General features: G+C 33.0%; 1 protein-coding gene across 1 annotated transcript; it reads left to right on the top strand.

Annotated features, from left to right (window-relative positions):
• Window positions 1–108085: 108085 nt before the first annotated feature.
• LOC126890525 (uncharacterized) lies at window positions 108086–344690 on the top strand. Its single transcript, XM_050659530.1, has 6 exons — window positions 108086–108325; window positions 232287–232498; window positions 270647–270782; window positions 315838–315971; window positions 322766–322964; window positions 341867–344690. The coding sequence occupies exons 1-6, from the start codon at window positions 108271–108273 to the stop codon at window positions 341959–341961; spliced, it is 831 nt and encodes a 276-aa protein (XP_050515487.1). The 5' UTR covers window positions 108086–108270; the 3' UTR covers window positions 341962–344690.
• Window positions 344691–487661: the final 142971 nt, after the last annotated feature.

Raw genomic sequence — 487661 nt, 5'->3', positions numbered from 1 at the left:
TTTGTGTAATTTGAACTACATATCGATGGCTTAGTGTGAAAACCTCATATCTCATTAAATTACAATTTTACAGGAGAGGCAAAAAACTGATTTTTTGCATAATATAATCTAAAAACAAAAACTACTGTTACGTATTTTAATTTGAGCACATTGAGACAAATATTTGATCTTGGCTCAGAGCTGAAAGTGTTAAATGTTGCTATTAAATTGAAAAATACAAATATTAACTATGAAAAACACGTAAATATCCTTGCAGTATATAGAGCCTTTGCCCAAGTAACTATAATAACCTCATATATCATGATACATGTGTTTTTCATCTAAAATGAGGTTGTGTTCATGATTATTTACGAGGTTTTCATTTTTATAGCTTATTGCACACCTCCAAATACTAGGTTGATACAGTACAAATCTTTTGATTTAAGGTTTATAAAATGTTTCTATATGCCGGACTACCTTTTGTTGTTTACAAAAAAACATTTCTCCAAGTCGAATTTCTTAAACAAACACTCCAAATTAAGTGCCAAATTCTTGGTTATAAATATACGTGGTATTCACACTAAATCAAGAGGGCAATTGATATACGTGGTTTCTTTTTTCGGCTGTAGAAAAAAGTCTGGTGTATTTGGATTTTTTCTAACAGTTGTAAATCGTGAGATACAAGGTTTTCAAACTAAAACCACCAAAATGTCATTTTAGAAAAAAAAATGAGATACGAGGTTTTCACACTAAGCCATCGATATACGATAGTAAAAATGACTCATGGCACACGACGTTCCTTGTCGTGTTATCGGAAACAACAGGCACCTGTAGTATCCTTTATTTTTTTCAAACTGTCTTAGCATTGTTTAAAAAAACTAAGACTATTAAAAAATTATTTTTTAAACAATGGTCTTAGTCTTCACTGTTATTAAATAACATAACATCGTTGCGATTGAGACTGTATTGTGTGTAGTACAGTCGTATTGTTCGCTTCCGTTCTGTAATCATTCGTAAATCTATTTAGATTTTGTGTTTGCGTGTTTTTTTGTCTACGTAATGGCAACAGAACGTAAAAATGTTGTAGTGACAATGGAAAAGAAACTAGAAGCATTAGGTAGAATTGATAAAGGCGTAATTGATACGTAATTTAGATGTGTACTGTGCATATATTATTTCATGTTATTTCAATTATAATGGAGTTTATCTGTAAGTATACCGTATCTTATTAATTTTTACCATTTTCTCCGGCTAACCCGGATTTTCGATAACCCGAATCGGCCGCGGTCCCGATTAATCCGAGTTAACGGGGTTCCACTGTAATTCTTTTCGCATTTGATTTGTGAATGCTCCAGGAAACTGTGACCCGGAGCCATGATATAATATTGAAAAACTGCATACAAAAAATGCATTCTTAAAGTGAATCTTAAACAGACAAGACAAAAAAAAGAATATGTGTGTACTTTGTACGCACGTAAGAAGTTATACTTCTATTATATGATTTAAACGAAATTAATATACTTTTTATTCATATTTTATTTAAATATTAAACTAATTTATACTTGCTACTTCTCAAATATTTTTATTAAAACAGTGCCAAAAATTAAAATAATAAAAATGAAACACACAAACACATTAAAAATGCCACATGATTTCTGAACATTAATTGTCGGAAATTTTTTTAACTAAATACGTATTTTCTGAAAATAAAGTTATATAATAAATATACTTACAATCATATGTATAAAAAAATAAAAGTTTCTATTGGGATTCGAACCAGCTTATCAACGCGGTTGGTATTGGGGTTCATTCGCCTTAAACGCTTCGCCACGGAGACAATGTGTCATTATGTGCGATTTGAATTAAATCAAATTATTTTGATTTTGAATGAAATGATTTAGAATTGAAAAAATACAACAAAACGGAGTAAGAAAACAATATATTAGGTGAATATTGATAGACATTTTGATGGTAATCAAATTATGTAAATAAAAGTATTACATACTATGTATTTTGGTAGGTTCAAATAGGTAGGTACCTATGATACATTTACAATTGAAGGGCTGAGTGGATGAAGGAGGTATGTAACAAAAAGTAAGTTTTGAGATATTTGACCCCAAAGTTTTCATTGTAGAACTTTTTTGTAGTTATTGGTTTTCAAATGCTTAAATAATCATACTGTTCTCATGAGTGGTGAAATTAATATGGAAGTTGAGAAAATGTTTAAATATCTGCTAACCAGACAAAAAAAAAAGATGTTGTGTACATACCTCGTTCTTCCACAAATATTTTGTATATTTCATCTTTGTCTAAAGGATAAAACAGGTTATATGCATACAATTGAAAATACTGTTGTGTAGATATTCAAAATAATATTTATTTTTAATACGTATACATATTTTAATAACACCAAGGATATCGAAAATTGTCACCCCTTAAGTTTATTCATTATTTTCACGCAAAATAAGCTCATAGAACCACCTGTGTTGTTCTGGAACGAAGGGAAGTTGTTGTGTTAAGTTATCAATTTTCTCTTTTGATAGTGCACCGGTTTTCCTGAAAAGTCTTGGAATGTCAAAATCTTCGGAAAGTGTGGAGGGCTTTTTCAAATTTTTAAAAATATTGACTTTTTTAAAAGGAGTACCATAATCGAAACTCTCCTTGAAGAGGTAAGACCCATAGGTATCTACACGGATCCATTTAATGCCATCACGGAAATATACTTTTTCATTTAGAACATCTTTTTTTCTATTCATCAGTTGCATTTTATTTAGAAGGTTCTCGGTGTCTTTGAAATTATGTTGCATATCAATAACCATATTATTCTTTTTATTGGCAGATGCAATAATTTCACGGTATTGTTGTGGAGTACAAATAGTTTGATGTTTCCTTAATCTTTTTTCAATTCGGCCAAAATCCCGGTCTGAATCCAAGTAGGAATGACCTACTTCAGGAAACTTATGGTCGATTATTTGGAATATTCCTTTTTGTATAAGATACTCATAAACACACACAATTAGGAAATTTTTGTTCTGCCCTGCACACGAATCTGTCCAAATAATTTAAATGATTTTTTTGTTTAAGTGCCAGCTCAACTTCAATGGTTCTTAAGGCCGGCCGTTGTATGAAAGAGAGGTCCCCAAGTCGCAGTGCAACAGAGAGAAAAGATTCTTTCCCGAGAGATGCTGCCTCTATCGGAGAAATAACGCAATATATATCTAAGCGAAGCGCGGACTCCAGACTTTATAGTCAGCTGATAGTTTAGTTTCAGTACAGAGAGGTATGCAGGTGCGGTCTCGCTAAGATGACTCGAAATCGTTTTATATATGAGGTGCGAACTTTTCATTTTCTAGGAGGTTTAAGGACGGGTTCTCGCTGAAAATTTTACTCGGATAAATACTGTGCTCGTATCTCGTGGTAAAATCTAAACCAAAAGTATTGGAAAAATCTATTTCGCATATTGGTTCATCATAGTTTGTTACCTACTTCTCATGTCCCAATATTATAAAATTATACCAGGGAAGAACAATTATATCACTCAAATTTGTCTAATTGTCTAATTTAGAATGAAAATGTAATTAATGTTTAGAACATTTAATGAAAGCTTATAACCAAGGATGGTACTAAAGATGAGCAATTTGGTCCGTCGGTCTGCCTGACCGCGAATATAACTCCTCCGTCACTGTACCAGGTAGAATAGCGAATGAGGTGTCGAATGAAAGCCTATAATCCAAGGATGGTACTAAAGCTGATAAATTTGACCAAGGCTGTCTGTCCATCTGTCCGTCCGACCGCAAATGTAACTACTCCGTCATTATGCCAGGTAGAATGACAAATGAGGTGTCGAATGAATGGTTATAATCCAACGATGGTACTAAAGATAAGCAATTTGGTCCGTCGGTCTGCCTGACCGCGAATATAACTCCTCCGTCACTGTACCAGGTAGAATGACAAATAAGGTTTCGAATGAAAGCTTATAACCGAGGATGGTACTAAAGATGAAAAATTTGACCAAGGCTGTCGGTCCATTTGTCCGTCCGACCGCGAATGTAACTTCTCCGTCATTATGCCAGGGAAAATGACAAATGAGGTTTCAAATGAACGATTATAATCCAACGATGGTACTAAAGTTGAGCAATTTGGTCCGTCGGTCTGCCTGACCGCGAATATAACTCCTCCGTCACTGTACCAGGTAGAATGACCAATAAGGTGTCGAATGAAAGCTTATAACCAAGGATGGTACTAAAGATGAGAAATTTGACCAAGGCTGCCTGTCCATCTGTCCGTCCGACCGCAAATGTAACTTCTCTCCGTCATCATGCCAGGGAAAATGACAAATGAGGTTTCGAATGAACGATTATAATCTAACGATGGTACTAAAGATGAGAAATTTGGTCCGTCGGTCTGCCTGATCGCGAATATAACTCCTCCGTTACTGTACCAGGTAGAATGACAAATGAGGTGTCGAATGAAAGCTTATAATCCAAGGATGGTACTAAAGATGAGCAATTTGACCAAGGCTGTCTGTCCGTCGGTCCGTCCGACCGCGAATATAACTCTTCCGTCACTATACCAGGTTGAATGACAAATGAGGTGTCGAATGAAAGCTTATAATCCAAGGATGGTACTAAAGGTGAGAAATTTGACCAAGTACTTCCGGTTTTACAAATGGGACCGGAAATACTGTTTTAAAGTCACCGGAATAGTAAAAGTGATATATTATTCGACGAGCCTTCGCAAGGCGAGAACAAATATATACTTCCGGTTTCATGAGTGTCTTTCCGTCTGTCCTCCTACATACAACTCCTCCGTATTAATACAGGTATAATGACAAATAATGAGGTTTCGAATAAAAGATTATAACACAAGGATGGTATTAAAGATGAGTAATTTAACATCGGACTTCAGTTTTAGAGTTGCAACCGCAAGTATCTGTTTTAAAGTGACTCAAAGTATGGTATGAATGTAAATGAATATGATCCAAAATTAGTAAAATCGTATATGAATCGACGCAAAGTTACACGAAGAGTTAAAATATCGACTTCCAGTTCTACTTTCGATTACTTTGGATGAAAACCTAGGACTTACGAAGTCCAATTACTTGTTAACACATGCTCTTGTGAACATGAACGGAAAGAAATAACACGAGTAGCGTTCATCAGCAAATCATCAACGGCTGATAGCAAAACTCTACGAAAATATATATACGTTATAGTCTAAGATCCGAATATAGGTCGACCTGCACCCATCTGCTTTCCGGATGAGACATTTTTTTATTAAATTTCATACATAGACAAAAACGACTTGCATGGCTTGCCTATCAAATTCGTGTCATAGCTATCCTTAAGGTGGGGTGAGCTTAGAGTTTGAAATAAATATTTCAAGCATATTTTTTTGAATTTTTTTTGAACTTATAATAGAATTCTTAAAATCCCATTGACTGATCGGGTCACAAATGAGGAGGTCCTTACAGAAGAATGGGGAAAAACCGAGACCATCAAATCTCAAAAGTTGGAATACTTTGGACACATTATGCGAAATGAATCCAGATATGCCCTCCTACAAACCATTCTCCAAGGAAAAATATTTGGAAAGCGAGGTCCAGGAAGAAGAAGAACATCCTGGTTAAAGAACCTCAGAACCTGGTTCAACTCAACATATGTGAAGCTTTCCTGCATTGCTGCAGATAAAATAAAGATTGCCATGCCATGGAGATCGCCAACATTCGTCACGGACAGGCACAGCAAGAAGAAGAGGATAGAATTATTTTATTTTTAAATTAAATAAGCATATTCACTATAATCGTTGATTGATATATTGGACGGCCTCTAATATCTCAATCAACGCTATAATTCAATGAATTAAAAAAAAATAAGGAAAAATATTAAAAAATAAGCCAACGCTCAGTGAATCATGTGAAACGAAAAGATCAAAAATATTTTATTAGCTTTATGAGTACTATTATGAGTTTATCGAGCATAAATCTGTCGAGTTTTTTCAGTTATAACGATTTTTGACTTTTTGGTATTACTCAGAAGTCAAAACAACCAAATTTTTGCTCACGAATGGGTGAAAATCAACATATTTATTATAATAAAAAATAAGCATAAACAAAAAAAATTGTATGTGCAATTTTTGTATGCACGTTAAAAATTCGGTTAAAATTCACATTCTTATTCCAGTCAAAACACAATAATTAACAAGTCGCTGATGTGGCATTTCGATCATCGACCGAGAAACACATTAAATTTTTATTACTGGTGTTGATAACGTGAACGGTATCAAATATCACATCGTGGGCAGCTGTATTGATTTTAAATAATAAAAAATGTGGCAGAGTCTCGAAGAGTTATAACGCCATTGATGATGATGATGACCAAATACTTTTGAAATTACAAAAATGAATAGGTTTTTTTGTATTACAATCAAGATTATCGTTTTCAGGACAAGCAATTATCATCACAAATAGGATGTTTTGAACAGGGTTATTCAAAGCAGAGTGCTGCATGCACGATTTTTGAAAGAACTCACAATTGGAATTCGATATTTGGTAATCGAAATTACAATTCATGCTTAAATTTAATTGCTAATCACTATTTTCGTACCAAAAACCGGTTTAATGGCGATTGCTATAATAGCCCTATCTATACCTATAACTAGTGTTGCCAGGTCTGATTTGTTTTAAATCGGTACATAAGGTAAACCAAATCGGGATTTAGGGTTGTAGATCGGGACAAATAAACAACAATAGCCCAGTAAATAACTGTTTCGGAGTATTTTACTTACCGTCGTAAGGTTCTACTTACCGTCTACTTCAAAAAATCTTTATTTTTTTTTTATATAAAAGTCTCAAGCCAGTTACGCTCAAAATAAAGTTGACCCTTTTTTTGGTAAAGAAAAATCGTGAAAATCTCTCCCTATTTAGCACCCTAAATAAAATTACCGCTCTACCATTTACTTTATATGTGTATTGTTTATACAAAAAATGCTCTTTTTTCAAAATAACTTGAAAATTATTAGTGATACGAAAAATCTCAAGGAGTAAAAACAATGTAGGTTTTGCTTTTATAAATATGATAGTTTCATTTTGTTTTTCTGTAAGACAAAAATTGGTTATAAGATATCTGTTCATATTTTGCATACACTCGTGATTAGTGACTTCATCAGGCCCTTTCAACAATGACCCTTTCAAAAATAAGCCCTTGAAAGCGGTGAAACTTATAGATCATATAAAAAATACATAAGAAAAGTAAATTGTTTGTAAAGCGGTAACGATTAATTTCATTTGGGGTGCTAAATAGAAGGAGATTTTCACGATTTTTGTTTGGTTTTTATAACATAGTTAAATATAAAATTCACTGCAAGCCATGCTGAAATTGGTTTTCGTGGGTGAAATTTATCGGGACATTTGGTGTCCCGATCAGGTACAAATCGGTACGCATCCTCAGACCCCTGAAAATCGGGACGTCCCGCGCAAATCGGGACACCTGGCAACGCTACCTATAACCCATCTGCACACTAATGGAACGCAGATTCAGATAGAGCGCGTTAAACAGTCTTGCTACCTGGGAACTATTATAAATAATGAGCAGTAGAGCAAAAAAGTTGAAAATGGTGGAGGTATTTAGCATCAACGGTTCTCCTTTAAAATCAATATGACGGCTAACCCTTCAACGGAATTCAGTCGCAATTTTAAATTTACACCACTATTGACCTCCCCTAAAGGTTAGAATTATAAAATTTGGGGCAGCTCGGAAACAAGATTCAATTCAATATTTATGCTCCCCCACCCCTTTTTAATATATTCCCGCTAACTCGGAAAATATCAACCGCACGAAAAAAATTGTCAAAAAGAAATAATTGTAGGAAATCATATTTGAAACAATTTTAAATATTCGTAAAAAAAATGAAAGAGATCAAAATTCAAAATTATGTAAAAGTTAATTCTATCTACTAAGTTCTATTTTTGTATTATAGGTACCTACATTTTTGTCGTAAAACTCATAATTAACGAGACAATTCAATAGTTATGCTCTAACTCTAACCTCTAACTGTCACTATTTCCCCCCATAACTTGGAAAATATCGACATCATAAAATAGTTATTTTCCTAACTAGTGCGGAAAGTGATAATTTCACGCACGAGACTGCCGTTGACCCGAACGACGCGATAGCGGGCGAGGAACACACTTTCCGCACGAGTTAGGAATAATATTTATTCTAGGGCCGTACGTTTGGAAAAAGCCACAAAAAATAGAGTTATATCGATTTTTATTTAGAAGTGAAAATACACAAATCAATTATTTGACAAGGTTGTCAAAAACAAACTTTCAATATTAGTTTATTGCATGTATTATAATATATTATAATGCAATATTACAAGGTATTTTACTTTCCCGCACGTCGTGCGTGAAAGTGCAACTTTCGGAAACGAAATGCGTGAGTGAATCTTTAGTACCATGGTTGGATTATAACCGTTCACTATACACTCGTCACCTCATCTGTCATTCTGCCTGGCATAATGACGGAGTAGTTACATTCGCGGTCGGACGGACCGATGGACAGACAGCCTTGGTCTAATTTCTCATCTTTAGTACCATCCTTGGATTATAAGCTTTCATTTGACACCTCATTTGTCATTCTACCTGGTACAGTGACGGAGGAGTTATATTCGCGGTCAGGCACACCGACGGATCAAATTTCTCATCTTTAGTACCATCGTTGGATTATAACCATTCATTCGACACCTCATTTGTCATTCTACCTGGCATATTGACGGAGTAGTTACATTCGCGGTCGGACGGACCGATGGACAGACAGCCTTGGTCATATTTCTCAACCTTAGTACCATCCTTGGTTATAAGCTTTCATTCGACACCTTATTTGTCATTCGACCTGGTACAGTGACGGAAGACTTATATTCGCGGTCAGGCAGACCAACGGACCAAATTGCTCATCTTTAGTACCATCGTTGGAATATAACCGTTCATTCGACACCCCATTTGTCAATCTACCTGGCATAATGACGGAGTAGTTACATTCGCGGTCGGACGGACCGATGGACAGACATCCTTGGTCTAATTTCTCATCTTTAGTACCATCTTTGGATTATAAGCTTTCATTCGACACCTCATTTGTCATTCTACCTGGTACAGTGATGGAGGAGTTATATTCGTGGTCAAGCAGACCGACGGACCAAATTGCTCATCTGTAGTACCATTGTTGGATTATAACCGTTCATTCGACCCCTCATGTGTCATTCTACCTGGCATAATGACGGAGTAGTTATATGCGCGGTCGGACGTGCGACGGACAGACAGTCTAAATTTCTCATCTTTAGTACCATCCTTGGATTATAAGCATTCATTTGACAACTTTATTGGGCAAAAATATTTCTTGGGGATTTTTTGTCCGGGATTTTTTGCGGGGATATTTTGTCAAAAAAGAATTGTGGGGATTATCTGTCCGGGATTTTTTGTGGGGATTATTTGTCCGGGGATTATTTGTGGGGATTATTTGTGAGGATTATTTGTGGGGATTTTTTGTCCGGGGATAATTTGTGGGGATTTTTTGTCCGGGATTATTTGTCCGGGGATTATTTGTCCGGACCCCTAATAAACTCATATTTGTCAAGTACCGAAATTTCCTAAGGAAAGTTTCAAACGGGCCATTACGCTCCTGAATTTTTTATGTTTATTTAATTTTTTTCGTAGCGCCATCTTATACATAATTGCTACATTAACAGAGCTTAGATTCTTACAGATTCCTATACTTTTTGTGTATTATATGTACAAGATTTACGTTTCACATGCCAATTTCTATTCATTCCAGAAATTTATTTTAAAAGTACACCACGCAAAAAGTACTTTATTAATTCACATTTTTTTAACGTTACATCCTTCCGTTACATGTAGGCTAGTGCTAAACGGACTTTTATCATGAAATTCATTTAAATACTTGAGTAATTTAGATATAAACGCTCTTATATTTATTGAGAAAAAAGCAAAACTTTCACATTTTTTTATAAACAATACACAACAGGTAGGGTAGCAAAAATATGGCTGTAATTAGCGAGATATATTGTTAGTAGGTTAAGCATTTTTCGGTATACATATATGCTCTAGATTATGAGTGGTGTACTTTATAAAGGTGATGGGATCGCCTATACTTGTAACATTACCAATGGCCGGCCTTAAAAGACAACTAGCGATCTCACTACTACCCCTGCATGCTTGGTCTTCAGTCCATGTACAAAAAATGGTTTTATCAACTTCTTTAGTTATAATATGTATGCCTAAATTATAGAACCACATTTGGCGGAGGTAAAATGCTTTAGAAGTACTGAGTCTAGGCAACGGCATCGTTTGTTGGAGGTCGAATGTCATATATGCAACACCATCTGAATTTTTGGCTAGTTCCCTGTCGATATTCTGAGCCTCAAACGCTGCTTTATAATTTTCAATATGTTCCTCATTTGCAGCACCAGAATCGCAAGTGCTGCAAGTGTCACTTTTCGGGTGTCCAAACGATAAGTTGAATTCATTGTTAAAAATATTGCGGTACGTGCATTCTTTAACTTTAAATCGATTTTGGACTTTGTCTGCATTACATGTATCAATATAAAGTTTATGCATAATAGGAAGCGATAAAAGCGGAGACAGATATTTCTTATGGATATTGCAGTTTCTTGAATAATGAGATAATAAATTCTGAAGGGAAACTTGAAATATGCTGGATTATATAAGCTACAACATCATCTTGAATTTTATTGGGTCTATTTGAGTGTTTTCCTCTTTTGTCTGGTAGAGGAGCAGCTAAACCCATCTTAATTTGCTTTTGGATTAAGTCAACCTTCTTCATGCTAATGTTGTATAACGAAACAAAAGCTCGTTTACATGTAATAGTTTGTTTTGCCCCGTATGTTACGTTATATTGGAATGAGGCGGTCTTGTGTTTTAAAGCTCCAGTTCTTTGTCGGTGTGTGGGGATTATTTTGATACTATTATACAGAAAAGAGTTTTTAGCATTTATATCCAGTTTGTACCACGATGACAAAATTTTTTCCCTGTCTTCAATTGTAAATACCTGGGAACACTGTCGGCGACACTTTTCGGGGCATAAATTAGTACCTTTGACAATATTCTTAGCAGGTTTCAACTCACCTTTATAATTTGTGTAGGCCTCTCCTCTTTGCCTGCAGAGTGTAGCATTTCGTTTCTTCCATTCATCAACATTTCGTTGCCTTTTTCTACTTACTTTTATTTTTGGTTGGAAATGTTTCTTTTTGCGATGGACTGTAGGCAATATATGCTCTTTTTCATTTTGTCCAACAATATTTTCATTAGATTTTGCCTGACTTACTAGTATGTTATTATCCTCCATTAGTATATCATTCTTTTCTTCCATCGGTTCATTATTACTCTGTGCATCTACCATCTCATTATCAATCTCGTTGTCTGATGATGAGTTGATGTAATCTTCCGGATCTGGCACGTATTCATCACGAGATTTGTCCCCGAATAAGGTATCGCAACTTGAATCGTAGTTATTGTCTTCTCCATCATCTGAAAAACAAAAGATATAGTCAATTTACTGAAGTAGTTATAAGGCCCTTAATCTACCCTTAGCACATTATAAGTCGTGTCTTGCTATGACAAATTACATAATAATCATAACAAAACAGTTGACCAAGTCATGACATAAAACTTTTGCCAAATTTGTTAATTTCCATATTCATAATAATAACAGTTGGAAATATTTTGTTAGATTTTTTAATTTTAATTAATGTCAGTTTTTACATAAGGAAAACTGTAGTATTACTTGTAATTTCGAATATCTGTTTGATTAAAAAAACAAAAGATATTAAACTATACATTTGAAGTCAGAGCAGAACTGTTTACCTCCAAGTTAACACTTGGACACATTGTGAAAGTATATGGCACTTTTCCCTATAACAATAAAAAATAGGTACCATTGAATATAACAAAATATTCCTACGTGAATTTCATATTTTATAAAAAAGATACTTACATTCTTCTTGGCGAACTTCATTCTTGCCTGTAGAATAGTCACTACTTGTTGATGAAATTGGCATTTGTAGGTTAGAATTCTCATTTTTCATGGTTTGTATTATATTTTTGTCAATACTCTCGCTGGCAGTTAAAATATTATCATTTAAAGCTAACTGTAACATTATCTTTCCCCTTGAAGTCATTTCAATTATCAATGTGAGCAATATTACTTAACACAACTTAAATTCGCAAAACACGTGTTAATCACAACAATCGTTTTTGTCAAATGGTGAACAGCTCATTCACAGCTAGCTGTTACGTGCATGAAGGCGGTATGTTACAGAACTTGATCAGGACACTAGTGGAAGAAGGAGGTATGTGCTATTTATGTTTCATACCTCCTTCATCCACTACAAATATAAGTAGTTGTTGATACATACCTCCTTCTGGACATTAGTATTTCTCTTAATATGGCTCTTAGAGTGCTACTGTTAGTTCCACAAAACATATTAACACATACCTCCTTCATCTACGAGAATAACTAGATTTTTGTAAAAATATTACATACCTCCTTCATCCACTCAGCCCTTCAATTATTACGTACCTGTTGCTTTTAAAAACTATTTAAAAGTCACTACAATTATAAACTTTTTTGTTTCTGTCCTCAACAATAAAATTAATATATTATATTACACATTTGTTTACCTTCATATTGAACAATTATTTATTATTGACAGATCATTTCAACACCTAATCAGAGTTATAACGACTAATACCATACTGTCGGTGTGCGCATGCGCGCGGATTAATATAAATTCACCCTCAATCTCAATCGCGCCTAAAGAAGTATAACTTCAAAAATTCAGAACTCATAAATTATTATCGGCGGAAATTAGTTCAATTTTGTTACTCGGGGGTTTTTGGGGTCGCTGAAAACGAATATGACGTCAAAAGTGATATCCGGAGTACCTGGTGCCCAGGGTACCTACTGTTTACCTGGTCTTGTGAAGTTTTCGGCAAATTCACTAAAAATTAGTAAAAAAATCATTACTCGGGGGTTTTTGGGGCCGCTAACGACGAATATGACAGCGAAAGCGATTTTCGGAGTACCTGGTGTCCAGGGTACCTACTGATTACCTCTCTTGTGGAGTTTTCGGCAAAAAATTTATTAAAAAATTAGTCAAAAATAATTACTTGGGGTGGCTAACGACGAATATGACATCGGAAGCGATATCCGGAATACTTGGTGCCCAGGGTACCTACTTCTTAGGGAGTTTTCGGCAAATTCATTAAAAAATTAGCCAAAAATCATTACTTAGGGGTTTTTGCGTCGCTGACGACGAGTATGACATCGGAAGTGCTCTACGGAGTACTTGGTACCCAGGGTACCTACTGTTTACCTTGTTTTCTGGAGTTTTTAGCAAATTCATTAAAAAAATAGTCAAAATTCATTACTCTGGTTTTTGGGGTCTCTGACGACGAATATGACATCGGAAATGATCTTCGGTGTACCTGGTGCCCAGAGTACCTACTGTTTATCTCGTGACTAATGATTTTTGTCTAATTTTTTAATGAATTTGGCGAAAACTCTAGAAAACGAGGTAAACAGTAGGTACCAGGTACTCCGTAGATCACTTCCGATGTCATATTCGTCATCAGCGACCCAAAAACCCCCCGAGTAATGATTTTCGGCTAAGTTTTCAATGAATTTGCCGAAAACTCCATAAGAAGTAGGTACCCTGGGCAACAGGTATTCCGGAGATCGCTTCCGATGTCATATTCGTCGTTAGCGACCCCAAAAACCCCCGAGTAATTATTTTTGACTAATTTTTTAATAAATTTTTTTGCCGAAAACTCCACAAGAGAGGTAAACAGTAGGTACCCTGGGCACCAGGTACTCCGAAAATCACTTCCGATGTCATATTCGTCGTTAGCGGCCCCAAAAACCCCCGAGTAATGATTTTTCACTAATTTTTTATGAACTTGCCGAAAACTTCACAAGACGAGGTAAACAGTAGGTACCCTGGGCACCAGGTACTCCGGAGATCACTTTTGACGTCACATTCGTTTTCAACGACTCCAAAAACCCCCGAGTAACAAAATTGAACTCATTTCCGCCGATAATTGACGAGTTCTGAATTTTTTTTTAAACTAAACTTTTTAACTAAAAGCATTGTATAACTAGACCAATGTGTAGATAAACAATGCTAAAAGTGTCCACAGGACCCCCTATGTTGCGACTAGACTATTCTAAAATACTATCTAAAGATGATACAAAAGCGACAGAACTGTAACTATGTGCTAAAAAGTCGCTAAAATAAGCACCATTTTAGACCTTGTTTCACATGAATAATGACGCAACTGTAAATAGGGTTGAAAATGGGGGACTAAATTAAGATAATGAAATTCGGACCAATACGGATGGAAATAAAAGCCATCGCTGTAAGAATAAACGGCATACTAAATATTTAAAAATAGTTTTTTTGTACAGAAAAATTTTAAGATCAAGAATGACGCAACTGTAGATAGTGTTGAAAATTGGGGGGGATTAAATTAAGATAATGAAATTCGAACCAATAGGGATGAAACTAAAAGCCATCATTGTAAGAATAAAGGCCATAGCAATGCTCCAGACGGTTACTATTTATTTAATCACTATGTTAAATATTTAAAAAATTTTAGATGAAGAATGACGCAACTGTGAAAAGGGGGGATTAAATTAAGATAATAAAATTCGAACCCATAGGGATAAAAATAAAAACCATTATTGTGAGAATAAACGCCATACCGATGCTTCTGGACGATTATTCCTCATTTAATTCCGCCTGTTTTAAATATTTAAAAATCGTTTTTTTGCTCTCCTCAGAAAGGGCCTAGCCGGGTAAGATGATGAAAAGTGCCCCCAACCCGATTCGAATTCCATATAGGTCCAGAGCCGGCCCGTGGGTAATATTTAACCCGTGCGAATTACTATTGTGGCGCCCCCCCCCCCGGTGTGGGGCAACTGGTTTTGAAAAGTTCAACTTTATAGGAAAATCATAGTAGTAAAAGTCATTTATAGTAAAAGGAAAGTAGTATACAACATGTTTTATTTAAACTTAAGTTAACAATTAAGTTATACAATTAGATTTTATTTAAAAAAGTCATCCAAAAGTTACAAAAGTATGGCAATGAGCCATGATACATATTGTGTTTTTATGTTATAGGCTAAGTTGAACAAAGTTAACTTTCCGAGATTTTCTCTGGGCAAACTCATTTACAATTGCATTAACATCAATATTCTCGAGCACTGCAAACTCAATTGATATCAAAGCTAGTCCCACCAATCTGTCTTGCGACATTGAAGACCTCAGATAATTTTTTATTATTTTCAACTTACAGAAACTTCTTTCTCCACTCGCGACAGACACTGGGAGAGTAAGAAGGATTCGCAGTGCTACACACAGATTAGGAAAGTTCTCCACAAATTCGTTGTCTGCTAAGTAGCTCAACATGTAAACTGGGCCTTTGATTTTGCATTTGTCTTCTTTTTCGACATTCTGAATTATGCTGTTGACAAGTTTCAATTCAGACTATAGTTGAAGACCATCAATGTCACTGTGCTGGCCATCAGTGAGAGCAATGTGTAGGTCCTTGCGGCATTTTAATAAGGTTTTGTCATCACTTGTGGTGTTTGAATGTAGAAACCCAAACAGTTGGTGGTAGTTTTGAAGCTGCTCAAATCTGTCGCCTAGAGAAGGGATACACTGATCCAAGACCGCGTAGAAGAATTTAGTTTTGAACACGATCTCAGGATCAAGAACTGTTTCATCACTTGATTCATAAGAAAACACTTTCTTCTTTTTTCTCGGCCGCAGTTCACTTTCTTTAGGGAATGCTGGGTCAACTTCAATCATTTCGGCCACTTCCCTTCAATCGACTAATATTCTGTTGAATCCTGCATCACTCCTTATTTCTTGAAAAAATTGCTTCGTTGAAGAAGTCAAAGTATTCCACCACACACACAATTATGTCTTTTTGTCTATAATAAAATTAAAACTTACTAAGGCTTTCGGAAATATTACTAATTCATCATAAATGAATGAATAATTGAATTAAAAAATTGACATAATTTAAATAATTTATCGCTTTTTAATTTTTTGGCGCCCTGTGCGGGCGCACGGCTCGCACGGCCCTCGGGCCGGGTCTGTATAGGTCACCGTTTAGCATATATAGTAAAATTAACTCACTGAAATTTTTAGCCCCCTAGGTGGTCATGTGACCCACCTAGAGCCTAATTAGGGTTTTTAGGTTTTTATTTTTTATCTCAGCCGCATCGAGAACTAGCGAAAAACTTTAAATAAAAAAATTGTAAGCTTTAAAAAGTTCTGTCCAAAAAAATTTTGTTTTTAATTTTTGGCGGGAAATTTAAATTTTAGAACGATTTCAAAATTTTAAATGAGTATAAAAAAATAACGCCTCGTATGAAAAAATAGGAAGATACATTTTTTGTCACAAATTAAACGAGGAATACAAAAACGATTGTTAATTTGAAATATGTCAGTGGCGGACTATCTTTTTTCTTTAAAAATTCAGACCATTACCCATATGCGCGCCAATGATAAATATAAAATTCTTAACTGTATGACAAAAAATGCAGAACAACTACCTCTTAAAACTCGCCAAATTTTATTACAATGTTGCCAGTAGTTTCGGCAAAATCGTAAAAAATGTGTAAAATTTTGTTTTCTTCAACCCCCTGTATCTTGAAAATGGATGGCGTTACAAAAAATTTTTATTAGGCAAACCCCAATTATTTTTTAGTTTTTCACCTACTGCAGTGATGGTGTTACCTTTTTTGAAAAATATGTATAAAATTGTATCAAAAAACGAAAAAAAACCGAAAAAATGCGGTTTTTTATTTTTAAAGGTGCGTTTCAACAATTTTAAAAATTTGAAAAAATTCAGGGTGAAACATTATGCAAAAATACACGTTATATATTTTTTTCGTGAAAACGAATGTCTTAGTTATTTTTTTATACTCATTTAAAATTTTGAAATCGTTCTAAAATTTAAATTTCCCGCCAAAAATTAAAAACAAAATTTTTTTCGGACAGAACTTTTTAAAGCTTACAACTTTTTTATTTAAAGTTTTTCGCTAGTTCTCGATGCAGCTGAAATAAAAAATAAAAACATAAAAACCCTAATTAGGCTCTAGGTCGGTCACATGACCACCTAGGGGGCTAAAAATTTCAGTGAGTTAATTTCACTATATATGCTAAACGGTGACCTATATGGAATTCGAATCGGGTTGGGGGCACTTTTCATCATCTTACCCGGCTAGGCCCTTTGGCTTTTTGTAGTTACGTCATTCTTATTCTATACCGGCGATATGTCTGTCATCGGTATGCTTTAAAATATATACGAAAATAATAGAGAACAGACTAAGACAAGTCGAAATGGAATTGGAGAAGAAGAAGCGGCATTTAGACCAGGAACACAGACAAATGACAACATATACCATTAGAATCCTAATGGAATGAAATATAACATTCATTATACAGGGTGTAACAAAAATACAGGTCATACATTTAATCACATATTCTGGGACCAAAAATAGTTCGATTGACCTTAACTTACCTTAGTACAAATGTGCACATAAAAAAAGTTACAGCCCTTTGAAATTACAAAATGAAAATTGATTTTTTCCAATATATCGAAAACTATTAGAGATTTTTTATTGAAAATGAACATGTGGCATTCTTATGGCAGTAGTATCTTAAGAAAAAATTATAGTGAAATTTGGACACCCCATAAAAATTTTATGGGGGTTTTGTTCCTTTAAACCGCTCCAAACTTTTGTGTACGTTCCAATTTTATTATTATTGTTGTACTATTCGTTAAACACGATATTTTAAAAACTTTTTTGCCTCTTATTATTTTTACGAAAAGTCAGTTTTTATCGAGATATTTAGAATATTTGTCAAATCCACCACATATTTGTATATGGTAAGTTAGTTCAGAGAAATAAGGAAAAAAAAAATATCGTGTTGGTGACACAACCCCCTCCAGGCCGAAACCAAATTTTTCGAGTAATATGGTCATCTATAATAATAACCTATATGTTTCCTGCAGCCGATTTTGATGATATACATAGTTATAAACAAATGAAGATAAAAAAACGGTAAATTTTCGCTTTTTGTCTATTACTTAAAAATTGGGTATTTTAAACAAATTTGAGAGTAATAAACTCATAAACCGTATAAAAAACTTCAATATGGCGTTCGCTGAATATGTTTATCCTTATTGGTTGCTTAGAAAATTGCCAAATAAATCATAAATTTTGAGTTTAACTTATGTAAAAATTAACTTAGAACCTTCTTATTACTCGGAATGCTGAGACTTATGGTGCTTAAATCATACCCTAAATTTCAAAGCAATTGGTCAAATAGTTTAAAAGTTATTTAATTTGTTTATTCAAAATTAACTTTTTTTGCAACACTGTAAGTCAGAAAATGATGAAGTTACAGTAATATTTTGGATAGTTTATGAAAGAAGAAAATTTACAGTATTTATTTAATTTAAAAAAATGACAAAAAATAATTATAAATATTGCAAAATAATTTTGCAAAAACATGTGAATTAAAAAAATGGGGGGCTAACTTTGTCCCTAAATGTCCTAGAACAGTTGTTTTCTTTCTAAATGTGTATAATAATTCAGTCTTTCTAAATGTGAAAAAATAATTTTTCTACGGGTAACGGTTAAAAAGTTATTCTAATTGTTTATAAGTAAGCAAAAAGTCGACATGTTTTTGCAAAATAATTTTACACTGTTTAAAATTATTTTTTGTTATTTATTTTTAATTAACGTAATAGTATAAATGTTCTTCGTTCATAAACTGTCTGAAGTATTATTGTAACCTTGTAATTTTCTGACTTATAGTGTTGCAAAAAAAATGAATTTGGGATAAACAAATTAAATAACTTTTAAACTATTTGACCAATTGCTTTGAAATTTAAAATATAATTTAAGTACAAGAAGTATCGGCATTCCGTGTAATAAGAAGATTCAAATTTAATTTTTACCTAAGTTATGAATATTTATAAAAACTCAAAATTTATGATTTATTTTGCAATTTTCTAAGCAACCAATAAGGATGGACATATTCAGCGAATGCCATATTGAAGTTTTTTATACGATTTATGAGTTTCTTACTCTCAAATTTGTTTAAAGTGCTTAACTTTTTGGTAATAGACGAAAAAAGCGATAATTTACCGTTTTTCGATCTTCATTTGTTTATAACTATGTATATCATCAAAATCGGATGCAGGAAACATATAGGTTAATAATATAGATGTCCATACTACTCAAAAAATTTGGTTTCGGCCTGGAGGGGGATGTGTCACGAGAAAAATCTTATTTCTCTGGACTAAGTACGATTATGGAGACTTGGTAATAATATGAAAATTTATTTGTGATTTATATTTTTAGGAAGATTTTGCACCATATTAAAAAAGAAGCCACATCTCGATAAAAGGTGCCTTATCGAAAAAATACAAAGAGGCAAAAAAGTTTTCAAAACACTGTGTTTAACTAATGGTACCGCAGTAATAGTTTAATTGGAACGTACACAAACATTTGGGGGGTTTAAAGGAACAAAACCCCCATAAATTTTTTATGTAAACATATTAAAAAAGAAGCCACAACTCGATAAAAACTGCCTTATCGAAAAAATAATAAGAAACAAAAAAGTTTTAATGATATAGAATGTAACTAATGGTACCACAATAATAATTTAATTGGAACGTACACAAAAGTTTGGGTGGGTTTAAGGGAACAAAACACTCATAAAATTTTTATTGGGTGCACAAATTTCACTATAATTTTTCTTTAAGATGTTCTTACCATAAGAGTCACACATGTCCATTTTCAATAAAAAAATCTCGGATAGTTTCCGATATATTCGAAAAAATCGATTTTCGTTTTGTAACTTCAAAGGGCTGTAACTTTTTTTATGTGCATATTTGTACTAAGGTAAGTTAGGTTCATTCGAACTATTTTTGGTCCCAGAATGTGTGGTTTGATGTATGACCTGTATTTTTGTTACACCCTGTAGTGTAGGGAAATGCTAGAGGAAAATAAATGTACCAAATACATTGATAAACATTACAGAAAGTATTCACAAGGAGGTAAAGGGAAAACTACAAATAACAGGGGAAAGGTCAGAAGAATTTAACTGAAAGAGGTATTAAAAAGGAAGTAGTCTCAGCCCTTTGATCATTTTCTTTAATTATGTAAAGTAATGTTAAAATCAGTTATGCCACTCTGGCTCTCATGGCCTCAATTTGTCTCCCTTTTTGTGGGGATTGAACATATACCTAATTGCTTTTTACTGGACTTTCTTCTATGTTCCACACATATGTGTTATTAGTTTATGAAATCTGTCAGTGTGTGTCCTCTAATTCTGTGAATTTGAACCGGTCATGGACGTATAAAAATAAATTATACGTCCATGGAACCGGTAGTCAATACCTGCTTTATTATTCTTCAGTGCTTTAACATCATCCATTATTTCCTGTCTTATGGACGAGTAGTTAATTCATTACTCTCGTTCTGATCCGTTATCTTTAATCCGATACTGCGTGGCTACATGTATTTGTATTTGCTCTCTAAGAATACCCACGAAATATTTTTTTCCACCTACCTCTACCGAAAGTATACTTTTCCGGACCTGATTGTAGGGAGGAAAAGTAAAAGTGACGTCATGGTATTTCATTCATGAAATATAACTTATTGACGTCCTGTACAATATCTATTGTCTATTACGAAGTATCTATACATTTTAACGTTTATTTATAAAACACCCTGTATTTTGCAGAATGGTAAAAAACAGTAAATTGTTATTTTGATTTTACAATGTTTACATTAAGAAATTAACTTATTATTGACAGTTGACAGTTATATTAAGTGCGTTCGCGGGTGCCTGTCGACGACTAGTCCACGACAAATTAGCAGCAAAACGCATGCGCACTTTAAAATTATATACATAATATCGTTAATACATAAATATATAAGGTATATTTACCTAGGATAATTGGTTATTAATATTAATTAAAAGTAAATATACCTTGTATATTTATCTATTAACGGTATTATTTATATTAAGTGAGGTTAGAAATTGTCGGCGACAATTTGTCAACTGTACCCGCGAACGCACTTTTGTACCTACTTGTTAGTTTTAGTTCTAATAAATTTTATTAGTTATTTACATAAATAAATTAAGTAAAAATGAAAAAAATGACTTGTTATTTGAGGAAGGTGGAAAAACCATATGTATAATATGGGAGTAAAGTGCCTTTTCCTCCCTTGAATGATTACTGCCCTCCGCTATGCGTCGGGCAGTAAACTTCATTCTCGGGAGGAAAAGTAACACCTTCCTCCCTTGTTAAACAAATAGCTATTCCAGCCTGCTTTTATTGTTACATCATCACTGATAATTTGCCCTTCACTACTTCGAAAAAGATTAGTGCCTGGTCCTTTCTCGGTTGTTTCAGGAATTTATATGCTTCTCGAGTGTCAACCTGATTGAAATCTTCCTCCTATTTTTAGTATTCGGTCGTTTTCATACCTCATCTTCTGCAAATTTTGTTTGTCTTTCTTCGGTCATTCGACTTTCTCGTGTTCTTCTTTGATACTCTGAAAATAGTTAATAATAGCGAAGATTTTGGGGGATGCATAACTTTTGGAACAATGCAGTTCAACTTTACTACACAGGAAAGGAGACAAGACGCACTTAGAAAACTATAGACCAATCAGCTTATTGAACCACATCTATAAAATGTTTACACGAATAATTAAGACAAGACTAGAAAAACAGTTGGTTTTCTACCAGCCCCGCCGAGAACAAGCTGGCTTCCGCTCAAAATTCGGAACAAACGATCACCTACAAACAGTAAAAGTCTTAATAGAAAAATCGATAGAATATAACAGAGCACTGGTACTTATCTTCTTAGACTTTCACAAAGCCTTAGACACTGTGGAATTAGACAGCATTATAACTGCTCTGAACGATAGTAGAATAGACCACCGGTTTACAAAGTTAGTACAAACATTGTACCCAAAACGCCAAAATGCGTGTAAAACTACATGATACCACCAAAGAAATTCATAGCAAGCGAGGTGTGGGACACTCTCTCACATAAATTATTTATAACGGTCCTCGAATACGCCTTTAAAATGCTAAAGTGGGAAAACAGAGGAATAAAAATAGATGGGGAAATGCTCAATCATCTGCATTTTGCCGATGATATAATACATATCACCGAAGATCTGGGTGAAGCGCAAAGAAATGCTACAAGAATTAGAAAACGTATCTTCAACAATGGGTCTAAAATGAAACTCAGTAAAACCAAATTTATGACAAATTTAGTTCCCAGCGAACAACTAACCATCCAAAATCAACTGATTGAATTGATAGAAAAGTACATATCTCGGTCATGAAATCAGAATCATCATCATCATAATCATACATCTCCAAGTGGAGCAAAGGGCACCTTGCGGTGTTTCACGTAGCATGAGGAATGATGGTGAGGTTGCTAGTCTCACGCATCATCTGTTTAGTTCCGTCCAATTTTGCTTACTAGTTTTCTCCATTCTCTTCTGTTTTTTGCTATCTTTTTTGCATCGTTCCATGTTAAATTATTTTCTTTGAGTTCTTTCTCTATTGTTCTTTTCCACGTATAAGATGGTCTACCCATTCTTCTTTTGCCTTGAGTATTGTAATGTAGAGCTTGTCTAGCAATATTTGTTGCTGGTTTTCGTAAGGTGTGTCCTATCCACTTCCATTTCCGTTTTTTTATTGTATGTTCTATCCTTTCTTCATTTGTTATTCTCCACAATTCGTCATTAGTAATTTTGTTTGGCCCAAATATTCTCAGTATAATACGTAGGCACCTGTTAATGAAGGATTGTATTTTCTGAAAGAATTTTTTATGGTGTTTCCATGTTTCTGCTCCATATAACAGGACAGACTTTACATTAGTTTCAAATAATCGTAGCTTTGTTCTTCTGCTGATGTTTGTCGAGGCCCATATCTTGCGCAAAGAGTTGAAAGCGTTTTGTGCGAAGCTTATTCTTTGTGTTATGTCCTTTTCTGTGCCTCCTGTTGTGTTTAGCAGACTGCCCAAATAACAGAAATCTTTTACTTCTTCTATTTGTTTCCCTTCCAAATATATATTGTTTCCGTTCGTTTCCCCATTTGATAGTATTTTCGTTTTTTTGGGATTTATTTTTAAGCCGGTTGTTTTTGCTATGTTGTTCAATCTGGTGATTTTGTTTTGCATGTGTTGTCTGTTTGATGTTATGAGACATATGTCGTCAGCGAATTCTAGATCCTCTAGTTTTGTAAATGGTGACCATTTATACCTGTTTTTTTTATCTTCAGTTTGTTTCATTATCCAATCTATGACTATTATAAACAATGTCGGTGACAATTGTCTTACCTGTCTTACCCTGTCTTACTCCTTTTTTGATGCTTATTTGTTGGGACAGTTTCCCTTCATGTTCAACTCTGGCAAAACACTCGTCGTAGAAAAGCCTTATTACTCTTATATATTTGTCTGGTATTCCATAGAGTTTTAATATCCTCCACATTATATTACGATTTATTGAATCAAACGCTATTTCGAAGTCTACAAAGTTGATATAAGCTTCCTGATTCATTTCCGCTGATTATTCCAGGATGATTCTTAGGGTATTTATATGGTCAATACAGGAACTGTTCGGTCTGAATCCTATTTGGTTAATTCTTAATTTTTCATTTATGGGATCTTTAATTCTCTCCAATATTATTCTGGCCATTATTTTGGTAGCTACAGTGAGAAGAGTGAATGGTCTCCAGTTTTCGCATAGTGTGAGATTTCCTTTCTTTGGTAGCTTTATTATAATTACTTCACCCCAATCTTTTGGTATCTTTTCCTCGATCCAAATTTTTTTAAATAGTAAGTAGTACATATCCACTGAGAAGTTTAAGTGTGATTTTATCAGTTCTGCGGGAATTCCATCAACACCAGCCGCTTTGTCGTTTCTTAAAAGGTTTATAGCATACCTTATTTCAACCTTCGTAAATTCGTCGTTTCTTATGAATAATGTTTCGTTTCTCTCTGTTTCTTCCATCTCTACTTGTGATTCAATTCCTTCTTCATAGAGTTCTGCGAAGAATTGTGTCCATCTTTGGGCAATTTCTTTTTGAGTTGTGAGTGTTTCTCCTTCTTTCCCCATTAGTTTCGTTCTTTGCTGGCTCTTGACCCTTTAATTTCTTTGGTAATTGAGTAAAGTGTCCTTGTGTCGTGTCATGTATTATCGCTGCTTCCTCTGCTTTTTCTGCCATTTGTTCCATATACAGCCTTTTATCTGTTCTGGCTTGTTTTTTAACTTCTTTATTTTTTTCTGTGTATTTTTCCTGCATTTCTTTTTGTTTTATCGGGTTTGTTGTTTTGATCAATTCAGTTTTGATTGCTCTTCTTTCCTTGATTTTTGTTTTAGTGTCCAGCGTTATCCATGGTTGATCAGCTTTATCCTTGCACCCTAATATCTCTTTCCCTGCGTCCATGTACGCGTTTTTATATATTTCCCATATACCTTCAATGCTAGATTTTCCTACTTGTTCCTTGAAATCAGAATAAGCAAGGATATAATCCGACTTGTGAATTTCAAAGACGAATAACACTTGCTTGGGCGGCGTATGGTTCACTAAGAGACATATTTAATAGCAACATCCCGATAGCTATGAAACGGAAGACATTTGACCAATGCGTTCTTCCTATTATGACATACGGAGCAGAAACTCTCACGCTCACAAAAACAACAGCACTAAAAATGCGAGTGGCATAAAGACGCATGGAAAAATCGATTCTCGGCGTGACAAAAAAGACAAAAAAGGAACAAGATCTAAGGAAAAGAATAGGTATCAGTGATGTCGTCGAAGTCGTATAGCCAAGCTTAAATGGAATTGGGCAGGTCACGTAAGTGAGACTAGAATACTCAAGATATGGACCAGAAAACTAATTGACTGACGCCCAAGAGAAGACACAAATGCAACAGAGGACGACCACCAACACGCTGGATGGATGACATTAAACGAATGTCCAAGAAATGGCAACAAGACGCACAGAACCGTGGAGAGTGGTGAAAAATGGGAGAGACCTATGTCCAGTAGTGGACGGAAGAGGTTGCATGGTGATGATAATTTTTGTATGGAATCTATTGGACCAAGAGCTAGCAACGTCGGGAAAACAGTGATTTTAAGACACTTGGTTTTTTAATATATTATTCCCTGTGCTTCCTTGAACACCTTACCGCCCATGTGGCTACTGAGACAGGTTGCGTTCATTACTGCGCAGCGCACCTGTATAGGTAAATATATCGAATTTAAAATTATTTTAAGACGAAAAATTTGTTTGCCATTACTTTTTAAACATTATTAGAAATATGAATTATAATTGCCAGGCATTTCTGTGGTTGCTAAATATGCGCCAGACGCTATTTTTTATAAATAATAATTGAAAAATTTAAGTCATTTTAGTATGTCTGAAATTTTAATATTATATTATTTACACATAAATAAATGCAAAATTAATTTGCCAGGCATTAATTCGGTTGCATTCATCAGCCAGATGGATTTAAAATCATAAAAATAATGTGTATTTTCAGCAAAACGATCACTGCTTGGGTTAAGAAACTAGACAAACCAAAGATACGACAATTTCGGGGGTGAATGTTGTCCGCACATGTTATTAAGATGGCCAGTCACAGTCGCAATAAATTCACAGTTTGTTAACGATTCTTGTCGAGTTTCTATTTAGTGAAAAGTAATTGTGATACAATATAATGGCAAATAAAATACAATGTGTGTTTTGCAAGAAAAAAAAACGAGAATATAATAACTTTTGTGGATGAAAAACTGTTAAAGTGTAAAGAAGTTTTGAGTGCGCGTATGAAATACAATTTAAAATAGAATAATGTACAGTTACCGGACCAAGTGAATACCACTGATGGATACCATAAAAAATGTTACAATTCTTTAGCAGCCTTAATGGCTAAGTATCGTAACATATCTGACATTAATTCAGTTTTGTCAAATCTTCGTCATACATCAAGTTCTTCGCTGTCAAGTGTGAGTGACACTGTTTTAGATAGTGATGAATTTACCAATTTATCATCGACCGGTTTTTCTGATACATCTAGTTCTAAGACATTATTACCAAAAACTTCAATTAGTATAAGTGAAACAGTGGCATATGACGAGGCTTCTTCAAGTTTATGTACCAGTTCAAATTTCCAAGAAACAAACTTTTGTCCTGAAATCCCGCCGATTGATGATCATCAGTCAACAGACACAGGTAATAAAAGAATATGTTTTTATTGTGGAAAAGATAGAAAACAATTGAAGTGTAAGAAACAAATTCTACATTCCTGTAATGATGTTAAGATATATGATAAAATAACAGAGTGGGTAACAAAATTACAAAATCAGGAGTTATTAAAAAAAATTAATGATAGTAGAGCTTTAAATAGTTTAATTTTTTATCATCATTCATGTGAATTGGAATATTTAAATAAATATAAAAAAATTATTTCTGATACTACACGTACCTCCTGGCACAATGTGAGAGATATTCACATGAATATTTTTAAAAAAATTGTGTCCATAATTGAAGAAACAGTAGTAGCAAAAAATAAATATCTGTTAGTAGCTTCTCTTTGTGACACGTACAACGACGAATTACAAGAAGAGTTAACACTTCAACTTGATGCAGATGTCCATGTAATTACAAATAATCAGCTTGAAGAAAAAATATTAAAACATTTTAAGCAAATTAAGATTGTAACAAAAAAGAAGAAAAAAATTATTATGCATAAAAATAGTCATTTATTGGAAGATGAAGATATTGTGACACTTGAAGAAAATGATCTTATCGATAAAGTTGCGTACGTTTTGATGAAAATATATATCATTTTAAATGATTTTAAATCCATCTGGCTGATTACTGCAACCGAGTTAATGTCTGGCAAATTAATTTTGCATTTATTTATGTGTTAATAATATAATATTAAAATTACAGACATACTAAAATGATTTACATTTTTCTATTATTATTTATAATAAATAGCGTCTGGCGCGCATTTAGCAACCACAGAAATGTCTGGCAATTATAATTCATGTTTCTAATAATGTTTGAGAAGTAATGACAAAAAAATTTTTTGTCTTAAACTAATTTCAAATATATTTACCTGAATCTTTTGTTTGTCTTATTTCTTAACACAGCCAGCGTACGTTTTGATGAAAATATAAATATATCATTTTAAACGATTTTAAATCCATCTGGCTGATGACTGCAACCGAGTTAATGTCTGACAAATTAATTTTGCATTTATTTATGTGTTAATAATATAATATTAAAATTACAGACATACTAAAATGATTTACATTTTTCTATTATTATTTATAATAAATAGCGTCTGGCGCGCATTTAGCAACCACAGAAATGTCTGGCAATTATAATTCATGTTTCTAATAATGTTTGAGAAGTAATGACAAAAAAAATTTTTGTCTTAAACTAATTTCCAATATATTTACCTGAATCTTTTGTTTGTCTTATTTCTTAACACAGCCAGCGTACGTTTTGATGAAAATATGTATCATTTTAAATGATTTTAAATCCATCTGGCTGATTACTGCAACCGAGTTAATGTCTGGCAAATTAATTTTGCATTTATTTATGTGTTAATAATATAATATTAAAATTACAGACATACTAAAATGATTTACATTTTTCTATTATTAGTTATAATAAATAGCGTCTGGCGCACATTTAGCAACCACAGAAATGTCTGGCAATTATAATTCATGTTTCTAATATTGTTTGAGAAGTAATGACAAAAAAATTTTTTGACTTAAACTAATTTCAAATATATTTACCTGAATCTTTTGTTTGTCTTATTTCTTAACACAGCCAGCGTACGTTTTGATGAAAATATGTATCATTTTAAATGATTTTAAATCCATCTGGCTGATTACTGCAACCGAGTTAATGTCTGGCAAATTAATTTTGCATTTATTTATGTGTTAATAATATAATATTAAAATTACAGACATACTAAAATGATTTACATTTTTCTATTATTAGTTATAATAAATAGCGTCTGGCGCACATTTAGCAACCACAGAAATGTCTGGCAATTATAATTCATGTTTCTAATATTGTTTGAGAAGTAATGACAAAAAAATTTTTTGACTTAAACTAATTTCAAATATATTTACCTGAATCTTTTGTTTGTCTTATTTCTTAACACAGCCAGCGTACGTTTTGATGAAAATATATATAATTTTAAATGATTTTAAATCCATCTGGCTGATTACTGCAACCGAGTTAATGTCTGGCAAACTAATTTTGCATTTATTTATGTGTAAATAACATAATATTAAAATTTCAGACATACTAAAATGATTTAAATTTTTCAATTATTATTTATAAAAAATAGCGTCTGGCGCATATTTAGCAACCACAGAAATGCCTGGCAGTTATAATTTATATTTCTAATAATGTTTAAAAAGTAAGGGCAAAAAAATTTTTTGTCTTAAAATAATTTTAAATTCGATATATTTACCTGTACAGGTGCGCTGCGCAGTAAAGAACGCAACCTGTCTCAGTAGCCAGATGGCCGGGAAGGTGTTCGAGGATTCATAGGGAATAATATATTAAAGAATCAGCTGTCTTAAACTACTTTCTCGAAAACGTTGAGAGCTATTTAGACTATAGCGTCTGGCACGTATTTAGCAACCACAGAAATGTCTGGCCATTATAATGTCTGGCAATTAATTCATATTTCTAATAATGTTTAAAAAGTAATGGCAAAAAAATTTTTCGTCTTAAAATAATTTTAAATTCGATATATTTACCTGCACAGGTGCGCTGCGCAGTAATGAACGCAACCTGTCTCAGTAGCCAGATGGCCGGTAAGGTGTTCTAGGATGCATAGGGAATATTATGTTAAAGAATCAGCCGTCTTAAAATAGTTGCTCGAAAACGTTGCTAGCTCTTAGACCATATTGTGTATATTGAGTTTGAATATTAAAGATGTTTCAAAGTTACCCTTAAACACAAATGAAGTCGAATAAGGACCACAGATCGATAATAATTTTCGCGGCATCTAATGGCGCTTACTTGGATGCGTTGCAGGAAACATTTTCAGTGGGTGTAGTATTCTATGGGTGCGGCTCAACTCATCGATTCCCAACTCATTGATAGATATTTCATTTACACCCAACTCGTATATAGCCACTTCATCGATAATCTCAACTCAGCAACTAAATATTTCATATACATTCACATTCACCGGTTTTTTTTATTTAGTTTAATGCCTCTACAACTAATGGCCATTGGCATTAATGGTACATAACAGTGGATTTTTCCAATCAGGTACCTAGTGTAATGTGTAGTGTGTGTGTGTGTTGAGTAAATGTCTTGTTACTTAGCAAAGTCGACGTCATTGCCAGTGGTGTCATGGCAAAATTAGCAGTGCGGGAACGCAGTGCCGGAACGCATTGCTAATTTTTGTTTACAAAACCTAAATTCTCTATTATTTTTTTTTCTTTTCTTAACCAGTGCGGGAACGGCGTTCCCACGCGTTCCCACACCATGACACCACTGGTCATTGCCTTTGCAAAGAGACGCTAATTGTATCCGAACGTCTGCGGTCCCTCCGGTGAGCACCGATCCCACAAGGATATAAACTATTTTCATTTATTAATTTTTAATTAACGAAAAATTCTCCGCGTAGGTGAGATTCGAACTCCGGGTCGCGGACGTTTCCCCAACTGTCATCAATATGGCTAACTTCACGCGTAACTTTGATACGAGAACTAAAAAAGAATATGCATTGAAATCCAGATCCCGTAATTCGTTAAGCGTGATAAAGTGAGTACAAAGACATACATATTTGTTTCATTAGGTTCGTTCCAAGACGACACATTAATTTGTACGATCCCTTGAACCGTCACGAAATCGATTGGACTGTTTTAATGCGCAGAATCGCCCTTGAACGGTTTTCTTTCGATCGCGAACCGATTACCCGTACGTAACCCTCTTGGAACGTATTTGTGTACCATTTCAAGTTCTAGTTGCGCCTGAGCCATTTTCAGTAAGAGTACCACTAGTAGTTTGCTAGATGGTTAGAAATTATTATTTCTAATTTCTAACATGTTCATTAAACATCACTTCAAAATCTTCCTCAGAATCGATATCTGACAAATCGCTCTCTTTTATGAAAAAAAAAAAAAAAATATAAATTATCCATATTTTTAAGATTAATTTGAAAAAAAAAAGAATTAATAATTATTTAAACGAAAATCAAGATTCACAGGTACTAATAGCGTGGATTGTGGATTATTTTGATTGAATCATCAGCTGATCTCATAGCAGTGACCAGTAAGAATGAAAACAATCCTAACTGCGCAAGTCAGTACAAATAGTTTCTGCTTGAAGGCATGTATCAAAAGGACCGTTCAGTTACCGATTTCGAAACGGTACATGCAGTGTTGTTAACACCGCAACTGAATATTTCCGTAGAGGGCGCTTCAAAAATCCGTAGAAATCCGTAGTGCAGAAATTTGACATAAAATGACACTTGAGAGACCAAAAAAAGAAGAAGAATGACACTTGACAGACCAAAAAAGAAGAAGAATGGCACAAAAAGAAGAAGAATGACACTTGACAGGCCAAAAGAAGAAGACTGACACTTGACAGACAAAAAAGAAGAAGAATGACACTTGACACACCAAAAAAGAAGACAAAAAAGAAGAAGAATGACACTTGACAGACCAAAAAAGAAGAAGAATGGCACAAAAAAGAAGAAGAATGACACTTGACAGGCCAAAAAGAAGAAGACTGACACTTGACAGACAAAAAAAAGAAGAAGAATGACACTTGACGCACCAAAAAGAAGACGAATGTCACTCGACAGACCAAAAAAGAAGCAGAATGACACTTAAAGAGCAAAAAATCCCCATTTTAGCTTCTTGATGGTTGCAGCTGAAAAATCCGTAGAAATGTGGCTGATATCCGAAAATCCGAAATAATTTCTAAAATCCGTAGATCTACGGAAAAATCCGTAGGGTTAACAACTCTGGGTACATGGATCGCTTGGAACAACACAGTGTACGATACGAATCATCGTTCATGTCCGCTTGGAACGCATTTTTTATAATGCGCATGACGAGGGCAGTACGAAGGACGGTTTTCATGTCACTTGGAACGCGCCTTTTGTAATTACAGCTTCAATTTACCGTACACTACTCGTAGACTCTGCCGATAAGGTAGAGTCGTGTTGGGGAAAAATCGCGCGCCCATAAAAAATAACACGTTAGCTTAATTTATAAAACTTAGAGGTCGCAATGAGTAGGATTGGAGAAATAAAGTTATTAAAATTAAATTATTAAGTGTAGGAATAAGAAAACTGAAAATAATAAAAAGTATGATACCATGAAAGATTTTTCTTAAGTGAGATATTACTTACTTTCAGGTCTTCACCGATGGCGGTCTGATAGGACCGAAAACGTTTTGAAAATTTTAATCCATCATTATATTTTATTTGCTTTAATAGCTTTACCTACATATACCCATACCAATTACACTAGAAGTTTTTCTTTATCTTAAAGTGCCTTCTCCTCAATATAGGTTAGCTACTACAATAATTGCAAATTCTTGTCTGTCTTCAGCTGGTCTTATTAGCTGTTCCAAACGTAGCCCTGTCCATTGTCGGATGTTTCTTAACCACGATAGTCTTTTCCTTCCTAGTCCATTTTTTCCCTCGATGTTTCCTTTCACTATTATCATCATCATCATCATCATTGGCTCGACAGCCCTTTCTGGGTCTTGGCCTGTTCCAGGATTCTTCTCCACTCTGATCTGTTTCGTGCTTTTTTCTCCAGTTTTTTATTTTTAAGGTTTTTATATCATTTTCTATTTGTTCTAAATATCTCAGCTTCGGTCTTCCTCTTGTTCTTTTTCCTACTGGCATCTGTTTGAATATTTTGTTTGGTATTTCGCCTTCTTCCATTCTTTCTACATGTCCCATCCAACGCAGCCGTCCTATTTTAATGAATGTTATGATATCTGGATACTGGTATATTTCGTATAGTCCTTTCCTTTTTTTCTATAGTTTCCTTTCACTATTAGTTGTGCATATTGGTACTTATTGTTTTTCAGTATGTGGCTTAGGCAGTGGCGGCTCGTGAGTTTTACAATAGGGGAGGCTCTAACTATAAAAAATCTAGACAAATTTGCACTAGCAAAAAAATGCACCAAAAAAATGTAATTTAAGGCTCCATTTGTATTTGACCATTTTTATTTACATTTCACCTTACGGGGACCCTCCCTCTTACCGTATGCTTGCATTGATAACTGAGATGTAGAGTAGCTTTTGTAATTAATAATAATAATATTGTTAGAATTATTGATACTAAAAGAACTTTATAAAAACAGGATTAAATCTACAATTAACGAAATTTTTCGAATTTTGAGTCATATTTACCTCACAACGATAGAAGTTCCTTGTAATTGCCGCGATTAATGGAATCATCACTTTCATCGTGTCCGCGAAAAGCTAATTCTTGCGAAGCCAAATATATTGTTATATCGATAAGCCTATTTAAATTCTCCTAAACCTATTCTCCAAAACCTGATTATTGTAAGTAATTATGGCCTCTTTTTGAGCTGTATCTAAAGTAGTTACTATATTTTTTTGAGCAAAAAGTTTTAATTTACACAACGAAAATATGTGATCTTTAGATTTGGAATGTCACTCAGTTGAACGAGGTAAATTTTTTAGATCTGAATATCCTATTTTAGACCACGTTGTATGTTCGGTTTGTGTTGAAAATAAGATAGGTACAAGGATAGCAAACAACTTTTTCCCTCTTAATAGACCCGGTTAACCAGTCCCATTTATTAAACCAATTAATATTAAATGCACGATTTTGACGATTACCTGAGGCTTTAATAATAGTTAAATTTGGCTGTGGTCTTCCTAAGGTTTTAATAATATAAGCTTTATTATAATATACTTAAAGTATTAAAATTATTCCTGAGCAGCCAGTCAATTATATCTTCAGATATTTTAATTTCGTTTAACTTATTTATTTTATATAAATAAACAACGGTACATAAATTGTAATAATAACTTTACCAAGCCAATAACAACACAAATAAAAATATATGAAATACAAAAATTCACCAAACACTAATTAAAAAAAAAAAATAAAATGATAAAATCACACCAAGAAATACCCTGACTATTAACTTCCTTATAGAATATAAGTAAAAACACAAGGGAGCCTAATTCTGGTTTAGCCTCCCTTGCCTTATATTTCTGGGTAGTATGGCGTGAAGTGATATAATATTACGTTTCTCTATCGAGTATTATTGTACGCATAGGAAACTATATTGCTGGTTTCGAGACGTTTGTCGTAACTTATAACACAACGGAGTGGAGTCTGGTTTCTGCCTCCCTTGGTAGGGATATGAGGAGCTGCTCACAGCGTATAGGTGGGCATATAGATGCGTTCCAGATGCGTTTAGTTATAAGTGTGCAATAATTTACACTTTGTATTAGTACGAGCGCTTGTTGTTTCTCGTGATTTAAAATAAACAAAACAGTGACATTTCATCAATAATTATAGAAATATTATGTCCCAGAGATGACATAAAATGTGTAAAAAATTTGATGTAGGGAGGCTAAGCCTCCGTTGCCTCCTCTGACGAGCCGCCACTGGGCTTAGGTATGATGTTTTTCTAACTTTCACTGTGTTGAAAAGTTCTCGTTCTTTGCTTATTCTATGCAGAAGTTTTTACTTCATTGTAAAAGTTTTTTAACTATGGCATACAACCAATCGTTGCTTGGAAACTATTAGTCCATTCACTCACTCACAGTAAAATATTGCAACATCTCCGAATTTGAAAGAACCACTTGGATTGAAATGAAATTTGGCATACATGTCTAACTGTCAGAGAAAAAAGTGATATTGTGCCGATGTGTGCTTTTGCCCTGCGGGTGAGTTCCACCCCTTCTCGGGGGTGAGAAAACATACATTCAAAATAAGCCCGGAAATGGATAAGCTGACTAATTCTAAGCAACTTTTATTCTATAGAGTTTTTTCACTAAGTCAACACTTTGAGTTATTTGAGAGTGAATATGTTTTAACAAAAAAAAAAAACACGTTTTTAGACGGTTTTTTGCAAATTACTCAAAAAGTAAGTACATTATCGAAAAAAAGTTCTAGGCAAAAACATAGCTTATAAAAAAGTAAAAACAATGGTTTATGTATGAAGTCTGTAGACCCAATAAGCAGAGTTGTAGCTAATGAAAAGTATAAAGATTTTTTAAACATTTTAAAAATGTTTTGGTTATTTCACGTTGAAATATTCGATTTGGAATTTGAAGAATAAGAACCTACTTTTCATTACCTACAACTCTGCTTCTACTGTCTAAAGACTTCATACATACATCATTGTTTTCACTTTTTTCTAAGCAATATTTTGCTACGATTATTTTTTAATGATTTTATTTCCAATCGTGTAGTATGATTTTTTATCACACGTGTTTAATTCTGTCCATACTGCGAATATTTTTAGGTAGATTGTTTCTGTTTATTTACGAGTTTTCTAGTTTTGACAACTACCACATAACAAAATGAACCCTAATAAACTTTTAGTTCTACATCTAATGTCAAATTATCACGAGGACAATAAAAATCAGCAATTTTAAGCGCTCGAGTGTACTTCGTTAAGATTATTTCATGAATAAAACTCTATTTATAAATAATTTTAACTAATATTTTTTTGATATCTTCGTCTGAATATTTGCTAAACTGTGCTGTTAATTTTGACAAATAATAAGTTTAAAAATGTGTGTCACATTAATTGGGATAAATGTCGCTGAATGTTTTTATACAAAGACTTGGATTTTATATGTATGTGAGTATTACAAAATAAGCTGTCGAATATCACAAGATAGTAAGAATAAATAAGAATATAATGCTCCAATTTTTGTTCTCAAACTTGTTTCCATTCGGCAATAGTCACTCGAGCCCTTCGGACTCTCGTATCTATGCCAGGCAACAAGTTTTTGAAAAATTGTCGCATCACGCTTTGGCCACACGGGAGACTTTTTACGGCACGATAATTTACGGCGCCCATTGGTTTGACTACCTCCTCCACCAATTTTAGATCAAATCATTTCATCTAAATTGGTGGAGGAGGTAATCAAACCAATCTTCTTCTTCATGTACCATGTCCTTTCAGAACGTTGGTTACCATCATAGCTATCCTAATTTTATTCCCTGCCACCCTAAATAGCATTCTTGTATCAACACCATACCAATCTCGCAAGTTCTTCAACCATGAGGTTCTTCTTCGTCCTGGACCGCGTTTGCCTGCTATTTTTCCTTGCATAATATTGTGTAGCAACCTATATTTGGGACCTCTCATTACATGTACGAAGTACTCCAGCTTTCTCTGCTTGATGCTTTTTATGATCTCAGTAGTCTTGCTGAGACGTTCTAGTATTGTGGAGTTTCGAATCCACCCAGGAAACTTTTAAAATTCTTCTATAGCACCACATTTCGAAAGCCTCAAGGCGATTTAGATCGATTTTATTCACAGTCCAGGACTCGACACCATAAAGTAAGACCGAGAACACGTAGCAGCGAAGTAGGCGGATCCTCAATGCCAATTTTAGGTCTCTGTTACATAACACCTTGGACATCCTTCTAAAAGCGGCTCTAGCCTGCTCTATTCTAGGTCTAATTTCGCCGTGACTTTCTGCGTTACAATTTAGTTGCTGTCCAAGGTAAACGATTTTATCAACTTGCTCAAGTTTGGTATTATTTACATATATAGACGGTTTTATATGCTGCTGTTTACTTATTACGAGTATTTTGGTTTTCCGTATGTTCAGATCCAGACTTGCCTCCCTACAACTCTCACCGACACTATCAAGTAGTGTTCGCAGATCTTCTTGACTAGAAGCTAGGAGTACTGTATCGTCCGCATATCGCAAATTATTGATGACTTCACCGTTCACAAGTATTCCTTCTTATTTTTCAGAAAGAGCTTTTCTGAAAATTCTTTAGGAGTAAACGTTGAAAAGCAGTGGTGACAAGAGGTATCTCTGCCATACTCCTCTTTTAATATTAAGAGCCTGTGATTCTACACCATCTACTAAAACTGATGTTGTTTGATTCCAATATAAAGCAATTATTCGAACATCTCTGCCGTCCAAGCCTATGTCTTTTAGAGCTTCGATCAATATAGAGTACTTAACACGATCAAATGCCTTTCGGAAGTCAATAAAACAACAGTATATGTCTACAGATATATCTCGACATCTTTGAGCAAGTACGTTCATTCCAAACAATGCCTCTCTCGTTCCAAACCCGTTACGGAAACCAAACTGTATGGAAATCAAACGGAAACCAAATGAAATTTGGCATACATATTGTATCTAACTTGTCAGAGAAAAATAGTGATATTGTGCCGATGTGTGCTTTTGCCCTGCGGGTGAGTACCACCCCTTCTCGGGGGTGAGAAAACATACATTCAAAATAAGCCCGGAAATGGATAAGCTGACTAATTCTAAGCAACTTTTATTCTATAGAGTTTTTTCACAAAGTCAATACTTTGAGTTATTTGCGAGTGAATATGTTTTAACAAAAAAAAAACACGTTTTTAGACAATATAGGTTTAGACAATATAGGTAATTGGTTTTTCGCAAATAACTCAAAAAGTAAGTACTATTACAAAATTGACTTTTCTATGATCTTTTAGGCACTAATGTTTAGTTTTAGTTGACTTTATTTATTTTTAATAACTTACTTCTAAACAAATGAAAAACACTGAATTTATATCCTTTATTTTACAAACTACGAGTTTATTTATTACACCAAATCTACTAATTTATCTAATTACAAATTCAAAAAAATATACCGCGCCCGTTACATATCAAAGTACACCGACGGTTTCAAATTCACAACTGACTTGTCCCTAATTCAAATGCAACTTTTTATATCTTATTACAATGTTCCAGAATAACAAATATTATTACGGAAGAATTCATATTATTCTACAATAGCAATCGAAGGGTTATTTACATAAATATCAAAGAAAAAGAATTAAAAAGAAATATCGAGGTGTGTACCTGTTAAAAAGATCCCCCTTTTAAAAGCATTCATAAATCAAATTCAGCAAACAAAAAGGGTCTGTTAAATTATAATAAATAGACCAGGAGCTGAAAACAGTCGGGTGACGTGTCACAGTATATTATCGAAAAAAATGTTCTAGACAAAAACATAGCTTATAAAAAAGTAATACAATGGTTTATGTATGAAATCTGTAGACCCAATAAGCAGAGTTGTAGCTAATGAAAAGTAGGTAATTTCAACGTGAAACAACCAAAAAATGAAGCACTTTTCGGGAAAAACTCATCACAACTTTTTTTAAGTGGTTAAAAACTTGATTACTTTTGATGCTCGAAATTTTTTAAAAACAACAATAAAGATTTTTTAAACATTTTAAATTTTTTTTTGTTTATTTCACAAATATTCGATTTGGAGTTTTATGAATACGAACCTACTTTTCATTAGCTACAACTCTGCTTCTACTGTCTACAGACTTCATACATACACCATTGTTTTCACTTGTTTCTAAGCAATATTTTGCTACGATTATTTTTAATGATTTTATTTCCAATCGTGTAGTATGATTTTTCATCACGTGTTTAATTCTGTCCAGTCGGATTATTATCATACCGGAAATTTTCTACCTAGATTACTATACTGCGAATATTTTTAGGTAAATTGTTTTTGTTTACTTACGAGTTTCCTAGTTTTGACAACTACCACATAACAAAATGAACCCTAATAAACTTTTAGTTCTGCATCTAATGTCAAATTATCACATAGTGTATAGAATAGAATAGAAATATGCTTTATTTAGTCGAGGCATTGAAGCACAAAAAAAGGCCTTACTGTCGATTTTTGGCGCAGTAAGACGGATTTTAATGCAGTTTGGTGCGTTGGATTCGTGAGAATGTCAGGAAATTTTGTGAACTAATATAATGAATAAGAAATCTCAAATTGCATTTGTGCATAAGAAAAATGCATTTCAAAAATGCATTTCGGTAAATAATGGGAAAAATTTACTCAATTTTCTTACTCGGGGGTTTTTGGGGTCGCTAAAAACGAATATGAGGTCGGCGAGAGTGTGCAAACTACTTGGTGCCTGCAGCGGGTGTAATAAACGTCTTCCTCTGGAGTATTATGATAATTTATCATATAATTGGTTTAAACTCATTATTAGGGGGTTTTTGGGGTTGCTGAAAATGAATATGAGGTCGGCGAGAGTGTGCAAACTACCTGGTGCCTGCAGCGGGTGTAGTAAACGTCTTCCTCTGGAGTATTGTGGTAATTTACCATATAATTGGCTTAAACTCATTACTTGGGGGGTTTTTGGGTCGCTGAAAATGAATATGAGGTCGGCGAGAGTGTGCAAACCACCTGGTGCCTGCAGCAGGTGTAATAAACGTCTTCCTCTGGACTATTATGCTAATTTGTTAAATATTTGGCCCAAACTTGTTACTCGGCGTCTTTGGGGTCACTGAAAATAAATATCGCAACGACTAAATTCTAATTTCATATCATTTAAAGCAGTTTGAATTAAGGCCCAAGTGGATGATGTGGTTTTGCCTTGAGAGAAAATTACTAGATACAGAATGTACTTAATGGTTATTGCCAAAAATAAAAAGATTGTCATTAGAAAAATTATTTCATCTGTTGATGCATTTACCCAGCATTTAAAAAGGGTATATTTACAAACACAAATTTGGGTGCATGGATAGGACAGTAACATGAACCCAACCGATTGGGGATGGGAATTACAAAATAATGTATTAATTCCAGTTAAAATGACTCAGCCACCTGGTCCTCCAAACATTTTAAATGAAATATTCTGTAGTTATAAGTCAGACTGCGGCAACTCATGCGGGTGCAGGAAGCATGGGTTAGTTTGTAATTTAGCCTGCAAAAATTGTGCAGGCTCTGATTGCACAAATATTGCATTGAACTCGAGAGAGGAAGGCAATAATGAAGAAGAAGATGATAATGATGAAGAAAATGAATTTTAAAGATAAATTACGATAAATTTTGTATAATGAACTTTTTTAACCATAAATATATTATAGTAATAAAAATTTATGTTTATTTATAATAAAAATACCACCCTTTTCGATCACTATAGTTACATTGAAGAAAATAGATTGCCCCAAAAACCCCCCGAGTAACGAATTTAAACTAATTATATGATAAATTATCATAATACTCCAGAGGAAGACGTTTATTACACCCGCTGCAGGCACCAGGTACTTTGCACACTCTCGCCGACCTCATATTCATTTTCAGCGACCCCAAAAACCGTCGAGTTACAAGTTTGGGCCAATTATTTAACAAATTACCATAATACTCCAGAGGAAGACGTTTATTGCACCCGCTGCAGGCACCAGGTAGTTTGCACACTCTCGCCGACCTCATATTCGTTTTCAGCGACCCCAAAAACCCCCGAGTAAGAAAATCTAGTCAATTTTTCCCACTATTTACCGAAATGCATTTTTGAAATGCATTTTTCTTATGCACAAATGCAATTTGAGATTTCTTATTCATTACATTAGTTCACAAAATTTCCTGATATTCTCACGAATCCAACGCACCAATCGGCATTAAAATCCGTCTTACTGCAAAAAAATCGACACTTCAATCCTTCAATGCCTCGACTATATTGTCACTGAAAATTATACAATTTTATGGACAAAGCTTAACATAGAGTCACAAAAAAGATATAAATAACAATAACAAATACAATTTTATGAAATCAGATAAATCGTCAATAAAAAAAATATAAACAAGTTAAAAAAGTGAAGTAAAAACAAAACCAATATATTGCAAAATTACTATAAATTGCAAAATTGAACATACAACATATAATAAAACAAAAACAAAGGAACTAATAAGTTTAAGCTGCTGTATGTGACACCCAAATATAGATAAATACACTTTAGTTACTTGTACATTACTGTGATTTCTTAGTTAGTCATTAAGAAACTCTTCTACTGAATAATATGGTCTTTTAGATAAATGAGCTTTTGTCATTTTACGGAACTTGTAGAAAGATGTTGCAGATTTAAGTTGTAAAGGGAGATGGTTGTATAGTTTTTTTGCGGAATATAGTATATATTTCTTTACTAACTCAGAAGACGGGATCGGTAAATAGACATCAAAAGTTAAATTTCTGGTGGAGTAGTCATGATGAGGCCTTGCTGGAAAGACATGCATGTGTTTACGAATTAAGCAAACAGTTTCTAAAATATACAAAGATAGAAGGGTTAAAATTTCGTGATCTTTAAAGTAACTTCTGCAATGGGTTGTTCTTCTGAGGCCAAACAGATATCTTATTGCTCTTTTTTGTAATTTGAAAATAACATCAAATTGGGCAGCTGTACTAGACCCCCAAAAAGGAAGATCATATCGAAGATGAAACTCGAACAAAGAAAAATATGTTATTTTAGAAAATGCTAAATTGAGTTTCTTACTTAACAAATCGATATGAAGGGACCATTTAAGGTTCCTGCCTAAAAGAATACCAAGAAATTTTACAGAATCAACAGTAGAGATCTGGCTGCTATTCACAAGCAGGGGTTGAAGAGCACCTTTATATGATAATGCTACCGTTTTATCCACGTTAAAGGAGAGTACATTAGAGTCAGACCAGGTTTTTATCGTAAGAAAATCAGAAGTTATAGCTGCATGAAGAGTTGCAATAGTTGAGTTGCTCCAAGTGATACTGGTATCATCAGCAAAAAGAAAAATTTTCCATCGATTTTTAAATTAGTGATGTCATTTATAAAGATAAGGAAAAGTAGAGGACCCAATACTGAACCTTGTGGTACTCCACATACAATGTTTTTGAGACTAGAGTCAGTATCATTTGCTCTAACCAGTTGTTTCCTATTATCTGAGTAAGATTTGAACCAATTCAAAGAAATACCTCGAATTCCATAGAAATTTAGTTTTTTAATCAAAATATCGTGATTTACACAATCAAAAGCTTTGGCATAGTCACAGAAAACAGTGGCAGTATAAAGATTATTGTTTAGTGCTTGGTAAACCTCGTGAAGTACAGAAAACATGGCATCAATTGTACATTTATTAATGTTGTTCTGAAGCTATTTTCTTGTGGCATTTTTATAATCAATATTATAATTAGTATTATTTTGTATTTTGACAACGACACCCGACTTGGGCGTCGAAACGTTAATAAAATCATTTTTAGGTAAAATTGTGGCTTATTTCCCATTTGAATGTACTTGAGTACATTTATTAGTTAAGAAGCCGAACTGATTTTCTGATATAATATTGTTATCAAAGAGAAAGGACATAAGTCGGGTTTTTATGAGCCTCTCAATAATTTTGGAGAGTACCGGTAGTAGGGCAATAGGTCTATAGTTGCAGGCATTAGATTTTTCGCCACCTTTATGAAGAAAGAGGAATAATAATGGCTGTCTTTAGACACTCTGGAAATTTACCATTTTCAAAGGAATCATTAATTAGTGACACGAGGAGTTCTAACACCAGTGGCGACGCGTGACTTTTTCTAAAGTGTTACCAAAACCAGATGCAAAAAATCTTATTTAAAAAAATGGATATGGCTAAATGTATATAAAGCTTCAATAATATCATTTTGTATATCACTTGAAACTCTTGAAAAAACAGTTGATATTTCTAGATGTTGGCAAAATTTTTGATCTTTTTTGGCAATTAATGTTAACAATTCCCTGTAATTGCCTCGAATGTCAGAGCCGTCGCCCTCAACTCAAAATGACAACGAAACGATAATTATTGTTTGGTATAAAAAGATACGGTATCTATAATAAGTGTGCTAAGGATATACCTATCTATTTTTTTAACAAACTCATTATGTTTAGCAATATTGGCTTTAAAAGCTTGGTTAAGAGAACTTTCGATTCTTGTTTTGCCAAACTGAATCAAATTGGGTATACATCTTACATGTAGGTAACGGAGAAATTTCATGTCTCTTTTTTAAAACTCTAAAACTATTTAAATCGTGAACCTGGTCCACCCATTTTTCTGTAGAAACCAGAAGACATGGCCAACAATACAGTCTATTTTTCTTGCAACCACATAACCAAGGATTTTCACTGTACCAACTAAATTTAAAATACCTAACTACTTTTTTTGATTCCTTTTTTAAATTGTTTAAAATGGGTCTTTCATTTTCAATAATCTCATTTTTTTTCTTCAATCAGAATTACTTTTCAAGTAGTTGATCGATTACGCAGCGACACTCGTCCATGGTGAACTGCACGCACATTTTTATAGGTACCTACTGTAACCAAATTTAAATCTGGTAACAGCCCTACTGATATACACAGCGCGCTTACGCCCGTCGCTCCTTCAAAATTTTCAGACACTAGCCGGTCCAGAGCCGCCCGAGCGACAGCGAGATAACCATTCGTTGTAACCACAAATGAGACTGGTAACAGAATATAATAAAGTGCAACCGAGTCACATAAACTCGCTAATATTTTCGTGTGTCTACGAGTAGTTGGCTATTTACTGAATTAGGTACTATTAAAACATAATATAATAATATATTTCTATTGGTAAAAATATAGATAAATTGAATTATTCATCATAAAAAATATTTATTTGCAAGATTTTCAACTGTTACCACTGGTAACAGTGGTTATATGGACGCTTCGCCAGTGTCTAACACATTATCTGTGAGATTTGAGAAGATTTTTATGGATAGTCCATCAGTACTACAAGATGATTTGCTTTTGATACTATTGATCGTTTGGATCAATTCAGATTTATAGATTGGTCTTATAAAGAATGAATTCGAGACAATTTCTGAATTAGGTAGATAGGAAATGGGATCTTGTTGAGACTGCATAGTTGATGTTATATTTTTACTCACGTTAATGAAGTATTCGTTTAGATTTTCAGTGTTTGGAAGGGCAAATGTTTGAGCTGCGTGGGTTTTATTTTAAAGATCGTTTATTATGGACCAAGTTTCTTTTGCAACACTTTGGAGCTTCCCAGACGATTTTGATAGTAGGCTTTTTTAGCTGATTTGATGAGTTTTAGGTATGTGGCTCTGTAATTGGTGATATATTAAGTGACAGAGATGTTGGTAGTAAATTTCTTGATATAAAGTAGTGAACGCATATTTTTTGCTGATATGCGGATTAGGGTGGATCGAAAAATCGAAGTTTCGAAAACTGTTTTGGAATAGTGCGCAAAAGTTGCCAATTCATGTTACAAACCTAATCTTTATTTGCGATTTCTCAAAAAAATTTCATCTTCTGCCCTCTACCGGGGGTCGAAAAAAAATAAGAAATGCGAACTTATGATTTTAATTGAAAAGTTAGGTAATAATAGTTATTATTATAAAAATGATATCCAATTGAAATATTTTTGAAATATGTCATATTTATTCTTCTACCCACTCCCTACCCTCACCCTTAATTTTGATTATCTATTGTTTGTAGTTGTAGTCTCTTTTGGACTCAAATTTTGGCATATCTTTTCGCGAATCAATTTTTGCCTTGATAAAATGTTCTCTTTTTTGTGACCCAATAACCGACGAAGATGCTTCAGTTACAAGCTTCACGATTCTCTCTACAGATTGGGTGTGATAGGGATATGTAGCGATGTCAATTGTCAATGATTTTCTCAGGAGATCCGGAAATAATATTTTTCAAATCCTCTACTTTCAAACCTTGAAGCAATGGAGGGCAAGTAATTTTATTGTTTTGTCAATCAATAAAATCAATATAGTCATCTGCTTCAAAATTAATTTGTGGAATAATAAAAGGTCGGATGTTAGATTATTATTGGCCTCAGTGTTTGCATTGAGAATGCGACGAAGTGCAAGCTCTCTTATATGCGGGCGAGTGTCATGCAGCCTGCATAGCAGAAGATTTTCCGGATGTACAAAATAGACATTTCTTTGAATTACAGGGTCTATAAAACTTTTCAAATTTTGCTCTAAGTATCAACTAAGCTTAATTGTTTGTAAAACATGCTTTGCACCATTCACACATGATGAATTGCATTTGATCTGAAACCATAAAGGAGCATAAACTGTGACAATAAATTTGGTCAGTTCCTTTATTTCTAATGTTGGATTTTCAGTGCTAACATAAAGACGTATAATGCGATTCGCCAATTTTAGCCATCGAGAATGACTTAACTTTCCAGGGCTTTGGTTTAATAAATCCACAGAACATTCCCCTGTAGAAATTGCGACACAAATTTGAAACGAATATTTCTGATCGGCACTTAAGTCAATTAAATCTACTTCTGGTAACTCACAGTCCGGCATAACAATATTTTCGCAATTCACTGTTTGATTTCCTATAGTTCCTGCAAAAGCTCTTGGACTGGAAAATATGCCATAAAAGCAATTCATTAGCGTGAAGCTGACAAATAAATCTTTGTAAAGGGCGGACTAACTTTAACTCTATAATTGAGAAATTATACCATTTTTTCTTCTCGTATTTACCACAGTTCCGTCATATCCTACTACCACTAGTTCTTCTAGATTTTATCTATAACTCTCTAAAAAGTTCAGAATATGTACTTTGATAAATGCTTAGAGCCGATCCAGAAAGGGGTACTGTGTGACCTAAAAATATGGAGCCTAGCGTTGAACTAATGAAATGTGCTCTTTAAGTGCGGTTCTTCTGTGTGGCTTGCCTTCAATATTTGTGATAACGAAGGTTTTATCTTTCCTTCCGTCAAAATATATGACCATCAAAGTTTCGGGGGAGTTTTGCATAAACCCTTTTCTTGATCGATCTCTTGCTCTTCTCAGTTTGTTTCTTGAAAGTCCAAAGGCGCAGCACCCCGCACCCCAAAGATTGGACCAATAGACCAAACAAACCAGGGCCGCCAGGACCGGGCTTCTGTTAATAATGCCAAAAAATTGTTTTTTTCGTTTTTAAAAAGCCTGTAGAGGGCAGAAGATGTAATTTTATCCAAAAGTCGTAATAATACTTTCTATTGTCGTTACTAAAGGTAAATTTTGGTGGGTATTCCAATTCAATTTATCAATTTTTTTTTTCGCTTTTTAAAGGATGGTAGAGGGCAGAAGATGTAATTTTATCAAAAAGTTGTAATAACACTTTTTTATTGTCGTTACTAAAGGAAACTTTTGGTGGGTATTCCAAATCAATGTGTTAATTTTTTTTAAAATAATGCGGATACCTTTGGTAGCCCAGGGTTTGCGATGTTTTGGCTTAATCGTAATTAAAGGAAATGCCTTATTGAAGATACAGACAAGCTTCTCTAAAAAATCACTGAAATTATAGTCCACGTCCGTAGAAGGAAAATGCCAGTCAGAAGTTAAACATAAATTTTGGAATTTATGAAAATTCCGAGCGGAAAAAATCCTACCTAAACGTCGGGTTTTCGAGGAGGGTTTGCTGAAGATGTTAAATTTCGTATATACTGCTTCATGATCCGATAGTTCTGCATTAATAACTGTAGAGCAGACATCAAGGGGTAAGAAATCGGAGACAATATAATCGATTATGTAGTATAGATGTAGTTTTTGTAATCCTTGTAGGAGAATTACCGTGCATTGAGAGACCATATGATTCAAATGTGTTGACCAAGAACATAACATGTACTTCGGTAAGATTATTTCATGAATAAAACTGTATTTATAAATAATTTTAACTAATATTTTTTTGATATCTCCATCTGAATATTTGCTAAACTGTGCTGTTCACTTTGACAAATGAAAAGTTTAAAAATGTGTGTCACATTAATTGGAATAAATGTCACTGAATGTTTTTATACAAAGACTTGGATTTTATATGTATGTAAGTATTAAAAAATAATCTGTCGACTATCACACGATAGTAAGAATAATTAAGAATATAATGCTCCAATTTTATTCTCAAACTTGTTTCCATTCGGCAATAGTCACTCGAGCCCTCCGAACTCTCGTATCTATGCCAGGCAACAAGTTTTTGAAAAAATGTCGCATTATTGTCAATTTATTCCCACTCCCTGGTGATGTTAATTTTGAATATTTTTTACGGTAAAATACTTACTTTTTGAGTTATTTATGAAAAACCGTCTAATGATGCGTGGTTCAAAAATGAACATATTCACTTGCAAATAACTCGAAAAGTATTGAATTTGAACCTAAGTTTTCACCCCCGTGAAAGTTTGGTACTCACCCACGAGAAGGGATGGTACTCACCTTCAGGTAAAAACACACATCGGCAAAATATCACTTTCTTTTTGATACGTTAGCTATGTGTATGCCAAATTTCATGACAATCCAAGCAGTTCTTTAAAATTCGGAGCAAAAACAGTGAATAAGACTATATTCCATATATTCCTTCAATTATTCGACTGTCAATTCATTATCAATGGTGCTACAGCCCTATGAAAGAGCCTCAAGCTTAACAAGTCTATTACGCCAGTCAGTCCTATCCATTGCCAATCGTTGCCAGTTTGCTGCGCCTATTTTTCTCCCATCCTCATCTACACCATCCTTCCATCTGAGTTTTGGCCTACCCCTATTTCTACTTCCCACAGGTTGTGACATAAGGATTCTTCTAGGAGGGTTGTTCTGCTGTGATCTTGCTGTCTTGCCCATCTTAGTCTTCCTATTCTTATAAGAGATACTACGTCTTTACCACCAAATACATGTTTATATCTGTGGTATATTTCGTAGTTGTACCTCCTCCTCCAAACACCACTTTCACAGATGCCACCGAATATTCCTCTCAGGATCCTTCGTTTAAATATAAGAAGAAGGTTTTCATCTGCCTTATGGAGATGGTCCATGTCTCCGATCCATATGTCAACACTGGTTGTATACGGGTTTTGTATATGGATATTTTTGTTCTTTGGCTTAAGTTTCTGCTTATCATATGTTTCATCATCATAATCATACATCTCCAAGTGGAGCAAAGGGCACCTTGCGGTGTTTCAAGTAGCATGAGGAATAATGGTGAGGTTGCTAGTCCCACGCATCATCTGTTGAGTTCCGTCCAATTTTGTTTACTGGTTTTCTCCATTCTCTTCTGTTTTTTGCTATCTTTTTTGCATCGTTCCATGTAAAATTATTTTCTTTGAGTTCTTTCTCTATTGTTCTTTTCCACGTATAAGATGGTCTAACCATTCTTCTTTTGCCTTGAGCATTGTAATGTAGAGCTGGTCTAGCAATATTTTTTGCTGGTTTTCGTAAGGTGTGTCCTATCCACTTCCATTTCCGTTTTTTTATTGTATGTTCTATCCTTTATTCATTTGTTATTCTCCACAATTCGTCATTAGTAATTTTGTTTGGCCAAAATGTTCTCAGTATAATACGTAGGCACCTGTTAATGAAGGATTGTATTTTCTGAAAGAATTTTTTATGGTGTTTCCATGTTTCTGCTCCATATAACAGGACAGACTTTACATTAGTTTCAAATAATCGTAGCTTTGTTCTTCTGCTGATGTTTGTCGAGGCCCATATCTTGCGCAAAGAGTTGAAAGCGTTTTGTGCGAAGCTTATTCTTTGTGTTATGTCCTTTTCTGTGCCTCCTGTTGTGTTTAACAGACTGCCCAAATAACAGAAATCTTTTACTTCTTCTATTTGTTTCCCTTCCAAATATATATTGTTTCCGTTCGTTTCCCCATTTGATAGTATTTTCGTTTTTTGGGATTTGTTTTTAAGCATTTTCATTTGGTTTTTGCTATGTTGTTCAATCTGGTGATTTTGTTTTGCATGTGTTGTCTGTTTGATGTTATGAGACATATGTCGTCAGCGAACTCTAGATCCTCCAGTTTTGTAAATGGTGACCTTTGTATACCTGTTTTTTATCTTCAGTTTGTTTCATTATCCAATCTATGACTATTATAAACAATGTCGGTGACAAGACACAGCCCTGTCTTATTCCTTTTTTGATGCTTATTTGTTGGGATAGTTCCCCTTCATGTTCAACTCTGGCAAAACATTCGTCGTAGAAAAGCCTTATTACTCTTATATATTTGTCTGGTATTCCATAGAGTTTTAATATCTTCCACATCATATTACGATTTATTGAATCAAACGCTTTTTCGAAGTCTACAAAGTTGATATAAACTTCCTGATTCATTTCCGCTGATTGTTCCAGGATGATTCTTAGGGTATTTATATGGTCAATACAGGAACTGTTCGGTCTGAATCCTATTTGGTTAATTCTTAATTTTTCATTAATGGGATCTTTAATTCTCTCCAATATTATTCTGGCCATTATTTGGTAGCTACAGTGAGAAGAGTGATTGGTCTCCAGTTTTCGCATAGTGTGAGATTTCCTTTCTTTGGTAGCTTTATTATAACTCCTTCACCCCAAGCTTTTGGTATCTTTTCCTCGATCCAATTTTTTTTAAATAATAAGTAGTACATATCCACTGAGAAATTTAAGTGTGATTTTATCAGTTCTGCGGGAATTCCATCAACACCAGCCGCTTTGTCGTTTTTTAAAAGGTTTATAGCATACCATATTTCGTCCTTCGTAAATTCGTCGTTTCTTATGATTAATGTTTCGTTTCTCTCTGTTTCTTCCATCTCTATTTGTGATTCAATTCCTTCTTCATAGAGTTCTGCGAAGAATTGTGTCCATCTTTGGGCAATTTCTTTTTGAGTTGTGAGTGTTTCTCCTTCTTTCCCCATTAGTTTCGTTCTTTGCTGGCTCTTGCCCCCTTTAATTTCTTTGGTTATTGAGTAAAGTGTCCTTGTGTCATGTATTATCGCTGCTTCCTCTGCTTTTTCTGCCATTTGTTCCATATACAGCCTTTTATCTGTTCTGGCTTGTTTTTTAACTTCTTTATTTTTTTCTGTGTATTTTTCCTGCATTTCTTTTTGTTTTATCGGGTTTGTTGTTTTGATCAATTCAGTTTTGATTGCTCTTCCTTCCTTGATTTTTGTTTTAGTGCCCAGCGTTATCCATGGTTGATCAGCTTTCTCCTTGCACCCTAATATCTCTTTCCCTGTTTCCATGTACGCGTTTTTATATATTTCCCATATAGGGCTTTTCATTCACAGTCATTTGTTTCGAGCTTCTGTCATATGTTGTATAATCCGTATATATTAATATTATACACGGATTATATGACATTTGACAGAAGCTCGAAACAAATGACAATCGATGAAAAGCCCTATACCTTCAATGCTAGATTTTCCTACTTCTTCCAAGTTCCCCACATGCCTCTCCAACGTTTGCTGGTATTTGTTTGTTATGCTAGAGTCTCTTGGCTAGATTTATAATTAGCCTTGAGGCTAATTTTTATTTTTTCTCTCACTAATTCGTGGTCTGATGCACAGTCGGCTCTTCTCATTGCTCTCACATCTTGTAAGGAATTTTTCCACTTCTTTTCAATGAGAATGTGGTCAATTTGGTTCTTAAATTTTCCTCCTGGTGACGTCCATGTTGTTTTATGGATATCTTTATGTTGGAATAATGTTCCCCCAATCATCATATCGTTTGTCGAGCAAAGTTCTATTAATCTCGTGCCATTGTCATTCCTTTCTCCCATGCCATGAATCCCCATTACATGTTCCTTTCCATTATTATTAGATCCTACTTTGGGGTTCCAATCCCCCAAAACGATTTTTATATCCCGTTTATATGTTTTTGTATTTTTGCTAGCAACATATACATCTGGTCGTAGAACTCTTCCTTTGTTTCATCTTCTTGTTGATTTGTTGGAGCATACACATTAATTATTATTAAGTTTCTAAATTTGCTTTGAAATCTTCCCCATATAATTCTCTCAGAGACATTCTCCCACTTCACCAATGCTTGGGCTGATCATATGTTTACTAAGTCCAAAATAGCATTTGATTGCTAGGATTATCCTTCGCTTGATTTCTTCCGTCATGACGTTCTCTTTGGTGATCAGGGAGCCTAAGTATGTGAATTTGTCCACCACTTCAAAGGTAGAGTGATCAACCGTGAATTGGTGACCGATGTTTCTGGCTCTATTGTTGGGTGTTGATGCCATCATCTTAGTTTTCTCCTCGTTTACTTACAGGCCCATATTTTTTGACGCATTTGAGAAGGTGGTATACATTTCTTCTAGCTTGCGTGTTGTGCTGGCAACTAAGTCCACATCATCTGGATATGCCAAAATTTTGCATGATTTATTAAAAATATTTCCTGTGTTGTCTATTCGTGCATCTCTAACCGCCTTTTCCAGAGCTATGTTGAAAAGGAGACACGCCAGCGCATCTCCCTGTCGCAGCCCAACATGCGTTTCAAACGTCTGTGATTGTTCGCCCTGTATTTCGACTTTACAAACAACTTTACGCATTGTAGCCATAACCAATCTTATCAGTTTATTGGGGATGTGGAATTCATCCGTGGCTTCATACAATTTATTTCTTAGGACACTATCATAGACCGATTTAAAATCTACGACCGTCAATTATTTTCTCTAATATAACTCTACTATAAATAGTAATTCATAAAGCCCTTTATTTTCGTAACAAGAACAAAGAGTATTTATAAAACCAGATTTGATCAGATATACAAAATTTACTTTTCGTGAAATTATATCCCTAAAGCAGTTTATCCTATCGAATATCATCGACAGTCTCTAGGAACCCATAAATAATTCCGGCAAAACAATAACTGCCAACTCCAGTATTGGATTTTCATAATTCCCCTGGTTTTCCATCCCAGTTTGCCACGATATTGCCAACATAAAGAAACAATAAACCATCTGATGGAGTACACTGTTCTCTTTAATACCTAAGAGTAATTTCTTTACGAATATTTGTTTCGGTTTTATCGCATTTTGTTAGTTACTTTGTGGTAGAAGTATGTACGCAATAAAATGATTATTCATATACCTGTAGGGTGAAAGGCAGTTATGGAATAAAATTATTTCTATCCTTGTTTTAAAAAATTATAAAAAACGCTGAGATCCGTCGATTTTTATACCGGGTGTCCACTTATATTTTCCCCCATTTTAACTGCCTATAACTTCTAAACGGCTCAAGATAGAAATATGAGGTTTTCGCTAAAATGTTTTATTTTAGTAAAAGTTTTGTTTGAATGGATTGAATTTTTTATATCGCTTTTAAATAAAAAATGGCGGATTTTTGAAAAAAATCGTTGTTGACTTTTTTTAATGAAACACACAGTATATTTTTTTGTAAATCGAAAGAACGGTCATTCACCTATCCAGCGATATAAAGTTTTTTAAAATCGGTTGACAAATGACTGAGCAATTAATTTTTAAAATGGGAAATGCAATGTGGAACTCAAATAACATAATATCAATTTGCTTAGAGTTCTTTTCATGAGCATTTTTCAGTGCGTCACAAATGATAGAAAAAAAGGTAAGTCCGTGATAAACACACATTTATTCTAACATGACATGTTAGTTAAATCTGACAGTTGTCACATTTTATTTACAATTTGGCATAAAAACAAATCAATTGTGTTTATTGCATTTATAAAATGGTATTTTCTTTAATTTGTATAGTCTTATAAATTGTACAGATTATATTCGTAGACATATTATATAATTCGTAAATATTTTTTTTTGCGATTATAGCGCCATCTATCGACAACTAGAACAAATGTTATAAATAAAATAAATGTCTGTAATCACAGACGTGCCTTTTTTCTGTCACATACAATTTAATGCGTTAGAAAGAAATCGAAAAACTGTGACGCCCTAAAAAATGCTCATGAAAAGAACTCTAGTTATTTTTCATTGTGTTATTTACTTATGTGATATCGTTGATTGAGGTATTGGACCCCTATTAATATTTCAATCAACGGTGATATCCACGTTGCACCTCTCATTTTAAAAATTAATTACTCAATCATTTGACAACCTATGTTAAAAAACTTTATATCGCTGGATAGGTGAATTACCGTTCTTTCAATTTACAAAAAAATATACTGGGTGTTCCATTAAAAAAGTCAACAAAGTTTTTTTCAAAAATCTGTCATTTTTTTCGTAATTGTATGCATGTATAAGAAATTCAATCCATTCAGACAAAACTTTTACTAAAATAAAACATTTCAGCGAAAACCGCATATTTCTATCTTAAGATAAAATAATTTTTTAGTTAAATTGTGGCTTATTTCCCATTTAGAATAGTTTATTACAAAAATGCCACAAGGAAATAGCTTCAGAACAACATTATAATCTATGTTTTTCATGTACAGAATTTAAAAGACCCTCCGTCATCCACTCGTTTTTAAATGTTGTTCCCCTCGTTTTAAATGTTGTTTTTAGATAATTTCACACAAGACGCGACGGCTGCCCTACTCCAGTCTTTCGAGTCGTTTACCCTATAAAACTAAATATAATTTCGTAGAATAAAAGGTATAGTTATATTATATGGAGCAAAATCAAATTATAGCGTTGTGGTTATACTTTATTGTAGAAGAAAGAGAAATAAGAGGAACCGAATTCAGTAGGTCCATCATATGAACGCAAAAAGATACGATTTATAGATTTTTATATTCACACATATTGATAGAACACCCTCTATACTCACTGGCGGATGCAGGGGGAGGGTGTCACGGGGGCCATGACCCCCCATAATTGTAAACCACCTTATCCTAGGGTTGGTAAGACTAAGTGACCTTGCATCAGAGAGAAGTAATTAAATCACCCTCAAGACCCATGACCACCCCCAAAAAAAATTTCTGGATCCGCCACTGTCAACGTTAATTGCAACTATGTAAAATAAAGTTTATTATAATATACTTAGCAGTTTTAATTACTGTTGTTATCAGTAACAATTTTGCTGTGTTTACCAAAAGTGTTTTTTTTTTCTTTATCACCTTATTCGTCAAATTCACTGTTAAGTGCACGGTATACACCATTCTAAGCATTTCTCGTCAAGTTTCTATCTTTATATATTTCTATGATATATAATACCTAATATAGTGTAAATAAAAATAATATACCAAACAACACAGCAAAATATCTTCGTGTGACTCAATTCTTATTGTGTGAAAAGGACAAGTGCGTCAAAACTATCGCACGAGAAAACCCTCGCACGTTCAAAATTCTTATAATGTGAAACAGTCCTATGTCATGTAGGTTGTATTATAAATAATACAGGGTGAAATTTTGAAACCATCAAGTATGGAAACAATTTAGGGAATAAAATTGTGTATGTCCTTACTTATTTACTTAGTCCTAAGCCTTTATACCTTTAGGTGTAAGGCTGCTCCGTATTTTAAAAAATTATAAAACACGCTGGGATAAGTCAACTTTCAAATTCAAATGGGCGCATTATTAACATAAATTCAAAAATACAGGGTAATTCACGCAAGTCTAGCATAGTCCATGATCTTTAATTTTAATGAAACAGATACCCAGTATATTTTTATGTTTTTAGAAGCTACTTAAGAACCGTTATAAGTTTCTACCCATTCATATATGTAGAAACTTCGTCGAAAACTTTGTAAGCGTTAAGATGTTTTATTTGCATGAAAACAAAGCGTCGCATGAAAAAAAGGGAAGATATATTTTTGTCACAAATTGAACGAGGAATTCAAGAAAGATTTTTAATTTGAAATATTTCAGTGGCGTACTATTTTTATCTTTAAAATATTTCAGACTATTAACCGTACGCGCGCCAATGGTGAATATAAAATTCTTAATTGTGTGTTAAAACATGCGCAATAACTATGTCTTAAAACCCACCAAATTCAATTTGCACACCTCAACCGGTTTTAGATGTCAGTTTGTAAAAAAAATTTTAACACCCCGTATCTCGGAAACAAATGCAAATCGAATAACAACATATGAGTTATTTTTGATTATTTTTACGTATATTATACAGTCTTGAAGTTTGGCGCGTTCCTCCCCACTCACCCTGTGTATATATTGTTTTTTAAAATTTTTTATTAAAACGACATTATTACGGAAGATTATAGAGATTTCCACAAGAGACCAAAATAAAGTCCTTCACTGAAAATAACTTGAATCCCTAAACTGTATTATTCACAAATAAAATAATCTTTGTGTGCCCTTTTCCTGCATAAAAAATTTAAAACAAAGTCGAATCAAAACTTGTTTCAACATAAAATAAATACAATGTTAAAACATAGAAACTACTTGTCGGGCATTAAACGAAGAACTTTTCTTTGTAGCAAAACTTATTAAAACCCATTTCCGTTGACAAAAATAGTAAAAAAGCAAATACGTTGTTACCGACATTAATGAATAACAACTGAGGTTACACTTTACTTTGTCAAAAAAGAACCGCAAGGCAGCCAGCTCTCTTCCATGTACAAAGTCCGAATATCCTACGAAATCCTCTGAACAAGCAGAAACGGCACAAACACAATGAGAGCATCAACCCTTTTGCCTGATATTTCCGACCTTAATATAAGTTTCTTTAAGTCTGCAACTACACCACAAAAATAATTTTTTAAATTTAATTAACAGATGAAAAAGCTTTTTAGAATGTAATTTTAGAAAATTAAATACATGCTTCAGGATATTTTAACTTGAATAATTTTAAAATATTCTTGATCTATTAAAATAAGCGTTATAATTTTTCTTCTTTACGTGCCGTGCCCAAATTTTTGGCGTGGATAGCTTCCATAACAATTTGCCGATATCGTTCTCGGTCTTGCGCGGAATGTAATCATTCATTTGCTGATAAACCAGTCCATTGACGAAGATTTCGGATCCATAAATATTTCTTCCTACCAATTCCTCTTTTTCCGTCGATCTTTACGTTGAGTATTAGCTGCAGTATCCTGTATCTGCTACCTCTCATTATACGACCCAGATATTCAAGCTTTCTCCTTTTTATCATCTTCATTAAGTCACCTTCGCATTGACCTACTCTGTTTAAGACTTCTGTGTTTGAAAAGCGTTAAACCCAAGATATTCTGAGAATTCTACGATATGACCACATCTAGAAGGCTTCTAATTTGTTCATCATGTTAACCTTGATGATCCAGGTTCCACATCCATATCAGTGGTGGCTCATACAACTTTATGAAGGTAGTGCCAGAATTCGGGCAGCCGCCAAAATTTTTAGTGAAATATTCAGGATATTGCCAAAAAAGGTATATAATATCTACTTAAAACAAAAATTAAAAAATAGGCGCAGATACTTTTACCTTATGTATCTTATGTACCTACCTATATTTATCTGAGATGCCAAGAAATTGTTCAAAATTTATCAAAACAGTTCCGTAAGTTAATAAATAATAAAAAACCCTCAACATACCACCAGTACTTACTGCCGATAGTACTTGAAGTTTGTTATTATGATCTAGTCTCTATTTACAAAATTATGAAAATAATACTATTTCATTATTCACACACATGCACAAATTTGTGTAATATCACTTTTAAAATTTACGATATATGAAACCCGATTACGATTTCTTTGGTTGCAAAGTTTTCAATGGCTTTTTATCAATACAATTTACAAAATGCTTTTCTGCAGATAGCATACCTAAAGCACAAATTCAAAATATTTAAAAGTTTAATAGTTTCTTCAAATGTGCTTTTTAAAACTTCCTCGTTTAATAAACCGATAGCAGAACAGCCCCAGAGGTAGTACCTAATTCATCTCGCTAATACAGTACTTCTATTTGAGTTTTAAACCGAGTTTTACCTAAAAATTAAAACTGTTTCCATGTTTCATTAAGAAATAATTCGGGGAACCGATGCTTATAAGCAGAAAACTTCTCCGACATAAATAAATTAGAAGCAACTTAATGTCCGGAGAAGGTAGACCTTTGAAAGATCTGGACCTTTGAATATGAACCTTTGTCGTTGTCTAATTCGGCGCTAAAATCGACCAGCTTCTTAAATATGCCTCTATTTTCTGAATTTTCTTTTTCGTCATGACCTCTTAAATCTAACTCGAAAACTCCACAAAACCTTATAAAATTTGTAGTTTTTTTCTAACGAAAAACCACCAAAAAAGTTTTTTAAGATGCTAATCTGATTCATTGTCAATTATTAATAAATTAAACCTAAGAAATAATCAAAATATTATTTATAATACACCCACGATCATGATACACTAAAAGTTTAATTATAAATACAAAATTGTTTTAACAGAATATAGCCATAATAAAAGCGACAAGCCAGCACGTAAAGAAACTCGAAATAAATAGATACCCTCGTGCCCGACAAAAAGATTCTCATTTGAAGGTATACTAATAGTCCAATATAGCTCTTTCTCTGTCACTTATATAGAATGCTCAAATCTTTCTCTTTTCAGACGTGCCAGTACTGATTTCGGCACAACATTCTCCTGTCGAATAATCTCCCCTGTAAGTGGCAGGGATTGTACTACGCACAAGGTTGCCAGATTTTATATAATTTATGAAGATAATAAGAAATACAAACAAAAAAATTAACAAGCATTAAAAGGGTTTGAAGATAAAAAATATGTTTCTGCATAGTTAGCAAGGTAGTGCCATGGCTCTATGGCACTACCTCACGGGCCGCCACTGATCCATATAGTAATACAGGATACACATAACATTTTAGAAACTTGATTCTTAGTTGTAAATTCAGCTGAGAATTGCTCAGAATAGATCTCATAAATGCCCCTCTTGCAATTTCTATACGAGTTTTAATTTCTTCATCCGGATTTAGTGTCTCGTTTATCCAACATCCTAGGTATTTAAAATGGTTAAATTTTGTTATCGGTTCATTACTGACAATTAGTTGCATAGGGCCGACGTCTTGTCTCTCTAACCACAAGTAATTTAGTCTTTGTTGTATTTATGCTAAGTCTGTTATTAGAGCATTCTGTAGTGACTCGATCTATAAGGAATTGAAGATCTTCGATACTTTCAGGCATATATACATTTTAAAGCGTTATACAGGGTGTATAAGGCAGGTCATAAATTAAATCACACGTTCTGGGTTCGAGCCCTGCGGGCTCTCGTGTATATTGCCAGGCAACAGTTTTCGAAAAATTGTCGCATTATTGTTAATTTATTCTCACTCTCTTGTGATATAAAGAGGCTAGATCAGCGCGTCATCAAAATGGAAAATGCGTTCCAAGATTGCAACTTTAATTTTGAATATTTTGTCGATATGGCACACATATTCGTAATATAGTAAAGAATGGCGGCACAGAGCCCAATTTGAGAAGTATGTTAATATGTGGAAATTACTCTATAATTAAACGAATTTTACAAAAACGAGCCTGTACCGCCATGAAGAACAAAAAAAATACACTTTCTTCAAATAAACTTTTTTATCCCATGCCCAGATTTTGTGTCACATTGGAACTACTAAAATTGATTATCTATAACAAGAAATCGAACATATTATAATTAATAACTGATTAGATAACATTGAGAAATAGTCACTGTCATTTTGACAAACCTGCGTCGGTTTTCTAAGTATAATAGCACGATTCTCTTATACAGTGAGCACGTAAAGGTTGGAATAAATTCATTTTCTCAAGAACAGACGATTTTGGAAAAAAATCCCGAAACAGGTCAATTTTTATTTTTAAATTTCGACTTTTGGCATATATTTCATACTAGTGACATCACCCGTCTGGGCGTGATGACGTCATCAATGATTTTTTAATGAGAATAGGGGTCGTATGATAGCTCATTTGAGAGGTAATTCAACTCTTTATTCAGTAATATAAACATTAACATAATTATTTATACAGGGTGCCCAAAAATTTTTTTTTTGAATTAAATTTATTGATATAAAAAGAAGAATGTGTGTAATTTATTTAATTCAAAATACGTTTTACTGCTATCAGAACGCAGAAAAAAATGTTATTTTGGCAAATAAATGTTGTTTTTTGCTTAAATTCAATATTAAAGCAGCCACCCACCAGCCTCGTGACAATTTGAACATTTAAGCCAATATCAATGATTATTTTTCAAAGAGCTTTTTTCAAAGAGCAAAGAGCAAAGATTTTTCTGAGAGCAGTAAAATGTATTCTGAATTAAATAAATTACATACATTCTTCTTTTTATGTCAATAAATTTAATCCAAAAAAATGTTTTTTGGACACCCTGTATAAATATTATGTTAATGTTTATATTAATGAATAGAGAATTGAATTACCTTTCAAATGAGCTATCACGCGACCACTATTCTCATTTAAAAAAATCATCGACGACGTCATCACGCCCTGATGGGTGACGTCACTAGTATGATATATATGCCAAAAAGTCGTAATTTAAAAATAAAATTTGACCTGTTTCGGGATTTTTTTCCAAAATCGTCCATTCTCGAGAAAATGAATTTATTCCAACCTTTACGTGCTCACTGTATGTTGTGTTATCTGTATCGATATCTGTTCAATGCAGTAGTGTATCTATTATTTTCTAAGATATTAGAATTCGTAAGTATTGATCCATAGGGAAGTATTGTTCGTTTATAATTATTTATTAAATTTTTATATTAGAACCAAGTTGTCGGACAATTGGAAACAATAGAATTATTAATTGTGAGTTTTATAGGTCAGTATATTTTACTTAAAAATAATTCGAATTCTAATGCGAGTATATAAAGTTTTAGGAGGATTGTTTATTCTAGAAATATTATCAATAGTTTAAAATAATGGGAAAAGTTTATCAAACGAAAAATAATAATAATTTACTAATAATAAAATTGTTTTCTATTACTTTCATTTAGCGTGCCTATGATTATATTGTCACGCTATTGAGCCTTCATCTTATAATGTCATATTCTGCCGACGCACTGTTGCCAAAGTTTCGCAGACCTTACGAAAAAAGGTATGATACTATCCCCTGAATTAATATTGATGACGCGCTGATGTGGTCTCTTAGGGATTGTCCATATGCGTGCGGTTTGCCAACGTCAACTGCGCGGTTTACCTTTCTCCCTGTTTTTCTTGATATCAGGGTGAAACTTCAAAGGCGGCATTAGGGTGAGATAAAGTAAAACAGGTAAACCGCGCAGTCGACGTTGGCAAACCGCCCACATATGGACAAGCCCTAAATGTTGATAATTTTCGGCCGTCAAGTAGCGCGACGCGCGACAGATATCATTCGTTGCTACGCAGAAATAATCATTTAGTGACATTAATTACAATTAATGTTTTACAACTTGTCAAAGAGAACAACATGAGCATGTTTAGCAAATATTCAGGTCAAGATATCAATAAAATATTAGTTAAAATTATTTAAAAATACAGTTTTATTCGTGAAATAATCTTACGGAATTGCACTCGAGCTCCTAAAATTTACCGATTTGTATTGCCGACAATTTGACATATTTTCCTCCCCTTCGGGCATGGAGTGGGCATGTATATTATCATGTCATAGACAGAGTGTCATGTTGAGCGAAGTGACGACACCATCTTTTTTTTGTGGCTCAGTGCTGTTTCACTCTTACGCATAGTAAAGCTGCGACAGTAGTCCTCCCTTTCTGTGTCTTTACCCCCAGTCAGTTTCATGTCAGTTTCTCGATACAATGTGCTGTTTGTTTTTTAACCAAGAGGAGTGATTCAAATTTACCGCGCTGTATTGCTTGTTTGTAATTGGTCCAGCCGCAGGCAAGTTTACTCCACTGTTATAAAATTTTGACACTAATGACATTTATCAAATTTTGACACTAGTGACATTTCATAGGTTAATTAAGTTATATTGGCGATTTTTGCGTTTTCTGTGTTATTCCTTTAATTTTTAGATTGTTAGTCTGCTTTTATATAAAAAGCAGTTGTTTTTGGAACTCTTTAGCGGCGTATTAATTTAATATAATGTTTATGGATTACCGTTGAGGGCCGACTAGATCAACCAAAAAAGAAGATATATTTGGTTATTATTCTAGTGACTTTCTTGGGTGTGAATCTGTCTTTTTAGTTTACTCCTCCTGGTTAAAAAATAAACAAAATGATACCGCAAACCTCTCCAAGAGATCTTGTCGTCAGGAAGCGCGGAGTGTAGGCTCAGTCTATGATAATACACTCACCGGCACAAAATTCTGCCACCCAAAATTTTTGATGAAGTTTGACAATTTATAACTTTATTATTTGTGCTCCGATTTTCAAGATTCTTGCATCAATTTGTAGGTACATGTATTGACGTCGTTTGTTATTATTCCGGTAACAAATTTTTTTTTGCTTAGATGGCATTATACGGGGGTGAATGGAAGCGTTGTATTTTCTCCTAAATTTAAAAAATTCTGTGAAAAAGGGGGGGGGGGGCTGATTTTGTTTCATACTCCTTTTGTATTATCCTGGAAGTATCCCTAAGATTTTGTGTTTTGAATTATCTAAATATCTCTTTTCTTGTAAGAGCTGTACAATTTTTTGTAAATAAAAACACTGATTGACTCATAAATAGAGAGCGGAATATATGCCACAAAACATTACCAAAATATGCGCATATATATGCATTACTTTTACTACAAATATGCAGGTATTTTTTCTAAATTTGTCTAAATATGCAAATGCATTTTAAAAATACCTACAAAATTCAACCTACATTTATGTTTAATACATATTTATTTTTCACATAAAAACAAATGAAATGACACACAAAAACTGATATTATAATTAAATTAAGAATCTAAATTATAGTATGAATTTATAATCAAATATTTTTCAAAATTTTCAACTAGCAACTTTTGCCTTCTATCACTAAAAACGTGTTTGGACACAGAAAAAGTTCGTTCTACATCTACTGATGTTATAGGACAATATTTTAATTTAGGCAGTAAACTAATTTGACAAGTCGTAAGATCTTCAGAAAAGTTGCCTTCAAAAATACGTGCAACTTTCCTCAAACAATCGAAGCCCTCATTTTTTTCTAAAACATTTTTTAATTTATTTCTAATTGTAATCCCTGTATTTCCGGGAATTTTTTGACAATGAGCAGAAAAAGTGTTAACAGTTTTTTTGTATGAGCAATGAGCTTTTGTTTGTCAGTTCCTTATTTAAAAAATGAAATGTGAAAATGAATGTAACTTACGATTTTGGAACAGCCCTTGCAAAATACTTTGTCTCCACTTAGCTTTAACTCGGGAAAACACTTTATCCAAGCACTTTTTTGAATGGTAGACATATTTAAATTTAATATATACAAATCACTTCAAAAACACTAAATACGATACAACGTTTACTTTAAACAAATGTTGGCCGGAAACTGAAAAAATAAATATTAGACCCTTAAAAGCAGGTAGGTACCTACGACTTGCTACGCTAATAAAATAATACTTTTCTGGGAACACCCATAATTGTTAAATTCAGGTAGTAATGGGAAAATCCAGATAGATAATAATGAGCGATAGATAGATAAATAACGAGCTCGTTCATATCGAAGTTATAAAATTCCAACTAAGAGAGGAAAATTTTAAACTTTTATATAATTTATTTTTAAAATATGCAAAATAAATCGTGTTTAGCTTAAATATGCAATGTTGTGTTTGTTGTCTGAAAATATGCAATATATGCATCTATATGCACTTTGCATATATTCCGCTCTCTACTCATAAACATAAATATCTTAAATAGAGGTTGGATTGATAAGATTAGAACGGCCCGCATGCAGCCCAGATCTCAATCCTATTGAGAATTTATGGGATGAATTAAAAATAGCTATTCGACGTCATCCTAGGCCTCCAGAAAATTTGGGACAGTTGTGGCCCTGGTAGAGGAATATCGGGCTATTCCCCAGGCAAGGATAAAACATCTTTATTCGATGCCAAACAGATTGCGAGCAGTTGTTGCTGCGAGGGGTGGACATACCCGGCATTGAATTGTTTTGTTGTTAATTTTGTTTTGTGTTGTTAGTTTTAGTGCGTTTGATATTTTTAATTAAATGTGTGTGTGTTTATGTTTTATTGGCACTGGTTTTCACAACCAACTGGCCAGTCAATTTCATAATGATTTTTTAGACTATAACTTATCACTAACTCAGGGAAGTAGTGTGTAGTGTTTGTGCTGAGTAAGTGTCTTGTTACTTTGCAAAGTCGACGTAATTATCTTTGCAAAGAGACGCTAATTATTGTATCCGAACGTCTGTGGTCCCTCCGGTGAGTATCGATCCCACAAGGACATAAACTATTTTCATTTATTAATTTATAATACACGAAAAATGCCTGACCCTGGTGAGATTTGAACTCACCAGACCTTCAAAGCAATGTTTTTATTTACAGCTTTTACAAGAAAAGAGATATTCGGATAATTCAAGAAACAAAATCTTAGGGATACCTCCAGGATAATACAAAAGGAGTATGTAATAAAATCAGCAACCCAATTTTTCCACATAATTTTTTAAAGTTAGGAGAAAATACAACGCTTTCATTCACCACCGTATAATTCCATCTAAGTAAAAAATTTTTACACTAAAAATAATCTACACTTTAATTTTTATATTGTAATACTGTAAAATTGCAGTGTCGTACGAATTTGATAAATGTCAAAGTCAAAAAATCTCAAAAAGTCAATGCTTGTCAAAAATTTCGTGAGTGTTGAAAAATAAAGTAAGAAACTAAACCATATTAAGACCATTATCCATTTTATTCGAAAAGACTTCTTTCTATATTTACCAATTTGATAAATTTTGTAAAATTTATTTTTATTATTTTGATTTTTTAATTTTAAGGCTATGGGTACATAATTCGCGAATATTTTACGGCTATCCCTACCTTTTCTGTTTTTACATGGCAAATTACGTGTAGTAAAATTCACACTGGTATGGATATGTACATATTACTAGAATGTCATTCTACTTGACAATGTCATAACTAGCTTAAAGAGATGGCTTTTGAATGTTCTTGGATAACAGTTATTTTTTGTATAATTGCAAATTATTAATTCAGTTAATAAATGTGATAATTTTTTCACTAGCTATGTATTCAGTGATTGTAATAATTTATATGTACCTACAACAAAAACTAATACTCAATCGAGAAAAGATGAAAAGTGTTAAAGTGATTTTTTAATAAACGGAATAACTTTTAACTTTTAACGGAAACTTTTTTAATAAATGGAACGCTTACAATTTTGAACATCTTTAACAACAAAATACTTGGATCACAGAATATATCTTGATGTATTCTCTGCTTCTATCTTCCATAAATAATACACAATAAATAACTTTTTATAAAGTTCACCTTTTAAATAAATTATTTATCAATATCAATATTATTTAATCAACAATTCAAAATATTCCCGATTCATGTCAAATAATTATTTAAAATTGTCACTGATTGTCAGTGTCTGACTGACAATATTCTATTCGACTGAGTGCGTTGTATGACAAAGATAGATTTGAAAAATTACCACGGACATTGTGTTCGTTTAGAGGAGAATGAAAGACTAAATTATTACCGAGGGCCGAAAGTCCCTTAGAATAAATAAAAAGTTTATATTGAATGAGATATTTGAAATTAAAAATAACGCTAAATTTTCTCTTAGTTTTTCACCCCTGTAACTTATTAAAATAAACATTATAGAAGTTCTCAGGGACTTCCGGCCCTCGCTAATAACGCAATCTTTCATTCTGCGTTTAAATTTTTTAAAAATACTTATTAGTTTTCTCAGGATTCGAAAAAAATGAATCCCCATTTGAATAGCATTGCAGCCGAAAGACGTACCGATCCTCTTAATCAACCTATTCTAGGTACACCACTGGCAACGTCACTTTGACGCAAGAGGTGCGTTTAAACGAGGAAAAAATTTTAAAAATCGGCTCCTAGATAAGCCAGCCTGTAAACTACTCACTCTTGAAAATCGGAGTACGAATAATAAAGTTATAAATTGTCAAACTTAAAAATTTTGGGTGGCGGAATTTTGTGCCGGTGAGTGTATATACAATATGCCCCTGTAAGTTGGAACCATATGGAAAACTTTTTTATTATTAATTTTACGAAAAAAAGTTATTCTTGATAAAAAGCTCTGCATGGTCTAAAAGCTAAGATTCAACCATCAAATATCAAATTTTATGAATATTATACGAGGTACGTCGAAAAATATGAATTTCGCTCAAGAGAAAACTAGCTTTATTTTGAATATTGAAAATTGTTATTATAAAAAGTTGTTTGGAATTCAAAACTATATTCTAATATGTAATTACATCCTTCTTATTAAAATTTTTTTTAAAATTTTTTTCTTAAATTGTGGATATCCAACATTATTTTCAGTTATTTCAATTATGATAACTCTTGTATTATTAATTTTAGGAAAAAAAATTATCTTCATAAAAAATATGCAAGATCTAAAAGTTAAATATAACTATCTTATGTATCAAGGTATGTCAAAAAGATGAATTTCGATCAAATATAAGTACATATTGGAACATAGGTTTTAATTCTAAACGACTTTTTATAACCACAATTTTCGATATTGTGAAAAATAAAGGTATTTTGATTCACTCTTGAGCAAAATTCATATTTTTGACATCCCTCGTATAAAATTGATAAAATTTGATATAATATGGTTGTATTTTAGGTTTTAGACCATGCAGAACATTTTATAAATAACTTTTTTTCGTAAAATTAATAATAAAAAAGTTATCATAATTGAAATAACTGAAAATAATGTGGGTTATCCATAATTTAAGAAACCATTTCAAAAAATTATTTTTTGATTAGAAGGATGGAATTGCATATTAGAACATAGTTCTTAATTGCAAACATCTTTTCGTAATAACAATTTTCAATATTGTGAAAAAGCTACTTTACTCTTGAGCGAAATTCATATTTTTCGACATACCTTAGTTATCCATAATAATTTTTCAAAAAAAAATTTTTCAATTAGAGTGATGTAATTGCGTACTAGAATATAGTTTCTAATTCCAAACAACTTTTTATAATAGCAATTTTCAATATTGTGAAAAATAAAGCTACTTTACTCTTGAGTGAAATTCAAACTTTTTGACATACCTCGTGTAACATTAAAAAAATTTGATATTTGATGGTTAAATTTTCGGTTTTAGACCATGTAGAGCTTTTTATGAAGAATACCTTTTTTTCGTAAAATTAATAATAAAAAAGTTTTCCATATGGTTCCAACTTACAGGGACATACATACTGTATGTCTATGCATTCGGGTCGTGAAATTAAAACTGTCAAATTGTCACTCGGGATAAAAATCGATAATTTTAGAGCTCTCGTGTAATTAGTACTGATAACATTAATTATTTTTTAGTTAACGAAATACGTTTTAAAGTGTACAAAATTTAAGTTCGTTACTTGCCTAAAACTAGAGTTGAGTCGCTATAAATATCTTTCAAAAGTTTCCTACTTTCTTTGTCCCTTGTTGCAAAGCTGCTTTGCACGAGTTTAAAATTCTCCTGCAAAAAATACTTACTTCGGTTAGAAGAACATTAATACAAAAAGTTTAAGACGTCCTTAGAAAAGTTTTTCAATCAATTCGCTTTTCTTTAATTCGTGAACTTTACTTTAAAATATTTTTCAGTCATTTGTAACGTTTTTGGGACCGTAAAAACTACTTTGTTCCTAAAACCTTATAGTGCTCAAAAGACGTTTAGCTTAATAAGAAGAATTGCGGAATATACTAAAAACTAAAAAAGAAAGAAATGATATATGTGGATTGTGAATGGAGGGGGAGAAATATGTTAGATCGACAAAGAATATTTTTGTCAAAAAATTTTGATAAAACGATATTAAATTAATTTTATGTCATACCGATTTAATAATAGGTTTGTTCTAGCAAACAGTCAAACAGTTGGCCAGTGAGAGAACATAATACCTACAGTCACTAGTGCTATCCCCTCTACTCTCCATCCATCCAATGGCACTACAGCCCAAATCGAGCCTTGGCCTCCTTCAATAAGCTTCTCCAATCATTTCGATTTACCGCTGTTCTTTTCCATGAACGCGTTCCCAGGAAGTTCCTGGCATCTTCATCGACTTCGTCTTCCCATCTCTTTTTAGGTCTTCCAACCGGTCTTCTTCCCTGCATTCTTGCATTCAGCAATTTTCTGGGGATTCTATTCTCATGCATGCGGACCAAGTGCCCTGCCCACCGTAATCTCTGTAGTTTAGTGTGTTGTGCTAGAGTTGGTTCGCTATATTGCTCGTATATTTCTCTATTATACCTAATTCGCCAGTTGTTATTTTCCCTTATTGGGCCCAGTATCCTACGTAATACTTTTCTTTCAAACACATCTAATGCATTGGCAGATTTCTGTGTCACCACCCATGTTTCGCAGCCATAACTTACTATGGGCCTGATCATTGCTTTATATACCCGGAGTTTTGTTTTCCGGTGTACGTCTCGCGATTTGAATATGTGGCCCATCGCGAAATATGCTTTATTTGCCAGCACAAGCTTTCTATTTATTTCCGGTTCTTCTTCACTGCTTGCAACCAGTTCCATTCCTAGGTACGTGAATCTATTCACCTGTTCTATATCGTCAATAAAGTGTTGTTGCGCCGGTCTATTTGATCTGGTTTGTATGAGTAGTTTTGTTTTATTTGTGTTTATTGCTAGCCCTACTGCTTCTGCACTCTGTTTCAACTCAACGTAGGTTTCTTCCGCTGCATTCATTGTTCTGCTCATTATGTTTATATCATCCACGTATGCTGCTAATTGGGTAGATTTGTTTGTAAGTATGTTACTTCCGCTTACCGTCAACCGTCTAATTACATATTCAAGAACAAGATTAAAAAGCGTTGGAGCCAGTCCGTCGCCTTGTTTCAGTACTTGCGTTATCGTAAACGCATCAGTGATCTGTCCTTGAATACATACTTGTGCTTCTGTTTCTGTCATTGTCATTTGCACTAGTCGTATTAATTTTGATGGTATGCCAAATTCTTCCAATATATTAGGTAGAATTGTTGATGATTTTTTCCGTGAGAGGTTGAAGTCTTCGATTAAGGATGTTTGTGAATATTTTGTATCCCGAACAAAGTAAAGAGATGCCTCTATAATTCTGACACAACAGTTTGTCTCCTTTTTTATGAATAGGGCAGATTATACTTTTCTTCCATTGTTGGGGGATTTCTTCTTCTATCCATATCTCTCGTATTAGCTGATACATCTGTTGTGTCAAATTCCTTCCTCCTTGCTTGAGTAGTTCTGCCGGTATTTTATCTATTCCCGGTGCTTTATGGCTTTTTTGTATGTGGATTGCCGTTTGGACCTACTCTAGCGTTGGGGGTCTAGTTAATTCATTTTCTTCTCCATCTTCCCCCAGCTCTTGTTGTTGTACCTCCTGCCGTGCCTGCTGCTGTCTCTGTTGTTGTAATGGTGGTTGTGCCCCTTTGTTTAATACTTCCTTAAAATATGTCATCCAGGTTATCTTAATTTCGTCCATATCGCTAATGATTTCACCCTTCTTATTTTTGCAGAGGCTAGTCTTCGGTTTGTATCCCTGTCTTAAATGTTTAATAAGTTGGTATGCACTACGTGTTTCGTTTTCCTTAAACTCCCTCTCTATGTTCAGTATCCGTTGGTTTTCGTACTTTCTCTTTTTCTGCCTGCACAGTTTATCTGCTCTTCGTCTTTTGTTCTCAAATTCTGTTTTTCTCTCTCTAGTACGTCTGAGTATGTAATTCTTATGTGCTTCATTTCTTTCCTGTATAGCTTGTTTGCATTCTCCATCGAACCATGTTTCCTCTCTCCGTTGGGTCTTTGTTCCTACGACTTCTTTCGCTGTGTTTAGTATGATACTGCTTATGGTGTTCCATTGATTTTCTATTGTGGAGTCTGCTCTGTTTTCTTCTAGTAATTTTTCATCCACTGTTCTCTCAAATCTTTCTTGTACCTCAGGGACTTTTAGGTTATCTAAGTTTAGTTTTTCTTGTTTTGGATATTTTTCCTTTACCTGGCGACTGATTTTGCATCTAAACCGTGTCTGCACTAGTAGATGGTCTGAGTCACAGCTTGCGCCACGTCTGCTTTTTACATCTAATATACTCGTCGCCATTCTTTTTTTCAGTCAGTATATGGTCTATTTGATTTATTGTGTTTCCGTCAGGTGATATCCAAGTGACCTTATGTATGTCCCGATGTGGGAAGCATGTCGAACTGATAATCATATTCTTTCCAGCTGCGAAATCTATTAGAAACTGACCATTCTCATTTGTGTCTCTATGAAAACTATGTTTCCCTATTACCCCTATGTACTCTTCTTCTTTTCCGATCTTGGCGTTTGTGTCGCCTATCACCATTTTAATGTCGTTTCTTGGTATTGAGTCATAGATTCGTTCTAGATCTTGATAAAAGGCTACATTAGTGTCTTCTTCCTGTGCATTTGTGGGACAGTGTACATTTATAAGGGTTATGTTAAAGAAATGCGTTTTTATCCTAAGCTTGCAGATTCTTTCATTGATGGCTTGAAAATCTGTTATCAGGTGCTTCATTTTATTATCTACGATAAAGGCTACTCCAAATTCTTTATTTCCTTCATCTTTACCGCTATACAGTATAGTGTGTGTTTTAGTGTCCCGGATACCTTTTCCCAACCATTTAGTTATCCCCTCTACTCTAGGGTGACCAAATCATAAACTTGAAAAAACGGGACACATCCAAGGAGTAGTGACGCACCTAGAATTTTTCTCTGGGGGGAGAGGGTTGGTTGGGCGTCGAATTTTTTTTGTATTGTTTGTGAAAGACATGTTATATTTTCCTACGATTTTTTGTATATTTTTCACATGCCCTGGGGGGTTTAACCCCCAAAACCCCTCTGGGTGTGCCACTGCCAAAAAGGGTTTGGAGCGATACCCAAATAGGTGGGAGAAATTAAAACATGGTCTTTTAGCTAATTTGGGGCCTATAAATCCTTTTCAATTTACTTTTGAATGTGTAATTTACGTACGATCAAGACTACGAAACAGAAAACTATAAAACTCCGCCAGAGTGGCATAGATCAACAACCCGTCAGAACAAAACAGGGAAGAATACAAAATATCGAGAAACAAAGCCAACTCAACAAATAAAAAGAAGAAGAAGAAGAAAAATGACTGGTTTCGCTGGACGATATTGAAAAAGACAGAGAAAACTATCAAAAGTCAAAGCAGCAAAAAATACGCCCAGCATTAAAACAAGAGGACTAAAAAGGCAAAAAAAGAAAAACCTTGTTTGAGGACAGACAGATCAGCAAAATATGGGAAGAATATTACGAAAACATGGTATTCACTGTGAAGGAAATACACTGCGATGAAGAAGTAAGGCCGTACAAGATAACGACGAATAAAAAATTTTCATAGAAGATGAAATAACTGTGGAATAAAATACGGAGGAAGAGAATTACGTAAAGGCATAAACCAGCTAATACAACAAATATGAACAAAACAGACTACCAGCCGATTGGAACGCAGGTATTATAGTAGGTACCTATACCTCGTCCAATTTACTTACCGTTGCACGTCATCCGCGCCATAGCCTGTGACACGATACCAACACGAAATATTTAGGCGGTGGGTGTGTTCTTTTTTAGAATCAAAATGATTCTAAAGGGGAACACACCTACCGCCTAGATATTTCGTGTTGGTATCGTGTCACAGGCTATGGCGCGGATGACGTGCAACGGTAAGTAAATTGGACGAGGTATATATATAAAAAAGGAGATCTAGAGGAGTGCGAGAATTACAGAGCAATAACTTTATTAAACAACACATATTATAACATTCTAGAAAATATACGAAACATAAGACGTAAATCATGCACTGAACGAATATTAGGAAAATACCAGAACTGGTTCAGACCGGGGGAGGTGTACGATTAATTCCATACATACAGTGGAGCAAATAATTCAACAATCGAGAGAATACAACAGAGAAATGCACCTAATATTCATGGATTTCAAAAGCGCTTTTGATACAACCAATCGGACAAAAATGATGGAGCAGCTAGAGAATGTTGGAATCCCAGAAAAATTAAGACATAATATGCTAACAGTGAGCCTAAAGAACACCAGAGCAAGGATCAGTTTCAACGGAACAACTTCTAAGGAGATTAATCTACACAAAGGCGTGAAACAAGGTGACTCTATCTCTCCGACAGTATTTAATCTGATATTGACAATATCAGATATTGTCATAATCTGTAATCATGAGGATGACAAACTTGCAAACAAAAACATTATTACAGATCAACTTCAAATAGTAACATACGCAGATGATTCAGTCATCACAGCGAAGACGAAGATAACACTTGCAGTTGGAAAATTACATAAGGAACCGAAGAGAATATTAAGACTACAGATAAAGCAGCTCACAGCAAAATACATGGCGATAGGGAAAGATGAGCCAACTCAGAAATATCTAATAACACAGAACCATAAATTTGAAACTGTATCCACCTTTAGCTACTTAGGAGTAAAAATAGGGAAAACCGGAAAAGAGAGAACATAGGAAAGAATTCTGAAGGACAGGAAAACATCCACATTAGAAATCTGCTGAGAAGCAAGACTCTAAGTATAATATGAACCTATATAAGACCTTAATAAGACTTGGTGTTACATATGGGATGGAAACAACGACGATTAACAAGAAAGAGGAAGATAGCCTTCTGAAATTTGAAAGAAAAATAATGAGAACAATACTGGGCCACAATGTAACAAAAGAGGGAGAAATAAGAATGAAAACAAATGCAGAAATTGAAGAAAAATTAAAGAGAAAAAATATAGTCAGATAAAAAAACTAAACCCAACGCAAATACGGGACATCTAGGCGTTCCGAGATACTTTTTCGGGACTCCGGGACAAATCGTTAAAAAACGGGACAATCCCGTTTTTATGGGACGTTTGGTCACCCTACTCTACTCACGCTGGTCGACTATTCGCTGATGGTTTCAAACCATTTGAAACTGATGCTAGAACAAACCCATTGTGTACTTATTTATTACTTAGTTACGAACCACATAATGGTATACTTTATGCCCGCGCGGGCATAAAGTATATGTCTCCAAAATATGCCAGTAGTACGGTCTCATTTACGCATTCAGTATTATTTTCTGCCATCCATTGTTGAAATTAAGCGTACTCTTTGTCGTAAGCTTCTTTGGATTTTTTCGGTAACAGATTCTTAGTCGCATTTTTAACTATTTCTTCAGAAATATCGAATTTCCCTTGCATTCTGACTTTTTTTTTGACAATGTCACATAAACTTTGTTTACGTTAATAACAAATTGCTATCTAACATCACTTTCCTAGCAACGGTACTAAATACCTGCTGCGATACAATATTACGGTATGAGGCAAAATAAACAGTAATGAAATTCGTATGCCTCAAATTTGTATGTGTCAGGCGCGGAAACGCACTGAATGGTTCCAGAACGTCGTTAGAACGTATGTGAATGTCTTGACAATGGTAGGTGCTTTAGAATGGTTCTCAGTTTTGCAGAAACGTTTTTTATGATGGAGTAATATTTTCGGTCATAAGGAAAAGGTCGCGAAAACGATCCAAGCTTAAAATCAAGAATGATTTCAGCAGGACGGGACAACCTTTCACACAGGGCTTTAACTACCATTGGGGCAACCGGGGCAGTGCCCCGGGGCCCTCGTTTGGTTGGCCGTGCATAGATTTTAACGAGGAAAATAAAAATATGTATTCTAAAAGCCGATTCTAACGAAATAGTTTCAAATGACACAATTTTAAAAAGACCTTACAGATGCACCCTAGACCACAACATAAAGTTGAGGGGGCTGAGCTGGGGCCCCCGAGACCATAACATAAAAATTTAAATTATTACCTAGGAAATTAGTTATTTTGGCGTAATAAAACCTAAAATGCCATTGGAAGAGGAGGCCCGGGCTAAGCCGGGGCCCCCGAGACCTTTCGTAAAGATATAAATTGTTACTGAGAAAATTAGTCATTTTGGCGAAATAAAAACTAAAATGCAACTGGAATATGGGCCCCCCGTCCCAGCTATATTGTCTTAATCAATTCACCCCAGGTCACATATTGGTACGTGAAAGGAACCACATTGTAGCCGAACAATGTACTTGTATTGCATTAAACAGATAAGATGGTATGTACTTGCAAAATTATTTAACTTAAAATAAGGTGATTTCAAAATTTTTTGTGTTGGTCAACTAAAATAGCAATATGTATGTACAAGAAACTTCAGTCATGAAATGCATTAAAATGAGTTTTCAAGGGGTTAAATATCAAGCATTTTTCCGGACCCCCCCATTCCGCTGGAGGATAAACCCCAGACCCCACGGTAGGGGCCCCCAGATCACGTTTGCCCCGGAGCCCCCAACATCGTAGTTACGGCCCTGCTTTCACACTGCCAGGGAGTCTCTTCGAATACTGCGCGATCATTTTGGGAGTTGCCACTCACCAGAACTAACGCCACCAGATGCGTACATATGGGGATTGCTGAAGGAGTCAGACAGATATACGTCTACCATTTCGGAATTTCGGACTAAAATTAAAGATTTTTTCGTGCTAGAGGCAGTGGCGGACGCACTCTTTGCACTAAATGTGTTATTGCAGAAATGCCGAGATCAAAGGAAAGACGTCTTTGCTGTATTTATTGACTATGAGAAGGCCTTTGATCGAGTACAACATCACAAATTAATTAAAATACTAAAGGATAAAGGAGTTGATAGTCAAGATGTACGAATCATAGAAAAATTATACTGGCGTCAAACAGCGACAGCTTGCATAAATGGAAAATCAACAGAAATATGCAAAATACAAAGAGGCGTCAGACAGGATTGTATACTGTCCCCACTGTTGTTCAATTTGTATTCAGATAGAATATTTAAGGAAGCGCTGCATAATTTGGAATGGGGTGTGAAGGTTAATGGAATTGTGATAAATACAATCAGATATGCAGACGATACAGTTATTTTAAGTGATGATATGAATGGATTACAACACCTTTTAAATGCCATTGACAGAGTGGGAAGAGAGTTTGGCCTAAATATAAACTGTTCAAAAACAAAATACATGGTATTTAGCCGTTTGGCCCATCAAGATTCACGGTTATATGTTGATGGTCATATAATTCAAAGAGTACCCAGTTTTAAATATCTTGGTTGCCATATTACTGAACAACTAGATCCAGATAAAGAGATAAAATGTAGAACCGAGATAGCCCGCACGACATTTTTAAAAATGAGGTCATTCTTCTGTAATGATTCTACCTTGCAACTTCAACTTCGAAAGCGCATGATTAAATGCTACATTTGGTCAGTCCTCTTGTATGGTGTCGAAGCATGGACATTAAAAATATCCACCATTAACCGTTTGGAGGCCTTTGAAATGTGGCTGCACAGACGTATTCTGAAAATACCATGGACGGCTATGCTGACAAATGTGGCAGTCCTTAAGAGAGCAAATGCTACCCGCGAGCTGCTTGATAACATCAAATATAGAAAGATGGCCTATTTTGGACACGTAGTAAGGGGAGACCGGTATAATATTCTTCAACTTATTATGATGGGTAAAATCGAAGGACGCAGAGGAATTGGTAGAAAGCAGGCCTCTTGGTTGAAGAATATCCGGGAGTGGACGGGAATAAAGAAAGCAGAACATCTATTTAGAATAGCTCGAGACAGAGACAGTTTCGCCATGTTAATCGCCAACGTCAAGGGGACTTGATAGGGCACGTTAAGAAGAAGAAGGAACTGCGAATGAAATACCAACCAAAAGACATAAAAAACATAAAATCAGATTACATAAAGACTCAAATAATAAGTTATAGGCATTAAGTTCCCTTCTTTTTCCTAACTAGCGTGTTTATTGGGTTGAATTTGTCTTTCTGTGATTTCGGTTTCATGTCAGCTAATATATTTTTATGTTTGAATATTTTAAAAGAAGGTGTATGACTCGATACCTAGAACCAAGCTATGGGAAGCAATGGAAGACATCGAAATCCCACGAAGATTAATAAAAGCAGTAAAAGCACTCTACAAAAATAACACAGTAGCTATCAAAATGGGCAATCGAATATGCAGTCCATTTAAGACGACAAAGGGACTACTTCAGGGCTGCTCCACATCCCCTACCCTATTCAAAATATTCCTGGAAAAGACCTTGAAACCATGGAAAAGAAACTGCGAAGGAATGGGTATACCAGTAAGGAATGAGTATTTATATACCCTAAGTTTTGCTGACGACCAAATAGTGATCGCACAAGATGAAGATGACCTCAGTTTTATGATGAGGAAACTGGAACAGGAATATACAAAGAATGCGATGGAAATAAACCTAAAGAAAACTGAATACCTAACAACGGAGAATACATAAATAAAACAACTGGAAATAGACGAAGGTAAATAAATCAGAGGAACAGATAAATACAAGTATTTAGGTTTTATAATACCAAACAAAGGAACAACTGAGGAAGATATAAAAAATAGACTAGAACAAACAAGAGACTGTATACGAAAATTGAACCCGATACTGTGGGATAAGAACATCAGCATAAAAACAAAAAGAAGAATATATAATACCATGACAAGAAGTATCCTCACTTATGGGTGTGAAAATTGGACAATAAATATGAAATCCAAAAATAAAATAAGAGCGACAGAGATGGAATTCCTAAGGAGAAGCTACAGAGTAACAAGGAGAGATAGAATAAATAACATAGAGATTAAGAGAAGAATGGGAGTGAACTCCCAGAACATGTCAGAAGAGCAGACCAAAATCGGTGGATAAACCGAATAACAGAGTGGAGCCCGATAGGAAAAAGGAAGAGAGGCAGACCCCGAAGATCCTTCAGAGATGAAGTAGACGAAGCAATGGAGAGAAGAAATCTACACGAAGGGGACTGGCAAGACAGAAAGAGCTGGAGAGAACGGTTGAGTGAAGGAATACAGTGAAAACTGTAGAAATCCTTAGTCAATATATATATATATATATATATATATATATATATATATATATATATATATATATATATATATATATATATATATATTTTTTTTTTTTTTTCTTTACTTATGAACTTTGTTAGGGAGGAAAATTTCCTCATTTTCCCTTCCCATAGATCCGCCACTGGCCAGACGGCAACTTTAACATCTGTTTTATCCGGAACGTGCGTCGTCGTGAATAATGCTTTTAAGGTTATATCATGTATACTAGACATATAAATAATCATAAATATTTCAATATTCATTTCAGTACTGTTTATTTTGCCGCATACTTCTAATTAATATAAAATAAAATTAAAACTTTAATTGATGCAATGAACCGGTATGACATAAAGTTTTGTATGCACCACGTGCATGAGTAGATGTTTATACCCTCGGGCGACATATAAACTCTCGGGCCAGAGGCCCTCGAGTTTATAAGCTTGTCACTCTTAGGGTATAAACATCTATTTAATGTCCTTGATACATTCTTCTTCTTCTTCGTCTAGCCATTCACGTCCACATCTGAACATAAGCCTCTTCAAGTCTTCCTTTCCATTGGTTTTTGTTGTACGCTACTTGTAGCCAATTTTTCCCGGCAGTCCGTTTCAGATCATCTGTCCATCTCATAGGAGGTCTGCCTCTGGGTCTTTTGTGTTGGTATGGTCTCCAGGTTAGAATTGTTCTGTGCCATTTGCTTAGATCGCTCCTAGCTACATGTCCAGCGTATTCCTATTTCAATTTTAATGATTTTTGTACCACATCGGTGACTTTGGTTTTCTGTCTTATCCATGTGTTTGTTTTCCTGTCCTTAAGTGATATGCCAAGCATTACTCTTTCCATCGCATGTTGAGTGACTCTGCGTATATTCATATTCTTTTTTGTGATTGTCCGTGTTTGTGCCCCATATGTTAATATCGGAATAATGCATGCATCAAAAACTTTAGAATTAAGATGTAGTTGAATTTGCTGATTTCTAAGTATATATTTTAGTTTGCCGAATGCTGCCCATGGGGAGCTACCCAAGTGGGATGGGGGGTAACTTTAAAATATTAAACAGGAATTCCCATTTTTCATAGCAGATTTGATTTCCTCATGCAAAATAAGTAAACATTTTTAGAATTTTTAGTAGATGGCGCTATAATCGGAAAAATACGATTTTTTAGCGCCATCTATCAACAATTGAAGACACAAGTGCGTGAAGGGTCTATGTAACAATTTTTTCAAAATATATTTTTTATGTTAAAAGTACGTTTTTAGAACCTAAAAATTTTTCAAACAAGTCAAACATGTTTTAACATTAATATTTTCTAAGTTACTAGAGCGTAAAGGATCTATGTACACAGTAAATTTTAAAATATAATTGCATAAAGGATCTATGTACACAATATGTAACTTATATCCCTTATCCACTGAGATTTCTATGAATTTGTTGTACATTGATCCTTTATGCCTGAATACACTGATTTTCTCCTTCCGTAATATATCACTTAGATCCTAAAAGTAGGGTTATGTAGTTATTATTTACATCTAGACGGTATGCAGTGTTCATGTTTCTCTTGATAATTTTATTGAAAAAATGTCGTGTTCCCCAAGAAGTGATTGATGTAATCAAACAGCACATTTTATCTTTTCCTGCTGACATATCTCACTATTCCAGAAACAAAAATGCCAACAAAATGTATTTATCTCCCTTACTAAATATGTCAAAAATGCATGAACTATATGAACGATATATCAAAGAAAATGAACTGGATAAAAGGTTTGCAGTAACAAAGAGTTTCTACTGTAACATTTTCGTTACAGAATTTAATCTGTCATTTGGACAGCCCAAGAGTGACACTTGTTCTACCTGTGATGCAGGTTTGGGAAATAATGAGCATAAAGAAAATTTCCATTTTGCTTTTGACTAACAGAAAGCAGACAGGCAATATGCGCGTGACAATAAAAACATATGTTATGTCATGACCATTGATCTGCAACAGACTATGTCACTACCAAGACTTACAAATTCTAACAAGCTTTTTATCTAAGGCAGATGTGGTTTGATGTGGTTCTACAATCTTGGAATTCACAGCATAACAGACGAAGGTGATAAGGCCTACTTTTTTAATTGGACTGAAAATGTAGCTACAAAGGGTAGCTTAGAAGTAGGTAGTTCTCTGCACACATTTGTGCAACTTTTATCAAGTAGAAACAAGAAAATAGATCATCTTATCATGTGGTCTGATTCTTGTGCTAGTCAGAACAAAAACTTTAATCTGATATGTCTATATCAATACCTTATTTTAAAAAAATATGTTAAGGTTATAGACCATAAGTTTCCGGAAGTGGGACATTCCTTCCTCGATTCTGGTAGAGATTTTGGAGTAATAGAGAAAAAGTTAAGAAAAATTGAGAATTTGTTCAGTCCAGATCAGTATAGAGACGTTATTGGGGAATCGAGTAAGAAAGGATCGATTATTATCAACATGGAAAACCACTTTAAAAATATTAAAGAAATTGCAATCCATTTAAATTATTTAACAGAAAAAAGATACTAACAAAGAAAAAATAAATATGAGGGATGAGGTAAAATGGATTCGTGTTGAAAAATATGGTGAATATATGTACAAAAAGCACTAGATCCATTCACACCTTTCCTAAAAGTAGATATCCGTAAGAATGCAAGAGTAGTTAAAGAACCAGAATTTAATTTACCAGTAATGGCTAACAAAACAAACATTTTGACCGAAGAAAAAATTACTATTTAAAACAACAGTTAATTTTTATTGATGAGCCTTATAGACATTTTTACACCAATATTTGTGAAAAGCAGCAATATGCAGATATAGGCACAACACCAAGTACTCGGCGAAGAACGTGTTAAGGTTTCTTTTTAGTGAAAGTGTAATTTTTTTTTAATTTGATTTACTATCTTTGTACAAATTAAACCAACAATTAGTTATTGTATATGTTATTAATAAACAAGAACAGTATATTGTGTTATTTTTGTTATTACATATATATCCTTTATGCATTTAAACAATTTGGTACTTCTGCTACTTACTGAGTGGATCAAGGATCTAAGTATGTTTAAAATCTAATATCTTTTTCTAATAATAAATGTTTTTTTTTAATTATTGTTGCTAAATACATTAGCTTTAGAACTACTTATCCTATAAATTTAGTCAATTTAGCTCTTATAGTAAAAAAGTTCTAGTATAAAAATTTTAACTTCATTTTTCTCAATAACTTGAAAATGTCACATATACCCTTCATGCACTTGTGTCTTCAATTATAAAAAATGTTACTTATTCTTTCATGAGGAATCCAAAACTCCAATAAAAAACGAGGTTCCTATTTGAGATTTTAGAATTACCCCCACTCCACCTCCAGGGTGTGGAGTGGGGGTCGTGTTTGCTGTCATTCGATAGGTTTCTGAAAAATATTAAACACGTGTTTTTTGGTTTTTTATTTGGAAGTGTATTTCTCGAGATATTAGACTGTTTCTATAATTTACCTATGGTATCAGGATAATAGGTTTTTTTCGATTATAGCGCCATCTATCCACAACTCGAAAAAATGTCTCGAATAAAAGTTGCTTATTTTTACGTAAAACATCCAAATTTGCAATAAAAACTGGGGTTACCATTTAAGATCTTAAAGTTACCCTCCATCACACCTCCAGGGGGTGTAGTGGGGGTTCCTGTTTGATGTCATTCGATAGAAAATTATTGAAAACATTGAAAATTATTGAACATGTATTTTTCAGTTTTTCGATTTGATGTTCATTCGCGAAATATTCTACCGTTCCACTACTTTTGGGACACCCTATATTATAAAAATATGATTTTACATATGAACGTCGTGAATCTTCAGTATTCTTCAGTAGGATCTCATACTAATACCGTTGCTAATACTTTTCAATTATAACAAAATATTTATTTTACGATTACTTTCATCTGAAACATATTGAGAACTGCGTCATAGATATCCCTGCAATTTTTCATACAACATCATGTTCTAAAAACTAGATCATTTACACTATATTGCAAGTTTTCCGCACGTTTTCAGAAAGGCATTTGGGTCACATACAAGTTATAAATCAGAATAAACTGCGGCACTTAGTGACAACACCAGATTTTCGACGAACGACTAACGTCTATAATGGCAATAAAAGAAGTAATGCCCGCTTTATAGAAAAATAATTTTTACGGAAATATTTTGTTTCTTATTTAATGCGGTTAGTTGCAACAGCTTAAAAGTGAGTAAGTAATGCAACATTTATTTGTCTCCCAAAAAAGAAAAATGCTAGAGAATGCACCGACCACCGTACCAACCGTAAGCCTGATGTCTCAAACACTTAAAATGTTTTTAAAGATCATTCATAAACGCATTTACCAAACACTTGATATGGATATTGAAGAAACGCAATTTGGATTCCGTAGAGGCGTAGGTACCCGTAAAGCTCTCTTTGCATTCAACGTACTAATCCAGAGATGCTTGGACGTGAACCAGGATATGTACGTCTGTTTCATAGATTACAACAAGGCTTTCGATAAAGTCCGCCACAAACAACTAATGGACGTCCTCAAAGCAAAACAAGTACAATACAATGACCTTCGAATTATAACAAATCTATATTATAAACAGCAAGCACACATACGCATTAACGAACACACATCAGAAGAGTTCGAAATTAAAAGAGGAGTGCGACAGGGGTGTGTATTGTCACCACTACTATTCAATGCATACTCTGAAGAAATTATGAAAAGAGCTCTTGAGGGAGAAACAGCAGGACTAAAGGTAAATGGAACGCCAATTAACAACATTAGATATGCGGACGATACTATGATAATAGCAGACAAGCTTAAGGACCTCCAAAAGCTAATGAACAAGATAGTTGAGTATGGAGAAGAATATGGATTATCAATAAACATCAAGAAAACTAAATTTATAAGGATATCAAAAACCCAAAATATTGATGAAAGCCTGACAATTAAAGGTAAAACTTTAGAACAAGTAGAAAACTATAACTATCTTGGCACAATAATTAATCACACAAACGATTACTCCAAAGAAATCAAAGTTCGAAAAGAGAAAGCAAGAACAAACTTCAATAAAATGAGAAAGGTACTTTATGCAAGAGAACTGAAATTAGACTTGAGAGTTAGGCTGGCAAGGTGTTACATTTTCTCGACTCTGCTTTACGGGATAGAAGCATGGACTCTTAACGCATCGACTACTAAAAAGTTGGAAGCATTTGAACTGTGGGTGTATAGAAGAATCCTGAAGATATCATGGACCGAGCATACAACAAACAACGAAGTCATGAGAAGAGTCAACAAAAGACTGGAAATATTGGAAACCATCAAGACACGAAAGCTGCAGTACCTGGGGCATGTTATGCGTAATGAGAGATACAACATACTTCAGTTGATTATACAGGGGAAAATCCAGGGCAAGAGAAGTGTAGGAAGGAGACGAATTTCGTGGTTGCGTAACTTGAGGGAATGGTACGGATGCATACCAACCGAACTGTTTAGAGCAGCAGCATCTAAGATCAGAATAGCCATGATGATTGCCAACCGCCGTCGCGGAGATGGCACGTGAAGAAGAAGAAGGAAACAGAAGAGGAGAATGTATTAATCACATGAGACGAATGACAACAAATATTAGTGATCAGTGGTAAAACCATGAAAACAATGAAACGACAATTAACTGGAGGCGCATTGAAAAACAGACAGAGTCATATATATTAACAGCACTACAGGCCTTAGAGGCCCTTGGCTTCGATAATCTTGACTAATTTCTTCCACTTTTTGCGGTCCTGTACTTGTCCTCTCCAGTCTCTTGTACCTACCTATTTCTTCTAGGTCAATCCGGACGGCATCAAACCACTTCCTTCGTGGTCTCCCTCTTCTTTTCTTACCTTGTTCTCCTGCTGATAAAACTCTTAGAACGTTTCTTTCTTGTGGCATTCGTAAAACATGACCCAACCATCTAACTCTCTGTGCCTTGATTTTTTGAGTTATTTTTGGTTTCTTATACATCTCCATTAGCTCCTGGTTTGTTCTTCTGCGCCATTCCCCGTTAGCCTCCTTTATACCACCAAAAATGTTTCTCAATATTTTCCTCTCCCAAATCTCTAGCTTTTTTTCTTCTTTTTCGTTCATTGTCCAAGTTTCACATGCATACAATACCGTTGGTCTCACTATTGTTTCATACGCCCGGATCTTGGCTGCCCTGGATACGTTTTTTGCCTTCAACAGTGCGTTTAATGAACCTACTGCTTTGCTACCTTTCAAAAACCGTTTATCTATCTCTCTCTCTTTGTCTCCTCTATTTGTTACTCAAATTTAGTTACCTTCCCAAATTTATAATCTTTCTCATTTGCCCTTAGAGTATTCCACTTATTTTCTTCAGTATTTTCTCCTCTCATTTCCATATACTTGGTTTTTCGTTGGTTTATAGTCAGGCCATATTTTTTTGCTTCTTCAAATTGCTTGAACATTTTTTAAGTTCTACTCTTGAACGTGTCAGAGACACCAGGTCATCTGCAAAACCTACACACTGTTGTCTTCTGTTAAGAATCGTGCCGCTTGTCTGGATATTGGCTTCTCTAATTATCTTTTCTAGTACTAGATTGAATAAGTTTGTTGACACGGGGTCCCCTTGTTTTAATCCTCTGTTGACGTTAAACTGACTTGAAAAACTGCCTTCTATCATGACTTTATTGACTGTGTTGGTTAACGTCATTTTAACTAATCGTATCAGTTTCTCTGATATTCCTAGTGCTCTCATTGCTTCGTATAGCCCGTTTCGTGAGATGGAGTCGTAAGCCTGTTTAAAATCGATAAAGAGCAAATGCTAGCCTAGATTTTGTTCATAACTATTGTTTTGTAATAATTTTAGCAAAAAATTTTTATCGGTTCTTCCTCTTCCCTGTCTGAAACCAGCCTGGCATTCTCTTATTATCTCTGATTCATAAGTTTTTAATCTAGTTCTTATAATTTTTGCTAATACCTTATACACCACTTCCAACAGTGCGATTCCTCTGTAATTTTCACATATGGTCTTATCACCTTTCTTGTGAATTGAGCAGATGAGTGCTGTGTTCCATTGCTCCGGCATTTTTTCGTTTTCCCATATTCTCGTTATAAGTCGAGCTATTTTTTGCTGCAGTATATTTCCTCCTACCTTTAATATGTATCTCTGCTGGCACTTCGCTTTCTACGGCACTTTTATTATTTTTTAGGTCTTTTATTACTGTTATTATCTCAATTTCTGTCGGTGATTGTGTTTGTTGTGGTTCCGCTTCTTGTATTTGTTGTTGTTTGATTTCTTGCCCTCGCTGTTGCATGTCTGTTTCTGTTTGGTCTTTACCGTTTAATAATTCTCCAAAGTATTCTGCCCATCTATTCAATTTATCCGTCTTGTCTCCCAGCAACATACCATCTTTATTTCTGCAAAACATTGTGCATTTATTTTGAGTCTCTCGTGTTTTTTTACTCCTTGATAAAATATAGAGTCATGCCTACACAAAAAGAAGAAGAAGAAGACCTTTATTAAATAACATAATTTTGACATCTTCCTGTATATAAGTATTTAAAATTATCTACAGTCTCACTTGATTTAACGTAGAGTTTGCTGTCTGTTCAATATACATTAATGTCTGATTTTATTATCACTCCGCATATTTGAACAATCTAAATAAGATGTCAAGAGTCTGCAGCCCCTTGTTTTCTCTAATAAAAGACATACTTAAATATAAATCGCTTAAGACCGTATGTACCCATCTGTTTCTCAAATTAAACGATATTTTCAGATCGACTTCCCTTTAATTGTAAAATAAATATTTGGATAAATGCAAAATTTTATTTCCAGATACAAAAGAAATGAATAAACTGTTTAAATTTATTTTGTAGTTTATTAAGTAGTTTATAAAGTCATTATGTGAGGCAATAGTAGTTTATGATAAACTGTTTACTATAATTTGTTAATGATATACCAAATTCACTGGTATATGTGCAAACAGGTCATGTGTATAAATATACATATTGTTGTAATGTAATTCTAGATGGGTTCAGGGATTAAGTGAACTATTACGGTGTTTTAAAAAGTTTATTAAATTCTTAATAAACTAAAGTACAAAATTAAATCTCCAAAAAACGTGACAAAAATAATGGTAGGGGAGCCCAAGCGGGGATTTTTGCAGTTACTCGAGCGCGTCAGATTATCATATGGGGAGAAACCTGGTACACTGCAGATGTACCTCTACCATATATTGGGTCTTAACACAGGGGAGTTCGTTAAGGGGGGCCCGAAAAAAAATCTATCCTTAAAAAAACTCGAAATTGTCAGATTAAGATAAGGTAAGTTAAGTACAGCAAAAGAGTGTATATTTCAAAAATCTGACGATTTGAACCGGGCGTAAGGAAATGGGTGAGCCCCAAAATTTCACAAGAAAAAAGCGAATATTTCGCGAAATTAATGACAGATCGAAAAACTAAAAAATTTGTGCTCAATATTTTTTAACAATCTATCGAATGATACCAAACACGACTTCCCACGGAGAGGGGTGGGGGCAAATTTAATATTTTAAATACGAATCCCGCGATATTTCGCGAAATGAACAACAGATCGAAAAACTGTAAAATACATTTATTTAATATTTTTGAAAAACTTTAATAGTGGAAAAACCCATTAAAACCCACTAAAATGGAAAACTTTACTTAACTTTTTTTGGTTTTAGGACCTACTCTTCACAAACCAATAGGTCCCCAAAGCGCTCGAGTGACTGCACATTTAGCATACTTTGCTCCACTACCATAATGACAAAACTTCTAATTAACGAATATACTTAACTGTCAGATCCATTACTAGTCTAACTTAGTTACACCTATGCTAAGGTGATTCATAACAATATTTTATTTTATTTAAAGAAAAAAAGTTAAAACATTTAGTCCATGTTGGGAGGCCACTCCTTTATGAAAAAAATTTCTGATTCAGTTTCTTTGCAGGTTCCTGTTAAAAAAATGTCTCCTTTAAACGAATCAGAAGGGTAGCGGGGGAATTTTTGGACAGAAATAATTGTTTAAATATTTTTTTAAAACCAATTTAAAATATCGCCTTTCTTGCTTCGAAATATAATTTTTTTTTATATTTTGGGCCATTTTAGATAAAAAAAGTCTCCTGACATTTTTCTCAAAAGTTAATAGTTTTCGAGTTAGAAGCAAATTTAAAATCTGGAAAAGGCGAAAATACGCATTTTCGAGGCTTTAAAACTCATATGTAAATTATTATTTTTGGGGTTCCCAAGTGCCTAAATTGAAGTTTAAACATTGAGTTTTATTATTCTGAAGAATAATCGGGGCTGACTTCAATTTAGACCGTTGTTTTTTATTGTCAATTATGAGCGTCCAATCGAGTTTTGTGCAAGTGGAAAAACGAATCCCAATTGCTGATGCTACAGCTTCTTCTTTTTCTCATGTACCATCTCCTCTAAGAAGGTCGGCAACCATCCTGGCAATTCGTACTTTTGATACCGCTGCTCTAAAGAGATTAGCACAAGTGCAGTTAAACCAAGCTCCCAAAGTGTTTAACCAGTATATAGGGTGATTGATTAGTGGGGTAAAGCTTAATAGATCCGTTATAGTAATAGATAGCAATAAAAGTTAATAACAAAAATTTTAGCCACCTTTGAGCTTGACATTAAAAAATTAGTTATAATGTTACAGGGTGTTCGATGACACAGTGGCAGACCAAACTTACGTTTTTTTTAAATGGAACACCCTATATTTTATTATAAATTCGAAATCCTGTTAACTTCTCCATCACAAAAATATTAAGGTTTGTTATGTTATACAGGATATTTACAAACTTATAACCAATTTTATATAAAAATCGTAACAAGTTCAACTCCCTGTATAAATAAAAATAAGCAAAACAGCAATGGTTCATTTATGCCATATTTTTTTAAGTATTGTCAATATTTGAAGAATGATTGATATTCCTAATTTTCGTTATATAAAATACAGCGTGAGTCAAAACGCAAGTACATTATTTTCTCAGTAATTTTAAATGGAACACCCTGTATTTTATATCAATATTGAAAAGTACCATTACCGTACTTTAATTTTTGGATAACATTCCCTATGTCCAAATTTATTAGTTTTCGAGATATTTTCATTTTTCTTTGAACCAGTAGCGTGGCCACCCAAATCACCAGAATTTAATAAACTGGACTGATTTTTTTGGGGTTACGTTAATAATGAAGTTTATAAAATACCTCCAACAACAAGGGATGGGATGAAAAATATAATACAAAGTGTATTTCCATGTGTTAATTTATAAATGCTTAATTAATTATAAATGCTTCGTAGAGTAAGTAGCTCATTCAATGATCGTTTTTAGGCGTGCATAAATGTGTTAGAAGGTAATATTGAACACCTTATGTAATTCAATACTAAAAATATTTTATTAAAAGTAGCTTCTAATTTTTTCAAACATATTTTTTTTTTGCAAAATGTATTACTGATAAATTGTTTTTCGTCCTTTATTTGTTACATTGTTACATTTACATACAAAAGTAGTGTTTAATTTTCTTCACAAAATGTTGTATTTTGTGTTTGTGTGTTTTTTTGTGAAATTTATTACTATTTTCTTTCTTTATTTGTTACATTTACATAAAAAAGTAGTTTTTATTTGTTTCAAAAATGTTGTAGGTTGTGGTTGTGTTTTTTTTTGTAAAATGTATTACTAATACATTATTTTTATTTCTTTATTTGCTACATTGTTACATTGATTACCGGATATATAATCAGTAATCGTCAATTTATTGTCAATTCAGTCATGGCTTACTTAAAATTTAGGTAAATTTAGACACCTAAAATAATTTGCTCTGAAAGATGAAAATATCTCGAAAACTAATAAATTTGGACATAGGGAATGTTATATAAAAAATAAAATACAGTAATGTTACTTTTCAATGATGATATAAAATTCAGGGTGTTCCATTGAACATTACTGAGAAAATAATGTACTTGCGTTTTGACTCACCCTGTATTTGATATAAAAAGATTAGCAATGTCAATAATTCTTGAAAATTTTTATAATAAATAAAAAAATATGGCATTAATAAACCATTGCTGTTGTGCTTATTTTTATTTATACAGGGAGTTGAACTTGTTACGAATTTCATACAAAATTAACGTAGCATCTCAGAAGTCTTTTATTTCAATTGAATTATGGCTGCTAATATACCTGCTACTTTTTTGAGCTTGGGAACGTCAAACTAGGAACAGAAAAATTTCGAGCTCAACTTTTCAATATACAATGATTGATATATCACATGTACTATTTCTGCGACTACAATGTGGCACTTCCGATTACACTTTTTAACAGGAAGTTATACAGGGTGTTTCATTGGGAAACGGAAATACTTTAATGGTGAATAGAGGTCACCAAGGCGGTTCTAGGTATACTAAATTTTTTGCCCTACCGAGTTACAGGGTGTTTTATCGATTTTGCTCATTTCTTTCCTAAGCCATAACTTTAGAACCACCCTGTATATTTTTTTAGTATTTGGTACACATATGTCTCATTCAAAACCCAAACGACCGACATACTAATCACAAGAAAAATCCAGGTCCGTATTAACAAAAAATTATAAAATAATTGTGACCTTAAAACAACACCCTGTATATTGAAATTTTGAATATCTGTTTGCATATTTGAAAAGCGCACAAAAAACTAAGTCTAATAGTTGGCTTCGATTTTTCAACCAGACAATTTTTTGACTTTAATTTTGAAATTATATGGAATTTTTTTAAGAACTCCACATTAAAAAGCAGGTATTAGTAACTTTTTATTATAAATTATTAAATTTATTGAATAAATACTTATTTTAAAATTAATCAATATTTATTTACCACATTGAAAAGACCCAATTATTAATCACAAGAAAAATCCGGATTAACAAAAAAAAAAAAAAAGAAATTGTGACCTTGAAACAACACCCTCTATATTGACATTTTCAAAAATTGTTTGCACATTTGAAAATACCACAAAAATCCGAGTTTATAGATTCACTTTGATTTTTTGTGCAAAAATTTATTAACTTTAATGTTGAAATTAAATACATTCAAATTTATAAGAACCCTGAAATTAATAAGCAGGTTTTTAAAGCACTTTTTTTAATAAATCATTGAAGTTAATGAATAAATACTGATTTTAAAAATAATCAGTTATTATTTACAGCATTAGAAGGACTTACTTACTAATCACAAGAAAGGTCCAGGTCCGTATTAACAACAAAATACAAAGGAATTCTGACGTTGAAAAAACACCCTGTATATTGAAATTTTTAAAATACGTTTGCACACCTGAAGAGACCACGAAAAACTAAGTTAAATGTCCCGCTTTAATTTTTTGTGCAGACAATTTAATGACATTATGTACTTTTGAAATTATATCGAGATTTTTATTATGAGTTCCCAGAGTTCATTAAATTGCCTGGCCAAAAAATTGAAGCTAACGATTAAACTTAGTTTTTTGTGCTCTTTTCATACCTATGTGCAAACGGATTTTGAAAATTTCAATATACAGGGTGTTGTTTTAAGGTTACAATTACTTTATATTGTTTTGTTAATCCGGACCTGGATTTTTGTTGTGATTTGTAAGTGGGTCATTCGAATGTCGTAAATAAGTATTGATTATTTTTAAAATGGGTATTTATTCAATAACTTTAATAATTTATTGTTAAAAGTGCTTTAAAAATCTGCTTTTTAATTTCAGTGTTCTTAAAATTATCAATATATTTAATTTCAAAATTAAAGTCAATAAATTTCCTTCACGAAAAATTAAATCAAACCGATAAACTCAGATTTTTGTGGTCTTTTCAAATGGGCAAACAAATTTTGAAAATTTCAATATACAGGGTGTTGTTTAAAGATCACAATTATTTTATTTTTTTTGTTAATCCGGACCTGGATTTTTCTTGTGATTAATAATTGGGTCGTTCCAATGTGGTAAATAAGTATTGATTAATTTTAAAATAAGTATTTATTCAAAAGCTTTAATAATTTATAATTAAAAGTTAATAATACCTTCTTCCTAATGTCAGAGTTCTTAAAAAATTCAATATAATTTTAAAATTAAAGTCTTAAAATTGTCTGACCGAAAAATTAAAGCGAACGATTAGACTTAGTTTTTTGTGCTCTTTTCAAATATGCAAACAGGTTTTCAGAATTTCAATATACAGGGTGTTGTTTTAAGGTCACAATTACTTTATCATTTTTTGTTAATCCGGACCTGGATTTTTCTTGTGATTAGTACGTTGGTCGTTTGGGTTTTGGATGAAACACATGTGTACCAAATATCAAAAAAATATACAGGGTGGTTCTAAAGTTATGGCTTAGGAAATAAACTGGCAAAATCGGGAAAAACACCCTGTAACTCGGTTATAAAAGTCGGTAGGGCAAAAAATGTAGTACACCTAGAACCGCCTCGGTGACCTCTATTCACAATTAAAGTATTTCCGTTTCCCAATGAAACACTGAGTAATGAGTAATATCTCGCTTGTACTATTTTGGCCACTATAAAACAGTAGTTCTGGTTGCAACGCTAAAACCGGAAGTCCGAGGTCAAAGGGCCCCGCGACACTCCTTATGGAAAAGTGGTCCCGGTCAAATTTAACGAAAGTTTGGTCAATGATACTTCTCGATGTATAGATAAAAAAAGTCCATGGACTTGGATCTGAGTAACTACTATTCTCGAGCTACAGCCTTCTGAAGTTATTGGATTCGAGTGCTGGGTTTACATTAAGTGCACTAATTGATGGTCAAGTGAACAAAAAAAATTATTGAAGTTATACTTCTTTACGATCGAGAGTGAAATTTTATAATGTCGGGCGCATGCGCACACAGACAGTATGTATTTCGTTGCTAATCTTTCAATATATGTATGTATCAGCGCTGTCAGCGCAAATACGTCAATTATCATATAAAAGGATATATTAGTGTTCTTAGTAAATGTATTATTTATTATAATTTTTGTGTCTTTGGATTTGTCTTCCTCGGGAATAAAATATTTTATAATAATAGTAAGTATATTTAAATTATTTTTGTATACCACTTGGTCTATTAAATTTGTCAGTATGTATGAGAAATATTGTAACCTGTCAAAGCAAAAGGGATATAGCTCAGTGGTAGAGCGTGTGACCGGAGATCAAGAGGTCCCGGGTTCAAATCCCGGACGATTCATATTCTTTTTGAAGTTATACTTCTTTAGGCGCGATTGAGATTGAGGGTGAATTTATATTGATCTGCGCGCATGCACACACCGACAGTTTGGTATTAGTCTTTATACGGGCTCTGATTGGGTGTTGAAATGATCTGTCAATAATTGTTCAATATGGAGGTTATCGGTAAACAAAAATGTTGTATAATATATTAGTTTTTATTGTTGTGAGGACAGAAATAAAATCAAATTTATAATTATAGTGACTTTTTAAATAGTTTTGAAAAGCCACAGGTACGTAATTCTAAATGTTTCAGTTGTATTCCAATAAAAAATTATCTTCATACCTATTTGGAAAATGTAAAAAAAATAATGTACTTACCTAGTAGGTACTTGCTATGCTATACCCCTAGTAGGCAATGCTTTAATTTACATAATCTGATTACGAAAAAACTTTCTACAAATTTTCATCTAATGTATCGTTTTCTTATCCTCGACACCTAATGGTAAAAGAGGCAACCGATTATGTATGTATGTATGTATGTATGTATGTATCGTTTTCTTACTCTATATATTCTTGTATTTTAATTCGACAAAAATCAAACTAATAAAAATTCATATAAACAAAATGTCAAAAAGTTGTTCAGTTTGTGTATATTCCCACATGACGTATACGGGAATTGTGGTGCAGTTTGAAATCACTTCGACTCTCGTACGGCGGGATACACGGGAAGTAGGTTCAAGCCCAATGCAAGTTATATCATTTTTTTTATTTTTTTTGTAGATTTTATGATTGTAAGTATATTATTATATAATTTTTTTCAAAAAATACGTATTTAATTAAAATTTTTGGCAACAATTATTGTTCAGAAATCATTTGTGGCATTTTTCAATGTGTTTGTGTGTGTTTTATTCTTTTATTTTTTTAATTTTTGGTTTTGTTTTAATAAAAATTTTTGGAAAGTAGTAGAGAAACTGTTTAAAGTATATTGATTTCGTTGAAATCATATAATAGAAGTATAACTTCTTACGTGCGTACAAAGTACACACATTCTTTTTTTTATATTTTTGGTATCGTTTTAATAAAAATTTTTTAAAAGTGGTAGTAAAGAAAGTTAGTTTAATATTTAAATAAAATACAAATAACCTGTTAAATATATTAATTTCGTTGAAATAATAATAAACATAGAAGTATAACTTATTACGTGCGTACAAAGTACACACACATTCTTTTTTATTGGAAGAAGAAAGACTCTATTATTCATGCATACTTACGTCTTGTATATGAATTTGTGGCCAAAAATAGATGTATCGTATTTGAGTCTTCAGGAAACCTCCAAAAAGTCCTCAAAAAACTAAAGAAGTGCTTTATAAAATGTGCTACTAGAGCGATATAAGAATTTTCATGTTTTCATGAATGCTTCACAGTTATGCAATAACAGGAAACCTGCAGTTCCGCCTTATCTTTAGAATACTACTGAACAGTGGCGGATCTAGGGGAGAATGAAGGAATTCCCCCGTAACACGGTCCAGAACTAAAGTTAACGTTGTCGAAAGATAAAAAATACATTAGCTGACATGAAACTTGTCCCGCATATCAGATATAAGACAAGTAGAGAACATGGACTCAATGCGAAAAAAACAAAGTACCTGGTAGTAGTCTTCTTCTTCTTCAGGTGCCGTCCTCGTTCCGAAGTTTGGCTATCATCAAGGCTATGCGTATTTTTGATACCGTAGATCTAAATAATTGGCAGCTGCTGCACTTGTACCAATCTCTTAAATTCTTCAACCATGAATGTTTTCTTCTGCCAATTGATCTTTTACCTATTATTTTTCCCTGAATAATTAATTGTAGTAGCTGGTACTTTTGTCCCCTCATTATATGTCCCAAGTATTGCAGTTTGCGCTTTTTAGTAGTAAGCGCAAGTTCTTTTTCTTTCTGCATCCTTCGCAACACTTCCATGTTTGTCACTCTCTCTGTCCACGATATTCTCAGTATCCTGCGGTACATCCACATCTCGAATGCTTCTATTTTCCTTGTATCGATCTTTTTCAGTGTCCAAGCTTCCATTCCATAGAAAAGAACTGACAGCACGTAACATCTCATCAGGCGAATTTTAAGACTTAAACTTAGCTCTCTTCCGCATAAAACTGTTTTCATTTTGGTAAAAGTAGCTCTAGCTTTTTCTATTCTGATCTTGATTTCTTCAGAGTTGTCGTTGTTTTCATTAATCACAGTTCCCAGGTAATTATATTTTCTAACACGCTCAATTCTTTGATCATGTACGGTTATGTCAGAAAAAATTTGTGGAGATTTCGACACCGTCATTATTTTTGTTTTTTTGATGTTAAGTGATAAACCGAACTTTTCGCTGCACTCTACTATTCTGTTTATCAGTGTTTGGAGATCTTCCGGGGTTTCTGCTATTAATACTGTGTCATCAGCGTATCTCAAATTGTTTATTAAAGTGCCATTTATGTTAACTCCTATATCTTGGTCAGCAAGGGCTCTGTTTATAATATCTTCTGAATATAGGTTAAACAAGGTTGGTGAAAGTATGCATCCCTGCCTTACGCCTTTTTTTATCTCGAGTTCCTCGGTTGTTTCCCGTTCGACTCTAATATTCGCCTTCTGGTTATAGTAAATATTGAAAATAATTCTGAGGTCCCTTTTATCCAAGTTTTTCTCTACCAACAGTCTCATCAGGTGTTCGTGGCGAACTTTATCGAACGCCTTGTTGTAGTCAATAAAGCACATATATATATCCTGGTTAACATCCAGGCATCTTTGGCACATGATATTAAGTGCAAATAGTGCTTCCCTTGTTCCAAGCCCGTTTCGAAACCCGAACTGAGTATCACTGATGTCAGCGTCTAGTTTTTTGTGAATTCTTGTATGTATCACTTTAAGAAATACTTTTAGTGTGTGTCCCATTAAGCTTATTTTGCGATGGTCGGTGCACAGTTTTGCGTTTGTTTTCTTTGGAATAGTCACAAAAGTTGACAGAAGCCATTCCTTAGGTATTTCTCCCGTTTTATAAATGCAGTAGTAGTTAGTAAACGCTAAATATTAATTACAATTGTAAAGACTGAAATAGTTTTGTACACACTTATGAATACAGGTAAATAGGGAGAAGTGTACTTTTGAAGTGTGTAAATTAAATAATTCCTAGCTAAGCGCTTTCGGCTTATAAAGCTATCTTCAGAGCTGTGGTCAAAAGGTTCAAAATACCACTATAAAGAGAGATGGATCCCATGTATGATATAAAAATACTTCTATTTTTTTATGCAGTTTTTTGAATTGATGGAAAAAATTGGAAAAAACCTTGTCTGATTGTTGAAAAATGCTCAACTCAGCTATTGTTTTGAGGTCGGAAAAGTTAAAAACATCTATTACAAGCACAAAGGACTTTCACACGAAAAATTACATTACATAAAACGAATATTTGATCATGGTAAGGTCAAGAAACCTTACCATTTGAAGTCTACGGTGTCATCATGCAGAATCTGCATGCAATATTCTGCATGATGACACCGTAGACTTCAGATGGTAAGGTTTCTTGACCTTACCATGATCAAATATTCGTTTTATGTAATGTAATTTTTCGTGTGAAAGTCTTTTGTGCTTGTAATAGATGTTTTTAACTTTTCCGACCTCAACACAATAGCTGAGTTGAGCATTTTCAACAATCAGACAAGGTTTTTTTTCCAATTTTTTCCATCAATTAATGGGATCCATCTCTCTTCATAGTGGTATTTTGAACCTTTTGACCATAGCTCTGAAGATGGCTTTATAAGCCGAAAGCGCTCAGCTAGAAATTATTTAATTTACACACTTCAAAAGTACACTTCTCCCTATTTATCTGCCCTTAAGTACAATTGTCTATCGAAAAATAAGGTTTACGTCATCTTCAACTATCTGTACGTTAAGATTTTGCTGATTTCGGTTAGATGCATCATATGTCGTGTTAACTAACGACCTATTAGGATACTTAACATTGGGTTGATGTCTTGCTAAGCCTAAAAACCATAACACACTGGTTATATGAGCACAAGTACCCACAGATCTCGCACCAGATTAACAGGTACAGGAGTACCCGCTAATCGGTTCTTCTGCAGGCTCATCTTTATCAACCGTGTATGAAATGTATGAAATGAATATTTGGTGTCTTGTAGCTTGCCAAAACCTAGAAAATATTCTAACTCTTATGAATCCCGGTTCATCCATATTCTCATCAATTTGAAACTCTTCGTCATTGTCACTAATTATTTTATCTTGTATGTAAGACGGTGCCAGTATAATTTGATATATCTCAAATGTAAGGTATTTTAGGTATTTTTCAAGTCAAAAACAGGAAAGTTGGAAAAATAGTCATTACGAAGCCTTCTCCATTGACCATTTCTTCTAATCAGATTTTCATTCTCAACTCTAGCTTGTAAAAGAATTAATAACCTCCGTAATAATTGTTGAGCAGCTTCAGCTGTAGCACCTTTCATTGTACAATATTTTTTATTAAAAAATTCATCATCACTGGCTCTAGAACCCCTGGTGGACCTCGGCCTGTTCAAGGATCAGCTTCCATTCCTTCTTATCCTTTGCCTTGGTTTTCCAATTTCGTACTCTTAACACCCGTAACTCGTCTTCCACCTGGTCCTTAAATCGTACTCTCAGCCTAAGTCTTTTCCTCACATCATCCGGTCTTTGGTTATAAATGTGTTTTGACGGCTCCATCTCGTTCATTGAAGAAAAAATTTTCTTTAATTTTGGAGCATGTTACGGGTGGAATTACCCCATTCTCCCCTAGATCCGCCACTGTTCAGTAGTATTCTAAAGATAAGGCGGAGCTGCAGCTTTGCTGGTATTGCATAACTGTGAAGCATTCATGAAAATATGATAATTCTTACATCGCTCTAGTAGCATATTTTATATCGCACTACCTTATTTTTCTGAAAACTTTTCAGAGGTTTTCTGAAGAGTAAAACACGATGCATCTATTTTTGACCACGAATTCATATACAACACACAAGTATGCTCGAAGAAATTATTCTTTCTTCTTCCAATAATAAATATTTTCTTTCACTTGATCGTGAATTAGTGCACTTAACGTAAACCGAGCACTCGAATCCAACAACTTCAGAAGTCTGTGGCTCGAGAATAGTAGTTATTCAGACCCAGGTCCCATGGACTTTTTTAATCTACACATCGAGATGTATCATTGACCAAACTTTCGTTAAATTTGACCGGGACCACTTTTCCATAAGGAGTGTTGCGGGGTCCTTTCTCACCTTTAATACCATCTTTGGGTTATAAGTTCTCATTCGTCACCTCATTTGTCGTTATGTCTGTTTTAATAACGGAGAAGTTATATTTACGGACGGACAGATATGCAAGAAACCGGAAGTATATATTTGTTTTCGTCTTGCTAAGGCTCGTCAAATAATATATCGCTTGTACTATTTCGGAGACTTTCAAACAGTACTTCCAGTTGTAACTCAGAACCAGGAGCCCTGGGTCAAATTTTTCACATTTAATACCATCCTTGGATTATAAGCTTTCATTCGATATATTGTTTGTTATTCTATCTGGTCTAATGACAGAGGGGTTGGGTTTACAAAGTTTCTGGGACAGACAGTCATCGATAATTTAAAGTTCTCACATTTTTTCAAAATGAGTGAAAAAAATATTTGTAGCACTCCAAAGCCTTATTAAATGGATTTAAAACACTCTTAGGTCTGGATCCCGCGTATGAAAAAAAAGTTGATTAATAGCAAGCTGAAAATTTGTTAATAGCTTAAGGGTGTGTAGTCGGGCAAACTTTGATATATAGGAACACTGGAATAGGGGAAGTTTTAATTGTGGAACAGATTAAAAATTTGGAACAGTCAGACCACGAAAACGTCACATGTATTTTGTCCGACAGAACTTCCAATTTATTTGTTACGCTTTCATTAAATTCTCATGCAAAAACAGGCTGCTATTTATCACCAAATGGGAATTATAATGAGTGGAACACGTAGAATATGTCAAATGACAGGAATTATGACAGATGATAAATAGCAGTCTGATTTTTGCATGAGAGTTTATTGAAAGGGTGACAAATCAATTGGAAGTTCTGTCGGACAAAATACATGTGACGTTTTCGTGGTCTGACCATTCCAAATTTTTAACCGGTTCCACAATTAAACCTTCCCCTGTTCCAGTGTTCCCATATATCAAAGTTTGTCCGACTAGACACACTTAAGCTATTAAGAAATTTTCAGCTTGCTAATAATCAACTTTTTTTTCATACGCGGGATCCAGACCTATCTGCTCTATACAGGGTGTTTCATTGGGAAAGTAACATACGTCAACTGTAGAAAGAGGACACTTAGGCGGTCTCAAAAATACCATACTTAATGGGTCTTACTCCATTAATAACAAAGATACTGGGTGTTTTATCTATTTTGCCATTTTCTTAATTGGTTCATAACTTTTTAACCACACTGTATATGTATTTTATATTTGGCACGCAAATATAATTTAAGGTGTACAATAAACTAATTTATTTACAATTTTAAAAAATCCAGGTCCGGATTAAAAAATATTGGAAAAATTTTCCGACCCCAAAACAACACCCTGTACATTAAGTTTTTTTAAAATGGATTTTTCAGTTGAAAAGAGGATAAAAAACTAAATTCAGTGGTGTACTTTGAATTTTCGGTCAAATGATTTTTCTGGTGAAATTTTGAATTTGAATTCTGAAATTAAGTGAATTGCGAGAGCTCTAAGTAGAAAAAAATTGAAATACAACTTACAACTTGTCAAACACACGGTATATAGATTCTATATTTAACACCTGAATATTCCTTTAGGTGTCCAATCAATTAATTTATTTATAATTATAAAAAATCCAGGTCGGGATAAAAAAATATTGTCTAAATGTTCCGACCCAAAAAAACACCTTGTATATTAAATCTTTTTAAAACAGATTTTGCATTTGAGAAAAGGATGAAAAACAAAATTAGTGGTATACTTTGAATTTTCAGTAGTAATTGCACAAGAGCTCTAAAATTCTATATTAATTTTAGAGTTCGAGTGCAATTTGTTGCGATTATTTCATGAATAAAACTGTTCAAAACCAAAATTTTATTGTAATTTATTTATGTAAGTACAAATTAGTACAATTAAACACAAAGTTTTTATAAATATTTGACGATTGAAAGTCATCACTTTTATAATTTTTAAAACATTAATTGTCATTAATGTCACTGAATGTATTTTTTCGTAGCAACGAAGGGCATCTGACGTAATACACTTAACGACGGGCAATTATTAAAAATTATCGATTTAATTCAGATTTCTGTACCTTTCTATTGGCCAGAATCTCCTATGAATGAAATAATCGGCAAAATGATTTTTCTGGTAAAATTTTGAATTTGAATTCTGAAATTATGTCAATTGCGAGAGCTCTAAGTAGAAAAAATTAAAATGCTACTTAATTTTAATTAATGCCATTATTTAATCTAAATTGGTAAAATGTTAATAAATATTTTAGTGTTTTTTATTATGTGTGAAAAATAGTTTTTGGCGAGGATGCATCTTTAAATAATGAATAAATAATAAAGGGTCAATAAAGAATACATCACTTTAATCAACAAAATAGCTAAAAATTATAACAAAACAGCGAAAATTTGCAGCATAATAACTATTCAAAACTAAACTACTTATTCAAAATTACCACCATCAAAAATAATTTTCTTTATACGTAGGTACGGTAAATTTTTGTAGTTAGATACCTAGTGTCATGTGTACTGTGTGTGTTGAGTAAGTGTCTTGTTACTTTGCAAAGGCAACGTCATTGTCTTTGCAAAGAGACGCTAATTGTATACGAAAGTCTGCAGTCTCTCCGGCTAGTACCGATCTCACAAGGACAGAAACTATTTTCATTTATTAATTTATAATAAACGAAAAATTTCTGACCATTTTGAGATTCGAACTCACGACCATTCGGACCTTTCGATCCAAAGGTAGGCGCTCTTACCACTGAGCCACAGAGAAGGTCATCAAAAATGATTGTTATGTGTGCAAATGTTAATATTTTACCAATTTAGATTAAATAATGGTATTAATTAAAATTAAGTCATATTTTAATATATCTTACTTTCAATTTTATCAGAAAAATCATTTTGCCGAAAATTCAAAGTATACCACTAATTTTGTTTTTCATCCTCTTTTCAAATGCAAAATCCATTTTGAAAAAAAATTAATATACAAGGTGTTTTTTTGGGTCGGAACATTTACACAATATTTTTTAATCCGGACCTGGATTTTTATAATTGTAAATAAATTAATTGACTGGTCACCTAAAAGAATATTCGCGTGTTAAAATTAAAATCAATATACAGAGTGGTTGACAAGTTGTAAGCTGTATTTCAATTTTTTTCTACTTAGAGCTCTCGCATTTCACTTAATTTCAGAACTCAAATTCAAAATTTCACCAGAAAAATCATTTTGCCGAAAATTCAAAGTATACCACTAAATTTAGTTTTTTATCCTCTTTTCAACTGAAAAATCCATTTTAAAAAAATTTAATGTACAGGGTGTTGTTTTGGGGTCGGAATATTTTTCCCATATTTTTTAATCCCGACCTGGATTTTTTACAATTGTAAATAAATTAATTTATTGTACGCCTTAAATGATATTTGCGTGCCAAATATAAAATACATATACAGTGCGGTTAAATACAGTTAAATACAGTAAATAGATAAAACACCCAGTATCTTTGTTATTAATAGAGTAAGACCCATTAAGTATGGTATTTTTGACACCGCCCAAGTGTCCTCTTTCTACAGTTAACGTATGTTACTTTCCCAATGAAACACCCTGTATAGAGATAAAGAAAATCTAATTTTCCATAAAATAAGCAGTTCCCGCCTTTGGGCTTAACACGGCAGAATCTGTGTGCCCAAAATGACATACATTTAAAATTTATCCAAAAATGTGAGGATTTAAACACGTGTTCCATTATTTTTATATCTTATCAAACAGACATAATATTTAAATTAAGCAAATCCTTGTTCAACCAAATCAAATTTGCGTTTCGCGTTTTATAACGTTTGACTCTAAAAAGAATAAATCAGGATGATTTAGGGATTTGGTTTATCCACTGAAAGCGAACACAATCAAAGATTATACGAGTGTACTGATTCTTTCAAACATAAATTTTGTATGTGTTTTTGATGACACGTTTTACATATCGTTTTGCAGTTACCGTATTTTTTTTAAATAGTCCATTCACTCACGGTAAAATATTGCAAAACCTCCAACTTTTAAAGAACCGCTTGCATTGACATGAAATTTGGCACACACATAGCTAACTTTTCAAAGAAAAAAAGTGATATTGTACCGATTTGTGCTTTTGTCCTGGGGTGAGTTCCACCCCTACTCGGGGGTGAGAAAATAGGTCTGGAAATGGATAAACCGGCTAATTCCAAGCAACTCTTGTTCTATAGGGATTTTTCACTAAGTTAATACTTTTCGAGTTGTTTGCGAATGAATAAATTCATTTTTCAACAAAAAAACAAAAACAAAGTTTTCAGACGGTTTTTCGCAAATAACTCAAAAAGTATTTTATCAAAAAACATGCATACAAAAATATAGCTCATAAAAAATTGAAAAAAAAATGGTGAATGTATGAGGTTTCCAGACCCAGTAGAAGCAGAGTTGTTCATATTCGTCAAATTCCAAATAGAATATTCAACGTGAGAAAAACCAAAAAATTAAGCACTTTATCGAGAAAACTCGTTATAACTTTTTTAAAGTGTTTAAAAAAATCTTTATTTTTGTTTCTTAAAAAAGTGTCTAGTATCAAAAGTAAGCAAGATACGCTTAAAATAAAGTTGGCTCCTTTTTTTGGTAAAAAAACCGTGAAAATTACCCCCTAATTAGCATCCCAAATGAAATTACTCGTAACCGCTTCACAAGTTGCTTTATTCGTGTATGTACTGTTTATAATGATATGTAAGTTTCATCGGTTCAAAGTGCTTATTATTGAAAGGGCGGCAGTTGAAATGGCTTGAACGAGTCACTAATCACGAGTGTATGCAAATTTTGAACAGCCGTTACGTAACCTATTTTGTCTTACAGAAAAACAAAAAATCCAAAATATTAAAAAAAGCAAAATCTACATTTTTTAGTCTTTGGGATTTTTGGTATCATTAATAATTTTTAAGTTGTTTGAAAAAAAGGATTTTTTTTCAAAATTAAAAATTAAAAAAGCTATACTTTAAACCAATTTAAAAAAAAAATAAGCACTTTAAACCGATTAAACTTGTGAAGCGGTAACGATTAGTTTCATTTGAGATGGTAATTAGGGAGTGATTTTCCCGATTTTTTTTTACCAAAAAGAAGGGATCAACTTTATTTTTAGCGCAACTTGCTTACTTTGCTGATGCTAGAAACTTTTTAAAAACAAAACACTTTAAATAAGTTATAATAAGTTTTCTCCAAGAAGTGCTTAATTTTTTGGTTATTTCATGCTGAAATATTCGATTTGGAATTTAATGAATATGAACCTATTTTTCATTAGCTATAACTCTGCTTCTACTCGGTTTAGAGACCTTAAACATACACCGTTTTTAAAAATACAAAAATTTCTTTTGAATGATATATTTGAAATTAAAAATCCAACTAAATTTTCTTTTTTTTTCACCCCTTTGACTTATTAAAATAATCATTATAGAAGTTTTCAGGGACTTTTGACCCTCCATAATACTGTAATATTTCATTCTGCATTTAAATTTTTCAAAAATACTTATTAGTTTTCTCAGAATTCGAAAAAAATGAATACATTTCAAAATAATTCGACCGAAATTTTGCGCACTACGGTCTCAAAAAGGATTAAAGTATTATACATTTTTGCAATCAGACTTTCAAAAGCTTTTAAATGAGGTATCACATGATGTACTTTCCCATTTAAAAAAAAATCAAAGTTATCACTGTCACCTGAAGAGGGACCGCGTAAAGTTCGAAACATTGATGTTATAATAAACTTTGATTATTTTAAAAATCGACCTGTCCGAGCGTTGTGCTTATGTGGTAAAAATAAATAAGTTAGTAAGGGCGGGGTAACACTTATTCCAGCGCACTGTATATATTTCTTTAACCGATATTTTTTAAAATGATCTTTGTAGATTGCAGAAATAAATAATGGACAAGACAACTAAAATAAAGGTCATAAAAAGAAATCTTTATTAAAATTAGTTACAAAATTATTCACGAATAAAATTTTATTATTAATTAAAAAAACAGACTCCTTGGTATTTATTTGTTAGTTACCTGATATTTGTTACCTGTTAGTCTGGAAATATATGTACACCTATTATTTTGTAAGTTTTTTATATAGTATAGGAGACTAAGCAAAACAAAGCAAAACACAATGTATAGAGAACACCCACGTTTAGAAAATTATTCATTGCCTCTTTTACTGAGTAGACAAAATAGGGTGTAATGCCTAATTTGTATAACGAGTACAGGTTCAAATGATTGTTGACTGTAATTATTCACCTTTTAGTGAAAGTCACACCCCATATTATAGTATACCAGGGGGATCTGTGAAAAAACAAGACTAAATTTGGATGTGAGACGTTTCATTCTGATTTTTGCAGAAAAAGCCTTGTGATAACTGTGATAGGTTGGAAATATTAACAAAAAAATTAAACTATTTAAAACTATTAAGAGCGAAGTCGTACTTTTCTTCTCTAGAGAGTAAAAGTAAAAGTGACGTCATGATATGTCATTGATGAAATAACTTATTGACGCCCTATACAATATTCTATTATCTATTACGTAAGTATCTACACATCTTAACGTTTATTTATAGAACACCCTGTATTTTACAGAATGGTAAAAAACAGTAAATTGTTATTTTGATTTAAAAATGTTTACATTAATAATTTGACTTATATTTGACAGTTGACAGTTATAATGTACCTACTTGTTAGTTTTAGTTCTCTAATAAATTTTGTTAGTTACATAAATAAATTATTTAAAAATTAAAAAATGACTTGTTATTTGAGGAAGGTGGAAAAATCATATGTATAACATGGGAGAAAAGCGCCTTTTCCTCCCTCGACGCGTAGCGGAGAATTCAAGAAATTTTTTTAAGTATTTTTAGTTCAAAACTTCTGAGCTTTTCTTCGTTTGATTTGGTCATTGTCGACGTTTCGCATCCATATATTAGCACAGGTCTGACGATGGATTTATAGATTTTGATCTTTGAACTTCTTGTAAGATTTTTTGATTTTATAAGCTTATCCAGTGCGAATAGACAGCGATTTGCTGATTGGATTCTGTCTTTTATTTCTTTAGTAACATCGTTGTCAGCTGTGATTATGGCCCTCAGATACTTAAAACGTTGTACTCTTTCGAAATTAAAGGCGTTGACCGTCACATTTTGTCCTATCCTGTCACTTCGTGTCGTTCTATTTATACACATATATTTCGTCTTCCCTTCATTAATCCTCCGCCCAACTTCGCTTGTTGCTCCTTCCACCTCGTTGAAAATGGTCTTTGTGGATAGGATGGAGCCTCTAACGAGATCAGTGTCATCTGCGTATGCTAGTAATAACTTGGGACCTTGAACCGATAGCAGTTCTGTTTTTATTTCGGCCGACCTCATGGCTTTCTCTAATACAAGGTTAAAAAGTAGTGGAGATAACGCATCACCCTGTTTGAGTCCACTGTTGATTTCAAAGCTGCCAGACAGTTTATTAAAGAAAGAAATAGATAAAGAAGTAAAAGTAAAGGTATACAATGCAATATCTGTACCAACTTTAATATATGCAAGTGAGACATGGGTAAACAATGCAAAAATAGACAGTACAATAAACGCAGCGGAGATGAAGAAGAAAAATAGCAGGAAAAACGAAATTGGATAGAATAGAAAATGAGGATATTAGACAAAGACTAAAACAGGAATCGATAATAAAAAAGATCAAAAAAAAAGAAAATTAAAATGGTATGGTCACATTAACAGAATGGGCCATGGGAAAACTACCAAAGCATGTGATGGAATCAAAAAGATATGGTAAAAGAAGGAAAGGAAGGCCAAGGAAAAAATGGATCCATCAGATTATAGAAATTGGGTAGATGACACATCAACAAATGAAAAAGTTAGCAAAGAACCGCAAGAAATGGAAGATATGGATAGAGGATGAATAAAACCGCCGACGGCCCTGAGGGGCATAAGGAGTTTCGAGAAAAAAGAAGAAGAAGTATATGTTTATGTATGTTGTATTTTTCTTTATCGTTTTTTGTATTTTGTTATTAGTCCAGGGAAATAAGATTTTTCTCATGTCACATCCCCCTCCAGGCCAAAACCAAATTTTTTGAGTAGTATGGACATCTACAATAATAACCTAAATGTTTCCTGCAGCCGATTTTGATGATAAACATAGTTATAAACAAATGAAGTTCAAAAAACGGTAAATTTTCGCTTTTTTCGTCAATTACTAAAAATAAAGCTGTCAAAACAAATTTGAGAATAAGAAACTCATAAATCATATAAAAAGCTTCAATATGGCGTTCGCTGAATATGTCTATCCCTATTTGTTGTCTTATTGTCTATTTGTTGCTTAGAAAATTGCAAAATAAATCATAAATTTTGAGATTTTATAAAAGTTCATAACTTATGTAAAAATTAAGTTATAACCTTCTTATTACACGGAATGCTGATACTTCTTGTGCTTAAATTATATTTTAAATTTCAAAGCAATTAGTCAAATAGTTTAAAAGTTATTTAATTTGTTTATCCCAAATTCATTTTTTTTGCAACACTGTAAGTCAGAAAATTATGAGGCTACAATAACAATTCGGACAGTTTATGAAAGAAGAACAGTTATAGTATTAACTTAATTGAAAAAAAAAAAAATGTCAAAAAGTAATTTTAAACAGTGTAAAATTATTTTGCAAAAACATGTCGATTTTTTGCTTACTTATAAACAATTAGAATATCTTTTTAACCGTTACCTGTAGAAAAATTATTTTTTCATATTTAGAAAGACTTAATTTTTATACACATTTAGAAAGAAAAACAATTGTCCTAGGACAAATAGGGACGAAGTTAGCCCCCGCCCTTTTTAATTCACATGTTTTTGCAAAATAATTTTGCAATATTTAGAATTATTTTTTGTCATTTTTTTAAATTAAATTAATCGTGTAAATCTTCTTTTTTCATAACCTATCCAAAGTATTACTGTAACTTCATCATTTTCTGACTTATAGTGTTGCAAAAAAAATTAATTTGGGATAAACAAATTAAATAGCTTTTAAACTATTTGACCAATTGCTTTAAAATTTAGGGTATGATTTAAGCACCAGAAGTCTCAGCATTCCGTGTAACAAGAAGGTTCTAAGTTAATTGTTACATAAGTTATGAATATTTATAAAAACTCAAAATTTATAATAAATGATAGTTTTGCTTGTTTTCGATTCAGAGGGTTGCACACCAGCTAGACAGGCTGTTTCTACCATTTCAGGCGTCTTCAGTAGCTTTTATTAGCGTGCACACCTCTGAATCGAAAAATAGCTCCACTATCATTTTAAAGGAGTAGCTCCACAGGGGTAGCGGATAGGAACTCCTTTGGATAGTCCTACCAGGGAAAATGAATCAATCCCTGCCCTCCGTAGATTCCAGGGGTTTCCTGACCCCTTTTCGTTACATTTAGGGTCCCTTGTCCAGGGTTACGGATGAAGTCCACAACGGCAGCCATGGCGGAGAAGAACACCTTCGGTACGGTATGGATGGCGGACGTGGCAACCCCTTGATTTTAGGGTTTGTATGGAATCAAAACAGCGCAGCGTCTGACTCAGAATGAGCGGCTGACAACAGCGTCTGACCCAGAATGGGCGGCTGAATGAAAACTCGCCAACCCGCCTGACAAGCGTGGCGTTTTAATGTCAAAAAACCCTCTTCAAAGAAAAACATGTCGAATCACAAAACAAACGGAATATTACCCCAGGTGGGTAGAGATAACAACTCACAGTCCCACACCGACAAACCGGTCCGCCTCAAGGATTCTGGGGGAGGCAAACATTCGACTAAACTAAACGTAGGTACATATAACATCAGATCCATGAATGAAGACACTAAACTCCACGAATTAGAAGAAGAACTAACTCATATACAATGGGATGTCATCGGTCTGTCAGAGATAAGAAGAAAAGGAGAACAAAAAATACTATTAAACTCGGGAAACATGCTGTACTACAAAGGTAATGAAGATAACACCAACAACGGAGTTGGTTTTATAATAAACAAGAGAATCGTTAGATACATACAATCCACCAAGGGTATATCAGACAGAGTAGCCTACATTATGCTTAAATTAAAAAGAACGTCGTTGAAAATTATACAGGTATACGCACCAACAAGCACATATAAAGATGAAGATATTGAAAACTTCTACGAAGAAATAACACTCGCTGTGGAAGAAAAGAAAACTAAATTGACGCTAATAATTGGAGACTTCAATGCCAAATTAGGGGTAAGAATAGACGAAGACGAACACAGAATAGCACAATATGGATACGGCGAAAGAAATAATAGAGGACATACATTAATGAACTACTTGGAGGAAAGACAACTTTTTGCTATGAACTCGTTTTTTAACAAAAAACCGCAAAGAAAATGGACATGGATAAGTCCCAACGGCAATACTAAAAACGAAATAGATTACATCCTTACAACAGAAAAAGCCATCATCAAAGATGTTACAGTGCTGAATCGTTTCTCAACCGGTAATGATCATAGACTTGTCAGAGCCAAACTCAGCATTAATAGCCAATTCGAAACAAAAAAGAAAATGGAAAATAGATCGAAACTAGATATGGGAAAACTTAAGAAAGCAAAAGAGGAATATAAACAAAAAATAAGGGAAAGTATACCGGCCACTAGAGATTTGGAAAACAAAAATATCGATGAAATAAATCAGCTATTAACCGATACATTAGCAAAGGCGGGAAAAGAGGTAGCACAAACAAGAATAAAAAAGGAAAACTATATATCCCAGGAAACAAAAAACCTCATGAGCAAAAGAAAAACATTAATAGAACAAGATAAGAGAAACACAGTAGATTACAAAGAGGTAAACAAAGCTATCAGAAGGAACATCAAGGAAAGTCAAAGGAGAATACAGGAAGAAAAAACAGAAAAAACCATTGAACAAAATAAAAATATGAAGTGCTTAAAACCACAGCTTGGAAGCATACATATTAATAGTATAAAGAACAAAGAAGGCATAGAGACCAATAATATAGAAGAAATTATACAAATAACACAAGAATATTATAAAAACCTCTACAATACAAAACAGAAACCAACACAAGAAATCCTTAAGCAATTACAAATAAAAATAAAAAATGTCAATTCCGACTTACAACCAGAAATTAGTAAGAATGAGATAAAAAGAGCACTCAAGGAGATGAAGAATATTAAATCGCCAGGAAAAGACGGGATAACTGTAGGAATGCTAAAAAATGGTGGGAAAACAACTAGAGAAGTTTTGTACACACTTATGAATAATATATTAATGACAAAACAAATACCCAACACTTGGAACGAAGCAGTAACATTGTTACTATTTAAGAAAGGAGATAAAAAGGATCCAAAGAATTACAGACCCATAACTTTACTAAATGTGATGTACAAACTATTAACCAAGATATTAACAAACAGATTAACAACTAAATTAGATGGATACCAGGCAAGAGAACAAGCTGGATTTAGAAAAAGCTTCAGTACAAGTGACCACCTTTTAACGATGAAGATATTAATCGAAAAAGCTAACGAATATCATATCCCGCTATACATGGCATTTATTGACTTCGAAAAAGCATTTGATAGTGTGGAACACTGGGCAGTAAAGAATTCCCTACAAAACAGCAGAATAGACTACAGATATACCGACTTAATTACAAATATATATGATAAGGCAACAACAACTATCAAGCTAATGAAACAAACGGAGCCTATTAAAATAAACCGAGGAGTAAGACAAGGAGATACCATCTCGCCCAAGCTATTCAACCAAGCGCTAGAAGATGTGTTCAAACAACTGCACTGGGATGGTTTGGGTATACACATAAACGGGCAATATCTGAATCACTTACGATATGCTGATGATATTGTATTAATAGCAGAAAGAAGTGAAGAATTACAAAGAATGATGGAAGAACTAGATAGAGAATCGACAAAGATAGGACTGAAGATGAATTACAGTAAAACAAAAACCATGACCAATCAACAAGAAGAACTAGTAATTACAGTGGCACAAACAAGAATAGAACAAGTAAAAGAATATATATATATATCTAGGACATATCACTAGATTAAATAAAGAAAATCAGACCGAAGAAATAAAGAGAAGAATAAGGTTGGCCTGGGCATCATTCGGAAAACTGTCTTATATTCTAAAGAACAGAAAATACCCGCAATACCTAAAAACAAAAGTCTTCAATCAATGTATACTCCCTGTTTTAATATATGGCTCTCAGACATGGACGTTTACAAAAGAGAATATGGAAAAAATAGCAAAGACAGAAAGAGCCATGGAAAGACAAATGCTGAACATTAAATTATCAGACAAGAAAAGAAACGAATGGATCCGTAACAAAACAAAAGTGAAAGACGTCTCTACCCAAGTAGCAAAGCTTAAATGGAAGTTCGCCGGACACACCCTACGGCAGAAGGATGAAAGATGGACTAAGATGGTAATACATTGGAGACCATGGAACCACAAACGAAAAAGGGGAAGGCCACAGATGCGATGGTTAGATGACCTGAAGAAACACACTGGGTCAAAATGGATGCAAATTGCCCAAGATAGAGAGGCATGGAAGAAGGAAGAGGAGGCCTATATCCAAGGATGGATGTTTAGGGCTGATTAGATAGATAGATAATTTTAAAGCGAATCTGAAAAATAATTCAAACTTCCCATTAGACGCGATACAGCGACATCTTATAACAAATTGAAGAGTCTCAGATGCAGAATCCACCAATTTAATAAAAACTAAAATGGTACATAGTAATTTAAACCTGAGACTTTTCGCGTTGAAAGTTCTTACTTTTACATCCTTAATCTGCGACTTTTTCAATTAATAAGACAGCAGACGACGAATATAGAAAACGAAAGGGAAACGATCACATTCCGCCTTCATCCGTCTAGGAAAATATTAATATATTATTTTATTTCCTTTACTCGGTTTGAGTACTGAAAGTTCCTCTGCTGTCCTTTTCCTAGACGGATGAAGGCGGAATGTGATCGTTTCCCTTTCGTTTTCTATATTCGTCGTCTGCTGTCTTATTAATTGAAAAAGTCGCAGATTAAGGATGTATGTACCAGTAAGAACTTTCAACGCGAAAAGTCTCAGGTTTAAATTACTATGTACCATTTTAGTTTTTATTAAATTGGTGGATTCTGCATCTGAGACTCTTCAATTTGTTTTCAAAATTTATAAATTATTTTGCAATTTTCTAAACAACCAATAAGGATAGACATATTCAGCGAAAGCCATATTGAAGTTTTTTATACGATTTATGAGTTTCTTACTCTCAAATTTGTTTAAAATGCTTAACTTTTTGGTAATAGACGAAAAAAGCGAAAATTTACCGTTTTTTGATCTTCATTTGTTTATAACTATGTATATCATCAAAATCGGCTGCAAGAAACATATAGGTTATTATTGTAGAAGTCCATACTACTCAAAAATTTGGTTTAGGCCTGGAGGGGGTTGTGTCACCAACAGGATATTTTTTTCCTTATTTCTCTAAACTATATGCTAATAATCCCAAGTGGTTGAAAACTTCATTCCAATGTTGAATATAGAGTAAGACAAATATCAAAATTTAAATAAATTTAACGAAACAACGCAGGCGCCCGATTTGTAAACACATCCAACTCATGCCGGGATAGTCTTCATTCCTATCTGACGCTCGTCCAGACGCAGACAGACGCTAGACGCCCGAATCCGCATGAATATTACGCGTCGCCGCTACACCGAAAGACTCACGCTTTGTTTATGGTGCGAATCTACAGAGTGATTTACAAACATATGACAGTTGATAGTTTTTATGGAGAAAAGGAAATACAGTGATGTGATTTGGTGATAATATTTGGAAATATGACTGCGGTCTGGATATCGGAAGTGATTTTGGTATTAAGTGTTTTGTTTGGAGGTGAGATATTTTTTTATTATACATATAGGTATAAAATCTATACGCTCCCGATGAAGTTGAAGCTGTCTTCACTTGGAGCACCTTTTTGTGTGGGAAATCATCCCATTCTGAATTTGTTTTTACTGTTTTTGGTGTAACTTTGCTGTTTCCACTACTTTTCTCCATTGTTTGCTCTCTTAGATTATCCTTCCCAGATTTCTAATTTCCTTACTTCCTAAATCTTCTTCCACTTGTTGTCTCCATGTCAGTTTAGGTCTGTCGCTGGTTCTTTTACCTGGTGGTATCCATTTCGTTATAACTCTTAACGGATTGCTCTTCTCATTATACAGTGCGGTGGAATAAGTGTTACCCCCTTGTTAACTTGTTTATTTTAAGAATATAAGCAAAACGCTCGGACATGTCGATTTTTAAACTAATCATAGTATATTATAGCATCAATGTTTCGAACTTTACGCGATTCCTCTTCAGGTGACAGGCACAACTTTGATTTTTTTAAAAGGGAAAGTACATCATATGACACCTAATTTAAAAGCTTTTGACATACTGATTACAAAAATGTATAATACTTTAATCCTTTTTAAGGTGGTAGGCGCAAAATTTATTTTGAATTATTTTTAAACGCATTTATTTTTTTCTAATCCTGAGAAAACTAATAAGTATTTTTGAAAAATTTAAACGCAGAATGAAATATTACAATATTATCGAGGGTCAAACGTCACTGAGAACTTCTATAATAATTACTTTAATAAGTCAAAGTGGTGAAAAACAAAAAGAGAAAATTTAGTCTGATTTTTAATTTCAAATATCTCATTCAAAAGAAAGTTTTTGTTTATTCTAAGGGACCTTCAGTCTCGGTAATAATGTAATCTTTCATTCTGCGTTTAAATTTTTTAAAAATATTAATCAGTTTCCTCAGGATTCGAAAAACATATATGGTCGAACGAAATTTTGCGCCTACGCCCTTAAAAAGGATTAAAGTATTATACATTTTTGTAATCAGTATTTCAAAAGATTTTAAATGAGGTGTCACGTGATGTACTTTCCCATTTAAAAAAATCTGCTCATCTGCAATCTGCAAATGAATGCACATACTTTTTGGCTACTCTGTTTTCTTCATTTAATAGATTTTCATACTCCCTCAATATTACACGCCGTTCCTTCACCTTTTCTTCTCCACATGTCAATTTTCTTTCGTTTTCTTCCGATTCTTTATACATGTTTATTGTGTATTCTGCCTCCTCCATTTTGCATACTTCTTCTTCAAATAACACAGTTTCAATGGTATCTCTTTCGCCTTCTTTTTCTATTCTGATCTCTTCTTCTGGGCTTATATCTTCTTTTGAGGAATCCCAAGCTTCATTTTCTTGTATCAATCTTTTTTCTTCTTCTTCTTCTTTTGGGCTCATCTCTTTTTTCGCGAAATCCCAGGCTTCCTTGTCTTTACTTATCTTCTGCTGCTTTCTCCTATTTCTTCTCTGTCCTTGCTTCATTGCCAAATTCATTTCCACCGTTTGTTTTTTGTCTACATTATCCTTTTTCCGTTTCTCATGTTCCTTGTTCATTTCCAGAATGTTCGGTCCTTCTTCTTTTCCATCTGTGATTTTCATCGTGTTATTTTTGAAATCTATCACCACATGCTTTTCTGACAATTCATCCACTCCTACGATCATATCATGTATCATGTTCGGCATTATAACACATTGTAGTGCATAAAATTTCTTGCCCAATCGTATCCTTATTCGTATTCCTTCATTTATAGTTGCCAAAGTCCGTTTATTTGCGCCCACTAAATTTACCCTGGGAATTTTGTAAATTAAATTCGTTAAATCAACCTCTTCTATTAATTTCCTGTTAATCAATGAAATAATTAAATAATTAATTCATCAGTCTGTTTTTGTGATAATGTTTCGATTAGAGATTTAAACCATATTTTCTTGGAATGTAAAATTAACGAGAGATATATAAATCAATTATATTACAATTTACGACAAACACAAGTTCATTTTCCAATTAGTATAGAATATCTACTACGTTGTCATAAAATGAAAATATTTAAATTACTCATAAACTACTTGAAAGAAACAAATATAATCATTTAAGTGAAATACGTATAAATATAACAAAACCATGGACGTATAAATAAAGACGTCTTTATTTATACGTCCATGAACAAAACTAATAAATTGAGGTAAAAATAAAATAAAAATCTGTGGCTATCGGACTCGCATCCAAGCCATTTTTTCACACACACAGAGACAATGTAATTTCCGAACCAGTATCAATCATAATTTTAATAGGTTTCTCATTGATAAAACCATCTACAGATTTTAAATTTACTCCATTTCTTTTATCATTATTTCCTGCTAATTTAATAAATTCCTTCGGGTGACACAAAATTCCTGTTTGTTCTTTTGTGTTTAGTGAACGCCTTCGTGAAAAAACGCTTGCTGTTCTTCTTTGCTTCTTCTTTCGTCGCTTTGTCTCTCATCCTCATATTCGTCTATTTGCGTATTGTTTACCGCTCTTCTTTTTCTCTCGGTCTGTTGGACCCGTATCGGTTTCCACGATTACCCTGTTCATTCCTTCTATTATCATTTCTCTCTTCTTGATATGTGCGGGTGTCATTTCCATTTTGATTTTCTCGATATCTGTTTTCGTTCCATTGCCGATTTCTTTGTTCATAGTTTCCTCTTCCATTGTCTCTATTTTCGTTTTCACTCCTCGGAATAAATTCTCATCTTGTATAATCTCTCCTAAAGTTGTGTCTTCTATCTATATAGTCTCGATTTTCGCGTTGTCTATAATTTTCTTGCGATCTTCTTATTTCTCTTTCTCTCATTTTTGCTTTTCGTATTTGTAAGAATTGGCACAAACTGTCGATATCTTTGTAGTTTTGCAAAGTTATGTGATCTTCTAAGGTATCTTCAAAATGTATGGCTATTAGTTCTACTATCTGTTCGGATGAACAATTGTAGTGTAGGTGTTTTGCATTGTTGTATAATTGTAGCGCGTATGTTTGTTCTGAAATACCCATTCTATCATGGTACCTCCCATTTTGCAACTCCTTGTTTATTTCTAGCTGTTGTATTTTCCCCAGAAATAACTCAGGAACTTTTGTTCGAATTTATACCAATTGTCAAATTCTTCTTCTTTGCTATCAAACCATAAACTCGCCTCATCTTTAAGATGGTTCCTTATCGTTTCTTTGGCTGTTTCGAAGTTACCGATGTATTGTACATTCTTTTTTAAATTATTTATGAAAATTACTGGGTGTAATTTTTTTACATCACCGCCAAATCTTATTTTCATATCCTCTGTACTATGGATAATCGTTTCCCTTCTTTCTCCGAAATTTTGTTAATTCCCGATTTCCTCCATTTTTCTTTCTATTTCTCGCCTGTCCTCTTGTAATGCGTTTTCCAACTTATTTTCTAAATTTTCTAGTTCCTTTTTCTGGCAATTTGTTAACTCCTCCATTTTATTTTGAATTTTCATTTCTTGTTCTTTCATGTGATCCTTCATCTTGCATGTGATCTTTAATTTTCATTTCTTGTTGTTCTATCTCGTTTTTCATTATTGTCAAACATCCTTTTATTTCCTTTTCATACTTTTCTATGCGTTCCTCTATTTTCTTATTGTTCTCTTCTATTGCTTGTTTTGTTTCCTCTTGATTTTCTTTCATTACTCGTTTTGTTTCTTCCTGATTTTCTTGCATTTTTTTTATGTTTCTTCCTGATCTTTATCCATTTTTTGTGACTGAAGTTGCATCAGTTGTAATAATTTATCTATTCCTGATAATTCTTGTTTTTCTGATGCCATGATTGTTGTTTCGAAAATGTCTTCTTGTTCTATATGTTCTTCTTGTTCCAAATGTTCTTCTTGTTTTTTGTTTTCTTTGCTTTTGCTTCTGGTTGTTATCGACATGTAGTTAAAATTTATCCCCGTCTGATACGAAACTCGAAAATACCTTGTATGCTGTAGAGACGAAACTTTTTCTCTCAAAAAACAGACCCTAAATAGGAAGGGCCGTAAAATCCACACCCGTGGACCAAAATGGATGGTTGACATATGAATGCATGAGTATTTTCCTGAACATTAAGATGGGAGTTGGCCCAATTTTCAATTCAGTCAGATTTAGAAAATCGAAAATTTCGTGTATATATAGTGTCGCGTGTAGGGGAGTGTGGATGTGCGCCATAGGCGAGAACTGCCGTTCTCTAGTAATATACTGCAATATTTTGTTTAAATAATTTCTTAAGAGAAAGTTATTTATTTTTTGTTACAAACTGTTTTACCGTTCAAGGTTTGGATGAGGTTTTTTGCTGGTTCTATTATATCTATATCTACCGATCTTATTTATTAACCCATTCATTATTATTATGCCAACTTTCTGGCTAATACAATGAATGTGTTTAAATATTATAAATTGGTATATAAAAAACATAAATTTAGAAAATACTACAATCCGAGATTAATTTATTAAATTATCAAAATGTCGAGACCCAAAAGACTCCATTTTCAAACAAATAAATGTTTAAAAATAATAAAATCTTTGGATTTCTTAATTCGGAAACAGATTCTCTCTTATACCTATTCCCATCCTTCTAAAAATTCCAAGGAATAAAGGGTGATGAATGTATAGACATGGGGAGCTACATAGTTGCACTCCACAACATATCAATTCACCGAGGTAAAGATCAACAAATCTGCCTCCTAGTACTCGATACGTGAGTAAAACCGTAGGTAGATAAAAGGCATTATATTTAATTTCGATTCAGAAATCATTACCATCTTTCTATGGACCATTTCGAACTCTTTTGTTCTCATCAGGAAAGCAACTGTAATGATGCTCTGAATCGAAAAATACCTTTGCCATTCTTGCCAATTACAAAATATAATTAAGACGCTATAGCGACCTCTATTAACAAAATGTCGAAACCCAAAAGACTCCATTTTCAAACAAATAAATGTTTAAAAATAATAAAATCTTTGGATTTCTTAATTCGGAAACAGATTCTCTCTTATACCTATTCCCATCCTTCTAAAAATTGCAAGGAATAAAGGGTGATGACACGGGATTTATTAAATTATGTTACATACGATACTTTGTCAGAATTTGTCTATGTAAATTTTGTTTTGTTTTTTTTTTATTTCCACGGGACAAGCCCAATAAAGTTACAATTGTTTACAAATTTTGGAACAATTTAGTATACTAAATATAAGTCATATATATATATATATATATATATATATATATATATATATATATATATATATATATATATATATATATATAACACATAAAATATAATAGTTAAAGTAGAGTTAACATAAATAATATAAATTACATACAAAACAAATTAAAAACAGACTGGTAAAGGTGGACATAACAAAACAATTAAGAGGCAATATTAATTTGTTGTAAGTTGCGTATAAATTGGTTGGGTGTGGAACTAAAATTAAGCCTCTCGGTATTTTGATTTGCTAGACGTAACATTCTAGTTATAGGTTCATTGAGGCCATAATTACATCGATGAAATGGTACATGAAAAGTGGTTTCGACTGCATTTCGAGTACTGTATGAAGGAACTTTAAAACCAACCTTAGACAATAAATAATGACTATTTGCTGTACCATTTAACAAACTATATAGAATTTTCAAATCATGGTGATAACGACGTTCTTCCAGTGTATTGATATTTATAAATGCTCTAATTTCGTCATAACTGTAAAACCTGTTACTCCCAGTAATAGCTCTAATTTTAAATCCCAAAAACCTAAGGAATTTTTTTTGGACCTTTTCAATTTTTTCTGCGTAAACATTATAGTAAGGTGACCAAATACTACAACAGTATTCCAAGTAAGGTCTAACAAGAGAACAGTATAACAATTTTAGGGTATTGGGACTTTTAAAATCATAGCAGTTTCGTTTCATGAAGCCAAGCATCTGTAAAGCCTTTGAAATAATAGAATCAATATGATCTGCGAATTTTAGCGATTTGTCAAACAGTATTCCAAGATCTCTTATTGTATTAACACAATCTAGTGGTGTGTTATCAAGTTTATATTCAAACGGAATACACGTTCTACCTTGATAAAAACTAATTTTATGACAGTTTTTGACATTTAGCTCCATTTCGTTTTCTTTACACCAATTCTGTATTTTATTTAATTGAAATTGCAGATTTTCGCAATCGTCAGGACTAGATATTTTCGAAAAGATTTTTAAATCATCCGCAAACAAAAGCTTATCACAGTTTATATCTGCAATATCATTTATAAATATAATAAATAAAAGCGGACCCAGATGTGAACCCTGAGGGACCCCAGAACTGACAACTACATCCTGAGATAGACAATCCTGGATCCTTGCTGCTTGGCGCCTTCCTATTAGGTAGCTTTCCAGCCATTCAAGCAGTTTCCCATCTACTCCAGCAGCTTCTAATTTAGACAATAGGATGTTATGATTTACCCTGTCAAATGCCTTGGAGAAGTCTGTATAAACAGAATCAATTTGATACCCACCCTCCAAAGCACTTGACAACGCATTCAAATAGCAAAGAAGATTTAATTCCGATGATTTGTGTTTCTGAAAACCATATTGCTCATCTACTGGAAACAATTTGAAACATACCGAGAGGCAGTCGGACACTAAGCTTTCAAATAACTTAGGAATGGTACTTAATATAGAAATCGGTCTATAATTTGTAATGTCAGATCTACTACCAGCTTTATGTATTGGCGTTAAAAAACTTAATTTCCATGAATCAGGAAAGTAACCAGTATACAATGAAGAATTAAAAATTTTCCACAATGGTCTGGCCAAAATAAAACTGCATTTCTTCAAAACTATAGGAGGTATTTTGTCAGGACCAGCACCTCTGTTCACATCTAACGCCATCATCCTTTCATATACTTGAGATATTGTAATATTACATGAATTAATCGTTATATTGGTGGTGGGAGGTAAAACACGTTTACTGATTACTTTCTCAGAATAAACTGATGAGAAATATAATGCAAAAGCATTTGCAATATCACTTGGAGTTGTATAAGTGATATTGTTCAAAGACATTTCATTTGGTAAACCTGTCCTCGTTCGTTTTGAATTTATGAATGACCAAAACGATTTAATGTTACTATGAATGGAATTCTCAGTTTTTTCTATAAAGTTATTATGACAAGTTTTTGTTAGAGCTTTACATTTACTTCTAAGGCTCGAGAATGCATTATAATCATTTAGAGAGGAACTAACTTTAAATTTTAAATGTGATAACTTCTTTTCAATTACTAGTTTCTTTAGTTCTGGCGAGAACCATTTTGGAAACTTTTTTGTTGACATTATTTTTTTTGGCACAAAAATTTCAAAAGCACAGTACATGACTTCATAGAATGTATTTAACATTTTATCTAGACTTTGATTTTCAAGAATTTGATCCCAGTTAACACAAGAAAGGTAATCATTCAAGGCGTTAAAATCAGTGTTATTAAAATCCAAATAGTAAGAGCTGTTCAGGTTTTTTGAGCAGCCATTACTACAAAGAAAATCTTTTATGGCAATGTTCAAGGCAGGATGATGCCTATCTAATGGAACTATTTCCTCATCAGAAGCTATAACTTGAATAGAACTGTCATTAGCAAATATCAAGTCCAATAAAACCACACGAGAATTGGATATTGTGTTGATTTGAAATAAATTGTGAAAATTACATAGATTTGACAATATCCAAGCAGATTGAGTTTCATTAGGAGTACAATATTGACTAAAAGTAACATTGGAAGACAGTTCATCATTAGACCACATAATGTTTGGCAGATTAAAGTCTCCGAACAAAAATAGTTTGGAAGCTGGATACTTCTCACTAACTTCATCAACACTTTCACTGAATTCGGTATATACAGCTGGTTCCGCTTTGGGTGGAATATAGACAGTTCCAAATATTGCCATAGACTGACCACTGCCAATAGTAATAAACACCTGTTCAATATTACTGCTGCTTACAAAAAGGGCACTCGAGATTGACTTCCTGACCGCAATCAAAACACCGCCACCCCTAGTGTGGATGCTAGTTTCACTTGATCTATCTTTTCGGTACACAATGTAACTCTCCATACCAAGTTCAGAGTCTAGAAAATCAGCAGTCAGCCAAGTCTCAGTTAGAATAATTACATCATAGGAACAATGTGAAATATTTAATAAGAGAGTCTGAAGTTTAGTTCGAAGCCCATTTGTATTTTGGTAATAAACATTTAAGTTATTATGAGGCGTGCCACGTGGAGACTGACTTAGTTTTTTTGAACAATTTTGGGTATATTGTTAAAATATTTAATGGTTAAATTAAGTTCACCTTGGTCTTGTCTCTTTAATAATTCACTTCGAGTTTTACTAAAAAGCTCGCGTTGCATTTGAGTTTGATCGAGACTTATAAAGATTTTTTTGTCTTTGTTGGTATTGTGTCTATTTTTAAACACCATAAAAGCTTCTTGAGCAGAAGATAGTGTTAGTTTTAGTGGTCGATTGCCATTTTTATTTTTCTTACCCACTCGGATTATTTTTTTAACTTCAACGCTGGATGGGTTATCTACGATTTGAGTTATGAAACTCTTAACTTCTTGAACATCAGAGTTATGATTTGTTTCTGGAAAATTAAAAGTCATGAGATTATTTGCTCGTTTTTGCCTCCTGTATTTCTGTAATGTTTGGTTCAAACTTATGACTTACGATAAACTTACTGTAGTTTTGGTCTATAAATGAATAGTCATAAATAATGTAAATATCCTACCAGAAGATATATTAGCAATAACAAAAATCGAATATCGTATAATCGAAATACCTATCTGTGTATATGTGTCACTGTGATCTTCTTCATCAGTTTCTACCAATGTATAGTCCGTACAATATAGATACCGTTGCAAGTCATCCGCGTCACAGTATATATAGAGGTTCCACAGTAAAATCACTCCTCTGTCGGCGCTTTGATCTCAAGAAGTAATACCGGCAGTACGCCGGTATTACTTCAATTCACCAGTGGTTTGGTAATTCACCAGTGGTGGATACGGGTTTTCCCTGTTAAAATCCGTACGTTTCTATGCGACTAGCAATGCGAGAGTGGGGCAAAAGCGACTTAGCACATTGCGCGGTCGCCATGTGCGACTACAGATTTTACTTTAAATTTTTTGGAGAGTGGTTCTACTGTCCCTCTTTATACTGTGTCCGCGTCATAGACGTGACGCCACATGATACCAACACGAAATATGTACACATATTAGCAGAGGAATGTTAAGATCATAATAAATTGTATGAATAACAAATATATGGATAGAAAAGTAATCCTAACGTTTTGTTTTTATTGTATCCCTATGGACATTCGAGAATCTGGTCAACTTTGGAGCGCTGTAAAACCTAGTGATGGAGAGGAGTTAGAACGGGTAAATCATTTCAAGTACCTTGGCAGCTGGTTAAATGTAAATTGTGACTCTGATAAAGAGATAATAACTAGGATCGAAATATCACGGAAGGCTTTTATGACCTGGAAACCAGTTTTATGTAACAGACACCTGTCGATGAATATTCGAAAGAAGGTGCTGAAATGTTATGTGTGGTCTATCCTATTGTATGGTTGTGAGACATTGACGTTAAAAACCACAATGCTAAACAAAATAGAAGCATTCGAATTGTGGTGCTATCGACGAATCCTAAAGATATCGTGGGTTTCGCACATTTCCAATGAAGATGTTCTTCAAATGCTGAATTCAGAACGTCTGCTCATAAGCATCATAAAGAGGAGAAAAAACAGAATACTTCGGCCATATAATTAGAGGACCTAAATACCATCTGCTTGGCCTTATAATACAAGGAAAAGTGGAGGGAAAGAGATGGATTGGTCGAAAGAAACTTTCATGGCTGCGTACTATTAGACAATGGTGTGGCTGCACAGTAGAAGAATTATTTCGCGCAGCAGCCGATAAAGAAAGATTTCAGGAAATTGTAAACATGATGACGGCCAACGTCTGAATACAGACACGGCACATAAAGAAGAAGAAGAGAACCTAGTGGAAACTGTTCGTTGAAAAACCCTCTACAAAATTGCTATGACGTCATTTTATTGTAAAATGAACTAAAAAACTATTATACCCGCCAAATGGAAACTCCTTACAACATTTAAACTTTATAACTTTTTTGTTGGTTACTCGGCGATAAATATTAATCGAAATAAAATTGTAGAAAATTTAATTTGCTACATTTTATGTTTCATTAAATTTTCTGTAGGGTTGCTAATTTACGAGATACAGCACGAAAACTCTTTGCGCCCCTTTTTCCAAGATGGCGGCCGGGGGACAAGGGTGACGACCCCACAAACTTGAACCTAAGGTTCTACTGACCTCCCTACATATTAAAAAAATAAAATTGCGTCCTCTAAAGAACTCAAGATAAGGTTTAAAAAAATGTAATATTTCAATGGACTAAACGCTACAATCTGAAATGATTTAATTATGACACGAGAAGAAAGTCTTAAAGAAAAAGAATCCACTTGCTTTGTATTTATCTCAGACATTGCGAATGTAGTTGCTTTTCTAGAACTCCTTGTTAACCTATTAAAGAAATCTTTTATTTCGCAACATTCAGCAAGGGAAACAATTACCCAATTAGTTTTGTTTTTCACTCGCTTGAATATTGGATCCTCTAATTCCCTAGTGACAATGAACTACTCCTATAATAGATACTGCATGCCTTTATTTTCTTCGACAATGGAACGACTAAGAAATGAAATGGTTTTAATTTCAGGGGCAAGCAATTTTCTAATCAAAGAATAAAAATAACCAAACTAAGTGCTTGCTTTTTTATTATTTATTGCTGCTATAAAAGCCCGTTCACATGAAAAGCGTTTAAGGCGTGTTTACAACTACATTTATATTCTACATCCATTTAATTCAGACCGTTTACATGTTAACGCGCGTTTTATGAAACGTTCGTTGAACGCTGCATCAGCGCTCAGGCTTGCCATATGAAATTTCTGGAAATCCCTAGACGGAAGCTCCAATTTCCCCTAGAAATCCCTAACTCAGTTCACAAGCACAGAACATGTAATTGTTTACTATTCCGTGTATGATAGAACAAAAAAAAAAAAAGAAATTGACATTGTCAGCTGTCAATGTCAACAAAAAAAGAAGAAATTGTCCTTGTCAGCCGTCAATTTCAATAAAAAAAGAAGAAATTATCATTGTCATTTGTCAGCTGTCAATGTCAACAAAAAAAAGAAGAAATTGTCATTGTCAGCTGTCAATGTCAATTTGTAACAACATAAAAAGTCATCAAAGTTTAAGAAAACTGTATTGTTAAATTTGAATTCTACATGCTTAATCACTGCATAGTAGGTGGCGCTAGCAATAAATATAAAAATTATGTCACACTTTAATAATCCCTAGATTTCAAAGATAAATCGAGAAAAATCTCTTTCTTCACTGAAGCTCCAAAAAATCCCTTTCTTCACTGAAGCTCCAAAAATCCCTAGATTCGGGGAAAATCCCTAGACATGGCAAGCCTGTCAGCGCTCGACTGTTGTAAACGCGCGTCAGCTCGCACTTTGGTTTTCTGTGTTAGTGGCGTTCAGATGACCGTGCGCTTTTAATGCAGATAGACGTATTTAGGATTGTAAATAGCCAATATGCCAAAGCTTTTGATTGTGTAAATCACGACATTTTGATAAAAAATTAGATTTCTATGGAATTCGAGGTATTTCTTTGAATTGGATTAAATCTTACTTGGATAATAGGAAACAACTGGTTAGAGCAAATGATACAGACTCTAGTCTCAAAAATGTTGTATGTGGGGTACCACAAGGTTCAGTATTGGGTCCTCTACTTTTCCTTATATTTATTAATGACATCACTAGTTTAAAAATCCATGGAAAAGTTTTTCTTTTTGCTGATGATACCAGTATCACTTGGAGCAACTGAAATATCGCAACTCTTCATGCTACTATAATTTCTGATCTACTCACTATATAATCCTGGTCCGATTCTAATTTACTCTCTTTTACCGTAGATAAAACAGTAGCATTATCCTATAAAGCAGCTCTTCAACCCTTACGTCTTCATAACAGCCAGATCAGTATCGTTGATTCTGTAAAGTTTCTTGGTATTTTTTTAGACAGCGACCTTAAATGGTCCCTTCATATCGATGTGTTAGGCAAGAAACTATCCTCAGCTTGTTTGCAACAAGATATGTTTCGAAGGAAATAAATTTAGCCTATTCCAAAATAACATATTTTTCTTTGTTCGAGTCTCATCTTTGATATGGTCTTCCTTTTTGGGGTTCTGGTACAGCTGCCCAATTCGATGTTATTTTTAAGTTTGAGTTTGGCTTCAGAAGAACAACACATTGCAGAAGCTACTTCAAAGATCACAGGATTGTAACACTACCTTCTATACAGGGTGTTTCAAAAAAAGGTAACCCCGTCTCTAGGGTAGGTAAAAAACTGAAAAATAATTGGGGTTTACTTGGTAAAAAATTTTTGTAACGCCATCCGTTTTCAAGATACAGGGCGTCGAAGAAAAAAAATGTTTACGCATTTTTTACGATTTTTCCGAAACTACTGGCAACATTGTAATGAAATTTTATACGAATATGTTTTGGAAGCTGATACATCCCACGAATTTGTTTTTATATCTGATTCTCATAGAGGGCGCTAGTTACACGGATCGTACTAGTCAATATAACTTTTTTAAGAGTATAATTATTAATCAAAATTTCAAGTAAACTTAAACATCATTCAATTTTACACGAAAAAGGTACTCTTGGTAAAACTCGATACTGTGTACCGTTTTCGGAATATTTTGATTTGAAAATTATGAAGTAATAATTTATGCTGGTAGTAATAATGATAAAGTTCTAATAGGTATACCTCTATTTTCTCCAAGTGTGCCATGGAAATCTGACATTTATTGATTGTTATGACGATAAATCAACAATAATTAGGGTTTTTAAACTTTGTTTCAATTTTTCAATTTTCAAAAATGCGTAAAATTTTTTTTTCTTAAACGCCCTGTATCTTGAAAACGGATGGCGTTACAAAAATTTTTTACTAAGCAAACCCCAATTATTTTTCAGTTTTTTACCTACCCTAGAGACGGGGTTACCTTTTTTTTGAAACACCCTCTATATATTTTAGAAACTGTTTGCTTAATTCGTAAACATCTACATGTCGTTCCAGCAAGACCTAGACATGACTATTCCACCAGAAATTCTGTCCTTGACATCTATTTACCGATCCCGTTCAGTGAGTTAGTAAAGAAATCTATATTATATTCTGCAAAAAACTATACAACCATCTCCCTCCACAACTTAAATCTGCAACATCTTTCCCCAAGTTCCGTAAAATGACAAAAGCCTATTTATCTGAAAGACCATATTATTCAATAGCAGAGTTTCTTAACCAATAACTAAGATAACCACATAATTTAGGATTAAGTAGAATTTTAGTCTATATTTGAGTGTCATAAATATATGCAGCAGCTTAACATTAAATTTCTTAAGGTATATCATGCAAGTTGAATTTTTTTTAAATTATGCAATAGTTTGTTACTTTTTTTTGTTTCACTTCATTATATTTTATTTATATTGACGATTTATACAGGGTGTCCCGAAAAGATTGGTCATAAATTATACCACACGTTCTTGGGTCAAAAATAGTTCGATTGAACTTACTTACCTTAGTACAAAAATGTGCTCATAAAAAATTACAGCCCTTTGAAGTTACAAAATAAAAATCGATTTTTTTCAATATACCGAAAACTATTAGAGATTTTTTATTGAAAATGGACATGTAATATTCATATGGCACCATCTTAAACAAAAATATAGCGAAGTTTGTCCACCCCATAAAAATTTTATGGGGGTTTTGTTCCTTTAAACCCCCCAAACTTTTGTGTACGTTCCAGTTAATTCATTATTGTGGTACCATTAGTTAAATAAAATGTTTTTAAAACTTCTTGGCCTGTTAGTATTTTTTCGATAAGCCAGTTTTTATCTAGATGCGGCTTCTTTTTTAATATATTTACATAAAAAATTTATGAGAGTTTTGTTCCTATATAAACCACCCAAATGTTTGTGTACGTTCCAATTAAACCATTATTGTGATACCATTAGTTAAACACAGTGTTTTAAAACTTTTTTGCCTTTTAGTCTTTTTTTGACAAGTCACCTTTTATCGAGATGTGGCCTCTTTTTCAAAATATACCTAGAAATGTAAATTATAAATAAATTTTCAGATTATTAACAGGTCTCTACAGGGTGTAACAAAAATACAGGTCATAAATTAAATCACATATTCTGGAACCAAAAATAGTTCGATTGAACCTAACTTACCTTAGTACAAATATGCACACAAAAAAAGTTATAGCCCTTTGAAGTTACACGATAAAAATCGATTTTTTCCAATATATCGAAAACTATTAGAGATTTTTTAATGAAAATGGACAAGTGGCATTCTTACGGCAGGAACATTTTAAAAATAAATTATAGTTAAATTTGGGCACCTTTAAAAATTTTATGGGGGTTTTGTTCCCTTAAACCGCTCCAAACTTTTTTGTACGTTCCAATTAAATTATTATTGTGGTACCCTTAGTTACACAAAATGTTTTTAAAACTTTTTTGCTGTAACGTTTGTGTTTAAAAAGGGCTGTAACTTTTTTTTGTGTGCACTATTGTATATAGGTAAGTGAGGTTCAATTAACCTATTTTTGATCCAAGAATCTGTGGTATAATTTATGACCAATCTTTTTGGGACACCCTGTATAATTTTAGTAAATTATATTTGATATTGTTTTTATTTATGATTCTTTGTCTATGTAAGCTAATAGTTCTCCACTCTTCTCTGTTTTGTGCTATTTGGTGCCAGTTTCTTCCCATTTTTGCTTTGATGTTGTCTAACCATCGTTTTTGTGGTCTTCTACTACGGCTGTGCTCGCGTGGTCTCTAATGTACAATGTTTCTCGTCCACCTTTCGATGTTTTGTCGTGCCACGTGTCCTACCCATTTCCATTTCATTTGCGCAATTCTTCCAATTACACCTTATATCTTCGTCCTTCTTCGCACTTACCCATTTCCTATATGTTCCCTCAGAGATACAATACCTAGTTCGATCGCCCTCTGTGCTGTTCTCAGTCTATTGACTGATATCTCTAAGTGTCATGGTCTCCATTCCATAGTTCATAACTGGTAAAATACAACTGTTGAATAGCCGTTTCTTTAGATTTATTGGTATCTTTTTGTTTTTCAACCCGTCACTGAGTCTTCCCACTGCTGCCCAAGTCATTCGGATTCTTCTAGTTATCTCTGCCGTTTGATTCTATTTGCCTAGCTTGATCGTGTGACCTAGGTATATATCGCCAGTCTGGAATAAGAATGACGTAACTACAAAAATCCAAATTTTTCAGGAGAACAAAAACGATTTTTAAATATTTAAAACATGGATTAAATGGGGAATAATCGTCCAGGAGCAGTGGCGTACTGGAACTTTTCAAGCGGCCCGGTGATTTTATAGAAAAGCGGCCTCCCATCCTCATTTTACCTTCTATTATCAGGATGCTTTATTGGGTAATTAAAAAAACAAAAAAAAGCAAAAATATAAATTATTTTTGAATCAAACATAAAACTTTGAATTCAATGATTTTTTTCTTAATTTGCTATATTTTTTCATTTAAGAATAATAAATCTTACAAATAATAATTGGCATGTATGACAATATTGTATGCAGTAAGGCAGAAACCATAATTTCCTAAATAAATATAATATGAATTTGATGTAATTAAGGTACATGTAAAATAAAATTGAGAATTTTTCAATTATGTATGTATTAGGTTGCATTTTAGTAAATCAATTATACAAGAGAGTACAAATACAAGTACAGTTCAAATACTTTAATTTGACAATATTTAAAATGTTAATAGAACGCAATAATCTAAATATTCTTTTGCAATTATTTTATAAAATAATTACTTAACTCTTGATCAATAATTTCCGCATTAAAATAGATTTTTGAGCAAATTCGTCGATTATTTCATCATTTTTAAGCTCATACAAAGCTTCTTTTTCTATAGCTATTAGCATAAAAGTGATCTTGTGTTAAAGTACTTCTTAACCTATTTTTTATGTATTTCAATGTTGAAAAGCTTTTTTCTTTACTTGTGTCAATGAAAGAGTTAATAAATGCTTTATATTATACTATTTAAATTTGGATAAGCACACTGATATAAGTTAGACTTATGCAAAACAGCGTAACAGCAAGCTATACAATATTTACACTTTTTAGTACCACACGGAGGTGAGGTTTTCACGATATCAACATTGTCATTTGTTACTTCATGTTCATTATCACTTGGATTAATAATATCATCCTTCATATTTTATGTAGGCTGAACATATTCATCATTAACTCCATCTTCTATAATCTCATTATTTTGCAAAATCCTATTTTTAATATAATCCATTTATCAGCAAAATCCATGAGTTCTTCTCTAATTGCAGTCACAGATGATAATATGGTAGGATAAAACTTTCTTAATTTTTCAGTAAATGATTTAAATGCCATCAAAAGTATACCATTTTTTTATTGTATCAAAATTTCTAGGATGTAGAGTGCTTATATCATTATAAAACAATTTGATTTGTCTTGATCAAATCGTTTTTAGATACTTTCAATAATTCGGTCAAAAATGAGCAAAACGTTTTTCCATTTTTTAATTATGCAGAGTACATACATGTTTGACGGAAATTGGAAAAGCATAAATATACTTGTATGTATGAAAATAAATAATATTATCTGTAGCAATCTATTTATGTATATAGACTATAGAATCTTACTCATTTACTTAAACTGTACTACACAATTAACAAAAAATTTGATTTTTTTAAATATTTTATTAATATTATTAGCAAAATTAATCGATTAGACATTAAAAAAATTTTTTTTTGTTACATCTAAAAATTTTTGTGAAAACCTATTTGACCGGCCTCAAGAGGCCGCGGCCTCTCGGTGATTGCACCGATTCATTTATATGGCCAGCATGCCACTGTCCAGGAGCATCGGTATGGCATTAATTCTCACAATAATGGTTTTCATTTTTATCCCTACGAGTTTGAATTTTATTATCTTAATTTAATCCCCCCATTTTCAACCCTTTTACAGTTACGTCATTCTTCATTTAAAATTTTTAAATATTTAACATAGTGATTAAATAAAGAGTAACCGTCTGGAGCATTGGTATGGCCTTTATTCTTACAATGATGGCTTTTAGTTTCATCCCTATTGGTTCGAATTTCATTATCTTAATTTAATATCCCCATTTTCAACCCTATCTACAGTTGCGTCATTCTTCATCTTAAAATTATTCAGTACAAAAAAACTATTTTTAAATATTTATGTAGTATGCCGTTTATTCTTACAGCGATGCCTTTTATTTTCATCCCTATTGGTCCGAATTTCATTATCTTGATTTAGTCCCCCCATTTTCAACCCTGTTTACAGCTGCGTCATTAGTCATCTGAAACAAGGTCTAAAATGGTTCGTATTTCAATATCGACGCAACTACCCTGTAGTGACTTAGCACATAGTTACAGTTCTGTCGATTTTGTATCATTTTTAGACAGTATTTTAGAACTTAATTACGCAATAAACAGAAATTGACAAAATTTGCACTTACGTCATTTTTATTCCGGGCCGGCGATATACTTTCGATGTCACTTCCATCTAAGTCGATTCTGCTTGATTGTCATCACTTTTGTTTTATTTAAATTCATTTTATACATTAACCATTTTGGTACACGACAATTAGACCGAAATCATTAGACCGAAAGCACTAGACCGAATTAATTGGACCGAAAAGCACTTTTCCGAAACCTCACTAGACCGAAATGGTACATAAATTAAAAAATATTGCACTAAATTATGCTAAGATTTTGTATATCTGTCTTTTTGTTTATTGTATTTTTTCTGTATTATTTTATAATATACAGGGTGTCCCGAAAAGAATGGTCATAAATTATACCACAGATTCTGGGGTTAAAAATATGTTAATTGAACCTCACTTACCTATATACAATAGTGCACACAAAAAAAGTTACAGCCCTTTGAAGTTACAAAATGAAAATCGATTTTTTTTCATATATCGAAAACCCTTCGAGATTTTTTATTGAAAATCGACATGTGGCATTCTTATGGCAGCAACATCTTAAAAAAAAAATTAAAGTGCAATTTGTGCACCCCATAAAAATTTTAAGGGGGTTTTGTTCCTTTAAATCCCCCCAAACTTTTGTGTACGTTCCAATTAAATTAATATTGTGACACCATTAGTTAAACAAAATGTTTTTAAAACTTTTTTGCCTCTTAGTACTTTTTTGATTAGCTAGTGTTTATCGACCTATTTTGAATATTTGTCGAATCCACCACATATGTATTTGTATATGGTTAAGTACGATTATAGAGTCCTGTTAATAATCTGAAAATGTATTTTTATAATTTACATTTTTAGGTATATTTTGAAAAAGAAGCCATATCTCGATAAAAGGTAATTTGTCAAAAAAAGACTAAGAGGCAAAAAAGTTTTAAAAACACTGTGTTTAACTAATTGTACCACAATAATAGTGTAATTGGAACGTACACAAACATTTGGGGGGTTTAAAGGAACAAAACCCCCATAAAATTTTTATGTAAATATATTAAAAAAGAAGCTGCATCTCGATAAAAACTGGCTTATTGAAAAAATACTAAGAGGCAAAAAAGTTTTAAAAATGTTGTGTTTAACTAATGATACCACAATAATGAATTAATTGTAACGTATACAAAAGTATGGGGGGGGGGTTTAAGGGAACAAAACCCCCATAAAATTTTTATGGGGTGGACAAACTTCACTATAATTTTGTTTTAAGATGTTACTGCCATAAGAATGATACATGTCAATTTTCAATAAAAAATCTCTAATAGTTTTCGATATATTGAAAAAAATCGATTTTCATTTTGTAACTTCAAAGGGCTGTAACTTTTTTTATGAGCACATTTGTACTAAGGTAAGTTAGGTTCAATCGAACTATTTTTGACCGCAGAATGTGTGGTATAATTTATGACCAATCTTTTCGGGACACCCTGTATAGTCTGTGCAAATTGTTACTCTGTACAGTCTGATATGAAATAATTTTCACCCGTTAAACAAATTAGTGAAGGTAAAAATCAATTAAGGTTAGAGTGACGTTATAGTATATTAAGTATGGAGAACGGTAAGGGTTTTATACCGATCGAAGACAATTATTGTCTGAGATCGGTTACCCTTAAACTTCGACATGCTTATAACGTTTTTTGCACGATTGATACCATTATAAATTATAAAATTAAACATTTTCGTCATATTGACTAGTTTCATTCATTTTATCAAGATAGATACTTTGGTTGTTAGGTAGTAACTAGGGTGCATAACAACAATGGAGAATTGAGTTTTTATTTAGTTGTCAATAATTTTATGTACAATTTTGACTATTATAAATTAAAATATGAGCGAAAGTGAATTTGAAGAAATTTAACGGACTTGGGAAGAAGGGTGTTCCGCAATTATTCCCGAAAAATCCAAAATCCGTTATCAAAATACCTACCAAAGTTTTAAAAAATGGTGCGAAGGCAAGAATTTAAGAATCGAAGAAAAGACTCTATTGGCATATTTCGTTCAAAGACATATGCAGTTGAAAGCTCCTGGAAGCCTCTGGGCAGAATATTCAATGATTAAATCCACCGTTTTTCTTTATGATGGCATTGATATTTCCAAGTTTTCAACTTTGATCGCGTATTTGAAGAGAAAAAATGTTGGCTATAGGCCTAAGAAAGCGAGCATTTTTACACGGGAGCAATTTGAAAAATTTCTGAAGGAAGCACCGGATGAAGAATTTCTAGTTCACAAGGTAATATAAGCTAGTTTAGGTAAAAGAAATACTCTAATGAAGATTTTTTCATAATTTGTAGGTCGCAATGATATTGGGAATATCTGGTGCCTGTAGAAGAGAAGAGTTATATAATATTACTATGAATGACATCCAACAAACCGATGGTTTAATGATTGTAAAAGTACCCAATACAAAAACGAATGTCCAGCGTACTTTTACAGTCGTTTTTACTTTTTTTATCGTTTTACCAGACGATAAAATTCCATATTTAGAAATTCTGCAAAAGTATATAAAACTTCGTCCATTACAAGTAAAATCAAATCATTTGTTCTTAAGATACGCCAAAGGAAAATGTTGTGCTCAAGTAATAGGGAAAGCGACAATCGGGGGCTGGCCTTCTCAAATTGCCAAATTCTTAAATTTGCCTAATCCCGAGAACTATACTGGCCATTCGTTCAGGAGGACATCAGCAACGCTTTTGGCTAATAAAGGAGTTGATGTCCTCGGATTAAAGCGTCATGGAAGTTGGCGTTCATCGACAGTGGCAGAAAGCTATGTAGAAGATTCTCTTCAAAATAAAATAGATTGTGCCAAAAAAATATTGTGCAATACTAGTAATAAAATACAAATAATGTATGCGATTCTGCAGGAGTTTCTGTTAGAAGTGAAACCACAGCCCAAACAAATGGGATTTCATTAAATAATTTAACAAATTTTACCATAAGTTTCAATATTAATAAATAATTCGTTAGTTTTCTTTATTCTTTCAAAAAATAAATTAAAATTAAGATATTTTTTAACTCGACGGTAAGTGAATTACTTACCGTCGAGTTGGAGTACTTACCATCGAGTTGGATTACTTACCGTCGATTTGCTAGTAAATGTCACCTACTGACGTAAAATCTGTCACGGTAAACAGTCAAAAATGATCAATCGTGTAAAAATACCATTTTAACTGTTTCTAATAACCATACAAATAATATTTAGTTGTAATTACATATTGGTCTTATCTCTTTAACTGCGACAAGTAAAAATAAACAAAAAACAAAGCAAAAAACATACTCTAAACTCGCCAGTAGGTACTTTGTGCTGCCAGTCCTAAGCCTGAATAAAGGGTGAAGGCAAGTTGATGTTACCCTTGCTCAGATTACGATCCTGTTAGAGCACCCTGTATTATGTACCTAATGCTTTTCGGTCTCTTGCTTTTCGGTCTCCTACTGTTCGGTCTAGTGAGGTTCCGGTAAAGTGCTTTTCGGTCTAATGAGTTCGGTCTACTGCTTTCGGTCTAATGATTTCGGCCTCTTTACAGTAAACCAATATTTTTGTGTAATATAAAATAACCTATACTATTTTAGTTGTCACTTATAATGAGATCCTAGATAATAGATAAAAATTAAAATAAGATCATGGCAAAGAGTAAAACGTTGGATTTTATTTTGTCATTTAACCTTCCGATGACCAACCTTTTTTTGTTACACGGATGACCAAGGGGGGGAAAATGACCCCAGGTCAAAAATGTCAAAAAAGACAAATACGGACAGAACATCCATTTGATTTGTTACCCTTTCATTAAACTCTCATGCAAAAATCAGACTGCTATTACTAACCAACATGATTCCAGTCATTTGACATATTCTTTGTGTTTCACTCATTAAAATGCCCAGTTGGTAATAAACACCAGCTGGGCATTGCTATTAATCAACTTTATTTTGGTACGCGGGACCCAGGCCTATATATTATTAGGAGATCGTTGATATACAGTACTCAATTATCTAATGACAGCACTTGAAGTGCTGTATGATCAATTACAAATTGCTTCAATTATTGTTATTGAAAGAACGTTTGGTACTTTGAACAGGAGACTTTACATTTTAATATGTGGAATGAAATGCAAGTTACCTAAAAAATAATAACAGCTTGTTCAGTCTTACATAATAGTCCAGCAGTTAATAGAGAAAGCATTGATATACTGGCAAATGAAGATGCTGTTGATATTGACATAGATCAAGTTTTGGCAGTACTTTAGCAGACAAAACGTAGTGTTTTGTCGAAAAATAAACATTTGCAATCGCAAATAACTCGAAAAGTATTGACTAAATTAAAAAAATCTGTAGATCGAAAGTTGCTTAGTAATTCTGTAGAACGAAAGTTGCTAAGAAACTTGATTAGTAAATTTATTTATTTTCGGACTTATTTTAAACGCGCGGTTTCTCACTCCCAACTAGAGGTGACTGTCACCCCCCAAGTAAAAGCAAACATCGGCAAAAGTTCAACTTTAAAGTGGACGGTAAGTAGAATCTAAATTCAAATCGGAGTTGACCCTGAAAATTACACGGTATCGCCGTATTTCCCGTTCATTTACTGGGCTAATTATATTGGTTATTGATTTTAAGTATTTTATTACTATTAGGAGTTTGTTAATAAAGGGCCAAGCCAGATAAGATGATGAAAAATGCCCCCAACGCCCCAAAATGATGACCCAAAAATCGATTCGAATTTCATATAGGTCACGATTTAGCACATATAGAGAAACTAACTTTCTGAAATTTTTAGCCCCCTAGGTGGTCACGTGACCCACCTAGAGCTTAATTAGACTGTTTACGTTTTTATTTTTTATCCCAGCTGCATCGAGAGCTAGCGAAAAAGTTTAAATAAAAAAGTTGTAGGTTTCAAAGTTCTGTCCGAAAAATTTTATTTTTTTAATTTTTGGCGGTAAATTTAAATTTTAGAACGATTTTAACATTTTAAATGAATAAAAAAAAATAACTAAAACTAAAAGTAAAAGCGAAAAAATGCGGTTTTTTATTTTTAAAAGTACGTTTCACCAATTTTAAAAATCTGAAAAATTCTGAGTGAAATATTATGCAAAAATACACGTTAAATATTTTTTTCGTGAGAACGAATGTCTTAGCTATGTTTTATAATCACTTGAAATTTTTAAACAATTTAAAAAAAAATTTTTGGACGGAACTTTTGCAACCTACAGCTTTTTTATTTAAATATTTTCGCTAGCTCTCGAAGCGGCTGAGATAAAAAATAAAAACATAAAAAGCCTAATTAGGATCTAGGTGGGTCACGTGACCACCTAGGGGGCTAAAAATTTCAGAAAATAAGTTTCTCTATGTGTGCTAAATAGTGACCTATATATAAAATTCGAATCGAGTTGGGGGCATTTTTCATCATCTTACCCGGCTGCATCTAAACATTCCGTATATGTATTTGGAACCTAGGAGCTTCCTATTGGTTCGTTGCAGCACGCGGTCATATTTTAACAAATAGGCGGCCAGGTCCCAAACGCATATACGGAATGTTATTCTGTTCCAAATTCATATACGGAATGTTAAATATTCGTACACCGAAAAAGATAAGTTTTTATTAGAGTCTGCTAAAAGGAGATTAATTTTAAAATACTTGTTACTGTATTATTAAATAAAAATAAAACAATTATAGTATTTGGAACGTTATTTGGTGCGAAATTCATATACGGTATGTTAAATATTCGTAGAACAAAAAGACGATTTTTATTAAAGCCAGTTAAAATGAGACTGGTTTTTAATAGTTTATACATTTTATTATACAATTTTAATAGTATATTTAATGATGGTCATTATGAAGCGACTATAAGGGATACGAAACGAGCCACCTAGCGGCGAGTTTCGTATAGAGTACGAGCTTCATAATAATAATTAAATGCAAGTTGTATACACGATTTTTTCTATGATCGTTCACAAAAAAAATATATTCAACTTTATTAATTTTGTAACGCAAACAAATTAAGTAGTTTGTCAGTCTGACAGTTTGTTTACATATTGAGAACTGTCAAAGCGTATATATTTGACTCGCCATTGGTTACTGCGCATGTGCTACCTTTATTGAGAATGTCATATCGCAATTCTATTAGTTAAAAATCTGTATCATAATGAAGTTCATTATGATACAGGTAGTGACATCATAATTGATATATTATAGTATGGGAATAGAAAAATTATTGTTAATGTATTATTAAAGATTCATAAGGAAAAAGGTTTTCCTGTAGTTGGCTGTATACCATATAATACAAAAAAACGAATAAAGTCCTTTATAAAAGGTCTATATTTAAAATCTCTAAAAAGGGCTACATCACAGAACTAATTTTCGATTGGTTGACCAATCATCATCAGTGCTTTCCTAAAATGAATATAACCTTATAAAATGGTGCAAAGGTTTTAAAATTTTGACTACGGTTAGAAAAAGTTGTACGTTATACTCACGTGATCTTACATGCTAACCACCAAAATATTTGTAATTATGTAATATATGTAAATAAAATTTGTAATATTATATTTTGGTGGTTAGCATGGTAAGGACACGTGAGTAGGTATAACCTACGACTTTTTTTAAACGTAGTCAAAATTTTAAAACCTTTGCATCATTTTATCAGGTTATATTCATTTTAGGAAAGCACTGATGATGATTGGTCAATCAATCTAAAACTAGTTCTGTGATGCAGCCCTTTTTAGGGATTTTAAATATAGACTTTTTATAGAGGACTTTATTCGTTTTTTGTATTATATGGTATACAGCCAACTACAGGAAAACCTTTTTTCTTGTGGATGTTTAATAATACATTAACAATAATTTTTCTATTCTCATACTATTATATATCAATTATGATGTCACTACCTGTATCATAATGAACTTCATTATGATACATATTTTCATTAGGATACAGATTTTTAACCAATAGAATCGCGATATGACATTCGCGATAAAGGTGGCACACGCGCAGTAACCAATACCGAATCAAATACATACTCTTTGACAGTTCTTAATATGTAAACAAACTGTCAGACTGACAAACTACTTAATTTGTTTGCGTTACAAAATTAATAAATTTGAATATATTTTTTTGTGAATGATCATAGAAAAAATTGTGTAAACAACTTGCATTTAATTATCATTATGAAGCTCGTACTCTATACGAAACTCGCCGCTAGGCGGCTCGTTTCGTATCCCTTATACTTGTTTCATAATGTCCATCATTAAATGCTCGTTGCATAATATACTATTAAAAACCAGTCTCATTTTAATTGGCTTTAATAAAAATCGTCTTTTTGTTCTACGAATATTAACATACCGTATATGAATTTCGCATCAAATAACATTCCAAGTACTATAATTGTTTTATTTTTATTTAATAATACAGTAACAAGTATTTTAAGATTAATCTCCTTTGTGAATGATCATAGAAAAAATCGTGTAAACAACTTGCATTTAATTATCATTATGAAGCTCGTACTCTATACGAGCCGCTAGGCGGCTCGTTTCGTATCCCTTATACTCGCTTCATAATGTCCATCATTAAATGCTCGTTGCATAATATACTATTAAAAACCGCTCTCATTTTAATTGGCTTTAATAAAAATCGTCTTTTTGTTCTACGAATATTTAACATACCGGATATGAATTTCGCATCAAATAATATTCCAAATACTATAATTGTTTTATTTTTATTTAATAATAGAGTAACAAGTATTTTAAAATTAATCTCCTTTTAACAGATTCTAATAAAAACTTATCTTTTTCGGTGTACGAATATTTAACATTCCGTATATGAATTTGGAACCGAATAACATTCCATATATGCGTTTGGAACCTCGCCGCCTATTGGTTAAAATATTACCGCGTGCTACAACGAACCAATAGAAAACTCCTAGGTTCCAAATACATATACGGAATGTTTAGATGCTACCCGGCTAGGCCCTTTATAAGAATTCAAACAGAACCAGAGCGGCCGAGCCAAAGCACATTCAACGCCTGACAACCGCGCACCTTGTGAACACTATACATAAATCTACGCACGTTCAACGCGCGTTAAGCGCTTGTCATGTGAACGTGTCCTTAGGTAATGAGAAAAATTAGAGAAAAAAGTTTATCTAGATACAGGCGATATAGTCATTAAGGATATTAAACGATTCTACTGTTAGCGTGCCTGAAATTCTTTAAGAGAAGTATGTTTTACCATTTAATAATTTAAAAACTGCTGTCTTTTTATCTTACTCTAAGAAATAGCAACAAACCAATAAGGAAAGTCATTGACAAATACCGTGAAATTTTAACCCTTTCAAGACGTAAGTATAATTAATAAAAACATTAATTAAAAAATATTTAGTAAATGAAAGTAAATATTTTCATTTTGACCTTCATGTACCATATCTTTTCAGAAGGTTGGTTATCCTCATAGCTATCTTAATTTTTTTCACAGCCACCCTAAATAGCATGCTTGTATCAACACCATCATACCAATCTCGCAATTTCTTCAACCATAAGATTATTCTTCGTCCTGGACTGCGTTTGCCTGCTATTTTTTCCTGCATAATATTTTGTAGCAACCTATATTTGGGGCCTCTAATTACATGTCCGAAATACTCCAGCTTTCTCTGCTTGATGCTTTTTATGATCATAGTAGTCTTGCTAAGACGTTCTAGTATTGTGGAGTTTCGAATCTTTTCCATCCAGGAAACTTTTAAAATTTTTCTATAGCACCACATTTCGAAAGCCTCAAGGCGATTTAGATCGATTTTATTCACAGTCCAGGACTCGACACCGTAAAGTAAGACCGAGAACACGTAGCAGCGAAGTAGGCGGATCCTCAATGCCAACTTTAGGTCTCTGTTACATAACACCTTGGACATCCTTCTAAAAGCGGCTCTAGCCTGCTCTATCCGGTGCCACTTCGGTATGCGGTCTACCGTCTAATATGTGGTCTACGGCAATTTAGCTGATTCGGCATGCGGTCTACGTACAAAAACAAATTAGAGAAACTATTACAAACATTACTATTTTATTATATTACTTAAAAGTTAAATAATCTTTGAAATAAAGTCATTACTACTTAATTAGGAATGCAAAAACAAATTAGGGAAATTATGACAAACTCATTACTATTTCATTATATTACTTAAAAAGTAAATAATCTTTGAAATAAACTCATTACTGCTCAATTAGGAATGCAAAAACAAATTAGGGAAATTATGACGAACTCATTATTGGTCAATTACGTAGTGCTTATACTGAAACCTTTAATGACCTATTTTGGTATAAAATGAGCCCCAAAATGAAGATTGATTTAGTTGCAAACAAAATGTTGCTAAAAGAGTTTTATCAAACTGTCATTTCGAGCGAAGCAGGGGCAGTAGCATTTCTACGAGCGAACGGTTTATTACAAAATGTTGAAGACGCTGAGCCGTGCCACCGATGTGGGGCAGAAATGGAAGAAAAGCGGAAACGAGATCGGGGTGGTGAATATAGACCAGTTCTTCGCTTGGACTTCGTCCAAGGAGAGGATGCCAGACCACAAGATCAGTTAGGCATGGCAACCGTTTTTTCCATTTCACCGACTTAAATGGAAAAATTAACTGCAAGTTAACTTTATGTCAAATTTTGGAATTGATGTTCATGTTCATTTTGGAACTCGATTTTGACACAGTAATGAAAGTAACGGGGAGAGGAAGTGAAGCTATAGGGGACTGGTACAGCATGTGTCGAGAAGTCTGTTCCTCTGTGATGTCAGTGAATCGCCGTGGACAGCTTCGAGGTACGGAAGAAGACCCAATCCAAATTGACGAAGCCAGATTTGCGGGCAGAAGGAAATACAACAGAGGACGAATATTAAATGGAGACCATCCAGCAGAATCAGAAGACAGCGATGCTGAAGCGGAAAATAATCGGAATCATGGACGCCGAATTGACGGTCCGTGGGTCTTCGGATTAAAGAGTAAAGAGGAGGTCCGATATTTTTATGTTGAGCGAAGAGACAGAGCGACCCTAGTTCCCATCATACAAAGGGAAGTTGAAGCTGGGTCAGTAATTCACTCGGACGAATGGCCAGCATACGGCAATTTGCGCCAATTAGGCTACGTGCACTCAACCGTTAACCACCAGGAAAATTATGTCGACCCATAAACAGGAGCACATACGCAAGGGATAGAAAGATCCTGGTTGGAGGGTAAAATTACGATTTTGAAAAAAATGAGAGGTGTTCCTGTCAGTACTTTGCAGTCCCATTTGGATTATGTTGCGTGGAAGTTTCTACGAAGGAATGTAGAAGATAAGTTTATCGCTTTTCTGCACGATGTTAGAGATGTATATGTATAAACCATTTAAAATGTTTATGTATTGTCAGTTGACCCTACAAATAAGTTTTTCAAAGATTATTTAACTTTTAAGTAATATAATAAATTTGTTTGTAATAGTTTGTAATAAATAAAATAATATATAAATAATAAATAAAAAGTTTGTAATAGTTTCTCTAATTTGTTTTTGTACGTAGACCGCATGCCGAATCAGCTAAACTGCCGTAGATCGCATATCAGACGGTAGACCGCATACCAAACTAGAAACTCTGCCGTAGACCGCATACCGAAGTAGCACCCTCTATCCTATATCTAATTTCGCCGTGACTTTCTACGTTACAATTTAATTGCTGTCCAAGGTAAACGATTTTATCAACTTGCTCAAGTTTGGTATTATTTACATATAGACGGTTTTATATGCTGTTGTTTACTTATTATGGGTATTTTGGTGTTCCGTATGTTCAGATCCAGACCTGCCTCACTACAACTCTCAACAACACTATCAAGTCGTGTTTGCAGATCTTCTTGACTAGAAGCTAGGAGTACTGTATCGTCCGCATATCGCAAATTATTGATGACTTCACCGTTCACCAGTATTCCTTCTTATTTTTCAGAAAGTGCTTTTGTGAAAATTCTTTCGGAGTAAACGTTGAAAAGCAGGGGTGACAAGAGGCATCCCTGCCGTACTCCTCTTTTAATATTTTCCTTATTTTGATGGAAAATAAAATTCTATTTTTATTTTAAAAGATTTTTCCATAGCATTTGCTTTTGAAGTGTAATGCGCCACAAAGGATCCTCAAACTGCAAACTTTATCAAAGGTATTCTGTTGTGGTGTGCTTTACTTCAAATTATTGTTCTGAAGCTATTTCTTTGTGGCATTTATGTAATAATTTATTATTCTAAATGGGAAATAAGCCACAATTTAACTTAAAAATTCATTTTAATTACGTTTCGAGTTCCAACTCAGCCTTCGTTATCAAAATACAAAATATTAAAACAAAAATATTGTTGCTTAGTAAAAAAATTCATCTATTCTCCTTTTCATGAACATTTTTCAGTGCGTCACAAATTATAGAAAAAAAGGTAAGTCCGTGATAATACACATTTATGACATTTATTCTAACGTGACATTTTAGTTAAATCTGACAGTTGTCAAATTTTATTTTCAATTTGGAATAAAACCAAATCAATTGTGTCTATTGCATTTATAAAATGGTATTTTCTTTCATTTGTATAGTCTTATAAATTGTACAGATTATATTGATAATATTATTATTTTATTTAATAAATAATTCTTTTTTGATTATGGCGCCATCTATCGACAACTAGAATAATCACCGAACTAGAATAATTACCGAAGTATTCCCAGACGTGCCTTTTTTTCTGTCACATACAATTTAATGCGTTAGAGAGAAATCGAAAAACTGTGACGCACTGAAAGATGATCATGAGAAAAAGAATAATAATTTAATTTAATCTGACTCATTCATATCGGCAATTAGACATATATTATACAGTGGCGGCTCGTGGCCTTGGAGACAGGGTCGGCAAGGTTTTTTTGTCTCCTCATATAGGTATACCATCAAACTAAAAGGCTTAAATCATCATAGGAAATTTTGTTGTTTTTTGTTTTTTTTTATTTGATGTACTTGACATTCTCTCTTGTTTCATGGTGTTTCGACAATACGTGTTGATTCTTTCGAGACAAGATAAATCCCGTTTATTTGAGGCAGAAATTGGTGGTAATAAGAAAATTGATGAACAGTTTGATGTAATGAATTGCAGTACTTACTACATAGAATTATACATACTGATGTGATCTTGATTATTGATATGAGATAATATTCTTATATGTCACTTAATTTAATCAATGTATTAATACTAATCTAATTAATTAACCAGATCACATATCAATATGTTTTCAATCTCAGGGCGAATTATAAATTAATTACTTACTTTTGTGGCTTCTAAATATTTCTTAATGGTTCCTAATCGGGATAGAAAAGAAAAGAGTAAAAAAAAATACACATATGGGTTACAATTATAATCAAAATATTTTTTATTTTATTTAAAAGGCAATCAATGCTTAATATTTGCTATTTCTTATTATTCTTAAACATAACATTTACAAATGGGAATCTTATTTCCTTTTGGTTTTCAATTGAAAGTTTTTATTAACATTTAACTATTAGGAGTTATTAGGAACAACTCTATTTAAGTTTGATGAAGCTTTTCTGATATTATTGATTATGTTATTCAATTTTTTATGTGGAATTTAATACGAAAAACCCATACATTCATGTCCAAACAAATGAGACTGACCTTTTCCTGGTGAACTGAAAATGTCCTCACACAAAACCCGTTTCCTGCTATCCTTGGCTGCGATCAAACCTCGTCCTGGCTTCCAGTAATGTTCTCCTTTGAAAAACTAGCTCGTATAGCTCTCGTTCCTGCGTCTGTCGTGATGCTGTGTTCTACCTTTCTCGAAACTGCTATCAGCTACCGGGACACTCTTGGCTCAAGGAGGTTCTTTTACTCTCGACCTGGCCTACTTCTCGTTCCACGATAGATACTCCACACTCACGGAACTACATCGGCTTTCTCACTCTCCGTACACTACTGTCTACTACTCGACTTCACTTCTCGACAGCTCAAAACATTCTGATCTCTATTTGTCATTCATTCTCCTACTTTCTAAATATCCCTTCCAGATTCACAAATCAATCTTCCACCACCAACTCTCATTCGTAATATTCCTCAAAACCAATTTTTAATCTTTCTAAATATGCTTAATGGATTTCAAAAGAAAATATTTAATTCCCATTCTAAAATACTTTCTAACTATTTACAAATTTTAATGACCTATTCTCTCTTTCAAATGAGTCTTATTTAGCATAGGCTAATGATCGAAACCTTCCGCGAAAAACGATAATGAACTATCATCTATTTCACTGAGTTTTATTTAGCATAGGCTAATGATCGACCTTCCGAGAAGAACGATAATGGTACGCGTCATTCACTTTGTTTATCTAAGCACATTGTTCCGAGTTTCGTACGCTTATTCTAATCACTTCTTAAAATTAAATATAACAATTTGTTGTATACAGGTTGTTCTAAATTTATATGCCCGAGGTTGAGAAAATTAAAAATATTTTATATTAAAGTGAATTTTGTTTATAATTATCAAATTTTAATTTTTATATCAAATAGAAATATAACAAATCCCCGCCTTGTATTCGATAAAATTTATCTGCATTTTTAAATAAATTTTCTCGAGGCAAAACCAACTCCCTGTATATTTCCTTACTTTAATCTACGTCTTATACCCCTTCTTCTTGTATTACTCTAATTAGTCCCACCTGTAGAGTAATTGTTTCCTTATTTTCAGTGTCCTCATCCTGTGTTAGAGTGTCGGCTATTATGTTGTCTTTCCCTTTTTCCCATATTAATCTTCTGTCTTTTTCCTCAGATTTTTCACATACTTTTATCGTGTATTCTGCATCCTCGTTTTCATATGCCTCCTCTTCAAATGCCACTGTTTCGATCATATCTTTTTCGCTTTCATTTTTTTGCTTTATTTCTTCTTCTCCTGAGCTCGTCTCTTCTTTTGAGGAATCCCAGGTTTCCTTTGTTTCTGATACTCTCAAATTTTCTTCTTCTGGGCTCAACTCTTCTTTTGAGGAGCCCATTTTCTTACATTTTCTGAACCATTTCTTCAGAGCCGTGTTTATATAAATTTTTAAGAGGGTAGGGGACAGGTAGCATCCATGTTTTAGACCCCTGTTAACCTGAAAGTATTTTGAGTGTCCATCTCTCGTTTTTATATAACTACTGCTTCCTTGGTAAAAACTTTTCACCGCATTAATGTACTGTGGATGTACATTGTAAATATAGCGAATACTATGGAAAAATCTTTCTAAATATAACTATAATTTTATTTTGCATCAAAATGAAAATACATTTTCGCGCCACGTAATATCGAGATCAGCTCTTTTGTAGCTAGAATATTTCGTGCGCCACTCATTTTTACGTCGTTTAACGGTTTTTTATTCTTGTAATACATTTAATACAGTTGTTTTTAGTTGGTTCTGTGTTTTCAAAAATGATGGTTGTCTTATTCGGTCTCGATTACGTTTCAGTTCATGCCAAAGTAAAAATTGCGATATCCACGAGATAATACATACTCCTTTTCTATTTACTTCCTTCAAATATTCCAGATAAAAAATAGCGGCCAGTAGTGAATAGCGGTAGTGAATAAAGCAAACAGTGCCGCAGGTTGCCTGAATGAAACAATATGGAGAAATAAAAATATCGGAAAAGAAGTGAAAGGTAGAATTTACAAAACAGTCATCAGACCAATAATGACATACGCGACAGAAACACGACCTGATACAGAAAGGACAAAAATAATTCTAGAAACAGAAGAGATCAAAACCCTTTGAAAAATCGATGGTGACAGAGTTTCACGATACGATACAATATCGATACTTTTTAAGTATTGAGTATTGTATTGGTTATGCCAAAGAAGTATTGTATCGTGTATCGATATCGGCAATACTTTCTTATAAAAATAGCGTATTGATATTGATTTCGATACAATGTCGATACAATACTCGATAAAATATCGACATAAAAAGGATTAAATTAATAAAAACACGATTATTTATTCATTTTTCACCATCTTTATTAAAAAATATCTTAAAATATACAAGAAATAGAATAAATTAGATTGTAACCTCACAAAAATATTATCCTTTAAAGAGCTCTTCATCCATCTGTTCACACAAATGAGTTCTTTGAAACATTTATCTTTTAACCCTTAAACGCCCAAGAGTGGGTAAAAAGTGTCCACCTAATGCGTATTCCCTTGTAACATATTTATTACGTGTTTAAAAATTTTCCAAAAATTATCTATTGTTAAAAAGACAGTTATCGTCTGTTAAATTGGTTCTGTTAACATATCGAATGTTAAATTGGTTCCACCGATATTTTTGAAAATAAAAGTAATATCTTGAGTTAAATATGGGTGGGCATAAAAAGTACACACTTGGAAAAACTTGTTACTAAAGTTTTCTATTTAATTTCTCGTTGGTAGAATCATAATCCATATAATTATCGACGTGTAATTACATAATCCACACTATTATCTGCCAATGAAGAGGCTTAAATGAAGAATGTGGAGAAAATCGACAAATCTGAATTACTGACTTTTACTGGTATGTTAATTTTGATGTACATTGTAATTTTGTTGTAAGGTTTTTAAATTGTTTATGTTAATATTTTAAAAGATGCTGTGTTTATTAAGCATAAGATTCTTAAGTTTAACACATTTCCAGCAACTCTCAATATACAGGGTGTCCCGAAAAGAATGGTCATAAATTATACCACAGATTCTGAGGTCAAAAATATGTTGATTGAACCTCACTTACCTATATAAAATAGTGCACACAAAAAAAGTTACAGCCCTTTGAACTTACAAAATGAAAATTGATTTGTTTTCATATATCGAAAACTCTTAGAGATTTTTTATTGAAAATGGACATGGGGTATTATTATGGCAGCAAGATCTTAAAAAAAAATTAAAGTGAAATCTGTGCACCCCATAAAAATTTTATGCGGGTTTTGTTCCTTTAAACCCCCCCAAACTTTTGTGTACGTTCCAATTAAATTATTATTGTGGCACCATTAGTTAAACACAATGGATTTAAAACTTTTTTGCCTCTTAGTACTTTTTCAATAAGCCAGTGTTTATCGACATATTTTGAATATTTGTTGAATCCACCACATATTTGTATATGGTTAAGTACGATTATAGAGACCTGTTAATAATCTGAAAATTTATTTATAGTTTACATTTTTAGGTATATTTTGAAAAAGAAGCCCCCATCTCGATAAAAAGTGACTTGTTAAAAAAACACTATAAGGCAAAAACGTTTTAAAACACTGTGTTTAACTAATGGTACTACAATAATACTTTAATTGGAACGTACACAAACATTTGGGGGGTTTAAAGGAACAAAACCCCCATAAAATTTTTATGTAAATATATTAAAAAACAAGCCGCATCTCGATAAAAACTGGATTATCGAAAAAATATTAAGAGGCAAAAAAGTTTTAAAAGCATTGTGTTTAACTAATGGTACCACAATAATAATTTAATTAGAACGTACACAAAAGTTTGGGGGGGTTTAAGGGAACAAAACCCCCATAAAATTTTTATGGTGTGGACAAACTTCACTATAATTTTGTTTTAAGATATTCCTGCCATAAGAATAATACATCTCCATTTTCAATAAAAAATCTCTAATAGTTTTCGATATATTGAAAAAAATCGATTTTCATTTTGTAAATTCAAAGGGCTGTAACTTTTTTTATGAGCACATTTGTACTAAGGTAAGTTAGGTTCAATCGAACTATTTTTGACGCCAGAATGTGTGGTATAATTTATGACCAATCTTTTCGGGACACCCTGTATATTAGCTATTTTCGAGGTGGACATTTTTTACCCACCCTTGGGCGTACATGGAACCTAAAAAAGGTTGGGCGTTTAAGAGGATCGGTACGTATTTTCGGCTGCAATGCTATTCAAATGGGGATTCATTTTTTTCGAATTCTGAGAAAACTAATAAGTATTTTTGAAAAATTTAAACGCAGAATGAAAGATTACGTTATAAGCGAGGGCCGAAAGTCCCTGAAAACTTCTATATTGTTTATTTTAATAAGTTACAGGGGTGAAAATCTAAGAGAAAATTTAGTGTGATTTTTAATTTCAAATATCTCATTCAAAATAAACTTTTTATTTATTCTAAGGGACTTTCGGCCCTCGGTAATAATTTAGTCTTTCATTCTGCGTTTAAATTTTTCAAAAATATTTATTGGTTTTTTTCAGGATTTGAAAAAAATGAACACAATGCCGTGGTAATATTTTCCAAATGTATCTTTGTCTTACAACGCACTCAGCCGAATATAATATTGTCAGCATATATTGTCAGTCAGACACTGACAATCAGTGACAATTTTAAATATTTGAAATTGCATCGGGAATATTTTGAGTTATCGATTAAATATTATTGATATATAGTGTATTTGATAAATAATTGATTTAAGACCTGAACTTAATAAAAAGTTATTTATTGTGTATTATTTGTGGAAGATCCAAGCAAAGAATACATCAGGATAATATATTCTGTGATCCAAGTATTTTGTTGTTAAAGATGTTCAAAATTGTAAGCGTTCCATAACAATATATTATTAAAAAATCACTTTAACGCTTTTCCTCTTTTCTCGATTGAGTATTAGTTTTTGTTGTACAAATAAATTATTACAATCACTGAGTACATAATTAGTGAAAAAATTATCACATTTATTAACTGAATTAATAATTTGCAATTATAAAAATAACAATTATCCAAGAACATTCAAAACCCATCTCTTTAAATTAATGATGACATTTTCAAGTAGAATGACATTCTAGTAATGTTTACATATCCATACCAGTGTGAATTTTACTACACGTAATTTGCCGTGTAAAGACAGAAAAAGTAGGGATACACGTAAAATATTTGCGAATTATGTACCCATAGCCTTAAGGGTTAAAATGCATCTTTTATTCGTTAGTACTAGCGCTGCTTCAGAAAAAATCCGTTCGTCTGGTACGGACGTCGCTTGAACACACAAAATATTTCTAGCCAACCGAGACAAAACAGGGAAAACACTACTATCTGATTTCCACCATAATAAAATATTTGTCTCTGGTCTAGGTCTTGGAGATTGCAAGTAGTTTTCAATTTCCTTTTCAAAAAGATCGGTATTATCTGATGATTTTAAAAATAAAATATCGAAATTGATCGACTTATTGCGTTCATCGTCCTTCTCTATCGCACTAATTGAGAGCATACGCGCTTGTGCGTCTTAAAACTCTTATATTTTAATTTTATAATAGGTCTTATGCAGCACTCACGTGGTGTTTTATTTATTTTTTCTACGACCGTTTAATAACATGCTCATTATTCGCTATTTTTTCATAGATAATAGCACCCATTACTGTACCCGTGAGTAATAATTCATTACTCACGGGCTGAAGTTACTCTCGGGTCATTACTCACGGGCTGAAGTTAGATTCAAGTGGCGCATGCCACTTTTAATATTAATCGTACATAAACTGCAAATAAAATTACTTAAACTTGTTTATTTAATACAATAATTATTGTAATTTATACCAATAAATAACTTCGAAAAATTTTTAAAGGAATTTTAACTGTAACAATGTCAGTATATTTTGTACGTTTAAATCTTGTTAACTAAAAATTTTGACTTACTAATGAAGTAAAAACCTCACATGTAGGTAGGTGGTATATAATTTATTAAAAAATGTTTTCTAAAAATGATCCAAGATGGATAAAATCACAAACGTTTTCGGACCAATCAGTCCATCATCAGGTGGTAGAAACCTAAAATAAGCAAACCACTGTCTTAAAAAAGCCAAGATGAAATTTGACTGTCTGAAAGTTAGGAAAATTACAACATGTGGTTACTTACTTCAGATCCAAAGTAGTTGGAACTAGCTACATATTTAGGTCAAGAGACCTTAATGTATTAATAATTATGCCATTTAGGCTACAAAAATGTCGACAATAAGTCGATGTCACAAGAAATTAAATTGCAACGGTATTACAAAGTGGTCTTCATCTTGGCCTCAAACTGACAGACTAAAATATGACATTGAACGGATATTGACAAGACCTTCTAGGGAATTTTATGTGTATGTAGTTATATTGTATTTTAGAAATGCAAAAAATATAAAAAATATTCTTACTTAACTGAATGAATTTAATTAGATATTAAATAAATGAGTAAGAATAAACAATTTAAATTAATAGTCACATGAAATTATTTATGAAAATTTCATGGCGGTGAAAGCGAAAATTTTGCCAACAGGTAATGACGTCACTTGGTAAAAAGAAGAACAAAAAGAAAAATAAACTGAAGAAAAATAAAAATAAAATAAAAAGAAAATTATTAGATAATAATTATAAGGTAAAAGAATTAGTGAATAAATCTGGAATTTGGCTATAATGAAATGTGATATAGTTGATAGTCATAATGTAACAGTATAACTGGTTGTCTAATTTCAAGTAGATGTAATAGGGTGAATTATTCACCGAACTACATAAGCCGAATGATAACAAATAGAGTCGTGAGGACGGCGAGAGACGGTTCCCCATTAGATTTTAGCCACACGGGTGATTTTTTACGGCCGGCGTAAGAGCCGTAAAAATCAGCGAGAAAATGGGTTTCATGGTGAGAATAGTAGATGGCCAGACTGAGCTGTAAAATATCGCGCAGCAACAGTCTGGTCATCTACTACTGATTTTTACGACTCTTACGGCGGCCGTAAAAAATCGCCCGTGTGGCCAAACGCTTCAGAAGATGATCAGTGGGAAGACAACGAAAACTATGGAATTACCACTGACTTACTGAAGGTAGAGTGAAAAACAGAGTTATGTCTACACAAAAAGAAGAAAAAGAAAAATAACGGTCAGTAATTTTTCGATTTTTAAATGCCTTGTTTACTGGTGTATGTGGCTTAATCCCATATAATAGGTTATTGATTATGTACTATAGAAAGGAGCTACAACGTTAACGGGGTTTTATTATTTCATATGGTCAATGAATATCTATATATGAAAAAACCGCGGAGTGCTACCATTTAAAGGAGTGCGTTTTTGAGAAATGGGTGAATTAGTCCCTGGGCACAGGTTACATTAGCGTAAGTTCTATGCACTTTTGGTACAAACACGTCTACATAATAATTGTTCCTGGTTAAATTTCCTATCTAAATATAACTTTTTAAAGTCAAAGATACTTTTTTTACAAAAATATATTCAAAAGAAGAAGCACAAAGAAACCCAAAAGAAAGAAATTTTGTTTTTTGTCCCATAACTTTTGTCCACGGGGATATAGGTATAGACATTGCTTCACAGAAAAAAACTTACATATTTTCTCTTTAAAATGATGTCTGAAAGAGGTCATTAGGATTTAAGTTCTGTAACTTTTTTCTACGCAACTTTAGGCATATGCAATGGTACATGTAAGAGGAATAGAAATCAATTACCTTTAAAATGTTCTACTGTATAATGTTGTACGACTTCTTTTAAAGGGATTATCTTTTTCAAGATTTTATAATTTTAACGAGTTTTTATATTTTTTACGATTATTTTTTAAATTGCCCATTATAACTTTTTTTTCTACATTTAGGTATATATTATATAATAAAAAAGAAAGCTTATTCTGTTTACTTTAAAATGGTGTATTATAAAAAATTCTAGGATTATTTTTGAATAAGATATGCTTTTTCAAAATGTAACAAGTACTTGCAACGATTTTTGATTTTAGGATTATTTTTTAAATTTCTCATTATAACTTTTGTATGTGATTGTATGTTATGATTGAATCTTATTTTTTATAGGTAATACTTTGGATCCACTTGACTCGGCCGGGCAAACTGCAAAATATGGATTAATTCCAATATTTACTGTTAAAGCTCCTGCACCACAAGCTTTGCTTAAAAAAATAGCATGTAAATGTACCAAAGGATGTACAAAAAACTGCGGTTGTAGGAAGATAGGAATTAGTTGTTCAATATTCTGCAAAGGTGCATGTGCAATGTGCATGGGTATTAATTGTGGGAACTCTAAGATAACTGAGGTGCCAGACGAAGATATTGAAACTAATGCTAACGAAGAGATGGACTTTGATTTTGAAAAATTTTTAAATGTCAACGTTTAAATAATTTTAACTAAAGTGATGTTTTCTAAGACTAATGTTTATGTAATTTTTGTAAAAGAAATAATTTTAAATAATACGGGTAAAAAAATATCAAAGAATCACTCGGTCTCCATTATTTAAATATACATGATACACCATTTTAAAGAACAGAAAGTAAGCCCTCTTTATTGAGCAATATAATATATTATATACTATATTATAGTATATTCATGTACAAGAAAAAAAAAGTTATAATGAGAAATTTCAAAAATAATCGTAAAAAATGCAGAAAAAAAAACTTTTTATATAAGGTATTATATAATATATAATATAATATTATATTATATATACTATATACTAAAATATTATATATACTAAAATAAATTAATATTATTATATAATATATTATACATTATATAATAATATTAATTTATTTTTATATTATATTATAAAATATTGTTAAAAGTATAAAATTTTGAAAAACCATAATCTCTTTAAAAAAAAGTTGTACATCGTTATACAGTAGACCATTTTAAAGGTAATTGATTTCTATTTTTATTACGTGTACCATTGCATATACCTAAAGTTCCGTAGAAAAAAGTTACAGAACAATATTTGCGAAATAACAAGGAAAATTGCCCAAAATTGCTGTGAGTGGCGAACTTTGAAAAATCATATTTCGAAAACTATAAATTCTAATTACCTCTACTAAACAACATTTTAAAGAAGAAATATGTAGGTTTTTTTTCTGTAAAGCAATGTCTATACCTATGTAAAAATAAAACTATGTTTATTTTCAATAAAACCACATTTAGTTATTTTAAGTTATTTAGGTGGCATAGTTTTAGGTGGCATGGCTGTGTAACTTTAGTTTGAATGACATTTGTAAATAATTATTTGATAGTTGTCAAAAACTCATAGAGTAAGAAATAGCATGTTCTTGATTCTCTTTTTAGGTTTGTATTTTTAAGTTATTTTAGTATTGTTGTATTAATGTTTAAAATCTTTATTGTACATATTGTAAATAAACTCTTTTTAGATGAATTCATACGGCTATCTCTTACAAGAATAAGAAGTATGAAACTACTCTTATACCTATATCCTCGTGGACAAAATATAGGACAAGAAACAAAATTTCTTTCTTTTGGGTTCCTTTGTGCTTTTTCTTTTGAATATATTTTTGTAAAAAAAAGTATCATTGACTTTAGAAAGTGATATTTAGATAGGAAATTTAACCAGCAACCATTTTTATGTAGGTATGTTTGTACCAAAAGTGCATAGAACTCACCCTAATGTAACCTGTGCCCAGGGACTAATTCACCCATTTCTGAAAAACGCACCCCTTTAAATGGTAGCAATCCGCGGTTTTTTCATATATAGATGTCCACTAACCATATGAAATAATAAAACCCCGTTAACGTTCTAGTTCCTTTTAGCTATCTTATTTTGAATATAATAAATAGCCTATAAACACGTATTATCTTTTCTTTACTAGTGGTAAATAATTGATTTGAAAAGTGACTTTCTTTACCATCTTGATGTTATTATGTAGGTAATATTATTTAATTTTAGTGCAAAAGTGAGCTTAATCATGGGACAGTCGGTCTAATTCTAGTGCTAGTGTATGACACTATGACATGAATATAAAAAAGATTTTATTAGTATTTTATTATTTAAACATTAATCAAATAAAAGCAAACATATATTTTTAATACCCGACAAAACAAATACCAAACAAGCTATTATTTTGTCGGTAAAAAAATGTCCATTGCAGCTTTTGGTTCAGTGATTCCAAATGAAAATGTGGTTTTAGTGGAACTCTACAATATATTCCACGAATTTTACTAAAACGAATTGAAATTGGATGGCAATTAGAAAATTGACTATCCCTTGATATTAAAACACTTTGCCAAATTAATCTGTACTAACGAGTTTTATGCACATTGCACGTTCAATTATTATATTAGCCAATTGAGAAAAGGGTAAATATGACTTTTGACTAATGAATTGTAAAATATTTCAAATCATTGCTATGTAACAAAAAACCGATAGAAAAAATAAAACTAAATGAAACAAATATAACTTTATTCGTATAAACTTTGCGTAGGTATAAACAAACAAGAATAAAAAACCGCTAAACGCCGTAAAAATGAGCGGCGCATACAATATTCCGGCTACAAAAGATCTGATATGAATATTACGTGGCGCGAAATAGTTATTTGCATATGAAACAGTTCGTGAAGTATTCTTTTTGCGAACGCACGCGATGTTTAGAGCACGAGCGACAGCAGAGCGAGTGCTATACTTCGCGTAAGTTCTCAAAAAGTACTTCACGCAAAGTTTCATACAATATTTTATCTACGATAAACAAATAAAACAACTGTAACTCTTCGTCATTGGAATTAATTTCTATTCTACAATTTTTAGAATTTTGACATTTAAAAATTCTAACTTCTTTCAAACCACAAAACTGTCAAAACATTTGTTGTAATTTATTGCTCATTATGTCATCACCATGACAACGCGAAAGTTTAGGATATTTGATTATATGAAAGTGTGGCAAATAAACCGTTCGAAAAAGTAAATCCCATTTAAAATACATTGTTACTTCACGCACACTTTAAATCCTTCACGTACTGCTATCTATAATGACAGTTTTCACAAACTAAAAACTTATACATAATATGACATAGAGCAGATAAATGTATTTTCATTTTGATGCGAAACAAAATTCTAGTTTTAAAATATTTTAAAATAAAACTAGAATTTTGTTTTGCATCAAAATGAAAATACGAGCTTAGCGGTATTTTATTCTTGTATCAGGAGTTTTTCAAAGTTATTTACAAATTAAATGTATGAAGTTGAATGCAATGATTCTCGATTACACGTTAAGCTTTATAAATGGTCGCCTTTGTCGCATTACCTCCCAAATGATCTAGCGTCCATCGAATGTACACTAGATTTTTTTCTAATCGAAATATATTGAAAAAAATATTGGGATGGCCGGTAAATAAACTCGGATTGCCCGTTGCCAGATCAAATTTAGCGGCAACCACTACAACTACATAAACCATTTCGGGAATAATCGTTAATTGAATTATATTTTTGTAGCTTAATACCTTCTGAAAGGCTTAACCGATTTTGATTAGTAAACATGAGTTTGAAACATATGGACAAGTAGTATCTAATGCATCTAAGGTCAAGTATGATAACTGAAGCTATTTTAGGAATTATTGAGTTTGAAAAACCGTTTTTTTTTCATAGATAATAGATTTGATCATACTTATGAAGCCTATAACTTAAAAATTCGAATTTTCCCGGATCTGAGGTATACACCGTTAGATTAGTCTAGAGTCCTTCTACAAACTCTCAGTTATTGGCGCAATTCGTAGGTTGAAATTTTGAGTAATTGTCGAAAAAAGTTTAGTTTCTCAGTTTTTCGGCTATACTGATCTGCGTTTATGTTTGATCGTGACGTCTTATACACCATTTAAAAGCTTAACTCAACACTATTCACTTGGTGTATTTGCGGTTCTCCTGTCTCTTCTTGAACCGAAGATATATACCCCCAAAAAATGTGCCGTTTTGTACCTACCAAGTCCTATAGCTATATGGGTGGTCAAAAGTCACAAACTACACCGGTTCTGAATCAGTCCTGACCCCCTCTTCAAACACAGAAAAAAACTTCAGATCGGTTTAACTTTTCCAGTCACATACATACATATCCACAAATATTTTCCCTTTTTTAAGGGGGGGGCGTATAGTATTTTTGACTAGTTTTTTCGATTTTTTTATTGGTTTATTCGATTGTAAATATTTTCAAGAGAATACCATTAAAATTTCAAGATAATCCGAGCAAAATTGACGGAGATATGGATATATACAAAAATTTTCTTAGTATTATTGACAAGTTACATTTTTTTTAAACGCGTTTTCTGAAAAACATGTTTTTTTGAGGCGGTGTATATTATAACTCAAAAAGTAATGCACCGATCTTTCTGAAATTTTGCACACTTCTTTTTTAGATATTTTACTAGGTAGTGACGTCGAGTATTTGCTTATTTTGACTTTTTTTTATATTACCATTTTTCTCTTTACCAAACACACTTTTTTTCTTTTTTTTTTTCGATTTTTTCACTTTAAAGTTATACCATAAATTTAAAAATCGATATAATTCTAAAAACTCGACGTCACTACCTTAAGAAACTCTTAAACTAAAATAATCTTTTTGGTTTGTATATTTCCGATGATTCTGTCCGAAGATAATATAGTGTACACCGCAAATCATCTTTTTTTTTGGATCGTCTGCTTAAAAATGATGCCACTACTTCATTTTTTAATATTTTTCAATAAAATTTTAACTGAATAATCTTCAAGTGTTGTTATTTAAGATAGTCTTTTACACATTTAACTTAACTCCACCACTTTCAAGAGAAAACGTTTTAAAATTATGCAAAAAACGCAGAATTAACTATACCCCCCCCCCTTAAATAGAAATTGAGTCATATTTCTGAGCTCGGTAACTTTTAAATGGTATAACCGATATTCAAAATTAGACATGCGTTGGAAAGGTAATGATCAGTACTATTAGAAGCCGCAAAGGTTGGACTTAAATTTTCGAAGTTTTTGGGAGTTTTGGGGACGAGAACGAAAAACAGACCCTAAATAGGAAGGCCATAAAATCCACACCCTTGGATCAAAATGGATGGTTGACAGGAATGGGTGAGTCTTTTTCTGAATTTTAAGATGGGAGTTGGCCAAATTTTCAATTCAGTCAGATTTAGAAAATCGAAAATTTCGTGTATATACAGTGTCACGTGTAGGGGGGTGTGGGTGTACGCCGCTGGCGAGAACTATCGTTCTCTGGTAATAATATTATTTATTTATACTCACAACAGGCTGTGGAAACATTCATCATCATCATCATGCAACCTCTTCTGTCCACTACTGGACATAGGTCTCTCCCATTCTTCGCCACTCTTCACGGGTCTGTGCTCCTTGTTGCCATTTCTTGGATATTCGGTTAATGTCGTCCATACAACGTGTTGGTGGTCGTCCTCTGCTGCGTTTGTCTTCAATTGGGCGCCAGTCAATTAGTTTTCTGGTCCATCTTGAGTCTTTCAGTCGCGCTATGTGACCTGCCCAATTCCATTTCAGCTTGGCTATACGTTCAGCGACATCAGTGATACCTGCTCTTTTCCTTAAGTCTTGGTTCCTTATTTTGTATTTTTTTGTCACGCCAAAAATCGATCTTTCCATACGCCTTTGTGCCACTCGCATTTTTAGTGCTGTTGTTTTTGTGAGCGTGAGAGTTTCTGCTCCGTATGTCATAATAGAAAGAACGCATTGGTCAAATGTCTTCCGTTTCATAGCTGTCGGGATGTTGCTCTTAAAGATGTCTCTTAGTGAACCATACGCCGCCCAAGCAAGTGTTATTCGTTGTTGAAATTCGCAAGTCCGATTGTCCTTGCCTATTCTGATTTCATGACCGAGATATATGTACTTTTCTGTCAATTCTACCACTTGATTTTGGATGGTTAGGTGTTCGCTGGGAACTAAATTTGTCATAAATTTGGTCTTGCTGATGTTCATTTTTAGACCTATTGTTGAAGATACGTTTTCTAATTCTAGTAGCATTTGTTGTGCTTCACCCAGATTTCGGTAGTAAGTACTATATCGTCGGCAACACGCAGATGATTGAGCATTTCTCCATCTATTTTTATTCCTCCATTTTCCCACTTTAGCATTTTAGAGGCGTATTCGAGGACCGCTATAAATAATTTAGGTGAGAGAGTGTTGCCCTGTCTCACACCCCGCTTGATATGAATTTCTCTGGTAGTATCATGTAGTTTTACACGCATTGTGGCGTTTTGGTATAATGTTTGCACTAACTTTGTAAACCGGTAATCTATTCTACTATTGTTCAGAGCAGTTATAATGCTGTCTAATTCCGCAGTGTCGAAGGCTTTGTGAAAGTCTACGAAGATAAGTACTAGTGGTCTGTTATATTCTATCGACTTTTCTACTAAGGTTTTTACTGTTTGTAGGTGATCGTTGGTTCCGAATTTTGAGCGGAATCCAGCTTGTTCTCGGATGGTAGAAATCTAACTTTTTTTCTAGCCTTGTCGTAATGATTCGGGTAAACATTTTATAGATGTGGTTCAATAAGCTGATTGGTCTATGGTTTTCTAGATGCGCCTTGTCTCCTTTCTTGTGTAGTAAAATTGTTACTGCATTGTTCCATGTTTCCGGTATGCCACAATCTGTTAGACAAAGGTTAAACAAAATTTTTATTTGGTTGAGAAGGGCACGTCCACACATCTTTATAGCTTCTATTACGACTCCATCTTCTCCTGGCGCTTTGTTGTTTTTCATCTTTTTCATTGAGTCCTGGATTTCACTTAGTGTGATATCTGGCATGAGCTCTGAACCCCGGTGGATGATTTTGCGTGATGCAGCGGCTTCCAAATTATTTTGGTCTTCCCTTTGGCTTGTGTATAGTTCTTGATAGAAGTCTTCAACTATGTGTAGTAGTTCTTCTCTATGGGACTCCTTCTTTGTTCTTTAGTTTATGTATTTCGCATTTTCCATTGTTTAGCCGTCTTCTCAGAACTTTCAGACTTTTGTTCTCTTCTATAGTTCGCTGGACTTTTCATTATTAAATTTCCTTAAATCTTTCCTTCTAGCTTTTGATACTTCTTTGTTTATTTTACGCAGTTCTTCTTCGTCAATGCTTTCGTTTCCTTTGATTTTTCTTCTAGTTTCCATTAGTTGCTTTGTTTCAATGGTTATTTTTTTGTCTTGGCGTCTTTTAGGGCAGCATTTTACTTGAGCCTCTCGAATAGCTTCTACGATATTTTCGTTTAGGGCATTTTCATTATTCATGCATTCATTTTGTTGTAGGATTTTATTGATATTGCCTTGGTATTCATTTAAATTCGTTGGGTCGTTCCCTATTGGGTTGGCTTTCTTCCTAATCATTTTGGATCTTTCTGTTATTAATTCTAATTTTAGTTTGGCTCTTACCATTCTATGATCGCTGCCTGTGGTAAAGCTATTAAGGACTGTGACATCGTTGAATATATATTCTTTGTCACTGATTATGTATCGTATGTATGTATTGTCTATCTCGTTTATGGTCTTACCATATGGGCTTTTCCACGTCCATCTTCTGTGATCTTTTTTAGAGAAGAAACTATTCGTGAAACATTATTATTATTCAGAATTTGCCATACGGCTCTCATCTCAAATTTAACTCATCCCAGATACCTTCGGTATCAAAAGGATTGAGGTCTGGTGGGACTCTTTCCGTGTTATCGAGCCCTAGGTAGCTTGATACGCCGGAGTATCTCCCAAAACTTTTCGTACGCATTTGGACGTCGAGCGTAGCACATCTTTCTGCATAGTCTTGTAAAGATGTTCATTCAGACCCAGCTTTTTGATGTTTTCTGAGGTTCTTTGGTATGACTCCAAGAATATTAGGTATTGCCTGGGTACTTTGCATTCTCCATTGTCTTCGTATTTGAATTTCCAGATCTCTGTACTTGGCGATCTTTTCAGTAAATTTAGTAAGTCGTAGATTATTGTTGTTAGGTATCGCCACATCAATAAGTGTTGTTTGTCTTGTACGAGATCTGGTCTATGTGCCACTGTTTAATTTGTGAGTACAGTGCGGTCCCAGTATAGCTTGCAGTTGTCATTATAAAGCATACTCTCAGGGACGTATAGATAATATGGGAGATGATCCGTTTGCAGAAGTTCCAGCTTGAGAGCTATCTCCTAATGAAGGATCTTTCCTACTGAGTCATGCTAAGTCATGTTGGATGGTTTCTTGGACTTGACATCCATATCGGCATTTGTCGTTTTGTATCTGAAGGTCTTTGACGATATATTTCAGATAATTTTTAGTAGATGACGTCATTAGTACGATATATATGCCAAAAAAATATAATAAAAATCGACCTGATTCGTAATTTATCTCCAGAGTCGCCCATTTTCGAGAAAATGAATTTATTCCAACTCAAACGTCCTCATTGTACCTATAACTTCAGAGGCTTATATCTTAGTAAAACCATGATTTTTTGGAGCTACGCGCCAATTGAGTCTTTTGTTCTACACATTAAGGACTACCAGAAACCAAAGTTTCAAAGCATTTGACAGAGAGCCATTTCCCATAAGGTTTCTGCGGGGTCCTTTGAAGTATGTTGATATATAGCTTATTTCTTTTTACTTAACATTATGCGGCTTCTGTTGTTATGAGTATAATTTAAGTATTTTAGTCTTATCGAGACGACAAGGCCTTTTTTAATATTTAGAAATGGACGAAGTATGGCTAATTATCAGTTTCCTTATAGATAAACTTTATTAATAAACAGTTTTAGATTTTTTATATTGTTAAACTATATAAATAATGTTTATTAGCTATCAGTTAATTTCAATTTCAAATAACTATTTAGCGAGAGTCACAATCGTCCATTTAATGATGTGTTTTTAGATAAAAATTTTTTGACTATATTCATTAAATGACTATTTTTTTAATCTTTATTTTTGTGGTTGGCGTTTTTATATTTACTTTGTACATATTATGTAAATATCTTGACACTTTTGAAAACATATAAATAAATATTTTATTAAAATATATGCTATTTACAGCTCAAGACCATTATTTGTGTCTCATTATATTTGTCGTAGCAGTGTTACAAATTTTTCTGTGTTTGTAAATTTAAGTTGATCAAAATTTAATGGCGCCCATCTTTTATTTGTACATATTCGGTATTCTCGTTTTCTTTGAGTCCCAGTGTCAAAGCATCAGTTAATTATTATCCATTCATCTTCTATCTGTTAATGTTCCAGTGGCCCTATTCATTATCCACCTTTTATTGTAACATGAGACAAACCCAACGTATCACGCCCACATCTCTCGCGACTCTGAGCAACGCTTCCATTGTATCGCAATTGTATGCAATTGGACCTTTCCATCTTACTTCATTTCTTGTTCCATCTAAGGATAATATCATCCTGATCCTTCTTGTTCAGCCTTTATGACCTCTTGTCCATCCGATCGTTATAAACTGAGCCTTTATACTTGGGACCAGACGCGGATACAGGGGGGATCAACGGGTCCATGGACCCCCCTAATGTGTTTAGTCTATAAGTATTTTTTTATTATTTATTTTTTTTCTGTTAACTCTTAACTTTAAGGCATCAGTACAACACTAAATTACACGACAACTGCTTCCAAAGAATTGAAAGAAGCCATAAAATCCAATAAAACACCCTTCTCTGAAAAATAATCTGCAGGCGCATTTGTTTGGGTACCGGTGGAATCATAAATAGCAGAAATAGTTTTCTCAATTCAAAGAATAATAAAAATGATATTTTAAAATGCAAATATACTGGGTATAAACCTTAGCTCATGAAAAGTCACGTTTCAAATTTGCGATATAACAAAGATATAAAAATTTGAATTTTACTAGATAATCCATGCGTACCTACCCATTGATGGTAGAAAGGTTAATCTTTATGGTAAAGAACGACCAGTGAGATTAATAGTCGTGAATTGTCTATCAATCCTTTTGATACCATAGGTATCTGGGAATATATCGTTGGTATATTGCGAAAACCAGATAAATGACAAATTTTAAAATATTGTATTAAGTATACCAAAATTCTCAGCTTTTTACGCTCTACATACAGGTAAAACTCAATAAATGATACGACTTACCATTCAGAAGATAATTTGTGTAATAAACAAATAAGTTACACCTAACCAACTTTCCATTTTCAAATAAAACAATATATTGCTACTTACTTCCATAAAATCAAAGTTCTGTTGCATGTAAAACCAACTAAGCGCACATTTATATTTGCCGGACAACAGTATATTTTTACTGCTGTATATCTACCATATTCAGTAAAAAGGTGATAAGTGTCTTTAATACAGTGTGATTTATTTTGATTTGCAGGTAAATCGAGGTAAGTGATTCCACCTGGATCTTAAATTTAGGTTTAATCAGCTAGGTCTCTTAACTTTTTCAAACTAATGATAGAATATTATTTCTGATATATGCATCTTTCATTAGCATATCGAATATCAAACACAACTGGTCCGCTTAATTCAAAATAAAGCACTAAACTTTCAAAACGTTTTTTCTCGATTTCGTTATTTCGACATTTACCTGGTTTTCGTAGTATACCGACGATATAGTGTATTTTAGCCTTAGAGTAAGTGTCAGTCGTATGGCTAAATCTGGAAAATATAATATTTGTATTTGAGATAAGTCTGCCCCCCCCCCCTATTATGAATTTCTAGATCCGTGCCTGCTTGGGACACATTTCTTAGTGTTCTTACGGTGTATAAATTAAATACGACATGTTAACTTCTGACAAAATTATGTCTCTATTTACATATATTAAAGTTTTAAAACAGTATTATTGCTGACACGGAATGTATGTTTCTAATAAAACAACAAGTCATGAACGCAGTTGACTTGAACGTTTAGAAAGTCGTCTGAGGAAACAAAGACAGAGGACCAATATTATACAATACCCGAATGCACCATACCGTTGTCGTAGTTGATGTTTTGCCAACAAATAGCGAACTATTCAAACGAGCTAATACAAAACCAAAGCAAGCAAATTCGTATGTGTCTCCCTAGACAACGGCCAATTTAATGAAATTGTACAGGAAAGCAGGTTTTGTTTTCAAACAATTCTTTCCCGTTTCATTTCAGAATGCTAAAAAGGATTTATAAAGTTTCTTGAAAACATGCAAGACAGAAATTTAGAAATATGGAAGTAGATTACAGAGATTGAAAGCGGCTTAGGAGTAAAGGGAAATAACTTTGTTGTAAAAGTTTTAAAACATTTAATATTCTGTTTAATTAAAATACTTTTTTACCTGTATATAGCTGTGTATATTTCAATTTTATGACTAAAAAATAATTTAAAGTAAAATATTCCAGAACTTACCGTGAGTAACCGGCTTTAGTGTGTATTTAAAATAAATGTGTAAAATGAATATATAATTATATTGTATATTTAATAGGTCTGGATCTCGCGTACCAAAAAAAAGTTCATCAGTTGCAAGCTGAAAATTTGTTAATAGCTTAACGGTGTCTAGTCGGACAAACTTTGATGTACGGGAACACTGGAACAGGGGAAGTTTTAATTGTGGAAAAGGTTACAAGTTTAGAACGTCAGACTACGAAAACGTCCCATGTATTTTGTTGGACTGAATTTCCAATTGATTTGTTACCCTTTCATTAAACTTTCATGCAAAAATCAGACTGCTATTTACCACCAATATAATTCCTGTCATTTGACATGTTCTACGTGTCGGACTTATTAAAATACCCAATAATATTTGTCGGACAAACATTTTTTCATACAGGGTGCGCCAAACCTCTGGTTCTCTTTGATTACGGCTAAATTATGGGATATACAAAAAAATGTTTTTAACAAAATTAATGTATATCGAAACCGTCTATAATTTAAAATTATTTTCGATTATACAGGATGAGTCAGAACGACGGTACGAACCAAAGTTTTGTTTTTTTAAATAGAACACCCTATATATTAAATAATTTTTTAAGAATTTGTATAAGGTATTATAGGCCTAAAGTTAACAATTTTTGAAATATTTACACTTTTATTCAGAAAAATGGTAATATTCAAAGGGCTGTGAATTAGTCTTTCAAGGTAATAAAAATTTAACTGATATTCCAAAGTTTTTTTAGTATACTGTTATTTTAAAAAAATCAACATATTTGACATATAGCCATAGAGTATACAGTGTGATCACTATTTGCAAATACATACCTTATTATACATACCAAATACATTGCAAATACATGCAAATACATACCTTATTTTAAATGGGACATCCTGTATATGAGTATTTCCTTTTGTAGTAAATATTTCAACCTTTCTTTTGAAGGTTGTATGCACTTAGCATGTTTTGTTTTGTAGATATCTAAAAAAAACTATAGATTTTACGTTTTTGCGGATTTTTTATTAAAAAAATTTTTTGCAAAAAAAATAATTATAATCTGGTTCTAGAAACATCCATTAAAACATCAAATATGAAAATAAAAACGTAATTAAAGATTAAAATAAATCGCATACTAGTACAATTCAATTGAATTTAATGACTTAAAATTATTTTACAAAAAATATTTTACCATACTAATGAATGCCTAAATTAGTTACTAAATTAAATAAACAACCAAATTTGATATCTACCCTAGAAACTTTTCTACCCTAGTAACTTTATTGTACCCAATTCTGTTAGTTAAATTGTGTATCAGTTTTTAACTTTTTAATTTACTTACATCTTGAGGACGTGTATAAAGTATGCTTTGAAACAAATGAACGTTATAGAAGTATATTATGAAGTAAATAGTATCTACATATGTAGTTGTGTCACAAAAGCTGGTAATAATTATTTCTAATGGTTTCGCCCCAAACAAATAATGTCATATCCACCAATTTTTCGGTTGAAAAATTGAAATTTAAAATATAAAAAATTGTTATAAAAATTTCAACTACAAAAGTATTACCAGCTTTTGTGACACCAGTTAATACTATTTATATTAATAAATAATTTGGCTGATACATTTAACATTCATTTGTTTCAAAGCATACTTTAATTATGTTCTCAAGATGTGGGTAAATTTAAGAGGTAGGTAAATTAAAAGTTTAACTGATCTTAGTCGTAAACACAATATACTAACAATTAATTTGGTACAGGAAAGTTTCTGTGGTAGAAAAATTTCTAGGGTAGATATCAAATTTGGTTGTTTATTTAATTTAGTAACTAATTTATGAATTCATTAGTATCGTAAAATATTTTTTGTAAAATAATTTGTGTTGTTTCTAAAACCATATTATAATTATTTTTTTTGCAAAAAATTTTTTTAATAAAAAATCCGCAAAAACGTAAAATCTATAGTTTTTTTAAATATCTAGAAAACGAAACATGCTAGGTGCATACAACCTCATACCAAAAGAAAGGTTGTAATATTTACTACAAAAGGCAATACTCATATACAGGGTGTCCCATTTAAAAAAAATGAGAAAATTTTGTATTTGCAAATAGTGATTACACTGAATACTCTATGGCTATATGTCAAATATTTTAATTTATTTAAAAATAACAGTATACTAAAAACACTTTGGAATATCATTTAAATTTTTATTACCTTGAAAGCCTAATTCACAGCCCTTTGAACATACCATTTTTCTGAATAAAAGTGTAAATATTTCGAAAACTGTTAACTTTAGGCCTATAATACCTTATACAAATTCTTAATATTTTTAAAAAATATATTCAAAAATGATTTAATATATAGGGTGTTCCATTTAAAAAAACAAAACTTTGGTTCGTACCGTCGTTCTGACTCACCCTGTATAATCGAAAATAATTTTAAATTATAGACGGTTTCGATATACATTAATTTTGTTAAAAACATTTTTTTGTATATCCCATAATTTAGCCGTAATCAAAGAAAACCAGAGGTTTGGCGCACCCTGTATATTAAATACAAGAATAAAAAACCGCTAAACGCCGTAAAAATGAGTGGCGCATAAAATATTCCAGCTACAAAAGATCTGATATGAATATTACGTGGCGCGAAAATGGATTTTCATTTGATGCAAAACAAAATTCTAGTTTTATTTTAAAATATTTTTCCAAAATATTTGCTAAATTTGAAGTAAACGCGCCACAAAAGAGTAACTTTGATACAGTTTAAATTTTGAAACTCTCTTGTGGCGCGTTTACTTCAAATTTAGCAAATATTATGGAAAAATCTTTTAAAATAAAACTAGATTTTTGTTTTGCATCAAATGAAAATCCATTTTCGCGCCACGTAATATTCATATCAGATCTTTTGTAGCTGGAATATTTTATGCGCCACTCATTTTTACGGCGTTTAGCGGTTTTTTTATTCTTGTATCAGGAGTTTTTTAAAGTTATTTATAAATTAAATGTATGAAGTTGAATACAATGTTCCTCTATTACACGTCAAGCTTTATAAATGGTCACCTTTGTTGCATTATCTCCCAAATGATCTAGTGTCCATCGAATGTACACTAGATTTTTTTTATTCGAAATAGATTGAAAAAAAATATTGAGATGGCCGGTAAATGAAGTCGGACTGCCCGTTGCCAGATCAAATTTAGCGTCGTAACCACTACAACTACATAAACCATTTCGGGAATAATCGTTAATTGGATTATACTTTTGTAGCTTAATAACTTCTAAACGGCTTAACCGATTTTGATTAGTAAACATGAGTTTGAAACGTATTGACCAGTAATATCTGATGGATCTAAGGTCAAGTATGATAACTGAAGCTATTACAGGAATTATTGAGCTTGAGAAACCGTTTTTCCCACAGGAAATAGATTTTATCATACTTATGAAGCCTATAACCTAAAAATTTCAAATTTTCCGGGATATGAGGTATACACCGTTAAATTCGTCTTGAGTCCTTCTACAAACGCTAAGTTATTGGCGCAATTCGTAGGTTGAAATGTTGAGTAATTGTCGAAAAACCAAAATTTTCAAAGTTTAGTTTTTCAGTTTTTCAGCTATACTGAGCCGTGTGTATGTCTGATCCTGACGGCTTGAACACCATTTGAAAGCTTAAGTCAACACTATTAATTTGATGTATTTGCGGTTCTCCTGGCTCTTCTTGATCCGAATATATATACCCCCAAAACATATGCCGTTTTGTACCTACTAAGTCCTATAGCTGGCTTATGGGTGGTCAAAAGTCACAAACTACACCGGTTCTAAATCGGCCCTGACCCCCTCTTCAAACACAGAGGAAAAATATCAAATCGGTTTAACTTTCAAACACACATACATATATATCCACAAACATTTTCCCTTTTTTAAATAAAAATTAAGTCACATTTCTAAGCTCTATAACTTTTGAATGGTATAACCGATTTTCAAAATTAGATATGCGTTGGAAAGGTAATGATCAGTTTTATTAGAAGCCGAAAAGGTTGGATTTAAATTTTTAAAGTTTTTGGGAGTTGTGGGGACGAGAACGAAAAACAGACCCTAAAGAGGAAGGGCCGTAAAATCTACACTCTTTGACCAAAATCGATGGTTGACATATAAATGGATGACTTTTTTTTTCTGAACTTTAAGATGGGAGTTGGCCCAATTTTCAATTCATTCAGATTTAGAAAATCGAAAATTTCGTGTATATATAGTGTTACGTGTAGGGGGTGTGGGTGTGCGCTACTGGCGAGAACTGCCGTTCTCTGGTAATGTTCAAAATTAGACATGCGTTGGAAAGGTAATGATCAGTACTGTTAGAAGCCGCAAAGGTCGGACTTAAATTTTCGAAGTTTTTGGGAGTTTTGGGGACCAGAACGAAAAACAGACCCTAAATAGGAAGGGCCGTAAAATCGACACCCTTGGACCAAAATGGATGGTTGACATATGAATAGGTGAGTCTTTTTCTGAACTTGAAGATGGGAGTTGGCACAATTTTCAATTCAGTCAGATTTAGAAAATTGAAAATTTCGTGTATATAATAGTGTCGCGTGTAGGGGGGTGTATTTCTGCGCCACTGGCGAGAACTGCCGTTCTCTGGTAATTTTTTCGATATAAAACTAACAGATTCGATAACCAATAAATCGAAAACTATTAATTTTATCAAAAAAGTGTATAATGAACATTTTTTGCTTATAATTAATATTTTTACCAGCATTTGCGGTCAAAATATAATAAAAAATTTCCACCCTCGAGATGAGGTGGCAACCACCTCATGGTAAAAGCGTCTTTCGGCATCATATAGATTTTGATCCTTGGACTATCCACTACTTGTTGTCAAATTTTCAAGCAAATCTATCCATTCTGTAAAAATTGCGAAGTGAAAAATTTCAGTTCCTGGACTAATTATACTTTTGGAGCTCTATAACTTCTGAACGGTTTACCTGATGTTGATCACTAAACATGAATTTGAAACGTATTGACAAGTAGTATCTGACGCATCCAAGATCGAGTATGATAACTGAACGTATTACAGGAATTATTGAGCTTGAAAAACCGTTTTTCCCATAAGAAATAGATTTGATTATACTTATAAAGCCTATAACTTAAAAATTCGAATTTTCCCAGATATGAGGTATACACCGTTAGACGCGTCCTGAGCTCTTCTATAAACGCTCAGTTATTGGCGTAATTCGTAGGTTGAAATTTTGAGTAATTGTCGAAAAGCCAAAATTTTCAAAGTTTAATTTTTCAGTTTTTTGGCTCTGGTGAGCAGTGTGTATGTCTCAGCTTGATTGATTAGGCGCCATTTGAAAGCTTAACTCAACCCTATTGATTTGGTGTATTTGCGGTTTTCCTGTCTTTCCTTGAACCTAAGATATATACGCCCAAAAAATATGCTATTTTGTATCTACCTAGTCCTCTAGCTGGCTTACGGGTAGTCAGAAGTCAAAAATTAGACCGGTTCTGAATCGGCCCTCACACCTTCTTGAAACACAGAAAAAAAAATTCAGATCGGTTTAACTTTTCCACACACATACATACATACATACATACATACATATCCACAAACATTTTCCATTTTTTAAATAAAAATGAAGTCATATTTCTGAGCTCGATAACTTTTGAATGGATTAACCGATTTTCAAAATTAAACATGCGTTGGAAAGGAAATGATCTGTGCTATCAGAAGCCGTAAAGATCGGGCTTAAATTTTTGAAATTTTTGAGAGTTTTGGGGACGAGAACGAAAAACAGGCTTTAAATGGGAAGGGCCGTAAAATCCACACCCTTGGACCAAAATGGAGAGGTAACATATGGATGGACGGGACTTTTCCTAAACTTTAAGATGGGATTTGGCCCAATTTTCAATTCAGTCAGGTTTAGAAAATCGAAACTTTCGTGTATATATAGTGTCGCTTGTAGGGGTGTTGTGCGCCACTGGTGAGAACTGTCGTTTTCTGTGGATAAAGTTTGCTATTGATTAAACTTAAAAACAGCCTCCTAGTTTTCACAATCATAAACTTGTCAGGATGACACGTTCCACAATTAAAATTACGTTCTACAATGAAAATTTCCCCTGTTCCAGTGTTCCCATACATCAAAGTTTGTCCAACATAGACACCGTTAAGCTATTAACAAACTTTCAGCTTGCTATTAACCAAGTTTTTTTGGTACGTGCGATCCAGGCCTATAATGTAAATTAAAAAGAATAAAAAACCGCCAAACGCCGTAAAGGTAAGTAACCGACACAATATTCCAGCTACAAAAGAGCTGATGTGATTATTACGTGTCGCAAAAATGTATTTTCATTTTGACGTAAAATAAAATTGTAGTTTTCTTTTGAAATATTTTTCTTGCTAAATTTGAAGTAAAACGCGACACAAAAGAGTAACTTACAGGTAAGTAAATGATCAATACTATCAGAAATCGCAGAGGCCAAACTAAAATTTTCGAAATTTTTGGGAGTTTTGGGGATGAGAACAAAAAACAGGTCCCAAATGGGGAGGGCCCACCCCCTTGGACCAAAATGGATGGTTGACACATCGATTGGCTGGTCTTTTTCTAAAATTTAAGGTGGGGTTTGGCCCATTTTTCACTTAATTAGGTTGATAGAATCGAAAATTTCGCGTATATAGCGAGATACGCGAACTCGTACTCATGTAGGGGGGTGTGCGCCACTGGCGAGAATTACTGTTCTCTGGGATAAGAAACACCCTTTTTAGATAAACTACCGTGTTCAATATCACGAAGAAAGCCATTTCTCTTTTACCTACTCTGTATAAAAATCACACCAATATAGGGTGAGGCAGATAACTGGCCTATTAGAAATATCTCGAGAACCAAAGGCAACAGAATCATGAAAATTGGAATAAAGGGGTTTTGAAGGATGATATATTAAATGAAAATATTTTCATCTCTTTGCAACTTCCGGTTATACCGGAAGTTGCTTATAACTTCGTTTTTTTAAATGGGACATCCTGTATATTTTTACATTTTTGGATTCTCTTCGATGTCTTCTTTCTTAAAATATAAGGTTTTGTAATATTATACAGGGTATTTTAAAAGATAATTACGTTTTTTTTTATTAATTTCGTAGCAATATTCACACCCTGTAGAATTGTAGTAGTTTGACATCTAAAACTCTACTTACGTTCAAATGATTTTTAATATACTCTACTATTGTTAAGAATCATTAGTATAGCTAAATTTTTAATTTTAGTATACAGGGTTGGTCGAAACTCGGAATGAGTATTTTCTGAGTTTTCTTAAATGGAACACCCTGTATTTTTGTAACGTAGTGAAATGATATTTTATAGTACTTTTTTATTTCTTAAGCATTCCCTATACCTAACTGCTTTAATTTGTGAGTTATTGGTGATTCAAGCTAAACATTAATTGCAACAAAAAATACGTAAAATTTTATTAGGTTGGCCGTGAAAATACTCAATCCCAAATAATTTTTCAGAAATAAATACATATTAATCCAGACTGGTCCTTAAAATTACCAATAATGGTTTGCTATCGAAATACCTACTTAGTTAAGATTGTTGGTGCGATTAACAATTAAGCACAAATTAAAGCAGTTAGGTATAGGGAATGCTTAAGAAATAAAAAAGTACCATAAAATATCATTTCATTACAATACTAAAATACAGGGTGTTCCATTTAAGAAAACTCAGCAAATACTCATTCCGAGTTTCGACCAACCCTGTATACTAAAATTAAAAATTTAGCTATACTAATGATTCTTAACAATAGTGGAGTATATTAAAAATCATTTAAACGTAAGTAGAGTTTTAGATGTCAAACTACTACAATTCTACAGGGTGTGAATGTTGCTACGAAATTAATAAAAAAAAACGTAATTATCTTTTAAAATACCCTGTATAATATTACAAAACCTTTTATTTTAAGAAAGAAGACATCGAAGAGAATCCAAAAATGTAAAAATATACAGGGTGTCCCATTTTAAAAAACGAAGTTATAAGCAACTTCCGGTATAACTGGAAGTTGCAAAGAGATGAAAATATTTTCATTTAATAGATCATCCTTCAAAACCTCCCTATGCCAATTTTCATGGTTCTGTTGCCTTTAGTTCTCGAGATATTTCTAATAGGCCAGTTATCTGCCTCACCCTGTATACAATACGCATAATACAGTAGCACCTGTTACTTGTAACATGGACGATTAATTACATCTTCACGACTGAAAAAACCTCAAGACGTGCAGTTAAAAATAATACTAAGTGTTCATTTACATTCCTCGTCGTCGAAAAAAATGTGAGATGTGTCAGTACGCCAATGTAAATAAGAAGTGCATTCGTTCTGTTTTGTAATAATTAATTTTCTATTTTAGAATTGCCGACTGAATGCACACTGCACAGGTGCGAATACAAAGTAATTTATACTTCTTATTTAAATTTGTGCCAGATGTTCGTAAATGACTGAGCAACACTGACGGATACGAAGGGAGGATATAGGAGTGGCTGTCAAATCATTTATCTAACTTTGACTTTTACAACACAATAAACAACCATCCAGAAAACCATAATACACGATTTATTTGGTTTCCTTTAATTTTGAGGGGAAACCAATGTTTTTATAGGAGAAGTTATTGCACTAGTTTACAGATAAAATGGAGTGAAATATTTTAAACACTTCTAGAAAGGTTTGTGTGGTCTAACGACAAAACTGGGTATTCGATGTATTCAGGGTTGCCATATGAAATTTCTAGAAATCCCTAGACGGGAGCTTCAATTTCCCCTAGAAATCCCTAAATCAATTCACAAGCACAGAACCTATAATTATTTACTATTCCGTGTATGATAGAACAAAAAAAAAGAAGAAATTTGCATTGTCAGCTGTCAATGTCAACAAAAAAGAAGAAACTGTCATTGTCAGCTGTCAATTTCAACAAAAAAAGAAGAAATTGTCATTGTCAGCTGTCAATGTCAATTTGTAACACAACATTAAACGCCAACAAAGTTGAAGAAAACTGTATTGTTAAATTTGAATTCTACATGTTTAATCACTGCATAGTAGGTGGCGCTAGTAATAAGTTATGAAAATTATGTCACACTTTAAAAATCCCTAGATTTCAAAGATAAATCGAGAAAAATCCCTTTCTTCACTGAAGTTCCAAAAATCCCTAGATTCGGGGAAAATCCTTAAACATGGCAAGCCTACTGTATTCCCTCCTGATTTAACCCTAGAACCACAATACAAGGTGAAATTAATAGAACGATTTTCATAAAGTGGGTTCACCGGCGACCTGAAAATATTTTTCAAAATAAATCACATTTCAATGTTTTTAAACTTATTTATCAAGAAACTTACTAAATGATTCGATTTCTAATCGGAAAATGTATTGTTAAGTAACAATAAACAAAATTAATAAACAGGGAGAGTTACAATAATATAAAAACACTTATTTTTGCTATATTCTTTTAGTCCTGTCGCCAGGGGGGGGGGTACAACGGCCTCCTTAATTCAGATCGACTTACCCAAGTTCTTTTATTAATTTTTGAACGCGAATAACTTTTGATTAAAAAATAAAATAGCCATTCTGCTTACTGCCTTTGAAAGTTCAAGTCAAATTCTATCGGTTTTGATTATTTGCATTGCTAAAAATTATTTTTTATTGTTAAACAAAGCTATAAACACATAGTGTTTCCCGTGCCCAATGCATGCGTTTTAATGTACGTTGTAATCTACGTAGACATTGTCTGTATGCTCGCCTACTCGATCAATTTTAAATTAGAAATGCATTGAAAACATCATTCAAGCACTATGTGTTTATAGCTTTGTTTAACAATAAAAAAATTAATTTTTAGCAATGAAAATAATCAAAATCGATAGAATTTGACTTGAACTTTCAAATGCGGTAAGCAGAATTGCTATTTTATTTTTTAATCAAAAGTTATTCGGGTTCAAAAATTGCAATTTTTCGATTTTTTGTAAGTTTAACCGTGTGTATGTCGAAAACTATGCATCCTACGAAAAAACTTGTAAAATCATTTTTTGCTTAGAATGACCCCAAAAATACAAAAAAATGTTTTTTTTGCGAAAAATCGCGGTTATGTGATTCCTCAAGTTCTTTGTTTATAACAGTCTCATCGACATCCGAATCAATTGTTACCCAAAAAATTCGTGTTCTACGGGTCAAAATACATAAAAAATTTGGGTAAGTCCATCTGAATTAAGGAGGCCGTTGTACCCCCCCCCTGGCGACAGGACTATTTTTAATATGTCAAATTATCATTTTCTTTCGAGATGTTTTGAGAACATCTCTGTCATTCTTGAAGGATCTTCTTGGACCCGCTGAATTTTCATTCTGGTCTTCTAGTTGTCCACGCAACTAATTTATTAAAAGTTCTATTAGCAGCATCTTTGGTCAGGCACACACGTACTTTCCAAATGTCTCTTTATTGCACAAATCACTACGGAACTACGCGGATATTCTCGGCGAACAATACTTTTCAAAGTTCAAAAGTCACTGTTTAATTTATTTTTACATTAATAACTTACTCCAAGCACGTGACCCCACTGTAACGATTTTAAATAAAACTACTATTTTATATAAAACTATTTAGGTATTTAGAAGTTTACTTACAGATAATATAAAAAATAGGAAAAAAATATTTTTTAGAAACGCTTTTCTTTAGTTACGAGTGACTAAAATTAAACATATTATAAAAAAATCAACTAAAAATCAAAAACTAAAAAAAATTGAAAGAATCGTAACACATTTGTCAAAGAAAAGCGTGGCGCGCGTCTTCATCAAAGAAACGGATTTCGCACCACGCTTTGCTTTAACGAATGTGTTAGATTTTTTCAATTTTTTTTTATTTTTTGCTTTTTAGTTGATTTTTTTATAATATGTTTAATTTTAGTCACTCGTAACTAAAGAAAAACGTTTCTTGAAAATGTTTTTTTCATATTTTTTTATTTTTTACTTTTTAGTCTTACACTTTTCAAACATATATCGTCATGTTTATTAAAATAGGTATAAAACATATGATGTACAAACATGAAAAGTAGTCGGAATGGGCAAAAAATTTGAAACTTTATTTTTATTTATGAATCAAAACGTAAACAATTAATGTAACAAGTGACATTATGTTTCATAACAGTTCATATAATTAGCTACAATCTGTAAAAGTTTCAAGTTTCTTCATTGTAAAAAACAAGAGAATTTAAGCATTTTCCGTTAAAATCGTTTTTTATTTAAACAATTAATAATAAAAAAAAATTATCGCCTATTCGTGTATTGTTCCCACGAATGCGTATGTCTGCAAATTTTTAATCATTTGCATTGAAGAAAAGGCAGTCAAATTAACGTCCAAAGATTTGACCCAAACGATTGAACTAAAGAAAAGCGTTTATTTAATTGATTAATACGACAAAACGAATTATAATGTTAATTATAGCACAAAACGTCTCTACCGGTGGTTTTTATAAGACTACGATAAAATCACGAATTTTCTTAATTCGAGTTTTGGTTGAAGTTTTGTTTCGTATCGTATTGAAATTTGATATGAATAAACGCCGATTTATATATAAACAAATATATGAGCGTTCAAAATTTGAAACTTTATTGTTTATTTATGAAGCATAACGTAAACAATTAACGTAAAAAGTGAAATTATGTATAGTTTATATCATTAGCTACAATCCGTACAAGTTTCAAGTTTCTACATTGTAATAAACAAGAGAATTTAAGCATTTTCCATTAAAATCATTTTTTTTATTTAAACAATTAATAAACATAAATATTTTTTTTATTGACTATTCCTGTATTGTTCCCGCGAATGCATATGTCTGCAAATTTTCATTCATTTGCATTGAAGAAAAGTCAGTCAAATTAACGTCAAAAGATTTGATGTAAACTATTGAAGTAAAGAAAAGCCTTGAATTATGCTTTATACAGGGTGTTTTATTGGGAAACGGAAATACTTGAATAGTGAATAGAGGTCACTGAGGTGGTTCTAGATATACTACAATTATTGCCTCACCGATTTTTATAACCGAGTTACAGGGTGTTTTATCGATTTTGCCAATTTCTCTCTGGGCCCATAACTTTAGAACCAACCTGTATATTTTTTTGATATTTGGTACACATATGTCTCATTTAGAATCCAAACTATCCAACTAATCACAATAAATTAATGTCAATAAAGTGTCTGCTTGAGTACCTTGGCCACGTGATGCGGAACGAAGAAAAATATCGAGTTCTTCAACTCGTCATGCAGGGCAAAGTATTTGGCAGGAGAGGACCGGGACGCCGTCGTATCTCGTGGTTGAAAAACCTCCGACAATGGTTTGGGATAACCTCCGCGTAGCTGTTTCGCAGAGCAGTCAACAAAACAATGATAGATAGCCTTGATGATCGCCAACATCCGGACCGGATAAGGCACTGAAGAAGAAGAAAGAGTCTGCGCAAAAAATGGAAGCAGACCATTAAACTTAATTTTTTTGGTCTCTTCAAATGTTCATACGGATTTTGAAAACTTTAATATACAGGGCGTTGTTTCAAGATCACAATTATTTTTATCACATATTTTTTATTAATCCGGACTTGGATTTTTGTTGTGATTAGTGTGTGGGTCATTCCAATGTACCAATAAGTATTGATTATTTTTAAAATGAGTATTTAGTCATTTACTTTAATAATTTATTATCAAAAGTTAATAATTCTTGCTTTTTAATTTCAAAAGTTTCAATGAAATTTCAAAATTAAAGTCATTAGGTACATTGTCTGGAAAAAAATTGAAGCGAACCATTAAACTTAGTTTTTTCTGCTCTTTTCAAATATGCAAACGGATTTTGTAAATTTTAATATACAGGATGTTGCTTTAAGCCCACAATGAATTTATATCTTTTTAGTCATGACTTGGATTTTTATTGTGATTAGTAGTTGGGGGCATATATGTACCCAATATTAAAAAAATAGACAAGGTGGTTCTAAAGCTTTGGGTCCAGAAAGAAATGGGCAAAATCGATAAAACACCCTGTAACTCGGTTATAAAAATCGGGGAGGCAATAAATGCAGTACATATGTCTAGAACCGCTTTAGTGACTCCTATTTACCATTTAAGTATTTCCGTTTCCTAATGAAACACACTGTATATACAGGTTGTAACGAAAATACAGGTCACAAATTAAATCACATGTTCTGGGACCAAAAATAGTTCGAATAAACCTAACTCACTTTTGTACAAATGTGCACATAAAAAAGTTATAGCCCCTTTAAGTTACAAAATAAAAATAGATTTTTTCCAATGTATTGAAAACTATCAGAGATTTTTTATTGAAAATGGACATGTGGCATTATTATGACAGGAACATCTAAAAAAAATAAAAGTAAAATTTGTGCTCCCCATAAAAATTTTATGGGGGTTTTGTTCCCTTAAACCCCTCAAATATTTGTGTAAATTCTAATTAAATTATTATTGTGGTACCATTAGTTAAACAAGATGTTGTTAAAACTTTTTCGTCTCTTTGTAATTTTTCGATAACTCAGTTTTTATAGAGATATTTTGAACATTTGTAAAATCCAACAGAAATTTTTACATGGTAAGTAAGATTATAGAGATCTGATAATAATTTGAAAATTTATTGTGAATTTACATTTTTTAGGTATATTTTAAAACATATTATAAACTCGATAAAAAATCGTTTATCGAAAAAATACTAAGAGGCAAGAAATTTTTAAAACATTGTGTTTAACTAATGGTATCACAATAATTCCATTGTGGTATCAATTCCATTGATATTCCAATAATTTAATTGGAACGTACACAAACATTTGGGGCGTTTAAGGGAACAAAACCCCCATAAAATTTTTATGTAAACATATTAAAAAGAAGTCGCATCTCGATGAACACTGACCTATCGAACAAATACTCAGAGGAAAAAAAGTTTTAAAAGCATTGTGGTGGTAAGGGAACGATATTTATTGTCGTTTTATGTGCTACTTCGATTGATAACTTACTTTGTTTTTCGGTAGATGGCTCTAGTACAGTGGTTCCCAACCTTTTATGTCTGGCGACCCACCTTCTGATGTTTTTTCATATTCGCGACCCATCCCTCACCCATGATGATCTATATGTACGTTATTCAGCTACTGTAGAGACCATGCCGCGACCCACCTGAAATCCTCCCGCGACCCACTAGTGGGTCGGGACCCATTGGTTGGGAACCGCTGCTCTAGTACATCCGTGACATTTCGTTCTTTGCAATTGAAGTGTGATGCCTGAGGAAATCGGAGAGAAGAGGATATGGGACTACTGATGAGGAGAAAAAACCTCCGAAACCGGTATAGACTCTTCCTGCACTCTCCGATTTAACCAGAGTATTATGCAGCTGCTGCATTTTCGTGTTGCAAAGAAATTGAAAATGTTTATACATTTTAAAAACATTGTGTTTAACTAATGGCACCGCGGTAAGACAACATTTGGGGGGGGGGGTTTAAGGGAACAAAACCCCCACAAAATGTTTATGGGGTGTACAAATTTCACTGTTATTATTGTTTTGAGATGACCCTACGATAAGAATACCACATGTCTATTTTTAATATAAAATCTCTTATAGTTTTCGATATATTGGAAAAAATCGATTTTCATTTTGTAATTTCAAAGAGCTGTAACTTTTTTTATGTGCACATTTGTGCTTAGGTAAGTTAGGTTCAATTGAACTATTTTTGGTTCCAGAATGATTTATGACCTGCATTATGTTACACCCTGTATATTATATATATTTTCACTTTCGCTAAAAATCTCAAAATTTTCTTTACATATATATCTCAAGTAACAGATTCTCTCCGCGGCATCAAGTTTATTTTTATGGTTTTTATAGTAGCCGTCACGCAAGCTACCCTAACGTTCATCCACCACTGCCACAGCAAAGCTATGAGACAACGAGATTTCTAAAACTGTACCAACAAATGATTAATCTTAAGAGCGAGTTATAAATAAACGAGGGAATGCCGTGCTGTACCCGGCCACGGATATGATGAGCTTGAGAAAATAAACAACAGAGACAACAACAAGAACACAAACGATTCCTGATTATAAAACAAATATCAATCACTTCTAAAGGAAGGTTTATTGTTACAATGTTTTGTAAAACATTTGTTCCTTGATAGGATTTTAAAAACAATGGAAATTTCTTTTGTCGGCTTTGAAAGACGTTATACATATTAGTTTAGTTCAAGTATGATGCAGGACAAAGGGCAGCATTGGTAATGTAACAGTAATGTAACGCTTCATTTACTAATCTTTCTATTATCTCTTTCAATATCTTTTCACTCATCACTACAATTGCCACCTCATCTGCATATCCCATTAATTGATGACTCTTGTACAATATGTGTGCATTTCTATTTAAGTTGCTATTTCTAATAAGTTTCTCTAGCATTATGTTAAATATTAGCGTTGATAGCGGGTCTCCTTGCCTAAGTCCTGATCTGACTGAAAAATCTTCTTAGGTTCCCTCTTCTACTCTTATGTTACAGGTTGTATGCTTCAATGTCATCGTCACTAGTTTCTTTAGCTTCGTAGCTATTTCAAATTCTTCCATAACTTCCGCAATTTTTTCTATATTGACAGAGTCGTACGCCTTTTTAAAATCTATGAATAATACCATTGCCGGGATTTTGTATTTATAGCAGCTGGTCAGTACCTCTTTCATTATGAATATCTTATCGGTTGTTCCTCTGCCTTTCCTAAATCCTGCTTGATATTCCCCTATCTATGGTTCAATTAGTACCTTCAGCCTGGTTTTAATGATTGTTGCTATGATTTTTGTAGGCCACATCCAGCAGTGATATTACCCCATAGTTTTGCCACTCTGTCTCATCATCATCATTTAAAATCGGTATTATTGTTGCTTTTTCCCAATTCTCCGGCATCTGCTCCTCTCTCCATATTGTCCACAATTAGTTTATACAGTTTACGTTTTATCTCTCTGCCAGCATATTTAATATTTTCAATTGCTATTCCATTCTGTCCGGTGCTCCTATTGTTTTCCATGTTGCTTAAGATTTTATATACCTCTCCTTCTGTTGGTTCCTGCACTTCAATATTGTCTTCTCCTATTGTCTGCCATTCTTCTTCTCCTTGGTTTTCGTTTAGCAATTCACAGAAATATTCTCTCCATCTCTCTTTCATTTTTTCTTCGTCGCCTAATAAGTTTCCTTCGTTGTCCTTTATATACACATTGTTATTATATCGTTTTTTCCTTTTCTTAGTTTTTCTGTAAAAGTTTCTAATTTCTTTTCTTGTACAGTAGCCTTCTATTTTTTTACTCTTTGTTCATTAGTTGCTCTTTTATTTTGCCTGTTTATCTTTTTAACTTTTGTTCGCTGCTCCTTATATGCTACTTTTGCATCAGGTGGCTGTGATTGTAATGCTAACATTCTTAGTTTAATTCTTTTTTCTGTCTCTGCCCGGCATTCCTCATCCCACTATATTTCGTTTTTCTTCGGTTTTTATATGGTAATGTTTACTCAGTAGCTTTCTTTATTATGTCCTCTAATTGTTTCCATTGGTCGTTAATACCCTTTACCTTATCCTGTTCTCTTTCTTGGCATATTCGTTGCAATTCTTTCTCATAACTTTGTTTAATTCTAGTTTCTTTCTTTTTATTATTTCCCTTTTCCCTTGCTTTTATCTTGACATCTATTTTAACTAGAAAGTGATCCGAGTCCATATCTGCCCCTCTACATGATCTTACATTCTTTATTGCTGTATGATGTGTCTTATCTATATCTACATGATCGATTTGATTTGTGTATTCTCATTTGGTGCCATCCAGGTTCCTATATAGGAGAATAAACTTCTAAATAGGGGTTCCAAACAAACGAGGGAATGCCCTGCTCTACCCGGCAATGGGATATGATGAGCTTGAGAAAATAAACAACAGAGACAACAACAAGAACACAAAGGATTGCTGATTATAAAACAAATATCAATCACTTCTGAAGGAAGGTTTATTGTTACAATGTTTTCTAAAACATTTGTTCCTTGATGGGATTTTAAAAACAATGGAAATTTCTTTTGTCGGCTTTGAAAGACGTTATAAATATTAGTTTAGTTCAAGTATGCTGTCCTTTAATAAGTTCATAAATTTCATTAGAAAAAAAATTTATATTAAACACACCCAGGGGAAACTTTAGTACCTTTTTATTTATAATATCGGTTTACAACGTTCTTCGACGTCTTCCGATTTCCAATCTCCATCTCGTTCTGTCATTTCATAGATCGTCCTCAAGTTCTCTGTCCCTGATTTCTCTATCAACTCCTTCTTTCCAACTTCTTCTAGGCCTTCCTGGTCTGCGCCTTTCTCTTGGTTGCTATTCGAGGATTTGTCTTGGTATTCTATTCTTCGGCATTCTCCTTACGTGTCCGTACCAGCTGAGTTGTTTCGTCCTGATGTCATCAACAATAATATGTGTAACCCCCATGATTTCTCGGACTCTCTCGTTTGTTATTCTGTCGCGTCTAGATATTCCCGTCAAAGGGCGCCAGAAGTCCATTTCTGTTGCTCTAAGCATTTTATCTGTTCTGTCTTTTAGGGGCAAACTTCGCATCCATATGTTGTGATGCTTTTTATTATAGTGTTATATATTCTTTTTTTTATTTTCCTTAGAAACATTTTTATCCCAGAATACGCTGTTCAGTAAGGATATGCCTTTTCTTCCCTCTATATTTCGTTCCTTAATAGCTGCATGTAATTTTCCGTCTTGAGTGATCTTTACTCCCAGGTATTTGTAGTCTTCACATAATTTTATTTCTTGATTTTCCTCTACTTGGAGGCTAGGTTGGTCTCCTCCGATACTCATGTATTCAGTTTTTTCCATATTCACTTCTAGGCCCACTCTGTCAACTCTTCTAATAGTTTTCGCATCATGTAACCAAAATCTTCATAGTCCTGTGCGATGATCACCTGGTCATCCGCAAAGCACAGCGTGTACAAAGTTGAGACCGCTAGTGGTATGCCCATATTCGTACATTTTTTCTTCCATTTGTTGAGTGCTGCTTTGAGGTATATTTTTAATAGTGTTGGTGAGATACAGCATCCTTGCCTTAGTCCTTTAGTTACTGTGAATCCAGGTGTTATGAGATTTCGCGTTTTAATTCTTGTTGTTTGTTGGTAGTACAACTTTTTTACGGTTTCAACCAATTCTATATTTACATTTGTTTTCTCCAGTGCATCCCATAATTTAACCAGTGGGACACTATCATACGCTTTTCTAAGGTCTACAAACATCAGATGGACTTCTTGGCGACGAGCAACTTTCCTTTCAATTATCTGAGTAATGGAGAAAACATGATCTATTGTAGATCGACCTGTGCGAAAACCAGCCTGTTCTTCGGCTTCCATATTTTGGTATTCTTCTTCTATTCGATTTTTAATAAGTTTTCCATATATTCTGCTGATACTACTAGTGACTGCAATTCCTCTATAGTTTTCAGGTTTTGATTTATCTCCCTTTTTGTGGATAGTGCTCAGATGTGACTCTTTTTATTCTTCAGGTATTTCATGGTTATTCAAGCATTGCTGGAAAAGTTGTCGTAGCCGCTTAATTAGAACTTTAGGTCCATATTTGATGAGTTCCGGAGCTATATTTCCTGGGCCCGGTGATTTGCCATTCTTCAACTGTTTGCATATGGTTTCGACTTCTCTCTCATTTACTCTGATTGGTGATCCTATCAACCTGACGCCCTTACGCCAACTTTAGTGCCTACTGTTCTTTAACACACAGTTCTCCATTCCACTCTGTTTTTCCACATGTAATCTTCCAGGCCACTTTCCCTCATTTGGCTTTCCTCATTTTCTCCTTCCTTTTTGGATGTCACTCTAATATTTCCGTTGGGACTCTGTGATTCGGCATTCTTTGTATACGTCTTTACGACATTAATTATTTTTTTCACTAATATCATGTTTATTGCTTTATTGTACCTCTACTTGTCTTCAGTAGGCCAAAACTGTGGCTGTCTGTTTTTTGCAGGTCTATCCACACCTCTCTTATGTAACCCAGATATTTACTGTAGGATGCATTTAGTCCACCTGATAACATCTTGTCTGGTAACATGACCTACCCAAGATCGCTTGGTTAAAAAGTGCTATTTAAAAACAAAATACACCTTTATCATATTGAAATGCACCACGAATTAAATAATTGTGATTTCCACAAAAGAATAATATTTAGCGAATGGGACTTAGAAAACTGAGAGATTTTTGGTTATATACTATTTGGATATAAAGCTAAACTTCATCGAAACGGTTCTGTTATATATTAATAGGCATAACTATCACTATTTTTCAACAAGTAATCCAGCACATAATATTAGGCCAGGAACTGAAACTTTTCACCTCGCAATTTTTACAGAATGGATCGATTTGCTTGAAAATTTGAGAATAAGTAGTGGACAGGATCAAAATCTATATGATTCCGAAAGGCGCTTTTACCATGGGGGTAGTTGCCACCCCATCTCGGGGGGGAAATTTTTTCTTATATTTTGACCGCAAAAGTTGATAATAACATTCATTCTAAGAAAAAAATGTTCCATACATTTTTTTTGATAAAATGAATAGTTTTCGATTTATTCACTATCGAAAGTGTTAGTTTTGTATAGAAAAAATCAATGTTTTTAGATATACTTATTTACGATTCACTCAATTTTTGCCGTAGAAAAAATTTTTTCAAGCCAAGTTCTTGGGAATTGAATAACCTACAATTTTATATTTTTTCGTATCTCTGATGCTAATCTTTGTATTCTTAAGAAAATGGCATTTTTTAACAAACTACAAAAATTCGTTATTCGCTTTTAACTCCAATTTTTTAAAAACTAATCATTCTAAGCCAGTCAAACTTCTAAAATCTATTAACAATACATAAATAAATAAGAACGAATAAGGCCAATGACTAAAAATACCGCTAACTTACATTATTATGCTTCCAATTGGATTTCTCCTTTATTTTTCAAAAAAATATATTGATTTTTTAACCGAAACTTTTTTATTTTTATCTCAGAAAGTTTGGTAAAAAATAATTTTGTAGGTTTTTGTAGTATCTATAAGCCTATTAATATGAAATCTTTTTAAAATCCTCAGTCGCAAAAAGCGGTGACTTTGAAAGGGTTGGTAAAGGTGGTTTTTGCATGTTATTACAAGTTTTAATTGTCAATAGCTCACTCAATTTTTGCCGTAGAAAACATTTTTGCAAACCAAATTCTTAAGAATTAAATAGGCTAGAATTTCATATATATAAACATTTTTTCGTATTTCTGACGCTAATCTTTCTATTCTGAATAAAATGCCATTTTTTGCCAAACTACAAAAATTCGTTATTCGCTTTTAACTCCAGTTTTTTAAAAACTAATTATTCTAAGCCGGTCAAACTTCTAGAACCAATTGATAATACATAAATAAAAAAGACCAAATAAGGTCAATGACTAATTTTAATTGGGGTGGTGATTAGGGGGTTGCTTGCGATCACTATTTCGCTGAAAAAATGGGGACTGACATTCTTTTCATTATAAGTCACTTAATTTTTGAGCTAAATACTTTTTTTATTTCTGGAGATAGATATTTTTAAGTACTTTAAATTAATTTGAATAAGTTGTAATTGAAAAATGTATAGTTTTCCCGTCATTTGACTTTGAAACTACAATATTTAGCATTTGACGAAGAAGAGCCAACATATAATAAAGTATAGCTCGATTACTATTGGTCTTAAAGAAAGTTAAAAAAAAGGTTTTGTTTATTTTTTCAAAACGTACATTTTTGTTAGGTAAAGTTGTTTTGATAAAACGAAAACTTTTGGAGTTATTAGCAGAAAACTTATTAAAAACATTGATTTTTTCGATATAAAATTAACACTTTCGATTGCGAATAAATCGAAAACTATCAATTTTATCAATAAAATGTATAGAACGTTTTTTACTTAGAATGAACGTTTTTATTAACTTTTGCGATTAAAACATAATAAAAAATTTCCACCCCCGAGATGGGGTGGCAACCACCCCCATGATAAAAGCGCTTTTCGGCATGATATAGATTTTGATCCTTGGACTGTCCACTACTTATTCTCAAATTTTCAAGCAAATCCTAAATATTATTCTTTTGTGGAAATCACAATTATTTAACTCTTGGTGCATTTCAATATGATCAAGGTGTATTTTGTTTTTCAATAGAATTTTTTAACCATATAGGCCTGGATGCCGCATACCAAAAAAGTTTATTAATGGGAAGCTGAAAATTTGTTAATAGCACGGTGTCTAGTCGGACAAACTTTGATGTATGGGAACACTGGAACAGGGGAAGTTTTAATTGTGGAACAGGTTAAAATTTTGGAACGTCAGGCTACGAAAACGTCCCATGTATTTTGTCGGACAGAACTTCTAATTGATTTGTTGCCCTTTCATTAAACTCTCATGCCAAAATCAGACTGCTATTTACTACAGACATAATTCCTGTCATTTAACATGTTCTACGTGTCGGACTTATTAAAATATCCAACATATCTCTCGGACAAACATTTTGTCACATAATATATAAAGTTTGCTATTGAATAAACTTAAAAACAACCTGCTAGTTTTTAAAATCGTCAACTTGTCAGGATGAAACGTTCCACAATTAAAGCTTCCCCTGTTCCAATGTTCAAACTAAGTGTTCCGACGAATACATAAACATTTGTCCGACTAGACACCGTTAAGCTATTAACACATTTTAAGCTTGTTATTAATCAACTTTTTTTTGGTACAAATATACATTTTGTGATTATACTAGGTACTGACTGATTGTTTTGGAAGAAGTCGTATTTCTAAATTAATTACGTACACTAGAAGAAAAGGTGCAACGTCTATTTATAATTTCTTCCAAAAGTCTTGATAAATTAGCTTGTTCTACTAATTGAACTCTAAATTTAGTTAGACTAATGCGTACAATATATCTATGTGGAATTTTCTTGTGTATCTTATCAAGTAATTATTTCTCCTGAATTTTTCTTGTAGTTTGGTTTAAACATTTCGATTGCTATCAGGCCCAAAACCCTAGTTGTATTTTTAAAAATGAAAATGATAAAATTACTGTGTCAGCGTCGACGCTGGTTGGATTGAGTAGCTAACGGACTATACTAAAATCACAATCAAGATGCACTAGAAATAAACAAACCAAGACACTCCAATGTTAAGAGGAGCACTCTCGAATCATGGTTTACAAGTATATGATTCTTCTTCTTAACGTGCCCTATCAAGTCCCCTTGACGTTGGCGATTAACATGGCGAAACTGTCTCTGTCTCGAGCTATTCTAAATAGGTGTTCTGCTTTCTTTATTCCTGTCCACTCCCGGATATTCTTCAACCAAGAGGCCTGCTTTCTACCAATTCCTCTGCATCCTTCGATTTTACCCATCATAATAAGTTGAAGAATATTATACCGGTCTTCCCTTACTACGTGTCCAAAATAGGCCATCTTTCTATATTTGATGTTATCAAGCAGCTCGCGGGTAGCATTTGCTCTCTTAAGGACTGCCACATTTGTCAGCATAGCACTTAATTTAACTAAGGGAGCAGACTTTTTAATTCAATACATAACACCGGAGTGATTCCCACAGATTGGCTCAAATCCATCTTTGTCGCAATAGCTCTAAAAAACACAATGCTAGAAAATGTTCAGAATATCGATTAATTAGCCTAATGAGCCACACGCTTAAGATTTTCCTAAGAATACTTCACAACAGAATTAGACGCAAATGCGAAGAAGATCTCGAAGATACCCAATTTGATTTTAGAAATGCTATGGGTACCAAGGAGGCAATTTTTGCTCTTAACATCCTATTACAAAAATGCCGTGATCAAAGAAAATATGTATTTGCAAGTTTCGTGGACTTCAAAAAGGCATTCGATAAAGTACAGCATGTAAAATTAATGCAAATACTGAAATATATCGGAATAGATGACAAAGATGTTCGTGTCATTAAAAATGTTGTACTGGAATCAAACTGCTACGGTCAAAATTGGAGATAACTACAGCGATGAAATCCCCATACAACGAGGAGTCAGACAAGGTTGCATTTTGTCACCAATATTGTTTAATGTTTACTCGGGCCAGGTATTTAAAAAGGCACTTGAGAGACAGCCATATTAGTCTAGGCGCCAAATAGAGGTCACCGCGTCATTTTCAATTCTGATGGACAAACTCAAGGGTTTCTTATGGATTTTGGGCTGCTGATTACGAATTTCGAGGGGAGATTTCGATCCGAGTGGTCAAAAAATTGTTATAAACAATTTAATTGTTTATAAATTGTTTATAAGGCTCTGGCTCATAAACTAAAAGAGATAAAAAAAATGTTTCAAATAAAATTTGTTCCCTAATAAAAAACGAGGAAACAACCGTTTACCAAACTTAAATCTGACAATTAGAACTCAAGATATTGGAAAATTAGTGCACAATGCAAATTGCAAATTGCAAAATAAGTATTTTTCGAAGCTTTACCGATCGTAACTCGGCTTCTACGCATGCAAATGAGCCTTATAAGGTGTCCTTTTAACGCTTAATTAAGAGGCTTCCAAACAAAGTTTATTAAATTATTTGATCTTCATTTGTTTTAAAGTTATACCCGTTTGAAGTTATAATTTTCTTAAAAAAATTGTACATTAATTTGTTTATAAACGTTTCAAGCAAACTTGAGCTATAAACATTTATACTTTATACGAAGTACGAATATACGAAGCAAGTTTTCAATCCTAATAGCAAATAATTAATATTGAAAAATATCAAAAATCACTAAAAGATTTTTAAATTGAAAACTTACTGGTACATCCCCATGTATACGCCTCCAAGACTTCTACAATTTGCAAGTCATATGGATGCTGCAGTAAAGACGATAGGGAAGGAATTCTAAACCTTGCAATTCAAATCCCCCGTCTGCAGCCGGCTAGGAACTGAAAGATGCACCATAGTTACTCTACTGAGTAATACGAAAATAAAATAATAAAAATGTATACCATTTTTATTCGGCTGCAATACGAAGGAAAAACAATCTTACTTTTTAATTAGAATAAGGAGTGCAGCCAGTCCCTTTAACTGCAGTTTTCTGCTCTTATTGGAGCGTCATCAGAAGGAACGTAGGCACTGTTCTCCTCATAAATGGAACGTAGGAACGTAGGCACTGTTCTCATAGGAGAACAGTGCCTACGTTCCTTCTGATGACGCTCCAATAAGAGCAGAAAACTGCAGTTAAAGGGACTGGCTGCACTCCTTATTCTAATTAAAAAGTAAGATTGTTTTTCCTTCGTATTGCAGTCGAATAAAAATGGTATACATTTTTATTATTTTATTTATACTTTAATTAACAATAATGATAAAACAACTCAAAAGAAGCAATTTGAGCTTACGAAAATGTTCGTAAGTTTATTTTTGGCTAAGATGTCGATATTTTAATGGCGCGCTATGAGGCTCAAGATTGGCTCGCAGTCAAGTAAGTATGTATTCTTCGACGCTTTATCGATCGTAACTCGGCTTATACGCATGAAAATGAGCCAATATGTGATATCCATATAAAAATGGATCGAGTTCTTTTGCAGCATCATACGAGCATTTATGATGTGGCGGCATACACACAATTGACGGGACTTGATGATGCTGCAAAAGAACTAGATCCACTTTATATGGATATCATATAGATAATTAGACTCTGAAGCCTCAAAAAGTTTTAGTTTTACTGCCTACAAGAACAGACTTGTACCACCATGTAACTGTTAAAATTTCGCTAAGAACTTATGCAGATGTAAAAAAGCTTATATTCCCTGTATATCTCTATGCAGATTTGCAGATGCATGAAAAAAATGGTTGTAAAAAGAGTATTAATAAATAATATCAACTTACTTTTTAGTGATACTTCTGAAATATTAGTTTTTAATGTTTTTTTCTCATTTAGTGCAAAAAATAGAAGACAATGCAAATATAATGAAAGGTGATACGAGGTAAAGTATGATGATTTAATTATAAGAATTATATGATAAAATTTTATTAGGATCTTTAAAAATGAAAAATGAAGGTAACGTATGTATACATAGAAATTATAATTTGCATCGAGAAGTTAGCGCGTGAACCTTTACGCGGTGAGCCTATCTTGCGCCTCATAGCGCGCGCCATTCAAATATCGACATCTTGGCGAAAAATAAACTTATGAACATTTTCATAACCTCAAATTGTTCCTTTTGAGTTTTTCTATCATTATTGTTCATTAAAGTATAAATGTTTATAGCTCAAATTTGGAACCCTTATAAACAAATGAATGTACAATATTTTTAAGAAAATTGTAACTTCAAACGGGTATAACTTTAAAACAAATAAAGATCAAGTAATTTAAAAAACTTTGTTTAGAAGCCTGTTAATTAAGCTTTAAAACGACGCCTTCTAAAACTTATTTTCATGCGTAGAAGCCGAGTTACGATCGATAAAGCTTCGAAAAATACTTTTTTGCAATTTGCTATTTGCATTGTGCACTAATTTTACAATATCTTGAGTTCTAATTGTTAGATTTAAGTTTGGTAAACGGTTTTTTCTTCGTTTTTTATTAAGGAACAAATTTTATTTGAAACATTTTTTTTACCTCTTTTAGTTTATGAGCCAGAGCCTTATAAACAATTTATAAACAATTAAATTGTTTATAACAATTTTTTGACCACTCGGATCGAAATTCCCCCTCGAAATTCGTAATCAGCAGCCAAAAATCCATAAGAAACCGTTGAGTTTGTCCATCAGAATTGAATATGACACGGTGACCCCTGTGGCGCCTAGACTATATGGAATAAAAATCAACGGAGAACTACTTAATGTGATAAGATATGCAGACGATACAGTAATTCTGTCAGATAATATTGAAGGTCTCCAAATTCTGCTTGATCGTATTCACGAGGTAGGAGAGGAAATGGGCATTAAAATAAACTCAAACAAAACCAAATTTTTAGTGTTTAGTCGTGACCCGCATCCCGATGCAAAGCTTCAATTAAACGGAGTCCAAGTTGAGAAAGTTCACAAAATGACATATTTGGGAACTGTGATAACGGACCAACTAGATTAAGACATAGAAATAAAACGTAGAATAGCAATGATTAAAACTACTTTTATGAAAATGAAGTCATTTCTTTGCAATAATCATCTCAGTTTAGAACTAAGACAAAGAATGGCTATGTTTGGTCCGTACTTTTGTATAGTGCAGAAGTGTGGAAGCTAAAAGTATCGATCATGAACAGAATTGAAGCATTGGATATGTGGATTCATAGACGGATGCTGAAGATACCTTGGACATCAAGAAAAACTAATGAAGAAGTACTAAGGAGGATCAACAAAGATAGAGAACTGCTAAAGACTGTTAAACATCGAAAAATGTCTTATCTGGGACATATAGTGAGGGGAAGTCGATATAAAATATTACAACTGATCCTTAAAGGCAAAACAGAGGGCCGTAGCGGTGTAGGAAGAAAAGAAGTTTCTTTGTTAAAAAACATTCGTGAATGGACTCAGATATCAAATGCAGGACAGTTATTCAATATTGCAGAAGATCGAGAAGCCATCGCAATGGTGATCGCCAACGTCGAATAATTCTGATATGGCACGTGAAGAAGAAGAAGAAACGGAGCAGAGGATGCCCACCAACTTGATGGACCGATGACCTAAAACGTGTTAGCAGTAACTGAATGCAAGACACACAATAGATTGAAAGAAGTGAGGGATACCTATGTCCAGTAGTGGACGCGTACAGGTTGACTATGATGAACAAGTGAAGATGGCGTACGGACATGTAAGTAAGGCATGACTCAAATAAGGTAAATTTTGTCTTCAAGATAAAATGATTTTCAGACAATAACGGCGCGCTTATCTATCAGTAGATCGGCTTTAAGTATTTCAGGGGCGGCGACGCACGAACGAACAGACTTTGCGAATTTATAAACGAATTTTCGTTGAAAATTGTTTTCACTGTACATTTCGTATGCATAGATTCGACTTGATATTTTTTATTGAAATAATTCCAACGATTTTAAATGCAAATCTACAATTTAAATTAGTTTCATGTGGATGTTAGTCATTGCTTCATTAAAGTTGAAAATACTTTTAATTGCTCTAGAGACTTTCTGTCTCTTCTTATGTCACCTGCTAATTAAATATTGAAAAACGAGCTTGTTGAAACTAAATTTAGTAAATTAGTTTTAGCTCAAACTTTTCTTACTTTCGATAATGAATTTTGCGGTTTTCGTGAAGACATTATGGAGATTATTTTTTTGCAGACACTCTTGTGTCTAATGACGAATAAGACGAAATTTAAAGAATGTATATGAATTGGGCTAAATGGCCAAGAAAATCTGGAAGAAAATTTAGATAACGAAAAGCAATTTCCAAGTGCACAGTCAAATCCAAATCATGCCGACGAGATGCCTCCTACTAGAGATGAAGTTTAAAATATTGAGAGCTTAAAAAATAACAACAGTTCAGGAAAAGACCAAATAATATCATCTGACCGCATGTATGAAGAGATGCAGATATTAATAGACAACATATAAATTAGATATGGATCAGAGACATGGACATTGTCGCAAAGCGATGAGAACTTATTATGGGTCATTCCACGAACATACGCCTGTTTTGGATTACTTTGACAACGAATATTTTACTGTGCAACATAAGAAGTACGAAAGTAAATGGCCCTAATAATTATTCCAATAAACAACAATGTAATTTGCAATTTACTTTCGTTCTTCTTATTTTGCACAGTAAAATATTCGTTGTCGAAGTAATCCAAAACAGGCGTATGTTCGTGGAATAGGGTATAAGTACACTTCGGGTCAAAAAAAACTGGTACACTTTTTTTCCCAATGTAAACCTGTGTTCAGACTGGACACAATGGCTCGTGAATCACGGCATTGTTGCCAGCACAGATAATGGAATTGCACTAAATCTAAATAAAAAAAATGACGTTCAAAAATCATGGTGGTGAATCGTAAAACGGGCCATAGGTAACTCAATGTAAAATTGTAAACTGTTAAATTCCTGCTTCCCTAATCATTTTACAACAAAATCATGAGAAGCTATTTGTATGGGATTAAAATCTGTATTAAAAACATAAGCTAAAATTGTTCTAGGATTTAAACACATTCCAACATTTTGAAAAATACCTACATTTGCCACAGTAGGCATGTGTGTAAAAGTTAGGCCCACATTATTATTTACCTTATTGTTCGCACACTATTGACTGAATAAAACATCTTTATTACTATTACTTTCTCCTCAACTGAGGCTATCTTATCAATTTTATTATTTTTTTAAACAAGAAATGATAAAATAAAAATTTTGACAGTTCAAATGGTCAATATTTATAATAACTTCACTGTGACGGAACGCAACCGACACACATTATGGTAATGTGTGTGGCCTAACTTTGGCGTATTTCTGTGAAAAATTCTTATTATATTTCTCATTATTCGAAAAAAAAAATGAATACATTTAATAAAACACATTGAACATTTTGACAGGCGACATTTTCCACCTATGTGCTTAATATTTCAGCAGTTTCGAATTTTATTGTAATACATAATATTTAAGTTTCACAATTGTTCACTGTAAAAATTATTCATTTTGTATTAATTTCAAATTTTAATTTTTCCAGTGTGTTTTATTTATCAATATCCCACAACTTTACGAGAAACCCTTCACATTTCTCGATTTTAAATTAAACATAATAATTTAATGTCATGTCTAGAGTTATTATCTGTCATTCATGTCATATCTGTCATAAATTATAATAGAACACGAATTAATTTATGGGTACTTAATTGAGATGATGAAATATTACAAAATTAATAAGAGAATTTTTTAGGATGCATGTTTAAATAAATGTGACTGACTAATCGAGAATGCTCGATGTTGTTTTAATTTTTAGTAAACCTACTAAAAACTTGCGGTCTGCCGCACAGCCCTGCTTTTACCTGGTTTGATATAATATTTTAGTTGAACTGGCAACGTTGCCTAGAAATAAGAATGACATATGTGACAAGACCAATTTACACAACTAGAAAAACACGATTTTCGGTTGTAAGACTTGTACCAGTTTTTTTTTACGCAAAGTGTACGTTTGAACGAAAAATCCTCAGACACATATATAAGGGGGTGAAAGAAAATGACGTATGGCGCAGAAGATATAATTTTGAACTATACGCAGCATACAACGAACCCGACGTCATAACATCCATAAAAATCGGACGTCTGCGCTGGATGGGCCGTGTTGAACGGATGTTGGAGACCGAAACACCAAAACATATAATGAATGAGGCAAGCACCAGTAGGGACAAAGGGAAGACCCAAACTTAGATACATGGAACAAGTGGAACAAGATCTGAAAACACTTGAGATTACCCACTGGAAGAACAAAGCAAGGAACAGAACAGAATGCCGGATAATCCTAGAACAAGCCAGGACCCAAAAAGGGTTGTCGAGCTACTGATGATGATGATTAAATTAGATATAGAGAACTATAGATGTAGATTAAAATAAAAAACAATTACCTACCAAGATACTGATCGTAAGTAATCATATGTCCCATTTACAAAAAAGGAGATAATGGCGAATGCAAAAATTACATGGGCATGGCGTTGATAAACGTCACATTCAAAATATTGGCAATACAGAATATTAAAAAAAGAATGAAAGATATAATTAGGCGGCCCTTAGACAAGGAAGAAGCACAACAGAACAGATTTTCTTGCTAAAAGAAATACTAGAGAGAAGCTATAAGTACCAGAAACCAACCATGATATATTATTGATACACTTTAAACAAGCATTTGATAAAGTAAAAGGAAGGAACTTTATAAATCACTTGAACTAGGAATCAGCAGAAAAATTATTAGAAAGGTACAACTTACACTAAGAAGAACGAAAAACCAAGTAAAAATAAATAATGAAATATCAGACAGTTTCCAAATAAACGAAGGAGTAATTGGGATACACCAATTATATATGACTAACAATTCTGCAGTTTTTTCCTTATACAGGGTGTTTCATTAATAATTGTCCATATAGTAACTGGAGAAACCTTAGCACAAAATACGAAGATCTAACCTAAAACACTTAAATAAAATGTGGTTCCTTACTGAGTTACAGGGTGTTTTATCTAAAAATTTAAAAACTATTTTTGCTCAGCATTTTAAAACTATTCGACGTATCCTTTTTATACTTGGTAGAAAGTGCGACTACTAGACACTTTACTAAGTTGTGATAAACAAATGTTTCCAGCTACTACCAGAGGCGTACGACAGGGGATGGTGAATGGTTGACCCTTCTCAAATTCTACGCCACTGGAGGAATTACTATTTTAGTGCCATTTTTAGATTCTACAATACTTTCTACGTAAATAATATACTCTTCATTGGTAACGATAAAGTCATTAGTTTTCGAGATATTTGAAGTTAAATATGAAACGGCACAGTTATTTTGATTAATTTATGATATGATTCATATGATTAAAATTTAAAAATTATTTGTACCCAGTACTTTAAAACTATTTGGCGTATCCTTATCATACTTGGTAGAACGTGTAGGTACTGTACACCCTACTAAATTAAGATAAATAAACGTTTCTAGCTACTACCAGAGGCGTACGACAGGGGATAGTGGCTGGTTGACCCTTCCCAAATTATACGCCACTGACAAAATTGCTATTTTAGTGTAATTTTTTATTTTGAAATACTCTTTATGTAAATAATATACTCTTCATTCGTAACGATAAAATGATTAGTTTTCGAGATATTTGAAATTAAAAATGAAGCGACACAATACTCTGGTCAAAATAACCGTGTCGTTTCATTTTTAACTTCAAATATCTCGAAAACTAATGGCTTTATCGTTACAAATGAAGAGTATATTATTTTCATAGAAAGTATTGGAGAATCCAAAAATTGAACTAAAATAGCAAATTCGCCAGTGGCGTAGAATTTGGAAAGGGTCAACCATTCACTTTCCCCCGTCGTACGCCTCTGGTAATAGCCATAAACGTTTGTTTAACATAATTTAGTAGTTTGTACAGTATCTATACTTTCTGCCAAGTATGAAAATTATACGTAGAATAGTTTTAAAATGCTGAGCAAAAATAGTTTTTAAATTTCTAGATAAAACACCCTGTAACTCAGTAAGGAACCACATTTTATTTAAGTGTTTTAGGTTAAATCTTCGTATTTTGTGCTAAGGTTTCTCCAGTTACTATATGGACAATTATTAATGAAACACCCTGTATAATTCATTTTATATTCAAACATAAACCAGAACAAAACATCTCATTATTAAAAAACAACATAAATTTTGCCAATTATTTTTGACACATTTCGCAGTAAAATCCATAAAATTTTAAAAATGATTTTAGAGAATACCTGTTCCTAGGTAATGACTGACATAAAGTAAGATTTTTGTCATTTGCTTTTGTTAATAGCAACATCATTTTAAAGGAAAGGTGTCTTATTTCGATGAAGGGCCTTCTTATAATCCCCACGTCAGACGAAAGTGATTAATCTGAGAACTCCTCGTTTTGATACTTTATCGATCAATAAATAAAAGGAAACTAGTATCAGATTATCTCTCCAAAGACAGTGAAGAGGGTAGCGAAATAAAAAGTTTTCAAGGAACAAATTATATTCGTTTACAGGTTATTGCTCAGACTTGGTATTTCTTTTTTTAGTATTATGTTTATATGGGATTAAGCCACCATAATTGTTGGTGCAATGAAAATAACATATCTTAATTAACTATTGTTTGAAGCTTCGATTTCCTTTCCGGAAATCGTCCTCAGAAAATTAAAAATAAATTTATTTTTCACATATCAAAAATATTATTATATTTTTTACTGTGTTAAATCTCTTATTACAACCCTTAACTTTAAATAAGTACCAGGCCAACCCTGTCCTGTCCTGTCCAGTAACACCTAGTTCATCCCCTCCTAATTCCATCCCTTCCAATAGACAATATTTGGACATTTCCGAAATTATGAATACAATAAGGACCTCTTTTCTCTACGATCCGTCGAAGGATCAACTCGAGTACCGCTCATCCCTTGACGGTACATCTCATCCATGATACTACGACAACCAGAGATAAAGCCACTTCGAGAACAACTTTTAACCGGTGCGCGCATGACGTCAGCGCCCGACAAACTTGTACGGAGACTTATGGGAAAGCATTGAGTATTAAACGGTTTTATACATTCTTGTGTTATTAAATAACTGAAATTGCCGTTGATCTGTTCTGTTACACTGTTTAATTTATACTTTGATGAATTATTATAATCATACCAGTAAAATAATACAATGTATTATGTAGGTACTGTACTAAAAAACGTAATAGTTTTTTCATAAAATAATCAAATAAAAGATGGTTTATTAACAAATAATAAAAAAACTAAAGTTTCCAAAAAGTATTTAAATTACAAAAACAAAATTAAGTAGATAGATTTAGATGGATTTAAAGAGGTAGCCGTTTAGCCTATTCCACTGCTACCTTTTCAGATCAATTGTGGTCCTCTAATTCTAGATTACATTCTTTAGTCTGGCCCTTTTTAAAAGGTCCAATAAGCCCCAATTCTCACCGCACATTCTTCTACATTTGCTTAAGGACATAGTAGCTTTCTGTGTGGTTTTCAGGATGTGAGTATTCCATTTCAGCCTATGATCAGTATAAACCCCAAGGTATTTTATTTTTTTGGCAAATGAAATCTCTGTTCCTCCCAGCACCGGTAGTTTTAAGCATTCTAGTGCTGTCCTTTGGGTGCAGTTGGCGATTTGTTTTCTGAGTATTGACTATCAGTCTCTCTTATTTACACCGGTCGTCAACTATATTTGGGGCTGCTTACATTCTCCCAGATACCAGCTGGACAAACCTGCCCCTGATGACGATTGATATATTGTCAGTTTATCTTAGACAAAAAAGTCTTCTGTGGAGAGATTTTTGAGATCATCTACTAAGGTTGCTCAAAGTAGTGGTGACAGAACTTCTCCTTGTGTCAGCCTCCACCTACTCTTGCTTTGATGGTTGCTTTAACTAGAGTTGATATTTCTATCCTATTCTCCAGGTATAACCTTATCTATCTGCATATTACCGCAGGGATTGTTTATCGACTATCTATATAGTCTAGATCCGCTAAATATAGTTTCAACAGGGCCACCACGAGAAGGGTGCAATCAAAGATTACACACCCCCAATCAATTTTGGGAGTACCCAGCGGTCTTGGGATGGTTTAAGAAGTGCAAAGTCCTAAGACTCTCCAAGCAAAACTCATCCCCTGAGATTAGTTCTTTTCCCGCTCAGCTTTACGCCGACTAGAAAAAGAGCACATCCCTCGGCAAAAAAAAACAAAACAAAAAAAAAAAAAACAACAAAAAACAAAAAAAAAACAATATTACATTTGATTCATTTTACTTAACGATTTTTGCAATTTTTTTTGTATTTTAGACTTTTCTTTCAACTTTTGGTTCAAAACTCGCATTCGAAAATACATCCGACATTTAAAAAATAGTTTTTTCACATCACCAGATATTTTAACATGAACTGATCTTTCCAATAAAAATTTTTGATAATTTTTGATGCCAACTTTAATAGTGTCCCCATTGATTTGGCAAAAAATGTTCACGACAGTTCGTAAGTAATATTTCTGAAGGCTTCACCAAACCCCCTTCTGAGAGATGATTTACCCACGAGGAAGAAGTGTTACTATTTGTAGAACTGCCCAAACTCTCTTCATGTCGTAGCTTGAAAGCTATGAAACCAGCTAAATTTTCTAGTCCATCATGATACAACTCTTCCATTTCAAAATCTGTTTGATGGTTTTTATTTTCTGAAGTTACTGGAAGATTTAATTGACTAAAGAGTGGTTCGGTTACCATCACTGAATCTACTACGTCATTGTTGTAACAATCAAGATTCAAAGAGCTTCCTACTTTCATGTTTTGAAGCGACATGTTTGTTTCTGGTAGGTTATTTACATTAGCTGAGAGTGAAATAACTTCATCGTTCCGACCCATAATAAAATTACGAAGACGGTATTTAAATTGCAAAGGAGACGGATGATCATGTAAATCTCCAATCGCACGTATTACTGAGAATAGTCCTTCTAAGCAATCTTGATTTAAATTACTTATATGCTGTTATACAATTGATGTTGAAATCTTTTTTTAAATCTAGAAATAGTAGTCGCAAAGATTTAATACTAACAATAATACCATGCTGAAAGGGCAGTAATGACTATTTCTAATTATATTTAAAAATTTTATCCCAAAAATATAGCTTTATGCTTTTCGAAAACTTTCGCAAACTGCATAAAAATAACAAACCCAAGTTAAAAATCGAACATTTGGCCTGGCGTTTGTCGGTCAGTGACGTAGGCGTAGAAGAGAGAGACAGGCTTTTTCATGCGCCTGGCTTTATCTCTGGTTGTCGTAGTATCATGCATCTCATCAATGTCTTTGCCTGGCACTTACCTAAGGGTCAACCTGTATAATCTCGTACCATCCACCACGCGTTGGAGGTATATGAATTCTTCTCCTACGACCGCTAAGGCGCGAACACATCTCCGCAAAATAAGACAATATAATTAGATAGTCACAACCGTTAACCGATACGAACAATAGCAATTCGTGCACGAACAGTAATTCGGGAGTGACGGCATCAATTCGTGTATGACCGGCTTTAGTGCTCGAGACAAGGTTTCACAGTTTGGTAAGACTTTTTACCTACATACGAATATTGTCTGTTTCTATTCCCACTTGAACCTAACCTAAACCTTATTAACTACAGTCCACGTATTATACCCTCTGAGATTATATTTATACTCTCACATATTAGCCCAATAAATGACCGTTTTGGAGTGTAATTTCCAGGGGCAACTCCGAATTGCATGAAAATTTGGATTTAGGTTCTACTTACCCTCCACTTCAAAGTTGAATTTGTGCCGTTGGTTGCTTTTACTTGGGGGGTGACATTTACCCCTTCTCGGGGGGTGAAAAATGGGTCTTTAAAATTAGGACGGAAATGGATAAATTGACTTATTTTAAGCACCTTTTCTTCCATAAAGTTTTTTACGTAAGTCAATACTTTTCGAGTTATTCGCGATTTAAATTGTTGATTTTCGACAAAAAAACTACGTTTTCAGACCGTTTTTCCCAAATAACTCAAAAAGTAAATATTTTATCGAAAAAAATATTTTTAGCAAAGGTGTAGCCTATAAAAAAAAAACGAAAAAATGGTGTACCAGTAAAGTCTACAAATTGAGTAGAAGCAAAGTTGTAGCTCATCAAAAATACGTTCTTATTCGTCTAATTCCAAATCGAATATTTCAACGCGAAATCACCGAAGAAAGAAGAGTTTTTCGGGAAAACCTTATTAATATTTTTAAAGTATCGAAAAAATGCTTATTATTTGTATTTACAAAAGTTTACAGCATCAAAAATAAACGAGTTACACTGAAAAAAAAATTGGCCCCTTTTTTTTGTAAAAAAAATCGTGAAAACCTCCCCCTATTTAGCACCCTAAATGAAATTAATCGTTTGGCTTTACCATCTATTTTAACTGTATGTGTATTGTTTATTATATGATCTGTAAGTTTGATTGGCTTGAAGTGCTTATTTTTGAAAACATTTGGTTTTATAGTAAAAAAAAAAAATTCTAAAAATTTTTGAAAAATTTAATTTTTTCAAAATAACTTAAAAAGTATTAGTGATAAGAAAAATCTTAAAGAGTAAAAAAATGTAGGTTTTGCTATTATAAATATGCTAGTTTTATTTTGTTTCTCCGTAAGACAAAAGTTTGTTAAGATATGACTGTTCAAAATTTGCATACACTCGTGATTAGTGACCCATCCAAGCTTTCTTAATTCTAACCCTTTCAAAAATAAACACTTTAAACCGGTGAGACTGACAGATGATATAAAAAATAGATAGGTAAGTAAATTGTTTGTAAAGCGGTAGCGATTAATTTCATTTGGGGAGCTAAACACGGCGAGATTTTCATGATTTTTTACAAAAAAAAGAGGGCCAACTTTATTTTGAGCGTAACTCGCTTATTTTTAATGCTAAAACTTTTGTTAACAATTAAAACAAAGCTTTTTATAAACACTTTAAAAAAGTTTAAATGGGTTTTTCCCGAGAAGTGCTTAATTTTTCGGTGATTTCACCTTGAAATATTCGATTTGGAATTAGACGAATAAGAACGTATTTTTTATGAGCTACAACTTTGTTTTTATTTGATTAATAGACTTTAATGATACACCATTTTTTTGGGCTTTTTATAAGCTACACTTTTACTAAGGATATTTTTTTTTTGGTAAAATATTTGCTTTTTTAGTTATTTGCGAAAAACCGTCTGAATACGTAGTTCTTTTGTCGAAAAATCAACATTTTCAATGGCAAATAACTCGAAAAGTATTGACTTAGGTAAAAAACTTTATAGAACAAAAGTTGCTTAAAATCAGCCAATTTATCAATTTCCGGTCTTATCTCGAACGTATGTTTTTTCAACCCCGAGAAGGGGTGACTATCACCCCCCAAGTAAAAGCAACCAACGGCACAATTTCAACTTTGAAATGGAGGGTAAGTAGAACCTAAATCCAAATTTTCATGCAATTCGGAGTTGCCCCTGAAAATTACACGGTATCGCCGAATTTCCCGTTCATTTACTGGGCTATATGTACAAGCTTTATCGTACACAATTTATTGTACAATAATGCTACTAAATAGATTATTGTTAAATTTAAAAATTTTGATATTGGAATTTAATTTAATTTTAAATTTGACTTTTTCAACAATCACATCTACGATACAGATTACACAAAAAAAAACACACACACACAAAAACAGTCGGAATTTGATACCATGGTGGCAGTTAGGCTAAGGCTACGGCTCCACGGGCGGGAAATTGACGCTAGCAGTAGCAGTAAAATGAACTTAAGGTTCCGCTGAACGGAATGGGAATAGCCGAACTGAACCGACTACGCACAAGTCCTGTAATCGGTACAGTTCGGCTATCCCTATTCCGTTCCGCGGAACCTTAAATTCATTTTACTGCTACTGCTAGCGTCAATTTCCCGCCCGTGGAGCCGTAGCCTAAGGCCAGACAAGCGATAATTTACGGCACTGAGGACGGCACAAGAGGAGTAAAATGAAGCGCGAAAAATTTGTCCTATCCTATGTTGCTATGTTGCTGCGCGATATTTTACAGCTCGTCTGGCCAGCCACTACTCTCACCGTGGGACCCATTTTCGTGCTTCATTTTACTGCTCTTACGGCACCGTAAATTATCGCTTGTCTGGCTAGATAAGCGATATCTTATTTAGCCAGACAAGATATCATCCGAAATCCGAAAGTCCCTTAGAATAAATAAAAAGTTTTTTTAATGAGATATTTGAAATTTAAAATCACCCTACATTTTCTCTTAGTTTTTCACTCCTGTAACTTATTAAAATAAACATTATAAAAGTTTTCAGGGAGTTTCAGCCCTCGGTAAGAACGTAATCTTTCATTCTCCGTTTAAAATTTTCAAAAATACTAATTAGTTTTCTCAGGATTCGAAAAAAATGAATCCCGTTTAAATAGGATTGGAGCCGAAACTTTGTACCGATCCGCTTAAGAGAAAAATTACAAAAGACCTCTTTTGTTCAGAATGATCCATTAAACAGATCGGTGCCGATCGGCCTTATATCGTACCTTAGACAGACTATAAATTAAGCATGCAAAAAAAAACAGTTTCAGAACCTTGGGTATTTCTCGTTAAATTTTCCAATGGCCGATTAAAAAAATAATTGTGTAACCATTTTATTTTCAGTTCGCATTTTTATTTAAAAAACCAGTTTATACAACTGATTTTAATAAAATAAATCCAAATATAGAACCAATGAGTATTTCAAATGCAATTTCAAATACTTGTTGTTGTCAAGCTTTTAGATGGAAATTTAAATCCATTAAAGTGTATACATGAACCTACGAAGTGTCTACATGTCTTTTTTTATTCAAAATGGAAATGAAACATAGAATTTCAATATTTTTTTTCAATTCGACAATCACAAACATCAAATACCAATTTGTGAAAAATACAAAAACATGGATTTTATGTCTATTATAAAGCAACCCATTCGTGTATAGATTACCTATACATTATACATATGGTCCAAGAGCTGTGAGACATTTTTGAGTAGGTATTTTAGGCAACCTGAAAATTTTTCAGGTGACTCTTCCATGATAGCCTAATACAAAAATGCCGGTCAGGCTGGAGGGTAGCTGTTATTTTTCCCAAAAATCCCCCCCAAAGATAAACAAAAGGGTAAAAATTGTTATTACAAAAAATATCATTGATGTGACTTTAAAGTAAATTTAAATGTTCAAATATAAAGAAAATAATCAGGCCAGGCGAATTGAGGGCGATTTTAACTCTGCAAGATACTTTCGTGGGCGCCCCAGGATTATTTTCAGGGGATGCATCTGAACTTCAGAAGATTTCATCTGAATCTGTACATACTATTAACGAGTATCAAATATACAACTATACATGCATAGCTATGTACATTCCTTCCGGACAGGGAGGTGCAATTGTTATTTTGACAGGGTATTTTTTAATATTAAAAATAAATATTCTAAAAAAGACAGGTTTTTTTGGTGAAATTTTCCAACTGCCAGGTGATCAAACAAATTACGCGTGCATATAAATGAAAAGTGCTATAGGTAAGTAGCAGTGTGAGAAAGATCGTATACCGCTCGAGAAAAATCACGTGACCTGGCGATATCCATGTTATTGTTTCTCAAAACGTTAGAGTAATTATTATATATTATTAGTCCTGTCGCCAGGGGGGGTACAACGGCCTCGTTAATTCAGATGGACTTACTCAAGTTTTTTTTATGTATTTTGACCCGTAGAACACGAATTTTTTGGGTAACAGTTGATCCGGATGTCGATAAGATTGTTATAGACCAAGAACTTGAGGAATCAAATAACAGCGATTTTTGGCAAAACAAAACAATATTTTGTATTTTTTGGGCCATTTTAAGTAAAAAATATTTCTACAAGTTTTTTCGTAGGATGCACAGTTTTCGAGATAAACGCGGTTGAACTTTAAAAAAATCGAAAAATTGCAATTTCTGAACCCGAATAACTTTTGATTAAAAAATAAAATAGCAAGTCTGCTTACCGCATTTGAAAGTTTAAGTCAAATTATATCGGTTTTGATTATTTGCATTGGTAAAAATTTATTTTTTTATTGTTTAACAAAGCTATAAACACGTAGGGTTTCCCGTGCTTTTACATGCGTTTTACCGCATGTAACGTAGAAATAGTCTTGATTGCACTAGTACCTATTCTACCTACTCGTTCGATTTTAAATGAGAAATCATAGAAACATCACTCACGCACTAGTTGTTTGTAGCTTTGTTTAACAATAACACAATAAATTTTTAGCAATGCAAATAATCAAAACCGACATAATTTGACTTGAACTTTCAAAGGCGCTAAGCAGAATTGCTATTTTATTTTTTAATCAAAAGTTATTCGGGTTTAAAAATTGCAGTTTTTCGATTTTTTGAAAGTTCAACCGCATTTATCTCGAAAACTGTGCATCCTACTAAAAAACTTGTAGAAATATTTTTTGCTTAAAATGACCCAAAAAATACAAAATATTGTTTTGTTTTGCCAAAAATCGCTGTTATTTGATTCCTCAAGTTCTTGGTCTATAACAATCTTATCGACATCCGGATCAACTGTTACCCAAAAAATTCGTGTTCTACGGGTCAAAATACATAAAAAAAACTTGGGTAAGTCCATCTGAATTAACGAGGCCGTTGTACCCCCCCTGGCGACAGGACTATATAGTTTTTTAAGTAACTTTTTCTTAATTAAAGAAAAATAATACGTACTATACAATAGATTTTGCAAATGTGATAGAAAAAGACAAATTTATTATTATAAATATATAGGTAGAAAAGTATAAAACTACTAACTAAATTAATTCTGTGTCCGAATCTTGTACTTCTTCTTCAAACTCCTCATCTGAGCTTAAATATTCATTCTCTTCTTCTTCGTCAGACTCCCTTCGAGACTCAGATTCCTCTTCTACACGATCTGTAAATAGTTGTAATATGTATTTAGAATTAATTAAAAATTAATTAGTGATTAATTAGTTGAGTTGCTACGTATTCTCCGTCCTTTTATACGGAGTCGAAGCCTGGACAATCACGGGCGCATCTGAAGAAAGACTTGCCGTTGTTGAGATGTGGAGTTTTCGAATAATGTTAAATATATCATGGACACACGTAACAAACACGGAAACATTAAGAAAGATGAAAAAGGCAAAAGAAATACTCAACACTATGAAGGAAAGAAACATGAGCTGCTTCGGTCATATACTAAGAAATAAAAAACGTGCTGTGATTGGTTATATAAGGAAAAGTATTAAGCATTGGTTATGTAAGTAAGAATACGTAGCAACTCAATCAATTAATCACTAATTAATTTTTCATTAATTCTAAATACATATTACAACTATTTACAGATCAGGTAGAAGAATCTGAGTCTCGAGGGGAGTCTGACGAAGAAGAAGAGAATGTATATTTATTTTACCTCATTTTTCTTTCCTTCATAGTGTTGAGTATTTCTTTTGCCTCTTTTATCTTTCTTAATGTTTCCCTGTTTGTTAAGTGTTGTGTCCATGATATTTTTTACATTATTCGATAATACCACATCTCAACAATGGCAAGCCTTTCTTCAGATGCGCCCGTGATTGTCCAGGCTTCGACTTCGTATAAAAGGACAGAACACGTAGCAACTCAATTAATTAATCACTGATTAATTTTTAATTAATTCTAAATACATGTTACAACTATTTACAGATAATGTAGAAGAGGAATCTTAGTCTCGAGGGGAGTCTGACGAAGAAGAGGAGAATGAACATTTAAGCTCAGATGAGGAGTTTGAAGAAGAAGTACAAGATTCGGACACAGATTAGTTTATAGTTTTATACTTCTCTACCTACATATTTATAATAATAAATTTGTTTTTTCTATCATATTTGCAAAATCTATTGTATAGTACGTATCATTTTCCTTTAATTAAGAAAAATTACTTAAAAAACTATAATATATAATAATTACTCTAACGTTTTGAGGCACAACAACATGGATATCGCCAGGTCACGTGATTTTCTCGAGCGAACGGACTCGCTCAGCTACAACAGAGGGCGCGAACAGCTATCGGTACACGCTTTTTCTCACACTGCTGCTTACCTATAGCGGTTTCATTTATATGTACGCGTAATTTGTTTGATCACATGGCAATTGGATAATTTCACCAAAAAAAACCTGTCTTTTTTAGAATATTTTTTTTAATTAAAAAATACCCTGTCAAAATAACAATTGCACTTCCCTGTCCAGAAGGAATGTATATAGCTATGCAATGCATGTATAGTTGTATATTTTATACTCGTTAATAATCTGTACAGATTCAGATGAAATCTTCTGAAGTTCAGATGCACCCCCTGAAAATAATCCTGGGGCGCCCATGCAAGTATCTTGCAGAGTTAAAATCGCCCTCAAATCGCCTGGTCTGTTTGTTTTCTTTATATTTGAATATTTAAATTTACTTTCAAGTCATATCAATGATATTTTTTGTAATATCAATTTTTACCCTTTTTTTAACTTTGGGGGGAATTTTGGGGAAAATAACCGCTACCCTCCAGCCAGACCGGCATTTTTGTATTAGGCTGTCATAGAAGAGTTACCTGAAAAATTTTTAGGTTGCCTAAAATACCTACTCAAAAATGTCTCACAGCTCTTATACTAATAGTTCTCAGTCCAATACGAACTAGCAGTCTATAAATTAATAGATAGTACTCCTGAAAAAAATAGAACGGCTGGAATACCGATAAACGCTAGAACCACAACTTGGGGTAACTGAGACACCAACCAAAACGTGGGGTCGCCGGTGACCCATTCTTAAAATCGCTTCAAATTTAACATGGAAATAATTTGAGTGTTTCAATTCGGTTTTTGATTTATTTATTATAGACTAAGAGCCGGGTTAGGTGAAATTTGCTAATCATTTTAGGCACCATCAGAGTATATAAATGAAATAGTAGAACCTAAAAGAAAACGTATTAGCACGATGCTGTCACTTTTTAGTGGTAGGTACTAGTGATGTTGATTATAGTTACTTTCGAGTATTCGTTACAAATCGTTACTTTTGCATAAAGTAATCATTTAAAGTATTCGTTACTTTGATTACGTTGATTACTTTTGTTACTTTTGTATTTGAGTACCGGTAATCATATCGAGAATCGCATTTCTCAGTACATATTTTGTATTAGTAATAGTAGGATACTTTGATTACTATGATTACTCTTGTATTTGAGTACCGGTAATCATATCGAGAATGGTATTTCTCAGTATTTCGTATGAGTATAAGATCCGATATAACGAGCTTCACCGATCTATTTAATGGATAGAAATTAAATGATATGTAATTGTTCTGTCATTGCTGCTCCACAATATCAGTAATCTCGAGTAATCTGTTTTCATCAATTAAGTGCCAAAAACAAACCCTCGAAACTCTAGATGACGTAACTTAGCAGTAACCCTGGACACCCAGGTGCTTCGGAGATCGGTTCTTATTGCGAATTCGTGTTCAGTGACCCCAAATACCCCGAAATAAGAAAATCTGTCCCTTAATATAATGATTTTAACATGTTTATGCATTTTTAGATGCGTTTTATACACTTTAAAATGTAATAATGCATTTCCACCTATTTTTGTAATGTAGACTTTTTTCCAGACGTAATCCTAATCCTAAATACAATGCAAACAGTTGCAAGTCTCTATATGTACCTACTATATTTAAAAATAGATTTATTCCTGTGTTTTTAGTGTTAAATGCCATGGTCTAAAAAAAAACAATGCCATACCTACATGTAAAATTAAAGTTGATGATCATAGTCTAGAATATTATCATTTCTACATATTTTCCGGCCAATCTAAGCTATTTTTCTAGGCCTGATGAGAATAGTGTGTATTTATTATTAAAATCTAATGTGTTGCATTTTTATTTTCAAAAGAACTAACATCTGTGAAATTCTGTGGATTATCTACCTCCAAAAATCGTATAGACATCTTTTTCTGGGTGCATGCTTTGTTAAATGATATACCTCCCTCTGTTTCAGCTACTTCTCAGCGCCCTGTAATCCTGTAAAACTCTTCATAGCCTTCGCCCTTCATAGATAAAATTTTAGTTAACTGTACTGATACCGAACAATCGTGGAATACCGGTCCGACTCCGATATCAACCGAGTAGATACAATACTCAAAATCAAAATAGGTAGGTACTCGCTTTGATACGATTGGTACGAAGAAACGAAGTAATCAGAGTATGGGCCATTCCACGAACATACGCCTGTTTTGGATTACTTTGACAACGAATATTTTACCGTGCAACATAAGAAGTATGAAAGTAAATGGCGCTAATAATTATTCCAATAAACAACAATGTAATTTGCAATTTACTTTCGTTCTTCTTATTTTGCACAGTAAAATATTCGTTGTCGAAGTAATCCAAAACAGGCGTATGCTCGTGGAATAGGGTATAATCAAAGTAATCAAAGTAACGATTTACCTCTCTGTATAGTAATCGTTACTTTCGGTATTCGTCAGTAACGAGTACTTTGTAACGAATAGTTACTTTTCCAACATCACTAGTAGGTGAGGTACATGCGTCGACAGTGGCGCATCAAAATTTCCACTTATAAACGGTATAAATAAATTAATGTACCCCACTCACTCCCAGAATTCAATTTTTTAAATTTTTTTCAGTTCTATGTGATTAAAAAATATGATTTAACCCACCTACCCCTTTCCCCTCTCCGCACCGTCAAAAACGTCATTTTTCCAATTTGCAATCAATTTTAATATTTTAAGAAATTCACACGCATGGTTGAGGGTTTTACAAAACATGTCTATTTTTTATAAACCCGTAGGTTGAGTGTACATAACATCAAGAAAAATTGTATTTTTTTTTGGAAAAATGCGTATATTTTCTTATTTTGTGTATTTTATCAAACACTATATTTCTAATTTTTTTCAGATTTTTCCGTAAGGTTCGCCACCTTAAAATATCCGAAAAATTGCTTTTTAGAGGCTTTTTGGGGGGTTTGAACGTCCTTTATTCCGTCCTTAAATGCAAAGTTTGATGCACCACTGTCGACGCATGTGCCAGTAAAAAGTGACAGCATATTGCTCATATGTTTTCTTTTAGGTTCCACTATTTAAGTTATAGACTCTTATGGGGCCTAAAATGACGAGCAAATTTCGCCTATCCCTGCTCATAGTCTATTATACAAGGTGTAATAAAAAGGCAGGTCATTAATTAAATCACATATTCTGGGACCAAACAAAGTTCGATTGAACCTAACTTACCTAGTACAAATATGCACATAAAAAGAGTTACAGCCCTTTAAAATCACAAAATGAAAATCGATTTTTTCCAATATATCGAAAACTATTAAGTAGAGATTTTTTATTGAAAATGAACAAATGGTATTCCCATGGCAGGAATATCTTAAAAAAAATTACAGTGAAATGTGCACATAAAAAAAGTTACAGCCCTTTGAAATCACAAAATGAAAATCGATTTTTTCCAATATGTTTAAAACTATTAGAGATTTTTTATTGAAAATGAACAAGTGGTATTCCCATGGCAGGAATAGCTTAAAAAAATTACAGTGAAATGTGCATACAAAAAAAGTTACAGCCCTTTGAAATCATAAAATGAAAATCGATTTTTTCCAATATATTTAAAACTATTAGAGATTCTTTATTGAAAATATACAAGTGGCATTCCCATGGCAGGAATATTTTAAAAAAATTACAGTGAAATTTTTGCACCACTTAAAAATGTTATGGGGGTTTTGTTCCCTTTAATTTGTGCTTATAATTTTTCGGAAACGAATAGAACTTAAATTGTCTATTTCTTATTGTATTTTTATAATACAAAAAACAGCGTTTGCAAATAGCAGGCAATCAATTATTTAGCCGCGTTATATTGGTAAACAACATTTTTTTTGTAAATTATAATTTAAATTTCGAGTAGTTGATAATTATATTTTTTAACCAATTAAAATAAAAAAGGGCGTAGAAAAAGTATAGTATTCTACTCACATGTAATGGATATTACTCACTCTGATGAATTACGACACTCGCCTTCGGCTCGCGTCGTAAACCTCATCGTCGTATAGGCATCATTACATGCTCGTTTAATAACATACTATTTTCATATTATTACCAGATCTCTATAATCTTATTTAACCATTTATTTTTTGTGTTTAAAACACATTTAAAACACAAAGTTTTAAAAACATTGTGTTTAAGACCCCGTTTTCATGACAAGCGCTGATAACTAATGCACTGAGTCTAAATCGTTCATGAAAATAACATGTGTCTTTACTCAATAAGAGGCGGCAGCTGGTTTGTCATTAATTTCATGCGTGGAAGAGAATGATGCTAAATAAAAAGTATGTGTTTTATCTCGCCAGGTATTAATGACGCACGGGTAAAGACTCGCGGACTCAACTGTACATACATTTTACTTGAGACCGTTCACATGCTAAAGCGCGTTTTAGGTCATTTAACCACGTGTTGGTATGTGAGTAAAATGTATGTACATATCTGTAATCGCGCGTTATTAAAAATGGTACCACAATAATAATGTAATTGGAACGTACACAAAAGCTTGGGGGTTTTAAGGGAACAAAACCCCCATAAAATTTTTACAGAGTGCACAAATTTCACTGTAATTTATTTTAAAATGTTCCTGCCATAAGAATGCCACATGTTCATTTTCAATAAAAAATCTCTTCAATATATTGAAAAAGAAACGATTTTCATTTTGTAATTTCAAAGGGCTGTAACTTTTTTATGTGCACATTTGTACTAAAGTAAGTTAGGATCAATCGAACTATTTTTTGTCCCAGAAAATGTGATTTAATTTATGACCTGTCTTTTGTTACACCCTGTATAATGCAATTAACCTACAAAATCCAACATAATACAAATTTCTGTTATTTAGTACTCCCTTCGCCAATTAAATATTTTTCGCCTAAAATCGACAATAAATTTATATTAATTTTCCAGCTACAATTTTTGTCAGACATATATTTCATCTTTATTGACTCTAAATCAACACCTATATTCGCAAAAGCAAAAAATATCGCCTCTTTGGCCCAATTTTGTCTTGTGAGTAATTGAATTAAAATGGTTATTTGTTATACGGCTGCGATCCAAAAGTGGGGTTCTGGTTAGTAGAGTAGGTTGGCTCTTCACTACTATCCAGCTAATTATCATAAAGGCATCAACAGAAGTAATGTTTTTTAGTCGAGGAGCTTACAGGACTAAATAAATTGAATAATTCGATTTTTGATTAAAGGGAAATAATTTTGCCGGTATTACAAGTTAGTTTTAGCGGATATGACAACCAAATAGATCGAGAAGTTCAAACGCGAAAACTGACAGGAAACAGATCTTTCTTTGGAACGCAACATCTAACGAAGTCAAAACTTTTCTCACGGGGACAAAAATCTAGATATATATGACCATAATACGAGCAGCACAATACCAGTGGCGTGCTGGAACGTTTCAAGCGGCCCGGTAAATTTACAGAAAAGCGGCCTCTCATCCTCATTTTACCTTCCACTATAAGGATTTATTTTACTCGTTATTTATAAAACAAAAACAGAAATACAAAAATCTAAATTATTTGTAAATGAAGCATAAAGCTTTGAATTCAATGATTTTTTTTAATTTACTTCGTTTTTTTATTTAAAAATAGGCAATCTTCCAAATAATAAATATTATCACATGTATGGGCTATTCCACGAATATACGACTGTCTTGGATTATCGCGACAACGCATATTTTAGCGTGCAACATAAGAAGTGCGAAAGTAAATGGCTCTAATAATTGTTCCAATAAACAACAATGTATTTTGCAATTTACTTTCGTTCTTCATAATTTGCACAGTAAAATATTCGTTGTCGAGATAATCCACAATAGACGTATGTTCGTGGAATAGGGTATATGACAATATTCTTTGCAGTAAGGCCGAAATCATATTTTCCTGAATAAATAAATATGATTTTTTTATAATTAAGATAAAACTAAAATAAAATTTTGAGAATTTTTCAATTACGTATTCAGTTGAATTTTAGTAAATCAATTATACAAGAGAATACAAATACAAGTACAGTACGAATGCTTAACAATATTTAAATTTCAATACAACGCATTAACATAAACATTATTTTTTTGAGTAGTAGATTTTTGAGGAAATTCGTCGATTATTTCATCATTTTTAAGCCCATACGAAGCGTCTTTTTTTTTATAACCATCAGCATAAATGTTTCCAAGTGATCTTGCGTTAAAGTACTTCTTAACCTATTCTTTATATAGGTAGTTCAATGTAGATAAGCTTCTTTCACAAGTTACTTGTGTCACTGCAAGAGTTAATAAACGCTTATATACCTACTATATTTAAACTTGGATTAGCACAGTGATATAAGTTTTGCTTATGCAAAACAGCGTAACAGCAAGCTATATACTATAATAATCTTTACACTTTCCAAAACCACACGGAGGTGATGCTTCACGGCATCAACAATATTGTCATTTGTTATTTCATGTTTATTATCACGTAGATTAATAATATCATTCTTCATATTTTCTGTAGACTGAACATATTCATCATTAACTCGATCTTCTATAATTTCAGTATTTTGCAAATTCCTATTTTTTAATACAATTTATTTATCAGCAAAATCAACGAGTTCTTCTCTAATTGCAGTCGCAGATATGGTAGGATAAAATGTCGTACTTTTCAGTGAATGATTTAAATGTCGTTAAGTTATAAGTAACATTTTTTATTGTATTAAAATTTTTAGGACGTAGAAAGCCGGATGTAGCTGACGATTTGCCTTGATCAAATCGTTTTTCGATACTTTTAAAAATTTGAATAAGTTTATTATTATGTTTCTCATATTTGTGGAAAACTATTGTACAAAAAATTTTTCCATTTTTATATTCTGCAGAGTACCTACGTGTTTATTAGATGTTCGAAGGAAATTGGAAAACCATAAAATATACTTGTATGTATGAAAATAAATATTATCTGTAGCAATCATTTATGTATATGTATAGAGTCTTATTCATTTATCTAAACTCTAAACTGTATTTTACAATTAAAAAGGATCTACATTGTTTTTTTAAATGTTTTGTTAATATCAGTCGATTAGAAATTAAACAAATTTTTTTTGTTACATCTCAAATTTTTTGTGAAAAAAACTTATTTGGCCGGCCTTAAGAGGCCGCGGCCTCCCGGTGATTGCACCGTTTCATTTATATGGCCAGCACGCCACTGCACAATACAATATCCCTCACAAAGAAAAGCGCACAAAAACTAAGAGTAGCGCAAAGAAGAATGGAGCGATCAATGATAGTACCCCAGTTATAGGGAAAAAACACGAAAAAATGTTAAGCAGTGTTTTGAAGGTGCTAAACGGTAGATGAGAGATAACTGATGATAATTCCCTGAAGACGTACAGCTAATTTTTCTTCTTCTTCTTTTTTTAAACAGTTACAAAGAATGAAAAACTCAGTTTTTTGATTATAAAACGTTACTTGTTCATTTTAGAGAAAACTATTTTAAATAAGTGTTGTAGATTTTAAAAAGTTCTTAAATTTGATTATACTCATATTCATATACATAAACAATTGACCTAGATAATTGTAAAAAACCCTCATTTTTGCACTAATTTATAAATATTAATAACTTTAATTTTTGCATAATGATATATAATTTAACTACTTTAAATTACGCTATTTAATGGGTTATTTAAGTGTGCTAAATTTCAATCAGATCGACCAAATAGTTTATAAGTTATTCAATTTGTTTATCCCAGAGAGCAATTGTTTATACAACTGCTCTTGCCCTAACAATGACTCTAGAGATATTTAGCAAATCGCAATCAATTATTCGAGACTCTATTTTTAAGATATATTAAAAAAATTAACATTTTATTAAAATTGTTATTAAAAAAACCGTTTGAAAAAGACCCTACTTTCTAGTTTATAAACAATTAGAATAACTTTGACGGTTTCTACTTCACACGCTTGCATGTAGGCTCACTGAAAAGCTGGTGAAAAAATACATATTATAAAAGAAAAAATAATTTTATATGACCAATAGGAATCAAGTAATAATATATACATATCCAATATAATATATCCAATATCACCTAAAAATGAACTCAGAGCATGAAATCCACCAAGTCTAACAATAACCGATGACAAATTATGAGGATCCTCATTTATATCTACATTTGCAATTATACTGCGAGCTTTCCAATAAAGTGGTTGGTCAGAGGTTACGAATGTTGTATTTTGATTATTTTTTTTGCATTTTGCAGCAGATTCTACTAACGCAGTCAGAATTGTATTTTTATCAGACGCCGCCGCATTAATAAATGGCTAAGATTAAATATTTCTAAGAAGACGTCTAAAGAAGACAGGGACATTGGAAACTGAACCTCAAATTTGTTTTAGCAATTGTAATATTCAAAATATAAATGTATCAATATAATAATTAATTTAATCATACAACTACTTAATTTGTTTGTGTCACCAAATCAAACACCTCAAATAATAGTTGAAGAGGGAGACATTGTGCTATACTTAACCTTACCGAGAAAGGCTCACCCGCCGTATCATCCCTTATTTTTTTTAATTACTTCCACATTTTTTTATTCGAAACTTTCTATTCTACTCTTTGTTCTGATTTCAAAAATGTATAACACTTATGCTTAAAGTGGTTAGTTTATGAGAAAAAAAAATAAATACAAAAGCAAGAAAACTGGATTGAATAAAAATTATTTTTTTAAACAATTTTATAACATTTAGAATGAACATTTCACTACTAAAAATTTTAACAATAATTATTCAAAATTTTAACAATAATAATTATTCAAAATTTCAGAAGTCATTTTGAAAAAATATTGTTAAAATTTTTGGGAAGTGAAATTTTTATTCTAAATGTTTGTATGTAATAATATTGTTAAAAACATAATTTTTTTCAATCCAGTTTCCTTGCTTTTGTATTTATTTTTCTCATAAACTAATCACTGCATCATGTGTTATACATTTTTGAATTCAATACAAAGAGGAGAATCCAAATATAAAATAAAAAAAAGTGGAAGTAATTTAAAAAAAAATTAAGGGATGATATGGGGGTGAGAGGGTGCCTTTCTCGGCAAGTTTAAGTATGGTATATTGTCTCCTCTGTCAACTATTATTTGACGTGTTTTTGCGATTTTTCTAAAAATCAGTGGTTCAAAAGTTATTTAACACGTTGACGGACAGTGTGTCAAATTTATAAGCAAGTGTTGTGACACTATAATATAGGATAATAGGACACTATAATATACATATTATGTATTTTGCATAGTAGGATAGGGAAAAATACAACGTCTCTAGACGTTGTGTCACATTCCATCAATGGAAATTAGACGTCTATAGACGTTCTGTCTGTCAACGTATTAAGGTGGATAGTTTTATCTGAAAAGCACTGTATTTTTTTTGTTATGGATGATCAGAGGAAAATCATGTATCACAACTTGCATAAACCTTTTTTGTGAAGTGCCTACAAAAAATCTTTTCAAAATTTATTTTAAAACCATTTATTTAGAAAGTGGGAATAGAAAATTAAAAAAGTAATTAAGTAGTCACTAATTTTAATTTAAATAAACGAATAAAAACATTGTTTATACTAATTAGATATCTACCTAGACAAAATATTAATAGTTTTTCATTAAATGAAATTAAAATGAAATTAAACTTACCTTTTTAAAATACTATCAAATTAAAAATAATATATATTGGATTAATTTATAGTTATCATTGTATATTTATATAAATAATATACTTTAATTTTACAATAATGTCGTAAGAATTACTTATATTTTACTTATTAAAGTAAGTCATAGCAAACTGCAAATTTTTTCCACCTGTTTCAAATTGGGATTCCATTCTAAAAAATAAAACGAAGCTATTCTCACCTTTACATTCGTTGGCGGTGTTTCACGAGTACCATCAGTTTAACGGGTCATGACTTTTTATTTTTTCACTGCATATGCAATCTATGAAGTGGGTCATAAAATATAGATTTTCTTAAACAACTTGTTCAATTTTCAGCTCTTAATGTTTATAAACAATGGAAATATGATTTATTGAAAAAAAAATCTAACTTGATTTCTATTGGTCATATAAAATCCTTTTTACTATTTTAACGTGTATTTGTTCACCAGATTTTTAGTGAGCCTACATACAAGCGTGTAACATAAAAACTGTCAAAGTTATTCTAATTGTTTATAACCTAAAAAGTAGGGTCTTTTTCAGACGGTTTTATTAATAACAATTTTGATAAAATCTTAAAACATTTTCAATACATATTAAAATTAAAGTCTCAAATAATCTATTGCAATTTGTAAAATATCTCTAGAGTCACTATTAGGGCAAGAACAGTTGTTTAAACAATTGCCCTCTGGAAAAAACAAATTGAATAACTTATAAACTATTTGGTCGATCTGGTTGAAATTTAGCACACTTAAATAACCCATTAAATAGCATAATTTAAAGTAGTTAAATTATATATTTTTTTTTTGCAAAAGTTAAAGTTATTAATATTTATAAATTAGTGCAAAAATGAGAGTTTTTAACAATTATCTCGGTCAATTGTTTGTATATTTCAATACGTGTCCAACCAAATTAAAGAACTTTTTAAGGTCTACAATATTTATTTGAAACATTTTTCTCTAAAATGCACAAGAAACGTTTTATAGCCAAAAAACTGAGTTTTTCATTCTTTGTAACTCTTTAAAAAAAAGAAGAAGAAAAATTAGCTGTTTGTCTTCAGGCAATTATCATCAGTTATCTCTCATCTACCGTTTAGCACCTCCAAAACCCTGCTTAACATTTTTACGTGAAATCGACGATTTTTTTCCCTATTAACTGGTGTATAGGGGCCACTCTGCGAGATATGATTAGAAACGAAGATCTACGAGCTAAGACCAAAGTCATAGACGCCATTGAAAGAAGCTGTAACTTAAAATGGAAATGGGCTGGACACGTTGCCAAAATGAAGGACGGAAGATGGACTCGCAAACTAGTTAAATGGAGACCAAGAGCCGATAAACGTAGCAGAAGAAGACCACCAATACGATGGCACGACGACTTACGAAGGACAACAAAAAACTGGATACAGAAAACACAAGATATAACACTTACTTTGCAACAGTGCAGGGGAGGCCTATGTCCAACAGTGTATTGAGAGAGGCTGATGATGATGAATGCGAGCAGCAGTCGCATATGGCAGCAAAGCATGGACACTACCAAAAAGAGAAGTAAATAAATCAGGTGTGGGAAAGTAAAATCCTTCGAATGATATGTGGCCCTTGCAGAGACAGCGTGACAAACGAATGGAGACGCAGATGCAATAACGAGTTAGAGTCTCTCTTCGCAAAGAAAAGTCTAGTCAGATTAGAGAAAACTTTGAACAAATACATTCTAATTTTAAAATTAACCCAGGGACCAGGGATCAAACCACTGGTCAGGGTGAAAACCCTTAAATATATAAAATAACCACATTTAATGTGTTTTAAAAATGGCTATCATTTTACAGTCAACAGCTGTTACTGACAATATGCAAAGATGACAAGATGGGGACAAGAACAATCTTCCTAGCTACATCTATGTAATTAAACAATAATTAAAAATTTGAAAATGACTAAGTTGTCATACGTAGGTTAAATTGGTTTGAAGTTAGAAGTTAATATGAAATTTTAAAGTTAAATTTAAATTACAATCGTTAAGTTTAAAGTAAAAAGTTAAATGTGTAATTTATCAAAATTATCAAAGTAATATTAAAAACGAAAACAAATCAGTCAGTTCTGACCAAATATAGAAGTGAGATAGATGAAAAAAACCAAGGAGAAGTACCGTTGGGCAAGCTCAGAGTTACAAAGCTGTTTTTTTAAAAACAATATTATTATTAAATTAAGCCAAATCTAAAATATTTACTTATTTGTATCTGGGGCTATACTAATGTATCTGGGGCTTTTCGTTGTTTTCCTCGTAATACGAGAGATGTCGCTAGATTGCGTCTCAAAAGGTGGGTTCATTGCATCGCGATGGTTTGCCTTAAAAGAGGCAGAATGTTTATATTCCCTTCAGAGTTGTGACTGCATAAACTTCACTGATGATGGTAGTCCAACTCTGAATCGAATATAAACAAAACCTGCCTTGAACCCTTTTTTATCTTTTTCATTTTACTCAGTTTTTGAGTATTTAGAAACTGTCTTTCGGTCCTTTTCCTAGACGAAGAGAAGGTAAATGCGTGGCCTAAGTGTCCTCTATTTGCTTTCTCCTATTTTCGTCGTCTCTACGTGAGTATATATTGTAAAATCCGGAGATATGGGATGCAGCCAGAAAGCAGTTTATTAACGAAAAGTCTTAGATTTAAAATATTGTTTATTATATTTTTATTTCAATTATTCTAATTGTTTAAAAAGTAGTAAACTTTGTATCTGGGGCTTTTCGTTGTTTTCCTCGTAATACGAGAGATGTCGCTAGATTGCGTCTCAAAAGGTGGGTTCATTGCATCGCGATGGTTTGCCTTAAAAGAGGCAGAATGTTTATATTCCCTTCAGAGTTGTGACTGCATAAACTTCACTGATGATGCATAAGGATGCTGAAATAGTTGCTATATGGAGATGGTAGTCTAACTCTGAATCGAATATAAACAAAACCTGCCTTGAACCCTTTTTTATCTTTTTCATTTTACTCAGTTTTTGAGTATTTAGAAACTGTTTTTCGGTCCTTTTCCTAGACGAAGAGAAGGTAAATGCGTGGCCTAAGTGTCCTCTGTTTGCTTTCTCCTATTTTCGTCGTCTCTACGTGATTATATATTGTAAAATCCGGAGATATGGGATGCAGCCAGAAAGCAGTTTATTAACGAAAAGTCTTAAATTTAAAATATTGTTTATTATATTTTTATTTCAATTATTCTAATTGTTTAAAATGTAGTAAACTTTGTATCTGGGACTTTTCGTTGTTTTCCTCGTAATACGAGAGATGTCGCTAGATTGCGTCTCAAAAGGTGGGTTCATTGCATCGCGATGGTTTGCCTTAAAAGAGGCAGAATGTTTATATTCCCTTCAGAGTTGTGACTGCATAAACTTGACTGATGATGCATAAGGATGCTGAAATAGTTGTTATATGGAGATGGTAGTCCAACTCTGAATCGAATATAAACAAAACCTGCCTTGAACCCTTTTTTATCATTTACTTATTTGTAATCAATGAACGAAAATTCAAGTATATTATAAAGCAATGTTCAAAAAACTTGAGCAATTGTTGGGCATGCTGAACACAAAAAAATTATTTAAAGAAACTTCTTAAAGATTAGATCAAATTTACAATTTAATTGAATCTGGGTGTTAACAAAATTTTGAGGGTTTCTTTTTAGTTCCCTGCTGATTTCTAAGTCCTCTAATAAATTCATTTTTGTATAGTTGTTAATAGGTATAATACTATGTAGAATCCTACTATCTCTTTTGGGACTGGAGTTATGTTTAGAAGCATGTAAATGATTACCAAAACTAGATTTGTCAATCTTAGACAAATGTTCTTTAATGCATGTTTCCAAAGGTCGCATAGTTCTACCCACATAGGTCACAGGGCAGTCTCCACAGGACAATTTATAAATACCACTTTTAGATGTTTTTTTAATTTATATTTGGTGTGGGAAAAATAGATTTGATATTTTCTTAACATTTGAATGAAAGTTTAAGGTTGGGGATGTTATTTAAGATTTTGGCTATATTATCTGAAGGATAACCTGAAGATATATGATATTGATCTATACATAACTGCTGTATTCGAATTGTTTTATTCATTTGCTTTTATTCATTTTGGGAATGATTTTTTTTTTAATTTTAAGAATAAGATTCTTCAACTTAGCCTTTTTATAGGATAGCTCTGATGTTGGCACATTAAAAATGCTGAAAGTACTTAGCTGATTTATAATAAATTTATTTATACACTATCTGTTTTTGAAAACATACACCAGTTCCCGTTTTGATTTATATCGAAGTGTGTACAAGTCAAACAGTCTGTTTCTAGATATATAAAGGTGAATGTATATACTCAGATGGGCAGAGAATCACGAAGAGTTATAACGCAATTGGTGATGATGATGAGCTTACATGACTAAATAAAAAAATAATTCGATTTTTGATTAAAGGGAAATAATTGTGCCGATATTAAATCGATGTATCAGCATGGGGATTAAATCGATGCATCAGAAGCCAATCGGTGTAAGTCAATAAGTGTTTAAAATGAGATGCTAAGATGTTTCTGACAATAGTTGCGGAAATATAAGAAGTAATTATTAAAAACGAATAAACTGACTTTAATTATCATAATATGGGTAACATATTCATAAATACAAACAAGGAAGTAATAATAATATTATATATAATAATAAGTCTTATATCTCATAAGTCATTTTAGGGAGAATGTGACTTACACCGTTTTACTTCTGAGGCATCCAAATAATACACCGTTTTAATGCCCTTGCAACGCCCTATACATTAGTATTTAAATTCTTAAATTCGATACAATGTATTTACTATTATTATTATTTATTTACAAATAGTTACAGTTTAAATTTTAAATCGTATTTACCTGCTTAATTCGTTGATAAAGTACGCCAATGGATTAGATCTTAATTCCTTTCTTCGTATCTTCTTAGCCATATTAGGTCAGGGTAATAAGACAAAAACATACCCTGTTCGTGACACTTCAGCAGCCAGGGTACTGAATCGTTTTTTCGACAGGTAATACCTATAGGAACAAATTATAACTATTTCCTGAGTAGGATCTGGCGGCCATTTTTGTTTATAAACAATTAACTGTCAAAAAATGGTATTTTCCCCTTTTTTTTTCAAATCAACGAAAACAGTGAAACTTATGATTTTTTTAGTACAAGTATCTTCGCGATTATGGAGAAAGCTTTGAAATGACGTATTACAAAGTTTGATATACTCATTTATTGTTAATATAATTGCGAAAAAAGGTCGGAATTGCAAAAAAAAATATTTTCTCAATAACTGTTGTACAAATTAGTGTACAGCTTTGAAATTTTTGTCAAATGAGGGTTCTTTGGTGCTTAATATGTGATAAAAATTTCAAAGCGATTCATTCAATTGTTTAAATTTTATTAAAATTGTTTATCCCAGAGAGCATTTTTTTTGCAATAACATAAGTCAGAAAAAAATTACCTAAGTACCATCCCACAGGTGTTAAATGAAAGAGCATGAGCTACATTTTCAACATGGTTTAAAAAAGTGAATAAAAAATGCATTTATTAGTAATAAATAATTATGCAAAATATCGTCAATTTTTCTTTATAAACTTTTTGAATAATTTTTTCCAAAAAAATTAACTTTTTACCCTGTTTTAAGTGTACAACTACCAAGTAATGTTATTTATATCATAATTGATAAAAAATTGTAACAAGTATATATAATTTCTTATATAACAATATAAAAAGTTTATAAGGAAAGATTTACGATACTTTTGCATAATTATTTATTACTAATACATGCATTTTTTATTCACTTTTTTTAAATTAAGTTAAAAACATAGCTCATGCTCTTTCATCTGACACCTGTGGAATGGTTCTTCTGACTTATGTTATTGCAAAAAAATGCTCTCTGGGATAAACAATTTTAATAAAATATAAACAATTTAATGAATCGCTTTGAAATTTTTATCACATATTAAGCACCAGAGAACCCTTCTTTGACAAAAATTTCAAAGCTGTACACTACTTTTTACAACAGTTATTGCGAAAATATTTTTTTTTGCAATTCCGACCTTTTTTCGCGATTATATTAACAATAAATGAGTATATCAAACTTTGTAATAGGTAATTTTAAAGCTTTTTCCATAATCTCGAAGATATTTGTAATAAAAAAACCATAAGTTTCCCTGTTTTCCATTATAAATAAAAATGGCCGCCAGATCCTACGCAGGAGATAGTTACAATTTGCTTTTATAGGTATAACCTGTCGAAAAAACGCTTCAGTACCCTGGTTGTTCAAGTGTCATGGAAAAACCTTATTACCCTGTACTATATATCCTTTGGCAGAGACCTCTCCCAACTCCTTCCATCGATCTCTATTGTGAGCAACATACTTCCAATTTGTTCCGGCTTCTTCTTCTTCTTCTTCTTCTTCTTCTTCTTCTTCTTATTCGTCTAGCCATTCACGTTCACATCTGGACACAAGCCTCTTCAAGTCTTCCTTTCCATTGTTTTTTGTTGTACGCTACTTGTAGCCAATTTTTCCCGGCAATTCGTTTCAGATCATCTGTCCATCTCATAGGAGGTCTGCCTCTGGGTCTTTTGTGTTGGTATGGTCTCCATGTTAGAATTGTTCTGTGCCATTTGTTTAGATCGCTTCTGTTACATGTCCAGCGTATTCCCATTTCAATTTTAATTATTTTTGTACCACGTCGGTGACTTTGGTTTTGTGTCTCATCCATTTGTTTGTTTTCCTGTCCTTAAGTGATATGCCAAGCATGCTCTTTCCATCGCGTGTTGAGTGACTCTAAGTATATTCATATTATTTTTTGTGATTGTCCATATTTGTGCCCCATATGTTAATATCGGAATAATTATTCCGGCTATTCTTTTTTATATTATCTACCCATCTCATCTGCCATCTTACTCTTGGTCTTTTACCTCTTTTCCAACGTTGGTCTTGCAGCGTTGGTCGCAGTATCGCCTGCGAAGCTCCATTTAACTTTGGTAATTTTTGTTGTGATATCCACGACTTTTGTTTTTGATCTGATCCAGTCGTTCTTCTTTTTATATGCCAGTCGTATAACTAAGGTTGCTCTTTCGATTTCCCTTTCATTTGTTTTGACGTTCTTCTTTGTTGATTCATTCTTCATGCTGAAGATTTCTACAACATTTTGAAGAAGTCTTCGACTATCTTTGTTATTTTAAATTTATTGTCCTTTTCTTTCTTATTATTGGCGTCTTACATTTTGATAATTCTTTGAATATCCAGTGTTGGTCTTAGACATTTTAAGCCTCAATGACTTGCTCTATTAAGTTTAATTCCATTTTTCTATGTCGTGTTTTAGTTATTTTCTAATTCCTCAAGAAAAATAAATTTCTGTAGCTTACTGTATACCATTAATCACAAAAAATTGGAAAAATCTTTTATAAAAGGTATGTAGCGACAAGCTACAATTACTATTTTATAATTACTAATTATAATTATTAATTTTTAATAACTTTTCTTCCTAAACTAAATAATACGCCATATTTAAAATTTACGTTTTTTCCGCTCATAATATCCAAAATCATACGTATAAAATTAATTGCCTAAACCTCTTTTCAGGTTTATGTATACGAAACAAAATACCATTTCTGATCACATCATTCAGTCAGAGCAATAAATCAGTTTTAAATGCATTCAAATCTAAAACCATATTGATGACAAAACTAATGAGTTCAGTCAGTCAGTTACAAGCCTTCGGTCGGGAAAGAATAACGGAACCTCTCCGAGAACTAAGCACAAGCACAAGCACGCCTTTTACCGAAATAAATATATTATTGACAGTTTCTTGTTTTACGTTTTATTTAATATTATTTTATTTGTTTCCGTGGACAATAATCACAAAACATCTAACAGCAACAGACCACGGAATATTGGTGACCCAGACGTGATTTGAACACGCAACCTTCTGATCGCTTCCACGCAACCACGGAACAGGTAGAGATATTAAAAAAAAAACAAAAAATATACCTTTTATAAAGGATTTATTTTTTTTATAATTGTTTTATTCTTCTTGAGTACGGCGTTTGTTTTCCACTAGTAGTTGTCTTCTTTACTTCATTAGTTATTAAGTTTCGTTACTTATTTTGTCTTCTTTAGTTCTTGTTTAGATAACCAACGAGACCGTATTACGAAGAATGGGGAAAGAAAGAGAGGTGATGTATACCATTAAAAGGAGAAAGTTAGAATATCTCGGACACATAATGAGAAACGGCACTAAATACAGATTACTGAAGGCAATCCTTCAAGGTAAGGTATACGGAAAGCGAGTAATTAGGAGAAGAAGAATATTATGGTTAAAGAACCTGTGGAAATGGTTCTCCACAACAACAACTAATCTATTTAAAGCATCAGTTAATAAAATAATTATAGACATAATGATCGCCAATATTCGAAAGGAATATGCACTAAAAGAAGAAGAAGTTCTTGTTTCCTTTGCAACTTGTAGTCTGGCTTCGAGAAGGTTTTTATTTATGTCTTCGTTAAGTGGGTAGTCGCAAAATTTGCTGCAATGCTTTTTAAATGGAGTCATTTTTTTCGAATCCTGAGAAAACTAATTTGTATTTTTGAAAAGTTTAAACGCAAAATAAAAGATTACATTATTACCGAGGGCCAAAAGTTCCTGAAAACCTCTATAATGTTTATTTGAATAAGTTACAGGGGTGAAAAAAAAAAAGAGAAAATGGAACGTAATTTTTAATTTCAAATATCTTATAAAAAAAGAAACCTTTTGTTTATTCTAAGGGACTTTCGGCCCTCGGTAATAATGTAATCTTTCAATCCGCGTTTAAATTTTTCAAAAAAGTTATTAGTTTTTTCAGGATTCGAAAAAAATAAATGCATTTAAAAAGCAATAAAAGCAAAGTTTGCGCCTATGCTCTTAATGATACCAATACAAATTCGAACTTATCCGCTATGATCTTTCAGAATTTCTCTCCATTTGTTCTCATTTTGAACGCATTTATCCACCTTATTTTTTTAAAGATCCTTTTTCTCTCTTCTTTTATGTTACTATTTATTTTTACTCTAACTATTCGATAGTCACTGCCCGTATTACGTTGCTTATTGTTGTAACGTCTTCAAATATTCTTTTGTTGCTTGAGAGGAAGTAGTTTATTTCATTTTTGGTAGTTCCGTTAGTTGTGCAAACCATGTGTTGTTTGTTCCAGGAATTCCATAAGTTTTTCTTCTTCTTTGTTTCCTGTGCCGAATCCGAAATTTACAATCTTGTTTTCAGAATCTTCGATTCTTCTTTTAATTTTGGCGGTAAAATCTCCCATTATTGTTATTTTAGATTCTTTGTTATTGTCTATAGCTTTTTTAAGGTCTTCGTAAACGTAATTTATTTCCATGTAAAAGGTATATTTACTAAAAATTTTTAGAATCCCAATGGATTCAATAAAATGAGTTCATCAGAACGTTTTCAAACCTATCGGTCCATCATCAGTGAATTTGAATACTTGCAAAATAGCCCCAGAACCAAACAATGGTTGTGATTATAAATAAATCTACATTATGTTGAAATAAATTTAAAATGGCTTAACGCCGATGTTCAAGGATTAAACCTCTGGGAACATGGTGAAACTCTACCCGAGGACCCAATCAACCATCTTCGGTCAACGATGACTACTAAGTGTCTATTTGTGTCTAAGTGTCTAAGTGTAATTTATTTCATCATTAGTTGCTTTTTCAGTTGGAGCATAAACTTGGACAATCTTTATTCTAATTTGTGGATTCAGTTTTAATATCAAGTATGTATGCAACCCTGTATGATATGCTAAAAATAATTTGAATTTGTGATTTTTTTTCTTATTGATTAAGAAACCTACTCCGTCGTATGCATTAGTCTTCTTTGCCTTTATGGTACAACCTGTTGCCTGAATGTAAGTCCCTACAACATTCACATCTTCTTTTAACTTCTGATAGTCTCATCCCAATTCATGTTTCCCAAAATTCCTCTTCTTGTAATAATTTATAGAGTTTTTGATCTTTTGCCATGGAACGATGGTTGTTATATGGAATTGATTGTTGTTCTTCTTCAATGTCGACTTGCCCCCCTCCCCAGAATCCTCATAACAGAATGTTGCTTTAGTGTGGGATTCCTATCGTCCTGGGATACCTTTCGTGTCTCTGTTAAAATCGACATTTTTGTTTTTATTAGGTTTTGGCCATATCCCACTATGCTGTTACAGTTATTCCACTGATACTCGGTTGTCAGAGCCTCGTTTGTGATAACAAGGTTCACCAACGTGACCTTCACGGTTCACCAACGTGACAAGGTTCACCAAGGTTGACATTTGAGTAGGAGGTGCTGTTTGAAGAGCATCACTACTACATAGGTTTCTTCGCATCGTTTTTGTTTTATCATCACATTTGTCACACTAATGATAATGATAATAATACCAACAAATAAAGAAATTGGAATTAAAGGATTTTCCTGTGAATATCAGTTAACTTGTGGTCTTTTAAAATTTGTTTCCTTGATTTATTCCATGCCTATAATTCTTGTAATATAAAACCATATTTTTATATTTTTTAATATATTCACTCTCTTAATCAAGTAAGAGAAAGGAAGACAAATCGATCAATCATATATATCTCATTTATTTGGTTGCTTATAATGGTAGTAGTATGAAATCTTAAATCAGGCAAAGCTTCAACAAACACTATTCCCCCAAATATTGTTTCCGTAAATTAATCCACGCCACTATATCAGAACGACTTCAAGATTTTCCCCTGAGTTCACCCTTGAGCGTATAACAAACCCTTGTTCCGAAGCAAACATCCTCCAGAGCTACTTATCATGTCCTTTCAACCTCATTTCTATTTTCATTGTTATTGTTTATGTACAAATAGACGGGGATATCAAGCGTCCTAGGACATGACGGAAAAATATTTTCTCGTATCAGTTGACATTCTTTTCATGCAACAGCCTTCTCGGGTTTTCTTCCTGTTGTTATTTTGGATCAAATAGCTATGTAGAGACACACGGAAAGATTGAATTGGTAACGGAAAATTATTTATTTATTATAAGTAGGTACTATGATTTAGTACGATTGTGATATACATACAGTTGAATATGATTTTTGTGTTGATACATTTTATGTCTTGCTCCTAGCAGGCGATTTTAAAATTAGTTAAAAAAATATATTTATTATTTTTACTTAAACGTACTTTTATTTAAAGAAAATCTTTGAAGGATATTCCGTTTGATTTAATTATTTGGATAATATGAAAATAATAATAAACGACACAAAAATAAACACTTTTATTATACCTTATGGCAGGGGTCACCAATTAGTTTCCCTGAGGGTCCGTTTCGAAAACCTATGACACTTCCGGGGTCCGGATTTATGCTGCCTGTGTCTGACTGTTTTGATTCGGTTTCTTTGTGGATTCTTGTTAAAAGATATCTCCTACAAACAAATCAGAAGGGTGTCGGGCGAAATTTTTGGGCAGAAATTGTTTAATATATTTTTTAACAAATTCAAAACATCACCTTTTTTGCCCGCGAAAATATGTTTTTAGCATTTTTGGGCCATCTTAAATAAAAAAGATCTGTCATTTTATTAAAACTTAAGAGTTTTCAAGCATCGCAAATGCATATTTTCGCATTTTTCAGATTTTAAATCGCTTATAACTCGAAAACTATCAACTTTTCAGAAATATGACAAGAGACCTTTTATATATTAATTATTTATTTATTGTTTATAACTACCCAAGAAACCTAAAAATACATTTTTCTAGGCACGAAAGTAATTTTGAATTTACCTAAAAAATTGTTTCACCCGGCTAGTGCAGTCACTGAAGGTTTTCACCTCCGATTTCGTTGAACCTCCATCGACTTTCATGAAAATTGGTGAGTAATTAGAGGATACCTCAAGGAACAAAGGTGACATGATGCCAACTTGCGCTTTTACCCTGGGGGTGGATGCCACCCCTTCTGAACATGTGGCTCCAATTTTACGGAGCTCCTGCTTATTTGTGACGTGATATTAAGAACAACCTCAACATAAAATTTTTAAATAAATGGATAGATAGATTCGGTCCATATATTTGGCCTAGGTCACCAGGATTGACCAAGATGAATTTTTTTAAATGGGGTTATATTAAAAATATTGTAAATGCTAAACTTCCTACCCTACTACTTCAGATGATATTTTTATGGAATTAAGAACTTTGGAACGCTTTATGGAACGCTTTGGCGTCTATAACACCAGCTATGTTAAATAATGTAAACAAATCATTTAAAATCGCTTGTTGTATAAACATTTTGAACATGTATTACATAACTGATAATTTTTTACTTATAGTAAGTTGTGGTTTATTTTGTATTATTTATGTATTTGTTTTATTAAGATTATTTATGTTTCGTTTTGTATTTAGTTATTTTCAATAAGGAAAAAATTTATTTTACAAATCAGCAAATAAAAACATATCTATATATTTATTTACAACTACACTCTATAACAACTATGCCAAGATGATGGGTTTAAAAATCGTGAGTGACTATAAATATTTTTAAAATCGATGTACCGTTTAAGAAAATTGTAAATTACGCAAAAACTATGACTCCTAGTTATAGAACATCTATATACCATTCGAAAGAGGAACAACCAGTGTTTAGTATAATTATTGATTAATATACATGGCGTTCTAATAAAATAACCATCATATTACGCTACATTGAATAACCCAATAATGAAACGGTAAATTTTGAACACCCTGTAAATAAATGTGTAATAATCAATGATGGAATGCATTAATTATAAGATAGTTACCAAACCGTATTGTCATAAAATGACAATGTCCTACAATGACATTAATTAACTTCATCTTTTGTTTTAAAATCGATTTACAGATTAAGAATTTAAATAATTGTAAATTACGCAAAAACTATGACACCTAGGTATAGGGCATCCATATACCATTCGAAAGAGGTAAATTTGTTTAGTATAATTATTTATTAATATACATGGTGTTCCATTTAAAATAAGCATCATATGACACATTGAATACTTCAATAATGGTAAATTTTGAACACCCTGTAGACAAATGTGTAATAATTAATCATGGAATACATTCAACCAATATCCAACTACTTAGATGTAAAAGTAATAGTTCTATAATTTTTTAAATAACTTGAGAATAAGCCTTCTTTAAAACTTTACATTTTAAGAAAAGTCAACATAACTCAGAACACTCTGTACATAGGTATAGGGAAGCCTTATGAAACTTTACCTTATTTTTTGGGGACAGTTAAAAAATGCAATAAAATACAGGGTGTTCCATAAGAAAAAATATAACTTTGATACGCCGCCATTTATTGGAACACCCTGTATATTTAAAAATAATTTTAAAATGTAGCTTTTATCAACTTACAAACTACTAATTAAATTTTTTTTTTCAAATCTTTTACCATTTCGCTGTAATCTTCCGTCCCGTTAGTGGTGACTCACCCTGTATACGTGGAATATCACAATTTGTCCTATTAAATATACCTCTCTTATATACCTACAAATTTTGCATTATTGTGAATAAATATTTGGACATATCATTTCCTTTTTTATTAGAGCAATTTGTATTTCGATCAATTTTTATATCGAGCAATTCATTTTCGAGCAGTCGATTTTGAGTTATTGATCTCTAGCAATTGCGTTCGACCAATTGATCTAGAATTAAAATTATGACACATTATCTAAGGTGCAACGAAGTTCACCGGGTCAGCTAGTTGTGTAATAAAACAAAAATGTGCAAGTTTCCTATTATTGTATCATTCTTTTTATTAATTTTAATAACACAAGATTTTACGAAATGCCACTTCATCCCGACAGCCTACGCGCATTCCAATGTAAAAAAAATGTGCTTTACGAAAGCTAAATACGCTCATTAATCATTCCTGCAACGAACGGGGTGAATTTAAAATGCGAGTGAAACTTCCAATGTTAAATACGATCAGTATACCCTTTAGGTAAATCATCTCCGTGGAACAAAAACAAGATTTACATATTCATATCTCAAATACTTTGCCTGCATTGAGTAGTTTAGGGTTATTCAAAGAGGATGTTTATTTCAAAATATTTCAACTATGAATGTGAGTGGAGAACCTTCGTCAAATAATTTGGCAGGAAGGTTAGAGATAGTTTGGTGTGTTTTCAAGAGAAAAAGTAATATATACATTTCTCAAAATTAAAGATATACCTAAATAATTATTTGATTGATGGTTGTTCGAAATATGTGTATATAAATTTAGGTCAGTGGTTTTCGCGAATATTTGATTGCGAATATACATGGTGATTTTTATCAGTTTCAATTTATATGTTGTAGAGAAACTTGACATAGGTATAGGTAATACCTAAAAAATTAAGAATGGGGTGTTCCAATGTACAAAATTTGGGAAGGACTCCCTGATTGGGTGTCACTGGGTTAAAAGTAGAGGAAGAATATAACGAATTAGAAAAGATACTGCAAAATGCGCGGCTAAAAGGGATAAAGTGTCTTAATACACGAGCGTGATCACTAGAAAACTTAAAGGTGGAATTAGCCAATTTGTTTGCATGTAAAAGACGGCAGAATATTGAACAAGACATGGACCCAACAAAAAAAATTAAAGAACTAAACTACCAAACAAAGGATGAAAAATCTGTATCATAAGTAGAGATTTGGGCGCTAGGAAAGTGTACAGAATAGACTTCGCCAAGATCTGACCTATACTGTTTCAAAAAAAATATTCTGGCTTCCCCTTAAAAGAATAACGAAGATAATAAGTAAAATAATACATATTACATATTTTTTTATATACAACCCCATTTAATAATATTAATAATTATATTATATGAAATGTTTGCTTTTTTTTAAAATCAGTGTCTCTACTTTTTAAAAATTGGTTCACAATTCTAATTTAGTAGTGACATGGTATATAGTATATACCTACAACAAGTATATTGAAGATATAAGCCCTAAGATATGTTGATTATAATTCAGCAACTAAAATAGGGTCGTAGTGAATTTTAAATATTTATGGCCAATCTCTGCGGCTTCTAACAGTATTGATCATTACCTTTCTAACACATGTCTAATTTTGAAAATGGGTTATATAATTCAAAAGTTACCGAGCTCAGAACTAAGACTCAATTTCTACTAAAAAGGGGAAAATGTCTGTGCGTACGTATGTATGTATGTATGTGTAAAAGTTACAGCGACCTGAATTTTTTTTTCTATGTTTCAAGAGGGGTTCTTGTACTTTGTGCCTTTGATACCTATAAGCAGGCCCGTCCCTAGGGATTTTGTCGCCCTGGGAAAGACGCCAAACACCGCCCCCCCTTGGTAGACTCATGAGATGCTATATTACCACAGAACAAAGAAAAATAAAATTTCGGATTTGATTTGCCAAACAGCTTGCCTCATAAGCAACTGTTTTATCGTTGTTTTTATTGACGGTGATTTCTACAAGAGCATCGTAGATTTCTTCAATTTTGTATCTGATGGGGGTAATTGCATCAGTTCTACTTTTCCATCTAGTTTCGTAGTTTGTAGTTTCATTGAAACCACAAAGGTTTCAATTTCAGGCTAGAAATATGATTTCAACGATGAATAGATGCTGCAAAAAGTTCTCAATTGTTGTCACTAAGGAAAAGAAAGAAACTGCAAACTGTTAGGATTTAGAAGCATCGTTCACGACTAAGTTGAGTGAATGGCTAGAACATGGGATAAACAATGCTCTAGGAATTATTTTCAAAATTTTGTTTTGAACTCCTAAGTTCTTCCCTTTCATGTTATTACCATACCCTTGTTTTCTCATATCTTCCAAACGCATTCCCAGTTCATTCAGTTTTTGCAAAATAACCTCTGTAATCCCAAGCCAGTGAATATTGTGAACAGGAACCTAAATTGATAAAACATACAACAATCATAGTCATCTGTTCCACTCCAGAAATATCAGGTGTACAATCTAAAATTATGCTATAATACTGTTCTGATTTCAAAAAGCTTAAAATTTTATTTTTGATTTGGTTTTAAAGGAGCTGAATAATTTCGTTTTGAATACGTTTTCTCAAGTAGTAATGCTGTTTGTTACTACCATTCGTTGTTCTCCAAACGTGTTCTTGTAAAACATAATCAGTTTTTCCAAAGAGCTCAACAAGCTTTAAAAATTTACCATGGTTTTGATGAAACAGTTTATCCGAATCGCCACTCAATGGAAGACATTGTTGTGCTAAGAACTGTATTATTGATATAAGTCGTTTTATTACATTTTTCCAATGGCAAGTGTCTGAATTTAGAACTTTTTGTGTTTCTTCGTCTATGGTTTTGCCCGATTCTAGTCTAATTGTTTGTTCTACCCACTGTCGCTGTGACTGTAGATGAGCTGGAGACTTAGCGTGTGTTCACCATGGAAACCAAAGGATGGTATCCTAGCCTAGAGCATAGTATCCTACTCTTCATATTCGTGAATTCTCGCATTAAAGTAATGTATTTATTTTACCTGACGATGCAAACTATATTATCGATCGCTATGTAAAATAAATGCATTATTTTGAATGCCAGAATTCACGATTATGAAGCGTATTATACTAAGCTCTAGGCTAGGATACGATGCGATGGTCTCCGTAGTGAACAAACAATAGGCTGATGCCGCACTGCAGGAAGTTTGGTAGGATGGTGGATGGTAGATATTACCTGCCTGGCGACCATCCAGCTACTTATACCACGAATAATACAACGACGGTAGCCGCAGTGGCCTCCCACTAGCCCACTACCATCTAACCATCCGGTGGTCCGCCAGGCGTCTATCCACATCCACCCATATCAGTCGTGTTTGATAATCCATCCGGGTAGCCTCGCTATGGATAAAAGCGTAATAAGTGCTGTGTATAAAAGAAGGGCAATTTGGGACCCAGCAGACCCACTAAGTGACGAAACATAGCTTAAAATATCTGTTTTATTTATTATTTGCAGTTGCATTAAAAAAATCCAATATTCAAGTCAGGTGAATTTAAAAAATAAATTTTTGTCTTTAAGTCGATTTTTCTCCACTTTCTGAAAAGTTTTGTGAGTGAGTTTTACCTCTAATATGACGATATGCTAAAAAACAAACCAAATGTAACGTAACAAATGAAACCAACGATTCCTCAGCAGTCATTTGGATACTGACTTCTGACTTCATTTCACTCTTTCACTGCGTCCAGGATGCAGCGACCCTCGGATGCCGCACTGCAGGATGCTGGATGGTGGCTTGGAGGGCGGATTTTAAAGGTGGATGGTTGGAGGGGCGCTGCATCCTGGACGCAGTGAAAGAGTGAAATGAAGTTAGAAGTCAGTGTCCAACTGACTGCTGAGGAATCGTTTGTTTCATTTGGTTTGTTTTTTAGCATATCGTCCTATTAGAGGTAAAACTCACTAACTACACTTTTCAGAAAGTGGAGAAAAATCGACTTAAAGGTACAATTTGCTTTTGAAGTTATACTTCTTTACCGGCGATATGAGGGTGAATTTTTATATGTTAAAACCTATGATCCCGGCGCATGCGCATTATAACTTTGTTCTGATTGGATGTTCAAATGACATGTCAAAAATTATTCAATATGGCGGCTGTGGCACAGCTGTAGTTAGATTATTTATGGTTGTTGCGTTTTAAAATTTGTGTGAAAAGAAACAACAAACAAAAGTTAGTTAATAGTTATACTGCCTTTTTAAATAGTTTTCATATACCTATATTTTTGGACAAGGAAAACTCATTCTAATTTGGTAAGTAGTTTTTATTATAATCATATTGTAATTATACATTTGGATTAGGTTGAAATACAGTAGAGCGTCAATTATCCGAACTAATTGGGGGACATAGGTGTTCGGAAAACCGATTTGTTCGGATAATCGAACTACAATATATTGATACATATTTATAGTCATAAATATTTATCCACAAGTGAATAAAAGCCATATTTATATACCTACATATTTATTTATATCTTGATAATAACAACTAGCAACTGAACAAAAAAGTGCAGTCTTTGCTACAACATAATTATTTTTGGATACAATATTGAAGAAAATTGAAGATATTTTAAGCGTCAATTACTAACGCTTGCTCGATATTCGAGTGCGGGACGCAGGAGTCGATATTTCGAATAAGCTGTCGTTCGGTTGATCAACGTTCGGATAATCGACGCTCTACTGTACATTTATTTTCTCAAGAATGGGGATTTTAGAGAGAAATCCCAAGTTAGGTCCGATTTTTATTTTTAAATTATGATTTTTTGGCGAAGATTTATTTATCTAGTAGGTATGTAATGCTTTGATTTACATACTTAATTTGATTACCAACAAAAGTTCTACCAATCTTCATCTAATATATTGTTTTCTTATTGTTTTGTTATATTTTAATATTTTGTTCCACAAAATTTAAACTACATAATTTAATTATATTCAAAACAACTGTCAAACAGTAAAACGTTCAGTTACCCTATTTTTCCACATGACAAATAATGTGGAATTGGACGAGTGAGTCTAGGCTTCGATTACGAATCAAAGCGCCCCGAAATTCACGGGTTCGATTCCCGATGCAAGTTTTTATTTTTTTATTTTTTTATGCATTTTATGATTGTAAGTATATTTGTTATTTAATTTTTTTTTCAGAAAATGCGTATTTAAAATTTTTGCCAACAATTATTATCGTTCAGAAATAATTTTTTCTTTGTGGCATTTTTCAATGTGTTTGTGGGCGTTTTATTCTTTTATTTTTTAAAATTTTTGGTATTGTCTTAAAAATCACATAATATGTAGTAGAAGTACAACTTCTTACGTGCGTACAAAGTACACACACATTCTTTTTTTTTAAATTCACCTGACTTGAATATTGGATTTTTTTAATGCAACTGCAAAGAATAAATAATAAAACAGATATTTTAAGCCATGTTTCGACACATAGTGGGTCTTCTGGGTCCCAAATTGCCCTTCTTTTATATACAGCACTTATTTCGCTTCCCTCCATATCCAGGCTACCCGGATGGAATATCAAACACGATTTGGGTGGATATGGCGAACCATCGGATGGTTAGATGGTAGTGGGAAGCCACTGCGGCTACCGTCGTTTTGTTATTCGTGGTATAAGTATCTGGATAGTCGCCAGGCAGGATTCTACCATCCACCATCCTACCAAACTTCCTGCAGTGCGGCATCGGCTTAAAGCCGCGTGGCTGGACAAAGCTTCAGCCATATTATCAATTTTTTGTAAATTTAATTTCGACTTTAGAAAATATTTTACAGAAAAAACAATACACAGAATTGTTTGTCAGAATAATCTAACGACTGTCTCTAAACATTTTCACCATTGCACATTTTGTATTAGTTAGTTTTAAATCTATGATATGTTATCTGTTATGATCTGTTATCTGTTAATCTGTGATCATTATTTCTTGAATTTAAAAATTGGCTGTCCTCTAAAATTTGCCGCTGGATTATGGACTTGGATTGCCCTATCAAAAGTTTATTGCTGTTACCACTAGCCCATTAGTGCGATAATGCGGCAAACTCATTTATAACGCTTATCGTGTAATAGAGAAACATTACATTCAAGTTCATACATTTAATTTATAAAAAACTTTTGAAAAGCTCCTGATACAAGAATAAAAAACCGCAAACGCTGTAAAAAGGAGTGGCGCACACAATATTTCAGCTACAAAATAGCTGATATGAATATTACGTGGCGCAAAAATTTATTTTTCTACGGCAGTGCTGAAAGAGCCACTTTCACGCAGGCATTTCGTTTCCGAAAGTTGCACTTTCCCGCACGGCGTGCGTGAAAGTAAATTTTCCCGCACGGCGTGCGGGAAAGTAAAATACCTTGTAATTTAGCATTATAATATATTATAATACATGCAATAAACTAATATTTAGAGATTATTTACTAATTTATTTCAAATTTATCTTATTGAGTTCATGTTTTAATGAAATTAGCGCGATTATTTCATTCATAGGAGATTCTGACTAATAGAAAGCTACAGAAATGCAAATTAAGGTGATAATTTTAATAATATCCCGTCGTCAAGTATATTACGTCAGATGCCCTTCGTTGCTACGAAAAAATACGTTCAGTGACATTAATGACAATTAATGTTTTAAAAGATATAAAAGTGATGACTTTCAACCGTAAAATATTTTATATCAACTGTGTGTTTAACAGTACTAATTTGTACTTACATAAATAAATTACAATCAAATTTTGGTTTTGAACAGTTGTATTCATGAAATAATCGCAACAAATTGCACTCGATCTCTAAAATTAATATAGAATTTTTGCCCCCGTGACATTTTGACATAATCTCACTCGCCTTCGGCTCGTGAAATTAAAACTGCCAAAGTGATACTCGGGAAAAATTCAATAATTTTAGAGCTCTTGTGCAATTACTACTGATAATTCGATGAAATAAAATTGTTTTGACATTATATTTAAAAGTCAGCTCAGTAGATAATTACAATGGTTTTGAATCGTCGTCATGGAAACCAATATCGTCGTCGTGGTAACCCATTATATTGAAAGTTTGGTTTTGACAACTCATGCGGAAAATGTCTTCCCCGCACTCGACTGCTTGCCCGAACTCCGCTATTGCGTCGTTCGGGTCAACGGCAGTCTCGTGCGTGAAAGTATCACTTTCCGCACTAGTTATAGACGGAGAGGCAGGGCTGAAAAATCTATTTGAATTTACTAAAGCTAGATTTTTCACAGTTGATTACTGTGAGTGTGTAGAGAAACATACTGCGGTCGGCCAAGCGAAACGTAGAACAGGGGTTACTGAGAGGGTATCAAAGTTGCTTTCCTACGAAGGTAATAATTTCCATTTACTAAGGCTGAAAATCAGTACACATATTCTAAATTAAATATAAATAAAAGTTATTATAGTCGGTCAGCTGTATGACGGGACAGAGCCGGTCAAATGAAGCATTTTTGCTCGCAATTTTTTCATCTAGCATGGATTTACTTGAAATTTTCACAGAAGGTAGGAAATAGTCCAAGGATCATTTTATATATCATGCCGCTATCATACGCTAAAATTTTGGGGGTGGTTGCCACCCCATCTCGGGGGTGGGATTTTTTATTACATTTTAACCATGCAATTCGATGGAAAATGTGATTCTAAGAAAAAAATACTTTTTACATTTTCTTCGTAAAACTAATATTTTTCGAGTTATTCGCGCTTGAAAATAACAGTTTTTCGACGAAAAAATCGACTTTTTTAGAGGGTCCTTTGAGAATACCTCGAAAAATATTCTATACATTTTTGGCGACAAAAAGTTTCTTCAGAAATGATTTTGTAGAATTTTTAAAGAGCTATAAGACTGTGTAAATTAAATTCCGTAAGGTCTCTTAGGTAATCATTGGAGCGGGTTTAAAGGGCTCGAATAAGGGGTTGTTTGCTGGTAAATAGAGGTTTAAACAGCTATAACTGGCTAACTGTTTACTGTAATGAAAATCTATGCAAATGGTAATTTTAGTCATTAAAAAAGCTACAATTTAGTAATTTTTAATTTTTTTCGTATCTTCAGTATTTTCGGAGATATTTTGAAGTAAAAGGTGAAAAAACCAAATTGCAAAAAATCAATTTTTGTTTAAACTCCAATTTTTTCAAAATTAGGCATTGTAAATAGGTCAAACACCTTGAGTGCATTGATAATATAAATATAAAAGAAACTACAGAAAGGTGAAGACCAATTTTGAATTAGGAAGGTAGTTAGGGGGTTGTTTTCACTGATTTTTTCGTAGAGAAAAGCAGGTACCGACATTTTTTTGATTATAAGTCGCTTAATTTTCATGCTAGAAACTTCTTATTACTTTTTTTGAAAGGTCTAATTGTATACTTGAAAAAATATTATTTAAGTTTTTCTCGAAAAATGCAAATTTTTCCCATTATTTGGCTTTGAATATTTCAAATTATGCATTTGAAGAAAAAGCTAACCTTTAACATGCCGTATCTCGGTGTCTTAAAGATATTATAGGAAAAGAATTTGATTTGTGTTACTAAAAGATACAATTTCGATATCTACAGTTTTTTTGATTAAACGCATATTTTTCGAGGTATTCTCAAAAAAAAAACGTCTAAAGAAGTCGATTTTTTCGTCGAAAAACTGTTATTTTCAAGCGCGAATAACTCGAAAAATATTAGTTTTACGAAGAAAATGTAAAAAATATTTTTTTCTTAGAATCAGTTTTTCCATCGAATTACTTGTTAAAATGTAATAAAAAATTCCCACCCCCGAGATGGGGTGGCAGCCACCCCAAGGTTTTAGCGTATGATAGCGGCATGATATATAAAATGATTCTTGGACTATTCCCTACCTTCTGTGAAAATATCAAGTAAATTCATGCTGGACGAAAAAATTGCGAGCCAAAATGCTTCATTTCCTCAATCGATTATTGAGGCCGACCGACTAGCTCTGTCCCGTCATAAAGCTGACCGACTATAATAACTTTTTTTATATTTAATTTAGAACGTGTGTACTGATTTTCAGCCTTAGTAAATGGAAATAATTACCTTCGTAGGAAAGCAACTTTGATACCCTTTCAGTAACCCCTGTTCTACGTTTCGCTTGACCGACCGCAGTATGTTTCTCTAAACACTCACAGTAATCAACTGTGAAAAATCTATCTTTAGTAAATTCAAATAGATTTTTCAGCCCTGCCTCTTGGTCTATTAGGAAATTAACTATTTCATTTTGATGGAAAATAAAATTATAGTTTTATTTTGTAAGTTTTTTCGGTAGTATTTACTATATTTGAGGTAAAGAGCTCCACAAAAGTACCTTTGATAAAGTTTGCAATTGAGGCTGTTTGGTGACGCGTTTTAGTTCAAATTTAGCAAATACCATGGAAAAATCTTACATAATAAAATTGTGTTTGTTTTTCATCAAAATGAAGATACATTTTTGCGCCACGTAATAATCGTATCAGCTCTTTTGTAGCTGAAATATTGTGTGCCCAACTCCATTTTACGGTATTTAGCGCTTTTTATTCTTGTCCTTACAACTTTACAACACAATAATTTGTGTGCTGAAAAATTGTATAAACAGAAGAAATGATAAATGAAAATATTTCGTCCCTAATACCAATTTTCTGTTTCAGATGTGATATCCGTAAAGAACGTTCTCTTGACAATCGAACCCAGGGTAGTGCAAAAAGGAACAAGCTCCACATTGAGGTGTTCTTTTGACCTTCAGGATGAGTCGTTGTATTCGGTGAAGTGGTATAGAGGGCGCCACGAATTCTATAGGTTCACTCCCAGTGAACAACCCAACAGTAAAAAGATATTTAAATTTAAAGGAATTAATGTTGATGTAAGTACTGAAATAACATTACGCACCTTCGCTCAACCAGTGTCATAAGTCAAAAAAGCAAAGTATCGAGAAAACGACGATTAAAATTTGAGCTAGAACTTTTTCAGGTTTAATTCAAAAACTGTTAAAATTAGTATCATAACCTATTTGGTCAGTTACAAAGGTTTTTGGAACTCTACAAAATAGTTTATTAATTCTGCTAAAAATATTTTAAAAAAATATTTTTTTTTGAGTTGTGACACTATTACTATATGTACATATAAGATTTACGAAATATTATTAATCAAAAGTGGCTCTTGCAATACAGAATATAATATCATTATTATTATGTGGTTAACAGACTTATACTTTTTAATGATGTAGTTTTAAATCTAAGTAACAACATTCAACAAAAAAATAACGCAAAAAGAAAGATAAATAAGTGATACACGTGTCACTTTTTTTAAGCGTCTAAGCAGATTGTTTTGAATAAAGTAATCACATATACTGTCTTAACTCCACAAACGACGCTTTATACACATCTTAGATGGACAAATGCCTTGCACAAGTCAATATGTGACAGTGTTTATGTTCGGTGCACCGTTGATTTTGGTTAATCATATAATGACCCTAGCGTCATCTAACGACAAATACTTGAACTATAAACGTAACATTTTGTGATAAGATTTTATAATTTTATTAAACTGTTGGTGCAATAAAACAGTTTTATTTCTTTGAGTTGTGACACTATTTGAGCGGAGGTGCGATTAGACATTGTATTTGCTTGTAAATAAAGACAATAATTGATGACTGGAAAATGAGAGTAAGAATGATGATAATTGATTATGGATCAGGGGTGGCCAATAGGGGGTGCGAAAAAAGTCAAGGTAATAATTTGGTGTCGCTATAGTGCGGAAAAGTTGCAATTGGTAATTACAAGAAAAACAAAAAACAAATTATTCAAATCGGACTTTATCTTCCGATCCCGCCACGGACCTAAAGATTTTGAAAACAATGAAATTTTTTCTTTTTTTTCAAAAATTTTTATTTATCCTTCGTATACGTTTTATTTATCGCTATAGTAAAATTTATTTACAGTTTGCATGGGTCAGTAATAAAAAAAAAATAATGTTACGCATTTAACGAATATATTCCGATCCCGCAAGGTCAATCAAAATCTATAAAAATTTGAAATTTTTGATGATTTTGATAAATTAAAAAACATTTAGTTATCTCATTTTTCTCTTACATTGTGAAGCTCTTCGCTTGGTTGGATATTGTATGACAATATTTAAACAAGCCAGAACTCAAAACGAGGGGGTGCACTCTCCACACGCACCCTTCTCTCCAACCAACCAATGAGTGGGTGTTTTTTACATTATTTACATATGTACATTTCTTTTTCATCTGTTTGTGTCCAGCTCTTAAACGCCAACTTTCTATTGTAATTTCTTGGTAAAACCTGACAGCATGGACCTTGATTTAAGTGTTGTCCTGATGAATCCATCTCTTATTTGGGGCCCACATATATTAGCATTAGACGATGCTTCCGTGACCAACTTTAGGGACCGCTCGTCAGCTTGCATGTAGCAGGAATAGTTTTGTACATTCCAGTCTGGCATGTCGCCTGATGTAATGCAATAACTTATATCTTCATTTGAAACTCTTCGAGGAAGTGGTGGAGAAGACAGTTTTGCATCATTCCAGTCTATTATTTTAGTTTAGTCCTGTGCTTCAAAATTTCAAGTAGTAGGGAGAAAGGAGACACATTAGAGAGCTAGGGCTAAGGAGAGTGTTAAAAGCCGGACAGACTAAAGCCAAGGGCAAAAGTATTAGAAATTTCATCCCTCTTATTTTAAAATTTAAAGCACAGGACTACACTGAAATAATAGACTAGAATGTTACAAAACTATCTTCTCTACCAGTTCATTGAAGAGTTTAAAATGAAGATATAAGTTCCTGCATTACATCAGGCGACATGCTAGACTCTTAGATAGTAATGTCGTAATGTACAAAACTATCCCTGCCACACGCAAGCTATCGAGTGGTGCGTAAAGTTGGTCATGGAAGCATCGTCTAATATCTAATGTATGTGGGCCCCAATAAAGAGATGGATTCATCGGGGCAACACTTAAATCAAGGTCCATGCTGCCAGATTTTACCACCAAATTACAATACAAAGTTGGCGTTTAAAAGCCAACAAGTACAAACCGACGAAAAAGAAATATACAGACAATATGTAAATAATTTTAAAAACACACATTCATTGGTTGGTTGGAGAGAAGGGTGTGAGTGGAGCTAGAAGTGCAATCACCTCCTCGTTGTGAGTTCTGGGTTGTTTAAATATCTTAAATACAATATCTAAACAAGTGAAGAGCTTCTCAATGTAACAGAAAAATGAGATAACGAAATGCTTTTTAATTTATCAAAATCATCAAAAATTTCAAATTTTTATAGAATTTGATTGACCTTGCGGGATCGGAAGATATTCGTTAAATGCGTAAAACTATTTTTTTATCACTCAACCATGCAAACTGTAAATAAATTTTACTATAGCGATAAATAAAACGTACACGGAGAATAAATAAAAAAAAATATAAAAAAGGTAAAATTTCATTTTTTTCATAATCTTTTGGCCCGTTGCAGGATCGGAAGATAAAGTCCGATTTGAATATTTGTTTTTCTTGTAATTACCAATCGCAACTTTTTTGCACTATAGCGACAAGGAATTATCAATTTTACTTTTTTCGCACCACCCTAGTGGCCAAGCTCCTTGATAGTATGAGCCATTGTTCAAAATTTGAAACTTTTCGCGAGCCGCAATTAAGAGCAAACAGTAGCGATCAACAGGTAGCAACAGACGCGCTCCAAGATTGCGAAAGTTCTGCAAACTTTCAAAAGTGAGGCAACAGTGCGTCGGTAATTCGACACTGACAGTGACGTTTATACCTACTATCAAAAACAATAATGTTTATACACTATACACATAGGTGCGAAATGTTGCCAAGTCAGTGACGTTCGATTTCTTGTTATAAAAAATCGATTTATAGTAGTTCCAATGTGACACAAAATCTAGGCACGGGATAAAAACGATTTATTTGTTTGTATTTCTTAATGGCGATACAGGCTCCCTTTTTCAATATTTTATTTAGTTATAGAGTAATTTCCACATACTAACAAATTTCTGAAATTGGGCTCTGTACCGCCATTCTTTATTATATTACGAATATGTGTGCCAACTATCTCGACAAAATATTCAAAATTACAGCCGCAATCTTGGAACGCGTTTGTTGCTACCTGTTAGTCGCTACTGTGTGCTCTTAAACAATTATCGAAAAGTGTAAAAAAGTTATTTAATTTTTCCTCTCATCGTGTGGATTCTACGAATTTTAAACTGAAATAAAATGGCAAAGTTTTCAACCTAATATAAAGATTAATAATATTGAAAAATATTAAAAATATGACTAAAAGATTTTTAATTGAAAACTTATTGGTCCATTTCCCTGATAACACCTTAGCTTCTAAAAATTGCAAGCCAGATGGGATGCTGAAGCGAATAAGACAAGAGGGAATTCAAAATCTTACGATTCACGACCCCGTCTGTTCAGGTGGTAAATTCCAACGGATAATGGACCTAGTTACTCAAAGGAGTAAAGACAAATATAAAAATAAAATAAAAATTTCATTTTTATTCAGTTGCAATGCGAAGGCAAAACTGCCTTATTCTTCACTTAGAACAGGGAGCGCAAACCAGCATTCTGAATCGACGATTTTCGACTCTTTTTGGAGTCATCATCGGAGAGACGTAGGCTTGCTGCTCTCTGCTCGAAGTGACAAAACCACGAAAGCGTATCCCCGCATTGCAACTGACGTTAATGGAGTAGGTGACTAGCATCATCTGGCCACTGAAAGGCAACGTTTTCAACGTAATATAAATGTTAATAATATTGAAAAATATTAAAAATATTATTAAAAGATTTTCAATTGAAAACTTATTGGGCCATTTCCCTGGTATATTATTCAAGTATTACGTAACGCATTTTTAAGCCCCCCCCCCTTCGTAACGCACTCTTATGGGAGTTTAACTATTGCAAGATTTTTGACCCCCCCCCCCAACCTGCGTTAGGTAATATTTGAACGGTCCCTAACACCTCCATGGCTTCTAAAAATTGCAAGCCAGATGTATGCTGAAGCGAAGAAGACAAGAGGGAATTCAAAAACTTACTTTCAGCATTTAGTCTTCTTCGCTTCAGATTCCATCTGACTTGCAAATTTTAGAAGCCTTGGAGGTGTTACCAGGGAAATGGACCAATAAGTTTTCAATTAAAAATCTTTTAGTAATATTTTTAATATTTTTCAATATTATTAATACAATTGGATATAGTCATTAATGTTTATATTAGGTTGAAAACTTTGCCTATCAGTGGCCAGATGACGCTAGTCACCTACTCCATAAACGTCAGTTGCAATGCGGGGATAAGGATAAGCTTTCGTGGTTTTGTCACCTCTAGCAGACAGCAGCAAGCCTACGTCTCTCCGATGATGACTCCAAAAAGAGTCGAAAATCGTCGATTCAGGATGCTGATTTGCGCTCCCTGTTCTAAGAAACGCTTGAAGCTTGAAGAGAAGGCAATCAAATTAACGTCTAAAGATTTGACCCGAACGATTGAACTAAAGAAAAGCGTTTAATAATTTCCCAAAATCACACTGTATAGAAGATAAGTTGCCATATTTATTAACACTACAGTCGAACCCGCTTATTAGAATAGCCTTCGTGCCAAGTAAAAATATTCCTATAACCGGGATATTCTAATAACCGATCAGTGGTGGCTAGCAGAAATAAATGTACCGAATATACGTCATAATCCTACAACACACTTTTTACATGTACCTACTGTACATAATATGTATGTACATATATTATGTATATGGTTTTATTTCTTTTTATGTCAATAATACAGTACCTAGTGTAACTAGTACTTATTTTATTAAAACACCAAACTACAATCTGTGCATGCATATTGCATACCTACACAAATAAGTATGAAATGTATGCAATATGTAGATATATACATATTTTCTTATTAACATACATACAAGGAACTTACTTTTTTTCTGGAAAAATAATCGGTAATCTGAGACTATTTTATTTGTTACATAAAATATTGGTCACTTGTTGCTCTAAAATATAATAAATAAAAAATTAACATTGGTTTTACCCTCCAGAAAACTTCTTATAATACATATTATAAAGCGGTTATTATATATACAAGCGGTTATGACTTCTAACCATCTTCTAACTGTTTCTAAAAATCTAAACAGACAACGACGTGGGTGGTGAGTGAGCAATAAGAATATTTACACAAATGAAAAAGTACCTTCTTTATGATCGGTAAATGTTTGGCGGAAGGTAGAATTGGTGCCCACTAATAAAGTAAGTAATAAAATATATTATCGACAGGTCCTATAAACCAGAAAACATACAAATTTGTAGGAAAGTGTACATAAAAAGTTTTTGGTAACTTGCAACATTATTCGATAAAGCGGTATTCTTTTACTAAAACGTATTCCTATAAGCGGTTAAATTTATTAATTAGTAAATGGAAATGTTTCGGGACCTCAAAATTCTATTCCTTAAACCGGGATATTTCTATAAGCGGTACTCTAATAAGCTGATTCGACTGTATTAGAAACCATTCTTATATTTCCCTTGACCAATTTTATTACGAAAATAAATATAGCAACTTACTAATGTAGCAAGCTACATTAGTAAGAGAAAATGGGTTTCCAGTCTATTCAGAAAGGTATACACTTTAGCGGAAGGAAGCATCGTCCGAGATGTCTTAAGATACGAGACGACCGAACAGCTGACAATAGAATGACGTCCCGTAGTCATTAAAGTGGTACAGAGGACGTCGAGCTGGCCCGTTATACGCCCAGTGAACAACCCAACAACACGAAAGTTTTTCCTTTCAAAGGAATAAACGTGGATATAAGTTTCTCCATGAGTTCACTCTTGTTTGTCTTTGTCAACGCTGGGTACGAGGGTCGTCTCAATTCAAATATTCAGGTCTTTCTCAGTGGTGGAGTCCCAGGAGCCGGGAGCGATGCCGTTTTAACGTTTTTTCGTCTGGGCGAATTATTAAAGAAAACAGAATTGAGGCCGTAAAAATAAATAAAAACTTGAATGTAAAGTCTGGAATAACACAATTTTATTCTGGGTAAAAGGTTTTTATGTTTTAGGATGTTTTAAAAAATTCATGGACTATGAAATGTTTTTTGTTGAAATACAAGGACGGGTTGATAAGTAGTTTTTTGATGATTTTTTTTATCGTAGCAGTACGATTTTTAATTAGAAAATTAGCAGCTTGGGGTAAGATTTTTATGTCTATAGACTCTTCTTCTCTTCTTCTTATTTTTGTATAGACATGACATTTTTTTGCATAGACATGACATTTTTTTGTATAGACATGACCCTTTGTATAGACATTTTCTGTTTTTTCAATGTGCCTCTAGTAAGTTGTCGTTTCATCATTTTCCTGGTCTTCCCACTGATCCTCTTCCTATTGGGGTCTCTCGCTGTCATTAATACTCTATTTGTTGTCATTCGGCTTATGTGGCCATTCATTCTATTCTTCTCTTTCTTACCAGTTATTAATGTTTTCCACCTTGCATCTCCATCATATATCTGTACCGCTAGCTCTGTCCCATAGAGTCTTACCATCGATTTTTCGAAGGGTTTTCATCTCCGCTGTTTCGAGCAATCTTTTTATCCCCTCTGTGTCGGGTCGTGTTTCTGCCGCGTATGTCATTATTGGTCTGATGACTGTTTTGTAAATTCTGCCTTTCATTTCTCTTACGATATTTTTATTTCTCCATATTGTGTCATTCAGGCAACCAGCGGCTCTGTTTGCTCTATTAACTTGATCTTACACTTCTGCTTCGAGACTTCCGTAGCCAAGTAGTGTGATGCCTAGATATTTAAACTCCATCACTTGTTCTATTATCTGACCCTCCAGCTCCAATTTACATCTTATTGGATTTGCTGTTATAACCATGCATTTTTTCTTTTTGGGGAAATTAACATGTTAATTTTCAGGCGGTTATGTTAAATTGGTGCAGAATACGTTGTAGGTAGATCATCTTCACTTTGAGAGATTAGTATTGCATCGTCTGCATAGCAGATTATTTTAAGTTGTTTTTCTCCCATTTGGTATCCTTTTTTAGTTCTTACTATTTTTATTAGCGAGCTATAACTAGAGGATGATATCGTTATCGAGCCAAGCTCTGATTATGTATACCTTGGAACGAGAATCCAACAAAGTAGAAGGACAGAATTCGACATAGAGGAAAGAATTACGAAGGAAAGAAGGTAATAGGAGCTTTGAATTCACAACTTTGGTCAAAAACCATATCACAAGAAGAGAAAACACAGCTTTATAATAGCATTTTTAAAAGCGTGGTACTTTATGGATGTGAAACCTGGCAACTGAATAAGCGAACAGAACAGAAGTTGCTCGCACTGGAAATGGACTTCTGGCGAAGATCGGCCTGCATCTCCAGACTCTCACATATAACGAATGAACCGGTACGAGATATTATGAATAGAAAAACAAACATAATTGAAGAAGTCCAACAAAAACAACTTTGTTGGTATGGCCATCTATAGTGTGACCAACTCCAATTAAGGCGAATCCGGGACAAGGCTGAAAAAAATACCTGAAATCCGGGACTTTTCAATGAAAATCGGGCCATTTTTTTTCAGAGGACGATAATTAGAATATAGAAACGAAAAAAAGTCCACCGTTTTAGTTTTCGTAGAACTATAATACTATAATACATTGTTTAACAAAATCTTAGACAGAGCAGAGATACCACAAGATTGGCACACCAGTATCACAATACCGATTTGTAAGAAATGACAAAGATCATGCCCGGACAACTACAGAGGAATAACTTTCTTAAATGCGACAATGAAGTTATTCACAGGCATAATCAAGGATAAATTGGAATCACAGATAAAGAACAGAGAAGAACAGCAAGGATTCAGGAAAGACAGGTCGACGACGGACGCAATATTTGTCATGAAACAAGTGAAAGAGAAGTCGATAGAATATAACAAACCTGCATATATTTGCTTCGTAAACCTAACGAAAGCATTTGACAGAGTCAGACTTAGCGATATAATAAAGAAAATTAAGCAAAAAAGGATACCGGCAAACATTGTTGAAGTCATAAAACAAATGAACAATAACAACACGATAAAAATTAAAACAAACGACACCACTACGGCCAACATACCAACACCAGCAGGAATCAGGTAGGGAGACAGCTTCAGTCCATTTCTATTCAATATGCTAATGGATGAAATAAAGATGTGGAATCGCTACAACTAGGATACAGACTCGGCCACAGTAGAATCAGTGTAGTGTGCTATGCGGATGATGCAGCCGTGATTGCAGAGGACGAGGATGACTTACAAAGACAACTTTATCGATTCTATCAAGCATGTCGACGACTCAACATGAACATATCCACGCAGAAAACAAAATGCATTACCATTGCGAAAGACCCAATTAGATGCAAGCTAGTGGTAGAGGGAAAACCAATAGAACAGCTAAACTAGTTCAAATATGTAGGTGTAGAGTTATCAAGTTATCATGACCCAGCCAGAGACCTAAGAGGACAAATTAACAAGTCCGCTGTCTTGTCTGGATGTATGAGAGATGTCGTCTGGAATAACTCATATATGAGAATGGACAGCAAAGTTAGAATTTATAAAACTTGCATTAGACCTGTTATGACTTATAGCATTGAATCAAGAGAAGACACCAATAAAGCCAAAAGCATGCTACGAACAGCCGAAATGAAGACACTAAGAGCAATAGCAGGGAAGACAAGAAAAGATAGAATACGAAACAACATCATCAAGCAGTGGCGGCTCGTGACCTCAGTATCTGGGTAGGCAACACATATGGTGTATAATAATATGTACTGTTGTGATCTTGATTATTGATATGAGATAATAATTTTATATGTCATTTAATTTAATCAATGCTTTAATAATAATCTAATTAATTTACCAGATCACATATCAATATGTTTTCAATCTCAGGGCTTTTTATAAAATTAATTACTTACATACGTGGCTTCTAAGTATTTCTTAATGGTTCCTAATCGGGATAGGAAAGAAAAGAGTAAAATAATAACACATATGGGTTACAATTGTAATCAAATTATTGTTTATTTTATTTAAATGGCAATCACTGCTTAATATTTGCTATATCTTATTATTCTTAAACATAACATTTACACATGGGAATCTTATTTCCTTTTGATTTCCAATTGAAAGTTTTTATTAACATTTAACTATTATGATTTATTAGCAACAATTCTATTTAAGTTTGATGAAGCTTTTCTGATATTATTGATTATGTTTCTTCAATTTTAAATGTGGTATTTACTACGAAAAACCCATACATTCATGTCCAAACAAATGAGACTGACCTTTTTCTGGTGAACTGAGAATGTCTTCACACAAGACCCGTTTCCTGCTATCCTTGGCTGCAATCAAAACCTCGTCCTGGCTTCCAGTAATGTTCTCCTCTGAAACTAGCTCGTATAGCCCTCGTTTCCTGCTTCTGTCGTGATGCTGTGTTCTACCTTTTTCGAAACTGCAATCAGCTACCGGGAACTCTTGGCTCAAAGAGGTTCTTTTACTCTCAACCTGGCCTACCTCTCGTTCCACGATAGATACTCCACACTCACGGAACTACACCGGCTTTCTCACTCTCCGTACACTACCGTCTACTACTCGACTTCACTTCTCGACAGCTCAAAACATTCTGCTCTCTATTTGTCATTCATTCCCCTACTTTCTAAATATCCCTTCCAGATTCACAAATCAAAATTCCACCACCAACTCTCATTCGCAGTATTCCTCAAAACCAATTTTTAAACTTTCTAAATATTCTTAATGGATTTCAAAGAAAATAGTTAATTCCCATTCTAAAATTACTTTCTACTATATACAAATTTTAATGACCTATTCTCTATTTCCACTTAGTCTTATTTAGCATCGGCTAATGATCGCTCCTTCCGCGAACAACGATAATGACCTATTAACGATTTCACTTGAGTCTTATTTAATCACTTCTTAAAATTAAATATAACAATTTGTTGTATACAGGTTGTTCTAAATTTATATGCCCGTGGTTGAGAAAATTGAAAATATTTTATATTAAATTGAATTCTGTTTATAATTATCAAATTTTAATTTTCATATCAAATAGAAATATAACAAATCCCCGCCTTGTATTCGATAAAATTTATCTGCATTTTTAAATAAATTTTCTCGAGGCAAAACCAAACTCCCTGTATATTTCCTTACTTTAATCTACGTCTTATTATCCTAACTTACTATCTACTTCATGTAATTCTGTCTTTTATTCGTGATATTTGTATACATCGTGAATATTATAAATTCCTCGGATCTTTTCCGAGTTCCTGTGCCTCAACTCATAACTATTTATCCCATTTTCATTATTCACGATATACGGGCCTTCGAAAACAGGCATCAACTTTGCGCAAATGCCCCCAGGAAGATTTGATACTCGTAATGCCCTCACGAGTACTTTTTCACCCTTTTGGAAAGTCACTGGTCTTCTTTTTCTATTTTGTTCCTGTCTTTGGATATATTTTTCGTTGCTTCGCCGTAATCTTCTCTGTACGGTTTCAATCACCTGTTGATATTCTTTTGGATCTTGGTCTTCCCATGGCCTTATCGGCAGTACACCCTTCATGATGTATTCTGGGGTCTCTTTTGTTACTGTGCTCGGAATTGTATTTAGATACCTTTCTATTTCCACCATTTTCCTGTCCCAGTGGCGATGTTGACAATCTGTTGCAATGCGAAGAAATTTCGTCACTTCCTGTATGAATCGTTCCGAAGGATTACTCTGTGGATGCCTGATGCTGACAAAATTTGTCTCTATTCCTCGTTCTCGAAGTTGTCCCTTGAAACGATCATTTCGGAAATACGTTGCATTGTCCAGTAGAATCTTTTTTGGTGTTCCTACTATGGCTATAAAATTGTCGATTTTTCTTAATATTTCTTCCCCCTTTGTGGTGCGGCAACTATATAATTTTACGTATTTTGAAAACACATCCACCATTACCAGAATATGTTTGTTCCTTTTAGTGGTCATAATTAGATCGCTTAACATATCTATTGCTACAATGTCTAGTTTGTTTCGGGCTTCAATATTTTTGGCAACATTTTCGTTTTTGAAATTCCGACTCTTATACTTTTGACATACATCGCACTTCTGGGTAATTTCCTTTGCAATGCGGTAATCCTGTCGGCTGATGTAATTTTCCCTAAAAACGAGCCAAACTTTTCTGCTACCGATATGCCCATTGTCCTCATGTAATTTCTTTATTATCTTTTCGGCCAATGTCTGTGTCACTAAATATAGTTCCTTTCCGTCTATTCTCTTAAAATATATGTTATTTTCTACTTCCGCTCTTCTTTTTTCTCTTTCCTCTAGGTCTTCCTGGTTTGTCCTTATCTCATTTAACGAATATATCCCTTCTTCTTGTATTAATCTATTTAGTCCCACCTGTAGAGTAATTGTTTCCTTTTTTCCGGTGTCCTCATCCCGTGTTAGAGCGTCGGCTATTATGTTGTCTTTCCCTTTTATATATCGGAACTCAAAATCATACTCCTGTAATAATAGAATGCCTCTATGTATTCTATTATTTACTAATCTATTCTTCATGATATGTACTAAAGCTGCATGGTCTGTTTCGATTGTGAATTTTGCTCCCAATAAGTAAAACCTCAATTTATTTACGCAATATAGTACACTGGCAAACTCCAATTCTGTAACACTATATTTTCTCTCATGTGTTTTAGTCACTCGAGATATAAAACATATCGGCACTTCTTGGTCGTTTTGTATTTGAGACAGAACTCCTGCAAATTTTTGTATGGACGCATCAGTTCGGAGTATAAAAGGTAAATTGTAAATGGGGTGGTATATTTTCGTTCCTTTTGCGAATTCTCGTTTTAATGTTTCGAAAGCTTCCTCCTGTTCTTCTTTCCAATTCCATTTTAGTCCTTTTTTAAGCAATTTTATCAGAGGGATTTCTTTTTGTCTCAAATCGGGAATCAGCTTTTTAAAATAATTTATCGTGCCAAGAAAACCTCTCAATGTTTTCAAATTCGTTGGTCTTGGGTATTCATCTATGAGCTTGACTCTGTCTTCGGCTAATCTTACTGTTTTGGTGTCCAATTGAAAACCCAAATACATGACTTCTTTTTGAAAAAATTGACATTTTTCAATGTTTAATTTCAATCCCGCTGTGTCCAATTCTTTCAGAATTATTTCTATGTGTTCCAGATGACTCTGAGTATCTTGTGAAAAAATTAATAAATCATCGATATAATGAACTATGAAATCTTCATGGCGATTCAAAATGGTATGTAGAGCTCGGACGAGTGCAGCACAAGCACTCTGCAATCCAAATGGCACTACCTTAAACCGGTAGACAATACCATCAATAGAAAAAGCGGTGTAGTTTCTACACTTTTCAGCTAACGGTATCAACCAAAAACTGTGTTTTAAGTCAATTTTCGAAAATATGTGTGACCCGGTGATTCTTCCAAAAATGGCCTCGATGTTTAGGGGTGATTCATATTGTGATACAGTGTGCTGGTTGATATTCCTGGCATCTAAACATAATCTCAATTCTCCATTGCTTTTCTTTACTATCACAATCGGGTTAACATACGGTGAATCACATCTTTCGATGATTTGATCTTCCAACATTTTATTTATTTCTTCTTTCACCTCTTGTCGATACTTGTATGGAATCGGGTAAGTCTTTGATCGAAAATTTCCCAAGTTTTTCACCTCAAATGAATGTTCGTACTTTTTCGCCACTCTGTTTTCCTCATTGATCAAATTTTCGTAGTTTCTTAACATCAACCGCAATTCTTTTTCTTTCCCTTCTCCACATATCAATTTTCTGTCTTTTTTTTCAGATTCTTCACACATGTTTACCGTGCATTCTGCATCCTCGTTTGCATATACCTCCTCTTCAAATACTACTGTTTCAATCATATTCTTTTCACTTTCATTTTTTAGCTTTATTTCTTCTTCTCCTGAGCTCGTCTCTTCTTTTGAGGAATCCCAGGTTTCCTTTGTTTCTGATACTCTCAAACTTTCTTCTTCTGGGCTCAACTCTTCTTTAGAGGAGCCACAGGTTTCATTTTCTTTTATCCTTTTCCGACCTTTTCTCCTTTTTTTTCTTTGTCCTTGCTTCGCTGCCAAATTCATTTCCACTGTTTGTTCTTTACCTGATTCGTCCGTATTTTGTTTCTCATGTTCCTTGTCCTGTTCTTTTTCTTTTTCTTCTGTTAGTTTCATCGTATTATTTTTAAAATCTATCACTACATGTTTTTCTGCCAATTCGTCAACTCCTACTATCATGTCATGTGACATATTTGGCATTATTACACATTGTAGTGCATACATATTCTTACCCAGTCGTACCATTACTCGTATGCCTTCATTTATAGTTGCCAATGTCCGTTTGTTTGCGCCCACTAAATTTACCCTAGGTATTTTGTAAATTAAATTTGTTAAGTTAACTTCTTCTATTAGTTTTCTGTTGACCAATGTTATTTCAGATCCAGTGTCTATCATAATTTTCATTGGTTTCTCGTTGATAAATCCATCCACAAATTTTAAATTAACTCCATTTTTCTTTTCGTTGTTTCCTGCCAATTTAATAAACTCCTTGGGGTGACAAAAGATTCCTGTTTGATTTTTGGTTTTTAGTGAGCGCCGTCGTGAAAAAACGCCGGTTGCTCATCGTTGTTTATATTTTCGTCATACTGTCTCTCTCCGTCATATTCATCTGTCTGGGTATTATTTACTTCTCTTCTATTTTCTCTTGGTCTGTCGGATCTGTTTCGGTTTTCTCGATATCCCTGTTCATTTTGTCTACCATTATTTCTGTTTTCTTGATTTGAGCGTGTGGTGTTTCTATTCTGGTATTCTCGATTTCTATCCTCATTCCATTGCCTATTTCTTTGTTCATAATTTCCTCTTCCGTTGTCTCTATTTTCGTTTTCCCTTCTGGGATTAAAATCTCGTCTTGTATAGTCCCTCCTATTTTGATTTCTATCTCTGTAATCTTGTGTTTCTCGGGGCCTGTAATCTTCTCGCGACCTTCTTGATTTTCTTTCTCTTAGACGTGATTCTCTTATTTGTAGGAATTGGCATAAACTATCTATGTCTTTGTAATTTTGCAATGTGATATGGTCTTCCAGCGTTTCCTCGAAATGTCTTGCAATCAGTTCGACTAATTGTTCCGATGAGTAATTATATTGTAAATGTTTTGCATTATTGTAAATTTGCAAAGCATATGTCCTTTCTGATACACCCATCCTATCATTGTATTTCCCATTTTGCAATTCCTTGTTAATTTCCAATTGTTGGACCTTTCCCCAGAAATAATTCAAAAATTTTTGTTCAAATTGTTGCCAATTGCCGAATTCTTCTTCTTTGCTATCGAACCATAGGCTTGCTTCATATTTGAGATGGTTTCTGATAGTTTCTTTTGCTGTTTCGAAATTTCCGATGTGCTGTATTTTCTTTTTCAGGCTATTTATGAACGGCACTGGGTGTAATCTTCTTACGTCCCCGCCAAACCTTATCTTCACGTCATCTGTGCTATGTATAACCATTTCTCTTCTTTCTCCGACATTTTGTTGAGTATTGATTTCCGCAATCTTTCTTTCCACTTCTTCTATGTCTGCTTGAATAGCGTTTTGCAACTTGTTTTCCAAACTTTCCATTTCTTTTTTCTGGCAATTCGTTATCTCCTTTATTTTATTTTGAATTTTCATTTCTTGTTCTTTCATGTGATCCTTAATTTTCATTTCATACTTTTCTATGCGTTCCTCCATTTTCTTGTTGTTCTCTTCTATGGCTTGTTTTGTTTCCTTCAGATTTTCTTGCATTATTCTTTTTGTTTCATCCATTTTCTGTTGTGTTTCATCCATTTTTTGATCCAATTTTTGTTGTGTTTCATCTATTTTTTGTTGTGTTTCATCCATTTTTTGTTGTGTTTCATCCATTTTTTGATCCACTTTATCCATTTTCTTTGATGTTTCTTCCTGATTTTTCTCCATTGCTTGTTTTGTTTCCTCCTGATTTTTATCCATTTTCTGTTGTGTTTCATCCATTTTCTGTTCTATTCTTTGTGACTGGAGTTGCATCATTTGTAATAATTTATCTATTCCTGATAATTCTTGCTGTTCTGATGCCATGATTGTCGTGTCTAAAATATCTTCTTGGTCTGAATTATTCTCTTGATTTGAATGTTCTTTTTGTTTTTTGTTGTCTTTGCTTTGGCTTCTTGTCACAGACATTTGTTTTCAAGAAGTACTGTCCCCGCCAAATATGAAATTTTACTAGTATGTTACCAAGACGACTTTTTCTCACCCAAATATTATAAATTGTCAATAAATATATCAAATGTAAATATCATACAAATAAAATATTAAATCAGTTATGTAAAATTTGTACCTAAAGAGATCTAAAATTTTATGTTATCAAATGTAAGTATCTCACTTTTTACCACAGGCATATAAATTTTCAAATACCGGCTTTACTCTTTCTATCCTTCAAATTTGCCACTAGAAATACTTTACAATGCCCTCCACGTTGGACGACAGTTGTTGTGATCTTGATTATTGATATGAGATAATAATTTTATATGTCATTTAATTTAATCAATGCTTTAATAATAATCTAATTAATTTACCAGATCACATATCAATATGTTTTCAATCTCAGGGCTTTTTATAAAATTAATTACTTACATACGTGGCTTCTAAGTATTTCTTAATGGTTCCTAATCGGGATAGGAAAGAAAAGAGTAAAATAATAACACATATGGGTTACAATTGTAATCAAATTATTGTTTATTTTATTTAAATGGCAATCACTGCTTAATATTTGCTATATCTTATTATTCTTAAACATAACATTTACACATGGGAATCTTATTTCCTTTTGATTTCCAATTGAAAGTTTTTATTAACATTTAACTATTATGATTTATTAGCAACAATTCTATTTAAGTTTGATGAAGCTTTTCTGATATTATTGATTATGTTTCTTCAATTTTAAATGTGGTATTTACTACGAAAAACCCATACATTCATGTCCAAACAAATGAGACTGACCTTTTTCTGGTGAACTGAGAATGTCTTCACACAAGACCCGTTTCCTGCTATCCTTGGCTGCAATCAAAACCTCGTCCTGGCTTCCAGTAATGTTCTCCTCTGAAACTAGCTCGTATAGCCCTCGTTTCCTGCTTCTGTCGTGATGCTGTGTTCTACCTTTTTCGAAACTGCAATCAGCTACCGGGAACTCTTGGCTCAAAGAGGTTCTTTTACTCTCAACCTGGCCTACCTCTCGTTCCACGATAGATACTCCACACTCACGGAACTACACCGGCTTTCTCACTCTCCGTACACTACCGTCTACTACTCGACTTCACTTCTCGACAGCTCAAAACATTCTGCTCTCTATTTGTCATTCATTCCCCTACTTTCTAAATATCCCTTCCAGATTCACAAATCAAAATTCCACCACCAACTCTCATTCGCAGTATTCCTCAAAACCAATTTTTAAACTTTCTAAATATTCTTAATGGATTTCAAAGAAAATAGTTAATTCCCATTCTAAAATTACTTTCTACTATATACAAATTTTAATGACCTATTCTCTATTTCCACTTAGTCTTATTTAGCATCGGCTAATGATCGCTCCTTCCGCGAACAACGATAATGACCTATTAACGATTTCACTTGAGTCTTATTTAATCACTTCTTAAAATTAAATATAACAATTTGTTGTATACAGGTTGTTCTAAATTTATATGCCCGTGGTTGAGAAAATTGAAAATATTTTATATTAAATTGAATTCTGTTTATAATTATCAAATTTTAATTTTCATATCAAATAGAAATATAACAGTACATACCTACCTATACAGGGTGTCCCGAAAAGATTGGTCATAAATTATACCACACATTCTGGGGTCAAAAATAGTTCGATTGAACCTAACTTCGCTTAGTACAAATGTGCTCATAAAAAAAGTTACAGCCCTTTGAAGTTACAAAATGAAAATCGATTTTTTTGAATATATCGAAAACTATTAGAGATTTTTTATTGAAAATGGACATGGGGCATTCTTATGGCAGGAACATCTTAAAACAAAATTATAGTGAAATTTGTCCACCCCATAAAAATTTTACGGGGGTTTTGTTCCCTTAAACCCCCTCAAACTTTTGTGTACGTTCCAATTAATTCATTATTGTGGTACCATTAGTTAAACAAAACATTTCTAAAACTTTTTTGCCTCTTAGTATTTTTTTGATAAGCCAGTTTTTATCGGGATGCGGCGTCTTTTTTTATATGTTTACATAAAAATTTTATGGGGGTTTTGTTCCTTTAAACCCCCAAAATGTTTGTGTACGTTCCAATTAATCTATTATTGTGGTACCATTAGGTAAACACAGTGTTTTTAAAACTTTTTTGCCCCTTAGTCTTTTTTTGATAAGTCACCTTTTATCGAGATGTGGCTTTTTTTTTCAAAATATACCTAATAATGTAAATTATAAATAAATTTTCAGATTATTAACAGCTCTCTATAATCGTACTTAACCATATACAAATATGTGGTGGATTCGACAAATATTCAAAATATCTCTATAAACACTGGCTTATTGAAAAAGTACTAAGAGGCAAAAAAGTTTTAAAAATATTGTATTTACCTAATAGTGCAGCAATAATAATTTAATTGGAACGTACACAAAAGTTTGGGAGGGTTTAAGGGAACAAAACCCCATTAAATTTTTATGGGGTACACAAATTTCACTTTAATTTTTTTTAAGATGTTGCTACTATAAGACTGTCACATGTCCATTTTCAATAAAAAATCTTTAAGAGTTTTCGATATATGAAAAATAATCGATTTTCAGTTTGTAACTTCAAAGGGCTGTAACTTTTTTTGTGTGCACTATTGTATATAGGTAAGTGAGGTTCAATCAACCTATTTTTGACCGCAGAACCTGTGGTATGATTTATGACCATTCTTTTCGGGACACCCTGTATAGGTACAGGGTGTTTGGTAAAGAATGGGCCATAGCTTAACCTTACATTTCTGAGCTTAAAATTGGTCGATTTAAGCTAACTTACCTTAGTACCAAAGTTAATAATAACCGAAATACAGGGTGTCAAACTTAAACTTTTATTTTATTTATTCTTGAATATTTCCTGACAGACATGGGATAACAACACGAAATTTGGTAGGTAAGCGGGGTTTTTTGGGATTAGAAATCTAAATTTGCCACCAAAAATGATCTATTACCCAGAGGGCGCTACATACGTTTTTCAGCGCTCATTTAATACGTTAAATTTTTTTTATCTCCCACGCCACGTAGTTTTTGAATCAACATTTTTATTCTCTTAATATTTTTAGTTTAAAAAGGTATACTACATTCATCTCGCTAAGCTCAACTGTTTTCGAGATAAACGCATTTTAAGTCTGCGATACAACATAATTTTTGCATATCATTGTAGTTAGACCCGAAAAATAAACTTGAAACCATAATAATTTTGCCAGTTCTCATATTTATGTCGCAAATTCCATTTGAAGAAATTTGAGATACATTTTTGTAAATTTTTATGATTTTAAGTTATTTTTCGGGTGTAACTGTAACTACAATGATATGCTGCAAAAAATGATGTTGCTTCGCATATTTAAAATGCGTTTATCTCGAAATAAAAACGGTTGAGTTTAGCGAGATGAATGTAGTATATCTTTTTTAAGTAAAAATATTAATAGAATAAAATTTTTTATTTAGAAAGTATGTAGAGTGGGTAATAAAAAAATTGAACCTATTAAATTAGCGCTGAAAGGCGTATGTGGCGCCCCCTGGATAATGTTAGAATATATTCAACTATAAATTATGGTATTCTTATTAGTGTTAAAATGGACATAGCAGTCAAAGTGGGCGGGCTAATTCCCCGAACCTTTTAGGTCGAAAACTCTTACATAGGATTGATTGCATGAAAGTATCGTGTTACAAGACATATGGATGTGAAAGCGATTTTAGTAGTTTTGTTTTTGATATTTTTACAGTAGTCTCGAAGTATACGTTGTAGAAGACACATCTTAATTTCTTTGTTTGTATATTATTATAATACGGTTCGGTTAAAATAAATAGTTTGTTTAGTATTATTTGTACCTTTTATTATCTACTATTTCTAATAGGTTCTGGGCCCAGTTACGTTGTTAGCTCACCTGTATTAAGATAATAATTAAAAGTGTACAGTCGCGAAATTTTCGTGTTAACCGAATACATAATGGCGGAGAGTGCGAAATATAATGTCGAAAAGTTGAACGGCAAGAACTATCAATCTTGGAGTTATTTAGTGAAAATGTTACTCATCAATGCTGATCTATGGGAAATAGTTTCGAGTGAGTTACCATTAGAAGCAGATCGAAGCAGTTCTTGGAAAAAACAAAATGATAAGGCTTTGTCAACTATAGCCTTACTTGTTGACGTTAATCAATTAGTGCATATCCGGAACAGGGAATTCGCGCGCGATGCGTGGATAGCGCTAAGGGAGTATCATCAGAAATCAAGTTTGTCTAGTATGGTGTTTTTGTTAAAGCAAATCTGTAGGCTATCGCTAGAGGAGAATGGTGATATGGAAGCACACATTAGTTTATTCCTAGAATCGTTGAATAAACTGGCCGCCTTAGGGGAAGAAATTAAGGACAGGTTCTCAGCAGGAATTTTGCTGGGAAGTCTTCCAGACTCATACAGTTTTTTGATTACAGCGCTGGAAAGTAGGCCATCGAGTGAATTTACTCTAGAATTTGTTACGAGTAAATTAATAGATGAGTACAGGAGACGTCAGGGAGCTTTGGGAAGAAATCAGGAGGAGTCGGTGATGAAGTCAGTATACGAGGGTAACAAAAATAATGGTACTGCAAGGGCAGAAGCAAGGCAGTCTTATTTTTGTAACCGGAAGGGCCATTTTAAACGAGATTGCTTTAAGTACAAAGAGTTTATGAAGGAAAAGGCCAATAAAGTCACTGAAGGTACTGATGATGCATGTTTTATGGTCAATTATAGCTCAAGGGACGGAAAAAGGGATTCTGCTTCGTGGTATGTGGACTCAGGAGCTTCGAGCCACATGGTTAATTACAAAGGATTCTATACCCAATTTGACGGTAGCAGAAAAGGCGTTGTAAGTTTGGCGGAGAAAGGGCAATACTCCGAGGTTCAGGGTATAGGAACAGGACTTATTGAGTGCGTGACTGGATCGGGAGTGGAAAATTTAAAAATCGGCGAAGTGTTGTATGTGCCGGGATTAGACTCAAATCTGCTTTCGGTGAAAAAGCTAACAAGTGCGGGACATAATGTGCAATTCGATAAAAACGAGTGTAAAATCGCTTTACACGGAAAAATCGTCGCGAGTGCGGTGCCTTCACCGGACTTATACAAACTTTCAACTGTGGACCATGGATTGAGTGCTGTGGAGCACTCCAGCAACTGTCAACATGCATGGCATAGACGGTTTGGACACAGGGACATGGATGCAGTCAAACACTTAATGGAAAAGAAAATGGCGGTCGGGATTGATATGACAGACTGTAGGATTAGGGAAACTTGTGAATGCTGTATGAAAGGTAAAATTTTACGTAAGAGTTTTCCAAAATTTTCTCATAGCAATACATTTAATATTCTTGACTTATTACATTCGGATATTTGCGGGCCCATGAAAACTGTTACTCCAGGGGGTAAACGTTATATTTTGACTTTAATTGATGATTTTTCTAGATATACAACTATATATTTATTAAATCATAAAAATGAAGCGGTAAAATGTATAAAAGAGTTTATAGAATTTGCGAGTAATCAGTTAGGTAGGGTTCCAAAAGTAATTAGGTCGGATAGGGGTGGCGAGTACGTAAATAATAATTTAAGGGAATTTTTAAAGGGTAAAGGTATAAAAATTCAATATACAGCGGGGTACTCTCCAGAACAAAACGGGGTTGCAGAAAGAAAGAATCGATCTCTAGTTGAAATGGCTAGGTGCATGTTAATCGATGCGGGTTTAGAAAAGAAATTTTGGGGGGAAGCGATAGTGACAGCCAATTATTTGCAAAATCGATTACCTACTAAGTCGAAAGAAAAAACGCCCTATGAATTGTGGCATAAAGTAACACCGAATGTGTCGAATTTGCAAATATTTGGGTCTACGGTTTATAGCCACATTCCCAAAGAAAAAATGAAGGATAAATTTGATCCAAAAGGTGAGTCACTGATATTTGTAGGTTACTTTGATGAATCAAAAGCGTATAGATTGTTAAATGTAGATACAGAACGTATTACAATTAGCCGTAGTGTGGTGTTTTCCAAGAGAAATATATGCGTCGAGAAAAAGGAGGCAAAAAGTGAGGAAATATCCATTGGGTCCATGATGGAACGGGAAAAAATAGAGCCAAACGACGTAGAAGACAGAGAGGTTGCAAATTTTGAAAACACGGAGGAAATAGAAAATTCTACGGACACATCTAACACGTATGAAAGCTTAAGTTGGGAAAAATCCCATGACGATGACGGTGATTCTAACTATCAATTAGATACAGATCTCGATATAGAGAATTCAGGTGATCGTAGATCTAGCAGAATAAATAAAGGTATTCCACCTGAGCGCTACATAGCAAAGTTGACAGAACTCGAAGAAGTAGAACCTAGAAACTTTAAAGAAGCGCTTAAAAGAAGTGATAGTGAAAAATGGAAGCAAGCTATGGAAGAGGAAATCACGTCATTAAGGAAAAATAAAACTTGGGATTTAATACAAGCACCAAAGGGAAAGAATATAGTCTCATGTAAATGGGTATTCAAGTTAAAAACAGGGGAAGATCAAAGCTCGAAGAAGTACAAAGCACGGCTGGTAGCAAGGGGTTTTAGCCAAAAGTTTGGCGTAGACTACGATGAAGTGTTCGCTCCGGTTGCGCGGCAAGCTACTCTTCGAATTTTATTGACAGAGGCATGGAGAAAAAATCTCATAGTAAGGCATATAGATGCAAAAACAGCCTTTCTAAATGGAGAACTGTCAGAAGAAATTTTTATGAAACAGCCTGAGGGATTTGAAGAAAAGGATACAAGTTGTGTTTGCAAATTAAATAAAAGTTTATATGGTTTGAAACAATCTGCCAGAACTTGGAACAAAAAGCTTGATGAAGTTTTATCTAAAGAGAATTTTTGTAAAAGCAATATTGATACATGTTTATATATCAAGGTAATAAATAATGAAAGGGTTTACGTACTTATATACGTGGATGACATTTTAATAGCAGCAAAGGATACACAGGTAATTGATACATTTGAAGAGAATCTAAAATGTAATTTTGAAATAACGAGTTTGGGATTATTACAAAATTATCTAGGTATGAAGATTGAAAGGTGCGATCAAGGGATATATAGTTTAAATCAAGCCAGTTATATTGACAAATTGCTGAACAAGTTTAAGATGAAAGATGCAAGAGAGTCCAATATACCGCTGGATGTTGGATACTATAAGCTTAGCAGAGAGAAGCCGATGAAAAACAGTGAAATATACCAACAACTGATTGGTGGTTTATTATATATTGCGGTAAATACTAGACCGGATATATTGGCAAGCGTCACCATACTAAGTCAACAGAATAAAAATCCAAAAGAAGTAGATTGGAACGAAGCAAAGAGGGTGTTAAGATATTTAAAGAAAACTAAATATAAAAAGCTTATTTTAGGACAAGAAGGAACAGATAATGCATTATACGGCTATGCAGACGCTGACTGGGCAGAAGACAAGGGGAACAGAAAATCCAATAGCGGGTATATATTTTTATTACGGGGTTCGCCTATAAATTGGGGATGTAGAAAACAGAATTGCGTGTCTCTATCATCAACTGAAGCAGAGTACATAGCATTGGCTGAAGGCTGTCAGGAAGCAATTTGGTTAAAACAGGTTATAAAGGAATTTGTGGGTTTAGAGCCGGAAATAGTTATATACGAAGACAATCAAAGCTGTCTAAAACTTTTAGGAAATCACAAATTCAGTAGTCGGACAAAACATATCGATACAAAGTACCATTTCGTAAAAGAATTGCATGAAAAAGGGGTTGTTAACTTTAAGTATTGTCCTACCGAGGATATGATAGCTGATATGTTGACTAAGCCGCTGAATAGGGTTAAGTTAGAGTACTTAAGTAGTAAAGGGGGTCTGTTTGACTAATTCAAAAATAATTTTAGTTGCGAGGGGATGTTAGAATATATTCAACTATAAATTATGGTATTCTTATTAGTGTTAAAATGGACATAGCAGTCAAAGTGGGCGGGCTAATTCCCCGAACCTTTTAGGTCGAAAACTCTTACATAGGATTGATTGCATGAAAGTATCGTGTTACAAGACATATGGATGTGAAAGCGATTTTAGTAGTTTTGTTTTTGATATTTTTACAGTAGTCTCGAAGTATACGTTGTAGAAGACACATCTTAATTTCTTTGTTTGTATATTATTATAATACGGTTCGGTTAAAATAAATAGTTTGTTTAGTATTATTTGTACCTTTTATTATCTACTATTTCTAATAGATAATACATCATTTTTGGTGACGAATTTAGATTTCTCGTCTCAAAAAATTCCCGCTTACCAAATTTTGTGTTATTATCCCATGTCTGTTAGGAAATATTCAAGAATAAATAAAATAAAAGTTTTAACTTTGACACCCTGTGTTTTGGTTATTATCAACTTTCGTACTAAGGTAAGTTAGCTCAAATCGACATATTTTAACCTCAGGAATCTAGTGTTAAGCTATAGCTCATTCTTTACCAAACACCCTGTATACAGTGTGTCGCATTTAAGATGAAGACACCCTTATATTTCGGCTATTAAAATAAATACAGATTTGAAATTTTGCAGTCATTGATTTTGATGGTTTACACTTTTTAAGATAGTCAACTGAAATTTAAATTTTAAACGCGGCCTACTGCGAATTCAAAAACAGGACGAATTTTCAATATTTTGTTTCGCGTTAGAGATATCGCAAAAAGTCATTTGGAAAAATTGTTAGAAATATTATTCTGACCCCACATACCAAATTTCACGACAAAATTCGAACTTTTCGTTTTTTTCAGAATTGGTAGTTAAGATCCTAAAACATGCAATTGGCAGTTCCGAGATGCAGCTCGACACAAACAATGTCAAAGGCTCAAAAAAATCTAGCCTACCTATAGCCCGAAAATACACGGCCAGGCAAGCGACAATACAGCCGCTGTGCTTAGCGTAAAGAGTGAGACAAATGCGAATTCTGTTCAGCTACTTTTTAGAGAGCCTGCCCTAGGGTAAAGCCGTCGTAGTAATGCTACGCTACGGGTAGCGTACAATAATTATTACAACTTCAGAGATGAATTAAAAAGTAGCTTTGCTTTATTTTAGATTTTTAGATACTTCGTTATTGTCTCAAAATTTATAAATTACAGTTTTGAAATAAGTAATTTATATTAATAAATAATTTATCATTGTACATTTAAAGAGGTTAGGCGGCGCCTACCTTGCCTACCCTGACGGGCCGCCCCTGTCATCAAGGAACAATGTGGCGTGCAAGAAGTAGTCAGATGGGGCGGGCAAAGACGAAGAGAATGGTTCAGTCATGCAAAAAGAATGGAGGAGCACAGACTACCAAGAATTGCTCTAGAAGGAAAACCAGCAGGCAAGCGTCCACCGGGGAGACCACCAAAAAAATGGAGAGATAGCTGGCAGTCTACCTCTCAAGAAATACTTCAACGTCAGAATTAACAGATCGACAGACCTACAACAAGTATAAGAAGAAGAAGAACTATAATACCACGATATAAAATGCATGCGTTTTGGATGTGGTAATAGTATTACACTCTAGAAATTGTCCACTTTTTTTCGTCCCACCAATTCAATTTGATGTGAATTCTTAGAACAATAATGTATTCAAAATTTCAAAATAGAATTTTACCAAAACATTGAAAATTCGGATAGCCCGGAAGCCTTGTCCGGGACGCCGGGACAAGACTTCGTAATTCGGGCCATGTCCCGGATTTTTCGGGCTAGTTGGTCACACTAGCCATGTACAAAGAATGGAGGAACATCGACTCCCAAAGCTAATAATGGAATGGCAACCCCCGGAAAGAAGGAAAAGGGGCAGACCGAAAACAACCTGGATAAGTGGAATCCAGAAAACCATGTCTGAGAGAAATCTCCGACCAAAAGATTGGACACATCGACGCGGCTGGAGAATAGGAACCGGAAGGCGCAGGACGCTATAAACCGGTGTTATATATACTATTTTTATTATTTTATCCAGGATTAGGTTGAACAATAAAGGACTCAAGGCACCCCCCTGTCTTATCCCATTGTCAGCTTCAATTGGGTCGGTTAGTTCATCTTCTACTTTTACTTTTATTGTGTTGTTCTGGTAGATGTTTTCGATCGTTGTAATTACTCCTAGAGGTAGTTCTCTTGAGTATAACAAATGGATAACGTCCTTTAATTTTACTCTGTCAACTGCTTTCTTAAGGTCGGTTTGTTGTATTCTAACGATTTCCCTTGAACTTGCCTCATTATAAATATAGCGTCAGTGCATGATCTTCCCGACCTCAAACCTAAAACATTTTTGTTCTTCTGCTAATGTTATAATTTCATTCAGTTTGTTTGTTATCACTTTGGTTGCGTACTATTAGAAAATGCTAACTAATATATTGTAAAAATACAACAATAAATAGTCAATTATATAGTTTTATTTGTTTCCGAAACATTACAAGTACAAATTGGTACCTACTGTCAATGTAATAAATAGAAAAAGGCTATTATCGGTGGACGTATTTTATAAAGTTATAATGTATACATCTAGATTTAACTATATACCGTCAGCACCAACATACTAGACACATAGGAACATTGAGCTATTACAGTCCTGGACATTTCACTTGTGGCAATGCTTATTTTTATGTCTAGTGACATTTAGAACGTCATATTAACATGACAGGGATGAAAGTCACATCTGAGAACGGACCGTTGATATAAATTCCAATAAAGACGACAAATATGCATATTCTGGGCTAATTAGCAAAATACAAGGAAAAGTTATTTACCAGCAATTTTATTGCTGAAATCGAATCTTATGATTGTATATATTAATAATATAGGTATGAAAAGTCCGCAGATAGTGTGCTACTTTTTTATAAACAAAAAGGCGCCCGAAAATCGTGAATTTTTCAATTTTTGTTATATAACTCCAAAGATTTTAACTTTACACCAAAAATACCCAAATAAAAATTCACCATAATTAAATTCTGCATAGAGAAGTATTTTTCCCGATTTCCTTCGACGAAAATTTTCCCCGGAAAATGCGGGTTTTTCCAATAAAATCTTTAATTTTCAACTAAAATTTTAGATAAGTAATTGTTCATTAATAATTAAATAACTTGGTACTGTAAAAGCTCTTTTCGTATAGATAATAATTACAGAAGCCGATGGCAATTGAATAAACAGTTTAGCAACATTTGAATTGTAAATTAAAAATTTACAGTCGCTATAATAACCACAATAATTATGATACATAAAAATAATTATGATTTTTGTATAAAAAGTTACTGTACCTATCTAATGTAGGTGTATAATGTATCTAATGTATCCTACTTTATATAATTTTAAATATTTTAAAATTATAAAAAAATTTTTGGCTTATAAACAATTAGAATATCCCAGGAAATATTCACTTAATTAAATCATGAAAACGGTGTTGGAAATAAATCGGCAGGACGCTTCTTTTAAAAGAAAAAACGTTTAATTGTGATGAGTGGTTCCTGAGATACAACCGGTCAAAGTTGACCGGCATTTACGGCAAAGATTTAAACAATAGGATCATAATTTTCGAACCATCACCTTTTTAGTTTTGTCCTCTTTCTCCACACTAATTTTCATATCTTTAAAATACTCATAACATATATTATTATAATCAAAACTATCGATATTACGAGTGAAAATTGCAAAAAATAGTAAAATTTCAATCAAAAATTAAGTTGGAGAAAATGTAATCTCAAAGTTCAAATTCGGTATACGTTAAAAAATACATTTTCTTATTAAATGTCAAGCTTGCTTTTGTTTTGTTATAATAGATTAATTTATTTATAAGAAAAGAAAACTACATATTTTTTCCAGTTGTAGACTTTTTTTAGGTAAACTTACTACAAGTCTCACTTTTACCGTTAAAAACAAAAATATTCTCATTTGAAAGCTGTATAATTATTTAAACAATCTTTATTTAAACAAATTAAAATTTTTTGTTATAATCAATAAATTAATTTACGCCAGCGCATCTCCCTGTCGCAGCCCAACATGCGTTTCATATGAAACCCTGTATAAGTATAGCTATATAAGATTAGGTATAAAATAAGTAATTGTAAAACCTTTATTTATTGTAATTTAACTGCTTATGACATCACAAATATTTACTCCAGAACGTTAATTATAATATTCAATCGTATCTATATTGCTCCAATATAATATATTATATGTTAAGCCCGTCTTAATCACACAGGTATTTAGTGCATATCGGTGATTAATATACAGTGCCGTATGGCAAATGGGAGTAGGGTATAAATTTTATATTTTTTAGGTTAAAAACTAAAGAAGGAGTTAAAGTAATACCAATATTTTGGAAATACTGCATTTTGTTTTATTAGTCAAAGTGAAAATTTATTTTAGTCAATACCAGGTGAACTTTGGTTCAAATTAATACCTTAAAATTAATAAATAGTATGCCAAGTTATTAGCTGAGTTCAATTAACTTTTTTATATTGAGATACACTTAATTAACTTCATTACACCTTCAAAAAGAACTAATTCACCTGGCTGCAAAGCAACCATTGGCTGAATAGTTTATACTAATGCTGAATATCTTCATTGAAAGACCTTGGGATATAATATATTTTTTGTTTTATTGCCAACACACGCCTGTTCTTTCTGTCTACTGCTCTACTCTATTTACATGTTTGACTTTTGAGTTTGAGTTGTTACAGCTAAGAAAGATCCCGCATAAAATAATTGCCATAATAAAGTCACTTTACACTGAGGCAAAACACAGCGTGACACGCAATGGGATCAACAGTGACTAATTTAACGTACTTACTGGAGTCAGACAGGGATGCGTGCTTTCTCCGTTTCTTTTTAACATAGCGGTAGACTATGTTCTCTCCAAACTAGACTTCGACACAAGAGGGATACAATAGACTTTAACCACACGTTTAAGTTATGTAGAATATGCCGACGATATCTGCCTATTAGGACAAAGGTTCCAAGATGAGGCTGAATAATTATAAAAATACCTTCCGCTGATGACAATAAAATAGGTTTTAAAATCAATATTGATAAAACCAAATTCATGAGAATAACTGCACGAAACAACGTACTATTTATTATTAATATCAAGCAGAGTGAAAATGTGGACAATTTTACGTATCTTAGAAGTGTCACACATAAAGCGGAGGCATAAAAGACGATATTCGTATGAGGATACGAAAAACTCAATAAACACTCAGCATGCTCAACCCTGTTTGGAGGTCTGGCCAGTAAACTACAACGACAAAGATCCGAATATCCCAGTCAAATATCATGTCTGTTCTACCCTACGGACATGAAACCTGGAAAGTGACATGAACCCTTACAGACAAACTGCAGGTCTTCTATATAAATAAAAATGAATGTTTGTATGTATGTGTGTACCTTATAGACTCGTAAACTATTCATTTAATCAAAGTTGTTGTACATGATCCCGGTAAGGTTTCTGAGTTGGTACGACCTACCTAAGTGAAAAGGGGCTTGCCCCCCATAATTATTTTTTATTTTTTTGGACAAACTGTTTTTTCTTAATTTTGTATGATATAAAACCAAAATATACATTCAACCCTAAATTTTCATTTTTCTATATCCAACCGTTATTTTTTAATATCCATCCTCTTCTATATAAATAAAAATGAATGTTTGTATGTATGTACCTTATAGACTCGCAAAATATGTATTTCATCATATGATGATCTATAGTCCAGGGTAATAAGGTTTTTCCCATGACACTCGAGCAGCCAGGGTACTGAAGCGTTTTTTCGACAGGTAATACCTATAAGAGCAAATTGTAACTATTTCCTGCGTAGGATCCTTCGGCCATTTTTATTTATCAACAATTAAGTGTAAAAAACGGCATTTTTCCCTTTTTTTTCAAATCAATGGAAAACAGTGAAACTAATGGTTTTTTCAGTACAAATATCTTTGAGATTATGGAAAAAGCCTCAAAATGACGTATTACAAAGTTTGATTATACTCATTTATTGTTAATATAATTGCGAAAAAATGTTGGAATTACAAAAAAAAATAATTTGGCAATATCTATTATAAAAATTACTGTAGAGCTTTGAAATTTTTGTCATATAAGGGTTCTTTGGTGCTTAATATGTGATAAAAATTTCAAAGCGATTCATTTAATTGTTTAAATTTTATTCAAATTGTTTATCCCAGAGAGCACTTTTTGCAATAACATAAGTCAGAAAAAAATGACGTTAGAACCATTTGGCAGGGGTCAAATGAAAGAGCATGAGCTATATTTTCAACCTGGTTTAAAAAAAATGAATAAAAAATGCGTTTATTAGTAATAAATAATTATGCAAAAGTATCTTAAATCTTTCCATATAAACTTTTATTTTTTTATATAAGAAATTATATATATTTATTACAATGTTTTATCAATTATGATATAAATAACATTACTTGGTAGTTTGTGCACTTAAAACAGGGTAAAAAAGTTAATTTTTTTGGAAAAAGTTATTCAAAAAGTTTATAAGGAAAGATTTACGATACTTTGCATAATTATTTATTACTAATAAATGCATTTTTTATTCGTTTCTTTAAACCAAGTTGAAAATATAGCTCACGCTCTTCCATTTGGCACCTGTGCAATGGTTCTAACGTCATTTTTTTCTGACTTATGTTATTGCAAAAAAATGCTCTCTGAGATATACAAGGCTCTCAATTCGAATAAAATTTAAACAATTGAATGAATCGCTTTGAAATTTTTATCACATATTAAGCACCAAAGAACACTCATTTCACAAAAATTTCAAACCTGTACAACAATTTCTACAACACTTATTGCGAAAATAATTTTTCCACCTAACTCTACTGAAAGTATACTTTTCCGGACCTGATTGTAGGGAGCAAAGTTGTACTTTTCCTCCCTAGGGAGGAAAATATTTTTCCTCTCTAGGGAGGAAAAGTTAAAGTGACGTCATGGTATTTCATTCATGAAATATAACTTATTGACGCCCTGTACAATATCTATTTTCTATTACGTAAATATCTATACATTTTAACGTTTATTTATAAAACATCCTGTATTTTGCAGAATGATAAAAAACATTAAATTGTTATTTTGATTTAACAATGTTTACATTAATAATTTGACTTATATTTGACAGTTGACAGTTATATTGTACCTACTTGTTAGTTTTAGTTTTAATAAATTTTGTTGGTTAGTTACATAAATAAATTAAGTAAAAATGAAAAAATTACTTGTTACTTGAGGAAGGTGGAAAAACGATATGTATAATATGGGAGTAAAGTGCCTTTTCCTCCCTCGAATGTTTACTGCCCTCCGCTACGCGTCGGGCAGTAAACTTCATTCTCGGGAGGAAAAGTAGCACTTTCCTCCCTTGTTATACAAATAGCTATTTTTTTGCAATTCCGACCTTTTTTCGCAATTATATGAACAATAAATGAGTATATCAAACTTTGTAATATGTCATTTTAAAGATTTTTCCATAATCTCAAAGATATTTGCACTAAAAAAATCATACGTTTCACTGTTTTCCATTGATTTGAAAAAAAAGGGAAAAATGCCATTTTTTGACAGTTAATTGTTTATAAATAAAAATGGCCGCCAGATCCTACGCAGGAAATAGTTACAATTTGTTCCTGTATGTATTACTTGTCGAAAAAACGCTTCAGTACCCTGGCTGCTGAAGTGTCACTAACAGGGTATATTTTTGTCTTATTACCCTGGCCTACTAAGTAAATTTGTCGTTTCCCGGCGGTGGCCGGTTGGGAGTTTTGTCGAGGATCGACGAAATTAACGAATTAGAATTAAATAAATTGTGTGATATTGTAAGATTTGTGAAAAGTAAAGACGGCTATAGCTGGGGTAGACCTAGAGACAAGAAGATACAAAGACAATAAAGAAAATATTACAATAGAAGCTAACAGGCAGCCGAAAAAAAGGAAGGTCCAGAAGGAGATGGTTGTTTGACGTAGAAGACGACTTGAAAACTATGAATGTACAACAATGGATAAGAAGGACAAAAGGAAGGTCTAAATGGCAGCCGGCAAAACCCATCCATGGCTATGATGTCAAAAGAAGAAGAATAATTAAAATTCATACACCAGTTAATTATCTTACTTTTATCACCTACCCCTATTTTTTAATAGCCATATTAGTAATTCAAAATGTTTAACCGTGTTCGATAATTGACCAATTATGACTAGACCAGTAATCTCCGCCAGGCGTCTACCGGTATCACTTCTTACTCAGTAAACAGCAATATATTTTTTTTATGTATGTATCGAGCGTAGTAGTGACGTTTTCAAAAGTTTTTTGGGAGTTTGCGGAATAAACTTTGAGTGTCCATGTTTCGGGCAAGGAAAATTAATAGTGCATTGAAAAACCGCCATCGTTTTATATTTACGCACGGCAAAAAATATTCCTTATCAGAATGAATTAAATTGATACTTTTATTGGGTAATACGTAAAATCCTATTTCCGTATTTCTTTGATTTTCTGTTAATTTTTATTTTTTGAACTCTAACACATTACTGATTTATTTCTAAGACGGTATGAAGTTCGCCGGGTCAGCTAGTTGTTAATAAATGCCTGCAAAGAATTATTCGTATTTTCTGGCCTAACATCATGAGAAACAAAGATCTGTTACACCTGACCTAACAAAATAGGGTAGAAATTCAAATAAAGTTCAGAAAGTGGGGTTGGATTAAAACCCTACTCCAAGGAATAAAAAATAACTCCAGTATTGCAAAGACTGCTCTAGAGTGACTTTTCCCAAGGAAAAAGAAACAGAAAAGAAGTCGTCCAGCACAAACTTGGAGCAGATCCATCATAGCCGAAAGCTTTACATTCACGGTCATGCCATCGCGTCAAATGGCGTGATATACAGCCAAATTTTGATCGTGAGTGTTGAATCATGATTGCTTTTTTGGCGTCATGCCAAAATCCGGATTTTCATTCGCTCCGTAATCCATCGCATCATGCCGTTGCTTGACGTCAAGGCATCATGTCGTCTGCGCGTGAGTGGCGAAACACCGTGTCATGCCATCACGCCACCCTCCCGTCAATGTCCAAACCCACGTCCATTTTTCGTTCATTCCACGCTGAGATGTCGAGCGCACCTGTCATGAGGATGAAGCTTGGTCATATTGGTGTCTTTTTTCTTTATTAGTAGAGTAACGAGCTCCAGTAGTTTGAAGTATACTGGCTCGTCCATCTTCAGGTAATTTCTCCAATCACTTGGCTCCAAAGACAATTTATTTAATAAGTTTATGTACGTGAAGATACTCCTTTTTCTCAACCACTCTTTACACCATTCCTTCTTTTGTTTTTTTTTTATAAATATATGATGACAAACAGCAGCCGGACAATGTAAAAGTTCTTCGGAATCCGACAGTTTGCGTCTTCACTGAACCACGTCAAATACGAAATAATAACCAATTTGGAGTGATCGTGAATGGGCTATAGATTTTGGCGTCAATCCATTTGACTTAAGCCGTTTGCCGTGGTTCCAAATTGATTGACCATTTGGAAAAACTGAATGCCCAGCTTTAGGGTCAATGAAAGTCTTGGAATAAGCTGAAGGCCTTAGCGTAAAATAAAACTCGATGGCGCGTTTTCCCTGAATTTCAATGCTCTACTTGACGAGTTCGAGAACCAGTATAGTCCAGGGTAATAAGGTTTTTTCCATGACACTTGAACAGCTAGGATACTGAAGCGTTTTTTCGACTGGTAATACCTATAAGAGCAAATTGTAACTATTTCCTGCGTAGGATCTGTCGGCCATTTTCATTTATAAACAATTAAGTGTCAAAAATGACATTCTTCACTTTTTTTTCAAATCAATGGAAAACAGGGAAACTTATGGTATTTTTAGTACAAATATCTTCGAGATTATGAAAAAAGCTTTAAAATGACGTAATACAAAGTTTGATATATTCATTTATTGTTAATATAATTGCAAAAAAGGTCGGAATTGCAAAAACAAAATATTTTCTCAATAACTATTGTAAAAATTAGTCTACAGCTTTAAAATTTTTGTCAAATAAGGGTTATTTGGTACTTAGTATGTGAAAAAAATTTTAAAGCGATTCATTCAATTGTTTAAATTTTATTCAATTTGCTTATCCCAGAGAGTATTTTTTTTGCAATAACATAAGTCAGAAGAAAATGACGTTAGAACCATTCCACAGGTGTCAAATGAAAGAGCATGAGCTATATTTTCAACTTGGTTTAAAAAAAATGAATAAAAAATGCATTTATTAGTAATAAATAATTATGCAAAAGTATCGTAAATCTTTCCTTATAAACTTTTTATTTTGTTATATAAGAAATTATACATATTTATTACAATTTTGAAAACGGAGCTCATGCTATTTCATTTGACACCTGTGGAATGGTTCTAAGGCCATTTTTTTCTGACTTATGTTATTGCAAAAAAAATGCTCTCTGGGAAAAACAATTTGAATAAAATATAAACAATTGAATGAATCGCTTTGAATCTTTTGTCACATATTAAGCACCAAAGAACCCTCATTTGACAAAAATTTTAAAGCTGTACACTAGTTTTTACAACAGTTATTGCGAAAATAATTTTTTTTGCAATTCCGACCTTTTTTCGCAATTATTTTAACAATAAATGAGTATATCAAACTTTGTAATACGTTAATACGTCATTTTAAACTTTTTTTCCATAATCTCGAAGATATTTGTACTAAAAAAATCATAAGTTTCACTGGTTTCCGTTGATTTGAAAGAAAAAGAGGAAAATGCCATTTTTTGACAGTTAATAATTAATTATAAATAAAAATGGCCGCCAGATTCTACTCAGAAAATAGTAATAATTTGTTCCTATAGGTATTACCTGTCGAAAAAGCGCTTCAGTACCCTGGCTGCTGAAGTGTCACGAACAGGGTATATTTTTGTCTTATTATTACCCTGGCCTAGTATAAGAGATTACAGTATAATGTAACGTAAATTATGTCTTTCAGTAATATTCCAAACAATATAACTTTTTAATCCAACAAACAAAAAATAAAAAAATTGGTATAAGTTAATTTGTATTTTTTTCCATATTGTGTACGGCACAGAAAAAATGTCAGGTCCGTATTTGTTTACTTTCTTACTACAGCTCGTCATAATAATTAAAATCGATGAACACATAAAGTTAATTACGTTAACTACCCGACACACCCCTGTTCTTTCTGTCTACTGCGCTACTGTATTTACATGCTTGTTTGTTGAGTTTGAGTTGTTTGAGAAGTTGAGATACGTTTAATTAAATCGTACTTTGTGCGATAAACTGAGTTTGGTTAAAAGCTTAATTAAAAAAAACCGGATTTTTGTGATAAATTACATGCGATAAAAAATTAAGTCGTATATCATTCCGCTGCATGCGAAGAAGTTAATTTATCCACATACTTTATGAGATGGAGGTGCTTTTGTTTCAACATCTATAGAAAACTACGGTTATGAATGACATCTAATGATACGCTCCACTTACACAGCTAGAGTAATGTAGTAGCAGTATATTTGTCTATTTTTATGCCTACGGTAAACAAGACAGCACTAATTGAGTCACTGAGTTATTGAGTCAAAAGAATGACCGAACCGGTTTCGGATATTAAGATTTAGTGTGTATCTTCAGGTTTTCTGCAAAGGTCTACTCAAAATGATGCCGGTTCAAGGAATATAGTAGAATGGGCGTGAGCTAAGCGCTTGTTTATACTATGGTGTTGTCTAGTGGTTTTCAACTTCATTTCAAATAAAAAAAAATACTAGATTTCTTATAAAAGGTATATTTTAAAATAATAAATAATTTAATAATAAAATGGTCACAATAATACAAAACGTTTTCGGATTAAGAAATCCATCATCAGTGTTCTAAAAGCCCTAAAATTAAGTATAACCTAATTAATTAAGAAAAAAGTTAAAAATTGACAGAGGTTTTAAAAAACAAAAGGTCATACTTACAAAAAATAGCATGCCTGAGCCACCAGAATGTGTTGGGTAAAAACGCTTTAAAAGTAAACTATTATGTTATGTTACACATTTATATAAAATTGAATTGATGTTCTAGATATGCGAGGATGTTACCCAGGGCAACACAGGACTCTTCCCACGTGGTTGGTTTTTTTTTTGGAGAAAACCTCTCATATTGTATTTCAATGGCAAACTGACAACTGAATTCAAGAGCAACCCAGAATGACGTTAAAAACTGTCAATGTAACCTAGTTAAATTATTATTTCAGCCGCAACGTTTAAAGTTTATTTTAATATTTGAAATAAAAAACAGTATCAAATTTACATATGTTGGAGTTAAAAATGTTTTCATCTATTTTCGAACAACTTTAACTCCAACATGTAAATTTGATACTGTTTTTATCTCAAATATTAAAATGATCTTTAAACGTTGTGGCTGAAATAATAATACAACTAGGTTATATTGACAGTTCTTAACGTCATTCTGGGTTGCTCTTGAATTCAGTTGTCAGCATAGAGTTATATATTAGCATAGAGAGAGTGTCATTCAGAGCGAAGGAAATCCAATATGTGAGGTTTTCTCCAAAAAAAAATCCAACCACGTGGGAAGAGTCCTGTGTTGCCCTGGGTAATATCCAGGCATATCTAGAACATCAGTTCAATTTTATATAAATGTGTAACATAACATAATAGTTTAGTTTTAAAGGGTTTTTACCCAACACATTTTGGTGGCTCAGGCATGCTATTTTTATGACCTCAGAAGTATGACCTCTTGTTTTTTTTAAAACCTCTGTCAATTTTCAACTTTTTTCTCAATTAATTAGGTTATATGTACTTAATTTTATGGTTTTTAGAACACTGATGATGGATTTCTTAATCAGAAAACGGTTTGTATTATTGTGACCCTTTTTAGGGTAATTTAAAATATATATTTTTCAACAAATCTAGCATTTTTGTGATTTATGGTATACAGGCAGCTACAGGAAGTTTATTTTCCTCGTGGATTTTGTGAACCAAAAAAGTATTGAGAGAAAATATATCTTGAGGGGGTGATTGGGAAGCAAACAATTGCTTTAAAATTTTACAAAAATTAATTTGTATGACTTGTTTGTCTGACTCAAAGGGATGTTGTTTTATACAGTTATTTTTATTCATTGTAGATGTATATTTTAGTGGTATGTGTTTATTTATTTATTGAAAACTTTTGGGAAATGACACAAATAATGAATCTTCTGTTGCAATGTCCAAATATGTCCGTCTTTGAGTAGGGATAAAACTATGTACTAGAAACTATTATTCAGGGTTGGCTTGAATAATAATTTAAAATTAAGGGTGAAAATTATCAGTAGTAATTGCACAAGAGCTCTAAAATTCTATATTAATTTTAGAGATCGAGTGCAATTTGTTGCGATTATTTCATGAATAAAACTGTTCAAAACCAAAATTTTATTGTAATTTATTTACGTAAGTACAAAATAGTACAATTAAACACACAGTTGTTATAAATATTTGACGGTTGAAAGTCATCACTTTTATAAGTTTTAAAACATTAATTCTCATTAATGTCACTGAATGTATGTTTTCATAATATCGAAGGGCATTTGACGTAATATACTTGACGACGGGAAATTATCAAAAATTATCGGGTATAATATCACAAGAGAGTGAGAATAAATTGAAAATAATGCGACAGTTTTTCGAAAATTTGTTGTCTACGACAGCCCGCAGGGCTCGAGTGGCTATGGCCCAATGACAACAAATTTGAGTAAAAATGAAGCATTATTTTCTTATTTATTCTTACTGTCGTGTGATGTTCGTAAGATTATTTTTTAATATGTATATTATGGATATTTTCTTAAATGTGACAGTTGTCAAAACTAGGAAACTGGTTGCCATTAAACAGAAAAAATCTACTTAAAAAATTCTATCGGTAATTTTCTACAGTAGATAATTCTCAGTATAATTTTAATCTGATTGGACAGAATTAAACACGTGATCAAATATCTTACTATACGATTGGAAGTTAAAATCATTAAAAAATAATCGAGAATAATATCACAAGAGAGTGAGAATAAATTGAAAATAATGCGACAGTTTTTCGACAGGGCTCGAGTGGCTATTGCCCAATGACAACAAATTTGAGTAAAAATGAAGCATTATTTTCTTATTTATTCTTACTGTCGTGTGATGTTCGTAAGATTATTTTTTAATACGTGTATTATGGATATTTTCTTAAATGTGACAGTTGTCAAAACTAGGAAACTGGTTGCCATTAAACAGAAACAATCTACTTAAAAAAATTCTATCGGTAATTTTCTACAGTAGATAATTCTCAGTATAATTTTAATCTGATTGGACAGAATTAAACACGTGATCAAATATCTTACTATACGATTGGAAGTTAAAATCATCAAAAAATAATCACTTTAATTTTTATTTCTGTAGCTTTCTATTGGTCAGAATCTCCTATGAATGAAATAATCGAAATTATACAGCGAAAAATATTAGACTATTTTGTCGTATGTGAAAATTGCACAAGGCGAAAAGAGAGTTTTATCACATTACGAACCACACAAAAATAGAGGTCATTTAATTCTAACATCAAGAATAAATAATTATATATTATTTAGTATTCATAAGTAAGTTCAAATAAATTTAATTTTTTTTTATTTTCATTTTCAGAGGGAAGCATCAAATTCAACACAAGTTGTTCTTCGAGATATCGATTTCAATTTGTCAGGAAACTTCATGTGCGAAGTAACCACTGACGCTACACATCTAACCACTGGTGCTGACACTAAAGCTATGCTAGTAGTGGGTAAGTACTTCTCAATTTGCTGCAATTATGAAACATAATAATCATGTTCTTCTTTTTCTTCTGCTTTCTCTTTATAAGCAATTATGCTTGTTCATTGATACCTCTATGGAAGGTTGTCACTCCATCTTTTGCGAGGTCTGCTGATACTTCTTCTACCGATAGGTGATTTATCTCTTTCTATTTGGACCACACGTGTCTCCCCCTTCTGCTTATGTGGTTATTCCATTCTTTTTTCTATTTAGTGTCCATTCGTTTACACACTCTACGTTACATTGTCTTTTAATGTTTTCACTCCTGTCTATATCTTTCAGCGTATTTTCTGTAGTTCTTCTCAGTACTCTCATCTCTGCCGTTTCCAGTAGTCTTTGTGTTTTGGCTGTATCGGGTCTTGTTTTGATGTATATGCCTTTATTGGTGTTACACTGGATTTATAAATTCTTGAATTCATCTCAGTGTTAATATGTCGGTTTCGCCATGTAGTGTTATTAAGGCATCCTGTCAGTCTATTTGCTTTTTGTACTTGATTTCTCACTTCTTGGTCCAGGTCTCCATAACTTGACAATGTTATTCCAATTACTTGATCAATACTGATACCATCAATTTCTATTTTACATCTGATTGGTTCTTTACTGATTACTATTGTTTTAGTTTTCTGAGACGAAATTGTCATATTGAATTCTTTTGCTCTTTTGTTAAATCTGTGGACTAATCTTTGCAGACTTCCTTCATCTTGGGCCATCAATATTGTGTCGTCTGCGTAGCAGAGTATGTTTACTTCTGTGTTTCCCATTCTATATCCTCTTCCTTTGTTGGCGATTTTGATGATTTCATCCATGATTAAATTGAAGAGCATAGGACTCAATGAGTCTTCCTGTCTTATTCTGCTGCCTATATCTGCAGGTTCTGTAAACCACCTAAAGTGCTATTGTGTTTCTGTTTTGCGGACTAATGTGAATTGGAGAGTGAATTCGGCGGTTGAAATATAAGATCTTTACAAATGAACCTTGACCAGATCTTATTTTAGTAATAGTAATAAAGTTAGCCATTAAATTACAAATTTGTTTATGCTTTTATTCCTTTATTCACACATTAGTGGTAGTGCAGTCACTGAAGGTGGATATGAGCTATTACCTCCGATTTCGTTGAACCTCCATCGATTTGCATGAACATTGGTGAGTGGTTAGAGAATATCTCAAGGAACAAAGGTCACATGGTGCTAACTTGCGCTTTTACCCTGTGGGTGGATGCGACCCCTCCTTGGGGGTGAAAATTATTTTATTAAAATTAACCCCACAATTCGATAGAGGGACAAATTATAAGCAAAATTTGTTATATAAAGTTATTAGATGAAATCAAAACTTTTCGAGTTATTAAAGATCAAAGATTTTAATTTCTCGTCAGAAAAATGCACGTTTTAACCGATTTTTCATAAATAACTCAAAAACTATAAGTTTATACAAAAAAGTTATTATTATTAAAATTGAGGCTAATAAAAAATCAAATAAACTCCTTACTAGAAAAACCTTTCAATGTTAACTAAAAGTGAGTTATAAGTAATTGAATATATATTTCTTTTGTCGAGTACCCAAATCTAAGTATTCAAGCTTAAATACCGGGAAAATGATGCATTTTATAACATAAACTTAGTAAACATTTGTCAAAATTCATAAAAATATCTATCAAATAACCCCTCGAACAAGTTGATAGCATTAAAATTTATGCACCAAAAATATTTCAAAATGTATCTTTTAAAAATTTTTCCAAAAAATGTTATTGTTTTTTTGTAAATAACTCCGTTAATTTTTAAAATATCAGGTTCGCCTAAAAACTATTTAAAAGATGATTCCAAGAGCTATTAGAAAACATAAAAATTAGTCTTTTAAACCTCTTAGTTTTTTAAAAATAAAAGGTTAAATCGCCCCGGTTACATGGTTCTTGAAGCAAAATTGAAATTTTAAACGTTTCTATCTCGGTTATTTTTTACTCTACTGAAATAGCAAAATCGGTATAGTGTTTGGAACAGAAAATACTAAAATTTAGTTATATATAATTTTTTACGTATATTGAGAATTTTTGGAGTTATTATCAAAAGAAAATGAAAAGTACGATAATTTTAAAAATTCTGATTTTTTTAAATTTATTTTTTTTTTCAAAAATATGCATTCTAAACCGGTCAAAATTGTTGAAATCATTAACTATGTTAACATTTAGGGGAAGGGTTAACCATTTGCTTTCCCCTGTCGTACGCCTCTGGTAATAGCGGGAAACCTGTATTTAACATAATTTCATAGGATGTATAGTACCTACACTTTCTTATAAGTACGAAAAGGACGTCGAATAGTTTTAAAATACTGAGCAAAAATAATTTTTAAATTTTTAAATAAAACACCCTGTAACTCAATAAGGAGCCATATTTTATTTAAGTGATTTTAGTTAAATCTTAATATTTTAAGGTCTAGAATCGACAACTCAGAGATTGGACATTCTTAATGAAACCCCCTCTATAAGCAAAACTATATCTTTTACTATAAGAAAAAAAAAAGAAGAAGAGAAAACGACAAAAAAAATTTGTTAATTACTGAAAAATTGCCAGAAACCCGATTATCAGAACAGCATTTCAAAATTATTTATACCAGCGACGTTATTAAAAAAACAAAAATTATAAACAAATTACAGCAATTTTCAAATATCATTTTAGAGGGGAGTTAAATTGAAATTTGAATTTATCAATACATTTATCGAAAACATATATAAAAATAAAAGTAATGAGATTTTAAACAGGTTTATATTCTTTTGGTAACAACCGCGTTGTTGCAATTGAAAATATATTAACATTTGATAAACAAATTAAATATCTCATAATTTATTATATTTGAACCAATATTTTTTTGTTTAATACTGGTAATATAGCGCCACTTCTCCTGTTAAATAAAATAATTTATAGTGCTCACTTAAAACGCAAAAATATTTTTCAAATTTGATTTTTAAATTTTAGATATAATTATTTAAATAAATAGGGGTCAAATTTAATTTAGTAAGTCTCAGGTGAAAGATTTGTCCTTCAGCTTTGTAGAAAAAGGAAACCCTAAAGACCTTCATTAAAATGTAAATACCTCAACAGGTAAAAAAGTAAATATTGTGCAAAAATGACCACTTTTTAATTATTTAAACAATGATCCCCTTATATGATTTGGATACTTTCTTAAAAATATCTTTTGTACTCACCTAAACTTTGATATAAAATTTATTCCAACCTGTACGAATTTAAATTTTGAGTTACATCATTGTTTAAATAATTAAAAGGGGTCATTTTTGCACAATATTAACTTTTTTACCTGTTGAGGTAATTTACATTTTAATGAAGGTCTTTATGGTTTCTTTTTTCTACAAAGCTGAAGGACAAATCTTTCACCTGAGACTTACTAAATTAAATTTGACCCCCTATTTATTTAAATAATTATATCTAAAATTTAAAAATCAAGTTTGCAAAAATATTTTTTGCGTTTTAAGTAAGCACTATAAATTATTTTATTTAATAGGAGAAGTGGCACTATGTTACCAGTATTAAACAAAAAAAAAATGGTTAAAATATATTTAATAATTTATAAGATATTTAATTAGTTTATCAAATGTTAATATATTTTCAATCGCAAAAACGCGGTTTTTACCAAAAGAATATAAACCTCTTTAAAATCTCATTACTTTTATTTTTATGTATGTTTTTGATAAATGTATTGATAAATTCAAATTTCATACGTCAAATAAACGTCAATACTTAAATATAATTTTTCAAAGTTCTCTGAAAAATTGTTGGTTTTTAGCATTGATTGGGGATTTGAAAGCTAAATATTTTTCAAGGAAGAATGTAACAACTGAAGATATTGCTAATAGTTGTATTCCTGTCCGTATTGGTGTAATTAAGATAAAACCAGTGAAAATCCGGAGAAGTCAGGTGAGATCCTTTGAGATCCTTTTTTTTTTCCTTTCCAATTTGCGAAAGGGTCTGTGGGTACTCTCACATATTGTGTTGTGGTCTTGGTAACCAGGACTTCACACATTATGAACAACACACAACTAACTACATCTACACAAAACACCCCTAATTCCATCCCAAAATCTTATGTCGCTGCCACACTCTCCAGGCCTCCTCCCCCTTCGTTTCCTAAAAGGGAACAAGCTGTTGTCATGCATTCCATTCCAAATACCGTTTTGTTTGAATATATTAAAGCCATTGGTGAAATAGTTCAGCCAAAAAATATTACTTTTGCGTCTCGCATTCCGAACAATCGAATTTGCATTTTTCTCACGTCGACCGACATCGTTGATAAACTATTGAAAAATACACCACATATCACAATTAATTCCACCATCGTCCCTATCCGCAGGCTAATTTCTCCAGCCAAAAGAATCCTTATTTCTAATGTATGTCCTTCCATCCCGCATTCACTGATAGAACAGTCTCTAAAAGATATTGGCTTACAGCTAGCAGCACCTGTTACTTTTGTTAAATGCGGAACATCGGATGATCAATATGCTCATATCATGAGTTTTCGTAGGGTTACATTTGTTTTCCCTGACAAGGAGGACTTCGAAGTGCAAACTTCTCTGCTAATCAATCATGAAAATACTTCCTCAAGAATATTTGTATCCACTGACAGGCTAGAGTGTTTTCATTGTAAAATTACGGGACACACCGCGGATTCTTGCCCTAAAGTCCCCAGTGGACCAGACCACACACTTATTTCGGCTAATGCTTCTCCCTTATCTTCACTTTCAGCTGACTCTTTAACTACATCAAAAGAACTTCCTTCTTCAGAAATTGAATCCATCCCCGTTAACGACACACCTTCCTCGACTGCCATTACGGACCTATTCATCCCTCCTCCAACTAATACAAAACCCATATTGACTGTAGGACAAAAAAGAGGACACTCTAATGATAGTTCTCCTGATACTCCTACCATTCTCTCTCCCTCCATTGCTCTTTCCCAATCAACTTCTTTAACTCCTCCGTTATTCACGATGCCAGCCAAACCAGCCAACAAAAAGTCCAAATCTAATCATCGATCAGATTATTCAATGGGGCCTGATTGTATTTCTTGTATAGAAACAGTTTACAAAGATAATCCGGCTAATTTTACACTTAATTCAACTCAACTTATTGCTTTTCTTGAGAATTCTTTTGGATGTCCGACGCCACTACAAGAAGCTCAAAAATTTTCCTCTGACATAGATGGCATTCAAAACGACTTATCTCAGCTCTACACAGCTACAAAGGAACGATCACTAAAAAACCGTATCACCAGAATCTTGAAAAAATTAAGACAACATTCTTCCTTCGCTGAATCACAGGACTGTATAAGTGCCTCTTCCGATAATCCTTCTGATGTTGAATCTAATTACAGCACTCATAATGAATAGTTATCCTTTCAAGCTAATTCAATGGAATTGTGATGGGTTCTTCCCTAGGCTGGAGAGAATTCAACACCTAACATCACAATTTAAACCTAACATTATATGTCTGCAAGAAACCAATGCTAAGAATTCCAAACTTCCTCATTTAAAACACTTCGAGGGGTACCACTATATAAGGACTAATTGCATAAGAGCCAGTGGAGGCACCTCTATCTTTATTTCTTCTGATATTTTCTCATCACATCTTCCACTCTCTTCTAAATTAGAAGCCATAGCTGTAACTTGCTGGTGTCCGAATAAACTTACAATCTGTAATTTATACATTCCTCCCAACTACCCTCTCAAAGAGGAAGAGCTGGTAAACTTAATCTTTGAACTTCCTAGCCCCTACATACTTGTTGGGGACTTCAATGCTCATAATGTGCTGTGGGGTTCCAACCACACATTTGCTAGAGGTAAAATTGTTGAAAATGTTATTAATTGCTCGGGTACATGTCTGTTAAACACGGGCTCTCATACTCACTTTAATATTTCTACTGGTACCTTCTCCAACATTGATCTAAGCTTTAGTGACCCAAAATTAGCTCCTACATTAACATGGCATACATCTGATGATCTCCACGACAGCAATCATTTCCCAATCTTTATAACCAACTCAGATACATCAAATTCTCAAATATTGACTAAAAGTTTTTGGCGCTTAAATAATTGTAATTGGTCTGATTATATTAGTGAAACTGATTATTGCCTACCTAAACTCACTCTAACTGATAACATTGATATGGACGTCACCCAATTCGCAAACACAATTCGCCTTGCTGCTGAAGCACATATTGGAAAATCAGTCATTTCAGCTGAACGAAAAAGTGTCCCATGGTGGAATTCCTCTTGCGAAAACGCTGTGGAGCAGCAAAAATCGGCTCTAAAAATTTACAGCAGAAACAAATGTCAGGAGAACCTTATTGCACTTAAAAAAACAAGAGCGAAATCTAGATACATTATTAAATTAAGTAAGAAAACTTCATGGAGACAATATATCTCCTCCATAAATGAAAATAGTAGCCCAAGCCAAGTTTGGAAAAAAATTGGACAAATACAGGGCAAAAAAACTAATCTTAAGATCTCCAATCTCCTTTTTAATCAAAAGGTTATCATTGATAATCAGGAGATAGCCAAAGTTCTGGCAGAAAACTTTAAAGAAAAGTTTCACAACAAATCTGGGTCTAACCCTGTATCCTCTACTCTTCCTTCACCCTTTCCTTATTCTTCTCCAGTTTCACAAGATATCAATTATCTGAATTCTCCTATAACCTATTCCGAATTAAAATCTGCACTCAAATCCTGTAAAAACACAGCTGCTGGCCCTGATGACCTTCCATACATATTCTTAAAGAAATTGTCATCTTCATGTCTATACAAACTTCTCGAGATATATAATAAAATATGGATTTTCCACAAATTCCCGAATGAATGGCGAACGTCAATAATATTACCAATCAAAAAAAAAGATCTACCTGCCTCTGTCCCTGATTCTTATAGGCCTATATCCCTTACCTGTACCATGTGTAAAATACTTGAAAAAATTATCAATAAACGTCTTATGTGGTATCTCGACAAACACAAAATTATTCCTAAAGAACAATCTGGCTTTAGACGACACAGATCCACTCGTGACAATCTTGTCCTTCTACAAAGTGACATCGCCAGCTCAATAAATGAAAAGTATGAAGTAACGGCTGTCGTTTTTGACATAAAAGGAGCATTTGACACGATTAATCGACAAGCTATAATCGCCAAGTTAAAGCAGCATAATATCACCGGAAATATATTTTATTTTATACAAAATTTTTTGTCTCAAAGGACGTTCAAAGTTTCTGTAAATGGTGTATTCTCTTCTGTTTATACTCAAACCAATGGCACCCCTCAAGGTTCAGTGTTAAGTCCTACCTTATTTAACCTCGGCATAAGTGATCTTTGTTTTAATTTACCATCTCCTACTAAATATGTAGCTTATGCAGATGATTTAATATTATATTGTCACGGTCGTTCAGCTTCCACTAGTTCTAAAATTTTGCAAGCGGCCATAAACATAGTAATCTCTCGGACCCACTCTTTGGGACTAACTTTATCCCTCACAAAATCCAAAGTTATTAAATTTAGTAGACGGCCTCCAATGCCCCCTACGCCTCTATTTATAAATGATTCACTTCTTCCCGTAGTTGATCATTGTAAAATACTGGGATTGACGTTTGACTCTCGCCTCTCTTGGAAGCAACATATTCTCAATTTAAAAAGTGCATGCCACAAAAGATTAAACATTCTTAAAACACTGTCTCACTATCACTGGGGTGCGGATGAAAAGTCGCTTCTTAAAGTATATAAAGCACTAATTCGCTCTAAATTAGATTATGGTAGTATTGCTTATATGTCTGCTTCAAAAAGAGATCTGGATTCCTTAAACTCTATCCATAACACAGCCCTTCGACTATGTCTAGGTGCATTTCGTTCCAGTCCATCTGAAAGTGTCTACTGTGAAGCCGGTGAGCCTCCTCTCTGGATTAGACGGCAATATCTTCTTCTTTCCTATGCTGCATCTATCTCTTCTAATCCCCTTAATCCTGTATACCGTTTATTCACAACAACCTATACCACCACTTCACCAATAATAAAACCTATATTTTCTATATTGTCCACAATAACAAGCGACATCAATTTTAGACTGACAAATCCCATCCCCTTTCATCGAATTCCTCCTTGGATTATGCAGACCCCTCAAACTAACACAAATTTAACAAAATTCAATAAATATGAAACACCTAAAGAACTCATGATAAAAGCTTTTTTTGAAATTATACACAATAACCACTTTGATCAAGTAATATACACCGATGCTTCCAAAAGTGACTTAGGGGTTGGCTGTTCAGTCACCTCTCAAAACAATCTCATTTGTGCTTCTTTTATTCCTCTTCTGTGCAGCGTACATACTGGAGAATTATATAGTATCTTACAGGCTGTTAAGAATATTAACCTCCCGAATATAAATGTTGCCATTTGTACAGACTCTCTAGCTTCAATTTTATGCATTCAGGAATTATTTACCGATCATCCTCTTGTCCAAAATATCCATCATTGTTACTACCACCTTTCTACCTTAAACACTAAGATTACATTTATATGGATTCCGTCTCACATTGGTATACCTGGCAATGAACTTGCAGATCAGCATGCTAAAACGGCTTCAACAGATACCACGTCAACAACCCACATCCAAATTTGTAAAGATTTGAAAACAGAAGCGTACAGATTCACATGGAGATTATGGCAAACCCACTGGAGTTCCTTAAATACATCTTTACGTGCAATCCAGCCCTCAGTATATAAGCCACTTTACACTGGCCCCACAGGACTCTCTAGACAAGACCTTAGAAATATAAGAAGAATCCGTATAGGCCACACCAAACTTACTCACGGCTTCCTGATGTCATCAGATATCCGGCCTATCTGTTTAACATGCCAGTGCCAACTTACCGTGAACCACATTATTACCGAATGTCATCAGTTCAGCGTAGTAAGACAACAGCTCAAACTAAAACCGCAGCTATGTGACATTCTAAGTGATACCAACCAGTTAGACAGAGTTCTTCAATTTTTAAAAAAAATATCATTGTATCATAAACTTTAATTTTTTTTTTATGACATAACTTGTTAATGCTCTTTAATTATACCTCTTGTAATCTTGTTTGTAATCGTCCCGTGCGAGTGGCCATAGTTGCCGAGCACGTTAATGTAAATAAAAAAAAAAAAAAAAATTCAAATTTCAATTTAACTCCCCTCTAAAATGATATTTTAAATTGCTGTAATTTGTTTATAATTTGTTTTTTTCATTAACGTCGAGGGTATTAAACATTTTGAAATGCTGTTCCGATAATCGGCTTTTTGGGAATATTTCACCAATTAACAAATCCTTTTTGTCGTTTTCTCTTCTTCCTTTTTTTCCTTATAGTAAAATATATAGTTTTGCTTATAGAGGGGTTTCATTAAGAATGTCCAATCTCTGAGTTGTCGATTCTAGACCATAAAATATTAAGATTTAACCAAAATCACTTAAAATAAAATATGGCTCCTTATTGAGTTACAGGGTGTTTTATTTAAAAATTTAAAAATTATTTTTGCTCAGTATTTTAAAACTATTCGACGTCCTTTTCGTACTTGGTAGAAAGTGTAGGTACTATACATCCTATGAAATTATGTTAAATATAGGTTTCCGGCTATTACCAGTAGCGTACGACAGGTGAAAGCAAATGGTTAACCCTTCCCAAATTCTACGTTACTGGCGAAATTGCCATTTTAGCCCAATTTTTAGATTATCCACTACTATTTATGTAAATAACTTACTTTTCACTGGTAACGATAAAGTCATTAGTTTTCGAGATATTTGAAGTTAAACATGTAACGACACAGTTATTTTAATTAATGTTTTGTGCTGCTTAATTTTTAATTTCAAATATCTCGAAAGCTAATGATTTTATCGTTAGGACTGAAGAGTATATTATTCATTCTTAACGATAACTAGATTTGAAACTAAAAATTAAGCGCCACAATATATTAATCAAAATAACTAAATATCTATGCTCTTACATGTTTAACTTCAAATATCTCGAAAACTAATGACTTTATCGTTACGAGTAAAAAGGATGTTATTTACATAGAGAGTATTGGAAAATCTAAAAATTGTGCTAAAATTGCTATTTCACCAGTGACGTAAAATTTGGGAAGAGTCGACCATTTACTGTCCCCTGTCGTACGCCTCTGGTAATAGCCGGAAACTTGTATTTAACATAATTTCATAGGGTGTATATTACGTACACTTTTTACCAAGTATGAACACGTCGAACAGTTTTAAAATACTGAGCAAAAATATATTTTTTAAATTTTAAATAAAACACCTTGTAAATCAATAAGGAGCCATATTTTATTTAAGCGATTTTGTAAATCTTAATATTTTGAGGTCTACAATCTACAACTCAGAGATTGGATATTCTTAATGAAACTCCCTCTATAAGCAAAACTATATCTTTTACTATAAGAAAAAAAAAATGAAGAAGAAAAAAAGACAAAAATTTTGTTAATTAGTGAAAAATTCATACAAACCCGATTATCGGAACAGCATTTCAAAATGTTTAATCCCCGCGACGTTATTAAAAAACAAATTATAAACAAATTAAAACAATTTTCAAATGCCATTTTAGAGGGGAGTTTAATTGAAATTTTAATTTATCAATACCTTTTTATCGAAAACATACATAAAAATAAAAGTAATAAGGTTTTACACAGATTTATATTCTTTTGGTAACAACCGCGTTAGTCCTGTCGCCAGGGGGGGTACAACGGCCTTCTTAATTCAGATGGACTTACCTAAGTTTTTTTTATGTATTTTGACCCGTAGAACACGAATTTTTTGGGTAACAGTCGATCCGAATGTCGATAAGATTGTTATAACCAAAGAACTTGAGGAATCACATAACAGCGATTTTTCGCAAAACAAAACATTTTTTTATATTTTCTGGGTCATTCTAAGCAAAAAATGTTTTTAAAAGTTTTTTCGTAGGTTGCATAGTTTTCGAGATAAACGCGGTTGAACTTTCAAAAAATCGAAAAAGTGCCATTTTTGAACCCGAATATCTTTTGATTAAAAAATAAAATAACAATTCTGCTTACTGCATTTGAAAGCTCAAGTCAAATTCTATTGATTTTGATTATTTACATTGCTAAAAATTAAGTTTTTATTAGTTAAACAAAGTCATAAACACATAGTGTTTCCCGTACCCAATACATGCGTTTTAATGTACGTAATCTACGTAGAAATTGTGTGTATGCTCGCCTACTCGTTGTATTTCAAATGAGAAAAGCATTGAAAACATCATTCAATCACTATGTGTTTATAGCTTTTTTTAACAATAAAAAAATTAATTGTTAGCAATGAAAGTAATCAAAACCGATAGAATTTGACTTGAACTTTCAAATGCAGTAAGCAGAATTGTTATTTTATTTTTCAACCAAAAGATATTCGGGTTCAAAAATTGCAATTTTTCGATTTTTTGAAAGTTCAACCGCGTTTATGTCGAAAACTATGCATCCTACGAAAAAACTTGAAGAAACATTTTCTACTTAGAATGACCCAAAAAATACAAAAAAATGTTTTGTTTTGCGAAAAATCGCTGTTATCTGATTCCTCAAGTTCTTTGTTTATAACAATCTTATCGACATCCGGATCGACTGTTACCCAAAAAATTTGTGTTCTACGGGTCAAAATACATAAAAAAACTTGGGTAAGTCCATCTGAATTAAGGAGGCCGTTGTACCCCCACTGGCGACAGGACTACGTTTTTGCAATTGAAAATATAATAACATTTAATAAACAAATTAAATATCTCATAAATTATTAAATATTTTTTAACCCATGTTTTTTTGCCTAATACCGGTAACATAGAGCAACTTATCCTATTAAATAAAATAATTTATAATGCTTATTTAAAACGCAAATAATATTTTTTTGCAAATTTGATTTTTAAATTTTACATATAATTATTTAAATAAATAGGGGGTCAAATTTAATTTGGTAAGTCTTAGTTAAAAGAATTATCCTTCAGATTTGTAAAGAAAATCCAAAAGACCTTCAGTAAAATGCAAATTACCTCAGCAATTAAAAAAGTAAATATTGTACAAAAATGACCCCTTTTTAATTATTTAAACAATGATCCCCTCATATTATTTGGATACATTTTTGAAAATATCTTTTGTATTTACCTAAACTTTGATATAAAATTTATTCCAACCTGTACGGAATTACATTTTGATTTTTTTTTATTTTATTAGGCTATATAGTTTCTAGGCCTATAAGACACGTTGAGCTCAAACTTTAAATGGTAACAAAATTTGAATGTACGTATTCAACAATTAGAGCTTCTATCCGATATTAGAAATTCCTAATGTTCCATAATGTAGCAGTGCAAGCTGAACAGCAGTTTATTACCACCATTCGTTAATATTCCAACCGTAGGTAGGTATCATCCTTTACAAGTTTAGGTAATTTACGACATTAATTAATTATTTCTGACAGGTACCTATATCATTATATCTCTAAATTTAAGTAAGTAAGAACTTAATTCCGTTCTCTTGTGTAATGAGTAAATTTATGAAGCTGCAAATGTTTTGCAGCAAGTGTTGTATTTGCGTGAGTCGGAATAAGCAGCATACTAGCGGAAAAATGATAATAACGCTTGACAGAGGAGGGAAAGAACAATTTATTTTCGGATATCGAGCGTAATTTATATTGCCAATTGTATGCGAAACTAATAAATCATCTGCCATTATGAGTTTGGGGCCGGGTTGGGGTCGAATTTGATACTGTTTATATGTGGTGTTTATTTTTTGACAAAATGTTAAGCAGGGCTCCAAGAGAACGTGGTTGGAACGGTTTCTGAAATTGAAAATATGTAATAGAAAAACATAAAAACTAAAGACCGAAATTAACGCAACGTGAAATATACACATAGTTTCAAAAGTTATGCATCACCCCTCGTATTCACGATGTTTACGCTTTTATAAATCCGTATCTTTACCACATATAATATAATGGGCCTTTTTTTTATAAAAAATATACCTTTTTTGGTTTTTATTTTATTTGAATACCCATTTAATTGACCTGGTTTTGCCAAGGTGTAAACATCTGAAAAATTTATTCTGGTGAAATTTTTGAAAACTTGATTAAAAATGAATCGTACTTTAATTTCTTAGTTGGGCCGTATAAGAATTATCGATTTACTTGATGAAGGCCATTTACAGCGGTTCGTGGTGGAGAGACTGGGTGTTTCTCAAAGTGATGTCTCACGGATATGCAATAGGTTCCTGGAGACAAACTCGATACGGAATAGAGCTCGGTCTGGTAGACCCCGAGTTACCAATGATCGACAGAATGGATATATCAGAATTTCCATCCATAGAAATTGTTCTATGTCTGTACCAGCCCTCCAAAGAGAATTCAGGCATGCTACAGGAGTCAGAGTATCGTTGGCTACAATAAGAAGAAGAATTTTAGACTCAGGTTTGAGCTACAACCTACACATGTTTTGGACCGCCTCCAGTGAGCTTAAGAACACATACAGCTCCCCCAACAGTTTTGGAACTTTGTGCTTTTTTCAGACGAGACGAGAATCTGTTTAAATAGTGATAACCGGAGAATTCGTGTGTGGCTAGTTGTGCAGCTCTTGTTGACTCTCGCCACACACGAATTCGCCGGTTAACACTATTTAAACAGATTCTGGTCTCGTCTGAAAAAAGCACAAAATTCCAAAACTGTTGAGGGAGCTGTATGTGTTCTTATGCTCACTGGAGGCGGTCCAAAACATGTCTAAGTTGTAGTTGAGGAACTCTTATTTGTCGACGACTCCTCAAACCTGAGTCTAAAATTGTTTTTCTCTTTGTAGCCAACGATACTCTGACTCCTGTAGCATGCCTGAATTCTCTTTGGAGGACTGGTACAGACATCCAACAATTTCTACGGATGGAAATTCTGATATATCCATTCTGTCGATCATTGGTAACTCGGGGTCTACCAGACCGAGCTTTATTACGTATCGAGTTGGTCTCCAGGAACCTATTGCATATCCGTGAGACATCACTCTGAGAAACACTCACTTTTTTCACCACGAACCGCTGTGCATGGCCTTCGATAATTCTTATACGGTCCAACTCAGAAATTAAAGTACAATTTATTTTTAATTCGCGTTTTCAAAAATTTCTCCAGAATAAATTTTTCAAATGTTTACACCTTGGCAAAACCAGGTCAATTTAATGGGTATTCAAATAAAATAAAAAACCAAAAAAGGTATATTTTTTATAAAAAAGGCCCATTAAATATGTGATAAAGATACGGGTTTATAAAACAGTAAACATCGTGAATACGAGGGGTGATGCATAACTTTTGAAACTATGTGTAGTTATTTTCCTAACTAGGGCTGAAAAGCACTTTCCGCATGAGTTAGGAACAATATTTTTCTAGGGGCGTACGTTTGGAAAAAAGCCACAACAGAGTTATATCAATTTTTATTTAGGAGTGGAAATACACAAATTAATACGTTCTTTGACTAGTTGTCAAAACCAAACTCTCCAAAAACAACTTTCAATACGTTTGTTCCAACTCGATACAAAACTGTTCTTGAATCGTTACGCGCATGCGCAACAACGAATAATTATGCGCAGTAACACATTTTTCGTTACTGCGCATACTCGTAACCGTTCGAGAACAGTTTTGTATCGAGTTGGAACAAACCTAATATAATTGGTTACCATGATGACGATCTTGGTTTCCATGACGACGATTCAAAACCGTTGTTATTGTCTACTGATATGACTTTTGAATATTATGTCAAAATAATTTTATTTCATCGAATTATCGCTTTATAGGCCTGGCTCTCGCGTACCAAAAAAAGTTGATTATTAACAAGTTGAAAATTTGTTAATAGCTTAACAGTGTATAGTCGGACAAACTTTGATGTACGGGAACACTGGAATAGGGGAAGTTTTAATTGTGGAAGAGTTTAAAAATCTGGAACGTCAGATTACGAAAACGTCCCATGTATTTTTTTGGACAGAACATCCAATTGATTTGTTACCCTTTCTTAAACTTTCATGGAAAAATCAGACTGCTAATACTAACCAACATGATTCCTGTCATTTGACATGTTCTTCGTGTTCCAATCATTAAAATGCCCAGTTGGTGATAAACACCAGTCTGATTTTTGCATGAGAGTTTAATGAAATGGAAACAAATCAATTGGAAATTTTGTCCGCCAAAATACATGGAACGTTTTCGTAGTCTGACGTTCCAAATTTTTAACCTGTTCCACAATTAAAACTTCCCCCGTTCTAGTGTTCCCATACATCAAAGTTTGTCCAACTTGACACCGTTAAGCTATTAACAAATTTTCAGCTTGCTATTAATCAACTTTTTTTTGGTACGCGGGATCCAGGTCTATTAATTTCATCAAAACATGAACACAATAATGGTAGGGGAGCCCAAGCGGGGATTTTTGCAGTTACTCGAGCGCGTCAGATTATTACATGAGGAGAAACTTTGTACCCTGAAAATGTACCTCTACCATATATTGGTTCTTAATGCAGGGGAGTTCGTTAAGGGGGGGCCGAAAAAAAATCTATCCTTAGAAAAACTCGAAATCGTCAGATTAAGATAAGGTAAGTTCATGCAAAACACTGTATATTTAAAAAATCTGACGATTTGAGCGGTGCGTAAGGAAATGGGTGAGTACCAAAGTTTCACAAGAAAAAAGCGAGTATTTCGCGAAATGAATGACACATCAAAAAACTAAAAAATACGTGCTCAATATTTTTCAAAAATCTATCGAATGATACCAAACACCACTTCCCACGCAGAGGGGTTGAAGGTAAATTTAAAATTTTAAATACGAATCCCGCGATATTTCGCGAAATGAACATCAAATCGAAAAACTGAAAAATACACTTATTCAATATTGTTGAAAATGGGAGCCCCCATTTTTTATTGCAGATTTGGATTCCTTACGTAAAAATAAGTTAGTTTTATTCGAGACATTTTTTCGAATTATGGATAGATGGCGCTATAATTGGAAAAAAGATTGTTCGAAATGAAAAATTAAATTAAAAATGGAAAGTCCCCACTAAAATGGAAAACTTTACTTAACTTTTTTTGGTTTTAGGACCTACTCTTCACAACCCAATAGGTCCCCGCAACGCTCGAGTGACTTCACATTTAGCATACTTTGCTCCCCTACCATAAGAAATATTTGAAATAAATTAGTAAATATTATCTAAATATTAGTTTACTGCATGTATTATAATATATTTTAAAATCATATCACAAGGTATTCTACTTTTCCGCACTCTAGAGTCTAGAGTGTTCTAACTACGTTCTGTTTTAACTTTTATCATTGTTCGAATTAACCAACCTACTAATATAACTACCGCCAACACAGGTGGTGTACCCTCGATACTAGCGGAGACAAGGGGGCATCCATAAACTACGTCGTAAAAAATTTGGACTTTTTAATACCCTCCCCCCCCTCCGTCGTAATTCGTCGTTTAGAGACGACCCCCCCCCCCATGTCGACGTCGTCATTGCAACTCACGACCCCCCTTCATTGATTTAAAAAAAATCAATATTATTTCTGTTTTTTTTTTTAAATCAAATATGAGGGGGTACGCGTACAATCTTGGTCCAATGCTATTTAAATGCATTAATTATTTTCGAATCCTGAGATAACTAATAAATATATTTGAAAAATTTAAACATAGAATAAAATATTACATTATTACCGAGAGCTAAAAGTCCCTTAGAATAAACAAAAGGTTTCTTTTGAATGAAATATTGGAAATGAAAAATCAGACTAAATTTTATTTTAAACCCCTGTAACTTATTAAAATAAACATTATAGATGTTTTCAGGAACTTTTGGCCCTCGGCAATAATGTAGTCTTTCAATCTGCGTTTAAATTTTTCAAAAATCTTTATTAGTTTTCTTAGTATTCGAAAAAAATCGGCGAAAAAACGAATTATTTTTATTTATCCAGAGTAACTAATATTTCTAAAATATTTTTTTACTGTGATTTGTTATTCTTAACATTAATCATAAATTTAAAAGGTACTTACTGTAACAAAAAAGTTTGTAAACGCAGCCTTCCTTTTTGTCGCTGATTCCAATAATTTTTTTATTTCCAAATCGGTATTATTATGTAGGTCATTAATATCTGCGTACTTTTTTTTTCAATTCACCCCACAACTCATTAGCCTTATTTTGACAAAAAACACTACTTTTATCGGGGTATGCTTTCTTAACTGCATCATATAAATCTTGATATTTATTTTGTTTTGATTTCGATGCCATTTTATTTCTATTCGTTCTTCAGAACTGTTGTTTCACACACATATGCAGCACATAAATGAACTAACATTGACAAATATTAAATTGAAAATAATATTTTTTGCTTCCAGCCGTTGTTCTGTATATAGAAGCGATTGTTTAAACCCAAAGAACAATGTCTTATTGTTTTGCTGTCCTGTACAAAAGTGCTACCTAATATTATTTTAACGCTGTGACTGATAATAAAAACGAAATGAAAAGTATGCGATAAAAGTATCTATAATAGAATTATTGTTTTTAATTTTAACAAAGGTATATTTATTCGTAAACGTTTTGTTCTATTTTCAATTTCATATCAAAAACTATACGTTTTTATACGAATATCTGATACTTTAATGCTGGTAGAAGCTAGTAAAAAATTATTTTTATAGACACAATAGCGACAAATTTAAATATAGCTACCAATATATTAAACGACGTCGAGTGGTCACTCATACCCCCCCTCCCCCTGTCGTATTCCGTCGTAATAAGCAAGCCCCCCTCCCTCTTCTCAACGACGTAGTTTATGGATGCCCCCCAAGTATGTTCCGACCGATTTATGTATGGTGCAAATGAAAGGAATAAAATCGTTATTTCGTAAGCTGGCAACTTTAAGGAAAATCCCGAAACAGGTCGATTTTGATTTTTAAATTGTGATTTTTTGGGATATATATCATACTAGTGACGTCATCCATCTGAGCGTGATGACGTCATCGATGGTTTTATAAATGAGAATAGGGGTCGCGTGTCGCGAATTGTCTATTTAGTAATATACTCATTAATATAATTAACTTACATGGCAGTAAAAAACTTTATGATGGTATATAATTTTTATTCAAAAAATAAAAAAAAGTCATCCAAACGGATTATAAAAAGAGAAAATTTTCGATCTAGTCAGATCATCTTCAGTGACATTCTTAATACTAATTATTGAAACTAGCCCACTAGTAGAAATATAGCCCTCAAAATTTCATAACTATTTATTAAATTGTACTATTGTAGTACAACAAAATGCTGATGTTAGTTAGATTTTGATCTTAGTACTCGAAAGCAGCAAGGCTTCCTTGCTCGAAAAATCTGACAGTTGTCAGTTGTCAGTTGTCAGAAAGATGTAATTGCATATTAGAATATAGTCCTTAATTCCAAACAACTTTTCATAATAACAATTTTCAATAATATGAAAAATATAGCTACTTTACTCTTGAGCGAAATTAAATTTTTTTGACATACCTCTTATAATATTCATAAAATTTTATATCTGATGGCTGAATCTTAGGTTTTAGACCATGCAGAACTTTTTATGACGAATAACTTTTTTCGTAAAATTAATAATAAAAAAGTTTTCCATATGGTTCCAACTTACAGGGACATACTGTATAATCGAAACTGTTTTGATTTTTAGATTACTTCTATTTTATATTGTATTTTATATTTGCTTGTGCACTTCCGTGTTCAGTTTGTAATAAATTTTAAAATCCTTGGCTTTGTACATTGTTCTTTGAGTAGGACATATATATCACATTCGAATAATTCCCTAGATAAATATACACCATTCATATTCAATTCTTAAGGAGATCCCTGCACGGAGAGTAGCAAGGACACACATACATCGTCCTTATCAAATATTCCAATGCATAGAAAACTCAAGATTTCCCAAGTTACTGGAAAATAATTCGATTTCCAGGTATCGAATTCAAACTCAAGTGTGTGGTACTTCAGAAGAGTCAATATTCTATCCCTAATTGGATCTTGTTTGACCAGGGTAGAACTTAGTTCCCTTGGGCGAATGTGGAAACTTGAAATTGAATCCAGAAGAACTCGTGCGTGTTATAACGTATAAAATATTTTGATGTTATTTTTGTGAGGCTTCTCGCGAATATTGATAAAATTTTCAATATTGACAATTCAAAAAAGTGAGAAAATTGATATCAAATATTACTTGAAGAGAAGTATCCATACTTACTCAAATGTGGTCTCGAGGTAAACCAATTACAAAAAACTCGAAGATGTACCACAAGGTTATTTTTTATTGTTAAAAAACATATAAAAGGACGCGTTTCGGCTTTACACAAGCCATCATCAGCTTAAATACAGGACTGAAAACAACGGACTGACCAGAAAAACAGGAAGGAGGAAGAATCAGCTAGTTTACATTACATAGTACAGAGATTTACACATTTCTTCATTAATAATTAGCTATTAATAGCATTTTGTTATTATTGTATTGTAAAATCCTCATGAGGATTTTACAATACACGAAATATACACGAAAGTATATACACGAAATTTTCGATTCTCTAAATCTGACTGAATTGAAAATTGGGCCAACTGCCATCTTAAAGTTCAGGAAAAGACTCACCCATCCATATGTCAACCATCCATTTTGGTCCTAGGCTGTGGATTTTACGGCCCTTCCTATTTATGGTCTGTTTTTCGTTCTCGTCCCCAAAACTCCCAAAAATTTCAAAAATTTAAGTCCGACCTTTGCGGCTTCTGATAGTACTGACCTTACATTACCTCGCACGCACCTCCAACGCATGTCTAATTTAGAAAATCGGTTATACCATTCAAAAGTTACCGAGCTCAGAAATATGACTCAATTTTTAATTAAAAAGGGGAAAATGTTTGTGGATATGTAAGTATGTGTGTTGAAAAGTTACACCGATTTGAATTTGTTTTTCTGTGTGTTGAAGAGGGGGCGACGACGGATTCAGGACCGGTATAGTTTGTGACTTTTGACCACCCATACGCCAACTATAGGACTTGGTTGGTACAAAATGGCATATTTTTGTGGGTATATATCTTCGGTTGGAGAAGAGATAGTAGAACCGAAAATAAACCAAATCAATAGTGTTGAGTTAAAATTTCAAATGGTGTTTAAGCCGTCAGGATCAGACATACAAGAGGCTCAGTATAACCGAAAAACTGAAAAAATAAACTTTGAAAATTTTGGTTTTTCGACAATTACTCAAAATTTTAACCTACGAATTGCGCCAATAACTAAGCATTTGTAGAAGGACTCTATACGAATCTAACGGTTTATACCTCATATCCGGGAAAATTCGAATTATTAAGTTACAGGCTTCACAACCATGATCAAATCTATTTCCTATGGGAAAAACGGTTTTTCAAGCTCAATAATTTCTGTAATAGCTTCAGTTATCATACTTGACCTTAGATTCATCAGATACTACTTGTCAATACGTTTCAAACTCATGTTTAGTGATCAAAATCGGTTAAGCCGTTTAGAAGATATTATGCTACAAATATATAATCCAATTAACGATTATTCCCGAAATGGTTTACGTAGTTGTAGTGATTACGACGCTAAATTTGATCTTGCAACGGGCAATTCGAGTTCATTTACCGGCCATCCCAATATTTCTTTTTAATCTATTTTGAATAGAAAAAAAAATCTAGTGTGCATTCGATGGACACTAGATCATTTGGGAGATAATGCGACAAAGACTACCATTTATAAATATTAACGTGTAATCGAGAAACATTGCATTCAACTTCATACATTTAATTTATAAATCACTTTGAAAAACTCCTGATACAAGAATAAAAACCGCTAAACGCCGTAAAAATGAGTGGCGCGTACAATATTCCAGCTACAAAAGATCTGATATGAATATTACGTGTCGCGAAAATGTATTTTCATTCTGATGTAAAACAAAATTCTAGTTTTATTTTAAAAGATTTTTCCATAATATTTGCTAAATTTGAAGTAAACGCGCCACAAAAGAGTTTCAAAATTCAAACTGTATCAAAGCTACTCTTTTGTGGCATGTGTTACTTCAAATTTAGCAAATATTATGGAAAAATCTTTTAAAATAAAACTAGAATTTTGTTTTGCATCTAAATGAAAATACATTTTCTCGCCAAGCAATATTCATATCAGATCTTTTGTAGCTGGAATATTGTATGCGCCACTCATTTTTACGGCGTTTAGCGGTTTTTTATTCTTGTATAATCTATACATAAATTTTTTTCTTCCGACTTTCGACTTCGACAGTTATTATGAAAGTGAAGTTGAAGAATACTTATTTCAAAAAATTATGGATTATGGATAATGTTGAAGAACTTAATGAACCTGTACAGAAGCTGTGTAGAATTAACGAAGATCAATATCAGAATATTTTTGTTTTCAATTAACTTTTAAATCTAAAAATGTACGATTAAGTAATTATAAATTTTGTTACAATAAACATGTGTTTAAATATGCTGAAGATATTATGCAAGAATAAATATTTACGAATCTATACATCAGTTACAAATTTTTTTTTTTATCTTCATAATATCTTCAGCCTATTTAAATATATGTTTATTGTAATAAAATTTATAATGACTTAATCGTACATTTTTAGATTTAAAGGTTAATTGAAAACAAAAACATTCTCATATTGAAAAAAATTTATGTATAGATTATACCAGAATGAAAAACCGCTAAACGCCGTAAAAATGAGTGGCGCATACAATATTCCAGCTACAAAAGATCTGATATGAATATTACGTGTCGCGAAAATGTATTTTCATTCTGATGTAAAACAAAATTCTAGTTTTATTTTAAAAGATTTTCCATAATATTTGCTAAATTTGAAGTAAACGCGCCACAAAAGAGTTTTAAAATTCAAACTGTATCAAAGCTACTCTTTTGTGGCATGTTTTACTTCAAATTTAGCAAATATTATGGAAAAATCTTTTAAAATAAAACTAGAATTTTGCTTTGCATCAAAATGAAAATACATTTTTTCTCCAAGCAATATTCATATCAGATCTTTTGTAGCTGGGATATTGTATGCGCCACTCATTTTTACGGCGTTTAGCGGTTTTTTATTCTTGTATAATCTATACATAATTTTTTTTTAATATGAGAATGTTTTTGTTTTCAATTAACCTTTAAATCTAAAAATGTACGATTAAGTGATTATAAATTTTGTTACAATAAACATATATTTAAATAGACTGAAGATATTATGAAGATAAAAAAAAATTTGTAACTGATGTATAGATTCGTAAATATTTATTCTTGCATAATATCTTCAGCATATTTAAACATATGTTTATTGTAACAAAATTTATAATTACTTAATCGTACATTTTTAGATTTAAAAGTTAATTGAAAACAAAAACATTCTGATATTCATCTTCGTTAATTCTACACAGTTTCTGTACAGGTTCATTAAGTTCTTCAACATTATCCATAATCCATAATTTTTTGAAATAAATATTCTTCAACTTCACTTTCATAATAACTGTCGAAAGGTTGTGGCATCTTTTTTCGTCAGTGTTATTTTTGCAATTTATGCAAAGATCAATAATTATAATCTATACATAATTTTTTTCAACATGAGAACGTTTTTGTTTAAAATTAATTTTTATATCTAAAAATGTACAATTTAGTAATTATAAATTTTGTTACAATAAATATATGTTTAAATTAATATGCTGAAGATATTATGAAGATCCAAGAAAAAATTTGTAACTGATTCTTAGATTCATAAATATTAATTTTTGTCTAGAACCTTACATTTTTATAAAAATCGAAATAAATCAAAACACCCTGTATTTAAGTGTAGTATAGCTTATTTTTTAAAGACAATTCAAAAATGCCATCAGGTGTATGGTGTTCCACAAGAAAAAATATAACTTTGATATACCACTCTTTTTTGAAGCTATTGTATAATTAACATTATTTTTAGATTTTAGTGTTAATGGCCCTGTATATTTCTGTGAAGAATTTTTTTTTAAGTAAAGTCGTTTTCCGTACAGACACCGATGCGAATAAAATGAACCACCCTGTATATAAATAAATATATAGGTATACTAAAATTATATTTTAACATTTATTTAGATACAAATTTATAATGTTTTATGAAAATATTTATCAAAATATATTAGTGTTTACGTTGTAAATGAATGTTGAATAAAAAAGTTCATTTTCCAGAATTCTCCAATTTTTCCGGTCAATGAAAATTAGCTAGTTGTTATTCTTTCGTCAAGTTAGCCCAATTTAACAAAAAATGAAGGCTTTACGTTCTCTGGAAGCTGAGATAGTGTAAAATATTTCAACCGCTCCAAATTGAACTTTCAATATCAAAATTTCGACGCGCGAAACTGGACTCCGACATTCTTTCTCATCACACGGTCCCAGCTCAGTCAGTGTGAGTATCTTCAGTTTAAAGGGTTATTACTCGTGTTAAATAGAAGATAATCCGTACTTATCAATTGCAATATAAAATATAGATATTTGTTATCATTATGTAAAAATTTCAACTCTTAACCCATTAATGCCCACCGTATTTTATGTAATACGCAAGACGCTGCTACATATTTCGCCATCTAATTATCAGAAAAAAAAAGTAAACAATAGTTGTCCTAATATACGGCACAGAATATACAGGGTGTAACAAAAATACAGGTCACAAATTAAATCACATATTCTGGGACCAAAAATAGTTCGATTGAGCCTAACTTACCTTAGTATAAATGTGCATATAAAAAAAGTTACAACTCTTTGAAGTTACAAAATGAAAATCGATTTTTTCCAATATATCGAAAACTATTAGATATTTTTTATTGAAAATGGACATGTGGTATTCTTATGGCAGTAGCATCTTAAGAAAAAATTATAGTGAAATTTGGACACCCCATAAAAATGTTATGGGGGTTTTGTTCTTTTAAACCCCCCCAAACTTTTTTGTACGTTCCAATTAAATTATTATTGTGGTACCATTAGTTAAACACAATGTTTTTAAAACTTTTTTGCCTCTTAGTACTTTTTGGAAAAGCTAGTTTTTATCGAGATATTTTGAATATTTGTCAAATCCACCACATATTATTTGTATACTGTTACGTACGATTGTAGAGACCTGGTAATAATATGATTTTTTTTTATAAATTACAGTTTGAGGTATATTTTGAACCATATTAGAAAAGAAGCCACATCTCGATAAAAGGTACCTCATCGGAAAAATACTAAGACGCAAAAAAGTTTTAAAAACATCCTGTTTAACTAATGGTACCGCAATAATAGTTTAATTGGAACGTACACAAACATTTGGGGGGTTTAAAGGCACAGAACCCCCATAAAATTTTTATGTAAACATATTAAAAAAGAAATCGCATCTCGATTAAAACTGGTTTATCGAAAAAATATTAAGAGGGAAAAAAGTTTTAAAAACATTGTGTTTAACTAAGGGTACCACAAAACTAATTTAATTGGAACGTACAAAAAAGTTTGGGGGGGTTTAAGGGAACAAAATCCCCATAAAATTTTTATGGGGTGCACAAATTTAACTATAATTTATTTTTAAAATGTTCCTGCTATAAGAATGTCACGTGTCCATTTTCATTAAAAAATCTCTAATAGTTTTCGATATATCGGAAAAAATCGATTTTTATCGTGTAACTTCAAAGGGCTGTAACTTTTTTTGTATGCATATTTGTACTAAGGTAAGTTAGGTTCAATCGAACTGGTTTTGGTCCCAGAATATGTGATTTAATTTATGACCTGTATTTTTGTTACACCCTGTATAATAGAAGGTAAGTATTTATCGTATTATTAAAAATTTATTATCGTTTGGCAGTAAAGCGCGATTAGATTTGTGCTAAGCTTTCTTAGGTTACATTATAGTGCACCAGTTGCATTTCAAATGAGCTTGTAGGACTTTTTCGACTTATTTTGAGAAAACTTTTGTAGTACTCAACTAATAAGGCTTCTAAATATCAAATAGTGATATAAATATTGTTGAAATTTATACCGGTGAGTATTTTGAAGACTATTGATTTTTGCGTATGATATATAATACGCTGGGCACTCGTTGTAACTAATCAACATTGTTTCGACTTTAGAAAAAAATTACGAAAAAGTATGATCCTAACAATCCCAAGGATGTGTTAAATTGCTGAAAATGTAGTTTAATGTAGAATGTAATGTAGAAATGAGTTTAATAGATGACGATAATTTGAAACAGAAAATTTACCAGTGTAACGAAGTTCAACTCACTTTGCATTGTCCAAACAACGGAAATCTAATTTAAAGTTTTCGTTATTACCTCCAATAGTGACTGGAAGTTGTTCAGTAGAAGAAGCGATGGAGCCGTATTATGAACATAATTTAACGCAGCGGTCTACTGGGGGAAACCCATCCATTATGGATATAAATTCCGGTGTATTGCAACCAGTAAAGGTTACCTTGCACCATTGCATCCCTATACTCAAAGTGGAGATAAACTACAGGGTAACTCGTTAGGAAGTTTCGTCACAGAAAAGCTGCGTAGGCTTTTTATTATACCAGAGGAATCTGTTATCTACATTGGTATTCTTTAATTTTTTTACATCTTTACTTTTACTGACAAGTTTGAGGGATCAAGAGATTTAGTGTACCGGCAAAATTAGATAAGGCAGGATTCGAAGAACCCCACTCAAAGAGATAAAAAAATTCGTGGAACTTTTCATGCTCTACATACCGAAAAACATTAGCTCACTTTTATTCGCTGGAATGATAAATAATACTGAAGTTACTATGGCAAATAATATTTCAATTTCAGAAATATGTATTTACTATAGGAAGCTGTAACCGATGTAATGGTCCAGAAACAGATGGTGGTTCCTCAACCAAACGTTGTGCAAATATATAACAGGGGAATGGGTGGTGTAGATTTATTCGATAAGTTAAGGGCTTTTTATAGTATTTGCATTCAATATAGAAAATATATTGGGCGACATTCAGATTTTGTTTGAATGGGGCAATACTGAACATATGGCTTCTTTACCGCAAAATAAGGCAATTTATTTATTAGAATTTTCCCAGAGAATTGTGGAGGCCCTGCTGACAGCTTCAGATCAGATATTCCAACGCTACGTGATGTACGTCAAAACTCCTCAAGACATGTTGGTGAGGAAATTCGCTTGGATAATATGGGGCATTTGGTGGATAAAATTGAAAAACAATGAAGGTGTGGCAAATGTGGCAAGTGCACCTAATATCGGTGCATTACATGTAATGTAGGACTTCATCCCGAGCAATGTTTCGTTAAATATCACAAGTTGTAAAAACTTTAAAATAAATATTTTGTTTCCTTCGTTTCCCAGCGTATGATATATCATACTTCAAAAAAAAAAAAAAGACAGTTGCAAAGAAAAAAAAAGTAAATTTTACACATTGCTATTAAAAACAACCTCTCTTTATTTCATTCTGAAGTTTTGTTTTCATTTTGATAAAATTTTAATTTTGGGCATTAATGGGTTTAATATTTATAATAAATAGAGATGTGATTTTTCAAAAAAAAGTGTATAACTTGGCTATTATTGGTCGTAGAAAGATTTTTAATGTTTATTTTTTACCAGTTTTTTGATACAACCAATTATAATCATTTATCATGAAAAATAACAAAGAAATTATAATTATAATGAAAAAACTCATTATTTTTTGACGACTCCTTTAACAATATTTAAAAAATAAATATATTCTTTTTTTTAACTTTCTTAGTACTTTGAGTATTTAAGAACTCATTGCACTTTGCCAATAAGCTCTGAAAATACTCCTTGGGAAACAATAATTGTTTAAAAATTCGATGTTTGGGATAAACATTTAACATAACTCGTAAACTAACAAACAGATTTTGGAATTTTGCACACTAATAAAGGCACTATCAAGGTGTAATAATTTCCTTACGGCCTATTTGGTAAAACTTATCAACATTTACAAAATAGTACAAAAAACGTGTTTTTTTGCAATTATTTCGGTTAACTATTAATGGATTTTATCTTATAAAAATAAAAATTATTCGTTTTTTTATGACACACAATTTTCATGATAAGTAAAACTTTTGCTGTAAATATGATACCAAAAATGTTATAGGCAAAAAACAATATTTGCACCTTCAAATACTTGCATTGATTTTTACCCTGAAATCGCTCATATTTATTTTTCTACCCTGGTGTAGTAGGTAAAATGGCTTGAACGAGTCACTAATCAAGAGTGTATGCAAATTTTGAACAGCCATAGCATAACTAGTGCGGCAGATTCGTGCAAATATTATTAAGAATTGCACATTTAATGATACAAGCATATAATTTGGTCCACATATACTGCACATATAAAGGTACATATTTAGATATGAGGCCATCTCAGATTTTGCCTTTTACAAAAATGGCGGTCATTCAAAATGGGCCACTATACATATGTGACTAATAGCACGATATCTTTTGAATGAAAAGTCCGATCTCAACCAAATTTGCTACACAGGTTCTTTCTGTGATTTACAAGATCAATATCGTGAACTGGAAGAATCGGTTTATCAGAAGTTATGTTTTATCTGGTTTCTTATGTAAAACTATTTAATATTATGTAAATAATTTATTTTCAATTTTTTCACCCTGTCTATATTAATTTTTCAAAATGGTAATACCGCCATTATTATTAATTAGGGCTGGATGGATGAAGTGGAAAGAAGCGAGTGGTGTGTTGTGTGACAGAAAAATTCCAATGAAGCTGAAGGGAAAATTCTATAAAACAGCCATAAGACCGGCTATGATGTACGGAACTGAATGTTGGGCAGTGAAAAAGAAAGAGGAACAACGAATGCATGTGGCGGAAATGAGAATGCTTAGATGGATGAGTGGAGTGACAAAGAAGGATAAAATTAGAAATGAGTATATTAGGGGAAGTCTAGGTGTGGCACCAATTGATGCCAAAATGAGAGAGCATAGGTTAAGATGGTTCGGTCATGTTCAACGTCGAGACGTTAATCACCCAATACGAAGAATAGCTGAAGTGCAGATTCCTGGAAGGAGTAGGAGAGGAAGACCAAAGAAGACCTGGGGGGAGGCGATAAGGCAGGACATGTTGGTAAAGGGGATTAACATTGATATGACCCAAGACAGAATTGTGTGGAGAAATGCAATTAGGGAAGCCGACCCCGCATAGGGATAAGGCAAAGAGAATGATGATGGTAATACCGCCATTGAAAAGAGCATAAGAATGTGTTTTAGGAAATATTTTGAACTTTTTAGTTATTTTAATTACCATTTAATAAATGCATAACATATCTTCACATGTACCTATGTGTGGTAGATTCGTGCAAATATTATAAGAATTATTGTGCATTTAATGGTAGAAGCATATAATTTGGACCACATATACTACACATACAAAAGTTCAAATTTAGATATGAGGCCATCTCAGATTTTGCCTTTTACAAAAATGGCGAGCATTCAAAATGGCGGCTGTAGATATGTGACTAATAGCACGATAACTTTTGAACGAAAATTCCGATTTCAGCCAAATTTGGCACCAAGGTTTTTTTTTTGATGAATAAGATCTAGGTTTTGAACCGGAAGAATCGGTTTACCAGAAGTTGTGTTTTTACTGTTTTTTATGTAAAAATATGTTGTTTTTTTTCAATTCTTCCACCCTGTATATATTAATTTTTCAAAAAGGTAATACCGCCATTGAAAAAAATATAAAAATATTTTTTAGGAAGGATTTTGAACTTTTTAGTTATGTTAATTACCTTTTAATAAATGCATAACGTATCTTCACATGTAGCAGATTCAATTTGAATGCCCGCCATTTTTGTAAAAGACAAAATCTGAGATGGCCTCATATCTAAATTTTAATATTTGTATGTGTAGTGTATGTGGTAGAAATTATATGCTTTTACCATTAAGTGCACAAAAATTCTTATATTATTTGCACGAATCTGCCGCACAAGGTTCATAGGTACATGTGAAGATACGTTATGCATTTATTAATTGGTAATTAACATAACTAAAAAGTTCAAAATATTTGCTAAAAAATATTTTTACGCTCTTTACAACGCCGGTATTACCTTTTTGAAAAATTAATATATACAGGGTGAAATAATGGGTAAAAGAACAACATGTTTTTACATAAAAATTAGGAAAAACACAACTTCTGGTAAATCGACTTTTTCAGTTCAAGACCTTAGTCTTATAAATCAAAAGAAAAACCTACATGCCAAATTTGGTTGAAATCAGACTTTTCGTTCAAAAGTTATCGTGCTGTTATCACATATGTATAGTCGCCATTTTGAATGCCCGCCATTTTTGTAAAAGGTAAAATCTGAGATGGCCTTATAACTAAATTTGAACCTTGATGTGTTTAGTATATGTGGTCCATATTATATGATTCTACCATTAAATTCACAATAATTCTTATAATATTTGCCCGAATCTGCCACACATGGCACATGTGAAGATAAGTTATGCATTTATTAAATGCTAATTAACATAACTAAAAAGTTCAAAATATTTTCTACAAAATATTTTTACGCTCTTTTCAATTGCGGTATTACCTTTTTGAAAAATTAATATATACAGAGGGAAAAAATTGAAAAAAAAACATATTTTTACATAAACAACCAGTAAAAACGCAACTTCTCGTAAACCGATTCTTCTGGTTCACCACATCCATCTTGTAAATCAAAGAAAGAACCTATATACCAAATTTGGTTGTAATCGGACTTTTCGTTTAAGAGTTATCGTACTATTAAACACATATGTATAGTCGCCATTTTGAATGCTCGCCATTTTTGTAAAAGGCAAAATCTGAGATGGCCTCATATCTAAATTTGAACCTCTATATGTGTAGTATATGTGTTCCAAATTTTACGCTTGTATCATTAAATGTGCAATTGTTTCACATATCGGCCGCACTAAACCAACTTTTGTCTAACAGGAAAACAAAAAATCAAAAATATACAGAAAAGCAACACAAATTATTACTCTTTAAGATTTTTTATATTACTAATGATTTTTAAGTTATTAAAAAAAAGGAATTTTGTACAAAATAAAACAAGTTTTACTTTAAAACCAATTTCTTTTCAAAAATGAGCATTTTGAACCAATGAAATTTATAGACCATATAAATAATACATATGTAAAGTAACTTGTGAAGCGGTAGCGATGAATTTTATTTGGGATGCTAATTAGGGGGTGATATTCGCGATCCTTTTTACCAAAAAATAAAAGGTACCAATAATATTTTGAGCATAACTCACTTACTTTTAATGTTAGAAGTATTTTAAAAAACAAAAATAAGCCTTTTTTAAACACTTTAAAAAAGTTATAATGCGTTTTCCCCGAAAAGTGCTTCGTTTTTTGGTTATTTCATGTTGAAATATTTGATTTGGAATTTGACGAATAAGAACCTACTTTTCATTAGCTACAACTCTGCTTCTGCTGGGTCTACAGACTTCATACATACACCACTTTTTTTCTCTATTTTATATGCTATATTTTTGCTAAGAATCTTTTTTTCGATAAAATACTTACTTTTGAGTTATTTGCGAAAAACCGTCCAAAAACATTTTTTTTTGTTAAAATGAACATATTCACTCGCAGATATCTTGAAAAGTATTGACTTAGTGAAAAAACGCTATAGAAGAAAGGTTGCTTAATATTAGCCATTTTATCCAATTCCGGACTTATTTTGAATGTATATTTTTCACCCCCGAGAAGGGGGTATTTCCCAATTTTTGTAAAATATAGGGGATGAAGAAGTGTAAACTTTTTGTTATATAATAATAGATACTTTCAACTACGTATCGGCAAATTTTCATTCTTCGGTTATGTTTTTTAGGTTTTCGTAAAGTTTAGTGTTCTTTGGTCGGGCTAACAGCTAATTTTTCATTACAATGGTAACATCAAGTCTACTTTAACACATTAGCAAACAATTTTGCTTTGCCAATAATTCGTAAAACTTTTAGAAATAAAACTAAACAAGAATTTAAATTTAACAGCACCATAACGTGAATCCGTTCCTGTTTTCAATAATTCTTTCAATTCAGATAGCACCGTCCAGGTGTAAATATTTGATGAGGAATGTGGTGAAACTTTTATCGAATATCAACGCTCTTCAGGGCAGACCCTAAGCTCTTACACACGTCTTGTAAGGGTCGTGTCTCTACGAAGCGACGTCGACACTGGAGGACTCTTGGGTCACCACTACAATCTCTGTTGGATTATTTCGATTGTCAAAGGAGTTAATTTTGTTAGCGAATTTGTAGGAATTCCGCCTTAAGAATAGACTGTTCCTACATGTTTTTCAGAAAAAGTTTTTATCTTGAGGAATATATACCATAATTGTGTAAAAGGAAATACAAACTTATTTTAAATGTCAAAATTTAATGTACGAGGCTTGTTCAATTGTAACCCATCCTTGGCTCAAAAAACTTTAAAATATATTGAGAGTATATATAGTTTTAGCCACAAAAGTGAAAATACTGGCCAAACCACAAAATTATCAAAAATGATCTTTCCTTGAAATGTGCCATATTCTCAAACATCCATGTGCCCTAAATAAAAAAACTGACATCGATAATTTGAGTCAGGTTTACCACTTCTTCATCTTACATTAATCTGAATAAGTAAGATCACATCATACCCCGTATTCCCAGGTAAAAAAAAATCATTCATTCTATTCAACTAACCCCGCAGGAGTTCAATATTCGTACTCTTACACCTTGACCACCCAAAGGCTGAAAATCATACACATATGGTTCAGACTCGGGTTCAAGAGGCAATTTCTTAGTGTCACATGCCACAGTTTCATGCCACTGTCACAATGACAGTTTTAGTTGACATACTCCTCTGATACGTCTAAAGGTGGGAATAATCAATATAATGTTAATGTATATGTTACTATCGCTAATTTTAACACCTCTACTTTTTTATGTTTTCCATCTTTTACGCTATTGCCGGTTATTAACACTCACATCACTGTATACAGTTGAGCCAATTTAACAGAAGTGCGACAGTTCTACCAGAGTTTTTAAAACTTCTATCTGTATTCCATCTGGTCTAGGCGTATTACTTTTCTGCACATCCTTAAACCAAAAATATATTCCATTTAAATAAAGTTCTAATATTTGTATCATAATGTAAGTAACATTTAAAGAAATGCTACATTATTAAAACTAAAATATAATAAAAGCTAGAAATATATCGAACTAAAGCTACAGGTCGCATTTAATTTTCATATTAAACTTTTTAGAAACTAGTTTTAGATTAATAAAGTTTTAAACATTTACATACATATTGTGAAAATTTATAATGAAAAACTAAGTTTTGAAGTATGTTACATAATATACCTATATGTTTCAAAATTATATCAAATCAAATTTGGAATAATAGGCTATTGATTATATTCAAAATAAGATAGCTAAAAGGAACTACAACGTTAACGGGGTTTTATTATTTCATATGGTCAATGGACATCTATATATGAAAAAACCGCGGAGTGCTACCATTTAAAGTGGTGCGTTTTTGAGAAATGGGTGAATTAGTCCCTGGGCACAGGTTACATTAGTGTGAGTTCTATGCACTTTTGGTACAAACATATCTACATAAGAATTGTTCCTGGTTAAATTTCATATCTAAATATAACTTTTTAAAGTCAAAGATACTTTTTGTTACAAAAATATATTCAAAAGAAAAAGCACAAAGAACCACAAAAGAAATAAATTTTGTCACGAAGATATAGGTATAGACATTGCTTTACAGAAAAAAAAACCTACATATTTTTTCTTTAAAATGTTGTTTAGTAGAGGTAATTAGGATTTACAGTTTTCGAAATATGATTTTTCAAAGTTCGCCACTCACAGCAATTTTGGTCAATTTTCCTTGTTATTTCGCAAATATTGTTCTGTAACTTTTTTCTACATAACTTTGGGTATATGCTGTGGTACACGTAATAGGAATATAAATCAATTACCTTTAACATGGTTTAATGTATAACGTTGTACGACTTTTTTTTTTAAGAAATTATGGTTTTTCAAAGTTTTATACTTTTAACGATTTTTTATAATATAATATAAATATAATATTATTATATAATATTATATTATACTTTATGTATAATATATTATAGTATATATTATATAATACCTAATATAAAAAAATCTTATTTTTTACATTTTTTAAGATTATTTTTGAAATTTCTCATTATAACTTTTTTTTCTTGTACATGAATATACTATATATTGCTCAATAGAGGGGGCTTACTTTCTGTTCTTTAAAATGGTGTATCATCTATATTTAAATACATAATGGAAACCGAGTGATTCTTTGATATTTTTTTACCTGTATTATTTAAAATTATTTCTTTTACAAAAATTACATTAGTCTTAGAAAACATCACCTTAGTAAAAATTATTTAAACGTTGACTTTTAAAAAATATTCAAAATCAAAGTCCATCTCTTCGTTAGCATTAGCTTCAATATCTTCCTCTGACACCTCAGTTATCTTAGAGTTCCCACAATTAGTACCCATGCACATGTACCCTTTGCAGAATATTGAACAACTAATATCTTCCTACAACCGCAAATTTTTGTAAATCCTTTGGTACATTTACATGCTATTTTTTCAAGCAAAGCTTGTGGTGCAGGAGCTTTGTTGGAATTAATCCATATTTTGAAGTTTGCCCGCCCGAGTCAAGTGGATCCAAAGTATTACCTATAAAAAATAAGTTTCAATCATAACACACAATCACATAAAAAGTTATAATGAGGAATTTAAAAAATAATCCTAAAATCAAAAATCGTTGTAAGTACTTATTACATTTTGAAAAAGCATATCTTATTCAAAAATAATCCTAGAATTTTTTATAATACACCATTTTAAAGTAAACAGAATAAGCTTTCTTTATTATTATATAATATATTCCTAAATCTAGAAAAAAAAGTTATAATGGGAAATTTAAAAAATAATCCTAAAAAATATAAAAAAACTCGTTAAAACTATAAAGTCTTGAAAAAGATAACCTCTTTAAAGGAAGTCGTACAACATTATACAGTGGAACATTTTAAAGGTAATTGATTTCTATTCCTCCTACATGTATGTATATGCCTAAAGTTACGTAGAAAAAAGTTACAGAACAATATTTGCGAAATAACAAGGAAAATTGCCCAAAATTGCTGTGAGTGGCGAACTTTGAAAAATCATATTTCGAAAACTGTAAATCCTAATGACCTCTACTAAACATCATTTTAAAGAGAAAATATGTAAGTTTCTTTTCTGTGAAGAAATGTCTATACCTATATCCCCGTGGACAAAAGTTATGGGACAAAAAACAAAATTTCTTTCTTTTGGGTTTCTTTGTGCTTTTTCTTTTGAATATATTTTTGTAACAAAAAGTATCTTTGACTTTAAAAAGTTATATTTAGATAGGAAATTTAACCAGGAACAATTTTTATGTAGACGTGTTTGTACCAAAATTGCATAGAACTCACCCTAATGTAACCTGTGCCCAGGGACTAATTCACCCATTTCTCAAAAACGCACCCCTTTAAATGGTAGCACTCAGCGGTTTTTTCATGTATAGAGATTCATTGACCATATGAAATAATAAAACCCCGTTAACGTTGTAGTTCCTTTCTATAGTACATAATCAATAGCCTATAAGTACATGTAGCCATTTTCACAGTACTTTGTTAAAAATAATTTAAATTAGGCATATTTGTTAGTAATAGTCGTCGAAAGAGCATATAACTTAGGAGCGTATGCGCAAAATTTCGTACCAATGTGTTTTAAATGCTTTAATTTTTTTTCGATCCTGAAAAAAATTAATAAATATTTTTAAAAAATTTAAACGCTGAATGAAAGATTACATTATTACCGAAGACCGAAAGTCCCTTAGAATAACCAAAAGTGTCTTTTGAATGAGGTATTTGAAATTAAAAATCACACTAAATTTTCTCTTTCCTTTCATCCCTGTAACTTATTAAAATAAACATTATAGAAGTTTTTAGTGACTTTCGGCTCTTGGTAATAATGCAATATTTCATTCTGCGTTTAAATTTTACAAAAATACTTATTAGTTTTCTCAGGATTAAAAAAAAATGAATGCATTTGAAACATATTGGCGCGAAATTTTCCTTCTATGCCCTTTAAATCATAACTTCAATTCCCATTTTAAACAAATGAGAGTATAATTTTTTTACTACAAAAATACGCCAAAAGTACGTCATCCAAAATTTCTGACGTCACAGCATTGCCAAACCATTAGAATATGACTTCTCATGATGGCCATGTTTCTTGTATAGTGAGAAGCTAGGCATCATTACCTACTTTTCAGAGATATTTCTCTTCGTTCCTGTTTATAGCCAGGGAGGTAGTGCCAAATTTGACCGGAGCATTTTAGTATGGCTGCTTTCTTTCTATTTAGTTAGGTATTCCAAAGCTTATTAACAAATGATTTAAGCGAAAAACAATATTTATTTGTCAAATCAACATTTTTCTCTATCTTCTGTCAGTAGTAGAATGTATTTTGAGTTAAATAAATTGCATACATTCTTCTTTTTGTGTTAATTAATTTAATTCAAAATAATTTTTCTTGGACAACCTGTATAAATAATTATGTCAATGTTAATATTACTGAATAGAGAAATGAATAACCTTTCAAATAAACTAGCACGCGACCCCTATTCCCTATTTAAAAATAAGGGGTGGGGAAGGTGGAAGGGAGGGGGTGGAAAAATAACAGATGTATGTATCGTAAAAATGTGTCCCCCTTAGATCAAGAATCGACCCGTTTCGTCATTTCCTTAAAATCAAATAAATACTGCCAAATATCGAGGTGGACTGTTTTCTTTGGCCCACTTTGTATAAATCTATATATATAAAATTCTAATTCGCAGGCTTTGTTACCGTACTCCTCCGAAACCGCTTGACCGATTTTCATGAAATTTGGCAGGTGGGCTCGACCGGACAGGGAGTAGGTTGTTATCTATATTTCATAGCCGTACGTTATAAGGGGGCATTGCCCCCCCTAAAATTTTTTTTTATTTTTCGACAAACCGATTTTTCTTAATTGTATATGATTCACAAGCAAAAGATACATATAATCCTAAATTTTCACTTTTCTATCTTTAACCGTTATTTTTTTAAAAAAATTTCGTGGTTTAACATCTATATATATAAAATTCTAATTCGCAGGCTTTGTTACCGTACTCCTCCGAAACCGCTTGACCGATTTTCATGAAATTTGGCAGGTGGATTCGACCGGACAGGGAGTAGGTTGTTATCTATATTTCATAGCCGTACGTTATAAGGGGGCTTTGCCCCCCCTAAAATTTTTTTTTATTTTTCGACAAACCAATTTTTCTTAATTGTATATGATTCACAAGCAAAAGATACATATAATCCTAAATTTTCACTTTTCTATCTTTAACCGTTATTTTTTTAAAAAAATTTCGTAGTTTAACATCTATATATATAAAATTCTCTTTCGCAGGCTTTGTTGCCAAACTCCTCCGAAACCACTTGACCGATTTTCATGAAATTTGGCAGGTGGACTGGACCGGACAGGGAGTAGGTTGTTATCTATATTTCATAGCCGTACGTTATAAGGGGGCTTTGCCCCCCCTAAAATTTTTTTTTATTTTTCGACAAACCGATTTTTCTTAATTGTATATGATTCACAAGCAAAAGATACATATAATCCTAAATTTTCACTTTTCTATCTTTAACCGTTATTTTTTTAAAAAAATTTCGTAGTTTAACATCTATATATATAAAATTCTAATTCGCAGGCTTTGTTACCGTACTCCTCCGAAACCGCTTGACCGATTTTCATGAAATTTGGCAGGTGGATTCGACCGGACAGGGAGTAGGTTGTTATCTATATTTCATAGCCGTACGTTATAAGGGGGCTTTGCCCCCCCTAAAATTTTTTTTTATTTTTCGACAAACCGATTTTTCTTAATTGTATATGATTCACAAGCAAAAGATACATATAATCCTAAATTTTCACTTTTCTATCTTTAACCGTTATTTTTTTAAAAAAATTTCGTGGTTTAACATCTATATATATAAAATTCTAATTCGCAGGCTTTGTTACCGTACTCCTCCGAAACCGCTTGACCGATTTTCATGAAATTTGGCAGGTGGATTCGACCGGACAGGGAGTAGGTTGTTATCTATATTTCATAGCCGTACGTTATAAGGGGGCTTTGCCCCCCCTAAAATTTTTTTTTATTTTTCGACAAACCAATTTTTCTTAATTGTATATGATTCACAAGCAAAAGATACATATAATCCTAAATTTTCACTTTTCTATCTTTAACCGTTATTTTTTTAAAAAAATTTCGTAGTTTAACATCTATATATATAAAATTCTCTTTCGCAGGCTTTGTTGCCAAACTCCTCCGAAACCACTTGACCGATTTTCATGAAATTTGGCAGGTGGACTGGACCGGACAGGGAGTAGGTTGTTATCTATATTTCATAGCCGTACGTTATAAGGGGGCTTTGCCCCCCCTAAAATTTTTTTTTATTTTTCGACAAACCGATTTTTCTTAATTGTATATGATTCACAAGCAAAAGATACATATAATCCTAAATTTTCACTTTTCTATCTTTAACCGTTATTTTTTTAAAAAAATTTCGTAGTTTAACATCTATATATCGTTGATTGGGAAGAATAGTATGATAAGTCAAAAATAGTTCATTTTTAGTTTATATCAACAAACTACTCAGAATGAATGGATCTATTATGGAGAAAAGTATTGTAAGTGCAGTTTAAACGACAAGCACTAGAGAGCTCTGTGACCAAGTATGGCATCTCCCACTTCCACACAACCGGTGTGGAGAAGACTCGGGTAACTCAGTTGTCTACAGTTCGTGCTAAGCTTAGGTCATTTTAATTTAATCAATACTATTATAAGTCAAAATATTAACACTGCTTGCATCTTATTAGTGAATATTTTTGGAGCAAGAGAATTACATTTCAAAATATCATACTCTTCTTTAACAGGTAAGCATTTATTTTTATTATAATTTTGGTCAGTATGATGATTACAAATAATATGATACTCTTGAATAAAATAAGTACACCTGTGGGCATTTTATTTTTATTTCATTTTGAGTTAACATAGTTTTGAATATAATTTTGCTCTAAGTATAACGTGAAATTTTTAGTTAACATTGTCTTCAACATAATTTCACTCAAATCCAGGAAATTATTTCGTTTTATCATTCTATTCCTTAAAATATTTTTTTCTTACTAGATACTTAATAACGCATTTTTTTTCACATACGCAGGAGAAAAAATTCGTGTTTGCAAATCCTTCTTTATGGCAACTCTTTGCATTAACTTTCAAGTAATTGAGACCATTTTACGCAAACAAAATAATGAAGTAAATGGAATAATACAGGCAGATAATCGAGGTAGACATGAAAAACATAGTGTTCCTGAGGAGTTGAAAGAAGAAGTGCGTAGTCATATTCGATATATTCCTTGAATGGAGAGCCACTACTGCCGATCTCAATCAAAGAAAGAATACATTGAAGGAGGAAAAACTATTGCCGACCTGCACAGAGATTATGAGCAGCGTTGTAAAGAACTCGGGAAACCTAACGTAAACTACTTGATGTACTCCAATATATTCAAAGGAGAGTTTAATTTATCTTTTTTTATTCCAAAAAAAAAGATAAGTGTGATTTTTGCCAGGGTTTTATTAATGCCTCCGAGGTAGAAAAACAAGAACTTCAGGAACAGTACAATAACCATATTGAAGACAAAGAACTGGCAAGAAAAGAGAAGGACATGGATAAAAATTCTCCGGATAAAATTGACGCTGTTTATGAAATGCAGGCAGCATTGCCATGTCCACAAGGGGACTCGTCTTCTTTTTATTATGTATCAAAACTAAGTGTGTATAATTTAACATTGTACGAGCTTAAAAGTACGGACGAAATGTGCTTTATATGGCACGAAGGTCTTGCTCACACAGGTGCAAATGAAGTGGGTTCGTGCGTTTGGAATTATTTAAAGTCTGTGAACGACAAAAATAGTGAAATGATAGATGTTGTATTTTATACTGACAACTGCTTCGGACAAAATAAGAACCGCTTCGTATTTGCTTTATACATTTATGGAGTTTCTATTCTGGAAAATATTAGGTCCATCACCCATAAATTTTTAATTAGTGGTCGTACTCAGAACGAGGGAGACCACGTTCATTCTGTTATTATAACGTTCAATTTATAGAACATATAGTGTTATAGAAAGTTTACGTACCAGATAAATATGTAACATTGGTTAGACAAGCAAAGAAGCATCGAAATCCATTCAACGTACTTGAAATGGGTCATGAGAATTTTTTTGATCTAATACAACTATCAAGTGATATGGGCATAAAGGATTCTTTTAAGACGGAAGAAGATGGGTCAGTCCCTCTCTCAGGAATATGCGTTTTAAAAGTTACCAAAGAAAATCCTAGTCACATGCTATATAAAATGTCGTACAAAGAACAGGAATTTAAAACCTTAAAGGTTCTTCAAAGCAAACCACGACTTCCATCAGCACGTGACGTTACTCTAAAACAAGCTTACAAGAAGAAAGTGGGAATAAGTGAAAAAAAGAAAGCTGGCCTGCTCTCTCTTTTTGAAAAGAAAAAAAATGTAGCGGTTATGCCACAATACTATAGGGATTTTTACGCTTGTAGAAACGGAAACTTGTAGAAACTTTAATTTTTTTTAATGAGAGCCCACATTTTTTGTTTTTTTTTAAATTGGTATTGTACTATAACTGCAATTTTTTCATTAATTGTTGTTTAAACTCTAATAACACATCTAAACTGTTCCGTTTTATTGTCCCTAATAACCTTATAATTGTGAAATAGTACAAAAATTTTATAAAGAAAAGTATTATAACTCAAAATGGGGATGAAAAATATGAGTTGGTGGTGGTATATGGATTGGATGTAAAACCCAAATTGTCAGTTAATACTGTAAGTTTTAATTATTCTGATGAAAAGGATATTTAATATTGTATTGCTTAAGTAATCCGATCTCGTAACCCATCTCAATCTTTAATTGTCTTTTCTGTAAACTTAATGTTTTTGAAATATCATACTATTCTTCCCAATCAACGATATATAAAATTCTAATTCGCAGGCTTTGTTACCGTACTCCTCCGAAACCGCTTGACCGATTTTCATGAAATTTGGCAGGTGGACTCGACCGGACAGGGAGTAGGTTGTTATCTATATTTCATAGCCGTACGTTATAAGGGGGCTTTGCCCCCCTAAAATTTTTTTTTATTTTTCGACAAACCAATTTTTCTTAATTGTATATGATTCACAAGCAAAAGATACATATAATCCTAAATTTTCACTTTTCTATCTTTAACCGTTATTTTTTTTTTTTTAATTTCGTGGTTTAACATCTATATATATATATATAATTCTAATTCGCAGGCTTTGTTACCGTACTCCTCCGAAACCGCTTGACCGATTTTCATGAAATTTGGCAGGTGGACTCCTTGCTTAATCGCGGAAAAAACGGCGTATACATCGTCTCTCTAGCTCAATTAGTTTCCGAGATAGCAAAACGAGGCCGTAGGACAACACGAGAGCACTAGAAACAACACTAAGCACACGAAACGAATGAGCGAAAATTGTACTAAAATCCGTGAAAATATAAAATTTTTAACTTTACGATTACTATTTTTAATGTACAAAAAATATTTTAAAATTTTGCCGAAGGACCAGATCTCTGGTGTAAGAATCAAATTTTGGCGGAGGCGCAAATCTGGTATAATCAAAATTTTGGCGGACGCTTTTGGTGGAGGTTTGTAGTTGCCAAATTTAGTCGCGTGTTGGCTGCTGTACGATACGATATCTGAAATTTATGACGATTTGTCTTTTGTAATAAATGCAAGTTTATTTTATCTTATATTAAAGAAAAAAAGAAACACAGATATTATATACATCCCATCATAAAAGAACGAAATTATAAGGAATTTTGTTACACATTATATAACGAAATTAATATAATAAAGGCCCAGAAAAGTTTTTTAATTTTACAAGAATGTCTAAAAAATATTTTCAGGAGTTATTAGTAAGTATAAAAGAGCCGTTTTCAAGAAATAACACCATTATGAGGGAAAGCATATCACCTAAGAAAAACTATTTATAACGCTAAGAGGCTGTCCATTCAATGGTACGCCACTGAGCAAATACAGGTGTTAAATTGATGCCCCTCTATTATACCCAATTTATTGGGAAATAGTGATGTTTCACAAATTATTATTAACAAAAAAATTATTCAAATTAAAGGCACAGTACTTATCGAGAAAGACGAAAACCAGAATATACAAAACCGTAATAAGAGCAACAGTCACCTGCCGGATGTGAGACATGGGTGCTAAATAAAACAGAAGGAGAAATGATAAAGAGTTGAGAACGGAACGTACTGAGAGCTATTTTCAGGGAAAATATTACAGATACGGAAGACGGCTGGCATAGAAGCAGCAATCAAGAATTAAGGATGCATTACAAGGAACCAAGTATAACAAGATAAACAAAGTCATAAAGAATCAGATGGGCAGGTCATTTTGAGGGGATGGATAAGGAAATAATGCCAAAGATGGTACTGCTAAGAAGACCAGTTGGGACTAGGGACGAGGTAGACTAGGACTGCAAAAAAGTTTCAGGAATATAATAGTATCGATGAAAATTATACACTGGAAAGGAAAGGCGAAAAATAGGATATAGTGGAGAACTAGAGAACTGGAGAACTATTTTACATACCTAGACATCAAATAAAATTATATATAAGTTATTAGTATAAACTGTATTGTGTAAAATTTGAAAAAAAAATATTTTTAGTAGATTACTTTTTTCCAGATAGAAATATTGTACCTAATTAAGTTGCTCTTTAAGCTATAAGATAAAAAATTAAAAATAAAATGAGTCCCATATAAAAATAATTTGATATGGGAGTAAAAAATTCAAGGCAAAATATAGTTCAAGTCTGTAATTTCCATCATTAAACAAGCTTTGGTAACACTCACAACAAAATTCGCTAGAAAACAGCTCAAACGTCTGTGTTATACCACGATACACGCATTTATGATATGCCGTCGAAGTCGTAAAACCGATTGGCGACATTAGGGCGAGATATGGTTTCTAGGATGGGTCGCGGTAACGCCGCTGCAACGAAAATTTTAAGAGCGCCTGGTGTGTGTCACTGCATCAAAGTATAGTAAGGGATGCGTCGCTTTCGACATTTTAGCGGGAGTTCAGTCGACGTACGCCGTTCCGTCTGTGTTAGCGCATACTCCCTACTGAATTCCGAACATAATGGTACTATTTTTTTTTTGTCTCTAGCGCCGTCCGTTTCCGAAATAGCGAACCGTAAGCAGTAGAAAAATTCTGAGCACAGAAGAAGAACGAGCGGGAAATTTTATAAAAGAAAAGTGCAACAGTTTAACTTTTGAACTCAAATTGAACAAAATATGAATTTCACATAATTTGTCCTATTAAATGTACCTTTCCGTCTAATTTTTTTCTAATTTCCGAATATCATATAATTGTCCTATTAAATGTACCTTTTCTTATATACCTACAAATTTTGCATTATTGTGAATAAATATTTAGACATATAATTTTATTTTTAATTCGAGGAATTTGTATTTCAATCAATTTTTATATCGAGCAATTCATTTTCGAGCAGTTGATTTTGAGTAAAATTATGAAACATTATCTAATTCTGACACACTATCTAAGGTGCAACGAAGTTCACCGGGTCATCTAGTAATATATAAATGTACACTAAGCATCAAAATTAACGCACCACCTTAAAAATGGGACCTTTTTGATGGCTCGTATTTCCTAAACCTGTTGTCCGATTTTAGTGTTTTTTCTAGTGTATTATAGCTTTATTCTTCTAGAATATCGATGTAATAATATTATTGCTAAGCAGGTAAATGCCGTTGTATACCGGGTGTAACAATGATAGTGTGTTTTTTCCTCAAAGTTTGGAACATCCTGTGGAATATTCTAGCATATATAAAATACTGAAAATAAAACTTGACTGTAGAATTAGGCTTTCTTAACATTTTGCTTTTTGATTCATTCGCTTATGTGGGATAATAAAAAAGTTAGGTACTTTAACAACTACCCATGTTATTCATCAATACAGGGTGTTTATAAATAAGTGCAACAAACTTTAAGGGGTAATTCTAAATAAAAAAAATAATGACCGTTTGCTTTATAAACATATGTCCACAAATGCTTCGTTTCCTAGATATGGGATGTTGAATTTTTTCTTACAAACGGACGATTTATTTATTGCTCTAAAACCGGTGGAGATATGCAAATGAAATTTGGTAGGTTTTTAGAGGTGGTTATTGCGCATTTTTTGACATACAATCAAGAGTTTTATATTCTCCACTGGCGTGCATACGGGATATATCTAAAATGTTTATACCCGTATGCACGCCAATGATGAATATAAAATTCTTAATTGTATGTCAAAAAATGCGCAATAACTACCCCTTAAAACCTCCGAAACCTTCGTCAATGGAATGGCTTATCAGCATATGGTGGTAACGCGTTTTTGCTACCCTAACGACGGGGTGATTAACTGGAAGACACTATATTTCCCATTAATACTTTATTATTATAGGTACATTTAATACTCGTTAATAGTACCCAGTTGACGATGGAATGAACGTCCTTAGTCGAGGTGGCACTCTCTACAGTAACCCCAATATTAGACTGTTAGACTGCCCTAAATATTTCTGTGTATGAATACTTATTTATTACCTATGTTTGTAATAATTTCGTATATGTATGTCAAGATTAATATTTCAATAATAATATACAGAAATGCAATCTTGCACTAATACCTACATGTGTAAGTTTTGTTTACAAGACTACTTAAACATTCGGCATGCTTGATTGTTTACTAATATATTTAAATATATTACAGTGGAATAATTTTAAGATATTTGAAATTATCTGAAATATTGTTAAAATCTAGGACAAGCATATCAATTGTTACATGCCGCACAAGATCGAGAACGATATCGGCAAATTGTTATGGAAGCTACTCACGCCTAAAAATTTGGGCACGGTACTTAAAGAAGAAAAAGATAACCTACCAAATTTTATTTGTATATCTCAACCAGTTTTAGAGCAATAATTATTTCGTCAGTTTGTAAGAAAAAGTTCAACATCCCGTACCTTGGAAATAAAGCATTCACGGACATAAATATGTTTATAAAGCAAACGGTCATTATTTTTCATGTAGAATTACCCATTAAAATTTGTCGCACTGATTTAAAAACACCCTGTATTGATGAATAACATTGCTAGTTGTTAAAGTACCTAACTTTTTTATTATCCAACATAAGCGAATGAATCAAAAAGCAAAATATTAAGAAAACCTAAGGCCACAGTTGATTTTTAATTTCAATATTTATATACGCTAGAATATTCCACAGGGTGTTCCAAACTTAGAGGAAAAAACGCACTATAATTGTTACACCCGGTATACAATGACACTTACCTCTTTAGCAATAATATAATTACATCGATATTCCTGAAGAATAAAGCTATAAAATACTAAAAGAATCACTAAACTCGGACAAGAGGTTTAGGAAATACGAGACATCAAATATGTCCCATTTTTTAGGTGGTGCGTTAATTTTGGTGCTTAGTGTATATAATTTTCAGATATTGTAATTTAAATAAGCTTTTTGCAAGGGTATTAAAAGTACATCATAATGCTGTTGCCCTCGACCTCGTTCATCAAACTTTTTACATTTTTTTGGCTGGCTAATATCGAGCCAGCGGATTACTCCGGGCATATTTAATTTTAGCGGAAATCCTCTTTGGTCGCTTAATTAGTCGTTTTTGTTACAGAATTACCAGAATACCCTCCAACAATCAGCGTAACCGGTGAACCGTTGGACTACGGGGATATATTGCGGGCCAATTGTTCGTGTTCGCCTTCTAGGCCCAAAACCTCGCTGACGTTTTTTCTCAACAATTATACGGTAAGTGTTATCAAAATAGTCTAGTCAACAGGTTCTTTATGTTAAATATTATTGATTCAGTCAATTTGTACTCTACTTCATTGTATATGGATTTTGGGCTGCTGAATCCGAATATGAGGTTTGCGGACAAAATTTTTTGCCGGAAGATTGAAGAAATCGCGAGAAAATCGAAAAATTTCAGCTTTTTTCCGCTTTTTTGCTCAAATCTCGAAAACTATTAAGTTTTAGTAAATGTTCTGTTAAAGCACGGCTGGTCAATTTTCTGCGGATCGCCTGCGATTGCTGACACTTCCAGAAAAGCAACGCGCATGCTCAAATTCTTGTAGCGGCAGTAAGACCGAGATAGTTGGTCTCACTATTCTTTGCAGGGTTGGCCGTTTTCTCTACAAAAAGTACGGTTCAAGAAAATAGGTTGATGTAGTTTCCTCTTTGGGGTTTTGTTCTTGTTCATCCTATACAGAAGCTGTTCGCCTGGAAGTGTCAGCATTCGCTGGCGATCCGCAGAAAATTGACCTGCCGTGCTTTACACAGCAGGTGTACGATAACCACACTTTTCACGTCATATGTGGTATTTCTTGTATTGCACCAAAACATGCAGTAGCTCCTAAGCAATCCATTCCTCGGATAAAAAAGAAACCCGCGCCTGAATTTTATGTAAGTCAGGGAGCTGTTCAACTAATTCAATTTAAAAGGACAAAACCTCCCAAGTAGCAATTTGTCGACGCGACAACGTTGTCTACCGCGTGGCAACGTTTTGTTACAACGTTGTTATTGCCTAGAAGACGACCCAATTTTGCACTAATTTGGTGGACGATTTTTGAGTTGTCTTGACGTTGCCTAGGCAACCTTAAGCGTTGCATAAGACAACTGAAGCGACTATAAAAAGTGCCTGCGTGCAATGGTTGCTCAAAGAGTCGGACTGGTTATGTTTTTTTACCTATATTAAAAGTAAACTATTTTGACATCATATCAGGTATTTAAATTTATATAAATACATAAATAAGGACTTAAACAAAATTACCTGATGTGAAATTTATAAACGCATCTCAGATTACCGTCAAATATGGATATTCCACCTTTAAAAAACACACGCGCTCATTTTTTATCACCTTTTTAACAAAAAATATGCAAATTTAAAAAATCTAATTTTAATATAAAAGCCAGAATTTATGTTAAAGATGTTTTGTATAAATTTAATGTATTGATGGTGCTTTTAAATGTATTAGAAAATGCCTGCATTTTTTATATTTTGTATTTTTATTTTCTTTACATCCCAAAAAAACCAAAATGGTGCATTAAACAACATTACCAATATTACTTAAAATATACCTTATTACCAACTATAGACGGATGAGACAACCGAGAAGTCCAATCGCCGACCAAACACGGCCTGGACCGACTATTCCCAACCAAGCAAGCAAGCAATTTGATTTAACCCGACCTGTGGGAATGTCCACCCTCTCGAAAGAGTACATTCGGGTGTAACAATTCATTGGGGCGAGGTGTTTTGACCCGAGTTTAAACAGGGATCACCCCACCTCGCTCCAATGCCCCAGGCCATCCCTTTCCCCCCCATAGCACGCTGATGCGCGATGAGGGCACAACTATCGTAGCCAAATGCTCTTCACAATGGAATCCTGGGTAATAAGATTCCATGTGGTACCCTAATCGAATGCAAAAATCTTAGGCTCAGCGTGATGCGCTCTATGCCTTTGGACTATCCCAACCACTTTAGAACGCACCCTCTTATTGGGTGACAGAGGTCATGTGACCAGTGCAATGAAGTGCATCATTCTCCTTAACAGCGTTGCCACATTTAGTAGATATCTACTGTTTTGGTATATTTTTGATATTATTTAAAAAATTCTAGTAGGCAATGTTTTTTATTAGACGTTTGGTATATTTCAATATTTTGTTATCACTAAAATTAAATTTGCTTTTTAATAGTATTTACCCCATTTCTAAACTAATTTTCAGACATTTTGTTACAATTTCCCAATGTCATTACCGAAAATAAGATTCAGGACGTAAGTGAGTGAGTGAGTGTGTGAAAAAATGGCTTGGATGCGAGTCCGTTAGCCACAGATTTTTATTTTATTTTTACCTCAATTTATTAGTTTTGTTATAATTATACGTATTTCACTTAAATGATTATATTTGTTTCTTTCAAGTAGTTTATGAGTAATTTAAATATTTCCATTTTATGACAACTTAGTAGATATTCTATACTAATTGGAAAATGAACTTGTGTTTGTCGCAAATTGTAATATAATTGATTTATATATCTCTCGTTAATTTTACATTCCAAGAAAATATGGTTTAAATCTCTAATCGAAACATTATCACAAAAACAGACTGATGAATTAATTATTCCTAATTTTTGCAGATGTGCCTCATATTTCCCGTGTCGAGTTTTTAATCTGACGATAGTAGAAATATCTTGCTTTGGCAGGTTATATTTAAATATGTATTCAGGTGGCGGAGGAAGTTCTTGATGTAAAGAAAAATATAAATTTTTTGACATGCTTGTAATATTTTTTCATTCTTTTTTCCATATTTTATTTATTCTAACTTTGACGTCATTTATTGCATCTGTCGATAAGATGTGAGTTAGTATCTCACCTTTTTTTATTGCATCTTTGGCCAACTCATCCACTTTCTCATTACCCAGTATACCGGCATGCCCTTTTGCCCATATAAATACTACTTCCACTTTAGACAAATTATTTTTTATATTACATAAAATTTTTGATTTGTATGAACTAAAATCAGTATTTTCAAATGCGTATATTGCAGATCTGGAGTCTGTTATTATCACAGCTTTTTCAATATTATTCTCTCTGATCCATTCTAGAGCTTTTTCGATGGCTATAATCTCAGCTGTAAAAATACTACTAATACTAGATAATTTGTAATTATTATGTTGATGGGTATTTTGCACATACATAGCACATCCTACTCCTGTTTGATTTTTAGAACCGTCTGTATAAATTACTGTGTAATCCACAAAGTCGCTCAGTATAGATTTTACTAAAATATTATTTAAATGATTTGATTCTGTATATTTAGGAATTATGATTCTGGGTTTTTTTATCAAAGTTTTATACGGAAATTTATAAATTGGTAATAATTTACTGTTGTGTAAATCTGTATAATTCCTGGTTTCAATGAATGCATCTGTTAGTGGTGGTGAATTTTTTATTCTCCAATATTTACTAGTTAAGTTTTCCATGTTTAATAAAGCCAGATTTGTTAAAAGGTCTGACTCAGTGTTTCTTAGCTTTATGCAGTATTTTTAAGCTAAAAATTAAAAAAATTCAGGACGTAGGTGATGATAATAGATGGACAGAGAAATGAAACCGGTAAATACCAGATCTAAATAAGGAAATCTTCATATAATTGGTTTGGAGAATTTTCAAAATGATTGTAACGCTCGGTTTCATAATCAGTTAAAGTGGATTTTAAATTTTAAGTAAGTTGGTACCTACCTTTATCACAATTCATATATGGGTAAATGTCAACTTTAAAGTGAACTTTACTTAATGTTTACTTTAAGTTGATTATGAAACCGGGCGATTTTGACAGGTAACCGTTAACACAGATTTTACTGTATTTACAGGGCCTAAAAAGAATCTACTGATTTCTATTGATTTTTTGAAAGCAAAACTACTATCCGCTGCAAGATAATTCGGATGGAATTCAGACAAAATATGTACAAAAAGTACATATTTTGTCGGAGTTTCAGCCAAATTATCTTGAAACGGATATAGTACTGAAAGAGTAAGAACTGGCCTGGCAACCCTGTCTAGCAAAGCTGATACAAAGATTTAAGCTTATCAAATCTACTGATAAAACAATGGACAATGGAGAAACCAGCTAATAAAAACAAATAAACAGAAATAATTAAATAAATCGAAAATTTCCAGCAAAATAAAATATAAAATAATAAGAAAAAAGTAAGGTTATAAAGTAAATTCTTTTTTTGCTCCTGAAGTTGCCGTAAACGTGTCACACATCTATAGAACTATACGTAAAGGCCCTGGGGTCGTGAGAGACAACTACCTAGTCGGCCAGAAAACCCATGGGCGTAAATTAGTTTAGCATTATAACGTTTTTAAGTAGTTGCGATTGTTGAAAAAACTTAACTGTGATATGTAGTTGTCACGCAATAGTAATAATTTAGTTGCCCATATAACTAAAGATATTACTTAACGTTGTAACATCGTAATGTCAGTCGGTTTAGGGGTCGTTGGCCGAAACAACTGAAAGTCCACTGTGGCAACGTTATATACAGTGCATTTGTTTGTACTGACAACCAATGCGTCGAAAAATTGCTACTTGGGCTCAAGGATTATCAGAAATCAAGATAACAGATCCGAAAGAAATGTTCACACCAACTTAAACTGTGCCTGATCTTCTGTGGTTCTAAGGGAAAAGCAGAGACATTCCCGGCCTCTTAGGACGGAATGGACTCATGGAAGCTGTCACAAGAGACATACCATACCTATTAACTAACATTTATTATTTGTACAGAAAACTAGGAGAAATTTATCAAATGACAGCGAATGTAAAAAGTGGGTTTTGCCGAGTCCGTTAAAAATTGTCAATTTTCAACTTGTACTTTAGACCGAACGGTTCGTCTAAAAAAAGTAACTAGTGATATTTGTAGATAATTTTAAGTACTTTAATTTTTGTTGACAGACCATTTACTAAAAGTTAATAGTTTTCGAGATTTGAGCAAAAAAACGGAAAAAAGCTGAAATTTTTCGCTCTTTTCATATTCGGATTCAGCATCCCAAAATCCATATAGAATGGAAGAAACCAGAACTATCCCAAATCTTTCCTAGTCAAAACACAATTTTATTGAATCATATGTATGTTCAACAAACTAAAACAAGAAGAGATCAATAAAAAGCCGTATTTACTTTTTAGCAACATTTTAAATCAAATAGCTTAATAATAGCTTAAACTTCTACAATGTCCAAAACATTATAAAAACAGTTTTAACCTAAAATAACGCATCACCTCGATGAAAGTCATTTAATATTGTTACGACAGTTCCGAAAGATTATCCCACCAATAAGATTGTCACCAATGTTACTTTGTTTTAAAAACGAATTTATTGAAACACCAACAATATAACTATACTTTGAACTTTTACAACTTGAACAAAGTGACGACTGTCAACTTCAAAATACTACTGTTCTAAGGCTTTTTCCAGATGTATACATTTCCAGAGATGATTCCAGTAAGAGTTGCTAATTTGTCCAAAAAGCCTTTTAAATTGAAAAAAGAACAACCAATAGCACTCTGTACCAGGGTTGCCATATGAAATTTCTGGATATCCCTAGACGGGAGCTTTAATTTCCCCTAGAAATCCCTAACTCAATTCACAAGTACAGAACATGTAATTTTTTACTATTCCGTGTATGATAGGACAGAAAAAAGAAGAAATTGGCATTGTCAGCTGTTAATGTCAACAAAAAAGAAGAAATTGTCTTTGTCAGCTGTCAATTTCAACAAAAAAAGAATAAATTGTCATTTGTTAGCTGTCAATGTCAACAAAAAAAGAAGAAATTTTCACCTGTCAATTTGTAACACACCATTAAACGTCAACAAAGTTGAAGAAAACTGTATTGTTAAATTTGAATCCTACATGTTTAATCACTGCATAGTAGGTGGCGCTAGCAATAAATATACTAATTATGTCACACTTTAAAAATCCCTAGATTTCAAAGATAAATCGAGAAAAATCCCTTTCTTCACTGAAGCTCCAAAAATCCCTAGATTCGGGGAAAATTCCTAGACATGGCAAGCCTGATCTGTACGCCAATAGAAAAAATAATCAAGTTCGAAAAATATTTGAAAAAGATGATAGCTTCAAGTTACCCAGTTGACTCGTGAAACAACTAATCACAAATGTTGATCAATTAACATCTGAAGAATTAGAAAAAAACTAATGAATTTGTTAATGAAAATTATGACATTTTTAAATCCGAGGAAATCTACAGGGCGTACTAATCTAGTTCAACATAGAATTTATAATGGAGATGCAAGACCAATTCGTCAAGCCCCACGAAGATTACCATTTGCCAGACAAAAAGAAGTCGTAAACATAAGACAAGATATGATAAATGCCGATATCATCGAAGAAGCTTCGGGCCCCTGGTGTACACCAGTGGTCTTGGTAACTAAGAAAAACGGATTTACTCGCTTTTGTGTAGACTAAAGAAGATTAAACCAAGTTACACAAAAAGACAGTTATCCATTGCCACGAATAGATGATACACTAAACACTTTATCAGGTGCTAAATGGTTTTCGATTCCAGACTTAAAAAGCGGCTAATGGCAAGTAGAAGTACATCCTGATGATCAAGAAAAAACAGCGTTTTCAACTGATCTTGGTTCCGACAGGTTTCAGGTTCTACCATTTGGACTTTGTAATGCTCCAGCTACGTTTGAACGTCTGAGGGAAATGGTTTTAAGAGGACTTACCTAGGAAACATGTTTAGTATATCTTGAAGATATAAAAATTATGTCCAAAACCTTTGATGAGCATCTTAAAAACTTAGGCGAGGTATTTGACAGATTGGGAAATGCCAACTTTAAGCTAAATTCTCTCTTAATTAAGCTCTTCTCTATCTTAGGTTGGGGTATGTACTTTTATGATACTGATGTTAAAAAACCACTTAACTGTTAGATACCATATTCGTGGGCTTATTGGTTTGAAGTCCATAATTAGCTATTTTGGGTTTTTGTTAAAAATATATGATTAAAAAAATTGTTTGTTGCAGGTTGCCCATACGGAACCACTCAGTCCCCATCAGTACCAAGAATCAGCTTGGAGCGATCTGTCTTTAGAGATCAGATTATACGAGGAACATTTTAACGATGGTCGGTTGATTCTGCGATGCGTTGCAGATATCGAAGAAATTTACCATGTAGAGGCTGTGCTCAAGTTAGGCAGTGTTCGTGATCCCGTCCCAGAAAGAGGTAATCAAATGATACTAATAAAATAGATCTAAGATTTTTTAACGAGTTGGTACATAAAAGACGAGTTGTTTCTGATTACTCTTTAAAAGATTTCTAGAACTTTTTTGGTTATTTCTATACCTAAATCTCATAAATATATGAAAATCTGTAATTTTCTAGGCCCGTTTCTAAACACATAAAAGAGTTACTTATAAAGATTATGATTTCTTGGATATGATTTCTTCATTTAACATTTTATTTTAAAACAATTTACTTATAAAAGTTGTAAAATGTATAGTGCCTTTTTTACATCTCAACAACAAGCTGGCAAACAGAGAATTGCGAGTGTATTTTAATTAAAAACTGTTGAAAGACAATAAATACCCGAAATACCTTGGGGTTACTCTAAACAGAACGCTCACATTCAGAGAACACCTGACGAAAACAGCAGCAAAATTGAAAACACGCAACAATATAATACAGAAACTCTGCGGTACTACATGGGGGTCCACAGCATCAACTTTAAAATTCTCTGATCTTGGCCTGATATATCCGGTGGCAGAATACTGTGCACCAGTGTGGCTAAATAGCAGGCACACCCACCTGGTCGACACCCAACAATGTGGCTACCTACCCTTAGTAATATAGCACCACCCAACCTACGCCGCGAACATGCATTGGTTAAAGAATATAACAAAATAATGGACAGTCGCCAGCTTTTAGTCCACAACGACATCCCCGATATTCTTGGAAACCGTATCCGATCCAGGTTACCCCCTCTACAATCTGCTTAAGCGCTGCAGCAATCCAACTTTCACATAAATACCCGATGGAGAGAAGATTGTTAAAGTAAGAAAGAGCCGCATTACCATAGTCTACCGGACATCATAGGAAAACCTAGCAAATTTGCACGTCCCCGTAAGATTTGGGCAGCCCTTAATTCGAACAAACTGTGGAAGATGCGCCGACTCCCTCTACAGATGGGGTAAACTTCTCTCGCCTTGTGACTACGGCGCTGCAAGATAGACGATCAGTCACATTGTTGCATAAATTGCACATTGATGCATAAATCTAAATATATTCTGTGATGTACTTAAGCCATACGCTAAATAAAAAAAATACATCTAAGAATACGCCTTAGACAAATAATAAATATGATCGATATCCACGTAATGACTAAAAAAATAATTACTGGGGCCTTAAAGCACAAATTGGTAAAGAGTAATTTTTACGGCCAACTATATTACGCGAAAGCGTACATGAAGGGTTAACCGATAATTAGCTGAGACTAATCAACTTATGGGGATATAAGATTTCCCCATAAAATGAAACAAAGGAACATGGAAATTACCTGACAACGAAACCGTTAACTATGAGAAGATTGAATGATGTGTGTGTAAAGCATATTTATATTATTTAAATTGACGAACAAAAGATAATATACATACATATATAATCGGTGTTTCTCTTATATCTGAAGGTGTCTTCTTTACTAAACTTACGCCACTTTTTTCTGTCTCTAGCTAATTTTTTGGCTTTCTGTCACGATTTTTCTCTATTCTTTAATATTTTCATCAGCATTGCATTCCAGGTTTTCCTTGGTCGATCTCTCCTGTTTTCCCTCTCGGCCTCGCTTCTTATGTTATTTTAACTTGTCTGTTGTCATTCATTCCAAATATGTGTTCCGTCCATTTTAATTTCTTTTCATTCATTTTTTCCTTTAATGTTTTTACTTTTATTTATCTTCTAATATCTTCGCTACGTCTTTTATCAGTTCTGCTATCTCCACGACATTTCTTAAATAACTCATTTCCGCAGCTTGCAATATCTTTTCTTATTTGTCGTTTAATACCAAATTATCTGCCTATATGTAGTGGTAGCCACTAAAATATTACCATTTTGGTTTCCCTTGCTATTTATTTTTTATTTAAGAAGTTTTTATATAAGGAATGATACGTTCTAATGGCTACTTTTATTCTATTTCCGATTTCATCATCCTGTGTCCCCTTCTTATTTAAAATTATTCCATGGTATTTAAATGTCTCTACCTGCTCTATTTTGTCGCTTAAAATTTCAATATTTACATTAACTTCTTTGTTGGATATTGCCATCACTTTTGTTTTTTCCACATTTATTATTAGGTTGTAATTTTTTTATCCTGTCTCCCAGATTTCTATATTTTCTTCCAGAGCTTTTTCACTCCTTGTCACAATAACAATGTCGTCTGCAAATACACAGGATTCGATTTTTATTTGGTTTTAGGTTTGTGTATCCTATGGTATATTTTTTTTTGTTTTTGGCCAACACTTTTCCATTGCATCGTCAATAATTACACAAATAAACAGTAGTGGACTCTCCTTGTCTGACTCCGTCGTTATTCGTAAATTTACTGCAAATAAGATTGCCTGTTGCAATACAAACTCTGGATTGTGGTTATCAGTTCCATATATACTCCCTTATTTGTCAAGCTTTGCCATATTCCCACTCTGCTCACCATGTCAATAGCTTTTTCATATCTAGGAATTCCAAATATACCGTTTCATCTTTTAGTACTGTTTTTTTGATGATCTGCTGCAGAGTGAAGAGTTAAAAGGTAAAATATATAGAGAAATACATGCAGAGAGCTCTTCTTGAACATTTCCTATACAAATGTTCCTGATAATTAAGTAGAGAAAAAATATCTGATAACAAGAAACCGTATATTCTACCAGCCATTCAAGATACTCCACATAGTAGTTTACTGCAAGTAGCATTTGAAAATCCCTAGTCAATTCAGCTCCCCTTAATTTTTTTGGGATACTTAGAAAGTAAAATTGTAAAAAATAGACCAAAATCTATTAAAGAACTAAAAAATGGATACAAACTAAAATAATAATAACTAAAATTATAGACTTAGTCCAGGAACCAAAGCTTTTCACCTCGCAATTTTTACAGAATGAGTCGATTTGATTGAAACTTTGAGAATAAGTAGTGGATAGTCCAAAGAACAAAATCTATATCATGCCGAAAGGCGCTTTTACCATGGGGGTGGTTGACACCCTATCTCGGGGGTGGAAATTTGTTATTATATTTTGATCGCAAAAGTTGATAAAACTATCCATTCTAAGCAAAAAATGTTCTATACATTTTTTTGATAAAATTAATATTTTTCGATTTATTCGCTATCGAAAGTGTTAGTTTTATATCGAAAAAATCAATGTTTTTTGATAATATACTCATTTACGATTCACTCAATTTTTGCCGTAGAAAATTTTTTTTTAAAACAAGTTCTTGGAAATTAAATAACCTACAGTTTCATATTAAAGACGTTTTCGTATCTCTGACGCCAATCTTTCTATTCTCAAGACAATGGCATTTTTTACAAAACTACAAAAATTCGTTATTCGCTTTTAACTCCTGTTTTTTAAAACTAACCATTCTAAGCCAGTCAAGCTTCTAGAATCTATTAATAATACATAAATAAAGAAGAATGAATATGGCCAATGACTAAAAACATCGCTAACTTACATTGTTATGCTTCCAATTGGATTTCTCCGGTTTTTTTTTCAAAAAAATATATTGATTTTTTAACCGCAACTTTCTTATTTTTTATCTTAGAAAGTTTGGTAAAAGGAATTTTGTAGATTTTCAAAGGATCTATAAGCCTCTTAATAATAAATCTTTTTAAAATTTTCAGTCGCAAAAAGAGGTGACTTTGAATGTTTTGGTAAAGGTGGTTTTTGCATGCTATTACAAGTTTTAATTGTCAATAGCTCACTCAATTTTTGCTGTAGAAAAATTTTTTGCAAACTGGGTTCTTGGAAATTAAATAAGCTACAATCTCATACTTAAACATTTTTCGTATCTCTGATGATAATCTTTATATTCTGAAGATAAAGCCATTTTTTTTCCAAACTACAAAAATTCGTTATTCGATTTTAACTCTATTTTTTTAAAAACTAATCACTCTAAGTCTGTCAAACTTCTAGAACCTATTAATAATACATAAATAAAGAGGAACAAACTAGGTTAATAACTAATTTTAATTAGGGTGGTGATTAGGAGGTTGCTTCCGATCACTTTTTCGCTGAAAAAATAGGGACTGACATTGTGTTCATTATAAGTCTTTTAATTTTTAAGCTAGAAACTTTTTCTATTTCTGAAGATAGATATTTTTAAATACTTTAAATTAGTTTCAACAAGTTATTCTCGAAAAATGCATAATTTTCCCGTCTTTTGACTTTGAAACTACAATATTTAGCATTTGACGAAGAAGAGCTAACATATAATAAAGTATAGCTCGATTACTATTGGTCTTAAAGAAAATAAAAAAATACGGTTTTGTTTATTTTTTCAATACGTACAGTTTTGTTAAGTAAAGTTGTTTTGATAAACCGAAAACTTTTGGAGTTATTAGCATAAAACTTATTAAAAACATTGATTTTTTCGATATGCAACTAACATTTTCGATAGCGAATAAATAAAAAAATATTAATTTTATCAAAAAAATGTATAGAAAGTTTTTTTGCTTACAATGAATAATTTTACCAACTTTTGCGGTCAAAATATAATAAAAAATTTCCACCCCCGATGTGTAGTGGCAACCCCCCCTCCCATGGTAAAAGCGCCTTTCGGCATCATATAGATTTTGATCCTTAGACTATCCACTACTTACTTTCAAATTTTTAAGCAAATCGATCCAATATGTAAAAATTGCGAGGTTTTGTCCTATTTTAAGCTTCATTACTTGGACTTACTAAAATTTTAAGAAGAATTCGCTGCTTGTCTCTCTCATGGTATTTTAGCTGAGATTCATCCACTGAAGAATATGCTTTAATATTTGCCTAGTTAATAGAATTCCAATACCCAGATGTGTATTTAAAAAAAATGTTAACGATGTCGTCACGATGATATAAATGAAGTGTCAAAATATAATCTAAGAAAACGCCCATTTAGAAACAAAAATCAACGGGATGCAGGATTTTCCTGCTAAGACTACGGTTTTAGAAATAATGAATTTACTCCTATTGTTTGCATCACACTTTATGTCATAATTGAATTATTCTTCTTCTTCCTTAACTTTTCCTTTTTAGGGGTCGCTGTTCCTTACTCTTCTTCGCTACCCAATTCTGTTCGTAGTGTCTTCTTCACCTAAACTTTTCTCTCTCAAGTCGTCTGCCATACAGTCCTTTTATCTTCTCCACTATCACTCCTTCCATAAACTTTTAACAGCTCTATCCTTCGTTCCACTTAGTATTCAGTATTCATTTCTACCTTTATTCTAACGTTACCAAATCATTCTTCTTCTTTACGTACCATGTGCTTTCAAAACATTGGATACCATCATAGCTATCCTAATTTTATTCACTGCCACTGTAACCAGATAGAAGGAGATTTTCTGTTGGAGTGAATGCACAGAGAGTGATAAACTCCAACAGAAGTAGGAAAAAGAAGATCTACTTAATGTAGCCAAAGGAACAAAAATGTGTGGCTTCTACGTTGGAAGAAGCTGAAGTAACTAAAATACTACTTCGCAGTAGTACTTGTATGGGAAGATGTAAAGACAAAGAGTATAGACTTGATATAGGACTGGAGATGGAAAATTATGAATAGATAGATGTAACTTGAATAGCTAGCTCAATATGCAAGAGAATGGCCACTTGACACTCAAGGAAGGATTCGGCCAATTTGCACGGCTATTTCTGGCTGGACAATAAATTAAAGGAAATGACAATGATGGCTAGAAAAGAAGATATTAAGACACTGTTCACAAAGTAGATAAGGTAAATATAATAATATAATGAAAATAGAATAAATTTTTGGGCGCCAGAAGAAGGATAACTGGGTTAACCCTCTTCCAGGTATTCTACGCTGCTATAGAGTATATTAAATTTGTAATAAAAGTATATTAAATGTACAAATATAGAGGAGTAATATGAGAAAAAAAATATGCACAATAAATATATATTTATTAAATTTAACTACTAGATGTTCACAATCTCCGAGTTAAGACAAGTAACTAGTATGTAACTCTAACATGACAAAAAAAAATACTAGTGAAAGTCATTTACAGAATTACCTTACAAATATAATCTAAGAATAATCTTAATAAGGTTAGAAAATCTGAATAAGGGTACCTCTAATACAGAAAGTACAACTTACACTTGGTTAGCAGTAACTACCCTCACCCAATAACAATGGTACGAATATCATACGTACACTTAATTCAATACTACCTGATAATATGAACAAGATATTTAATATATGTATGTACAACTCAATGAGTTGACGGGTACCAAGTCCCTAAGTGAACCAACGGAGTTCTGGATACCAAAGATCCTTTTACCGACTCGTGGTTCTTAATAATAATGGCAAGTAAAACTAGTACCTTCCTGAGGGGATGGGTACTAGGGATTTATTCGAATTTAATATAAAAATTAATAGTTAAAGTTAAATAATTTGAATAATAGAAATTTTTAATGATATTTGAAGTTAATTTGAAAAATTTAATTTAAAATATACTAAAATAATTAAAGGAGTTTAAATAGTTATATAAAAGGGAAACAAGCCAAAGAATAATAAAAAAAATATAAGAGTACCAACACTATTGTATGGGAAAGTATCTGAGCTCAGAGATTCTCACCATGGAGGTTACGCAGCTTTGGGGAACGCTATCAATTATTATACTGTTCTGTAATACTATAAAAATCTTGAAAAGGGAAAGGTTATGTGCAATAAATTTATAAAGTACCTATATGAATAAACTAAGTATCCTGAAAATCACAAAAAACAGTCTAAATTTTTACTTAGAGCAAACCGAATGTTCATCAACACAAACCCCTTTTCACAATCTTCCAATGTTCCTTGCGGTGCGTTCCTTGCTGTGTATTCCCCAAATTGACCGGGATGCAATGAGCACAAGGGGGTGCTAACTCCCTCTTGCAACTGTCCTGCTGGAGGTACAAGAAAACAGGTGGAAAAAAAACCAGTTGAAGGTACAGGCGAAAAAGATAGATATGGAGATCTTCCAGGCTGGTCTCCTAGTGACCGTCTCTCTAGAAGTGGTCTACCTTGGTGGTCTTAGGTTTTCTTTTTTTTTTATGATTTCATAGTGGTGGTTTAAATCTGCATTCAAATTCTTCAACTTCGTATTCACTAATAACTTTATATTCCCTAATGCTGGATGGATTCAATCTTTAATTATAATTTGGATCTTGAAATTGTGGGTAAAATATCAAGCTACCGACCTGCCACTCCGACACACTTCTAGAAAGCCAATCCCCTCTCGTTAGCTGGCTGACGATCTCCGTGGGCAATTCAATTCCCCTCTCCCATCGATACGCTGTCAAACGCAAGCAAACCAATGTTGCCACACTTAAAATGTGACGTCACAAGCATTTAAAATTCTGTGATGGTGTTATGTTATATTTTAATAACCATTGAAAGAAAATAATTCTAAAAATAATGAAATAATATCTTCCCATCAATAATGGATTCTATAAGGGGCGGAACGTCACATTCCCTTTTGACCACGAGAAAAAAAAATTTTAATTAAAAAATTTTTTTTTTTTTTCACATATTAAACTAAAGTAGTAGTACTTAGTGTATCATTCCCCGTTGATTCGCAAGATTACAAATAATCACAACTAATAATCAAGGGAAAGCAGGATGGTCACTGCAGCAACTAACAGGAATTGCAAAAGATGACCCGAAGTCCTAGTAAACGTGACTGGTTTTTTTTTTTTTTTTTTTTAAAAGCCAAACAACCTACAGATGAGATTTAATTTATAAGGACAAATAAGTGTCGAATTGGCAGCAAATCCAAAGTTGTACTATCCCTGGACATCAGATTTATAAAGGGTATATCCAAGGACGAACAACCAGGCAAAGGTGTGAGCCAATTCATACCCTAACGCAAGTAGATATACTAAAGTCACCAAATAAATCAATAACTAAAATTAGTGAAGAATAATCGAACACTCAATCCAAAATTGGAATAACAATGGACACCAGATTTGTAATGGCATATCCAGAGAAGAACAATCAGGAAGATTTATGGAACAATTCTCACCAATACCGAATAATACAAATAGTAAACATACCAAACGAATCCAAACACATTAACCAAAATAAATGTGGAATTGGACACTCAATCCAAAATCGGACTATCAATGGACACCAGATTTATAAGAGCATATCCAAAGAAGAACGATCAGGAAAATTTATGGACCAATTCCCACTAATACTAAATAAATAACTAAATTAGCTCTACATCTTCCCTCATTCGGTAATATGAGCCTATCTAAACTAAATAATAAAAATGAAGGGTAACTTATAAGTACTATGACTCTATGGTAAATACAAAATATGACGGGAACGAGCTCCCAATTTTTTTTATAAGACTGTATATTCATTTGAACATACATAGGATTATCCAGGAGATATTCCTGAATCTAAGCAACAACTAATGCCTGAGGATAGAAGAGGGAATCTACTAAAAAGAAAATCAATAATTTGTCCCGACGGGTTGATCACTAACATTACGACTCTACGTATATGGATAATCAAAGCATCAATATACTATGAACTAAGAGACATAAAATAAGCAAACTAAACTTCCCTATTATCGTGTGAAAACGTGCCTGGAATATCTGGACTAATTACACAAGAATGGTTAGGAAATGTTGCGCACCGTTTCCCGACCGGAAATATTATCATGCATAAACATCCGCATACTCAACCATGAAAGACATGGATTACGAAATCGGATAGCAGTGATCAGTTGCTGAATTTCGAACCCACGTATTCACCAACTTTGAGCATTAACAGACTAGTTCATAAGAAGAAATATGAAAGACTCAAGAATTCATCTATAAACCAAAATTCCAAACTCATTCCAGAATTATACTGTGGAGAAAATAAGGATCTGAATTATTGTAAAGTATCTAACATGTCCGTGACAAATGTCAATAGCGTAACCCAATAACAAATTAAAAACCCCATCTTTCCAATATGGCAAATCCAATACTTACATGATATAAAAATAATATAAAAAAATAATAATAAGTAGGTAATCAAATATCCAAAATATAACACATAATCTAAGATATGGTAGTGTAACATAGTTCCATTTCTATTCAGCAAGAATACTTGTATGAGCCGACATATCCAAATATCTAATAATCAACAGCCCTTTTATTATAAGAGGTTGAGTACACAAACTAAAAGTACAAGTGGGGATTATCAACTTGGTAATACTATTGGCTGGATTAGTACTTGAGAATATTTGTCCATGAATTAAAATGCAATTCATAATACAGAAAAAATGATAAACTCATACAAGCGGTATTACACAAGAATTCGGTACCTAATAAGTAACTAATAAGTGAGAAGTCATCAAACCATGCCGAAGGTTAAAAATTATGCTATGGTCCTGCACTCTCTGGTGATTAAAAATTTAGACTAAAATACTATACCATAATAAAACGAGCTAAAGGCAAACACAGGAAGATATTAGCTTAAACAACCCTAAGTTAATCTTCTTCCGATGAAGTTGAAGAATCAACATCGTCCATGGTATTGTCAGGCAGTAAATCCTTTACATGAAATTGACCAATTCGCTTATTAGTCAAATTGTCCTTTAATTCATAAATCAAAGGAGATATTACCCTTAAGACAGTACATGGGACATACTTCTGGCAAAACTTTGCAGAAATGGCATCACCCTTACTGGATTTGACAAAATTGCGCTTTAATACTCGATCACCAACAAAGAATCGCAGATCTCGTTTCCTCAAATTATAGTGCTGCTGGTTCCTTAGGTAAGAAGTTTTTAACTTCTTCCTAATGTCTGCGAAAATATGAGGTAACGTCTGGAGATCATCTAAGCGATGAAGGTTCTCAGATATTTGAGGAAGATTTTCGGAATTGTCTGAAATTACACCAAAATAATCACCTGATAAAGCAACATTCCTACCAAAATTCAGATATGCTGGAGAGCACTGGGTAACTTCATGGACAGAAGTCCTTATGGCTTGAGCTATGGAATGAATATATTGATCCCAAGCTCTGTGGTCTGGGTATGTATAGGACCTTAGAGCTGTGACAATACTGCGATTTACTCTCTCAGTATGGTTTGCTTGTGGATGGTAGGCAGCATTATAAAAGGTCTTCTGAACCTTATATTTAGCTAAAAGATCTTTAAAGGCCTTTGATACAAACTGAGGACCATTGTCACATGACACAATTTGGGGAACACCGTACACCAAAAAGACTTGTTCCTCCAAATATTTCAAAATTGCTGGAGTTGTGGCCTGACGAAGAGGACAAACTAAAGGAAATTTAGTGAAATAATCCACAACTACCAGGCAATAGGTATTACCCTTGTAGCTCCGAGGATACGGTCCAATGAGATCCATTGAGATCATCTGCCAAGGAAAATTGATGTTTCTGAAGGAACCCATAAGTCCAGCTTGTGGTAGGTTACTTGGTTTGCAAGTAGCACAAACCATGCATTTAGAAATGTACCTTTTAATAGACTTCCGCATGCCAGGCCAATAATATAATTCAGCAATGCGGTGATATGTCTTATAAAACCCAAAATGACCAGCTGTAACTTCATCATGAAACATATGCAGAATATTTTCCCTATTTGGCGTAGGCACAACTATTTTCCACTCCGACATGTTGGATAAGGACTCTATCGGACTAAAGGTGTGTTTGTACAGAACATTATTCTCTACCTTAAAATCAGGATATTTTTGTGGGTCTTGAGTAACCCTATCAATCATATTCTGATACCACACATCAGGGGTTAAAGAAGACAGATCTAGGACATTAATATCGTGGACACGTGAAAGAGCATCTGCAACCACGACTCCGTTTGCCTTTCTATGGACAATCTTATATGAATAGGCAGCCAGTTTACATATCCATCGAGAAAGTCTCTGAGAAGGGTTTTTCATACTATGAAGCCATACCAAGGAACTATGGTCCGTAATTATAGTGAAATTACGACCTTCCAAATAATAACGAAACGCTTCTAACCCATGGATGATAGCTAAGAGTTCTTTCTCTGTGGTTGAATAGTTTTTCTGGGCCTTATTCAACTTCTTACTAGTGTAAGCTATTGGGTGTTCAGAGCCATCCTTCAACTGAAATAATACGCCACCAGAAGCAGTATTAGAGCAATCTGTCATTAGATAAAAATGCTCATCAAAATTAGGTGACATCATGACCGGAGCGCTCGTTAAAGCATCTTTAACGCGCCGAAAAGCTTCATCGGCCTCAGGAGTCCAAGTAATGGTCTGTCCCTTTTTCCTGTTCTTCAAAAGATCAGTAAGAGGAGACAACAAGGTAGAGTATGACGGTACAAACCGACGATAATAGCCACACATTCCCAATATCCTACGGACTTGGGTGGTGGTCTTAGGTATGGGAAAATTTTTAATAGCTACTATTTTCTCAGGATCAGTCCTTAGCCCCTGGTTATCAACAACATAACCCAAGAACTTAAGACTAGGACGACAAAACTGACATTTATCCAAATTGATCGTCAGATTAGCTTCCTTAAGACGTAAAAATAACTTATCTAAAATTTCCATATGAAGGGAAAAATCGGGAGTGACAACCAAAATATCGTCCAAATAATAGAAAACATAGGGCTCTAACTGTGGACCAATGACTAAATCCATCAGACGACACATTGTCTGAGGAGCAGAAACAAGACCGAAAGGCATGGTGACAAACTGGAATAATCCTTTACCACTGACAGCAAAAGCAGTATACTTCTTGCTCTCTTCACTCAGTGGGATCTGTAAGAAGGCCTTAGACAAATCAATAGAAGAGATGTATTTGGCATTCTGAACTTTGCTCAAAATCACATCTATTCTGGGGATAGGATAAGCATCCCTGTTCGTTGTGATACTGTTTAGTTTTCGACCGTCAAAGCAGATCCTGAAGGATCCATCCTTCTTCTTCGTTAACCAGAGTGGGGAACAATAGGACGACGTTGAATGTTCTATGATATTTAAAGCAAGCATGGAATCTACTTCTTTTTCTAAATCTGCCTGCCAGGCTTGAGGTATGGGATACTGATACAACCTAAAAGGAGTGGGATTTCCCACTTCGATAGTGTGAGATATTAACGACGTACGACCTAGTTTGTCTTTTGAAGAAAGAGTAGTGAATTTAGAGATCATACTCTCTAATTGCCTTTGTTCGGAGCTTGATAAACTAGCAAAATCATGAATAGCACTAAGGGTAGATAAATTAAATTCAGATATGGAAAAAGAAAAATCAGAACAACTTAAGGTGCTATTGAAAGCATTGAAAAAGTCCATACCTAGAATTATAGAATTCTGCACGGAAGGAATAACATAGAATGTAATTTCTCTACATAAATCGGCCACTGTGATTTCAATTTGGAGTTTGCCTGTAATGGACTGAACTGTACCATCTGCAGTAGATACTTGCAAAGATGAAATGGGCATAATGGGAATACTAGAATTTTTCAATAAATTTAATGAATGTGCCCCTATCAAGGAAATATTAGAGCCACTATCTAACAAAGCTAAACACGATTGTCCTAGAATTTGAATAGGGAGATATGGCCTATTATCATTTTGTTTCCTAACTAATAAAGAATTAATATCTAGATATAAAGTATTTGGTTGTCTAGAACCGTTATAGGGAACTAACCTAGACGTATCATCATCATTAACAAAACTAGAATCTAATATAGATAATGGAACTACATCACTATCACAATTATTATTGTTACGTTGAACACTACCAATCAAAGAAGAATTTGTAAATGAACATCTGTGATCATTTGAATCAAGCGAATCTAACGTATCATCTATAGAAATTAATTTCTGGTTTAATTTTGTTTTGTGGTGTGTGCTGTTTTCTTGAACGACACCCCTTTCCCTTTTCGTGAAGATGGGTTTGGGTTGCTGGATGTGCTTGGTCCAGCAGTTTCGTTTGACGATGGGGTTGGATTCCCTGATTGGGTGTTGGACGGAGAAACGTTCAGGGGACGGACCTCCGACGTCTCGTTTCCCGAACACTTAGAACAATTCCTTTTAAGGGTGTTCTCTCGGCCACAACCATGGCAGAAAATACGACTTTGAGGAATTGCACAATTGTAAAACGGATGACCTGGCTGATCACAATTCCAACAGACAAGAGAACTAACAACCGAAACATTATGATCATGGCCCTTATTTGGCCAAGAACGTTGCCTAAAGGAAGTTGGCTGAGAAGAAGAGTTAGAATAGGATCGAGATGTGGATGGAGGTTGCGAAGACCAGGATAAAGTTTCCTCCAAACGTTTGCACTTTATAGTAAGGTCATCAATGTTCTGAATGTCCATAAGAGCTAATTGTTGATGATAAAAGGGTAATAGACATTTAAGGATGATTTTAATTTTAGCTAAATCTGACAAAGGAGTGTCTAAACGACTACACATACCTAATATAGTATTAATAAACATAGTAACAGATTCCCCAGGTTTCTGCTTATGATTCTTAATTTGATCTAGTAGGTCGTCCTGGAACGAGTACGGAAGAAAATCTGACTTCAACTTTTTAATCAGATCAGACCAACAAGAAAAATTACCCCTATTATTCCTAAACCAGGTAAAAGCTGTCCCGGTGAACAGTTCAGCAGATGCAGCAAACAAATCCTCTTCAGAAACACCTCTAGATACTCGAAGACATTCAACCCTTTCCAAAAATGACATCACATCAGTGTGCTGTTTTTCACCTGAAAATGAAATACCCCATTTGTGTACTTGCACAGGTTTGGAGTAAGTGAAACTAGATACATTGACTGGAGCATTAGGAGTAGAGGTAGCTATGGGGTTAACTCTAGAATCAAGTTCACCCTCTAGTGTTAATATTCTAAGAGAAACAGATTTCTTGAAAGGTTCCTGTTCTTCGGTAGGACAGTGTAACAAGTGTACACGGGCAGAAATATGGCCTAGACGAGATGTTAATCGCGCATACTCTGTATCCTTTACAGTTCCCCTAAATTTTTCGATTTTTTTAGACAAGCTGTCCAATGTTTCAGAGATTCCTTTCTGTTGTTCCTCAAAAGGGATGGATACAGCTGATATTTGGAGAAAACTCCTATTGCCAGCTTCTTGTTTCAAAGCACCTCTCAGAAGATTGCGTTTTTTATCGACAGTTGTCGACTCCTCTGGCATTATGTCCCTAATCTTTAATTCATAATCCAGTTCATCCACCAGAAGATGTTCAGCTTTAAAAGCACCCATGATGAGAGCAAAATTATTGACAAGTAGTCCAAAGAACAGAAGTATGAAAGATACCTAAGTTTGCACGCAAAATATATATACCGAGAAAATATTCGCAACACACCAACAAAATCAAAATGGCAAGCAAAAAATATATATATATATAATGAAGTATATAATCAAATAAATAAGATCAAATAAATATATAAGATCAAATAAATGGATAAATAATCCAATAAATAATGTATACTCAAGTAAACCTACTACCTAAATACTGGAAGTAAATTTTTATTTATATGTAACTTACCACCACTTTGGAAAAGATATATATAATAATAATCAATGCTTAGTTGTACCTCCAACTATACCACTATTGGCTGAAGGAATAAAAATTACCTTATATGAATTATATTATTAATAGCAATATTAAATATAAGTTCCCAATAAAAAATTCAAATTTAACCCAGAATGTAAGTTGCACAAACCTATACTATAATGAGGTCCCAAAATATAAACAAAAATCAAAACAGCGTATAAGAATACCTGATATGTATCAGAAATTAAAAATAAAATAAATAAGTAACAAGATGTGTATAGAGATACCAAACGGAAATAACAAAGAAACTTGAGATAAAAAGAGAAGAATTGACCTAAATAAATACTGTCTCAGACCAAAAATAAGGCCACCACGTTGGGAAGCCGATGTAACCAGATAGAAGGAGATTTTCTGTTGGAGTGAATGCACAGAGAGTGATAAACTCCAACAGAAGTAGGAAAAAGAAGATCTACTTAATGTAGCCAAAGGAACAAAAATGTGTGGCTTCTACGTTGGAAGAAGCTGAAGTAACTAAAATACTACTTCGCAGTAGTACTTGTATGGGAAGATGTAAAGACAAAGAGTATAGACTTGATATAGGACTGGAGATGGAAAATTATGAATAGATAGATGTAACTTGAATAGCTAGCTCAATATGCAAGAGAATGGCCACTTGACACTCAAGGAAGGATTCGGCCAATTTGCACGGCTATTTCTGGCTGGACAATAAATTAAAGGAAATGACAATGATGGCTAGAAAAGAAGATATTAAGACACTGTTCACAAAGTAGATAAGGTAAATATAATAATATAATGAAAATAGAATAAATTTTTGGGCGCCAGAAGAAGGATAACTGGGTTAACCCTCTTCCAGGTATTCTACGCTGCTATAGAGTATATTAAATTTGTAATAAAAGTATATTAAATGTACAAATATAGAGGAGTAATATGAGAAAAAAAATATGCACAATAAATATATATTTATTAAATTTAACTACTAGATGTTCACAATCTCCGAGTTAAGACAAGTAACTAGTATGTAACTCTAACATGACAAAAAAAAATACTAGTGAAAGTCATTTACAGAATTACCTTACAAATATAATCTAAGAATAATCTTAATAAGGTTAGAAAATCTGAATAAGGGTACCTCTAATACAGAAAGTACAACTTACACTTGGTTAGCAGTAACTACCCTCACCCAATAACAATGGTACGAATATCATACGTACACTTAATTCAATACTACCTGATAATATGAACAAGATATTTAATATATGTATGTACAACTCAATGAGTTGACGGGTACCAAGTCCCTAAGTGAACCAACGGAGTTCTGGATACCAAAGATCCTTTTACCGACTCGTGGTTCTTAATAATAATGGCAAGTAAAACTAGTACCTTCCTGAGGGGATGGGTACTAGGGATTTATTCGAATTTAATATAAAAATTAATAGTTAAAGTTAAATAATTTGAATAATAGAAATTTTTAATGATATTTGAAGTTAATTTGAAAAATTTAATTTAAAATATACTAAAATAATTAAAGGAGTTTAAATAGTTATATAAAAGGGAAACAAGCCAAAGAATAATAAAAAAAATATAAGAGTACCAACACTATTGTATGGGAAAGTATCTGAGCTCAGAGATTCTCACCATGGAGGTTACGCAGCTTTGGGGAACGCTATCAATTATTATACTGTTCTGTAATACTATAAAAATCTTGAAAAGGGAAAGGTTATGTGCAATAAATTTATAAAGTACCTATATGAATAAACTAAGTATCCTGAAAATCACAAAAAACAGTCTAAATTTTTACTTAGAGCAAACCGAATGTTCATCAACACAAACCCCTTTTCACAATCTTCCAATGTTCCTTGCGGTGCGTTCCTTGCTGTGTATTCCCCAAATTGACCGGGATGCAATGAGCACAAGGGGGTGCTAACTCCCTCTTGCAACTGTCCTGCTGGAGGTACAAGAAAACAGGTGGAAAAAAAACCAGTTGAAGGTACAGGCGAAAAAGATAGATATGGAGATCTTCCAGGCTGGTCTCCTAGTGACCGTCTCTCTAGAAGTGGTCTACCTTGGTGGTCTTAGGTTTTCTTTTTTTTTTATGATTTCATAGTGGTGGTTTAAATCTGCATTCAAATTCTTCAACTTCGTATTCACTAATAACTTTATATTCCCTAATGCTGGATGGATTCAATCTTTAATTATAATTTGGATCTTGAAATTGTGGGTAAAATATCAAGCTACCGACCTGCCACTCCGACACACTTCTAGAAAGCCAATCCCCTCTCGTTAGCTGGCTGACGATCTCCGTGGGCAATTCAATTCCCCTCTCCCATCGATACGCTGTCAAACGCAAGCAAACCAATGTTGCCACACTTAAAATGTGACGTCACAAGCATTTAAAATTCTGTGATGGTGTTATGTTATATTTTAATAACCATTGAAAGAAAATAATTCTAAAAATAATGAAATAATATCTTCCCATCAATAATGGATTCTATAAGGGGCGGAACGTCACACCACCCTTAATGGCATGCTTGTATCAACCCCATACCAATCTCACAAGTTCTTCAACCATGCGGTCCTCCTTCGTCCTGGACTGCGTTGGTCTGCTATTTTTCCTTGCATAATATTTTGTAGCAACCTACCCCAGCTTTCTCTTCTTGATGCTTTTTCTTCTTCTTTACGTGCCATCTCCGCGACGAAGGTTGGCAATCATCATTGGTATTCTCACTTTCGACACTACAGCTCGAAAGGGTTCAGTTGAGCTGCATCCAAACCATTCTCTGGGATTTCTCAGCCAGGGCATTTTTCTCCTACCTATGCTGCGCCTTCCTTGAATCTTTCCCTGCATAATTAATTTTAGGAGTTCATATCTGCCACTACGTGTTATATGACCCAAGTATTGAAGTTTTCTTATTTTGATGGAATCTAGTATCTCCCTGCTGTTCTATATTCTCCTTAGTACTTCCTCATTGGTTATTCTGTCTGTCCAGGAGATTCCCAGCATTCTTCGATACGTCCACCTCTCAAATGCTTCCAATCTGATTGATTGAATCAAATGAGGCATTGTTTATTGAGAGTCCATGTCTCCACACCATACAAAAGAAGAGAAAATACATAACATTAAGTATTCGCTTTCTAAGATCTAGGCTGAGGTCTCTACTACACAATATTTGTTTCATATTAGTGAATGCACTTCTAGCCTTTTTTATTCTAATTCGGATTTCTTTGGTATAATCGTTTGTTTCACTAATGTTCGTCCCTAAATAGTTATAATTCTGAACTCGTTCTATCGTCTTATTATTTACGTGTAGATTGATGTTTCTAATATTTTTCTTTGATATAACCATGAATTTCGTTTTCTTTATGTTTAATGACAGACCAAATTCTTCACTTGATGATGCTTTTTATAATCTCAATATTCTTCCTGAGACGTTTTAGTATTGTGGAGTTTCGAATAAAATTCTTCTATAGAACCATATTTAGAAAGCCTCAAGGAGATTTAGATCGATTTTATTCACAGTTCAGGACTCGACAAGTAAGACGTTGCAGCGAAGTAGACGGATCCTCAATGCCAATTATAGGCCTCTGTCCTGATACCAAATCATTGCAGTCTTTGATCTCGCACATTTTTTGATACTGTAGTCGCTCCACCTGTTTCATTGCTATCATTCGCTATCTGTATCTGTAGAGTGTATCTGTAGAGTGTACAGATAAAGCATGATCGATAACGAGCGAAGGGTCAAAAATCGGGGTCCAGATCCTGTCCTTTCTAGTCTATCCTCGGTATTACATTCTCATTTGGGGTCCCACATCCTCTGCCTCTCATGTTATTTAAACATCGGTGCTTAACACTCTTCCATCTGTACTCTTAATCTGCCGTACATGAATCAAGATATTTGATCACTTGCCCCATGCTTTAGAAATATTTTAAAACCTTTTTAACTCCTCGAGTGTTTCCAAGCCTTCATATAGCTGTGCAGACAATCTTTTCTACAGCGCGCTTTGCTTCCCTCTTTGCATACTTGTATATCTCCTTGTTGTCCTCTTTTATAGACCTGTCTTACTTTTTCTAGCCTCTTTGTTCTCTCTAACCTTCTATTGCACATCATCATTCCACCACCAAGTTTTTTACAGTATCTTTTTTCCTCAGGCTCTTCCAACCTCTTCCACACTCTTGTCAAATCCATAATTAGGCTATTAATCTACTGTGTTTCCTTAGAAAACTTTTTAAATATCTCTTTATATTAAATAAGCTATTATTGTATTAGTTATATTACTCTATAAACAAAGATGAAAACATCAAAGTTAATATTATGTTTTATAGCACTAATTATTATCTTCTTTTATTTTCAGTGAGTGCTTATAATAGAAGCGTATCCACAGCATCACTGCAATTATTATTTCTTAACATGTTTGTTTTTGTCAATATTCTACTAGTGTTAAGTTAGGACAAACATAATGAATTGTATGTAAGAGAAATATATTAAATTCTAATTTTGTGCACTAGGTCTGGACTCTATTTACTTGCAAGCACATGAAATTTTAGACTAGCAAAATTAACTGATGAATTAAAATATTTCCATGAAAAATAATGCAAAATATTGTCATTTGAAGCAATACTCAATAAATAGCATATTAAGGCCTCCGAGTTGTGGAAGTTTTTTTTAAATATAAGAAACAATAAATTTTTAATATAAGGAGAGTAAATACTAAAAGTGATATAAGGTAAATATACGCCTGGATCCCGCGTACCAAATAAAGTTGATTAATAGCAAGCTGAAAATTTGTTAATAGCTTAACGGTGTCTAGTCGGACAAAAGTTGATGTATGGGAACACTGGAGCAGGGAAAGTTTTAATTGTGGAACGTGTCATCCTGACATGTTTATGATTGTGAAAACTAACAGGTTGTTTTTAAGTTTATTAAATAGCAAACTTTATATAATATATAAAAAAAATATTTTTCCGACAAATGTGTTGGGCATTCTAAAGTGCAAGACGTAGAACATGTCAAATAACAGAAATTATGTTGGTGGTAAATAGCAGTCTGATTTTTGCATGAGAGTTTAAGGGGATGGGTACGAACTTTCGGCTTCAATGCTATTTAAATGGGATTCATTTTTTTCGAATCATGAAAAAACTAATAAGTATTTTTAAAAAAATTTAAACGCAGAATGAAAGATTTCGTTATTACCGAGGGCAGAAAGTCTCTGAAAACTTCTATAATGTTTATTTTAATCAGTTACAGGGGTGAAAAACTAAGACAAAATTTAGTGTGACATTTAATTAGAAATATCTCATTCAAAAGAAACTTTTTATTCATTCTAAGTGATTTTCGGCCCTCGGTAATAGCTAAAGTAATCTTTCATTCTGCGTATAAATTTTTCAAAAATACTTATTAGTTTTCTCAGGATTTGACAAAAATTATTACATTTAAAATACATTGAAAATTTTGACATACGTCAAAATGTTCCTTTCCTCTTAATGAAAGGTTAACAAATCAATTGGAAGTTCTGTCCGACTAAATACATGGGACGTTTTCGTAGTCTGACGTTCCAAACCTGTAACCTGTTCCACAATTAAAATTTCCACTTTTCCAGTGTTCCCGCACATCAAAGTTTGTCCGACTAGACACCGTTAAGCTATTACCAAATTTTCAGCTTGCTATTAACAAATTTTTTTTTGTACTCGGGATCCGGGCCTAATATTCCTATATATTTTTTAGCAAATTGTAAAACTTGTATCTAACAATTACACTTTGGTAGACAAGTACTTTATGAGACCCTAAGAAAGTCTTAGACCTTATATATCAACATTATCAGCATATTTTAAGGCCATTGCAAGACATAGGTCTCCCCTGTTTGTATTCAGAGTGCACGGTCTGTGCAGTATGGAACTCATCTCCATTTGGATCTGCAAGTGCTTGTCTTGCTATGTTGCTGTGATCTTTACTTAAAGAATGGCCAATCCATTTAAACAATTTTTTTCTTGACTGTAGTAGATATGTTAGTTTGCTTTGTTCTTCCCCATAGTTTTTTATTAGTTATTCTGTTGGACTAGTACCTTTTCAAGATTTTTCATAAAGATTTCCTTACGAAAGTTTTCAGTTTTTTAGTTGTACTTTCGTCGTTTTTCCATGTTTCTGGTCCATAGAGTAGAATACTTTTAGTTTTCCAAATTATATTTAAAGCGTTGAATGCATATTGAGCTTTTATTATTTTCGTCTGTAATCCTTTTTACACCCCCGCTCCTTTCCATGACTGATCACAAATATATGAACTTGCCTACCTCTTCTAATTTCTTACCGTTCACCATTATTTTATTATTTGGGTAGTTAACATTTTTAACCGTTGGTTTTCTCTGTGTTTATTCGAAGTCCGATTGGAGTACTGTGGTAATTTGTCAATTTTTGATTGTATGATTTTTCTGTACAGTTAGCTGGCCGATGTTATCCACATATTCAAGATCTTCTAACTGAATATATTCCACCTTATGCCTGTTTGATAGTCAGTTACTTTTCTCATGAGTTCTAATGAATTCGCTGGTAATCATTGCCTATACAAGCTTGCTTTCCGAGGATATTCTATACAAAAAGAAAATAAAGTAGGTACAATAAGTATATAAAATCTTCTTGAACTTTTTAGTCTTTTTTAAATATTTTAACCTTTATAAACTAGGAATATAATTTCTCTAACATATCTGAAAAATACATTACTTGAAATATTCGTTTGTAAAATTTAAAAAAATCTTACTTCCTCTCCCATTATGACACATAAAACGGGAAGTTATATTTTTTAAAGAAGACAGCTTTAAGCCATTCTTTTAAAACGGAGCCATTTTGTAAACTTTTTACTTCCTCTATAAAAGTTATTAAGAACTGTACAAAGTCATACTAATTCCATTGTTTCAAAACTCAAGTTAATATAACAGGAATTTCTCAATATATTACGTATTTCGTTTAATTTCGCCTGCTTCACTGAAGCTCCTGCTGTGGAACTGTTCTTAAATTATAAACTTAATTACTAATGTCACGGAAAAAGTTGAGCAGTAACTTTGGTAGCGCTTGCACACAGTGAATAGTTCAGACCTAGTTAAATATTTTAATTAGATATATAAAGTTTGTTACAGAAAATCGAAATTAATATTTGTTTCTAAAATAAATTTTTACAAATTATCAAACGGCTGATTATTTATATTCCTCAGTCTAGACATCGATTCAACTACAAAAAGCTTTTTATGAAGATCATATACCTACCAGAAAAGTTTCTTTCAGATAAATTGACAATTAGACAACGAAGTTCGAAGTTTTAAGTTCGAACACTGGAAGTCAAGAAATGAATACACACCAGAAATATAGGGTTCTTTGTCTTCGAAAATAAAATTATATTATTTTGCAAAGCGACTAAATAGTATATTGTACAACAAGAGAGGAAAAAAGACATATTTCTCACGAGCGCAGAAGTTTGTTGGCACAAGCCGAGGTACTAGGCGAGTGCCGCAAATCAAGCGAGCGAGAAATATGTCGTTTTCTCACGTGTTGTACACTGTACTTTTTCTATGGATACGTTTTTGTCAAGAGCTCAAATTTCAAAATTAAATAATTTAGGTGCTTTTATGTAGATTATATGCCAAAATGGAAATAAAATACATATTATACACATATGTAGGTATTTAATATTCTTATTATTTATATACTTTTATTTATTTAAAATTATAGTTACCAGTTATATTTGAACAGTTTTGAAAGGTAATTCCTGGTAAGTTTTGATTTGACACATTGTATTTGACAAAAATATTTGTGTTTGTATTGTGCATGTTACCATGGAAACCGCGATTCTACGTATGGAACCCGTGAGAAAAAATATTTCTCACTGAAATGGCCGACTTTTCTCACAGCCTGAGAAATTGTTCGTTTTGAATGTATGTGAGTAGTGAGAGAAGTTGCACATTGTATAGCATCCATAGAAAAATATTTTTGTTTCATTTTTTAATGGTTTATACAGAGTGTTTCATTAAAATTTGTCCATATAGTAACTGGAGAAACCTTAGCATAAAATACGAAGATTTAACCTAAAACACTTAAATAAAATGTGGTTCCTTACTGAGTTACAAAGTGTTTTATCTAAAAATTTAAAAACTATTTTTGCTCAGCATTTTAAAACTATTCGACGTATCCTTTTCATACTTGGCAGGAAGTATAGGTACTGTACAAACTACTAAATTATGTTAAACAAACGTTTCTGGCTATTACCAGAAGCGTACGACGGGCGACGGGGGAAAGTGAATGTTTGACCCTTTCCAAATTCTACGCCACTGGCGAAATTGCTATTTTAGTTCAATTTTTGGATTCTCTAATACTTTCTATGAAAATAATATGGTCTTCATTCGTAACGATAAAGTCATTAGTTTTCGAGATCTTTGAAGTTAAAAATGAAACGACACGGTTATTTTGATCAGTGTATTGCATCGGTATGGGAACTTTTTTAATCATTTCCCCAAAATATTTTTGTGTATGTTGATATTACCTCATGGCGAAGAGCAAAAAAAAAAACGAAATCGCCTCTTTTTAGGATCTTTCATATTATAGCCACCATGATAATTTTGAAAAGAAAACAATAACTTAAAATTTATTTTAAACATAATTTATTCCATTTAACAATGTAAAACCTAGTAATACCTAACGGTAATAATAGTAATATAAGTAATTACCTATACATATATAACAAATTGAAACCCATTGGGATACAATTGAGGGTTGACAATTTCGGGTACTGTAACAAATTATAACAAAAATAATAATGGTGGTACAAACAAAAATTAGAATTGAAAAAATTAGAAAAATAAAAGAATAATTGAAAATATTCTTGCTTCACGTTTTGGAGAAATGATGTTGTTTCATGTTCGATACAATTGCTTCAAAATTGGGAATTTTGATGTAAGAGCGATTTGAATACAATCTTCGGCGTTTAATATTTTCCTGTTCTTCGTTTTTATGTTCATTAGAGTGGAAAAGCCGTGTTCGCACAAATATGTTGTTCCAAATGGCAGCGATTTTTTAACCGCTTCTTTATGTGCAATTTTGAAAACCTTTGCAGCTTTTGGCATCCAAAAAGACGACAGATTTGGTTTACTCTCAAATTGAATACGTGCTTCAGTATTAGATCGAAGCTCAAGAATTGCTTCTGCCAAACCTGGAGGTTCTTCTGGTAACTGGTATCATAGCAATTTCACATTTAAAAGTGTAACGATGAGTGATACTCATCGTCACTTTATAATATGCATTTCAAAATATTTATTAGGAAAAGCAACTCCCAATAAGTATGCAACCAAATATACGTCAACGTGTAGTAGGTATTGCCTAGATTTTTAATAAGTATTTGGATGATGTTGGTAACTTTTGGGGAATTCAGGGTCTATAAGTTGGTTCGCCTGGCGATGCCGACATCCGGCTGGCGTGTTTGTCATTTCGGCAACCGCAGCTGTTCGTCACTTAAATCTCGTCTTTTGTTGAGTCAACAAGTCTCCAGTGGCCATTGGAAGAATTTACCTTTTGGTTGAAATATTTTAGTAGAAGATTAGTTTATGTTGGAAGGAGTTATTTTGTTTTGGGTTTTGTGGAGTGTTTTGAGGAGACGAGTTTTTGGTTTCCAATACTTTTTTGAAGAACAATGGGTATGTATTACAGAAATGTCTGGTAGCTATGTTTTTCCTTAAAAAATAGCCCTTTATTCATTTTCAATATCTTACATATATTATCTTTATATGAATTATTATTCTTCAATCATCATATTTGCAATACTTCAATACCATCGCACTTATGTTTCTACAGAAAAAAAAATCTTTCATTATATTTCCGGTTCAAAATAAGTTTGGAATCAATGATAATTTTCCTTTTCTCCTTTATATAACTCCATGTAGTAATCTTTGATTACAAGATCCACATTTACTTGTCCAAATACTTTCTTATATTCGTTTAAAAAGCTTTTTCCATTCAAGGATAATCAAGGTCATTGAACTTCAAGCATGTAGGTACATCAAACTTCATTTTTTACTTAGATTTTTTCTCTGTCAAGTTCTGATAAGGTGATACACCTTTTTTGTCGAGGCCCTGTTTCTTGTATACTCAAGGACAATCAGCTGATCAAGGTTTTTTATTATTTTAGCCACTGGAAAAAAGAAGATTAAGTCACCTTTTTATTTTTTGGAAATGGAATAATCAATCATTTTGGGGTTTCTTTTGTTGGATCGGGATTATTTTCTGTTTGTTGTTTTGGAATCGACATTGATTTTTACCAGTACTTGTAAGCACCTCCTCGTCTGACATCCGCATTGTGGTCGAGTATCTCCCTAGGATTGGAAAACCGGAGGATACCTATCTGGCTCTCCCATCATCAACCTCTCCAGGAGTTTGGAGAAGCCATAGTCCCTACTATTGTAGAAGCGACAGGTTTTTTATAAAATTTACATTTTCAATTCTTTTAAATAATTTCTTGCAATTTTAATATTTTTTTTCAGTAACTTATAATAACATTAATAATCATATAAATTCATTTTTCTAAAATCAACTAACTTTATAATATTCAATAATTTTTTTCCAACAAATTTTATCTTTTACTGTTCGTATCATTCTTTTAAAATAGTCCGGGAGTTATAAGCTATATGTTAAGGTGTTGTATACAATATCTAGGGTTATAATTCCTATTTAATAACCTTTATTTCAGTTAACAGGTATTGTACTCAGGTTTATCGCTTTAGGTCAGATACTGGATTGTCAGCCAATACTGTGATCGATATCAATATAATATTTTTGCTTAGGTAGATAACTTGTGATTCGAAATAACTGTCTTGGTATAATTAATTAAATTTTTGTTTTTATTTTTTTTGTACTGTAAATCTCAGTGTCGATAAGAGCGTATCCTTCTAGTACGTCAGGAATTAGCTAGTTTGTATAAAATTGTATAAAGGGGTTATAGGTATTTTTTTTTATTAAATTTGTTGGTTGTACATATATGTTTTATTATCCTACCATTTTAATAGTATTAGTTAGGTACAGCAATATAGGTCACGTGGAGAAGAAAATATTCAATTCTTCCCTGGCGCCCTTATACGTTCTCAGTAATATCTTCTCGGTCAGTAGTTCCTTTTTTTTCATTTCTTTCCTTATTTTAATTCAGTTTCTTAACACTCCAGTACTTCATTAGGTACCGTCTTATTTCGAGCGTGCAAATACGGCCTGATCCTCTCCTGAGTCCACTTGATAAAGTCTCTTAAATATCCAGCTAGCCTAGTTTGAGGAAACTTCCATAAATAAGTAACTACCCTTTAAGCTATATCTATTCTGCCACAACACAACCTCATTTTCGTTACAAAAGGATCTACAATCCAACTGACGGTACGTGTATCAAGATCTGGAAAGTAATTTGAAAACCGAATTCTGAGTTTGATAAGATGTCTTACAAATTATTGTATCCTTGATGTCAGCAAAAGTAATATTTTCGCAATCTTTCAAAAACAAAGTTAACCTTGAAAAAGAAGCTATCTTGTTCTTTTCCATTTTCTGTCTCCAATATTGCAGCTTTAATCCAAACGCTGACACTATTTCTCTCGTTGAAATGATATTAATATTCTTTCCTTGCAATTCTTTGTTTAATATATTTATACTTAAAAAATGTCCACTAAATATGCGAGATATGCAACCCAGGAAGAGTTTTTAAACTTATCTGCGACAATAATATTTTTTTAATCAATCATAAAAATTTTGACTTCAGTTTTGAGAGTCCATACTCGATTTAGTATTTAGTACATATCCGAGAGACAACCACCTTATTTCTGTATAATAAAGTAGGTCCGTATATTCAGCTTCACCGTCCTGACATATTTCACGAAATAGCCGCGTGTTTAGTGCATGTCCCTTGATAAAATTTACAATCTTGATGACATCATGCATGATGGCTTCCAGTGCAGGCTCTAAATATTTGACCATAAGAGCCTGGTGATGGATCATAAATAAACATACAGTGAGAAACTTCAATTTGTGGGTTATTTTTTTTTACGAAAGCCGAAAACCATTAATATGACCCAGCATAGCTGCAGCTCCATCCAAAGATACAGAAAAACTATTTTCCCATTTTAAACTTTGCGCATTGAAGTATCCATTTACTTTATTGTAGACATCAATTCCACGAGATCTTAACTCGAGAGGAGAACAAAGAGCAATTCCTCTTCAAAATTATCTGCACCTTTGTAGCGAACATATACCAATAGTTGTGAATTGCTAATGAAATCAGTTGTCTCATCAAGATGAATAGCAAAATATTTAGCCTGTTTTAATGCGAAAATAACCTGTTCCTTCACATTATCTGCTAATATAGAAATTCGTTCTTTCACAATTCCCGCAGACAAGGGTAATGAATTCAGTTTCTTCGCTTGAAAAAATACTAACAGGTTTATAAAATAGCAAATTAAAAATATATACTTCCTACTAACAAAAGTTTCATTTTTATCCCCAAAAATTTCATTTTTACCCCATTTGGGATAATTTACCCCGCTACCCCGACCGCTGGTGTATTGTGTCGCTTCATTTTTAATTTCAAATATCTCGAAAACTAATCATTTTATCGTTACGAATGAAGAGTATATTATTTACATAAAAAGTACTGCAAAATCAAAAAATTACACTAAAATAGCAATTTCGTCAGTGGCGTAGAATTTGGGAAGGGTCAACCATTCACTATCCCCTGTCGTACGCCTCTGGTAGTAGCTAGAAACGTTTATTTATCTTAATTTAGTAGGGTGTACACCGTACATCTACTTTCTGCTAAGTATGATAAGGATACGCCAAATAGTTTTAAAGTACTGGGTACAAATAATTTTTAAATTTTAATCATATGAATCATATCATAAATTAATCAAAATAATTGTGCCGTTTCATATTTAACTTCAAATTTCTCGAAAACTAATGACTTAATCGTTACCAATGAAGAGTATATTATTTATATATATATATATATATATATATATATATATATATATATATATATATATATATATATATATATATATATATATATATATATATATATATATATATATATATATATATATATATATATATATATATATAATCAGGAGCCACTTATACCATCTAATGGTGTGTGGCAGTCAGTATACCATTACTGGTATACAAATTTTCGCCATTCTTTTTTGTTTCTTGCCATTCTTCTTGCTTCATTCCAAGTGGTTCCTCTTCTTACCAGCAGTTCCCCAACTGTTTTGTCCCAGGTCTTTTTAGGTCTTCCTCTCTTTGCCTTCTTCCATGTTTTGGCTTCCCATACTCTTCTAACCTGTCGTTGTTCTTCCATACGTTGCAGATGTCCCCACCAACTTAGCTGTTTCTGTTCGATAAATGAGATCAAGGGTTGGATGTTTAGCTCTTCCCGTATTACATTATTTCTAATTTTGTCTCTTGTCGTGACTCCTCTCACCCTTCTCAAGTATTTCATTTCGGTAGCCTGTAATTTACTTTTCTGTCTATTTGTTAATACCCATGATTCGCAACCGAAAGTGAGGATTGGTCTGAATATCGTTTTGTATACATTCATCTTGGTTCTCCGTGAAATTTCTCTTTTTCCTATTAAACCCCTGTTCATTAGATAGTATGTTTTCGTAGCTTTTTCTATTCTTGAGTTGACTTCCATTTCGTCATCTCCTGAATCCTCTATCTTAGTGCCCAAATACTCAAACATGTCGACTTGTTCTAATTTTCTTCCCTCAATTGAAATGCTCATTTTTTTATTGTCCCCTATCCTCATTACTTTGGTTTTCTCTTTATTTAAAATCATTCCATATCTTTTTAGTGCTTCATTCCAGATTTCCATATTACTTTGGAGGTCTTGTTCACTTTCTGCAACTACCATCACATCATCCGCGAATGCTCCTTCGGAAATCCTCACCATTTGTAAATTTTTGTACCCTACTTTTAATTTCTTCGCTTTGTTTGAACAGGCTCTGATGATTTCGTCCATAAATATATTGAATAATAGTGGGCTCAGCCCTCCTCCCTGCTTCAGTCCTTCACTGGTTACAAAGATATCCGAGATGTTGTTTCTCCAAATGACACTATTCTTGTTGTTCTTATATAAGCTCTTAATCACATTCAATGTTTTGTCCTCTACACCTTTTTTCTTCAGTATTTCCCACAATTTATCCCTCTTCACAGTATATTATTTACGTAAAAAGTATTGGAGAATCTAAAAATGGCACTAAAATAGTAATTCCTCCAGTGGCGTAGAATTTGAGAAGGGTCAACCTTTCACCATCCCCTGTCGTGCGCCTCTGGTGGTAGCTAGAAACGTTTATTTATCATAATTTAGTAGGGTGTCTAGTAGTTGCACTTTCTGCCAAGTATTAAAAGGATACTTTGAATAGTTTTAAAATGCTGAGCCAAAAAATATTTTTTAAATTTTTAGATAAAACACCCTGTAACTCAGTAAGGAACCACATTTTATTTAAGTGTTTTAGGTAAAATCTTCGTATTTTGTGCTAAGGTTTCTCCAGTTACTATATGGACATTTATTAATGAAACAACATAGAGAAAAGTATAGCTTATTCCCAACAAAAATAGTAAATTGCAATATAAGACGCCACAAAAAACTAGTTTCAGACCAATAGCAATGGGTTGAATTTGAGTAAATTTTCCAAATTCCATTGTCTGATATAATCGTATTTAAACCTCAATATATAAAGTTACTTATTCTAATGTTTTTTTATCAAATCGAATCCAAACAGACATAAAACAATTCCGTAAATATTTATAAGACTTCTGTAAATATCTTGCTGAATAGTTTTACAATCCTCCATAAACAACCATCAATTTCCATTGCTGATGTCTTTTTAAATCCGGAATTTCCACGCCCGATGCATTTCACGAGAAACGACTATCATTCCTTGGACACACTACAGAGATTTACATGTAAATGCTATGTAATTTTGTTAGCTATCGCGGAGGAAAAAGAATCGATAGCCGATTTTAGATTATCAGCGTTCTATTCTTTTATTACATGTTTGGATGTGTCGCAACAAAAATAGAGACGGAGGGGTCTTTTTTTACTTCAAAATTTATTCATTCCTGAAAATGAAAATTTTTATAGAAAGTATTCATTAAAATTGGATGCAAGTGGCGAGAGGAATTAAGTAAGGGAATTCTTTAGGGAAGCGAAGACTTTAAAACTTCGAAAGCGAAAATGCCTTTGGAATTTACTAAATATTGAAAGTGAAATGGAGAAAGCAGATATAACATTCCATTCTGTAGATGTGGAAATACCAGAACCAACATTTAAGAAGTAAATAATGCGATAGCATTTCTTAAAGATCACAAAGTGCCAGAAAATGATGGTATAAATGGAAAATGGATAAAAAGACGGAAACGTGTATGGCAACAAAAAAAATGCAAAGGGAATTGAATGGAGGCGTTATAATATTCATACATAAGAAAGAAGATAGAGGCGTATCGCTTAGTAGCACTATAAAGTCCTATCAATTATCTTGCTAAAGAAACTCACTCCCTACAAGGAAGATATTATAGGCGACTACCAATACGGCTTTTACAGGTCAACAACAGATCAAATGTTTAAGATCCAACAAATATTAAAATTAACATGATTATTTCATTCATAGGAGATTCTGACCAATAGAAAAATACAGAAATCAAAATTAAATCGATTATTTTTTGATGATTTTAACTTCCAATCGTATAGTAAGATATTTGATCACGTGTTTAATTCTGTCCAATTAGATTAAAATTATACTGAGAATTATCTACTGTAGAAAATTAACGATATAATTTTTTTAAGTAGATTGTTTCTGTGTAATAGCAACAAGTTTCCTAGTTTTGACAACTGTCACATTTAAGAAAATATCCATAATATACGTATTAAAAAATAATCTTACGAATATCACACGACAGTAAGAATAAATAAGAAAATAATGCTTCATTTTTACTCAAATTTGTTGTCATTGGGAAATAGCCACTCGAGCCCTGCGGGCTCTCTTGTCTATTGCCAGACAACAAATTTTCGAAAAACTGTCGCATTATTTTCAATTTATTCTCACTCTCTTGTGATAGTATACCCGATAATTTTTGATTATTTCATTCATAGGAGATTCTGACCAATAGAAAGCTACATAAATCTAAATTAAATCGATAATTTTTGATAATTTTCCGTCGTCCAGTATATTACGTCAGATGCCCTTCGTTGCTACGAAAAACATTCACTGACATTAATGACAATTAATGTTTTAAAAATTATAAAAGTGATGAATTTCAACCGTCAAATTAATATTTATAACAACTGTGTGTTTAATTGTACTAATTTGTACTTACATAAATAAATTACAATAAAATTTTGGTGTTGAACAATTTTATTCATGAAATAATCGCAACAAATTGCACTCGATCTCTAAAAATAATATAGAATTTTTGCCCTCGTGACACTTTGACATAATTTCACTCGCCTTCGGCTCGTGAAATTAAAACTGTCAAAATGTCACTCGGGAAAAATTCAATAATTTTAGAGCTCTTGTGCAATTACTACTGATTATTTCATTCATAGGAGATTCTGACCAATAGAAAGCTACAGAAATCTGAACTAAATGTGTATAACTTTACACACCCTATCAAAATGGCCATCAAAATGACAGTGTTGCCATTTAAGAAAATCAACGATGACGTCATATCGCTAAATTGGGACACCCTGTATACATTATTACTATATGTAAAAAATGACAATTTGAAATACTAATCGACGGGTCTGAGCATTTTTCAAAAAAAAAAAAAATTAGTATTTTAATTATTGGATTTAATTCAGATTACAGACATAACTTTGTTATTTTCTATTATCTTGTAAATGGTACTGAATAAAAATTTAATATTTTGCAGTTGTGTATAACTTTTCACACCCTATCAAAATAGCTATCAAAATGACAGTGTTGCCATTTAAGAAAATCAACCATCACGTCATATCTCTAAATTGGGACACTCTGTATAGATTATTATTGTATGTCAAAAAGAATAATTTGAAATACTAATCGACGGGTCTAAGCATTAAAAAAAACAATTAGTATTTAAGATATTGAATTTATTCCAAATTACAGACTCTCTCTGTATAATTTCTTATATAACAAAATAAAAGTTTATAAGGAAAGATTTACGATACTTTTGCATAATTATTTATTACTAATAAATGCATTTTTTATTCACTTTTTTTAAACCAAGTTGAAGATATACATATTTCATTTGACACCTGTGGAATGTTTCTAACGTCATTTTTTTCTGACTTATGTTATTAAAAAAAAATGTTCTCTGGGATAAACAATTTGAATAAAATTTAACCCTATATAGTCCAGAAAGCCACTGCGCATCCGCTAGGAAAAATATTCTAATTCGGATTTTTTGCACAATCTTACTCAAAAAGGACCCCTTTTAACAAATTTGCATGTTGCCAGGACCAAAAGTTGGTCAAAAATTTTTTAAACGTTTTTTTTTTGTTTCTTTCCTAAAATTATTTTTTTTGCATGCAACAAAATTTTTTTAGGTTTTTTGGATCATTCCAAACAGAAAAGGTCTTTAGTGACTTTTCTCTAAAGTTGATAGTTTTTGACATATAAGCGATTAAAAATTGAAAAATTGCCAAATCGGCCATTTTTAACCCTCAAAAGCTATGTGAAAAACTGAAAATTTGAATGTTGCCAAGGTAAGTAGATATTTTTTAAACATCGATTGATGAAATGCCGAAGAGTTTTTTGCAATACAATATTCAAAACTCCTTTGTTTTTTAATTGCTAATCAGGCGTGCGCGACACTATTTTCCACCATTGCATGTGTATACAGTATGGTGCAAATGAAAGAAATAAATTAGTTTTCGTAAACCGGCGACTTTAAGGAAAAATCCCGAAACAGGTCGATTTTTATTTTTAAATTATGATATTGTGGCATATATGGTATACTAGTGACGTCATCCATCTGGGCGTGATGACGTAATTGATAATTTTTTTAAATGAGAATAGGAGTCATGTGACAGCTCATTTGAAAGGTTTTTCAATTCTCTATTCAGTAATATAAACATTTACATAATTACTTATACAGGGTGTCCAAAAAATTTTTATTAAATTAAATTATATGACAAATTGACAAAAAATTTAATTATTGGACACCCTCTATAAATAATGATGTAAATGTTTATATTACTGAATAAAGAATTGAAGAACCTTTCAAATGAGCTAGCACACGACCCCTATTCTCATTTAAAAAAATCATCGATTACGTCATCACGCCCAGATGGATGACGTCACTAGTATACCATATATGCCACAATATCATAACTTAAAAATAAAAATCGACCTATTTCGGGATTTTTCCTTAAAGTCGCCGGCATACGAAATAACTAATTTATTTCTTTCATTTGCACCATACTGTATACACATGCAACGGTGGAAATAATGTCGCGCACGCCTGATTAGCAATTAAAAAACAAAGGAGTTTTGAATATTGTATTGCAAAAAACTCTTCGGCATTTCATCAATCGATGTTTAAAGAATATCTATTTACCTTGGTAACATTCAAATTTTCAGTTTTTCACATAGTTTTTGAGGGTTAAAAATGGCCGATTTGTCAATTTTTCAATTTTTAATCGCTTATATGTCAAAAGCTACCAACTTTAGAGAAAAGTCATTAAAGACCTTTTCTGTTTGGAATGATCCAAAAAATCTAAAAAAAATTTGTTCCATGCAAAAAAAATAATTTTAGGAGAAAAACAATAAAAAAACGTTTAAAGAATTTTTGACCAACTTTTGGTCCTGGCAACATGCAAATTTGTTAAAAGGGGTCCTTTTTGAGTAAGATTGTGCAAAAAATTCGAATTAGAATATTTTTCCTAGCGGATGCGCAGTGGCCTTCTAGACTAATAATACGGGACAGTTTTTGCCAAACATAAATACGGGACTATCGTAAATTTTACTACTCCATAGAAAAAAGCCTATATTTTTTACTTTGAATTTTTTATTCAGTGTATAGAAAACAATTAAGATTCTTAGAATCAAAATAAAAGCATAAAATTATGAAACAAACATAATTTGGGTATTTTTAGGAACATAGGGTCCAAATATCTCCTTGGTGTTCTCCGCAAATTGGCTTCTTGCACTTCTTGCAATAGTTGGTGATCATGCGCCTTTTTTTTGTCTGGACAGTAGAAACAAGTCTTCCTCATCCTTTTCTGGGTCATATTCGCATCATCTCCTTTAGTTCTGTTGAAGATTTCAGTTATGTTTTGGCGAATATTTCGACGTAAACTCGCGGGGTTGTATCTGTTTATCGCCATGACTATGACTGCCATCGGAGCCATATGATTCAGTTTCCAAATTGTCCTCTCTTCCCCGCTCATAACACGTGCCGCTTCCTTCTCCAGTTGTTTTGCGGACAAAAACTTTGTATTTAACACTCTAATAAGAAAAGCTCAAATAATAAATAGTATATTATGTAATGAGAATGAAAAAACAATTTACCTTAATTTTTTGTTACTAAAACACTCAAAATCAAAATACAAACAATAATAGCCAGCTGATTTTTTATTTGACATAAACACGGGACTTTCGTAAAATTTACGAACCAACTGACGAAAAATGGTCTTAGAATTGGAAATTATAACAACCGTCTGCTACATTATCAAGCTCAATACTAATGTGGGAGGTACTCAATTGGGGAAATTGTTAAAATAAAAGAGAGTGGACCAAAATGCCCAATGTATTATGAGCGTCGTAAAATTTACGAATGACCCGTATTCTAGGGTTAAACAATTGAATGAATCGCTTTGAAATTTTTATCATATATTAAGCACCAAAGAACCCTTATTTGACAAAAATTTCAAAGCTATACACTAATTTTTACAACAGTTATTGCGGAAATATTTTTTTTTGCAATTCCGACCTTTTTTCCCAATTATATTAACAATAAATGACTATTTATATCAAACTTTGTAATACGTCTTTTTAAAGCTTTTTCCATAATCTCGAAGATATTTGTACTAATTAGACCATTTTCCTGTTTTCCATTGATTTGAAAAATAAATGAAAAATGTGATTCTTTGACACTTAATTGTTTATAAATAAAAATGGCCGCCAGATCCTACGCAGGAAATAGTTTCAATTTGCTCTTATAGGTATTACCTGTCGAAAAAACGCTTCAGTACCGTGGCTCTTCAAGTGTCATGGAAAAAACCTTATTACCCTGGCCTAAAGCTATATTGTAACGATGTGCTGTTCACCCGGTGAACCCGCACATCACCCGATGTGCGTTTCCATACCAGCGCATCCCTACTACGTGCCACCTCTCCAATGGAACCAAGGAGTGATGGTTACAGAGAGTGTACTTAAAAAGGGACTCAAGCGTCATGAAATCTCATTATACTCCCTATCGTCATTATTAAGATCTAAACTTCTAAAAAGACAATCCACATTAAAACTGTCCATGTCAATTATTCGCTCAGTTGTCACATATGAAAGTGAAACATTGAGTCTACAACAGCGGGAAATTAATAGGCTGATATTTGAAACGAAGATTCTCAGAAAGATATTCGGCTCTCAAAGAGATGAATTGACAGGAGAGTGGAGAAGGCGCCTCAATGCTGAATTGGTGACTCTGGATGGTACTGAAAACATCGTCAGACATATAAAAGCTAATCGATTGAGATGGATAGGTCATGTGGTACAATCAGAGGAAGACAGAGTGTTAGAGACAGTGTTTTTTGAGAGAGCAGACTGTAGACCATCCGTCCCAGAAAAAGATGGAAGGATGATATTGAAGCTGATTTATCTAGGATTGAGATACAATAACGGGAAATGAAAGGGCCAAGATCGTAGAAGATGGAGGGGTATAGTGGATGGGGTGAAGACTCACCCTGAGTTTTAAAAAAGAAGAAGAATATGTCTTTTTAAATCCGGAATTTCCACGCCCGATGCATTTCACGAGAAACGACTATCATTCCTTGGACACACTACAGAGATTTACATGTAAATGCTATGTAATTTTGTTAGCTATCGCGGAGGAAAAAGAATCGATAGCCGATTTTAGATTATCAGCGTTCTATTCTTTTATTACATGTTTGGATTTGTCGCAACAAAAATAGAGACGGAGGGGTCTTTTTTGCTTCATTATTATTCATTCCTGAAAATTCTATGAAAATTTTATAGAAAGTACTCATTAAAATTGGTTGCAAGTGGCGAGAGGAATTAAGGAAGGGAATTCTTTAGGGAAACGAAGACATTCAGACAATTGGAACTGTTGGGGTAACACAAGCTATGAGAAATGAAACAGGTGAAGTAACATTAATAGAAAGAGAAATTGTCGAACGATGAAAGGAATGCTTTCGGAAATTACTAAATATTGAAAGTGAGATGGAGAAAGCAGATATTACATTCCATTCTGTAGATGTGGAAATACCAGAACCAACATTTAAGAAGTAAATAATGCGATAGCATTTCTTAAAGATCACAAAGCGCCAGAAAACGAAGGTATAAATGAAGAATGGATAAAAAAGACGGAAACGTGTATGCCAACAAAAGAAAATCATCATCATCATCATCACGTAGCGCTACAACCCTGGGTGGGTCCTGGCTGACTGTACAACTTTCTTCCAATTTGTTCGGTCTTCCATCAAACTAGGGTCAAATGGAATGTTCATTTTTAGGAGATCTGCTTGGATGTTATCTCTCCATCGCATTCTGGGACGTCCGAGTGGTCTTTTGCCTGTAGGAATCTCCTCCCATGCCAGTCTTACAAGTCTCTCGTTATGAAGTCTGTGCACGTGGCCTGCCCATCTTAGTCGCTGTGATTTAATTTCTTGGACAATATCGGTGTCATTGTAGAGTTCTTTTAATTCGAAGTTGGTTCTGATCCTATAGTGGTTTGTGTTAATCTCGTGGTTAGGTCCGAAAATTTTTCTAAGTATTTTTCGTTTAAAACGTCTGAGCTTTTCTTCGTTTGATTTGGTCATGGTCCACGTTTCGCAACCATATGTTAGTGCAGGTCTGACGATGGATTTATAGATTTTAATCTTGGGACTTCTTGTAAGATTTTTTGATTTTATAAGCTTATCCAGTGCGAATAGACAGCGATTTGCTGATTATATTCTGGCTTTTATTTCTTCAGTAACATCGTTGTCAGCTGTGATTACGGCCCCCAGATACTTAACACGTTGTACTCTTTCGAAATTGAAGGTTTTGACCGTCACATTTTCTCCTATCCTGTCTCTTCGTGTCGTTCTATTTATACACATATATTTCGTCTTCTCTTCATTAATCCTCAGCCCTACTTCGCTTGTTGCTCTTTCCACCTTGTTGAAAATGGCTTTTGTAGGATGGAGTCTCTAACGAGATCAATGTCATCTGCGTATGCTGCTAATAACTTAAGAAGAAAAGAAAATGCATAGGGAATTGAATGCAAGCGTTATAATATCCATACATAAGAAAGAAGATAAAGCACAATTTCAAAACTGTAGAGGCATATCGCTTAGTAGCACAGCATATAAAGCCCTATTAATTATCTTGCTAAAGAAACTCACTCCCTATACGGAAGATATTATAGGTGACTACCAATGGAGCTTTCATGCTGGCTGGTGAACAATAGATTAAATATTTAGGATTCAACAAATATTAAAATAAAACTGGAAATTCAACCAAGAGGTACACCAAATGGGGGATTTGCGAATCGATGATTAAAAATATTGTTGGAATTTCCTGATAATCTAGATGTAGTCGCTCATTCCACAAGAGACGTGAAAGATGTGCTTTTAGAACTCGAGTAGGAAACAAGTAGCCTTGGTCTTCCAATAAATAGAGAGAAGACGAAATACACTAAACGCAAAAAGTATCGCATAATTTTTGAAACAGAAAAAAATTTAAAAAATAATTTTTAATTTTTAGCAGAATGTTATATTACCCGTCTATCATGGTGTCTACAAATCCAAAATATTTCAAGTTGAAGCGTGTGTTTGTCGAAAAAAAAAACAGGAAACAAAACGTTGTTAAAGGAGAACATTTATTTTGGACAATTATGTTCGAGAATTTGATCTGCGCACTGTGTCTGCTTGAGTTTTCAATAAGGAGATGCGTTCTTACAAAAAATGACTAATATAACGTCAGAACAAGCAGCCCAAATTGTAGGATTAATTGGAGATGGACTATCACAGCAATATTTTGCTGATGTTATGGGAATCTACTAATCCAGCATTTCAAGAGCTTTAAGAAGTCAAGAAGACCAGTTCCAGGACTTCCCAGGTGCACGGACCCAGCAGATGAACGTTATTTACATCTGCAGACTTTACGTACACATCATGTTACAGCTAGACAACTGCGAAATGATCTTTCCACAGCCCGTGGCCCATAATGTTCGGTTCGTAAAGTGCTAATTCGGTTAGAAACAGATTAAGGGAATTTGGAATCAAAGTCAGAATATCTGTTATGGCTCCACTGTTAACGTATTTTACAACTATTTACTTACACTATTTTAAAACTATTCGACGTATCCTTTTCATACTTGGCAGAACGTGTAGGTACTATTCACTCTATAAAATTATGTTAAATAAACGTTTTTGGCTATCACCAGAGGCGTACAATAGGGGACAGTGAATGGTGGACCCTCTCCAAATTCTACGCCATTGTCGTAATTGCCATTTTAGCGCAATTTTTCGATTTTTCAATACTCTCCATGTAAATAATAGACTCCTAACTAGTAACGATAAAGTCATTAGTTTTCGAGATATTTGAAATTAAACATGTAACGGCAAACTTATTTTGATTAATGTATTGTGCCGCTTAATTTTTAATTTCAAACATCTCGAAAACTAAGGATTTTATCGTTAAGACTGAAGAGTATATTATTCATTCCTGTGTTCTATTAAACAAGGATAAGTCTGATCTTGTATATTTAAAACTATTCTTAAAACCTATCTATGGTCCTATCTATGCTGCAACTTCTTCCTAAATATTTTTTTTCGTATCCCCTACAACAAATGAATAGTTGGTTTTCCTCGCACTAACGCCTCATCTAGGTCTCGATACCGCGTATCAAAAAAAGTTGATTAACAGCAAGCTCAAAATGTGTTAATAGCTTAACGGTGTCTAGTCAGAAAAACTTTGATGCATGGAAACACTGGAACAGGGAAAGTTTTAATTGTCGAACGTGATTTTAAATTGTAGAACTTGTCATTCTGGCAAGTTTATGATTGTGACTAGCAGGTTGTTTTTAAGTTTATTCCATAGCAAGCTTTATATATACTTATAATATTTGAAAAAATGTTTGTCCGACAAATATGTTGGGCATTTTAACCTTCCGCAACTAACGTAGGATTTCTGAACATTAAAGCTAACATCCGTCTCAGAGACCGACATAAAAAAATGTTTCCATTGACCCACTTTCAAGTGTAGGGTTGTGTTTACTCCTTGAAGGAGTGAAATTAAACAAGATTGATACCTATTTTTAATTTATTAAGCCTCTTAAACATTAGCAAAATACCAAAGAAAATAAAAACAATTATACAGCATCTCATTTTTGTGAAAAACAAGCTAAATTTTTCCACTGCCGTTTTTTTGTACCTAGCTTCCCTTGTTACTTCTGGCAATTGGGTTACAGAATTATCAGCACTTGTTCGCATGTTGTTTCGTTAATATAAATATTTTTTTCATCGAATACGTCACGTCCAACATCGGTCTCTGAGAAATATATACACATTGTATATATATACATAGATATTTTTCTAATTAAAAAAAAATCAACTTTCTTCACGATTATATAGTGGATAAATTATTAATTTGGTAAAAGGTAATGTGTGCAATTTTTTGTTTTGTGTTATAAAATGGAATTATTTGCAGAATTGCTAACGAAGACATTGTTAGTAATTTACAATTTCATTTTGCACCTCTTGGTGTGATTATACAATTAAACAATACGATTAAACAATACGATTATACGATTAAACAATACAGTATATAAATATTTTTATTGAAAATTATGCAGTTTAAATTAATCGGCAAGCAAATTTTGTTATTAATCAACAATCAAGTATAATATGTCTATCAAGTTAGCCCCCGAAAATTAAAAAACATTGTTTTGCTTATGTTTTTAAATTGTGCTAATGTTGTGCTAATTTGTGCAGATATTATTTTAATTTGTGCTGATACGAAAACTCAATTACACTATGATTAACATTCGGGGGCCAACTTGACTCTCAGCCCCCGGGTTTTTTTAAGAATATAAATTTATTTTAATGGTACGCAATTGTGCTCGATGTATCTTGAATTGTGCCGTTGGAATTTTTGAAAATGCTTCAACGTTACGCATTTTATTTAACATTTAAAGCTCGGGGGCCAATTTGACCCTCAGCCCCCGGGTTTTTTTTAAATGTGAATTTATTTTTGTGTTACCCAATTGTGCTCGATGTATGTTAAATTGTGCCATTGGAATTTTTGAAAATGCTTCAACGTTACGCATTTTATTTAACATTTAAAACTCGGGGGCCAACTTGACCCTCAGCCTCCGGATTTTTTTTAAGAATATGAATTTATTTTCATGTTACGCAATTGTGCTCGATGTATCTTGAATTATGCCGTTGAAATTTTGAATTGTAGCTGTTACGGCAATTTTTATTGTAAAATAAATTGCGTAACTTTGAAGCATTTTCAAAACCTCCAACGGCACAATTCAACATACATCGAGCACAATTGTGTAACACAAAAGTGGATTCACATTCTTAAAAAAACCGGGGGGCTGAGAGTCAAGTTAGCCCCCGAGCATTAAATGTTAAATAAAATACGTAACATTGAAGCATTTTCAAAAATTCCAATGGCACAATTTAACATACATCGAGCACAATTGTGTAACATGAAAATAAATTGATATTTAAAAAAAAACCCGGGGGCTGAGAGTCAAGTTGGCCCCCGAGCTATAAATGTTAAATAAAATGTGTAACGTTGAAGCATTTTCAAAACCTCCCACGGCACAATTCAACATACATCGAGCACAATTGTGTAACACAAAAGTGGATTCACATTCTTAAAAAAACCCGGGGGCTGAGAGTCAAGTTAGCCCCCCGAGCTTTAAGTGTTAAATAAAATACGTAACATTGAAGCATTTTCAAAAATTCCAATGGCACAATTTAACATACATCGAGCACAATTGCGTAACATGAAAATAAATTCATATTAAAAAAAAACCGAGGGCTGAGATGTCAAGTTGGCCCCCGAGCTTTAAATGTTAAATAAAATGCTTAACGTTGAAGCATTTTCAAAAATTCCAACGGCACAATTTAAGATACGTCGAGCACAATTGCGTATCATGAAAATAAATTCATATTCTTAAAAAAACCCGGGGGCTGAGAGTCAAGTTGGCCCCCGAGCTTTAAATGTTAAATAAAATGCTTAACGTTGAAGCATTTTCAAAAATTCCAACGGCACAATTTAAGATACGTCGAGCACAATTGCGTATCATGAAAATAAATTCATATTCTTAAAAAAACCCGGGGGCTGAGAGTCAAGTTAGCCCCCGAGCTTTAAATGTTAAATAAAATACGTAACATTGAAGCATTTTCAAAAATTCCAATGGCACAATTTAACATACATCGAGCACAATTGCGTAACATGAAAATAAATTCATATTAAAAAAAAACCGAGGGCTGAGATGTCAAGTTGGCCCCCGAGCATTTTATGTTAAATAAAATGCTTAACGTTGAAGCATTTTCAAAAATTCCAACGGCACAATTTAAGATACGTCGAGCACAATTGCGTATCATGAAAATAAATTCATATTCTTAAAAAAAACCGGGGGCTGAGAGTCAAGTTGGCCCCGAGCTTTAAATGTTAAATAAAATGCGTAACATTGAAGCATTTTCAAAAATTCCAACGGCACAATTTAAGATACATCGAGCACAATTGCGTAACATGAAAATAAATTCATATTCTTAAAAAAAACCGGGGGCTGAGAGTCAAGTTGGCCCCCGAATTTTAATCATAGTGTAATTGAGTTTTCGTATCAGCACAAATTAAAATAATATCGGCACAAATTAGCACAACATTAGCACAATTTAAAAACATAAGCAAAACAATGTTTTTTAATTTTCGGGGGCTAACTTGATAGACATAAGTATAATGTGTGTTAAGTCTCTCAGTTCACCACATAAGCATGAGGAATTATCAAAAATTTTATATAAAATTGCCGATAATTGCATAATCACTTGACACTAAAGACTCAAACTTCTACAATAAAAACAGGCACCTGAATCAGGCAGCTACTGATGACGGCGAAGATATAGGTACATAACGAACATTTTGGATATAATCGTAAAAACTCATAAGTGGTCCGTCTCACAGACAGACGGAAGGTTAATAAGTCGAACGCGTAGACAATGTCAAACAACAGGAATTATGTTGGTGATAAATATCAGTATGAATTTTGTACGAGAGTCTAATAAATGGTATTTTAATGAAAGTGTAACAAATCAATTGGAAGTTTTGTCCGACAAAATCCATGAGACGTTTTCGTAGTCTGATGTTAGAATCCTGTAACCTGTTCCACAATTAAAACTTCCCTTGTTCCAGTGTTCCCGTACATCAAAGTTTGCCCGACTAGACACCGTTAGCTATTAACCAATTTTCATTAATTTTTCATTTTCATTAATAATAAACTTTTTTTTAGTACGCGGGATCCACGCCTAATCCTGTATATAAATTCATCAAAAACAATATAGATACCCGGTAGCGTATGAAACTTACTCCGATTCCTGGCAGATTCCGCATTCTACATAATCTGCTTATAATAGTTTAAAAATAAAATATGCCAGCTCGTCTGTTTTGACCTGCTAAATTAAGATAAACTTGCATAAACAAACTCTCGCCAAAGCTGACTCTATTTATTTAATTACAATTAACATCTAGTGTTTACTACTTTAAATATTACCCTATTACAGGCCGTGTTCTTTTATTGTCTTATTTTACACGCCACAGAGCACTCTGCATACCTAAGCAAACAGGCAGTAAACAAAAAAATAAAAAAGTGCAAGCGGTATACATTTCCATCGTGTCCGTACTTAACCCGCAGAAGACGGAGTTAGTGTTATCATTTTCTTGTTTTACGTCCATCTTTCGTTTTATGAGTAATCGTAAAAGCTGTGAGTCCGCCACATAGACGTTATTATCACTTTTCTTGTAGTCGTTAACCTTACATGAACATTTGTTTTGTCTACTTATGTTCATTAGCTGTAAGTAGGCACTAATGTGGGCTTGTCGTGAGATATATTGTATGTGAAAGGTGGCTAAGAATAATTCAGGAAGTTTTGTCTTTGAGCGAGAGATAAAAGAGGATTGTTCCGTGTAGCAGATTTTTTACAAAAAAAAAAAATGAAAGGGCCTTGAGAATAAATGTGTTTATATTCGGCTACAATCAGGGCTGGTTCTAGGGTTTTTAGTGTCCCGTACATAACAAAATTTAGCGCCCTTTTCCATAGGCGTAACCAGGATGATCCTAAGGGGGGGTTACAACTACCTAAAAGGGGGGGGTTACAACTACTGGAAGGTCTCTGAGGGCTATGGTGTTAAGCGTATAGAGCTCAAAGTACATCCCATTGGGGGGGGTTACAACCCCCAAAACCCCCCCCTGGTTACGCCTATGCCCTTTTCACATGAAGTATCGCTAAATTTACTGCAAATTAAAAAGAATAGTAAAAAAAAAGGCAATAGCGATTAACAAACTAAACCATATTCAGCAGATGGCTTATCTTAATATAGCAGGTGCCATGAAAATAACACAAACTGCTGCAATGGAGTTGCATATTACAATGGAGATGGAGACATGTATGACAAAGAGGTGGCGCTGGAGACAATGATGTGAATGCGCTCAGCGCCATCCTAATGTCGGAATGGGACAATTGACATGTCGTTTCTGGATGGGAGAGCTGGATGCGCCCCTGCTGCAGGCAGGCTCCGAGTCAAATAATCCTAAGTGTCTCTTCGACAAACCCTTCTTCTTCTTCTTCTTCTTCTTCACGTGCCATATCAGAATTATCCGACGTTAGCGATCACTAGGGAGCGGATTTATATGCGATCATTTTTGATGAAATATGCGCATTGCGCATATATATGTAGTAAAAAATTACGAAATATGCGCAAGATATGCACAAAAATTCAAAAAATGCGCATTTCGAGAAACCACAAATTTTCTGTTCTATTCTATTCTAGGGGGTTCTTCTACAGGGAGGGGGCGGCAATCTTATTTATTATCTTTCAAATAAAATCATTATTTTTTATATATGCAATTTATTCACATTTTTTACAAAAACTGATACCAGTAGTTACCTATTTAAAATAAAACAACAATATCACTATATGTATCTTCGATTGTAATTCACTACAATGGGTTTTTCCAAATTTTTTACTAGGAAACATTTTCTTTGATCAGATAAAATATTTTTAGAACTTGAAAAATTCCTTTTAACATCAACAGAAGTAATTGGGGCGTATTTAAAATAACTTGTTAAAGCCGAAAATTCTGCACAAATCAATTTCAAAATTTCCATTAAAAATTTCGCATATAATGTCCTCCAAAGTTTTAAAGCCGTTTAAAGACGGGATCTGACCTAAAGCATGAATATTTCAATTTCCGTTATAAAATCGTAAAGCTATGATTAAATGTGTAAATTCTCTTAACAATAGGGGATTTAAAAGAATCACCAGAATTATAGGTACCTACTAAATTGGGATACAAATTGTACTAAATATAATAAAAGTAAATAAAATTCGGATTTCCCGGTAAACCATCCTTCATCATTTTAACATCCTACAACCATTTTATAACGGCGTACTATAAGCACTATAAGTACTTTGTGTAAAGATCAGGCATTTTCTAAGAAAAAATGAAAAGGCAGTGAATGAGCCGTCTCTCTTCAGGTAGTTCTCGAATTAATAGATACGACAGCCTGTGAGAGGAAATATTGTGTGTCGAATTAAAAAAATTATTTTTTTTTAACTTAAATGTTTTTAGATAGGCACAAAATATGCATGTTTTTTTAAAAATATGCAAAATTAAGTAAAGTTCTCAAATATGCGAAATATGCATGCAATATGCATTTAGCATAAAATCCGCTCCCTAGCGATCACCATTGCGAAGGCTTCTAGGTCTTGTGTAATATGAAACAATTATTGTCCTGCATTTGATATCTGAGTCCATTCACGAATGTTTTTTAAGCAAGAAACTTATTTCCTTGCTTAAACTTTCCCCTCACTATTTGCCCCAAATAAGACATTTTTCGATGTTTAACAGTCTTTAGCAGTTCTCTATCTTTGTTAACCCTCCTTAGTACTTCTTCATTAGTTTTTCCTGCTGTCCAAGGTATCTTCAGCATCCGTCTATGAATCCACATTTCCAATGCTTCAATTTTGTTCATGATCGATACTTTTAGCGTCCACACTTCTGCACTATACAAAAGTACGGACCAAACAAAGCACTAACCATTCTTTGTCTTAGTTCTAAACTGAGATGATTATTGCAAAGAAATGACTTCATTTTCATAAAAGTAGTTTTAGTCATTGCTATTCTACGTTATATTTCTATGTCTGGATCTAGTTGGTCCGTTCTGACAGTTCCCAAATATGTCATTTTGTGAACTTTCTCAACTTGGACTCCGTTTAATTGAAGCTTTGCATCGGGATGCGGGTCACGACTAAACACTAAAAATTTGGTTTTGTTTGAGTTTATTTTAATGTCCATTTCCTCTTCTACCTCGTGAATACGATCAAGCAGAATTTGGAGACCTTCAATATTATCTGACAGAATTACTGTATCGTCTGCATATCTAATTTCATTAAGTAGTTCCCCGTTGATTTTTATTCCATATGGCTGTCTCTTAAGTGTCTTTTTAAACAACTGGGCCGAGTAAATATTGAACAATGTTGGCGACAAAATGCAACCTTGTCTGACTCCTTGTTGTATGGAGATTTCATTGGTGTAGTTATCTCCAATTTTTACGATAGCAGAATATCCTTGTCATCGATTCCGATATTTTGCAGTATTTGCATTAATTTTACATGCTGTACTTTATCGAATGCTTTTTCGAAGTCCACGAAATATGAAAATTACATCTTTTTTTTGGTCACGGCATTTTTGTAAAAGGATGTTAAGCTCAAAAATTGCCTCCCTGGTTCCCATAGCATTTCTAAAACCAAATTGGGTATCTTCGAGATCTTCTTCGCATTTGCGTCTAATTCTGTTGTGAAGTATTTTTAGGAAAATCTTAAGAGCGTGGCTCATTAGGCTAATTAATCGATATTCTGAGCATTTTCTCGCATTGTGTTTTTTAGGTATTGCGACAAAGGTGGATTTGAACCAATCTGTGGGAATCACTCCAGTGTTATATATTGAATTGAAAAGTCTTACTACTACTTTTATGTTATCACCCTCTATTAGTTTCAGCAGCTCAGTTGGTGTATCATCTGGACCACAAGCTTTTCAAATTTTAGCATTATTTATAGCATGCTCTATTTCGCATTTCATAATTTCTGGGCCGTCGGTACAGTTTTGGTAGAATTCGGCAATATTATTCCTGTCTTCTTCAAACAACACTGATATATACAGCTGCCATTCTTTTCTTATTTCGTGCCCATTTACAATAATTTTATTATTATTGCCAACAAGTACAAAGAAAACCCGTTTTTAAACATGTTACTTATTTCTTTTAGTTTTTGTGCACAATAAATAAGTCGTGTCTAGATATCACATCCTCCATTTCGTCGCACCTTTCTCTCATCCATTTTTCTTTGGCTAATTTGATCTCCTTTTTTATTCTTCTCTACAGGTGTGTATATTACGTTTCATTAGATTTTATCAGTCGACGTTGTTCCATCAATTTCAAGATGCCGTCAGTCATCCATTTATTTTTCTTGATTAAGTTTTTTCCATAACCATTGTTTGTGGAGATTTCGTTAACTTGGTGTTTAAATTCACTCCATAGTTCTTCTGAATCTTCTAGTTGTTCTCCGATGTTTTTTATTCTATTGTTAAATTCTTCTTTAATGATATGTTTTATGTTTATATCGTCAAAGTTAAGTACATTGGTTTTTGGTTTTTGTCGCTGAATTCGTTTTAACCTTAGTTTAGTATCTGATACAAGTGGTTCAAAAGGAAAGAATGCTCAGGATGTGGGACACACTCCAGAACACTGAACCTAAGAATACAGTGGAGTATGGACCAAAATGCCAGCGTAGTTCAGACGAAACTGGCTGTCATCTCCATAGCCGCAAAAGAAATCAGCTGTAGCCGGTATAGAGTTAGAGATTTACAGGTTAGCAGAAAAAGTTAGATTTACTATAGCAGGTAAAACCATAATAGTCTGCACGGAGAGCAGACAAGCGCTGCTAACTCTGAATAGGCCACCTGTCATATTCGGGTTACCAATGAACTGTCATAAGTCACTATTTCAAGCTTCGAATGGTGACATCATACTGAGGTGAGTTAAATGACACAATGAAAATAAAGGCAACCGCATTGCTGACCAACTAGCTATTAAGACTATTATTACTTGGTGATCTTTTGGATGGTCAACTACAACAATCACGGAAATTACCAAACGTCACTCACACACGTAACCTGTGAAAAGATGGGAAGAATGGCAAGAATGTAGACCTGCCAAGGTAACACTAAGGAATATTGGAGATACAGCATCAAAGAAGTACTTGAGAATAACCAGGGAGAACCTACGCTTGACAGCTGGCTTCCTAATTGGTCATTGTCAACTAAGCAAACACCTTCACCCACTGGGACTAGCAGACACTTTTTTACAGGCAATGTTAACGAGACGACGAAACTGAAGGGCGTGTTCTATGTGAATGTCCGGAGTTGTCGTCAGTACGAGAGGACGCATTCGGTCTGGCCTACTTCTGTCCACATAATATGCTAGATGTCCCCTGGTGACTTGTCCACTTTCCTGGAAATGGCAGGACGGACAATGAGCTAAGGATGACAGTTCCCTGGGAGGATGCGAAATGGACCAATTATGGCCTAAGTGAGAAGCTATGAGTCCACCACATAGACGTTATTATCACTTTTCTAGTAGTCGTTAACCTTACATGAACATTTGTTTTGTCTACTTATGTTCATTAGCTGTAAGTAGGCACTAATATGGGCTTGTCGTGAGAAATATTGTATGTGGAAGGCGGCTAAGAATATAACTCAGGAAGTCTTGTCATTGAGCGAGAGATAAAAGAGAATTGTTCCATGTAGCAGATTTTTTACAAAAAAAAAATGAAGGGCATTGAGAATAAAGGTGTTTATATTCGTCTACAATCAGGGCAGGTTCTAGGATTTTGAACACCCCAGGAAAAAACAAAATTAGGCGCCCTTTCATACAAGAATAAATACATTTACTACAAATTAAAAAGAATCGCATAAAAAGTCAAAAAGCCAACAACACTCAACAAATTAAACCATATTCATGGGATGGTTTGCTTAAATATGACAGTTGCCATGAAAACAACGCCAACTGCTGCAATGTAGTTACTCATTGACATCACCCGTTTAGTCATACATATATGTCAAAGAAGTGGAGCTGGTGTCAATGATGCTGCTACACTCAGCTGGTGCAAACCTTGATGTAGGAGTGGGACAATTGAGATGTCTTTGCTGGCTGGGAGAACTGGATGCGCTACCCCTGCTGCAAGCAGGCTGCGACTCAATTAAATTGAAGTTTGTCTTCGACAAACCCAACTCTTTATAAAACAACACAACATAGGAAGTCAGACGTGGCAAATACGTATTGCATATACACCGATGGCTCCAAAATGGAAGAAGGCTCAGGATGTGGGATATACTCCAAATTATTGAGGCTAAGAATAAAGTGGGGTATGGGAAAGAATGCCAGCGTAGTTCAGACGAAACTGGCTATTATATCCATAACCGCAAAAGAGATAACCGGAAAAGGTATAGCCGGTAAAACCATAATAATCTGCACTGACAGCAGACAAGCGCTACTAACTATAAATAGACCACGTGTCAGATCAGGGTTATCAATGGAGTGTCACAAGTCACTATCCCAAGTTTCGAATTGCAACAACATCATCCTGAGGTTGTTTAAAGGGAAAAATGGAAATAAAGGAAACCGCTTTTTCGAACAACTAGCTGTTAAGGCGACATGCCTAAGACTCTTAGGATCTGCTGATCTTTTTTTGACTGGTCAACTATAACAACTACCGAAATTGCTAAATGTCACTTCCACAGGCAAACCATGAAAAAGTGGAAGGAAGGGTAAGGATATAGACTTGCCAAACCAACGCTAATGAACCTTGGAGAGACAGAATCAAAGAAGTACTTGGAAATGACCAGGAAGAACCTACGCTAGACAGTTGTTTTCTTAGGTAGTCATTGTCAACTAGGCAAATACCTCCACAAGCTGGGGCTAGTCGGCACCCTTCTATGCAGGCAGTGTGAATGAGAAGATGAAACTGTCGAGTATGTCCTATGTGAATGTCCGGAGTTATCGTCAATAAGGGAGTACCCGTTCGGCGAGTCCTGGACCACACCTGTCCACATAAGGGTGATATCCCCTGGTGACTTGTCCACCTTCCTGGAGATGGTAGGATGGGGAATAATCTAATGGAAGGATGCACAATGGGTCAATTGTGGCGTAAGTGCTGTGGGACTTGACTCACCCTCCGTACTCTAGGGATACAAAGAGAAGTTATTAACACTTTTCTTGTAGTCGTTAATCTAACATGAATATTTGTTTTGTCTGATTATGTTCATTAGCTATAAGTAGGCACTAATGTGGGATTGTCGTGAGATATATTGTATGTGGAAGGTGCCTAATTTAGGTGCCTGTATAGGAATAATTTAGAAAGTTTTGTCTTTGAGCGGGAGATAAAAGAGGAATGTTCCGTGTGCAGATTTTTTTACAACACATTGAAGGGTCTACGGAATAAAGGTGTTTATATTTTGCAACAATCAGGGCCGGTTCTAGGGATTTGTGAGCCTCGGACAGAACAAAATTTAGCGCTCTTTCATACAAGAATGTACAAATTTACTGAAAATTAAGAAGAATAGCTTGCCTACTATAATATTGGCCATGAAAACAACACCAACTGCTGCATTGGAGTTGCTCAATAACATCATCGCTCTAGACCAGGGGTGGGCAAATACTTTTAAGCGCGGGCCAAAATGAAATTTTCAAAATGTCTCCCGGGCCGGAGACCTATACCCAGTATGTACGCTGCGCACACGCTAATGTGTTTAGTGGAGGTTTTTCTCCGTCCAAGAAAGTTTTTTGACAAAAATACTATAAGTATCATTTTAAAGCATTTGAACAAATACATTTGACTGTTAATAATAAATAATAGTAATAATCAATTATTGTCTTGCTTGTGTGTACATGCGAACAATTTGTTCTCAGTTAAATTACGAAATTTTTAATATGGTCCATTATATTAAGACATAACAGGGATCCAGATAAAAGATGAAATTCAGAAATTCAAGAGCAGCCTTTTTGAAGATGAGGAAATTTCTGAGCAACCAAAGATTCAATATGCAAATCTGATATCGGATGGTAAAATGTTAGGTCAAGTCAACCATCATAGTCGAAATTCAATGGTGTCAACAGATCTAGTAAGGTCATGTAGAAAAAATGGACGACGACAGGATGCCAAAACAAATTTTAAAATGAACGTCAAGGAAAGAAGGAAGAGAGGAAAGCCGAAACAATCCTGGCTGGGTGGCATTCAGAAGACAATGTCGGAAAGGAACGTTCACCCTGGCGAATACAACGACGGACGAAGCTGTAAACTGGGAACAGGAAGGCGGAGAACCCTATAAAAAACCGGGATGATAATTTATGTCCAATCTGTTCTTATTTATTGGATTGTTAATGCTGACTTAGTGAGAGAGCTGGAGGCTTTTGAGATGTGGCTTTTTAAAAGAATTTTAAAAATACCATGGACCGATCATATTACCAACGAAATGGTGTTGCACAGAATGGAAAAGGAACAGAGAACTTTGACCATCATTAAAGGGAGAAGGACAGCAGGAAGAAAGGGCACATACTAGTAAATGAGAAGTACGTTGTTGTAAGTTGTTGCAGCAGTGATTATGAAGGGTAAAATTGAAGGAAAAGGGTCCTGGTAGACGACAAATTCCCTGGCCGAAAAATATTCGTGCCTGGACCGGGTTAAACATACAGACGCTTTTAAGAAAAGTAGAAGATAGAGATTCATTATTTATATGAACACTACAAACACTAATACTGTTGATTTCAACAAAGTCGCATAAAAGAGATTAAGAGCGTAGGCGCAAAATTTCGGACCAATGCTTTTTAAATGCATTCCTTTTTTCGAATCGTGAGAAAACTAATAAATATTTTTGAAAAATTTAAACGCAGAATGCAAGATTACATTATTACCGAGGGTCAAAAGTCCCTTAGAATAAACAAAAAAATTCTTTGGAATGAGATATTTGAAATTAAAAATCACACTAATTTTTTTTATTTTTTGTTCACCTTACCTTGTTACACCACACGACTTACTAAAATAAGCATTGTAGAAGTTTTCAGGGACTTTCGGTGCACGGCAGTATAATTTTCTCAGGATTCGAAAACAATTAATGCATTTAAAAAGCATTGCGTCTATGCTCTTAAAAAAAAAGCTTGCGGGATTTTTCAACGCGCCGGATAAAGTAAGCAAAAGGGCCGGATCCGGCACGCGGGCCGCCTTTTGCCCACCCCTTCTCTAGACATGGGGTTACTTCGAAACTGGGGTTTTTAAGCTGCCTTAAGACAGCGATAATTATTCCTATACACAAAGGAGGCGATAAAGATCTTGCTTCGAATTATCGCCCTATTGCACTCCTGCCCACGTTGTCGAAGATAATTGAAAGTCTGGTAAAAAAAATAATCTTATCTTTTCTGTTAAAATACAAATTGCTTACTCCACATCAATTTGGATTCCTGAGTGACAAATGCACGAATGATGCTATGTTCTTCCATTTCGATCATGTTTACTCCAGTCTAAACAACCATCACTCTACAGCAACAATTTTCTGTGATTTCTTTAAAGCATTCGATTGTGTAAACCATAACATCTTGACTGACAAATTACAGCACTATGGATTTAGAGGAAAGGCTCTTAAATGGCTTAAATCATATCTTAATAAAAGAAGTCAGTTTGTAAGGGTTGACATGAAGACGTCTTCTTGCATGCCATTAGAATGTGGGGTACCTCAGGGTTCAGTTCTAGGCCCTATATTGTTTCTGATATACATAAATGACATCTCTAGTCTGAACATTAAAGGTAAAATATGTCTCTTTGCAGATGATACTAGTATTACTTGGAGTAACACGGATATTATGGATCTTCGCAATACCATAGCTACAGACCTAGTCACCATTAAATCGTGGTGCGATTCGAATCTCCTGTTATTTAACGTTTCTAAAACCAAAGTCCTACCTTACAACAGTATGCTGCAACCTTTAGTACTTAATAACAACAGTCTAGAGGTAGTTGAATCGGTGAAGTTCTTAGGGCTTATTGTGGATAAGTCTCTAAAATGGAACTTGCACATTGATGCCTTACACAAAAAATTAAGTTCTGCTTGTTTTGCGCTAAGATCAGTTGCTACGGAAATGAATTTGTCAACATCTAGGACCGTTTATTATGTCCTTTTTGAGTCTCATCTTCGGTACGCCCTTCCATTCTGGGGTATGTGTTGTGCGACTCAATTTGAGCGTATTTTTAAACTACAAAAGAGAGCTCTTCGTTACTCCCTGAGACTCAATAGCAGAGTTCATTGCCAAGAATTCTTTAAAAAATTTAAAATATTAACTCTTCCTTCTTTGTTTGTTTTGAATCCGTTTGTTTAATCCGCAAACATGCATCAGAAGGTCCAGAGAGACCCACTCACAACTATCCCCTTAGAAACATGGAGCATAATCTTTATCTGCCAACCCCACGGTCTGAGCTGGTTAAGTGCTCTATACTATACAATTCGAGAAAAATGTACAATCACCTGCCATCTAACATCAAATCTATTGCAGCATTTCCCGCTTTTCGAAAGGCCTTGAGAGCTTATTTGCTGGAGAGAGCTTTTTATACAGTGAATGACTTTTTTATAAACGATTTGAATTCAGCAAATTGACTTGCAGGATTATTACTTTCGAGTACTTTTATACATATTTGCAGCGGCATAGAACTTTTGATTTACTTTCCCTTTACCTTTTCCTCGTTCGCCTTCTTTTTGCTCTGACGTTGTATACATATTGTTTGCAAAATTTTAATTTTTTAATGTGTACTTAATAACTATAAAATTATATTAAGTAGTATAAGTCACGCCATTTACTTGGTGTCTGTTTCTGTTTTTGTTTTGTTTGTAGTTTTTTATTGTATTTTTTATTTTGTATAAGCTTTGTCCACAAATTGGAAAATTTTTTGACAATAAAGCATACATCACTTACATATATGTTGACAATGATGCTATTACACTTAGCGGGTGCAAACCTTAATGTAGGAGTGGAACTGTTTCATTGATGTAGTTTCTGGTTGGGAGAGCTGCCAGACTTTTGCTGCAGACAGGCTGCGACTCAATCAAACCTACAATTTTCTTCGACAATTTCTACAAAATCGAAACAAGACAACACAGGAAGTAAAATGTGGAAAATGCGTATCGAATATCCGCCGATGGCTCCAAAAAGGAAGAAGGCTCAGGATGTGGGATATACTCCAAAAGTACTGATTCTAAGAATAAAGAAAATTAAAAAATAGAAAATCTCCAGGAGAGGACAGAATATCGAACGAACTCCTAAAGTACGGAGGACAAGATCTAACTAAACAACTATTAAAACTAATACAAAAAATAATAGAACAAAACAGAATACCACAAGAATGGAGATCAAGCATCCTAATACCTCTCTTCAAAAAAGGAGACAAATCGGATCCGGAGAATTACAGAGGAATTAACTTATTAAACACAAAATTAAAATTAACAACCAAAGTGATAACAAACAAATTGAATGAAATTATAACATTAGCAGAAGAACAACAAGGTTTTAGGTCGGGAAGGTCATGCACTGACACTATATTTATAATGAGGCAAGTTCAAGAAAAATCGTTGGAATACAACAAACCGGCATATTTATGTTTCGTGAACCTTAAGAAAGCATTTGACAGGGTCACATTAAAGGACGTTATCCATTTGTTATTATACTCGAGAGAGGTACCTCTAGGAATAATTAAAACGACCGAAAACATCTACCAGAAAAACACAATAAAAGTAAAAGTAGACGATGAATTAACTGAACAAATTGAAGCTGGCAATGGGATAAGACAGGGGGATTCCTTGAGTCCTTTATTGTTTAACCTGATCGTGGACGAAATAATAAAAAAAGTAAGAACTAAAAAAGGATACCAAATGGGAGAAAAACAACTTAAAATAATCTGCTATGCGGACGATGCAATACTAATCTCTCAAAGTGAAGATGATTTACAACGTATGCTGCACTAATTCAACATAATCGCCAGAAAATTTAACACGTTAATTTCCTCACAAAAGACAAAATGCATGGTTATAACAGCAGATCCAATAAGATGTAAATTGGAGCTGGAAGGTCAGATAATAGAACAAGTGATGCAGTTTAAATACCTAGGCATCACACTATCTAGCTACGGAAGGCTCGAAACAGAAGTGGAAGATCAAGTGAAAAGAGCAAACAGAGCCGCAGGTTGCCTGAATGACACAATATGGAGAAATAAAAATATCGGAAAAGAAATGAAAAGCAGAATTTACAAAACAGTCATCAGACCAATAATGACATACGCGGCAGAAACAAGACCCGACACAAAGAGGTCAAAAAGATTGCTCGAAACAGTGGAGATGAAAACCCTTCGAAAAATCGATGGTAAGACTCTACGGGAACAACACATGAATAGTCAATAAATTTTTTTTTATGTTTACGTAATTCTTAATTTTATTATTAATTCATCCATGACCAGGTTGAACAATAGACCAGGTTGCTGCTCGGACATAACTTTTGAGCCAGGACCTATTACACAAGCGTTTGCCGCTTTTAGGCAGGTGCTTTGAGTTCAGTTATTCAAACTTCAGATACAGACTTCCTGCTATGTGCCTGCCGCTTCTAGGCAAGCATAATAGGATTGTTTAACACGTAAGATATCTTCAGACATCCTTTTTAGACTGCGCGGAATATCTCCATGTTTCGTTCATCCACTGAACACGTTCAGGGATATTCCGGGTCGGAAGAGGGGATGGTTTTAGTTGGTAGGCGGCTCGTTATGGGGGGCACGCGGGACGCATGGACCATACTCTGGTCTGTGTGCCCTGGCGTATTCTCCTCTCCTGTTGGAGTCCAACAGTACCAGGGACATCTTCCCTGGTCAGCTAAGAGCGTTCCACCTCAGTCCAAAAAAAGATTGAACAATAGAGAACTCAGAAAATCCCCCTGTCTTATCAAATTGCCAGCTTCAGTTGGGTTAGTTAGTTCATCTTATACTTTTACCTCTATTGTGTTGTTCTGGCAGATATTTTCGATCGTTTTAATGTACTCAGAGGTACATCTCTTGCGCACAATAAATAGATAACGTCTTTGAATTTGACTCTGTCAATTGCCTTCTTAAATATACGAAACATAAATATGCCGGTTTGTTTTATTCTAAAGATTTCTGTTGTACCTGCATCATTATAAATATAGCGTTGGTGCATGATCTTCCCGACCTAAAACCTTGTTCTTCTGCTAATGTTATAATTTCATTCAGTTTGTTTGTATCACTTTAATAGAACAAGTATTACGTATTAGTAAATATATACTGGTTTTTATATGTCTTATAAAACAAAATTGTAATTTAACAAAACGAACATAAAATAAAGAATAAGTATATCTTTAAGGAAAAACACGCCCTTATATTTTTCCGGAGCATCCTAGTTTTATAGTACAATTTATTTTATCGAAGAAAATGAAATGGGTCTTTACCTAATATTACCTTTCCTTACGACAATATTTGCAGCCTTATATATTATAATACATCATCTTCTGACTGTAAGAGGGGATGTTTTGTATTAAAAACAAACTTTTATAATCAGATATTTTGTTAAGATTATGGAATATATTATAATATTAAAACGAGTGTTTTGGATTTTTTGGTTGTATAGGTACACTAGATTAAGGTGATAAATAATCAAAACTTTTTTATTGTAAACCATTTTGAAAATATATCAATGAATAGCAAAATAATTATTGAATTGCAAAATAAACAGTGGCGACGCGAGACTTTTTCTAAAGTGTTACCAAAACCAGATGCAAAAAATCTTATTTAAAAAAATGAAGATATGGCTAAATGTATATACACATAGCTTCAATAATATCATTTTGTATATCACTTGAAACTCTCGAAAAAACAGTTGATGTTTCTAGATGTTGGCAAATTTTTTGATCTTTTTTGGCAATTAATGTTAACAATTCCCTGTAATTGCCTCGAATGTCAGAGCTGTCGCCTTCAAAATGACCACGAAACGCTAATTCTTGTTCGGTCAAAAAACATACGGTACATATCTATTATAAGTGAGCTAAGGATATACGAGTACCTATCTATTTCTTTAACAAACTCATTATATGTTTAGCAATATTTGCTTTAAATGCTTGGTTAAGAGAACTTTTGATTCTTGTTTTGCCAGACTGAATCAAATTGGGTATACATCTTACATGTAGGTAACGGAGAAATTTCATGTCTCTTTTTTAAAACTCTAAAACTATTTAAATCGTGAACCTGGTCCATCCATTTTTCTGTAAAAACCAGAAGACATGGCCAACGATACAGTCTATTTTTCTTGCAACCACATATCCAAGGATTTTCACTGTACCAACTAAATTTAAAATATCGAGCTAATTTTTTAAATTCCTTTTTTAAATTGTTTAAAATAGGTCTTTCATTTTCAATAATCTCATTTTATTTTTCAATCAGAATTACTTTTCAAGTAGTTGATCGATTACGCAGCGACACTTATCCATGGTGAACTGCATGCACACTTTTTATTATAGGTACTCTTAGCAAATTTAAATCTGGTAACAGCCCTACTGATATACACAGCGCGCTTGCGCCCATCGCTCCTTCAAAATTTTCAGTACTAGCCGGTCCCGAGCCGCCCGAGCGACAGCGAGATGACCATTCATTATCACCACAAATGAGACTGGTAACAGAATATAATAAAGTGCAACTGAGTCACATAAACTTGCCAATATTTTCGTGTGTCTGGCTATTTACTGAATTAGGTACTATTAACACATAATATAATAATATATATTGCTATTGGTAAAAATAAAATAAAATACTAAATGGAATTATTCATCGTCATAAAATACATATTTCTTTGCAAGATTTTTAACTGTTACCAATGATAACAGTGGTTACAATGACGCTTCGCCAGTGAAAATAAATGAAGTCATCTTAGCTTTATTTACTGTCGGAAAAATGAAAGGATACCCATGAACCATCACAACAATCACTTATTTTGTATTTGCTGTCTTTTTCTATAACAAACGTTTGTTATTTATAGAAAAAGACAGCAAATACAAAATAAGTAATTGATGTGATCGTTCATGGGTATTCTTTCATTTTTCCGACTGTATCTATTATTATACATTTAGGACGTTCATTTACTTTTAAAAACACTGGGCACAAAAAAAGAATGAGTGTGTACTTTGTACGCACGTACAGTGCACATAATCTAAAGGTGCCGGTGGGGGATGGCGTCTATGCACAGTATTATAGTCGGTGTATGAGAGAGAAAGTATTCGAAATAATAAAATCACAAATAATAAAAAACCTGTTATTTCATTATTTCGAATACTTTCTCTCTCTCATACACCGACTACAATACTGTGAATAGACACCATCCACCACCAGCACCTTTAGAATCCGTGCACTGTAAGAAATTATACTTCTATTATATGGTTTCAGCGAAATAAATATATTTTAAAAAGTTTATTTGTATTTTATTTAAACATTAAACTAATTTCAATACTTACTATTTTTCAATTTTTTTTAAACAGTACAAAAGATAAAAAAAAAGTAAGGCAAGGCAACAACATGCGGTGTTCCTAAGCGGTCACCCATCCAAACCATAACTGAGCTAATCTCTGCTGATCACGATTATCGGGCGACAACCGTGTAAGTCAGTGTGCTATGACTGTAAAATTGATACCAAAATGAATTATTTTGACAGATTATACAAAGTTCACACAATTAAGTACTTCTTCATCTTACAGTATCGTCTCCTATCGGAGGTTGGCTACCATAATAGCAATTTTAACTTTGTTGCCTGCAGTCCTGAACAATAAAATTGTAATGAATTGCACCCGTACCACTCCCTTAAATTTCGCAACCAGGAAATCCTTCTACGTCACATTTCTTTTTCCCGAGGTTCTTCCTTGGATTATGAGCCTTAGCAGTGAGTACTTTTCGCCTCTCATTATGTGGCCTAGATATTCCAGTTTTCTTCACCATCTTCAGCAAAACATCTTGATTTGTCACTCTATCTGTCCATGGTATTTTCCACATTCCCCTGTAGCACCACATCTCGAATGCCTCAATGTTTTTGATGTTTATCTTTTTCAGTGTCCAAGCTTCCATGCCGTACAACAGTACGGAGAAAGCATAGCACCTTAACATTTTCGTTCTTAATTTTAAATTTATGTCCCGGCAGCATAGGAACTTTTTCATTTTGATAAATGATTTTCTCGCTATTTCTATTCTCCTCTTAATTTCTCTTGTCTGATCATTAGTATTAGTGAACCAAACCCCTAAATATTTCTAGGACGTAACTCCTTTCTCTTGCTTATTATTTATAGTTAAATACACATTAGTGTATATCTTCTTCGTTACAATCATAAATTTAGTCTTTTTGATGTTCAATTTTAGACCATACTTGTTGGTATGAGTGTTTATGCTTTCCAGCAAATACTGTAAACTTGATCCAATTCTACCGTAAGATAAATAACCTCGCAATTAAACATATTTATTACAATATTTATTTATTACAATTATATACAGTAAAATTAGAAAGTTAATATTAATATAATACTAGTATCCCTTAATTTGTGATTGAACAAGTAGCAATGTTTTTTCTGCATCTTTTGTCTATATAAAGTGGAGTTTTAGTCCATAAACACAAACACACTCTCACACACATAAAATTTTACCTACACATTATGTATGGTTTGTTCAACAGTAAATGGTTTGAGTTCAATTAGTGCGGTCGTAAATATTATTAAATTTATCTGACCTGGCCCATTGTTAAGACCCACCCGGAGCGATAAGCCACCGAGGTAGACAGAGTTGGTCTTTTGCAATTAACACTGACTAGACGGTACTCCCATAATAAAGCCTAAAATAAATTTTACCTGAAACCGGGCCTTTTATACTATTATCGGTTAATCCGGGCTGTTTATAGTGGTAACTAATTGAATTTAACCATTTACTGTTTAACATACCATACACACTTACTTACTTACTTATTCCTCTTCACTCCATGCGGAGCATAGGGCGTCAACTGTCTGCCTCCATTCTGTCCTATCGTTTGCATTGATCTTTATTTCTGCTCAGGCTTTTCCAATAGCATTAATTTTTTTCTCGACACTTCTTTTCCACGTTTTTAAGGGACTGCCTGATCTACTCTTTCCATGTGGTTTATTCTAGGGCTTACCTTGCTATGTCTGGGTCAGGCCTTCTTAGTGTGTGCCCCATCAACTCATTTCCTTTTGCATATTGTCTTAGATATAGACTCCTGGTTAGTTCTTGTCCATAACTCTTGGTTTGATATTCGGTTTGGCTGGGCATTTATTTATAAACACCTGCATTTTTCCGATACATTTTTTTGACACTTTCCAACTTTATGCTCCGTTTAGTAGCACAGTCTTCACGTTGCTGTTGAATAATCCTATCTTGGTTTTACTTGTCATCTGACGTGAAGACCACATTCTCCTTAATATATTGAATGCGTTTTGAGCTATTAATATTCTCCGTTTTCCGTCCTCTTCCGCCCCTCCTTTGTTGTTCAAAATACTGCCCAAATAGTAAAATTTCTCACTGGTTGTAATTCCGTGTCTCCCAGTGATATTCCCATACTTCTTGGTGTATTTAATTTTATTATCTTAGTTTTTCTGACGTGTATGCTAAGTCCGACCTTCTTCTCTGCCTCTGCTACTTTTTCAGTTTTGAGTTAAATGTGTTGTCTTTTTTCTGTTAAAAAGCTATTATATCATCATCTGCAAATTCCAAGTCCTCAGGTTGGTTAAAAACATTTCATCTTATTCCATTGTTAGTACTAGTAGCCTTGGACATGATCCAGTCGATTACTATCAGGAATAAGGTCGGAGAGAGCACATAGCCTTGCCTTACTCCTATACCAATATTTATTTGTTCTGTTAACTTCCCTTCCTGGACTATGCGTGCTGTGAATCCTTTGTAGAACAGTTTTCTAGAACATGTACAAACACATAATATATTCAAATTTATATGACTTTAGGGCAACATATATAGGGTGAGGCAGATAACTGGCCTATTAGAAATATCTCGAGAACTAAAGGCAACAGAATCATGAAAATTGGAATAAAGGGGTTTTGAGGGATGATCTATTAAATGAAAATATTTTCATCTCTTTGCAACTTCCGGTTATACCGGAAGTTGCTTATAACTTGGTTTTTTTAAATGGGACACCCTGTATATTTTTACATTTTTGGATTCTCCTCAATATCTTCTTTCTTAAAATATGAGATTTTGTAATATTATACAAGGTATTTTAAAAGATATTTACGTTTTTTTTATTAATTTCGTAGCAATATTCACACCCTGCAGAATTGTAATAGTTTGACATTAAAAACTCTGCTTACGTTCAATGGATTTTAAATATAGTCTATTATTGTTAAGAATCATTAGTATAGCTAATTTTGAAATTTCAGTATACAGGGTTGGTCGAAACTCAAAATGAATATTTTCTGAGTTTTCTTAAATAGAACACCCTGTATTTTAGTATTGTAATGAAATGATATTTCATAGTACTTTTTTTATTTTATAAGTATTTCCTATACCTAACTGCTTTAATTTGTGAGTTATTGGTGATTCAAGCTAAACATTTATTGCAACAAAAATACGTAAAATTTTATTAGGTTGGCCGTGAAAATATTCAATCACAAATAATTTTTCAGAAATAAATACATATTAATCCAGACTGATCCTTAAAATTACCAATAATGGTTTAGCTACCAGAATACCTACGTAGTTAAGATTGTTGGTGCGACTAATAATTAAGCACAAATTAAAGCAGTTAGGTATAGGGAATGCTTAAGAAATAAAAAAGTACCATAAAATATCATTTCATTACAATACTAAAATACAGGGTGTTTCATTTAAGAAAACTCAGAAAATACTCATTCCGAGTTTCGACCAACCCTGTATACTAAAATTAAAAATTTAGCTATACTAATGATTCTTAACAATAGTAGACTATATTAAAAATCATTTGAACGTAAGTAGAGTTTTAGTTGTCAAACTACTACAATTCTACAGGGTGTGAATATTGCTACGAAATTAATAAAAAACGCTGGACGGAAGGGCCGCCCGAGAACTTTATCGTACCGATTTATTATCGTTATGGTACTAGATACTGTTCTATATTCTATAAAAATAACAAAGTTACTCGTTATTTTGATATTTTAGAAACACCTACTGTACTTAGAAGTATTTTATGGTTCTACGCATCATTAATTCCTGCATTTGAGAAAATGTTCGATGCCATATTTCGAGGACACACTATAGATGTGTAGATTATTGCATAAATCAATAGAATATTATAGTCATACTTTCATTTCAAATTAGTTCATTTTTCTGAGAAATTAATAGTTTACAATATTTGCATTTCATTCTATTTCGATTATGCCAGTCAATGCGCGAGATTAAGAACAAGATATTATCTCCAAATTCTATCCTACTGCATGGATTTTAATGAAATTTTGGGAGTAGCCCAATCTGCTAATTCAAAGTCTATCCTATATACTATGGCGCTTCTATCATGGGGGAAGTTCCCACCACTTCTCAGGGGTGAAATATTTTTATTTTCGAATTACATGGAGAAAAAGGAAGATTTTTAAGAAAATTTAAAAATTCATTCTATAATTTGATCACATTTTTTACAAAAACCATTCATTTTAAACCCGTTCAACTTTTTGAAAGTAGAAATAACACTATATATATTAAAAGGTATTGTAGAAGGAAAATAATGCATTTAAATTATGGTGGATGGGGAGTTAAATGTATATACTTTTCATTTTTCCTTAAAGTACATTAGTCATATATTTTTTTGCACCATATCTCGCTTAGTTTGTAAGTAAGCGACATTTAACGGTGCTCGTTTTAAAGGCCTTTTCAAACACTACAAAAGGTGTTGGTAGCATTATACACCTAAAAACTACCGTTCCTCTGTTATTTCAAGTTGAATACACCAATTTGAGCATGCACCAAAAAACAAAATATTTTCACCTACCATATCTCTTTTTGTATTATAAATAGAACATTTACGAAGGAACGAATTTCTTTATTATTTATAATCTAAAAAATGTTTTATATAGTGTTTTTAGTTCGATGCATAGTTTTTAAGGTATTCAGAAAAAATCCGTCCGAAAAGGTGTCATTTTTCAATGAAAATGGCCAATTTTCAACTACGCATAACTCAAAAAGTATTGAGTTCTCAAAAAAAGTATAGACCAGTTTTTGCTTAGAAATAGGTTCTTTAGCCACTTCCGTGCTTATTTTGACCAACAAATTTTCCACCCCCTTGAAGAAGTGGGAACCGCCCCAAGATAAAAGCGCCATAGTATATAGGGTAGATTTTGTTTCTTGAGCTATTCCCTACTTACTGTGAAAATATCAAGTACATCAATGTAGTAGGATGGAATTCGGAGCCAAATACCCTCATTGACTGCCCTACAATAATGCTCTGCTATGAACGCGTGAGAGAGGACACACATAAGATTATAGCAAAATTTCTATTTACCGTAACTTTTCGAGTTTTTGAGATACAGCAATGAATTTTATGTCATTGGAAAGGTAATTTTGCATTCTTTCAAAATATGTTAAAATATACAGGGAGTATCTAAAAAAATTAAGATTTTTTATTCATTTCCGGTTCAACCGGAAGCCATATTTTTGGTAAAATTTATTGTGATAATAGATAATAAAGTACCATATATGTCTGCATAATTTCAAATTTTAGTTTCTATTAAGAAGGAAGTTACGGGAACTCGAATATTTTTTTATAAAAAATTCATAACTCCCCTCCTATGGGGAGTTAAGATATATGACTAATGTCATTCAATTTACTGATAGGATATCAAAAATATATCAAAAAATAAAAAAATTCCTTGGAGCCCTTTTTGAGAAAATCTAGTTCAAATTTATGTCAAAATTTGACCCCTTAAATATAGGCAACCCGTAACTTTTTCTGAAAACATCCTTCTTATAGCCCCATCTTTAGGCTATATAAAGACTTTTTCAAATTAAACTTATCTTAAACAAGTTTTTAGATAGATAGGGAAATGTGTCGGGTGGGCGGTCGGCCATATTAGCCACCATTTTGAATTTGGAAATGTCAAATTCCGTATTTTTATTTACCTATCGATGAGCTTACTTTGAGTTGAATTTCATTCATTTCGGTCAAAATTTGCTAAAATGGGCCCTAAATAACCCCCCTATTTCGGCCCCCCTTTGAGAGGTTTTTTTGAAAAGCTTAGTTTCTCGACAAAATTCTCTTAAACTTACTCATACCGAATTTCATCAAAATCGGTCCAGTAGTTTTTGCTGGGCGGTGGCGACATACGTACGTACGTACGTATGTACATACTTCCGACATGTTTTTTTTTATTTGCTTTTTAGACTCAGGGGGACTCAAAACGTCGAAAAAAAGTGAAATCTGAAAATTTTTTTTTTGCATGATCCTATAACTTTACCTATTATACCAGCGGTTCTCAAACTTTTTGAGTCATGTACCACCTACAGTTCTTTTATTATTTTTGGTACCACCTATATGTTTAGATTGTATTACCAAAACTTACTAAGTACTACTATTTTAATTTATTGTGTGTTTTGTGTACCACCTCAAATAGTGGTATGTACCACCAGTGGTACATGTACCACAGATTGAGAACCGCTGTATTATACTATACTACGTATATAGTACGATAAAGTAAAAACGGAATTATCTTTTAAAATACCCTGTATAACATTACAAATCCTCATATTTTAAGAAAGAAGACATCGAGGAGATTCCAAAAATGTAAAAATATACAGGGTGTCCCATTTAAAAAAACGAAGTTATCAACAACTTCCGGTATTCCAATTTTCATGATCCTCTTGCCTTTAGTTCTCGAGATATTTCTAATAGGCCAGTTATCTGCCTCACCCTGTATATTTATATGGCTTTAGGGCAACATATTATGACTCCCACACCACGTGTGGGATTCACATATTGCCCTAAAGCCACATCATAGGAATTATATACCATCATTTGGCTTTTACGATGTTTACATTTATATTAGACTTTAAGTCTATTTTTAAAAGGTTTTAACCTTTGTATTTTTGGGTGGCTCACCAACTAACCATGTTCTTGTAACACTGATGATGCTCTTGTTACAGAGCGAAAACGTTTTGTTTCTATGTTTGTAGCCCTAAAGGGACTTTTTAAACTAATATTACCAAAAAACGGCAGTTCTCGCCAGTGGCGCACACCAACACCCCCCTACACGCGACACTATATATACACGAAATTTTCGATTTTCTAAATCTGACTGATTTGAAAGATAGGCCAAGTCCCATCTTAAAGTTCAGGAAAAGACTCACCCAGTAATATATCAATCATCCATTTTGGTCCAAGGGTGCGGATTTTACGGCCCTTTCTATTTAGGGTCTGTTTTTCGTTCTCGTCCCCAAAACTCCCAATAACTTCAAAAATTCAAATCCAACCTTTGCGGCTTCTAATAGTACCTACCGATCATTACATTTCCAACGCATGTCTAATTTTGAAAATCGGTTATACCATTCAAAAGTTACCGAGCTTAGAAATATGACTCAATTTTTATTTAAAAAAGGGAAAATGTTTGTGGATATGTATGTATGTATGTGTGTTTAAAAGTTAAACCGATTTGAATATTTTTTTCTATGTTTGAAGAAGGGGTCAGGGCCGTTTCAGAACCGGTGTAGTTTTTGACTTTTGACCACCCATAACTATAGGATTTGGTAGGAACAAAGTGGCATATTTTTTGGGGGTATATATCTTCGGATCAAGAAGAGACAGGAGAACCGCAAATACACCAAATCAATAGTGTTGAGTTAACCTTTCAAATGGTGTTTAAGACGTCAGGATCAGACATACACACGGCTCAGTATAGCCGAAAAACTGAAAAACTATACTTTGAAAATTTTGGTTTTTTGATAATTACTCAAAATTTCAACTTACGAATTGCGCCAATAACTGAGCGTCTGTAGAAGGACTCTAGACGAATCTAACGGTGTATATGTCATATTCGGGAAAATTCGAATTTTTAAGTTATAGGCTTCATAAATATGATCAAATCTATTTCCTACGGGAAAAACGGTCTCTCTAGCTAAATAATTCCTGTTATAGCTTCACTTATCATACTTGACCTTAGATCCATCAGATACTACTAGTAAATACGTTTCAAAGTCATGTTTACTGATCAAAATTGGTTAAGCCTTTTAGAAGATATTAAGCTACAAAAGTATAATCCAATTAACGATTATTCCCGAAATGGTTTATGTAGTTGTAGTGATTACGACGCTAAATTTGATCTAGCAACGGGTAATCCGATTTCATTTACCGGTCATCTCAATATTTTTTTTCAATCTATTTCGAATAGAAAAAAATCTAGTGTACATTCGATGGGCACTGGTTCATTTGGAAGATATTGCAACAAAGGTACCATTTATAAAGCTTAACGAGTAATAAAGGAACATTTCATTCAACTTCATACATTGAATTTATAAATAACTTTGAAAAACTTCTGATACAAGAATAAAAATCGCTAAACGGCTTAAAAATGAGTGGCGCATACAATATTCCAGCTACAAAAGATCTGATATGAATATTACGTGGCGCGAAAATGTATTTTCATTTTGATGTAAAACAAAATTCTAGTTTTATTTTAAAAGATTTTTCCATAATATTTGCTAAATTTGAAGTAAACGCGCCACAAAAGCGTTTCAAAATTCAAACTGTATCAAAGTTACTCTTTTGTGGCGCGCTTATTTCAAATTTTGCAAATATTATGGAAAAACCTTTTAAAATAAAACTAGAATTTTGTTTTACATCAAAATGAAAATACATTTTCGCGCCACGTAATATTCATATCAGATCTTTTGTAGCTGGAATATTTTATGCGCCACTCATTTTTAAGGCATTTAGCGGTTTTTTATTCTTGTAGCTTTTACCAGGACAAAATTTTTTTATTAAATTTTACTTGTAATTAATGGTATATAGCCAGCTACAGGAAATTCTTCCTTGTGGATTTATATTCAAATTTATTAAATTACACTAAAATGAAAAATCCTATAAGGACAAAATATTTAATTAAATATTTTATGATGTTATTAATTTTTTGTCTTTTTCTTTTGGGTAAATTTCAGCACCGCATTATTGATCATGCCCTAATATAATTAAGAATTAACGACATATTCTGACATAAATAAAAATAAAATTATCCTAAAATGACAGAGTATGACCTCTAATTTGCTATCTCCCCTTTTCCATCGAAAACTTCAATAAAGCTGAGAACAAATATGCATATTTGTCAGAAAGCTCGTCAGCGAATCCTCTAGTGGATGATTCAGGGAATTACCTAACCTTCGGCCACCAATTTCCGATAAAAAATATTCCAAATATCCCTCGGCGAACCTGACTTAATAACTGTACGTGTAAACACAGGTAAGGGTCATGTTACTGCCAAGCTCGGCTACCACACCCACTTGTTACTAAATGATCAGTGGCGGCGGGATTATTAGTTTTTACTTATATGAGACCAGTGATTTTGAAAGGGGAATACAATCAATAGGGAACTTGCATACAATTTTAAATTCGAAAAAAATGCTATAAATCACAACAGAACATAATTTAAAACACATACCAAAGAAAACACATTTTTTTCTTTCGTTTGGCCCCTAAAGACGATTAAAATCGAGAGAAAATTAAAATTATAGCATTGAGCCCAAAACGCGCCCTCATTGGTCGTGACGTCATATCATTATAGTATTTGAAGTCCCCGCATTAATTCATTAGGTTTGGCATTCGTTCTGACACTCATCAGTTTAATCAATATTTTGATAGTTCTTTCCTTTCCTTCAAAAACTGTATCAAACTTCAATCTCAACAAACTTGTATATAATATTATTATTCTTCTTCTTCTTAAGTTTATTGGCCTCCACCTACTTGGGTATTTGGCCAGCTCATCGTCTCGGAACAAGGGAAAAATCCCTTATTCACTTACAATTTGGAGTTAATACATTGTACAATTTGCTTCTTCTTCTTCATTTTCTTCTTCTTCTTTAGTTAACTAGCAATTTTGGTTGGTGTGGGACAAACATGACAAGATAAAAAAATTTCACGCTAGGGGCAATCTCTCTTTCCTTGTCTAAGGGGGCAACTGTCTATCAATACACAATCTTCTTTTTCTTCTTTGATTTAGTAGAAATTTTAGTAGATTTAGTAGACATTTTTTTAAAAAAGGGAAAATAGTCATCTTTCTCCACCTTTATGTTTACTGGACAATTGAGACAACGACCTACATTAGCAAGTGAATCAGCTTTAATATTTCCTAATACTCCGGAATGCCCTGGGATCCATGCAATGATAATATCTAAATTAATATTTTTTGTTTCTAATATAAGTCTTTTTGTCATTCCTGAACCACCATTTACTACCTTTAAAGTTTTATTATTAATTTTCTGGATAGCACTTTGAGAATCTGTAAAAATGATAGCTTTGTTAATATTTTTTTCTATGCAAATTGATACTGCTTTATTTATTGCGATTATTTCAGCATTACAAATTTGAGTATGGCTGAAAATCTTGGCGGAAATTATTACAATTATAATATTATTACAATGACATACGATAAATGTCATTATAAAATATAATGATGTGACGTCACAAGTGCTCGCGCGCTTTTTGGGTCGTATTTTTCTGGATAGCACTTTGAGAATCTGTAAAAATGATAGCTTTGTTAATATTTTTTCTATGCAAATTGATACTGCTTTATTTATTGCGATTATTTTAGCATTACAAATTTGAGTATGGCTGAATAACTTGGCGGAAATTATTACAATTATAATATTATTACAATGACATATGATAAATGTCATTATAAAATATAATGATGTGACGTCACAAGTGTTCGCGCGCTTTTTGGGTCGTTTGAAATGGTTTAAATACACAGAAGATTTTAAATTTGTACTTCCAAGTTATTAAGAGTTTTTGGAAATCTCATTTCTAAACAAAACTGAACGTTATTATGTAATAAAAAATGTGCAAGTTCCCTTTTAATCTAATAGTTATCTAAAATTTGTTTATAAGCCAAAAATGGTTTATAATTTTAAAACATTCCTCAAACCGGCCAAATAGTCAGATTTCAATTCTATAAAGTACATTAGATAGGCGGAATGCTTTCTTGTACGCAAAAAATTGGCAAATTTAGATATGGTCTAATTTTTGTTGTGCAAGATTTTAAAAAATTTTAATTTAAAAAAAAGTTGCAAAATTATTTCGTTTACTGTTTTTTTATGTTCCAAAGATTTTCTAGGCGCATTTTGAAAGTCAAGTGCAATCTAATTGGTTCAAAGTAGTGTTACCCAAATGCAAGACCAAGACGAGACTTAGATAGTCTTGGTCTTGGTCTTGCGCCACTACACCTGGTCTTGGTCTTGGTCTTGGTATTGCGCTCCCGGTCTTGGTCTTGGTCTTGGTCTTGCAGCAAGAGTCTTGCAAGTCTCGCAGTTGCCCATTAGCATATTGCATATCTTAGAACAACGTAACAGAGTAGGTACATTTTAAGATTGAATATCATAGCCATAGGAAAAACCAACCAAATTAATAAATATCTGACACCGGGTGGGGGTTTGAACTCACGGTGTAAGTGATCCGTGCCCATATTCTAACTAACTAAAGTTTATTGGAAACATGCATTTTTTAGTGTATTTGCTTTTCACTATCTGTGATTTGAAAAGCATTCAATTCAGTGACAGATCTGCACAGTATGTTAATGCCAGTTCTAATTTTTATCCAATACGTTGGGTTGGACAGACCAGTATGGGTTTCAGATTTTATGGCACGTCAGCTGCTTCACAAGCAAAGTGAAACTTACTCTTCAATATCTCACTTGTTAGCCTTATATATAAGGCTATATAGCCGTATTCTTTAACAATATCGCTGGAAAAATGTTGTTGCTAGACAGGTAAAGTGTCATTGTATACCGGATACCGGGTATACCAATCAAACTGTGTTTTTTCTCAAAGTTCGCATCATTTTGTGGAATATTCTAGCATATAAAATACTGAAATTAAAACCCAACTATAGTCTAATGTTTTCTTAACATTCTCTTTTTGATTCATTCGCTTATGTTGTATAACAAAAAATTTAGGTATTTTACCAACTAGCCATGTTTTTCATTAATACAGGGTATTTTTAAATAAGTATGGCAAACTTTAAGGGGTAATTCTAAACAAACGAGTCATGTTGCATGGGAAATTGTATGCATGCCAATGGTGAATATTAAATTCTTAATTGTATGTCAAAAATGCGCAATAACTACCTCATAAAACTCACCAAATTTCATTTGCATATTTCAACCGGTTTTAGAGCAATAAATAATCAGTTTGTAAGAAAAATTTTAATACCCCTATTTCGGAAACGAAGCATTTGCGGACATACCCTCCTATTAGAGGTGAAACTCACAAAGTGCACTTTTTTGAGATTTTGACATTTTCATCAATTTGAACTCAATACGGTACTGTCCAGCTCTGTGAAATCAACTGGGGCTCTATTCTAATTGATGAGATAATTTTATGGTATACTTCACTAAGTGCATGATTGTGAATTTCGGTTTCAAGGTAAAACCCAATGAAACTTATTATACCAGTAATACATATTATTTAGTGATCTTTCAAACAATACATTATTAAACTGTTTATTATTTTTGTGTTCATTATCTATTCGGCGATTGATTAAAGAAATGAGCTTATATTATTTCTTTGTAGCAAATATTTTACATAATCTATTTTGCGATCAAGCAGGCGACTTGTGTGTTATATTGTATTGTTGAAACTGTATATTATTCGTGTGCATTACCTGTTCGGCGATTGATTAAAAAAATATGGGTTTAAATTTCTTTGTAACAGATAGCCTATGCTTACATAATGAATAACATTATCTATTTTATGGTTAAGCAGGCGACTTTTGTGGCTGTCTCCGAAAATAATGGCATTTATTTTCAAACAACGAAACTTATTGTTCATTTTTTAAAGAATAGACGGTTATTTTTGATAGATCGTTAGTAGTTGTAATTCAGCAAAATTTTGTATAGGTACCTTTGTATGTATAAAATGTATGTGGATATTTTAACAGTAACATTACTTCTGTTTCTATCACATGTGATTTTCTATAGAGGCAACTGTTTTGTAGAAACGTATTTATGTACTTAATAATTATTTATTAACATTGTTTATTAACAACGTCATGATACTTTATGGAGATAAATTCATTAACTTCTCAATATCCAATAATTGTGCTCATGGAAAAACTCATCAAGTACAAAGTGTAGCTATTGAATTTTACCTCTAATAGGACATACCTATGTTTATAAATCAACAGGGCCGGCGATAACGGGCCTGCCAGGGATGCATTGCAGGCGGGCGACCCTGTTTGGGGGGCGCCAAAATGAGCACCTTTTTCTGCTGGTGTTGCACAAAATCATAGAAAAATTATTTTCTTTCAAATTTTTCAATGCAATAGAATTTTATTCACGGCTCCAGTATGCGTAGTGTGTGACAAACACTCATTTTCAAAATGCTATGGATTTTAAAATTTAAAATCCAAATTTAAAATTAAAAATTTTAATCCGGAAAATAATTTTTTTAGATAATAAGAATTAAATAAGATATTTACATCCTAATTACATTTTGTACCATTGCCAGAAGATAAAATATCTAAATATAGGTAAATACCTAATTAAACCGAAGGGCGCCTTAGCTAGTATTGCAGGCGGGCGCCTTATACCCTAGCACCGGCACTGAATCAAACTGCCATTATTTTTGGTGCTGAATTAGCGTGTAAGGTTACCATACTTATTTAAAACACCCTGCATTGATGAAAAACATGGCTAGTTAAAAAAGTACCTAAGTTTTTTATTATCCAGCATAAACGAATGAATTAAAAAACAGAATGTTAAGAAAATATGTATTTAAAAACACAGTTTGATTGGTACACTCGTACCAAAAACCTGGACAATTAAGTTCAGAGCAAAGAAATCATCTGCTGTTAAAGATGTGCAAAATATTTTATTCTCCTATATACTCCCTAAAACGACCTTCAGTTCTAACCGCAAGACGCAAGAGTCTCGCAGGCTTAGTCTTGTTCTTGCTTAAGTCTTGCATGCTAAGTCTTGGTCTTAATCTTGCTAAAATTAGGCGGTCTTGGTCTTGGTCTTGGTCTTGCGAAAACGCAAGAACAAGACCAAGACTGCAAGACCAAGACCGATTTTGGGCAACACTAGTTCAAAGATATTGAAGAAGAAACTTGTTTCCCCCTTTCTTCTTGTATTTGTTAAGGGTTCAGCATGACTAAAAATATTTTTAACTAGTCGTATCTCATAGAAAATTAAATTATATAATATATATTTAATTTCGTTACGAAATTGCTCAAAAATGAAAAGTTATAAGCAAGGAAAGTAGATGTTTTTAGTAATTTCTCCCATTTGAGAGGGAGGAGTCAATTATTCTTATTGAAGTTATCACAAAACTTTTTCTGCGAAAATCCGGATGCTACCTCTCACATCGACCTCAAAACCGATTCGCCCTGGTCTAGTAGGCTCTCCAGCAATACTCCAGCTAAAATTCAACGGGGGTATTACACAGGATTCACCGACATCTCGGATTTAAAAAATATATTATGATGCTATTAGTCCGATTATAGAGATGAAAGCGATATCATTAACGATCCGCCTATGCCAGTCTGCTGGCTCAAATGGCCCTAAACGTGTTTAACGTTATAATTCCTGTTATTACTTCCGTTGATTAGGGAGTGTTCTTTTTCGTGTTATAAGGGTGGATTTGACTGCGTAATTTAATTAAATAAAATGCTGTAGGGTGTAATATATGGAGATGTTAATTATTATTATGTGTCGTGCTACCTCAATCTAATAAGCAGTATGGTTTTGTTGAGTAAAAAATAACAAAAGAAAATTATGATACAAATGAAGGTGGGGTTGATGGAATAGTATCGTGTTACAGCAATATTAAATATAAAATTTTATAAAAGGTAAATGTTATGCAGGAATTTAAATCTAAAACGCCAAAAAGTCCTCGGAGGTGAGATATATAGGGTGTTAGTAAATAACTGCGACAAGCTCCAGGAGGTGATCCTGCATAAAAAAAATAAACAGTTGCCTAAATGTTATATAAAAAATGTTTTCTTCTCCTTTTTGTGTAGACACGACTGTCTGTTTTTCAATGTGCCTCCAGTAAGTTGTCATTCTATCGTTTTTGTGGTCTTCCCACTGATCGTCTTCCTATTGGGGATACGCCTCTCACCATTCTTACTACTATATTTGTTGTCATTCGGCTTATGTGGTCGTTCCATTGTATTCTTCTGCTTTCTTACCCAGTTATTAATGTTGTCCACCTTGCATCCCCATAGTATATCTGCCCTTCTGGCTGTATACCATAGTGTCTTACCATGGATTTTTGGAAGGGTTTTCATCTCTGCAGTTTCTAGCATTCCTTTTGTCCTTTCTGTATCAGGTCGTGTTTGTGCCGCGTATGTCATTACTGATCTGATGGCTGTTTTGTAAATTCTGCCTTTCACTTCTTTTCCGATATTTTTATTTCTCCCTATTGTTTCATTCAGGCAATCTACGGCTCTGTTTGCTTTATTCACTTGCTCTTCCACTTCTGTTACTTACTTACTTTCCGTGTCCGGAACACCAACAATTTTAAATTTTGCATTTCCAATGGTTGGCCACATAGATGGCCCTGTCATTTGCTACAATTAAGTCTTCTTCTGTGCACGTCTCTCTCATCCCTGTGCATGACAGTAGATGCCGGCTGGTCTGAACCGCGCCACAGTCGCAGGTATCGTCCTCCTGGTATCCCCATTTTTTCAGGTTACTAGCACAACGTGAAACGCCGGTTCTTAGTCTGTTTAGCGCTTTACAAGTCGGATACGGTAAATTTTGTCCAGCAGCCATTTCCTCTGAGGGAGGAAAATGTGTCGCGGTAGTTGACGCTTGCCATATGATCTTGGTGTTTTCAGGAAGCTTTTCCGAGATCTTAGTCTGCTTGGCTAAGTTTGGTGGTCATAAATAAGGGGTGTCTTCGGTCCGTCTCCTGCTTTTTTTCGTTCTACCTCTGACGTGACCTTCCTCCTGATAGGTGGTGGAGCAATCCCAGCTATGGGGTATACCTCTTCGATAGGTGTCGGTTTCAGGCAACCCGATATTATACGAACCGTTTCATTTAGAGCCACGTCGACGTTCTTTGCGTGAGCAGAGTTTGCCCATACTGGTGTTTCAAACTTCGCGGCCGAAAAACATAGTGCTAAGGCAGAAGTGCGAAGAGTGTGTGATTGTGCTCTCCATTTTGTATTAGTTAGCTTGCGGATGATATTATTTCTGGCACTTACTTTCTTCTTGACATCTTGACAGTGGTATCAGTAAGACAGAGTTCTATCCAGACGGACGCCAAGGTATTTTGGCGTTTCGTTGTGTTCCAGCATCTGACCACGCCATTCCACCTCCAGCGGCCTTCGGGCATCCACTTCTGTTTCGAGCTTTCCGTAGCCAGATGCAGTGTTGCCTAGATATTTAAACTTCATGACTTATTCTATTATCTGACCCCCAGAGCTCTAATCCACATCTTCTTAGATTAAATTTGTTAATTGATATTATTACAGAATACACTAAATTTTCTGCTAAATTCACCGTAAAAAATACACTAGAACTAGTTAATAAAATAAAACATTTTCAATTGCCCAACAACTCCAGACTAATTTCATTTGACCTAAAAAATCTTTTTCCTAGTGTTCCTCCTACAGAAACTTTTGTTTTAGTTAAAAATCTTTTAGACCATAATAGTACAAATCCGATCATTGCATCTGAAATTTTACACCTCCTTGAAATTTGCATAAATCAAGACTATTTTGAATTCAATAATCAAATATACACAAACAACAGTGCAGGACTTATTATGGGTAATCCTCTAAGCCCATTACTATCAGATATATTTATAAACCAACTTGAAACAACAATTTCTAAACATCCCGTATTTACACAATTCTTATATTGGTGGATATATGTGGATGATATACTAGTATGCTTTACAGGAACTAACAGACAACTTGACCAATTTCTATCGTACATTAATTCACTTCATAGTAATATTGAGTTTACAATAGAAACAGAACAGAATAATTCCATAAACTTTCTAGATGTAACGATTACTAGACTACACAACAAACATGAGTTCTCCGTATATCATAGACCTACCCATACTGACACAACTATACACAATTCATCATCCCATCCTACCATCCATCCAATGGCACTACAGCCCAAATCGAGCCTTGGCCTCCTTCAATAAGCTTCTCCAATCATTTCGATTTACCGCTGTTCTTTTCCATGAACGCGTTCCCAGGAAGTTCCTGGCATCCTCATCGACTTCGTCTTCCCATCTCTTTTTAGGTCTTCCAACAGGTCTTCTTCATCATCCCATCCTACACAACACAAATTAGCAGCCTACCATAGCATGATACATAGACTGACAGAAATTCCCATGACAAAAAATAACTTCGAGATAGAACTAAACATCATTAAACAAATAGCAGTAAACAACGGCTATAACGAACAAACAGTTAACAAAATTTTAAATCAAAAACTCCATAAGAAAGCCCTGAAATTAGTGTATCAACCACCACAGAAAGAACCCAGTACCTTCTGCTCTCTCACATATACTGGAAAGATAACAACCAAAATAGCCAGATACATAAAAAGAAAGGAATAATACCAGCTTTCAGAACTAACAACAACTTATATATTAAGAACAATAAAAGCCGCAAGAGAAAGCAACTACAGAGTGGTGTGTACAAACTAACTTGTGGTGACTGTCCGAAAACGTACATCGGTCAAACTGGCAGAACTTTTGACAAACGGATAGCAGCACACAAAAGTGCTTTCAACATTAGAAAAACAGACACTTCAACATACGCACTTCACCTTCTAGATTCTAGTCTAGATCATAATCATTCTTTCAATGAAGAGTTTCAAATTCTGCATATCCAAAATAAAGGCCTTATGCTATCTTTTTTAGAATCTATGGAAATTAATAAACTGAAAAATACAGATATAATTCTGAATGACCAACTCGAGACAAACAGCTCCCCACTCCTCAACCTCTTCAGTTACAGACTTAAAAAGGCAAACATATTGTAAATTATATCACTTGAGAAAGGCACTCTGCCGAAACAGCTGTAGTCACATAGTTGTAAATAATAAACTTTGTGGAAGTATAGAAAACAAAAGTTTTCAGTGTTTTATTGTGAGATTAAATTTGTTGTTATAATCATGATTTCGATTTTTCTTGGGGAGATTGTCATGTTTAATCTTCTAGCGGTTATATTAAATTGGTGCAGCATACGTTGTAAATCATCTTTGCTGTAATATAATTATAATATATCATTACATATGTTATGATATAACATAAAATAGCCATTTAGATATGGCTATTTTTTTAAACAATGTAATTATTTATTTTTTGTGTACTTATGCGAAGACACAAAGACTGCTGGGAACAGCAGAAATGAAAGTCTTACGAAAAATAACAAACCAAACTCTAAAAGACAGAGTCATAAGTGAGGAAATACGAGCGAGATGTGGTATAGAAGAAATAAACATGTGGACCAAAAGAAGAAAAATAGAATGGAATCAACACATAGAAAGAATGACAGAAAATACAATAGTACGAATAGCAAGAGACAAATCGTCAAATGGAAGAAGATCATTGGGACGACCGAGGAAAAGATGGTCAGACAACGTCAATTGAGGCTAAAAACCGAAGTAAAACAGGCATTGAGCCTATTTATAAAGCAGGAAGAAGAAGAAGTATTTATTTTTCTGAAAATAGTCAAACTCTGTAAATGAAATTTTGTGCGTTTTAAAAGATGGTAGTTGTTTTTTAACATACAATTTAAGTAAGAAGTTCATATTAATCATTTGCGCCCAATTTTTTTGAGTAAAAACAGTACGCCGCTGAGATATTTTAATTTAAAAATAATTTTTAATTTCTCGTTTAATTTGTGAAAAAACATTTCTTGCGTTTTTTCATATGTTTCACCGTTTTATGATTAAAATTATGATTAAATTATGATACAAATGTGAATGTTGGGTTGATGGAATAGTATTGTATTACAGCGATATTAATTATAATATTTTATTTTCTACAACCGTGTTAAAATAGTTATTTATGAAACAGTTCGCGAAGTATGCTTTTTGCGAACGCACGAGATTTTTAGAACACGAGCGACAACGGAGCGAGTGCTATACATCGCGTAAGTTCGCAAAAAGTACTTCACGCACAGTTTCATACAATATTTTATCTACGATAAACAAATAAAAAACTTTAACTCTTCGTCACTGGAATTTATTTCTATTCTACAATTTTTAGAACTTTGACAGTTAAAAATCCTAACTTCTTTCAAACCACAAAACTGTCAAAAATTTTGTTGTAAGTCATTGCTCATATTGTCATCACCATGACAACGCGAAAGTTAAGGATATTTGATTATCTGAAAGTCTGCCAAAAAACCCATTGACAGTGTGCGAAAAAGAAAATACCATTTAAAATACATTGTTACTTCACGCACACTTTAAACCCTTCACGCACTGCTATCTATAATGACAGTTTTCACAAACTAAAAACTTGTACATAATATGACATAGAGTAGATAAATGCAATTTTTAGCACTCCATAGGAGCGTTAAAAATGCTACTTTAAAGCACTAGTACCTTAAAATTTTTAAGGTACTGCAGTTAAAAGTGAATTGTCAAATTGTGAAACGTCAAAATATTTATATTTAATTTATTAACATTAATATTAATAGTATACCCCATTCCACGAATATACGTCTGTTTTGGATTATCGCGACAACGAATATTTTACTGTGCAAAATATGAAGAACGAAAGTAAATTGCAAATTATATTGTTGTTTATTGGAGTAATTATTAGAGCAAAATACTTTCGTACTTCTTATGTTGCACACAAAAATATTCGTTGTCGCGATAATCCAAAACAGACGTATATTCGTGGAATACACCATACAACTTGCGCAATTTGAAAAAGGCGGTTAAAACGTTTTTTCAAATTTAATTTAAACTGTATTATTGCATTTTTAACACGTTTGTAGAAAAAAACTATTAAAATTTGTTAGAATATACAACAGTAAGGGCCGGTTGTTCGAACGCTAATCAACAATGATCACTATCAAATATTTAATTACTGTCACCAACTGTCAATGTCAACTTTGGTTGGGTTGCTGAAAACATAATTGATTATAATTATGAGATTAGTTAATCAATTAACATAACAATTGTTAACATAATTGATTAACTAATTTCATAATTGTAATCCATAATTATATTTTCAGCAACCCAAACAAATTTGACATTGACAACTGGTGACAGTAATTAAATATTTGATAATGATCATTTTTGATTAGCGTTCGAACAACCGGCCCTTAAGTAAGATGTTATTCTATAGTTGTTATGATTTACGTATTGACAGTATAGGCAGTTTAGATGTAATGTCAAGAAAAATATAAAAATGGAATGTCAGTCAAGTTCAAGTAACAGTTTTTGTAGACATTGTCCTGTAATTGAGAATGAATAAATTATAATTGTTGATATACAGTGCGGCGGAATAAGTGTTGCCCCCCCCCCCTGCTTACTTGTTTATTTTAAGAATATAAGCAAAATGCTCGGACAGGTCGATTTTTAAACTAACCATAGTATATTTAGTCCAGAAAGCCACTGCGCATCCGCTAGGAAAAATATTCTAATTCGGATTTTTTGCACAATCTTACTCAAAAAGGACTCCTTTTAACAAATTTGCATGTTGCCAGGACCAAAAGGTGGTCAAAAATTTTTTAAACGTTTTTTTTTGTTTTTTTCCTAAAATTATTTTTGTTTCATGGAAAATAGTTTTTTTAGATTTTTTGGATCATTCCAAACAGAAAAGGTCTTTGGTGACTTTTCTCTAAAAATGATAGTTTTTGACATATAAGCGATTAAAAATTGAAAAATTGCGAAATCGGCCATTTTTAACCCTCAAAAACTATGTGAAAAACTTAAAATTTGAATATTGCCAAGGTAGGTAGATATTCTTTAAACATCGATTCATGAAATCCCGAAGAGTTTTTTGCAATACAATATTCAAACCCCTTTGTTTTTTAATTGATAATCAAGCGTGCGCGACACTATTTTCCACCGACAGTATGGTGCAAATGAAAGGAATAAATTCGTTATTTCGTAAACCGGCGAATTTAAGGAAAAATCCCGAAACAGGTCGATTTGTATTTTTAAGTTGCGATATTATGGCATATATGGTGTACTAGTGACGTCATCCATCTGGGCGTGATGACGTAACCGATGATTTTTTTAAATGAGAATAGGGGTCGTGTGCTAGCTCATTTGAAAGGTTTTTCAATTCTCTATTTGTTAATATAAACATTTATACAATTATTTGTACAGGGTGTCGTTCTACTTCTTTTTTTGTCAAATAATTTAATTTAATAAAAATTTTTTGGGCACCTTGTATAAATAATTATGTAAATGTTTATATTACTTAATAGAGAATTGAAGAACATTTCAAATGAGCTACCACACGACCCCTATTCTTATTTAAAAAAATAATCGATTACGTCATCACGCCCAGATGGATGACGTCACTAGTATACCATATATGCCACAATATCATAACTTAAAAATACAAATCGACCTGTCTCGGGATTTTTCCTTAAATTCGCCGGTTTACGAAATAACGAATTTATTCCTTTAATTTGCACCATACTGTCGGTGGAAAATAGTGTCGCGCACGCTTGATTATCAATTAAAAAACGAAGGAGTTTTCAATATTGTATTGCAAAAAACTCTTCGGGATTTCATGAATCGATGTTTAAAGAATATCTACCTACCTGGGCAACATTCAAATTTTAAGTTTTTCACATAGTTTTTGAGGGTTAAAAATGGCCGATTTCGCAATTTTTCAATTTTTAATCGCTTATATGTCAAAAACTAATTTTTAGGGAAAAGTCACTAAAGACCTTTTCTGTTTGGAATGATCCAAAAAACCTAAAAAAACTTTGTTCGATGCAAAAAAAAAATATTTTAGGAAAAAAACAAAAAAAAAAACGTTTAAAAAATTTTTGACCACCTTTTGGTCCTGGCAACATGCAAATTTGTTAAAAGGAGTCCTTTTTGAGTAAGATTGTGCAAAAAATCCGAATTAGAATATTTTTTCTAGCGGATGCGCAGTGGCTTTCTGTACTAATTATAGCATTATATAGTACATCATGCGACACCTCATTCAAAAGCTCTTAAAATACTGAGTTCAAAAATGTATAATACTTTAATCCTGTTTGAGAGCGTAGGCGCAAAATTTCGGTCGAATTCTTTCTAAATGCAATATTTTTTTTCGAATCCTGAAAAAACTAATAAATATTTTTGAAAAATTTAAACGCAGAATGAAACATTACAGTATTTTCGATAGTACAAGGTCCCTGAGAATTCCTATAACGTTTATTTTAATAAGTCACAGTGGTGGAAAAAAGAGAAAATTTAGTGTGATTTTTAATTTCAAATCTATCATTCAAAAGAAACTTTTTGTTTATTCTAAGGGACTGTCAGCCCTCGGTAATAATCTAATCTTTCATTCTGCGTTTAAATTTTTCAAAAATACCTATCAGTTTTCTCAGAATTCGAAAAAAATAAATGCGTTTAAAAAGAGTTCGACGGAAATTTCGGGTCTGCGATCTCAAAAAGAATTAAAGTATTGAAATCAGTATTTTAAAAGCTGTTAAATGAGGTGTCACATGATGTACTTTACCATTTAAAAAATCAAAGTTATGCCTGTCACCTGAAGAGGCATCGCGTAAAGTTCGAAACGTTGATGCTGTGATATACTATGATTAGTTTAAAAATCGACCCGTCCGAGTGTTTTGCTTATATTCTTAAAGTAAACAAGTTAACAGGGGGGGGGGGGCAACACTTATTCCACCGCACTGTGTAAGACGTTTGTAGAAAAAATACTGTATGATATACGTGTCAAAAAGTACATTTTAAGGCACTCATGTGAATTTCAGAATTCGCTTCGCTCATTCTGCAAACTTTTACATGCGTGCCTTAAAATTGTACTTTTAAAACTTATATCATAAATAACTATTAAAGGTAAATGTTATCCAGGAATTTAAATCTAAACAGTCAAAAAGTTCTCAGAAACAAGATATACAGAGTGTTCGTAAATGAGTGCGACACAAGGGCGGATCCAGGACCGATTTTCGGGAGGGGCCATGAACTTTTTTTGGGGAGAGGTACCGGAGGTACGGGGGGTAATTTTTAAAAATTAGGGTTATAATGGTGAGTTTTAAGGCACTTTTCAGACACTTTTACCGTGTATGAGAAGTGCCTTAAAATATACCATTCCTGCCGTAGTACCGATTCCTACACATTTCTTCGGATCCAAGTGCAGTTTTTTCAACACGTTTAATACGATTTTCCCAATGCTTCTCCTGTCAGGCATTGTTCTTTCCCTCTTTCTTGATTTTCACTAATTATTTTTAGGTTCTCTTAAGCGTCAATGAACTTAACAAAGTCTTCACGAATGTTGTTATTGTGTATGTATCTCAAATTTAGAGAAAGCTGTTCCACGTGGGATACGTCGGTCGTTTCGTCAAATATGATAGATAGTACTTTAATATAATAATTTGCACTTTGAACCTGATTCATTATTATTTGTTCAATTATTTCTTCACCACAACATGTTATTAATTGCTTTTGACTGGCGCTACTAATGTATGTTGCTCAGGAAAATGCTGTGGATAGGTGTTATTTAAGAGTCTTATCTCCTAATTCGATTTTAAACCTTAACAATAATTCCCCTCATTGCTAGGTCCAGCATCTTCGTCCAGAAGCAGATACTATTGGTCGTAGTCTTTATTTTTTTTTGTATCTGTTTAGACCTCTGAGAGTCTATCTGGTTAATGACTGACTTTTGAGGGTTGCGATAACTTTGTAGAAAATCCAGCTCAACCTGAATGCACTCCTTGTGGTATGATGTTTTTTCATGGGTTTGTATGGCTCCGTCTTTGCTTATGAGTTTGGTGAAAGATGTTAAGGGTTTCATGACAAGGCTTTGGGCTCTCATCCCTTTATTGTGACCATACTTTTCATTAGAAAAATAAAACACAATACTTGTAAAACAATTCCTTTTGACTGTGCGAAAATACTAACCAACTCCGTTATTCTAAGTGCTAGTGACTTTTTATTCTTTGTGTGTATAGAATATGGAAATTGATACGATTTTGATGGTTGTCAAGGTCGTTCTAAGACTTGGCACTTTATAAAATTATCAACATTTTGATTTAAAATACATCTTATGTCATTCTTGAAGCTTCTGTTACTGTCTTTGTTCAATTCTAGGCCAGAAAACATATTTATCCCCTGTTTTGTAAATATATATGTGTTTGAAATTAAAAATATTTGAACTGCAAATATTTAAATTTATATTTTTTTAAATTCTCGGAGGGGGCCATGGCCCCCATGGCCCCCTCCCTGGATCCGCCCTTGGTGCGACAAGATCTGGGGTGATTTCGCATAAAAAAGTAATGAAAGTTGCATAAATGCTATATAAATGTATAGTTGTGTCAGCGGATTTTTGTACATTCATGAAATTATTCACGAATTATTTTTTATACTAGGTCTCTTTTTTACTCACAGAAACTAAGTGAGATAAGATAAGTTAAACACCGATACAACAATTTATTTATTGTTATTAAAATAGTTAAAATATGTAAATGAAATTTGGTGGGGTTTAAGAAATCTCGCTTATTTTTTGACATACAATTAAGAATTTCATATTCATCATTGGCGCGAATACGGGTAATGATTTCAATTTTTCTAAAGAAAAAAACAGTACGCCACTGCGATATTTCAAACTAAAAATTATTTTTAAATTTCTCCTTTAATTTGTGAAAAAGCCTGTATTGCGTTTTTTTCATATCATCAATATCATCGTTTGTCTCTACAACTCTATGTGAGTCTTAGCCGCGTTTACTATTTCCCTCCATTGTTGTCGGTTCTGAGCAGCTATTTCCCATTGCTGTATTCCCATTTTGCGTAGATCACTGGCTACTGCGTCTTTTGATCTCTATCTTAGGCGACCCACTGACCTTATACCATCGGGTCTTTCCTAGCTTTTTTCATATGTTGTATCGTTTTTAAGCAGAAAGATAAAACATCAAGAACTATCTAATAGAATAACAATAAACCAGAACAATAACTGAAATTAACACTCATCAGATTTTAACTAGACTCAAGGCTATACCAAATGTTCAAAATGACCTCCTCAAACGCGACACAAAATTCAACTCTTCGCCTCATTGACTGTCATCTTCGTTCAATCATTTTATGTAAAATTCGTTTTTAAATAAGGATTGTACTGGTATTGTACAATTTTGAATAATTTTATGTACCTAGTGCTTTTTATGTTTCTGGTAATATAATATTAACGTCCATATAATACAATGTATAACTTGTAGCACTGTAAAATGTACTTGTACTCGTAAAATATTAAACTTTCTTACTTCAGTCAAGATTTCATTCATTGTAGCAGCTTAATACTCTGGGCTAATTACTTTTAGCAAAATTCATGGAAAAGTTATTTACCAGCAATTTTATTGCTGCAATCGAATTATAAGATCCTATATATTAATAATATAGGTATGCAAAATCCGCAGATAGTGTGCTACTTTTTTTATAAACAAAATGGCGCCGACAAATCGTATTTTTTTCAATTATTGCTCTATAACTCCGAAGATTTTAACTTTACAACAAAAACACTCAAATAAAAATTAACCGCAATTAAATTCTGCATAGAGATTTGCTTTTCCCGATTTGCTCCGACGAAAATTTTTCTCGAAAAATGCGGGTTTTCCCAACAAGCTCCCTAATTTTCAAATAAAGTTTTAGGTAAATAATTCTTAATCAATAATTAAATAACTTAGTGACATCAAAGTTTTCTTGGTATAGATTGTAATTCCAGAAGCCGGTGAAAATTAAACGAATATTTTAGCAACAATTCAATTTTAATTAACAATTTACGATCGCAATAATAACCAAAATAATCATGATACATTGATCAAACTTATTAAGATTATAAAGATGAGATGCTCTTTAATATTTTATCGACAAAATATAAATTGTTCGTTTTTTTTGCATTATCTTTAAATTTTGAAAACAAAAGTTATAATACGCTGGATTTTATTGCTGGATTCGAATATTATGATCCTATAGATTAATAATATAGGTATGCAAAGTCCGCAGATAGTATGCTACTTTTTTTATTAACAAAATGGCGCCCCCAAATCGTGTTTTTTTAAATTATTTTTCTAAAACTCCGAAGATTTTAAATTTACACAAAAACACTCAAATAAAAATTCACTTTAATTTAATTCTACATAGAGGCGTGTTTTTCCCGATTTGCTTCGATGAAAATTTTCCTCGGAAAATGTGGGTTTTCCCAACAAAATCTTGAATTTTCAAATAAATTTTTTGGCCAAGTAATTATTTATCAATAATTAAATAACTTAGTGAAATAAAAGCTTTCTTGGTATAGATTATAACTGCAGAAGCCGGTAAAAATTAAATGAATATTTTAGCAACAATTCAATTGTTAATTAAAAATTTACAGTCGCAATAACAACCAAAATAATCATAAGACATTGATCAATCTTAGAAAGATTATAAAGATGTGATGCCTAATTAATATTTTGTCGACAAAATATAAATTTTTCATTTTTTTGCATAATCTTTAAATGTTAAAAAAATAGTTATAAACAAATTAACATTTCTCAGAAATTGTTTATTATATTATAATTTTAAAAAATACTTCATGCGTATTTCAAAGGTCTTGAAAATAAATGCTTTAAAATTGTTTTCCAACCATTTGCAAAAAAGTTTTAAAACAGCAAAATTAACATACGATTACTCCGTTGTTTAAAATTTGTTTTATTTGTTTCAAAGCTTAAAAGTGAATTTATGGTACAAACTAATTACTCGCAAAAAATACTAAACATTAGTTCAATGGTTATATTTTAATCAAAGATTAAAAATGTTTTTTTTTTGTAACGTTTAGCGCGAAAGTAGGCTTGATATAGAGCCGTGGACGGGTTATAATACATAATTTTATTTATTAACCGCGTCGCGCGGTGGTCGTCGTTTCGAGTGAAAATTTTAGCTACGGTACTGTATTAGTCTACTTTCGCGCGTGTAAATTACAAAAAAATATATTTATTATCTTTAATTAAAATATAAATATCAAACTAATAATCTATTTTTTTTATAAGTAATTAGCTTGTACTTTAAACTCACTTTTACACTTTGAAAGAATTAAAAAACATAATAAACAACGTAGGAATTTTATGTTAACTTTGCTGTTTCATAACTTTTTTGCAAATAGTTGGAAAAAAGTTTTAAAGCATTCATTTTCAAGATCTTTGAAATACGCATTTTACATATTTTTTTAAAATAAGAATATAATAAAAAGTTTCTGAGACACTTAATAAGAAAAGTTAATTTGTTTATAACTATTTTTTTTAAACATTTAAAGCTTATTCAAAAAAATTAAAAATTTATATTTTGTCGACAAAATATTAAATAAGCATCTCATTTTTATAAGATTTCAAAGTTTGATCAGGGTATCATAATTATTTTGGTTATTATTGCGACCGTAAATTATTAATTAACAATTGAATTGTTGCTAAAATATTCGTTTAATTTTCACCGGCTTCTGGAACTATAATCTAAACCAAGAAAGCTTTTATGTCACCGAGTTATTTAATTATTAGTAGATAATTACTTATCTAAAACTTTATTTGAAATTTAAAGATTTTGTTGGGAAAACCCGCATTTTCTGAGGAACATTTTCGTCGGAGCAGATCGGGAAAAACATGTATTTATGCAGAATTTAATTTCGGTGAATTTTTATTAGGGTGTTTTTGGTGTAAATTTCAAATGTTCGGAGTTATGGAGCAAAAATTGAAAAAAACGCGATTTGGGGCGCCATTTGCAATAAAAAAAGTAGCACACTATCTGCGGACTTTGCATACCTATATTATTAATATATATAATCATAAGCTTCGATTCCAGCAATAAAATTGCTGGTAAATAACTTTTCCCAAAAATGGCCTATTCTCCGATAATCAGCCCAGACTATAAATTAAATATTCTTGATTATTGATTAAAAAAAGCTACTAAAGATCTACTGACGAATATCCACAGTTTAAAAAATAGAATACGTAGGTATTAATACACGAAAGCTCAAAAAATCCGTTCCGAAAAGCTCCTAGAATATACATTAGAATACATAGCAATTAAAAATGGAAAACATATTCCGCCCCACAAAGTATATATTATATAACATTAAAATTCTCTAATGATGATTTTATGCAGCCTACACTTTTAATACATATCTAGAGGCGGTAATTTTTCAATCTCTCTAACGACTCTCGTGTTGTTTAACTTACATATTACACTACTTTAAAGTGAATGGGGTCCTACAAATTTTCAAACCTTCATCTTTAATTAAATAAAACTTCTGATCATATGATAAGCTAACCTACAATTAATTTTTGTGAGCTAATTGTTGAATTAGGTATCAATTGTACTAATTTGTACTGTGGCAGTCATAAAAAAAAGGTGTAATAGTGGAGTCAGTGAAGGTGGATATGAGCTATTACCTCCGATTTCGTTCAACCTCTATCGATTTGCATGAAAATTGGTGAGTCGTTAGAGGATATCTCAAGAAACAAAGGTGACATGGTGCCAACTTGCGCTTTTACCCTGGGGGTGGATGCCACCCCTTGTCTCGGTGAAAATTATTTTATTAAAAATAACCCCATAATTAGATAGGGGGACAAATTCTAAGCAAAATTTGTTATATAAAGTTATTAAAATAAATCAAAACTCTTTGAGTTATTAAAGATCTAACATTTTAATTTTTCGTAAGAAAAATGCATGTTTTTAACCGATTTTTCATAGATAACTCAAAAACTGTAAGTTTTACAAAAAAGTTATTATTACCAAAATTGAAGATAATAAAAAACTAAATAAACTGATTACTAAAAAAAATTTTAGTGTTAACTAAAAGTGAGTTATAGGTAATTGAATGCATTTTTTTCGGCGAGTACCCAAATCTAAGTATTCAAGCTTAAATTACGGGAAAATGATGCATTTTATAACATAAACTTATAAAACATTTGTGAAAGTACTTAGAAATATATATCAAATGAGATACCGAACAAGTTAATAGCATTAAAAGTTATGCTGCAAAAATTTTTCAAACTTTACCTTTTAAAAATTTATCCAAAAAACGTTATGGTTTTTTTTAATAACTACGTTAATTTTTAAGACATGGTTCACCCAAACAAGTTTTGAAAGGTAATTTCAAAGGCTATTACAACGCGGTAAATATAATCTTTCAAACCCCTTACTTTTTTAAGAATCAAAGATTAAATGGCCACGGTTACATGGTTCTCGCAGCAAAATTTAAGATTTAAACGTTTCTATCTCGGTTATTTTTTACCCTACACAAATGGTAAAAGGTATAATATTTGATATAGAAAAACAAAAATGTGATTATGTACCATTTTTTACGTGTATTGAGTATTTTTATAGTTATTATCAAAAGAAAATGAAAATGATACTTTTAAAAATTCTGATTTTTTAAATTATATCCTTTTTTCAAAAATATGCATTCTAAACCGGTTAAAATTGTTAAAATCATTACTTATGCTAATACAAAGAAATTTTTTTAAGGATTACTATAAATTTTAATTTTTGTGGAAATGGCGTATGTTTTATTTTTAACTTTTTCCCTAAAAAATTCGAAAGGGTTCTCTTAGTTTCATCATAACTTGCTTAATTTTGTGGCTATTAACTTTTTCTGGAGCTCATTTCTTAGGTATTTTTAAGTACTTTGATAAGTGTTAAACATGTATATTTTATAAAATGCATCGTTTTCCCGTTATTTAAGATTTGAGTACTCATCGAAAAAAATATACATTCAATTACCTGTAACTCAATTTGAATTAACATTAGTTTAGTACTTTGAGTGAACAGTGTATTCAATTTTTTGTTGTCTTCAATTTTGGTAAGAATAAATTTTTAAAAAAGTTGATAGTTTTTGAGTTATACGTGAAAGACAGCTTTAAAACATGCATTTTTTTACGAAACAATAAAAATTTTTATCTTTAATAATTTAAAAAGTATCGATTTATGTTAATATCGTAATATAACAAATTTTGCTTAGAATTTGTTCTATTGATGTATGGTATTATTTTTAATAAAATAATTTTCACCCCAGAAAAGGGGTGGCATCCACCGCCAGGGTAAACGCGCAAGTTGGCATCATGTCACCTTTGTTTCTTGAGGCATTCTCTAACTGCTCACCAATTTTTATGAAAATCGATGGAGGTTCAACGAAATCGGAGGTGAAAACCTTCAGTGACTGCACTATAAGGGTCATAGCGTTCACCCAATATATTTAAAACAATAATAAAAAACCGCTAAACGCCGTAAAAATGAGTGGCGCACACAATATTCCAGCTACAAAAGAGGTGATGTAAATATTACGTGGCACAAAAATGTATTTTCATTTTCATGGAAAATAAAATTCTAGTTTTATTTTAAAAGATTTTTCCATAATAATTGCTAAATTTGAAGTAAAACGCGCCGCAAATGAGTATTTTTAATACAGTTGGCATTTTGAAGCTCGTTTGTGGCGCATTTTACTTCAAATTTGGAAATTATTATGAAAAAATCTTTTAAAATAAAACTAGAATTTTATTTTGCATCAAAATTACAATACATTTTCGCGCCACGTAATATTTTTATCAGCTCTTTTGTAGCTGGAATATTGTAAGCGCCCCTCATTTTTACGGCGTTAGCGGTTTTTTATTCTTGTATCAGGAGTTTTTCAAAGTTATTTACAAATTAAATGTATGAAGTTGAATGTAATGTTTCTCGATTACACGTTAAGCGTTATAAATGGTCGCCTTTCTCGCATTATCTTCCAAATGATCTAGTGTCCATCGAATGTACACTAAATTATTTTTTATTCGAAATAGATTGAAAAGAAAATTGGGATGGCCGGTAAATGAACTCGGATTTCCCGATCAAATTAAGCGTCGTAACCACTACAACTACAAAAACTATTTCGGCGATAATGGTTAAATGGATTATACATTTGGAGATCGATAACTTCGAAATGGCTTAACCGATTTTGATCACTAAACATGCGTTTGAAACCTATTGACAAGTAGTATCAGATGAAGTCAAGTGACGAGGTCAAGTATGGTAACTGAAGCCATTACAGAAATTTAGAAAATATTTATAAATTTCGTCAAAGACTTAAAACAAGGCCAGAAATAATTTTATTCCATAAGTGCCTTCCACCCTGTATATTTATATATTATTACAAAAAGACAAGTGCAAGTTTCTCGACCGTGAGGATTATTCGTATAAAGATAAACACTATTTTGGTGTATTCTGTTAGAATCTGGTGAATCAAAGTTAAAGATTGCATCGTAATAGCACCTTATATATAATAACACATAGATTAGGAAAGCCGAAAAATAGGGTAACGTACGCGGAGCAGTTCGGGACGGTTGTCTATCTATCTCTCTCTACCGGCGCTTAGCTTTCTCTCTCTAGAATACGATGGACGCTGCCTCTGTGTCTGTGTCGTTCCATTACTCCCACCTCTTGGTAGATACGCTCACACTCGTACGAGAAACAAAGATAGCTAGATCACCGTACTTGATATTGGGGTTACACCCCGACGCATTGAGTGGCATACACCTAGCCTGGTCTATTGTTAGTATGTCTATGAATAGCACGCAAGCTCATGTAACGTAATGACAATCTGTTTCGAACTTAATATCTGTCAGATACGTCACTAGTCATGCAACACTTGATTAATTAAACTCGTGTGTAATGACCCGTGAGTAATGAACTATTACTCACGGGTAAAATAATAGATGTTAATATCTATTCAAAAATAGTGAACAATGAGCATGTTATTAAACGATAGTAGAAATAATCTATTATTCCAGGAGTCAAACAACAATTTTCGGAGCTCCCTTTTAGAAGAAGTTACAGAAAATGTCGACAGTGACAGGTTCATTAAATACAATCCCTCGATTTAACGAGAACTAAACCCTTTTACCGATATTTTGTTCTCGTCTATACCTTCTAAAACATATATAAACGGACTTTTCCCTACTGTATACCGAAAATATTACATGCTACATTTAGTAATTTTAAATTTACACATAAATAGTCAAGGGATTTTAATTAAATAAATAAAGAACCCTTTTGGTTGGATCTAAATGTGTTTAATTTTATAAATCAAGAGCTCATTAACTATACGCTGACCAGGAGTTCACTTTAATCGAACGAACATTTTCAGAAACATTTTCGTTCAAAGGTTAACCATCAAATCATTATACGTATTCCGAGTTTGATGAAATATCAAGTAAAATTTGAGATAATTTCCTCAAATTGTGTAGGTTTCAATGTACAATATGAAACTTGAAGCTAAACTTGTAAGTAAAAAAATGTCTTTCTTAATAATAATGCTTCTTCTAATGCCTCATTTAGAAAAGTTTTCAATCATAGTACCCACTCTAACTTTCGAAAAACCTAATCTAAAGAGTGGTTATTTCATTCTATTTATCGTATGGCACTTGCCACATTGTTTTGTGAGCGGCCGTGGAGTAACAGCATAATCGCTGGCCTCATACGCCAGTGTACGTGGGTTCGATCCCTGCCAAAGACAAACCATTTTCATTTCCAATAATGACACGAGCCGTCTCACCGTGCCTCGGAGAGTACGTTAAGCCGTCGGTCCCCCTGGGCTAGTGTACATCGACACTAGTTACTTGAAACAGGGTTAAATATGTAATTGGCGCTGGAACTATCCGAAAGGATCTCCCCGGCAAAAATGCCATACGATATTATATTATATACTTGACACATTTACATTTCTGTACCGTGGAGGTAAACAGTCGTAACTCCACTTTTTGCCGAAATGGAGTTAATACCACACTCTTGTTGTCAGATTTTCATAGCATATTGTGGCAAAGAATCGTACATCCAGCGTTGTTAGTTGCCTAGATAAGGCGCTTAGAAACAATAGCAACTCCATTAGTCAGTTGAGGGAAACAGTAGTATATCCATCGTAACTCCATAAATACGTGGGTATATAGATAGTATGCTTTCGTATGCGGTAGTGGTAAACAATAGTAGCTCCATTTTTATATTAAATGGTATTTTGAGTGTGTTAAAACGGAATAATGAAAAACAAGAGTTCTTTATTGTTCCAAACATTGTGATCTGGTTTTTGCATTTTTAAATATGGAATATACTATTTTTGTAATCACTTACGATTTTTATTTCGCATATTATTACCTGTTTAAAGACATAGAGGTAAAAAGTCGTAACTCCGAATATCATAAATATCATACACCAGGTAAATAATTTCTTAACAATACTAATATCCAGTAATAGGTGTCCATTTACGTAGTATAATATACCAATCATGTTAAATTCAATGTAATGGAAGTACAAAATTTTTTATAGTTTATTGACTAGTCTGTACGTTTTTCGCTCTCCTGCAAATGTATACATTATGGATATACGACTGTTTACCTCCACGGTACAGATTTACATATTATATTTTGTATAAAACATAATACATAGGTTTACACACGAACATCTAGCTTATAGTCTATCGACTCTGTAGTCGACATTAGGAAATCCTCTGACCCGCCATGCAATGATCTTGTGGGACACGGATGTGTCGTTTACGCCATTTGTGCATCATGTAACCACATCTGCCGTGTTGAGTTCTGATTCGGTTCAGCATAGTCCATGTGTTGCATGTTAAGTCAAAACCCGGCGGCTTTTGTGTGATGCTGCTTTTGTAAGCTGCTATTTTGTTGTTCCATCCATTCTCGAGTACATGTGGTCGTTAAGTGGAACTCATTTTCCACAGCAATCTTTGCTGTTTTTATTGGCGGTCGTCTGGAGCGTAGACGGTTACCGTTGGCAGCATCTATATCTTGATGGATTGGCAGGCTTTCGTTATCAATTATCTTTCTGTACTCATTAGTGAGTGCAACGGCGTAACCAGGATGATCTTAAGGGGAGGGGGTTACAACTTCAAAATGACTTGATTTGTCCACAACACATAATGGTGTTAAACGTATAGAACTCAAAGTAGATCCCAATGGGGGGTTGTAACCCCCCAACCCCCTGGTTACGCCTATAAGTAAGTAGTGAGTGTATGCGTCGTAATTTCGGTGGTGAAATGTGGTTCAGTACTGGGGGCTATTACACACCCTAAAGAGTGGTTTTGAGCTGAAATTTTATTATTCCGTTAAATGTTTGAGCTTCCTTACCATACTCTTGCCTTTATATTATCTTAGATTATGAACAGCAAGATGCTTTGGTCTAAAGTTACAAAAGATGCAACAAACCACCGAAGTGGTATGGCCTCTTTATTGTGGCACTCAAAAGGAAAGCAATTATTTTCATTGACTACTTGAGACATGGAAAATAATCAACAGCGACTACTTTATAAAATAGCTTTATTTTAACGACCTAAAACCAGTGCCGGTTTAACCTAACTTCGGGCCCTGGGCGCTGGAGGTTTAGGGGCCCCCTTCATTGCTATTCGTTGTCAGTTTTTAAACAAGAAAACACATGCACTAACTATAAAGGTTTATTGTAAAATCCATAAAATATTTTTTAAACAAGCAAGAAGAATAGGAAACGTAAAAAATAATCAAAAAAAGAATGTGTGTGTACTATGTACGCACGTAAGAAGTTATACTTTTATTATAATATAATTTCAACGAAATAAATATACCTACTTAACAGTTACAATACAAAAAATTAACAATAATTACCAAAAATGAACCAAAATTTAACAATCCCAAATATTAAAAAAAAAAGAAAAAAATATGAATCGTTCGGGATTTGAACCCGCAATCTCGCGATTTTTTGATCTCTGGTCCAATGCTCTACCAACAAGGCCATCAAGCCGCATGCTAGTTACCTTTCAGATATACATAATTATACATCACGGTGACAAGTGAAATATAAAAATAGATGTTTTATTATTTTACGCCCAAGGAAGACAAATCCAAAGACACAAAATTATAATAAAAAACCTTTTAAACCACCTTTTTCAAATTGCGCAAGTTGTATTATTAATATTAATGTTAATAAATGAAATATAAATATTTTGACGTTTCACAATTTGACAATTCACTTTTAACTACAGTGCCTTAAAATTTTTAAAGCATTATTGCCCTAAAAATAGCATTTTTAGCGCTCCTATCGAGTCCTAAAAATTGCATTTTTAACACGTTTGTAGAAAAATATATTTAAAACACTAATATATTCTTTCCACATCTTTTATGGACTGATACATACATAAATTAAAACATTTTGAAGTATAACTTCAAAAATATAATATGAAAACTATTTAAAAAGGCAGTATAACTATTAACTAACCTTTGTTGTTTCTCTTCCCACAAATTTTAAAACGTAACAACCATACATAACCAAACCGTCAACCGTCCAAACCACAGCTGCGCTACAGCTGCCATATTGGATAATTTTTGACATGTCATTTGAACGTCCAATCAGAACAAAGTTATAATGCGCATGCGCCGGGATCGTTGGTTTTAACATATAAAAATTCACCTTCATATCGCGCGTAAAGAAGTATAACTTCAAAAATACATTTAAAACATAAATAAAAAATAGAAAGTTCCACAAAACAACACATGACAAGCAAAAAACATATTCTAAAATACATAAAGACAAAAATTTGATCACTTTTTTTCTTGACTTGGCATTCGTAAACTGCCATATAATATTATAACAATTCAGTTTCTCCAGTTCTTCATTCTGTATATACAATAGTGATAATGCATCTAGGTTTTCTTGACCCAAATTTGACCTTAAATATGTTTTTATCCTTTTTAAAGCCGAAAAAGACCGACATTATCGCCTGACACATTAGAAGTTGGTATCGTCAAATTTTGCAGTAAAGTTAAAATATTGGGAAAAGTTGCTTTTACATCCTGGAAGAATATAATTTTTCATAAATTGTATGATGTTTATTCAAATTTTGGCATAACTATAACGTTACAAAATGGGTAATTTCGTTATGCAAGTTCCCTTTAGTTTCATCAACATCGTTTTTAGGTTTCTCGCATAAAGTATTAATTGACGTCCTGACTTCTTCTTTATATCTAGATTAAAAAAATATCTAAAAGCTGATGTTACATCCTTGTAGCATTCAATGACTCTAGACTCTAGATTTTCTGCGACAGCGATTTTTTTGTCGCTGCGACCACAAATCGCAAGTGGAGTGCTAGCTTTAGAGGCCACTGTATAATGCCAAATTGCAATCTTCGTAATCGCTTTACTTTTGAATGTTTGAAAGAGTGTGTACCTATTGTTTGGGTATTGGCATTTTAGAGAATAATCTATTCTTTATCTATAAATTAGATTTATGTATATCTATTTTTGTCTTTCGTTTAACTATTTTAAAAGAACTTATGTTGTTCCTCTTTTAAAAGAACTTATTTTAAAGCCGAAAAGTGAGATAAATTATTATTTAAGCCCCACAATTCCAAAAGAAATTATAAGAAACTAAAAAAACTCCGTTTGTGCGATTATTTACAGTTTTTACCCACTACCTGGGTAGTTTTAATCAATGACATGGCGAAATCTGACAACTTTCTGTAGTTTTTAGGCGTGAAGAGATGTAACAATAGAACAAAGGCGTTTGCTGTGTATTGGCTTATCTGCGTATGATATTTTTTTCGGAGAATATGTAAATTATTTAGTGACTTTGTTTTTTTAAAATTAAAAGGAACGGGCCCCTTCGGGCCCCTCAGGGGCCCGGGCCCCTGGGCCCCCGTCCCAAGCGCCCAGTGGATAAACCGGCACTGCCTTAAACCTATTTTTGATTACTAAAATATTCTGATGAAGTCTTTCTTTATGTGTATCAGTCACACCATAACTAGAGAAAAACGTCGAGGTAGGAATGAAGAAATTGGATTTTTAAAGACGTGTTACCTTACATATTAATCACAATAAAATGTATTAATTCGAAATATTGTATAAATGTATCGTATATCAAGAATCTGAACTAATACCGGAAATCACCCTGGCCGAAATATCTAGCCTTGAAGAAAACAAAAAAACCATAAGTTCCCCGGTGAAAACTGTGTACTTGTCTATGTAATTAAGATTGGTGGTAACTATTTACTCAAGGACATAAGAGACCTGTTTAATCTCTATCTTTTTAACAGATACCAGACAAATGGTATAACACCTTAATGATACCAATCCACAAAAAAGGGAATACAGCTGATTTGGAGAAGAACCTATCGACCAAATAGTTTACTAAGCCATCTCTATAAGTTTCGCAGACGATGTAGTTCTGCTACGATGAAGTTGCTCGATGAGAGAAAGAGCCGATAAAATAAGTAGAGGAAGACCACTCATGCGATGGACGAGGGGAGGCCTACGTCCAGTACTGGATGTAAAGGGCTGATTGATGATGATGATTCCGGATTAATTTTCGGATTTCCCTAGTTAGAAGACCTTATAGCAAATGTTGTCAGTAACAGGTTAAACATAAACTCTCGAATTAACGAGAACTAAACCTAGGGGAGTGCAATTAGAACGAAAATATGCATTGTTTCGGAAAAATTCAAACAAGCTTATACTTTTCTAAAACTTTTTTTGTTAGTTTATATACACGTTGAAGTAAAAAGTTCTACTCGCAGATTTGGCCGCTAATTGTTTATTAATTGTTTAAACAATAACAATTGTTTTGTATAAATAATTTTAAAAATATCGTTAAATTCATCATTTTACTTTGATCAAATATGTTTCTATTTTGATTTTGATTATGCTAAATCCGAATATGGCATTGTAATTTGAAAATTCTTATACAGAAGCTCTTATACAGTATGTCTGCGTAGCTAGCAACCATATGGAAAATTTTTTATTATCAATTTTACGAAAAAAAGTTATTCTTCATAAAATGCTCTGGATAGTCAAAAATCTAAAACTCAACCATCAGATATCAAATTTTATCAATTTTATACGAGTTATGTCAAAAATATGAATTTCGTTAAAAAGTAAAGTACCTTTATATTGCAGAATATAAAAAAAATGCTATTATGAAAAGTTTGTTGAAATTAAAAACTATGTTTAAATATACAGTTACATCATTCTAATTGAAAAAATAAACATTTTTCAATTTTTTCTTAAATTACGGATACTTATCATCATTTTATTACAATTATGATAACTATTTTATTATCACTTTTACGAAAAAAAGTTATTCTTCATAAAATGCTCTCCCTGATCTAAAATCTAAGATACAATCGTCAGATATCAAACTTTTCTAATTGTATACAAGGTATGTGAAAAATATGAATTTTTCTTAAGCGTTAAGTGCCTTTATTATTCACAATATTTTAATTAGAAGAATGTAATTGAACACCAAAACAAATTTTTTAATTACAAACAACTTTTCTTAATATCAATTTTCAATATTTTGAAATGTAACGGTACTTTACTCTTGAGTGAAATTCATATTTTTTGACATACCTCGTATAAAATTAATTACATTTGATATTTGATGATTGCATCTTAGATTATATACGATGCAGAGTATTTTATAAAGAATAACTTTTTTTCGTCAAACTGATAATAAAAAAGTTATCCATAGGTTCCAAGTTACGCAGATATACTGTATAAGAGCTAAAAATTTTTTTTGCTGAACATTTATTATTGTTGAAGCTTATTATTAAATGTATTTTAGGTAAGTTTTACAGAAAAATGTTTTGATCACTTTGTATAAACATTTTTTTAGCTGGTAATTTTTGGTTTATGTGTTACATTTCTGTTATCTTTCTTAATTTTCTCAAAAAGAAATAGTCTATTTCATTTCAGTTTCAAGTTAAATAATTTACTGCATTTTAAAGATTACATCCTAAGCTTTCAAAGGGCACTTATAAAATTGTAATAGATCTGTTCAAACTTGAGTAATACCGTCTTAAAGTGGTGATATTTCTATAAAACTACGAAGATTTCAAAAATTACATTTTTTGATACGTCATATCATTTGAATTAAATTTTTGAGATTTTTTTTTGAATGAAAAATCATTTAATAAGATGCTTGAAAGGTAAGTTGTGCAAAACTGAGTGTTTTTAAAAAAAATTGTATTAGTTACACATTTTTAAATCATTTTTAAACAAAATTCATGTAAGGCTCACTTTCCGCCCCCACCGTAATTATGCCCATACATTCTTTTTCTTTTTATTATAACCATAAGATAGCTTAATTATTCTTCATGTTTAATTTGTAAAATTTTATTTGATCCACAATAGTTAAAGAATTACATTAAAATAACTCAACCGTACACTTCGCCGTACGCTAGTTTACAGTGCGCCAATATTTGTGAGAAGGGTGACTTTAGCGTTATAAATAAAAAATTATAGAAGATACAGATTTACTTTTAGAAAATTCTTTATATAAGGTTTTCTTTGTAAAATTTTCTGAATGTTTCAATGGTCAAGTTAGTTTTTTTCTAAAATTTATATTTTCGCAGTTATTTAAAAAGACATCTTTCTTTTTTCTAATTTCGTAATTCATTTGTTTAATAAAAAATGAAGCACCGACTTCTCGAGTAGAATTTTTTGATATGTTGTTCATTAAACATTTCTTAATGAAAAACAAGAAGTTCTATCTTGTTTGATTTTTTCCGAAGTGAAAATCTATATGCGCTCCCCTAACCCTTTTATAGATATTTTGTTCTTGTTTGTACCTGCCAAAACATAAGCGTAACATAAATATAAATGGACTTTTGTTTACGCCATACTGCAAATAATACATGCTATATTTAGTAAATTTAAATTTACTCATAAATAGTCAAGGGATTTTAACTAAATAAATAAAGAACCCTGTAGGGGAAAATTCAGTTGGATCTAAATGTGTTTAATTTTACAAATCAAGAGCTCATTAACTATATGCTGACCAGGAGTTCACTTTAATCGAACGAACATTTTCAGAAACATTTTCGTTCAAAGGTTAACCATCAAATCACTATACGTATTCCGAGTTTGATGAAACATCAAGTAAAATTTTCCGGGAGTTGCACCTGCGGCGTCTGATACACTTTCCGAATTGGAAAATTCGCCTGAAAGAAAATCCCTCCAACTTTTCTCTAAATTGATTGTGTACGTCTGAAAAAAAGGGATGCGTTATTCGATAAACAGGCTTTTTGAGAAAATGGTGGCAGGAAAAGTAAATTGATTTTTCTTTGGTAAAATAAGAAGTATGTTGAGTGGTTTGAATAATATAAGAAGAGGAAAATAGATTTAAAAATTGTTGGAAAAAATTAAAAATGAGGAAAATAAACAGCATTGAATACAAATAAAGTGGAGGTAGAACAATGGTGAAAGTCATCTTTTGTTATTGTTTGGAAATTAAATTAAAATTGATTTCATTAAATTTCCAATTCCAAATTTTACTCTTTTTATTATGCCATCCTCTTTAAAGTAGGGTGACCAAATCATAAACCTGAAAAAACGGGACATCCAAGGAACAGTAGTGCACCTAGAATTTTTTTCTGGGCGGTGGTTGGCTTGGTTATCGAATTTTTTTTGTAGTGTTTGTGAAAGACAAGTTACATTTTCCTACTCTTCTTTATGTTTCTAACGACCTGGAGGAATGGGGGTTTAAACCGCAAACCCCTCCTAAGTGCGCCTCGGCCAAGGAAGGTTTGAGGCGATACCCAAACGGGGAGGGCAATTGAAACATGGTCTTTTAGCTAATTTGGGACCTATAAATCCTTTTCAATTTACCTTTGAATATGTAATTTACGTATGCTCAAGACTGAGAAATAGGCATATTACAAAAAAACTCCGCCAGAATGACATGGATCAACAACCCGTCAGAACAAAACAGAGAAGAATACAAAATAGAGACATAGTCAACTCAACAAATAAAAAGAAGAAAAAGGACTGGTTTCGCTGGAGGATATTGGAAAAGACAGAAAACCATAAAATAAAACAATATTACAAAAAAGTCAGAGCAACAAAAAATACCGCCAGCATTAAAATAAGAGGACTAAAAAACCAAACGGATGAAATCGTATTTGAAGACAAACAGATCAGCAGAATATGGAAAGAATATTACGAAAAATTGCTATTCACTATGAAGAAAACACACTGCGATTAAGAAGTAAGGCCGTACAAGATAACGACGAAGTAGAAATATTCACAGAAGAAGAAGTACAAAAATAAATGATATTAAAAACCTAGGAAACAGAAAACAGTAGGAGAAGATGAAATAGCAGTAGAATTAATAAAATACGAACAAAGAGAATAACATAAAGAAATAAACCAGCTAATACAACAAATATGGACAAAATAGACTACCAGACAATTGGAAATCAGGTATTATAATACCTATATATAAAAAAGAAGATCTGGAGAAGTTAATGCATATACGATAATAACAGAACGGGTTCAGACCAGGGAGGTCGACGATTAATTGCATACATACAGGGACGAAAATGATGGTGGAGCTAGAGGATGTTGGAATCCTAAGACATATGCTAACAGTGATCCTAAAAAACACCAGAGCAAGAGTCAGTTTCAACGGAACAACTTCTAAGAATTTATTGTAAACACAGGCGTGAAACAGGGTAATTGTATTATCTGTCCGACAGTCGGTCCACGGAATTCGTAAAATTCTTCTCCAAGAAGAATGTTATGAACATATTTCTTTTATATTTATTCTTCTTTCGTTAAGATGTTGCTTTGAAATTATTTATGTGCCTATCGTAAGTATATTCTTCTTGGACTATTATAATGTTGTAATCTCCCTTTTTTGGAGATATATTTGTTAGCAATTCTGTTTTCTTTTAGCATTTTTATATCTATATCCTAATTTCATATTGAAAATTTCATCTGTCTCTAGTTTTATTCTCTTTACATAACTGTTTTAATGCTGATTTTCTAATCTTCTAAAGTGATATTTTTACAGTTTGTTCATTTCTAGTATACTTAAGCTTTTTGCAGTTTTTCCTAATAGTTTTGTAAATGATTTATATTTGCATCCAAAAAATAAAAGATTTAATCCATATCGATTTAATTTTTAAAAGTCTTAAGCAAATATTATTTGCATGCATTGTTTGGATTTCGTAAATGGGTGACATTAGTTTTGTAATCTAGGCCACGCATTTTGAAAGCACCGAAGTCAGCAATTAGACGGCTATTAGTAATTCACGGTCATATTCAAGTATGGTCAATCATAACAAACAATTGGGATTTATTTATAGATACGTAGAAAGTAAAGAAAGAGATTATTCATTATTCAGAAACCGACGTGGTTAGAGTATAGACGTTTTTATCCTTTACACCAACTATTTACTGTCGTACATGGTGACTTAAATAAATATATTCTGGTAATTAGTGTTTCAACTTAATCAACCCCATAAAAACTTGAGCCCCCAAATACAAAACGAAGTTATAAATTTGCTGGCTCAAGGAACTGAAAACAAATTGATGAATTTAATTAAAAAAAGTTGTTTTTATTCAATAATTCTTGATACCACTCAAGATATTTCAAAACACGATCAGCTTAGTTTTGTTTTGTTTTCCGTTATGTAAAACTAACTTGCAATAAAAATAATTTACCATTTACCTTCCAAAGCAGAAAATGTTGAAAAGTTTTTTGGGATTTATTCGCATTTTGGACCAAAGTGCAGGCGGTCTTGTAAATAAAATTTTAAAATTTATACAATCAAAGCACCTTTCCGTACACAACTGCAGAGCAAAGGGGTATGCTAGGGCAAGCGATATGAGTGGTGTACGTATATTCAGGCGTACAAAGGCGCATACTGACATTGAAAAAACAGCTTTCTATGTTCATTGTGCATCCCATAATCTGAACCTAGTGTTGAATGATGACGTTGCTGGTGTACAGGAGTTAGGGATGGACTTTAGCCGAGCCGAGCTTTTGACAACTTGAGCTCGGCTCGGAATGTCGAGCCGAGCTCGAGATAGAAACTCGGCTTGAACTTCGAGCTGCCGGATAAGCTTGTAGCTCGTGTCGGCTTGACTCGAATATTTCGAGCCGGATGGAACTTATTCCATATTTTACGAACACATATGTAGATATATTAAAACATACATATTTTGTAGTCTGATTTACTCATTCTCAAACAAAAGTATCAGTTTTAGCAGAAATAAATGAATTAAAAAAAGTAAATATTAAGCATTAGCTAAAATATTGACAAGCTCTTTGAGGAAAGCTCGGCCCGTTTCGAATTCAGCTCGGCTCGGCTCGCAAGAGACAAGCCGGCTTGAGCTCGAAGTTCGGCTTGTCAAACGAACCGAGCCGAGCTAAGCTCGAGTTTGTGACCGTCCCTAACAAGAGTTGGTTTTTTTTACGATACGATTAAGAGAAGAGATTATATGTTTTTTAGCGCAAGTATTAAAAGATGAGATGTAGTATGTACTATTATGCCTTTGGATTCATCGCGTTTGCCAACACTTAAAAGGTTTTTTGAAACCCGGTGGTCATCCAGACATGATGCTGTTACGGCTTTGCGTCGAACTTTTTGACAAGTAATGAAATCTTTAACGAAAATTTCATTGCTATTATATAAAAAAAAAACGATGAAAAATTAGAAGCTAATCCATTATTAGAGCTTATGAATAATTTTAAATTTGCTTTTAACATTACAATTCAATCTAAAATACTCAACTTAATCTAACATCAAAACTTTTGCATTCTGAAAAGGCAGAGTTAACGGTCGCCCTTCAACTTTTTGAAAAAACTCATACTAATCTTCGAGAAATGAGAAATTCGTTTTCCAAAACTTTAGCAGAAGCGGCAGGAATAGCAGAATAGTCGGGTATTATACCAGAATTTAAAAATAAATTGATAAAACGTATAAAAAAAATTTTACGATGAGCTCAGCTGCGATGAAAAAATAACTTATAGTAAAAAAAGTTTTGAAGTTAATGTTTTAAATGTAATTTAGATATAATATTGCAACAACTTACTACATAATAGGTTTTTCGGATTCGGTTTTCATGTCTATTCCCAAAAAATCGATTAACACTAACGGATGAAGACTTATTAAAGAAAGGCCAAATATTGCCCTTTACACATATTTTAGTAATTATATTGTAACTTGGCGCAACGGTGTAATCAGGATGATCCTAAGGGGGGGGGGGGGTTACAACTACTGGATGGTCTCTGGGGGTATGGAATAGTAATGGTGTTAAGCTCAAAGTACATCCAAATGGGGTGGGGTTATAACCCCCAACCCCCCTGGTTACGCCTATGATTTTGTGTCGTTATGTTTATAATAAGGGGGCCCACAAAAATTGTCGCGGGGGCCCTCCAATCTTCAGCTACGCCACTGGCTAAAACTTTGCCTGCAGCCAAACGAGGTTTCGCCTTTATCGGACAATCTTCTCCTTTTTTTCTCCACTTTTTGTTTTGCACGGCATCTCGTCCTTCACGAACTTGTCTATGCCAAAATTTCACTTGTGTACTTGACAGTGCTGATTCTTGATATTGATTTTTTAACCTTCGCCAAATTTCAGCAGGACCAACATTTTGTTTTGCAAGGAATTTAATAACAATGCGTTGTGCCACTGAACATGGCACTACTCTCTCTAGTCCAGAAAGTCACTGCGCATCCGCTAAGAAAAATATTTTAATTCGGATTTTTTGCACAATCTTACTCAAAAAGGACCCCTTTTAACAAATTTGCATGTTGCCAGGACCAAAAGTTGGTCAAAAATTTTTTAAACGTTTTTTTTTGTTTTTTTCCTAAAATTATTTTTTTGCATGAAACAATTAAAATTATTTTTTAGGTTTTTTGGATAATTCCAAATAGAAAAGGTCTTTAGTGACTTTTCTCTAAAGTTGATAGTTTTTGACATATAAGCGATTAAAAATTGAAAAATTGCGAAACCGTCCATTTTTAACCCCCAAAAACTATGTGAAAAATTGAAAATTTGAATGTTGGGTAGGTAGATATTCTTTAAACATCGATTAATGAAATCCCGAAGAGTTTTTTGCAATACAAAATTAAAAACCCCTTTGTTTTTTAATTGCCAATGAAGAGTGCGCGACACTATTTTCCACCGTTGCATGTGTATACAGTATGGTGCAAATGAAAGGAATAAATTCGTTATTTTGTAAACCGGTGACTTTACGGAAAAATCCTAAAACAGGTCGATTTTTATTTTTAAGTTATGATATTGTGGCATATATAGTATACTAGTGACGTCATCCATCTGGTCGTGATGACGTGATCGATGATTTTTTTTAAATGAGAATACGGGTCGTGTGCTGGCTCATTTGAAAGGTTCTTCAATTCTCTATTCAGTAATATAAACATGTACATAATTATATATACAGGGTGTCCAAAAAATTTTTATTAAATTAAATCATTTGGCAAATTGACAAAAAATTAAATTATTGGACACCCTGTAAAAAAAATTATGTAAATGTTTGTATTACTGAATAGAGAATTGAAAAACCTTTCAAACGAGCTAGCACACGACGTCACTAGTATACCATATATGTCACAATATCGTAACTTAAAAATCGACCTGTTTCGGGATTTTTCCTTAAATTCGCCGGTTTACGAAATACCGAATTTATTCCATTCATTTGCACCATACTGCATACACATGCAACGGTGGAAAATAATGTCGCGCACGCTTGATTAGCAATTAAAACACAAAGGAGTTCTGAATATTATATTGCAAAAAATTCTTCGGGATTTCATCAATAGATGTTTAAAGAATATCTGTCTACCTTGGCAACATTCAAATTTTTAGTTTTTCACATAGTTTTTGAGGGTTAAAAATGACCGATTTCGCAATTTTTCAATTTTTAATCGCTTATATGTCAAAAACTATCAACTTTAGAGAAAAGTCACTAAAGACCTTTTCTGTTTGGAATGATCCAAAAAAAATTGTTCCATGCAAAAAAAATAATTCTAGGAAAAAAACAAAAAAAAATGTTTAAAAAATTTTTGACCAACTTTTGGTTCTGGCAACATGCAAATTTGTTAAAAGGGGTCCTTTTTAGTAAGATTGTGCAAAAAATCCGAATTAGAATATTTTTCCTAGCGGATGCGCAGTGGCTTTCTGGAATACTCGCTCATTGCAAAAACAGTAACTGGCTGCACTTGCACGTCATTAGAGAACAGAACAGGCGGTAGCGCGCAGTCACACATTAGACTTTAACCTCCCACCACATGACTAATTTAGACATATCGCCAGTTTATGCTAAACCGGGACGGAAAGGTCCAAAAAATACCACTTTCTTATAGGTATCTTGAAACTTATTTATCAGTTTAGGTATTTATATTAGTCTATGATATTTGCAATTATTTTAAAATTAACAATTTAACACATAAATAATTTTTCTGAATTTTCTTTTAATCTTCATCAAAGCTGTTAGACCAAGAGGCAGCGCTGAAAAATCTCTTTGAATGTACTAAAGCTACATTTTTCACAGTTGATTACTGTGATTTGGAGAGAAACATACTGCGGTTACTGAGAGGGTATCAAAGTTGCTTTACTACGAAGGTAATTAAATCCATTTACTAAGGCTGAAAATCAGTACACACATTCTAAATTAAATATAAATAAAAGTTTTTATAGTCGGTCAGCTGTATGACGGGACAGAGCCGGTCGGTCGGCCCCAATAGTTGATTGAGGAAATGAAGCATTTTGGCTCGCAATTTTTTCGTTCAGCATGGATTTACTTGAAATTTTCACAGAAGGTAGGGAATAGTTCAAGGATCATTTTATATATCATGCCGCTTCATACGCTAAAACCTTGTGGGTGGTTGCCACCACATCGCGGGGGTGGGAATTTTTTTATTACATTTTAACCATGTAATTCGATGGAAAGGGTGACTCCAAGAAAAAAATGTTTTTACATTTTCTTCGTAAAACTAATATTTTTCGAGTTATTTGCGCTTAAACATAACAGTTTTTCGACGAAAAATCGACCTTTTTAAAGGATTTTTTGTGAATACCTACCTCGAAAATTATTCCATATATTTCTGGCGATAAAAAGTTCCTTCGAAAATGATTTTGTAGGATTTTTAAAGAGCTATAAGACTGTGTAAATTGAATTCCGTAAGATCCCTTAGCTTTTAATTGGGGCGGGTTTAAATGGCTCGAATAAGGAAGTGTTTGCTGGTAAATAGAGGTTTTAAACAGCTATATCTGGCTAACTATTCACTGCAATAAAAATCTATGTACAAGGTAATTTTAGTCATTAAAAAAGCTACAATTTAGTAGGTTATAATTTTTTTCGTATCTTCAGTATTTTCGGAGATATTTTGAGGTAAAAGGTGAAAAAAACCAAATTGCAAAAAATCAATTTTTTTTAACTCCAATTTTTCCCAAATTAGGCATTTCAAATATCAAGCTCCTTAAGTGTGTTGATAATATAAATATAAAAGGAACTACAGAAAGCTCAAGATTAATTTTGAATAAGGAAGGTAGTTAGAGGGTTGTTTTTACTGATTTTTTCGTAGAGAAAAGCGGGTACCGACATTTTTTTGATCATAAGTCGCCTTATTTTCATGCTAGAAACTTTTTTAATTTTTTTTTGAAAGTTCTAATCGTATACTTGAAAAAAGATTATTTAAGTTTTCCTCGAAAAATGCAAATTTTTCCCATTATTTTCCTTTGAATATTTCAAATTATGCATTTGACGAAAAAAGCTAACCTTTAACATATCGTATCTCGGTTTGTGTTGGTCTTAAAGATATTATTGGAAAAGAATTTGGTTTGTGTTACTAAAAGATACAATTTTAATATCTACAGTTTTTTTGATTAAATGCATATTTTTCGAGGTATTCTCAATAACCCTATAAGAAAGTCGATTTTTTCGTCGAAAAACTGTTATTTTCAAGCGCAAATAACTCGAAAAATATTAGTTTTACAAAGAAAATGTAAAAAACATTTTTTTCTTAGAATTACTTTTTCCATCGAATTGCATGGTTAACATGTAATAAAAAATTCCACCCCCCGAGATGGAGTGGCAACAACCCCCAAGGTTTTAGCGTATGATAGCGGCATGATATAAAAAAATGATTCTTGGACTATTCTCTACCTTCTGTGAAAATTTCAAGTAAATCCATGCTGGACGAAAAAAATGCGAGCCAAAATTCTTCATTTCCTAAATCGATTATTGGGGCCGCCCGACCGGCTCTGTCCCATCATACAGCTGACCGACTATAATAACTTTCATTTATATTTAATTTAGAACGTGTGTACTGATTTTCAGCTTTAGTAAATGGATTTAATTACCTTCGTAGGAAAGCAACTTTGATACCCTCTCAGTATAACCCCTGTTCTACGTTTCGCTTGACCGACCGCATTATGTTTCTCTACACACTCACAGTAATCAACTGTGAAAAATCTAGCTTTAGTAAATTCAAAGAGATTTTTCAGCGCTGTCTCTCCGTCTATGTGTTTTCACCATATTGCCCATCTCACCAAGCATTAAATTACCATTAATTCATATTGCGTTTTTTCCTTTATATAACTTTAAAGGTAACGTAAATATTCAACATCAGTTAAACATCATACATCCACCGTACAGTATTCATGTTGCTAATATGGGTTTGGTACTTTTTTTCGCTAGGCAAATACATCAAACTGCAACAAACTTCTCTTTACCCAACGACATTTAGTTCCCACAAACGTCAAACTTTAATCGATTACTTTAATTGCAATAAAAAACTGTAGTCCAGTTGAATGATGGAGAAGTTGTTTATATTCTGGATCACTAGTCCTAGTAGAAGTAAATTGAGGAGATTTTTAAACTTTAGTAATTACATTAATTAAATAAACATAATACTTAAAACTGAAAAAATGAAAAATAACAATTATTGAGATTTACGCACTGGGCTTAGACATTTATTTGAGCGAGATATCAACTTCTTCTTCTTATCTCAACTCTATCGTTAATGTTTGGACATAGGCCTATCCCAACTCCTTCCATCGGTCTCTATCCTGAGAAACATACTTCCAGTTTATTCCGGCTATTCTTTTTATATGATCAACCCATCTCATCTGTGTTGTATTGTGACGCTCTAGCCTTGGTCTTTTCAGTCAGTTCCAATTCCTTTGCGAATTATTCCAATTATATCTTCTACCTTCTACCTCCGTTCCATGTCCTCATCAGTGGCGGCTCATGATTTTTACCACTAGCAAAAAAATCCGCCAAAAAATCTAATTTAAAGCCCCATTTTTTTGACCATTCTTTATTCACATTTTATAATATCATCATAATTCATAATTTCATAATATTATATAATTTTAAAAATAGTTAGTCAAATTGTAAAAGTGTCTTACCAAAGTTTGTGTCGTTTATTTGTTAACAATTCTATCTCTGTAAGGAGATATGCATATCAAAATAAATACGAATTTGAACTTTTGCAGTCCATACAGGTTGCAGGTTCACATTTTTTAAGATACTAAACTGAATTTTTTTAATTCTAAAAGCGGCCTAGGCCGCTACTGTGAATCCAAAAACACGGTAAATTACCGATATTTTGCTTTGCATTACAGATATAGGAAACAGTTATTTGAACAAGTTGTTCCAAATACTATTCTAACCCGACATACCAAATTTAATCACAAAATTCGCACTTTTAATTTTTTCATTATTTGTAGTCAGGATCCTAAAATTGCAGAGGAGGCTGCTGGCCGATTAGCCGCCCTTGCCCAATCTCCGGGCAGCGTGTGCGTTAAACTATAATGCAGGAGACCGGGTCTCCGTAAACGCTGCTGGGCTGCGCAGAGCATTAGCAAGTGAGATTTTCCGGCCAGCAGCCTCCGCTCCAGTTTTAAGATCCTGACTACAAATAATGAAAAAACTAAAAGTGCGAATTTGGTGATGAAATTTGGTATGTGAGGTTAGCACATTATTTGGAACAACTTGTTCAAATAACTTTTTCCGATATCTCTAACGCGAAGCAAAATAGCAAAGTAGAAAAACCAGTGTAGCATGACATGTGTAAAAAAGAATCTGTGTGTACTTTGTACGCACGTAAGAAGTTATACTTCTATTATATGATTTAAACGAAATTAATATACTTTTTATTTATATTTTATTTAAATATTAATCTACTTTATACTTACTACTTCTCAAACATTTTTATTAAAACAGTGCCAAAAATTAAAATAATAAAAGAATAAAACACACACAAACACATTAAAAATGCCACAAATGATTTCTGAATATTAATTGTCCTTCACATAACATTTCGAACATTTGTACTTATGGTAGTGGTCTTTTCGGGCCGCTGATCACAGTTTAAAGAAGCATAAGAAGAAAAAGAAGATTATTAAGCTTCTTGACAAGTGACGTCCGCGCATCACTGTTTTTTTTTTATTATTTTTATCGCACAAAACATGGGTGGGTTCGTGGGTGGGTTCAAAAGAATCAATGGGGGGGGGGGGAGCGTACAAATGTTCGAAATGTAAGATAGGACAATTATGATTGTCCCTCCTTAACAGGTAAGTCAACCAATCAATTAATTGTCGGAAATTTTTTTAACTAAATACGTATTTTCTGAAAATAAAATTATATAATAAATATACACACCCTAAATTATATGGAATCACCTGATATTTCTTATTATTTCGGGCGATTTTAAAAAAACGAGCACTCGAAGTCAAACAATATTTATTTTAACTCAATTTAATAACAAATACATAACAATTAAATAAAACAATAACGTATTTAACAAACAAATTGAAAGTAGTTGTTTTAAAGTCAATAGCATACAAAATTTCAATGTAAAATGAATAATGTTTAACTTATTTTTATTTATTTTTTTGTATTTTGTGGTAGTCAGTGTTATCACCTCTAGTCCTTATGCAAGCTTCAGTTTGCGTGGGCACGTTCCTAATCAAATTATCAACATTTAATTGTGGTAGGTTGCTCCATCCTTTAAAAGCAGCCTGTACTAGCCGTGCGGTGTTTTGTGGATTATCCCGGCGAGCTCTAATTTTTCTTTTAAGCATATCCCACAAATACTCTATAGGATTAAGCTCGGGTGAGCAAGCAGGCCACTCCAAACAAGGGATACCTTTTGCTTCAATGATGTCTCTAGTCACTCTAATGGTATGTAGAGGTCCATTATCATGAAATAAAATTAAATTTTCTCATGTTGAGCCTCTCCAGAGCCTGACTTCAGGTTATAAACATACCTGTGAGCAGTTAAAGTTGATTGGATGAAAATTAAAGGAGTTTTTTTACGGATCACAATTCCTCTCCAGAACATTACACTTCCCCTTGTACATTTGTAAACAGATCTGACAGTTTTCGCTCTTGCTTGTCTTCCTCGACCTCTAAGTACACGATTTCGTGGGTATTCTGATTTTCAATCTGATTACATTAAATTCTGACTGTTTTTGAAAATAGCACATTTTGTCAATTCCCAATATTCCAGTTTTGGTGGTAAAGACACCAATTTTGGCGATCAATCTTGTGCTGCCTGGATAACTCGGGAACCCGTAACTTTCACCTGCTGTATACTTCTTGGTACGAACTCTTCTTCTTATCCTTCCACCTGAAACAGTTACACATGTAGCTTCCAAAAGCTGCCTTTGGAGCTGCAGGTGAGAAACTGTTGGGAGTCTTCCAGCTGATTGGACAATTAAACGATCGTGGAGAGCCGTTATTACTTTTGGCGACTTTCCCTTGCTTTATTTTTGAGCTTTCCTAGTTCCTGTTACCTAGCATATGTTTTGGACAGAACGCTCTGTATTACGCCTAGCTCTGCAGCTATGTCCATCTGAGAACATTACTTTCTCCACAAGACCAATAATCTTTCCTCGTTGTAAGTTCTATAACCCCACATGAGGCATATTTTCGTTTTTGGACGCAAAAGTTAGTTTATTTATTTTCGTTTAACTTGCAACTCAAGCAAATAATCTTTACCGTACCGGGTTGTACTATCCGATTGTCTTGTATATTTGTTTATTTTTAATAAAAACCTTTAATCTTCGCAACAATAACAAGTTTTTTCAAAAGAAATAAATATTACTTTGAAGTACATGGTGATTCCATATAAGGTTTGGTATGTGTATACTTACAATCATAAAATGTATAAAAAAAATAAAAAAATAAAAGTTTTTATTGGGATTCGAACCAGTTATCAGCGCGGTTGGTATATTGGGGTTCATTCGCCTTAAACGCTTCGCCACGGAGGCAATGTGTCATTATGTGCGAAGATCGACTAACTAAACGGATTAAGCTTTTGACATTTTTGAATTAAATTAAATTATTTTGATCTTGAATTGAAATGATTTTGAATTGAAAAAATACAACAAAACATAGAGTAAGAAAACAATATATTAGGTGAACATTGATAGAAATTTTGATGGTAATTAAATTATGTAAATAAAAGTATTACATACTATGCATTTTGGTAGGTTCAAATAGGTAGGTACCTATGATACATTTACAATTATTACGTACCTGTTGCTTTTAAAAACTATTTAAATGTCACTACAATTATAAACTTTTTTGTTTCTGTCCTCACAACAATAAAACTAATATATTATACATTTGTTTACCTTCATATTGAACAATTATTTATTATTGACATATCATTTCAACACCCAATCAGAGCCCGTATAACGACTAATACCATACTGTCGGTGTGCGCATGCGCGCAGATCAATATAAATTCACCCTCAATCTCAATCGCGCCTAAAGAAGTATAACTTCAAAAATTATGAAGAGGTTAAGCCTCCCTTGCCTCCTCTGGATCAGCCGCCACTGGTCCTCATTATTTATACGTTCTCTCAGAGAAACTCCTAACATAGCTCGTTCGATCGCCCTCTGTGTAGTATTTAAACTATATTCTGACAACCCTGTACGTGTCACGGTCTCCATTCCATAGGTCAAAATTGGTAGAATACAACTGTTGAATACCCTTTTCTTTAGATTTGTTGGCAGCTTTTTGTTTCTTCAATATGTACAACACTTCCTAATGCTACCCAAGTCATTCGGATTCTTTTAGTTAACTCTGCTGTTTGATTCTCTTTGACCAGTTTGATCTTGTGATCTAAGTATATATTATACTCTTCGACATTTTCGATCTAACTTCCATCTAAGTCGATTGTGATATTTTGGTTTGACATCACTTTTGTTTTATTTAAAATTCATTTTTAAACCGATTTTTATAGATTCTGGTTTGAGCTCCTTTTGCCTGTACATCAGTTCCTCTGTATTATAAGTAACATGTCATCGGCAAATCTTAGATGAATTAAAAATCTGCTCCTTCTTCTTTTTCTAATGGAGCTACAACCCTTTCTGAGTCTTGGCCTGCTTAACAATGTTCTTCCATTCTGCTCTGTCGGATACTATCCTTCGCCAGTGCCTGATGTTCATGGTTTTAGGATCGCCCTCTACATCGTCTATCCATCTTTTACGGGGCCTTCCTCTTGTTCGATTTGCTTGGGGCTCTTCTTTCTAGGTGACCAAGCCAGTTTAGTCTTTGTGACTTTACAAATCTAACAGTATCTGCGCGTTATTATTGGTTCATCCAGCTCGTGGTTCATCTTAATTCTCCATGAACCATCGCTACGTTGGGTTGGTCCAAATATCTTCCTCAGTATTTTGCGCTAAAATATTCTCAGTTGATTTCCGTGAGTGGTTGAAAGGGTCCATGTTTCACATCCATATGTGATCACTGGTCTAATTACTGTTTTGTAGATTCTAAGCTTAGACTCACGATTCAGTAACTTGGTTTTTATTAGGTCTTTGTATGCATAAAAGCACTTATTACCGTTAAGCATCCGTTCTTGTATTTCTTGACTGATGTTGTTGTTGTCATTTATTATTGAGCGTAGGTAGGGAAAAGTGTTTTTTTTTGTAGGTATGGTTGTCTAGCTTCAGATTCTTATATTGATCCGACTTTTTGCTATCGATTTTAATTCCACACTGTTCACAATTTCATTTGAAAGTAAATTTTGGACTGCAATTGAACATACATTTTGGCAAATATACCAATATATCTATCATCTTTTGACTTTGAAAATGTACAGAAATGTGATTTTTGAAAACGAGCAGAACTATACGAAAGATGTATATTGGAAATGAAGCACAAATAAAGACAAAAATTGTATTAATAACAAAACAGATATCAAGGATTTCTCCAATATATATCACAATTTGATAAATTTATTTTATTTTGTAAATCCACCAGTGGCAGATATTTTAAATACGGCCCTGAACCATATTTTGAAATATAAGCGATGTGGCTTTAGGGTCAAATATCATTTTCATATTCCAATTCAGAGTGACAACAATTGTAGACGTAAATATAAAATATAAGGTGTATTATATAATGTTTATATAATTATAAAGTGTTTATTGAAAGTGGCAAACAGCCGAAACGTTTAAGCAAAATAAAGTGGTTAATTTATAACAGACCGACAAACCCAGAAATTACAAAGTTTCTATATAGGAATATAGGAATATAGGAATATAGGAATATAGGAATATAGGAACATAGGAATATAGGAATATAGGAATATAGGAATATAGGAATATAGGATAATAGGAATATAGGAATATAGGAATATAGGAATATAGGAATATAGGAATATAGGAATATAGGAATATAGGAATATAGGAATATAGGAATATAGGAATATAGGAATATAGGAATATAGGAATATAGGAATATAGGAATATAGGAATATAGGAATATAGGAATATAGGAATATAGGAATATAGGAATATAGGAATATAGGAATATAGGAATATAGGAATATAGGAATATAGGAATATAGGAATATACGAATATAGGAATATAGAAATATAGGAATATAGGAATATAGGAATATAGGAATATACGAATATACGAATATAGGAATATACGAATATAGGAATATAGGAATATAGGAATATAGGAATATAGGAATATAGGAATATAGGAATATAGGAATATAGGAATATAGGAATATAGGAATATAGGAATTTAGACATATAGGAATATAGGAATACAGAAATATAGGAATATGGTAATATAGGAACATAGGAGTAGGTATATGAATATAGGAATTTTGGAGGAATATAAGAATAGGAATATAAGAATATATGAATATAGGAGTAAAGGAATATAGGAATATAATAATATAGGAATATAGAAATTTAGAAATATAGGGATATATGAATATAGGAATATATGAATATAGGATTATAGTAATATAGGAATATATGAATACAGTAATATACAAATATGGGAATTTAAGAATATAGGTGTATATAAATATAGGAATTAATAAATATAGTAATATAGGAATATACAAATATAGGAATATAAGAATATAGTAATATGGCAATATAGTTATATAGGAATATAAGAATGTAGTAATATAGGAATATAGGAATAAATTAATAAAATAAAATAATAGTTAATAAAATCATTTTTTTGATAAAGTTGTGGCTTATTTCCCATTGAAAATAGTTGATTATAAAAATGCCACAAGGAAATAACTTCAGAACAACATTAGGAATATATGAATATAGAAATATATGAATATAGGAATATAGAAATATAGGAATACAGTAATCTTGTAACATAGGAATATAGGAATATAGCAATATAGGAATATAGGAATTTGTGAATATATGAATATGAATATAGAATATAGGAATTTAGGAATATAGGAACATAAGAATATAAGAATATAGGAATATAGTAACATTTCTATGATGAATTAGACAAATTATTTATATTCAAAAAATATTTACCTGTTTATAATTTCGCCAATTGCTTTGTGTTTTTTTAGCTTGTAAATATTTTAAAATATATGTTATTTTGAATTATTTCGACACATTTTCCAAGTGCAACATCCTTTGACGTGACTAGTTTCGAATCAAACTGATATTGTATTAAGTTGATTTAAAAGGAAATAAAAAGCAGAATTAGGATGGATCAGCTCGGTGAGGGATTACTATTTCCCTGGGACCAATCAGCATTGCGTTAAGAAATCCAATAAAAAAGTATACGAGAAAATTGGAAACAATACTCTTGGTCAAGCTGATAGAGTTATTTCCGAATGTGTACCTGTAAATCTAGTTGACTCATTTAAACGAAACTTGTGGATACATAATCAAAATAAATTTATAGATATAAATATTTCAATTATTGAAAGAATAATAGTAGAGTAATAACAAAAATGCCCCCTCTGTGGCTCAGTAGTAAGAGCGCCTACCTTTGGACCTAAAAGTCGTGAGTTCGAATATCACCTAGGTGGTTTTTTCATATATTAAAAATTTAATAAGTGAAAATATGTAGTTTATATCCTTTTGGGATCGGTACTCACCGGAGGGACCGCGGACGTTCGGATACAATTAGCGTCTCTTTGCATTGACAATAACCTCGACTTTGCTAAGTGACAAGACATGTACTCAACACACACATTAAACATTACACTAGGAACCCGATTGCATAAATCCACTGTACAATGCCAATGGCTATAAGTTGTCGAGGAAGTAAGTTAAATAAAAAAAAAATAAAAAAATGCAAATAAATAAAAAATGTAGGTGTTAATTTTCGGAAGCATTTGTCTGTACTTTTCGTTTAAGGCTGCACCTACTTTGGATTCTTGTTTCTCTGATCCGATCCAACGTCCGGTTTGAAAACAAACTCATGGTATAAAATGGCTGCACCTACATTGGATCCGTTTTTCTGCGATCCGATATCGGGCGATTGATAGGAGAAGCTACAGCAGAGAAGCAGTTCGACGTCGGTCGATAACGGATCGGATCAGAGAAATACGAATCCAATGTAGGCGCAGTTACTACCATGGTTTTATTTACTACCATTTACTACCATGGTCCGACGTCGGCCGACGTCGGTTCGGATTGGATCGGAGAAATACGGATCCAATGTAGGTGCAGCCTAACATTGGAAATATTTTAACTGTAGATTAGATAGATAGATAGATATGTTTATTGTTTCTAATGAAAAATCATATAACAAGAGGTTGAGTACAAATTACTACACATAAATAGTCGACGCTTAATGGAGATTTAGTTACAATTATTCATTTAATATAAATGAACGCAATCTGAGTGCATTAATAAAAAATGTACACAGTTCCTTAATCTCAGTGGGAGAATGGGTTGTATTTAAAAACAGAAAAAAGCTCTCGGTATTCTCTACAAATGTTTTTCTGGAGTTTTTTGGAGTATTAAATAATTTTTTCGATAAGCCAAGAAGCAAAGAGGTGTTAGTAATTGTTTCAACAAGCTTTTGGTATGAGTTTTCCAAGTCTGGCTCAAGCATACAGTTTAGTGAGTTTTTTAAAGTATGATAAAATGCTAATGCGTAGTTTTCATTCCAAGATGGAATTAACGTGTATTCTGGATTGTTGGACTGCTGTGTACATTTTTTATTTATAGCTGACGGTAAATTTAATATCAGCCTTAAAGGGAAGTGACTTCCAGAGGAGGCAAAATATTCCAAAACCTGGAGACTTTCTACTAAAGAAATTTGAATATTTTGCATCCATAGCAAGTCGACAACACTATTACCTGCAGAAGCACAGTAAGTAAATTGACCCGGTATGTCACCTTTAGTTCTCCCATTCAAGAGAGTGAATGAATTTTCGTCCATAAAGTTGAGAAGAATTTCACCTTTGCGATTAAAAATACCGTCACTACTTATTCTATTAGCGAAAATATTACTGTAAGAAATTAGTTCTAGTGGTACTTCACCAGAAGACCCCATTCGGCAATTAAAGTCTCCACCTATCAAAACAGGAGTGTTTGGATACGCATTGTTTACTTCTTGCAAAGAAAAATTGAAAAGTTGTAAAATGCTATCAATGTCTAAGTTAGGCTTAAAGTAAACATTGCTTATAATTATCTCCCAACTGTTACAGGATATTAAACAAGTTAACCAGTACAGTGACTTATCTAAAACACACACATTTAAAGGTTTTTTCACAAAAGTTATTAAACCTCCACTGGCCCTGCCGCGAGATTTATCACGAACGGCGTTAGAAAAACAAACATTGTAATTGTCCAAAAATATGGATGATGGCTGATACAACAACCATGTTTCAGATATGCAAAAAACCGAGATGTCCCTAGAAAAATTAGAATTCACGAAATCTTCAATATGGGAAAAGCCAGTAGAATTCCAAAAAGCAATTTGTAATGATTGCTATTTTTCCTGTGAAGTTGTGGTATTTTTTGATGATTTTGATTCTCGGTCTCTTGGTGGTGATATTTCTTCATCCCTGCTTCTTTTGGAGCTGTTAACGTTTTCATTGGCTGCGACAATTTTTGGAACATTGTTAATGTAGCGTATGGTAACAGATTTTCCATCTCGCTTGAGAGAATCCAGTTCTTTTCTTAAATTGTTCAGTTCCTGCATTTGTAAAGGTGTTTGGTCTGCTTTAATAGATATATTTGGGTATGTTTTACGACAGAGGTTATTTTTATTGCGTAGTATGTCCCTAACAATATATTTTTTACTCATTTCGGCTCGAATTGGTCGATTTTTACCATGCACTGGTTTTCCAATTCTACTAACTGATGAAATTTGTACTTCTTTGCCGATATTTAACAAATTTAAAATTTCTAGAGTGTTAGCCATATCTGAATGTGAAGTTGCATTAAGCTCTGGTAGTCCGAAAACTATTATGTTTTTTTTTTTTTTATTTTACAAAATAGTCGCATCAACCTCGGAGGTTATTAGCGACATATACATATACATAAGGTAATTTATTTACAAATGTTAGATTTTGTTAAATACATTGATATCTTTAAGGAATTTTACCAAGTGTTCAATTTTACAATCTTCTCCTAAGATTTCACTTGTTGATCCGATGATGTGGTTGTTCTGTCTGTGCAACTGGTATTTTGGACACTCTGCAAGTACATGCTTAACACTTAGTGGGATATTACAGTTTTCACATAAAGTGGGATTAGTGTGACCAATTATGTGTCCGTGGGTAAGTCGGGTATGTCCTAGACGAAGGCGAGTAACAATGACATGGTGAGTTCTGTTGTGAATTTGAGATTTCCACGGTTTTACAAACGTTTTCACTTCGCGAAGTTTTGAAGTTGAACTGTCCCACTGGTTTTGCCACAGATTTTCGACTTTCACTTTAATAAATGATTTTAAATCATTAAGAACTACATCTCTCACTTCACTCGCGGTTTCACTGTCCCTGGCTTGTTGGGCTGTCCGATCCGCCGCTTCATTTCCTTGGAGGCCAATGTGTGAAGGAACCCATAGGAATTGTACAATATGGTTGTTGTTTTGAATGGTAGCTAGTTCTTTTTTAATTAGGAGAGCAATTGGATGCTTGGTGTACAGTTGGTTAATGGTATGGATGGAACTGAGGGAATCGGTAATTATAAGAGCATTGGATATATTACTGGAGTTAATATGAACGAGAGATTGATAGATGGCGTATAGCTCGCCAGTATGTATACAGCTTAAGGATGGTAGTTTATACTCAAGTGTACTATTTGGAGTAATGACAGCTGCCCCAACTCCAGTAGATGTTTTAGAAGCGTCTGTGTATATATGATAGGACTTAGAAAATTTTGTTAGTTTGTTGATGAAAGTATTTTTTATTAAGGAGTGTGGAGTATCGTTCTTTCTAAAGATATTTAAGGATGTATCGGATTGAGGAATGCTTAATGTCCAAGGAGGAGGAATTTCTATGAAGTTGGAATAGGTATTTGGTATCGGAATTTGTAAAATCCTAAGGGTTTGTCTAACTCTTTCGTAACTATTATGTTGTTTTCTCGCTTAATCCTTTCACAAGTTTCAGCATACATTTCAGGCAGAGAAAACCCCTCGGGAGAACCACTATTGGCTATTTTTTCAACTTTTGTAGCTAGATGATCGTGTTCGATTTTTAATTCAGATATATTATTGATACATAAAGCAATTTGGCTGGCATGTGTTGCAATTTTTTCATTTAGATTCGAGATAGATTGTTGGCAAGCACTAATATTTTGTTTACATTCCGAAATTCCATTTTTTAGATCATCAAGTCTCCCCATAAGTGCATAAAATATTTTAACTGTAGATTACTGGGCTTAAAATATTAAGATTAAAATAAGCTTAAGATACATCCGAACATGCTTCCTATGGGAGCTACAGAGAGCTCTTTGAAGATGGGGTCTTGTAATTAGTGTTATTTCAGTTTCAGTTTTGTTTTAGTTTAAGTAAACGAAGACTGGTACGCCTATTTATTTTCCAGAGATAAATCGATTCCATAAACTGCGAATTTTTAGTACCGGTCATAGGCGTCCCTTTTGGGTAGGGCAACGGATATTTTATTGCAAAGCTTAACTTTTACGAATTTTTGACATTGGATTAAGAAATTGTGAGGTATTCTAGTACTAAATAGTACTCTTGCTTTAAGTCGGTAGGATACACCGTTTTATAGAAAAATTTGAATTAAAAATTTTGTATTTTTTGAATTAAAAAAAAAAATAAAAAAAAAACTCTTTAGTAAAACGATTATCGATAAATCGATTTCACCAATTGCGAATTTTCAGTACGCATCATATGCGTCCGTTTTGAGTAGGTCAACGGTTATTTTATCGCATTATTCTTTGTGTTTTTAATTTTTAGGAATTTTTGACACTAGATTATTAAATTATGAGGTATTCTATTTCCTTGACCGCCCATTGATCCAAAACATTCATGACATCTACCAAAATCTCTCAATCTACAAATGTAACAGTATTTTTCATATGGCATACTGGATCTTCTTCTTCTTCTTTTTGTGTAGACATGACTGTCTGTGCCTCCAGTACTTTGTTATTCCATATTTTTCGTGGTCCTCCCACTGATAGTCTTCCTATTGGGAATCCGTCTCTCGCCGTACTTACTACTTTATTTGTTGCCATTCGGCTTATGTGGTCATTCAATTCTACTCTTCTCTTTTTCACCCAGTTATTAATGTTGTTCACATGTCCCATATCATCACATCATGTTATCCCATAGTGTCTTACCATCGATGTTTCGAAGGGTTTTCATCTCTGCTGTTTCTAGCATTCTTTTTGTTCTTCTGTATCAGATCGTGTTTCTGCCGCATATGTCATCATTGGCATATTGACAATAAACCTCTAATTCTGGTTATTATCGATTTTCACAAAGCCTTTGACACAGCTGAGCTTAACAACTTATTACAGACGCTTAAAGAATACAGGCTAGATAATAGGTATACAAAATTATTATACAAAATGTACTTACAGGCAACAACCACCATCAAATTACATACTAAGAGTAATCGCATAAAAATAGAAAGGGGGGGTTAGACAAGGAGACCCAATGTCACCTAAACTTTTTAATACGGTCTTAGAACATGCTTTCAAGAGTTTGGATTGGATGACAAAGGGAATAAAAATAGATGGAGAATACCTAAACAACTCACGTTTCGCGGATGATATAGTCATAGTAGCTGAGGATCTACGTATGGCAAGAAAGATGGTACAGAAACTCGTTGTGGCTACAGAAAATGTAGTTTTAAATATAAACATCTCGAAAACCAAAATAATGACCCATCCCAACCAGAACATCAGTATTGGTGGGAAAGAAATAGAACTGGTAGATAGATATAAATACCTGGGACATGAAAATACAATTGGCAGGGATAACCAGACTCATGAACTGAAAAGAAGAATCGGCCTTGGGTGGGCAGCATTTGGAAAATTGAGAGAAACTTTTAAAAGTGAGTTGCCCACATGCCTAAAGAGAAAGGTATTTGATCAGTGTGTCCTCCCAGTCTTGACGTACGGATCCGAAACACTTACCTTACCTAAAGCCTCGGTTACCAAACTAAGAGTCACGCAGAGAAGAATGGAGCGGTCAATGTTAGGAATAACTCTGCGAGACAAAATTAGAAACGAAGAAATCAGGAGAAGAACAAAGGTAACTGACGTCATCAAAAGGTAGCCAGGTTGAAGGGGAGATGGGTAGGACACATAGCCAAAATGATATATAGGCGATAGACAAAGAGTTTATTAGAATGGAGGCCAAGAGGAGACAAGAGAAGCGTCGGTCGACCGCCTACAAGATGGACTGACGACTTAAGAAAGCTAAATAAAAACTGGATGAGAGCGGCGCAGGATAGATGGGGTTGGAAACGAGGGGATGAGGCCTATGTTTAACAGTGGAATTTTGAGGCTGGATGAAAAGAAGAAGATGTCATTACTGGTCTGATGACTATTTTGTAAATTCTGCCTTTCACTTCTGTTGCGATATTTTTATTTCTCCATATTGTTTCATTCAGCTCTCAACCAGCAGCTCTGTTTGCTTTATTCACCTGATTTTCAACTTTTGTTTCGACCTTTCTGTAGCTAGATAGTGTGATGCTTAGATATATAAACTCCATGACTTGTTCTATTATCTGACCCTCTAGCTCTAATTTACACCTTATTAGATTTGCTGTTGTAACCATGTATTTAGTCTTTTTTGTGGAAATTAACATGTTAACTCTTCTAGCAGTTATACTAAATTGGTGCAGCAAACGTTGTAAATTATGTTCACTTTGCGAGATTAGTATTGCGTCTTCTGCATAGCAGATTATTTTAACTTGCTTTTCTCCCATTTGGTATCCTTTTTTTGTTCTTATTTTTTTATTATTTCATCCATGATCACGTTAAACAATAGAGGACTCAAGGAGTCTCCCTGTCTTATCCTATTACCAGCTTTAATTGGGTCAGTTAGTTCTTCATCTACTTTTACCTTTATTTTGGTTTTCTGGTAGATATTCTCGAACGTTTTAATTATTCTTAGAGTTTCCTCTCTTGCGTACAATAAATGGATAACGTATTTAATTTGGCCTTGTAAAATGCCTTCTTAAGGTCTACGAAACATAAGTATGTGTATTGCTATTGTATGTATTGCTATGTGTATTGTATAGTAGCTATTGTTGTATTCTAATGATTTTTCTTGAACCTGCCTCATTATAAATATAGCGTCGGTGCAAGGTCCTCCCGACCTAAATCCTTGTTATAATTTCCTTGTTATTCTGATAATGTTATAATTTTATTGACGTTGTTTGTTATCACTTTAGTCGTTAATTATAATGTTGTGTTTAATACATTAATTCCTTTGTAATTCTCCGGTCCGATTTTTTCCCACTTTTTGAAGAGAGGTATTAGGATGCTTGATCTCCATTCTTGTGGTATTCTGTTTTCTTCTATTAGTTTTTGGATTAGTTTTAATAGTTGTTTGTTCAGATCTTGTTCTTCTTACTTTAGGAGTTCATTCGATATTCCGTTTCCTGGCGATTTTCTATTTTTTAATTCCCTGAATGCTTCCGTTACCTCTGTTTCTTCAATGTTTATTTCTTCGTTTGTTGTCACTTCAGGTGTTGGTGCGCCATCTAGTGGAAACATGGACATGTTAGCTATGTTATGTGTATGCCAAATTTCATGTCAATCCAAGCGGTTCTTTAAAATTTGGAGCAAAAACCGTGAAACAATGTACTCTATTATCTAATGTTAGTCTTCCTTTATCTTACCTGTTACAGTTCCTCTACTGTACTAGTTGCGATAGTTGTCGAGGTATTTTATGTAGATATTAAAAAAATATATTATTTTCTAAATCTAGTTTTTATACATTAATAAATCATTATTTTATTTTATGTTGTTTATTTTGTCCTTGCAATTGAGAACGAATTTGAATTAAACTTTGTTAAAAATAAAAGGTGGTGTGATGGATTCAAATAACACATAAGAATTTATATTTAAGTAAAGCAACGAAAAGCTGATGTTTAATATTTAACATAATATTCTTTATATGATTATGAGAAACATAATTTCATCATTAAAAAAACTTTTGCAAATCCGAAGAAAGTTAGAGAAAATGAAATGCGAACTCTAAAAGCTGCCTTTGTTAAAAAAAGAAATGTCTGTAAAAAAATACAAGGTAAGCTGATTTATATTTAAATTTAAATTATACAGGGCGTATCATCAAGAATGTCCAATCTCTGAGTTGTAGATTCTTGACCTCAAAATATTAGAATTTAACCCAACTTCCTTAAATAAAATATGGCTCCTTACTGAGTTACATGGTGTTTTATTTAAAAATTCAAAAACTATTTTTACCCAGTACTTTAAAACTACTTGACGTATCCTTATCATATTTAGCAGAAAGTGTGGCTACTATACACCCTATTAAATTGTGATAAATAAACGTTTCTAGCTACTATCAGAAGCGTACGACAGGGGACAATGAATGGTTGACCCTTGCCAAATTCTACGCCTCTGGGGGAATTACTATTTTAGTGCAATTTTTCGAATCTGAAATTCTGATATGTAAATAGTCTTGATTGGTAGCCCGGTAAATGACCGTTTTACTTACCCTCTACTTCAAAGTTAAACTGAGTTGGTTGCTTTTACTTAGGGGATGACAGTCAGCCCTTCTCGGAGGTGAAAAAACGCTCGTTTAAAATAAGTCCGGAAATGAATAAATTGACTAATTATAAGCAAGTTTTGTTCTATAGAGTTTTAAATGTTAGTCAATACTTTTTGAGTTATTTGCAATTGAAAATGTTTATTAAAAAAAACACGTTTTCAGGAGGTTTTTCGCAAATAATTCAAAAAGTAAACATTTTATCGAAAAAACAATCTTAGCAAAACAGTAGCTTATAAAATACGAAAAAAATCATGTACTAATAAACTCTATAAAATTAGTAAAATCAAAGTTGTAGCTGATGAAAATACGTTCTTATTGGCCAAATTCTAAATCGAATATGTCAACGTGAAATAACCAAAAAATTTAGCAATTTTCGGGAAAGACATTAAAATTTTTTAAAGTGTTTGAAAAAACTTTATATTTATAAAAATTTTTATCATGAAAATCAAACGAGTTATGCCCAAACCAATATTGACACTTTTTTTTGGTAAAAAAATTCGTGAAAATCTCCCCTAGCTTAGAACCTTAAATAAAATTAATCGTTACCTTTTTACCATTTACGTTATATGTATAATATGTATTGTTTATACAATCTGTAAGTTTAATCGGTTTGAAGTGCTTATTTTTTAAAAAAATTTGGTTTTATAGTAAAAAAATTTCTAAACTTCTAACAATTTTGGAAAAATGCTCTTTTTTCAAAATAACTTAAAAAGTGTTAGTGATGTGACAAGTCTCAAAGAGTAAAAAAATACAGTTTTGCTATTATAAATATCCTAGTTTCATTTTGTATTTCTATAAGACAAAAATTGGTAAAGATACGGCTTTTTAAGGTTTGGATACACTCGTGACCGCTCCTTCAAGCACTTTCAACTATACCCCTTTCAAAAATAAGCACTTTAAACCGGTGAAACTTACATATATCATATAAGAAATATCTAAGTAAAGCAAATTGCTTGTAAAGCGGTAACAATTAATTTTATTTGGGGTGCTAAACAGGGGGAGATTTTCCAGAATTTTTTTACTAAAAAAGGGATTTAAAAGATTTAAAGGATTTAAACTTTATTGTTAGCGTAACTCGCTTATTTTTAATGCTAGAAACTTTTACAAAAAACAATTAGAAAGCTTTTTAAACACTTCAACAAAAAATTCATGGAATTTTCCGAAAAATGGTAAATTTTTTGTTTATTTTACGTTGAAATATTCGACTTGGAATTTGACAATTAAAAACGTATTTCTCATGAGCTATAACTTTGCTTCTACTTTGTCTATTGATTTTCACGAATACACAACTTTTTTCGTCTTTTTCTATGCTACATTTTTGCTAAAAATATATTTTTAATAAAATTCCTAAGTTTTTGAGTTATTTGCGAAAAACCGTATGAAAACGTGGTTTTTTTGTCGAAAAATAAACATTTTCAATCGCAGATAACTCGAAAAGTATTGACTCACTTAAAAAACTAGATAAAATGATAGTTGCTTAGAATTAGTCAATATATCCATTTCCGGACTTTTTATCCATTTTAATTGCGCGTTTTTCCCCCCGAGAAAGGGTGACTGTCACCCTCCAAGTAAAAGCAACCAACGACACAAGTTCAACTTTGAAGTGGAGGGTAAGTAAAACCTAAAGCTTAATTTTCATGCAATTCGGAGTTGACCCTGAAATTTACACGGTATCGCCGTATTTACTGGGCTATATTTTATTTTCTAATATTATTTTTCTCTGCCCGTCCACTTATACACAAGATAATTTTTTCTGGAAGTCAATGAATCAAAAACTCCAGTATGCAAATAATTTGCATCTATTCCAGATCTACTGCTTGAGCAATGGCCATCGACTCTAACTCCACAGCCGATATCGACTAGCGACTAATTAAATTGCAAATCAACGTGCGCCATCTGTGACGAAGCGGTATTTTCCGAAATGTTATTCCCGCCGTCCAAAACAGCCCGTGTCAACACAAAATTTCAATCATGGAGATTCCGTTACAAAGTGAAAATGCATTTAACTGTGTCAATAAATGATCGGGTGTGCGGAAAATCGATCTTCAAGTGTACAACTCGTTTGTTCACATACTTTATAAAAACGTACAATGGGGAAAGTGAAAACTGTACTATTGTGATGATGGTTTTCAATATAACCAGCTTTTGTAATTTTTCTTGGAACTAATGTGATTAAAATACTTCTTTACAGAAGTTTCTGCTTTAAATAAGATTGTCATTATTTAGGAAAAAAATTTCAGGAAGAAAATATCTATGATTATTTCATTCATAGGAGCTTCTGACCAATAGAAAGCTACAAAAATAAAAATTACAGCGAAAAATTTTGATAATATCCCGTCGTCAAGCATTACGTTAGATGCCATTCGTTACTACGGAAAAATGAACATTCAGTGACATTAATGACAATTAATGTTTTACAACTTGTCACAGAGAACACCAAGAAACAGGTTTAGCAAATATTCCGGTGAAGATATCAATAAACTATTAGTTAAAATGATTTAAAAAGGCAGTTTTATTCGTGAAATAATCTCAGCGAATTACACTCGATCTCTAAAATTATTATCGACTTGCTCTCTTGTGACACTTTGACATAATTTCACTCCCCTTCGGGTCGTGAAATTAAAACTGCCAAAGTGTCACTCGGGATACAAATTGATTATTTTAGAGCTCTCGTGCAACTACTACTGAAAATATAGAATGCGGTAAAATAAACAGTACAGAAATGAATAGTGAAATGTTTATGATTATTTATATATATCTAGTATACATGATATAGCCTTGCAAAATTATTCACGACGACGCACGTTCCCGATAAAACAGATGTTAAAGATGCCTGTACAGGATTATCAGCATCCAAAATAAGAGAAAGACATATTCATTTAATTTTTATATGTCTTACAAAACAAAGATCACGTTTGTTGTTAAATAATTAGGTGACACCGATTACTCAACACAAGTGCACTAGTTTTCAATAACGCTTTTTCAGCTATTCAATAGTATTCATAGTTCACGGCAAGGCCGTGTCAGCATTAAAAATATCAATACTTTTCAAGTTTATTCAATTATCATTCGTGATTCAGATACATTATTAGACAGTTAGACCTCAAACGCACCAACTAGTTACTGTGGTATTTAGAGTTGGTAAATAAATAAGTATTCAGCAAATAGTGTCTATTTCATCAATCCCTATCATAGGGAGTAACTACCCCAACTAACATAGGGTGTTCCTGAGGGTGGAGTACCACCATATAACGATCTGAACCAGGGAGAGAGCACAGGAACTGGCAGACTGGAACGAGTATGGAAGGAAAACGTCGAAGGACGAGGTTTCCTGTACCTCGACCGTCCAAGAAACAGTAAATAGAAACTAGATGGAGACATTAGGCCTGACACGGAGCTGAGTATGGTATGGAAAATGGAATATGGTATCGAGCATCGTATGGAAATGGAGTATGGTATGGAAAAGGGACGTGCATCGAAGACTTCTGGTGATATAAACTTATTAATATTTAAACTCTTCTTTGTCGGTAGTCAGAAAATTTTTCCCGGAAGGGTAAAGATGTACAGGATTATCAGCATCCAAAATAAGAGCAAGACATATTCATTTAATTTTTAAATCTCTTACAAAACAAAGATCACGTTTGTTGTTAAATAATTAGGTGACACCGATTACTTAACACAAGCGCACTAGTTTTCAATAACGCTTTGTCAGCTATTTAATATTATTCATAATTCACGGCAAGGCCGTGTCAGCATTAAAAATATCAATACTTTTCAAGTACAGTAAGTTACAAATTATAAGTTTATTTATAGATACAGCAAAGCATCGCGGATCATTCTTTTATCAATTATCATTCGTGATTCAGATACATTATTAGACAGTTAGACCTCAAACGCACCAACTAGTTACTGTGGTATTTAGAGTTGGTAAATAAATAAGTATTCAGCAAATAGTGTCTATTTCATCAACCCCTATCATAGGGGGTAACTACCCCAACTAACATAGGATGTTCCTGAGGGTGGAGTACCACCATATGCCCTCTGGCCAGTGGCGGATCTATGGGGAGGGAAAATAAGGAAATTTCCTCCCTAACAAGGTCCAAAATTAAAGAAAAAAATTGTTCAAACATAAAAATATGTTAGCTGGCATGAAACCGAAACCACAGAAAGACAAATTTAATACAATAAACACACTAGTTAGTAAAATTAAGGGAACTTAAAGCCTTAATGCTTAATAACTTAATAATTATGTCTTTTATATAATCTGAGGTTATTTTTTATGTCTTTTTTTAGTTCTCCATTGTAAGTTCCCCATTATGGCAAATTTCCCACCCCAAGGTAAATTTCTAGATCGTCCACTGCCTCTGGCACGAAAAAATCTTTAATTCTACTTCGCAATTCCGTAATGGCAGACGGTGGATCTGTCTGACTCTGTCAGCATTCCCCAAATGTACGGATCTGGTGGCGTTAGTTCTGGTGAGTGGCAACTCCCAAAATGATCGCGCAGTATTCGAAGAGATTCCCTGGCAGTGTGACAGGTTGTTCCGTCGTTGCTGAAACCATTGTTGATTTTAAGCTTGAACCGTTTTCGTAACCTTTTCCGTATGACCTCCATATAACTCTACCATAAAAATTTTTTCTGCAGAACTGAGAACCATTCTGAAGCAGCTAACATTATCACGACATTCACATAAGTTATAATGATGTTCGAAAACCACTCAGTACGTTTCGGCGCCTGACACATACAAATTTGAGGCATACGAATTTCAGTACTGTTTATTATGCCGCATACCGTACATTTAATTCCATTTAATTTAAATAAATATAACCTTATTCCGTAAAACCAGTCAGTCTCAGAAACAATATCTGTTTTTAACAAATAATAACAATAATTAAGATAAATAACAAATAAAAAAATTGCCAGATCACTGGTGGTGTAGAAGGATCCTTATCGAATAGTTTCTTGGGCTTCAATTTCCCATCCCAATCTCCTCTCAAATTACGAAACTTTGCTGTGTGCGCATGGCAAGGTACCAGACTGTCTAGATTTATTTAGTTCTATTTAACTTGATGTTATTCTTTTTGTTCCAGGCCCAGTCTAGAATATTGAAGAACATGGGCTCGTAGTATATTTAATTTGAATTGTTCGAGCTTGAGGCTCAGTCGTAATTTGAATTGTCGCTTAAAAACGTCATAAATAAATTGTACAAATTGGATATAAATTATACTTTTTAGAATATGTGTTATAAATTATTGTAAATAATAAATATGTAGAATAAAAAATAAGTGTGTGTAAATACGTTAAAAATAAAGATAATAAATTAAGAGTTTTCTTTTAATATGAAATGTAAATAAATAATTAAACATATTGCAGAAGTAAATACACGCACCAGCACAAAATTCCGCCAAAATACAACAGTTTTATTCACCCCCGTATAATGCCATGTAAGAAAAATTTTTTTGTTACCGGAATAATAAAAAACGATACCAATACATGTACCTACAAATTGATGTACATTTGTAGTGGAGGAATTTTATGCCGGTGAGTGTATTTTTACATACTTCAAGAATACTTTTATTTTTCCGCTAATCCACTTCTATATTTTATTTGTAAGGGTTTTTTTAGAATACCAAATACCAAAAAGTTACTAAAACAGTGTTAATCTAGCTTCTGCCTTATTATATATGTAAATACTAAGTGATAATTTAAATAATAAGGTAATATTCACTAATTTCGGTTTATTCAAAGCTGAAGCACTTCGACTAAAGTTAACCTCATCTCTATCCAAATACATCCACATTCGCTAGTGTAAATTGCAATCTTTCCCTCATGAATAAAGATGCGAGCAGATGCAGATTTCAAATTTATTTGCATTGTTTTCACACTTAACGATTGTTTAACTGTTAATGCCGGATGCATATAAATTACTTAAAACTCAAACATTTCTATCCAATCGGTTAATTTAAATGTTAGTTCTATATTTAATATGAAATTATGAGTTTGACACACGCTTATTATGAATACAACTCCAAAAACTACTATTTTCTAAGTCTCGGTGTAACGTTCCGTCACGTTACTAAAGTATTTTAAAATCTTTAATTATTTTTATAATTATTTTCTCTTAGTTTTAGTAACGTTCCGTTATTAAATTACAGTCAAATCGAAGTCATTATTAACATTATAATATTTGAATTTATTTTAATGACGTCACACCTAAATATGTTTTAGCATCCCTGGTGGATTTGTACTATATGTCACCTAGTAAGAAATATTACTTTGTTTTCTGAGAATTTGACGTCTTGCTCCTTGAGGGAACGAGACTTCACTTGACTTGTGGCTGTGAATAGGAAAAGGTCAAAAATGGCGGGTGCTACTACCAAATAAATTATAAAGGCTTTTATTCAACGTCTCTAGTTCAATTCTACAGTGAAAGTATAATAGGTACCAATTGTTTTTCTCAAGAAAATAGACAAGATTGAAGTACTTCGATGGAAGCTGTAAAAAATCACCCGGTAAACTGTTTTTTTTTTCTAATAATTTCTTAATCTGGAAGCCAGTTTTATTTATTTTGTTATGGAATATTCGAAATATTAGTTTCTTTGTTAAATTTTCTTAGTCAAATTATTAAGTGGAGTTTGTATAAATTATTTCAATATTTCTATAATATTTATCGAGGAAAATTTCTGGGAATTTTTATTTTTTCTGGTTATATTAAAGTTTTAGAAATTCTATTAAATCCTTTCATCATCCAATATCTTATAAATTGTCAAATAAATACCTAATGCTCTGATCACATCACATCAGTAATATAATTATCCTATAATATATTGTTCTAAAGAAATCTATTCTGCATTTAAATCCCAAATTCATGTGTCCGTAATTTTAATCAAGGTCACATTCATATCCTTTCACATCTGATAAGCTTTTGCTAATGGGTTCTTTTTATTGTTGTTCTCAATATTGTATTGAAATTAGGTATAGTTGTCGAATCAAATATTCTTCTTTCTCCATTTCAGTACATCTATTCTTATTTTAATATTTTCTTTCCTAGCCATCACCAGTATCTACTTCGATCTACTCTCCTTGACAGGCATGCAAATTGGCCGAATCCATCCTTGAGTGTCAAGTAGTGATTCCCTTGCATATCCTTCTAGCCTAACTACATTTAATTCCATCTTTCTATTCATACTTATGTTTGTAGTCCATCTTACAACTATCTCTTCATCTTTTTATTTCCCCATACAAAAGCTACAGAGAAAGTAGTTTTTGTTACATCAGCTCCCAACGTAGGGCCATTTTCGTTACATTGGCTATATACGAGTATATCCATACTTCTCTTCGGAGTTTATCTTCCAACCAACTTTCCACTTCACATTTCCCTTTACATAAACTCCAGCAGAGAGTTTTTTTTGTTACCGGGTAAAACCTGTGTATGCCGGCTATTTTGTTGATTTCCTACATAACGGGATATAAAAATAACTCTCAAACCGGAGTATTTTTTAAACTTTACATGCAGATTAACTATTATGATTAGGATATCAAATGTTCTTCATCTTCCTCAAGTGGCAGCTCTGCGATAGACTTCAGTTCCTGGACTATAAATAGGATAAATTCTTTTAATATCAGTAGTGATTATAAATAAATAAACAATTATAAAAAAATTCAACATATCGTACACCTAGTTCAATAGTGCCACAAGTGCAAAACACAATATTCTCGAGAAATGAGCAAAACGTTCTGTAGTAAATGCGTTATGCCCTGTAAATAATTTATTTTGAGAGTGACTGGCTTCAAAATTACAATTTAGGTAGTAAATTATACACTTATTGGCTGGATCTTATTAAAATTTATTAAAAATAAAACGTTATTATTGTTTTGATAGTTATGGCGATATTGCATTTTGAATAAAGTCATTTATAAAACAATACTTAGGAGATACGGCGGCATTATAATGAAAAAATCAATTGATTTTTGCAGTTGTGGCCGTATTCAATTATACCGGTTGTATTGTGGCAGTGTATATTATCGCCACATCTCTCTTGATTTTTGCAGTTGTGGCCGTATTGAACGTATTGAATTACATCGGTTGTACTGTGGCAGTGTATATTATCGCCACATCTCCCAGTTATGGCAGTATTGCATTTTCAAAACCTCCAAAAACCCTACAGTGAAATACCGAAGTAACTTACTTTATACTTATCCAAAACAATATTTTAGTTCAGGCTGTATTGCATTAGATGGGCCATTATATAGGCAATATTTTACAGCCTTAACCCAAAATTCGAATTTTTTCAGTTGTGGCACAATTGAACTAGGTGTGCGATATTTTATTTTTGTCATTTTATTCACTTTGGCGGGAACTTAAACACAAGTATTCCGTAATTGTGTGAATTAGGTTAGCTTCGTATGTTGTACAAATTAATTGCAAATAAAATACACTTAACGTGAAATTTTATACTCCAATATAAAATTAATTGTGAAAACAACTGTTTCCATAATATTCAAAACTTCCAAATGCAAAAATTTGACAAAAAATCAGCTAAAAATTTAACAGACTGACAGCCACAAAAGTAAACAAACCAGAAACGTCACAAATTGTACTTTAAATCTGAAAACATCTCCAAACGTCTTTTTTGTACTGACGTCTCTTCAATGTGCTGAGTCTAGATCGTTCATAAAAATAATATGTCTTTTTATTAAATAAAAAGCTGTAGCTGGTTTGTCTTTAATTTCATGCGTGAAAGACAATGATACTGGATAAAAAGTATGTGATTTATCTCGCCAGGTATTAAAGACGCGCGGGTAAAGAATCGTGGGTAAAGAATCTTATATTTTCATGGTGTGGCTAAGCAGTTTTATAGCCCTGTAGTTTGTACACTGCTGTATATATCCCTTGTTTTTGTAGACATTTACAAGTATACTGCTTCGCCAGACGAATCTAGAAGCAGTATACTAGTACCTGTCTACAAAAGCAAGGGAGATATACAGCAGTGTACAAACTACAGGGCTATAAAACTGCTTAGGCACACCAGTGGCGACGCGTGACTTTTTCTAAAGTGTTACCAAAACCAGATGCAAAAAATCTTATTTAAAAAAATTGATATGGCTAAATGTATATAAAGCTTCAATAATATCATTTTGTATATCACTTGAAACTCTTGAAAAAACAGTTGATGTTTCTAGATGTTGGCAAAATTTTTGATCTTTTTTGGCAATTAATGTTAACAATTCCCTGTAATTGCCTCGAATGTCAGAGCCGTCGCCCTCAACTCAAAATGACAACGAAACGCTAATTCTTGTTTGGTATAAAAACATACGGTATCTATAATAAGTGTGTTAAGGATATACCTATCTATTTTTTTAACAAACTCATTATGTTTAGCAATATTGGCTTTAACAGCTTGGTTAAGAGAACTTTCGATTCTTGTTTTGCCAAACTGAATCAAATTGGGTATACATCTTACATGTAGGTAACGGAGAAATTGTATGTCTCTTTTTTAAAACTCTAAAACTATTTAAATCGTGAACCTGGTCCACCCATTTTTCTGTAGAAACCAGAAGACACGGCCAACAATACAGTCTATTTTTCTTGCAACCACATAACCAAGGATTTTCACTGTACCAACTAAATTTAAAATATCTAACTACTTTTTTTGATTCCTTTTTTAAATTGTTTAAAATGGGTCTTTCATTTTCAATAATCTCATTTTTTTTCTTCAATCAGAATTACTTTTCAAGTAGTTGATCGATTACGCAGCGACACTCGTCCATGGTGAACTGCACGCACATTTTTATAGGTACCTACTGTAACCAAATTTAAATCTGGTAACAGCCCTACTGATATACACAGCGCACTTACACCCGTCGCTCATTCAAAATTTTCAGACACTAGCCGGTCCAGAGCCGCCCGAGCGACAGCGAGATAACCATTCGTTGTAACCACAAATGAGACTGGTAATAGAATATAATAAAGTGCAACTGAGTCACATAAACTCGCTAATATTTTCGTGTGTCTACGAATAGTTGGCTATTTACTGAATTAGGTACTATTAACACATAATATAATAATATATTTCTATTGGTAAAAATATAGATAAATTGAATTATTCATCACGAAAAAATATTTATTTGCAAGATTTTTATCTGTTACCAATGGTAACAGTGGTTATATGGACGCTTCGCCAGTGAGGCACACCATGAAAATATGAAAATATGGGAGAGAGTAATTCATAGACGGATAAGTGAAAAGACCGACATATCCGAGAATCAATTTGGCTTTATGCAGGGAAGATCAACAACAGACGCATTTTTTATTATAAGGCAGTTGAAGGAAAAATACAGGAGTAAAGAAACAAACGCTCATATGGTATTCATTGATCTTGAGAAAGCATAAGATAGAGTTCCTCGAGAGATTCTGTGGTGGGCACTCAATAAGAAATGAGTCCCTGGTGCATATGTAAAGATTGTGAGGATTGTGTGGGATATGTATGAGGGAGTAACGACTAGTATTAAGACAGTTGTGGGAGAGACTGATAAATTTCATGTGAAAGTAGTATTGTACCAAGGCTCGGTGCTTAGTTCGTATTTATTCTCATTAATTTGGACCAAATAACAGAGAAACTACAGGGTAACATTCCATGGTGCTTAATGTATGCTGATGATGTCGTGTTAGTAGGAAATAGTGAAAGAGACTTGGAACAAAAACTGGAACAGTGGACACAAGCTATGGAGGAAAAAGTTTTAAAACTTAGTAGGACAAAGACAGAGTATTTGGAATGTTCATTTAAAGATGGAGTTACTACAAATAAAATGGTATCTTTGGATGGTGAACTGATTGTAAAAAGCAATAGTTTTAAGTACCTGGGATCGGTATTACAGAGTAATGGGGAAATAGATGGAGATGCATGCAGTAGAATTGGGGCTGGATGGATGAAGTGGAAGGAAGCGAGTGGTGTGTTGTGTGACAGAAAAGTTCCAATAAAGCTGAAAGGAAAATTCTATAAAACAGCCATAAGGCCGGCTATAATGTACAGAACTGAATGTTGGGCAGTGAAAAAAAAAAAGAGGAACAACGAATGCATGTGGAGGAGATGAGAATGCTTAGATGGATGAATGGAGTGACAAGAAAGGATAACATTAAAAATGACTATATTAGGGGAAGTCCAGGTGGGGCACCAATTGATGCCAAAATGAGAGAGCATAGGTTGAGATGTTTTGGTCATGTTCAACGTCGAGACGTTAATCATACAATACGAAGAGTAGCTGAAGTGCAGATTCCTGGAAGGAGTAGGAGAGGAAGACCAAAGAAGACGTAGGGGAGACGATTAGGCAGGACATGTTGGTAAAGGGGATTACTATTGATATGACCCAGGATATATTTGTGTGGAGAAATGCAATAAGGGAAGCCGACCCCGCATAGGGATAAGACAAAGAGAGAGGGTAAAGAATCGTGGACCAAACTGTTTACCGGGTCGATCCTAAACACTTTACTGTCATCAATACGCCTAATTTCACGCGCAACTTTGATACGAGAATAATAAAAAAATATGTATTGTAATCACGTAATTTTTTGAGTATTATAAAGACATACATAATTTTTTTTATAATTCCACCTTCAATTTACCGTGTACTTCTCGTAGGCTCTCTACCGATAAGATAGAGTTGTTGATGAGTTGCGCTGCACCGAACTGTACCTATGTTAACATACATTTTACTGTACTTTTTCGTAATAAACTTAATCTGCGAAATCCCAGTTACTTTGTTATCATCTACGTTTTCATGTTGGTGTTTAGCCTCACATAATTCCCAAAGATACATTTACAAAAATAATGATCTTGAACGTAAATAAAAGAGAAAATAAAAAGGCTCGCTCCCAATGCTATGCGGTAAATAAAGTTTCTAGTCCCGGCGTCTCCACCAAAGACGGAAGTCGTCTATTCAGATGTATACGGCAAGGGAAGAGAAAGAGTTCATCCCCTTTTCTAGCAAGAAATGATAGGTATCTATATATTTCGGGATTTCGCAAATAGTGTTTTTCGATTCCGTATACTCTTCCAAATGGCTGAAATACTCTATTTGGGTTGCCAACTACATTTTTCACTAGCAAATATACGAGAGAATACTGATTTATTGAAATGCAGCTTCATCTAGAAGTAATTTCAAAAACAACTACTTTTTACACATATTTAACATCATGTATACCGTGCTAAAATTTATTCATGGAAGTCCATGTTATTTATAGCTACTCAATAGGGCAGAGTGAGAAGGAATTCATTAAAAAAAGTTGCGCAGATACCATTATGTTCAAAATGGTTCATAAGTTAAATAAAAGTCACGGTTATTTTTTGCAGAATTTGGCTTTGTTGATCGGAAACGCCTTGGAGATTTATAACAAAACAAAAATAGTTTCTAGTTTCACTATAAATATATCCAGAGCACACCACGTGGTGGGGCCACATGTACATTTTGCATTATTTCTATATTTAATTTACCATTTAACATAATTTTAATTATGTAGAAGTCAGGCCATGTATTCTATGGAATTACTAATACAAGGCCATTTAAAAAGAAGAACTGTCAACTGTCACTAATTTTGCTGTAAAGGAAGGATTCCCGGAGGTTTTTTTATGGTGGTCACGTTTAATGAAAACCATTTATATATACTTTTATGTAGAACAAGAGAATAAATAGAGTAGCTAGGCCACCCCATTATCTTATTTAAGAGATCCTTCACAATTATTAATCATGGAACAAACCAGAAATTATACAAACAGATATATAGCCCAAATAAATTCAGATAACAATATAATTTAATAAGAAATAAAATAAACGAGGCCAAGGATGGTGGAAAGGTGAAGTGAGATATAAGAATTACAGAAAAAAGGATCATTACAACTTACATGCATAAAAACATTAGACAATTATCTGCAAAATAACGAGAAAAAAACACGAAATAACAATAAATTTATTAATCACCCAGATGAATATTATTAGTAAATAAATAAATATTAGCCAACTCTGACTAACAGTAAGTACCTAGTTCATCCGTACCCAGTTTTATCACTATCCAGTACAAACAATTTGTTGAGATATTTTGTGAACTGCAAAATTCTCTTTCTCCACTATTGACCAGCAAAGGCAACAGAAGTGCATATATCTCTCTCGTGTGCAACACGTCTCTCCACTATTAGTCCTGTCGCCAGGGGGGGTACAACGGCCTTCTTAATTCAGATGGACTTACCCAAGTTTTTTTTATGTATTTTGGTCCGTAGAACACGAATTTTTTGGGTAACAGTTGATCCGGATGTCGATAAGATTGTTATAACCAAAGAAGTTGAGGAATTACACAACAGCGATTTCTCGCAAAACAAAACATTTTTTTGTATTTTTTGGGTCATTCTAACCAAAAAATGTTCCTACAAGTTTTTTCGTAGGATGCATAGTTTTCGAGATAAACGCAGTTGAACTTACAAAAAATCGAAAAATTGCAATTTTTGAACCCGAATAACCTTTGAATAAAAAATAAAATAGCAATTCTGCTTACCGCCTTTAAAAGTTTCAGTCAAATTATATCTGTTTTGAATATTTGCATTGATAAAAATTTATTTTTTGATTGTTAAAAAAAGCTATAAACACATAGTGTTTCCCGTGCCTAATACATGCGTTTTAAGGCATGCTACGTAGAAATAGCCCCGCTTGCACTTTTACCTCTTCTACCTACTCGTTCGATTTTAAATGAGAAATCATTGAAAACATCACTCAAGCACTAGGTGTTTATAGCTTTTTTTAACAATAAAAAAATAAATTTTTAGCAATACAAATAATTAAAACCGATATAATTTGACTTGAACTTTCAAATGCGGTAAGCAGAATTGCTATTTTATTTTTTAATCAAAAGTTATTCGGGTTCAAAAATTGCAATTTTTCGATTTTTTGAAAGTTCAACCGCGTTTATCTCGAAAACTATGCACCCTACGAAAAAATTTGTAGGAACATTTTTTGGTAAGAATGGCCCAAAAAATACAAAAAAATGTTTTGTTTTGCGAGAAATCGCTGTTATGTGATTCCTCAACTTCTTGGTTTATAACAATCTTATCGACATCCGGATCAACTGTTACCCAAAAAATTCGTGTTCTACAGGTCAAAATACATAAAAAAAACTTGGGTAAGTCCATCTGAATACAGGAGGCCGTTGAACCCCAGCTGGCGACAGGACTATATATAAGACGATAATCTGATCTAGATTAACCCTTATTCAGTTAAAAACAGTTAAACGTCGTGGACAATTCGATGTAATATAATATTCGAATTGTTTTTTAATGCCGTGTGTCCGTTTATTCTCGATCGACGATGATTAATAAATGTTTGAAATCGTGGAGTAAAAAATATGGTTTTATTGACAGCTACTGATTATTACACTACTGCTGTTGGTTGGGTAAAATTTTATAATCTCTCTCTCTCTCTCCTGTCGTTTCCCCATTACTGAGGATCGTGATTTCTTCCAATATTCCTAACAATGTTTCTCCATTGGTCTCTATCTTCAGCTGCTCTAAGAGCTTCGCAGAATGAGTTTCCAGCTGAATGCTTTATTTGGTCAGACCATCTAGTTGGTGATCGTCCTCTTGATCTTCTCCCCGGAACGTTTCCAGAAACAATTAATCTCTCCAAACTGTCGTCACCTCTGCGAACAACGTGACCAAAGAATTGCAGAATTCGTTGCAGACAAATTGTGGACAGCCTTTTTTAATATTGAGTTGGTTTAGAATGGAAACGTTTGTCCTATGAGCTGTCCAAGGTATGCGCAGCATTCTTCTTCAGCACCACATCTTAAAGGCATAAATTTTTTGGCGCTCGCATGCGTGAAGAGTCCAAGTCTCTGCTCAAATTTTATAATAGACTGACCTAAATTGATAGCTACTGATAATAATTACACTCGGCGTAACTTCAAACAATGACTTACGCACTAGTCCCGAAAGCTAATTACTTATAATTTTACCAAATGCTACGAAGTTTATTGCCTTTTTGCATAGCAACAAAAGTTTGAACTTTGAATGCTTTGAAAGCTTAGAGCTACAATTTAATCGACGACGCAATTGCAACACTTGGAAGTACACTTAGAATAACAACTATTTGGCAATTTATTTAGTTTACAGGAAGTTGAATGGACCCTAATAATTAAGCTATTAATCAATATGTTTTACAATTATACACGGTGAAACTATAAAAATTAAGGAGTTTACGATTAATGTGAGATTACAAATTAAGGGATTAATTTGTGATTGAACACTCATACGAGCAACAACGGCGTATGAAACCGGTATATGTGTTTGATAGAGACTCGGGTGAACAGTGACCAAACAGAACCTTGGATAAGATTTTTTATGAACTTATAATATTGTCTGTATTATCATAATCCCTCTCTAAATTCCACTTGAACCAGCTGCCTAAAAACATATAGTCCACGCAACTGAAATTATATTAATAATTTTTTTTACTTGTAATTTGCTTCAACCACAAAGCGTTGTTAGCATTGAACTGTATTTATTAAATTACAAAGATAATAAATTAGGTTTGGTTAATCAGTCCTATCGCACGTACAAAATCAAAAGTCTTAGATGAATTACTTTCATTTACACACTGTTAAGTTCACTATCACACACGTAACACATCGGAGGAGGTTTCTTCTGTTAAAAAACATTGGTAATCTTCAGGTTGTGAATTAGATTACTTGGTCACTTATCTTGGTAGGAATCTTTCAATGGTTCAATGTAGAGTTTGAATTATTCTAATTTATTTGCTATTTCTCATGGTTGTTGTTCTATTAAATGTCAGAAGAGCTGTCGCTGCTCTGGTCAGTAGGGAGGTTGTTAACATAGTGTTTCCTAATTTTAATTTTTAGTACAGCGACTTTCAAGACATTTGGGAGTTAGTGCCGGATGGATTTCAGTTAGAAAATTGAGTAGTCCCTCGATATGTTCTGTATACGTTTTTGCAATGCTGAGAGGGTCGGTAGAACCGTATACATTCTCCAAGAGATCAATTAATTCTTTATGGGTTAAGTATCCCTTATCAGTATTATCTTGAAAGAAAAAACAAGTGCAATTCATAAGATCTTCTGCTAAAATATTTCTTTCTCTCGGTACAGTTTATGGTTCCTTAGATTTACGTAGAAGTTCTTTAAATGGGTTCTGGTCTAATGTTGCCAGATAATTTATTTATTTCTTTCGATTGTGAATTAGTTGATCGTGGTGGATACTGTGAAGCATGGATAATTGGTTGAGTATCTGTTATATTGGGGTGACAATATTGGATAAAATTTGGTTGAGAAGTAGGCGGAAAATTTTCAATAGATATTTGTGTGTTTGTATTATTTGAGCACTGAGAGGCTAGATGACCTTGTTGTTTGCGAATGTAGCATGGTTGCTTTTCAAGTGAAAACTAAATTCGGTAATTGATTTCTTCATGATTAACTACTATAGATAGGAATTTTTTCTAGATTTTTAGGAGCAATATAAAATAAACGGAAACTCAAGATATGCTTAAATAAAGAGTTAGTTGTTCTTATTCTTAAAAATCCAATGGAGTTATTTGACAAATGCCAATATTTTGTAGCTCAGTCTCTATAATACTGTGTGGTATGATTGGGCAGACATTAGAGATTATCAGTCTTTCGTTTGGTGTGATTAACTTCCTAGCTTGGATTCATTCCTGATTGATTACTATTGTTCCATTTTCTGTTCCTAAAAATTCTGCGACTGTTTCTTGGGTAGTAAAATAAATGTAAATACGATCATTTATAATCCTGAAAATGGCGAGAATTTTATTTGGATCAATTTTAGTAGCTATGGCATTTAAATATTCTTCAATTTTGGTATTTTGAAGTGGATTGAACAAGATGGCTTGTTTTTTGCTTGGGAATATTTTGTTAGATGGGTTTATAGCAGTAGAATATAATTTTGATTTGTTTGATGGAGCAGTAATATGTAGAGCATTATAAAGTCCAGAAGTTCCTTCCCCTGATTTTTGCTGCATATTGGGTCTATTTTACCTGATTACGGCCCTGGTACTTAAACAGGTTCATTAGTATAATTAAGTAAATTAATTAGCTTTGTACTGGTATTTTTATGGCCTTTGTTTTCTATTTTGTTGGTTATGTAACAATAAAAGGTCTAACTTACAGTCTGATCTCAAAATTGGATTAAACACTATGTAATACACTATTACACCAAATTTTATAATTTTCTACTAAGCAAAACAACTAAATTTTGATAAAAACTAAGAGCTGATCAGAACATTGTATACTCGTTAAGAAACCAGTTGTTAAACTCTATATTAATAATTTCATAATAATGTAGGTACATACCTTAACTGCCGAACTAAGCTTTCTCTAATTAGTCCGTTCTTTAACGGTAAAATATTGCAAAACTTCTAAATTTTAAAGAACCGCTTGGATTGACATGAAATTTGGCAGACACATAGCTAACAAGTCAAAGAAAAAAAGTGATATTGTGCCGATATGTGCTTTCGCCCTGGGGGTGGTTTTCACCCCCTCTTGAGCGTGAAAAAATATTCGTCCAAAGAAAGTCAGGAAATGGATAAACCGGCTAATTTTAAGTACCTTTTCTTCTATACAGTTTTTTCACTAAGTCAATACTTTTCGAGTTATTTGGCAGTGAATATGTTCATTTTTTCAACAAAATAACCACGCTTTTAGACGGTTTTTCGTAAATAACTCAAATAGAAAGTGTTTTGTCGAAAAAACATTCTTAGCGAAAATATAGCCTGTAAAAAATTTAAAAAAATTGTGTATATATCACGTCTCTACACCTAGTAGAAGCAGAGTTATAGCTAATGAAAAATAGTTAGTATCTTAAATGAACCTAATCGTTACGACTTCACAAGTTTCTTGACTCGTGTATATATTGTTTATACGATCTGTAAGTTCCACCGGTTCAAAGTCCTTATTATTGAAAGGGCTGTAGGTAAAAGGGGTTGAGCGAGTCACTGATCACGAATGTATGCACATTTAGAAACACCAAATCTTAATCAATTTTTGTCTAACAGAAAAACAAAAAAATACATGATATTCAGAAAAGCAAATCTGACTTTTTTTGTTTTTCGAGATTTTTGGTATCTCTAACAATTTTTAAGTTATTTTGAAAAAAATCATATTTTTCAAAATTTAAATTTTTAAAAATTTTATTCTGAAACCAAATTTTTTCAAAAATAAGCACTTTGAATCGATGAAACTTACAGATCATATAAACACAAAATAAGTAAAATAATTTGTGGAGCGGTAAAGATTAATTTCATTTAAGTTGCTAATTAGGAGGTGGTCTTCCCGATTTTTTTTTGCGAAAACAAAAGGGACCAACTTTATTTTGAGCGTAACTTGCTTAAATTTAATGCTAAAAACTTTTTGTAAAAACAGAAGTAAAGCTTTTTTTAAAACACTTTAAATAAGTTGTATTGGGTTTTCCCCAAAAAGTGCTTAATTTTTTGAATATTTCACGTCGAAATATTCTATTTAAAATTTGGTGAATATGAATCTATTTTTTATTGGCTATAACTCTGGTTCTACGAGATCCAGAGACCTAATGCGTACACCATTTTTTTTACTTTTTTATATTCAATATTTTTGCTCAGAAAGTTTTTTTCGACAAAATACTTACTTTTTGAGTTATTTGCGAAAGACCGTCTAAAAATGTGGTTATTTTGTTGAAAAATGAACATATTCACTTGCAAATAACTCGAAAAGTGTTGACTTGGCGAAAAAGCTATATAGAATAAAAGTTACTTAAAATTAGTCAGTTTACCCATTTCCGGATTTATTTTGGACATATACTTTTTCACCCACAATAGGGAGTGAAAGTCACCCCCAGGGCAAAAGCACACATCGGTACAATATCACTTTTTATCTTTGACATGTAAGCTATACGCATGCCAAATTTCATGTCAATCCAAGCGGTTCTTTAAAATTTAGGGCAAAAACCGTGAAAGAATGGACTAAATGTTTTCTTCATAAAGTGTTACATTTTCGGGAAACATTCATCTTTCACTCTTTATAAAGTAATTAATTTAAAAAGCTATAAAATAGATTGAAAAACATAATGTATTCGTTCGGTATACAGTGCGCTGGAACAAGTGTTACCCCCCTTATTAACTTAGCACATAAGCAAAACGCTCGGACAGGTCGATTTTTAAAATAATCATAGTATATTATAGAATCAATGTTTCGAACTTTATATGATCCCTTTTCAGGTGACAGTCATAGTCATAACTTTGATTTTTTTAAATAGAAAAGTACATTATGTGACACCTCATTTAAAAGATTTTCAAATACAGATTTGCAAAATTTATAATACTTTAATCCTTTTTTATAGCGTAGGCGCAAAATTTCGGTCGAATTCTTTTTAAATGTATTTATTTTTTTCGAATCCTGAGAAAACTAATAAGTATTTATGAAAAATTTAAACGCTGAATGATAGATTACATTATTACCGAGAGCAAAAAGTCCCTTAGAATATTTTTTTGAATAATATATTTGAAATTAAAAATCAGACTAAATTTTCTTTTTTTTACCCCTGTGACTTATTAAAATAAACATTATAGAAGTTCTCAGGGACTTTCGGCCATCGATAATACTGTAGTATTTCATTCTGTGTTTAAATTTTTCAAAAATACTTATTAGTTTTCTCAGGAATAAAAAAAAATAATGCATTTAAAAATAATTCAACCGAAATTTTGCGCCTACGCTCTCAAAAAGGATTAAAGTAATATATATTTTTGTAATCAGTATTTTAAAAGCTTTAAAATGAGGAGTCATATGATGTACTTTCCTATTTAAAAAAAATAAAAGTTATACCTGTCACCTGAAGAGGGATCGCGTAAAGTTCGAAACATTGATGCTATAATGTACTATGATTATTTTAAAAATCGACCTGTCCGAGGGTTTTGCTTATGTGCTAAAAATAAATAAGTTAATAAGGGGGGTAACACTTATTCCAGTGCACTGTATGAAGAGAGAATTTGATATGCACATTAGGATAATGCCATTTATGACTCAATCTAGGATTTTCGGATCAAAATGACGTACCTAATATCCAAGTTGATTGTAACGTGTGCCGCGCCGGTTCTCCCGTGATATTACGCTCATTCAGAGATCGAAAATTCTGTTCACGTAGCGCATATCCCGTCCAATTTAGCTGGAAAGGTGCTTATAATGTCGAACTGTTTTGTTTCGAATATTTCTCGATTCTAGGAAAGCTAAGCGCTATCTCTGGATATCAGTTGTCAATTAGAACTTATTGGCTGGATATCGACGATAAAAATGTTGGAATTGAATTGGTTATAACCGCTTTGCCGTTGCAATGAAAGGATTTTTAAAAGGGAGACGAATTATTATGCAGATGCGGTTTTTAGATATCTGCGAATTTTTGCCCTCGTAGAGAATATTTAATATCGTTTAAAGTAAATACATTTAGTTTTTATAGTATTTATACAGAGTTGGGATAAATTATGCAATCAAGAAAATATCTTTTAAACCGAAAAGAACAATATTTCAATCCAAGTAATGAAGCTTAAAATAGGACAAAACGTCACAATTTTTACGAGTTATTAAATCGCTAATAGAAAAGTGTCCAGAATATAACAAGACACCAAAAAGTTCCATAAAGAACGTGAAATTAGAAAGGGTTATACTATCTCCCCGAAATTATTTACAGCTCTATTCGAATATAATATGTTCAAGCGAATGGAACTAGAGGATAATATGGAAATTAATAAATATATCTAAATAGAGAGGATCTGAACCACATAAAATTTACCGATGACATCGTTTCAATATCTGATAGAGCTAATACAGCTAGATGCTAGAAACGCTCTATGAAGCGTCAAAAACCGTTGGTCTTTAAATTAACAAGAAAGTGAAAAAATAGTATGTTAAAGTGTGTAAAATTTATTCAATTCCTTAGCTAAGCGCTTTCGACAAAATTATCATCAATGAAGCTAATGCTACAATAAAAAAGTAATAGACTAAATTTTCACTAGTAATACCACTAGAGGTCAAATTATTTCCGGAAATTTTTTTGAGATCATGAATATTTTGAAAATTTCCCGAGTCGCAGACGAGGGAAATTTTCTAAAAATATTCATGATCAAAAAAAATTTCCGGATATTAATTTGACTTCGCGTGGTATTCGGTAAGAAAATTCCACACCAAATTTGCATTTGAAAATCCAAAGCTGCATGAAGAGATTAATAGCGCGCCATAGCTTTGTCAGCAATTATTTAGGCTTTCAAATTTGTAATTTCTACTCATTGTAGTTGCATGGGAATACCATTTCAAGATAGAAAATAGTATATTCTTCAATTTTACATAAGTTTTGAGTAACTACAAGTGATAGAAAATGAATCAAAACTAAATTATGTAAACAAATAAAAACCAGTCTGTCAAAAATGTTCTGTTATTGTAAACGTCAAAAATTTCCACTATAATTCGCTGTTGGGTATCCCACGAGCAAAAAATTTCCGATAAAATACCTCCGTTGCCATGGTGATCTGTCAAAATAACGTATTTTGATTGGTTCAAAATTACATTTGTGGAATTTTCACTAGTAATACCACTAGAGGTCAAATTATTTCCGGAAATTTTTTTGAGATCATGAATATTTTGAAAATTTCCCGAGTCGCAGACGAGGGAAATTTTCTAAAAATATTCATGATCAAAAAAAAATTTCCGGATATTAATTTGAGTTCGCGTGGTATTCGGTAAGAAAATTCCACACCAAATTTGCATTTGAAAATCCAAACCTGCATGAACAGATTAATAGCGCGCCATAGCTTTGTCAGCAATTATTTAGGCTTTCAAATTCGTAATTTCTACTCATTGTAGTTGCATGGGAATACCATTTCAAGATAGAAAATAGTATATTCTTCAATTTTACATAAGTTTTGAGTAACTACAAGTGATAGAAAATGAATCAAAACTAAATTATGTAAACAAATAAAAACCAGTCTGTCAAAAATGTTCTGTTATTGTAAACGTCAAAAAATTTCCACTATAATTCGCTGTTGGGTACCCCACGAGCAAAAAATTTCCGATAAAATACCTCCGTTGCCATGGTGATCTGTCAAAATAACGTATTTTGATTGGTTCAAAATTACAGGTGTGGAATTTTCACTAGTAATACCACTAGAGGTCAAATTATTTCCGGAAATTTTTTTGAGATCATGAATATTTTGAAAATTTCCCGAGTCGCAGACGAGGGAAATTTTCTAAAAATATTCATGATCAAAAAAAAATTTCCGGATATTAATTTGAGTTCGCGTGGTATTCGGTAAGAAAATTCCACACCAAATTTGCATTTGAAAATCCAAAGCTGCATGAACAGATTAATAGCGCGCCATAGCTTTGTCAGCAATTATTTAGGCTTTCAAATTCGTAATTTCTACTCATTGTAGTTGCATGGGAATACCATTTCAAGATAGAAAATAGTATATTCTTCAATTTTACATAAGTTTTGAGTAACTACAAGTGATAGAAAATGAATCAAAACTAAATTATGTAAACAAATAAAAACCAGTCTGTCAAAAATGTTCTGTTATTGTAAACGTCAAAAAATTTCCACTATAATTCGCTGTTGGGTACCCCACGAGCAAAAAATTTCCGATAAAATACCTCCGTTGCCATGATGATCTGTCAAAATAACGTATTTTGATTGGTTCAAAATTACAGGTGTGGAATTTTCAATCTAATAGCACATAAAACAACACCAAAAAATGTTGTTCCACATCCTACCAGATTGAAAACAATGGGAACTTTCTCTGGTAACACCTCCGAGGCTTCTACAATTTGCAAGCCATAACGGATGCTGAAACTAAGAAAGATGAGGAAATTTTACAATTTATAATTCACGTCCCATCTGCACAGCGCGGTAAATTTCCAACGAGAATGATTCCCTTCGTACTTTAATCAGAGTAAATATGTAAATAAAAAATGCATAACCATTTTTCAATTTCGTTGAAACACGAAACTACAGCCGCATCATTATTCCAGTTCAATCCGCTAGTGCAGCAAGCACTTCTACCGGTTTCGAAACTTATTAGTCTCTCATTAGGAGGCACATATGCTCTCTCTGACTCAACCAGGACAAACCCCGGCTTGCAATTACGGATTGCAACGAACGAAATGGCAGGGATGCCCTAGCGGTAACTGCAAGTAATCTTATAAGAAATGGATGTTTATTAACCAAAAAAATTAACTTACGTCAGGAGAAGATAAAAAATTACCACTATTTAAGGTTATGTACATGAGCATCGTAATAGTATCTAGTTGTATTATAATATATCATCATGGATGCAGTCTAATTGTCTTCCGTATAGCCCCCAACAGAAATAGGAAAAAACGGCTACAAGAATTTAACAAACACTAAATCATTAGATAAAGCTAAAGCTAACTCATTTTCCCAAACTATTTGTGTCTCGTTTGTGTGTTCTTGTGCTGTTTGTTTTAATGTGGATTTTACTTATTTATTGATAGACATAACACAATGTAGGTACCCCTATTTCCTTTTTATTTTATTTGGTTCAACAGTTTATTAAAATTTCTTCTCTGTTTCAATCAATAAAATAAATTCTCACTTTATTTCCAATCAACTTTCAACTGAATATTGCACTTACATAATCTCTACGCAACCACACAACTAACCGTTTGTTTTCTGTCTTTTTCCCTTCTGTTTTGAATTTCAGTTTCAGGTACTTACATTGATATTTACCACATCACATTTTATTATTTTTATCATATGACTGCTAATACAATCATTTAGTTACAATTGTGACCTTTCCAACTGCTTCTTCCTTTGTACTATCACTGCTCCGGACATTGGAACATCAAGGAGCATTGACCTTAACAATTGGGTAACAATTGCACAACCAGAGTTAACATTATTATCAGATATTAACCTCTTTTGACCCAAACGTTGTCAGCCGTACTTTCACCAACACATAAATAAATAGAAGTATTTTAATAAATACAGATAACATTTTAAAACCATTACATATTAAAATTGAATATATGACATCCACTTTTAATCTATTTCACAAACAAAATAACAAACATAGATTTTTTGGCTGTCTCTCGCCACTTACCTCACTACCCTCAAGAACTTTTCCATATACTCGTTAACCTGTGCAACATTTTCCGTCTATTCCACGATACCCCCATTTGCATAATTTGAGCAATAAATCATGTTATTGAATACTCTAGAATGAGCACTCTATAGCGGAATCTAAGTACAACACGGTAACATTGCATAATCACAGACTGCATACATTTGCATGTGTTTGTGGACATAAGGGCATTTGTTACTGCCATTATTTTATATTAATAATAGTTTATATTTATTGTTCAGTATTGCCTTGATCTTATAGATCTTTTTAGAATCTTTATAACCAGACATTGTTCTAACTGTGGTTTTTTATTTGTAGCATTTAGTTACTTGTAATCGATGACCTGACGATGCTCTGCATATAATAAAGAGCGAAACCGGTCGTCGGGAGTTAACAATGAATGATTGCGAGTACGTCTGTTATACTTCATTTTAAATATTCATACCAACCCAACTATTATATGTTGGGGAGAACTTTAAATCTTAAAATCAAACCAGAACTATCCAAACTTTGAAACCTTTCCTCATTAGAGAAAAACTTTTTACATAACCGACACTAAATCTATTCATTAAATTCCTTCATTACGTTGAAATTGTGTAACAGTTTGACCTGTATTCCCTGTCGTTGCTACCGAAAGCAGCCTTAATTATATTTGTCCATAGAAAAGTTCTCTGTCATTAATTACGTTTAAGTTGAAGTAACATTCGTGTTCGGTTGAAAATGCCACATCCGAGCGTAGCGTTGCCTAAATGAAACATCTATGATTTTCGATTCATTATTCGCTACACAATATAACTTGGCGCGCTGTGAAGTTTTGCTGAGTGTGAATTTGAAAGACAGAGGAGTCGTTGACAACGGGTTGAAGTATTCACTTGGAGGTGTTTGTTTTGCCACCATAAACTTTTAAGGTCTCTCGTGGAATTTTCCTAACTGGAATACATTTTAACAATAATATTCCTACTGGTCCCGAGCTATGTGTAGTGGTCTTAAAAAATCTCATTAACCTGATTCGCTCATTTTTTATTTAGGGTATGGACTTTCACAGTTTGATCAATACACAAATATAATATATTATTCAAACACTAAAATAAAATTAATGAACCTAAATATTAATGTCCAATTTACATAGCCATTCAATTGCTTCTGGGGAGCATTCCACAAAGTCCTGGAGGTTTCCACGGTAGGCACGATTTAGGCAATCTAAAACACAATGGCTTATGGTCTCTCTAGGTGATACGCAATCGCACTGTGGACTTTCCGCACGACCCCATTTGAACAGAGAATCAGCACATTTACTATGTTCGGTACGTATGCGATTAAGCCGCGCCCAGGTGGACCGGGGCAGATTTAATCCGATGAAACCCTGAGTTGGGGTTGATATCTGAATATAGTCTGCTGCTATTGTTGGCATCCATCTTGTGGACCATTGCCTTTGTATATCATAGGAATCACCAATTTTTCGGGCAGATCTGATTGGAGGATATCTAGATCTCAGTGGCTGGTGCTCTTTTAAGATGTCTGATATGTCCTGATGGATTGGTAATGGAAAAAACCAAAGCTAGAGCAGACTTCCGAAGAGTATCTGCAGAAGCACCCCAAGTTGTTCCAGCAAGTTTTGTTATTATATTGTTTCTTGTTCTCAGTTTACCGGCTGCGTTTGTAAGATGGCTTTTGAAGGTGAGTGTTCTATCAAGTGTGACGCCTAGATATTTGGGATTGTTGTTATGTTTGATAGCTGTATCGTTTGGAGTTACATTGAGAGTATCGCACGCAATGTGATTCGACAGGTGAAAGAGACAGGTTTCAGTTTTGCTTGTGATAGACGTAAGCGCCAGTTCTTAAAGTAGTTACTTAGTGTAGTTAGGTCCTCGTTTAGAGCTTGTTCTTCAGCTTCTTTACTATTATCTTGAAATCCAACGGCCAGGTCGTCAGCGTAAGCGAATTTACTCGATTTTGTTTCAGATATATCTACCATATAAAGGTTAAACAATAAAAGAGCTAGCACTGAGCCGTGAGGTAAGCCGTTGTTAAGTTTTCTAACGTTACTCTGTTCATCATTTATATATACCTGAAACAGTCTGTTAGTGAGTAGATTGTTTATCAGCTGACAAGTTTTAAGGCAGAGTATGATTTTCATCAACTTATAAATAAGTCTCTCTCTCCACTCAGTGTCATAGGCAGCCGTAAGATCTATAAATGTTATTGAAAATTTTTCACGTCGTTCAAAGCCAGCTTGGCTGAATTTAGTTAAGAACAGTGCTTGGTCACAGCAGCTTCGTTCTCTTCTAAATCTAGCTTGCTCAATTGGTACAGCGTCCTCAATGGTGTTCCATATGCGGTTATATAATAGTCATTCTAGTAATTTTTAACAGCAACTGAGTAAGGCGATAGGCCGGTAACTTTCAGGCAGCTTGTTTCCTTTGCCAGGCTTCTGAATTTCGATAATTTTTGTTCTTTTGAATTATAAGGCTAGCACAGCTGTAGTCTCAATGTCGCTAAATAATTTTTTAAGTCACTGTCGTGTGTTTGTACCAATGTGGACTATAAACTCAGGATACATTCCATCGAAGCCAGCTGCTTTTCCCGTTTTGGTTTTGTTAAGCGCTTCGTTTATTTCATCCAATGAGAAGGCACGTGAGTATCCTGATGTTGCGGGGTATTTGCTTTAAGTTGTTTAAGAGCTTTTCTTACGGTCGATGTATGAGTTTTCTCAGGTGGAGTTCAGTTTCAGAGCATGAAACAGAAAAATCGAGAAGAAGCAAACGAAAAGAAGAAGACGACTTGTCAGTGGGCGGGGCTTGTGACAGTGTGACAGTGTGACATCAGAGGTCGAAAATATTACTGTACGTTAAGAAGATGTCTCAAACGTCACGAACCAACGAGTCGTTCTAATCCCCACCACAAAAGTCTCAAAACTTTGCAAATAAACTTTAGACTTTGGTGGAGGTATCACAGGTTCATGCTTATATTCGCATCCACCAAATCCCAGTTTTCAGGCCGAACCCTTGCTGCCTAATGACTAAGATCCTACTTAGTTTGGAAAAATGTGCAGCAAACCCATCAGCAGAATGTAGCAGGCTTCTTCTTCTTCTTCTTCTTTTTCTTCTTCTTCTTCTTCTTCTTCTTCTTCTTCTTCTTCTTCTTCTTCTTCTTCTTCTTATTCTTCTTCTTCTTCTTCTTTTTCTTCTTCTTCTTCTTCTTCTTATACTTGTTGTAGATCTCTCGATGTGTTAATTCCGACGTTGAAGTATTTCTTGAGAGGCAGACTGCCAGCTATCTCTCCATTTTTTGGTGGTCACTCCAGTGGACGCTTGCCTGCTGGTTTTACTTCTAGCGCAATTCTTGGTAGTCTCTGCTCCTCCATTCTTTTTACATGACTCTTTGTCTTTGTCTGCCCCATCTGACTACATCTTGCACGCCACATTGTTCCCTGATGATGTTGTTTCGTATTCTATCTCTTCTTGTCTTCCCTGCTATTGCTCTTAGTGTCTTCATTTCGGCTTTTTTGTCGTCTTAGGTTTCTGGTTGGGTCATTATAACTTGATAACTCTACACCTAGATATTTGAACTGGTTCAGCTGTTCTATGGGTTTCCCCTCTACCACGAGCTTGCATCTAATTGGGTCTTTCGCAATGGTAATGCATTTTGTTTTCTGCGTGGATATGTTCATGTTGAGTCGTCGACATGCTTATAGAATTGATAAAGTTGTCTTTGTAGGTCATTCTTGTCCTCTGAAATTAAGGCTACATCATCTACATAGCACACTATACTGATTCTACTGTGGCCGAGTCTGTATCCTAGTTGTAGCGATTCCACATCTTCTATTATTTCATCCATTAGCATATTAAATAGAAATGGACTGAGGCTGTCTCCCTGCCTGATTCCTCTTGGTGTTGGTATATTGACCGTAGTGGTGTCGTTTAAGTTTTGTCGTGTTGTTATTGTTCGTTTGTTTTATGACTTCAGAAATGTTTGCCGGTATCCTTTCTTGCTTAATTTTCTTTATTATATCGTTAAGTCTGACTCTGTCAGACTTATAGCAGCCTTTGGTAGTGAATACTAAAAAATGAAGTCAACAGAAATATACCATCAACAGCATATTTATACACTCACCGGCACAAAATTCCGCCACTCAAAATTTTTGATTAAGTTTGACAATTTATCACTTTATTATTTGTACTCCGATTTTCAAGATTCTTGCATCAGTTTGTAGATACATTTTGGTATTGTTTTAATAAAAGTTTTTAGAAAGTAGTACTTATTAATTTTGAACAACAAAATAGTTTTAAAGTAACGTAAAAATTAACCATTACGGCTTCACAAGTTACTTTAGTTATGTTGCGTTTATGTAATCGGTAAGTTTCATCGATTCAAAGTGCTTATTTTTGAAAAAAAAAAATTGTTTTAAAGTAAAATTTTTAAAATTTTTAATTTTGAAAAAATGCTTCTTTTCAAAATAACTTAAAAACTGTTAGAGATACAAAAAATCTCAAACAATAAAAAATGTCGGCTTTGCTTTGCTGAATATTTTGTGTTTTTTTGTTTTTTTGTTAGACAAAAATTGGTTAAGATTTGGTATATATAAATTTGCATGCACTCGTGAGTAGTGACTCGTTCAATCCCTTTTAACTACAACCCTTTCAAAAATAAGGACTTTGAACCGACGAAACTTACAGATCATATAAACAATACAGACACGAGTGAATAAATTTGTGAAGTGGTAACGATTAAGTTCATTTGAGATGCTAATTAGGGGGCGATTTTCACGATATTTTCACAAAATTAAAGGAGCCAACTTTATTTTAAGCATCACTTGTTTACTTTTGATGATAGAATTTCTTTAATACAACGAATATAAAGATTTTCTTAAAAACTTTAAAAAGTTTTAATGAGTTTTCCCCAAAAACTGGTCTATTTTTTGGTTATTTCAGGTTAAAATATTCGACTTAGAATTTGACGAATATGAACCTATTTTTCATTAGCTATAACTATGATTTTACTAGGTATAGAGAGAGACCTAACGTATACACCACTTTTTTCAATTTCTTACACGCTATATTTTTGCTAAGAATGTTTTTGTTTGACAAAGCACTTAATTTTTTTTGCACGATTGATCATTTTTGACTGTTTACTGTGACAGATTTTACGTCAGTAGGTGACATTTACTAGCAACTCGACGGTAAGTAATCCAACTCGACGGTAAGTACTCCAACTCGACGGTAAGTAATTCACTTACCGTCGAGTTAAAAAATCTCTTAATTTTAATTTATTTTTTGAAAGAGTAAAGAAAACTAACGAATTATTTATTAATATTAAAGCTTATGGTACAATTTGTTAAATTATTTTGCAGAAATTCTAAATATGGAATTTTATCGTCTGGTTTCTTAACGACTGTAAAAGTACGCTGGCTGTTCGTTTTTGTATTGGGTACTTTTACAATCATTAAACCATCGGTTTGTTGGATGTCATTCATAGTAATATTATATAATTCTTCTCTTCTACAGGCACCAGATATTCCCAATATCATTGCGACCTACAAATTATGAAAAAATCTTCATTAGAGTATTTCTTTTACCTAAACTAGCTTATATTACCTTGTGAACTAGAAATTCTTCATCCGGTGCTTCCATCAGAAATTTTTCAAATTGCTCCCGTGTAAAAATGCTCGCTTTCTGAGGCCTATAGCCAACATTTTTTCTCTTCAAATACGTGATCAAAGTTGAAAACTTGGAAATATCAATGCCATCATAAAGAAAAACGGTGGATTTAATCATTGATAATTCTGCCCAGAGGCTTCCAGGAGCTTTCAACTGCATATGTCTTTGGACGAAATATGCCAATAGAGTCTTTTCTTCGATTCTTAAAATTGTTGCCTTCGCACCATTTTTTAAAACTTTGGTAGGTATTTTAATAACGGATTTTGGATTTTTCGGGAATAATTGCGAAACACCCTTCTTCCCAAGCCCGTTCAATTTCTTCAAATTCACTTTCGCTCATATTTTAATTTATAATAATCAAAATTGTACTTAAAATTATTGACAACTAAATAAAAACTCAATTCTCCATTGTTGTTATGCACCCTAGTTACTACCTAACAACCAAAGTATCTATCTTGATAAAATGAATGAAACTAGTCAATATGACGAAAATGTTTAATTTTATAATTGATAATGGTATCAATCGTGCAAAAAAAGTTATAAGCATGTCGAACGTTAAGGGTAACCGATCTCAGACAATAATTGGAGTCGTCGCTCCGCTCCTCCTCCAAACAATTGTCTTCGATCGGTATAAAACCCTTACCGTTCTCCATATTTAATATACTATAGTTGTTTGCGAAAAACCGTCTCATACCGTGGGTATTTTGTTAAAAAATGAACATGTTCACTCGGAAATAAATCGAAAAGTATTGACTTGCTGAAAAAACTCTATAGAACAAAAGTTGTTTACAATTTGTTAGTTTATCCATTTCCGCACTTATTTTGTAAATATATTTTTTCACCCACGAGAGGGGTTGGAACTCACCCCCAGGCCAAAAGCACACATCAGCACAATATCATTTTTGCAAGATTGATCATTTTTGACTGTATACCGTGACAGATTTACGTCAGTAGGTGACATTTACTAGCAACTCGACGGTAAGTAATCCAACTCGACGGTAAGTACTCCAACTCGACGGTAAGTAATTCACTTACCGTCGAGATAAAAAATCTCTTAATTTTAATTTATTTTTTGAAAGAATAAAGAAAACTAACGAATTATTTTTTAATATTGAAACTTATGGTACAATTTGATAAATTATTTAATGAAATCCCACTTGTTTGGGCTGTGGTTTCACTTCTAACAGAAACTCCTGCAGAATCGCATACATTAGTAGTATCCAACATTTTTTCTCTTCAAATACGCGATCAAAGTTGAAAACTTGGAAATATCAATGCCATCATAAAGAAAAGCGGTGGATTTAATCATTGAATATTCTGCCCAGAGGCTTCCAGGAGCTTTCAACTGCATATGTCTGTGAACGAAATATACCAATAGAGTCTTTTCTTCGATTCTTAAATTCTTGCCTTCGCACCATGTTTTAAAACTTTGGTAGGTATTTTGATAACGAATTTTGGATTTTTCGGGAATAATTGCGGAACACCCTTCTTCCCAAGCCCGTTTATTCCAGGGCTCATCTGTTTTGAGATGGACGTTGAGAGGTGACTCAAATTTTTTTGCAGATATTGCTTAAAAATAACTCAAATAATAATATTTGAGTTATCCTCCCACTCAAAATGGTCCGGAACATTGTTTAAATAATCAAAATGTCAAAATATGAAGGAAAAATTCGATTTTTTTATTGGTTTTTTGAATATAACTTTAAAACTGTTCATTTCTGAGAAAAGTTGTACTGACATAAAAGTTGTGTAATTAAATTTACTATAATATAGGATTGGTTAAAAATTTAAAAAATAGTCACCCTTGTTGCAAAATAGCAATACTTGCGAAAAAAACCATAAAAAAACAAGTATTCGCATTTTACGTTTTTCAACCATTTATGCTACACTTAGGACCTTCATATTTTACCCAGAAAAACTTTATGATATAGTAAAACAACGCTGTAAATTTCATTAAGATCGGTTTAATAGATTTTGCAAAATAAATTTTGAAATCCAGCTTTCGCAAAAAAAATTCATTTTTTAAAAATGTTGCAGGACTGAAAATAAAGCAGATAGTAAGTTGAATTTTTTTTTGCTTATAGAAGTGTACTGTACCTTTCAGTTGCAATTTGCAAAATTAAAATCGAATAATTACCACGGCGTCGGGAAATTTTTTAAATAAACATTAATTTTTGGTGCTGCGTGCAGGACAGCGGTGTTCGATTCACACAATTTGATTTCCATCAAAATTTCTTCTAATCTTTATTTAATATATTATTTTCTTACTCTATATTTTGTTGTATTTTAATATTTTAATTCCACAAAAATCAAACTAATTTTATTATTGTTTGTGAAATATTGTTTAAACAATTGCATATGTTTAAAAATAATAAACTTTTATTCTCTATGTTAAAATATACGAACAAAGAAAGTTTTTGCTAAAAAAAGTGTTATTTCAAAGATAGAGTATGTGTTTTTATTTTGCAATAAACAAATTTATTTATTTATATCGAAATGTAATAAAAATTAAAATGTATCAATCATTATCAAAGGTCATTGAAATGCCCAATCAGAGCAAACTATCCGCTGTCCTGCGCGTAGCACCAATAATTAATGTTTATTTAAAAAAATTCCTGACGCCGTGGCAGTTAATCGATTTTAATTTTGCAAATTGAAAATAAAAGGTACAGTACACTTCTATGCGCAAAAAAAATTTCAACTTGCTATCTGCTTTATTTTCAGTCCTGTAACAATTAAAAAAAACCAATTTTTTTGAGAATGCTGGATTTCAAAATTTATTTTGCAAAATCTATTAAACCAAACTTAATGAAATTTCCAGTATTGTTTTACTGTATCGTAAAGTTTTTCTGAGTGAAATATGAAGGTCCTAAGTGTAGAGTAAATGGTTGAAAAAGCGTAAAATGCGAATACTTGTTTTTGTATAGTTTTTTCGCAATTATTGCTATTTTGCAACAAAGGTGACTATTTTTTAAATTTTTAACCAGGTATATATTGTAGGAAATTTAATTATGCAACTTTTATGTCAGTACAACTTTTCTCGGAAATGAATACTTTTAAAGCTATAATCAAGAAACGAAGAAAAAAATTGAATTTTTCCTTCATTTTTTGACATTTTGATTATTTAAACAATGTTCCGGACCTTTTTGAGAGGGAGGATAACTCAAATATTATTATTTGAGTTATTTTCAAGCAATTTCTGCAAAAAAATTTGAGTCACCTCTCAACGTCCAAATGTACTAATATTTTTACAGATTCGCCCTGGTCTAGTTCAATTTCTTCAAATTCACTTTCGCTCTATACTCATATTTTAATTTATAATAATCAAAATTGTACTTAAAATTATTGACAACTAAACAAAAACTCAATTCCCCATTGTTGTTATGCACCCTAGTTACTACCTAACAACCAAAGGATCTATCTTGATAAAATGAATGAAACTAGTCAATATGACGAAAATGTTTAATTTTATAATTTATAATGGCATCAATCGTGCAAAAAACGTTCAGCGTTCAAGCGTCAAAAATCGTTAACATCAATAAGCATGTCGAACGTTAAGGATAACCGATCTCAGACAATAATTGGAGTCGTCGCCCCGCTCCTCCTCCAAACAATTGTCTTCGATCCGTACAAAACCCTTACCGTTCTCCATACTTAATATACTATTTTCTTCTATAGCTTATTAGCTATGTGTATACCAAATCTTATGTCAATCCGAACGGTGCTCTAAAAATTAGAGGTTTTGTAATATTTTACCGTTAAAAAACGTACACACACCCAAACTTTATATGGAATCACCGTGTATTTCAAAGCAATATTTATATCTTTTGAAAAAACTTGTTATTGTTGCGAAGAATAAAGGTTTTTCTTGAAAATAAACACATAGATAAGACAATCAGATAGTACAGCTCGGTACGGTATAGGTTATTTACTTGAGTTGCAAATTGAACGAAAATAAATAAACTATGTTTTGCGTCCAAAAAATATGCCTTATGTGGGGTTATAGAACTTACAACTGGAAAAGATATTGGTCGTGCGGAGAAAGTAATGCTCTCAGAGGGACATAGCTGTATAGCTACATAGAACACAGGGCGTTCTGTTCAAAGCTTATGCTAGGTAACGGGAAGTAGGAAAGCTTAAAAATAAAGTAAGGGAAAGTCACCAAAAAGTAATAAACCGATCCTACGATCGTTTAGTTGTCCAATCAGCTGAAAAACACCTAAGCATTCCTTTCTCACCTGCAGCTCAAAAGGCAGATTTGAAAGCTACATGTGTAACTTTTTCAGTTGAAACGATAAGAAGAAGAGTTCGAGCCAAGAAGTATACAGCTAGAGACAATTATGAGTTCCCGAGTTATCCAGGCAACACAAGATTGGTCACCTAAATTGGTTTCTTCACCACCAAAACTGAAACATTGAGAATTGACAAAATGTGCTATTTTCAGAAAAAGTCAGGGTTGGTGTAAAATCATATGACTCACGAAATCGTGTACTTAGAGGTCGAATAAGATAAGCAAGAACGAAAACTGTCAGATCTGTTCACAAATATACAAGGGGAAGTATAATGTTCTGGAGAGGAATTGTGATCCGTAAAAAACTCCTTTAATTTTCATCAAATCAACTTTAACTCCTCACAGGTATGTTGATAACCTGTAGTTAGGATCTGGAGAGATGCAAAGGAGAAAGTTTAATTTTTATGCATTATAATGGACCTCCACATACCATTAGAGTGATTAGAGATATCATTGAAGCAGAAAATATCCCTTGTTTGGAGTGGAATGCTTGCTCACCCGAGCTTAACCCTATAGAGTATTTGTGGGATATGCTTAAAAGAAAAGTTAGAGCTCGCCGGAATAATCCACAAAACACCTCACGGCTAGTATTAGCTGCTTTTGAAGAATGGAGCAACCTACCACAACAAATTGTTGAAATTTGATTAGGAGCGTGCCCACGCCAACTGAAGCTTGCATAGGACAAGAGGTAATAACACTAACTACAAAAAAAAAATAAAAAAATGAAAACAATTTAAACCTTGTTAGTTTTACATTAAAATTTTTATTCTAATAACTTTCAAATAACTAGTTTTAATTTCTTTGTTAAATACTTTATGGTTTTAATTAATTGTTACGTATTTATTATTAAATTGCTTTAATAGTTATTTATGATATAAATGTTAAAAGTACAATTTTAAGGCACGCATGTGAAAGTTTGCAGAATGAGCGAAGCGAATTCTGCAATTCTCATGAGTGCCTTAAAAATGTACTTTTTAACACGTATATTTTACAATATTTTTTCTGCAAACGTCTTAGATATCAACAATTATAATTTATTCATACTGAATTACAGGACCATATCTACAAGAACTTTTACTGGAAGTTGACTGATATTCCATTTTTATATTTTTCTAGACATTACATCAAAACTATACTGTCAATATGTAAATAATAACAACTATAGTGCCGTGCTAGGCCCAAAGGCGGTAACTAACATTTCACAAAATGGTGGCAAAATCGATTTCAAAATTGAGTGCTAAAATTTTGGCCTGTAATGAATTTATTGACTAGCTAATAGTTTTTGTGCATGGATATATGCCCCAGTTTACTAAGGGAACCATTAATTATATTTTAAAACAAAGTTTTATATAAAAAGAGGTAGATACCGCTAAAACGTTTTATCAAAACTTACTATAAAACTAAGCATATTAGCGGTATATGGTTTAGAGTTGTGATTGATATGAAATAAAAAGCTTTTCTGTGTATTACACTTTACTAAATTGAAAGAATTAAAGTACTATTAAATGTTATTATTTTGTTGAGCTACAATATGACAACAACAAATTGACAATATTTAGTTGTAGTTATATCTGTTTATTTCAAGAGCCAATAAATACATACTGGTTCATTAATATTAATGTTCTATTTGTGACTTAATATAGACAATTTAATAGACCACCAAACAACATAATTTGTGTCTGGTACATATACAAAACCTATTTAGTGTTACAATACAATGAATGGTATTACCTCATAATTAATATTTTTTATAAAAATTTTTATAGTGCGTCTAATAATTTGGGCAGAACTGTTCTTATACTAAACAGAATTCGTTCAGATTGTAATAGATGTTTAAACATCTGCTGAAGCGTTTTAAAGAATTCTTCAACTGTGAATGTAATTGTAAACCATACTTTTGACTTTCTCAGCTATTTTTTTTTGTTTCTTAGCGACAAAGGTTTGCTATTTTACGACAGGCCTGAGTTATTATAGAGCTTCAAGATTTTTATGATCGCCGACACCTGCTCTAATATTATTATGTATTGTTATATTATTGGGTATTTCACAATATTATATTTGGGAACATACCATAATTTAGAGTAATTAGCGCAAATTTTAACATGTTATTAGTTGTATTGTACAAACTAGTTAAATGTTATGATTAAAATATGATGACCATTGTCTTTTAGACCGAAAAATACTTAATTATGGGATATATAAGATTTTTAAAATATGCAAACAAATTTTTGGATTATTATCCAGGTACCTGACGCATTCTTAGAAAATTTATAAAGAAATAAAACCAGCATTTTTGTATAAAACTTACGTAAAGAATTCTCAAAATATTAAATAAAGATATCCCAAATCTACAATCCCGTATCTATAATAGCATTGTATAACTAGACTACTAGACATTATCTAGTTAAACAATGATATTAGCTTGAATTTAAACAAAAAAAATGCAATCAATGGGACTGCTAATTCTAATCCCATGTACGACCAATAAAGGGTTTAAACATACAGAAAACTGAAACAAACCTTGAAACAAAGTATAAAACAAACCTTACGCCTGTATAGGCTGAACATAATTTTTTTTCACCTCTTGTAATTGCTTTACAATAAATTTTCCTCTTTCTACAATATTGTCTTCAGTGGTATCACCTCGTGGTTCACAACTCTTACTCGACTCTACTTGATTTTCTAAAAAAACATAATACCTATTTTAAGTCTCTTTTTCTAAAAATGTTTGTGGACGGCGTATGGATAAATTATTAAGTTTTTAAAACCTAATTAAAAAAAAGACATATTTTTTAAATATGAAAATCACTTACTGCCTAATTCAAGATATAAAAAATAATCCACTTGGGGCAGATTCATATTGTTTAGGACAACATAATTTGGTTAATTCTTGAAATATTATAAACAATAATGAAAATACATTTCAATAGATATAATAAACTCGAAAATTTCTTACCATCCTCGCTAATTATTTCTTTTACTAACTATCTAATGCCATCCCCTCTTTGTGAACACACACACAACTCTTTTAACTAACACAATAATTTATTGTAAAGTTAGGCCGAATTTACTTTGTAACACTAAGGCGATTTGGCGGTTTCTAAATGTAGGCGTAGCATTCTTGAAAGTAGATTAGCGGTAAGTGCAATATGCTAAGGTATATGGACGGCAACTGTAGCAGATACCGTCAAAACGCCATAGTATTTAACATTTGCCGCCAAATGGCTTAGTATTTTAACTGAAAAGTGTAGATACCGCTAACAAAATTGCAATTTTATTTAAAATATAATGCTTCTACAACTCCAAAAACTTTATAAATATATACTAAATACCCTATTTTACCTAAAAATACAAAAATCTCATTTTCGATAAAAAATCAGTTCCCGCCTTTGGGCTTATCACGGCAGTATAGAATAACATCTTACTTTTAGGGCCGGTTGTTCGAACGTTAATCAATAATGATCACTATCAAATATTTAATTACTGTCACCAACTGTCAATGTCAACTTTGATTGGGTTGCCGAAAATATAATTGATTATAATTATGAGATTAGTTAATCAAATAACATAACAATTATTAAGATAATTGATTAACTAATTTCATAATTGTAATCCATAATTATGTTTTCAGCAGCCCAAACAAAGTTGACATTGACAGTTGGTGACAGTAATTAAATATTTGATAATGATCATTTTTGATTAGCGTTCGAACAACCGGCCCTTATTGTTGTATATTCTAACAAATTTTAATATTTTTTTTCTACAAATGTGTTAAAAATTCAATAATACAGTTTACATTAAATTTTAAAAAACCTTTTAAACCACCTTTTTCAAATTGTGCAAGTTGTACTATTAATATTAATGTTAATAAATGAAATATAAATATTTTGACGTTTCAGAACTTGACAATTCACTTTTAACTGCAGTGCCTTAAAATTTTTAAAGCACTAGTGCTTTAAAGAAGCGTTTTTAACGCTCCTAGGGAATGCTAAAAATTGCATTTTTAACACGGTTGTAGAAAAAATAAATTATGTTTGACTTGTGAATTCCTTTTTTTAAATTCGCACGAAATAATAAGAAATATCAGATGATTCCATATAGGTTTGGGTGTGTGTACTATGTGAGTACATTCTATCAAGTTAGGGCTTTGCAAACGAGAATAAAGGCATTCAACGAGTCGACAATGGTTACACGCAAATTCATGTACATACTAAACTGCCTTACTATCAACGTTTGCATCTCCACTTTAATTTTCGGAGGCGTTAGAGTCTAATTTGTAGAGCGTCTTGTCTTGACATATGCCATTTATATATAATGTACCTAATGTATGCGAGTGTGTCTGTTATCGAGGGTACATTAAAGATAATTAATAGTTAAAATAATTATGTATACATTAGGTTTATTAAAAAGCCTCAAAAATATTAAATATTCAAAAACATATATTAACTATACTAACTTTACATTTAAGATGCAGTAGAAATAAACAAACCAAGACACGTTAAATGCTACTATGTGCACTCCCGAATCATAATTTACAATGTATAAACTTGGAAATCATTATTTGGGATTTACAATGGTGTCGTGGTTTGTTTGTCTATACTGCATCTTCATTGTAAATTTAGTATATAGAATATAGGTACCAAAGAATTTAAACCTCAAACGTGGTCTGTAATAGATAAGGAAGGTAATCTAAAGACCGATACTGACGACATATTGGAAACATAGCGAAACTACTGTGGCCAGCTATATAAAAATAAGGAGGTATTAGCAGAAAACCAGTGGCCCTTTGTCTACTCTAGAGAACCTACTGTCTTAGTCGCTGAAGCCAAAGATGCAATTAAATCACTAAAGAGAAATAAATCCCCAGGCATTGATTCAATACCATGTGAAATACTACAGTTACTTGGCGACAAAGATTACGTATCATCCATTCTATCTGTGTCGTTGTTTGGAATTCAGGAAAATGGCTATCATCTGATTGGTGTACCTCAATTTATATCCCGCTACACAAAAAAGAAACTACTACCAGATGTGAAAACTACCGCACACTGTCACTAATAACACATGCTAGTAAAATTTAGTTGCATATCATCAAAAACAGATTAAAAACCTATCTACATTACCAAATACCTCAGGAAAAAAAGGGGTAAAGGGTAAAGGTACAAGGGAACAAATACTGAAACTGAGACAACTCCTTGAAAAGTCTAGAGAATTTCAAGTACCGATGACTATATGCTTCGTTGACTACCAAAAGCATTTGGTTGTGTAAGCTGGTTAAATGTGTGGTCAATTTTAATAGAAATGGGCGCACCATTACACCTGGTGACACTAATAAAAAAGAATGTGTGTGTACTTTGTACGCACGTAAGAAGTTGTACTTCTATTATATGATTTCTTAAAAATAAATATACTTTAAACAGTTTGTTTTAAATTTTTTAAACACCAAACTAATTTTGTGGTTACCACGGACTCGAACTCAAGACCTCTCGATCTCTGGCCGAATGGTATACCAAATACGCTACGAGGACTGTGTCTCTATCGGTCGGACGTACCCAATGACACTGCACGGTAACAAACAGACAAGTATAATAAATATACAATAAAATGTTTTAATAATACTCATCTTACTCCTAAGGAAAATAAATCCAAAGACACAAAAATTATAATAAATATATTTACTAAAACACTAATATATTCTTTTTACACCTTTTCTTTCACTGATATATTTATACATAACTTGAAAGATTCAGCAATTAACGCCATACTGTCTGTGTGCGCATGCGCGCAGTATTATGAAATTTTACTCTTAATCGCGCCTAAAGAAGTATAACTTCAAAAATTTGTATCAGTCCAATATAGCGACAGTACGACTAGATCAGAAGTTCTCAAACCAATTCAAGACCCAGAGAGGTGGTAGACAAGGATGCGTGTTGTCACCTGACTTATTTAACATTTATGATGAACATGTCATGGGATGGTTTTAGAAGGATGGGTGGAGTAACAGTTGCTGGTAGGAAAATCTCCAATTTAAGATTTGCTGATGACACTACATTTATAGCAGCAAATTAGCAAGAAATGTTTGACCTTCTGCGAAGATTTGAGTACGAAAGCAATAACGTTGGTCTGAAAATCAATAAAGCTAAGACATAAATAATGGTGGTCGACAGATTCGACGACACTATTCAACTGACTAACATGTTGCAGGAATACTAGATAGTAAACACCTTTGTCTATCTCGGGTCTAGTATAACTATAGACGGTAACTGTGAAGCAGACGTTTGGAGACGTATTGGTATGGCAAAAAATGCGATGAGTCGCCTAACTAAAGTTTGGAAAGACTATATATCTCTCAAAATATCAAGATGAGACTGGTGAATGCCCTTGTATTCTCAATATTTCTATACGGAGCAGAGACTTGAACTATTCGCGCACACGAGCACCAAAAAATTGATGCGTTTTGAGATGTGGTGTTGGAGAAGAATATTACGCATACCTTGGACAGCTTATAGGACAAACGTTTCCATTCTCAATATTAAAAAAAATCATATCGTTTCTCCAACTCAATATTATAAAACGTTATTAATTTTAAACTTCATTTTTTTAGTTTTTTATTCAAGATGCTAACTAAGTTCATTAAAAATTAAGTTATAAAAGATCTGAGACGATGCAATACGATGGATATAACTAGAGTAATAGAAGTAAACAAAAGCTTGAAAGTACTCGGACATAACATGTCCATTGGAAGAGAAAACATCCACAAATTAAGAAGGGACAGATCATTGTAGATATAGATCAAATTATGAATTCTATAGAGAGTTTTTATACACAATTATACAAAGAACAGCAATGTATCCGGAGTGGTTCATTACCAAAGATAAACAATTAGGACCAAAGATTATCAATATTAAACTTTACCGGACATAACACCTAAAGGCGGATCCACATCAATAAAAATTTATGTTGTACGATGAATTTGACAAAACTTTGCTCGTGTGCGTTGAACTTCTGTTGATGTGGATTGTGCGCGGCATGGATTAACGCAAAAATATTTTCGTGACGAACAACGCACGCTATCCGTCGTGCTGTCGGTTTTTTAGTCGACTTCAAAGAAATTTTCGCCGCAAAGCATTGTTCATGTGGACTTGATTATCCACTTGTTGCTAACTGGATTCGGCGGTACAACACACAAAATAAATATTTACGTCGTAAAAATACTTGACCAGCTTTAAATTTGAGCCGCAAATATTTTTTCTGTATTTTAAAATACAACACTCACGCAAATTTTTATTCATGTCGATCCTCCTTTATTAAGTTCGAAGATGAGTGCAAGAAATGAAAAATAAGTTCTCCGAGGCAATGAAATTGGTTGGAAAAGGATTATGGCAGGTCCTTGCCAAACTATTCACTAGATGTCTGCACGAAGCAGTAGCACCAACTCATAATAACGCAGAAATTAATCCTACTTCATAAAAAAGTGATGCTACATACCTCAGAAACTAGAGGCCCATAAGTCTATTTTCTCATATTTATAAACTATTTTCAAAATAGTTATTTTCCTAACTAGTGCGGAAAGTGATACTTTCACGCACGAGACTGCCGTTGACCCGAACGACGCGATAGCGGAGTTCGGGCAATCAGTCGAGTGCGGGGAAGACACTTTCCGCATGAGTTAGGAACAATATTTTTTCTAGAGCCGTACCTACGTTTGGAAAAAAAGCCACAAAAAATAGAGTTATATCAATTTTTATTTAGAAGTGAAAATACACAAATTAATTCTTTGACAAGGTTGTCAAAACCAAAATTTCAATATAATGGGTTACCACGACGACGATATTGGTTTCCATGACGACGATTCAAAACCATTGTAATTCTCTACTGATCTCACTTTTAAATAATTATGTCAAAATAATTTTATTTCATCTAATTCTCAGTAGTAATTGCACAAGAGCTCTAAAATTCTATATTACTTTTAGAGATCGAGTGCAATTTGCTGCGATTATTTCAGGAATAAAACTGTTCAAACCCAAAATTTTATTGTAATTTATTTATGTAAGTACAAATTAGTACAATTAAACACAAAGTTGTTATAAATTTTTGACGGTTGAAAATCATCACATTTATAATTTTTAAAACATTAATTGTCATTAATATCACTGAATGTATTTTTTCATAACAACGAACGGCATCTGACGTAATATACTTGACGACGGGATATTATCAAAAATTATCACTTTAATTTTTATTTCTGTAGCTTTCAATTGGTCAGAATCTCCTATGAATGAAATAATCGCGTTAATTTCATTAAAACATGGACACAATAAGATAAATTTGAAATAAATTAGTAAACCATATCTAAATATTAGTTTATTGCATGTATTATAATATATTATAATGTCATATTACAAGATATTTTACTTTCCCGCACGCCGTGAGGGAAAATTTACTTTCACGCACGCCGTGCGGGAAAGTGCAACTTTCGGAAACGAAACGCGTGCGTGAAAGTGGCTCTTTTAGCACGGCCGTAAAAAAATAAATTAATACTAAACGATTATAAAATAAATTTGGATTTTATCAGCCCATAGATCAGGCGGGTTGGTATTACCTATTGGTAATAAAAGATCTTATAGAAAAATGTACACTAGCTTTAATATTTGTGGACTATGAAGAAGCTTTTGACACCATAAATCAACAAAAAATGGAAGCCTTGACAGAATGTCGAATTGAAAATTGACACCAGGGAAATAAGGCAAAAATATACCATGTTCGG

This window comes from Diabrotica virgifera, chromosome 8, assembly GCF_917563875.1.
Source record: "Diabrotica virgifera virgifera chromosome 8, PGI_DIABVI_V3a".
Classification (NCBI taxonomy): Eukaryota; Metazoa; Arthropoda; class Insecta; order Coleoptera; family Chrysomelidae; genus Diabrotica; species Diabrotica virgifera.
The sequence above is the reverse complement of the archived record's forward strand: the minus strand, read 5'-3'. Positions and strand labels throughout refer to the sequence as shown.

Bases quoted from the DNA above. Each gene is read 5' to 3' on its own strand.
- LOC126890525 (XM_050659530.1), top strand. From the start codon at position 108,271: ATGACTGCGGTCTGGATATCGGAAGTGATTTTGGTATTAAGTGTTTTG. The intron at 232,499-270,646 runs GTAAGTACTGAA...TTTCATTTTCAG, and splicing joins TTAAAGGAATTAATGTTGAT to AGGGAAGCATCAAATTCAAC. The intron at 315,972-322,765 runs GTAAGTGTTATC...TGTTTGTTGCAG, and splicing joins TTTTTCTCAACAATTATACG to GTTGCCCATACGGAACCACT.